Below are 576716 nucleotides of genomic sequence, written 5' to 3'. Positions count from 1 at the left end.
CTGGATGATGTAAGCCTGGCACATTTCATCTTGCGACTTCCAGAGGGGAGCCTCTGAGGAAGGCTTACTTTGGCAAAATCCAAATAAATCACATCTACTGCAAATTAGTAAGTGATGTGCTTCTGTTCCCGAACATACTGTCCTTTGCTTTCAGTGCTAAGTGGTTTCTGGAGAACGTGCACCATATTTTTTAGATTACCAGGAGTTGTTTTGTTATACCTTTTTTGTCACCTTATATACTTTTGTCACCTTATTTACATAAATATGCCATTATAAGTAAGATTAGTACTACAAGTGACTGTTCTACCAAGACAAATGAAACTGAAGCTCTAGTAATAGGTCTTCATAGATCTAAATGTGGGGTATATTAAACCATGGGAAAATAGTTATGCTGTAGTGCTGTGTTGCCCATTGTTTTATTGCAATCTTTATTGCACTCGGACATTAAGAAATCTTCTTGTGCCCAGCCTGGGGGTAACTAATCACAAATATGATCAGGAATCTTAGAGAGTTGAGTATTTAGAAAAAGTCCAAATTATAATATAAAATGTTATACTGGACATTTGTATGCGTATGCATTTTTAGATTTTTTTTTATAAATTCAATGAAGTTTTCACATGATAAACCACAGCATAGGCTTTTTTTTTATCAAATGGAATCTGGTCCTATATCTTGAGCCTAATGTTAAAAAACTCAAAGGATTATAGGAGAATAAACTCCACCTTAAATATACATTATATTAATAGAAAATCTATTAATACATATATTCACAGAGGGAAAGGAAATCAATGCATTTCTATTTGTATTTAAATAACAAATGTGATATATGACTTATTGGGTATTATATAGTTATTTTAATGTTCTAGTGGCATATGGAAATGAGTGTACAATTATCATACTTGTCTACTTGGCCTGCATGCATTAGAAGAGCATGGAAATGAGCTGAATGTAATCTGTAGATGTGGTAAAATTAATTTCCTTGAATACATGTATCACACGAGATCTCAGTTGTCTCTCCATCTGTTTGCAGAGAGATGGAATTTAACCATTTGCGCAATCAAGCTGTTAGCTGACATTAGGACTCACAGCTCACATGAAAAGCAGGATCACAGCTGTGCACATGAATATCTAGTTAGCATTTTAGGCTCAGTATTTTACTAATAGCATTATACTGTACTAATTTGCTGAATTTGCAGCTTTCTGCTCAACATTAAAAATATACCTCTGGCTGGCTGTCTAGCTGTGAACATCACAGGAACTCATTTCGGGTCCAAATGACCATGACTGTGAATTCTAACGCAGTACATAAAGTTGACCTGTTTAGTAGTAATATGAGTTTTGCTCCTATCTGCATCTCTTTTAAGCTGCTGTGAACATGTGCTTAGAAAAATAATATTAATGCACATCCCTTCAAGATATTGCCATTGCTGCATACATGCCTGCACTAGGTAAATAAAAAACTCTGCCTGCTTGCAGGCTAAAATTAGGTTTGCATTGTTACAGAGGCAGCCTAAATACCTAAATTAATGAACCCAGTATGGGTTGGGTATTTAAAGTTAAATTGTGCATTTCGCATACTGCAATTCAAAGCATGCAGACTAAAGTAGAACTGCATGCAACCCCATGACATGCATCTAGTTTGGACCTACCAATAGTGATGACCGAATCTGTCCCATTTCACGGCGTCATAAAATTCATGAAATGGAGTAAAATTCACGAAACGCATTTGTCGCGCGATTTTTTTTTGTCGCCCGTTTCTATTTTTTGTCACCCGCGTATATTTTTGTCGACCGCGTTTGTGATGTGACCGTGCCCATTTTGACATGACCTCGCCCTTTTTCACATGACTGCGCCCTTTTTGCCGTGCCCAATTTGGCTCGCAAAAAAAAAATTCTGCGCTGCGAATTTTTCCGCTACAAATTTTGACAGACGTTTCACAAAACAATTCGCCAATGGCGAAATGTGGAAATTCGCTGCAAATCCATGCCTGCTGAAAATATTCGCTCATCACTACTTACCCAAGAGATTTGCTTTGATGGGGTTGGTAAACTTTAATACTATTTGGTCATATTATAAGAATTTTAACATTTGAATCTAAAATTAGCAGTGCTTTAAATTAGTGGAGTGCCCAACTTAATTTGGAGAAGTCCCTTTAGGATGATGACACGAGAAGATTAGTCACCCAACAATTAATCTCCTCTAGTAGTGGTGACTAATGTCTTTAAACACTTTCCTACTTGTGAGAATGTAAATTGCCAGTACGAAAACATGTGTCGCTTTGGCTTTTTAAAGTTGCCTTGCAAGAAAATTTGGGCAACTTCGGAAAGCCAAAATATGTGTTCCTATTGGTAATTTACATTCTTACCAGTAGGAAAGCATTCAGAGGAGGTTATTTCCACCACTAGAGGAGATTACAGGCAGTTGTAATTTGCCAGTCGTATATTGTGAAGGCAGTGTCCTTTGTGGTGCAGCTCCTAAACTTCATTCCATTAGTTTTCTTAAGTGTGTGCTGATATTACGGGAGTATGCTTTTACCGACATTGTGTTGGGTCTGTGATTTATGAGTGAGACAGAATGGTTATATACTATGTAATAAAATGGCTGGGTTAGTTGTAGATGGACGATATGTTTCTCCCAGGGTTTTGCATAGTTGGTACCCTGGAACATGGAACAATTAATCACAAACCCAGCCCTTTAATACAGACCTTAGCAGCAAGGTGATTGCTGCAGCTGAGAGCCTGTTAAAAGACTCCAGTGTGGGGAGGGGCAGTCTCTTCCCCACTACACAGGTAGCAGGAGCTGCGCTGAATGGGAAAGGTACCTGTGATTTCTGATTTTGTCTGCTTCTATTTAAGTTGGAGTTGGGAAAGCCACCCAACTGTAGTTAGGCTGCCAATTGTGTTTAGCCAGCACTCTGGTGCAAGGGTTTATTTTCTTGTTTCTTATTTTGTGTTTGTTACTGAAGTTTTGTAACAAAATAAAATGCTGGCACTTGCCTTTAACCTTTTTAGTGCCACAGGACGTAGAATCTACGTCCTGTGTATCAAAGGACCAAAGTGCCACAGAACGTAGATTCTACGTCCTGCTGCACTTCCGGTTTTGGGAGCGGAGGAATGGCTTTTCAAGCCATTCCTTCGCTCCCCACTCGTTCCCCAGCCTCCAGACAATAGTCAGAGGTGGGGAACGAGTGGCCCCTGGGTAGCGATCGCCCAGGGGCCCCATGGGACTCACCTGCCATCCTCGTGGCTTTGTGTGCAGCTCCTCTCCCTTCCGCAGCTTCCCCCTCTGGCCCCCCTGCTTCCTGCCCCGCCCCCTCACATGAGCTGATGCTGCTGGTGTGCCAGATCGTTTTTCTCCTCCAGATCCTCACCTAGACCTCAAGTAAGTGGCAAATACACACACAAACACACAATCACACATTTATTACACTAATACACACTTATACTCACACTTACACACACACACATGCATTTTTGGGAGGTTTTCAAACATTTATCACTTACAGCACTTAGAGAAAACTCACACTTGGTTGCACACTCGCACACATGCACACAAAACACATTTTACACACATGTACACACACACTTACACACTTATGTAATTTTATAATTATTTTTTTTTTCTAATCGCATCGTTTTTATTCTTGCCTGAAAAAAATGTTTTATTGCCATTGCGGATAGTGTATTCGCTAACCGCACTGCGCAATACCTTTTGTGTATTATTTTGGTGTTTCTACTACATTTTCTGTGATTTTGGTGGATTTTTGGGTATTTTACTGCATGTTTAGCCATTTTATAGCATTTTCAGTTATGCATAGTTGTTGTTTGCTTGACTTTGTCTGTAAAACTTATTTGCTCTAGCCAAAATACTCAAACTGTTATTCTGCCCGCAGATATTATTAGGCAAAAAAAAAAAATGATTTTAGTGATTTTTTTTTATCTTTATCAATTGTATTGCTTTTTACATTGTTCTTTGTTACTTGTCTTTGCACATGGACATTTTGTCTGCTGTATTTCAATTTGGCATCCTCTGTACCCCACATAGTTTGGTAAATCTATTCATATCGGGCATCAAACTGTTCAGTAGACTAGTGGCGTTCATACTTAGAGTGTTTTATGTTGGTACGTTACTAAATGTGGGGTACATAATGGGGCAACATGCAAGCTTTGTGACGATTTTCAGAAATGTCACAAAAACAGTTCTGTTTAGCATAGCTTTGTAATTTGGTAGTTTGTAGTAGAAAGATGTATTTACCCATTTTTGTTTTGTCAGAATGTGTACTTTCGGAAAATATATGGTTTTCTAGGGTCTCCTTACTGTTAGGTGGTCGTATGGCACATAATACACATACCGGGTGCAAAAACTGCATGAGCCGAAGCATCTTATGTGAAAATTCATATGCACTATTTTTACTTGGGTGCCCCTGTACCCCACATAGTTTGGTAAATCTATGCATATAGGGCATCAAACTGTTCAGTAGACCCCTGGCGTTCATATTTAGAATGTTTTATGTTGATACGGTACAAAATGTGGGGGTACATAATGGGGTAAAATGCAAGCTTTGTGACAATTTTCAGAAATGTCATAAAAACCGTTCTGTTTAGCATAGCTTTGTAGTTTGGTAGTTTGTAGTAGAAAGATGTATTTACCCATTTTTGTTTTGTCAGAATGTGTACTTTCGGAAAAGATATTGTTTTCTAGGTTCTCCTTACTGTTAGGTGGTCGTATGGCACATAATACACATACCGGGTGCAAAAACTGCATGAGCCGAAGCATCTTATGTGAAAATTCATATGCACTATTTTTACTTGGGTGCCCCTGTACCCCACATAGTTTGGTAAATCTATGCATATAGGGCATCAAACTATTCAGTAGACCCCTGGCGTTCATATTTAGAATGTTTTATGTTGATACGGTACAAAATGTGGGGGTACATAATGGGGTAAAATGCAAGCTTTGTGACAATTTTCAGAAATGTCATAAAAACCGTTCTGTTTAGCATAGCTTTGTAGTTTGGTAGTTTGTAGTAGAAAGATGTATTTACCCATTTTTGTTTTGTCAGAATGTGTACTTTCGGAAAATATATGGTTTTCTAGGGTCTCCTTACTGTTAGGTGGTCGTATGGCACATAATACACATACCGGGTGCAAAAACTGCATGAGCCGAAGCATCTTATGTGAAAATTCATATGCACTATTTTTACTTGGGTGCCCCTGTACCCCACATAGTTTGGTAAATCTATGCATATAGGGCATCAAACTGTTCAGTAGACCCCTGGCGTTCATATTTAGAATGTTTTATGTTGATACGGTACAAAATGTGGGGGTAAATAATGGGGTAAAATGCAAGCTTTGTGACAATTTTCAGAAATGTCATAAAAACCGTTCTGTTTAGCATAGCTTTGTAGTTTGGTAGTTTGTAGTAGAAAGATGTTTTTACCCATTTTTGTTTTGTCAGAATGTGTACTTTCGGAAAATATATGGTTTTCTAGGGTCTCCTTACTGTTAGGTGGTCGTATGGCACATAATACACATACCGGGTGCAAAAACTGCATGAGCCGAAGCATCTTATGTGAAAATTCATATGCACTATTTTTACTTGGGTGCCCCTGTACCCCACATAGTTTGGTAAATCTATGCATATCGGGCATCAAACTGTTCAGTAGACCCCTGGCGTTCATATTTAGAATGTTTTATGTTGATACGGTACAAAATGTGGGGGTAAATAATGGGGTAAAATGCAAGCTTTGTGACAATTTTCAGAAATGTCATAAAAACCGTTCTGTTTAGCATAGCTTTGTAGTTTGGTAGTTTGTAGTAGAAAGATGTTTTTACCCATTTTTGTTTTGTCAGAATGTGTACTTTCGGAAAATATATGGTTTTCTAGGGTCTCCTTACTGTTAGGTGGTCGTATGGCACATAATACACATACCGGGTGCAAAAACTGCATGAGCCGAAGCATCTTATGTGAAAATTCATATGCACTATTTTGACTTGGGTGCCCCTGTACCCCACATAGTTTGGTAAATCTATGCATATAGGGCATCAAACTATTCAGTAGACCCCTGGCGTTCATATTTAGAATGTTTTATGTTGATACGGTACAAAATGTGGGGGTACATAATGGGGTAAAATGCAAGCTTTGTGACAATTTTCAGAAATGTCATAAAAACCGTTCTGTTTAGCATAGCTTTGTAGTTTGGTAGTTTGTAGTAGAAAGATGTATTTACCCATTTTTGTTTTGTCAGAATGTGTACTTTCGGAAAATATATGGTTTTCTAGGGTCTCCTTACTGTTAGGTGGTCGTATGGCACATAATACACATACCGGGTGCAAAAACTGCATGAGCCGAAGCATCTTATGTGAAAATTCATATGCACTATTTTTACTTGGGTGCCCCTGTACCCCACATAGTTTGGTAAATCTATGCATATAGGGCATCAAACTGTTCAGTAGACCCCTGGTGTTCATATTTAGAATGTTTCATGTTGATACGGTACAAAATGTGGGGGTACATAATGGGGTAAAATGCAAGCTTTGTGACAATTTTCAGTAATGTCAAAAAAATCGTTCTGTTTAGCATAGCTTTGTAGTTTGGTAGTTTGCAGTAGAAAGATGTATTTACCCATTTTTGTTTTGTCAGATTGTGTACTTTCGGAAAATGTATAGTTTTCTAGGGTCTCCTTACTGTTAGGGGGTCTTATGCCGCATAATGCACATGCCGGTAGCTTATATTGCAGTGTATACACTTTGTATGCACTAACTTCCTTTTGGGGTCTCTAAATGCCAGATACATCGGTGATCCTATGCACAATGGGCATCAAACTGTTCAGCGGACCCTTGGTTTTCATATTTAGGGTGTGTTTTCTTGGTACCTAATGTTATGTGGGAGATATGGTGCTTGAAAGTGGAAGATTTGATGTGATTTTCAGGTATTTCACCAAAATTAGCAATTTAGGGAAAGCACTGCGACTCTGTAGTTTGGAGTAGAAAGACATGGGTACCAATTTTGAATTCGCCCGAATGTGTACTTTCCAAAAATATATGGTTTTGGGGGGTCAATGTATTTTTTTGTGTTTTTACCCCACAGAAAATGCAGTTAACGTGTTGAATTTTCAGTAGCTAAAGAGACCTCTGGGGCAATCTCTATGCACTGACGTCCTTATGGGGTCTCTAAATGCCAGATACAGTGCTGATCCTATGCACAATGGGCATCAAACTGTTCAGCGGACCCTTGGCTTTCATATTTAGGGTGTGTTTTCTTGGTACCTAATGTTATGTGGGAGATAAGGTGCTTGAAAGTGGAAGATTTGATGTGTTTTTCAGGTATTTCACGAAAACTAGCAATTTTGGGAAAGCACTGCGACTCTGTAGTTTGGAGTAGAAAGACATGGGTACCAATTTTGAATTCGCCCGAATGTGTACTTTCCAAAAATATATGGTTTTGGGGGGTCAATGTATTTTTTTGTGTTTTTACCCCATAGAAAATGCAGTAAACGTGTTGAATTTTCAGTAGCTAAAGAGACCTCTGGGGCAACCTCTATGCACTGACATCCTTATGGGGTCTCTAAATGCCAGATACAGTGCTGATCCTATGCACAATGGGCATCAAACTGTTCAGCGGACCCTTGGCTTTCATATTTAGGGTGTGTTTTCTTGGTACCTAATGTTATGTGGGAGATATGGTGCTTGAAAGTGGAAGATTTGATGTGATTTTCAGGTATTTCACCAAAATTAGCAATTTAGGGAAAGCACTGCGACTCTGTAGTTTGGAGTAGAAAGACATGGGTACCAATTTTGAATTCGCCCGAATGTGTACTTTCCAAAAATATATGGTTTTGGGGGGTCAATGTATTTTTTTGTGTTTTTACCCCACAGAAAATGCAGTTAACGTGTTGAATTTTCAGTAGCTAAAGAGACCTCTGGGGCAATCTCTATGCACTGACGTCCTTATGGGGTCTCTAAATGCCAGATACAGTGCTGATCCTATGCACAATGGGCATCAAACTGTTCAGCGGACCCTTGGCTTTCATATTTAGGGTGTGTTTTCTTGGTACCTAATGTTATGTGGGAGATAAGGTGCTTGAAAGTGGAAGATTTGATGTGTTTTTCAGGTATTTCACCAAAACTAGCAATTTTGGGAAAGCACTGCGACTCTGTAGTTTGGAGTAGAAAGACATGGGTACCAATTTTGAATTTGCCCGAATGTGTACTTTCCAAAAATATATGGTTTTGGGGGGTCAATGTATTTTTTGTGTTTTTACCCCACAGAAAATGCAGTTAACGTGTTGAATTTTCAGTAGCTAAAGAGACCTCTGGGGCAATCTCTATGCACTGACGTCCTTATGGGGTCTCTAAATGCCAGATACAGTGCTGATCCTATGCACAATGGGCATCAAACTGTTCAGCGGACCCTTGGCTTTCATATTTAGGGTGTGTTTTCTTGGTAGCTAATGTTATGTGGGAGATAAGGTGCTTGAAAGTGGAAGATTTGATGTGTTTTTCAGGTATTTCACCAAAACTAGCAATTTTGGGAAAGCACTGCGACTCTGTAGTTTGGAGTAGAAAGACATGGGTACCAATTTTGAATTCGCCCGAATGTGTACTTTCCAAAAATATATGGTTTTGGGGGGTCAATGTATTTTTTTTGTGTTTTTACCCCACAGAAAATGTAGTAAACGTGTTGAATTTTCAGTAGCTAAAGAGATCTCCTGGGCAATTTGTATGCACTACCTTCCTTATGGGGTCTCTAAATGCCAGATACATTGGTGTTCCTATGCACAATGGGCATCAAACTGTTCAGCGGACCCTTGGCTTTCATATTTAGGGTGTGTTCTTTTGGTACCTAATGTTATGTGGGAGATAAGGTGCTTGAAAGTGGAAGATTTGATGTGATTTTTAGGTATTTCATCAAAACTGGCAATTTTGGGAAAGAATTGCGACTCAGTTGTTTGGAGTAGAAAGACATGGGTACCAATTTTGAATTCGTCCGAATGTGTACTTTCCAAAAATATATGATTTTGGGGGGTCAATGTATTTTTTTGTGTTTTTACCCCACAGAAAATGCAGTAAATGTGTTGAATTTTCAGTAGCTAAAGAGATCTCCTGGGCAATTTGTATGTACTAACTTCCTTTTGGGGTCTCTAAATTCCAGATACATTGGTGATCCTATGCACAATGGGCATCAAACTGTTCAGTGGACCCCTGGCTTTCATATTTAGGGTGTGTTTTCTTCGTACCTAATGTTATGTGGGAGATAAGGTGCTTGAAAATGGAAGATTTGAGGTGATTTTTTTAGAATTTTCATAATTTTTTTATAGAAAATGCTAAATTCAGTAAAGCATTGCCGTTTGGTACTTAGGAGTTGGAAGACATAGTTACCCATTTCGGATTCGTCAGAATGTGTAGTTTTCAAAAATGTATGGTTTCCTGGGGTAAACCTAATGTTCCAGGATTTTTGGCTTTGGAATGTAAAGTGTGCCGTATTCTGCTGTAATGCTTTGAAAATTTAGTAATTTACTGCTGGGAGTTTTTGATCTATAGAAGTCAGAAATCTCAATAAAACTATACATATCAGGTATTGGCACGTTCGGGAGACATGAGGCTTTCCAAATCAGTTGAATTTTTGTCCATAAAATAAAATGTGTTTCTGGTAGAAATCCTTATATCATGAAAAATAGCATTTTTTCTTTTTTTTTTTGTATTTCAAGCTCTAAATCTTGTTCCAGAAGTGGAAATACACAAAAACTCAGGTAGATTTGGAAAGCTCAGGTTCTCCTGAAAAAAACAATATATAGTTTGCCTACCTAAACTTAACCCTGCCCCCAGTAAAAGCCCCTACATTGAGAGAGCACAGAATGTTCACAAAACGTCTGGCACTGGGGGGAACTGAAATGACGAATTCGGCTGGCACTTAAAGGGTTAAGAGAGCAACCTCTGTGACTGCTATGTTTACCCTAAAAGACTGTGGGAAGCGGCCCTAAGACACTGAACCAGATCCCCCTGTAGGTTCGAGTGTCACAACTACTAGTAGGTTTAGTGCTAGTGGTACAACAATAAAAATAGAAAAGGATTACCCAACAGGTGTCTCCCAAGGGAACTTTGAAAATGGAGATGGAAAACACTGAGGTGGTTATAATTGAGGTGTAACAGTAAAAATAGAATTCTGCACGCATCCAAGTCTTTTATGGTTAATTCCAAGCAGATACATCAGTACATGATGACACAGGAGAAAAAAAACTTTAAAAAGCCTATTTCTCTGTGAAAGCCTTGGTACCAAAAAAATGATAACAATGACCTTTTAATGGTCTCTTCATGCTTGAACATTCACAGCTTTTACTGATGTTAGAAAGATATTGAATCATTCACTTTACTTCATTCACTTTTTTTACAGCAATAAAGCCAAATCTCATGGGATTGCAGCAGAAAATACTTAATGGGTGTTGCAGAATTTTTCAAGTTTGTTTGATGTTATGAACAATTCAATAGGTCAAAACTCACCCTTCAAGACAATTTGGACTTCATACATCAAATTGTTCTTACTTTTCAAGCATTACACATAGACTTTTGCTAAGAAGACTTGAAATAAACTACAATTGGAGTCTCCAGATTGTAATAAAAACTTGGGTAATATAACTTGGGTAATAGTTGTAATTGGCTTGATGACTAGCAAAAGTCTTGTTATTATGAAGTAAGATGATTAAATAAAGAATAAACTTAGAGACTAAATACAGACACCATGTCAACCAAATATCACCCACTTTATCAGAGGATGTAGGTATTCATATTTAATCTATTTTAAAGGAAATACATGTGTCTATTGTGTAGTGTCTATTGTGTACCACGTTGTTTTCATTTTTTATGAATAATTCTGGAAGCCTACAACAGCATAATGAATGCCCCTCTAAATGCCAAGTGTTAAGAGCAATTTGATGGTTTGCCTTGTAAGGTTAGTATTGTGCTAAACCTTCATGGTTTCATGATTTACTACATTCTGAGCCTGAATACACATAATATACCAGTCCCTCTGTTATTGGCAGATTCACTATCTCCTGTTCTTATCTTACAATATCTGACAATCTGTGCCTGCACAGAACTGCAAAAGAAAACCATAATGATTGATCTATAATTAATGTCATCTGTACACAACTCAGGTAGAAAGAAGCAGATGATTTAGTTGGTAAGAATGTATGAAATATCACCAATGGATAGTGCACTTGTATCCATATGAAAAGTAAATGCAACAGTTTCTGCTGAAAAAATCTTTTGAAAAAGGCCATTTGCATTTCTCTCCTTACTGCAAAATAAAGCTGAGCTACAAAAAAGTCTTTTAAAGCCACAAATAATTTTACAGTATATTACTTACTTATGTCTCTACCAAATATATTCAGCTATGAAATGACTTACATAAAACATTTATGCATGTATTTATTTAGTGCTCTTTCTTATTAAAATACACAAAAAGGCATATTTAAAATGCTGGAGTTGAATAAATAGCCTATATGCATGTACTGAGCTCTCCTGTCACCCTTATGAGCAATTAATTATATGCACCACACTTGTCTAAAATATAAAAGGTGTGTATAAATATATATAACTTATATTTATAAATGTGTGTATTTTTTGTTTGATGACATTCTATATTTGGCAGAATCCAATTATGTAACTGAAACAAATTTAGGGTGCAAAAAATCCTGGTGTTAAATGGTTAAAGGTTAAATACAGTTGGCTCTTTATAATATGTGTTAATAATTGTAAAAATTGGTGATACTGAACAATGATTTTTACATTGCTTTTCTTCCAATTTACTACCTCTCTTTTCATGTAAAAATGTTACATTCCCATAAAATCATTAGACAGATAAATAAAAGTGATTTTGCACATTGTTCTGTGGTGTTATAGTGGTAATGTTTGGTGTATTTTATATATGCTCACAGATATATATTTAAAGAGCAACTAAAATTCTATACCTACAGCATATGCAATAAAACCTCACATATCTTATGTGATCGCTACAGGGCACTAAACTCATGTATTAATCCAGTGATCACTAACCAGTGGCTTGTGAGCAACATGTTGCTCACCAACCCCTTGGATGTTGCTCCCAGTGTCCCCAAACCTGGTGGTAATTTTTGAATTCCTGGCTTGGTGGTAAGTATAAGTTGAATAAAAACAAAATCAACTATCAAATAAAGCCTCCTGTAAGCTGATAGTCTGCATAGAGGCTACCAAATAGCCAAATACAGCCCTTATTTTGTACCCCCATGATTTTTTTATGATGCTTGTGTTGCTCCCTAAGTCTTTTAACATTTGACTGTGGCTCACGGGTAAGAAAGGTTGCTTACACACCAACTTTTTTTTTATCGCAGTGATATAATTTCCGGGGTGTATTGGACTTTTGGCTTAAATCTTTTTTGTAGTGGTCACTGTAGTGAGATAGTAGCAAGTTACTAATTTCTACTTTGTGTTTGAATGTTAGGCTTATCTGCACAACTCCAAAGCCGAACTCATTATAGAAAAATAAATTGTTAGGGCCAGTTCCCAGTTACTATTCCTCCTCTACCCCATTCAAGGGATGTAAGGACATAAAGACCATGATCGCTGTCAGAGATCATTATCCAAAAATGGGCAAGTCTAGACACTTTGCAACTCCATTTGTCAAGGACAAACGACATGTTGTTGCACCAGAGACAGAGAGTGCAAATTAAAAAAATAAAATACATTTCCAAACTGCAAAATGGATTTCTGAAAGTGACTTACTACACATCTGCTACAAAAGTTGACTTCTGATACAGATATGAAGGTTTGCTTTAAGTTTCAGTTTTGGGAAATGTATAGGTATCTTTTACACTACTGATTTTACATCGCAAGCTGTCCTGTATAAACTGTTACCTATTCTGTTGCCCAAGCCTCAGTGCACCAGCTCTTTGCTTTCATTTTCTAAAGCTGACCATAAAAATCTGCTTGTTTTGCGAGGTCATCAAACAGAATAGCAGAATTGTTGATTGGTTACAATGGGCATTTGCATCAAGCTGCCATGAGCATCACTAAAGGTTTCTCACCTTTTAAATTCTGTCCCATATATCATATGTTCTGTGACTATTTTCTATTTATGAATCATTTCTGTCCAATGTATCTGGAATTAAAGAAAAATGGTTTATTTTAACATTATTTTATGTTTTTTTGTCATTAAAATATTATATTATAGGTGGTTTGTTGAAATGTTGTTTTGGTGTGACAGACGTCTGTCTACATCTTCAGTAAATGAGAAAGCAAATTACACAATCACTGGCAGTTGTTGCTGTTGTGAATCTAAAGTCTGATGTCTGGAGAAACACATCAAACCTTGCATTTTCTACAAAGTTTATGTAAAAAAAGAATATTTGTTTTAATGCCTTATATACTAAAAGGACATATGGATTAGTGGTATGAAATAACTACTGTTCTTCCCACACAGAACAAAATAAAATAATTTTTTACCAAGTTTAGCACGTGGACTGAAAATTCTGTTTTCATTTTCTGTTTATAATACATAAAGCCATAAAGAGCCATAAATATCCTCCTGCTTAAATCCTTAAAAATGGGGCTTGGTGATGTAATTTCTGTCACATTACTCACTGAATCTTGTGTATTATAATAAATAATGTACTCCCTGTTGTAAAATATGAGAAGATTAGAAGTCACCTCAGAGATCCATGACCTGTATAAAAGCATTCCACTTTCAGCCTTATGCTTTTATATGGTCATGGAACTCCTCTCTGAATAATAATTTCCTTATATTTTACAACAGGGAGTACCTTATTCACTGTAGAATATGCAGTTTGCTCAATTTTCTATTGATCAAACTGTAAATTATATCTATAAACAGTGTGTACATTTGTTAGAATGCACTATTTATTACTTAAAGATCCATGCACTTATTTGTGGGTTCAGCCATTATTGCCCTTATTTACTGTTCATATCCTTTGTCAGTCAAAAAAACAGGAAGCAGAAAAAAGTCTGAAGAGGGGCAAGGAACAGAGAATAGTTGGAGGAGGCAGAGGTGGGACAGCCAGGCTGGGAGGTGAACAGACAAGCAGCAACAGAGCTAAAGTGACAGGCAGCAGCAGGCAGAGATGAAAGGACAGGCTGGTGGGAGGGATGGGGCTGAGATGGAATTGATGAGCAGGAGGCAGCACAGGGTGACCCAAGCATGTTAGAGAGCATAGGATGAATATATTGGCTGCAGCTGTAGCAAAGGAGAACTGACAGAATGGCAGGGATTTTGATAACCTGGAGTGAAAGAAGAGATCTTACTTAAAAGAAGAGAGCTGTAGATTATAATGAATAATATACTCCCCACTAAACCTAAGTCTTTTATAAGGACACGTAACTCCCCAGCAACTGCTAATAACTCTATAACTTACAATAAGGCATACATTAGCCAAAACTTTTTGCCCTAAGGGCTCTGGCACACGGGGGAGATTAGTCGCCCGCCATCCCGCCGACGAACATGTAAGTCGCCGGCGGGATGGCACACGCGGCGACGCGATTTCCTGAAATCGCCGAAAAAGACTCGCGAGTCGCCCGCGAACAGGGAGTTTTGTCGCGGGCGACTAATCTCCCCCGTGTGCCAGAGCCCTTAAGTGAACTGTTTCACTCTTTATCCTCCTTATCTACCTTGTTTGTTCCAGACTAAAGATACATACAAAGAAGGCAATATTTACAGGGCAGAATTACAGCATGCATCACAATCACAAAATAATATATCAATACAGTGCTAATGGATGCAGTAATTCTAGTGTTTTCTTTAATTCTATGTTAATGGCTTAAAATATTGATGGATAATCATTATACAGTTGTATAAATATGTGTAATCAAGTTCAACCTCTCTGTTAAAAGACAAAGCCCCGCCACCAAACATTTGAAACGTCTTCAATTTGCCTAAAGGAAAACACATTTTCTTCATGATTCCAAACATTGTGTTCTCACTTGCTGAAAAGGCATCCAACCCTTTCTAATCTAATATATCTGCCAATACAATAACTGCAGGAAAAAAAATTCACACCCTGAGATGAAGCATACTTTCTTTTAACCTCAAGGGATGCCTAGGACTATAGGCATCAGAGAGTTTTTGTACAGTGTTCTTAGATAATTGTACAGTTTTCATTCCCTTTTCTTTAAATTATTCCAGCTTTGCTAGAAATGCTTTATTAGCTTATTCAGACTTTTCTGTTTCAATAATGGTATTACCAGTGCTTTCTACAGGGGACGAAATACCTTTTAGTGAATATATATCTTTTAATACATGACATTATTTTGCTGCACATTCACGCTTCTGACTGATATTTCTTTCTAAATCTAAGATTATTTCCACATTTACTAATAAGGTCTTCATCAATGACTTGCCTGACTTATCCTATTAAGAGAAGAAGTTGCCTGCATATTTTAAATACCAAATATCCTTACTTACTGACTGACAGTTTTGTCCAAATCCCCCTGCAAGGTTAACATATTCTGGATATATTTAATTCTACTGCATAGTCATTGGCAAGCAGGGGGTAAGGTGGGCTAACAAATATGGAGGAATCATATGTGCATCTTTAAAAAAGAGCCACCAACACACCTCTTATTATACCTACTTTAAAAAAGGAAAGTAGGAATGAAGATCTGTACCAGGCTTTTAATTACACAGTGTCATAACAAAGTGGCCCCAAAAATGTATCCTCCAAGACCGCCAGCATTCATTATATACTGAACTTTTAGTATTTTATAGAAAGACCTATTCCTAGTAGCTTTACAGTTGGTCTTCATTATTTATTTATATTTTATAGTTTTTGAATTATTTGCCTTCCTTGTCTTCATCTTTACAGCTTTCAAATAGGGGTCACTGATCCCAGCAGCCAAAACAGTATTAAACGGTGAGGCTACAATTGTATTGATACTTTTACTTTTTATTAATTATCTTTCTATTCATCTTCCAGTTTCTTATTTAAACCACTGCCTGGCTGCTATTATAATTTGGACCCTAACAACCAGATAACTGCTAAAAAATCCTAAACTGAGTGCTGCTAAACAAAATGCTAAATACCTGAAATACCCAAAAAAAAACCAAAAAAGAAATCATACTAAAATTTAATTTAAAGGTGAACTATCCCTTTAAGTAGCCCCCACTGACAGACATTGAAACAATATATGACCCAGTTATATTGCAACACAAAATGACCACATAGGCAAATGACTCCAACATTTATGCACAAGAGTGCTGAACAGGTTATTGTTGCTGCATTATGCAGCTGCAATCATGAAACATTATGACAACTATTATATTTGCTTTCTCTTGTGCTTATAATCTATATAGTTTATGCAGTTGAGAGCTAATTTATTGTTTCACTATGCTTTAAAGTAGACCCAGTACTTTATTTCTGCACAACATGCATTATGAGTTATTTACCCTCTGTGTAACTTTACATTTAATTCAAATCAAAAAGAGAGAGGGGGGCATGCTCCCAAAGTATACAATAATAATAAACAGTTATTTAAAGGGGTTGTTCACCTTTGAGTTTACTTTTAATATTATGTTGATTGCTCACAGAATCTATTGGCCTGACCAGCTGAATTGAGGAGGCAGCACCCCATATTAGCAATGCTACTTTGGATTTAACCATTAAGTAATTAAATTTCCTTCTGATTACACACTCTTTGCTTTAGCACCCCTTTCTTTTAGATTAAATTTTTTCAGTTATTTAGCCACATGAAAACAAAACAAATAACTACAAATCTCAATACGAAATCATGACTGAGTATTGATACAGTTAATGTGCTACTATTGTAAGTTTGTGATTTCTGAGAAGGGCTTGTAAAATGCTGACTAAAGCTAAATTGTGGTGAAATTCCCTTTCTACTTCCCAACAGTATTTATTTTGGGCACAGTTTCTCTTATTATTTGGAGGAAATAGAAACAACAAAGAAACAAATATGCTTGCATGTTGCAACTAAGAAAGAAAAAAAAAAATAAAATCCTGTAATCATTAGTATACCATTAACACTAAGCAGACATAATTAAATACATCTACAATTAAGCCTGTGGAAAAACCCTAGCAACACAGGTTAGGAATGCAGACACAGAGCCCACTATTTCTCTAAGACAATGTAATGTGCATTGGAAATGTATCTCTAAACCAGTGCTGTCCAACTTCTACGGTGCCGAGGGTCGGAATTTCTCTTGCATACATGGTGGAGGGCCGCTAATGGAAGCCAGTTTTGGCCACTCCCCAATTTTAAACCACACCCACTTCAAACCACACCCATTTTATCACAATGGTCGCTGCAGGGATATCAACCATCATTCATATGTTAAAGAATTATATTATGTCATATTAAGACACACCCTTAAATCCATATGCCTCCTCCTCCCCTGTGGATAGCACAGCAACCCCCAGCATATAATTACACACCTTAGGGACCATTTAATGGCTATTTCCAACTGCTAACAAACTCCCAGAACAAACCCCTGCCAGGTTCACCTCCCACAGGCAGCATAGGGTAGGCAGAGTATGGCACACACAGGCAGCACTCTGCCTGTCCTATGCTGCCTCTGTGTGCCATACTCTGCCTGTCCTATGCTGCCTTTGGTGCTATACTCTGCCTGTCCTATGCTGCCGGTGGGTGCCATACTCTGCCTGTCCTACCCTGCCTGTGGGTGCCATATCCTCCCTGCCCTATGCAGCCTATGTGCCATACTCTGCCTACCCTATGCTGCCTATACACAGGCAGCATAGGTCAGGCAGTACATACAATGAGGTGTGAACAGGGGAACAATGTGGGTGATTACAGCCTGAGCCTGAGGTGTGAACACTGCAGGGGGTGAACAATGCAGAGATTAAAAGGTGTGAACAACACAGGGGATTACAATTTTAAACAATACAGAGGGATTACAGCCTGAATCTGAGGTGATAACCATGCAGGGGGCAGTTAATCTCAGTACTGATACCATTTAAAGATAACACAAAGTTAAGCCATCAAAGCAGCCAGACAGGTGGGGGGCCACACAGAGGGGGGTCGAGGGCCGCATGCGGCCCGCGGGCCGCCAGTTGGACAGCACTGCTCTAAACTATAGGGTCCAGTATAGAACCCTTAAAGTATTTCTGACTACTTTGTTGCAACAATCTGAATTACATAATCAATGTTCTTGAAGCATCTTTACTAAAAAAAAAAAAGGGTATGGAGGGAGGAGGTTAAAAAGTGCATTCCAGGTTTGTCAGTTTTACAGTGCTTTACACATCTAAAGATGTATGGAAACTACAGAGCCATAGTTACAAACTTCTACGCATTAGGGGTATCATTACTTTTACAAAAAGAGTAAGTCTGCAGCAAAGACTTTATAACTTCTGCAAACAAAACGGAATGCAGAATATTTAGATGTCTAGGTTGTCCTATATTCCTATCATATGTTATGAATTCCTGAATGTGTTTTTAAAGCATTTATTATACACCCCATTCACTGGGCTTTTGGATATCTAATTTGAATATGCATTGGGGTGGAATCATAACTTAACAATATCCATTAATCATGTTGAATTTTGGCCACCACAGTCCTCTCAAGGAGAATCATAACTGACCAAATGCCTTTGCCTAGAAAAAAAGACTTCCACTATGCCAGGAATTTATGTATACTCTCTTTAGAAGTGTTGCAGAATATGTTGGAGCTATATAAGTAAAATAAAATATAATAACAATAAGTGAGCATTGTTATACACTGACTTAATCCTCTCTGTTAGCATGGGGGCTTAGTTAAATATTATCAACAGGTGTTGATATATTGTATATAGATTAATTGCAATTGCATGAAACTCTGAGGCTAATGCCACACCATGCCTATAGCGTATATTTTCAGCAAGCCAAAAAACGCTTGCCAAAAATATGCACCATACACTCCTACCTGTGCCTGCACCGGAATGAATGGAATACTCAGGTGAAGGCACATGTAGACTTTACATTCTCTCGTGTTTCTATGCGGATTTTGGCTACATGTGCCTGCACCCGAGCGTATTCCATTAATTCGGGTGCAGGCACAGGTAGGAGCGTATGGCACGTATTTTTGGCAAGCATTTTTGGCTTGCCGAAAATATACACCATATACATGGTGTGGCATTAGCCTAAAGGCAACACATTTAAGAATAAAAACTGTTCATATGTCAAAAGTGACATATGGGTGCACCATTTGCAGCATACTAAACTTTTTTGAGGACCACTCTTTTTAAACCAAAGCAGGGTTTGGGGTATTGAATAGGCTCATATATGTTATTGGTATGGCAATGCAACTATGTTTTTCTATTTATGACTCTTTCCTTAATAGTTTTGTGTTACACTTGAAAAAGCTTCCAAAGACCAAGAATAATAAAAACTTGAGGAAAAAAGAATGGAGGTTCTCTGTCAAATGAATTTCAGAATTTTTTTTTATATCAGTTGCATATACATGCAGTATTTTTGCAAGAGCCTATGTGAAATAGTTGCTACATCTCTACTTAAGCACACAATGTATTTTCACCAGTTATACAATTTCCCTCTGTCATTACATTATTTCCTGAATTCTCTGTGCATGTATTCCTTCCTAACTCTGCTCAGTGTTTTTGGTGCCCTTTAACTTTAAAGGTCCGTGGGATGAGGTGGATTCCACAGTAACAGGAAACTAAGTTTCCTCAGCTAAATATGTTCAGGCTACAACCTGTTTCCTTTTTTACTGAATGATCATTGGCATCAAGACCTAGTACAGGTTAACAGCAAAAAGCAAAATACTCCTAAGTTTCAGAACAGAAGAGATATTTGGAGGAAAGGAGACAGCTGCTGAAAAATGGTCTCCATTTTAGCAATGAGCTTCACTTTAACAGCGATTCTTCTTAATATTGGTGGTGGCAACACTAGAGGAGATTCAGTGGATGTTACTGATAGACCATGGAAAACAAGTGATTCTGATTCTGAGGGATTTGTAGTTAAACAACTTACAGACATAAGCCACACAAGCAGCCTTACACCAGCTGCACCAAATGAAGACAAATTCACAACTCTGAAGGATATGAGTATTCATTTTAATGCTCCAGCAACAGCAGAAACAGAAAAGCTGATAAACCTTGAAGCCATTGTTAGTTCATCATCTGAAACTCCCTCAGTCACAGTGGCTGCAAGCAAAGAAAACAGCAGATCAGTTACAGAACAAATGAAAGCTACAACCAGCACAATTATCAGACAAACCAGCATCCCTAAAAAGATGGATACAGTTCAACAAGGAGCAGCAGTAAATCGTTTGCCCAGGCAGGGCATTTACTATAAAGGAAGCAACGCACCCAATCAAAAACCTGGTTTTCAAACCGCTCGGGGAAAGTAGGATATGTTCATTTTTCTTATTTATTTGACTGTATATTTGTGTTAACTTGCCATTTTAGGTCAGTAAATAGTTCAGTAGCAGCTAAGTTAACTTTTAAAGTGCATTTCAAAAGCAAACATCTATGTAACCATATAAATGTTGGATACCTGCAAATGGTGTAAGATAAATCCAGTAAAATTATCATATTTTCTACACCTGTACTAGTTAATATTGCTTCTAAAAACATATTGCAGTCTATCAACAAATTAATTTTTGTAGCAGTCTTAAGGGTTAATTCACTAAGGTGCGATAACGCTTATCGCATGCTTTTTTGCATTAAAATTGATGCAAAAAAAGGTGCGATTTGCTAAAGTATTATTGCATGCATTAAGTCGCATATCGTGTGCGTTAAAAAGCATGCAACCACATGCGTAAATTTTACCGCATTGCGTTAATTCTCGCGCAGAAATAATACTAATGCATGATTCACAAACACTTAGACGCGCTAAATATCGCATTAGTCTATGCAAAAATTAACACCTACTTGGGGCAGGCGATAATTATAGAAAAGTACAGTTAATGAGCTTTTGGCAACACAATATGGACTTTGCAGTGTGATTTATTCAAGTATGTGTTGGCCCTAGAGTGATGTAGCCTCCAGTTTGCAGGGAAATGGTCATTTTCAAAAAAAGTAGTTTTACGAACATTATAGTGTGTGGCTAATATGGCGTGTGCACGATAAGTAGTGCACGTACGTTAATTAGTGCGCGTGACAAGTAGCGTGCTGCGTTAATTAGCGCGTGTTGCGTCAAATACTGCACGAAAATAGTCTTCGCAACTTAAATAACGCAAATATCCTTTTAGTGAATCGTGCATTAAGATGTGATAACATTTTTAACGCATGCTATAAATAGTGCTCGTTTTATCGCACTTTAGTGAATCAACCCTTTAGATTCTAGAAAAATCATATTACAGTTATGGGACCTGTTATCCAGAATGCTTGGGACCTGGGGTTTTCCATATAAGGGATCTTTCCGTAATTTGGAACTCTATACTATAATTCTATTAAAAATCATTTTAACATTAAATTATTGGTTTTGCACTGAATAAGGATTAATTATATCTTGGGATCAAGTACAAGGTTTCAGTTTTATTATTGCAGACAAAAAGGAAATCATATTTAAAAATTCCAATTATTTCATTATAATGGAGTCTGTGGGAGATGGCCTTCCTGTACTTTATATGAAGCTTTATGGATAATGGGTATCTGGATAAAGGATCCTATACCTGTACTAATAATAAATAGACATAATAATTCCAAAACAGAAACTTTGCAACATATATTCATTACATATTTGCAATAGTTTAATGTTATTTACATGCATGTGCCATTTGTTATTGAAGGTAGTATCTTTCTGTCCTTTGCTATTCTCTGCATGGTCGGTTCTGACAATGTAGCAAGGCATTGTATGATATGCAGTCTTGGTTGACTTGAAAGTTCTGCTACACAGTTTCAAGGGGCGAAACCAGGAAAGCACAAAGAGACAAACTGATAGTGCTTTCACTATTATTTGTAATGATACATACTTGAGATGCATGTAATAAATGCATCCCTATTTGTTTCCTTTTGATAGATGTAATTTACAATGGTGATGCAAAATGGAGTGCAGATCTCTTGTTGTTGTCTATATCCTAATGGTTTAAAATTAGTGGTGTTGAGCACAATGTCCCCTCTTTTGCAACAGTAGATAGAACCTTTCCATAGGCGGCAGTGTGTGCATCAGGTTACCTTTAAGAGAAGTTTTTCCATTCCTTAATGGACTGCGCTAGTAATTTTCCCTCCCACCCTCCCTCTGATGTGAAAGAGGTAAACATGGGGGCATGAGGGAGGAGAACCCTGTCTGTGGGATTTTGCTTGAGCTAGTTTGACACTTGCTCAAGAAACTTTACAATACTTTGCCATACATTCATATAAGGTCTATCAATGAAGGATCCTCACCCATTGCTTTTAAAGGCGCCAGCTCCAGTAGGCCTTCAACACCCGAGTCCAATGCTGAATAAACCACCATGTCATCTGTTTGTTTTCATAATGGAGATATAAAAAGTTGAATATATATTTATCTTTTAGTAGTTAGGTTCCTGGTGAGGGGTTGTACTAATATTAGGTGCTGTATATGTTATACCTTTAGCATATTAAAAGCAAGTCTGCTTTTATTTATGCAGTTTATGGCTTTCATTACATTCTTCCAATAGCAGGAACCATGAAAGGCTAAATTATGCCTCTCGCTTGCTCTGCACAGCTGCAATGTTATCTGCATTATACAAGCTATGGGCTATGTACACCAACATATAAAGAGATAGATCCTCACTTACACATTACACAAATCCTTCTGTTTGATCTAACAGTCATTTCTTTAATGGGGACAAAAAGCTCCAGGAATGGCAGCACTCAGCGTCTCATGTGTGTTGCAAGTGAAAGACTTCAGGGAGATACCTTATTTCAGTTTGCTCAACATCTTGCTATTTATTGAGCAAATGACTTGCTTACTGTAAGCCGGTTTTTATCTTCGATTCAGCAGATGCCTAGGAAGCAGAAGATGCATACTCTAGGAAGTGGCAGGTGGTTTTTTTTTTTACCTTTGTTCATTTGCATTTGAAAACAGCAATCTGTGCATGAGGTATACAGCTAAATTATTCTGATATTTTAGTTTTATGTTTGGCAGTAAACATTCTCAGGCAACATATGTTGTGTATTAACAGGGAGACTTTTAATGATATTGTGATAGTGTCACAAATTTACTAATAAAGCCTGCTATGAGGTGATATTTCACTGTAATATGTTCTTATTCTGCTGCTTTGGGAGAACAGGATTTTTATTGGTCTGAATTGCAACTCATCTGAGTTAGCCTATGCACGCCTTTTTGGTATTCTAACATATAGGCTGGTTATCATGCTTTTGAGTTGTAGTAGTAAAAGGTATAAGTTCTCCTTTAAGTTAATTTTTAGTATATCATAGGCTGTCCTGTTCTTTGCAACTTTTCAACAGTTTTCTTTTTTGTTACTGTTTATGATGTATCTGTCTCTTTAGACCCTCACCTGTTCATCTTCCAATCTGTCATTCAAACACCTTCTTTGTTGCTAGGGTAAATAGAATAGGGTTAAACAATAACTGCTTAAGTTCCAAACTGAAGAGTTGCTGAAAAAAAAGTTACATAATTGCAAATCTGCAAAGAATAAAAACTTACTATCAGTTGGAAACTGTTATGTATAATTGTCGATATCATACAGGTATGGGATTCGTTATCAGTTATCCAAAAAGTTCCAATTTGCAGGATGGCCATCTCCAATAGACTGCATTTTAACCAAATAATTCACATGTAAAAATAACAATCCTATTGAGTTTATTCAATGTTTAAGTAATTTTTTTAGCAGACTTAAAGTATGGAGGTCCAAAGTATGGAAAGATTCCTTATCCCCTTAATACCCCAGGTCCTGTTATCTAGAACACCCCAGATCTTGAGCATTATGGATAATAGGTCCCATACCTGTATATAAAGTCTAACAGACAGTAAATCATGGTCTGTGTTCTCATAAAACTAGGTAACATCTCAGGAATGAATGAATACTGCAACTGATCACCATATCACCATGCCATATCACCATTAACACTAACCTAAGCTATCAGTAGAGGAATCAACCCTGGGTCATAAAACCTTACCAAGATATCTGCATAACTTTTAAATCTGACTTTCTGAAAAATGACATACTTAAGCTATTTCTGAAATTCACCTATGGGTCAAATTCTGTATGTAAAACTATTGTTAGACTAAGGGGCACATTTACTAACCCACGAATCCGAATCCGAATTGGAAAAATTCCGATTGGAAAATGAACATTTTGCGACTTTTTCATATTTTTTGCGATTTTTTCGGCGCCTTTACGACTTTTCGGAAATTGTCGCGACTTTTTCGTTACCAATACAATTTGCGCGAAAAAACGCGAGTTTTCCGTAGCCATTACGATGCGCTCGTATCTTGTCGCGACTTTTTCGTATTGAGCGCTCGTAAGCGGCGGGCAAAACTTTCAGACTTAGCATGATTTTGGAAGCCTCCCATAGGACTCAATGGCACCCTGCAGCTCCAACCTGGCCCAAGAAAAGTCACCATACTGAAGCTTGAATGAATCTGAATCTTTCGTACTCGGCGCGAAGGCTACGAAAAAGTCGCGACTTTTCGCGCAAGTAGTAGCGCTACGAAAAAATCGCCAAATTTTGGCCCTCCTATAGTCTTGTGGGATGGCTAACCTAGAGAAGCAAAGCTTACAGAGGAATTATACCCATCTCCTATACATGCATATAGAATACAACTAACAAAAGTCTATTAAATACATAGACAAAAATTGGTTAATACATAAACACATAGTTTAGAATTAAATATACATGCTTTTTCACTCCATTGTCTAAACCTTGAAACATACCCCATATCATTACCTGAAATAGTACTATTTATTAGTACAGGTATGAGAGCCATTATCTGGAAACCCGTCACCCAGAAGCTCTGAATTATGGGAAGGCCATCCTTCATAGACTTAATGTATCAATAAATAAATATTAATCAAATAATTCAAATGTTTCAAAATTATTTTCTAAGTACTTTTTTAAGACAATAAATAATAGGACTAAGAGTACAATTCACAAACCTGTGTATCCCTAATGCACAGCAGGTTGTGAAGACAGTGTCCTGTTTAAAGGTAAAGGATGTATGAAGGTGATCATTTCTGCCTTTACTTGTATTTGTGTTCCATATTTAGTTAATGTGTTCACTGTTTCTTTATTTTTCCTCTCAAACATATGGCTTCTTTATACCAAGTGTGATGAAATATGTGAAAAAGATCTAGTTTTGGAATAAGGTGTGATTATACTGTATACTGCAACAGGCTGTTTGCTGTATACTGCAACAGGCACCATTTCTTCTCCATCACAGGAAACCTGCCACATATTATTGCAAAACGGCATTTGGTATTAAGCTATTAAAAAATTAGGGGATTTTCAGTATTTCACTATAAGTCAATATCCATTTTGGTACAGTAGTTCTGCAAACTCTTTTGCACATTTCACAGTGGTATCTGCTTCCAGCAACTCCCACACCCCAACCCAAAAGTGAGTTGCTTGTTCTAACTATTCCCCACAATTTTGTTGGATTAAAGAAAAGAAATACAGGTATGGGTCCTGTTATCCTGTTATCCATAAAGCTGGCTTACCAGAAGGCCATCCACTAAAGACTTCATTTTATTTAAATAATTCCCATTTTAAAAAAACAATTTCTTTTTTCTCTTTAATAATAAAACATTACCTTGTACTTGATCCCAGCAAAGATATAAATTATCCTTATTGGAGAAAAAACAATCCTATTGGGTAAAATTTATGTTTCAATGATTTTTAAGTAGACTTTAGGTAGGGAGATCCAATTTACGCACGAATCCTTTATCTGGAAAACCCCAGGTCCAGAGCACCTGGTTAACATGTCTCATACCTGTTTATATTCTACAACGATTCCATTACACTTTGATTGCCTTACAACACTGATGTCCAATTTACTGCTCTAAAAAATTATTAGAAGCATAAAAATAAAAATAGAGTACATGGTGATGCAGATATTGTTACAGCATTGACTAAAGGGACATCATATGTAAATGCTTTTCTAGTATTTTTGTTTCAGCCCTCAGTAATAAATATTTTTATTGGTTAAAAATTGGTATTTGGGAGTTTGCAATTTTAGAATAACTATTTTTTTCTGCACACCGCTCTTTATAGACAGTCCTAACAATATAGGCTATTGCATTGGTACGCCAGTTACTGTAGAGCAGTGATCCCCAACCAGTGGCTCGTGAGCAACATGTTGCTCTCCAACCCCTTGGATGTTGCTCCCAGTTGCCTCAAAGTAGGAGCCCTTTTTTCATTTCTGGATTGGGGGCAAGTTTTGGTTGCATAAAACCCAATGTAAAGCCAAACAGAGCCTTCTATAGGCTACCAGTCCACATAGGGGCTACCAAATAGCCAATTATAGCTTTCAATTGCACCCCTAGGAACTTTTTCTATGCTTGTGTTGCTCCCCAACACTTTTTCCATTTGAATGTGGCTCACGAGTATAAAAGGTTGGGGATCCCTGCTGTAGAGCTACAACTCCTTCGGCCATGTCTTGCATTTCAACACCTAATACTTGCTTTTATTACTATAATTTCATAACACACTGCCTGCAAGGCATAATTTTGCAGCTATGAGCAATGACTATTATGAAGTCATAATGTACCCTGTAGCCAGGCTTAGTGTTGTACTTTCTTTTTTTCCAAATGCGGGAAATAAATATGTATGCTAAAAATATAATAGAATAAGTGTGTATTTTATTATTATTATTATTATTATCATCATGATTCATAGTATTATTATTATTAATAATAATGCATATGTAGTTGTTATTTTAATTATAAAGCAGTAACAGAGCATTGTTTTGCTTTCACACTTGCTATCCTACCATTAATTAGCTGAGGTAGTTTAGCAAGAAATGAGCCGCTTTTTGTGGCTGTTTTATCTCACAGATAAGCAGAAGTCTATTATGCTGGGGGATGATTTGTGCACTGTTATCTAATTATCTATCCTGCAAGATCCAAACATGTAGTAGCTTTTAGTTTCCCTGTTTAGCACAAGAAAGAAGTTTTGGTTTTTATTTTGTCATAATGCTTTGTCTGTCCAGGCATAGTAATCCAGATGTGTGGCCTGACTAAACACATAATGCAACTCTGCCTATTATGATATCATAATGCTTTGTCTAGCAAGGCACAACAGCCAGTGATGGCAAATGTTTTTGTGAAACCACCCTAAACATAACTTATATATGGCACATCTGGTCAAATAAAATGAATAAACCCTAAGTCCTAAGACTCCATAATCAGTTTACTCTCCGTTCTTTATTGATAAATTAAAGTAAATACAAATTCTGAAATGGCCTTTATTATGCTGTCCATAAAATAAAACTTGCATATTTTGTAAAAGTACAATTTACTTCTTTTTCAGTGTTTCAGTGTGCCCCATTGAATAACAATTTTAATGACTGTGCTTTTCACTTTTAATCTAAGGTGTCACTTGACTAGAATTTTTCCAACTAAACTTAAAAAAGATGGATGAGAAAACTTTGTCTAAGGTCAAATGTTTCAGTACAAAGCGTATACAACCATAAAATGAGTTACAAGCAAAGAGCATTTCTTTCAGTCATTCTACACTGCCTATGGCTCATTGTAGATTATAGCGCATTCAAGGTCAATGTATCAGAACATATTTACTCAGATATATTCTTTTGCTTTAGCTTCTCTTTTGAATTAGAATTATCCTGAAGTTAACTGCTTACTGGTCTTTCCATAGTACTGGAGGCAATGTAAAGTCTACGCTCTGAAGTTTGAAGAATGCTAACTTAATACAGGGACCTGTAATCCAGAATAGGTACCTGGGATTTTCTGCATTAGTCTACTTAAAATTTAAACATTAAATAAACCCAATAGGATTCTTTCACCTTCAATAGGGATTCATTATATCTTAGTCAGGATCAAGTACTATATCCTGTTTTAAAGAGAAAAAATATTGATTATTAGTTTGTAAACTCCTGAAATGGACTCCTTTGTGTTATTTTTTAACACGTGCGTAATGGCATTTTTTTTAATGAGATCAAAACTATAAATTGTGTATTTACAGTATGTATTTGGCAACAGGAATGAAGTTTAAACTTCTGCTTTTGTAAATTTCTTGGAAATGCCATGCTTTTCATCACAAATGCTTTCATTTACCAGAATTACATTTTTTTTTCTACAAATATTATGGAACAGGAACTTGACTTCTAATTTAATATGAACACAAGGAAATGGTTACTTTCTTTATTTAGTAACATAGCCCAATGTAAAAATTTGAGAGGAACCCCTACATCATGATCTGCTTTAAGTATCTTTTGAAGAGATCAGCAGAGTATTTTGCATAGATACAACCATTCAGCCATTGCTAGGAGTGGACCACCAAAGGCTAATTTCTAAATCGCTAAATTGTTTCCCTCAACCCTAGCCATATGATCAGTATTACATTGCATAAACTACATTTTTTTTAAAGTTTTGCATTTCTGAGAATATTAATTGAGAAAGTTTATAAGATAGCAGCAAGTCAAGTGGCAGTAGAGATAACAGAAAATTTCACCCACTTTCTATTCATTGCTACATAGTTACAAAGTTACATAGGGTGGAAAAAAGACCAGAGTCCATAAAGTTCAACCCATCCAAGTAAACCCAGCACACACAACCTATACTTACCAATCTATACACTCACATACATAAACTATATATACAACCAGTAATACTAACTGTAGATATTAGTATCACAATAGCCTTGGATATTTTGTTTGTTCAAGAACTCTTCCAGGCCCCTCTTAAAGGCATTAACAGAATCTGCCATTACCACATCACTAGGAGGGGCATTCCCCAACCTCACTGCCCTCACTGTGAAAAACCACGAACGCTCCAAATGCGTCTTTTTTCATAATGATCTATTTTTTCGACAATTTTTTATCTTGCGTGACTTTTCCATATTTTTCGCGACTTTTTCGTACTTTGCGACAAAATTTGTGCAACAAAATTGTATTGTTGCGCCGTGTAAGAAAGTTTCGGATTCATTCAAACTTCATTATCATGACTTTTCTTGGGCCAGGTTGGAGCTGCAGAGTGCCATTGATTCCTATGGGAGGCTTCCAAAATCATGCACAGAAGGATCAAAGTCGGAAAGGTTTTCCTGCATTTTATGATCGTTAGTATATGAAAATTTCGTGATTTTCGTATCGCCAATATGATATTTTCGTGACTAATATGATTTTTTCGTAAGCATATTCGTGATATTTGCGATCTTCAGAAATTTTCGTATCCAATCCGAATTTATCCCATTCGGGATCCAAACTCGTGTTTTCATGAATGTGCCCCTTAGTGTCGCAATAGCAGTATTGGGGAGCTCAACCCTCTGTTAACTTACCCAAGCGGGTATCAGGTGCAAATACTGGAAGAACCTCACCTTGCATGGGGGTCAATATCCAACAGCAAAAAAATCCAGTAGCACACTGAAGATGCAAGCCGTGAAAAAAATTCTTTTATTTGCCCAAGTACATATAAACAAGCAAGGAGCAACGTTTCGGGCCCCTCCGGACCCTTTCTCAAGCTAATGGTGCACTATTTAGTGTGCAAGTTATAAAGGTTGTGAAATGGGTGGGGATAGAGAAAACCTCCCCTGCTCCAGTGATAGCATGGTTAATTACAACAATTTAACCCCATGTGTGCATACTGACAACCAGTCCTTAAATATTCTTATATAAAAAAGTGTTAAAAAACATACAAATATACATTTAGTCCACATTTGTGCAAAATTCAAAGTCATTGTGTCAAATATCAGCATAGTGTATAACTGGAACTCTCATCTCTGAGACGTATAGAGGACTAGTTCAGCACATCATACTCAGTACCTCCCTGAGACTCATTGTAGTATGCTGGAATAGTCTTCCACCCTCAGCGTATCCAGTGTTATCTAGTTAGTAACCTTTATATAACTATATGTTTATATGTACTTGGGCAAATAAAACAAATTTTTTCACGGCTTGCATCTTCAGTGTGCTACTGGATTTTTTTGCTGTGCCCCTTAGTGTCATCTGCAAAAATAGAAACAGTTCTCTCTATGCCCACCTCCAGGTCATTAATAAACAAGTTAAAAAGCAAAGGGCCAAGGACTGACCCCTGCGGTACTCCACTAACCACACTGGTCCAATTAGAAAATGTTCCATTTACCACCACTCTTTGTAATCTATCCTTCAGCCAGTTCTCTATCCAATTACAAATATTATGTTCTAGGCCAATATTCCTCAATTTGATCATTAACCTTCTGTGAGGTACTGTACGCTTTAGCAAAGTCCAAGTAGATAACATCAACTGCCATTCCAGCATCGAGTCTGGTAATTAGTCTGGCAAGATCTGTTACGCATAAAACCATGCTGGCACAAACGTATAGTATTGTGAACTGCAATGTATTCAAGTACCCTATCCCTTATTACCACTTCCAAAAGCTTTCCTACTTCTGATGTCAGACTAACAGGCCTAAAGATTTCAGGCTGAGAACGGGATCCCTTTTTAAAATAATGGCACCACATTAGCAATTCGCCAGTCTCTTGGCACCATGCCAGACCTCAACGAATCCTGAAAAATTAAGTGAAGAGGCTTGGCAATCACACGGGATTTTAAGAAAGAAAGGGGGTGAATTTTTCCGTGGTGAGCTCGTCTCACATTTTAATAAATCTGGCCCTTAGTTTTAACCTTGTTTGTAAATCTTCCTTTCCAACATGCCAGGAAGCTCTGTAGACCTTCCTGTGGATCCCCAGTTTTGCAGATTTTACAGTGAAGCAAAACAGGACAGATTAGCTCATCACTACAATTGTACCTAAATTTAAATAGCATTGCAATTACTTAAATCAGGTTGAAGCTAAGAATAATAATTAGCTTCAATAATTAGCCTTCAATAATATTACGTAGGTCCTGGCCCGGATTTGTTACGAGGCCACAAAGGCCTGGGCCTAGGGCGGTACAAATTTAGGGGTGGCATGACTCCCAAGCCACACTGAAAATTTGCTTGCATATTGAGCAATGGGGGTCGGACGCGCAGATGTCCTCTCCCCACTGCTACGTACCCCAGTTATATGGACACTCATGTGCATTCGCACGGGGGGGGGGGGGCAATGGGGCCAGCCTTGGGGCACCGCTTTAAGAAATCCAGCCCTGCATAGGTCACATAAATACCTTATTCAGGCATGGTTTTTTTGTGAGGGATTCTGCCAGAGAAAACAACCACCACAATAACAACACATAAGTGGTCAATCTGTTGGCTGAATTAAAAGTGGGAGTTCACACCTTTCATTTGAAACATAAAAATTCAGGAAATCCTTTCTGTGGTTAAAAATAGTTTTCTGTTGTGTGACAGCAGAGGACAGACGCACATCTGCAGATTTGCTTTTTAAACAAATGCAGTACTCAAGGGATCTTAAAGACAATCACTTTCTTCTAACAAGCTGGCTTTAAAAAAATATTGCGGGAGTGTATTTCCTGAGCTTTCTCTGTAATGGGTAGTTCACAACTCACATATTTATGAAGAGAGTAGCTGTAAACAGAAAGAAGTACAACAGCCCCACAAATGATTGTGCTAGAAATGTACTGGGCTGTAGCACTGTCACCCAAATATCCATATTTTATATGCCCATCCCCTTACTGGTGACATTGTTGGAGTAACACCCTCTGAAACATGTAGCAAATTAGCAGCAGAAATAATTACTGCAATATATCATTACTTTGTTTAAAAAAGTAGACTATGATTGTCTATAGCAGTGTTGTTCTATATTGCTTTTTGCTTCTACAGCAGACTTACAGAATTACAACATTACAGGAGAAACACAAAGAAACATTTACTTTGTGTAAATAAACTTTCAGGAATTGCATGTGATTTGTATGGTAAATCCAGTTAATAGTGGATAATAGTACCCTCGCTAAATTCACATTTTCTTAGCGTGCTGCGAAAAGAAGAATGGGTAAGAAAATGGGTAAGGTTATCGAATTTCTTGACAGGCTCTCACACAAGCTTCCATTCTAGATTTTATTTTGGAATTATTTTTTTTTTCTGTCTTTTACACTCTCACGGCTTTCTCTGCCTTCTAAAGTCTACAATGATTTTCTAAGTGAACATGTTACACTATTGTCCTGTAGTTCCTGAAATAAAAAACATGTTTTCCCATGATAGTATTCCTTTAAAATAGGGATGCACCGAATCCCTGCCTACCATACTCTGCCTGCCCTATGCTGCCCGTGTGTACACAGACAGCATAGGGCAGGCCAAGTATGGCACACACAGGCAGCATAGGGCAGGCCAAGTATGGCACACACTGGCAGCATAGGGCAGGCCAAGTATGGCACACACAGGCAGAGTATGGAGCACACAGGCAGCATAGGGCAGGTCAAGTATGGCACACACAGGCAGCATAGGGCAGGCCAAGTATGGCACACACAGGCAGCATAGGGCAGGCAGAGAATGGTACACACAGGCAGAGTATGGCACACAGACAGCATAGGGCAGGCAGAGTATGGCACACAGGCAGGGTAGGGCAGGCAGAGTATGGCACACACAGGCTGGGTAGGGCAGGCAGAATATGGCATACACAGGCAAGGTGTGGGAGGTGAACCTGGCAGGGGTTTGTTCTGGGAGTTTGTTAGCACTTGGAAATAGGCATTATATGGTCCCTAAGGTGTGTAATTATATGCTGGGGATTGCTGTGCTATCCACAGGGGAGGAGGAGGCATTATGGATATAAAGGTGTGTCTTAATATGACATAATATAATTACATTATAATTACATTAACATATGAATGAAGGCTGATATACCTACAGTGAGCACCAATGATTTGGGTTTTGCTACCCTACCACCATTAATGTGGGTATGGTCTTAAAAGCTCTTGTGATGACATGGGTATGTTGGTGGGTGGTCAAAACTGGCTTTCATTATCAGCCCTCTACCATGTACCAAAAGTCTGGCCCTCGGTACCACAGAAGTTGGACAGCACTGGCTTAAGGGGTTCCCTTGCCTTTTATTGAAATAATAAATGTAATAAAGGGAAGAAACCACTTGAGCTATCTGAACTATTTGTGTATTCTTTTCCTAGACTGCTAGTGGCCTCTGTTGAACATGTTACAATATTGTCCTGTTGTTCCTGGATGATGTACTGTATGTCAGCGTTCCTAGGCTCCTGTGTTGCTGGGTGTATCCACCCAAGCAGAATATACATGTTTCCAAAGCTTTTAGGTTTCACAGCATGATGTTTATTTTAGATAAAAGATATAATTAATTTGTGTCAGTGAATAAAAAAACCTACCCAGCCACTAAAAATAAAAGACATGCAATGTGCATGTTTATAAATAAATCATTTAGCTTTTTTGACAGTAGATAAAGTAGGCCTATAGTGTTCATAGAGCATGCCATCACACTGTGCGCCCCCCTCTGGAGTTTGGAAGACTGGCGGTAATGTCAAATGTCATATAAGGAGAACCTCTCTATCCTGCCTGAATAAGAAAAAGTAATGAAAGAGAACAGAAAATGAGTTAACTATGTTTAATCCTACAGTTCTACCCTTTGTCCATGTACGTTAATAATTCTGTCTGAAATCAAAGCAACTTTTCAAGCATTCATTAAACAGATGTATAAGTTGCCATTCTTATTAAGAGATTAATATCAAGTGTTAAATGGAAGCAGACATTGAAGAAATGCTGTTTATATTTATTACAAGTGCATTATTTGCAATCTTGCTGGCCCCTTTACTCTATGAACAGAAAGTCAGGGAGTTGCTTAAGGTTCACATTTATCTAATTCTATACTTTAAAGCTATAGGGGTACAAACATACCCACAACTGCAGGTAATTCAAATGGATGCAATGGAGAGTCCATATTACTACAATTCAGTAAGGAACTTGTGGCCAAACATACCCCTGAGTTTCCATATGGATGGGCATTGCATCTATCCTAATAAATACTGAGCAAGTACACCTACTGACGCTGGGGAACCGTGGAGCTACTGCCACCCTGGACCTGGTGGTTGCATCAATAGGAGCCCCATACTTAGTAACATAGTAAGTTAGGTTGAAAAAAGACATATGTACATCAAGTCCAACCATAATGCCTATATATAATCTGCCTAACTGCTAGCTGATCCAGAAGAAGGCAAAAAACCCATCTGAAGCCTCTCTATTTTGCACATCAATTTGCACAGGGGGTGAGGGCTAATAGACATACCAGTTGGAGGTAAGCAATAGTATTTTGTCAAGAAAATCCCCCCTTGCATTGCCCATATTCATCCAGCTGGATTCAAGCCCCCTCTGTAGTCCAACACATAACCTCATAACAAGAATACAGATATAGTACAAACATTGCATAGAATGAAATTCACCCAATGCTATTGATATGTACAGGTATCGGATCCCTTATCCGGAAACCCGTTATCCAGAAAGCTCCGAATTACGGAATGCCCGTCTCCCATAGACTCCATTTTAATCAAATAATTCAGAATTTTAAAACTGATTTCCTTTTTCTATGTAGAAAAAAAACAGAACCTTGTAATTGATTCCAACTAAGATATAATTAATCCTTATTGGATGCAAAACAATCCTATTGGGTTTAGTTAATGTTTTATTGATTTTTTAGTAGACTTAGGGTATTGAGATCCAAATTACGGAAAGACCCCTTATCCGGAATACCCTTGGTCCCGTGCATTCTGGATAATGGGTCCTATACCTGTATCTATATATATATATGTAAATATGTATATTTTTATTTAAATAGTGCTAGTTGTACACACAGCACTGTAAATTTGAATTAGGAATTAAGGATTTAGTCCATATTTCATGATGCCCCCCTCCCCTTCCAATTTTTTGGTCCTCCCTGGGAGAGGTGTGGTTAGCCCCACAGTTTTGAAACCTAAGCCCTGTATCTATAGCTATGAAACTGGACATTTTATGAATGTTTCCATTATTTTAGTAATGACTGAGCCAAGGCTGCTTATTCTTTGGAGTAAATTTGTCTGACAGAATGTTTTGCATTGCACTCTTCTTGCTTTAAGCATTATTATTTAAGTACAATAATAGTTAACTCTGTTTCCTTGGTAACCAAAGCTCCAAGGAAAACCATTGCAGAGGATGGCTGCTGACAGTCACTTAAGATATAAATGTGTTGTGTTGGGAATGCATCATGCTCTTTTCTGCAACCTTTCTGTGAATTAAAGTTCACACAGCCTGCCTCCCGCAGCTTTACTGCTTAAATGCACACTGGCTGCATTTATGTTTGCTCGTACAACAGTATTCTTCCTATGTATAAGCAAGCTTTACACTTAATTTTCTATAAAATTCGCAGGTTAGTCCATATAAAGGGTCTTATTTAATGAATTAATATGCATGTTTGCAGGTATTCATGTTAGTATGAGCTGCCATGATGGGTGCTCTGCAAAGGTACTATGGAGGTACCATATAAAAAGCAATGGCTTCCCATTCAACATTCACTATAAGTGAGTGCATTGGAAGGTGCCCAACTTTTTTAAAGGAATACTGCCACAGGAAAACATCAGTTAGATTCAGTTAATTCAATTTTTTTAAATCAATTTTTTAAAAGAGCAAACAGATTTCTTTATACTTAATATTGAAATATGACATGGGGCTAGCCACTTCCTTACTACCCCAGGTGCCTCCACAGGCTAATAGCACTGCTGGAACTGTCCTCTATTTTAGTAAGTTGTAAACAGGCAACGTGGCTATACTACCTCCCAATAATTAAAGGTAGCTTTAGGCATTTCTCTGCCAGGTAAATTCCAATGTGGAAAAACTACCCCATGTGCCATAAGCCTCAATTAACTGTACAGTAAGGATTATATAGAGATATACACACACAGTTTGCACTGTAAATAATGGTACATTAACTTCTGTGAACAATAACTCCAGATCCTAAACACATTGTACAGTAAGGGGCAGAAGTATCGGCACCCAAAATGCATTAAGTACAGTGAGAGACAGTGTTGGAGCACAAAAAAATTAACTACAGTGAGAAGCAGTGGGAATTTTAGCCCCAAATACAATGAGAGGGATTGATATCTGACACCCCAGACCCCAGTATCCTTATATAATGCAGGTTTCCTGAAGGCTGGAGAAGATTGCACTATTGTAGACATCAAAACAAGTTCAGAAATTGTTTGCATTGCTAAATGTGCTCACATGCATGAGAGTAGCACCTGAGAAGGAGAAACCCTGTTTGCAATTATGCGACTTTGTTCATATTAACAGTGCATTAAGTAGGAGAAACAATAGGTTATCTGAAGGCAATTCTATTGTGTAGTGCTGGCTCCTTCTGAAAGCTCAGATTCAGGAACAATAGACTGAGATGGCTTTCTACACACCAAAGGGCATATTTATTATGTTATGTAAAAAACGGCAAGAAAATTCGCCACACATCACCAGGATTCGCCGTGTAAAAACGGCGTAAAATCGGCGTAATTTTTTTACGCGGTTTTTCTTCCACCGGAACTTATGGTAAATAACGGCGTAATATCCGGCGTTCAGAACGCGATCTTTTCCATTTATTTTACACAGCTTTTAACTCCATTTTTTCGGCGAATTAGTTTTACACAGCATAATAAATACGCCCCCAAATGTACAAATAACAAAAATACATTTGTTGGTTCAAGAATATAATTTTAAATGATAGAGTGAATGATTTGCAATATAAACAGTGTAAATTAGAAATTATAAGTACACCATAAAAATCATTACAGAATCCCTTTACATTGTATAGGGCTGCAAACTGTATATCGTGCCTATGACCCAACACCAACAAATAGTGACAGATATATAAGTAAAAGACGCGAATGATTGCGAATGAAGCTGCATGGGGCTTGCATTTGTAGTGATCCAATAGTCTCCTCTGTTAATAAAAGTGTTGTTCATGGAAAGGTTGCACTGGACTGACCATCTTACTACCCTTAAGAAGGATATATATTAGCTGGAGAGAGTGCTGAGATGTGCAATTAACTGGTAAAAGGGATGAAGAATTAAAACTATGAAGGCAGACTGTCAAGCTTGGGGTTGTTTTCTCTGGGGAAAATACACAGGGAACATAATTATGCTTTACAAATACATTAGAGGACATTATAGACAGATAGTAGGCATCTTTTCTTTTACAGAAAAGATCAAACAACCAAAGGTCACCCCTTTAGATTACAGGAACAGGACTTTCAAGTGATGTTGTGATGGAGATGTTGTGATGGAGATTCTATTAATGCCTTTAAGAGGAGCTTGGATGATTTCTTGAATAAGCATACCATCTATGGTTATACTGATCTGAAGAGCTACAGTTAGTATAGGTAGTGGTATATATAGTTTATATACAGTATGTGAGTGTATAGATACTGTAGGTCTGTATCAGTATATGTGTATATGTGAAATGTATTTGGAACTTTGAACTTGATAGACTTTTGTCTTTTTTCAACACAAAGTAATGATGTAACAAATACTGCTCAAAAAGGCACAACTGGTCCTTTCCTAGTCATGTCTTTTATGGTATATCCTATGTTAAATGCAATAAACATTGCATTATCATCAGTGGTATAGTAATACCACCTACTGACCCACCCTTCACCCACACGCTCATGTTCCCCACTCCCTGATCACTTTTACTGGGTAAGTAAGAGTGCGACTGGGAAGGGGGGAATTCTTACAGCTATAGATGAAGCAGACCCCTGGTTTGAGACCCCCTGTCCCTGAGCCCCTCACCACTGCGGGTCCCGCTTCCTATATTGGTAAGCCACTGATTATCATGTCTTTTTGATCAAATTATACTTGTACATATCAATTTTCAGTGCCAATTATTTTCAGAATGGAAGAAGATGACAGTGCTTAGACAGGGCCACTGTTGCACATTTATTTTTTTTAATTCTTGATCTACTCCAACTTTTTTATTTTATTAATAGAACAACAGTTCCAACCTATGGAAGGCAGTATACCAAATAAAACAGAAGCAGAGATCTGTAACATAAAAGGTGATTGTGTTCCTAGAGCATTGCTTTATAACAGCCCCCCACCTGCCCCAAACCATTATAGTTATTCTCTAGTATTCTGCAGCTTCTCTGTCCCATAGAGATTATCTCCTCCTAGTCCTGGTCCGAGAACATAATATTCTATGCTCTTTCCAATTTTTTGAAGTGTAAGAAAGGTGGAGTTTGGTGGTGGCATGCAACAGGAGTATGTGATATATGGAGAGATATTCCTTAGCGGAGGTTGGCAACATCAGTTTTTTAAGTCTGTGTATAATGGAGCATCAGCAGTGCTATGAAGAGCAGTACATACTGTACAAAACTTGCAATTTGTTGGTACCAAAAATGTTCAGAATTCAGTAGTTTTCAGTAGTCTAATGTATGATCTGTAACAAAGCACATGCTTGATAGTACAGTTTGAAAACTGTTAATCCAATTCCACAATTTAGGTGTGAATGTCTGAGAATGTCACGTTTTAAATGTGGTTGCTTAGTATTCCATACAGATTTCTTTATTATGCTGTTTAATGTGGAAAAAAGTCAGCAGGGGGTTTCACTAGAAGTGTCTGAAAGACATATGGAAGTATATTCATCTTAAATGAATTCACTCTGCAAAACCAGGACAATGTTTTATTAGACCAAGCTATTAAGTTTCTTTTGATCACCTGTAGGATTGAAGAGTAGTTAATACAAGTCCAGTTTTCATAACATGGGCCAATGAAAAGAGAAATTTGAAAAAGAAAGAGAATTTGTCCATCAGGGCAGTCACCATGGTGTGAGAGAGCCTAAAAAAGTGCAATCAATTTTTTGTAGCTTATTTGAAATCACTCAATTGGCTATAGTCCCTTTGATTATCCGCATAGACATAAACTTTGTGTTACCTGAGAACCAACTCTCAACTTTTGCTGCAGTTTTCATCCCACCCCCACAGGTACTATACAGTTCTAAAGGCTGAAGCACTAGCTGACATTAAATTGTTTTTTGCCTGACATCTATAATAATATATAATCTATCCCCTACCCTAACAGATGGAGGGTAAGTTAACTCTTTCCCCCTGAAAAAGCTCATTGTGCTTTTATATATTTGTAGTTGTTATTTTTTGCACTTATGATTTTTTTTTATTTTTGTCATTATTTTGTTCATTTCTAGTTAGTTACAGTGGAGCCAATGTTGTGTATCCGTGCCAGTGTTATAGTGCCAGGGCCTGAATATCTGCCATCAGTACCCACTGCTTCTCACTGTATATAATGTGCTAGTTTTGTTAATACAGACTGCATCTCACTGTATATAATGTGCTGGTTTTGTAAATACAGACTGCGTCTCACTGTATATAATGTGCTGGTTTTGTAAATACAGACTGCGTCTCACTGTATATAATGTGCTGGTTTTGTAAATACAGACTGCGTCTCACTATATATAATGTGCCTGGAGTACCCACTGCCTTTCTTACTATAAAACTAACGTGAACACATAAAAGGGTGGTTCACTTTTAAGTTAACTTTTAGTATGTTATAAAATGGCCTATATCTAGCAACTTTGCAATTGGTCTTCCTAATTAATTTTTTTTTATAGTTCTTGAATAATTTGCCTTTCTCTTCTGACTCTTTCCAGATTTCAAATGGGGGCCAAAAATTATTGCTCTGCGAGGCTACAATTTTATTGTTATCATCATTTTTTATTACTTATTTTTCCATGTAGGCCCCTTAACTATTCATATTTCCATCTGTTGTTTAAACCACTACCTGGTTGCTAGGGTAAATAAGACCCTAGCAACCAGATAGCTGCTAAATTACCAAATGGAGAGCTGCTGGACAAAAAGCTAAATAACTGAAAAACCATTAAAAATAAAAGTGAATTTAAAGGTGAACTACCCCTTTAAGCTAACTGATCACAAACACAAAGGTTTGCAGATCCCCTCACAGAAGTGCACGTCTGAATACTTTTACATCCTAAGCATTTTATGGTAAAAACAAGCACTCCCCCCGCACTTTTGTACAGAATCCTTGGAAGTCAGTGGGAATGGCAAGAGGTAGTTGGGAGGTTAATTTTTTACACCAGCAGCAAATCCACTAAGTCTCACATTAGCTTTAGGTCAGTCTATATATGGCCCATCTTTAGCCTCCCCAAACAAAAAAGTCACCCTCCGCCTATGGGGCTCAGATAGTGTATTATTTATTTCAAGTCTGGCTGTAGGATTGGAATAGAGAGATTCTATCCATGCAAGTATATTGGGAACCATTCCAATAAAACGGAGAAAGTTAAACATGAAGTTCCGTCTTACTCAAAAGCCTTTTTGGCATCTGTTGACAAAATGAAGATGAGCGTGTTGCTCTGTTTAGCTGCTACTATGAGGTTAATTGCTGTTTGAGGTTGTCTTTTGCTTCTTGTCATGGGAGAAAGCCAGCCCGCTCTAAACATATTATCTAAGAAATTACTGGTTTAATACATGATGCTGGTACTTTTGCCAGAATCTTCATATCATTATTTATCAATAAAATTGGTTTGTAACTTGCTGGTGAAGCAGAGTCCTTATTGTTTTTAGGCTATTAGTGAAGTCAAGGACCAATGATGGGCTCATTGTAAGCTCCACTGAAGTGTTTTAAAGAAGGACACCCCCCAGTAATTGTAATCACCTGATAGCCTGGGCTGGTACTCCTGTTTGCAGAACACTGCCCGGGGGTGCCTAACACTTTGGCACCCCCCCAGTGATTAGACCTTTCCTTCTAAACCGCTTGGCATGCAGAAAGATCCAAATACAAACTCCTGACCAAAGTCCCACTGACACCCCCTTCATTGGGAAAGAGTGTTAATTACAATCCAGAGAATATTGCAATGAATATCCTCCTATACAATGATGCTTTGTGCGCTTTACAAATTAATTCCAAAGAAAGACTTTTAAGCAGGGTGATCCAGTAGCCGACATTCACTTCCTGCCAGTGGAACACAAGATGGAACACACTAAAACAGGGATTGCCTAGCCTACAGCCCAGAGTCCCCCCATCAGCATATTACTTAGCCACCATCAAGGTAATATGTTCTGTATATATCACAATGCCCCAGTATTATTTCTCAAATGCCTCAGTTCCTCCCAACAATGTATAATATAGCCCATAATGCCCCCAAATCAGAATCTCCTAGAGAGTAATATCAAAAAATGACAGCACTCTGCTTTTCTGAAAATTCACCACACTCCCTAAGAGGCTGTAAGTTAGGTTTATAAGTCAGGCAGAGTCATGACAAGGAATCTATGGGGCACATTCATAAAAACGCGAGTTTGAATTCCGAATGGGATAAATTCGGATTGGATACGATCATTTCTGAAGACCTCAAATATTATGAATATGCTTGCGAAAAAATTGTATTAGTCACGATAATATCGTAAAGTCACAAAATTTTCATACCGAACGATTGTAAACAGCGGGAAAACCTTTCCGATTTTTTCACGCAAGTGTACGAAAAAGTCGCGCAAACATACGAAAAAGTAGCGCAAGAGCTGAAAAATTCGGCGAAAATGCGCTTGGAGCGTTCATGTCTTAGTAAATCTGCCCCTATATCTCACCATATCCCCCAGAAAGTCTTTACATTGTCTCAAATCATTGACCAATGGTCCTGCAGCTTGGAATACAATACGGCTGAAATGCCAACTGCCCCATGATACATTTATATTAACACAAATGTTTTTGCTAATTCTATATAGTGTAAAGTATAAAGTGTAAAAACATTGCACATAGTAGTAAGACAAGCATTCTTTGTGTATTTAATTATAGATACACAGAAAGGAGTTGTGGGAGCACTCCAAGGCTAAATAGAGTATACAAATACAATGGAAGTGCAACTGATCTGGCCAAATTAACCACAAGCATACAAAAAGAGAGGGGGATTGATCAATGTGTAAAGTAAATGTTGATCTCTCTTTTATTCCCTTTTTTTCCAGGACAGCCCAAAATAATATGCTGAGGGCTAGAAATTGGTGCAGACTTACATAGTAGAGACTATTGCAACTACCCTGCATGAGCTCCAAGTTACACTATGCCATTTATGAGATGCAAACCCACTCCTGCTATTCAAATTATATGCTTCTCAATAAACATTTTTGCTATTTTAGCTACAAAACTCCTTCTGCTCAGTTGTTCAGCATTAGTATATAATGTAATGGACAGTGTTTGCTGTCACTTTATGCTGTGACTCACTCTGCTAGGAAAGAGTGACTCCTATATTCCAGCAAATTGTGAACTTGGAAATGGAAAAACTGACATTTTTTTTAAGAGCTCACTTACAGTAAAACATTGGTTGTAAAAACCTGCCATCTAGTGGAAAACCTGAGAACCACTAGGATTATTTCCTAGAACATTTTCCATTTTGTGTCATGTACTTGAGAAAAAGGCAAAACTTTTTTAGATGCCTTCAAGACTCCAAAAGCCACCCATTCACAACATTTTTTTCTTTTAATCTTAAAAAATATTATTATCATCATCAGTAACAATAATAATAGTGGTAATAGAATAATAATAATAATAATAATAATAATAATAATAATAATATCATCATCATATCAATAATAATAATTATAATAACAATAACAATAATAGTTTTGTCAGCTTAGTTAGGATCTAGTACAAAGTACTATTTTAGAATTAGAGAAAAAAAAATACTTTTAAAAAAAAAAATAATTATTGTATCATAATGGAATCTATTGCAGATGGTAATTTTTTGACCACACCCACTTGTGTGGCCACACCCCATATTTAAAAAAAACCACTCCTTTTATATAGTTGAAATGGTAGGATCAGATGCAAAATACTGTACTACCTAAGGAAAACCATATAGCAACTACATATAAAATAAAAATATAAAGAGAAGGCAGTCAGTTATAAATGAGTTATAACTATGTACAGGTATTGGACCCCTTATCCGGAAACCTGTTATCCAGAAAGCTCCGAATTACGGAATGCCCGTCTCCCATAGACTCCATTTTAATCAAATAATTCAGAATTTTAAAACTGATTTCCTTTTTCTATGTAGAAATAAAACAGAACCTTGTAATTGATTCCAACTAAGATATAATTAATCCTTATTGGATGCAAAACAATCCTATTGGGTTTAATTAATGTTTTATTGATTTTTTAGTAGACTTAAGGTACTGAGATCCAAATTACGGAAAGACCCCTTATCCGGAATACCCTTGGTCCCGAGCATTCTGGATAATGGGTCCTATACCTGTACCAGTTTTGCATTGTGTAATAAAAAAAAACTAATGTTTGTAACAAGCACTAGCACAACAGCGTTGACTCAAGACTCACCCAGCACTAGCACTAAGCAGCGTTTGTGTTATCAGGAGCAGTTGGATTGTGGTGTTATAGTCTCTTCTCACGAGACTATGCTAATCCGAAACAGCAGCAGGAAGAGCTGAAGACGTGAGGGCAAGTTACAGGCAATGCGGGACATTCATTTAACTATCCAGGACAGCGGGATGGGCTATTAAAGCAGGACAGTTGGGGGTATGCTTACAGGGTCAGACTGGGCCGCCTGTAGAAGCAATGGGGGTGCAACACTTCCTTAAAGGGACAGCGCCCTTACCTTTACTTGATAGGCCAACTCCGGTTATGAATTAAACAGCCAGACTGGTCCTCATGCAAATAACTTTTATAACAGCCAATGGTCACCGTTATTATCATGCAAGCAGGCGCTGGAGCATTTCAAAATGATCCATACAATTTTTCTCTTTTCCACAACTTCCAGTCCAGTTACACAGTTTCAGTACATTCACTTTTCCCATTCCGGTATCATGGACCTAGTCCCACCTATCCGCCTAGTGGTCTGGTATCCACTATAATAACCCTCCACTCTTCCAGGATAGGCCTTTTCCCTTCGGATTTTTAGAAGCTTTCTGCACTGTTTCTAGCTGTTCCTATCCTGGCACTGGATTCCCTGACTAATGGGGTACCCATTGGAACCTGGTTCCTCTTTTTCCAGAAGCCCGGAAGAGCGAGCCTGGAACAGGTGGAGCGGCGCGAGGCCATGACAAAGGGGGTGAATAGGAACACAAAGAACATTAGTGTGTAGGATGATGGGAGCTGTAGTTCTAAAAGAGCAAGTGGGAGGAGAAAAGAGGCAGCATAAATAAAAGGAAACAAGAAGAAGTGGGATCACTACCTCGTGGCAGCTGAAGGGAAAGGACAGCGTTCCCGCCCACCTGCCCTGGAGTAAGGGATAAGGGGTAGGCAATAAGAGGATATTGGTTGATTAGTCGCAGCTTTTGGCGTGGTGGGGCTGCCCTAGGGGGAGCCGAAAAGGGGCTAAATAGATTAAGCTACAGGTGCTTTTCTGGTGGGGCAGGCCTGGGGGCTCGGCTTTGGGGGGAAAACAGGCATAGTAGGCACAGGAGGTGGGAAAGTTTGGTTGTGGAGGCCTAGTCACAGGCTTGACTTAAATATTATAATGGTAACAATTGTAATGCAGCCTTCAGCAGCTAAATGTTCGGTAACCTATGTTATGTAATTGGTGTAAAGTGTATTGGAATGAAACAGTGATTACAATTTGTTATGTTATTAATAAAATAAGCTGCGGCCATTCCACCCAGAAAAATGCAAGTCTGTGCTTGGTTTTGCGGGGGGTAAGCTGGGAGGTGGGTTATGGAGAAAGGGACTGCCCATTCTATCTACCCTAACTGCCTTGTCCATATAATGCTCTGTATTACACCCCTTTAGCCTCTGCTAACTATTCCTCACTGCTGCCCAGGTCCTGACTCACCTCCTGTGGATGAATGTTGATTCAACCCCGCCCATCTGTCAAAGACCGTCAACCTGTCCCACATACATATTATCACACATTTTTCACCTTCTTACACACCGGGACACCGGCCCCGGTGGGCCAGACTCGACCCTTGCTGGTGCTTCCCCTGCCCGACTGTTCCTCCCCTGACGCGTTAAAATTTATGCGCGCTCGGGGAGGACGTCGGTGGGGACCCTGCAAGTGGGGGGGCTGTGGGGGGGTGTTAGGGGACGTGGCCAGCGGGGCACCTGCAGGGCCCCAGGGGCGGGAGACCCGGTGGGCCCTGCACCCCCCAGTCCGACCCTGTATGCTTAAGATGACAATAGCCTTGGATATTATGCAGCTTTCACATGTGGCTAATGCTGCTGGGTAGGTGAAAGTGAAAATAATAGGTTGCACAAAAAACATTAACCCCCCCATATGTAATAAAGGCAATAGGTTTGCCCAGGTGCAGTAACTCATTGCAACCAATAAAATGTCTGATTTTAAACAGGTGAAAAGCAACTAAAAAAGTGTTGAAAGGCTAATGTCAGACCAGGCTTATGGTGCATATTTTCGGCGATTCACTAAAGTGCATTAAAACGTGCGCTATTTATAGCATGCGGTAAAATTTTTATCGCACGAACTAATGCGATATTTAGAGCTTCTAAGTGTTTGTGAATCATCGGCCCTATATGCTCCTACCTGTGCCTGCACCGGAGTGAACGGAATACGCACAGGTTCAGGCACATGTAGCTGAAATACAGGTAAAAACGCGCGTCTTTGCATTCTCTCGCATTTTTATGCAGAAAACGGCTACATGGGCCTGCACCCAAGTGTATTCCATTCATTCTGGTGCTGGCACAGCTAGGACGCATATGGCGGTATTTTCGGCAAGCAATTTACGGCTTGCCGAAAATATACGCCATACGCTGTGTGTGTGGTATCAGCCTTGGGCTAATGTCAGACCTGGCGTTTGGGCGATATCTGCCAAAAAATGCAAGGCTTCATATCTTCAGCGGATATCGGCTACATGTGCCTGCACCCGAGTGTATTTCATTCATTCGGGGCAGGCACAGGTAGGAGGCGTATGGTGCTGTTTTCTGCAAGCGATTTTCCAATTGTCGAAAATATATGCCAAACTCCAGGTCTGACATTAGCCTTATCCAGGCAAAAACAGTAGCTAAAGAGATGCACAAAGCAAAATAGAACGGTAAAGGTAAGAAGGCATAAAACACAACACGGAAGGTGTTTTTAATATTCACACAGCAATACTTCGTAAGTAAACACAGCACTTTGGACATATTAGGCTCAGTTGACTGCATGCAAAAATGGGTGCAGTGTTTGCGGATATTGACACTATTCATTAAAGGAAAACTATACCCCCAAATAATGTAGGTCTCTATAAACAATATTACATATTCTGCTTCATCTAAATAAACTATTTTCATAAAAATATACTTTTTTAGTAGTATGTGCCATTGGATAATCCTAAATAGAATATTGTCATGTTAAGAATTAATTGCTGCCTCCTGGGATCATAGGATTCACAATGCACACAAACAAGCCAAGGCACACATACATGCTAGGCCACATCAGCCAATGGACAGAGTTCTCTATTTTGCTTCCACACACTTTCCTGTTACAGTTAGAGCTGCATTATTTCTGGTCATGTGTTTCCTGAGGGAGCACACAGCCCATCACTAAATGGTGGATCAAGGGAAAGGATGTAAAAGGGCAATATTTACTGAGATTTATTCCAGTTTATAGAGATTCTAATACTGTAGGTCACTTAACATAATATAAACTATCTGTTGGTTAAGTATTCAATCTGGGGGTATAGTCTTCCTTCATATGTCCAAGCGGGACCACATCTGCATCTAAAATTATTTTATTTCAGTCTGTAGTTTCTCTTTTAAATGCATGTAGCCTTCAAACATTATCCTATATTGCATCTAGGATGCCTCAGTCAAACCAAACAATTTCCTAGCTGCATTAACTGAAATAAGCAAATACTAATAAGTAGAAGACAATTAAGATGCAAAATGTCTGCAGTAAATAATTAATAAAAGAGGACATTCCAGAATTAGAGGAATTACAAGCTTCTCATGGGGCTAGGAAAAGTCACAAAATGATAAATGAATTTAAGTGAACAGTTTTTTCCTGTGCCAAGGAATATTACAGAACAAGCTATCAGGGGAGCACCATGGAGTGTTGTAATAAACATTTTCTTGCACGTTTTGGCAATTTTCCCTTCATTCAAAGCAAAGCCATTATGTGAAAATGTGATATATAAAAAGAGTAAATATTTTACCACGGACACCAATTAAGTAATTACCTCAAATCTCTTTTCTAGTCACCCCCAATACACTGCTTTGACCTCCTCTCTAGGGTCCAGCCCCATAATTTTGGAGCCTTAAGTGTTTGAGTGATGCTTCCTATCATATACAAATGCAGTCTACTGGGAGTTGTATGGATATATCTCCTCTAAATTAAGCATGAGACGTTGGGCTCAATTCAATTAGAAACAAAAACTTCAAAACGTCCTTCTGCTTTTCGGAACATAAAAAGACATTGGTGTCAATAAGGAAACAGCTGCAGAAAGGCTGATTTAAGTCAAATAATTTCATCACCTGCAAACTTTACGAAATATGAGTATATCAGAGTTATCAAGATGCTGTATTTTATTCTTCTCCATTGCCTTCATGCTCTTTTTTTTAATACTTGTAAAAAGATAAATTGGATTTAAAATTCTCCAAATATGTCTCAAATTATGCTGTACAATAACAGTATATTCAGTGCAGCTCTTCTAGTTGCATTACAACTAGTGTCCTTAGTTTTTCAAGTGATCTGGTAATCGTACTTTACCAACAATGCCAGTCATCTTGCTATTGTCTAATCTAATATACTGAGACTGCTGTGCAGTTTTGGTTTGCCAGCATTATACATACTGCCCTGAATGGGAACTGCCATGTCCTAATCTGTGTGACAAAGTTATAGATGATAGATAGGAAGTCTAAAGGCAATGGCACAAGGGGAGATTTGCCCCCTGCGGTAAAAGTGCACTATCATGAACAACAAATCTCCTCAAAATGTCATCCCATTTGCTGACACTGGAATCAGTGCATGTAAATTACATAACAGCTGCAACAAGAAGGAAAGGTTGAAATTAAGTAAGCTTCACAGAAAGGTCTATTTAAATACAACCATGAACACTTATAATAACACTTCTCTGAGTCCTCTGTTAAATTGCCAAAGGAATTTATTTCATTAATGTGAATAGTTGAAGCCATGTGCAGGCCAGCCAGCAGGTGGCATTAAAACCACCTGAAAGCCTCTATAAGTCAGTGCATTAGCTGAGCTCTATCTCTTTTATCCTGATTAGATCTCAAGACAGACAGATGCCACTGAATTAAATCAGGTGGGCCACCCAACCTTGATAGAGAGTGAGGTAGAAGGAGATTCCTGATTGCCTTACTCCAGTCTGGCCCCAGTCCCAGTGGGAAAAGGTGAAAAACCCAGGTACCAACTTTACAAACCTGAGAAAAAAATCCACATCTCTTAGTTTCAGCGGTTACTTAGACAACACTGACACCTAGAGGCCACCTTCCCTGAAACTGTAGTCCTAGAAATGTGCCCTCAAATGCCTATGAAGCAAATCCCTGATTCTAACTGTGCTTCCAGACAGGGGCAAAACTAGGGGTAGGCAGAAGAGGCACTTGCCTAGGGCGCAACAGTGAAGGGGTGCTTGGCAGGTACCTCTGTTGCCACTCCTAGTCCGGGATCTCTTTCCCCGACTCTTCATTTCCTGAAACTCCCTCCCTGCAAAGCATCTGCACTCCATCCACTACCACAGCGTTTTTCAACCACTGTTCCGCGGCACACTAGTGTGCCGCGAGATGTTGCCTGGTGTGCCGTAGGCAGGGCACCAATGTACTAGGGGGGCACTGCTCTTGGCACCAATGTACTAGGGGGGCACTGCTGCTGGGCACCAATGTACTAGGGGGGCACTGCTCTTGGCACCAATGTACTAGGGGGCACTGCTGCTGGGCACCAATGTACTAGGGGGGCACTGCTGCTGGGCACCAATGTACTAGGGGGGCACTGCTCTTGGCACCAATGTACTAGGGGGCACTGCTGCTGGGCACCAATGTACTAGGGGGGCACTGCTGCTGGGCACCAATGTACTAGGGGGGCACTGCTCTTGGCACCAATGTACTAGGGGGCACTGCTGCTGGGCACCAATGTACTAGGGGGGCACTGCTGCTGGGCACAGAGTTAAATTTTTTAACATTTTCTAATGGTGGTGTGCCTCGTGATTTTTTTCATGAAACAAGTGTGCCTTTGCCCAAAAAAGGTTGAAAAACACTGCACTACCATACCCCCTAACTGTCCCGCTTTTCGCGGGACAGTCCCGGTTTTTACAGCACGGCCCGCTGTCCCGGATTGTTCAATGAATGTCCCGCATTACGGAAATGCAGAACATTCATTAAACTATCCAGGCCAGCGGGGTGCGCTGGCTGCAGCGGAGCGCTCCGGCAGGGCCGGAACTAGGGGTAGGCAGAAGAGGCAGCTGCCTAGGGCGCAACGATTGGGGGGCGCCAGGCAGCCTCTCCTGCCTACCCCCAAGTCCGCTCACTTAAGTCATTGCCCCCACCTCTTGTCCTTTCGCGGTGGGAGCAATGATCCATCGAATCGCAACGCGGGCTTTGCATTGCGATTCGAATGAGGAAGGTGCAGGGGCGAGTTGGCCGACCGGGTTGCCTAGGGCGCCCGGTTGGCTTGGCCCGCCCCTGCGCTCCGGCCCCGTCTCTTCTTGGGCTCCTGCTCCTTATTCGGCTCCACGTACGGCGGCGACAGGTCCTTTTATAAGGTTGCGCCTGTGCGTACGTGTGACGTCACACGTACGCACGGGCGCAACCTTATAAAAGGTCCTGTCGCCGCCGTACGAGGAGCCGAATAAGGAGCAGGAGCCGCAAGAAGTCTATGGGGGCCGCTATGTATGGGGGCATTTTCTATTGGAGGTACTCACTATGGGGGCAATTGGGGGGCTCTGTGTATGGGGGGCATTGTATGGGGGGACACTGTGTAAGGAGGGCTACTGTGTATGGGGGGGCACTGTGTAAGGAGGGCTACTGTGTATGGGGGGGCACTGTGTATGGGGGGGCTCTGTGTAAGGAGGGCTACTGTGTATGGGGGGCACTGTGTATGGGGGGGCTCTGTGTATGGGGGGCCTCTGTGTATGGGGGGCCTCTGTGTATGGGGGGCCTCTGTGTATGGGGGGGCTCTGTGTATGGGGGGCTCTGTGTAAAGAGGGCTACTGTGTATGGGGGGACACTGTGTAAGGAGGGCTACTGTGTATGGGGAGGCACTGTGTATGGAGGGCTACTGTGTATGGAGGGCTACTTTGTATGGGGGGGCACTGTGTAAGGAGGGCTACTGTGTATGGGGGGGCACTGTGTAAGGAGGGCTACTGTGTATGGGGGGCACTGTGTATGGAGGGCTACTGTGTATGGGGAGGCACTGTGTATGGAGGGCTACTGTGTATGGGGGGACACTGTGTATGGGGAGGCACTGTGTATGGAGGGCTACTGTGTATGGAGGGCTACTGTGTATGGGGGGGCACTGTGTAAGGAGGGCTACTGTGTATGGGGGGCACTGTCTATGGGGGGCACTGTCTATGGGGGTGCTGTCTATTGGGCCATCGTGGGCACTATTTTAACTATTTTAAAAATGGGGTGTGGCAATTGGGGCATGGCCACAAAGTGGGCGTGGTCAAAAAATTTTGCCCCTCTTTTCATTTTTCAAATGTTGGGAGGTATGTCCACTACCGCCATCCTTGCATGTGCGTGCATTGCGTGCAGCGCTCCCTCCACTACCGGCGTCCCTGCGTGTGTGTGCTTGTGTGCACACGCGGGGGATGTTGGGGGCAGCGCTGGGGGTGAGGTGGCCTAAGACGCCTGGCCGATTTGGCCCGCCTCTGCTTCCATAACTTATTGGATGTAGTTCACCTTATAAGGTTTTTGATGCAAAGTAGGACTAAAATAGTAAGGTTAATAGATCATTTGAAAATTTGGGATGCTCATAGAAAATCCAGATAGAAGGGCAGTTCTAGTTGCAATCAATACAGCTCAGCAATTTCCATGAACATGTACAGGATCCAATATTCAAAAACCATTTATCCAGAGAGCTCCGAATTATGGTCTCCAATTCTTACATTAGCTTGTAATTGCTCTAAACTAAGCTACATTAATTGCCCTATCCTTCCCAGTGTTTATTATTTTAAATGCTTTATTAGAAAATTCCTTGTAAAAACGTTGCATCCAGTCATTTCAAATACAGCGATACGGTGATCCAGAAGATGCCTTCCTCCTGTATAGGAAGGAATCGGGCTAGAAGGAGATGCCGATCGTCGCATAGTGGATTGTGCATCTTCTGGATTGCCGTATCGCCGTATTTGAAATGACCAGATGCAACGTTTTTACAAGGAATTTTCTAATAAAGCATTTAAAATAATAAACGCTGGGAAGGATAGGGCAATTATTGGAGCAGGGTAGAATAGATTTTTTTACTTAAAAAATTTTAGTGTTACTTTTCCTTTAATGATTTGTTTAAGTTAACATAATGGTGGCCATCTAAAGCCCTCGCCATCATTGTCATAGTGACATAGTAGACATAGTAAGGTCTCATACTCATGAGCATTTGCTTTGGCGCTTCCCTGCGTTGCATTCTCCTGCGTTCCACCACAGGTAAGCACAGATACAAAGGCATCCTATTCCTCCTAATGCGCCCATACACCTCACACAGGTGTATGTAAGCTCCAAATGCAGGTGGAACACAGCATCCCAACTGCGCTTATTGCTTATTCCAGTAATGTCATTATGTTTGTCAATAATTGATAAAACAAAGTAACAGATTACCCTAGCATATTTTACTATGGCACTTTATGAATAAATAATTTAGTAGTCTTAATGAGAGTCATTTTATAATACCTTGAGGTACGTTCCTTTTATATATCTCTCACATGAAAGTAACCTATAAAGATAGGATTCAGTTTTCTACATACTCTTAACCAGAACTGATTTTCAGTTCATTACAGGTCACAGAGCAACTACAATTCTGCTTGTTATTAAATTTCATGAAAGTAACATGCATTATATAATACAACCTACTGTTTTGCATCATACTTAAGTGGCCTTTCTTGTGGACATCTTTCATTTTACTTGGTTGCCAAATGAGCAAATCTCTGCACCAATCTCCCCACCTGCACACTGGCTTACATCCGGCAGATTTAGTTGTTAGCCTTAGAGTCAATGATTGGTCAGACTGCAGGAGTGGGCTTATACAGGCTTTGCCTGATGGATTTTTAATACCGACTTATATTGGTCTGGCAGGAAGTCCCAAGCAGCTCATACAGTGATAAGTTGCCAACTAGGTCTGGAGGGGCAAAGGTTAGGTTTAACATACAGAAGTATGGGATCCCTATTCGGAAACCTGTTATCCAGAATGTTCCAAATTACAGAAAGGCCATCTTCCATAGACTCCATTATAAGCAAATAATTCTAGTTTTTAAAAATAATTTCCCTTTTCTCTGTAATAATAAAACAGTACCTTGTACTTGATCCCAACTAAGATGTAATAAATCCTTATTGGAGGCAAAACAAGCCTATTGGGTTTGTTCAATATTGAAATGTTTTTTAGACTTTAGTTACGGAGATATAATTATGGAAAGATCCCTTATCCGGAAAACCTTGGATCTCAAACATTCTGGATAACCTGTCCCATGCCTGTATATAAAAAGTACAGCACTTCTCAAACAGAGCTTTTGCTTAAAATGTTGGAAATTTGTGAACACTTTTATTTTTGAAAAATTCCTGTCAGTGCGGTACTTTTTCTCTTTTTAATTTTCTTTACCTGCACCTGGGACATTTGGCCCTACAGTTAAGGGTAGTGCTCTTTTTTGATCTTTTATATATATATGTAACATAGCTGTCCAGCCTATACCCCCCAGCTGTTCAAATCCCAAAAAGATACTTCACGATGGTACTTATTTGGGTGGTGCCATCCATAACTAGGCAGGACGGGGGATCTAACTATAACATAATGTAATGTGCATTGGGTGCTACATTTGCAGCTTGTAGTCATACATCTGTCTACCTCCCTATGACACCCCTATAGGATATAACTTTCAGTAATGGTAATGCTTGAATCTGTATTACAGAAATTGGTGCGCATATGTCCATACAAGGCTCCTGCCAACTGCAGTAATAGATACCATGGAAACGTACGTGGCTTCTGATACAGGACCATGCTCATGGAACACTGGATCTTGCTCAGGAAGGTGTGTATTCTAATGACAATGACCATCATCCCTATTCACTATGCTATTCTATAGTATATCTGTAACTAATGTAAATTGCTTGACTGTGAATGGTTAGGCTTAGTGTAGAAACACTCAAGTGTTAAGAAACACGCTGTGGGTTGACAGATGACATCTGCATCCGAGTTCTGGGAAGACCCAGGAAAGAAAAATATGTAATTATTGTGCTGAAAAGGAAATTCTACGGACCATTAATAAGGAGGGAAGGAAACCACTTAACAAGTGCCTCAGTTTTTAAATGTTTTACATATAGATTAATGAACATGTTATGATCTGACAGATCATTCTCTCTAGTAGAATACACAGCATGTACAAGTAAATTAGAATTCAATGTTGCATTTCTTTTGATCAGCTTCGGAAAGGGTACCCTTTGCAGCCTAATACTGCTTTAAATAATGAACTGAAAACCTGCAGTTACAGTATACTGTGCATTTTTCACTTTAACAAAGAAAGCTAAAAACACTTCACACCCTTACTTTTACACCTGCTTGAAGACAAAATATTGTAGATTTTACCGTATTACATGTTCACATGTTATTGTGGAGTAATATTTTCATTTCAAGAGCCCCGTGCATTTAGCAGTTGCACCTAGAAAAAATGGTTATTCGTATTAATATTAAAATATTACAGATTTATGCAAAAGAAAATCTGCATAATAGTAAGAGTAAGGTGAAATAGGGAGGGCCTAGGGGGCCTTTTTCTTTCACATCAGGACTGCCCAACTTTGGGTAGCAGGCTGGATGTGGCCCTCCAAAGAATTTTTAATGGCCCTTAGTCTGCTTGAAGGCTCCATAGACTTTGCTGTATGACACGGTCCGCTAAATGTAATAAATTGGACACTTTTTTACATAATATTCTGTATAGTAAAAAGAGAAATGGAACCCATGCCTTAATAAAGCTTACTTATAAACTATAGTGGTCTAGGATCTATAATCTGGAATGCTTGGGACTTTGGGTTTCCTGGATAAGGGATCATACTGCAATATGGATCACCTTTTCTTAACTCTGCAAAACAAAATTAAACATGCTTAAAAAGAACTCTATGGGAAATAGCCTTCCTGTAATTCTGGATAATGGGTTTCCAGATAAGGGATCCCATACTTGTAGTTGGTGCATAGTTACAGTTTAATTCTCCTTGCCTATAGGAATCGTTTAATCTCACAGCCAATCTACAGAATGAGTCACAAAATAGTTACATCTTTGGAGTGGAAATGCTGCCCTGGCTACAGAGGGGAACAGTGTCAGCTCACAGGTCTGTGTCTCTTTTACTGATTTACAGAAAGCAGTCTTTTAACTTCAATCTTGTAACTGTATGAAAGACAGCAGATAATTCTTTTTACACAGTTTGTGCATGGGTCTTTTTCCCTAATTCTGTCAAAAGATATAGGAAAAATATATTCCTGTGTAATTGTGTGTATGTGTAAGTACATGTAAGTGTACTGTGCGTGTGTAAGTATGAGTACGCCCCTGTATATACAAATTAACCAGCAGCCTGGAAATGGGAAACAATTTTGTAATGACATGCAACATCAAATCCAACAGTCACTGTTTTCACCCAAAATATGTTTTTGCCAGGTGATGTTTACATAAACACTGTTCAGAATTGTGTGCTGGAACATTAACCAGCACAACGATGTCCTTTATTCATTCACAATTGTATTGAGCTACTGTACGTTCAAATGAAAACCTTTACAGTACAATACTCATAATGACCACCAGATGGCAGATGCAATGCAAACATTTCTATAGGAATGCAGTGCTGTTTTAAAACCTAAAGATAGCATATAATTTATTCACAGCAATCCTGCCTTCAATGCTTTGGCCCTTAAGCATTTATATCGTCATGTAACTCCTCAGTGACTTCTAATTTCCTTATAAGTAACAGTAGGAGGGGTATTATCCACTATATAATGTTCTTTTGTCAGGCCTGTGGTCTTATTGTGAAGCACTAAAGTATCGGGCATACAAGGTCAGATATACTGATATTAAATGCCCATGATTTTAAATTACTTTAACATTACAAAAACATTCAATTTAATTTTTGTATTCCTTAAATTGATTTTCTTAATAATTCCTATTAAAAAATGTCTTTATTAATAAAAAAAAAGGTTTATAGATATAGATACAGTAGATATACAGGCAGAAAGACAGATATAGACACTTTTAATGAATGAGTATCCATTCACCTCTATATAAACATTATAGGGGTTATTTATGAAACAGAACACAGTGTGCAAAGTGCAAAAAAAAGGCTGCAATGTGAAGGAGTGGCAGAAGGCGGTAAAGACAGGGCTGGCCTGTGCCCTGCCTGCCACGGTGCAAGTGCTTGTTAAGTGAGTACTAAGGAGGTGCACTCTTGTGCTCCCTGGATCAGTCAGTTAACACTTATATTAATTGCTAAGGGCTGTAGTATGCAGACTGCGGAGAAATGTATCAAGTAAAGATGGTCATAAAAAGGAAGATCTGGGCTCCATTTGGCCACCCATATGCTGGACCAAATCAGGCTGATCTGAACTTTGGCCCTAGGGAACACCTGCCTTATATATGAAGTAAGTTCAGGGCTTTTCCCCCATAAGATTTACTTCTTATTTTTTCCTCTGATGTTCAATAGTTTGTTTGTCTGACTGATGCACAAGATAGGGACATCCAAAGGGACGCCACGTACCATCCAATGACTACTCCTTGCCAATTAAACACTGCAAAATACAGCTGCAGCTCCTTGTGCCCTATGGCTGATGCCACACATGGCGTAGGGCTGATTTTTTCGGCAAGCGGAAAAACGCTTGCCGAAAATTCAGCCCTACGCCTGCTACTTGTGCCTGCACCTGAATGAATGAGATACGCTCGGGCACATGTAGCCGATATACGCATGAAAACGCGTGAGAATGCAAAGTCTCGCGTTTTCATGCGTATATCGGCTACATGTGCCTGCACCCAAGCGTATTCCATTCATTCGGGTGCAGGCACAAGTAGCAGGCGTAGGGCTGAATTTTCAGTAAGCGTTTTTCCGCTTGCCGAAAAAATCAGCCCTACGCCATGTGTGGCATCAGCCTATTCTTAGAAACCGCAGAGCAGGGTGCAAAGGGGGTGATTGCAATAAAAATCACAAGCGGCGTGTAAAATGATGATTTTGTGAATGTTTAGCGCTGCTTGCAGTGTTATGCTGTTCACTAAACATTAATTACATTGTGAATGTACAATACCTGCTTGAAGATGGCATAAATCTAAATACAAAACTAGGTTAAGAAGTTTTATTACATACACTGTGCAGTTACGCAAACTAAAAACATGCAGAGGGTTCGCAAATGGTATTTTTCTGCAATGCAAAATTTGTCCCACTGCTACCATTTTTTTCCATTACTGACATATATTACATTTCCCCATAAGATTAGAGGAAAGGGACAAAGCTTTTACTACCCACTGCAGACTTTTGAGAAAATTTAATAAAATGACAAATGTGTGCTTAGTTCTAGTAATTTATAGTACATCAGGTGTAACTTTCAGGTGACCAATAAATGCCTCCAGCTGATACAGCTAGATCCGTAGCAAACTTCATACCATTTATTAAATTACCGTTAGCATGTTGGATATCAGTTGTTTTATACCCTGTCAATATTTGTCAGAATGCACCATGAGAGCTTGTTCATTTACAAACATGTTAGACATTTTAAGTAGAACATCTGTAAATAAGCACCGCAAAAGGTTCTCCACATACGTTTGCTTTATGTCTAATTAGATTACAAGCCTGTGTTTTTAATAGCAGTCTGCTCCTGTAATCATGTATTTGCCATGCAGCATAAACTTTTATATGTATCTGTCACACTTTAACAAATAACACTAATAATAATTATCCTAAACAAAATAGACTAATTCATAACGTAACATTTTATTCATATAAATTATTTTTTGGCTTATTTTGGCCTTGAAGCACCTTATTTATTGTTGGACCATTTATTAAACAAATAATTTATATTCCCACATAAATGTGTGCTTGTTTGTATAAAAAAGTATTTAAATGTATAATGTTTTTCATTTCAGTATAAGTAAAATACCCAACATGCCCCATAAATTCAATAAAGAAGTTCATTAAAGTTCATTTTCCAGTAATAGTGATATATCACATCTCGTTTTAATAGAGAATAGCACAGTAATTTAGACTTAATTATTAATATTCATGAAAAGAATTCAATATTATGTTTCCAGAACTAATTTTTCAGAAATGATGATTAAATTATAGCAAAGCAAGTGATTGCCTCCTTAATGATATGTGAGATGTTAAAGTAAGAGTGAACACCTGGTAATACTGACACTTTTGGACCGGCTACTGCTTCTGTTTGCTGGGAAAGTCAGATTGCCCTTGAAATATAACATATGGTATCAGCACAGAGTCTGTATAAATAAATGAATGAGAGCTAGAAATACTATTAGCCAGCTTGCTAGCGCATTTAATCATTAGAGATAGGATGCCTGATTAAAATTTAAAAGAACCGAGATGGCTTCCCTGTTAAATCCAGGATAATGAAACATACGAATCTGTCCTATACGTAAATGTGATTTGTAATTGAATTTTTCACTTGACAATTTAGAATCAGTTACTATATAGTCTCTATTAATAAAACAAAAAAGAGCCATCCATGGAGAACCAGAAATCTCTTTGTCCTAAGAATAAATTATTTTTTAGGTTTCTTTATTTTTCTTCAATGTGACCACCAGAGGTCCTTCTAGTGTAAAACTGGATCATCGTGTTAACCAAATATAGTATAAATTGTTTTGTATTAAATCATATGTGCTCATAATATAGTGTTCATTAACACAATAGAGCTCATTTATGACACAAGTGCAGTGTGCAAAGTGCAATTTTGGACACAATTTGCCCAGAATATAGCGTTTCCATACAATTTCAGCATAATTACCAGTTCACAGGAAGCTGCGTCTGACACAATAGTGCCCAATGTTTCAAAATGCAAACATGTTTTAAAGAATTATATGAACTAAACATTTTTAGATACTATGTAATTTATCCCTGTCAAAATGATGTCTGTCCATGACTCTTTAGAAGCAAAACTATTGATACAGCCTGTAATGAGAACCATTATATTACTGCCCCCTTAGGGTAATGGTAGCTCTGGGGTTGCCCTGTGTCAGTAGGTGCACTTGCACACAATTCACTGGCAGTGAATTGAAGGGTCTATATGCTTTTGCTTTAAATGCTAGTAAGTGAACTATTAAAGAATCTCACCAAAGTTGAATATATACTGTATATCAGTAAATATTGCCCTTTTACATCTTTTCCCTTGATCCACCATTTAGGGGCTGATTTACTAAGACACGAATTCCAACCGAATTGGAAAAACTCCGATTGGAAAACGAACATTTTGCGACTTTTTCGTATTTTTTGCGATTTTTTCGGCGACTTTACGACTTTTCGGAAATTATCGCGACTTTTTCGTTACCAATACAATTTGCGCAAAAAAACGCGAGTTTTTCGTAGCCATTCCAAAAGTTGCGCAAAATCTTGCGATTTTTTCGTAGCGGTAAAACTTGCGCGAAAAGTCGCGCCTTTTTCATAGCGTTAAAACTTAAAAGGCGCGATGTTTCGCGCAAGTTTTAACACTACGAAAAAATTGTGACTTTTCGCGCAAGTTTTAACGCTACGAAAAATCGCAAGATTTTGCGCAACTTTCGAAATGGCTACGAAAACTCGCGTTTTTTCGCACAAATCGTATTGGTAACGAAAAAGTCGCGATAATTTCCGAAAAGTCGTAAAGTCGCCGAAAAAAACGCAATCGGACGCATTCGGCCCGTTCGTGGGTTAGTAAATGTGCCCCTTAGTGATGAGCTGTGTGCTCCCTTAATTCTTAAAATGGCAGTTTTCTATTTAGGAGTACCCAATAACACATACTACTAAAAAAGTATATTTTTATGAAAATGGTTTATTTAGATAAAGCAGAATATGTAATATTGATTACGCAATATATTTTTATAGAGCCCTACATTATTTGGGGGTATAGTTTTCCTTTAATGAATAGTGTCAATATCCGCAAACACTGCACCCATTTTTGCATGCAGCCAACTGAGCCTAATATGTCTAAACTGCTGTCTTTACTTACAAAGTATTGCTGTGTGAATATTAAAAACACCTTCCATGTTATGTTTTATGCCTTCTTACCTTTACCATTCTCTATTTTGCTTTGTGTATCTCTTTAGCTACTGATTTCACTTGAATAGGGCTATTGTCAGACCTGGCGTTTGGCATATATTTTCGGCAAGCGGAAAATCGATTGCCGGAAATAGCGCCATACGCCTCCTACCTGTGCCTGCACCCGAATGAATGAGATACGCTCAGGTGCAGACACATGTAGCTGATATCCGATGAAGATATGAAGTCTTGCTTTTTTGGCGGATAACGGCTACATGTGCCTGCACCTGTGCGTATTTCATTCATTCAGGTGCAGGCACAGGTAGGAGGCGCATGGCACTATTTTCGACAAGCAATTTTTGGCTTGCCAAAAATATACGCCAAATACCAGGTCTGACATTAGCCTTACAACACTTTTTTAGTTGCTCCTCACCTGTTTAAAATCAAACATTTTATTGGTTGCTATGAGTTACTGCACCTGGGCAAACCTATTGCCTTTATTACATATGGGGGTTAATGTTTTTTGTGCAACCTATTACTTTCACTTTGTACTTCCTACCCAGCAGCATTAACCACATGTGAATTGAATGTACTTTCCAACCCTCAGCTGCGCCAAACATAGTCATATACCGTAATGTGGGCTGCAATGGTGCAAAATGCATTGACCAGCACCTAACTTATGTGCCTTTTCAGTTCTGTTTATACATACTCATATGTACTCATATACTCTTATGCAAGGACACAGAACCCGAATCAGGAACAAATATGTATCTTTTTTCTGTAGCCCAACAGGTCCGAACGCAAATACATCGCAGCCAAGCAGAAAGTAGTCTTGCAGGAAACTCAATAGATATTCAAGACAAAGGATTACCAACTGATGACATAGGTAAGTAATTCAGTGAAATAATACCTAGATTTTTTAAAGACTTGTTAAGAACACTGCTCAACCAATACAAGCAGTACCGAAAGCACCTATGAATGTTTTCCCACATTAATTGTGGATTGTATATTTTACAAAGTGCTTCATTTTAAATATAAAAATAGGCAGAGATCAGCTAGCAGCTTTCTGATCACTGCAACATGTAGAGGATATAAACACTGCATGTGCCAAATCTCAAAAAGGTAATAATACATGGGCTATTTAAATCTCTGGAAGAGAACCATGCCAATCACAATGTCTGTCCCACACACAGCCCCCTCTCTTGAAAGGGAAATGCCCTGTTGATGATACATACCTGTGCCAACATGTGACTAAGATGTGACTAAGACTAACAGACACTTTCCTGCTAGCACAATCCATAAAGTACAGAGCACTTCTGTTTAGGGCAATGGCTACACTCTGTACCTTGCACTGGATTACAAGTCTGGCAAGAGCAGAGCATGTGGGGAGTTAGCCTGGTACTCAGCTGGTGACAACAGGGCTGTCCTGCACCTTGCACCCACTAGGACTCCCTAGTTCATGTCTGATTGACATACAAGGTGGAGAGGGGTCACCTATATCCTGTCCATTTCTTCCTTGCCAGCAATGCATACAGAAAATTGACACCACCATTTGCACTCCATTTAGTGAGTTGCAGATTTAGGCACAGGATGGATATTTAATAGGAGCAAAGTCTAACATGCAAAAATATTGTGCTTTGTACTGTACTGATGGTTATAGAGGGTACAACACTCCTTGGTGGAAGACATTCCTTGACTGCTGTGGTTAAGTAATTTCTCTTTTTCTCACTGCCTTCTCAGTGTAACACTAAAAGAAAGCAAACAGCTGTGTAAATCAGGACTAAATTGTACTCAATGCATAAAAAGATGCATTATAACAGTTGTGTCCAATTTTTCTTACAGCCAGATCACTACAATACATATCTACTGCATGTAGAATAATGAAAGTAAAGCACTGATTGGTAACTATGGGTTACAGCACTGGGGAAACTTTGAGGAAATTAGTCCTGTAGCTTGGCAAATTCACTGGGGTGGCTCTATTAGCAAGTTATCGAGGCAGTAAAATCAGGATTGCTTGTATACACTATAGGAAATTGAACATTTTAGCAATGGCTGTGTTCATTACTTAATAACATAGCACATATAAATGTTTTCATCTAATGCCCTTTTTATTTTGTTCTCAAAATAAAGCTGTGCACCAAAAGCTGAGTGATCAGATCTACAGCCAAGAAAAGAAGCTGAATGTACTGAAGATACAAGTAGAGAACATATCCACAAACATGAGTAATGTGCACAGTGCTCTGTACTCTCTAGAGGAAAAAATCAATGAAGATTATAAAGGAAAAGGCATCCAGTCATTCCTCAAAGGTAAAAATGCCCAATAAACAGAAGCGTCTATCTGCGATTTCATTATTTCAAGTCTACATTTATCCAATGTCCTGTTTTAGTTATGTCACTATCAGACTTCTAGTTGGTTAGGAAAAAGCATAGATAACACAGCAGCAGCAGCTTTAGGGAAAATGACTTGCATGCGATAGCAATATGTTTTACACACATTTGCTGAACATTTTACTAGTCATGGCGTGGAATTAAAAAACAGCCAATAATCGATGTAATGTATATTCAGTGATTGACATACCATAGTGTTGGGGGAATAATGGCAAAATATATGCAAGGTAAACTATTTTCCCTCTGGGTGAACAATTTTTCATTTTTGTATATTAATATTGTGCAAACCCACAAAGGTATCTAGTGACCCATCTGCTGCTAGGCAAGTCCTCAGCGTAGGTTATAAAACTTGTTACTGGAAAAATTACATGGCAGACAAAAAAAAATCTATATTCAAACAGAATGCACTGTTGCAATGTGCATGTGCAATGAAAATTTGCATTGGAATAAGTGTCTAATTACTGTGACTCACCGAGGCACCCATGCAAAAACGTTTCCAGGACCCCCCTCACCTTGTAAAGAGGACCAGTAATAAGTGAACTTGTGGCATTTTACTAAGCAAAAATGTTTACAAAACTGCTGAAAATTTTGCAATACTGCTGAAATGCATCAGAGTCAATGGGAGGGTAAAATTACATTGCAGCTAGGGCATTTTTACTAGTAATGAGTAAAACTTTTCGGCAGGTTTCACTGCAAAAAACACCCATAGATTCCAATGGCTGCAAAAAAAAAGATGTGTGGTAGCCGTGGAAAACGCCCAACTGACTTCAATGTGTTTTGCAAATTTTTGTTGTTTTTGAATAGAACATGCATTGCCCTAAAATGTTAGAGAAGTGCCTTTCCACTATGCTTTCCACTTCTTTATAAAACAAATAGGCTCCCATATTACCAATTTCTTCTAAACATGGCATCCCTGGCAGTTTCTCAGAGGGCTGTGGAGGGTTCTGATATCATTGGTTGATGTAGAAGGAAAGGGGTAGATAATATTGACATTTGCAGGTTTTTTTACAGCACATTTTTCCTATAAAACAGAGCACATAGTAAAGTTTTAGAGCTGGCAACTCATAAAGTTGCGTTGCGAAACTGTACCGAGCAAAAAAGTTCACTCTATACTCCATGCTCTCATACACTAAATGGGATTTGGGCAGTCTAGAGGGAGAATTCTGCAGCAGGAAGGCACATGTGAAGGCAGGAGAGGGGGTACCCTGGGCCCCTACTAGGTTGCAGGGTTTGCTGTATACAGACCCCAACATAATATTGACTGCTTGAACAAAGTACAGTTTTTGTTACTACCACTTATAACTGATAACACAATATTTCTTTTCTGTGAAATTAAATAGACAATATTGTATAAAGGCATAACTGATATTTGTACAAAAAGTCTCTCTATATTTCTGTTTGCAACAACTATACTGTTGCCATATTGTTTGACCCAGCTGAAGCAGTCTCAGTAGACAGCTATTGCAACTACAGTGCGTAATTCAGTCTGATGCAAATCTTTTTACCACTCAACCTGCAGTGGGCACAAGGGATGAGTAATTTCCAAATTAACTTTGTACTATTATTACTTTTTAATGCTCTGCCTGCAATTGGAAGCCAATAGAACAGCCCTGTCTTGTGCATAGTTTAAGTTCTTTCTAGTCCCATTCAAAGTACCCTTTAAATAAATATTAAATTACTGTTCATATTTGTAATTGCTAGTTAAGCATAAGCAGCACAAATTATTAGACTACATGTAATATAGACTTTTTTTTAATTTATTTATGAGTTCTGCTTTCATTTCAGAATTGAATTCAAAAACTATAACAGAATTAATTACGGAGATTGTTAAAGATCAGCTTGCTGAATTTCAGAGGGATACGCAAGAAAGTATAGCCCAACTCTATAAAAGCATGTCTGGGATATCTATTGAACTTGAAAAAACCAAAGAGACAGTAAAAGTTCTGAACAGCACAGTAATCGCCTCCAGCCATAATTGTACTCTTGAGCAGGAAAATAAGGCAACAATGGATGATATATTAGAGCTCAAAAACCACATGGAACACTTGAAAAATATTGCTGCTGCTTGTAACACATCTTTCAAGGATATGGAAGAAAGGTATAATGCTTTAGAAACAGAACTAGAACATGAGAGATCAAGAAGCAGTATCTACTTTGAATCTCTCAATAGCACTCTGTCCAAAATGAAGGAAATCCATGGACAATTACTGTCCGATAACTACCCAGGTGAACAATTGGATTCTGCCGTAAATGCTTCTGTAGATAATAATATTACTGAGTACCTGCTTTCTGTGCAAGGTAGGGTGAAGATGCAGAATATAATGATGCTGCAAATGTACAATGATATTAATGCCCAGGACAGCAAAATCAATAACCTTTCCATTACTGTGGAGCTTCATAGGCTTTCAATTGAAAGAGCTTGCACAGACAGATTTAAATCATGTAAAGAAGATTTTCAGAAACAAATGAAAGATACAGAAAATAATGTGCTTGTTTTAAACAAAACAGTATCTGATGTTGTCCTTCTATTGGATGACAAGATAGACAATATGAAGGAGCAAATAAGCGATTTATGTTATGATATGGAAATACTCCAGCCACTCATTGAAAAGGGGGTTCCGTTCCTCACACCTATTGAAAGGGAACGACAAAGTGATGTGGAAAATATTAAAAGGGAATTTGAGGACCTCACCACAGATCTGGAGAATATGAGTATTAAAGTTGAGGAACTAATTAAAGGTCAAGAGAAACTTGAAGCTGATGCTAAAAGTCGTGAGCATAGTTTTGATAAAAGGATTAATGAATGTCTTCTGGAAGCTGAAGATGGCTTTAATAAAACCATGGATATCATAAACAATGCCATTGATTCTATTCAAGATAACTACATGCTGAAGTCTGAAAGGCTTTGCGAAGAAAATGAATCCCAACTCAACAATGATACCAATGAAAAACTGGAGAAACTTTTTGTTGTTATCCCAATGGTCATGCAGATAAATGAAACCCTAAAGAGTTTAATTAACAGAAAGAGCAATAAACCTGGGTTTGAATTGGATGAAAATCCAACTAATGATCTTGACAATGGTTTATCATCTTCTTTCTTCAATCTTTCTCAAAAGGTTAATCAGATTATGTCCACATTAGACTCAAATCAGCTGACTCTCACTAAAGTTGAAGAAGAGTTACAACGTTCAGATTCAGATTTTAAAACCTGTCAATCACGACTAATGAGTGTAGAATCCCAAGTACTTTTAATCTTAGCTAATCCAACCACTAAACCAAAGTCAAGAAAGGAAGATATTCCTGTTAAAGACAAGGGACAGCAAGAACTTTCTTCTAGAATTAAAGCTCTGGAGTTTAAAACAATAAGACTATCAGCAAGCTTCCCTCCGCTGAACAAAACAGTGTATGAAGCACAAAACTTGTGCCAGATCGCATTTATAAATATTAAAAAGGTAAATGAAAGCATTCTTCAGCTAATTAAAACAGCTCAACCCAACATTACAAACCTTCAGAGGGGCTTTGAAGAATTAATAAAGTCTTTAATTGATGTGAGAGCTGAAAATATTTTCACAAATGTAACCTCATATGTAGATAAGACCCTGAAGCAGATGAAAGTAGTACCTGGAAAAAAGACAGTGCCACCAAAAAAACCAACTGCTAATTCCACTTCTTCCACTATGGGTCGCAGCCAAAGAAACTCTGACATTAACGATAAAGGTAAGACAGATGTTTGGATCTTAATTATTTTAAAAATGTAATCACCCTATATCAAAATTCTTTTCTACAGTCATTTTCCTTTGTGTACTAATTTTCTTGACAATATAAAAATCACAAAAAAAAAGGTTTCTGATTGGTTCTCTGTTGCATTAACTTTTGTTGAAGAAATGGTGTGCTCCATTTGGTGGTAATAAAGCCCCATTTATTGACTTTAATCCAGGGTGCAAAGTGCAATGAACTGCTGCTGGTCTGAACTCTGTGCTCTGAACTTCGAGTCAAATTTTTTATCTGGTGCGAGATGTAGAGTGCAGTTAGGGCATCATGATCCATTTAGTGTTCTTTTTAATAATAAACTAGCTGAAATTCCATCTATAGTAAAGTAATATCACCAGGGTTTAGATTAGATTTAGCTGACAAACTACACCAATGTTCATTCTAATTCCTTCTTGGCTATATGCACATTTTAAAAATGGTGTGCTCAGGTGAGAATGAATACAAAAGTGAGTATTTTCACCCAAATTTCTTTGTGCACACCACTGTTTGCTGTGTGCACTGGCCTCAACATTTGTGTATGTGTGTACAAGTGCACAGCTTAAAAGGAACATTGACAACACCTAACTGAACAAGTTCAATGGAACCATTGTGATTGGATGTCTGTGACTCTACTACCATCAAGAGTTTAAATAACGGGGAATTCCCTACCAGTCATTTGAACTGAAGAAGCCACTCGGATGAGTGGTGAAACATTTTCAAGAAAAACTCAGAAAAGTCCAGTTGTTTTAGAAAAATAGGGATTGTTTGTCCATATATTGGAATATATTCAAGCTGGCCAACTATTTCAAAGTCATCCCCGGTCTGGCCAGTCCTACACTCACTTTCATCTGATTCATTAAGAATTCTACTGCTCTATTATACAGTTCTCACAAGTTCAAGATTTTAGCTGCAACTCGCTTGCTTTTAAGAAAATATTATATACTGTAGCAGAGCTACAAACCAAGGAGATTAGTTTTAAAAGATTTGTTAACAGTCTGACATTGTCCTATTCTCCATACTGTGTATGAAAAAAATGCACCTGGCTCAGTTTACCCCCAAGTGGTACAAAATGTGTATCCAGCTTGCTGTTGATAGGCAGTCCTGCAATCCATGAGTTCTTGCATCTTATGTGGTTATTGTGGTTTGCCCTTGGAACATTAGCTGCCTTCCTGACTTGTTTCCTGGACACTGGATATGCTGTGTTAACCTACGTACCTAGTTCTTATGCAAGAGAATTTGAACTTGAATAAACAGTTTAAATTTTGCCTAGCCTTTGCCAGCTCCCATTATCTTCTAGCAAGCTTTTAGATGCCACAGTTTCACATTAATTTCTGCTTAATAAATATTTGATTTAAGTTCTCATATTTCTAATACTTCTAATATAGTTCTGATTTTCAGTTCTAATTTGAGCTTTTTTTGTTTTAGTGCAAAAAACCTTAAAATGCAGTATCTGCCCCATAGAGTTGGAAGCTTCACCCACAAATGGGTGGAGCTGAAAAGCTACACACAATAGAAAGAGAGCGTTTTTCAGACCAGTCCTGGCCAAGGCAGATATCCCCTATGTCCCTAACATAAAGGAGAAGCAAAGATTTCCAAACTGAGAGGAAAGAAAATTAAGCAGGAAAATTAAATCATAAATTGATTTTTTTTTTAACAAAACAAGTATACTCAGTTTTGACAAAAAGCCAACTCTGATATCTCTTAAGGACAATGAGACATAGCATAATAAGAATAGAAATTCTGTGGGTCACCCTGAGTAGGTTATTTTGGCTAAAAATGCTTTCTCGCTAGTTTATCATCCAGGCACATTGACCTGTCATGGTTCCCATTCTTGTCAATGGGCAGCAGCCCGTAGCAGGTAGCATGATTTTCTATTGTCTCTTCATATATTGGCAATCAAACTGACATGTGTGTTTTATACCTTAAAGCAGTGCTGTCCAACTGGCGGCCCCCCTCTGTGTGGCCCCCCACCTGTCTGGCTGCTTTGATGGCTTACCTTTGAGTAAGCATTAAATGGTATCAGTACTGAGATTAACTGGCCCCCTGCATGGTTCTCACCTCAGATTCAGGCTGTAATCCCTCTGTATTGTTTAAAAATGTAATCCCCTGTGTTTTTCACACTTTTTAATACCTGCATTGTTCACCCCCTGCAGTGTTCCCACCTCAGGCTCAGACTGTAATCACTCCCATTGTTCACTTCTTCACACCTCAGACATAGGTACTGTAGGCAGAGTATGGCACACACAATCAGCATATGGCAGATAGAGTATGGCACACACAGGCAGCATAGGTCAGGGAGGGTATGGCACACACAGGAAGGGTAGGGCAGGCAGAGTATGGCACACACAGGCAGGGTAGGGCAGGCAGAGTATGGCACAGAGAGGCAGCATAGGGAAGGCAGAGTATGGCACACACAGGCAGGGTAGGACAGGTAGAGTATGGCAGAGTGCTGCCTGTGTGTGCCATACTCTGCTTGCCCTATGCTGCTTGTGGGAGGTGAACCTGGCAGGAATTTGTTGTGGGAGTTTGTTAGCAGTTGGAAATAGCCATTAAATGGTCCCTAAGGTGTGTAATTATGTACTGGGGGTTGCTCTGCTATCCACAGGGGAGGAGGAGGCATATGGAATTTAAGGGTATATCTTAATATGACATAATTCTTTCACATATGAATGATGGTTGATATCCCCACAGTAAGGACCAATCATTTGGGATTTTGCTGTGCTACCACCATTGTGATAAAATAGGTGTGGTTTGAAGTGGGTGTGGTTTCAAAAAGGGGAGTGGTCAAAACTGGCTTCCATTAGCGGCCCTCCACCATGTATGCTAGAGAAATTCCGGCCCTCGGCACCGTAGAAGTTGGACAGCACTGCATTAAAGTATCCCATTCATGTCCCCAGGACAATATGAACTTGTTTCTATTAATAATTGTACTAAATGATTTTATTAATGTGAATGCAAGACCTAACCAAATGCTCATGTTACTAGTTATTGTGATTTTCTGTTGAATGCAGCTTCATTTATATAATTGGATATAATTTGTATCTCTATATAGCAGATGAATATTCCAGTTGCAGTAGTTCTCCATGCTACAATGGTGGTACATGTATAAATGACAGAAAAACATATGTGTGTGCTTGTCGTCATCCATTTGGGGGTTTCAACTGCAGCCTCAAAATGTCGGATGAAAATGCTAACTCTCCTGGTAAGCATTGTCTTTAGAAAATATTTACAGACCTCAATATGTAGCTTGAAAAGAGGGGTTCTTTCCTGCAACTGTGTGAACTGTTGGCTTATAATGCACTCTTATTCATGCCTTTGCCTATTGTTCATCTTCCACTGAACCTCATAGTGGTTGATTTATTTTTTTACTGCGAGTTAATGATGGTTACCATATTAATTATTTGTTTTCCACATTGAAATGACCTGTTCCAGAATAGAAAAATATCAAAAGCTTTATTACCAACCTTAAATTCGCAGTAGGCAGGGATGGACTGCCTTGCCAGAGTAATAAGGGATTTCCCAGTGGGCCACAGTCAATTTCTATCAGCCCTTTCTCCTTTTGGGCCCTTAATGTCAGGTTCTCTGGTGGACACAGTCTTGGAGGCACAGTCTGACACTGGCAGCAGGGATTAATGATTCACTGATCACCGCTGCTACCGAGCTCTACCACCCCAGAGAACATGTTTTGGGTTTGCCTTCTCAAAGTATTCATGCACATTCTGCCTTTTTTCATCTGGCACTGTCATAGGCACTCCTTCCCTCTCCAGCCCTCTACATAAACAACGCACATACATGGTCAGTTTTTTTGAAAAAGAGGGGATCTGGGAGCAATAGTAACTTTATCCATTTAGCTACACATGGACAGTCATTTAAGGATCCCTGAAGCACAAGTACTGCATAACTACATTATGTAAGGGTGTGCTCCTTAGTGCTCACTTTAAAAACATTGCACCCTGGGGAAACTTTGAACACTGCATTCCCTAAGGTAAGTGAGCCCTATGGTTTTAGAGCCAGACCCAATATGTTTACATGGAATAGATGGCATATTCACCTATAAATCCTTATATTGTACATTATAGTTTCAACCTGTAAGCTGCCCCTTCTATACTTTACTTCATTAAGTCTTCATGAGGTATGTTGGGGTGAAGGAGATAAGCTGGCCTCTTAAATGTAGAACCCTCTTAGATGTAGAACCTGTCAGAGCTAAGCTGCACCCACAGGCAACATGGCTGATATTCTAACCTACTGGGCCCTTCCTCTTTAAGAAGAACTCTCTGGAATGCATTGTTAGGTATATGGTGGAGAAGGGGAGAGTCTACCTGCTTCTCCTGGACACTATTTTCTTGGTACTTTTGTCCTTCTGGAAAGCTGTGAAAGACACACATTCCCAAAGTGTTACAAAGCGGACGAAAATTTCACCAATCTAATGGCATGTTATCTTATAGTAATGGTGCAACTCAAGGAACCTTTACGCTTTGTATAAAATATTATTTTTGAGCAGGTTTGGTTGGAATATTCTACAATGATAACTAGTGCACAGGCTTACCAATATATTCATTATACATGTGGTTTCTTTTTATATTTTAGGTTAGTTTGTCAAATACCTGTACTTTTTCTTTTTGTTTCTTTCATCTGAGGGTTTTAGAATCTTATATCATTATTATTTTTGTTTTTTCCTACAGATTTTTCTAAGGGATCTTACCGGTTTGCACCAATAGTGGCTTTCTTTGTAGCTCACACTTACGGCATGACTACTCCTGGGCCAATCCGATTTAACAACTTGCTTGTAAATTATGGGTCTTCATATGCACCTTCAACTGGAAAGTTTCATGTTCCATATCTTGGTGTCTATATTTTTAAGTACACTGTTGAATCTTTTAGCCCTCGGGTTTCTGGGTATTTAGTTGTTGATGGTATTGACAAAATTGCATTTCAGTCTGAAAATATAAACAACAGCATGTACAGTGATAGGATGATTACTGGAGATGCTTTGCTGGAGTTAAACTATGGTCAAGAAGTGTGGCTGCGTTTGACAACAGGATCCATTCCGGCACAATATCCTCCTGTAACAACATTTAGTGGTTACTTATTGTACCGTACTTAAAAATATATTTTAATTAATTATATAGCTTAATTCAAGTAATTTATAAAGCCAACTTACAGCTAAGAAACTATGCAAAACTATCAACAGGGTGATATTAATTAATCTGTGTATCCCTTTTGGCATTTGGTAAGTAATGTACTAAGGAGGCTGATTTATTAAGGCTGGGTAAATTTGTCCCAGTACAGTAACACATAGCATCTGTAGTTAGCTTTAATCAGTATGCAAATCTCTGATTGGTTATTGTTGCACTATGGTAAATTTGCCCAGCCTTAGCAAATGAGCCAATTCTCTCTTCATTTCGGGTACCAAAGTTGTAAATTGTACAAGTCACATACTTATACCTGAAAACCTGTTTGTGTAGCACTATGTATGTTCAGCAAGGTTACATAAGAATAAATATTATTATAATTGTTACTGTATACACACATTACTATATTATAGTGAACAATTAATCAGTGCATAAAACACATTGAATATTTTGAGTACAGTTATTACATTTCAAGGTATTCATGTCTCTTATGTTGAAAACAGAAAAAAAAACATGCAACAGTGATTTTTTTGGGGGGTGGGACTAAAGGCTGACTGAAAGAGGCCTTATTTGCTAAATTCTCTGACACCCCCCCCCCCCCCCCCCAGTTGATTTGATTTTGAAGATCCAAGGTATAAGGTAGGCATATTTCATAGAGACTGATCACTGTGCTATTTAAAAACCAGACAGAATCAGTCATTTCTGTTAACTAACCCCCAAATGCACCCATCTGTGCTCATCTAAAACCCAGCTTTATAAGACCTTAAACCTACCCACATTCACTTAACAAATATTTGCTGGTCTGAAAATGTCACTTTGTTAGGTATCATTAGCAATTGTTTATACACTTCAACCTATACTGCACTGAGCATAAGAGCATATTCAAAGGAATGTTATTTGATACACACGAGTGAATGTACTACATTACTGCCCATCATGGCTTATAATAGGACACCTGTTTTTATCTTTGTGTCATTTGGCTTTATATAAAAACACCACAGATCATGCTTTTTCCCTTCTATATCTATGGCATTTTGGAAAATATACTTATATTTATAAACAGAAAAAATATTTCCATGAATAAAAGGAAATAGAAATAATGAAATTATTACATTTGGCAATGTCAACTGTCATTAGACAGTTATTACACTGTGGATTTTAATTGTGCTTCTAGGTTGCAAAATATTTTTTTTAAAAAACTTTTTTATTTGATCAATTGTTGTACAATGTATACATAACTTCATGTAGGCCATTCAGTGCAGATTCCAATACCATTTACTTAATAGTATTGTGCTTTAATCCAGATGCTCAAGCTTGTGGTAACTACATATTTACCACAAGGCCCACTTTTGTCAAGAGAACAGCCATTTCAGTGGTATGGTTTTTGGGTGGTTATATTCACTGCCAGGATATGGTTGTGTAATGTAGGAATAAACAAGAATTTTTGTATATTAACTTATTAAGAATCAAACAAACTGGTAACAAAAAGAAAGAATAACAAGAAATGTTAACATCATAGATATCACATTTTGTACACTAGGTTATCTAGGATTAACCTCTCTTTCTATTTTCAGTTGTATGGGCGTATCTCCTCATAAGGTCTTTGTTATGTACCAAATACTAGTTAAAAAATTATGTATTTTGATTTTCATTGCCTGTGGAATTATACTAATAAATGACTCCAATGTTTCCAAGATTTTTTTGATTACTTTGTGTTTATTCAAATGCACCTCTACCCAGTCCATATAGAATACTGTGTGAGTGTAGGATTTTGTCTCTTTCTCTTGGCTCCCTTAGTCATTCTTATGGCAGTGTCTGGATTCACTCCCCATATCACCCAGTTTGGAGATAAGGTTACATAGTTTACCAGGTATCTGGTTGCTTAGTTCCGAACTTGGAGCCAGAAGTGTTTAATGAGTGGACAGTTCCACAGGCACTGCATTAAGTGGGCTTGGGTTCCCTGGCATTTAGGACAGGTTTTGAACAAGGTCAGCAGGGTTAGGTAAGTCCTGTGGAATAAGTTTAATAACATTTCCTCATTTGTTTTTATGCTGTAAGAATTTTCTTCATTTCTATTTCCACTATGTCCACTGTCCATTGTCTTGGTCCTTTTGTCAGCTTGTCATAGTCTATAGTTTCTGTTAAAAATTTTGAGTTGAAAGATGTCTCCTCTCCCATTGCAGGGATTCCAGAGAAAATTTCTAGGGTGTTGTCCCAGTCTTTCTGTGAGAAGTGCTGGATAGTTCTGCTAGTATATGTCTGAGCTTGTAAGAAATCAAAAATACTTCTGGGTAATGAGGGATGTTTGTCCCATAACTGGGTATATGCGTGTGGTCGTCTGCAATTTTTGTCAAGTAAATGTTGTATTTTTCCTACCCCCTATAGTTCTTACTAGTGAAGATACTTCCCAATCTTGTGTGATACTGACCCAATGTGGTGCTCAAATCAGTAAACTATGTTGCCCTGGAGCCCAATGCCTGTGAGTGACAAACAAGCTAGAAGCCAATTTATCTGTGGGCAAATGAGATAAAAAAAAAAATATTTTGCTCAGAATAATTTTTCACATTGCCCATATTTATTTTCAATATATTCCCCATTTGTGTTCTATTTCTGTATCTAAAAGTAATATATATTTGAAAAAGATGTAAAAAAAGAGAGTTTAAAAGTAATTAAAATACAGGTATAATGTAGCATTGCCCTGCATTAGTACAACTGGTATGTTTGCTTCAGAAACACTACTATACTTTATATAAATAAGCTGCTGTGTAGTCAGGGCAGCAGCCATTTAATATAAAATACTGATAATATAGATAACACAACAGTTACCAGTAACAGCTACCATTCCTTTAAAATGTATACCTATAGCTAACCACAATTGCCAGGGATCCTCAACCCTTTTTTACCTGTTAGCCACATTCAAATGTAAAAAGTGTTGGGGAGCAACACAAGCATGGAAAAGTTCCTGGGATAAGAGTTATAATTGGCTATATGGTAGCCCCTATGTGGTTTTAGGCAATCAACACTTGACTCCAAGCCAGAAATTCAAAAATGAGCACCTACTTTGAAGCCACTGAGAGCAACATCCAAGGGGTTGGGGAGCAACATGTTGCTCAAGAGCCACTGGTTAGGGATCACTGCCATGGGGTGTCATAATAGTAGCAGCATAATGTTTTGCCTCAGATAAAGTACATTATACAATTTTATTATTACAGAGAAAAAGGAAATATGTTTTAAATTATTTGATTAAAATGGAGTCTATGGGGCCCATTTACTTACTCACGAACTGGCCGAATGCGTCCGATTGCGTTTTTTTAGTAATGATCGGTATTTGGCGATTTTTTCGGAAAATTGTCGCGACTTTTTCGTTGCCATCCGAATGTTGCGCAAAATCTGGTGATTTTTTCGTAGCGTTAAAACTTGCGCGAAAAGTCGCGCCTTTTTCGTAGCCATTCTGAAAGTTGCGCAAAATGTTGCGATTTTTTCGTAGCATTCGGATTCATTCAAGCTTCAGTATGGTGACTTTTCTTGGGCCAGGTTGGAGCTGCAGGGTGCCATTGAGCCCTATGGGAGGCTTCCAAAATCATGCTAAGTCTGAAAGTTTCGGCCGCCGCTTACGAGCGCTCAATACGAAAAAGCCGCGACAAGATACGAGCGAATCGTAATGGCAACGAAAAACTCATTTTTTTCGCGAAAATCGTATTGGTAACGAAAAAGTCGCGACAATTTCCGAAAAGTCGTAAAGGCGCCGAAAAAAATCGCAAAAAATACGAAAATGACGCAAAATGTTTGTTTTCCAATCGGAATTTTTCCAATTCGGATTCGAATTCGTGTCTTAGAAAATCAGCCCCTATGGGTTTCCTGTTTATGGAACTTTCTGGATAACAGGTCTGTGGATAACAAATCCCATACCTGTATTTGCAGTAACTGATAAGTAAAAGGGCCACTCTATAGCTGAGGGGTTATAATAATGTTTGTGAAATCCACCTGGCTGGTATAACTTATTGAGGAGGTGATAACACAAATGCAGTAAATGTATCTTTATACCGTGATGCTCAAGTTCTTTTTTATGGTATTACCATTCCAGGAAAGCAATGAATTTACTCATGTGACTTTTTTTTCTTTACAGCAAGCTAGTATTTTCCAAACATACCAAGAGCTCACCCTGCTAATGATCTAGGAGCACAGATCTCCTTTTCATCTGGGATGTTTATGATTCTATTGCAGAACACTGTACAGCTAATTACAACATAATTACTGCTCAGCAGTCGCTTCAGTAATGAAACCCTTAAAATGCAATTTATTCCATTTTATACAATTGGAAATAGAGTCTCCTGTGGTGAATGTATTTCTAAGGTCCCCTCTATTTAAAAAAAAAAAAAACAAAAAAAAACCCATGAAGTTAAATAAAAATGAAATCCCACCAATATTCTGTGTGGCTTTAAAATGAAAATGGGTTTTATTGCTAGTAATTGAATTCTACTGAAAATGGGGAATAAGTGTTGTTTAGACCAGTCCCACAATGTATTGTTTAGCCTTGTGCAAGTGACATGACTCCTTTTTTAATGTAAAACCACTGACTAACTCCTTATCATTCTATATGTTCTCTGAATGTGCAAATACTATCATTTCACTTAGGTTAGTATGAACAACTAAATGAAAAGGAAGGGATTCTTAAAATAGTTGTTTACATATTCAGGCAGTATTGCTGGTACTGATACTTGCTTCTCATGCCTTCTCTTTTTCACTTACAGCATGGACTGGACAACAATGGCAGCTAAAGCTTCTTAATTTCCCTCTCTGGGCATCACTGCTGTAATATAATATCTCATACCAAATGCCACAAATAAACAGATACAAAAAGAAAACAAGGTTTTCAGGACTTAACTGAAAATTTGTAATCATTTTGCTTAATTTTCTGTGATCACAATATACAGTATTTCTCGACCCTAGTATCCAGAAGGCAAATAATTAAACCTTCATTCACACTTTTTATAGACCCAGTTGGGAGGACAAACACTATTATGCTGGTTTTTTAGATACTAAGGACAGGTTTGAAAACCTGTGTTGCCACAATCCAGAGAAAAGAAATCTTAAATTTGCACTGTCTGCAGAGCCATCAGCTTATTGTTATCGCATCTGTCAGGCAATGTCTGGCCACAGTCATTGATCCCAATGTCAAGCACATTGCTGGGCAAATGCATGTTTTATTGGATATGTACTGCAATAGCAGACATTTATTTAGCAAAATAAATAAACTCTTACATAATTTGCCTTGTGTTCTGGAGATACTGTCAGCATTAACACTAGAACACTGCAGTTCAGCTCATTTGTTCCAGGTTTTGCTATGCATACTGTTGGGTGCATTCACTTAACCAGACACAGTGAGCAAAGTGCAATTTCAGATACAATCGGCATGCTTTTTTCCCACAATGCACCAGTTTTTCCCAGAATCCTTGAGTCTTTGCAGGCACAATGCAAGCATTGAATTGAATGCAATTACACTGTGTCTGATTGAACTGTGCTGCGTCTGTCATTCCATTAATTTCAAATCAGATGTAGTTGTGCCAAATATTTTCACAGTCTGCCTGGTGTCATTTTTGGTGTTTGGTGTGCGAATGATGTCTGCACCCAAACCATGGAGGAGCCACTTGGTCAGGAGGAAAAGGTAGCTGCAAGGTTTGCACAGTGCTGTTCGTCAATAGATGCTGCAGTGCTAAATTCAGAACAGAAGGCATAAAGGACTGATAAGTGCAGACAGCAATTATATGGGAGCACGCAGAGTGCATTTGGATGCAAGTACCTTGAATGTGGAAACAACAGCAAAAAAGCAAGCAAAAACAATTTAATTATATATACAGTGGTGTGAAAAACTATTTGCCCCCTTCCTGATTCTTTTGCATGTTTGTCACACAAAATGTTTCTGATCATCAAACACATTTAACTATTAGTCAAAGATAACACAAGTAAACACAAAATGCAGTTTTTAAATGAGGGTTTTTATTATTTAGGGAGAAAAAAAATCCAAACCAACATGGCCCTGTGTGAAAAAGTAATTGCCCCCTGAACCTAATAACTGGTTGGGCCACCCTTAGCAGCAATAACTGCAATCAAGCGTTTGCGATAACTTGCAACAAGTCTTTTACAGCGCTCTGGAGGAATTTTGGCCCACTCATCTTTGCAGAATTGTTGTAATTCAGCTTTATTTGAGGGTTTTCTAGCATGAACCGCCTTTTTAAGGTCATGCCACAACATCTCAATAGGATTCAGGTCAGGACTTTGACTAGGCCACTCCAAAGTCTTCATTTTGTTTTTCTTCAGCCATTCAGAGGTGGATTTGCTGGTGTGTTTTGGGTCATTGTCCTGCTGCAGCACCCAAGATCGCTTCAGCTTGAGTTGACGAACAGATGGCTGGACATTCTCCTTCAGGATTTTTTGGTAGACAGTAGAATTCATGGTTCCATCTATCACAGCAAGCCTTCCAGGTCCTGAAGCAGCAAAACAACCCCAGACCATCACACTACCACCACCATATTTTACTGTTGGTATGATGTTCTTTTTCTGAAATGCTGTGTTACTTTTAAGCCAGATGTAACAGGACACGCACCTTCCAAAAAGTTCAACTTTTGTCTCGTCGGTCCACAAGGTATTTTCTCAAAAGTCTTGGCAATCATTGAGATGTTTTTTAGCAAAATTGAGACGAGCCTTAATGTTCTTTTTGCTTAAAAGTGGTTTGCGCCTTGGAAATCTGCCATGCAGGCCGTTTTTGCCCAGTCTCTTTCTTATGGTGGAGACGTGAACACTGACCTTAATTGAGGCAAGTGAGGCCTGCAGTTCTTTAGATGTTGTCCTGGGGTCTTTTGTGGCCTCTCGGATGAGTTGTCTCTGCGCTCTTGGGGTAATTTTGATCGGCCGGCCACTCCTGGGAAGGTTCACCACTGTTCCATGTTTTTGCCATTTGTGGATAATGGCTCTCACTGTGGTTCGCTGGAGTCCCAAAGCTTTAGAAATGGCTTTATAACCTTTACCAGACTGATAGATCTCAATTACTTTTGTTCTCATTTGTTCCTGAATTTCTTTGGATCTTGGCATGATGTCTAGCTTTTGAGGTGCTTTTGGTCTACTTCTCTGTGTCAGGTAGCTCCTATTTAAGTGATTTCTTGATTGAAACAGGTGTGGCAGTAATCAGGCCTGGGGGTGACTACAGAAATTGAACATTGAATTGATAAACCACAGTTAAGTTATTTTTTAACAAGGGGGGCAATCACTTTTTCACACAGGGCCATGTAGATTTGGAGTTTTTTTTCTCCCTTAATAACGTAAACCTTCATTTAAAAACTGCACTTTGTGTTCCATTATGTTATCTTAATAGTTAACGGTTTTTGATGAGCAGAAACATTTTGTGTGACAAACATGCAAAAGAATAAGGAATCAGGAAGGGGGCAAATAGTTTTTCACACCACTGTATATATATACATATAAATGATTTTGAAAAGTTTAAAGGTTATACTCCTAGATCATGAAGTCCTTGGTATGTGGGCTTATTAGGCAGGTGCCAAAGTTACACCAGGTGTTACAAGTCTGGAAAACCCCATGTCAGGAAAATTAATAAGCCAGCTGAAAACAAAATATGTATATAATGCAAGGTTCACTTTATCTTTCAACTCAATTCAGTAACTTAACGGACAACCTATTACAGTGTAACCATTAAAGAGGTTAACTTTCAGTATGTTATAGAATTGAGGGTAATTGTTACTATTCATTGCTTAGTTTTCTATTCAGACCTCTCCTATTCATATTCCAGTTTATCATTCAAAAATCTACATGGTTGCTAGGGTAATTTGGACTCTAGCAACCTAATAATATGTATCTATTTCATTGATAAAAATTAATAGTTTCCTTTAGTGCTTCTAAACTAGAATATAATTTTCTTATAAATTAAATGGCCCTTATATCCCAATTCAGAATAAACCTGAAACTATTACATTCTTGCTGTAGTCAGAAAACGACAACTAATTTATCTTACTGGTGTGTACTGCTTTAGCATTACTGTATCATGAAGGGATTAATAATATTATCCAGTTGGGCAGGTAAGCAAATTAGCTTTGGGCATTTGAATGAATTGTTGTATGTGTAAATGAAACTGGTTGTAAATACCTGCTATGGTTTCACCATATAAAGGCTGTAGTGCTAAGAAGCCCAATTGAATAGTAAACATTCTCAGCATAGTTTTTCCAATTGGACCCCCAAAGCTCCATATCACCCTATAAGGGATTTTTCTGGACAACACATAACAAGAATTATCCACAATTAATGGGACCTAGGATTTTTGGGGTAAGTGGAGTACCGTGCCTTAAGAATACTAAAAACATTCAGACATTAAAACAGGGTTATCATCATACACATTAAATACAATACACTTTTTAATACATTATTTAACAATAGATATTTCCATAGTACACAAAGGTTTCCCTTGAGATTAGAAGAATGGATGTGTGAAAAGGGTTTTTTACAGTTCTAGCTGTGAAGTAGCTGAACTGAGAGATACATCCATTTTAAAAAGGGTTGGATGCCTTTTTATCAAGTGAGAAAATACTAGATAACCCATACTACTCACTTTATCACTTTACTACTTCATTGTAAGGGGATTGGCACATGGGGAGATTAGTGGCCCGTGATAAATCTTTGCTACTGCGGGAGACTATAATCTCCCTGAAATGCCATCCCACCAGCAAGAATGTAAATCACTGGTGTCATGGCATATGCATCGCTTCGGTTTTCCGAAGTTGCCCAAAGTTTCCTTAAGAAGCAACTTCAGAAAACCGAAGCAACACGTATGCCATCCCAACACGTATGCCATCCCACCATTTTGGTGAAATTAGTCGTTCACGGTAGAGAAGATTTATCACGGGCAACTAATTTCCCCATGTGCCACTGCCCTAAAGGGAAAAATTTTACCCTCTTATCCCATTTACCTATACCTTCTTATTATACAGGGTTAATATTGTATGAGAAGTTCCTACTGCTGTTTGCCCTTACATCTACAGCTATGTTTGTTATCCACAAAATACTCCTAGTTATTTATCAAGGATTGCCTAATGTTAAGGATATGAGTGGCCTGCATATTTATAAATCCTAATGGCAGTTCTTGGGTCATCTCCAAACACACTTGGGGCTTACAATGCTCAGCTTCAGGTGACTAGTGAATAAATTAAATAAAAACCAGACATACCACTTATAATGCTTGTCCAATCAGAGAATCAGAAATTGTAATACTAACCAATAGTTTTTGTATACAGATACATAGCATCACCAACACTAACAGACCTTAGTTTTCAAAGCAAATGGTTATGGGGCACTGTATAAAAATCTTTGGAAAATATACTGTAAGTAGATCACATCTAATGCAATACAACTGCAAACTTCCTATGACCTACATGATAAAAAAAACAAGTACATTTGTTTGACATGATCTTTCCTTCATAGAACAATATTTATTACTACATATTACTACATATGTTCCCTGGATAATGTCATTATCCAGGGAACTATCTTGAATGTGATCTCTTCAATTATCTTGATGTCAAATGTCAGGGAATCATTCTCATCATACAATTATTTCATGCCTTCTTGACCTTACAATGTAAATGCTCTATGGTGACTTGTGATGTGATCTGTCTCGTTTCACTTCGCTATAAAATTAGCGAAACGGCAAGAAAATTCGTCGCACAATTTTTTTTGTCGTCTGAGTCTTTTTTGTCGCCCGCAGCTATTTTTTGTCGCCCATGCTTTTTTGATGCGACCGCACCCAATTTTTACATGACCTCGCCTTTTCTTACACGACCATGCCCAATTTGCCGCACCTGCGCACAGTTTGATGCGATCGTGTACTTTATTTTGACGCAACAGCACCCAATTTGACGTGTGACAAAAAAATCTGCGCAACTAATTTTTCCGTGGCAAATTTTCACAGAAGTTTCTCAAAACAATTCGCCAATGGCGAAATGCGGAAATTGCGAAATGCTGCAAATCCATGCCTGGGGAAAAAATTTGCTCATCACTAATGGTGACTAATTTATGTGCACTATAGCTAGTGGGAGTGTTATAGTTTAACAAGAACCCTTCTCTTTCTAATTTAAGTAATAGTTTTCTTTTGCACTGGGTGTCATTTTTAAGGGATTTGTTTCAAATATATATATATTGATTTTGAAGTTTTTGGTTTCAAAGATTTGATCTCTTTTCTACTGATCACTTGTATAACTATATATTGGATCACAAAGGGTGTATTGTTAAGAGAAAATACTACACTATATATATTTTTTTCTTGTTTGCTTTGAACTAAAAGGATTTGTGGGAAGTCTATCAACTTTGTCAGACATTGTGCTGTAGACAACAACAAGAGATCCTCTGCACTCACCCATTACCAATATATATAGGACATTAAGACATTCTGTGCATTAATGCCTCCCTCTTTAAGCAAAAAAGGGATTGTTTGTAGTGATGAGCGAATCTGTCCCATTTTCGCTGTTGCACGTCAAAAAAAAAATTGTCGCCGCGACTATTCCTTTGTCGCCCGCAGCTACTCTTTTGTCTCGCGGCTATTCTTTTGTCGTCCGTGGCTATTGAACACGCGGCAAATTTTTCTGCGGCTAATTTTTTCATGCGTTTTGCAAAACAATCCGCCAATGGCGAAACGCAGAAATTTGCCGCGAATCCATGCCTGCCGAAACATTTCACCCATCACTAATTGTTTGTCCATATATTGCAACATACTTCAAGCTGGCCAACTACAGTACATCAAGTCATCCCCCAGACCAGCCTAATGGTTTCATTTTTAGTGGCTGAGCACAACTTTCCTTTTTTTGCAATAATTGTGTTTTGTTTTTCTGTTAAAGGATAGCTATAAACTTTAAAAATGATGGTGTCTGTTTACTAAAGTCTGTAAAGATTATCGCTGCGAATATTCTTGTGACAAAATTAGCGCCACTCCCATGTTTACTAAAGTGCGATGATACAGATTTGTCTTGCAATAAATGGCGATATTTACGCATGGGTAGCAGTTAGTTTCTGTGTTATCTCTGGCTATGAATTTTGCAGATTTTTTTTTCGCCACTGTCAATGGCCACATTAATTAATACAATTGTATTTATTAGCAATTTAATACATGTATTATTAAATGTAATAATATATTATAATTCAGGAATCAATTATTTTCACATTATATTAATTATTTTTAATTCATTTCATAATTTAATAATAATAACATTTATAAGTACAGGTATGGGACCTGTTATCCAGAATGCTCGGGACCTGGGGTCTTCCGGATAAGGGATCTTTTTGTAATTTGGATCTCCATAACTTAAGTCTGCTAAAAATCATTTAAATATTGAATAAACCCAATAGGATTGTTTTGCCTCCAATAAGGATTAATTATATCTTAGTTGGGATCAAGTACAAGGTACTGTTTTATAATTACAGAAAAAAAGGTAATAATTTTTAAAAATTAGAATAATTTGCTTATAATGGAGTCTATGGGAGATGGCCTTTCCATAATTCTGAACTTTCTGGATAATGGGTTTCCGGATAAGGGATCCCATGCCTGTATAATTATTCCCCAGTGCAATTACTAATTTTCGCTGCTCATGTTTAAAAACTTTATGTCGCTCCCACTATACAGTTTCTGTCTTTGTTTCATGTAACACCAATAAAAATTGCCAACAATTTTGTCTATATTTGGCGACAATTCTGGTGATAATCTTTAGTAAACCTTGAGAGACAGCTTACGTAGTATGAATGCAATAATAGGCAATAATATATATGTACGCCAGAGAATTTGCAGTGAAAAAAGTGCTCGCACTTTAGTAAACCTGCTCTTGTGTTTTTTCTGGTGCAAGTCACTATCGCTGTCTCTCGCACCTTAGTTAACTGATGCCTTAATGCTTAACCCTCACAGCAGGTTTAGGCTAATATCCCATGGAGCGCTTTAGTTGCCCGCCATAGATATCTGCTACTGCTGAATGAAAGGCAAGAAGGACTGCAACTATACAAAATTCAAGTAGAGAATTGCAGAATTATTATGTTTCAATTATGGTAACGGATAAAGCACTTCTATTAATTTTGGCTAGTCAATTAAAGTAATGAAAAAACCTTTAGGTTATACAGAAAGCTTCATTATATCATGCAGACAAAGGCAGAGAGTTGTGTGTATATATATATATATATATATATATACACAGTGTAAGTACTGCCTTATCAGCTTAATTTAACAGAATGGAAAATCAGACTGTAAAAAATAGCTCAAACCACTTTTAGATATAGCCACAAATTATGCCTATTGCCCAGTTATACATGAGTTATGAAGGTAATGGTTCTAAATTATATGTTTCACGTTACTTTCACCTTATCCTGATTTATATTTAGGTTTTATTTTTTCATTATTGGTTTCACCTAGATAATTTTATTCTATATTCTATTTTTAGATGGGTAATAATTTACGGTGCCTATTTCTTTTGACAGTTTTCATTGCTCAGAAGAAGAGTGCAGAGTTCTATGCAGTGTTCCACTTAACCATATACAATCCAGTTGAGCACAATAAACGATGAGTGACGGAAACGTTGACAGGCTGTCTTATATTCTCTTTTAAATAGCTAGAATCTACAGAGGGATGGCACAGACATAGGAATAAAGAGTTGGAAGATCGTAAAGGAAATCTTATTGCAGCAATTATTAATGGTTTTTTATTGCAATTCATCTTGTCAGCCTTTTTTTCTATAAAATGATTTGATTTAAATGGCGAGTCTTAAAATAGAAACAATACATATATGTGCCATGTGAACATAAAAAACATATTTACTATCACTGCTGCTGATCTGTTTCCAGAGCATCTATGTAGGAACTATATGTGGCACTTTCAAGTATTCGGCTCCAAGAACACTAAGGGGCTGATTTACTAACCCACGAATCCGACCCGAATTGGAAAAGTTCCGACTTGAAAACGAATATTTTGCGACTTTTTCGTATGTTTTGCGATTTTTTCGGATTCTGTACGAATTTTTCGGATCCAATACGATTTTTGCGTAAAAACGCGAGTTTTTCGTATCCATTACGAAAATTGCGTAAAAAGTTGCGCATTTTGCGTAGCGTTAAAACTTACGCGAAAAGTTGCGCATTTTTCGTAGCGTTAAAACTTAACGCTACGAAAAATGCGCAACTTTTCGCGTAAGTTTTAATGCTACGCAAAATGCGCAACTTTTTACGCAACTTTCGTAATGGATAGGAAAACTCGCGTTTTTACGCAAAAATCGTATTGGATCCGAAAAATTCGTACAGAATCCGAAAAAATCGCAAAACATACGAAAAAATCGCAAAGTACCGATCATTACGAAAAAAACGCAATCGGACTCCATTCGACCCGTTCGTGGGTAAGTAAATCAGCCCCCAAGTTACCATATAGCATTGTGAGTAGAGAGATATATTGAATACATTGGCAGCAGGGGTGCTGCTACCATGATGCCAGGGGCAGCAAAAAGCTTCTCATGCAGAGTGAACTGTTGCACTATGTACATGAATAATGTGCCCCCCCTCCCCCACTTTGGACCCCTCAGACTCAAAAAATCTTAAGTGTGGAGGGGCAAGGGGGCACAGCATTCCCAAGGCCTCCTCAGGGAGGTGCTAGGGGTCGAAAAGTCCATTATTGGCAGTATATTTTTGATATTTTCCACACAAAGGCAGAACAAACCTCTTGATTTTGTCCAGGTGGGAATCAAACTCAGGACTAACCGCTGAGTTACGGTGCCACCCAAACAGTGTTATAGGGGATATTTACCAAAATCATGTAATTTTTTTCTGCATAATTAACTATCGGTTAGTAATTTATTGTCCAACTGAAATAGGTAGATATCCCCTTTAAAGGGACACTTACTTTATTTCTTAGCTGTATTCATATGCCACAGGCATGTGACTACATTGACACCTTAAGTAGCATGTGACAAGTTTGCTAGAGGGGAGTGATTAGAGGGCTGGTTTGACTGATTTCTGGAACCATTTAAGCAGAAAGTTTTTCTCTATCTTCGTTTTTCACCACAGAATGCAGAATTTATAATATTCATACTGTAGTTTTGTAGTATTGCTAACTTGAAATGATGCACCATGTCCAGGATACAGTTTAAGATTTAGCCAAAGTCTAGCAAGATTCAGATTTATCCAAATCCTTAGAGGCAGATTTATTGCCGGGATGAGCGAAGCAAGTGCCCAAGGTGCTTAACACTGCATCCCATATCCCCCCACGGTGATGCACTGGGAGGGGGGAGTGATGAGCACAGGGTAGGTGATGAGCATAGGGGTGGATGTGGTGACTGATGGGTGTTGGCAAAGTGGTGCCTAAATATGCCAGCAAGAACTTTTGAAGGACCTACAGTTTACTCACCCAGAGTGAGAACTAGGGGTTGCAGACAAGTTGTACATGCCGAGCACCCTCACCGTTGCACCCTAGACACATGCCTCTTCTGCCTACCCCTAGTTCTGGCCCTGGTCAGATTTATTAATTATTGAATTTGCATTTTGCGAAGATTTGCATGTGTGATCTCAAATCTAACCGCAAAGTCATGTAACTAAAGACAAGGAAAGCTATAAAATTGTTAGGCACCCTCCAGTCTGGGTGTAAGGAGTGTACATTGGTTCTCCTCTCCTCTTCAACGTCACATCCGAAAAATGGTGGCACCCATAGCCTTCATTTTGCCATGATTGCTGACTTTGCTGAAAATGTCCTTGGCTGCCGTCCTCAACCTTTTGCCTAAATATGACTTTAAGCTTTAAGCCTTTTTAACCCCTTTGGATACAGTGTATTAGATTTCTCCTATCTGTCTGATCTGCTGCTTTCTCCTTGGTCCTAATTTCAACCCCTGGTAAGGCCATGGGCTGTGACACTGGGGTACTTTTGTAAATTGCAAACTTCTTAGCTTCTTCCTTCTTTGTGCTGGGTGCACATACGTTGGCATAGGGCAACAGAAGAATGAAAAAGGAAGAAGAAGATCACACAGTGGTGCTCATACAAATGTACTCCAGGCTAGTGCAATTACAGCTAACAACAGCACCAGTTAAGCAATTATATTAACTGGGGGGTGCCAACCATTTTGGCAACCCCAAATGCATATCTGAATTACAAGCAATACATATTTTATAAAAAAAAAAGATATGTAATAATATTATTTAAACCAATGATATGGCACAATGGTTGAGGGTGTTAGGCATGTACCTCTGCTGTCTGCCTACCCCTAGTCTTGGTCCTTGTCCCCCCCCATCATCATTCAACACATCTGACATTCCCCACACCCCGCGTCATCACCACACATTTGTGCGCTCGTTTTGTGCGCACATGGGGGCAAGTGGCCACCAGGGTTGGTCTTACTTTGTGTCTAATATTCTATAGGACCGATTTACAAATATATGTGCTAAATCATATAATTGCAGTTGCAATTAGCAACCAATCATTGCTTTTATTTATAACTTGTAGAACTGTAGTCCTACCAAAACAAACTGTTTGCTATTGGCAACTGCACTTGGGCAACTTAGCAATACTACCCTCCTCTCATACCAGCCCCTCCCTAGCTGCCCTATTTTCAAGCAATCCTGCTAGTTTGTTTACAGCAAAAATGTTTTGACAAAAAACACACCACCATCTGTCTAGTCTTTTAAAATGCATCATACGCAATAGAAATTGACAATGTAACAGCCGGCTAAAAATCTTACTTAGCACAAAATTTTTCGTTTTTCATTTTGGAAATGTTTATTATTTTACCATTCCCCTATATGTGCATACTTTGTCTTGTGACTTTTTTAAAACAGTAATGAATCCTTATTTTATCTAGACATTTCTTCCAGTGAATGGTGCCAAAGCACTCAGACTTCTGGCAAGAACTTCCTCACTAGTACCAAGTGCAATAATTCTGTTTGCATGACCTGAGTACTATATCCATTGTTGCATATCTGCCAAATCAGTTCATTCTGCAAGCCAAGTGATTTTCCCACAATAATATTGATGACAAAAAAGAATAATGAATAGCATTGCTTCCATTTACCTGCCAAATGCCAGAGGAGCACTTCTGCTGGATCATTCAAGCGGCTACAGATCTCAGACTTTGCCCTTGCTCTTCACCTCAGCAGTGTAGGCAGTGACAAGCATTTAACCTTATGTCTGTTTGTGCCAATAACTAACACAAGTTTAATTGATACAGTGTGTTTATGGTACGTAGTGTAAAGAAAGGGTCACTTTTACTACCCTATTAAATTAACTGTCGCTAGTATGTGAATAGTTTTAATAAATGTCATTGGGATTTTAAAAAATGGACCCAGTGGGTATAAATCATATGAAATATTTGCTGGATAAATCTATGTATATATTATAAATATATAATACAGTATATACAAATATAATATATATAAAGAATATAATATATATATTTTTATATATATACTATACAATAAATACATAAAGTATATACACCATAAGTAAATACTTGTATATGTATATAAGTACACCAAGATTGCAAAGAAAATCCACACTCACAAGACTTATAAGATTGCATCTATTTGGGGAGACTTACATTTTGGCTGCGCCCCCAGTCTCTATCAAGGTGAAAAGCCAAACCCAAACAATGCCCTAAAAATACTCATGGGCGGGGGAAAAAGAGGCCTGAGTGACATCATTATGACATCACTCTAGTGAGACAACATAAACCTAAATGTAAATAAATAATGTGACATAAAACAAACTAAATGTGAAACAAACATAAAATTATATCCAAGCATAGTCAACCCTAAACAATGCAAAATGAGATACAAAACAAACAAGCAACCCATCATTTTTAAAACAGATATCATTAAATCATATATTTACACATATTGTCAAGTCAAATGCAAAATCATGTGTTTGATTGTTATAGTTTAACACATCATCATACCTTATATGTCCAGATAGAATCATACACAATAGTCTCTTGAAGCCATACCTTGTTTTGAGGTCAGTAGTAGATATATTTCCACCACAGAATAAACTTAAGAAGGTTTTTTGCATGTCCAACAGAAAGGCAAACTTTGTAATCCACGAGGTAAAGAATTATTCCATATCCTATTTGTAATACATTGGGGGTTACTCCATATACCACTAGCAGTATTTTCCCCAGTACCTGAGGTGGCCAATTTTCATAATAAAGTATAATTTATTTATTTATAAAAAAATAACCAAAAAATATATATATTTAGACATATTTTATTCTATAGGTAATCTGTACATAAAATTCACAAATGGATTTAAAAGCACATTATATGGACATTTGGTAAAGGGACAAATTCAGATTGGATACGAAAATTTCTGAAGATCGCAAATATCACAAAAATGCTTACGAAAAAATCGTATTAGTCACAATAATATCGGATTGGCGATCCAAAAGTCACAAATTTCTCATACCTAACCATTGTAAACAGCGGGAAAACCTTTCCGATTTTTTCGTGCAAGCGTATGAAAAAGTCGCGCAAGACACGAAAAATTTGGCGAAAATATGCTCGGATCGTTCGAATGAACGCTCCGAGCATTCATGTCTTAGTAAATCTGCCCCTTTGTGTCTAAATTGAAGATTTAGATTGTATTGAAGGCCTGTATTGGACAATTACGTTTAATTTGTGCTTTGTTTGCATTGGTTGATTCATGTATGCAAATAATGATGTCACTTAAGCTTTTTTTGAGTATTGTGTATTTAAGTTTGTACCTTTTACTTGCCTTGAATCCTTGATAAAGGTCCCAACATGGACTGAAAAGTTGGAATCCATAGTGAAATAAATTAGCACTATTCGCATACGTTGGTGTGCTGATCCTTCTAGTAAAACTGTCCATACATATAATGATTTTTCTTTACTTAGTGACCAATTTATTGGGTGCAGTCAAAATCGGCAAATTATCGTTGTTGGTATGCACCGAATGATCGCACATATGACATCATTCAGAAAATAAATTGGGCAGGTTGAAAAATGTTTATGAAATGTGTCCATTGTCCAATTGATTGCAGTACTAAGCAGGCAGTTCACCCAGTTTTCTCTTAGCTTCAACAAGACATGGCAGAACTACAAACATTCTACTCTCAGCTTCCATGCATAAGTAGAGTAGATCATGTCTTTGGGTACTTGTTGGTGTAATTAGATCTGCATATTATGTCAGTCTATTTTGTTTTTGACCAATTAAATACTTACAATTTCCCAACATATGTTATCAAAAGAAAAGTGCATTTCAAGGCATCATGTTTCAATATTCTTGCTAGTTCCACAAGGCGTTTGCGGCTAATGTCGCAGAACCGGTTTTACCATCCACAAATAGAATAAGAAGACAGTTGTAAATAACCAGAGGAATGGATTAGAGTCTCATAATCCTTTCTAAAGAGTAAAAGGGTCACAGACAGGATATTTCCATTACAGAACCTTATGTCATTTAATAATCATGGAAAAGACACAGCAATGTAATAAAAAGTGCACATTTTACCAGGTCTAGTCACCTATAGCAACCAATGACAAAAAAAAAGAAAAGAAAAAAAAAAGGTTACCTTGCTTTGGGTTATTGGCCCTGGTGTAAAGATAGATGGACAGACAGACAGACAGATAGGACATTTGTCTAGTTCGACTACTGAGTATCAAATATAGTTCTACATTACCACTGCTTCTCTCCGCTTTCAATGTTTGCACCAGTAATTGTATAGGTATAACTGTTTATGAAACTAGAAGGATAATTTAGCTTATATGCACCAGTCATATTCACTTTTTAACCTAAAATCAGATCAGATTGCAAGAAGAACAAATTTGATGCATGGTATTAATGACAATGAGCTGAAAAGTTGAAGCAGGAGGAAAGTATATATACTATAAATGTGTGCATTAATCAGTTATGAGCAGAATTTCAGGAATTTATAAAACATTAGTGTTGGTACAACTACCTGACCAATCCATTTAATAGATCCAGCAGTTTCCCAGCGCACAATAGAATCAGGATTGTGGGTGCACGGTGCAGGATGTTCTGCCAAGGTCAAGCTTTTTAAAACTAACATCTGCAGGGCTTGAATTACACTTAGCCATATGTGATGCTTAAAAAGCTCCTATGGTTCTTTATAATTAAAGATCATGCAGGACATGTGCAGTATAAATGTTTTTCAAGGTTGTGGGAGTTAAGTAATCATAATCACTAGCCATAAAGCTGAAGAGGCACATACCTTATTTACAGATGGAAATTCAATTACAGCCAATCCAGCATGGTTTATATGAAACATTACAATGTTCAAGCAAAGTACTTTTATTCAGCAGTGTAATATTCCATATGCACATTTTCATTAAAGAACCAATGAACAATGGGTATATATTCTAAAAAGAAAACAATGTGATTGTATTAATAAAAGGTGCAACTAATTGTTCAGTAGTCTTTCAGTATTATATTATCATAGCAAAGCATATCACTTTAGACTAATGTGAAATTATTCTCAACATTTGTCAGCCTCCAAATCCCCTGCAAAAGCTGGGAATGAAGAATATCATGAACTGGGAGTAGATTTATAGAAATACTGACACAATCGAGACTAATGCCCATCTTGGAACTTTTGTTCCAGATGCTGTTTGTAGGTATCACCACTACACGACATATCCAGTATATAACAGAAAAGGTCCATGGCACTTGGAATGTTTTGCTAATATTTTGAAGCCATACAATGCTCTGAAAAAAGGACATAGTGTTGCTCCAAAAAAGTAGCAATTAATAAAGGTTGCTTTCAGTTCCTTTCTATTATGATAGAAAGTGAATCATCTTATTAGACCTAGCAATGGAGACAATGAAATTACAATGTGGTTTTATTTCTGGCCATGGGCGATGTTGAACTTTAACTTCATGTTCCTCCTACTTACCCTATTTGACAGATAATGCCATTTGGAAAAATATTCTCTCTTGCTGTAAACTATGTCTGTACTGTTAGATACACCTGCTTTCCTAACATTTTAACATGATCATGGTCATATATGGTGATAACTAGACCAGAGAATTCAGAGAATCTTTCTTTTGGGCCCTGGAAGCTGGGGTACTTAGGAAGGAATGGGAGGGCCAGACACTCCATTCCACTGCTCCAAGGTCACATACTAAAAATCATTCTTCAAGCAAAATGTGATAATTGTGGGTTTTGCCAAACTACAAAAAATCCTCGCTTTCCCCATTTGGTTGTTTCTTACAAACAATCCTGTAGAATTTAACATGTTAAAAGCACAGGATGTGTAAAGCATTAATAATGACAAGGGAAGATTTACTTATTTTCCAGTGAATGTTGCCATTTGATTTCCTACATGAGCAGCCGGTCTTTTAGATGTGCCGTTACTTAATGGGTGACTGCTAATGAGGCTGAAATAATGAGATGCATTAATAAAAGCATATGAATTCTTTCCATGGCTATTTTCCAGATTAGCAAATAATTAAAGTTTAGCAGTGAACCTCAAATCAACTTATCAAATTATAGGAAATAAAAATCAAATCAATAATTAAAAAAAAACCCAAAACCATCTTAATCAATTATATGCCATAACGTTCTCCTAAAACACAAAATAGAATTTACTAGTTTTACCAAGCAATTAAGGTCCAATGATGTGCATTAGGATAAGGACAATTAAAAGATGGTTGGAGGGCTGCAGCAGGAGGAAGTTTATTGCACAATATGCTGTTTTTTGTGTGGTTTCTTGTGATTGTGATTATTTTTCGCTTTCTTCACTATAAAAGAATGGCCAGATGGCAAAGTACATTTGGCAAGCAACAGCGACAGGAGCAGAATGGACTGATCACTGGAGGACACAAAAACCTGCCAATTAGCTTGCTCAGGTTCTGTAACTTGAACCACTGGAAGGAATATTTTGCGCCGTACTACATCAGTGTAAATGAGCCAGTAAATCAAATCATCACATACCTCTCAATTTGCCCATAAACTTCTTAGTACCTGTACTCATTTAAAGATAGGCTGGATACAAGTTTAGAAAGGTTTGGATCCCTAGCAAATGTCTATGGAAAATATATCCTTATAAAATATAATAGCGAGAATATGGCAAGGAAAACATTTCCTCTGTGATTTTTTTTTTTAATTTTTTTTTTTAATTTTTTTTCCAGAACTTGAAATGTTTTCTTATATAGTTTTCTAAGACACTGACAATGGCAGCCAAAAATGAGATCAGCTGTAAGGGTTACATTTTGGGTGAAAGCACACAGAGCTACTTAGTATCAGCTACTTGTCACAGCTACTAAACCCAGAAAATACCCTGCCATCGACAGTACTGAGAATTGCCGGTGCTAATTCTCAGTATAGTCTATGACAGGGTATTTTCTGGTGTTTAGTAGCTGTGACAAGTCATTGCTACTACATCTCTTCTACTTCTATCTTTTATTTATTTGTATTTATTGTAATACTTTGTATTTATCTATTATTATCTTAATAACCCTGTTTGTTTTAATGTATTCTAGTGTACAGCGCTGCGTATATAAGTATCGCTTTATAAATAAAGATATACATACATACATACATACATACATACTGTGTCACTGTGTCTCTTCAACCTTAGTCTTATTTTACTTGCTTATCTTATCTGGATCACACACCTTCCTGGTTTCTAGGGTAATTAAGCTTTAAGAAACAGATAACAGTTCAAATTCCAGTTTCAAAGACCTACTAGTAGCTCCCTGTGTCTTCACCATTAAACAAATATTGTCATGGGAAAATAGGTTTTTTTCAAAATGCATTTGTTAATAGAGTTTCTCCAACAGAATTCTGCATTGAAATCAGAATTTAAAACACAAACAGATTTTTATACATATTTAATTTTGAAATTTCACATGGGGCTAGCCATATTCTTTATTTCCCAGGGTGCCATAGCCATATGACCTGTACTCTAATAAACTTCAGGCACGTTTTACTGCTAAGCTGCAAGTTGGAGTGATATCACCCCACTTCCAGCAGCCGATCAACAGAACGATGGTAAGGTAGCAAGATAGCAGCTGCAAGATCTTTCATATATTAACTAATAGCAATCTGTTCCTTTGCTTACTTTTACATACAACTCAACCCTTTAAAATAAAGGCATGAGCAGTGAACATTTGGGTAATGATGATTATTTGATCATCCCATCTACTGACTGATTTAACGAAAATGTTTAAACCTGTCTGATTGACTGTTGGACAATGTAGTCAGAGTGATCATAAATGTTACAAACATATTCACCCCATCTATGTAACGATAAATAAATAATTTTATCAGGTCATCCTAAAATTGTTCATTTCACACGTTGAAATCTGCCTGTGTATTGCCACCTTTAGACTCAGAATAAAAATTGTAAAATATTTCAAAAACTATGAAAAATAAAGACATTCCAAATTGTCTGAAGATAAATTAGTATACAACATACTAATAGTCTCTTTTAGGTTGACCTACAACTTTAAAGACTCAGGCGGTAAAGTAATAAAAGGTGCAAAGTTTGCTACTGTTCTAGGCACCTATAGCAACTAATTAGCAGGCAGCATTTATTGTAAAGGTAAAAGAGCAACTTATGTTACTCTTTTTCTCTGTGAACATTGTTTTAACCAAGATCATTTTTAATGGTTGTTCTCTTTGAGAACCTGGCACAAAGCTATCAAATCTTTCATATGTTAAAAATGTGCAATACATACAAGACAAAAGCTAAATCTTTTCTGAGTCCTGTGACGGACTCCTGTAATGTTCCTTCTGTGCATGTGCCAATGTCAGTGTGAGACATCTGAGCAATACTGTATGGCACATGGCAATATTCCCTAACTACCCAGAAATGAGGCTTTGGCTCAGATAACTGATCCTACAGTGATGCTGCTCACTAGACAGAACATAATTCATATTCACTTATTAATAAATAAATTACATAAAATATGCTATAATAATGCATTATCCATGCTTAGTTATGAGTTATAGTTTAATAGAGAAATATATCATTTATAAATAATCTTTTTTTTTTTTTTTTAAAAGCATTTATTTTTCAAAATTTGGGTTGTAAAAATAGGTTCACTGGCCTCTTTTAAAGATTTTGTAAATTTTTCTTACTTCTGTTACAAACCTTACGGTATGGTGGAACAAGTGCAAATTGCAAAAAAAAAGCACAAAGCACACCCACTGTATGCATATTTCATATTCTATTCATCATTTTAAATGGGTACAAACTCCCACTGACTTCTACATGAACTAGCAAGCTTTTAGATGCCAGAGTTCTACATTTGAGTTTTTGTATTTCTTCCATCTGTCTTCGTTCTTCCAAATCAGTGCCAGTGCATATATAGTGGGGCAATAATGCCGACTTTTAAAGTTCGGCTCTTCACTCACTGTGCATGTGCAAGCAGCAGGATCGAACTGGAGGGAGCAGGGCCCACCGGGTTCCCCGGCAGCCCAGTCTGACCCCAGTGTGAAGACAGAAGAGGATCACTCTTTTGCAGCTACCCTGGGCTGGTTCAGTTTTCTCCTAACAGGGGCACCAGCCCGGGGTTTCAAGAAAGAAACTGGGGGGCATCTAACATTTTTGCTCCCCCCAGTGCTCTTGCTATCTGAATCAGTTTTGAAATCAAAATAGAAGGTGAATTGTAGGGGGCTTTAAAGGAGAAAGAAAGGTACAGTCTAAGGTTTGGACTGGGCCACCGGATACCAGGATAAAACCCGGTGGGCCCCGATGGCCACCAGTGTCGGGCGGGTGGTGCAGCAGGGGCCCCTGTGGGGGACACGACTGATGGGGGCACCTTGCAGGGTGCGGGGCCCCTGGGACAGCAGCCCCGGTGGGCCTTGCACCCCCCAGTCTGACCCTGTACAGTCACAGGGGTGCCAAAATTTTAGCACACCCAAAAACTAGTTTAAATTCCCCTTGATAAACATCTATATCTATATATTTATTGGAAACATATATTTATGGACTGCACTTGGGCTTGCGGTTTGGTCTACTAAATGTGGGTGCCGGCATTCAGAGATATATACTGTATATGAATTTTAGTGATGTTGAATCTGCTCCATTTTGCTTCACCAAAATATTTGCTCAGTGGGCTTTTTTTTATAATCTTTCCTCTTTTTTTCACTTTTTTTGGATAGGCTTTTTTTTCAGTCCTAGTGAAGAAACATTGACATCAATGTATCAGATTTCTATTTATAGATCTCTATATCTATGTAGGAGCTCATTGTAATACTTGAATATGTAACTTTTAGATTATTTGTTTTTTTTTCTCTTTATTGCAAGGGTCAGCACATTTGTTCACTTTGTTCACTTGCTACACTTTTTAGATTCATTTGAATTGGTTGCAAGTTGCTTACTTTCCCTTACCTTGTAGCAAGGTATTCAATAATTAATATTAAAGGCACTACTTTTGTTTTATTTGTCACCTGCGGTACACGTGTAAAACCATTATATGATGTACTTGACTGAATAATTTTCTTACTGCAAAGTGCTTATGTGTGTGTGTGCATAATCAATACAACAATAAGAGGAAATATCCTCTAGCAGTAGACTCTCTTAAAATGCCTTTGATTTAGATGCATTTTGACAAGGGAATCTGGCCTTTGAAGGAGGCTCACTTGTACAAGCTCTTATTACGTAGGGCTGATTGGTTAGAGTATATGTAATTGGTTTAGCCTGAAGATAATTGCTATTTAGGTTTTTCATACTTGATGGTTCACTACAGCACTACAGTAAATCTTTCAGCTATTTTGTATGTTTTGGGAATCTGAACAGTTTAGATCTACTGCACTACAACCAGATACGGAATAGAAACCTGAATGGAAGTTCACCTTAAAAGTAAGTTTTAGTATTACAGATATTAGCCTTTCTATTCTTTCTCACAGCAGTTTAACATTTAAAATGCTATGTGGTTTCTGTGAACTAGAAAGCAAATTAAGTTTGAGTTCACAGTTTTATTGTTTTTCTTCTGGTATCTTACTTACATCCTCTAACAGAACCCAAAAGCAACCTGGATCGAGCACTTACAACCCTGTTTTCCATGAAGATTCAGCTAGAATTTGTAAACATTATAAATATTCCGGATGCCACTACTTCTGCCCCTAAAGTTTTGTTTATAGAAGTCAATGTACCATTATTTGCAAGTGCACATTGTGTGTATATATCTGTATATCTTTTACTGGACAAGCTAATTGAGGCTAATAGCACATGTGGCTGTTTTTTAAACAGTGTATTTTAGCTGGCAGAGAAATGCCTTAATTATTGGGATGGAGTATATGCAGTTTTGCTTGTTTACCCACTCACTTAAATTCAGGACAGTACCAGCAGTGCTATTAGTCATGGAGGCACTATCAATTCAGGCACCTGAATCCTGTTGTCAGGTTGCTGTTATCTTGTTGCCTGTCTATTGTTCTACTGATTGGCTGCTGGGGTGATATCACTCCAACTTGCAGCGCAGCAGTAAAGGTGGCCATACACCAGCAGATCCGCTCGCTAGTGATGTCGCCAAGCGAGCGGATCTTCCCCCGATATCCCCACCTACGGGTGGGCGATATCGGGGAGCATTTAGGTTAAAAAAAAATAATCTGATCGTTTGGCCCTGGGGCCAAACGATCGGATTATGTGGGAGGCAATGGGGCAGTCAGATCGGGGACCGCATCAACGAGCCGATGCGGTCCCCGATCCGACCAGATTTTCTAACCTGGCCGATCGAGATCTAGCCAATTTCAGGCCAGATCTCGGTCGGCCAGGCCGCTCTGCTCTCCCCATACACGGACCGATTAGCTGCCGAATCGGTCCAAGGGACCGATATCGGCAGCTGTAGTCGGCCCGTGTATGGGGACCTTAAAGAGTGACTGAAGTTTGTTGGACCACAAGTCACATGGCTGTGGCACCTTTGGAAATAATGAACGGGTCTAGCCCCATATCAAATTTCAAAATTAAATATAAAAAAATCTGTTTGCTCTTTTAAAAAAATTAATTTCAGTCCAGAATCCTTCTGAACCAGCACTATAAACTGATGTGTTTTCCCATGACAGTATTCCTTTAAGCAGCCTATTTGCCAAACCCCATTTAACTGCTGAATTAATTTTCAGAGGAAAATTCCACCTGACTTTGCATTGATTACATTTCTTATTGTGCAAAATGTTTAGTAGTAAAATCCTGCCCAATAATAAAAATAATTGCACAGATAGACAACATAATAATGTTTTTAGAATCAGCTGGAAAATTTCACTTAATTCCAAGTAGCTGTAAGATTCAAAAAAGACAAAGCAAAGTTAAATTAGCTATTAAAGCAATGTTGTGTTATCTAATGTTAGAATAAACCCATTGGGGTGTTGCAAGCATGCTAGAGGAAATGGAGCCAGTCTTCATTGCTTTAAGTCATTTTACTTCATTCTACTATAATGATTCTTCTAATGTGTAAATGTTTAATGATGTATGTAATAGTTCTTTGTAGTTGGTCAGTGTGCAAGTTCACATTATTTCAGTCAAAGTGATATTAAAGTTCATTAACTGTGATGCAAGGCGACAAAAATAAGGGATTTTGATGTACAGTGTTTAGGTGGATTTGGAAATATTGTCTTTTTCATGCTACATGCTGTCAAATAATCCTTGTAAAGGTCAGTTGCTGAAAGTACAAAGCTGAGTGCTAGACAGAAAGCTACTTGAATAATTCTATTTTACATAGTTATACAGCAATTCAGTTTGATACAATTGATAACTCTGGATTACACAACTAATGCATTTTCATTAATGAAGCGGAGCACTGACAATCACTGAACCTTGCTATGAGGCAACTTTCTGAATTATTGTGGGCTTACCTGCTGCTCAGCCAGATGACTTGACTGTAACTGAGAATTTGGGTACATAAGGAAACAGATGTTCAGCTAACGCTGGTTGTTTAGTATAATGCAATAAATAAGAATAAGAATACTTTAGCTTTGTTACTAGTGTGTATGAAAAAAATACCCACAAAGCATTGCATGCCTGTTTTTTAAAGTTGTACCCTCTTTTAATTGTCTAATAAATAGATTATAAAAACTATAGCATGAAATAATAAAATTAAATAAAAATTGAGTCTGAATGTAGTAAAAGTATCAGATTTGATAAAAGACATCACCTTAAAGCTGGCCATACACGCATTGATAATATCATACAGAACCTTGATTCGTATGATATTCTATGCATGTATAGCAACTCGGCGAGGCGACCAATATCCCAGAAGGCTTCTGATATCGGTCGACTCGCTGATCGGGCGGGTTAAAAGATTTTGATCGGGCACCATTCAGCCTTCAGGGCTGAATCAACAGAAGGAGGTAGAAATCCTATTGTTTCTACCTCCATATCTGACGATTCAGCCATGAATGTCAGTGAAGGGTTGGAACGATCAATTGACCAATGGTCGCACGAAAGATCGAAAATCGACACGTGTGTGGCCAGCTTAAGTGCCAGGGTATTCTACAATGAAGGAAAGAACATAATGCAACTGTGATTCTGCCTAGAGAAGATTGTGGAAGAGTGATGAAAAGAAAAGCATTGGTGAAAAAACTCAGGCAAAGGCAAGCCCAGTTTGAGCTTGCCAAAAGGTATGCGGCAGACAAAAATAGATTCTGCATCCTGCATCCTACTAGGTTTAACTCTTGCTTGTGTGTGGAATTAGAAGGGAAACCTACACACATAATTAGGATTAAACTCACTGTGCTAAGTACAAAAAGATAGAGCATAAAGAGAGCAGTACAGTTATGCATGCAGCTAGTTGAAGGGACAACTGGAGTCATTTATATACAATGGACAAATTTGCTTCTGGTCAGTTACCTATGGCATCCAGTCAGATGTTTTATTGTATTGTACTTGCTTCTGGCTCAACAAAAAGCTAATCACTGATTGGTTGCTATGGGTTTCTGCCCAGGTGCAAATTTGGCCAGTGTTTATAAATGAGTCCCAATGTTTTTTGCACACTGAGCATAGGAGGTGCTGCTCTAGGGGCTATTGCTGGACCATGGGCCACAATGGCAGTTACACCCCTACTATGGTAAATTTTACCAATTAGTAAAATCTGCCCCAGAGCGTAGTAAAAAAGATGGCCCACATTTTTATTAATGCCCTGCGATGTTTTAAAGTCCTTTACAGAGATTATTTATCATTTACATCAGTCCCCTTGCCCCACATCCCCCTATCACATTCACATGCTAGAGTTTTAACTGATTCATTACTCCTGATGCACACGACACATGGGGATCAAAAATTCTGACAACTCTTTTCATGCAGGAATAATAAATAGCTAAAAGTGAAAAGGCTGGTAATGTAAAACTATCAGGCCCTGGTCTTAAAAAATATTTTTGTATACGTAGAATTGAAATGAATGGTACGCCAGAACATTTTTAGAAAAATATTTAATAAATGACTCACAATATTTGGTTCTTGGCATACAATATGCCATGTAAAGAGATATCAGAGCAGATAGCTTTCCTTTAAACTCCCTTTTTACCTTTTCATTATAATTTTTTTATATTTTTTTTTAATATTGCCTGTCATGTGCTAATATTACTTTACTTTATTACTTTAGATTAAAAAAAATCTAAATCAGTTAAGGATTTGATTATACTAAAATTGGCTGTAATTTGTCATAAATTAAATTAATATTGAAATGAATTCTAACAAAAATCAATTATGTTAATGTACTACACAGCATTTTTTTGTGCTAGTAACTAGAATGTGATTCTTTTAAAGCTAATTTTAAATAATTTTATAGTGCATTTCTTCATGTTGATGTTTTTTTCTAGTTCGAACAGCAGAATAGGTCATTTTGTTCTATTATGATTATGCTTTGGTAATTGGTTGCATTGATTATATTATTATTTGCAATTCAATAATTGCTATTGCAGACAGGAGTGCCACCATGAAATTGTTGCTGTTCTTTAAAAATGATAGCAATGGATTCTTTATTTAAAACTCCCCCTCACCGCTCGCTCTTCTCACCAGCGAGTCTATGCAGGATTAACATTTTAATATTTTTAGAATAAACTTGGTAAATCAAATATAAAACAAAGTCACAGTATTGCCAGAATCTAAGAGAGGAGATCCCCAACCTTTCTTACTCGTGAGCCACAGTCAAATGTAAAAAGACTTGGAAAGCAACACAAGCATCATAAAAGTTCATGGAGGTGCCAAATAAGGGCTAAGATTGACTATTAGGGAGCCTCTATGCACACTATCAGCTTACAGGGGGCTTTATTTGTAGTAAATCTTGTGGGTCAGTATGGGTGTGTGTATATTATTTTTTAATTATGTGAATAGTAAAAAAATTAAGCAAGAAGGGGTGGGAACTTTATTATCACGGGGGGGTACGTTGGTTGATGAGAACGGGGAAAAAGCAGAAATTTTGAACTCTTATTTTTCATCTGTCTATACATCTGAGGAGCCACCTAATGAAGGCTTCCCTTTTAATATACCCAGTGCTAGTAATTTAGCTACTGACGCATGGGTCACTCAGGAGGAAATTCAAAAGAGACTTGAACATGTAAAGGTAAATAAAGGTCCGGGACCAGATGGGATTCATCCCAGGGTATTAAATGAGCTGAGCGCTGTGATTGCCAAGCCTCTTCACATAATTTTTCAGGATTCGTTGAGGTTTGGCATGGTGCCGAGAGACAGGTGAATTGCTAATGTGGTGCCATTATTTAAAAAGGGATCTCGTTCTCAGCCTGAAAACTATAGGCCTGTTAGTCTGACATCAGTAGTAGGAAAGCTTCTGGAAGGGGTAATAAGGGATAGGATAGTTGAATACATTGCAGTTAACAATACTATTAGTTTGTGCCAGCATGGTTTTATGCGTAACAGATCTTGCCAGACTAATTTAGTTGCCTTTTATGAGGAGGTGAGCAGGAACCTTGATGCTGGAATGGCAGTTGATGTCATCTACTTAGATTTTGCTAAAGCCTTTGATACAGTACCTCACAGAAGGTTAATGATCAAATTGAGGAATATTGGCCTAGAACATAATATTTGTAATTGGATAGAGAACTGGCTGAAGGATAGAGTACAAAGAGTGGTGGTAAATTTTCTAATTGGGCCAGTGTGGTTAGTGGAGTACCGCAGGGGTCAGTCCTTGGTCCTTTGCTTTTTAACTTGTTTATTAATGACCTGGAGGTGGGCATAGAGAGTACTGTTTCTATTTTTGCTGATGACACTAAATTGTGCAAAACTATAAGTTCCATGCAGGATGCTGCCGCTTTGCAGAGCGATTTGACAAAATTGGAAAACTGGGCAGCAAACTGGAAAATGAGGTTCAATGTTGACAAGTGCAAAGTTATGCACTTTGGTAGAAATAATATAAACGCGAACTATCTACTGAATGGTAGTGTGTTGGGGCATCCTTAATGGAGAAGGATCTAGGGGTTTTTGTAGATCACAAGTTGTCTAATTCCAGGCAGTGTCATTCTGTGGCTACTACAGCAAATAAAGTGCTGTCTTGTAAAAAAAAAGGGCATTGACTCAAGGGATGAGAACATATTTTTGCCTCTTTATAGGTCCCTGGTAAGGCCTCAACTTGAGTATGCAGTGCAGTTTTGGGCTCCAGTCCTTAAGAAGGATATTAATGAGCTAAAGAGAGTGCAGAGACGTGCAACTAAACTGGTAAAGGGGATGGAAGATTTAAGCTATGAGGTTAGACTGTCGAGGTTGGGGTTGTTTTCTCTGGAAAAGAGGCGCTTGCGAGGGGACATGATTACTCTGTACAAGTACATTAGAGGGGATTATAGGCAGTTGGGGGATGTTCTTTTTTCCCATAAAAACAATCAGCGCACCAGAGGTCACCCCTATAGATTAGAGGAACAGAGCTTCCATTTGAAGCAGCGTAGGTGGTTTTTCACGGTGAGGGCAGTGAGGCTGTGGAATGCCCTTCCTAGTGATGTGGTAATGGCAGACTCTGTTAATGCCTTTAAGAGGGGCCTGGATGAGTTTTTGAACAAGGAGAATATCCAAGGCTATTGTGATACTAATATCTACAGTTAGTATTAGTGGTTGTATATATAGTTTGTATGTGAGTGTATAGATTGGTTAGTATAGGTTGTGTGCTGGGTTTACTCGGATGGGTTGAACTTGATGGACAATGGTCTTTTTTCAACCCTATGTAACTATGTAACTATATATGTGCACTGGGGTTCATTTGAAAGGGTTGAACTTGATAGACTTTTGCCATTTTTCAACCCAAATTATCTATTTATGGAGCTATGTAACTTGTAACAGAACTTAATAAACAATGCAAGGTTTAATAAACAAATTCACCAATATTATTTATTTATTTATTTATTTTTAAATATCCATAAAAATATTTGAATGTACTTAGACTTACTTGCTATTTACCAAACTTATATTATAATCTATTATCTGTCTATATAGAACCAACATATGTATCCAGCGTTTAACATAGATTGTAAAGTCCCTGCTCTAGTGGAAAGTCCCTATCACATTCACACACACAAGTGCAGTTTCCTTTGCAGCGCCTGCATATTGTGTGCTTTTCCCATGCGATACTATTCTATCCAGATGATTCTCAACATTATAAAAATGAATACATTGTTCTGCAATGGTGTTTTTCTATTACATGTATAGTGGAAACTTGCATTCAATTAAAATGTTCTATTGATTCATTATGCAAAATGTTAAACCTGGGTTTACTACCCCTTAAATAAATATTGTCTTTTTAATCTTTGATGCACCACACAGAAAAGGTTAGAGTTCCACCTCTAGATATTTATATTGAAACCTGTATATTGAAACTCTGCTGGAAATCATGGTGACATTTTGTTTCCCTTTAATCTAAACTGTTTTGCATGAGAGTTAAGTTTCCATTATAGCTGATCAGTCACTGATGACAGCGCTACATCATGTGGCTAACGAGATAGCTAGGAATTAATTAAAATAGTTGGCAAGTCACTTGAAGAGTTTGGCACATGCAAATAAGCTGCTTTTTTTGGTTTGTTTGTGTTTAATATACTGCAATGTTTTGCTCAAAGCACATTTAAAAAAACACAATAAAGTCTGTATAAAGTCTGTGTAAGTCTGAAAAATATTAAATTACAACCATATTGCACTTTTCTAGTTGTATGATATTTGAAATGCTAATTGTGATCAGTCTATTTATGTTTTAAAAGCACAGATTCTTCCACTATAACTGTTGTGCTGCATCCATATGCTATCAAATAATACAGAGTCTTTATATGTAAATACACACGTTAAAAAGCATAAAGTATTCTGCAAATGTAACATGAACCATATGAACAAATCTCCTTGACATTAGCAAAATTATCTGCTTTGTGCTTATATCCTAGATGCAGAAAATAGGCTAATAACCATATTGTGTGGCTCCTTAGTAATCGCTCAAAAGACAGCAAGTAAAAGCATTCCTATGTAAGCAATGAGTTGCTTAACAATATATGTTTGTTACTAAAATATATCATTTAAATGCACTCCTAGAGAGGTTTATAAACAGCCCCCAGGGAACCAGTAATAGAACAGGATTTATGAGTATGTCTACTCCAAAATAGATGCATCAATTAGAGGTCAATCAGACCATTAATCATCTTGATAAATTCAAATTTGCCCTGGATTCTGGTTTGAGCACAACTTCTAGTCATGTAATGATTGTTTCACTTGGGCTCCATTCACTTTATCACTATGACTGGGGTGGCATGTGTCAACAACTATTGCTGCATATAAAGTAGTTGTAGCTGTGACTGGTGTGTCTCAAAATGGTCACCTTGCCACTTATGGTGTTTTGATAAGATGTCAATGGTTCATATTTGTTTCTATTTTAATAGTTTACTAAAATAATAAAAAATAAGTTACAGCAGTAGTTTTCATGCTTACAGGGGTTGAATTTCCCTTTGAACTCCAACATTTGATTGGCCCTTACCTTAACAATGCAGAGTATATGGCCTTCCAATTGGGCATATACATAGGTGACCAAATAAGCACCAAAAATCTTATCCCAATCTGTGGATTCTGGAAAATGCCAGAGGGGCTGCTGTAAGATGTCATAAACTGTCACTATTTAATGGCTGGTGGGGGGTACTGTTTGGACCTTTGCATACTTGAAATGCCAGGGCCTATTTTGAATCCCAGTCTTGGCCTGATCAACTGGACATTAGCCATAACTTCTGGGACCCCAGAAAATGATTTATACACTGATTGATAAAGTGAGAATCCTTCTGGCATACCCATGGCACATTTGAAATTAAGCCTGTCAATTTCATTCTATAAATGCTTGCAGCTTATATGGTACACAAATGTTACATCAATATGCTCAACCTGTAAATACTGGAGTAAGGGAAGCTGATTTGCATGGGGTTGTGCACATTTATGGTGTCCATATCATTAATGTATTTCTTTATTGCAGCACAGTGGGGATATTTCTTCATTTACTGAATCACTCAACATCACAACTACAATCACACATTCTTTTAAATGGAAGTGCATCATAGCAGTGGTAATGGTTCTTTTCAACCCTAAAAACTTTAGCATTTTTAACCTGAAAAATGCCAGTATTAATATGTGGCTGCAGTGGCTGTTGCATGTGCTTCTGTGAAACAAAGTTGCTAGCCCCACACAAGCTCATGGAAAAAAGTCAGTACGCACTTTGAAAAGTGAACATATGGTATTAGCAGCAAGTTAATGCCACCCATTGTGGAGATAAATCCAACAGGAGCCGAGGAAGCAATTATGCAGGTCCATGAAACATTACCTAGTTTTATCATATTTTGCTGCAATTTGGTTAATTTGGGTTTGCAATAAAGATTTATGCAATCCAGGTATTTTAATTATCAGTTATATACTGAGCACTCTATTACATTGACATTAAAAACAGACACCAAATACACTACATATCACTGGGCATTGCTGTGTAAAAAACAACATATTCATCCAGTTGTGTATTGAAAATCAGTTACCATGTACCTCTGTGTAAAAATCTGACGTAAAAGGAAGCAGTCGCATAAATACATAATTCATGAAACACAAATTGTGATGGATGCATCTGCTCATAAAGCTATACGGTCTGAATTAGTACTAGTTCTATGTACAGTATACCATGGGTAGACATGGGGTATATCCTTCCACAAACATAATATTTGTGTAAATAATAGGGTGTACTATAATCAATGAAATGGCACTTCTTATATTTATCTTTGTATAAAATTGCTACAACATGGCTTAGCAGTATTGTTTCATAATCACAAGAGTTAACTCCTACAGAATGAGCAGCTTACAGAAAAGCCCCACTGCGCTGAAAAGATTTTGTGCACTTGTCAAGAAAAGTCTTTCTGGGTTTATAATCTAAAAATAACCTCATTTTATTTTGCTTATTCATAGCAACCAAAAGGACAAAAAAATGCTCTCTTCTATTTTAAAATCTACAGATGCTACCCTCAATTGGGTCCTGTAGTGAGGTCACTACAACATCCTTTCTTCCCTCTCTCTTCCCTGAAATGGTTATAAATACTGTTATAGAGAAATGTTAACACTGGATAACTACAATACAATTGCTACTTAAAGTAAAATAACAACAATGTGATATTGATGTTTAATAAACATTAATTTATAAAAGAAGTTACAAAAAAAAATCTACAGATGCTGATTTCCCTATGGTTAGCTCAAAGATTCTTGATTTTATCCAATTTTTTTCTGCAATGAACAGCATCTTCTCCCTTACAGTGTTTGTCATTTAAACCCAGCTAGTAATACCCCCTTCTGAGAGATCTCATCACCTGCACAGCATGAATACTGTGGTCTGTCTGTCACTCTCCAGATATTCTCAGACAACCCCATACTAGTTATAGGCAAGGGCCCTGTGTTACAAAGTGCATATAAATGGCAAAAGAATACCTCATGGCCAATTTTAGTGTGTTTTAATCAGCAGGTTTTCAAATTTTGTAGCTCAGACAGAGAAAATTGCTTCTGATGCAGAAATATATATATATTTATATATGTACACACATAGATATGAATACATACACACACATAAATATATATACTGTACATACACACACACACACAAATGATCACTTAACTGGCATCTGGTGTACCAGCTTTCAGTTTCTCTCTTCCAGCCTAAACTCTGTCTGTCACCTCTTGCTTAGAAAAACACTGCCATCCCCCGGGACTCTCTGTCCTTTACCAATTAACCCCAGTAAAGGAGGTTTAAAGGAGTAAAAATGTTTCTGAAAATGATTTTGATTTCTTTGTTTGTTTGGGCCCATGCAGCTGTCCTTTTACACAGATTAAAAAAAAAAAAATAGATGATTTTAATTGCTGTATTTTATATTTTTCTTAGGGGCTGTCTCATCATAGGTGAAGAGGAAAATATTTTGATCTTAAGAAAAAATAAACTTTTAAACATTTTTCTGTGTTTATCAAATTTTTATGCTTCTGTTGAGCAGTGTTTTTTTTTACAAATACATGTCTGCCAAAATCCATTTAAAGGAGAAAGAAAGGTAAAAACTAAGTAAGATTTATCAGAAAAGTCTATGTAAATACAGCCATAAGCACTCACAGAAACACTGCACTGACTTCTCTGAAAAAAGATTTCTTGTGTCTGTAATTCCTGTGCCACAGACATGCAGCTTTCTGTTCTTTGCTCTTTCCTGCTCCCCCCTCCCTCAAAAATGCTAAGAACTCACTCTCCCCCCCCCCTTAGGAATGTGGATCTGAGCCAATCAGCAGGAAGCTGACTCAGAGGGGCACATTTACTAATACACGAATCCGAATCACGAATGGGAAAAAATCGTATTGGAAACGAAAATTTCGGAAGATCGCAAATATCACGAAAATGCTTACGAAAAAATCGTATTAGTCACGATAATATCGCATTGGCGATCCGAAAGTCACTAAATTTTCGTACCGAACAATTGTAAACAATGGTAAAACCTTTTTGTGATTTTTTCGTGCAAACGTCCGAAAAAGTCGTGCGCCAATACGAAAAAGTCGTGCAGACGCCTGAAAAAATCAGCGAAAATACGCTCGGATCGTTCGCATGAACGCTCGAGCGTTCGTGCTTTTGTAAATGTGCCCCAAAATCTTACTAACTGAGCATGTACACTTGGTCTGGGTGTCTGTGCAGGAGTGAGGCATTATGGGAACTTTCTTTACACAACTCAGCTGATCTGATCTTCTGAACAGGTGAAATATGGGGAGACTTAAGGGCACTAATTAGACAACTGAAAGTAAGCCTGTAGCTTGAGATTAACTCTTTACTAGCCTTTCCTTCTCCTTTAAACCAATGTGTGCATCTATTTTTGTTTGAATGAGAATATTTCTGTGGCTCTAGATTCAGAATTCTCAAGAGTTATTGAGATTTATGGGGTTGCTTTATCATTTTTGTGTATGGGAACCTTTCAATAACTGAAACATTTTCTCAAGCATTGTCACACTCAAGAAAATTCAAGCACTTGAGAATGAAAAAAAGAAAAAAAAAATTCTCACAAGTGAATTTTTTTTTTTTAATTTTTTTTTTTTTTTAATCTCCCTTTAAAGTTTTGCCATTTTTATCTAATATTCTAGGACCATTTATCTGGTTAAACAGCAAAAAAGAAAACTAAAACTAATGATTTAATTATAGATATTAAAATAAACTACAGAGTTATTGGATTTTTGTCACATGAGAAAGCATATCAGGGAATAACATAAATACAATATATAAAATGTAAATAAAAGACAATTGTTATTTTGGTCATGCAGGTTTGAACTGGTAATTACCACATATGGCAGGGAACATTTACTGTCAGCTGTTTAATATCCAACATCTTACTATTTTTTAAAGCTTACTGCACCTGGGAAAATGCAGTTCCTTTGTCCATCAAATGCCGGGGAATAACATTCAGTTGAACTGAAGAATCTGCTTAGATGAGTGGGGAATGGTGAAAGAAAACTCAGAAAGACCAGTTGCTTACTTATTTCTGCTAGATATAATAACCTGGAAGAATGAAAATTTTCATGGTCAACCATCAACCTTCCCCAAACAAGTAAGTACTCACTGCTAATTTGCTGCTACTTGCTATTATACCTGGGGCCATGTCACATTATTACTCCATAGGGTCCATTAACCTCAGTAATTATCACTGCAATCACTTGATGTTATGAAACACACTTGCAGTGTGGTTAACCACAGATCACTGCTGTAGGTAGAAAAATGGGTTATAAAAGAAAATTGGCCCCCAAAGGCCTTTGACAGCCTAACAATGATTAGCAAAGTCAATGTAGTTGCCACAAGTGTGTCACTACAGGACACCTGTCTGAAAGGTCAGATCACAGTTGCTGGGAGTTCTAGAAAATACTGAACAGAGTCACCAACAACTCTCTGTTTTGCCCTATATACTGGATTATATTTTTATATATGGCTGTACAAATGCAGTAGAGATGTGTTTGATATCTGCAGCTTCATTAAATATGTGCCTATGCGTTGGGGTGCAGTTTAGGCTAAATTAATCCTGGCCCCACATTAAAAAATGCAAAAATAATAAAAAAAAATAGGTTCTTCTGAAGAGCTACCATGTTCTTGTTGGTCATTTTACTGCTATGTACATTTTTCATTATTATAATTAGAGCCATTTAAAAATTGGTAGCCATTGTTAATTAGCTCCCCATTGTTTTATTATAAAAACACAAATTATTCCCTAATATTTAAATGTATGGCCATGCACTAGCAAAGGGTTAACCAAAAAAAGAGCTGAAGAATCAAATTCTTCTTGTTCACCCTTATTCATACATAGTCAAAGCAAAATATACACTGCAATATTCCTCTCCAGTAATAATAAGACGAAAGCTGGGTTTCCTTATCAACATAATAGATTTAAAACCATAGAAGGTGCATAACCATTTTTATATTAATATATAGGAGCATTCAAATATGTTTTTTGTATTAAATCTAGAAACTTGAGAAGCAATGCATGAATGTTTTATTTGTAACATACACATTGAAAACCTCTATTAATTTTATTGCAGCGGCTAAGATGAAGAATCTGCAGGTAACAAATTATCTGAAGAGAGAGAGGCTTTATTGTACAAAAGGGAAAAATAGATCATTGTGCTAGACTTGCGGGCATAGGGAATACAGAAAAGGGGATTCATAGCCTATGTGCTTACTGAATGATAACATGGCAGAATGTGTTTTGAATACTAAGGAGGTTTAAAAAAATATCATAGTGGTTATGATATTTGCCAGCCTTGATAACCATTTAACTTTTATAGCATTTTTCCATATAGTATAGTATATGTAAATTCTATGCAACCACTACAGATAATTTTGAAACTCTTTATACATTTCAAGATTTACATTTAAACATTTATAGAATTCTAAAGGATCCTTTTCATATTTCATGTGTGGACCAAACAACGTGACCATGGCATCCAATCATAGTTCCTGGAAGGAGTTATAACAAAATGTCAACTAACCCCAAGTCATTAGGGAGAAATGTCAACTAACCCCAAGTCATTAGGGGGTCCACTCCTGGTATTTAATCTGGTTGAACAAGTAACACAGTGAATAGTATCCTCATTCATATCTACTGAGCAGCTTGAAGATGGCATTTCTTGGAGCTCTAGAAGCCTAGCAATTGCATCCAATCATATTGCACAAAAATCACATGTGCATGTTGAGACTGACTTACATGTACACACTTGTGTGACAAACTCACATGAAACTCAAGTTTCATTCTTTAAGTATTGGGCATTTGAGCAGGATGACTGCATTTGGCATTGTATGTGTATTATCCTGTAAGATCAGCTCCAGTGGTGAGACTGAACTAAGAAGTAAAAAAAAGTTGCAACGGAGTGCATGTTTTATTTTGATCATTCTCCATATTTGTAAGTAAATCCTCAGTATTTTAATTTACCATATATCAGTATGTAGCTGTAATATTGATGTGTAGGCAAGGCAACCATCTCAGTTCATTGTGCCTGATTCTAAGCTTTCAGAAAAAGACAGCACTTTTAGCGTTTGCTTTCAGATCAGGTATTATTTCTTCTACTCAGTATACCTGTGTAGTCTTAGTCAGACTTTGGTGTTTTACTATTGAGTCCCCTTCTCATAGCTACCACTTGGTGGTAGTGCTAGAACTGGTAGAAATGCAGGTGTCAGTAAACTGTTATCTTATTACCTGCCTATTCTTCTGCTGATAGGCTGCTTGGGGGAAAAGGGAGGGGTGATATTACTCCAACTTGCAGCTCAGCAGTAAAGACTAAAGTTTAGCAGAGCACTTTATTCTTAATAACAATTCTTTTTGCTCTACTGTCTTTGAAATGGACTTCACCTCTTTTGCATTATATGGCCATTTGTAATGTGGGTGCACTTACTGTTACTTAATTATTTACAGGCCAGTTATAATTTTGACCAGTTATCCAACTTATGGTAGGCAGTGATATTGTCCCTAGGGAACCCAAGGGTAAAGTTCCCCCCCAAAAATTTGTATTTTTGTGTATGTTATGATTTACAAATTAAAGATCAGTGATCACCACGTACTGACTCCAACTTCTGTATTCTATTTATAACCCCAAAATACTCAAAGAGTATATCATCCATGATTTAGATGGATGACTTTTTATTATACTTATTTACAAACATACTACTTTTTTTAAAAATGGCCTTACATACAAATATAACTTGGCATTAGCAGTAATCTCAACCAAGCTTTTCAATAGGCTAGACAGCTGACATTTAACTCACTGTTGTTGGTCTGTGGGAATAAAACAATTTACAGAAAAGGGTTGATTGTAATAGTGTCCCAAAGGAGAGTCCCAGTGCATAGTGGATAATCTGTCTGTGGTGGTAAACCTGTCAAATTACAAGGAAAGTGTCCTGGGGCAAGCTCAGGGAGGACAGAAACCCCCTGTGGAGCAGACTGAATTGCATTCATGCCAAATATATTTCTGAGACTATGCAGCTAAAAGAATTATGTGCAAGAAAGAATATTATTCACCCTTAGTGTGCCACAAGATATATCCTTTCCTTAACGCAATCCATACAAGAAACCAAATAAACTACCAAACAACAGTTAAGTCTAAATGAGGTACAGGTATGGGACCTCTTACACAGAATGCTCGGGACCTGGGGTTTTCCGGATAAGGGATCTTTCTGTAATTTGGATCTCCATAACTTAAGTCTGCTAAAAATCATTTAAATATTGAATAAACCCAATAGGCTTGTTTTGCCTCCACTAAGGATTAATTATATCTTAGTTGGGATCAAGTACAAGGTACTGTTTTATTATTACAGAGAAAAAGGAAATAATTTTTAAAACTTAAAATGATTTGCTTATAATGGAGTCTATGGGAGATGGCATTTCCTTAATTCAAAACTTTCTGGATAATGGGTTTCTGGAGAAGGGATCCCATACCTGTACAGGCATGAGCTCTATTATACAGAATGCTTCAAAACCTGGGTTTTTCAGACAAGGGATGTTTCCATAGTTTAGATCTATACTTTAAGGGGCTGATTTACTTACCCACGAACGGGTCGAAATGAGTCCGATTGCGTTTTTTTCGTAATGATCGGTATTTTGCGTTTTTTTCGTATTTTTTGCGATTTTTTCGTATTCTTTACGAATTTTTCGTTACCAATACGATTTTTGCGTAAAAACGCAAGTTTTTCGTAGCCATTACGAAAGTTGCGTAAAATCTGGCGATTTTTCGTAGCGTTAAAACTTGCGCGAAACTTTGCACCTTTTAAGTTTTAACGCTACGAAAAATGCGCAATTTTACGCGTACGTTTTAACGCTACGAAAAATGCGCAACTTTTTACGCAACTTTCGTAATGGATACGAAAAAATCGCAAAACATACGAAAAAGTCGCAAAATGTTCATTTTCAAGTCGGAACTTTTCCAATTCGGGTCGGATTCGTGGGTTAGTAAATCAGCCCCTAAGTCTACCAAAAAATAATTTAAACATTTATGGGCTTATTTATCAATTTTCGAGTTCACAAATGTTATAGTTTTTATCTACTTTGAATAAATCCCTATTTTAAAAAAAGTAAAATGTTTGCTTATTTATTAAAAAAAATCCAAATATACACTCTGGTCTACCCTCCAAAAGTTGTTGCACAAGGATGGGCGCCAAGGACCAAATCAAATTGTCATGCTGCAGCCAATAAATCATACAACATATTAAGAGGACACAAGAGTTGTATGATGAAAATGATTGGCCACAGCTTAGTGTTATATTAAATATATGAAACAAACCAAACACATTTTGCCAATTGCTGTTGAAGCAAGCATGAATGGGAAAACGATAACCAGGAGTCTCCTGCTGCAAATGTAGGCCAAAGCCTTAGGCTCAGTGTCGGACTGGCCCACCAGGATACCAGGAAAACTCCCGGTGGGCCCCCCTGCTCCTGACCATTTGGCCTGCTTCATGGTCACTTGCTATTTCTGAATGGGAATAAAGAGGAAGAAGAAGGCTAGATGCCAGCATCTAATTAAAAATAATAGGAGAATAAAGATGTTGAGTGAGGAAAGGAGGAAAAATATTTTGGTGAGTGGGCCCATGGTCTAAGGTTTTCTGGTGGGCCCCTGGGGTTCCAGTCCGACACTGCTTAGGCTACAGGTCTCTTTGCAGCCTAACTCACCAAATATGTTCTTAATTCATCTGGCAATGTGCAAACAACCCTCCAAAGCTGTGTCAATAATAAAGCCTTAAAACAACAAATTAAGTATGCAAGCAAATAACAAAGAATGAATTATAAAACCATCTGAAACCTTGTAACATAGGGGAGAGAGGGAAGCTGCCAAATCCCTTTGCTCCTCAAAAAATGGAGTGTAATTAGAAATGACCCCAATACTTAAATTTCCCACTATGTCTTGCTGTCCAATCAGAGTAAAAGAAATAAGCTACTGTGATTGGTAAGAACACAGGTAAGAACCGTTGCTATGCCTATTGCCACTGGGGCCATTGGGGGTTGCTATGCCTATTGCCACTGGGCCCGCGACAAATCTCCCTTGTTGCGGGCGACTAATCTCCCTGATATGCCTTCTCACCGGCTTGAATGTAAATCGCTGGTGGGATGGCATATGCGGCATGGATTTCGGGAAACCACGGTGCCGCATATGCCATCCCACCGGCGATGAATCATAGTTTCAGTACACGTTTCCTGGCATGTGGACCACTGCAAAAGGTGCCAAAAACTTCAAAATAATAGCATGATATTGCACATCCCATAGGAAGGGCCTTATCTATAAAGTATTTTTCTTCAAAATAGCAGCCGAGTAAGTAAACACTGATTGATGATAAACTGGGAGCAGCCTAAATGCTGAATGTCAGACTTCTCTTACAGTGAATCAGCTCCAGCAAGTCTGACCAGATCTAGGGCTCTATCAAAGGACTCATACTGTACCCTAGTCTCAGCTTTATCTATCCTGTCATTCACAGAACTGCCCTTAGGGAAGGATAGATGGTAGGTGGCACTTACATTCCTCCTTTTTGGCCACTACACCAAGCAGGGAAATTCTATGGTTGTCAAAAAGAGGTGAAGCAAATGGACCCACCCCATTTCCCAGTGAGGTGGTTACTGGGCTGCCTAGATTTGTTGTAAACATTTCATTGATACTCTGTACTTTTCTCTTTTCTGCAATTCTTTCCTGTATTGTATGTATATGTTGTATGAATAGTTGAGGTCTGAATAGAAAGATAAGTAATAAAAAGTAACAGTAATAATAAAAGTGTCGGCTTACAGAACAATAGTTTTTTGACCTCCAAGGTCAGTAAAAGCTGGAGAAGAGGGAGGCAAATAATTAAAAATCTTTAAAAAATAAAAAATGAAGAAGAAAATAGAAAAGTTGCTAAGAACTGGGTATAGTATAACATACTAAACTGTCCCCTTTAACTGACTTCAGTGGTTTATACCAGATCTGAGGTGGTATAAAGAACAAATATACAATTCCCAGCCCTTTGTAATGGATCATTCCTATAATCATTATGTTAATCCATGTGTAAGGACTACTATAAGTTGTATAAATACACTATTTACTTTACACAATGATTTTTTACTCCTCTATTTGTAGTAAAATATTTGACATAGTTTATAAATATGCCCTTTATTTTCATTCTTTTTGTATTTTCAGTGAAAGAATTCAACAATTCAGTATTACAAAGGACCAACTTCCGTTCCTTTTATTAACTTAATATTCCTTCTCTGGACTCTCTTGCAATACCCTTATTGCAATAACGCTTATTACCACATCATCTTCACCCCCCCACTACCTAATTTAATATAAGACAATATCTTTCTGGCTCTAGCTGCTACAGACTGGCATTTATATCAACATTTTTTTTTTCTGCTTTAAAGTTCCAATAGAAATAGGTCAAATATTCCCTGTTCTCCTGCATCATTTCTTAGCTGATACCTTTAGAATAATGAAGCAGAAATACATATATTCCAATTCCATTATGTAAATGAACACATTTCATTTTTTTCAAAACTCGAATTTTGTTTAGCCTTCATCTCTCAATTCCTCTTGCATAAATATAGTAAATATGCTTTCAAGAAGTTTACTGATTTAGAGATATAAATATTCACAATGAACTAGACCTTGAAATGCAAAAACACTTAGAAAATTGTACGGAAACACAAAAATGGTAAATTATTTTGTCAGTTTTACTGATACATACATAAATGTTTAAACTTCCATAACATAAAAACTTAAGGAGAATTAAAAGAAAGAAAAATTGAAAAGAACAGTAGACTGCAAGGCCTGAGATGAGATCTGAGCACTGGGGTCTAAGATACCATCAAGGGGATAAAGTACAAGAAATACTGTAAAATAAAAATCTGAAGCATAACTATTTGATTTTATAATCCCACATGATGGAACTGATGGAGGTATCTTTTTGCAGCCATAAGAACTGTTGGACTGGCCAACCAGGGAAACTCCTGGCAGGCCCAGGTGGACATGTTGTTGAACTAGAATGTGAACATCCTCCAGCTACTGAAAAACTCATTCTGCAATATCACTGGCGGTTTAGGGAAGATTAGTAATTACATAGTTACATAGGGTTGAAAAAAGACCAGAGACCAGAGTTCCTCTAATCTAAGGGGTAGCCTCTGCTGATTGTTTTTATGGTAAAAAAGCATACCCCTATCTGCCTATAATCCCCTCTAATGTACTTGTACAGAGTAATCATGTCCCCTCACAAGCACCGTTTTTTCCAGAGAAAACCCCAACCTTGAAAGTCTAACCTCATAGTTTAAATCTTTCATCCCCTTTACCAGTTTAGTTGCACATCTCTGCACTCTCTCCAGTAATATCCTTCTTGCGGCTTGTGAATGTTATGGTCTTGTGTAGATATTTTTTCCAACACTCTCATATAGTATCTGCCACATACTGCCACTCATGCTTACTAAAGGGGTGGTTCATCTGTAAGTTAACTTTTAGTATGTTATACAGGTATGGGACCTGTTATCCAGAATGCTCGGGACCTGGGGTTTTCCAGAAAAGGGCTCTTTTCATAATTTGGACCTTTGTACCTTAAAGGGGACCTGTCAGACCAGACATAACACATCATTACACATTATAAAGGCATTTTCAAATCCCAGCTGTCAATCATATATTGTCATAGAGGTGGGGCAGACAATTACTTTCACTTTCCATTTAGAGCTCACATTCCTCCTTCCCTCCTCACCATTTAATTGTGTATCCTGTGCATGGGAATGTGCATCAAGTCCCCCATTTTGGTGCATACACAAGATTTTGGGATGATACAAAGCTTGCCTTAATAAGTCCACAAAATGGCACCTGCCTTATTTTGTGATTGTGAATTCAAAGACTAAAGGAAACAAGATTTATATTAGTTATATAGTGTAAGTGAAGTTTGTGTTGACAAACACTACAGAAATTTTTTTTGGTCCCCTTTAAATATGCCAAAAGGATTAATTATATCTTAGTTGGGATCAGTTAAGAAGTACTTTTACAGAAAAAAAGGAAATATGTCTATGGAAGATTGGTTTTCAGATAATGGATCCCATACCTGCCAAATCAGTCAATTGGAGAAATAAACTATTCTGAGGTTATATAATAAATGATTATACATTTGCCCAGGTAGTTTAACCCATAACAGCCAATCAGCAGGAAACATAAACTAGTCACCTCTTCAAAAACAAACACCTGTACATACAATCTACTCACTCCTAGACCACCATTACTTCTGGATCCAAGATGTTCCTAAGAAATGCTCTATTACCAGATCCTGTTTGTTGTCAGAAAGTCACAAGCCTGCTTAGAAGGTCACTTAAATAAAGTGGATTATTCCTTGTATAAGCTTCTGATTATTAAGCTAAAGCTGGTTGGAATTCCCAGCCCTGTTCGCTCTGCTGCTTGAGGGAGCCCTGTACTGATTAGATCTTTGACAAGCAGGGACTGTTCAGTTGAGCGCCGGAGTTTTTATTCTTTAAAACCAGAAGCAGTGGTACCATGCAGTCACTCTGTATGACTACCACTTTAAAATATTTAAATTGATTTGCACTTCTAAATGTACTATATTTCTAATGTACAGTCAAACCGCAACATCACTGAAGCCCATAGAATTTTACTAATAGTGCAGTTCTTTAATCTGTCTAAATATCATCCAAAGATAAAGGGCAATCCAGTGCTATTTTAAAGAATAATAAAGGCTGGCTCTTTCATACCCACTTATATGAATAATGTATGAAGAAATGTAAACAATATTGTAATATAAAATCCACAGACCATGAGAAAGTGTAATAAGAAAGTTAAATATCCTTAAGCCTAGGTTAAGTCTAGGAGTTATTTCCAGTGAAGGAAACTGGACTAATATGGATATTCAGCTTACAGCCATGCTTTTATAATTATACTTTCTTTAATCTTATACTGTGAGCACCAGACCTTTTGTGTTTTTTAAAAGAGAAAATAACGAGGATAAGTGAAAATATACAATATACAGTAAACAGTTACATTTTCTATTATTTGTCATTCACTTTAATGTATTTATTTGGCACAGTTCTATGAACAGAGCATAATATCCCTTTATCAGAGATACAGATAAATTATTTTTGTTTCTAGTTGTTTCCAGTACTAGACTTATTTGACAACAACATCTATATAGAAACATACTAATTATGAAGTTCAATATATAAAGCAATCAAATCCAGATTGGGGATCATTCATAAACACTGGCCAAATTTGCACATGGGCAGTAACCCATAGCAACCAATCAGATGCTTGTTAATTGATCAACCCCCATCTGGATGGAAAAAAACTTATCAGTTATTGGTAGCTATAGGTAATTGCCCAAGTGCAAATTTGCCCAGTATTTATAAATTAGCCCCACATTACTGTCTGCAATAACCTTTAAAATTCAAGTCTGTATCTGTCATAAAAAATATGCTTTAATTCATATATGAAAAAACAGGCTGTTAGTGCTAGAGCAATATACATTCCAGGCATATTGAATTCTCAGACCAATTGCTTTTTATCTTTACAGAAGAAGGAAAGTTACTGAACAATAACTGAGGGGTGTGAAATGTTAGGCACTACCCAGGGATTGTTCAAGTGACTGAGCGATCCTCTTCCTTCACTCGTCTATGTTCTGAATCCTGGGGCCAACACATGCTCAGCAGAGTAAAAAAGCCAACTTACTTTTAAGTTCAGCTTAAGCGGCGCAAAGGCAGAAGAAGGAAGAGGATCACTCGGTCTCAGAAGGAAAAGGATCACTTGGTTGCAGGTTCCCCCAGGCCGGTGCGGTTTTCTGTTAACAGGAGCATCGGCCTGGGGTATCAGATAAGTAATTACAATCATTTGGGGGGTGCCTAACATTTTGGTACCCCCCAGTGATTAGACCTTTCCTTCTCCTTTAAACATACATTTAAAAAAGTTTCACTGAATAACACAATATTCCAAGAAGGAATTGACCATGTCTCACAATTTAATTCCATTTAGATGCCATTATCACACTTCTGTCCCATTGAAATTAATATTGGGCTTATATTTATAATTGCCTTGTGGTGCTCTGTGTGCACATGACAAATCACATTAGGGATACCCTTTGAACCCATAAGAAGAATAATTATATATTTAATATGTATGCCAGCATCATAAACCATCATAGGAGCTCCTTACTCCAAGGTCTCTGGTAGCTACTACAATTTTTTTCTGAAATCTCATGACTGACATTAGGTTAATTTTCAGCAAGCCAAAAATCGATTGCCGAAAATAGTGTCATATGCTTCTACCTGTGCCTGCACCCGAATGAATGGAATATGCTCGGGTGCAGGCACATGTAGCCAATATCTGCCAAAAAACGCAAGACTTCATATCTTCGGTGGATATTGTATTTTTAAACCTCTGAGCAACTGAATGAGACACAGATTATTCAATTTTTTTCATCTCAAATTTGAATATGCATATTAAATAAAAAAGGATACTACATACTTAAATATATACTGTTGTAAAGTGCCACATTTTGCTGCAGGAATGTATTAGGAAAGTATCTGATTCTAATATACTATTTCAAGTTTCAAAGTGAAAAGAACTGGGTAAATTGCTAATATAATTTCTTGCAAAGTTTATTAACGGTTCAGTGAAGTTCTAGAGATGATAGTAGACTTGCCTAAATAAAGCTTTTTATTCAATGAATATTACTACCAACTTTTATGACAATGCGTTCCTTAGAATTATCATTTGCACATCATATCCTTTCATCCTTACAAAAACATTATTAAAGAGACTTTCATTAAAGTATAATGTAGTTTCTAACACATTCCGAGAGCCTAACATTCCAGATTCACAGTCATACTGCTACCAGGGTGTATTCTTGGGCTTGCAAGCCTGACAATAGCCAATGCACACTGGTTATGCAAATGTTATCTGCTTGATGAATTCTTGATGTGCTATCATAAACGCGCTGCATCATAAGCAATCTCCCTTATTTTGACTTTTCAGTGTAAAATCATTCAGGTGTTAAACAAATAATTGTTGGCACATATATTGTAATAAGAATGCAAAAAGGGTCAGATCTTTCATTTGAAACAGTGCCAATAGTAATATTCAGCAACTGCTCTACTGTAACACTCCATTTTGTTTGGTTTTGCTGTACAGACGACACCTCCTTTTGAACAGATCTTACAAAGTGTAAAGCAGATATGGGGCCTTGTTCTGCTTGTGAGAGGTCAGTATTTTTCAGACCTAGCCAAAACCAGAATAATAAAGCACAGACAAATATTGTTTATGTATAGATGCATTACAGGGCCTATATAAAAGCGGTTGGAATAGAACTGAACTCTGTTTTAGTAGTTGTTTGGGGAATAAGTTTGCACATTTAGATATAGAAAGTGGGAGTAAGAGAGAAAGAAAAATATTTTTTTTTGCCAGAAGAGAAAATCTAAATTATAATAATCAATATATCCATTTTCCAAAACATTGTGTTAGAGAAGGCAACAGCACTATACAGTTGAAAGAATAGATAGCCAAAGAGAGATTTGTAAGCCATGTACAACTATAAGCATATAGAGGACACTGTCTGACTTCAGCAACATCATGTCACATTATATACTATAGTTGAAGTTTTTTTCGTAAAATAGACATAGCGGGCCCGATTCGCTAAAGTCCGAAATAAGGAGTGCTATTTATAGCATGCGTTAAAAATCTTATCACTTCTTATTTTTCACTCGATTCACTAAAAGGACACTTGTCATAATTAAGAAGCGATGTTCTTGGCGTTATTTATCTTACGATGACATATTTTCAAGCAATATATTACGCAGCGCACAAGATATTACGCAGCGCGCGATATTTTATGCAGAGCGCAATATATTACGCACGTAACCATTACTTTCTGAAAACCACCATTTCCCTGAAAACTGGAGGATGCATCACTCTAGGGCCAACATATACTTGAAAAAATACGACTGCAAACTCCATGTTGTGTTGCCAATAGCTCACGAACCGCAATTTTCTTTAAGTACCGCCTGCCCCAAGTAGCGTTAATATTCACACAGATTAACACGATATTTTGCAAGTTTAACGCTTCATATGTGTTTGTGAATCATGCGTTAGTACTATTTCTATTCGCTAATTAACGCAATGCGTTTTTTTTGTGCATGCGATATGCGGATTAACACATGCGAAATGACTTTGATGAATCGGTACTTAATTATTGCATGCTTTTTAATGAAAAACACTATGCGATAAGCGTTATTGACCTTTAGTGAATCGGCCCCTATAACGCTTATCGCATAGTTTTTTTCATTAAAATATGTAATCGTAAGATAAATAACGCCAAGAACATCGCTTCTTAATTATGATAAGTGTCCTTTTAGTGAATCGAGCGAAAAATAAGAAGTGATAAGATTTTTAACGCATGCTATAAATAGGACTCCTTATTTCGGACTTTAGTGAATCGGGCCCAGCATATTCACCTACAAAAATGAACTAAAAAGGCTATGGGGTATGAAACATGTCGGACGTGTCTAATTTTATTTTTAAATGTGGTTCAATAAAGGAATGTTTTTAATTTATATTCACTAAATCAAGATATAATTACTTGTATTGTAAGGTGCACCATCTGTAGGACACACAGGGATGGTGTAAGGTGCAAAACTCAAACCTTTAAAGCACCACTGGCAACATGGGACTTTGCCAGTATGTTATGGTCACCATGCTGGTAGTAAGCCATCCTCCTATACAGGACTTCTTGCTGTATCTGAGCCTTGTACTTTTCTTTGCCTGTCTGCCTGTAAGTCAGCTTACTTGCTTGTCAGTTCTGCTTCTGCCAATACACTCCCTCTGCATAGCTTTTTTTTACCTGTGTTTTAATGCAAGTGCCTACTTTCTGTTGTCCCTGTGCCTCATTAAAGCATATTCCTTCTTGCTTAACACCTGCCTGTCTTCTTATTTCCCATTACAGCCTCCTCCTTGGCCGCTATTCCAAACATTATGATCGGTGACCCCTAAGACTCTGCTGTGGCTCTTTGGTCATGACAAAGGTGCAAAGTCAAGCACTTTGCACCTTTACAGAGTAAAAATCCATTAAACATTAAGAATACAGTGCATATACATTTATATAAAAGCTCTAAGCCAGGGGTCCTCAAACTTTTTAAACAGAGGGCCAGTTTATGGTCCCTCAGACTGTTGGGGGGCCGAACTATAGTCCTCAAACTACGCCCCCCCCCCCATGGCCTCAAACTGAGTCCCACTCTCGCTGCCTACTCCCTGCTGCGGGGTCAAACTACGGGCCGATCCTGCGTCCTCCCTCTCCCTGCTTCCCTGCCTCCACTGCATCCTCCCATTGCTTGCTGTGTCCTCCCGCTCCCCACTCCATCCTCTCTCCTGCTCCCAGTTCTTTCCTCCCTCCCCCGCTCCCCCTTTCCGCTCCCAGGGGTGTGGACCCAGCAGGGGCCGGGTGAATTACCTTAGGGGGCCGGATTTGGCCCGTGGGTCGTAGTTTAAGGATCCCTGCTCTAAGCTAATCATCATACAGTGTAATAAATAAAACGTGTTAATGTAAAATACCAACTGGAAATTTAAGCATGTAATAATTTTGCAGTTACGCTATCCTATTACATTTTCCCTTATATCCATGCTGGGTACACAGATACATACAATAACAAAAGTAATTGATTGGTGGTAGCCTATACACGAGCATGCTGTTGCCAGATGTACTCTGTTTTATTTTATCACATTATACCTGTAGACCCTAAGTTTGTTTTGTAGAGTAAGATTACACCTAAAAAAAGATCTAGGGATAAAAGACAGAACATGTGGCCATAGTACTGTACTTAGTGGATCTTAGACCAGAAAAATTAGGGACGCCTTGTTATTTTTATACTTAAACTTAAGATATTTAAATACATTTAAAATGTACCCCAGATAGGCAAACCATAGGCTTTCATAGATTGTTCTGGGTCAACAACTCTATTGTTGAATGACTGGCTTTGGAGGATATATTGGTCAGCAGAAGGAGATACAGCAGCAGGTCCGCTGCAGCTGTTTGATAAGATTAAATTAACACAAGACTCACAGGTACTGTAATTATGGCCAAAGTGAGTGAGACAGATGATAGATCGACAGACAGTTACAAAAGTATTATTTTTATTAAGTTTTACTTTTATATCAAATAAGCAATGGATTATTTATAAAACTTTAATAAAACATAAAAACTTTTTTTTTTTATTTTGGGAACAAATGTCAAGAAAACACCAAGAACTCTCCTTTCCAGTCCTTCTCCCAGTGATTTATTGAGGATAATCTCACTGTTGTCAGTAAGCACTGAAATATTTCAAGGAGGGAATTGTACAGCATTCATCTTTTCTTTTTTCTCAATGCAATTGTACTTTTTCTGCAAAACCTTTCCCCCCTCACCTAGTGAAAAATGTAAAAAGAAGTCAAGCTCTGCAAAGAAAAGGAGTAATCTTTAGTGGCATATGTGGAGATGCTGTTGAAAGATCATTTATCAGACCCACAGAGCCTTGGAATATGAAAAATAATGTTACCCTCCATTCATTTTTGACCCTTTTTCTAAATTCTCACTTGAGCTATTCCTCAACCTTGAGATTAGCGTCAAAATACGAAGTACAACAGCCAGGCTGGAATAAAAACACAGGTTTATGCTGTATGTTGTGTTACATCAAGTAAATTGGGAACTTGAGAATGACATTCAAACCAGGTGACATTTAACATTCAGACTGAACAGAAGTACGACCTACAAAGAGGCTAATCTTGTAATCTAGATCTTCCTATATCCTGGATTAATTGAGTGTCAGAGCATACAGAACACAAATATTCATGTGACCTGTTCTTTTCATACTGTCAATGGGCAAGAAATACACTTTGATACCACTCAGTATTCAGTTTCACCTAAAAAAAACTCACAAGAGTATATTTATTTGAAAGAAATGACATCTCATATAAACAAAGTATATAGTACCATAGTAGGTGAGGAAATTAAATGTAATTAGTTGAAAAACAAATCAGTTGTCATTTATACCTGGATGATTTGATGGGGCTTAGACTGTCTTTTTATTATATAAAATTATATATAAAATTATTTAAAAAAATGACAAATAATATATGACACACAAGCCGTGACTAGGAACACTCCCCAATTCCATTCCAACTTCTAAGGTGGGCAGGTGGATTGCGGTGGGATGCTGCTGACTGACAATCCACCTTGCTTAATATGCCTTATATACTGTAACTTGAAAGTAATTAACACCTTGCCATGCCCCATTCCTACACACTTTACAGGAATTCCACGCAGAATGGTACATAAAAAGCAGAAATATGGTACAGCAGTGCTTATAATTCACAGGCAGATCTGTTTTCAAAATCTGTATCTTCCAAAAAATATTGAGCTGATTTGTGCCACTCCTTTCCCTGCATGCCTTTCCTCTCTGTCTCCCGCACCGTCTGCCCTATTTCTTCCTTTCTAGCCTATCTCTGATTCATCTTATGTGGCTGCCTGCTGCTCTCTTATCATGTAACTGCTCATAAAAGAAACAGCACAGTAAGCAAACGGTGCCCAAATTAACGATACTTATTAAAAAAATCATAATCAAGCCAACATTTTATGTGGGTGAATAAAATGGGTGAGTAATCTCAATTATTACATATTGCAAGCCATACTTTTCTCTTTTAAGTGTGTTTTGTTATTACAAGTATAGGATCCATTATTGCGAATTTTTGGGACCTTGGGTTTCCAGATAAGGGATCTAATTTGGATTACATACTTTATGTCTGCTAAAAATCATTTAAACAGTAAATAAACCCAATAGGATTGTTTTGTCACCAATATGAATTGTTTGCAGTTTAGGTAAGATCAAGAACAAAGGACTGTTTATTTATTACAGATAAAAAGGAAATAATTAAAACAATTAGAATACATTTCTCATAATGGAAGATGGATTTCTCTAATTCAGAGCTTTCTGTATAATGGGTTCCAGATAAGGGACCCTATGCGATCCCATAGCTTTTTACAGTCTATTTTTCTTTTATTTTTCTAATTATAATGCATTTTGACGCCTATAAATGAAATTTGCAGCAAGTCATAGTTAGAGCCTTGATTATATTATTGGTATATGGCACAGTAAAGCAGGTCCTAACTCCTCCTTCACTCCACTGTCAGATGAGTATCTTGAATATGGTTTAAAGATTTTTTTTATTAAACAAAATAAAAGGAGGCATGAAAAATAAAGAACACTGGAGACATGGGCCAGCATTGGTGAATAGCCATAACCATTAAATAATAATGTAATCAGAAATCAAGGATATTAAAAATCAGTTAGGGATATAAGCACATAAGAATATCCATTACTGCCACCACTAATTGTGGGATTTTATACTACTAAGTTGGCAGGGCCCCCTGGCCCCCTGGGTGGTGTACCCTCCAAAGGGCCCCACTAAAAAAATACCCTAGCATGCATTGCTATGGTCCTGAACTAACCCATCCCCGGTCACTCGCCAATTAAGCCTACACTCCACCCATAATCCCCACATGCTCATCCACTACAGTATAAGCACCACCACTTTTGTGGCCTGTGAATACTGTTTTTTCAACTCATTGAGTCATGGTCCCTGACTAAAGTACCCCCTGTACCCCCCCCGAAAGCAGACCTGCAATTATCCTTTTGATAACTGAATACCAAGGATTACTTACAAATGGCCTTTGCAATTTATATCAGAATTTAAGGATTACAGCTAATCAGAGAAAAGGCTTAGTTGAAGGGATCCCAGGATTGTGTGCTAAAAATTGTACCCTGAAATTGGTGGTTCTTGGTTGCTACAATGTCTGGGGAAACTTAAGTTTAGGACTTCACTGACAACTACTGCTAAGTGAAATGCTGGCTGTTATAAAATGTAGCCAAATCCAATTGCCCAACTTGCCACTAAAACCCCACAGCCCCCAATACATGTTTTACTTAAAGCGGACCTGTCACCCTAAGAAATAAGTCCAAATTATTTTCTATATTGTTAGTTGAGCAAAATAAACTTTACTTACTCTATATAAATAATATAAATCTTGTTTCCTTCTGTCTTGGAATTACTCAATCAAAGCAAGCAGGCAGGCACCATTTTGTGGACACTGTTATTAAGGCAAGCTTTGTATCATGCCAAAATCTTGTTTATGTGATAGAATGGGGGGCCTGATGCCAGGCCCATGCACTGGCTACACAGTTAGATAAGGAGGAGGGAGGGGAGAAGTGAGATGTGCAGTGACATCTAGGAAGTGCTGAATGGAAAGCTAAAGTTACTGTCTGCCCCGCCTCTATGCCTAAGGCATAGAGGCGGGGCAAGCAATATATGATTGACAGCTGTGATTTTTAAATGCCTTTATAATGGGTTTGGATGTGTTAATATAAAAATGAATTTGGGTTTCATGTTTAATTTGAACAGGACTTTTATTATACAGATTTTCATGTCTGGGTGACAGGTCCACTTTAATGCTAATTAGGCTTTGTCAAAGGCATAGTGAATGAATGACCACAGACTTGTATATACAGCAACATCTTAGGCTACAGAAGTTTTTTTATTTTTAAAATAGCTTTTTAAATCATTTTTAAATTTACTGCATCTCGGGCATAAAAAAATGGGTTATATGCCCTATGGAGCAGGCACAATAGAGGTTGTATGCTCTACAGAGCAGGCACAAAATAGGCTGTATAGTAGGCAGTCACATTGCCAAGAACATTCTCTGTGGAAATGCAGAATAGTTATATGGTATAAATACAGATACCATGCTGGGCTAGTAAAGTTCAGGACTGGCCAGGTTTTCACAACACTCTGCAACCCCATTATTTATACCAGTGCATATGGTTAAACATGTGGAAATTTACTCTTTGTTCGTTACTGATTTCTAGTGATTTTTTATAATATAAAACATATGTAAGATGTGTCAATAATGTTTTGTATTCACCCACAATCCCTGTGAGTGGAGAGCATTAGAAGTCTTTAAGAACTTCCATGACCATATAATGGCACAAGGCTTAGTGCTTTAATAAAGTGCATAAAAATCCAACGCAATCTTTAAAATATGCAAGTTTCAGTTAGTCCTTAAGATCCATTTCTAACTCACGACATGAATAATCATCAAGCCCTAATAATGAATATGGCTAGAAATGTCACATTTCATATATTGAACTTAATGCACCAGCTCCAGAGCTGGATTAAAGCAAAATGGGGCACTAGGTAAGGTAGTACTTTTGGGGCCCCTTCCACTGGGCCCCTACCTCAAAAGAAAAAGAAAGAAAGCCATGCAATTTTCTTTTGACCATGCCCACTGTCTGCAGTGGCCGCAGACAGAGGCAGCGTTACCCAGGGCCAGGCCCCTGAAACTAGATGGGTAATCCAGCCCTGACCAGCCCATGGTTTCAGCATCAGTGTCAGTAACACTCACATACTCAGTGTGCTCTGTGAACTGTTGAAAAGCTAAGCGTAGGGGTCGTGAGGCTGGCCTGCCATGTAAGCTGATGCTACAGGGCTGATTATTAAATTCTGATATTAATTGCACTGTTATAGAGCTGCCATGTAATGAGAATCTGAATTACTAATAATTAACCTTATAGTGTGACATTTATATTCTGTATATACAGTATATTGTGCATCGGTCCCTAAGCTCAGTAACTGATAGCAGCACAGAGCATGTACAGTGAATTAGGAGAAAAGAAGATGGGAAGCTACTGGGGTATCTTCGGAGGCACATATCTTCCCTGGTAAATGGCTGTGATTGCCTTGGGCTGTTAAAGAACCCCAAAACTTAATGTGCAGCATTTCTGCCCTACTTCTTTAGCTAAGCTTTAGTTCTCCTTTAAGGATATGTATATACACAGTGCTTTAAAGAAATAAAATTATTGAAGTGATGTAGTAACACACCAGGATAGCATACTGAGTCTCCTTACTACTGGAGCTTACAAAATAAATGAAATATTAGTTATTTTATTTGAAGGGAAAGACATCTGACAGAAACGCATTAAACCTACATGGAAATGGCTTTCTACTGCATTTTCTGCACAGGAAAATTATTTCCCATGTGCCTAAGTCCATAGACAGTAACTTCTGTTAATTTAGCGCAGACAAGGATGGATCTGTCTCTTATTCAGGAGACTGGGGGGGCAGAGGGGGATATTTTGAAATCCCCCCCCCCAAAAAAAAAATATATATAACAGTATTATATAAATATATAAATGTACAGGTATGGAACCTGTTATCTAGAATGCTTGGGACCTGGGTTTTTCCGTAATTTGGATCTCCATACCTTAAATCTACTAAAAAGTAATTTCAAGATTAAATAAACCCAATAGAATTGTTTTGCCTCCAATAAAGACTAATAGGGTCAAGTACAAGGTACTGTTTTATTATTACAGAGAAAAGGGAAATTATTTTTAAAAAATAGAATTAGTTGCTTTAAATGGAGAGATGGCATTTTTGTATTTTGGAAATTTCGGGATAACAGATCCCATACCTGTATATATATATATATATATATATATATATATATATATATATGTGATTTATAGTATGACATGCAAACCCTTCAAACCCCACCAACCACTGAGAGTTGAGTTTTTCGACTAAAAGGTTGGTATGTTGTGGGACACTTACCTACACAATATATTCACAGTTCCATCTTGCTCACATTGCAAGCCAGTCTGCTAGAAATTCATATACTACAGATTATTTTTTTCTGGTGCTTGTTGGCTATAACAGTCTGGTTATTATTCAGGAAAAGGGTACATTTTTACATGCAATTTGTGAGAATTAACAGATATTATTATAGGTTGCTCTTATATATAATTGTGGTTACATTTGAAAACAGTGGAAAAATTATACTGCTCCTCTGAACAGCAGCAGTCAAAGGAGACAGGGCAGAACAATTAGGAAGACAGTTTCGCATCTACAGTTACATACTTCAATATTCGGCGGCAGTTCTACAATTTGTCTATTAAGCTCTGATAGGGTTTCCTTTGGGAATGATGATACAATACTGCAATACTGAACCACATGAATGTACATTTATGAGACAAATTTAACAGAACTCAAGAATGAAGCATGATTCAGTGTTAATGGCTGCATTTAATACTATCCCAGGTGAAATGCGCACACTTGAAAAATCAATGGCTATTCGGCCAGAATTTGGATAGATTAATGTAAATGCAGTGAAAAAATATGGCATGCCTGGATTTGAACTAGTTTAACTCCTAAATAACCTTGAAGCTGTTTATAGCAGTCAAATACTGTTAACCAAGGATAGTGTGAAAACTTAATTTTCAGGTCGATGATCTTTTATTATCCAGCAGTCATGGTCTCTAGTGCTTCTGGCACTGTGACCATCTAGCGTGTTTATGATGGACGATCAGTTTCAATTGATGGATAACATTCAGCTATCCATGCTAATCATGTTTGACCTGCCAGCTTCATTTCACAATGTTCGGCTTTTTCTAGACAGCTTATTCTATATATAGTTATATATAGTTAACTATAGCAAAATGTGTGTCTATTTTTTGAAATGTATAAATAACTGCTGGTATATTTAAAGTCTTGTTTTTATATATGAGCTAATAAAGTCTGTCATAGACAGCAACGTATAACACAGCAAGAGTCTTTTTTGCAGGAGCTGATGCTCTGAACTTATTTTTGGAATGTATGAATCCACAATTTTAGCATTCAACCAAATCCCAAATACACCACAAAAATTTAATCTGAACCCAAAACTAATAAAAAAAAAATTATTGGATTTGACCAAATTTGGTGCATACCTATTTTAAATGAACATTTGAACTTTAGTGTTAGCCCATGTTTTTCATATGAAGATTGAATGTTCACAGAAGGAGGAGATGGCATTTTTGGCAATAACTGTATAGGACCATACCTGTTTGCTGCTTAACCTTAACAACTTTATGTTTAAGAGGTGAAAGATCTATTAATCAAGGTAAAAGCATGTCCCAGCCTTAACTAAAATTATAAACTATACATTTTTATTGGTCTCTCATAGTACTGAACTCTTTGGGTATAATATTAGCCGATAACTTGGACACTGTTGTTCCCAAAAGAAAGTTTATTAATTTGGGTTAAACTAAAAATTACTTTAATTTTAATGTTAATCCACGCAAGTAGCCATTCATTCTGGCCAGCCACCTTACCCCCTTCTGCAATTAAGCACACACAGTGATGCCTTGTAGGGGGTGGGGGCACAGGGGAAGGGAGGTAAATCGATCTGCGGTAGTGGGAGGACAAAGGCCTAGACTACGGTTAGACAAAAAGAAGAGGTACATATCTAGTGCTCTCCCCCCACCCCTTCTGCCTACCCCTAGTTCCATTCCTAGGTAATGGCCCAAAAATTCAGCAGCAAAGCACCAAAAACCACATCCCTCATAAATTTGCACTGAAAGTTCAACGTGGCTTGGTAGTCGATATCCTGAAATCATCAGGCAGTTATCCCAAGTACAATGAAATGAATTGGTCCTCATAGATGGAAGGTGAAGTAAATATAGCACAAGCTAGTTAGTACCCTAAGCAAGCTTTATAAAGAAATTAATGTTAAAAATGGACTAATAAATGCAACATTACAGATAAAAACTGTCAACTTCCGATCTAAAGTCACATGATAATAAAAAAGTATCATGATAAGGGTTGGAATTGGTTCAGCCAATTTATATCCTGCAACAATGTAATAATGAATTTAATAATACAAAACCAAAAAAATCATTCTGCAGTAGCCCTAGAATCCCCCAGTCACACACCAGATTTTTTTAGTGAAAAAAAACATAAATTTGTCTGTATCATGTAGTTTTTAAACATTTGTACTAGTTAAAGCCCCCAATTACACTGACCCATAGGATCCTATTGAACATTTAATAGGCATAAAGCCTACATTTGCCTACAATGTATATCAGTTGGGCATGCCTCCCCCACCCAAATGGCACCATTTGTACGGCATATATCCGCTCCGCTTGCCAGAACACACATTTTCCTAAACCAAATTGCAGCTTTCACCTGGTGGCCATTTTTCTTCTGATACATAATTGGATACATTTAACTCTGCAAACAGCCTACACACACAAAAACTCTTATTCAGCATACATTTCATCAAGAATACTGGCACACACAGGCACAACTGTCTTTGATAAAAGTTCTGCTTTGTTTGAGCACTGTAATGGTAAAGCTGAGCTCAGGAGAAAAAAAATTGAAGCAGACACAGCTAGAGCTGAGTTTCTATGGGAGCCAGGAATGCCCTCTCTTCACTGGCTGCTAGACTGGGGGGCGTGTTTAGTAATCTGAGCTTAGAACAACTGAGCATGCCCACAAGCCAACAGCCAAAGCAAATTCCTGAGGGAGGGGGCCGAGTGTGTTACAGGAGCACAAGCAAATCTAAGTGATTAAGGGGATGTTGCAGCCTTACTATTAACCTCTGGACAACCAGTGTGGCAGGTATTGAAAGATTTCTAAGAGGCTGTTTGATGATTTTTTGTGTGTGGGGTTTACATGTCCTTTAAGAATAAAGTGAGTGACCAAATGACCTTTAGGCCTTAGCAATTCTGTACCATGCTTTTACTCTTACTCTCTGCAGCCAATGACTTTGATGTAATACTTATTTTATGAACAACAACATTAACTAAAGTCCTTGACAAAGTTCAATTATTATATTACCTTTTCAACCTAGTATTATCCTGTTTTTAGTAATATATGAAATTAGCATCCATGATATATGTTTCTTTTTCTGGGGAAAGTGATGCATTATGAGTAAAAAACATGGAGATTTGTAAATGGTTTATAATTAATAAATTGTCAATTAGTCATTAGCCATTTTAATTTTTTTTTTGTGGAGGTAACCCTTTGTCATATGTAATTTTTTCACTGTGCTTGGTACTGTGCAACCATCCTAAATTCAATGACAGATTAAACTGATAACCAATGGGCTTGCTTTGACTTACATTAAACATTTTTTCTGTAAGTATTGAGTATGCATTTCCCTGTTGCCTTGCTGTTTCAACATTAATCTTCCTTGCAAGTTGAAACTGCTGGGATTGTTTTTGCCTCTGTCATGTTTTATAGCTACTCATTCTAGTTTATGTTTAGTTATTAAAACCTTAGAAACTGAGGCTAAATGACAAATGATGCTAAGATAGAAACACCATCACCATGGAATTAGGTCCAGTTGTGGAATACCAGGTATAATGCAATGAATGTGAGAATTATAAATACACCAAAAAACAATATTTAACCTATAGCTATGATTTATTTTGGACATTATTATCTACAATCAAAATCATACAAATGTAACAGAATTGAATAAGGAGGCTCTTAAACTAAGGGAGAAACATATACCAACAGCACACCCTTCCCTCTTCTCTATCAATAGCCTGGTGCATTGTGCAGAGAGTTGGCACCCTCATAAATGTTAGCAATAATTTTACCAGCATAACAAAGGCAATTACAAGTGGGGAAAACCCCTACACATTTGTTACATTACATTCACATATTAAATGTACAGTGGCTTTATCCCACTTAAAATTACCTTAGTCTTTATTAAGGGGTCCTTTAATGCTCCCAATGCTCTTTTGTGACATGCTTTTTATGAAACACCAGTAATCTTTATAACTGTAACCTCTGCAAAATATGTCCCAGTATTTAGCCCTATCTCAAAGTCATGCAGGTCTCTTCCTCTAGGCATGGCAGTCAGGCAGAAAATAATGAAGCCTTAGGGGGAGGCTTAAAAGCGCTCCTAGTACAATTTTTAGAATCTCCCACAAATAGGTCTCTTCGGTACATGAGACCTACAGGCGTTTAAATGCCCAACTATAACCATGAAGAGCTGTTGATTAATTAAATCAGGGGTCATACCTGTGTGTAACTACCAACTTTCCATCAAATTTGTATTCTGTAAGTGTTCCCTTTATTTTTCTGTTACCTGTGTTTAACTCCATAGTTTGAAAACACAATAAGGGAAATCAGTTCAGAACAATGTAATTAACAGCATTTAATAAAAAAAATCTGAGCAATTTGTATTGGTTTCTCATGATGGGCCGGCTAAACCTGTGCGTGACTACCTGCTATCAATAAAAATTGTATTTTTGTTTTCAGTTGTGTTTCCTTTATTTTGGCAGCTACCCTTATTTAACCCTATAGTTTGAAAAGAGTCTAACTAACAGCATACAGATCCATTCTATAAAAGATTTAATTTAAAACATAATTTAACGAACTGCATTTGATATTAAATTCCCAAGTCAGAGCAATTTTGTATGGGTTTCATCTCCGACTAAAATGATGGACAGAAAATATAAATCTTTAAGACTTTCTGAAATTCTCCAAGAGATTTGGGCTTTCGTGGAAAAGAAATACTGTCAACTACAAACAAATGCTTCCCACATAGATCCATAAAATGCTGACATTTAATTAATTTCTACTGGAAAGCGCAGTACACACATAGCATGCTTTTCATTTTGCAACATGTAATTTGCCAAATGCTTAATTACCTATTGAAAAAATGGTAAATTTTGACAGCCTAAAACAATTCTTAAAATGACCTGCTAACATGAAAATGCAGATCACTGCTTAAAAAAGGCTGGAACTGCACTAAGACATAGCTGAGAGTCCGTTCTCGATTGTCCTTTGCACTCCCATTTCTAATTGGAGTCAGCCGAGAGGGAAGCCTCAGGGGCTTTACAGCCCTGTGTTCTGCATGAGATGTCTGTCACAGTGCTTCATCCTGAAGGATGTGATGCTGTAAAAGGCCATTCTTTGCTTTTGTGACCTTAAATTTTAAGTGTCTCTCTCTGAAGTCCAGTCAAATAGAAGGCAATTTAGTTGTTCCATTTGGCAAATAATAAGTCAGTTTCCTCTGCCAACCATGTATTATTGGTTAAAGCTTTTAATCTTCTTGCTTTGTGTTATTTGCCCTAATTCAATTTTAGATCAGTATAATTGCTTTTTGCTTCAGCATGATGCAGAAAATTGTGTATTCTAATCAATTATGTATTAGGAAAGAATCATCTTTAAAGATGCATGTCTACATATACAAATGCAGAACTGTACAACTGGATGGAGAAAAATGCCACATGTGACCCTTTACTGCACTTCTGTGGCCACTGCCCTCTGAGTGCCCTTGATGTCTTTGTCTAACATGGTGTATATTTGATAAATAACATATTACATGGCAAAAATTAAAAAGCACTATACCTGTTGATAAAGCTGAGTCTTGAGAATTTACATCCTTTATGGAATTATGGTGAAACAAAAATCAACAGACTCCTGCAACAGCAATATTCAGCATTTTTTCATGAAGTGAGCAATTAGCTATTATACAGTAAAACCCAAAAAAAAGTAATTAAGTATAGTAATTAAAATATAATGTTATTTCACCTTACACTTCTAAAAGTGGTTTACTTTAGAAAGATGACTATAGTTTATATAAACAAGCCGCTGTGTAGCCATGGGGATAGCTATTCAAACTGAAATAGGGTTAAATAGCACATGCTACACAGTAGATAAAAGATAAGCTCTTTAAAATACCTTAGTATTCTACAGAGATTAACTGGTATCTGCTATGTAACCTGTGCCTTTTCTCCATTTTTGCAGCTTGAATGGCTGCCCCCATGGCTACACACCAACTTATTTATATAAACTATATATGTTTGTGAAGCAAACACACAACTTTGTCCCACTGCAGGCAGTATATTATATTTAATTACTTTAGCACTTTTTTGATAAGTTGTACTTGTGCTGGAATATCATTTGGATTTTGTGGCAAAAATTCTGCCAAAAATAAGATATCAGCACTATATCAGAAGTTGTTTACAAAAGACAGCCCTTAGTACTCATGCTATTAGCAGTCGATTCTGAGTATATTTGCGCTCTGTACCGTATGCCATGTTAAAAGTCCAGTACAGGATGCAACGCTGGCAGGTGCAAGGCAGCCCTGTACTTATTGTCTACTATCAGTGCTCTCTAACTTGCAAATCCTAATGACATGCAATTTATGGAGTAGGTACAGAGCACAAAGGGATAGGCCTCTGTGCCTCACCCAGACCATTCCTTATGAATATAGTTCTTTCAAACACAGGTAATGGTGGTATTTACCAGGAAAGTGCAGGTCCTTTCACTCATTGTGTAGCATGAAGACTTGTGCCTACAGGTGCTTGCAGTGGGGCCATATGCATGGTGTCAAAAATATGGTGTCTTGCCCCTTTTTATGCATTTCACACCCTACCCTGCCAGTTGTAAATAAGCCCTATAGCTACTACAACGTGCCAGATGTTTCACATATGTGTTATAGTATACTTTTTTAACCCTTTGGTTTTTTAGACCCACTTTTGTGTGTCTTCTGTACAATGATTTAAATTACACAAATCTTCCACTCTTTTAGGACCTCTGTCAATTGATAGAAAATAGTAGCTGCATATACAAATAATATAAATGAGAGGGTGAGACCATGAATACAGTGAATGTTTTTGTGTAATGAGCCTTTTGGGAAAGAAGAAAGTACCTCTCTTCCATCTGCATTAATAGTTTGCAGCTGGATATAACTACTCTGTGATTACCAAATCCATCAGTGAGGCTGATACTATGAAAGGCGTAGTATGGGGATCTCTCCGGATTGTTGCCCATTACCAAGTTAAATCACAAAAAAAGTAATGACTAAGATTAGAAGACTGCTGTACATTATGAAGTGATTTGCTTATACATTTGAAATTAAATAGATGCACATTAGTCAGTCAATCTCTGACATTTTAGTACCTAAATGACAAGCTACTGTGGGGATCTAGACCTTTATTAGAATGATAGAAGGTAGAATAACAAGCATTGCTGACAGCTTTATCCTCTTATAAAGTAATATTGGTGGTCAGTTACAACAAAAGCATTAAAGCCCTATCCCTATGTTTTTACCTGGATAAAGGAAAACCCAACATACTGTTCTTCGACTTTAGCTTATTCTTCTGCTTTTTCTTCTTCTTCTTAGCGCCCCCCATTTTCTAAATGCTACTCCTCATACAGTTTTAGGGGTACAACACCCAAACTCTCCACACTTTTTTGCCCTATAGTGGAGCAGGTTGCTTGTGTCTTTTTGTGGCGCTGCTCCGAACACCCCAATTTTCCCATTGACTTTGGGAATGGAAGATTTTCAAACTGCTGCCACTCTTACAGCTTTGAAGCTACACTTCCCAAACTTGAATAACATAATCATGGGGTCACCCCGAATGAAACAGCGACAACAGTTGGATGACCCAAAGTTGGAGGGGCCAACAACAGCCAATCAAATTTCACCCATTGACTTTAATGGGGAAATTGAAACTGCTGCCAATCTTACAGCTTTAAGGCTACACTCCCCAAACTTGAAGCACATAGTCATGGGGTCAGCCTGAATGAAAATACTGTTTGATGCCCAAAAGTGGGTGGAGCTGTTAACAGCCAATCAGATTTTACCTTTTGACATGGCGGAAATTCAACCTGCTGCCATTCTCACAGTAATAACACCAGGGTCCCCAAACTTTGAAGAGTTAGGCACCAGGTAACTGCAGTTCAAGGTTAGAAAAAGTGGGCGGAGCCACAAACAGCCAATCAGATTTTACCTGTTGACTTTCAATAGGGAAATTTAACCTGCTGCCATTCTCACAGTATTAACACCAAGGTCCCCAAACTTTTCACAGTTGGTCACTAGGGGACTGCAGTGTTAGGTTTGAAAAGCCACCAACAGCCAATCAGATTTCACCTATTGAATTTAATTGGTTTGATGCTAAACTTTGACTTTGACTACGTATTCAAGTTTAGAAAAAGTGGGCGGGCCGCCAAAAGCCAATCACATTTCTTTCATTGTTTTCAGTGGGGAAATTTTATCTGCTGCCATTCATACATGTTTAATGTCAGGGTCCCCAAACTTTGCACAGTTTGTCACTGGGTGACTATGCTCCAAGTTTAGAAAAGTGGGTGGGGCCAACAACAACCAATCAGATTTCACCTATAGACTGCATATGTTTAAATCTAAATTGCTGCCGTTCTTTATATATTAATATTAGGGTCCCCAAACTTTGCAGAGCTAGTCACCAGGTAACTACGGTTCAGAGTTAGAAAAAGTGGGTGGAGCCACCAACAGCCAATCAGACTTCACCTATTGATTTTTTTGGGTTTAAATTTAAAATGTTGCCTTTCTCACACTATTTAAGTCAGGGTTCCCAAACTTTGCACAGTCAGTCACTGGCTGACTATGTATTCAGAATTAGAAAAAGTGGGCAGAGCCACAAACAGCCAATCCATTTTCACCGATTAAATTTCATTGGTTTATATTTAAACTGATGCCATTACAAGTATTAATTCCAGGGTTGTTAAACTTTCCAAAATTAGTCACTGGGTATTTGCAGTTCAAAGTTAGAAAAAGTGGGCAGAGCCACCAACAACCAATCACATTTCACCTATTTACTTTTAATAGTGAAGTGTAAAATGCTGTCAGTCCCAAAACTTTGCAGAGTTGGTCACTGGGAAATGCAGTTCAAAAATGGGAAAAGTGGGTTGGGCCACTAACAGCCAATCAGGTTTCATCCATTGAACTTTATTGGTTTAAATTTAAAATGCTGCCATTCTCCCACTATTTATGCCAGGGTGCCCCCTGTTTGTCACTGGGTGACTTCGACTTCGAGCCACCAACAGCCAACCCATTTTCTCCAATTAAATTTCATTGGTTTATATTTAAACTGATGCCATTACAAGTATTAATTCCAGGGTTGTTAAACTTTCCAAAGTTAGTCACTGGGTATTTGCAGTTCAAAGTTAGAAAAATTGGGCACACCCACCAACCACCCCACCAATCACAATTTGCCTATTGACTTTTATTGGTTTAAATTTAAACTGGTGCCATTCTTTAACTATAAATCCTAGGGTCCCTAAACTTTGCAGAGTTAGTCACTGGGTAACTAAAGTGCCAGGTTAAAAAAAAAAACACCAATCAGATGTCACTCGTTGACTTACAGTGGGCAAATTTAAATTGCTGCCATTCAGACACTGTTAAAACCAGGGTCCCCAAACTTTGCACAGTGGTTTATACTATATAACTGTGATCCCTTTCTAGTTGTATTTGAGCTTGCAACGCAGGCGTATTCTCGTCAAGCTGAAAACACTCGCTACTGTAAATTTAGCCTACCTTGTGCCTGCACCCAAATGAATGGAATTCACTCAGGTGCAGGCACATTTAGAAGATATCCACCAAAAAATGCGAGACATCATATTTTCGGTGGATATCAACTACATGTGCCTGCATGTGCATGTGTGAGCTTGGTAGCTGTATGTATTATGTAGTTTTATGGATGTTTACATGTGTTTACACTGTAATACAGAGCTTTATAAGTAATGAAACCTTTATCCAAATTCATATACTGACCACCAGAGTACAATTAAAGAACAAGCAGCACATGTAAAGGAATTAACTACTTGTCAACTATAAGGTTGCTGTCACATCTTTATCCTGAAATAGTAAATGGCTGTAAACGTAATCATTGTTGACAAAATAAATCAAATAAATTCCTCTTGCTTCCTACAGTCCAAAGAAAACTTTTTTGTATGGGTCAAGGAATATTTTGTCATCAGCTATGATGGTGACAGACAGAAATAAGAGAACTTGCATTAAAAGAAGTGTAATCCTATTTTAAAGGCAGAACAGAGACAGCACAATATGACTCCATGTGGAGACAGCTTAGGGAAGTTTAAGGTTCACTTTCTAGGGTTTCAATGTTTCATGTGGTCCAGATCCCATACAGCAGACATAGATAAGGGAGATAAACTACTGTATTGTATTAACTGCATATTAATATTCTTACCACACCTTTATAAAGTGCTGCACAATAAAAGAGTGTATACATTGGACAAACAGATTATATACAAAAATACAACTGATAAATGATACACAAGGTAAAGAGGGCCTTGCTCAAAAGAGCTTACAAGCTTGTCTAAAGAAATGTATTTTTTTTAAAATTGATTTAAAAAAGAAACATTGGGAGAAAGTCTGATGGATTGTGGAAGGGAGTTTCAGAGAACTGGTGCAGTCTTGGATGCGTGCATGTGAAGAGGTAATGAGTGAGGTGTTGAGGATATCAGAAGAACAGCATAACAAGTTATTTGGTAGGTACATGTACTGTACATTAGTTTGAGATGTAGAATAAAGGAGAGTTGTGAATTGTTTTAAATGTCAGTGTCATTCGTTTAAATTAGCTATCTCCCTGATGCTGAACTGCAGCTCTCAACCTGCTTGTTGAAATGGAAACGGAGTGGCAAGGATCATACAGTACATGCTCAGAGTATAAGCGTGAAAAACAACATCCTGGTATTGAATATTGGGGGAAAATAAGAAGTGATCTTGCTTTAACATAGCCACATAGTAAGTTAGGTTATAAAAAGACATGTCCATCAAGTTCAACCTTTTTTGCCTATATACAATCTGCCTAACTGCTAGTTGATCCAGAGAAAGGCAAAACCCCATCTGCAGCCTCTCTAATTTGCTGCAGATGGGGAAAAATTCCTTCCTGACTCCAAGATGGCAATCGGACCAGTCTCTGGATCAACTTGTACTATGAGCTATCTCCCATAACCCTGTATTCCCTCGCTTGCTAAAAAGCCATCCAACCCCATCGTAAAGCTCACTAATGTACCAGCCAGTCTGACTGATTCAGGGAGAGAGTTCCACAACTGCACAGTAAGGGCCTTGCCGCGAGCGACTAATCTCCCCGATATGCCATCCCACCGGCTTGAATGTAAATCACCGGTGGCATGGCATATGCGGCGTCGTGATTTCCCGAAATCGCAGAAGTTTCCTCTCAAGGCAACTTCCACGATTTCGAGAAATCCCGGCACCGTATATGCCATCCCACCGGTGATTTACAGTCAAGCCGGTGGGATGGCATATCGGGGAAATTAGTTGCCCGCGTCAAGGGAGATTTGTCGCGGGCGACTAATCTCCCCGTCTGCCACGGCCCTAAAAAACCCTTTACTAATATTCAGATAAAACCTCCTTTCTTCCAAATGGAATGGGTGCCTTTGTGTCTGTTGGAAGGACCTACTGGTAAATAAAGCATTAGAGAGATTATTATATGATACCCTTATATATTTAAATATAGTTATCATATCCCTTAAGCAACTTGTCTCCAGTATAAAAAATCCCAACCATGCCAGTCTTCCTTTATAACTGAGATTTTTCATACTTTTACCAGCTTAGTTTCCCTTCTCTGGACCCTCTGTAACTCAATAGTATCCCATTTGAGCACTGGAGACCAAAGCTGCATGGCATATTCTAGATGAGGCCTTACCAGCGCTCTGTAAAGTGGATGAATAACACCTTCTGATTTGTATTGCTTAAATGCTTTCCTTTTTTTCCCTATTAACGTCTTTACTTCCGAATTAAGCCACATAGGGTGGCTTATTCAACCATTAATCAGCACACTGGCCTAGCCAGAAGCTTTGTAATTTGCTGTCATTCTGCCCCCTGACTTGCTCACTAAAGTCTTCAATCCTTGTTCCAACCATTCCCAACACCCTGGATCCACTTTTTATGCCGGCAAAAGAGGCAACCCTACACATAGATTTGTTTACATTTGCTATAAATAGCCCAAGGCAATCATAATGGGCAAACTAATTCCCTAGTTGGCCTACAATTAAGCTTTATAGTAGTATGTGCATATTATTTAACTCTTTAGTTACACAACTGTTAGGCATAAAATATTTTACACAGACTTATAAATATATTCCATTGAGTCTTTCAAAGAATGCCACAGCCAAATGTGACTTCCGTTAAGGATACAGTGTAAATTAAACAAGTGTTCCACTATCAAGTAACATATGGCTAGATTTGGCTAGATGTACCACACCTAATTTCCTGTGAACATATTCTGCTTAGTACTAAAAACTCTATTTAGTTTAGGGTTTGTTGGGTTTTCTTTAGATTTTTATTTCCCAGTGCCTCTACTGGGATAATATTTATTCAACTAATAACTTTACAATATTACAGCACTTTGTCATATTTGCCCTCAGCTTGTCACTTTTGGCTTTAGAACACAGTCTCTTGCTTTAGCATTTTTCTGGTCTCCCCATGCTATTGTGCATCCCTTTGTGTAGGAGGATGATGAATATGGGAGTAAATAAACTGGAATGAGAAACTGAACTGGACATTTTGAGTGACCCTTATTTGACAGTGTGCTTGCTGAACCAGATGATAGTTGTAATGGCAAAAGCAAATAACAGTCCCTCATTTTTTTAATAAAATAAAAAGGTGGACAAATTCACACACAAATATACTTGTATGTTATCTGTTTTATAGCCATTTTGGAAAATAAGGAGAAGCAAAAATACAGAAAAAACACAAGTAGAGATAAAAAAGACACAATCCATTGTACGTGAAGTCCATCCCTTCAGGCTGTTTCCTATTTATGCTGTGTCACAGTTACAAGTTTATTTGAAAAGCTCCATTTAAAGAATGCAAATGCATTAAAATAGCACATTCTAACTCACTTCCACAATTAAAAGTTATATAGATGAAACATATTGCAACACACAATCATCAAGCCCATATTTATAAAGCCTTCTCTGGATCCTACACTCCCCTCTAAATATCGGCCGATCTCTCTACTCCCTTTCTCCTCAAAACTGCTTGAACAACATGTACATAACAAACTCTCACATCTAACATCTAACTCCCTACTTGACTCATTTCAGTCTGGCTTCCGCCCCCACCACTCTACAGAAACTGCCCTCACTAAAGTAGTGAATGACTTACTCGCTGCCAAAGCAAAGGGCCACTATTATCTTTTAATCCTGCTTGGCCAATCTGCAGCTTTTGACACTGTCGATCATTCTCTCTTGCTCATTCTATCCTCACTGGGGATTCAAGAAAAGGCTCCATCTTCAGTTTAAGATTCTTGCACTCACCAACAAACCACTCACTGGTGCCGCATCACTCTATATAACCACCCTAATCCCCAAGTACACACCCAGACGTAAACCTACACACAACCTCCTTCTCTCCTCCTCACTCATAACCTCCTCTCACTCTCGCATCCAGGACTTCTCACATGTTGCACCCATCCTCTGGAACACTCTTCCACATCTCATTAGACACTGCCAGAGTCTCCAAGCCTTTAAATGGTTGTCACTTCTTACTCTGCACTTACTGTCACTTGACACACCAACATAAACTCTAACGCCATGCTAGCTACCCTGACCTTATGTCTCAGCCGCCCTCCCTTTTAGAATATAAGCTCTTGGGAGCAGGGCCTTCCCCTTAGTGTCTCCAATCCTTATCCAAATGTAACTGTAAACCACTGTAAACCATATTTTGTCAATTGTCTATATATAACTGTAGAGACCCATAGGGTTAAGCTCCCTATGGCTTTATCCCCTACCTCTTCACAATCTTTACTGTTATTGGGCAGAGCCCTTATACTCAGGTTTCAGTTATGTAACTGTATTCCCTATAGGTTTATACAGGTTGACCACTCCCCTTGCAAACTGATATAGTGTCTAGCAAGGAGGAGTGGCTTCCTCTTTTGGCTGCATGCTGTTTCCCAAGCAGAGCTCCATCAGAGCCTGGGAGCAGACTGTAGGCCCCAGAAGCCATTGTACCCTAGAGGGCATTATACCTCTAGTGAAAGTCGGGGACAGGGCCCCGTGAACGAGGATAAGCAAGCACAGCAGATTCATTTAATAGCACTGAGCATAGTCAGCTTTAGCTAGAAAGGGCAGCCATTAGCCCCACCAAAGGAGTGATTAGATTCTGGAGTAGTCTCGTATCTGGCAATGTTGCCTCAGTGCAGGGCCACGGAGTAAAGATAGTGACAGGCAGAATAACCCCTGATCCTACTCACCCGAAGGACTAATCCACTAGAGGTTATCAACCTGAATGAGCTCATACTACTTAGACTACCTCCTAAGGGGTACTGGTTGAAAGGTGTGTATCCCGGCCCAGACTCTACCAAGAGGTGGGATATAAAGGTGCATACCCGCTCTTCTGCATCAGATCGCATTACCCTTGTACCATACTACTGCTTATGCTTGTGAGTATATGAATACCCTGATTTCACCACTGCGTGCCTTGGACAATAAATCTGTATTATAGTTCACCATAAGAATCCTCTGGCGTCCATTTACAACTACAGTACACCCTCAGCTACATAGTACTTCTCCCACTTAGCGGAGGTCCATGCCTAAGAATTAAGGGTCGCATGTAACACATGCTCTACATAACACTACTAGCCTGGGTTTGCTTTAACTAAGTCAAAATAGTGTTACATAACTGTTTTGTCTTTTGTACCCCTTTATTCTGTAAAGCGCTCCGTGAATTGATGGCGCTATATTATAATATAAATAATAATAATATCTAAAAGTGTTAATGTTGTTTCAAATTCAATCTAGTCTGTATAGAGAAAAAAAAAATTTAAATTGTAAATGCAGTTTCCAAGTACCTTTATTTGTATAGCACTATTCGGATACACAGTGCTGTACAATTTACAATAAAATACAGAAAATACATATTGGGATGACAAACATTATACATAAAGTGCAATGTGAAAAAAGACACAGTAATACACAGGAGGAAGAAATCCCCGCCTAATATAGCTTTCAGTGTAAGTGATAGATTCGTCTGTATTCCAACAGTAGAACAGACAGGTCTAAACGTTTTACACAATGAACCATAAAAAGTTATTTTTCTGCCCTACTTCCTGGTGGCCCAACAGCTTATGCCAAATATAATGAGTGCTGTAAGGGACAACTGAGGTATGTTTAGTTTACTCAAGCTGAGGAACTGATCGACAACAGCATCATGGAGTGGAGCAAAACAAGCCAGAAGCACTAGTCAGTGAGAACTATAGGGTGCACATGTGAGTTGACTTTTCTTTATAGCTTTAATAAAAGCTTTAATAATGTTAACAGTCAGTTGCATCAACATCAGCAGGTGAATAACTGTATTGCACCAGGATGCCTGAACGCAAGGTATCATGATGTAGGTGTGAGCACTGTCATGACATGATCCCACCACTAGATCAGTAGAAGGGATTAAAAGTTATGCTATCTGTATGTTACTGAGATCCGATGACATGAGAGAAAGCAACAATGCTGCAAAATGAAAAGTATTTTTGTGTAGCCTCACAAGACCTACGATTTGTGACCCATTTTATAAAACAGAAGGGAGACTCAAGAGCTCATTTGCATCCTCAAGTGCTGTGAGAAAAGTGCAATTCCACACAATTTAACATTTTTTTCCCAGAATGTCAGTCTCATTGCAGAGGCAAAGAGGCAAATAGGCAAATCTCTTGGTGCAAATGCGCTTTGTTGCAATTTGGACACAGCTAATTGTTTTTTGCCTGTCGTCTTTTCTGGTGTGCGGTGTTAGAATGATGAGTGTGCCCTATTATTTTGGTGCAGAATTGCAAAGGGAACCCTGGAACCACTTTTAATGAAAGTGGTGTCACTGTGGGTAAAAGCACAAGTTGCCCTTTAGCACTTGTTGAAGTAAATGAGCCCGTATATGACTACAGTAGATCTGAAGAATATTTACCTATAGGTTCCAGTTTTTTCAGACCACAGCAAATTCTGGAGGATAACCATTACTATAGGTCAGGATAAAAAACATCCCTATTTAAGGCCATTTGGGATATCTTATGGTCCAAGAATTTTTACCAGAGTGGATGTCATGCAGCCCATGTCCAAGATCACTGCCCTACCCCCAATACCATCTGGCTTGCCCTCTTTTGTGGCAACCCTATGTAGTAGTTATATTTTAGCATTATTATGGAAATACTTGATACAAATTTGCAATTTTTGCACTACTAAGTATATCTTGCTTCTCTCCAGCTGTTTTAGGCTATATCTTGTAGCATCTGTGGAAAAGTTAGCTTGTGGAATAAATGTTTTCAGTTTCTTTTCTTGCACAAATATAGACAAACATTCCTGGCTGACAAAAAATACAGATATAAAAGATTGAGAAGTGTTAATACAAATTTTAATACTGACCTAATACCTAAAGCCTCTGATTTCCACATAATATGTGCACCACAGGGCAGAGGGTTCTAACCCACAAGGAGGGAATGTAAGATGGAAGCAATATGGTGGGAAGTGCACAGGTTCTATGGAAAGCACAGGAACTTCAAGTCACAGAATCCATCAGTTGACCATGGAACAAAACTGAATGGCTTGAATTATTTGAAATGAATGAATTAACGTACCAAACTTTTTTTTTTTTTTTTAAACCCTGCTCGAGGAAAAAACCCAGAGGTAATCTGAACAGAAACCATGTGTGGTTCTTGGAACTCACGCGTGGCTTCAGTAAATGATTGCTCGAGCAATCATAAAAGAGGCCCTAAGTAAGGTTGGGAGTTGGCTTATGTCTGCCAGAGGCAGACAGTCATAGTTTCCTCTCAGTCAGAGCAATTGTGTTTGTCTATGAAAAACAAGAAAAAAAAGCTTTTTGTAAATGTGTCTCTTCTATTTGTCTGCTGTATATCTGTTTATAACCTTCACTATTATTTCTGAATTCTCACATGGCAATGACATGAATGCCTTCGTCTGTGGTAATATGAATTGTTGTTAATCTCGGAAACATAAAGAGCAGGTCTTCCCTTTCCATCTTTTTATGCCTGAGAGCCTAGCAGCAGTTTCAGGAAAAATAGTAAGATCATATAAATTACTTTAAGAGTCTGAATTGTTGAATTAAGACGCTCTATTTCCCCTGTAAAAGCGGTAAAGAATTTAATTTGTCTTAGGGAAACTCTATAGGGATCTATCCAACACAAAACTCCTTCCAATATAAAATGACTTGCCTTTTTTTGCTTATAGTTTGCAGGTGTTGCCCTGACTGTGCCTAAACACCCAAAAGAATGTAGGTCAGAGTGCTTCCTTCACAATTTTCTTAAAAGCATTTAAGAATTTCAGTATTTTATGGGCTGCTACACATAGCAAGGCTTTGCACAGCATGATCATAGCTGCAGAACATCTTGCTGTTAACATGATCGGGAGTTAATGCACTATAAAGATTAGCACCTTTTGCTGAATTTCAATCTTGGATTTAGCTAGTGATATCACAGAAAGGTAAAGTAACTTGGTAAAGGTCAGATTCCTATCTTAGATAGATCATATGTTTGAGCAGTATGTAGCCAACTTTGCATTACTAACCTAAATGGCAGCCTATTCTATAGTAAAAAATAAAGAGAGTAATACAAATATGTTTAACATTTATTACAAAGGTCAAAAATGTACACAACTGTTAACATGTTGATTTCTTTACTTTACTGCAATCTATAATTCAATATCATTTTCAGCACGGTCAAGGTTCCCCTTTAACTCCATTGAGTTGCTTAATGCATACTTTAGCTTGGGAATATGCTTCTCATTTTGAAAGAGGCTAGTAATAATAGAACAGGTTAAATAGGTATGGCATTTTACAACCCACACCCAAAAAATAAAAATAGCAAGAGAGATGAGTGGATCAGAACTAATTACTGGGGCTGAACAATACTTGTCTAGGTTGTTGGTATTTTCCCTCACTAATCAAAGAGGTGTGACTCACACCTTCATGAAAAATATATTAGGAACCGCACTTCCCATTCTTAAAATAACAAACATGTGTTAAAAGCCTCAGCCCTCGCAATCTGCCAGTGAATTACCAGGCAGTAGTAAGGATAAATGCATTGCTCCTTTGCCCACAAAGACAAAGAATAGTGAACATTTTAAATATACTGTAGCTGTGAATTCCAGAAAACCTATTACATTCTATTTCTCACCTCTCACCAAATCCTAGACACTGAATAACACATAATAGCAAATAGTCTGGGAATGATTCCCTGATGATGCAAGATGAAAATTAAGCATTGTTCCATGCAAGTCATTACAAATTTTGACAAATAAAGTCCATTTTATTAAAGGAGAACGAAACCTTAAAAATGAATATGGCTAAAAATATTATAAACTGACTGTACTGGCTTAAAGTTTCAGCATCTCTATAGTAGTAATGATATAGGTTGTTACAGTTGTCACAGGATCTCCCCATCTTGGATTCTGTTAGAACTGTCCGGGACAGTGCACATGCTTAGTGTGGTCTGGTCAGCTTTTAACTGTTACATTTATATTCTATAGATACAGTATATTTAGAGTCGGTCCCTAAGCTCAGTAACTGACAGCAGCAAAGAGCATGTGCAGTGAATCAGCAGAAAAAAAGATGGGGAGCTACTGGGGGCATCTTTGGAGGCTCAAATCTTCCCTGCTAAAGGGCTGTGCTTGCCTTGGGCTGGTACAGAAACCCAAAACATGTACAATATTTCTGCCCTACTTATTTAGTTAGGCTTTAGTTCTCCTTTAAAATAAAATATAATGTATCATTTCCTTAAACACAAGCATTTACACTCATGTAAAGAGTAAATGCTTGTGTGTACGGGCCCTTAAAATATCCTACTTTTCTGAAGTATTTCTCACTTCCTCAATTCTTCCAAATTTACTACTTTTTTAAATAAAGGAGAACTAAAACTCAAAAGAGAATTAGGCTAGATATGCTGTGTCTTATTAGAAACCTTTAGCTGTGAAGATCTCTGCCTCTAAAGATACTCACCAACTGTCTGCTGATTCACAGCACATGTTCTGGCTGCTGACAATTACTGAGCTCAGGGGCCAACTCATAACATACTGTATATATACAATGCTAAATTCACTTTTCATAATTTTTTTTGCTGCCAGTGTTCAATGAGCCCTATCTGAAATTGAAAAAGGGTCAGAATAAGAAGGAAAATAATTTGAAAACTATAATGAAGACCAAGTGAAAGGTTGCTAATATGTTTTTTAGATTTATAACATATTAAAATGAATAAACGTTGTTTATGCCTTTAGCGTCCCTGTAACCAGTTTAAACTGCATGTAAACTATTGTGTACAGCATGAAAAGCAATGTGACTGGCTATATCAGTAATTTTAATTGTTGTTTTATAGCTTACTATGTTAAATACTGACAGTAGATGCCACATTTTGGGGGCATATATATCAAACAAAAAATACCACAATAACAACAATAAATACCACTATAAATACACTAGCCTCTTTGCTGGTAAATACCTTTATATTTAATGCTGTTGCAGGGGCTTATTCAGATAGTGATCAGGTATGCTGGTAAGTGTCAATGGCTAGGAAATCATTTGGTAAGTAATCATTGAGATTGTAAGCTCTATGGGACAGGGGCCTTCTTGTCCTCTTACCATGTGGCACTAAATATAAATACATACGTAATCAGATCAGGTCAACACTTGTGTTGCTGAATTGAGCAATAAACCCCTCATTTGGTCACTTTGACAAACAAGTGGATTTTACTATAAATCACTAGTTCAAGGCCACTTTATGTGGTGTGCCCATGCCAAATATCCCATCAGTGATTCCCAGAAGCCCCTCAACAAATTGTGGAAGTAATGCTCTAACCAAATGAAAATAAACTCTAAATTAGCTCTAAACTATCTGTAACTGGCACGTGTGCTCAAGGGAAATAAGGTAGGGGGAATGCCATACACTGCTTGATATGGGCCTGAATTTGCTATCCATGCATTGGATCATCACATGATATATTAGGGCCTATGGAGCACTGTTGGATGAGGACCACATCCAAAGAGATTTTCAATTTCTGCCAGATATTGGTCAGGAAGGCCTGTTAGTGGGCCCTGTACAGGCCATACAGGAGCCAATGTAAAGTTCTAAAACTGTCCATAAACTAGCTAATAAAAGCTGCCAACTCATGGCGTAGAGTCTGCAGCTATGATTGGCCAGTGTATGGCCAGCTTTAGGCTAATGCCACACCATGCGTATGGCATATATTTTCGGCAAGCTGAAAAACGCTTGCAGAAAATATGCGCCATATGACCTTTTGCTCCTACCTGTGCCTGCACCTGAATGAATGGAATATGCTCGGGTACAGGCACATGTAGCTGAAATCCGCATAAAAATGTGAAAATTTGCATTCTCTCTCGTTTTTATGCATATTTCGGCTACATGTGCCTGCACCCGAGCATATTCCATTCATTCGGGCAGGCACAGATAGGAAGCATGGTGTGGCATTAGCCTTAGTAATAATAAAAAGTTAAAGAGACTTATTTATTCCCAGGTTATTGCAGCTTCAATGATTAAATTGGTTTGTCAGCCGTGAAGCAATTTATTGTCACGTCACTACAAACTTTTGCAAAAGTGTTGTTTTCTGTTTACTAGTATCTGATAATTGTAATATTTTATCTAAAAAATAAACTTAACAATCATATAAAAACACATCATGATTAATGTTTTCCAAGAACTTCACTTGGGTATACGGTTACCCCTATTTTACAAGTTCTTTCCATCTGCCTTTTTGATGAACTAACATAAATTTTAATCTTGGAAAACTTATTTCTGAGTGTGTATTCAGTCTCACAATATAACCCTGCATCGCCTTGTTTACTATATTGGTTGCATCATTTACCCCCCCCAAAAAAATCTTTGCCCAGTGGAGGACATGCGACATCACCTGGGACGTATACACACTGTATGGCCGGGAGGAATTTCAGAACACAAATATCTTTGCAAATTCCAGAGTACATTCCTCGTTTCAGGCCACTGTTTTTTCCAGCACTGTAAGCAATCAATAAAGCTGTGCGAGAAAAGGCTGGCCATACACCCACACCTATTACTGGTAGGAGGTAGGGAGAATAGGGAAGCAAGGGCTTGAGCTACAGCTGTTTTGCTTATGAGGTGGCAGTGCTGGCTCCTGTCACCCTGTGCATACTATATACACACACACGCACATACTTCTTTCCTTGCTCTCTCCTCATCCAGCCCTCCCCTCATTCCACTCATCCAGCCCTCCCCTCAGCTCCGCCCCCCTCTGCCCTCTCCCGTTCCCTTCACAATCAGCTGCCAGCGAGGCCCCCAATCCTTCCACTTCGCAACTACTCTGTCTTAGCAGGACTTGGCATGGGGATCAGTAGCATGAAGAGCTGCCTTGTGATAAACTAAAACTGCAAGGGACCTGGGCAGGAAAATACCCTAGAAAAGCTCTTCACAAACAGAGCAGAAGGAGGAAGCAGAAAGCAGAAGAGGAGACTGCAGGCTTTTGCAGGAGCTGACTGAGCAGAGATCCAGTGAGGTACAGTAAGGTACAGTGGCTTCCCATTGCTAATGCACAGATTATCCCGCAGTGAGTGCTGCATGACAGCTGGGAGTTTGCACTGTGCCAGCAGCTTGGGGTGACCCTCAGCAACCCTTCCAGGTGTTCTGTCAGAGGAATATGCTTAGGGCCTCGCATAATGTGGCACAGGAGTGCTCCATCACCTTGCTCGGGGTGATTTGGGGTCACTGCTCTTGTGGTTGCTGCAGGGATGTGATGAGGTACCGGACATGGATTTGCACTGCCCCTCAGGCATTGCTCTGATCTGCCGGCTCGGTAACCCGATCCTTGGCTACTGCTGCTGGGGCTGCTACAGCATGTGGTGTGTGTGTACATACAATGTGCTGTCACTGTCACACCTAGATTGCAGTGGGTGCTGCCTGCAGGACCCTGTCACCTTGTTTGTATCTTTGCTATGTACAGTGCAATGTCACTGCGTGTTTGTGTTTCCTGCTGCTTCCCAAGTACAGGGCACAGCTCCTGTGTGTGTTTGTGTGTGTTTGTATATGTGCTGCAGTCAGTGCATTGTCACTGTTTGCCTGTGTCTATACTGCAGCATGTGTTATTCCCAGTGTTTGAATCTGTGCTGCAGTGTGTTGTTGTCTGTGTCCAGTACACATAACTATGTGCAGCCTGTGCTGTCCATGTATAGTACATTTGAATTTACTGTACATTTGTGTCTTTACTGCAGCATGGGTCTGTTTACAAATCCCTGTCACTCAGTGTATGTAGCTATACTGCAGCATGGGTTGTCTATGTGAGTGTGTGCTTAGATCTTAAAGCTTGTACACTTGTAACCATGTGTGTGTCTTTATTCTTTATCAGAGCATGTGCTATCTATGTAAAGTGTACTGAACCCATGGCCATCTAGCTGTTGCTGGACCCCCCCCCCCCCAAATATCATTTGGTTGTAAGGAGTATCTAGAAGTTGTAGTTCAGCAACAGCCTCGTGGCCACATGTTCAATACTTCTGGTCAGTACTGCAGTGTGGGACAATGGAAATGCTTTACAGTGCACAGTACCTCAAATAGTTGCCTTTTTTTGTCCTTTTTTAACACAATTTAATGGACTGAGCAACAGTGACAGTCAGTGAATTAGACAGGACAAATTGCTTTGTTCTGCCTGTTTAAAGAGCTGCAGTGTTGAGAGCTTAGACACAAAAAGCAAGTCAATGAGAAGGAATCTGTCATCCCCATCCTTCAGGTCTCTGCTAATTGTGTGTGAGCTGAAGTCAGACTCAGTGTTGGGGGCACTTGTGAATTCCCACGTGCATATTTCCATTTCATTCCTGCTATAAAACTTGATTAACATATTGTAATATCATTTTTATGCGAGGGAAGCGTTTCAGTTTTTCAAAGCAGCTGATCTTTATCATCGGTTTGTGCTTTTGATTGTACTTTATAACAAACTCTTTCACTAAAATAATTAACTTCAATAAAATGATTTTTATTTCACATAGCTATGATCTGCTTTTCCTTATCAGTATGTTGAAGGATGCACAGACATGCATAATTGTTTTTTTCTCCGACCAATTCAGTTGTAATTCCTTGCAGCTGAAGTGCTAACAAAGAAAGCAGTTGGCTAAAAAAGGAATAAGGAATGTACCTCTGGGGAGTTTTGTGGAAGCTGGTGGCCAGTGTACAATGCACCCATATTGTACAAACTGACTTAAAAGTTAGTTAGTTGTACACCTCCGTATACTTAGGAAAAGGAGTTCTTTGGGGGGGAAGGACTGATAAAGTTCCAAATGACATTTGTGATTTTACATTGGTTAGATACCTGTAGCTCATTGACTGCAACTATCATCCTTCCACTGACATACAGATACTGAAAGTAAAAGTTCAGCATCACTGCCCACTACATTTCTTATAGGTTTTTTCCTTAGATTGCAATGCCAGACTCTCGTATTTCTAAATATTGCCCCACCAACATTATTTCTGTCTTTTTCATTTTTTTTACTATTCAGCCTTTTCTAGGCCTCTTTGTGTGACTGTACTGTTTTAACAACCCTAATACATAACATATGGGATTCCCTTTCTTTCAGATGTTTGCTAATGGTTTTGTATTGTAATGCAAGCATGTTGCTGGTATGAATGGTATTTCAGCATTGTATGCAGTCTGACTGCTTTAAATAGTGAAAGTATTAGGTCAAGAAAAGTATTGTGCTAAATAAATCCCTTTTTTCTCTCACTTATACTCTATGAATTCTAATAGAGCATGGTGCTGATTTACTCACATATGTGCTAAATTCCACCAGTGCAGTTTTCATCAGTAACCAATCAACAATTAGTTCTGATCCATGTACTACAAGATCTTACTTGCCAGTGTGGCTAACTGCACTGGTACAGTTTAGTGCTTAAATTACTATCTTGGTCCCCATGTCTGACAGTTAAGATTTCATTCATCTTTATTTGAAATATAAATGAGTTACTTGGCCCCAAAGTTCAATGCTTTTTGAGGGCCAAGCACCCTACAAAACCAGTCTGGCCACATCCCCTTCCCCCCATGTGAGAATGGACAGGTTGGGAAGGTAAACAATGTGCAGGTGGTGGAGGGACAAGGGATCGGACTAGGGATAGCCAATAAAAGAGATAGCATCACCCCACTGTTGTGCCCTAGGCATGTGCCTTTTTTGCCTAACCTTAGTTTCAGCCTTTTTCTAGAGCAAGGACTTTCAAATCTGTTCCAGTCAACATTACTTTATAGTAACCAAAATATTATTGTAAATAACTATAACTTCACACCGAAAGTGTTTTATTTTGCTGAATTTACACATTACTATATGCTTGACCGTTGCCTGCCTTAAAGGAAGCAGCTCTTCTCTCCTTATGTCTAATGCAGTTTGTAATGCAGATTATGGTTACATACTGAAATGGCACAGCCATGTCATTGTTTAGAAAATGCTTCATATTCATGTTTGGAATAAAAAGGGACAAATCCACTTATATAAAACAAACAGCACACATAGGCTGGATTCTGATTGGCATATAAAATGAAGCCAATAGTACAGAGAAGCTGGGGCTGCATGTGTAGATACAGTAGAGGGAGCTACAATTTGGTAATGTACCTAAATTCATAACATTATAGATCTAGTCTATGCAAAAGCTTTGTTCTAAATGTACCTCAATATTTCTCCATTGGCTGATTTTAACTCCTCCAATAAAAAGCAAGGGCAGCAGACATATCACCTAGGGACCTGTCTGTTATACAGATGGACTCCACTACTGCAACAAAGAAAGGACACATTGTCAGAAAAAAGATCATTCGGCTGCGGCTCTTCTCCTTTTCATCATGTTGCCCCTGTGGTGTTCCTATATTTTAAGGTTATGTATTACTTTTCATGTTTATTGAGTGCCAGGGAGAATCTTTTTATAGTGGTTATCTATCATCTATCTTTTTATATCCACAATATGATGAAGTTGGTGAAATATTACCACTTAGTAGGGTAGAATCAGGCTTTACTTACTTTTATAAAAAGGGCCTGTACATAAACCAAACCTTCTATTAAAATGTATTTAAATATAATCCCAGTTTGTCACCAAAGCTCAAACTAAAATGCTTGCGGGGCCAGTGTTTGGGCTTCACATTCACAGCCCTGGACTTTCTATGACTTTCTATGACATTGTTATTTAAACTTTCACAACAGTCATTTAAAACATGTTTTCAAATCCAGGTTGCCTTTGTACCAAGCCCACATTTTTGTAACAATAAGAAGAAACACGTGCTTGCAAAAACACAACATCTTTGACATATAAAGAAGATATGCAATTGCTTCTTTTATATAGAGTCCCATCTCAAATCTCATTCAGATCTGTACATAAAATATTTTAGCAACAGCAGTCCCTGCCTCATAGAGTTTATGATTTAAATTTTGGTACACCTTATAGATAAGTGCTCTGCAGGTATTCTTTATACTTCATGTTTGGAGATGAGGTTATTATAAAATTATCATGTCTTTCAATGTGGTCAGAGCTTTTGCGCAGTCTTAGTGCTATTAAAATATGTTGTAGGGTTACCCCTGGCTGACAGAACTCTGGCTGTACAGCTCTGTTATAGATAATGCTAAGTTTTGTTACGCCACTGCATGTTGTGTAGAGAAATTCCGTAAGGAGTTTCAGGAGTTTGTTGATATAATTATTATGAAGAGGGACCTGTTTGTTAGATATCAAAGGTTGTTAAAGCTTGAAGGTCTGAGCGCAGCCTTGCAAGGTTTTACTTTCCATGTAACAGACAGATCTGAGTAACACCGGGCAGTGCTTGATGTTGTGTGCTAAAGGAATTCCTTACAGAGCAGTGTATGTGAAGTGCTTGCCACTCAGGCAAATAGGAACAGGATGCTGGATTGCTCTTTCTCCTCTCTTGGGACTGGAAAACTACTTATATACTTAAAACTGTGTGCTGCCCTTCTCCAAAGCTATTGCTGGCTTGAATGCTTTGAGATTTATATTGACTGGTAGCTAGATGATGTTTGATTTGTACCGTTTATATTGTTTGGTGTTATTCTGTAAATGAGTGCTTAATGTGTACAAAGGTAGTGTATAGTGGAAATTAATTGTAATTAAATTGACATCTCATAGAGTAAACTGTCAGATATTTAATTCAAAGCTTTATACATTGTTTATCTAATATAATGATTTACCAAAGGCTGAATGTGCCCACCCACACTTTTTCTATCCTAATAAAATTAGTTTTTACAGAAACTGGTAGAACTGTTTACCTCAGCTACTGTCAACTACAGTTTAAGTCAGTAATGCAACTTTGGCCTAGTTTCACACTTCTTTTGGCATAACATATAACATTTATTCATTTTTTATAAAATGTTGTTATTAAAGTTATTTTATTTAAATAACTGTACTCCATAGGCCATATTGGATGGGAATATGTAACACATATTTCCACATGATCTCAGCAGCAAATCAAAATCTCTTTTTTCTATATTAGTGTTTGTTTAAATCTTAACAAAGAAGTATTGCAGAAATGCTATGCATTATGTATTGGGCTTCTGTACCATTCTTCATTTCTGCTGATGCACTGCACATGCTCTGTGCTGCTGTCACTCACCTGAGCATAGGGACCGACTCATAATATACTTTACATATAGTATATCAATGTCACAATACAAAGTTGATTAGTAATTAATTAAGATGCTTGTTATATGGCACCTATGAACCAGCACAATTAGCATGGTAATTTAATAATCATCTCTCTAGAATCAGCTTATATGACAGGAAATCCTTTATTTTTTATTACCTTTTAAGGCCTAGCCTAGATCATTACTGTTAAAAGCATGCTGAACCTTTGGGCAGGTGCAGTATATGAAATATACTATTTTATGCTTAGGGAGAAGGAAAGTAATTTTGGCATTTTACTGCCAATAGATTAGCCACATTAGTGCCACCTAGAACGCTATATTTATTCTGCCGAAAGCCCTACAAGCTCCATCCGTTTGTTTAAGATAGCAGCAGACAATTTAGCTTGGTCTCCGTAGTTTCTTGCTACAGCTCTATCCGTTGGTAGCTCACACATTCTGATGGGAGGGGGAGTGAGCTCTTATGAATTCTTATGGGAGTGGGGAGCAGGAGAAGGAAGAGAGGAGAGAACTGCACAGACTGCACAGACTCTGGCCCCGGGAATGAAGGATTTTTCTGAGAGATGAAGTCAGATACCCTAAGTACATGTTTACAAAAAAGGTAACAAGAAATCCTGTTTTTCTTTTGATAGAGGACTCAGTACAGCTTTTCTGTAAGTGCTTATAGCTGTATTTACATAGACCTTTCTGATAAAGCTTACTTAGTTTTTACCTTTCCCTCTCCTTTAATGTATGTATGTATGTATGTATTCATGTATCTTTATTTATGAAGTCCTACTTATGTACGCAGCGCTGTACAGTAGAATACATTAATACACATGGGGTTAAAGATAATAATAGTTAAATACAAAGTATAACAATATATACAAATAAATACAAGATACAGTTGCAATAATGAGTCAAAGACACAAGAGGATGGAGGTCCCTTCCCCGTAGAGCTTACAATCTAGATGGGGACAATCTAGATTGACAATGGTAGGGAATGAGCTCAAATGCATATAGTTGTTTTAACTAAATCATTTTTCATCTTTATTAATTTGATTGTGAATTTCATGAGTGCTCAACCAACTTTTGTTGATGTACAGATACAGTATCTGCTCCCATAGCTGAAGGTTTGAGGTTGGTGCACTCGAACTATACTTTGCTTGGTAAGCTATCTGCATTCTAGTGATTTTATCTTTTTGAGTGGCAGTGTTCCATTTGCACCACTAACTTATATTGTCTTTGTCACATCTAACTGCAATACATTTCCTCTATCACTCTTTAGCTACTTAGGTCCAGATGTACTCCCGCATGGTTATTCTTCACTAATGGATTCTGTTGTGACACCTTGCTCATAATGTTATGCAAAACTGTTGTTGTGGATGATCTATACCTACAATGAATTATGGTGGTAGCATCATGTTAAGTGGCTACTTTTCATCAGCAGGGACATCTTAGAATAGAAGTAAAATTGGATGATGCTAGTGGATAAATATAGAAGATAACCAGTTTAAAGGGGTAGCTCATCTCTAAGGTTTATTATGATGTAAACTTAATAAAATGAAAACCTGGTAAAAGTGATACTCTGAACAGCTCTCCAGTTTGGAATATAAGCATCTATCTGGTTGCCAGGGTCCAGTTTAGCCTAGCAACCAGGCATTGTTGAATGGGAGACTGAAAAGCAAATATAAGAGGACTGGAATAGAAATCTAAATAAAAACAAAAAAAGGTAGAAGAGGATGACAAATAATTTTAAATCCATTAAAAATGAAAAAAAATAATTTACTGAAAACTTGCTAGGAATATTTCGTAACATACTAACAGTGCTGAACAACTAAATGATCCTAACACAAATGCTATGTATCACTGGAGAGGCATGAAAAAAAAGATGTCCTTCAATGGCCCACCCAAAGCCCTGATCCCAACTGAGAATCTGTTGCCCTATACAAAAATTGAGGTTCACAAATGTCATCTCAATTCCCTGAAAAACCTGGAGCAAATCTGCCAAAATCACTTCAAAATGTGTGCTAATTATTTCTTATTTCTATATTTTATTGCTACTACTTTTCCAAGGACAGTAACAGATAAAAATGCCCTTAATGCCATAGAACCTGTCATATGAACAACAACCCCTTACAAGTCCGATTATTATCATCCTTCCCTATCTGGGACACTTCAGGGTGTATATATTATAGAGTGAGCAGAAGTACACCACAGCTTTCCAGATTGCTGTTGAGTTGTATAAGTTTAGAGGTGGTAATGTAATGCTGGTGAACTGTTGGATCACTGTTTGATAAATATGCCAGCAACAAATGCATGTCAGACTCCTCTAGAGCTGACAGCCTCCAGCTGGCACTGAATCAAACACCCTGTCAAGTCCATGCAATTCACTACTACCCCACTGCTGGCCCAGAGGGAAGCAAACACACTTAACAGAACAGTCTACAGTTTTGTTTCTGCCAAATCCTAATTCAAGGTTTCATACAAAGATCAGTTACAAGTACATTTTCTAGTGACATATTTGACAAATTCTATTCAAATCATTACAGGTTATATATGTGCCTAAAATTTAGCTTCCAAAATTGTAATGCACTTGCGCTATGAATGCTCATTATTCTCGTCTCTAACAGAAGATATGCAGCTTGTGAAATATTTATGTATGTTGCTAAATTGTGAATATCGTGAAAGGTTTAGATAAAATGAATAAATAAGATGTAATTTATTGGGAAATAAATCTAAAGTTAATTTAAAGGTGGTCTAAATATTACTATATATAAGGTAATAGGATAGACAATAATCATTTACATAAATAGCAGTAAAATAAATGGTGGTAAAAAAACATTCCACATGAAAGCAATAAAAGGATTCTTGATGCAAATTGTCCTTAAATTGTATTCAATTAAATATGTATTTAGCCACATTGTGTTCTAGGGGGTGATTTTCCCCCCTAAAATGTCTACTATATGAATATGCATTTTGCTCTGTAAATAGTCCCGTAATTCTGAATAATTTGTGTGTGTGCAGGTTGCATGCCTAAGTACATATATATAGCTTCTGAGTGTATTTTATACCATGCATTTCTGCCAAATTTTGTAGGGAAAAATCAAAATGCCCTTTCATCTATAAAGTACTGTAGGTCGTAGTGCTGCCAGAAAAAATTATGATTATAATTATGGTTTATTACTAAGAAATGCCAGTTATTATATCCAGGGGTTTCTACCAAAAATAAAAGTTCCTCAAAACACTTTGATGCTCTTACCTTCTAGGAAAGCTTAAGGCTTGAAGAACAGAGACCCAAGGTGCCTTAGTTCTAACATAACGCACGCACGGCTATGCTTAATTTGTTTGAAACATACATCTTTCTTTAATCAAACTTTTTATTTTGCAGACTAGCAGTTTTCTGTGGATGAGCCTTTTTCATGGCTAATATAGCTTGCAGACATGAAGGGGACCTACAGTGGCATACTGATGTTATACATTATAGCCATAACTGTTAAAGTATCCTTCGTGTCTTTAAATGGCTAATGTGAATAGGGTGATTTTAATATGCTGGTTCTTCATTCAGACTGTGGCCAGTATATTTTGTACTTATTTATTAATCTAGCGGCGGAATGCAATAAAAGTCCTAAATGGGGTTAAAAATTTGCACAAATAAGAATAAAAGTTAGCATTTAGCAAATGTAATATTCTTATTAGACTGTTATTGCATTGCAAATTTGAATTGCAAATTGCGAACTAATTAAGGCAAGCTTGAAGGTGGTGTAATCTTTTGGAGCAAAAGTAACAACTTTTTCATTAAGAAGTTTTATTACATACAATGTACCCTGGCATTTGCAAAAGCTATATTAAATTAGCGCAAAGGTAAGTTTGTTCACACAGAGGCATACATTTTAGCATTGCAAATATTTTTTATTTATTACCCACTTTTATTATTTCCCCCCCCCCAGGTGTCATCTGATTCAGTTCACAATTAGCTTATTTTAGTAAATGTGGACAGGGTGCCAATAACTCTTCTGCCTGGGTCTCAGTATCTTGTAATGTAAGTTTTGAAACTGAGCCTATTTCACTTGTCCTCTCTTAGGTTTCCTAGAAGTTGCTCAATAAATTGGATCACTGCCTTTATAAACTGTCACCAAAATGATACATTAGTTGATACATTGCTCTGCCACAGCAGCTGCTGCTTTAAGACCCTGCTAAATATCCTGCCAGAAACTTACAGCGCACCTGTTACAATTGATACATTGGTTGCTGGGATTTGTCTGGTGCTACTGATAAATGTATCTATTAGGGTATGAAATTAGTATAGAAAGTCATTAATGTCACTTAGCAGTTTATACACGAGAGAGGAATATGAAACAAATACATTTTTAAAACTAACATGTTAGAACAATGGTAAAAATTATAATATAGTAAACAAATGCAACAGATCACTAGAAAATTCTAATCATGATATTTTGTAAAGGTGAACTATCTTAAACTATAAAGATGTTACAAAAGTTTAATTTTAAATAAAATAGGGTTGTTCTGTTATAAAAACAAAGGGTATTTAATGGATCACCAACACAGCACCAGGGTGGCATGCATGGAAAGCCTTTAGCAGAGTGACTGGCTATTTGTGCCATGCTTAATTGTTAATAAATAAATAGACCATCCCCTCTAGCCACAGTGTAACAAGTTACCAAAGAATGTGATAGGATGCCTTTGAACTGGAAAGCTGCCATGAGGATACAGCCTTGAAATAAAAAAAGTAGTTATGGTTGAGCGTAAACAAAAGATACAAATAGTACCGCATACTGTATATAGTACATATTGATTTTGTATGGTATAGTAAGAAAATGCATCTTATTATAGACACTTGTGCTGTCAGACAAGTATTATGGAATGTGAAATCAGAAAGTCTGAACAATACCCACCTGACAAGTGCTCATGTCTAGAGAGTTCATTTTTCATCATTTAAATGGGTGGCTGTTAGTGGAATTGGGCATTTTGATATCTGCAGTTGTTGCTCAAAAATGGGCCTTATTTAATTATTTAAAGTCTACAGAAGAAGACTAAGGAGATAATGTAATAATTCCTGCAAAGTTTGCTACATTTTAAGTAACTCATGCCCCCAAATGTAATAAAAGGCACTAAGTTTGGCCAGTAGCAGTAGCCCATAGCAACCAATAATTTATATAATAAATAATTAATATAATAAATAAGATATGTGCTGGTAAACAGGTGACCAGTAAATTCTACCTACGTATTGGTTGATATGGGTTACTCCTCCTGGGCAATCTTTGTGCCTTTTCTCACATAACCCCTATGGTGATGGCACATTAGACTGCTTATTGTTTGCTACAGTTTAGTGCAGTAAGACAGTAAATTCCCAGTTAGGGTGAATGGTTTGTATGCTCAAGATGATACATGAGAAATGTAAATGCTCACTTGTAAATGATTGCAATTTCCACAGACTTTATTTTTAATTGCGCTCTGATCTTTAAATGCATATGACTCCATGACCAAGTCTAATCCTCCAACAAAAGTGTCTTCATTGATTTTCTTTAATTTAATAGATTTTTTCAGAGGACAGTACACATTACTGAGGATGAATGCACCAGACATTTTGCTGTGGGTAATGAGAATCATAACCAATTTGATTAAAGAAATGTACCTCTTAAACAATCCATGCCTTCTTAGACAGCATGATGAAATATTACTGAACAGGAGAGTTGGGTTTTAACATGTGGGAAAATTGCCAAAACTAAGACATTCGGTTAGCATATTTAAAGGACACATTTTACAAGAGGTTAGTGTCCTATGGTTTAATCTTGTTTTATTGGATTTCTTAGTAATTTTCTGCTGCCATGGTAAAATCTGCTTGATAATAAAGGTTATAAACCTTTCCTTTTGAATATAGATAGCCTTAGCTGTTTTGGGATTTGCTGTTGAATGCATGAAACATTTTAGCAGGCTGAAACTAGTCTTTAGCAATGAATTTTGGAGCGGGACATCTATAATGCACAATAATAAATCACACTAAATGGAAAGCTGGCCATGTGAAATGTGTTTTTGTGAGAACAGATAAAAAAATATGTGTTTGCAGATTTTCAGGGCTTCTAGGAATTTAAATGTGTCTAGCACAACACATACCTCTTTAAGGATAAGGACATGGCACATAGGCTTATAAGCTTTAATCAGCATCAGTGCTTGGTTAATCTTTGGCACAGTGTGTTAGGCTCTGCTAATTTAAATCTCTATTTGTAATGTACCATGCTGTTAGATGGTGTACAATTTTTACAGGGAAATTCACAACAAAATAGTTTATAGTTAATAACTGGATAAGAGCACAAGGGTTTTGTCTGCAAGGAGTTTTGTCCCAGTGCATGTATTTGCTCCTTGTTCTCCAGTCTCCCCCCATACTCCACAGATGTACAGACAGGTTAATTGACTCCTGATTTACCCTAGTGTGTTGCATGAAAGTGATAGGGATCTTAAACTGCAAGTTCCTCCTGGGGCAAAGACTGATATGAATAATGAACTATCACTGTAAAGAGCTGTCGGTGCTATATAAATGAAGGATGACAACAATAATAATAATGTAATTAAAAAATATCTGGTAGCATCTGTGTTTCATTGAAGTGTTAGGACCCCTCATCAAGTGAAAGTAGTTGTCCTCTTAGGTGATAAATGATAATGGCTTTAGTGGCTAGGCTACAGTAGTTAAATGACAACAGTCTTTAGCCCTAAGGCCTTTGCTTTTTACAGTATGTCCTTGAACAGTTTACATGGGTAATTTGGTAGGTTCAGTTTAGCAGATCTATAAAGTATCAGACATGTGTGGTTGTGATACAGTAGCTAATATTTTGTTGTCCTATCATGTTCTCTTTATGTGTCACCTCTACCTTAAACAGAAGTCAATATTTTTTGTGTTTCAAATTAGCCGTTCTTATTAAAGGGGACTTATTGTGTGAAAAACAAGAATGTGCCCACGCATTAGATTCCTCTTAATATAGAAGTGCCTAAAAAAAGTTGTGTTTTGGGCTGATTTATTGGAAATTTTTTCAAATACCCTACTTGTCCCATCTAACTTTTTGACTTCCTGCTGCCTCCTTTCCCAGGCTGTGCAGGGGGGCCAGTAGCACTCAGCACACTGCACTGTAGGACAGGAACCAATCAGCAGCTAGGGGGACCTGAAGCATGTCTTTGCTTTTGTGAATGCAGTGCTGTGATTGGCTATCCCCCTCTTACTGTGCTTCTGGCAAGGTCCGTTAGAACACAGCCAAGCCTCATTTGAAACATAGACAGGGACCAGAGAGGATCTATAGTGAAGCTCCAAAGAAAGGGGCAATTTTTAAAGATAATGGTAATTTTAAGCCCAGAGTGAAACTTGCACCATATATTATTTATTATTGCCTACATGATTAAAGGGGTGTTTAAGTTACGCTATATGTCTCCTTTAAGTACAATTACTTATTCATCAAGCTTATTTATTAAGGTGGTTGGAGAGTGCTCAAATTGCATTTCTTTTTTAACTCACAGGTTGATTATCCAAGCTTGTGACATAGTAACATTAATGTATAGCCCTGTGAACAGAGGATGCTCTTGGAGCAGGTTATAGCAGTGAACAAATTGTAAATATCACAGGACTCATTACTGAATTTGCAAACTACTGATAACATACCTAACAGTCACATGTTTTATTGGTATCTGTGATATTTTATTGATACCCATGTCGGTAAGTAAGGTCTACATGTGTTCATGGCTTGTTTGTATTTTGCTTTTTTTCATCTAATTTGGTTGTTTTGTTCAAATTATTGCTAATATCTAGCCTACTACTTACAAAATAAATGGGTTCTGGATTTACACATGGCTCTCTTTTTTATAAGAGAAGTGCAACTGAAAATAGGCTTTATATATTTACTCTGTGCAGAATTTTATATGAGCTATATTGAGCCTCTGGCCTTTATGGCCTGTTCCTAAAGAATTGTTATTGTGTAAAAAATGGTGGTAAAATTTATGTTAAATGTATATTCAAATCAAATTTTATTAAATGTTGCAGGCTTGCATTTAGTGACTTACAGAACATACCCCCGGGTAATAAAATGTATTGAATGTTTAAAGGTTCTGGTGTTCCAAATACCGGCTACATTATCATATAGAAAACAACTCAAATTATAACAAATGATAACCTACAACTAGTAACTTTTTGATTTGCATTTGATGAATAATGGTACAAAAACCTGTAACTAGGGCACACTAGGTTCTGAGTGCTGGATATCAGAAATACAGAACAGAGGACTAACGTGTGTGAAAACACCTGTCAATAAAAGTTTTAGTAATGAAGAAAATATGTAAAACAGGTTACCACCTTGTTCTAAAGTTCTAAAGTAATAACAGATGGTTTGATGGTAACAATGCTGAAGAACCAGATTTTTTGTTAGTACATACAGTATGAATGTCAGTAAATAATGGTGTCCCAGTTGAAGTGCATGATTAATCCAAGCATCAGTCCCAGGGTGTCACCACTTTTGTGTTAATGGCCCTTTGAACTAAGTGAACATAGTGCAACACTACCATTCCAGTACTTTAGTATTACAGTATGACTGTATTTTAGTGTTTAAAAAAAACACCTTTATGTAAGTATAGCCAACAGCTGATATTTACCACTGATAATTAAGAAAAGATAGTAACAAACGAGCAGATCTTTCCCCCAATATGCCAGGTGGGCAATATCATGCTAATCAAATTGTTTGGCTCTAGGCCCACGCAATCGAATTACAATGAAACATTAAGGGGGAGATTTACAAATCCACGAACAGTCCGAAGGTGTCCGAATGCGTTTTTTCGTAATGATTGGTATTTTTGCAACTTTTTCGTCACCGTCGCGACTTTTTAGTATGTTCCACGACTTTTTAGTCGCCGTCGAGACTTTTTCGTATATTTTCCGCTATTTTTTCACCGCCGTTGTGAAAAAATTGGATTGGTTTTTCCGCCGTTTACTATCGCTCAATACGAAAAATCTCGATAGCAGCGAAATAGTCGTGCAAAATAAGATAAAGTCGCAACGGCGACAAAAAAGTCGCGACGAATCTGAAAAATTGCGTCGGCGACGAAAAAGTCGCAAAATTTTAATTTCCATTTTTTTCCCTTTCGGGATTCAGATTAGTGGATTAGTAAATCTGCCCCTAAGTCTGATCCAATCAACATTTGGGCGATTTTTGGCCTGCCGGATAAATCAGTCGGATATACCTGTTGGAGGGCCTCATACATGGGCAGATAAGCTGGCAAATTGGCTGGAGGACCCAAACGGCAGCTTAAATCTACATAGTACAACCTTAGGGCTTCATTTGATATACTTTCCATACTGCCTCATTTAACATACTGTGTAAAACAATTAACTCCAGAAAAATATATTGTTCATTGTTTCAGATCCCTTTAATACGTACAGTATATGTACTACAAAGAGCTTTTTAAACATGCCGCACTTCCAACGAAGGGGAATAACATCTGAACATAATGAACCATTCTGTTTCATTTAGTGGCATTACTGAATTTGTCTTTGTTTTTTGAAAACTATTACTCTGTATCGCAGGTAGGTCTCTTGTAATGTTTAAGGGAATCTTATATTTATATTACAGATCATGTTGGTTGAATGCATAAACATTTCATTTTCAGATGTATACCTTTTTTTTATTAATTAATGTGCCCAGGAATCCTGCATACATTCTCAAAAACAGTACAGCCTTTGTGTTGTTTTTTTATTGTACATTACAGTATACTAATTTTGAGCAGAATATTGTAGATTTAGCGGCCACACGTTTTTTTTTTTTTAGCAAGTATTCCATTCCTTTTCCATGTTATAATGTGGTATAACTAAAACTGATCTACCGAAGCAATCTTAAGTTGACTAGTTTACAGATATAATATGGTTAACCTATTTAGTTAGTGAAGCTAAGTCTATCAGTGAACAGTTTTCTTAATTGGATCTTTTTCATTAGAGAATGGAAAGCCCTTATAATGTGGTATAATGTGGTATAACTAAAACTGATCTACCGAAGCAATCTTAAGTTGACTAGTTTACAGATATAATATGGTTAACCTATTTAGTTAGTGAAGCTAAGTCTATCAGTGAACAGTTTTCTTAATTGGATCTTTTTCATTAGAGAATGGAAAGCCCTTAATGTTTTTAGGTTACCTGATTCTTCTCATTTAGATTAGATGACTAGAAAGAATGAGAGAACACGCATACAAGCCAGCACTAGTACAGTATAATCTGTCAAACAATGTGGGGGCAAAATATGTCTTTATATATACTAGTAAGCAGTGTTTTCACAAATCACAATTTTTTTTTATCTCATTTTGAAATGAGCTAGAGTATGATGATCTTGGTAGACATGCTGGCTATAGTGTAATTCTGGCAACTGAATTCTCACCCCTGGACAGGTGTAACTGGAGCTTTGCCAGGCAGCTGCATTTACAGATAAGGTGTGTCCGGGCATACAGTACAACAAGGAAATCCTATTTACTCTTCGGATACATGTGCTATGGTACCCTTCAAAATATTAAAGATCATGGGTGTTCCTCCTTTTTTATCACATTATAAGCTGATAAGAAACACTGAATTTCATAGTTGTCATTTGAATATTTCTGCTGTATTGTCTGGGGTATTCAGAATAAATTGACATAAACAAAGTATACCATATTGACAATGAATTCAAATAGTTATAATCAAATAAAATAAGTTATTTTTATATAATGTGTGTGCATAATAGAGGTGAAGGGAAAGTTCACTATAGCATTAGCATTTTGTGTGATGTAATTATCACTAATTTGAAAAAGTGTAATTATTATTGTATTCATTTGTTTCATCAGCCTGAAGATATGTATGGGACCTGAAATCCAGAATACTGGAGGCAACTTGGATTGTTTTGCCTCCAGTAAGGATTAATAATATCAAGTACAAGGTACTGTTTTGTTGATACAGAGAAAAATATTTTTAAAAATGTGATGGCCCTCCCATAATTTAGAGTTTCCTGGATAATGGATTTCCAAATAAGTGATATCATACTTGTACAGGTATGGGATCCCTTACCCGGAAACCCGATATCCAGAAAGCTCCGAATTACGGAAAGCCTGTCTCCCATAGACTCCATTATAAGCAAATAATTCAGATTTTAAAAATTGATTTCCTTTTTCTCTGTAAAAATAAAACAGTGCTTTGTATTTGATCCAAACTAAGATATAATTAATCTTTATTGGATGCAAAATAATCTTATTGAGTTTAATTAATGTTTTATTGATTTTTTAATAGACTTAAGGTATGAAGATCCAAATTACGGAAAGACCCCTTATCCGGAATACCCTTGGTCCCGGGCATTCTGGATAATGGGTCCTATACCTGTACAATGTTTCTCCAGTCCTCTTTCAGTTCATTATATAAAGTACATCTTGCTTGCTAAGGTCACTTGATCCCATTCTAGAGCACAAAGACCTGCATCTAAAGTGCTAAGTGCATGGCAGGGTGCAAAAGTGCAATATACCTGGCAGTTTTTGCCAATTTTTGGGTCTTTGCAAAATTTTCACTTGCTTTCTCCTTTTTTTCCGTATTTATCTTTAATTTTTTTTCAATGTATACTTTAATAATGAGTTATTTCATTTAGCTTATGCACCAGCTGGGATATGCCACTAGGGTTGCCACCTTTTTCTGCTGATGTAACTGGGCAATGTGGTGACGTGGCGGGGGCATTGTGGGGCAGGGCTGTGTTGTGGCCTAATTTGGAAAACCGGCAGACAGTTTTGACCCGGACAGCACTTCTGAAAACCGGACTGTCTGGGTCAAAACTAGACAGGTGGCAACTATATATACCACCAACTTATGTGCCACACTGTTACAGCTTCTCTATATCAGAGTTAAACTGCACAGTAGGAACCATGTCTAATAGGGACTGAACCTGTTTCTGGAAAGTGCCAGTAACCAATGTATCACACTGTAATAATTTCGATCTTATATATACAAATATAAGGGGGCGGGGGAAAGAAAAATCTAATTTAAAACCTTTGTTATTAGAAAAAATAAGCAAATGATAATGTGGTGTACTATAAAAAAAATTAGTTGATTTATTAAAGATCAAACTGAGGAATCCAGAAGGATTTCCTGTAGTCTAATACTTTTTACTATTTAAGCTGATACATGTACCAGTATGTCAAAATGTCTTCCATTTTGGGGGCGGAGCTAGCTCGTATCCGGACTGGACGCATGAGACCGGAGCTCTCCGAGTCACAGCCCGAAAAGCACTGGGAATATTACCAGAACACCTCTAACACAAACCGCAGAGGATAGCAGAACTAGCGCTACTCACCATGCCGCCAAAACAGCAAGCCAAAAAGCCCCCGCAGCAAGTGACTGCCTACTTCGCGCCGCACACAAGTCCACAAAGGCAAGCGGACGCCATCTTGGATCCACAAACGGACGAGGAAGGCAGCGCAGCACAGCCCTCAGGTATATCACCGGTAGACGACCTGAAAAACATGATTATAGACTTAAAGAGCACACTGCAAGCAGATATAAAGCAGTTAGCTAACGACATAAGAAAAGAGATACAAGATATAGGAGACCGCACAGCCCATATGGAAACCAAAATGGTGGAATATGCAGCGGCCCACAACGACCTAGCAGACTCGCATACACAACTAGAATCCGAAATGGATAAGCTAAAAGATAAAGTAGCAGACCTAGAAGATCGCTCCAGGCGAAATAACCTCAAACTAAGGGGCATACCCGAAACGATCACACCACCTGAACTGGAGGCATACCTAAAAGGCCTGCTGGAGACCATAATGCCAGAAGCACCCCAAACAGATCTAACAATAGACAGGATACATCGCATCCCAAAACCCAAAACAGCGCCAGAACCAGCACCAAGGGATGTGCTGACCAAAATACATTTTTTCAAAACCAAAGAAAAGTTGCTTCAGGCAGAAAGGAAAAAAGAATGCTGGCCAGAAAAGTACAAAGGATTACAAATACACACAGACCTATCCCAAACTACTCTTTCTAGGAGACGAGCGTTCGCGGAGGTGACGGCAAAACTCAGGGAACAAAAAATCCCTTACCGTTGGGGGTACCCGGTGAAATTGATAGTCACCCACAATGGAGCCATCACCACATTATCCACACCCGAAGAGGCCCACAAGGCTATACGGAGATGGTCCACGAATTCACCAGCAAAACGTACCCCACCGAACACCCCGCCATCAAGGCAGCTAACCAGAGAATGGCAGGTGGCGTGAGTATAAATGACAGTACACGATAACTTTATTCCCAGATAAACGCAGTCTACAAACCTATGTAGGGCATGAAAGTACTCGGAACCCCCCCGGGAGACTAAACACCAGTCTCTCCCCCCCCAGTCCACAAGCCTAATAGCTTACGGACATATTAAGGCGCAGACCCGCCATTAAACCACTGCGCCACAAGACAGTACACACGGAATACCACCCAGAAAAAATGCTAAACTTCTGTCTTGAACGTAGGAACAAGAAACTTACTACTGCAACAAAGTTATGCAAGTTATGTTTTACTGTTTATGTTATATGTTTAATTCTGAGTAACAGACACCAGGTCACTGTACATAATGTATGTTGGTATTTGATAACTATAACACAACAAAAGAGAGCTCACAAATATGGCAAAGTTTTACTCACTGAATGCTAGGGGCTTAAACACCCCACAAAAAAAGAAACCTTGCACTGCATGAGGCATATAAAGCCAAAGCAGACGTTCTCTTCTATCAGGAAACCCACTTTAAAAGGTCAAACCACCCAAACTTTTTAAACAAGCACTACCCCCACAATTTCCATGCCTTGTCTAAAACCAGGTCTAAAGGTGTGTCCATCCTGATTAGTGCCAGGATAGCATTCCAACAGCAACAAGTAATTACAGACCCACAAGGCAGGTACTTAATGGTAAATGGGACGCTAGGGAACCAGCAATACTCACTGATAAACTTATATGTGCCAAATGATAATCAACTGCAGTTTATTACCAGAACCCTAACAAGCCTACTGGAGCATCAGAAAGGCAGATGTATAATAGCAGGAGACTTTAACTGCATACTAGACCCCCACCTAGATGTCCAAAGAACCACCAGCAAACAACAAGAAAAAGTAGCCAAAAGCGCTAGAGATCTTCTCCATAAACTAGCACTAGTGGATGTATGGAGAGCAAAGCACCCACGTAACAGGGAATTTACTTTCCACTCTCCCAGACATGACATGTTCTCTAGAATTGATTACATACTAACAGACAGGCAAACATCAGCTGTAACCACGAAAGCATGGATAGGCCTACGAACCTGGTCTGACCACGCCCCAGTTGGAATAGAAATAGACCCAAATAAAGACAGTAGACATCTAGCACCCTGGCGACTAAATGAATCACTGATAACTAATATAGAAACACAAAACCAAGTTAAAACATCAATACAAGAATACTTTAAAATAAACGCAACTCAGAGTATAGACCCCCAAACAATATTGTTGGCCCATAAAGCCACCCTAATAGCTAAGGGAATACGCACACAAAATGAAAAAAGACAAAAGAGCCTTGAAAGAAAAATACAACAAGCAGAAATAGTATACCACAGGAAACCCACACAACACATAAAGAGGCAGCTGCAAGAAAATAAAAAAGAACTAACCCAACTACTGCTAACTAAGACAGAATACAGACTCAAAAGGCTGAACCAATTCTACTATACCCACAGCAATAAGGCAAACCGTTTACTAGTCTCAAAACTGAGAAACCAACAAGCCAAACAGAGAATATCACACCTAACAAAAAATGGCACTAAAATTACTGACCCCACCCAAATAGCAAATGAATTCGCATCATTTTACAAATCCCTATACAACTTAGAAAATCAACAGAACGAACCCCAGCCAAGCAAATCCCAAATTATAGAATACCTTAACACCCTACAGCTCCCACAACCCAATCCTACCCAAATAGAATATCTCAATGCCCCAATCAGCTTAGAAGAGGTACTGCATGCAATAAAATTATTAAAGACGGGCAAAGCCCCAGGCCCAGACGGGTTCACAAAGATATACTACAAAACCTACAAAGATATACTAGCACCGCAACTACTCAAAACCTTCCAAACTATAATGAACACAGGGAAAATAAACCCAGAGTTCCTCCATGCACACATATCCACCATTCCCAAACCAGAAAAACCACAAGATAACTGCGCAAACTACAGGCCCATAGCACTACTCAACACAGACCTTAAACTCTACTCGAAAATACTAGCCCAAAGATTAAACAGAATTCTTCCCTCCCTCATTAATAATGACCAAGTCGGTTTCATTATGAACCGACAAGCACCAGATAACACCAGGAAACTACATAACCTTCTACACATAACTAAACAACAAAAATACCCAACCCTCATACTGTCCCTTGACGCTGAAAAGGCATTTGACAGGATACACTGGGAATATATGACAAACACACTCAATAAATTCCATCTGGGAAACACGTTTATTAAAGCAATCTCGGCACTCTACACATCCCCATCAGCGAAAGTGAACACATCAGGTATTCTGTCCAACACCTTCAAAATTTTAAACGGCACCAGACAAGGCTGCCCGCTATCGCCACTTATATTCGCGCTAATGGTGGAACCCCTAGCATGCAAAATCAGACAGAACCAACACATCACAGGTATCCCAACACAAAACGGCCAACAAACAATCGCCCTGTTTGCAGACGATATTATTCTGACCCTCACTAACCCACAGATAGCAGTTCCCAGCCTTATGCAAGAATTAACAAACTTTTATCAAATATCATGGTACAAAATCAACGCAGGGAAAACTCAAGCCTTACCAATCAACATCCCACACCAGATCCTCCAACAACTACAACAAACGCATAAATTTGACTGGAAAGAGAAATCTATCACGTATCTGGGAATTAAAATACCAAAAGATCCCGAATTAATGTTCAGGTTAAACTATGAACCATTGCAAAGACAAATACAAACCGACTATCACAAATGGAAACCCCAAAATATATCATGGTTGGGCAGAATAATCACGGTTAAAATGAATGTCTTACCAAGAATTTTATATTTGTTTAGAACGATCCAAATTTCCCTCCCCATGAGATATATTAAACTGCTCCAGGCAGGGGAAAAAGCCACGAATTGCAGCTAGAGTACTGCAACAACCCAAATTAAGTGGAGGACTGGGGATACCAAACCTAGTAAACTATAACAAAGCCTCACTGCTTGAAACTGCCGTCAGGATGCACTGCCCACCAGAAAACAGAAAATGGTTATTAATAGAAACGGGCTTTCTTGATAACTTAATGCTTCCAAACCTGCTGTGGCTACCGCCAAAGGCAAGACACAAGAACTTAACATTATTACCGACAACGAAACTAACACTACTGAACTGGGACAAAACCAACAAAAAAGGGAAGTTGGGAAAATTCCCCTCCCCAATATCACCCATTACCAATACGCAACGATTCATCCAGGACCTCCCGGTACGGAAATGGTCAGACAAGGGAATATTAACACTGGCAGACCTATATACCATTAACACCATACTGACATTCCAACAACTACAGGATAAATACCAACTTCCAGATAAGGAACATTTTACCTACATCAGGATTACAAACTTCCTAAAACAAAGCACACAGAATTACAAAAATAAACGCCAACTTACCAGAATGGAACAACTATGTAGAATTGCTCAAAATGGACCCAGAGGAATTCTATCCACGTGCTATCGAATCCTAATGGAGCTACCCACAGAACACAAACACCCCTTTATGTACAGATGGGAGGAGGACCTACAAATCAACCTAACTCCAGAACAATGGACCAATATACTCGATGCGACCTCAGGTGCAACAAAATGCACAAACCACTTGGAATCCTACAGGAAATTACTCTACAGGTGGCACCTAACTCCAACTAAAATAAACAAAATTACAAGCACATATTCCCCTATGTGCTGGAGGGGATGTGGCCAAATGGGCACCTTACTACACATGTGGTGGCACTGCCCAAAAGTGGCAGAACTATGGCGGCAGGTGTTCAACCTAATAGAATCGGACCTACAAAAACCACTACCAGCCAAACCAGAAACAGCTCTACTATTACACTTACCGGACAGGACTCCACACCCGTGGAAAAAACTCTTATTCCAAATTTTCAATACAACGACAACGTACATAGCGAAACATTGGAAAACAGGAGGCCCTTATAACATAAACCAAATCATACAGGGACTAAACGCAAGGGCCACAATGGAAAGAATGGCGGCCAGTAAGGACAATAAACAAGCCCAATTTGACACGATCTGGGAACCATGGACTAAATATCAAGAAAGAATTAAAAACACAATTGCAACTGATGGCAGACTCACATCAGTAGGCTAACACCAGAAAAATCTTTTTTCTACCCACCCCAAGGTTTCACCCTCCCCCAACTCAATCAGGTGTTACACCCCCCCTGGAAAAACAGCTCCATTAAACCTAGAATACCTAATAACAAAATCACAAACCTGGTGTCTATATTGCTATTGAAAATGTATAAGCTACATAACATGTTACTCTACGAAGTTATATGTTTACTTCCTACCCTATCCCCTACCCATCTCCCCTCCCCTACCTACCCTCCCCACTCTCCTTACCTGGACTTGGAATTGAAGGTCCGCGATATCTTTCTTCCACCTTTTTGTTGATCCAAGTAAAGAACATACTGAATGTTAAAGAGAAATGTTAAGAAAATTACAAGTTGAATGTAATTAGAAACTATACTCAAATGATGCTATGTCACTATTAATGTACATACGAAAATAAAAGAAGTTTAAAAAAAAAAAAAATGTCCATTTTCTGTGTGGTATTAGTGCTCAGTACAGCTCAGCGCAAAGCAGCACTAATTGTTAATCCCTAATACAAATTGCATGCGAGAATTACTGATTTGAGCAAAATAAATTGTTACATTGGAAAATGTCAGTATCTTTTAAATGAACAATTTGCATGATTTCTGCTTGTTAAAAAAAAAAAAAATAAATAAATAACTAATGGTAAATAAGCCTCTAAGTTTTGTGAAGATAAACAACCCTTTTAATTTTCAAGGTGAAAATTATTTTGTGCTTCCTTCCCAATTTTCATTTTTTAATCAAGAGAATAAAAATAGCTGTCCTGCCAAAATATACCAAAAGAAAATATGTGTGGCTGGAAACATTGTGAAATATTAAATGTTTTAGAAGTTTCATAAAAAGGGAAACAGTTTGTATAGAAGCAAGAGCTACAGAAAGAGCAGAATAACATAGTAGCTGATTTCTTTTACGACTTTAGTGCTCCCTGTTGTGTTTTCCCAGCAGAGTAGGATATATTTCACTCAGTGGGTTGCACAGATATCATTACCATAAGCGCTGGATCATTTTAATCCGTTATGCAGCATTTCCTTGAAAGTTCTGTGAGCAGTACGTTGATTTGGAGCACGCTAATGAGTTGCTATCGGCCTGCTGCTTTCTGCCTCAATTCACCTCATTTGTGCCTTTGTTTCAGGAGCAATCTCTAAAAGTTGGTTCACATATTACTATTAGTCAGCATTTGTAAAAGTTACTTTCTATGCAATGATCTCATTTCTGTAAGCACATTTGCACAGGTATTCTTTATTTAATTCAATGTGAAAGGCATAAAATTTTTAAATAACATAATTTCACCCTCCATCCCCCCACAGGCTCACACCCCTGCACACTTGGTCCCCCTACACCTACATCTCCCACTACCTCTCATGCTCACACCCCCACCCCTGGGGGCGCTCACACTACCTGCCTTATTGACTGCGCTGGGGACTAGATGGGTGGGAGATTTAAACTGCTGTCAAAATCCCTTGTCCAGTCCCCAGTGCAGATGTAGCCAGCAGGTGGCATGCCGAACCCAGATGTTTGCTGCCCTTTGTGGCCTGCCCACAAATCTGAGCCTGCATGTACAGCGTGCGTTTCAAGAGAATGAAGAGTCAGGAGGTGTTTGTACCTAGGCCCATGCGGAGCTAGTTACACCACTGCATCTAGGCAGCAATGTCCCTCTAAGCTGTGCGCTTGTATGTGCGCACACAAATTTTAAAGCCAGCACACAGAACAAATTGTGGTGTGCACAAAGAATTTTTATATTTTGTATTTACTCTGACCTGAGAACATAGTTTTTAAAATGTGCACACATACATTTTTTTCCCACAAATAGCCAAAAAGGAATTAGAGGAAACATTGCTAGGCAGTGTTGATATTGACGTTGTAGGCTTGTGCTTATTGTTGCTGCATTGCTATGCAACATTAGTGCTTCTAAATTTGAAATAAAAAGGCTATTAGATCCTGGTTCAATGCTCAATTGTACTCCTCATTCTGGTAAGTCATTGGGTGTGCTTTTATACGATATTTCCAGGTAGCCTGCCCAGACTCATATGAACTGTGACTCAGCTTAATTTTTTATATACCTTGCCATCAGACCTTGCCTTTTCTGCTTGTTCCCAAGTGTCAGCTATTTCCTTATTCCTTATTATCGTATTGGTAAAAGTAAAACCTTAATAATATACCACACATTTTATCAATTTATAAACAGAGCTTAAATTCAGTGGTCCCGGTAAGAAAGGTAATCTGATCCCAAGGTATAAAAAAACTGTACTTCATTTCCTTTTTGTTTTTAACACAAGAAGCGTTCTAAAACATATTTGCATGCCTATTTCAGTTCATATTGTTAACATATGTTTGATTTACCTAGATTTTTAAACACATAATTTCTAATGTTTGTGACATCTTTAGGGTGTGATTACCATACAATGCATGTGCCAATTTGTCTCGCTATGAGTTTTGTCTTGCTTGTAATTGGTACATAGGATTTATACATCATATGGCCATCTGGCCTGTGATGATATTTTTGATGGTAAATCATACAGTTTGACTTTACAAAGAACATCATCCAGACAAGTAACTTAATTAGGAAGACAAAGAAAATGTTATAAAATATCCACTAAAATTGAGTAATGCATTTAATTTTAAAATGGAAATAAATAAAGAATTTCCTCCTGACAGCACAATGTCATGCAGTCAGATAGTTAGGCCATTTTCTTTGCTTTCCATCTCTCAACAACAATACACATTATAGTGTTCTCTCTGTACTTAATCTCCAGTCACTAAAATCTACATAATCCACAGACTCAATAATCTATTTGTGCTTTTATCAGCCCTATCAACTACACCCTTCACAAATACCCCACCTAAGTCCCCTAACTCTCCATTTTTTCCATTTCAACTTTTTTTTACATTCCCCCATTTGTGTGCCTTCAGTCTAACTTGCTTGAGGAGGGAGTAGGGCTTAGAGCACAGAGGACCATTATGTTTAGGAAATTAATTATCTTAACACCAGTTTCATAGGGCTGCTGTACAAGGAGGGTTGTATACTGCCATCCTATGCACTAAATCAGGGTTCCCCAACCTTTTTTTACCCCTGACCACATACAAATAAAAAGAGTATTTCTCTGGGGTGCCAAATACTGTCAGCCTACAGGAGGCTCTGTTTGGCAGTACACCTAGTTTTTATGGAACCAAAACTTGCCTCCAAGTCAGGAATTCAAGGATACGTTCCTTCTCTAAGGCCACTGGGAGCAACATACAAAGGGTTGGTGAGCAATATGTTGCTCCCTAGATCGCTGCACTAAATGATTATTATTATTATTGTTACAATTAAAAATTTAATAAACATTATTTAAATGTTTTAAATGTTTAAAAAAACATTAAAAAAGTATATTTTGTTTATTTTTTATATTGTATGATTTGTTTTCCCATTATTAGCGGGAAACACTATTATTGCACATTACACTTTAGCATTGCTGGCAGTTAAATGTTTCTCAGTGTTCTAAAATAAAATATAAGGAATATATAAAAAAAAAAACAACAAAGCAGATCAAGTACAACCAGTGTAATTTTTCTGTAGCATGCTGCCTTGTGAATACCAGGGAACTGCAAATGTATAAACCTGCCTTCATCAGGCAGCTTGGGTAATTTATCAAACTCGTGTTAGCAAGACTTCTCTGGCGTTATCTCCCATTGACATAAAGAAGATCAAGTGCATCAGCCATTGTTTTACTGGCTACACAGATTGATTTATATCGCCTTGATTTACCTTTTGAAGGTGACATGGCCCACAATGCACTATAACTCTGCTTTAACTAGTTCTTATGTGTATAATATGCACATAGTACCATTTTCTTTTACAGTGACACTTCCAGTATGTGCAACAGTATTTTTCTTGGTGAGTTTAGTTATATTCTTTTTAATATTAAAAGAATATTATATTGTGTGTGTATATATATATATATATATATACAAAAGAACTATGATATGATTCATGACCATGGTTAACAGTGATAGTGTTTAACATATGTAGTAGTTTTTAACTAGATGTGTATGAAATAACTGTTTTTTCTGACTGAGTATAGCAGTGTGCGGTGTAAACCAGATGAGCAAACAAAATAAACTGCGCTCCATCTGGAGATTATTATAATATAGGTCGACCAATGTATAATATTGTATAACATACAAAAAAAAAAGCAAAGTGAATGAACAGGGTTATCAGTTACATAGATATAGACAGTGCCAACTTTCTGCATATCAATGGGCCCACAAACATTAAGTTCTACTGCCAAGGACAAAATAATGTATTCCAAATGAGTCAGTCCTGAGAAAATAATTTACCCCATGTTTCTCATTCTTCTCAGCTGTCCCTCCTCAAATTTAAACACGTGCAGTGGAGTACAATTTTGGAGGGTTTAATTTTTTTTCTTGGCCTGGTGTATTTTCTTCTTTAAAGAACCACAATCTTGGGAAAAACCTAGTGTTTTCATTCACTAGTGGGGTAAGTAACATGCACCCCCAGTAAATCAAAGTTTCCTTGTCTTTTTAAGATGCTGTTTGTTCCAAATAGTAACTCTAGAGTGTTATTTTTACTACTGTTGTTATTAAGATGGTGGTTCTTATTCTTTAAGTTGTGTAGTTGATGTTGTTGGCACTTCATTACAAATAATTCCGTTTTTGTAGCTGTGCTCATATTCTAAGTGGCAGTTTTGCAAGTTTTTTTTTACACGAAATGTAACTGTGCTCTTTGATAAAATTGTGCAACTTTTTTTTGCTTATATGTCAGTATTGAAAATTGGGCCTGATTCATGAATGAATAATGTGTGATGGAAAACATGTGTACACCTTCAGGGATATATTTCAAAACTCATGTTTTCCTCTTTTTGTGAAATAAATAGAAATATAATTAATTGGGCTTCATTACCAGTTCATTAAGGGCTGTGACAGACGGGGAGACAGTCGCTGTGCACTGGCTAGAATGTGAATCGCGATGGGATGGCATACGAGGCGCCGCGATTTGCCAACGTTGCAGAAGTTGCCTTACATTCTCGCTGGTGGGATGGCATTTCGGGGAGATTAGTTGCCCGCTACAAGGGAGATTTGTCGTGTGGCGACTAATCCCCCGTCTGTCACAGCCCTAAAGGAGAAGGAAAGGTACAAGCACTGGGGGGGTACTATATGTTAGACACCCCCCAGTGATTGTAATCACTTACCTGTTACCCTAGGTCAGTGCTACTGTTAACAGAAAACTGCACCAGCCTTGGGGTACCTGCAAGCGAGTAATCCTCCTCTTCTTTCTTCACGATCCAAGAGCTGACACATGGAGTAGGAGTTAAAAAGCCCTGATTTTTTGTTAAAGTTCAGATTTTCACTCTACTATGCATGTACAAAGGTAAAAGAAGGAAGAGGATCGCTCTCTCACAGGTACCCGCAGTGATTGTACCTTTCCTTCTCCTTTAAAGATGATTATTTTAAAGAGTTAAAATTGTGATGCTTAATTACTTTAATATGTTTTCTTTCATTTTCTGTAAATAAATGTTTGAATGTATTTTGATTTTTTTGTGTTTGTGGGAAATGTTTGTACCGAGGAGTTTTATCATCATTTTCTGTAGTGTTCTTTAAGGTTGCTCTTAACTGTGATAATTGTATTTTTTATTTTCTTCCAATATTTGCGTCAATCGTGCTTATGTGCTGTGTTTCTGTAAGCCCCTGTAGGCCTGTCAGCACTGTCACTTTTGACAAGTCTGTGGCAGCATTTGTTTTGTAGGGCTGCAGTTTGGTGCATGGACATTAAAATTCATTCAGTGCATGACAACTTGTTCAAAAAGGTGCTTATAATTGCATATGTTTACCTAATTTCTTTATATTTTTATCACATATAATTAAGCGTTGAATCCATTTTTTTGAGTTCTTTAGACAGTTTATTAATTGCAAATGACTAGGCTTGGGAGAATGGGATTGTCAGTGTTATGTCAAATATTTATTTATTTTTTTCACTATTTTCATTGTTTGGAATTTTTTTTGTGTTGTAGTGAAGTTTTTTCATGTTGGGCACTTTAATATTTGATATTAGAAGTCAATGAGGAGTTTCATGAGAATATAAAGGCACATGGCTTAATACTAAATGCTTTCATACAGGCCATGGATCTCTGAGGGGACTTCAAATATCCCCACATTTTACAATATCAGGGACATTATTTTTACAATACAAGTAAGGGATCTATTACCAGCAGAATATCCAAGGCTTTTGTGATAATAATATCTACAGTTAGTATTAGTGGTTGTATATATAGTTTATGTATGTGAGTGTATAGATTGGTAAGTATAGGTTGTGTGTGCTGGGTTTACTTGGATGGTTTGAACTTGATGGACTCTGGTCTTTTTTCAACCCTATGTAACTATATAACTATCTGAAAACCCATTATCCAGAAAGCTGTAAATCTCATTTATAATAAGATAGTACCTTGTACTTGATCCCAACTAAGATATAATTAATCCTTACTGAAGGCAAAATAATCCTGTTGCATTTATTTAATGCTTAAAGGAGAAGGAAAGGTAAAATCACTGGGGGGTGCCAAAATGTTAGACATGTGATTCATGTTTCAGTAAGTCATGTAACAAATTACACCACTAATCACTGGTTGTAGCTGGTGACATCATTAAGCACTGTTTAAAACAATATCTGTTAAAGAAGATATTTATGGCTTCTGTGAATCATATTCTTATTCACAGTGCTTAATTATGTCATCAGTTTACATCTGTTACATACAAGTTCTTTGACCCAACACATTAAATCCTTCAAACTGACCCCAACCCCACCCCATATATGTTTCCATATAAAAAAATAAAAAAATATATATGATATGTGACTTAGGGAAAGGTTGATTTAAACAATGAAAGTAAGACACAAAATATAATGTGCAGGGGTATATTTAACAGGAAATGCTTCTTTGTAAACAGAAATAATGCTTGACATAAGCTCCCCAGACAAGCCAAGACGCTGCTGTGTAAGGGTCGGGATAATAACAGAGCTCAGCTAAACAATACTTCGGTGTGCACTGCATAGCAGTCAGCCGCTCCACTCTTATCCTAGAGAAGCTGAGTTAATCTCCCCTAAATCCTAAAGTAATTTACGCTTTTACTGATCCTTCAGACATTTCCACGGAAAACATGACAAATGATAAGGATTTAGGAGACGAGAGTTGCTTTTCCTACTTATCAAAGCAATTTCTGCTGAGGTAGCATATGTAAAAATATAATTAACCCCTCTATGCCTGTGTCCCACAAGGCGAAGCAGATCTGTCTTCCTGTGGGGAAAGGGCTTATTAAAATAAATTAAGAAATGCAATAAAGTGTATCAAGCCTTTAAGTAACTATAATTTGCCTTACTCATGTCCCTCCTGCTGTGTTGTTTCTATCTTAATTGTGCAATTACAATCTGGACTGATTGTACCAGGATATGAAAAAGCAACAAAATGATTATGAATTTATAGAGCAATGAACATATATTGTTAAATTAGGATTTTGCCTACATATAAACTTCTAATGTATGGTGTATAGAAGTGCAGTTAAAAACAACTGGTTTAAATGACCAATGTTAATTGATTTGAGGTCTGATTTACTCTGTGAAAAAACTAACTGTCTCCAAAAGAATAGAAAAACCTTAAACCTTACTGCTCTCTTCAGGTCACTATTAAGAAATCTCTATAGAGCCTTTAGTACAAAGGACCATGCAGTTTTAAAGGGAAATCCCACAAGATTAGAGAAAAAGTTTCACTTTAAAACAGCAAGGTGTCTTCACAATAAAGAAGGTAAAAAATATGGGATCCATAACCCTGGGGGTTCACCCTGGCACATCCTTATCTTCAAAAAGAACTTGGATAAGGCTTTGGAAAAATGCAAAAAGAGAAGGGTCGGAGCCACAATTATTATACAGTATGTGTCACTTTTATTGTTTTCTGCCATAAGAAAAACAATGTATTTTTATTTTAATGAAAGCTAAACATTTGTTTTTGGATAAATATATCCACACTATAAAAATATGTAAATACCTGGAATATCCACCAAGTTCCAGTATGGGAATTAACCGTACCTTGTACTTGAGGGTAAATGGGCTGCATGAATTTGTATTTGTGGCAAAACAATCCTATTGGGTTTATTTAATGTTTAAATGTTTGTAAGTAGACTTAAGGTATGGTGATCCAAATTACGGTACCTCTTATATAATAATATCTATATTCATTTTTATTACAGCATAAGAAAACCAATTAATAATTAGTTAATTAACTAATTAAATTTAGGCAATTGTTATAATTCTTTTGTTTATATAACTCCATGCCCCAGTGTTGCTTAGAATCCAGGGTCCTCAACATGCACACCAAACACCAAAGTGAATTCATCATTAACCTATTTATGTTCTTGTAAATTCTGGATTATCAAGACAATGAGCTGACCCTCAAAGAAAACACATAAAGCACATACACATATTAACCACTGGAACTACTTTAAATATTAATTGAAGGTGTCAAAATGAGCAGCTACAGGGGATATCTTAAAAACAGAGCCATTTATCTTGTTTTGAGCTGGACAACCCAGTTTGTGTGAGTTGAAAAAAGTGTAAAATAACATAGCCGACCTACAAATGTTACTGGTTTGCTCCTGGACCTCACTAACCCTCTCCCTGAGGTCACTGGTTTTTTTGTCCACATTTTGCTTCTAACAAAAGTGGCAACCCTACAGCCATTGTTATAAAATGTATGTGTAGTTCAGAACCACTAGTGCAGTTTATATACAGTAAATACTGTATGCCTTTGTGTAAACAAACTACTGAAGGTATTACAGATAAGCTTTGTACAATAAGTACAATGATATTAGTTCTTATACAGGAAGATAAATTTGATTCAAATGTAATTCACAGCTTTCTATTGATCTATAGCATGAAAATATGTAAAGCAAAAATCACTTTATGACAATACTGGACTTTTAGGGGCTGATTTACTAACCCACGAATCCGACCCGAATTGGAAAAGTTCCGACTTGAAAACGAACATTTTGCGACTTTTTCGTATGTTTTGCGATTTTTTCGGATTCTGTACGAATTTTTCGTTACCAATACGATTTTTGCGTAAAAACGCGAGTTTTTCGTATCCATTACGAAAGTTGCGTAAAAAGTTGCGCATTTTGCGTAGCGTTAAAACTTACGCGAAAAGTTGCGCATTTTTCGCGTAAGTTTTAACGCTACGCAAAATGCGCAACTTTTTACGCAACTTTCGTAATGGATAGGAAAACTCGCGTTTTTACGCAAAAATCGTATTGGATCCGAAAAATTCGTAAAGAATCCGAAAAAATCGCAAAACATACGAAAAAATCGCAAAGTACCGATCATTACGAAAAAAACGCAATCGGACTCCATTCGACCCGTTCGTGGGTAAGTAAATCGGCCCCTTAGTGTGTAACGCAGCTTAAGAAACAGCCTATCCTCTCGTACTCCGCTCTGCACTTAGAGGCACTGCATTGGCCTGTATGCAGACACATGGACTGGATTTTGGCATGAAAATGTATACTCACACTTTTTTTTGCTGAAATACACTCCCTGTGTCTGCACCCAGGCCGAGTCAGTGCAGAAAGAAACATGAACAGATGGCTTTTTTAGGCCTATGCCACGCACCACTGTGCTAATAGGAGATACATTTTTCTACCCAAACCCAACCTCAACACAATATTTCCAAACCCGCACCCAACCCAGCAACAAAAATTGGTAACTTAAAATTAAGGTGTTAATACATGCATAAATGAAATTCTAGTTCAACACCATCTAAAATAAATGAGAATACACTAAAGAAGGTAATACAATTCCAATTATACAAACCGTCACAACCAATTAATGGTTTAATTCAAATAGGTGACCATTAATACTGCCTCTTGATTGGTTGCTACAAGACAACTTGTTGGAGCTCTTCTTTAATGGTTCTCCAACAAAAAACAACAGTAGACAGATTGCCACTCTCATCCTGTCCCCTGAGAGTGCTGCATTGGCCATACACAAAGTTGTTATGATTACTTGATTATTTTAGCGTCAGGGCTGAGAGTGTCATTTTGTCAACTTGTCGCCCTCTGTATGGTTTCTTATCATTCATTTCTGTCAGGGACATGCAGGCAGGAGCATTTTGACCATTGCTGTTCCTTGCAGGAGGATAACAGCAATCAAAACCCCCAAGAGCCATAGCAATAAGGATTTAAATTTGAAGTCACTAATTATCACCAGTCACTCATTATGACCAGAGTACTTCTGGGTAATTTGCTCAACAACCTAAAACAGAGAATTTATACCGGTGATAAACATTTGTCTCATGAATGATAATTCACTAAATAAAAACTATGTTGGTGATTTTATTAAATTTAAATGTATCCTCAGAAATAGTTACCGCCTAAGTGTGAATGTACAATTAGATTTGTATTGTATTTAATTACATGTTCTTTTTTCTTGCTGCTTTCCCCGATTTTATTCATTTATGTATTTTTTTAATGTGTGATCATTGTTACATTCACCATATTGTATAAACCTTTTAAAAATAAGGCAGATTATCTTTTTTGAAAAGAAAATTGCAAGTCAAAAGCCTTGATAATTCCCACAATTAATCCTCTTCTTTTGAAAATCAAGAACCCAGAGTTTATTCAGTGTTAGAAGCCCAAATTAATCAGAGAATTTCTGCCTGCGCATCTAACGCACATTTACTGCAAATGATAGAGGTGTAAATTTGTATTCAAACAGTATTGGAGGTTTGGAATCCCCTGCTGCTTAGAAAGTTCTGCAAAACGTGTAAGGGTGAATGGAGAAGCTCCTCATTAATCAAGGGAAAAAAAAGACTAACAGTGGAAGGTCATTATATTTTGTATATTTAACGGTTTTGAAATACTGTTGAAAATGTTTCATTTGAATAGTAATTTCATAGTGCGGACCAAAGCAGTATTCTGTTTCCATGGTACAAAATAAGCATTTTTCATGACTCAGAAATTAGTTTGCAATCATAATGTATTGTAAATAAAAATTTGCAAAAAAATGCTTGCAACTTTTTTTTTAAATGCTACTGCATTTTTCATATTCTCTTATTCATATTTAAGAAAAAACCTGGAAACATTTACTTTTTCATGAAATAACTGTCACACACATTATTTGTAATGAGGCTGAAAATATCAAATCTTTGAATAAACTGAGAGAAAATGAAATTGCTTGTGACAAACCCCATTGCCTTCCATGGAAACTCGCCAACTATTCAAGGTTTCTTAAAAGTCTTTTTTTGCAGTTTTCTTGAATCAAGCATCAAAGCTCGAAATTTGATAAATCTGCCATATAGAGTCCATTTGAAGCAAATAGTTTTTAAAGAGATTTCCATTTTCTCTGTAATAGAAAAAAGGGACATGAAGCCATATTGGTGGCAGAATAATAAAATTCAGTTTATTTAATGTCTATATTATTAGCAGGCTTTAGGTACAGGGATCCAAATTATGGAAAAAATGTTTATCCGGAAAGCTCCTGGTTCCGATCATTGCAAATAATAGATCCTATACCTGTACAAATGCTGTTAGTTTATAGTATATGTATCAGTGTGATTGGTCCTGTTTTTTCTAAGTCATTGTCATTCCCTTTTCTAGTCCAACTTCTTGGGACCTGGTCATTGTGTTGGTCTTTGCTGTAGTATAGCCATGACACTCCCTCTGTGTTAAAATAGTTACACTGATTTTCCTAAAACGACCTGGACATTTATGTGGAAATGTAATACAGGTATGGAATCCCTTATCCGGAAACCCATTATCCAGAAAGCTCCGAATTACGGAAAGCCCTTCTCCCATAGACTCCATTGTAATGAAATAATTCAGAATTTTAAAACTTATTTCCTTTTTCTCTGAAATAATACAGAACAGGTATGGGACCCTTTATCCAGAATGCTCGGGACCTGGGGTTTTCCGGATAAGGGGTCTTTCCATAATTTGGATCTCTTACCTTAAGTCTGCTAATAAAATTATTTAAACAGTAATTAACCCAATAGGATTGTTTTGGCTCCAATAAGGATTCATTATATCTTAGTTGGGATCAAGTAAAAGGTCCTGTTTTTTTATTACAGAGAAAAAGGGAATCATTTTTAAATATGTGAATTATTTGATTAAAGTGGAGTCTATGGGAGATGGCCTATGCGTAATTTGGAACTTTCTGGATAATGGGTTTCCCTATAAGGGGTCCAATACCTGTACCTTGTAATTGATCCCAACTAAGATATAAATAATCCTTATTGGATGCAAAACAATACTATTGGGTTTAATTAATGTTTTATTGATTTTTTAGTAGACTTAAGGTATGGAGATCCAAATTATGGAAAGACCCCTTATCCGGAATACCCTTGGTCCCGAGCATTCTGGATAACAGGTCCTATACCTGTAAAACTTATTAACCAAAAAGGTAACCTTAAAGTTTTTTTCTTTTGCTCATATTAGAATGCCTTAAATATTGGTTTTATTTGCACAAAGGGAATCAGCTGCTGCAGCAAAAGATCAGATATTTTTACGACAATAAAACATTGAGCCCCTGGACGAGCTGAGAGTATTATTCTCAAGAAGGTGAATTTAATTTGCAAGCATCACATGCAATTGAAATTCCCATTGTAATATAACTGTATAATGAGGTACTTAGTGGACCCAAAACAAAGGTCATTTACCCCTAGAAATTTGCAATAATACTACAATCAAGCAGGTAACCTTGAATCAGACAATAAAGCAGTGGTCTCTGCTAATTGAAACACATTTAAGATAAGTTTTGGGGTGAACATGAATTTGCTGCCCTAGAGATCCACAGAATTGCAGCTGAAGGATGTTATTTTAGTAAGAAATATTTTTTCTCTTGGACATAATAATGTAAAACATTTAAGCAGTTAGCTTGTAGCTATTTTTAGTCTTTTGAGAAACTCGCCTCTAATTTTTTCCCTGCAATTTTAAGTCACTAGGGACAGTGATAGGGAATGGGACTGGTTATCGGGCTACATTTTTAAAATTATGCTTTATTGTTTTAACTTATTTATATTTGTATACCAGCAGCAGGTTTACAAAGCTCTTTGTAATGGTTATTTATCAGTGTTTGCTTTACTGGAGCTACCACAGACGTACATGACCAGGCGGGCGGCTGTATGGGTTAAACACATCAACTACACAGTTTCTCGCTAACTCATGCAATCAACCCCAAACAGCCCCAACTCGCCTAAACTTACAAACCACCACCTCGTTTAAAAGGCCGCAAGCACCCAAGTCTAGATGTTCTATTGTACACTGACGCTTCACAGAGGCAAATCACCCTAGACTTTCTAAATTGAAAACTTAACCCTTTACTGCTCCAACATGACAGTCCCCATCCCCATTACCAATGTCACTTTCATCTGGAGCTGACCAACCTAACTGAATATTTTGTGGGAGGAAACCTATGTACCCAAAGGAACCCCATAAGCATAGGTGGATTTTCAATAAGGCTAGGGGAGGCTAAGCCTCCTCAAACCTGCTTGGCACATTAAAAAAAAAAAAAAACCCTCACTCCATTTCTGCACTGTCCTGGAAATCTTCTGTTCCCGCAAGCCTGTTCTGCTGTGCTCTGATTGGATCTTTCTTCTTGTGGATTCTCCAATCAGAGCACAGCTTTCTTGACAGTAAAATTGACAAAACACAGATGCAGACAGGGATCAGGAGATATTACAAACTGAAGGCAGTGCAGAAATGAAGACTGAAAAGAAGAATCTGCAGACTGTAAACTTTACCTGAGAACCAACTCTTTGCAACTTTTGCTGCAGATTTCATCCCACCCCCACAGGTACTATACAGTTCTAAAGGCTGAATCACTAGCTGACATGAAATAGTTTTTTGCCTGACCTGACATCTGTAATAATTTATAATCTATCACCTGTCCTAGCAGATGGATGGTAAGTTAACTCTTTCCCCCTGAAAAAGCTCATTGTGCTTTTATATATTTGTTGTTGTTGTTGTTTTTTGCACTTACTATTTTTTTTGTCATTTTTGTCATTCGTTTTGTTCATTTCTAGTTAGTTACAGTGGAGCCAATGTTGTGTATCTGTGCCCGTGTTATAGTGCCAGGGCCTGAATATCTGCCATCAGTACCCACTGCTTCTCACTGCATATAATGTGCTGGTTTTGTAAATACAGACTGCCTCTCACTGTATATAATGTGCCAGGGGTGTCAGTACCCACTGCCTTTCTTGCTATAAAACTAACATAAACACATCTAAAGGGGTGGTTCACTTTTAAGTTAACCTTTAGTATGTTATAAAATGGCCTATTCCTAGCAACTTTGCAATTGGTCTTCCTAATTAATTATTTTGAATAATTTACCTTTCTCTTCTGTCTCTTTCCAGATTTCAAATGGAGGTCAAAAATTATTGTTTATATAATTTTTTATTACTTATTTTTCCATGCAGGCCCCTTAACTATTCATATACCCATTTCTTGTTTAAACCATGACCTGGTTGCTAGGGTAAATACGATCCTAGCGACCAGATAGCTGCTAAATTACCAAATGGAGAGCTGCTGAACAAAAAGCTAAATAACTGAAAAACCATTAAAAATAAAAGAGGACCAATTGTAAATTGTCTCAGAATATCAGTCTACATTATATTAAAAGTGAATTTAAAGGTGAACTACCGCTTTAAGCTAACTCATCACAAACACAAATGTTTGCAGATCCCCTCACAGAAGTGCACGTATGAATACTTTTACATCCTAAGCATTTTAGGGTGATAAAAAAGCACCCCACCCGCACTTTTGTACAGAATCCTTGGAAGTCAGTGGGAATGGCAAGAGGTAGTTGGGAGGTTAATTTTTTACACCATCAGCGAATCCACTAAGTCTCACATTAGCTTTATGTCAGTCTATATATGGCCCATCTTTAGCCTCCAAAAAACAAAAAAGTCACCCTCCGCCTATGCCCATAAAGAAACTCATAATGACCAACTCAGCTGAAGGGCAATGACATCTTAGTCAAATGTCACATTAGGCAATTTGTCTGCAATTAGTATCTGACATTTTCCAAAAAGGTAGGAGAGGATATATACTTAAAAATGTCTCATATCCATTCCCATTGAAAACAACTGAGATCACCCATAAGGATATAGGGCTGACATATGTTTTCACTATATTGTCCCTATTTTAAGCCCTGCATCCAGGGGGTTCTGGGGTGCTTGCCGCACTGAAGAGACCATTCCAATGTGTATTACTAGTGCAGAGAGAGCAATTGCACTAGCACAGCCGAAATTCCAATTTTAAAATTGAAATTTCATCTCTTGAAGTTACCAGGAGCAGCTTTTTGCCACCCCTGGTAACCAGCGAGCTGCTGCCGCCTGAGGCAAGTTTTTTAACATGGCAGCAGCGCTCTTGTCTGCCTTATTGTTCCTGACAGATCACCACTTGGAATCTTAAATGCCCCAATTATACAGCAAGTGTCCCTCATTTTCCTTGTGTTCTTTTTTGTTGTTGTAAGGAATATATAAAAATGACAAATAAAGGGGTTCTTGGTTTATGATGTTTAATGGGGACCTGTCACCAATAAAATTCCTGTTAAACATAAAACCTGAATCTTTTTTTTTATAATTTAAACATCCATACCTGTTAAATAAAGCTATTCAAAAGAGATAGATGTAAAAATTCATTGTTATTCTCATTGTTTGTTGCTGCAGCTTTAACCACAAACCTAAAGTCATTATAGGGCAATTACAACCACAAGTTGGACTCTCACAATTGCATATTAAATACCATTCATTAAAGGTACTTACATAAAAAAGAGTGCTTTTGAATTTCCATATAGTTTTGCTCAGCACAGTTCACAGTCCTTCCTGCCTTCCTTTGAAAATCAGGTGCTACTCCGCCTATTGATGTAGAGCAGTGATTCCCAACCAGTTGCTCCCCAACTTCTTTTGATGTCGCTTCCCGTGGCCTTAAAGCAGGTGCTTATTTTTTAATTCCTGGTTTGGAATCAAGTTTTGGCTGCATAAAAAGCAGGTGTGCTGCCAAACAGCCTCATGAAGACTGCCAGTCCACTTAGGGGCTACCTAATAGACAATTACAGCCCTTTTTGGCACCCCCAGGAATTAATTCATGCTTGTGTTATTCCCTAACTCTTTTTATATTTGACTGTGGCTTGCAAGTAAAAAATGTAGGGGAACCTTAGAACTATTGTCACTTCCTTTGTGCCCTGGGGTCAATATGGGGCACTGCACTTTCACCTAAAGTATCGGGCACAGACTTAATTTGCATGCTGAACACCAAAAACTATGCCAGATGGACTTCAGTGCCAAATGCATCAAAGTATATTGTATGCAATTGTGGCAGGCACAATGCCCCCTTTCTATAGCAATGACACCAGGATTCTGTTAAAAAGTGCTGGATTCCGGGTAAAAATCATGGCTATTAGTGATGAGCGAATCTGCCCTGTTTTGCTTCAATCAACACATGGGAGGGTTAATTATTCATTAAAATAGATGAAATGGCAATGTTGTGCTTTCAAAAAGAATGTCAGATCCTACCTTTTGGAGCACTAGAACATATCTTGTCTGGTCCAGTCCTATTGTGTCTTTTAGCACATGGCACTAAATCTCTCTATATTTATACTTATATATTACTATGCTTGTTACTTGTTTACCATTTTTATTATGCTTGCCCTCCCTGTATGTACTTTTCTACATAATTGTACAGCACTGCCTATTTATGTTACACTTTATAAATAAAGTTATACATACATATTATAAGTTTATCTGTTGATGAGACACAGTTCATATACCTCACCTGTTTCACAGTTTCCCTACATCTATGTTTGTCATCTTTGTTTACAATACTTATCTGTTACTTATATGGTACCAACACCTATTCCACTCCACTTTATAGAGTGTACATCATTTACATCAGTTCCTCCCCAGTAGAGCTTACAGTCTAATGTCCCTATCACATTCACACATGCCAGGGCCAATATTCTCATAGCTCCCAACTGTCCCGATTTTCACGGGACAGTCCCTCTTTTGACAGCTCAACCTGCAGTCCTGGATTTTTACTGAAAAGTCCCTCATTTCCCTTTGATCTCCTGAGCTGAATGCTTAAAAAGAAACAAAATTAATTAAAAAGTAGCTTTTGGCAGAGAGCCCAGAAAGTTAACAAGCCTCACCTGCACTTAGATACAATTGTAACTAATAAGCTAAACAGGTCTCTTGGGGGAACTGAGACTTGCAGCTTAAAGGACAATTTAACAAAACTGTAATAACACATAAAACACCCCAAAACCCCCAGAAGTGTGTTAAAACTTAGTAAAATGGGAGTGGTATTTAGGGGGTGTGGTTGCAAAAATGGGTGTGGTCACGAATTTTCACCGTGCTGCCTGTAGCATTTCTTTTTGTCCCTTTTTCCATTTTCAAAATGTGCTCTCAGTAGCCAATTAATCTGTATGCATGTTCTTAAAAACAGCAATCCATATCGTTAATTGACAAAGTGATAGCTCACATAATGCTTTACTTTAGGAACTATAGCTAGCACTAGTTTTGCAGAAGACATTTCATTGGTTCCTGTGCTTTAATTGATTCTCAGTATCTAAAAGAAAAATACCTATTGCTTTAGTTATCATATAATAAAAGGAAAAAGCGTTGGCAGCTTCCTATATGTTTAAAACAAAGGTCTCGAGCTGCCTTCATACATATGCTGGCAAAGGCTGTTCCTTTGTCTCGCGGCTCAGACGGATGTTGGCTTCCCGATATTGCACTTAGCACTCAGTTCCTTTGTAGAATCCTTGGCAGGGAAATCTGCTCACGTTACAACACTTAACACTTTTCTTGTTTCCTGTTTTTGCCAAGTGCCAGCCAGAATAGGCCCAGCTGCATGGTAATTAGAATTAATGCTAATGCATATTACCAACGTGTATCATGTAATATGCAAAGAATTCTATTTCCCATTCTGCATTAGTATTGTGTGGAGCAGCTGATAATATTTTTACCCATAGAAATAAACTGTTTCTTTATTACTTTTGTTAGTGTATTCTGGCACAGTGTTGACAGGCATGCTATTTAAAGAGATCTGGGACAAGATACTTATGGGAGGCTATACCTTACATGACATTTTCTTGGTATTATTTGTGTGCATTTTTTGTGTTGCATTATTAATAGAATAAAAAAAATCTCCTACCAGTATTACAGCACAGATATTACAAATAAATAATTTCCTGTTGCTGTGGTGTAACTACAGAGGGGACATACCCTGTGTCAAGGAAGGGGGGGTGTCAAGAAAACAGGGCACCTGTGAATGGGGAGGGTGAGCACAGGTGACCTTCAATGGAGGTAGTGTTATGCAAATTATACTTTAGAGATGATCTTAATTGGTATAAACTAACTGGTTGTCTGAGCCCTTTTGAAGTTTATATATTTATTCTCTATTTTAAGTGGTTTCTGAGATATTAGCAGTTTTAGACAGTTTAATATTGCTAGGAAGGCTTTCTTCTCCACAGCACTCTTTGAAATCCCAGAATGTCAGGAACCCTGACTGCCTAAGCACTTTGTATGCATGAGGCCCAAACAGCCCCCACAGACCCAATAAATATGGCCTTGTGGCATCCTACAGCAGCCCTTCTAACATTTGGCAGAATCTACAGATTAACAGAATCCAGGAAGCAGGCCCGGACTAACAATCGTTGGGTTGCTGACTCTCAGTTGAGCCTAAAGCCTTCAGTTTGCAGTCTAAAACTACACCTTTTTCAGAAACTACTAAAAATAGAAGAGTTCTTCTTTTTTAAAGGTACAGTATATAAGTGTTTTGAGTTTGTATATGGACAGAAACCAAATCCTGAAATACCAGTTCATGTGTTGTCCCTGTGTTTAAATAGTAGTCATTTTTTACACTGACTTGTTAACTTACAGGGATCACCCAAATCCATTCAAAGTCAACCCTTGCCATTGAAAAGCGCTGAAAATGCACCTGAATGTATTTGAATCTACCTTAGAAATACGCAGGGATCGGAGTGTGATCAGGGGTATGACCAGCAATGCAACCATGCAACCATGCATTGCTGACAAAAAAGCATTAAGGCTTGATTGTGACTGTTAAATGCAGCTGTGGTTGTGCAGTTATGTGGAAAAATCCCATGCATGAAAGGTACTCCCATAAAGTTGCACTTGGTCCCAATCTCTCCATCCCGCCCCTTTTCCAAATCACATGCAGTGCACCTATTGAGGCAGAGGAACCCTGGTGCTACCACCATCTCTGTGGGGTGCAGATGTCAGAAGTAACAAAATGTGAACATGAGAAATCTGAGATTTTCAGTGTGCATCAAAGTGCACTCACCACTGCTATTAAACTGAAATTATGAGAAAAATGCTCCTATGTGGGTAAAAAATTGTGAAACTGCACTTGCACAATGCATTTATTTTCAACTATATTGTGTATTGTGCCTGTTTTCTGCACATTGCACTTCCCTCCCAACCCCACCCATTGTTAATCCATGGTGCCTCATATATACGGATAATTAAGTTGCTAATAGAATGACATAAATAAATGGTTTGTATGAGTTCACAATTGATATAATTCCTGTATTAATGTTAACAACATGGCAGAACTAACCATGTGCTCTCAAATGTTTTAGTGGGATTCGTATTATTGAACCATTACCATATGCATGATTATAAAAAAAAGCAGAGAAGAAAAACGTATCTCAAACTTTCCTGTCTCCATGGAAAGATGACTGTTCAATAGCAATCAGGTTGGCTGTCAGGTTAGCCAAGTATTCTGACACTTAAGTGTAATTGCATTAATGGCAAGCCTTTTTATTACTTTGTGAATTTGTTACAGGTTTGCATGCTCGATTTGCTGCCAAATTAGGCAAAAAAAAAATGCTGTGCCATGTATTACATCCCTCTTCCATCAAAATATCACGTTTTTCATGCCTTTAGACTGACAGCTTTATGCAGATTTTTTTTTCACTACCAAGTGTTAAGGATCGTACCTTCCTTTCAAACCTTTTTACCTATTTATGGCCAAATTCCCCTAAGTGTTCCTGCCCTTTGTCTGAACTGCAGAATGTAATGAATTAGTGTGCCCGGAGAATATAATATGGGCACTTTCAGGACAGGAAGAAACAAGGAAAATATGAAGACTCAGATGCCTGAAGAAAGAAAGAGCCTCTGGGGAAATGACTAAGGCAGACATTTCAAATGTTACACCATATAACATTCTGTAATAAAACATTAATCAAAAAAAGATATGTTGTAGCTGAATAACCACAATATACAGTACTTCTAAAAGCAGACATGTTCAGTCTGCAGCCCTCAAGCTGTTGTTAAACTCAGGCCCAGACTGGTATTCAAGGCCCTGGCCTTTTTAAGTACACAGGCCTAAACAGTTCCCCACCAGTCCATTAAATAGTGACTGTCTATGGCATCTTACAGGATCCCCTCTGGCATTTTCCAGAACCAGATTGCCAGTTGAGGCCTTCAGAGGTAGTATGTCTGTGCTCCACTGCACATTGTTTGCATGTGGCAGATCTTCAGGCCCTGCTTCTATTTTGCTTTGTTCTTTCACAACTGAGTTTTTTTGAGTGTTTTAAACAAGTGATGCGGTAGCACCTGGTCAGCCTTACAGTTCAGCCAGTGCGATGAACCCTTACCCATTATTTGTGTTCTTTCCACAGCTGACAGGAAGCTGTCCAAGAATATATGTCATTGAATGCTTTGAAAGACACCAAAAATACAAATATTATTTGTATATAGACAAAGAACTGTACCCAGAATTTTTCAAGCACTGCAGGTGCCTGTCCAGCTCACATCCTGATTGTGCATAGTACTGTACGCCAAATTGTTCATTAATAATGGATCCTGGCCCAGCTTGCAAGCCATGTTTGCTACCTGAAAGTCAGAGGCAAAGTCCAGTACCTGAAAGTCAGAGCCAGAGGCCAGTCACCTAAAATTGTAAGTGTTGTTAATTAATGGTACATTTTCAGATATGCTGCAGGTATCAGTTCTATTATCTAGAAACCCACTATTCAGAAATGTCTGATATACTGTAATGCTATTTTCTACAGTGTCCCATTTCAACACTTATCCATATATGACTGATTTGTTTTTTTTTCTCTGTAATAGGACAGTACCTAGTGCATGATGTTAACTAAGCATAAATTCTAGCTGATTAGTAAATTATTTCTATTAGAGTTTATTGATTTAAATGTTTTTAGTAGCCTTAAGGCATAGTGCTCCATATTACAGAAAGTCCCCATATCTAGAAAACACAAAACCCCAAGCATTCCTTCTGCACTGCCAATGCATCTTTTAACATATATTTGTAACTCATGTCCATCGCACAAAAAAACTGTACATATAAGGGGAGTCATACCTGTAAAGACTGGCTGCCCACCTCACCTCCCTACTCTTACCGCTTTTTGCTTAGGTAAGGGCAAGTTAGGGTGTGGTTGCTAGCGCAGTGAATGCAAATGTTCTCTCCACACTAAAAAAAGATGCATTTCTAATTTTAAAGAAATGTAAATTAAGCACTTAAAGTATTAAAGGGCTGCATTTTTCAGGTAAGGGCAAGTGAGGGTGTTTAAAAAATCATAAATTAATCTCAAAGTATCTGGGGGCAGCTCACCTAGACAATGGAAGATTAAAAAAAAAAAAAAAAGTGTGCTGAGGCATGGCAAAGCAAAGACAGGTTATGTTGTTGTGGAATAATGGAGTTTTCTGTTATCCATACTTAGTGGGGAATTCACAAAATTGATGTTTTGATGCATTTAAAGTTAAATTGGAGTAAAATGTTTATTTACACCAGAAAATCATTAACTGACAAATACGCATTGCCTTTAATATGTGAAAAAGGGAATTTTTGTTTATAAAAAAAAACATAGGAAGGCAAAAATAACTTATATCACAGTGTGATTAGGGCCCCTCCAACCATCAGGATAGCAGAGTTATTACAGATTTTGTTGGTTGTCACTGACAAGATCCAGCCATCTATTTGTGCTATCTATATCCAGCTATCTATATGGTTCAAGCCTGCTTTCCAAAAAATAAAAAGATAAAATATTTAAATTCCATAATTACAGGGATCTCTCCTTTGAAGTGCTCATTTTTTCTGTTTTGTAGGTTTAAAGGTTTAAGTACTTAGTTATATAATCAAGTCTGGTTCAGTCCAGGGGCTGCATTTAACAGGGATGTTAATCAATACATACAACCCTCTGTCTGAGAGCCTACTACTGTACCTTACAGTGTCTGTATTTAGCATTAATGAAACAGAGTCAAATCTTGCTTCAAGGAAACAAAGATTATATGGCTTTATGGTTTGTTTACATAAAAGCACAACTCTTGGCTACAAATTAAAAAAAAATATCCCAAATAGGTGTCTGGCATATATTTTGCAGAGAACAATGCTTTTCCTACAAATCTGCATTTTGGCATAGGAGCAGGAGCTGCTAATATTGTGTTGCTCAGCAGAGGTATTCTTTATTGTCTTGCTGCCCCAGTGGTCATAAATATATGGTGACATTCAATTAAAAAGAAGAGCAGCTCACACCATACATGTGCTTGCAAAGTATCCCATATGTATGCCTCCTGTTTACTGTATATTTATAAATATATGAGCGAATACAGCAGCCTGTGTCAGCCCTGTGCTGAAAATAAAGTGAAATATATTATGCATTTGTATTGAATGCCTCACATATGCCTGATACATCCACGTTTCTATTACATATGCATCTACAATCCACACTCATCATATATTTCCCTTTTTCCAAGTGCACAGGGGATATCAGCATAACACTTGGTTCTGCTGAAGACCTCAAGGAGACTAAGCTGCATACCTCTGGGCTGTTCAGTAAGCCCCATACATCATCTACATCGTTTCTAGCCTGAAACTGTTTTCAGGCTTCATTTACCATTTAAGTCTAGATGTGCACCCTTCATGTTTTGGTAACAGAGCAGATTTGTGTTTTGTTATAAGGCTACAGAGCGTTTCTATGTTCCGTGGACCCAGAAAGGACAGATGTTGACATCTCATTGCTCTGTGTTGTAGCAACTGTAGATGTGAGTGGCTTTTTTTAAATTCAGCCATGCTTACATTAAGATGCCTATTTATTGTACTGTGTATAAAAAGCGGCAACCAAATACCCCACACATCACCAGGCATCACCACAAAAAGTGTATTTATCAAGTTGGTTAAGCGGACACTTATAAGTGCTATAAGAAAATGAAGCGTTCATCTATTGCATTTTTTAAGCATTTTAGCCAGAGCCACTTCTGCCAGAACTTTCTTGACACTTGAATTTTTTTTTCAATTACGGATTACACAAGGTCTGAAGTGGTGAATCAAATTCTTGGTGTTCAACTACTCTGCCTAGTAGCACCCAGACTCAATGCGTCGATCCTTTAAGGTCTGAAGTGGTGTAAAAAAATGGTGTCAAATGTGACAGTGTATAATAAAACAAACACTTTGCTAAATTCACTATTTAATTGACACAATATTTGCTCCATATTTTCAGAGTTTATGCATATGATACGTATGATAAATAGGCCCCCTGGTTACATGTTTTTATATATTCATTGTTTGTTTTAGTCTTTTGTTATCCAGTCACCAAGGGGCTAGTGAATGCTTAATGTTTGTATCAAATCAGTGCAACCACTAAGCTTCCATTACTTCCATCTCAGCATTATATAGTAGTTATCCTGACCCGGTAATGACACTTCTTCTCACATTCCCTTCTTCCAGCTACGTGCGTCATACTCCATTAAAATAGCCATTACTGAATTCAGGCTTCTCCTTTACTACTGTCTCACCCGCTCTTTGCAATAAATGTATGTGCCTGAGAGTCCAGAATTGGGTTTTTAAAATAAAAATTGAATTTTCTAGAATCTGTTGAAGTATTTTGAAACTGTATAAAGCATTTGGAAGCAGCCAACCACAGGTAAATATTTTAGGAAACTCATTTTTATAATGGCAGTATTCCATTACCTTAATATAGATATTGGGTCTGGCCCATGTAGAAATGAAACTATTCCATGCCAGCAGTGCAAGATTCAGAGAGCAGCATTGTTACCTGTGGAGCACACAAAGGTCTGACTCCTGAGAACAAGCGTACAGGGTCATACAAGTTCACTACTGAAAATAGTTGGTTATTGATTTCTCTTTAGAGGCAGAAGATACTTGTAGCAGGGAGGCGCTGGCATTTACTCTTCTTTTATATTGTGTTTCTAGTGGGTTTCCAAAGGAATGTTTAAAATGTAAAGAAAGGCAGCAGAACAATGATCTGTAGAAGGTTTTGCTTGATTACAATAAAAAAGCAACCTTATGATGTTGAGTGACGTAAGTAAGCTGGATTCGGATTCTGCCAAATCCACGCTCCTGTGCGAACCAAATCCTTAAAATCATGTGACTTGTCACATAAACACGGAAGTTGAAAATGTTTCTGCTCTTTTCTCTCTTTAACCCTTCAATATCCTAATTTACATATGCAAATTAGGATTTGGATTCGATTCAGTATTTGGCCAAATCTTTTACAAAGAATTCAGGGTTTGTCTGAATGAGAAAATAGTTGATTTAGTGCATCCCTGTTAAAGATAGGGTACCCTATCTTGCACGCACCTCCCCACTACTGCTATTTTACTGATTGCCGGCACAGGAGACTGGGAGGACATTGGCAGACATTCCAAGCCATGGCCTTAATTACATTGCTGAAGGCTCCCAGACACAAATACAGTAGTATTATGTGTTCCTTTTTATGTATTACAAGAAAATGTGATTTCCCATATACACAGTCATCTGAACTTTTCAACACTATGTTTATTCATGGTGTTGCTTCAAGTAAAGTCCATCACATGAAAGATAAGATTCCATGAGCAAATACTTTTACTTTCAAGCTTTCAAGCAATGCCTCTGCTAACACAGGCACAAGGCTTCAAACCTATTCTATGCAGCCTTGCAGTATGATTTAAGAATAATGGGCAGAGTGCTAATGGGATTCAGTGCAATTCAGCCATAACTACCGGTGCTGACAGGGTGGATTTCTTCTTGAGGAATACAAAAGTGCTTAAAAGGTAGGTATATGGATGAATGGGGCTCATGATGAACATTCTTTAAGCCTTTTGTTTAATCATATTTCGGTTTTTTGAAATTTATTACACTGTATAAGAAAATGAAACCAGTTTTTGCTTTAGTACTTGTTTTGCAAAGCAGAATAGAAGCTGATAAAATGAATTATCAATCCATTGATAAGCCCAAATTAGGCAGGCTATATTTTCAAGACAAGTCCTATTTATTCTGCTAGTCCTAATTTTCAGCAAAGCTGTTTTAATATACTGCTCCCTTAAATAACATGCTCCCAAGAAGCTGGGTTGAGTGTACAGGCTATTATTCATGCTGGCATTCCATTGTGCACTGTAGCAGGGACAAAGCCCTGCAGTGAGATACTTGCTGAGTGCTGATAACCTGTGCGTTTAGCAGGTATGGAAATAAAGCATTTCCAATAAGAGCCTGGCTCTGTGATTGTTTTACTCTTCACCTATTGATTCCCTTGCAGCACAGTGCTGATAGGAAAGCCATGTCTAAAGACATAGGCATCACTGATGTGGAGAAGTGACAAGAAAGTAAATGTGATCATTATTACCCTTGCTATAATGAAAAAGTGAATACAGCCCTCAGCACTACATTGCCATTTACTCTAACAGTCACACATGTTTGTGTGTGTGTTAATGACTTGGGCTCAGGGGCGCATCTGTGAAGGAGACAATCATCAGATGAAAGAATCTCTGTTTTGTGTCCTATACAATATCATTACCTGGTTAAGAACCAATTTGCTAAGTTATTCTGCTGAAGCTCAGCAGAAAAGTTTAAAACCATAGACATTTAATTAGTTGGTCTTTCCAAATATTGAGGAATAATTCATTTTCTTTTAAATTTGACTGCTGTAGTCGACTCCAGTCTGGCAACTACCACAACTAGTTTCAAAAGGCAGCAGCAGAAAAGGAGTGCAGCACATCTCACCAAATATACCCCAGGGAACATTATGAGCATAAAAGTTCTTCATTGATTTGTGGCTGCCAGCTGTAGTGGCATGGCCGGGCACTCTTTTGGTTTACCAAAAGGCCCAAGCTTTAAGTAAATCATAAATATATAGAATTTTATACACGGACACTAGTAATTAGGTTCTGCAGAACTAGAGAAGTTACTGCTTTAGCAGGGTGTGATCGTACTGCATCTCCCATGAATGACTTTGAGTAGAAATGTGTCTGAAAATAAGTGTGGCATGACATACTCTTTGTGCATCACTCACTGTCCCGATGAGTGGCACCAGGTTGTATACAGTAGTACAAGATGTTCTTGGCAGATTCCCTTTGCACATCTATTATCCATTAAGGTTACCATTTCAGGGACAATTCATGAGAGTATATATATATATATACACACAGGTATGGGATCTGTTATCCGGAAACAGAAAGCTCCAAATTATGGAAAGCCTGTCTGCCATAGACTAATAAAATCTTGTATTTGATCCCATCTAAGATATAATTAATCCTTATTGGATGCAAAACAATCCTATTGGGTTTGATTAATGTTTTATGTTTTTTTTAATAGACTTAAGGTATGAAGATCCAAATTACAGAAAGACCCTTTATCCAGAATACCCTTGGTCCCGAGCATTCTGGATAACAGGTCCTATACCTGTATATATATAGAGAGAGAGAGAGAGTGAGAGAGAGTACCACACACACACTGGGACTTAATATACAGAAAAACGTTTTAATAAAACTTTTTTCTCTACCTTAAGTCCTATATTTAGATTATATAACCAGTACCCGGGCATTTAACTACATTTTTAGGGTTGTACTCCTCTCTGCACTTATATATATATAAATATACACAGTCCAGAGTGGGAGGCACACCAAATAATAGAAAATAAACCTAGGTGCCAGAGCTAGAAAATCATCAAGCAGGTCAAGAGTGTCGGCACTCATAGGGTTTTCGCAGTAAGGCAAAAAAAATGTAAAGTTTTCTTACATGCAAGCGGTGAGATTTATTATGTCCAACGTTTCAGTCCTTTTACTAGGACTTTCGTCAGGGAAAAAATAAATCTCACCACTTGCATGTAAGAAATCTTGAAATTTCTTTTGCCTTACTGCGAAAACCCCATGAGTGCCGACACTCTTGACCTGCTATATATAAATATATATATTTTTTATGTGCAAAAATTTAATTGTGTAAGTACGGACCTTTATAAAGACACCACAAACAGTTCTCCAAACCAAACAAACTTAAATAGTCAGTAGGGACTAAAACTGGACAAAAGGATCCACCCCCATGACATGGTCCTTGGTGTCCATTTTCAGCCACTCCTATTGATTTTTGCACATAGTTTATAGTATATATATTTATAGTATATATATATAACTGTCTAGTGTACTGTCCAAACCTCTAAACTCTAGGATTAGATATATATCATATATCAAGACTTTCCTTTGCCCTTCATAAGCACAGAGAACTAGAGCCAGATTTTTATCACTGGAAGCATTATATGTCTCTAAGCATGTGGTGATACGGATGCAGAGGGCAATGTTAACACCTCTGAGTACTCCCCTCACAGTTCTAACAGCTGCCATGAATAGAAGGTGGATGAAAATGATGATTACTTTGCAAATAATAAGCGAAGCCTTAGCTTTCAGCACAACAAAAGCATGGCCTTATTCTTAAAGCTTATTTTCATAATGGTTTTCTTTTTTTTTTTTTTTGCATTTCATTGTTGTTGTTTATTTAGATTACAACTTTTTTGTTGCTCTTTAAGATGTCATATAAACTATACATTTTTGAATAAAGGAGGACATATGGAGAGGTGAGAGACTAATACATCCAAACCTTTCTCTAGCTCCAATATAGGAGGATCACAAAAAGGCCTGTAGAAGCTGTGTACCTCTGTTATTAGTGTGGCTGGCTGTACAGCATTGTAGATTTCCCACAGTGCAAAATAATCTGTCATTCTTCAGAAGTGGCACGACAGGGAGCAGAAGCTTCAGATTATGAAAGCATGTTTTTTAGAGCCCGATGAAATAATTAGGCTTACTAGGCCAAAGACAAACTTTAAGAATGTGGTGGGATTTTTTAAAATAATGGCATCTATCTCTATCAGTTAGCTGTCAAATTGCGCCCCATATGTACACACCTGCAACTACATGATAAGGTATCTTTATTGTCACATCCTTGTTTAGTACATATAGTATAGTGTATAGTTTAGTATACTTGGGGGGGGGGCATTAGGCAGGTACCTCTTCTGTATGCCACTCCTAGTCGAGGCCCTTGTCCCACTGCTAACCACTTGTTACATACCTCCCCTGCCACTCTTGTGTCCTCAGCGTATGTGAGGGCAAGCTGGCCGGCCAGGTTGCCCAGGGCACGGCCGGTTTGATATTAACAGTCTGTTAATAATAGGGGAGAAAGAAAAAATATAGGATTTTTTTAGAAAAGGTGGAAACCACAGCAACTCATTGAATGCCTTGGTTCCGCCTCTTAAAGAACATGCTGTCAACAAGATAAATTGGGGTACTGTTTATTCTAAGCCCCTTGAGTATTAACAGCCATCACACAAAAATAGGTGCCAAATCTGTCCCCTGTATCAATGATAGATGCAAAAGAGATTAAGCTTAAGACAAATAAAAAGTGTGATGCACTAGCATATAACTGAAACCATTATTTGTTATGAAACTGTAATCTTAAACCTAAATTACATTTATTAAGAATATTAACATTATTGAATATGACGATTCATACAGAGACATACTTCTTTATAAATGTGCTGTATGTGCACATCTATAAATAGTTTCACAAATTCTCTGACCCTGCTACCACTGCTACCACTTTTTCCTGTTCAACGTCAAAAGTGTAATTGTACAATGTTGCTGCAATGAGCTTCCCATTCTAGTTGCTAAGGTACACTCTAATACTGTTATCTATTTTGCTGAGGTCTGCAAAGTCACAAAATGTCACAAAAAAAGGAAATCCAAAAGTATACATTCCAAGAGAGCATTTCCTTTCATTATGTGTAGCTCTTGATATTAATTATATTGCATGAGGTTTAAAAGCAGAAATGTGGTTATTTGGTATTTTTTCCCCAGAAGGTTTCTGTTCTAAATGTGGGTCTAATGGGGAAGCATGCATAGCTCAATGGCAAAGTGAGTGTAAGCTGAGATATTCTTAATGCAGCTAAGTATAATTCTAGTGCAGTTTGCATTTGCATCATCCCAGGGACACATAAAGTACCTGTACTGATAAATGCTTGAGGAAACAGACTGAAATATCTAGGTGAAATACCTAGCTGTCATTGTCACACAAGGTAGTGTCAGAAGACACTTTTGGTAGCACCACTTTTTTTTGTAACAGTTTCCCCTATTCTTTAAATCAAGCCATTACACAATGTTGTTGGCTACCTTGAATGTGTTGTTTTACATTTAACTTTTCTTTTTACTTTAGACTTTAATTTGGTACCTGTATACTTCCTACTGTTATGTTCATCATCATCATCATCATTATGCAGCGCTTCACAATAAATTTAAACAAACAGGGATCTTAAAAAGTTTAACAAACGAGGGTATACAGAGTAACAATAGAATCAGCGGGCCCTGTTGTCGGGAATGGGGAAAAGTGATAAGAGGAGAAGAGAAGTGAAGGTCAGAGGCAGAACGTAGGTTGCGCAAGGGAGTGTATTTTGGGATTAGAGCTGAGATATAGGGAGGGGCTTCATTAGTAATTGCCTTATATATATATTATTAGTAATTTGAATTTGATGATGTGGAACAGTGAGATAGATAAATGAGTCTGGCAGCAGCGTTTAGAACAGATTGGAGTTGTGAAAGGTGATGTGTTGGAATGCCTGTAAGGAGTAAGTTACAGTAATCAAGGTGGGAAATAATAAGAGATTGCGTGAGTGTTTTAGTTATAGGGGCAGATTTACTAATCCACAAATCCGAATCCCGAAAGGGTAAAAATTGTATTGAAAATGAAAATTTTGCGAATTTTTCGTCGTCGTTGTGATTTTTCGTATTTGTCGCAACTTTTTCATTGCCGTTGCAACTTTATCGTATTTTGCACAGCTCTTTCGTCACTGCCGCGTTTTTTTCGTATTGAGCGATAATAAACGGCGGAAAAACCAATCCGATTTTTTCACGACGGCGACGAAAAAGTTGCGGAAAATATATGAAAAAGTCACGCTGGTGTCGAAAAAATTGTGGGACATACGAAAAAGTCACGACAGCGACGAAAAAGTCGCAAAAATACCGATCATTACAAAAAAACGCGTTCGGACCCTTTAGGTCCGTTCGTGGATTAGTAAATCTGCCCCTTAGTGTCTAAACTGAGTTAAGGGTGTATTCATATTTGGCAATGTTGCAATGTTCTGATTTGTTGTCTGTTTGTTATCCACTAACTTAGATTATATGATCTATACCTACTTAGATTATATGCTCTACTTCCATTCTAAACACCTGGCAAAGAATGTACAGATTTATATTTGATTATGTATTTTTGTTTAGTATTTTTATTTACTTGCACTCTTGTTCCACCTGTCTATTAAAGGAGATGTAAAGGCTAGGAAATAAGTGTGTTGCTTTAATTCTACACATAACAAGCAATGTAATGCAGAGATTGATGTTTTGAATGGAGCAGGAGCCCTTTAGTGTTTACACCCAGGGATTTCCCAAATACATAGCTTTTCATGGAAAAGAGAATTCTTTTGCAGTGTGATAGGTGTTGTTGTTGACTGAAGAGCATAAGGCTTAAATTGCTGATTTAAAAGCTATATATTTTGTAAAGTTTATTTTTATCTGCATTTCCTCTCCTGTATCTCTGGCCCAGGAAATGTTAAACACATTTAACAATAAATAAATTATTTGCCACTTTGACTTTCAAGCTAGAAATAGGATTTTCATGGTTTCACAGCTATCCAACCAGAGAATCTGCTGTGTGTGAACTTTTAAACGGAGCTTGGTTGCCTTCAGTCTGTTTGTGCAGCTGATGATTTGGAATTATCCATCTGTGACTAATACAGTATTTAAATAGTAGAACATAGAACTCATCCCCTATCCGTTTGCTGTATAGGCCCCTTCTCTGAACTGTGATGTTCGTTTGAAGGAGCAGGGAGTTTTAAAACCAAGATTCTAGATTTTTTGTAAAATAAAAAGGATTTAATTTGAATAAATAATTTACTTTCTAAAGAACTATATCTCCAAAAACTCCTTTTTATGGTCAGATTTTTTTTTACACTTTTGGCTTTCAATCCATGAAAAAGGTTTAAATGTCATGCAGAACAACTCAATAGGAAAGTCTGGAAATATTGATCTAGCTGTCCTGTGCTGTCTCTAAAGCAGGGCTGTGTTAAAGGGTTCATCTAGAAGTCATTAAGCCCTGAAGAAGAGTATGGTGCAGAGACTCTCCACCTCCCCAATGACCACAGTGACGGACTAGGTGTCTGGGGCCCACCGGGGCTTCCACCTCAGGGTCTCCCTCACCCCAATCATGAACTTTTCCACTGCCAACATGGCACCTTTAGCTCCTTGTGGCCATTGTGGGGGTGGAGCACAGAAAGTTCCTGCTGGGGATCAGGACTGGGTTGGTGGATCCTGCAGCCTAGTCTGACCCTGAAAGACCACTAGTAAATGTTACAGTCTATTCAAGCTATATATTCAGTGGTATTAATGGATCAAAAAAAATATTTATATCACTCTTGTCATACACTGAAGGGAGAAAGCTTGGCTCTCGGACAGTAGATCTTGTTGTGTCACTTATTCTATAATGCAGTTGGCAGAGGTCTCTTTACCTTTTGTATCAGTTATTGGTTGGTTTTGTATGTAAATCTGCACGTTCCATATATACACACCTATTTATTGTACAGGTATCGGACCCCTTATCCGGAAACCCATTATCCAGAAAGTTCCAAATTATGGAAAGGCCCTCTCCCATAGACTTCATTATAAGCAAATAATTCAAATTTTTAAAAATGATTTCCTTTTTCTCTGTAATAATGAAACGGTACCTTGTACTTAATCCCAACAAAGATATAATTACCCCTCATTGGAGACAAAACAATCCTATTGGGTTTAATTACAGTTTAAATATTTTTTTTAGCAGACATAAGGTAGGAGATCCGAATTACAGAAAGACCCCTTATGTGGAAAACCACAGGTCCCTAGCATTCTGGATAACGAGTCCCATTCCTGTACAGTAATGCTGAATATGTTGGCCCTGTATAAGTATCTGATAATAACTGAAAGAAGTAAATAGAAAATATGCACTGACGAGATAATATAAGATAGTTATACAACAAAAGTTCCCATTTGTGTTTGAATCCGAGGAAACTTGTATCCACTCCAGTTATAATTAGTGGGTAATGTTATGTAAGTCTCAAAGTTTGCACCAGTTATTTATTTACCTGCTGTTATCCTTGTTTGGAGCACAGTATGTTTTATTGTATTTGTTTTGTGTGTTGTTGTTGATACAATATTTTGGCTTTAGCTTTCTGGCACATACTCGATCATGAAATTTGTTGATTGCCATGTAACAGCATGCATGTTTGAAAGTGAGTTTCAGTATATTGATCTAGACAGAGACTCTAGAATGGCTTAGCACTACTGATGCAGTTGGGAAAATGTGCTTGAAACGTTAAAAGGATGTTTCGTACAATCTATCCGTGGAATTTGCACTTGCCTAAATTCCTCATTCATTGTTGAACAGATCCTGAATTATTTAACAATTAGAAGTTAATCACATGGGTTTTTTATTCTGATACAGAAAAAACTGTCTTTTTTAGATTTTTGAGGCCGGTAGATGAACAAGTAAAATGTAGGTAAAATATATAATGTAACATAGAGTAATATCAGTGGAACTCATGCCTGTATATTTACTTAGATTACATGCTTTCAACCTAATGTTTGGGGAAAAAGAAGTGCAATTTGTGCCTCAGTCAAATTAAAGGGGTTATGGTGCGTTTTGTACTATTTCCCACTAATGTCTCTATTAAAAAAAATTGTTTGCATGTCTTGTTTTCATTATTGTCTCCCAGTCTTCATGGATAATGCACAGGGAGCAGAGGGTTGCTTTTTCTAGAGTCCCTTGGGAAATGGAAACGCACTCATTGCTGAAGAATTCTAATATAAATCGGGCAATGTGGGTGCCAGGCCTTTTCATGACATGTTTTCTGCTCATTGACTACTGAATTATCCGTCTTTCCTGTTAAAAAATATAATTAGTTGGTGACCACTTAACATCCATTCTTTACTAATCTCCATTCCTCGAAAGCATAGGAGATGTCTCCCCTAACGATGAACCTAATTAAAGAAAGCATTTAACAGTAGTTGGCAAATTACTTAAAAGAAAAAAAATATCAATCTCTTGAGGGCTTTTTTGGCTGATGTGTTCTCTTGTCAGCATGTTTAATCCGCATTTAAACCATTCTTTGGGGGCTATTAAAATCACTTGTAGCCCCAAGGTGTTGAATGTGGTGATAGTAAAGGGAAATGAGATTTGCGTTAATGTGGAAAAATATTCCCACAATATTTGTTTAGGATCAGTACTGAATTACTGCACTGGCTTAATAAATGTCATTCTGAAAGTTAAAACTGCAGAGTATAGTAAAACTGTGTTGGCAATATTATGATTCTTACCGTACATAAATGAAACAAGAAAAATCCTGTTTTGTCAGGATTATCTATTATGATTACTATGACGGGAACCCATTTTTAATATTGCAGGAAATACTAATTTAGGATACACTATCATATTTTCCTAATAATTTATTTCTGCTTAGTTGTGTAAATCATGCTTATAATATGCAGTTGCTCTCTGTTTATTAGCTATGTGACCCCCTTTACCGGCCCCTAACACTAGTTGGGTAAGCATGCAGAGGGCGGTAAATTTCTTTACCTTCAGCTATATCATGTGACACATTCAAACAGCAGAAACTGATATTTCTCCAGAACATTTTTTTCCCCTTTCAACTTCAGTAACTTTAATATAAAGCATTTATCTCGCCTCAGCACTTTTTCTTAAGCCTATTTCTTTTATGTGAGACTTAAAAAGAAAGTTCACCTTTTTAAAAGGCCTCTATCACTATGTTTGTGGAACAGGCTTCCAATTCCAGTGCCATTTGTGCCAGCGTATTTAGAGATCCAGATAAATAAACAAGTCAATTTAAAAGTGACTAAAAACTCAAAAACAAATGTTTGCTATATGTATAGATGACTTTTTAAAAAGGGTCTGACTGGCCAAGGGCACCAGAAGTACTGCACTCTTTTCCTCTTGGTTAAAGGTAAAATGCAGTGCTGGATTTCACTTTAGGGTGCCCAAAGGACGCCTTATTCTGGCTCCTCCCCCCCCGCATCTTTTTCGGTCAGATATGGAGCAGATATGGAGATATTGATGATTTCCACTACTAATTGATGGATAGGGAGGGTGCTTAACATACATATATTGCTTTACTCCTATTTAGAATGAAAAATAATGAAAAGATGAGTAACGGAAGGATGCATTAGAATGGGCATTTCATTATTCTTTGGGTACAATGCTTTATCTGATTCATTTGTTTTTGCCCTGTCATTAAAATGATGACAGTGCAGTTCCAATATGTTTATGTTTGCTTGTACTTGGTTATTATGTACAGCACTGCAGAATTACAATGCATAAAATCTGCTTGTGTTGATACTGTAGTTTCCAAGTTGAACAAGGGGGTTAGCCGGGCTCATCACTTCCACCTGCCAGCTGCCTTGGGCAAATGATTTATCCACTGAATCAGGTTAAAAAGCTATTCTGGTTTGTCTTCTAAGGAAAATTTGACATATTGTCTCTGAGAAAGATAAGAATGTAACAGTTACATTTCCTTTTTTGGCATCCCAGAGAGCTGGCTCTGGAATGAGTGCTACAAGCAGCTGTCCAATTTTTATATACAATTCCCATGCAATTTGGCTGAACCATACACATTTAGCTAACATTTTCTGGCACTGGCTGTGCATGTTACTATTGAAATAGTAATTGTACTCATATTAAAAATAATTTGTCACTGGAAGCATTTTTTGCAGCTGATAACACTGAATTGCTTAAACTTACGTCATGCTTTTGTGCAATTTTAAGTTTCAAAGCAAAAACAGCCTAGTATAGTGCCTAATTTAAGGGAGCAGCCTCACTTTTACCACTGCTCTAGGGAACAAAACATTGCTTGCATTTACAAACATTTGTATTTGTGTAAATATTTGCACATCCATTCATTACATAAGCACTCAGGTATAGCATTTGTAATAATAGATAATCTCTTTCCAGCTCCATAGAACTCCATGGATACACCTTAATAGTGTTGTCAAAAGCAGAGCAGAATGCACATAAAATCAATTCAAAGCATTCACAAATACATACCATAGTGTTTCATTTTATTATTCGGCTTGAGAGCAGTTTTTCCTATAAGGCCAATGACAACTTAGGATACACTAATGCAATAAAAAAATATATATGTTAATGAAAACGACGAGTGGAGAGGATACCGTATGCTGTTCTTGGAAAGTCTCTGCAGATTCTATTTGCTGAAAAGCATGGGGCCATACATTTATCTAAATGTTAAAAGGGTAGAATTTTGATTTACCAGTAGAGTGTTTTTTTTTAAACACCAAATTAGCATTAACGTAATTAGCATGTTTTACATAATCTAGCTACCCATCCAGATGTGAAGGATTATTAGATTTAGCCACAAACACCAACATACGCTTCTTTCTGAGGCCTGAAGCCAGGAACATCTGGAAAGTTCTTTTTTTTCTTACGCAAAACGAAACAGATTTTATTTAATGTGTTTATTACTAAAGATAATTCCCCATGTAATGCAGTAACATAAAACAGACTGAGGTTCTACATCAGAATATGACGTAAGAAACTTTTGTTTTTGGGCCCTGCACAAGTTATTTATGTGGGGCCCCCTCATGAACACAAGCATGCAGTAACAACTGCTGATGTTACTCTATAATAAGTAGGGATGCAACAAATCCATTATTTTGGCATTCAGCCAACCCTGAATCGTTCGTGAAAGATTCAGTAGAAAACCAAACCGAATCTGAATCCTAATTTGCACATGTAAAATAGAAGGGCTAAAGAGAACCAAGTGCACAGGATTTGGATTTGGTTTGCCCAGGAGCATCCGAATCCTGCTAAAAAGGCCAAATCTGGAACCGAATCCTGGATTTGGGGCATCCTTAATAAAAAGCAGTTCATATAGAAAGTTCCATTGATTAGAGTTAATCAATTAGAGTTGCCTCTAAGTTTAACCCCTTCTCACCTACCTGTCCCTGCTCTGTGCTGTCATTGCTTAATATGGAAGTTACATAAGATTTTGCATAAGTTATGTGAACTGTGTAAGTTTAGCTGCCCAAAGATCTTGCTGCGAGGCCGAATAACTAGCCAGTAGTAGTTCATAAAAATAGGTTATGTTGGTTTCTTTGATAAACATCTGATGTTACTCTATAATAAGCAGTTCATATTAACAGTTAAAATTAATAACGTTCTAATAAGTTAATTAGTTCATTGGGGGGGCAGTGGAATTTATATTACGTTTTTGAACTCATTGGTGGTCAGTGGAGTTTATCTCCGCATTGTCTTATGCTTGATGCGCAAGTCACTTACCTTTCTAGGCAAGTTACATAGTTTACTAATCAGTTTTTGTGAAAGTTATGCAAATTGTGTATGTTTTGTTGTAGCTTAATGTGTAACTTACGCATATTGCATAACTTTTGCAACCTGACTTGACTCCCTTATGAAACAACCTTTTTTACAGGGCCCGATACAATTGTACCCCCCCTCTTCCCCCCCAGTAGTGGCTCTGTACTCAAATGAGTAAAGATTAAAAGAATACTGTCATGGGAAAACATGTTTTTTTCAAAATACATCAGTTAATAGAGCTTCTTTGGCAGAATCCTGCAGTGAAATCCGTTTTTCTAAAACACAAACAGATTTTTTATATTTAATTTAAAAATTTTCACATGGGGATAGCCATATTCTTCTAGCCATGTGACCTGTGCTCTGATAAACTTCAGTCACACTTTGCTCCTGTGATATCACCAACCTCCCTTTCCCCCCCAGCAGCCAATCAGCAGAACAATGGGAAGGTAACAAGGTAGCAGCTCCCAGTAGATATCCGAATAACATTCAATAGTAAGAAATCCAAGTCTGGCTTGGGACTCCTCCAGTTATATGGGAGTAGGAGAAACAATAGGTTACCTGAAAGCAGTTCTAATGTGTAGTGCTGGCTCCTTCTGAAATCTCATAATCACGCACAATGTACTGAGATGGCTGCCTACACACTAGTATTACAAACAAAAAATTTGTTGGTTTAAGAATAACATTTTTAAATGGTAGAATTAATTATTTACTATTTAAATAGTGTAATTTAGAAATAAAAACTAAACCATAAAAACCAATTGAAATCACCAAAAGCACCTAAGCATTTATTATTTTTACTGTCTGTTTTATTGTAACTGTACCCCTGTTTTTGTCTATTCCCTGTAAAGCGCTGTATACATTGTGATGCTATATACATTAATAAACATAAATACAATGCAGGCTTTTTATTCATTTTTGAGGGGTCCAAAGTATAAGTAGTGACTTCAATAATTATTATTTTTTATCCCTAGCTCCTCCTCATTATTACATAATTGGTCTCATTTGTCAGTTTCTTTCATGGTCAAGTTATTTTCTTATGGTATTTGATGTATTTGATGTTTCTAATGTGTGTTGTTTGTTGGAGTGCACACACTCCAAGCATGGGCGTCCGCAGAAAATTTTCCAAGGGGGGGCAAGTAAGCTAGCATCATCCTGCAACAGACAAATATATATATATATATATATATATAAAAATATATTTATTTTTTTTGCAGGATGATACTAGGGGAGGCTAAAGATGGCCCATACACAGACTGACCTACAGCTAATGTGACACTTAGTGGATTCGCTGCTGACGTAAAAAGTTAACCTCCCAACTACCTCTTGCCGTTCCCACTGACTCCCAGGGATACTGTACAAAAGTGCGGGTGGGGGTGCTTTTTTTTTTTTACCCTAAAATGTTTAGGATGTAAAAGTATTCATACGCGCACTTCTGTTAGGGGATCTGCAAACATTTGTGTTTGTGATCAGTTAGCTTAAAGGGGTAGTTCGCATTCAATTCACTTTTATTTTTAATGGTTTTTCAGTTATTTAGCTTTTTGTTCAGCAGCTCTCCATTTGGTATTTCAGCAGCTATCTGGTTGCTAGGGTCTTATTTACCCTAGCAACCAGGTAGTGGTTTAAACAAGAGATGGGAATATGAATAGTTAAGGGGCCTACTTAGAAAAATAAGTAATAAAAAATGATAATAATAATAAAATTGTAGCCTCACAGAGCAATATTTTTTGGCCCCCATTTGAAATCTGTATAGAGGCAGAAGAGAAAGGCAAATTATTCAAAAAAATTAATTAGAAAGACCAATTGCAAAGTTGCTAGGAATAGGCCATTTTATAACATACTAAAGGTTAACTTAAAAGTGAACCACCCCTTTAGATGTGTTTATGTTAGTTTTATAGCAAGAAAGGCAGTGGGTACTGACTCCCCATTATATACAGTGAGACGCAGTCCGTATTTACAAACCCAGCACATTATATACAGGGAGATGCAGTGGGTACTGATGGCAGATATTCAGGCCCTGGCACTATAACACTGGCACTGATACACAACATTGGCCCCACTGTAACTTACTATAAATGAACAAAACAATGACAAAAAAAAAAAAAATAGTAAGTGCAAAAAACAACAACAAATATATAAACACACAATGAGCTTTTTCAGAGGGAAAGAGTTAACTTACCCTCCATGTGTTAGGGTAGGGGATAGATTATAAATTATTATAGATGTCAGGTCAGGCAAAAAACAATTTAATGTCAGCTAGTGATTCTTTAGAACTGTATAGTGCCTGTGTATAGTACCTGTGTATAGTACCTGTGTATAGTGCCTGTGTATAGTACCTGTGTATAGTACCTGGGTATAGTGCCTGGGTATAGTGCCTGGGTATAGTACCTGGGTATAGTACCTGGTATAGTGCCTGGGTATAGTGCCTGGGTATAGCGCCTGTGTATAGCGCCTGTGTATAGTACCTGTGTATAGTGCCTGGGTATAGTGCCTGGGTATAGCGCCTGTGTATAGCGCCTGTGTATAGTACCTGTGTATAGTGCCTGGGTATAGTGCCTGGGTATAGCGCCTGTGTATAGCGCCTGTGTATAGCGCCTGTGTATAGTGCCTGGGTATAGTGCCTGGGTATAGTACCTGGGTATAGTACCTGTGTATAGTGCCTGTGTATAGTGCCTGGGTATAGTACCTGGGTATAGTACCTGTGTATATAGTACCTGTGTATAGTACCTGTGTATAGTGCCTGGGTATAGTGCCTGTGTATAGTGCCTGTGTATAGTGCCTGGGTATAGTGCCTGTGTATAGTACCTGTGTATAGTGCCTGGGTATAGTACCTGGGTATAGTGCCTGTGTATAGTGCCTGGGTATAGTACCTGTGTATAGTGCCTGTGTATATAGTACCTGTGTATAGTGCCTGGGTATAGTACCTGTGTATAGTGCCTGTGTATAGTACCTGTGTATAGTACCTGTGGGATGAAAACTGCAGCAAAAGTTGAGAGTTGGTTCTTAGGTAAAGTTACAGCTGCAGATTGTTCTTTTCAGTCTTTATTTCTGTTTCCAGTTTGCAAAATCTCCCGATCCCTGTGTGCATCTGTGCTCGGATTGGTCAATTTTACTGTCTGTCAAGGAAGCTGTGCTCTGATTGGAGAATCCACAAGAAGAAAGATCCAATCGGAGCACAGCAAAAACGGGCTTGAGAGGAAAGTGCAGAAACGGAGTAAGGTTTTTGTTTTTTTGCTACTTTTCCAGGGGGGGGCAAGTGCCCCCTCTTGCCCCCTTCTGTGGACGCCCATGACTCCAAGTAAGACATTTGATATAACCAACAGAAAATTGTACATTGATAGAGCATAGTAATATTAGACTAATTTCTTCTAAAACTATTTGTTGATTGATTGTGAAGCAATCAGATGTACATAATACAATGTATGTTTTTTTCTATGCTTTACTCTAAATTATATAGGGAATAATATACCCCCTATTGTAAAATATTGGGATAGTTCAAGTTACAGAGGAGTTCCAGTATATAAAAACAATAGGCTAAAGACTGAGCATAGAAATCTAAGGTGACTGCTAATATCCTAATATTTTACTACAGGGTGTACACTAAATATTATAATACACAAGTTTCAGTCAGTCATGTCATACAAATGATGTTACTCAGAAGTCTTTCCTTGTGCACACCTAGGCCTCACCTATAATTACTGCCCAGTGCCTGATATTTTGGGAATCGGCACTCCCTCACAATGCTTGATCAATAAAGATTACCAGCTTAAAGAGGTAATTCTAAACACTAACTAGCCCCTTAGATTTATTATAAACAATTTCTACCACGTTGTAGAGGTGTTTCCAGGTGATCACCTGACAAAGGGGCAGGCCCATGAAATGCAGGCTAGTTTCTATTTGGAATTGCCTTTGAGTGTAACATTTCCTTATCACACTCATTATTTATTACTCGCATGAATATAACTGATGACATCACTATGCACCATATAGCATAAATCTAACTTATGACATCATTATGCACCATATATAAAGACCAGGGGCAATTCTCAGCCCAAAGCCCCCCAGTGCTTACCTTTCCTGCGCCAGAGGGGGTCGGGGGGGATGGGCACATCGCAAGTGCAGAGAATGCAATTGCACTTTCTGCACTAGCCGAGCCAAAATTCCAGTTGAAAAAACAGAAATTCATCTCTTAAGTTACTAGGATAGTTACCTGATATGGGCATGTTTTACATGATATACATAACTCTTTTCCCCCCCCAGTATCTCAGCCCTGGCCAGTTGCTGTTGCTCTCTTTTCTGCCCCCCACTGCACAACAGCACCCCCTCTGTTTCTCACCATGCCGCCTACTTTAAAGGAGAAGGAAAGGCTAGTAAAGAGTTAATCTCAAAATGCAGGCATACCTTCAGTTGTCTCAATAGTGCCCTTAAGTTTCCCCATATTTCAATAGTTCAGATGATCAGAAACCAAACAGGAAGAAAAAACGCTGAGCTGGGTAGAGAAGATTCCCACACTCCCGCACAGAAACTACGACCAGTTCCTTAGTAAGCACATGCACACAAGCAGGAGCGTCTGGTTGCCATGGTGACGCCTTTATAAGAAGTGCATGCAGTGGCGAGCCGGAGTGGGGGAGCGAGGGGTGGGCTGCTGGGGACGCATGTGCAATAGGGAGTAGTGTGGGAAAGGAAGTGGGCATCCCAGTAAAGATGGCGGCGCCATTCACTGAAAAGAGTATGTAGTATGTAGTAAGAGTATCTCTGTAAATCTTTCATTTCAAGCCAGAAATATAGCGTTTTTACATAGCAATAGTAGTACTATTGAATAGTGTGCTTAATTGATTTTGACTTTCCTTGTCCTTTAAGCAAGGAGTTGGGTGACCAAAATCTTTATAAATTACAGTAGATGTTAAGTTCTCCATGATATAAAACACAAAAGCCATGCATTTCCTGTAAGTTAAATATTTATAATGGGGCTTAGTGATATCATTAATAATAATAATAATGTGTTGTGTCTTATTGTATGCAACATAGTATAATAAATGAACTACCCCCATTGTAAAAAAATAGAGGATATTAGAAGTCACTTATTATATGGTCATGGAACAGCTTGTGACAAATAATATCTTTAAAGTTTATAATAGGGGGAACATTATTCTCTCTATATCCTTATATACCAAAATACATACACACGATGATTTACAGTTTCATTGTTTTAATACAAAGCATTTATTTCAGAAGAACTCAACCATTTAAACAGCTTTAATCTTTTAATACAATTCACTTAATTCAGAAGAGTGCAATTCTGACTTGCTTGTCTCTTACATATTTTACTAATTTCCTGTATATATTATATTTTATATTTTAATCCTAAGCAATCTCTGGATCATAGTCAGCAGAGCATCCCTGTTTTACTTGGCTGTGAAATATCAATAAATTTGAATTCCATATTAAACATAACATTAAAATAAACACATAAGCAGATATCTTGGGGCCTAGCTAGGTATTTGAAGTAAATTAGAGTTGTAATAAAATTTTAAGATTATCCATTTAGCACATTTATGATGGTTTTCACTTAGTCTTGAGAACAAAACACACAGTTCATATTGCTTTTGGTAGACTCTCACATGTCATTTAGGAAGTAATTGTGTCTAAAATAATTACAACTGCATACTGATAAAGGAAGCTTTTTATTTGCAGCTCTCATTAACTAGGGACTTGTTAATTTTGACTGCTTTACAATTTTCATCAAATTTTACATTCCTGCTGGGAATTATCAAGCAGTGATGCTGTGCATTCTTCTTTGTGAATCCAGTAATGTCTCTTACATGCACCTTTAACTTGTGTGTTCTACAAAAAAAGGATTTTTATGCCTTTTAACTTATGGGCTGAATTTAAATTCTGTCAAGTTAAATCTTTTGTGACGGTGTCGCAACTACTGATGATTTAAAGTGCATCCTGTCAGCATGTACAATATGGCTGTCAAGTTCAGTATTGTTTCCGTTCACATCTGATTCACCAGCCCATCATGTTGATTTTCCCCAGTGGGCTATAGAGGTTTACTGTTTTCAGCTTAATCGGTGTTAACTTTATACATAGCAGAAATATCAGACATCTTTAGAGTGGTGTATCATGGGCTGGTAATCATGTTTATTTGACATGAATGTTTATGTCAAAGGAAATGGATTTTAATACATATAAATCCTCAGTTTGCCATGTGTGGATATTTATTTTATGCTTGCTTATTAGATTTGGATTTCTCTACAACACTTGGAAGAATTTGAACAGTTTCAAAGCCTGGGAGAATGCACAAGTTTTGTGACCCATGCATGGGACCAAATATGATAGATCTGATCCCTGGCCTGGGGGACAGTATTTGGACCATTCTGTGGGCCTATGGACTTCAACATGTACTGTATATACTAACCTGCCCAATAGATATCTGTCCGTATTGTTTCCCAGATATCAGCTGGCTGATGATAAGCTGCAGAGTCCACCTGGAGGGCCAGCTTCAGCTCTGACAAGCTGACAAACTAGATTGTAAATACTGATTGCCAGCAGTAGGCCCAGGAAAGCTGCAAAGCTAAACCGCAATTGCTTTTCAGTGGTTCGGGTGCCTCTCTTGAAGCACCCATATATAACCAAAATGCATAAAATAGATAGGTAAGGGATCTTTTATATGGAAACCCACTATTCAGATAGCTCTGATAAAAAAGAATATCTTTTTTTCATTTTTTAAACAAACATTTATTGTCCCCCTTTTTCTTAGTAATATTAAAACATTAACTTTATATTAACTAAGCAGCATAAATCTATATTGAGCTAAAACAATCCTTTTGGGCTTATTTAATGTTTATTAAAATACATATAATTTTGGAATAAAAAAATTGATGTGGTAAAACATATTTACATAATTATCTTTACATTGTAGATGCTTATTTAGATTCATATTGAATGTACCTTATTAGAGAATGAGAAAATCCTGAAAGATATGGTTATTGTGATATAAGTAGACAAATGCTACTATTGTTCTCTTTCAATGCAGCAGATACAGTTCAGATGATGCAGTGTACTCGAAACATATGCTACATGAGGTTTTTTTTATAAAGTGTCATTTTGTCAAATAAGAGAAAGCTGTGGGAGACACCCAGAATGTGCACATGGATATAAATATGCACATTAAAACTGTCCATCTGATGCGACTGGTCATTACCAAGTGAGGGAATCGTGGGCTAGCCGTCTATTAAATCACATTTACTGTAACTTGCTAATAGCACATTATCTAGACTTTAGAATAAATAATTTGATCTCTGAGGATTTAGTTGCAGACATTCAGCTTATTAATATAAATAGAACATAATGATGAGATTCATTAAATAGTAGGATTTAGCTTTAAGCAGCAGGCATTTCTGTAAGTGACTTGAAGAATAATTTGAAAGTAGGTCATCTTATAGCTAGACAGTGCTGCACTGGCACATTTATTGTAAAAGCCAGTCTTCTGTCTTCCTAAAATCTCCAAATTGCTCTTTATAAAACGTGACCTGCTATAGAAATAATGGATTCTAATTGATGCAAGACTTGTAACTTTGATTTCTTTCATATTAAGTGCCTTATTTATGTTAAGTATTTTATCTTGTTTTATATACAGCAGGCTATTTTCCATCTCAAAATATGCGTACAGTTATGTTCCATACAGAGGTCAGCACTAATATAGCTGCAATCTCGACCAAAGATGGTCTGAAACAAAATGGGGCCCTGAGCATGGTAGTGATTTAGGGCCCATGTATTCTACTGACAGTGTTGTATATAGAGTTTTTTTTCCATGAACATAGTGGAGTAGTGTGGGGCATGAGCTGCAAATACTAAATGGCAGTAAAGCACATAAAGTAGGGCACAATTATAATAGTTGGACAAGCTGGCAGCAGTATCAGAAAATGGCAACAGTAATGCTATATAATACCTAATGCCTTAATCAATTATCAACAATAAAATTTATTAATTTTTCAATTGTATCAAATGTATGCTTATTCATAAAAAAATATGAATTAAACTGTTAAAAAAAACAAGAATGCAGCAAATTCACATTAAATTTTAATGGGAAGGAATGGGAAAAGTAGTTTTACTTTTGATTTTTTTTTAAAGTTTTTAAACATTTGAGCTTTGAAAACCTACTTTAAATTTTTGAGTTTTAGAGCAAAAAAAATTAAATTGCTGCAAAAATTTGAATGTTGAAAAATCAGCCCCTTTAGGTGGCCATACAACGGTCAGATTTTATTTTTCTTTCGAAGAATTCTTGAATATCAGCCATACGTTACAATGCAGTGATTTAAAACTAATATTCAGACTGAATATTTGGCAGACACTAAGGGGCTCATTTATCAAAGCATGATCGTTTCCGAATACAAAAAAATCGTATTTTTTCAAGTTTTTGTACTGTGCATATTTTTTGTGACTTTCTTGTTAATTTGCGCAACTTTTTCGTACTTTGCAACAATAAGCGCGACAATTTGTGTGACAAAATTGTATTTGTCGCACCGTGTACGAAAGTTTCGGATTCATTCAAGCATCGGTATCTTGACTTTCCTTTGCCCAGGTTGGAGCTGCAGAGTGCCATTGAGTTCCATGGGAGGCTTTCAAAAACATGCACAAAATTATCAAAGTCAGAAAGGTTTTCCCACAGTTTATAATTGTTTGGATACGAAAATTGATATGATATTATAGTGACTAATACAATTTTTACACAATACACAATACATGCGCAGATTTTAATGTTATCCAACCAAAATTTTCTAATCTGGCTAAACGACTGATCGGCATGGTACGAAAATGATCGGGATGGTAATTCTGAGTATGTGTATGGCCAGCTTTACTCTTCGGACCTGGCTATAGGTTTGTACTCAAAAAGCAGTTGCTCTGGCTCTCCACAATCACAAGGGCAGAAATCTCAAATCACAAATGTCACATTGTGTTGTTAATAATTCTTAGATATTTGTACATCAGTGATATCCATCTTGTGGCTTTCCAGCTTTATCCCAGATACATCAGGATATGCTCATCTACTTGCAAGTGCAAGAAAGTGGAAAAAAGCATACATGCTAATGCTATTTGTGTCCATACATTCTCCATACTCTTTGCACATGCGTCAATTTAGAAATATAATTATTTCCCACTTGATTCAAAAGATATTCTTTGCTCGAACAACTAGAAAGAAATCATAGGGAACATTGCTTCCCAATACTTGTGTCTTAAAACTATTAAATCAGAATATCAAGCCTATTGGTGGTTATAAGCCTTAGATTCTGTCTACTACTGAAGCAAATCCACCTGTATATCCTTTAAACAAGTGAGGGCACAATGTATTTATGCTATTTTCTCAACATTTATATATCAAATTTGTTGGTAAGACACATTTAAAATTTAAATGATTTCCATTATTTTACTTGCTTTACCGTGATGAACCTATGATTTGAATAGTAATCTATAGCTAATCTTTATTTTTCCATAAGGCACTAATAAAAAATAACAGGCATCAACTAACAAGGAGGATTATCTCAGGTTTTAGGCAATCAATTAAAGAATAAGTTATTTTCTTATCAGCCTTTAGGTCTTAGATAGTGGCATGCACAGTTCTGGATAAAATTTGCATTTGTTGGAGCAACCACCTGCTAGTATCTGCTCATTTCATTGCAGTCAAAGGTGTTGGTGGCATCGTACTGTTACATGGGGAACCACTGAACATTTATTCACTGCTAACAAGAATTCCTTGCCAGGAACACCTCTCATTTGCAATAACAGATGCAATTATGGAGTATGAAATAGATGAAAAGCATGTTCAGGCTTCTTCACACTAGCAGCTTGATGCTCTTAAACAGATGCAGCATGGGAGTTTGGGTCTGTCTCCCTACCAAATAAACACTCATTTACTTGCTGAAGAATATTATAGACTGAGAGAAGGCTGAATGATAATATGACATATATAAACAATGTATTTAATTCAGGGGCATTCTTAGTGGTGGTGGGGGACAGTGCAGAAAGATCTATGTGAAGCCTCATTAAACTAATTGCTCTGCAACTGTATCTGAACTACAACTCCCAGAATACATTAATAGCCTTTTGCTGTAAGACATTGTAGCTGTAATACTGTTATCACATTGCCTTAATTTACATATTGTCCTGCTGGACAAGCCACAGGGACCCCACAAATATTGTCACCCTGGCTGTCAGCCTCTTCTTTTAGCCCACTAGAGCAGCTCTGAATTTATCACTACAACTTACCCTAGAAAAGGGCAATTGGCAATCCCAAAAATGTGTTGGGCAGTGCTGGTACCTGCATAGGTTACTAGCATGCACAGAGGTTCTAAGGGGTAGTCTAGCCACCCATGCAATGTCCTTTGCTTGTTGTTTAGTCTGCCTGAAGGAACATTCTCCCAGACAGACTTTGCAGTGTAAGCAGGGAGCCCTGGAATACATCCAATACATCCTTGGCTAAAGTGTTCCCTCACAAACTGGGTGTTTCCGGTTGTATGAGTAGGAGATGTGTGTGCCAGACTGGGAGAAGAAAGAAGTAAAGCATGGAGCTGTGCAGCTTACATTCCTCAGCAGAGTGGTGATGTTTGGAATACCTTTTTGTCTTTGCGCGGCTGCTTATACACAACTGACCACTTGACACTGTCTATCTTGGAGCCCCAGCTCTGAAGACTGTACCCAGAGGTATTGCAGTGTGTTAAGGATTTTTTTTCACAGAATCAGTGTTATCCCTTTGATGGTAAGGTCCAGTCTTTTGGAATTTACCAATCTAATCTTTTTGGTTCTTGTCTAAACCAACCTCCCCACGAAACATGGCTCCGGGAATTTTAATGTGGTCAGACTTGATGGACATTTTTTGAAGTCACAGACATTAACATGAATGGGCTGGGACTCATTATTGAAATGTATAAATGCCCAACATGGCCACGTGCACCGGGAGCTCCCTCTTAGCAAAAATATAGTGTATGTACATATAAACATACTTATATACATACAAAATATATTGAAATTGTTTACTCCATCAGAGGTGCAGGCTACTAGAGTTGGAGGAAACAATTTCACTATGATAATAGAAAAACCTTTCATAAAATTATTCACCTAGTTCTGTAAGGCAGTTGGTCAGAAACCTTTGCCTGGCTGCCATCTTGCATACAAAGATTAATGAGTAAAATTGACTTTAGTATATTACATTTTTATCAAATATTAAGGCATATTTATACCGTGCTAAGAAATCACTTTTGAACTGCAAAAACAAAACATGGAGGCAGATGTGCACAAATTACGTGGTATTCCTGTTAATGGGTTAATTTGTATATTTACAAATAGTGCTCTGGAAAGTTTTATCGGGATTTGTAGTCCAACAACAAATAGAATAATGTTTGGCTGGTCTTACCAACTGCGGGGCCCAATTGTGGCAACTTTGCTGACTGTGACCAGGCAAGGCAGATGAGCAGGACTGGTATGGTATTGGTAACGCTTCCCGAACCACCCCCAACTAATTTCTCCACATGGAGAGGATATTGATGCACCTGCGCAAATGCACTTTTGCAGAGTGAGCGAGGACGAATGACCATTGTGATGCATGACAGGTCGTCCGTGCTCGCTAGCTTTGAAAATTAGTTGGGGGTGATTCGGGCGAGGAAAGTCTCTTGCTCTGTTGTGCATGGTGTGAGGCATCCATTGGTTTGGGGCCCATTTGCCTAATCAGTACAATCAGCCCTGGCCACCGCAGCACAAGTTTTAAAGTGGCTACTACTTTTTTTCCTGGAAAAATCAGTGAAGACGTAAATCAGTGGAATTACACCTGACAACTGGAATATTGTGTACCTGATGACTTAAAATCTGTCCCTCTGTATTTTAAGGTGAGAAGTGGGGAAATGTTATACTTTCTGCCAGTAATTATTACCTAAACATTTTCAGAACACTACACTACTTTTTACAGAATAAAAAAGTATGTCCAGACACAACTTTATTACAGGTATGGAATCCCTTATCTGGAAACCATTATTGGAAAAAGCTCTGAATACCATTTCCCTTGGAGTCCATATTAAGTGAATAAAACCCCTACAGGTACAAAAGCCCCCTTAACTGCCCTCCCTCGCCCCCCCCACCCCCCCCACAACCTCTCCCTCCCTGCACAGGCTGTTGCATAGAAAAGTGCCCTTATTTGAAAACCTGAGATAAAAATGCAGAGCAGTGTGTCAGAGATCCCAGGCACCATCTTTTATCCACTCTGATTTGCTTTGGGTCTCTTTGCAGTCACAGGGGGAACGTATTGATTAGTATTGAAGACAGACATCACCAGTGATGATGCCCATCAGCAATTAGATTTGAACGGTCGCCTACAAGTTAGAGAACAAAAGCAAAGATCTTCTTGGTTCCTATGGCCAATATTACCGGTGATATTTGTCTCCAATGTTAATAAATACACAATGGAAAGTGAGGTGCATGCACTGATTCCTAATTAGCTCCAACTGCGCATGCTCTGGCAGACTCTGTGTCAGTGATGAGACACGAAGAGAAACAGAATAGACAGAAATGGCATCTGGGAACTCTGCTGATCTGCCTTTTTTATCTTAAGTTTTTAAATAGGGGCACCTTTCTATGCAATAGACTGTGTGGAGAGGGAACGGTGAGGGTACGATGTACACAGTGGGGTTTAATTCTCCCTTAATTATAATTTTTATACATGATTTGTTTTTTCTTTTTAATAATAAACCAGTACCTTGTACTTGATGGTAACTAAACTGCATAAATCTATATTGAAGACAAACCAATCCCATTGGGTTTATTTAATGTTTAAATTATTTTTAGCAGACTTAAGGTATGGTGATCCAATTACCCCAGGTCCCAAGTGTTCTAGATATTAGATCCTATACATATAAGTATTCTCAGTGAAAGAAACGTTTACAATGTACATAATGTAAGTACTAAAACATGGTTTATTATTTTAGGAAAATATATTTTACCCGCTCGTTTACAGATAGAAAGGATTTCTGCTTAGTGCTCAGCCCCCATTAAAAATGAGAAAGTGGCAGCAGGCTTTCAGAAAGAGACCTGCGGTCATTTAACAATTCATGAGTGCAATTTAGTAATGTGGCTCATTTAGCATGAAGTGAGCTAGTGCAACACGCATCTCTCTTTTTAGCGTATGTTTCTAATATATGAGTTGTAAACATGGGCAGATGCATTTTGTCACTTTTAATTAATGTTTTGTTCTCATAATGATGTAAACAGGTTTATCATTTTATTTTGGCCTGGAGAGTAGCACTAGAGTATCAGATACTGTGTGAATTTAAAGCCTAAAACCAGTCAGCCCTGCAATTACACAATCACTCAAGACAAATTACACTTTGATATGAAGAGCCCTTGTGAAACAATTTATTTTTTTGCTGACAATATTCAAAAGCAAAGTATTTAAGGTAATTTACTTAGAGCCTGGGCAGAAGCACAAGGCACAGCAGCCATTGCTCCCTAACTGAATGATGTGCAAGTTAGTCCTGCCAAACCCAGACAGTGCTGTATTCAATAGGACAGCAGCAGGTTTCTGCACTCTGGCATGAAGCACAGAGACCTGCATCAATTCAAATAATGCAGTGTGCAAAATGAAAAAAACATGGAGGATTGTGTCTATTTTTGGCCACTTCCTTTTACTTGGTAAATTACCCCTATTATGTTTAAGGCTTACCAAAAAGTAAGAGTTTTTGCTACAGTATTTGTATTGCTGAAAAATGTAATTCCCCAAAACTCACCTGCCTAAAGCTTACTGCACAGATTACATCCCTTTAGGACACTGTCAAATCAAAATGCATACCTGCTTTCCAGAATGAATTCAGATTTAAGGAGTTGATATTTTTGAAAGAAAAAAATATATCTATGTACTTATTCACAATACTTACACACAACTGCCTTTCCGGGTGCAAAAGAAAAGGAATATGTTGTGACATCTAATTGACTCAGATTAATTCTTTTCATCAGAGACCTTAAATACTTTTCCTGCAGCCAGTATCAATATGCCCACAACAGTTTATGCATACTGTGACTGGAGAGTTTCATTGTTATTAAATTATATCTTCTGAGAGCTAAATGTAAGTGATTTAACACCGGAGCTACAGCTCATTAAAAATAACTGTTGATGCCCTTAGGAATAAACTTCGGGTGGTGTATTATATTGATGGAAGGCTTCCAGCCTTCTGCCACAGAAATGTATGTATTGGAATAAGAATTATGCTTTACCTGCAAAGCCTATCAGCATATTTTAGAGTCAATTGTGCAGTGCCAGCCAAATGACAGTGCACATCATGATAAAAATACTACAGCATATGCACAATTTTACTAATGACCCTCCTTAATGGATTTTTATGTTTAGCTTTCTATTTATTTAGATTCATTATATTTAGTAAGTTAAGGTCCAACAATATGCGGCACAGGTTGGGGATCCCTTATCCAGAAACCCATTATCCAGAACGCTCTGAATTACAGAAAGCCTGTCTCCCATAGACTCCAATTTAATAAAATAATTCAGATTTTTAAGATTGATTTTCTTTTTCACTGTAATAATAAAACAGTACCTTGTACTTGATCCCAACTTAGATATAATTAATCCTTATTGGAGGCAAAACAGTCCTATTGGGTTTGACTAATAATTTATTGATTTTTTTGTAGACTTAAGGTATGGAGATTCAAATTATGGAAAGACCCCTTATCTGGAATACCCTTGGTCCCAAGCATTCTGGATAATGGGTCCTATACCTGTATTGCCCTTTAGTATTTTTAAGTTTAGAAAGTATTTTTTAATAAGTGTAAATATCACTGTGTTATTGTAATTTGCATAAAAGTTCCAGTTTAATCTTTTTTATGCTCTGCCTTGCTTCACCTTTCTTGCTAAAAAATGTCCTAATCATTGCCAGCCAACAGTGCTGTAACTGAAAGAAAAGTCACAGCATAATAATTTTCAGGCTAATGCCACATGGGGCTGATTCTCGGCCTGTGGATAAACACAGGCTAAGAATCAGCCCCTAGGCTGGCATCAGTCTTTTCCTGTAACTGTGGATGGAGCGGATTTTGACCCTGAAACATGTGAGTGTGCATTTCGGAGCTAAAATCCGCTCCATGTTCCTCCCCCTCCATGTGCCTGCATCTAGACCAACATCTGTAGCCTGAGAATCAGCCCCTTGTGGCATTAGCCTTAACCATGTTTGAGGCTATGAAAAACAGTTGGATGGCCACAGGCCTACAGTTGGACAGTTTGGATGTAGTGCAAGAAAAGATTTTTATTTATTGCCAGTGTCATGTTAGGCCCAGCAGTAAAGGGATAAGTTTTCAATTTAGAAGTCTGCTTGGAATCCACAACTGAAGGAAACCCCTCACGGTAGGGGGTAATTCACAAATACCCCCTAAATGACACTGAAGTCGGGCTGGCTGGTGAAGTGTGAAGAGCCAGAATAAATCAACAAGGGTAACCAAATTAGCATACCTGTGCTACAGTGGGGGTCTGTCTCTTCTTAGCAGATTCTTAGCTAATATTTCTTTAAGCCCATAGAATAAATATCTTTTACTAAAGATAAAAATCATGGTGCCCAGTCATTAGCTTGTAGCTAGAGCTCCCCACAGACTCCAAACACTGATGATGATTTCTCACAGGATCATCCAATGTTCTGATAAAACCAGAATAATATGTGTTAGGCCGGGTGTGTTTGGTGTCTATGAAAAGAGAATTCCATTTCCCACATAATGCACATGGTTCTATAATTCTGGTAAATACCCATAAGTATTTAAGGATAGCTGGAAAATAAAAATGTCAACAGAACAGCCAGTTACCAAATGATGACCCGCCCCCTCACCTTTCTCATTGGATGGGGGGCGTGAACTTTGTAACCTGGGGGGGGGGGTCATGTGACAAGTTCCTGGGCACTCCCCCCTCATGCATACGGTAATGAGGGAGGGGCCCAGCAGGAAGGATATAAAGGGTACAGACCCAGGTACTAATAGCTCATTCTGAGGTCCCAACATGTTGGGGGATGGGCTCAGGGCTTTCAAACTCTTGCCTCAGAGGACACAACAGATCACTCGGTAATGTACTTAGGGTTTTCTCTGTGTTTTTATTCCCTTTTATTTGACTGTTTTGCATGTATATGTCTCTTTTGTAACATCTTTTTAATGCACTGTTTACCCTGGTAATATTAAATATAAAATTTAATAAGTTCTGTCCTTTGGCTCTATATCGATTCCCACGTACCTTGTATGACTGCTCAGGCCTAGAGGTGCATTAACTGCTTGGTTGTGTGTATGTTAATTAGCTAGTGGACTGTCAGTAGGAAAGTGTGTATGTAAATTAACCATGGCTGCTGGTGTGGGTGTGGAAGTAGTAGAACTATCCCTCACTGCAGTAGGAAAGTTTGGGTATGATATATTTGGGTAATTAGGTTTCTATCGCCTGTTAATGATAGATGGTGGCAGCGAATAGTGTTTTGGGGTGGTGGTGTGTTTGGGGGTGCTTGATGTTAGTCTAACCTGTGTGAAAGGTGACTGAGTGTAACCCCCTTGTACCCCGTCCCGGTGTCAGGTGCGTCTGTGAGTGGCGTTTCCCTGACAGTCAGGAATGATTTAGAGACCTTTAACGTTCCTCAAAAGCATGCAACAGAAGTAAGAGCAATAGTCCCTATTACTTCTACGCACTCTGTTATTATCTATACCAAAACCTATAAAGAATGTCTCCACCAAAATGAGTAATATGGCAGCTCTATTGTATGCAGACAAGCATTAGTTTATATTCCATTTTAGGTAACACAATTAAAATAGAAACTGTACTTCAATGTAAATTTTTCCAGTAAAGTTAAAATTACTTTATGTAAAAGGATTATTTCTTTTAGATAAAACAGAATTGAGTTTCCTACAATTTTCATCGCTGTAAATGTGGTCCCTTTTGTTCTACTGCCTTTTTAATTACAGTACCTCTAACAAGATGAAATGCAAAACACAATGGTAACTGCTAAAAAAAACATCACTAACCACTCAGCTTGTTACTGCTTCACTTTATTCTAGCCCTTGGCTACATTATAGGGGAACACTAACGCCTATTGTATACATTACATTTTGGCTGGCTGGATCATTTATGAAATAAAAAACATGCCAATAAAAAAACTAATTTTTTACAATTTATTCACATGCATCAAAGCAACTGCTGCTGTAGTTTCTCCTGAGAGAACTGTGGTATTTAAAATATCACATGTACCATAAGGCCTTTGTATAAAGGTGCAGTCAAAAAAACTAGAACATGTCAATTAAATTATTTTTACAAAAATGTATATTTTCAGTTGAAGACATACAGGAAAGCCCTGGAGATATAAGCGTAGGGGCTGCATGACAAGGGATCCGAATAACCAGCAGCCAGATTACACTGGTTTATGTTTAGAGATTGGCAGAACCAGGTGCAACTGTGATTAGGTGAGAAGGAAAGAGTTAAGGTAGGAGAAGGCTGGCCTGAGGAGGGGCGGAGAAAGAGAGGGATGTGATGTCAGAAAAGCACTCACTTCCTTATCTTCTGAGCAGGTAGAAACATCCCACCCACCCTCCCTCTTTTTGCATATTTTGAGAAATGTCAGGAGTTTCTCTTCTTTTGGTTTTCATATTACCTATTAATAACTGAATGTGGAATTTTACCTGAATGCATTTTATATTGTGCTTTCTGTATCTTTATATGATATAAACTTGAGAGTCAGCTTTGTGTTTAATTCATGTTAACAACGATTTCTTGATCCAGGGAATGTTTCCGATCGCCCAGGGGGTCAGGAAGGAATTTTTTCCCTCTTGAGGCATAATTGGCACTAGCTTCAGGTTGGGTTTTTTGCCTTCCTCTGGATCAAAATAGTGGATATATGATAATATATTTTAAGTTTTATTTGTCACAGCAGCGGTAGGACCTTGCCAGAGTACTGCACAGGTCATTTTAGCAGAGGGAGAAAGGAGGTTCTCTCCTGTGACTGCACGGTGGATTGATAGATACAGACGCTACTACTGCTTGTGCTAGGTGACAGCCTGCTTGGATTTCCTATCATCGAGACACTGCAGATCCAGGACCGGCAGCAGGGCTGCTGAACTTCTCTCATGGTTGGTAATGCAGCTCCTGCTGGTAGCAGAGTTTGGGGCCATCCTCTCTGTAGGTAGAGGCAGTCTAATACTCATTCAAGTCTTCAGCGAGGAACGGCAGAGCATAGTAGCGACCTCTTATGGAATTATGGCTTTAGAATATTGCCTTGGGTTAGGCTGGCAAGGTCCTATTTATTTGATAAAATGTGAATAAATGCTGTGGCCATTTTCTCCACCTCTGTCTCCTGGTGTTTCATTGAGATATGTAAGAAGGGGGTTCAGTGGGGTGCCTCAAGGCGAAGGGTCAATTGAGGAGTCCCCTTGTCAAGCATCTGACCCAGTTTGCTTAACCCTGCTGCACTACCCCACAACTTGCTTCTGCAGTACAATGGCATGTGATACAACTGTATGCATTAAATGTATACATTTACATTTATGCACCAGGAAGATAAAAGTTGTGTAAATTGACAGAAGCCATGGCCTACCAGAAAGCCAATGATGTCATTTTGGAAATACCCCCCTCGGCCCCTCTTCTGACAAGTTCATTGACTGTTGGACAGGAATGCCACAATCTGATTGATCGTGCAGGCCTGGGAATGACCCTTGGTGACTGGTTTTCATGGTGAGCAAAGCAAGAAATCAATTGCTATAAATAAACATTAACCTAGTCTGTTGCTGTGGTATTTGAATTTACTACAAGCAAAATAATTAAACCCTTTTAAATCTTTAACTGCCAATAATGTAAAATTAATACATTTACAAGTATTCATAGCTATACAGTACCCAGTAAATAATGTCTAAATGATGCACAAGCTAGGGGACAGGCAGCAGACAGTAGGGGGGCACCTACATGCCTCCCACCACTAATCCATCATGGACACAGTTAGCCCTATATTCATAGAGATAGGCACTTCATTTAGCATGCAGAGCAAGTTGAAAAGTGCAAAAACTTAGTAAATTGCTCCCGTTCTTTGCTCCCTGCTTTGCACATAAATGATCCTTGTATTTCTTAACATTTTTCTTAGAAGACCCAAATGAAGTCAGAGAATTGACTTCACAACCCAAAACTAGGTTAATATACCTCATTTTAATGGCTATTTTCTGTTTGTAGGAGATTTTACTGTATTCAGGGGGATTGAGGAGGGATTCTTGATAGCCAGAGTCAACTGACAGGCTTTGCGAGCTGCTGCTTGGAAACAATGTGGTGAAGGAAGGCAATCACTCCAATTATATTTTTTTGGGTAAAAATTAAACAATTTCAACCATGTTGGAATTTTTAGTAATTCAGTTACCATTTTTAAAATTAAGAGTATTATATTTTCACGTTGGGAATATTTTCTCAATTAACAACTTTTATTATGTTGCACCTTTAATTAAAAAAAAACAACAACAAAACTTGTGCTGTTGACTGCAAAGAACATTCTGTAAATAGCCCTTTTCTAGAGATTCAAGCCAGAAATAGATCTGGTGTAGTCAAAGGAAAGTAACCCATGGGATTTTCTAGAACAGTGGCAACCCACAGGTTTTAAATATATGATTTTTTGAAAAAAACAAAATAATATAGGATTTTATGGTAAGTTATAGTGCAGCATTCAAATGAAAGCAGCTCTAGATGTATGAACCATTTGTTTAGGTGCACTTAAAGTATACACTGGATGATACTGATCAACCAATGCCTCTGGTCAAATGGATGGACACCATGTGTGGGTTCATTATACGGTATGGCTGTCTATTGTGTTTGTTTTGTCGTTGACTGCTCTAACATTTAGAAAATGAATCCGCAGATGAAGTGTTCAAACCTGCATGATTAATGAACCGTCCGTTATCTATATCACAACAATTAGCTAGGATCATTCAAACTAATGTGTAGAAATGTTATTGTTACATATTTGGGCAGCTTTAGAGTAGCCTACTGTATACATGTATACAGCCTTTTCAGCTTCACAGTGAAGTGAAATTGATCATGTGTTGCTTAAATTTAATGGTTTTGCAACAAAGCTGAAATTAGGAGATGCTGCATGAGACTCATGGATAAAGGGCGTGTAAAATGCCTATTCAACTTGTTCATTTCAGTAAAACATTTACAAAGGACTTACTCTAAAAAAAAACATTTTATAGGCTGGCAGGGTGCTTTGTCATTTGCTGCTTTATTATACTACACTTGCTAATTTTTTCTTTTGTCTTTGTCATCAAAATGATCTTTCCAACATTGTCTCTAGGGTGTTGACTGGTTCAGACAACAGTATGCATTTATCCAGATTATTGCTGACAAGCTTATGTTATTTTCAGCCACTACTATGGAAATATTTCAGCTGGCTGGAACACATTTCATGTGAGATTTGTAATCTACTTGCATGAGAATATTAGCCAATTACTTAGTGAAAAAACTGCTTTATTATTGTTTGTAATTACTATAATTGTCCATGAATATTTGCTATGTAGTTTCTGTGCCAAAAGCATTTGTACAACATACCAGTACTGAATGAAGCTGGGAAGTCTGGGAGATTTTCTGTCTGCAATTAACAGCATGCTGCAGTCTCTTTGTGGTTCCAAAATTCTGTCGGGGTCTCTTGTTAAATTTGAAAGAGCAAAACAACTTGTATAACAACAAAAGGAGAATGCCCTGTGCTTTCACCTATGATTTAGGAAAGGTGTGTTTGGAATTTGCAGTTATTAACGTCCGAAAAAATGTCATGTATAGTTGTATATAGTGTGCACAAGAGTGATGGAATATGCTTTGTTTATTTTCAGCAACATGCATCTAAGATGGACTAATAGTTATGTTATGTTACCTGTTTTATAAAATGGCTATTGCTCAATAAATGGTCAAGTAATAACACAATTCAGTAATATTGCTTCCTGTGTACAGTAGAAATCATTAAATATCATTTTAGAAGACATAAAAGGAGGAGGTTTCTAGCTTTATTGCTGTAAGGCTCATTTGCAGAATTAATGTTTAGACTTCATTGGTTGCTGGCAGAGACAAGAAACACAAAAGGACACTATCAACAAAATAAAGCGTTTGTGTTTGCCAAATGATTGGATTACAATGACAGGAATATGAGCAGAGCAAGAATTGCATTTGATTGACTTGTTGATCTGATGAAAATAATCAAACCTGATCGGGTAGACTTGTCGGAGGGCAAATAAGCCGCCCAATCAGTCTGAAGTGCCCGAATTGGCAGCTTAAATACGCCCATTTATGGCCACCTTTAGTCTGCTGGAAGAAATGCTAGCTAATAGCCAGTTGTAATACCTTTCCCTAGCCAAGACTCCGTTTTCCACAATATGCATGCATCTTCACAGCAGAGCTGCCTCTGTTACATATTTAGTAGTCATAACCTGCAATGTACAGAATAGTAAGTCACTGACAGATACTGCCTTCGATAGAAGTTTTGTTAAAAATGATTTTAAAATCATTAAGATAATTGCAGGCAATAAAATCATTGGAATGTATGATAAATATTGTAAATGTAATTAAAATCTGCAAAATGTTAGTTTAGGTTTACAACTACTTTAAGAAATATGTAAAAATACAATGAATGTACAGTTTAAATATCTGTATGAATTTGAGATAAAAAGCACTGGATAGAATTAATAATGTTGACCACTTGCCATACAAGTGTTACCATAGGTATTCACCCACATTTTTATTTGGGCGATCAACTGTTTTATGGCTTCGTATTAAGGCACTTGCACTGCCTGACCTTTCCGGATATAACTCTATGACAGTCAGACCCTGTTATTAATGAGCCTCTTCCTTTTCCTTTCTCTCCCTGGGTGTATCGCTTACTATGCAGTTCTGAAAGCATGTTTTGTAAGTTAACAAAAGTGTCTAATGAAACGGATCAATCAGTATTACAGGTTTCTCTATGAAATGTAATTTCACACTCTTCTGGAGTTATACTAATGAGGAAATGCTGCCAGAGTTCCAGCCAGACTACTCCTTCTTTCTGACCTCTACAATACAGGTGCTATAATTGGTGGCAGAGGTGAAATAAAGTGTGTATGATTTACTCAGAGAAGCTCAAAAATTAACCTACGTTTAGGCAGCAGCAAAGCATTTTTATATCAGTTTTATAAAGAGTATGAACTTTGGATTGCGTTGAACTTGTAACAGTACAATATCACCCCATACTCAATTCTTTACCAGCCCTACATTTTTGTACTATCTCTACAGCAGGGTTAGCCAGTCCAGGACTCAGTGCAGCGTTTCTGTGAGTGCTTATGGCTGTATTTACATAGCTCTTTCTGATAAAGCTTACTTAGTTTTTACCTTTCTTTCTCATTTAAGGAATTGTACTAATTTTAAAGTATTTTCTCAAACATTTGTATATATGTTTAACATGTACCCATTCACATTTTCTGAGAAATGTTGTGATTAGTGAATGAATTGGGTCTTTTGACTGGATATTCTATTTCTGTATTTTGATTGGTTGTTTTAGCCTTAAATACTTTTGTTTCAAAAAATAGCCTATGATTAAGTGCCTACTTTTGGCACAAAATGTGTCAGGCTGTCTATGTTTGAGATGTTTTTTCTTTAAATGAAAAACAAACGTTTTAATTGCATCACGTTTTGCTAATTGGTTCAGTCTTTTCCAGTGCCAGCCCTTTTCTCATTTATGAGGTATTTTTGTTTGAAGTTTTCTGCTGTAAGCCATATAACATGTATTCTATATAACTAGCCCAGCCTGAACAATTCTTTATTAATTTGATATTTTGGCAGATAGCCCAGAAAACTCAACACCTGCACTAAGATATAAGATAAACAGGTCTCTTGGAGGAACTGAGGCTTGCATCTTAAAGGGCATTTTCATCTTCATGAACTGTAATAACACATAATACTAGACCAAAACCCCCAGAAATGTGTTCACACTTTACATGTTTTGTAAAATGGGTGTGGTATTTAGGGGGTATGGCCTTTTTGTCCCTCTTTACAAATATTGGTAGGTATGCATGGGGATCGACCACCTAAAGTGTAAAGTCAGCCTTATATGGGCCTTTTTGCATGTGGTATTGAAATGAATAGCCCTTGGGGTACAAAGGGGTCATAAAAAAATTAAAAGGTATGGCCACCTTTCTATTTTTTCACACATGTGGGCCAACAGCCTGAGCTGCGGCTTCTTTTCACTTCCATTGGCTGACATAATGCATTGACAGATTACATTTTCAGTCTTGATTGATCAATGAACAAACAATATAGATAGTTCATACATATACTGTAGTTCAGGATTGTCAGACCAGTCAGCATGTGCCAAAAATCGTGCAAAATGGTATGTTTATGGGCAGCTTATGACTGCCATAGAGAATGTAACCTTGTTGCATTTTTTAATGGAGAATGAAACTGCTAAAGGTCCGCTAAAGGTCTGTTGCACTTCTTTTGTATACTTTGCACCAATATCATTGCTTTTGCCGTCTATACAGTAGATTCAGTCTTCTTTCTATAGTAGTGATAGCAAACATTACCTATCAAGACCATTTCCAGCAGCCCCTAACAGCATCTCTGCACAGAAAATAAAGTGTTTCCTTTATCATGGCGGACGAAAACATCACATTGACATATAATAGATTTCTCTTTTTCTCTTGTGACTGTGATTCATTAGAACAATGACTGGTAAAGCAAATCAGGTCTTACAAGATAAATTGTGTTTATTTTCTAATTAGGGAGAATGCTGTTTTTAGGGCAATTTTGCTCCCACCAAAAGCCACTGATGTTAGTAATGGTTTTGATTTCCTGTTGTTTGTAGCTTTATAAATGAACTGTTTTGCCCCTGACCCTTTTATTTCTTTAGGGAAGGTAGTGTATGGAAAAGCTATTAGCGTAATGATAAAACCTAATGGAAGGCAGTGGGTCAAAGTGTGTGATAAGAAAACACCTACTGATACTGTATTTAAACACCCAGTGTGCCACCTAGTATGCCTATCCCATTGTTTGTGTAAACAGGGTGGTATGTAGAACGTGTTAAGTTATATGTTAGCTGCAGGTTAGCAATACTAATATAATAGATGAATTGCTTATAAATATGCATTAAATTGCATATAAATATTAGATTTTAGAATTACATCATTTTATAGGTCACCACCCTCAAAGGTGACAGCCAAAATCCTTTGTGTAAATTAGTTTTGGTAAATATAATTCACATCTTGGAAACAATTGCCCAAAATGGGCATCCGTGATATAATATGCATAGCCAACAATACTATTACAATAATAATATAATAAATATAGTGTTGGAAATTAGTCACCTGTCACTGTAAATTTAATCTGTCCCTGGCACCTGGTAATTCTGGTTAAATACTTGCTTGCCCTTTTTGGCGGTACTCAGTTTGGCACTGTCTAACCTTAGACTGGGACAAAAGGGGTATGGGATCTGTAACAGAAAAATAATGGATCCCAAAGAATGTTGTCTCCAGAGGTACAGGTATTAAATAAACACTATATTACTGCAAAAGTTTAAAATACACATGTAGAGAAAATCTGAACGACACATGTAAAAACAGCTATATAGGTGAGGTGAGTTCCAGGGCACTCAGGGAATCAAAAGATTCCCCTATAGAAATCCATGACAATAATTGAGTATTCTTAAACATATTGGTACATTGAACTTAACCTAATCCACCAAATCGTGTTTAGAATATAAAGCAATAGCCATACTATTTAGTATCTCAAGGCAATTTACCACACAGTACAATTTAAGCGGGTCTCACAATCCAAAAGGCATAGCTGAATCACACCCTGTTGTGCATTTCACCAACATAACTTTCTTAAAAGCTTAATATGAATTCTTTTAAGGCTTAATTGGGCTCTCAGCAATTTGGAGCACCAAGCCTTGAGGCTAATTAAACACTTTTAAACATCAATAAAGACCACTGAAACTCCCTCTATTTTGCATGTCTTTTTATATGCATAAGCTGGAGAGTGGAGGAGCACTAGATACTTGGGAACCTGCATTAAATACTTGCTATAAGCATGCATTACATACTGGTTCCCTAGAGACTTGCATTTGACAATGTTTCATCTTGCACCTTGACCTTCTTGCACCTTCCAATCTTACAGGCACAAGTGCACTCGCCTGCAGTTGCTCATTTACAATAGGTAAATATGACTCTTAAATTCCCAAAGCAATATATAAAAAAGCCCTGAAATGAGCCTTATTTTTTAGTATTTATTGCTAACAAATTTCTGGCTACTCAAGATAGCCTGGAAATGCTGATGCACCAATGGCAAGTTTTAAATACAAGGTGGGGGAAGGGTAAAATTTGGCTAAAAAAAAAAAGGCTAACAATAAGCTGATTTTTCCAGCTTTGAAACATATACTATTATGCTGATCTCTGAGGAGGGAGAGACTCTATAAACATATATTGTTGGCAGCCTGTGCTGAAACAAAGAGAGTCATAAACAGGGATTTTTTGGGGGGAATAAATGATAGTAGGCTGCATTTACTCCTGGATCTCACCTTCATCTGGAATATGCATTTTTCATTATCCAGGAGTGAGCTGTAATAGACAGAGTTTGTTATGTGTTTTTCAATAACCAGGAAGAAATATGCAGTCAGATGCAATACTCTGATGTAGGCATACCTATTGTCATGCTATTAGAATAAATCATGAGTGGCATTCATACAAGGTTTCATGTGTCACTCATTTCTTTTTCTGTGCTGTCAGCAATACAAGGACCTTAAATCCATCAGGCATATGTAAAATGTATGTCTTTTTCACAGAAACAGTGAAATTCATTGAATAATTAAACAGAATGCTGAGTCTGTGGTGACTTACATTCATTTGTCTGGCTTTCTGGAAATTAAGATGCACTACAGGAAAAATTGGGACAGACAGGGATTAATAGTAATGGTAAAATATTATTGGGGTTGTATAATGGCTATTGGTTATTATTTTTATTTTGCTTAAAGCATGTCCCTTATACTATAAATGCAGCCAATAAATACTTTTGTAGGTGTTCACTGGTTGATTTGCTTTTTTGCAGTTAATGATGTGGTTTCTGTAGCATTTGCTTTCATGTGGCTTGTCATTGGGATCAAGGATTTTTTTCCTCATTGGAAATCTGTTGCTCTTAGGGTCAATAGAACTAAAAAGAGACTCATCAGTTATGACTCTGATTTAGCTTTGTGAACTTGCTGAACAGTGACTGTCTGGCTTGCCTGCTGTTATATCTACTATATATATATATATATATATGTATATATATATATATTGATAAAGGCCTTAGATGAGGGCCGAAACGTCGACCTGTTCTACCATGTATTCATTTTACTTAACTAATAAAAGTTACTTTTTAAATTATTCCCGGTGTGCACCAATATATAACAAATTAAATTTGGACTTTGTCTTGGACTTGGACTTCACGTCAAGTCTGCAACAATGGAAAATTATATTGCATTTCTTGCAAATAGTACTAAGCACAGATAAAATCAGACCGGCAGCCTTAATAATCAAACTAATAAGATTTCTTCTATTGTTTCTAAAATGTGTAAAAAGGGTAAAGATTGCGCATTGCTTTTAGAATTTATTTTTACAAAAAATGTGGTGTTAGCACCACACTTTGGACAATATATGTAAGCTTACATGCCACACTAAATTTTTTTAAGTAAAAAAGCTATTCTACCCTGCACCAATAACTGCCCTATCCTGCAAACCACTTAGTATTTTAAATGCTTTAATAGAAAATACCTGGTAAAACTTGGCTTCCTGTCAATTGGACTACGGCAATAAGGCGAAGGAAGGAGCTGCATCCACTGTGCGACAATCGATTGATCGAGCCTTCGCCGTATCGCTGTAGTAATTGACAGGAAGCCAAGTTTTAGCAGGTATTTTCTATTAAAGCATTTAAAATACTAAGTGGTTTGCTGGATAGGACAGTTATTGGTGCAGGGTAGAATAGCTTTTTTACTTAAAAAAATTTAGTGTTACTTTTCCTTTAACATTCTAAAGGGGCGTATTTATTAACATTGGAGACAAACATCACTGGTGATGTTGCCTATAGCAAGCAATTAGCAATTAGAGTTGAACGGTCACCTACAAGTTACAAAACATAAACAAAGATCTGATTAGTTGCTATGGGCAACATAACCAGTGATGTTTGTCTCCAATGTTAAATAAATACACCCCTAAGGGCTCTGGCACACAGGGAGATTAGTCGCCCGCGACAAATCTCCCTGTTCGCGGGTGACTAATCTCCCCGAGTTGCCATCACCTGCCATCCCACCGGCGAAAGTGTAAGTCGCCGGTGGGATGGCACACGCGGCAGTGCGATTTTGGCAAATCGCCGAAAAAGCCTCGTGAGGCAACTTCGGCGATTTGCTGAAATCGCGCCGCCGTGTGTGCCATCCCACCAGCGACTTACATTTTCGCCGGTGGGATGGCAGGTGATGGCAACTCGGGGAGATTAGTCGCCCGCGAACAGGGAGATTTGTCGCGGGCGACTAATCTCCCCGTGTGCCAGAGCCTTAAGTCTGTAGTCCAATTAAAATCATTAGTCCCATAGCAAACAGTTTGACTGAGTAGTAGGACCATGTTGTACTTACCCCTAACTTAGGAGCTTTAGTGAGCAAGAAAGGAGCTTTTAAGACCCAGCTCATTAAAATACACCTTGTTCTAAAGACTAAATGGCAGCTAGAAGCAATATTTGGTTATAATTTGTACACAAAATACAGAAAGATATTGCAACTGCTCAGTCTAACCCATGCTGAGGCGTTGACCAGCTGCTATATGCACTCTTGTGCCAGTGCTCAGTCGAACCCTACTTTAAGCTTGCTAAGAAACATTCAGGCATTAAATAATCCCAATAAGACTATTTTGCCAACAATATGGCTTCATGCTGCTTATTCAGGATAAAGTACAAGGCCCTGTTTTGTTATTACAGAGAAAAAAGAAATTATTTGCTTAAAGTAGACTGTATGAAAGATGGTATTTCAGTAATTTTAAGCTTTCTGGTTTCTGGATAAGTGTTCCTATACTTGTAAATGTCAACCTTATCAATACAGATCCCAAATAGTATATTTTTATACTGCTGTTTTTTAATCATTGCTTGCTACAGATAATTAAACTCATGGATAATTTGTGTCCCTACAACACATGAGAAGGATTATTTATAAGTTTTCACATTTGTGAATGTTTTTTTTTTTTTTTCAATTTAAATAAACTCGAAATTTATTTAAAAATTTGAATATAAATTTTTTTTATTGAATTAAGCTGCAAAAAAAACAACTTGAATGCATGAAATTCACATTCTACTCATTATTTTTAATGGCTCAACAAGCTCTCAAAAATATTCGCAAAAACTCAAAAAAAGTAATAAAAAAAAAATACATGCATTTTTTTGCTTAGGCCTCCCACTTCTACATTAAGTTTTAGTTTTACATTCAAGTTTTTCAAAATGTTTGCACTTAATAGCTGTTGAAGATTTAAGTCCTGAAATCCCTAATTTGAATTTGGAATTAAAATTACGGAAAAAAATTAAATTCCAATGTTGACAAATCAGCCCCATACTGTTAGATATTTCTGTTTATTGTGGAACGAGCAGCTGACTACAGGCATTTTGTGCACAACTTAGAATTTCCAAGTTAATATTTGATTTAAATTTCCACAATTAAATAGGGCATTGATAAATTATGCCATTGGATTAATTTGAGGTATCTTATCTCAGATCATTATCCTGTGGTGATATTTTTTCCTTCCCTTACCAGTAGGATGTTTGCGCAAATAAAATACTGCTTGTACAGAAGACATGCTAATTCATCCAATAAATAACAACCATGATTACTCGCTTGTTTTGTTGAACTAGTTTTATGCATAATTCAGCTTCCGCTTTACACAGTAAGAATACATTAATGCATTATTCATTCAATTTATGAATAAATCTAATTGCTATGCAGATGCAATTAAGTTGCTTTAAAAAGTGAAAGAAAAATAGAAGACCATATGGTCTTAGCTGACAAAAGCAACGGCATAAGCATGATTTAAACACGAGGTCACAAACACATATGTTTAAATACTGCAACATTATAATGGTGAACTTTTCACTGCTCTTAAAAGCATACTTCATACATATTCATAAAAGATGTCTGGTCTCTGAAGTAAGTCTGGCCACAATTTATTCATTGCATTACAAGTTTTTATATTTTTGGCAGACATTTAAGAGGTAACATTTTGGCTAACCATAGGGTGTTGGATTATATCCTTACAGTAGAAACATAATATTGAAAAAGAATGGTACCAAATTCTGACGTGCAGTTGAACTGATACCAGGGACATGAGGTCCATTTCAGCACCATGACTACTAAAACACTAATTCGTCAAGACACAGAGTAAAAGCTCTTTTCTTATTCTGCATTACCAAGTGTGGTTCAGATTTAAAGAAATAGTCCAGTGTAAAAATGAAACTAGGTAAAATAGACTGTGTAAACTAAAAAATATTTGTAGTATAGTTAGTTAGGCAAAAATGTAATATATAAAGGCTGGAGTGGGCAGATATGTAACATAATGGGCAGAACTCTACTTCCTGCTTTCAGCTCTCTAAGCTGTTAGCTGTCAGTAGCCAATCAGTGATTTGAGGGGGGGGGGGGGGGCATATGGGACATAACTGTTCAATTAGTTTGCATTTGAGTTATGTCCCATGTGGCCCCCCTTAAAGTCACCAACTAACTAAGCTGAAAGCAGGAAGTAGAATTCTGGCTATTATTTTAGACATCTGCTCAAACCAGCCTTTATACAGTAGATTATATTTCTGCCTAACTAACTATATTACAAATATTTTTTATTTTGCATTGTCTATCTATTTTACCCAGTTTAATTTTTACACTGAACTGTTCTTTTATAGACCGGACCACCCAGTGTCATTATTAAACTGCTTTTCAGTATGGGGCAGATTTATCAACATTCTGATTTTCGTGGTTTTAGAGTTTTTTAAAACCACAAAGAAACTCATTTTCGCTAAAACCACAAACGCCTAGTCATTTATTAAGAGATCCGGATATAAAAAGCATAAACGAATCAAAATGCAGAACAAAAAAAACTATTTTCCTCTCAAAAAATGAGTTTCAGCACAAAAAACATGAATCGTGGGGATAAAAAAACAAACATTAGTAAATGCCCACTTAAGTGTACCACTGGGCCTCATATGCCTCAGCTCTAGTTTTTTTACACCTAAATGTGGTTGCCTTTTTGGAGGTAGTTAAACATGTAAAGCTTGCTTTACATTCGTACAGCATTCTGTTATAAGATTGATGAAAAAGTCCTTTTTTTTTTTTTTACACCACAGCAAATTTTCTCCTCCTCTGTATGGGAAAAAATACACTGCTGAATTTTTGCAGAAAACTCAGAAAACTTATGTCAGTATACTCTGATTTTAGGTAAATATGCAGTATCTTTGTAAAAATACACCTGATGTATTGAGGTGAAGTTCAGAGTTAGAAGAGAAGAAAATTTGAACTTTAGTAAATATGCTGCCTTACGTACTGCTTTTGATATTTTGATACTGTTGTGTTTACCAAAGGGCTGGACCTGGCAATGCTAAAAAGAGTGGATGAATGAAAGGCACAGTAATTGCTGTGGATCACGTGCCACTGTCAGCAAAAGGAAGGAATGCATGTGGCACTGAACCTGTAATTATCACCTGAAACTGTACATGGATAATAACCATTGCTTATATACCAGTTTGGATGAATCCAAATCTAAAGTCCTCTATTGAAAAAGTCTTAATTTGAGTACTAAAATGTAAGTGCATTTCAATCCATTCAATCCATTTTAAAGATAATCTCATAGAAATGAATAGTGACGGAATTTCACTCTGGTAAACTGTAGTGCTCTCTACTTTTACACGGGTCATAGTCCCTGGATGTGGCAGCAGGTCCCCTAGCTCCCTCCCCTGGAAACATATTTTATGGGCAATAAAGGAATCCATGTTTGCTCCTGCTGCATAATATATACATAGTAAATGTGTCAAACTGAAAGTGTCGTTTCAATTTACAGTAAATAATGTGCTTTTTTTCCTGTTACGTAATGTTTGTGTTGTTTTACTTTAATAGTAGCACTCCCTATTGTTATCTAAAATAAATAGCAGTAAGGGAGGGTCACCGCCAGCAGTTCCTGAGCAAACTGAGAAATATCAGAGCCACTGCATGTCAGAGCATGTCCAAGGCTAAGTTACAAACTTGACAGCAACAGTTAAGCCTGTAAATATTTGGCCTTTATTTAGTGCAATGATCAAAAATACAAACAGAAGCTGACAATACAGAGGCTGCTGTATGAGTATGGGTATCATTACATTTATTAGGCTCCAGGTTTGGACTGTGATTTAAAATAGTCCCGGCATTTCAAGTACACAGAGGCCCAAACAGACCCTCACCAGCCCACTAAATAGTGACTGTCTATGGCATCATACAGCCGCCCCTCTGGCATTTGCATGCCTCCCAACTGTTACGATTTTCCTGTAGTCATTTTATTGAAAAGTCCCTCATCTCCCTTTGATCTCCTGCACTGAATGCCAAACAAGATATGTCTCTCAAACTTAATTAGATAAGTTGTCTTTTGGCAGAAAAAATGTGTTAAAAAAAATGAGTTAAAACTTTATATAACCTGCGTGGTCACAAAGATGGGTGTGGTCAAAAAATTTGCATCGCTAAACGCAGCATTTCTTTGCATTTTTCAAATGTTGGGAGCTATGCATTTGGGGCTGCTGAGCTGTGGTGCAATCTTTAAACTATGCAATCTTTCTTTTGGAGCATGAGCTCACCAAACACTTTCTTTGTTTGAAAAAGAGGAATCATTTTTCACATTGTGAATATTTTGTATAATACTGATCATCTGGCAGCTCTCTGGGCTCCTTATCTTTGTAATCAATGTAATTTATAACCACTGTTACTGAACCCTTCCTTCTGGTTTTATAATAATCTCCTTATCATGAATCAGATTTTAGAGCATCATCCTCCTCCAGTATAATAAGGAGCAGTCAAATGTGAAAGCCTAGATTGTATAACATGCATTGATATGTATATGAACTAGGTTCATTGCTAGTGGCTCCCTTCTGTTTTGTAAAGCAAGAGTGAAACCTGCTTTGCGGCTTTGGAGTGTATTAGTAGTGTATTTCTTATGAGAAAAAAGATTGACATTGGTGCCATTCAGGATACAGTCAGCTTGAAGAGATTAGGGTGCATTTTCTTACCCTGACATTGCACCGGTTTTTCCAGAATTCATGCATCATTACGTAATGCAGGCATTGAATCGGACACAATTGTGCTGCGTCTGACTCTTGCAAGTTGCGTCAGATGCAACTGTGTCAAAATAGACACAACTGCATATGCGTTCACCATAAATCAGATATAGTTGCGGCTAGTTCCAGAGTCATGTGAAGGATGTCTGGATCTGATTCTTTAGCCACAAGTGCCCTGCGATTACTGACGCAGGGCACTGAGGGAATCTGGAGCTACTATCACCACCAGGGCGTGCCAGCCCCCCTGCAAAGAAAATCTTCAGAGGGGCCCAGCACACACAGGTTATTAGCCGTCGCTCCCCTCCCTGTGTGCTCTAACATGCATTTGCAGTGGGCATACAAAACTTTGGTGATTAGAATGAATATAGATTAAGCAGACCCCGCGATCCAGGCCCCCCTGTCCCCCGCCCCCCCATGACCGCAGGGTCTGCTTCCTATATACTTATGCCACTGGTCACCACCTGACCAGCTGTGCTTCAATTGACATAGCAGTGCATAATTTGGAATGCAGGAAGGATTGAGTGCCACTGAGCGCAACTATATGTGGTGGCCCATCAGTGCAATGCCCTATAAAAGTGACCCTTTCTCTTATAAGCTTTTGAAGTAATTGAGAAAAGCATTTCTGCATTATTTTTAAAGTTCCCCCCTTTACATGCAATCTAAATTGTGACCAGCTTTTTACATTAAAATGATAAATGTTGGTCATGTGATTATTTTTATAAATCCGGGTGGAGCAGTGCTGGAGATGTTTGCTATAATGATTTAAAATATGTCCATGTGTTTATGAGCTGTCATGTTCAGAGAGCTGTAAATAACTAAGAGCTAGGTGTCTCTGCAAGCAATACAGTTTATAAATATAGGGCTTATTGGTCCATGGGAACCCTAAAATTAACTCTTGGTGCTAATCCCAGGGATCCTTTAGCAGGTTTAACTAACACACATTACTTATGTGTGTCCAGTAATCAGAGACTAATTCCATTATTACACAAAGAGCTAAATGTTATGCCATTTGCATATAATAAAAAATATATGTGCTGCAACTTGTGCATATATTATTTATTGAACATCTATAATCATGGTGGAATTATGGGGAAATGCTGCATTGTTGGGGAAAAAAACATGAACATTTGCTTCCATATTTTGCACTCTGCATGAAGGGCTGCCTTGGTAAATGAGTAAGTGGTATTTCCACCCACAAATTCGACAACGTTGATTTCCCTTATATTGTTATTAATTTTTTTGTTTAAAGAAAAATTAAAAGAAATTTTATAGTAGGGCCTTGGGAATGTTTCTGTTTAAGAGGGCATTTGCTGTCCCACTGATCCTTAATGACCCTGCATCAGAAGTCTGACAGTAGCACAGAGAAGCACAGCAGTGGGAGTACATGAAGCAGGTCAGCTCCTGTCTGTGTCTGTGTCTGGAGTGTAAGAAAACCAGATTATAAACTGATTGCTAAGAAATTAAGCCTTCATTTTTTTTTAATTCAACAATTGTATATGTGGGTGGCACTCAAGCTTCATAGGTGTAAATAAATGTTTCTTAGAGAGTACCCCTTTTAAGGCAGGTCATGCGAGCAACATTTACTAGAAGATGCAGACAGGGTTGTGAACAATTAAACGGAAGTTCTTTAGTTTAATTATAAACATCCCTTTCATTTTTAATTAAAATGTACATAGAAAAACAATTGGTAATTTTAATACCATACTGTTGCTAGTGAAAAGCTTGGCTCTGCGTGGAGCGTCCTTGCTGCGCAATTAAAAAACATTAAATGTTTTGCTGGCTCAGCCAGTTAAGTTTACTAAACCGTGGTTCATGGTTTGATATGTCTTTAACCCCCTCCACTCCCAGAACTTCTGCTGTTAAAGAAGGAGCCGACAGACATCGTAGTTGGGAAAATCGGCTCTCCATTTAATAATTAGTAGCTGGCTGTGTTATTAATGAGTTATGCCGGCAGAATAACCTTCTGTTGTATGGAGGCTGATACTGCAAATCCATTTGTACAGCTTTGTCTGGGAGCGAGTGGGGTCATTAAAGAATTCCCCATAACTCAGCAAAGAGATGAGTCATGTGACTGAGGGATGATTTATGGAAATACTAAATGATAGAGTAATTATCTTAATTCATTTTATCACATTATATTCAACCATCTCTTATTCTAAATGAAATAAAGCTATAAAAATCCCTGACAGAGGTAAATAGCTCACTGAGCAATAATATCTAGGATTTCTCCATCTTGCAAATTGTTTGTTTGCTTTTTTCACACACTGAAAATCAGTTAGTAACATGGACAGTGTTCCCACTGTTGGGATATAAAAGGGTAAGAGCAGTCAACATGAAGTCCCATAACCCTAAGGCTGATGCCAGACGTGGCGTAGGGCTGATATTTTCGGCAAGCGGAAAAACGCTTGGCGAAAATACAGCCCTACGCCTGCTACTTGTGCCTGCACCCGAATGAATGGGATACGCTCGGGTGCAGGCACATGTAGCCGATATACGCATGAAAACGCGAGATAATGCAAAGTCTCACGTTTTCATGCGTATATCGGCTACATGTGCCTGCACCCGAGCGTATCTCATTCATTCGGGTGCAGGCACAAGTAGCAGGCGTAGGGCTGAATTTTGGCCAAGCGTTTTTCCGATGCCACACGTGGCGTTTTTACGCTGCGTTTTTTCTCGGCCTAAAAACGCCGCACAAGCCACACAGCCCCTGACTATGGTGTTTTTCAGCCTAGTACTGGTGACGTAAGCAAATCCCGTTTCCATGGTGCTAATAGTGCGAAATAGCAAAAAACGCAGTGTATTTCCGCTAGGTCTGGCAGCTGCCTTTGTGTATACATAGGAATAGCTTGCTTTGCAAATACTGCCGTATTTCGGCCAACGCTTGAAAAATCCGTGCTAAGGCGTTTTCTAGCGTATTTCCGCATTGTGTGGTTTGCTTCACGTCTTTTCAAGTTATTTCTATGGATGATGATATCAGGTGTTTTTCATCCGCTGAGAGAATTAGAAAATACACAGCGGAAAAACGCCACGTGTGGCATCAGCCTTAAGTGGGCAACTTTTGGCAAGGTACACAGGTCCTAGAGCCTTGAGTGATTAGCATCCTCATGTAAACAGTATCAAAGTTGTGATTCTGCAGCTGCTGTTTAGGTTCTAAAAAAGTGAAAAGCCTTGTGCGCTATTTAGACTTGCAAGTGCCAGTGGCTTCAGGGTGCTGAAGAGTCCTGTCTTTACTTCATGCCAATGTTCCCTGGTATTTTACTGGCCTAGTAAAAATTAAAAATTTTGCCTGTAAATTTGTAATCACCATCTCAAGCCTACCTCCATTTTAGGCTCTTTTCTCTCTCCCTCCGATCAATTCATCGGTCTATCTCCTTCTGCATCATAACCCTACCCATTTTACATCATAACCCCACCCCTAGCTGACCCACCCTCTCTCCTATCCCCTGGCTGGTATTATTCCTTAAGAAAGGTGGCAACCCTAAGCCATGTGCTTATGTGCAGCTAATTGTGCTGCACACAGAATTTGATGTAAAAACACACATTTTAGTTCTTATTTGTATCTGATTGCACAAAAGATACTTTTTTTTTTAGGACACATGACTGAAAGGAAATTAGAGAACATTTCTTACTGCAATACTAAATCTGGCTCAAGGTGCAGGGTGTATCTGTGCCCTAGATGCCCCAAAGTGTTTATGCACTTGCGTTCTAGGTACTTGTAAATGAGCCCCTTGTATATTTTAGTGGTATTTTGAGCTTCTTTTTGTTTGTCCACAGTATGTCTTAGCAAATAGCTCGTTGCTATAGATTTGGAGCTATACAAAATGGGCGTTAAGTTCCAGTTAAAATGATTGTATAAACTTACTTAAAATCCAGCACAAGATACTAAAAAGTCCTTCTTAATGTTGCATAATCAGCCTTTCAAACAAAAGTTCAGCCCATCCCCTTTTTGAATAAGCTTTCAAATGTATATCCAGAATAATGCAGTTTATATATTCAGTTTTTCTAATCCTGCTGCCCTGTTATTTTTAGTCTATATATATTATACATACATAATACATACATAATGCTAAAAGAGGAGCATACCTTCAAAAATGAATCAAATGCCTGGGTGCCAGAAATGCATTCTGCAGGCCTTTCAACAATAACAGTGTGTATTTTTTGGTTAGAAAAACCCAACATTTGGGTCACTGACTATGACATTCCTAACAACAGTCTTTAATATTAATAAAATAGTATATATATGTTCATATAAGTTCCCAACAGGACATGCTAGTATCACTTTTGTGTTTGGAAGGTATGACAAGGATTTACAGTTTGCTGTAAGTCTTACTGTTAGGGTTAGGACATTATATGCTGCTACTGTAATTTCTTCTGATAGATCAGAATGTAAGGCCCATCAAAAATAAAAGGGACTGTGTTTATCTCAGAGATACTTCCCTAGTGCAAAGTACAGAGCACTCAGATGCAAAAAGCCCTACGAGTAACACCTGTCTTAATCCATGGTAGCCCCTATCATGTTACAACTACACATACAACTGACTTTGTTGTACTGACCATATGCCGTTAATTATGCTATTCACACACAAATTCAGTAACTAAAACGTTGTTGTAGATGCCTTTTAATTACGGTGCTACTGCTTTGCACTTTGCTAATTACCCCATTTAGTAAATAAGAATTAAAATGCATTATGACATTTCTTTGCCATCTGCTATTTTTTTAAATCAGTTATTGAAGTCAATTGAACAAAAGGTGTTTATAACTTGTCCCAGAGACAATGGGACAGCAATGATAGTGTGTAGTCTCACATCAGCATCTGTATTACTAAGCGTGCATTGGCCTGACTGGCTGGGTTCTTGTGAAATTTAGTCATTAACACATAGTCCCTCAGGCTCCATTATCGTGCCTTTTCTTTTATTGATTTCATAAAGTAATTTCTAGACAAAAAAACATTTTAGGTAAAGCAAAGAAGCAAAAGTACAAAAATGCACATGTACTGTACCTTCAGCGTGACTTGTTTAGATTGTTAACTTATTTGAATTCTTAACTTTGGACAAAGCAATGCTAAAAGACAAAGGACTTCCGAACAGATAAATGTTTCTGTGAATGTAACAATAGAAACACATCAGTTAACAGAGCTGCAAGGTATGCAAATAAAATGAGAGAAATGTTGTCTCATGTTGCCATCTAGTGGCATTTGCTGGGAACTGAATTTCAGAAATCCTTGTGATCTACAATAAGCATTTAGATACAGACTGTCACTAGATAGATGCAATACATGCTTGTGTAACCTTAACCTCATCTAACCTTAACCTCATTTTGAGCCATCTGTGAAGTTTTATGCACAGGGCTCATTTCACAATGATTCACAAAAAAAGAAAGGCAGGCACAGTAGTGCAAGATTTAACCATTTAGAGGAAAAATGCAAAAAACAACCATATGCGAATAAAGTATGTGCTGAGTGAACGTTATAAGTGACCCCCACTGTGCGTTGTATCTATAAATGCTCGCAATTCTACCTAGTGAATAGTAAGCAAGTAAGGACATGCAAGTGATAGTCAATATCCTCTTCCTGTTCTTCCCCGTAAATTTTGGGTGCAATGCATAGGGGGAGGGTGACTTTTTTGTTTGGGGAGGCTAAAGATGGGCCATATATAGACTGACCTAAAGCTAATGTGAGACTTAATGGATTTGCTGCTGGTGTAAAAAATTAACCTCGCAACTACCTCTTGCCGTTCCCACTGACCAAGGATTCTGTACAAAAGTCCGGGTAGGAGTGCTTTTTTTTTTACCCTAAAATGCTTAGGATGTAAAAGTATTCATACGTGCACTTCTGTGAGGGGATCTACAAACATTTGTGTTTGTGATCAGTTAGCTTAAAGGGGTAGTTCACCTTTAAATTCACTTTTCATATAATGTAGACTGATATTTTGAGACAATTTACAATTGGTCCTCTTTTGTTTTTAATGGTTTTTCAGTTATTTAACTTTTTGTTCAGCAGCTCTCCATTTGGTAATTTAGCAGCTATCTGGTTGCTAGGGTCTTATTTACCTTAGCAACCAGGTCGTGGTTTAAACAAGAGATGGGAATATGAATAGTTAAGGGGCCTGCATGGAAAAATAAGTAATAAAAAGCAATAATTTTTGTCCCCCATTTGAAATCTGGAAAGAGGCAGAAGAGAAAGGCAAATTATTCAAAAAAATTAATTAGGAAGACCAATTGCAAAGTTGCTAGGAATAGGCCATTTTATAACATACTAAAAGTTAACTTAAAAGTGAACCACCCCTTTAGATGTGTTTACATTAGTTTTATAACAAGAAAGGCAGTGGGTACTGACATCCCAGGCACATTATATACAGTGAGACCCAGTCTGTATTTACAAAACCAGTACATTATATGCAGTGAGAAGCAGTGGGTACAGATGGCAGATATTCAGGCCCTGGCACTATAACACTGGCACGGATATACAACATTGGCCCCACTGTAACTAACTAGAAATGAACAAAACAATGACAAAAATAAAAAAAAAATAGTGCAAAAAAAACAACAAATATATAAAAGCACAATGAGCTTTTTCAGGGGGAAAGAGTTAACTTACCCTAGATCTGTTAGGACAGGTGATAGATTATAAATTATTATAGATGTCAGGTAAGGCAAATAACAATTTAATTCCAGCTAGTGATTCAGCCTTTAGAACTGTATAGTGCCTATGTATAGTACCTGGGTATAGTACCTGTGTATAGTACCTGTGGGAGTGGGATGAAATCTGCAGCAAAAGTTCAGAGTTGGTTCTCATGTAAAGTTTACAGTCTGCAGATTCTTCTTTTCAGTCTTCATTTCCGCACTGCCTTCAGTTTGTAATATCTCCCCAGCCCTGACTGCATCTGTGCTTTGATTGGTCAATTACTGTCTGTCAAGAAAGCTGTGCTCTGATTGGAGAATCCACAAGAAGAAAGATCCAATCAGAGCACAGCAGAACGGGCTTGCAGGAACAGATTTCCAGGACAGTGCAGAAATGGAGTGAGATTTTTTTTTTTTTAATGTGCCAAGCAGGTTTGGGAAGGCTTAGCCTCCCCCTAGCCTTATTGAAAATCCGCCTATGGTGCAATGTGCATCCAAATGCTTATTTTTCGCTGCCAGCCTTTGCTTATTTAGCACAAATATTTCTGCCAAAGTGCATTGTGGGTAAAAACATAGAAATTGGTGTTGTTTATGTAGTGCTTATCTCCTTAATAAAAGACTCCTCCAGCATACATAATGTAAAAACCCCTACAAGTATTTGGGTTGTGGAAGATTATACTGGCTAATTTTGCTGTGACTTTTCTCTTCCACTCCACTGTTTTTGTGACTCAAAAAGTAACACGGGAGAAAAACAACTGGCCTTCCTAGGATACCTACAGGCTCTGATCTGTGGCATGATCACAAAGGCCCGGGCCTAAGGAAGTAGTTTAGGGGCAGCATGCCGCCAAGCCGCACCTGAACTTTGCTTACATCTGGAGCACTGGGGTCTAGGCCATACCTCCCAACATTTGAAAAATGCAGAGTGGGACAAAAAGAAATGGCACATGTAATTTTTTTTGACCATGCCCATTTTTGTGACCACACCCCTTAAATGCCACTCCCATTTTACAAAATTTGGCAAGTTATTTAAAGTTGGAACACATTTCTTGGGTTTTAGGGTCTTGTTTTATGTGTTATTACAGTTTTGCTAATAAAAAAGGTGAAATTGCCCTTTAAAGGAGAAGGAAAGGTAAAAACTTAGTAAGCTTTATCAGAATGGTCTATGTAAATACAGCCATAAGCACTCACAGAAATGTTGCCCTACTCTATAAAAAAAAACACAGGAGGGTTGATTCACTAAAGTGCAATAAGCGTTATTGCATGCTTTTTTGCGTTAAAATTGACGTAAAAAAAACGCACAATTCGCTAAAGTATTATCGCATGCGTTAATTCGCATATTGCGTGCGATAAATAGCGTGCATCCGCATGCGTTAATTTGACCGCGTTGCATTAATTCTCATGCAGAAATAATACTAAACTTAGACGCGCTAAATATCACATTAGTCTGTGCGAAAATTAACACCTACTTGGGGCAGGCGGTAATTATAGAAAAGTACAGTTAATGAGCTTTTGGCAACACAATATGGACTTTGCAGTGGGATTGATTCAAGTCTGTGTTGGCCCTAGAGTGATGCAGCCTCCAGTTTGCAGGGAAATGGTCATTTTCAAAAAAGTAGTTTTGCGAACGTAATGGCGTGTGGCTAATATGGCGTGCGGGTGATAAGTAGCGCATGTGCGTTAATTAGCACGTGCGACAAGTAGCACGCTGCATTAATTAGCGCGCGCTGCGTTGAATACCGCACGAAAATAGTCTTCGCGACTTAAATAACGCAAACAGCATCACGTCTAAATTAACGCAAATATACTTTTAGTGAATCGTGCGTTAAGACGCGAAAAATAAGACGCAATAAAATTTTTAACGCATGCTATAAATATCGCTCGTTCTATAGCACTTTAGTGAATCAACCCTAGGATGTCTTGTTTTTTGTAAACATGATGTTCCAGTGTCTGACTTCCTCTCTCAGAAATGTCCTTACTTCCTGTGGCCAGAGTCTGCGCACTTCTCTCCTCTCTCCCCTCTCCTGCTCCCTACTCCCAGAGAATGCTAAGAACTTCCTCCCCCTCCCTTAGGAATGTGTGATCTGAGCTATAAAGGCTAGACTCCAGGAAGGAAGTTACTTAAAATGGCAGCTGCTATCTTAAGCTAATGGAGAAAGCTTCTATAGCATATGGTAATGTTTTCTGCAGATTAAATATGTTGTTCTAAGTGGCACTAATGTGGCAAATCTATTGACAGTAAAATGCCAAAATGACTTTCCTTCTCCTTTAAGCTGCAAGTCTCAGTTCCCCCAAGAACCTGTGTATCTTATTAGTTACAATTGTTGCTAAGTGCATGTGTAACTTGTTAACTTTTCTGGGCTCTCTGCCAAAACCTACTTTTTTTTAATTAAGTTTGAGAAACAATGTATCTTTTTAGCTTTCAGTGCAGGAGATCAAAGGGAAATGAGGGACTTTTCGGAAAGAAACTGGGACTGTGGGCTGAGATGTCAAAATCGGGACTGTTCTGGGGAAATCGGGACAGTTGGGAGGTATGGTCTAGGCATGCTGGAGATTTCTGCGCATCAGGTCCCCAGTGCTCTGTGTGTGAGAATTAACGAAGGCAGTACATAATGTCTCCCACCTTCACTATATTAAATATCTGACAAAAGAAAAGAAAACAAAGATGATTTAGAATCACCGAGACAGGGTGCCATGTTTTTGCACTGTGCTCACAATAACCACCCACAGACAAAACCCAGACAACAATCCACCCAATTTCTGTCTGAATGCATTCGTATCAAAGAATATGATTTGATCCTTTGCTTTTCTAAAAACCCTAAAATAATTGTAAATTCAAATGAAATGATTGGTGTATTTAGAATGAGAGCCCACGCTAACTCTGCTGCATTATTACAGGCACAAAGAGTAATGCAAGACTAACTTCTTTTTAATGAACATATCTGAAAACATAAAACAAAAGAAGTCTCTATCTCGTATCTGGGTTGCTTTTACATTAAGATTGTTATTGCTTGTGTAGTTCCATTACAAGATTTCTATTCTATGTTTGTTCTTTGATGCTGAACATCAAAGCTGCTTCTTTAATTTCTTTTTTGTCTTGGTCGCTTCTGCTATTGATTTTTTTCCCCTAAATGAATAAGTATGATGTTTCATTTGCATGTGCTTTTTTCAATTAGATTCAAATATGTAAATATTGATTTTGTCAATCTTCAGCCTATTTTCCAGGAGTTTATAAGCTGTATAGTACAGCACAGACTATGATAAAATAGCTTCATCAGGTAGCTGCATGGTGTATTTCTATTAAAGTCAATGTGTAATGCCTTAGCCTAGTCCATAAGATACCTTACGGCAATACTCAGTGTATAAAAATATACTGATCTATGACTGGACATATTGACATCTGTTAAAGATTAGAACTAAAGAAAGTATATTTGTATTTAAAAGAAAGGTTATGTTTGCAGATGATATTTTGGGGCTCAGATAGGAATGCTATCAGTTTTACTTAAGGTTTGTGACCTTAATATACTGTATAATTATAGATGGTTTCTGAAGTTTCTGTAGTTTGCTCGGTATCCCAGTATATTCTAAATCAAAGGCGGAACAATAGAAGACAGTGGACCGAACGCCTGGTTTGTGGTTTGCCTCTTAGGGTTATTTATCAACACTGGGTAAATTTGCACCTGAACAGTAACCCATACTGACCAATCAGTGATTGGTTGCCATGGGTTACTGTAAACACCTAAATGAACAGACATTCAGTAATTCCTACATTGAAAGGTTCGATTAAAATAATCAATCTATATTTATTGAAGGAGAACTAAAAGCTAAAAAAGTGCCATACTAAACTGACCGCACTAGCTTAAAGTTTCATCATCTCTATAGTAGTAATGATACTGTACAGGCCTTTATAGTTGTTACAGGAGCTCCTCTTCTTGGAAAGTGTCTAGGGATCGACACAAATTATCAAACAGAAAATTAGGCTGGTTTGTCATATAAGCTGATGCTACAGGGCTGATTATTAAATTCTGGTGCTAATTTTACCAGAGCTACCATGTAATGTAATTCTGAACAGCGTCAAACTGGGGGGGTGCTGCGCCCCCCTAACCCCCTTCAGGGGCCCCCGGAACCTGCCCAACATCCTCCCCTGAGTTCGCGTAAGTGAAACTTACTTTTAACAAGTCAGGGGAGGGTCACCAGCAGCCGGGGAGCGGCAACAGGGATCGGCAGCCAAGTCCGGCCCCGATTCTGAATAAATTACTGCCTTACAGTGGGACATTTATATTCTGTATATACAGTATATTGTGCGTCGGACACTAAGCTCAGTAACTGACAGCAGCACAGAGCATGTGCAGTGAATCAGCAGAAAAGAAGATGGGAAGCTACTGGGGTATCTTTGGAGGCACAGGTCTTCCCTGCTAAAGGGCTGTGGTTGCCTTGGGCTGGTACAAAACTCCAAAATATAATGTACAACATTTCTAGCCTATTTCTTTAGTTAAGCTTTAGTTTTCTATTAAAGTTTCCATGTACATACAAAAAAGCCTTGCATGTTTCATACCATTGGCACTTAATCATAGGCTCATTTATATGTATGCCTGCCTATAAGTGATGAGCAAATTTTTTCGCCAAGTATGGATTTGTTGCGAAATTCTGCAGTGCGCCATTGGCTAATTTTTTTGCAAACTGTTTCAAAAATTTGGCACCCAAACCCAATGGATCTGGTTGATTCTGATTGATTTTCTATATTTATGGGGTTCATCAGGTAGCTGCATGGTGTATTTCTTTTCTCCTGCTATGGGTTACTGACCAAATATTCCTGTGTTTACTGCATTAAATTAATGCAGGGCCAGACTGTGCTTGCGAAACACTGGGAAAAAACCTGGTGGCCTTGGTCTTTAGGGCCCCGCAGACCCAGACCCATTTCTTGCCTGAAACACTGGGTGCTCCCCCTAACGATCATGGTCCTAAGGTGAAATAGAAGGTAGACGTGGGGGAAGGGGTCTGGGACATAGGGTGGACCCCACTACTGAGATTGGGGGACCACCCCCCCAGTCTGACGCTAAATATAAGTAATATTTTTCAACTGGATTTGGAAATGTACCCTTGTACAAGTATGACATATGTTATCCATACTTCCAACATTTTGAAAATGGAAAGAGGGACAAAAATAAATGCCGCGTGCAGCGGGGCAAATTTTTTTGATCATGCCTATTTTTGCAACCACAACCCCTAAATACCACTCCCATTTAACTAAATTTGGCAGGTTATTTAAAGTTTGAACACATTTCTGGGGGTTTTGAGATCTTGTTTTATGTGTTATTACAGTTTAGTTAAGGCTGATGCCAGACGTGGCGCAGGGCTGATATTTTCGATATGCAAAGTCTCGCGTTTTCATGTGTATATCGGCTACATGTGCCTGCACCCGAGCGTATCTCATTCATTCGGGTGCAGGCACAAGTAGCAGGCATAGGGCTGTATTTTCTCCAAGCGCTTTTCCACTTGCTGAAAATATCAGCCCTACGCCACGTCTGGCATCAGCCTAAAAAAGCTGAAATTGCCCTTTAAGCTGTGAGTCTCGATTCCACCAAGAGACCTGTTTAGCTTATTAGTTACAATTGTATTTCAGTGCAGGTGAAGCTTGTTACCTTTTTATGTTCTCTGCCAAAAGCTACCTTTTAATTAAGTTATAGTAGGCACTGCTGCCTTGCACTCCTACTTTTGCTATTTGCAAGGAGTTTGTATGGTCTCCCTGTGTTGTGCAGGTTTCCTCCCTCACTTGAAAACCATACAGACAGGAATAAAGAATAATAATAACAGAATGGCTAATACAGAGATAGGTAACTGATGAAAATCACTTTTTTAATGTGACTGTTATTGTTGAAGCGGAATATTTGATTGCCTGGCAAGCAAATCTGTTCTATGATATGATAGATTACTTTTCCACTTTCTTCATTAGTGCTTCCAAGCAACAGTGATAAAAGCCTATTAGCATTTAAGCATTCAGCATCAGCTTGTCAAAAGCAATAAACAAACGATGTTATAGCAAACTGATTCACATAACTGGTAGTAAAAAATTCACAAAATGTCACTTGAATGCACAGTAGTTGGGAAAGAAAGCTGAAACCCATTCTGTTATTTAAAATGTAGGTAACATGTTCATGACTGGGGTCCGACAGCCCTATAAACTGAAAGTAAATAATAAAAGGTACTGTTTCCTAGAAATTAAGAGGTTAATTGAACATTGCAAATACATATAAGGTGATTTCATTTTCTAATACATGCATACTGTAGATAGCCAGCACTTCTAATGATCCCAATCAAATGGGGCAATATACTTCCTTGTTTAACATGAATTCAGTAAATAGTGTGCTGAACATAGTTTTTGCTTATGTTTTTTCAAACGCAAAACATCTATGGCTTTTGTTATTTCTTGAGCTAAACAATGCAGACAGGGAAACTGATGGAAACTGAAGCTACTCCATGCTCAGTCCTTGGAAGATAAATAATTAGATTACCAATGCACAGACAATCTTCCTGCATAATGGACTACTGCATACAAAACAGTCAAAAGTAATAAAAATATTTTTATTTATTAAAACAGTAGGTTGGGCACAAGCCTAATGATTGAAATGAGCTTGGACAAGGCTGTATACTGCGCATTTGATAGCAGGAAAGAGCAAAATCCCTGTTAATTCCCCTTTGAGCTCAGCTTAAAAAATACAGGAAACTTTATACAAAAAGATATAAAACAAAATAGACAAGCTCCCATACATGCAGTCATAATAAACACTTATTACATTTTAAATAAATATCTATGCCTAGACTCTGTGGGCAACTAATCTTTGATGCACTGTGTCATTTCTGATATAAAGGTAGCTGCAATTTCACTAGACACAAGTCAAATGGTTATATTTGACTCTTCTTTAACCTGTGGATCAATGTCCATATTTGTTAGAAAAGCTCTATAATATGGTAAGTCTGTTAGTTAAAATATTTTATATAGAGCAACATTTTATGGGGAATTTAACTCAGGCAATATCTTCTCTTAATAATGTGCTCTTGAAAGATAAGGCTGCTACTCTACTGCAATGAAAAAATTCTGCAAGTCAAGCTGCGGCCCATGAATCTCCCACTTTCAACATCCACTTGCTGACCTGTGAATCCGTTTCTTGTAAGCATCAGCATAATGGTTAAAGGGGTTTTGTACCAATATACATATTATGTGTGCTTTATGTAGGGATGCATGATATCCATATTTGTAGGATTCAGATGGAAAATGTTGCACTTTTATTACATGTGATCGAAAATCACATGATATTTAGGGTTCAGATTCTGTTAGACCAGGTACTTGGATTCACTCAAATTCAAATCCTTCTAAAAAGGATCAGATTCTAGAAATCCAAACCCGAATCCTGGATTTGGTGCATCGATAGTTTCATAAAAAGTTATAAAATATGTTACTTTGTCATTATACTAATTATTGTTCTGTTTTTAGGTTGATACTTTTGATCTGATGGGGGACTTAGAATCAAGGCGGTCAACGCTTGTCTCCAGATTGCCAATATTCAGACGCAGTATTGGCCGAAGGCAAGATTCCCTTCCGTCTTCGCCATCATCTAGCAATACTGTTGGACTGCACAGCTCCTCTCCTTCCTCTACTAATTCTAGCTCAGGCAGTACTGGAAAGCGCAGAAGTATATTTCGCACCACATCTTTAAGCTTCCATCACAGAAAGGAGAATGATCAGAAAATTGATCCTGTAAGCCAAAATGCAAATATTTCAAATGGGTCTCAGATATCTCACAGCTGTTTGCCAAAGCTGGATGTGGAAGAACAAGTCAAGACCAAGGGCAAGAGTTCCATTAGTGTTTATGGCTCACGTAGAAAAAAGATTACAAGGTCAGTTACTGAGGACTTTGATAAAAAGAAAGACCATTCGGGCAATAGGAATGTATTTACAAACTGTTTAGGAAAAAATGAAAGCGATGACTCAGGATTTATAGATGAACAAAGCAAGCGCTCTGTTAAACATTCCACAAGGAAGCTTCTTCCTAGGTCACTGTCATCGCATTACCGTTTTTCTAGACCTGTTTCTCAGTGTCAGTCACCATCACTGACCCAAAGCTCTGGATGTTCCACAGAGCATCAGCATACTACAGGTACTGATTCTCCAGCTGTAAAGCCATTGTTACCCAGTGCTGCTGAAAAAATTGAGAACACAGAAGGTTCAATGCACTCTCCACTTATCTCCACAGATCATACAACCGCTCCACATACCCCTTCAGATTTCACTTTTATGGATGATTCTGCCTCTGAAGCTGATTCTTTGCCAAACAGTGGACAGCAACAATTGCACAACGAGCATATTTGCCATGCTAATGCTACCTCACAAACTTTTCCTTGTCCAGCCATTATACCTGAACACATTAAAGAAACTGATATTTTAGAAAATGGTTCTCATGAAGATAGCATACGTCTTACAAAGTGCAAGGATGGAGCGAGTATGGAGAGATTGGGGTCAAAACCCTCCGTAACAAGCCCTAGTGTGTATCAACCAAAAGTATTATTACCTATTTCTGAGCTAAGTACAAATGAATTTAAGGCCAATGGAACTAATATAGCAGGATGCCATACAGGCACTTCAGTTTCACAAAATGGTGGTCACTCACTCTCCACTGAAAATTTCCCAAAGAAATATGAGCCAACAGTAGATGTACATGAAATAATACCTACAAAGTTGAAAACTCATCGTTCTGTTTCAGAATCAAAAAGTATCTCCTCTGCTGAGACTCCGTCAGCTGTAGCACAACATAATCATTCTAGAGGTACCATATTTATCATGACTTTTCCATCAACTACTACTTTATTATTAATATATTATTATTATAAACATTTGTATAAGAAGAAATGTATCCCCTGTAAACCATGTCCATGTCCAAGATATTACAAGTCACTGAAGATGTGCTGCAAATATAAGACTGCAGGCCTTCATTACAGCTTATGGAACTCTAAGGTTGCTTTGCCTATACTCCATATACTGTGTCTTTAAGTAGGGGTCAGTAAGCCATGCAACACATGCAGGCTTTTTTATCACTTTTCAAGTTTGTGAATTCAAGTTTGTTTTTCTAAGTCAATTAAACTTGCATATCAAATTCTTACTTATTTATTAAAAAGGAAAACTTGTGTGATTAAAAAAACTTGAATACCTTGAATGTTCGAGTTTACACACTTGAAAAAAATTTGAAAACTCGAATATCTCGAATTCAAAATTAGCCTTGACTTTGCCTAGGACAACTCCCATTGATTTCTATGGAAACTTGCAAGCTTTTAGATGGCAAAACTGTGTTTTTGAACCATAATTTGAATTAGAGTTTTTTAAGTGCAAAAAAAGTTAATTGTGAAAAAAAATCAAACTTGAACGTTGATAAATCTGATAAAATGACTAAATAAGAAAAAAACAACAGACTAAAGCACAAAACACATACTGTGGGGCTCATTCATGAAAGCACAAATTTTGTGTGGTTAAAGGCACGATTGGAAAAAATTTGGAGTAACCATGATCATTTCTGATGTGCGAAAATGTCACAAATTCTTTTTTTGGTCGAACGAAAATATTGTGGTTGTGATCACTATTTAAAGGGGTGTTTCACCTGCAGGTTAACTTTTAGTATTTTTTTCAATGACTAACACAGTACAACACCTTGTTAACATGTATTATATATATAGATACAGTGTTGTGAAAAGTTAAGGCCATTGTGTCTTAAAATGCTGGGGCTACTGTGTCTTATATTAGTAGGGCCACTGTGCCATATATTGCTTTCCAAGGGCAACTGTTTCTTGGGATGCTGAGAAGAGGGTATCATAAAATGATTGTGTCTCAAAATGTTGGGCAGCTGTGCCAGAGGGAGTCCATGCTGTAGGTCATAGTGCTGTCTCTGCTTTAATGTATGCTTCAGGCAAATTGGTCTGTAACAGTTCTTGATTCTGTGCCGTCAGTGAATACAGAGAGTGAGAAAAGGTTGCTCTATTACAAAAGATGTCGCTGGGACTTTTTAATCAACACTGGACAAATTTGAACAACCCTTAGCAACCAATCAGTGATCACCTTTTTTGGGCAACTGCAGTAGAACAATGAACAATGATGCCAGTCTCTCTTGCTGAAGTTACAGCAGTTGCAGGCCTAGCAAGCTGTTTGGAACTGCCACAGGATCTTAGATCTATATTGTTGGTGTGGGGTGGGGGGGGGGATAGAAACAGCTCACAATGAAACAATTTTTTATATATTTTTGCATTGTACTTCTGGCCGAAGAATTGGGTCCAGACGTCTTGTTTCAAGTGAGTGGCATAAATGATCAAATCTTGACTCCAAAAATGTTGAGAGCAGTTACTTCACTTCAAAGCAAAACTTCTGACATGTGTCTGAAAATTAACTCTGCAGTTGCATTCATAAATAAGCCCTTAGATCCTTAGTCTGCAACTTTGTGTACATAAACTTTATACAAATAACAGACAGATGGACAGAATGCACATTTCCAGAATATGGCACAGACTTTTCAGCACACAACTTAATTCAAAATACAATACAATACTTTGGGGGGCTGTCAGAAGTCCTAATGAATTGTTTTTAGTCCCCATCATCACATTTCCATCCAGATGTACACTTTCAGTTAATAAATGTAAAAGAATAGACCAATGCTATTTGAACCCCCATTTTTTGTTTTTTATGCTTATATTTCATTTTTTCATAATTGTGTGTGATCTCTTCTACTTTTAGTTAACTATGCCAATAGCTTCAGCCCATATCGAGATTGGAGGTCATCTGAAAGGCGAATAAGATCATCTTCTGAGGGTACTGCAGGAAGCAGTAGAATGACTTTTAGACCAAAAGATGGAAACACTGAGGAATCCAATAGTTTAAGGAAGCAGAGAACAATTTCAACATCTTCCAAAATGAATAGTATGGTAAGACTATCTCTCCAAAGAATGTGTCACTGATTTCTATTGAGATAGATAGATAGATAGACTCACACTCAGTTGAGGAAAAAAAAGCATTTTAATGAAATTTTGAATAAAAATCCAATGTTTCAATCACATAATTTCGATCTTTATCAAGGAAAACTTACGTGAGCCTGTTGAGTGCAGTACATAAATATATATATATATATATATAGTTGTAAATATATATATATATATTTATGTTCTTCTATATATGCTCTTAGATACCGTTGGGGTTGAATCACAATATACAGTATGTACAAAATACGATACAAATTCACATTACATGGCAGAATATAAAAAGTGCATTCTCAATGAGAATGAATTAATAATGAGCAATTTAGCACCAACTACTATGACAGATGCAACTTTAATTTCTAATATTAAGTTTTGACAACCCCTCAACATCAGCCAAAAGCTTGTGCAGTATCACTGGCACTTGAAAGAATGGCCCAACAAGGCATGAATTATTACTGTTATAGGGCTACTGAAACCCTTGGCTTGGTGCAGTAAATTCATGAAGCATTCTCAGCCATACCATTTATAAAAAAGTTATGGCAGAAATGCTTACTGATTGATCAGCTTTTGTATGATGAGGCTGGGTCATCTTTATAGTCAACACTACTTAATTTACCCAGAATTTATAGGCTAAAACTTCTTTTGGTAGTGTTTTCATCTTCTATCAGTTGCCTCCACTCTTCAGCAATCAACAATGTACATCGAAAAATTAGTGTAGGAAAGAGCACATATTCTCCAAGATCTTGCAGCATACTTCATTAGGGTTGAGACTTGTTTGGGCACAACCATCCTTTCTCAAGTAAGCAGCATGAATTGTATTGTAGAAGTAAATAATTCCTATAGTTTTGAAGAGTGCAAGTGCAGTGTTAAACTTACACGAGTTGCACCTAAAACCACTTTCATAAAAGGTACTTACATGCAAAGGCATTCTTCACACTTCCATATAGTTGTGCTCAGTCATTCCTGCTTGTTTGTTCTGACTTGGGTGCTGCTGCACCTATTAACGCAAGGGAACCGTGGGCTATTGCCACCTCCTGACCAGGTGGTAGTTTGATGCTTCTCTCAGTGTCCTGCAATAACATGAGCAGCACACTTGCACCTAAAGAATTGGGTGCATAATGAACACTAGAACTGACGTGGGCAGACACCAGAAACAGTGCCAAGCAGACTTAAGAAATATATGGCGCAACTGCAGCCGATTTGTAGCCAATTGTGCATGCAGTTAATTCCATTTTGACAAATCGTCAGCGCAAGTGTGCCAGATGTAGCACAGTTTGTCCAAAATGATGAATGCATTCTGGAAAAAAACACCACATTGTGGACAAAAACATGGCGATTGCAAAAAAAAAATGCACTTGCTCATTGATTCTGGGTAAGTAAAAGTGCCCAATAGTGGTGGTCACTAAACCATTCTGCTAGTTAACTGACTGGCTCCCTAACTACATATACATTAAATCTTATTTTTATTGATACTTACATATTATAATTTTTTCACTTTTTTGGGCAGAGGAGAATCTAACAGAGTAATGCAGAATATGGACTGTAACAGGACTAATAACCGCAAGTGAAAAATTTGCATACACACTATACAGGTTTTGTGTATTGCATGCATATGAATATAATAAGTGAAATTATTACATAGTAGTGCCTGCTGAAGCTCAGCTACTTTGTAGCAAACTGGATGGCAGGAATTGAGAACTCAAATTGTAATGATTTTATAAAGCTATATAAAACGCCATACCTTGTCTATTAAATAATAATTTAAATACTAATTAAATCCAGTAGGATTGTTTTGTCACATATAGGTATTCATTATGTGTAAGTTAAGGTCATTTACAAGGTACTGTTTCATTATTACAGGGAAAAAAAAAATCTGAATTATTGAATTAAAATGCAGTCTATGGGAGAAGGCCTTCCTGCAATTTGGAGCTTTCTGTATAACGGGTTTCTGTTATTTACAGCTTTTGGATTTGCAGGCTACTCAAAAATTCTTTCTGTATTTCAATCTCTATTGATGACCATCTCTGTAGATCATCTCTATTGATGGTCTTAGACTGTTTATTATCATTCATGGGGTGATGGGTCACAAAAGAATACAGTATTTTTTGGACATTCAATACAAGTAAGGGGTGCCCTTGTTAAAACAAAATCCCGTAATAGGTTTTGGGACAGGGTTGTGTGTACATTTTTATCTCCTCTATCCCAGCAACAATTAGTAGGGAATGCAGAAGTCTGGGTAATGACTCTTGCCAATTTTATTTAACACCTCCCTCTCTGGCATGTTGTATGCTGAAGAAATGGATGACCACTACCACTGGCACAGCCCAGCAAATATCGACAAGTAACCTAGAGTACCACTACAGTACACTCAAGCAATTGCAGGATAGGGATCAGAAGTGTTAACTCAAAGGTAATCTAGAAGGCCCAACTTTTTCCCTACTCCTGTTTTTCTTAGGATTTATAAGTTTATACCAGAAGAACTATTTTTTATCTATCTTTTTTCTATTCTGTATATAGGCAATCTATACATGTGCCCCCCAGCTGCCTCTTGTACATCTGTTTCTATGGTTACTCCAGTGTTTTCCGCACACACTCAATGTAATACAAAAGCAATCTTAAGAAATAGTTAGAGCATGAAAGTGCCTTTATTATGCTATCCGCTAAATTATTTAATGGTTTGCTTAGCAACCGATTAAACATACGTGTGTTAATTAGCTTACTTAATCTAAATCTAAATGGTAAGATAAATAAAACCAAAGCAGAAGTTGAAAGTGTTGAATCTAGGAAGAGCATGAAAAGGTTAGTTAAAGGTGAGCATGAGAGATTGTACCAATAAAGGAAAGCTCCCCTGTGTAAAATGAGTCAACCTCTGGGCTGACATTTATCAAGTGAAAAGAAAATTGGTCAGAGAGAAAATTCTCCTCTACATTTCCGCTGTTATTCCAAGACATCTAGTTAACAATAAGGCTTTTATCTTTGTTATCTTAGGCAGTAATACATATATATTTTCTGTAATGGTATATCATCAATTAGAATGTTGCTACCACATTAGACAGTTGAGTAGCAACCCATTCCAAATTACTCTTGTTTCAATGCGGAATTCCTATAGCAGATTCACATACATTCAAATGGGGAGCTATTATGATGTAGGGGGTGCTATTCTGAGACGATTTGCAATTGGTCTTCATTTTTTATTATTTGCGGTTTTTGAATTATTTAGGTTTTTGTTCAGCAGCTCTCCAGTTTGGAATTTCAGCAGCTATCTGGTTGCTAGGGATCAGTTTAACCTAGAAATCAGGCAGTGGCTTGAAAGAGAGACAGGTATATTAATAGAGGATGGCCAAGATAGAAGGATAAGTAATAAAAAGTAACAATAAAAATAAAACTTTAACTTCTTGAAAGAGAGACAGGTATATGAATAGAGGATGGCCAAGATAGAAGGATAAAATAATAAAAAGTAACAATAAAAATAAAACTTTAACTTCACAAAGGAACAGTTTTTTGACCCCCCATTTAAAAGTCAAAAGAAAGCAAATAATTAAAAAAAAAAAAACTATATAAAATAATAAATGAGGACCATTTGAAAAGTTGCTAAGAATAGGCCATTCTATAACAATACAAGTATAACCTTGGAGGCCCACCAGCCTCAGGAAACTAAATGCATTAATCACTCAATGATATCAACAAATATACTGTAAAATTTGCCCCTACCCCTTTGGTATCAGGAGTGTGAGATAGAGAAGCTGATAACTATATCAGAATCACTTTGGAGATGGGGCAAAGCCGGTGGGATGGCATACGCGGCGGCGCAATTTCAGTGAAATCGCGCTGCCGCGTATGCCATCCCACCGGCGATTTACATTTTCGCCGGTGGGATGGTATTTCTGGGAGATTAGTCGCCCGCGAACAGGGAGATTTGTTGCGGGCGACTAATCTCTCCGTGTGCCAGAGCCCTTAAACACATTTTTGCTACTTCCTTCCTCTTCTCAGTTTTATGGCTATTAATGCTAGGAAATAACCCAGAAAACTGGGCCATAAAGGGTCAAATCTTTCAATAGGTTAACTTGATTTTTGATAATTGCTCTAAATGCCTATTGAAATTAATTTTGCTCATTATAAAACAGACATGTTTGATCAGCAAACAATCAGCATCTGTAAGATCTGCTTTTCTAAATGTCTCTAGGGACAATATCACATTTACTTTTGTCTGGTATATTAAACAAGGCAAATGCCATTCTCTCTTACTAATAACATGGAATCTTTCTTTACATATTTATTTTTATTTTAGTACAATATTTTTTTTCCAGTAGTAGCGTCTATTATAATACAAAGTCTTATTCTTTCCACTAGTTCTACCCTACTAGTTATACTGGAAAGTCTCTCTCTGATGTCACAAATATAAGATTAGGAAATTATCTTTGACATCACTTATGATTAATTATATACCCCTAACCAAAATGTTAAGAAGTATGACAGGGCTGTCCATCTTGCAGGCTTTCAGCATCACACACAACAAATATATTGTGTTTTATTCTTTTTTTTTTGAAACCACAAATAAACTTTTCCACAAACATTCCACAGACATTTATCAAAAAAGTCAAAGTGAAAAAGCATGTGCGGGAAAAAGTTATGAAAAGCGCAACCTTTTCGACTTGTCACATGATAATCGCAACTTTTTTTAAATTTTGCACAAAAAACAGTGTCAAAAATCCAAAACACTCAAAAAGTTTGATGTAAAGAAAAATATTCCAGGGTAGTAAAGGGACATCTGCCATTGACTTCTACATGACAGGTTTTGGGTAGACAGTTTTCAGATTTAGAATTGCAGCAGAACAAATGCATAATAAATCTTGAAAAAACTTTTTTTTCCTGTGAATTTTTTAGGGTTTGCGACTTTTTCTTCATCAAAAATCCCAACCCGTAAAAGTTGCAGATTAGTAAATGCCCCTCAAGATCTGCAGATTCTTATAACCATAGCCTTGTAAATGGCAATCCTCTAAAATGGCAAACCTTGTGCTGTTCCCGACTGAAGACAAAATAACTTATTTACAGTCACAATGTGCTAAAGCTGCAAAAATTATCACAGAATGACACCATTGTAAATGCTATTCCATTGTGCTTAAATCTACTTGTGTTTAACTATTTATGTGTGATATGTATAATGTATAATCATTATCCTGTTTTGCAGAGTATGGCACAATGTGGTACAAAATCATTTAATGAGCACTTGCAGCAGAGAATTTGTGTGGTCTTCATCCTGATGAATTCACTGCATAATGTAGGGTATACCACTTTGGACACAACACAGCTCTGTACTTACCACCTGCCATAGGCATGTTTTAAGATTCCATTGCACCAAGTGCTTACCGCACAAAGAAAGCATTTAATGGAATGAGCCAGGGTTCACGTACGTGCCTCCCCCAGCCTGAAACTCATGAATACAGTGATTCCAAAAGCAAGCAGCCCTGTATTCATCAAGATGGCAAAGGTCCTTGTGCTCCAAAGACCTGCATCTGTGGGCACAGCATGTATGGCGACAAACTTTACACCGTGTGGTTTGTTCAGTAGTACAGGCAGTAATTCAGGGTTCCTTTACATGTTCCTGCTTTATGGCAGTTAAATTTCACAAATGTCTACATCACCAAAGCTACTACTTGTGCCAGTTTTGTGCTTGCTTCGGAAGTTGCAAGTACAAGTTACACTGTAACCAATATTTGATATGACCACAATTACACATATTCTTATACTTTTTACATGAGAATTTCTGAAATGTGCAATGGCGTGGGTGTGTTTGTGATCATCCCCCTTCTACTGCTGTGTTCATCTGCACAGACTTAAGAGACTTAAATGGCAGGTTAAAAGAAATGCTTCTAGATGGCAAAGCTATGTATAGAGGCGACATAAACTACATGTCACTCACCTAAAGGTCCAGTGCTACACCATACAATTTAGTTGGAATGGCAATTCCATCTCCTCTTTCATAGCTGCTTTGAGAATAATATTTCTACCTGACTTCTATAGAGGAGAATGCAAGCTCAGCGCAGTTCAGCATAGTTCAGGCATATGCATATGTTGTATTTCTATATATAAGACAATGTGGTTATAACTGTAGTCTGTGATTGCCTAGGTGTGATCAGCATCTTCTCCAATCACACATACACATGTACAATATTCATACCTCCAGTATGTAATATATGGATCTTTATGGCAGAAAAAGTTTTTCATCAAATGAACATAAGCAAAATAGTTAGCTTCTTTTTTCCTAAAGGCATACTGTCACAAAATACTGAATCTTCACCTGTTGTAGGAAACTGGTAAGAGAGAGCAGCTATTTTAGAACTATTTGCATGTGTTTACCAGAGTAGATCTGCTGTTGAGGAACTGAGATATGCAAGGCCTTGCTTCCAAAAGGGTGTATGCAACAATATGGCATGTCAAGTGTGGGCCCTCTACTTTGCCCTGCTGCACAGCGCTGCTCAACCAAACGTTACTCAGCTGTTGCTGGACAGACCATTGTTCATTATGTAATCTACCTCTGTAACTGCTTTGTCCTGCAGATTGCAGCTAGCTGATCTGAATATCCTCCCTACTTTACAGACAAATGTATGCCACTACTGCAGTGGCAGAAGTTTTATAATAGATTTAAAACACAATGCTCTCAATAGTAAATCTAGCAAAGGATGTCACTTTCACAGTACAGAGGCCAAAACAGCTGGCACACTCAATCAGGGGCTGGTGCTTTAAATTGAAATTTATGCCTGTCAGTCAGTGTCGGACTGGCCCACAGGGATACCAGGAAAACTCCCGGGGGCCAAGGTGTCAGTGGGCCCTACTGCTTCTAACCATTTGGCCTAATTTATGGTCATTCCCTATTTCTCTATGGGAATAAAGAGACTTAATATAAAGAAGAATAGATGATATTATGTAAATATAAAAAAATTAAGAAAATATAGAGGTTGAGTGAGAAGTGGATGACAAATAGTTTGGAGAGTGGGCAAACGGTCTAAGGTTTTCTGGTGGGCCCCTGGCCTCCCAGTCTGACACTGCTGTCAGTGACTCCAATTTACCAACAATGGGTACATTTTCCAAGTCATTGGCCCTTTCAACCAATGAGCAATTAGCTTTAAACATCTGCAGCAGAAAGAATACTGAAAGCAAATCTCTGATTGCTTGCTGTGGGTGACGGCACAGAGCCAGTGTTAAGCAATTAACCCCAACTTGTGTTGCAGTTCCCAGAAATGTTGACCCTTTATGAGCCTGCATTATAATTCTTTAGCCCTCATCTGAGTATAAAAAAACTTTGTTTACTAGTTGCATTTAAATGGCCTTTATTCTTCCACATGTTTTAAATGCATGGTCCAATACCTTTCTCCTTCCCTTTCATGAACAATATTTCTTGAAGACCTGCACTTCAAGTGTTGTCTGATCATTAGTTTATAACAGTGTACCTATCATCTTGTTTTGTTAATTCAATCAGTTCAGATGGATGCTGCATTCTGTGCACCATTCTGATAACCAGAGATTTCAGCACAGTCATCAGCACAGTGTGGAGAATGCAGGTACAAGATCTTAGAGCAGCAATGGACATTCAACAATAGAAGAAATAATGCATGAACTGTACATGTAACCATCCCTGATGGGAAAAAGCTTAATATTAAAATTATGCATTTTAAAGCCATGTAGTATAAATATATTTTTACTTTTAAAGTTGCCATACCAATCCAGCTATGCTGGTTACCGTCCCAATCAATATAAGGACTCATAGACTCATAGCTATCAATCGTGCTGGGCAATCTGGCAAAACAAGCTTTATGTTACCAGCTGGGTTATCTTTACTTTCATAATTGTAGCATTCCATTCTCCCTTTACAGCCAGTCAAGTTCTAAGCAATGAACTCAGTTGAGCATCATTGTTTGGATGTTATGTGCAATACTGTGTGCAAAGCAGCAATACTGACTGTTGATGCACAAACCACCACAAGGTGTCAGCAAACCCTAACAATCTCAGGTCTCATAAGTCAGTACATTTATTTAAATGTTAATATGCGCAGTGAATATGAGCAAATAAAATATCATATAATGCATTCTTGTTTTTAGGCAACTGTATCTTTGACCATAATATATCTTACCCCTGTAAATTCTATCTTGTGCAAAGGTACAATAAAAGTGAGTGCGTGGCAGCTTTTACATTATTTTACAAACTTCTATTTTTTTTGTCCTTTCCAGTTTCAATTAAAGGGAGAAAAAAATAATAATTTAAACCATGCAAAGAAACAGCTCTGCCATAATCGTTTGTGCATTAGTGCCAGTAAGTTGTTCTTGCTGTGCCCTTTTAGAGCGTATCCCATGGCACCAGCGCTTTAAAAGTCCAGTTTCACAGTTCGCTTTTCACATGAAATATATCTGACAGCATCCATTTCAAAGCAGCCTTTCCAGTGACCCAGTATAATTTCTCCATTTTCAGTTGACTTGCCGTCCTTCTGTGTGGGCACAGATTCGATGTTAAGCAGATCACATGAAATAAAACCAGAATCAGACTAAAATGAACAAGCCTATACTAAAACATGTTAGTGGATGTTGCATATAATCTCAACTCAGAGAATTATGACTGGTTCAGTAGCTCGCTGTGGAGCGTGTGTGGGAGAAGCCAAGCAGATGTTGATCAGGAAAGTGCATCGTAAACAGGCACAATAACAAGGAAACAATATCCAATATGCATGAACAGGTAGATTGCTGGGAATAGTTTACATTTTGTGCTTGAAGCAGAAGCAACAAACAGCCTGGTGTTTATTGTACTGCATGTGGTACCAAGAGCTTTATGCTAAAAAATGCTTTCAGTTATAATTAAAGCCCAGAGAGTCTAGTTCTAAGTTTGTTCATTATTCTGCATTAGTTGGCATTCTATGATTAATGAAGCAGCTTGTAGAAAAACTATGTTTAAAGTTCAGGCATTCTGGAAGTGCATGTAAAGGTGTCTCTGCAGAATTTGGGAAGAAGTTCTGTGACTGTGTTGAGAATTATATATTCCCATTCTGTACATTAAAATGGCCAGTATGCTGCAATCACAATAGTTTCTTTGCTGCTTTTTTCATTGAGGTTTCAAAGAAAGGCAAACATCTATATTAATTTCACATTATAAAATTAACATTATTCCTGGCGGATTTATTATGTTTTCTTTTCTTTCTACTACATAAAGAAACAAAGTAGCCACAGGTTAAGGATCGATTATCCATAACTTATTTTGAAATACTGAACTGCAAATTTCCACAGAATCCTTTTCAAGAAAAAAAAAATCTAGTTTTATAAATAAGCTGCATAAATCAATGCTTTTTATTTATTTTTATTTTCATGTTAAATTTTATTTTTTGTAATAGTTCTCATTAAAGTTTCCATAGCTTGTATGAAATTCCAGTCATTGTGAGGAAACCACTTGAATAGAAGACCCTGTTGTAACAACACAGTACAACACCCAGAGTTTCAAGGACAAAATGACCTACCAGAGTCCCTTGGTATTAGGCACACGGAGGTGCCACACTTTCCTTTAATGCTAAAAACTTTTATTTAGAAGAATGCAATCACTTACATCAAACTCAGGATTGCTACAAGTAGCAGAGGAATTCTGGGAATTTGTTGGGAATTTATAAATAACATATGATAAAAATTAAAAAAAAAAAAAAAAAATGTTCAACAAACTCAAAGGAGTGGGCCATTTCCCTACTGTCAACTTTTTACGAGCACTACAATTTGAAACAGGGTATGTTGGCTAAGATTGGGATAGAATTTCGGAAATGTATTTGCCCAAACCAATGATAATAATAAAAAAAGGAATATAAGGAACTTTATTGATTATTAATTTGTTAACATTAATTACTTAAGGCCAGATTTATAATTTTAAAGGGCCCAATTAAAGAGCTGCATAATACATCCTGCATCAATTTACTGGTTGTGCCAGATTTGATGTACTGTATATGGCTCCTAAAGCAAGCTATGGCCTGCACAGGCACAAGTGAACCCCGAAAAATCCTAGAGGTACTGTGTGCCCTGAGCCCATATTGAGTAATCAGTTTCCAGAAGTGGTGATCGTGATTCTGGAATTCTGCATAAAATGTTACATTTTAAGTTATATGAGCCCCATACACTGGAATAAACCTATTCAGAATGTCAAGATCAGATTGTAGTATTGACTGGATGAAGTCATATGACTGCCAGGAAAGAAGAAAAAGGAGAAATTTTGCAGCTCTTAAAATCACAAAGCTTTTAGGATCTCTTAAACCTTTCGTTTAATGTATGTATTTAGTTTACACAAGAATCACTTAAACTGAATTATTAGCAAATTGGTTAGGTTGATGAGCCAAGGACATGCTGTAACTAGGGAAATAGAAAATGAGAAAGGGCTAGGAATAAACCAGTCCTTAAAATGCAAGCCATGACAAACTGTCATGTCATGTCAAACTTCTATTTGCTCTCCTAAACATAAGTGGCAGCCCATCTTTCAGATCTATTAGAGCAAGAGCTGGGTGCATTTTGGATGTTATGGATATTTTTGATTAGTCTTGTTATGGTCTAAGGGGGACACTGGCCAAATGGTGAGCCTCATCGGAGGGCTTGAGTTAAATAAATCCAACTACCACTGTTATGCATGAAACCTTTTTCAGAATGCTGATTGTCCAGCAGCTTCTCATTTTCTCTTACTGTGTTATCAACAGATTACCAGTGATTAAATGAATGTTCGAATTAGTGGAAAGCACAAATTAATTTCATAATAGCAGATTTACTGTAAATCATCCAGACTGGCTCCACACGACAGAGACCAAGATAGAAAAGGTATACTTTGATAAAGAATTTGTTTCTAGTACCAGTAAAGCAATAGATATGTAACAGAGACTGTAGCAGTTTCAAGTACTATCTTCTTATTATGACACATTATAAATTATGTATTTCTTAACGTAAAAAAAAATAGAGAAAGGACCATTTCATCAATATGAGAACAGACTGTGATGTTCAGATAACCCAAGTGACTCCATTGTGAGTGCAAATGGAACCTTTCCAGGCTTTGACATTTTATCATATGGAATAACCCGATGACATTTCATACACTGTGTTATCAGATTATACGTGAAGGAAAACTATTTTCCAGTGGGTATCAGAGGAATGAGATATTTATACTATTGATGTAATAGATAAATGCGCCACCCCTTGGAATGGCCTGCATTGTAATATCAAGTCTTGGATTACTGTCCTGGTGCCGTTAGCCACACAAATAACATTTATAAATAAGCGCAGCAATGTATGTCTATGCTAAGAGAATGTAGTGTACAGAATGCAATATTCAGAGAATGGCATGAATCTATTACATGACAGCAATAGGCAATTTTCTAAGAAGGGAAAATAAACCCTTGTGAAACCAAGGTACAGATTTATTATCCATCAATCATCAGGTTTGTAGTATTTGTTGTAATTAAAAAGTGAGAGAGAACTTCTCTTGTGTATTCCTGCATCAATTGCTTTTTTCCTTTTGCCGGATATTTTTTGACCACGATGTTTTAAAAACAAAATTACAATTTCCCTATATAACTGCTGAATAACTAAATGGTATAGGCTATTGTTAATAAGAACCTTTGTGTATCTTCATGTGTTTATGGGAAAGCTCAGCAAGGAGTGAAAGGACCTGAGCCCATAGGCATTGACCGTGTGGCCAGGTGCAAAATTTGAAAAAGCATGGTGGCTTTTGTCCAGCCCTGCTGTTGGCAATTGATGCACCTGTTGTTTTGATGAGCATATTTAAAAATGTCCTCATAGGCTTATTACACAGTGCCCTCCAAGGGTTTGTAAACTGCTTGTAAATAAAAAGAAATTCAGTATAATGAAGATGTGGAACCTGAATTTACATTCTTGACATGATGGACCCATTTTGATTTGTCAGAGGCTGCCTCAAGTGTTAGTTTCATTTAGTTACTATATTCTTAATATTTGAGACAACTCAGCTCATCATTAATAGCAGTACTGCCTGACTACCCAACAATGCCCTGCATCGAAGCAAACACTAAGGGGCACATTTAGCATAGGATGATTTATCCACAAGTAAATTTCAGTAAAGATAGCATCTTTTTCATAATTTTCTATTGAGGATAGATGCGTGTTTTGTAGATATTTACTTTTCCTCTAAAAGCAGTGATGTGGTAAAAACAATTATAACTTGGCATATGACTAAAACTAGTATAGGTGCATGTTTGTTGAAAAGTATTCAATTTACAGGAGTTAAGAATGCTGCCAATAATAGTAAAGACCCTGAATAAATCTAATTTTTTTATTTAAAATGTAGAATTTATGGCAACAGATGCAAGTGGAAATGCACTAAGTGGTGCAAAATACTTAGTTTTACAGAGCACTTGCATTCAGAGCATTGCTGCACCATGCACTTTATGACAAATCTTTAATCTGGTGAAAGATGCATAATGCAGTTCTGTCAGGTTTAAGGCAGCCATGTATATAATACAAGTAAAGTACCAAAAGTTCATACTCACAGTTTCCTTTTGTGTAGTTTTAAAATAAGTTGTGAAGATATCCCCAAGATATCTCCAAAAATGTTTGTTGCGGCGTGCACAAAAAGCCAAACATTTCAAGGGCCTTCCTCCCCCTTCGTCAGTGGAAAGAGCGACACTGACGCGTGTGTTTTTTTTTTCTTCCTGTATAATATGGGCAAGAGGTACGTACAGGTATGGGATCCCTTATCCAGCAACCTGTTATCCAGAAAGTTCTGAATTATGAAAAGGCCATCTCCCATAGACTCCATTATAAGCAAATAAATCTAATTTTTAAAAATTATTTCCTTTTTCTCTGTAATAATAAAACAGTACCTTGTACTTGATCCCAACTAATATAATTAATCCTTATTGGAGGCAAAACAAGCCTGTTGGGTTTATTCAATATTTGAATTATTTTTAGCAGACTCAAGTTATGGAGATCCAAATTACAGAAAGATCCCTTATCCGGATAACACCAGGTCTCAAACATTCTGGATAACGGGCCCCATACCTGTATAGGCAATTACAGTATATGATAAATAATCGCAATAACAAAGAAGCATCATTCTTTAAAAAAAATGGCCTGGCATTGTGGAGTTATGTGCCTCGCTTACATTACTAGGTTTTTAGTGTCACATTTGCTCCCACAAATTATTCAAATACAAAACGTGGGACTTGTTTTTGTTTTCTTGTATTGTTTCCCACTCTCTTATTTTTCTGGCAGCAGAAATCAGAGAATGTCCTCATTTGTTCATGAGCAACTTGAATTTTTTGTATAAGCATTCTATTAACTAGAAATCAAAGATTCTAATTGTTAAAGAGGTTTTTTTATAGACCAAAAACAGAACAAAAAGCCTAAGCTACAAAGCTGTGCATTCTTAAGCAAGACCAAACTAAAGCAATAAGATCTGATTCACGCCTCAGGTGGCATTGATCCATACAGGAAGAAAGTCCTGCATGACAAAAAAGCATCACATTTATTACATTTCTCAAAAGATGAGACGAGTTCCTGAAACATGCTTATTGCAGTTCAGCGGGCGGTTAAGCTGCTTTGTTGAATTCTTGAAGTTCAAAGATGCTCATAGTTTTTTTCCACTTTAAATCTACTCACTTCACTGGGATGTTATACAGAAGGCAATAAGATCTCTTTTTCTTTCTCTCTGTGTATTTTTACCTTACCACTATCCCACATGCAATACCTTAATAGTCACTGTCATGCACACATCTCTATGCATCCTCAGGTGTGTGTAATGATAAGCTTGGGCAAAATACTTAGCTTCATTGTACCACATAAGTATGCAACATGGTGCCTTTATTTCTGATACGATTGGTCATGTTGGTAGATTATGGGATTCATGAGGATAATAACAGATAAGAACAGGGGGAAGAAAAAGCAAGCTCGCAGTAAAAGCAGTAAATCCTAGGAAGGAGATCCTCTTGATGGTAATTTATAAAGTGCCAATGCATGCTACAGTTCATTAGAGAACAGTTTTACAGTGGCAGAACAGCTGCATAAATTCGACATGTATAACAAAAATGACCTGGAGATCTCACGGAAGATAAAAGTAAAGGTTCATCTTAAAATGAATATTCTGTATGACAACGGCCTTTATTTTTTTCCTGAATTGTTGTGGTTTTATAGCTCTTTAGTTTGGAAGTGAATCTGCTATTTTGTGACTTGGGTCCACTTCCCTACCAACCAGGAAGTGGCATAGATTAAAGGTTAGAAGGTTAACAAATGAGCCTGAAATCAAATTGATTTAATAAATGTATAATTATATTAAATTATTTATAAATATGTAATTCCAAAAAACAAAGACATTAGGAAAGATCTCTAAGAACAAACCTGCTGAACTGTTACCATAAAGTGTGTCAGTTATTTTCTATATATGTTTAGGAATCAGATATAATAATTATGTTATCCAAAGAGGAAAGTGGAGCCCATGAGCAGTCTGGGCGATATAAATCTCCCAGAGGGCCTTATTCTGCCCACAGACTGCCAGTTGGACAGCCCTTCCTTAGAATATTAGTGTCTATGATGTAATTTTGAACACCCTGTATAATTCTTGTAAGATAAGACATTCCACTAACATTTTTCCATTATACATTTGGTCTTTACACTTATGGTGACATTTCCCTAAGCTTTACTCATGTGAACAGTATCCAATACCATTCCCTTATCCGCTTGAATGTTCATGATTCACTCGGAGCAAAATAATGCTTTTGATTTTTGCCAAAAGAGAATTATCAATAGAAATCAGCAGTGATGTCTTAAGTAAACCTCTCTACCTGTCTTGTAACCACTGTTAGATTACTAGCAGGGGAAGGCCAGTTCTCCACTAGAGCGGTAATTGTTGAAGCCGATCACATTGAGCGACAGTGTCTTTGATCACACAATAATGTTAGTTATCAGTGGAGCTGTGTTCCTGACAGCTGATGTGACACAAGAGAATTTTCTTGTATAGGTGTATACAATTCTATGGCATGTCTTTTACCCATACATGTTATTTTCTATCAGTTATTCATGTAGCTTTCTTGGTGCTACTCCCATTACAGTCCAAAAGGAAATGGAATATTTCTCTGTATTTGTTTTGTGATTATTGTATAAAAATTGTAGCAGAGATTGATGCATCAACAGTTTGCCATGTGAATGACTCTGTCCAATAGTTTGTCCACCATAGTAATTTTTAATTAGACTGTTTATTAAGTGTAGTGAAAGATTCTCAACCACTGTAACCAATGTCACTGCAATCAACTAGGCAAAACTATTTTTCGATATTTATTTGACAATGAAAAAATCAATAGGAATACTAGTGATCTGTTATTCTGTGCCCCTCCCCTAAACATGTTGCTGGCTGGTTTCGACAGCACTGTATGTCATTTGACAGTGCTGTATTTAAAAGTGGAGTAGGGAGGCACTTCAGGCAGGCAGTAAAGGTAGGGTTGGCCTGCGCCTTCTGAGAATGGTCTCTGCACCTCAAACAATTGCCAGATGATAATAGTCTGGAAACTTGGACCACAGTGTTTCTGGGCAACTACCACCTAAAAGAACTGGTAAAAGCCCCACACACCTGTGGTCATACTTACAAAAGGCTGAAGGCAAACCAATTAACAAGTAGTTTTGGAGTTTTGAGAATTATTTTTTAATTCTTTGATTATCTTTAGAAGGTATTAGTTCAGACTGATGTCAAGAGGAAGGCGGCTTAAAAGTTGCTTCACAAAGAGTGGAGTAAGTCCACTATTTCAGGTACTGCAGTTTATATTTCTCAGTTATTCAAATAATCAGATAAAGTGAAGCTGTCAACCTGTGAAGTCCTATTTTACTAGGTGACATCAGATAATGGAGGGACTTCATAAAAATTAGAGAATCTCATTTGTACACAGTTGAGGCTTTTAGAAGAATCTCGGATTGTTTTAATTAGTGTTGTTTTGTAGTTCTTTTTTGATCACTGTATAAGCAGTAGTGTGCTATGCAATTTCTTGTAGATCACATCTTTCGGGTCAATTTCTTCTAAAACAGGTGGACAGCTTAGGACAAAGGTGCCAAGATGCAATCTTTCCAGCCTGATTGGGAGGGTTTGTGCTAATCACAGCTATATCAGTCATGATTAGGGACAGAGAGTACATCTTTATTAGGAATCCCTGATTGCTTCAGTGGCGAGCTGGTGCATTTTATTTTCTAAATGAAGATTTCTACATTTTAAATTAACTCTGTCAGAAAATGATGTTTGGTGTTGTTTCAGCTTGCAGGGAACCTGTCTCTGTAACTGATGAAAATGCTTCTTGCCCTGAGAGCATTGGGACCTGGAGATTTAAGGCCAAATGAGATATTCCTAGAAAGATAAGATTTTGCCCTAAAAGCTAAAACTGCACTTGTTATCTGTTTAGTATTCTGTATGGAGGCTATATGCTTTATATTTGAAATTTAGCTTTAGTCTTCATCACATTTTAGACATTCAAGTATTCTTGTCTTGGGGTTATGGCACAGTCACAGATAAGCACATACTGAGGAAATAATCATGGCCCATAATCTTCTCTTGAAGGCTTCCCATTGCTTTAGTTCTTTTTGTTTTAATGATTTTAACTTGCCTGTTAGGAATATAAATACGATACAATTAAATGAAATACAAATATGAAAAAGTAATAATAAAATCACTGTTTTTATTGCCGAAAGTACTTTTAAAGTAGGACATTTTAATACATAAGAGAACTCATTTACAACCTCAAGTGCAGTGTGGGCAAAAGGCAATTTCCAAGGCAATAGTTTTATAACCCAATGCATTTTTTCACATAATTCCAGTGTAATTGCAATCGCCAGAGGCAGTTGCGTCTGACATAATAACAATCAATGCATCAAAATTGACACAGTCCATGTAAATCCAAATTTAGACACAACCACACTAAAAATGTTCTAAGTTCCGTTGGTGTAATTTCTGGCACTGAAGTGACAGTGACACATGATGCTGTGGGAACCCTAAAGCCACTGCCTGGTTCAGAGGTGGCAATGGCTCCACCTGTGTCAATAAATATTCTTCAAGTTGTGCATATTTTTTATCAGTAATTGTTCTTATCTCTCTACAAAGCAGTGCATCTATGCCAACTGTAGATATTCATTATCAAATTAAATTGCAGTGCAAGTATTCTGTGTATGCAGTGTTTATGTTGGTCTAGCTTGCTCTAAATGTAGAATTATTTGCCAAGAAATATAAATTATAGTAAGGTGGTGATTTCCATATTTTTGATGCAAATATCTTAAATTAGTGCATGTTATCACATTATTAAATAAGAAATTATTTGTGACAGTTATCTGCTGTCTTTGGCCAAATACCCTGTGTTGTTTCTAGATAAAGCTCTGCCAAAAACTAGCAACCCAAAATAAAGTGCATCTAATTAATTTATGCTTCTTGGTAAGCCTCAGCTTCCAGTCTTTATTTAAACTTGCATACATTTTTAATTGTTGTTAAAAAGGGCTTTCCTGTTGGGTTATTGATTTCTAGATTCTGTGAGCCAACAACTAATTAAAGTATATTAAACCATTTCTGAAAGGTTTCTTACTTAAACTCTGCTTCCTTGTATCCCCAGGTAGCTGTGAGTTGGTGCTTATGCCTCACATATACAGTACATTTTATAAATCGTACTCTCTAGGAATATAGTTTTAATGGTATTGCAAAATAAGAATCAGTCAGGATTATCCAAGTGCCTTCTGACTATTAAAGCATAACCGCTTAAGTGGTTAAGAGGAAGCATAAATGGATTCCCTGGTGGAAAATCATAAAACTCTCAGCTGAAGCTGTTTGCTTGCCCTTTATCTGGTACAAAGCAAACAACACTTATTGCTTGATCGCATTTAAAGAGTTTTATTTAATGCAGTGTAAGTTGAGCACAAGCACAGGATATAGAGCTTCTATAAGCCCTTGTTTTAAGGAAATGCACAGACTGAAAATTCAGTTTATCATTTAATGTGACACTAATGCCAAAATACAAATAGCAAAACTCTGTACTTTCATAGAAAAACACACATTTTCTTTGCTAACCTGTTGTTCGTTCCCATTCAACTGCCTGCAATGCAGTCACAAAATCACCTGCCTAAAAGTATCTAAGTTTATTAAAGGACCATTAAAGCCCAAAAATCTAAATTGTCATTGTCCCAAAAGAAAGTTGTATATGTATCCTGTGGTGCCGCTGTTTACACCATAGAGGTTTTACGCCATTTGATGATCAATAGCGATGGGCAGGTTTGTCCCTTTTCGCCCAAAAATTTGGAAAATGCTTTGAAGTCAGGCGTTTTTTTTTTTCGTGCCAACTTTTTTCAAGCAGTGCAACTTTTTTTTTACAATACATTGCAGTATGTGGGTTTTTTTTCTTGGCAAAACCTGGAGAAAATGTTCACCCATCACTAATGATTAATACCATGCTTAATTATGCCATTTGTTTTCTGGTTTGGTGTTGCCCATAGGCATGGTCGGATCAGTTAATGGCTATCACAAATGTAATTGGGCTTAGTGGTAATGAAAAGACATTTTCTTTTTTTGTAATTAATGATTTTGGTAAATGCTTTTTTTTTTCATTTATCAATTTTCGAGCTGTGAATTCGAGTTTGTTTTTCTAAATTGAATAAACTCGCAAATCAAATGAATACCTCGAATACCTCCAATTTTAAAGTTTACCAACTCGAAAAAAACCATAAATATCTTGAATTTAAAATATGGTTCGACTTTGCCTTTACATTTGAGTTTTCAGGTTTGTTTTTTAATAAATACCAGAAATTTAAGTTTTTGAATCACAATGCAAATTTGAGTTTTTTTTATCACAAAAAACTTGAATTGTGAAAAAAAATCAAACTCAAAATTAAAATCAAACTGCAGTTTTACTCCCAGTGTGTAAATAATAGAACATGTGTAACAGAGACGGTAAGTGCCACCCCATGTAACCAATAAAAAAGAGCAACGCAATTTTAGATAAATGTTACAGAACATGATAACCTGAGCCACCTTGTGTTCTCCTATTAATTCAGCTGCAGTACTGAATTCATAAAAAATGTGCAAAGTTTTAAAATCATATCAGGTCGCTGGTTTTTTTTTACGTAACCAAAACACAGTTGCATATTATAAGCATTACCAACCCAAATGCTTACAGCATAACCTATTTGAAGCACTAATTTTATGCACAAGTGATAAAGCTGAACAGAGATTTGTAAACAGCCCTTAGGCCATGGGGAGAGGACAAGCTGTGACAGAAGGTATATTTGCAAAACAACATGCTATGTGCAAGGACTCCTTTACAAAACATTTCATTCTTTCCCAGACATGCTATTATGCACAAGCAAAGCTCTGCCTACAATAAATAGGCTTTGCATGAATCTCCATGCCTTTTTTATTATGTAGATGTATAGACATATCAACAAAAGCTAATGTATCCTAAGAAAGGTATTTGTGGAATGTGGACTTCAGCATATGAATTTCCTATGGCTGTTTACCTGGAAGAAAGTTGTGTCAGAAAGGCTTTGCTTTGATTTATTTTATATAAAGTTGGGTGCTGTTCAGCACATATCCTAGCTGTGTTCCAAAACCTTGTACTTTTCTACTGCATTAGTGCTTTTGGCAAAAACTGGAAAATGAGGTGCATAATGTGACATTCTGGCCCAAAAACAGTGCTTGATAGGAAACTATATTGATATTGATATATAATGAATGAATTTTTATCCTATTGACCTAAGTGGCCTATTAAAGTTTATTTCCAAAATGGAATATATCTATTAGTAAATGTTGTCCCTTTTACATCTTTTACTTTGGGCCACCATTTTGTGATGGTCTGTGTGTTCCCTTAGAGAGCCAATAAATGGCTGATGTGACTAAACAAGTATGTGTACCCTTGGTTTGTGTGCACCATGAATCATATGATCCCAGGGGGAGCCCTTAGTACTTAAAATGGCAGTTTTCTATTTAGTATTACCCAATGGCATATACTACTAAAAAAGTATATTTTTATGACAAGGATTATTAAATGAAGCAGGATTTTATGTGTGGGCTGTTTTATGCAATATATTTTTATAAAGACTTACATTGTTCGGGGGTATAGTTTTCCTTTCATGATGCTATAAAACTGGTTCTGCTTTCTTTTCCACTATGACTCTTATTAAGTAAAAAGCATGATATTTTTATGAATAAGAATATAGTTCTACATAAAGAATCAATTTATGTCTGAACAATTTGTCTGAACATGAGCCCATTCCTTTAAGAAAATGTGATTGATTTCTTCTTGTTGTTGAAACTCCCAGTCAGTCAGGTTGAAGCGGATTTTGTAAATGAATTGTGAACAGAAAGAAAGAAATTTATTTGCCTCACAAAACCTACTGCAAAAATACTGTCCTTTGCGTTACAAAATTCTATGTACAAAATTAGGGCTCATTTCTCAACAACGGGCATATTTGGACCTGGACAGTAACTCATAGTAACCAGTCAGCCAGCTGTAGGTTAAACAGTGAACATATTTGATTTATTGCAATGGGTTACTGCTCAGGTGTAAATTTATTTACTAATAAATAGGCATGAGCAACATTTTTAGCCTGGTCCTGGGACTCCGAATGCAAAGGAACCTAGGGGAAGGAACTTTAACTACGTAAGGCAGGTCGGAAATAGGTTTCTGCCAGGTCAGTGGGGCTGCTGTGGTTTGGTGGTAGAAGGGTTGGGGAGAGTTGGGGCTGAAGTATGGTGAGTCTGGGGGAAGCTCATGAAGAGAAAGGGTAAGTAGGGTTCTAGCACGTGGCTCTCTCCTTTCTGGGGGGACAGCAGAAAGAAACATATGAAGGAAACATTCCTACCTTTGGAGACCACCATCCTGATAGTTTGGTGGTCTCCTCAGGCATGCACATTGACAATGCCCTAGTCAAGTTTCTCTTTTATTTTTTTAATTAGAAGTAGGCTGGCCAGCACTTTATTGTATTTTTTTATTGACTTTTAAATAAAACAAAGAACATTTTACAGGTTGTATTTATTCCCCTTATTTCTCTTGTGCAGTGAGGATTTAAAGCGGCTTTGCTTAAAGTGACACTGCGAAGAGTCCAGGAGTTATGGGGAGTGTGTGTTGGTGTGTGCAGAATGTCAGCAGTTCAAAAGCCTGATGGCTTGTGGGTAGAAACTGTCTCTGTATCTGCTGGTGCCTGTCTGGATGCTTCTGTACCGCCTGCCTGATGGTAGGAGCGTGAAAAGACTGTAGCTGGGGTGGCTGGGGTCAGAGAGGATCCGCTGCATCTTCCTCCTACAGCGCTGTCTGTAGAGGTCCTGCATGGCCTGCAGTTCAATCCTTGTGATGCGTTGTGCTGATCTCACCACCCTCTGCAGAGCTTTTCGGTCCAAAGCTTTAGTGTTAATAACTTTTATATTATGATACGTTTGTATAAATATATAAGTGGATGTTCGAATTCATAGAGCTCTAATTAACTTTATCTAACCATTACTAACAGACTGGTGGCTGGTTGAATCAACTTGCTTTTCAATTCAACAAAAAAGGGATAAGTATTCTTTATTAGCTTTATTCAAAATCATTGTGTTTTTTAACTGTTGGGTTTAATTTTTTCAAAAGTAATTCTTGTTTTTGGTGCTAATTTACAAAGTTTGGTGAACTATAAGGCTTACAGCAGGTTTGCCAGAAGTTACATTCCTTTGTAATTACCCTCAGTTTGAGGTGGGTGGGGTTTGATTAGTTGACCTTAACAGACTGTATAAATAGAACCACTGGCACTCCAGTGGAGCTTGCTCTTGTGGTAGGTGCTCTGTAAGGGCTTGATCTTTAAGTGGGGGCTCTGTAAGTGGAGTTAAAAACACAGGAGTTAGTGGGGCTCTGTAAGTGGAGTTATAAACACAGGAGTTACAAACAAAGGGAGTTTCAGACAAGGTACAAAGTTTGTATTTATTTCAAGTCTTTTCACCTATTTTTGTTTAACTGTTTCTGTAACTGGAAGAATGAGTGGCAGCAACATTGAAGGTCTGACGCAGTGTACAGCCTGTCACATGTATGCAGTTGTGGAACAACAGTTCCAAAGTCCATACCTCTGTTGTGGATGTGAGCGAATTGCCACTTTAGAGGCTCGCGTTAGAACACTAGAGGAACAAGTTGCAAAACTGCGTTCGATTGACAATCTCTTGCTTACCGAACAAGAGCTAGTGGGGTCAGATAGTATGGGGCGGGGGGCAACGAAAGGATGATAGGGCAGTAAGCTGGGTGACAGACAATCTAGTGTGGGGAAAAGGAAAAGGGAGGCTGCTCCAGGGTTTGCGCATCCTAACAGATTTGCCCGATTGTGTGAAGAAGATGGGAGTGTGAACTCTGGGCTGGCGGTTCTAGATGAGGCTGATCTCTCTAGCAGCCGGGAGACCAGTTTCTCTAGTAGTGGTGGGGAGGAGAGCAGAGCTAGGCCTAAACAGATGGTGGTTATAGGGGATTCAATCATTAAGAAAGTGGACAGGGTAATCTGTCGAGTGGATCGCTTCAACCGAACAGTTTGCTGTCTTCCTGGTGCCAGGGTTCAGCATGTGGTTGATCGGGTTGACAAATTATTGGGAGGGGCTGGGCATGACCCGCCTGTCTTGGTACATATCGGTACTAACGACAAAATGAACGGTAGGTGGGGGACCTTAAAGAGTGAGTTCAGGGATCTAGGCTCTAAGATTAAGGAAAGGTCCTCCAATGTCATTTTTTCGGAAATTTTGCCGGTGCCACGTGCAAGTTTAGGGAGTCAGTGGGAGCTTAGGGAGCTAAATGCGTGGCTAAAGTCTTGGTGTAGGAAGCAAGGGTTTGGGTTCCTAGAGCACTGGGCTGGCTTTTCTTTGAAGTACAATCTATACAGCCGTGACGGATTGCACCTGAATAGAAGGGGATCCGCTGTGCTAGGGGAGAGAATGGTTAAGAGGCTGGAGGAGTGTTTAAAATAGACAAGTGGGGGGGGGTGAGCTAGAGTTCTATAGGAAAGCTAGTGTAGATGGGGCAGTGGGACTAGCAAAGGGTTGTGGGGGAGGAGTGAGGGGGGCATATAGTTTATCAGATAAGGAGCTTCCGTTACAAGGAAAACAGTCTAATATTTGCCTTAGCCCTAACTCTCCGTTAGCTAATGTAAACATCAGAGGGAAAAGTAGTAATCTCCGCTGCATGCTGGCTAATGTGCAAAGCTTATCGGGTAAATTAGGGGAGCTGCAAGCTATTGCATGTATTGAAAATTATGATTTAATTGGTATCACTGAGACCTGGTGGGATGAAAACTGCAACTGGGCCGTGAATTTAAATGGTTTCACACTTTTTAGGAGGGACAGAGAGATTAAAAAGGTTGGAGGGGTTTGTCTTTATGTAAAGTCAGATTTAAAGCCATGTAATAAAGACATTACCAATGGAAACGTCGAATCTCTCTGGGTAGAAATTTCAGTAGGGCTGAAGGTCACAAAGAAAATTATCATTGGTGTATGCTATAAACTACCCCGTATAGATGAGGGGGATGAGACCCAGCTACTGTTGCAAATGGAGGAGGCTTCACAACTAGGTCAAGTTGTTATTATGGGGGACATTAATTATCCGGACATTGACTGGAGTAATGAGTTGGCTAAGTCAGAAAAAGCTAGTAGGTTTGTAAATATGCTAAATGACAACTTTTTATTTCAGGCGGTTCAAGAACCTACTAGGAATGACTATTTTGGACCTGGTAATATCTAATAATACTGAACTCATCTCTAACATTTGTGTGGGTGAGCATTTGGGGAACAGTGATCACAACATAGTCTCCTTTGAGATAATGCTGCAGAGACAGCGCTATAAGGGAGTAACTAAAACGCTCAATTTTAGACGTGCAGACTTTGCCAGTATAAGGGCATCTCTGCTATGTGTCAACTGGGAAAGGCTTTTCATAGGGTTAGACACAGAAGGAAAATGGAACATCTTTAAAACATTGCTTTGCAGGTATACACAACAGTATATTCCCCTTGTAAGCAAGGAGAGGCATCGCAAAGCAAAACCTTTATGGCTGAATAAAAGTGTTAGTGTCGAGGTTGGTAAGAAAAAGCGTGCTTTTAAAGCATTCAAGTTAGCTGGGACAGCAGAAACTTTCATCAGGTACAAGGAAGCAAATAAAGCTTGCAAAAAAGCTATCAGGCAAGCTAAAATAGAGATGGAAAGGGATATTGCAGCTAGGAGTAAAACGAATCCAAAATTATTTTTTAATTATGTGAATAGGAAAAAAATGAAGCAAGAAGGGGTGGGAACCTTATTATCACGGGGGGGGGGGGGGGGGGGGGTAAGTTGGTTGATGAGAACGGGGAAAAAGCAGAAATTTTGAACTCTTATTTTTCATCTGTCTATACATCTGAGGAGCCACCCAATGAAGGCTTCCCTTTTAATATGCCAGTTCTAGTAATTTAGCTACTGACGCATGGGTCACTCGGGAGGAAATTTAAAAGAGACTTGAACATGTAAAGGTAAACAAAGGTCCAGGACCGGATGGGATACATCCCAGGTTATTAAATGAGCTGAGCGCTGTGATTGCCAAGCCTCTTCACATAATTTTTCAGGATTCGTTGAGGTCTGGCATGGTGCCGAGAGACTGGCGAATTGCTAATGTGGTGCCGTTATTTAAAAAGGGATCCCGTTCTCAGCCTGAAAACTATAGGCCTGTTAGTCTGACATCAGTAGTAGGAAAACTTTTGGAAGGGGTAATAAAGTATAGGGTACTTGAATACATTGCTGTTCACAATACTATAAGTTTGTACCAGAATGGTTTTATGCGTAACAGATCTTGCCAGACTAATTTAGTTGCCTTTTATGAGGAGGTGAGCAGGAACCTCGATGCTGAAATGGCAGTTGATGTCATCTACTTGGACTTTGCCAAAGCGTTTGATACAGTACCTCACAGAAGGTTAATGATCAAATTGAGGAATATTGGCCTAGAACATAATATTTTTAATTGGATAGAGAACTTGCTGAAATATAGATTACAAAGAGTGGTGGTAAATGGAACATTTTCTAATTGGACCAGTGTGGTTAGTGGAGTACCGCAGGGGTCAGTCCTTGGTCCTTTGCTTTTTAACTTGTTTATTAATGACCTGGTGGGCATAGAGAGTACTGTTTCTATTTTTGCTGATGACACTAAATTGTGCAAAGTTCCATGCAGGATGCTGCTGCTTTGCTATCTACTGAATGGTAGTTTGTTGGGGGTATCCTTAATGGAGAAGGATCTAGGGGTTTTTGTAGATAACAAGTTGTCTAATTCCAGGCAGTGTCATTCTGTGGCTACTAAAGCAAATAAAGTGCTGTCTTGTATAAAAAAGGGCATTGACTCAAGGGATGAGAACATAATTTTGCCCCTTTATAGATCCTTGGTAAGGCCTCACCTTGAGTATGCAGTGCAGTTTTGGACTCCAGTCCTTAAAAAGGATATTAATGAGCTGGAGAGAGTGCAGAGACGTGCAACTAAACTGGTAAAGGGGATGGAAGATTTAAGCTATGAGGTTAGATTGGCGAGGTTGGGGTTGTTTTCTCTGGAAAAGAGGCGCTTGCGAGGGGAAATGATTACTCTGTACAAGTACATTAGAGGGGATTATAGGCAGATAGGGGATGTTCTTTTTTCCCATAAAAACGATCAACGCACCAGAGGTCACCCCTTTAGACTAGAGGAATGGAGCTTCCATTTGAAGCAGCGTAGGTGGTTTTTCACGGTGAGGGCAGTGAGGTTGTGGAATGCCCTTCCTAGTGATGTGGTAATGGCAGATTCTTTAAGAGGGGCCTGTATGAGTTCTTGAACAATCAGAATATCCAAGGCTATTGTGATACTAATATCTACAGTTAGTATTAGTGGTTGTATATATAGTTCATGTATGTGAGTGTATAGATTGGTAGGTGTGGGTTGTGTGTGCTGGGTTTACTTGGATGGGTTGAACTTGATGGACTCTGGTTTTTTTTCAACCCTATGTAACTATATAACTATATTAACCATGATTACCCATGTAGCCTCTAGCTACTAACAGCTAAGGACAAGTTAAATGTATCCCTAAATAAATTTGGAGTGACAGGAGGCATTTGGAGAAGACTGATGCTTTTGGTGTCCTTGCAGGATAGAGTTTGAAATCATCCTTTCATACATTTACATGTAAGACATATTGTTCATGTCATTTTATATAGAACACAGGATTGGGTCTTTTGAGTTCAGTACATTTGCCTGTCATAGGAATTTGCCTTCTGTAACAGAAATAGACATGGTGTCATAGACGAGAGTCTATGTGTGCAGTAACACCTTCTACATAGAGGGTTGTGCTGATACATAGCCATGTCAATAGTAGGCAATTCCTGTCAATATAATATCTATTACTGGCAAATGGGTGGATTTAAAGTGCAATATGATCTATGCTAAACCTATATAAAACAAAGCCTAATTTGCATTAGTGAGGAGAGAGGGTGGGAGAGAAGACACTTCCAGAAGGAACATCAAGACCTCAGAACCCTTCAACATCAGGTCATGTAAGATAATAGGCCAGGCACCTTAAAATAACTTATTTTTTGTGCCAATTAAGAACTGTACTTTGTTTGTTATATTCTGTTGATGCTTAATGGATTAAAAGACACTTCATTTGTTAATATTCATGTTTACTTGTGGATTTTGAGGGTTCCCAGAGAGTACCCTCCCTTCACCTTCATCAATCCTCCGGTAAAAATATTATATGATATAATTATGGATTATTAATTATTTTTTATAATAATTCAGATGTCATTGCATAATATAATAATTATTTTTATATGATATATAATATTATATGATAATAATAATTTATTTTTTTACCAGTAAGACCTTAATCATTCTGATTAGAAGAAAGGAGGTTCCATTTTAATATTGCAAACAATATTGCTGAGAGCTGTGAAGATGTGGAATTCTCTCCCTAAATCAGTTGTACTTACATTAAATAGCTTCAGAAAGGGGTTAGATTGCTTATTTTTAGCAAGTGAGGAAATACAGGGTTATGGAAGATATGAAAGCTCTCAGCTCTAAGTTGATTCAGGGACTGGTCTGACTGCCATCTTGAAGTCAAGAAAGAATTTTTTCCCCCTCTGAGCCAAACTGGAGTGGCTTCAGAAAGGTGTTTTTTCATTCCTCTGGGTCAACAAACAATCAGGCAGGTTTTATATTCTAGGCTGAACACAATAGGCGTATGTCTTTTTTCATACATTGTTGTTAATTTGTGTTGAAAAAAGACACCTGTGTATCAAACCCAACCCTTCAATGTATAACCTGGCATCACAAACATTAACTGATAAAGAAACTCCACAGTTACTGCTGATTGTGCCTATAGAGCAAGAAATGTAAAATGTTGTCCTTACTGCCCTGGTAAGCCATAATAATTTCCTGGCTCAACATATTAACTTGTACTTCAGAGAAATTAATTATGGCTTTAAACATCTTTTCCTCTTTGGATAATACAATTTACAAGTGGCTTTAATTCATACATATTAAAAGTTCTGTGATCGTGACTGATGACTACCTGCGTGACTGTGTTCATTTCAATGCATCAAACCAGCAGGAAAGCCCAAAATTTATGCCGTCTATAAATGGCTGTTAGAATAGTACTGTAATTACCAGCGGATAAATACTAATGAAAATGATAATTGTTTTTGTGCAAAATGAATTGGGATAAACATGAATTAGATTTTAGCATTTAAAGCAGCAAGGCCACCCACCTAGACAATTAAATGAGTGATTAGTAGGTTCTCTTAAAGGCAAGAGTCGCAGACTTGCTTTGATCCCTTCAATTAAAAAGAATATTAAATACAGCTAATGGTTGCTACAGTTATTTGGGGCCTACGGTTAAATAACAAGGGATAAAAAACGAAATAGTAGCATATTAAAATGAATATATTACTGCAAATATTAAAGATCTCAATGCAGGAACATATTTATTTATATTGGAGGTTTTATTTTATGTTGTTACACACATGCACACAGGCACACACAAACTCACACACACACACTTCTGTGGAAGATTTCCCTAGTTAGTATCTTAGTGCTCCTAAACATATCAATGTTCCAACTACAATGCCCTTGAAGCTTTGCAGACCAAGGTTGTATTTCTGGAACTGCAGACTTGAAAAATTTTAAAGGGGTTTTTCACCTTTGTATTCACATTTTAGTATGATCTAGAGAGTAATATTTGAAATGTATTTTATTTATTTCAAATTTTGTTCAGCAACTATGCAGTTTGGAATTTCAGCAGTTACTAGGGTTCAAATTACCAGGGTTCAAATTACCTTAGCAACCAGGGAGTGGTTTAAATGAGAGACTGGTATATGAAGAGGAGAGGACCTACATAGAAAAATAAGTAATAAAAAATAACAATAAAATTGTAGCCTCACAGAACAAAGATTTTTGGCTGCTGGGGTTAATGACTCCCATTTGAAAGCTGAAAAGAGTCAGAGGAAAATAATTAAAAAACAATAAATAATGAATATAAACAATTACCCAGAATTGGCGATTCTATAAAATATTAAAAGTTGACTTAAAGGTAACCTTCTCTAATGCTGGCCTAGCCTTCTTCATTGCCTGAGGTCGCTCTTCTCTAATTAACCAACATATATCGGTGCATTAATTTTGAAGGTACTGTATGGCTGACCAAACATTTCAAGTGCAGCAGAGACCAAAAAAGAAAGGCTGTGGATGCATGAAACTTATTGAAAATAAGTAATGTTTATCCTGTAATAATATACCATTTTGAAAGAAGAATAGGTCATTGGCGTTAACAAATGGGATGGATGATTTTGAACTTGACAAGCAAGTTTAATAACATATTATGTCTTGTTCACTAAATTCCCTTTCCCCAGGATGCAAAGGCATATTAGTAAATCACTAATACTCCTAGAACAAGCTGTGCATGATTTTGTGCTGGAAGCCTATAGGCAAAGCTGCTTTCTTGTGTATATAATTCCTTACTTTGGCATTTCCATGCAGTAGGAAGATGATAAAAAAAATTACCATCAGATCCTTTAAAACTGACAAAATAATAATATTACAAAATGCAGGAAATAGTAATCATTTCTGAATTGAATTTTTGATTGAACATTCAGAAAAATATCTCTATATACCGCATTCCAGCACAGTCTCTGAGAGCATTAATAGAAATGATTACCATTTTGAGATACACTGGAATTTTTCAATGGTATTTTTAAAAGGATTGATGTTCCTCAATACCTGTATTAGAATTTATATGGCTAATTTGGGGAATACCATTTTTAATGTTGCTGCTGAAATGAATAGAGCTGTAGAACAACAGATAAACTGGTTTCCAAATGGGGGAAATAATTTGTAGTACTTGGAACATTTTGAGCATATATTTACTAGAGCAGATAGTCCTGGGAAGCATACAAATCTTTTTGGAGGGTTAACCTGCAGGCCTGCTGTTGGGCATTACTGTACTAAACAGAAAGTAATGCAGTCTCCCAGTCAACTAATATGGTTTTCTCTTACAACTTACTATGTAGTTACATTAGTCACATTATCGTCTGCACAATATTCTATTAATGTTTTTGTTAGTATTGAGTGTTACCTCTGCTTAGATTATCAGTCTATTCTTATTGTTTAGAGATCGGTTTTATCTGATTTTTTAGATTTATTACTTACATGTAAAATTATCTTGCCTCATGGCTTGCATCAGCAAGCCTTTGTAAAAATATACAAATGCTTGTTCTTTTCTCTCTTTTTTTAAAAGGATTAACATTACATAATTCACTGCCAAAATGAATCTATATAAACTGTCTGATTATTCATGGGCGCTCCTGGCATGTGGCATGAGGCCCCCCTGGACCCCCTCCAGTACAGTAAAGCTAAGCATTGGGGAAGAGGGGGTAGCATAGCAGGAGCAGCCTCAGGGCAGCTCGATTGCGAGAATCTCCCCTGTCATTAAAGATAAGTATTTACCAATTAATAATGAATGAACCACATTATGCTAGACAGAAACCCTACAGATGCTGTTAAATCATTACCTGTGTGCAGTTATCATTGGAGTTAGAGTTTAACAGCAGCTACTTGTGTAGGGTCATTGCCATTTCAAGTACATGGGGCCGTATAAATAAGCAATAACAATTGCAATAGCAATAAGACTGTGTAGTCACATGTTCTTGGCTTTGCTTTAAGTACAATGCTGTATATCAGAGTAAGTGGATCCTTTGAAGATATATTTTGCAGGGGGGCCCAGCCCAGAGTAGCAGACTTATCCAGCTTCCTGCCCTGACGTGCCCTCCCATTGCCCTGTCGCATAACTTGTGGGCCCACTCTCCTACCTTGGAGCCAGGACGGATCAGGGATTTACATGTAAAATGGAGGGAAGTCTGGTTCTTCTATTGTTACTCCACTGATCAGAATGTATTCTAATAGCAGTGTTGAGGCGAACTCTCCCCCTTTAGCAATAAGAATTTTTTTCTAGTGCTATATAAATATAAGTGAGGAATGCACTGATGTCTGATTGGCTGCTATGAGCAACGTCACTGGTAATGTTTTACTCCACTTTTTACACAGCATGATAAATATATCCCTAAAGTGTCTTACTATAACATTAGAATATTATATTCATTAATTAGTGATTTTGCTTGCCCTTCTGTTTAAAAAGCCAATACTGTAGATTATCCTATTTAACTGGCCCCCACCCCTTTTATTCTCTCTTTTTTCTATTTTGTATATAGACACAGTGTATGTATTGTTAGTGTGTCCAGTGTGTCCACAACCCAGAGCCCTTACAGAACCAAATGCCAATATACCATTGGAGAAAAAGGTAAAGAGCTGCTTGTTATGTGAAGGTTTTGTGCTTGAATGTAGTGTAGGCAATTCATCTTCTTAGCAATCGCTGTATGACTCACCCAGCCAATAATTCATTGTTCATACTTAATAGAAGCACAACATTTCTTTGATATCAGAATTTACTTGGCTGTTTATTCTAGTAAGCGTGTGTTACGTAGGTTGCATGTTTTACAGTCAGTTCCACTTTACAGCGCTTTCTGTTCAGTAATTGACATGGGCTTTTACAATGGAATTCCAGGCACTGATCAATGCAGATCATTGTTTTCCTTTTCACCTGCAGAATTGACTTGGCACAGCATTGGAAATATTCTTGGGTGTAAAACAACATTCATAGTTCCCAAGAGCTTTAGTTAAAGGGAAACTTAAGCCATTTAAATCTAAGCAACCAATATACATTACTTATAATTAAAGTAAAAGGAAAGGCTAAGTCACTTGGGGGTGCCAAAATGTTAGGCCCCCCCCAAGTGACTTTAATTGCTTACCTTTTGCCCCGGGCTGGTGCCCCTGTTATTAGAGAACCGCACCAGCCCAGGGTAGCTGAGAGCATTTCCTTCTTCCTTGTTCGCACGCTTGCGCAGTAGAGTGAAAAGCCGAACTTTAACAACAATGTCGGCTTTTCACTCTACTGTGCATGCACCAGCCACCGGAATCTTGCCTGCAGAAGGAAGCGCTCACTACAGGTAACCCGGGCTGGTGCGGTTTTCTCCTAACAGGGGCACCAGCCCGGGGTAAAAAGTGATTAAAGTCAGTTGGGGGTGCCTAACATTTTGGCACCCCCAAGTGACTTAGCCTTTCCTTCTCCTTTAAAAAGCTATTTGTAAATGTTATTACAATTGAAAGCCGCATTTGCTGAACTCTTTCTGCACCCCTATTTCTGACTGTTGGAATAATGAGGTAGAAGCCAGGTCTTCTGCAGCCAAATCTCCAGTTTGGAAAATACCTTGCTTCTTCACAGGTCTGCTAATTAGCTGGTTACTGCTATACAGAAAGAATCAAAACCAACAATGCAGAAAATAAAAATATTTACAAATAAATGTATATTGTAGTGTTTCTTAAAAATATATTTTCTGTTTATTGTGCTAAATAAATCGGAATTAGTGTTAAAATCACAAAGTGATAGTTCACCCATGCTTTTTTGTACTTGTATAGGTGTTTGTATTTTTTTTTTTGTTAATCATCTTTTTAAGTTAATTGCTTATTGTTTCCTGCCATACAGACTTTCACTAGTACAGTGCTAACTAATACAGAAGGGTGCTATAAAATCCCCATGAATTATCTATATTGGCACGACACCCCATCTACAGATTGAAAGGTTTTTCTTGACTGCCAGCTGAACTAGGAGGAGATGACCTTAAGGGCTCAATATTCTATTCATTGTGTTTTTTTTTCAATATTGGAAGTAAAAATTAGACCTCTCTGACCTGAAATAAATCAATTTGAGGTTCTCTTCCTGTGTTTATTTTACCTTCCATTCATGGAAATATTTTTCTAGATGTAAGACTTTGCATTCTCAGGGCTGTTTTTAAATGAAAAACATCCATTTCTTTTATAAAAATGTAAGCTAATTGCCTGGACGAATACTTCATTCATAGTGGCATCTGCAAATACTTGGCATGTACAGTATGGAAAGCCATAATGCCTTACGTGTTTCAGCTCTACTGCCCTTAATCTCCCGAAATGCTCAAGGCATTTTTTGGTGTTTTTAAGTTGAGCAAATAAAGATACTATTTTTATTGAAAGATTGGCTGCTGTCCGTAATATTTTTTTATTCGGATACAAAGTTTGTGAACATTAGAGAACACCTTTTGGCGGAAGCATCTTGTAGAGATAGTAGAACCATCATTTTCATCAACTGGAAGAGCTCTGTTGTATGTTTATTTTTAATTTCTTTGCCTTTTCTACTACAGGGCTGTTGGCCCAGGGCTGCACCCTTGGGAATAATGTCTACTTGAGTAAGTGCAGACAATTTCTTCACTGCCTGCCTTACTATATTGAATTTCACATGCTTGAGGGTTATTCTATCACAAAATTCTTGGGACAATGGGGACCCGCCATTGACATTTTTCCCTGGGCTTGGCTGGTACCTTAAAGTGGCCCTAGTCATAACGTAACCAAATATAGTTTGCTGTGAATAATTGCATACATACAGGTATATGGTTATTTGTTTTATTGCTTATGGCCACATACCCTTTGTAAAACATTGTGGGTTTAGACTTAGAGAGGGGAGCAAATTTCAAGCATACTGCATTCAATGTGTCATATAATCATTTTTTTATAAGCATGTTACAAGGTATATGTCTTCAGTACAAAACAATGAATAGTTTATTAGTCATAATGTATTACTCTGGGCTCAGACTATTATAGAGCACTATTTTATGTAGATTAATTGCTATAGTGTTTCTATATGCTTTTGGGGATTAATAACATATTGTAAGTATTGGCACAAGATAATATCCTGAAAATCGCAGTAATTCTTTATGCAAAACGTTATGATGTTTCACATATACACCAGCCAGGGTTATGCACAACATGGCCAAAGATTGCTAAAGCCTTTTAACAAATAGCAATCAGCTGGCATTTAGGCTTTAATGGTCAAATGCAATTTGAATAATGAAAGCAAGCAGCTGATTAATAGCTATGGCCTACACGGATAGAGAAAACTATAACCATGTTTGTGCTAACCCTCTTAAAGAATATTATATATATATATATAAATCTCAACCATGCCAGGGATGTAAGCTTCTACTAACAGAGCACCAACATGCTATTTGCATTGAGCATTTTTCTATGTCAGCGCCATATTGGACTGGGACAGTTTTTAACAGCTTGGCAGTTGTGTACCTGACACAAGCAAAAAAGCATTGCGATTAATATACATTCCTTGGCCCTGTGTGGTCTTTATGAGTAATCCATTCTGTGCAGGTACATACAATTTCAAATTAAGATGTTTTTAGTCACAAGCCACCATACGACGTCCAGGCAAACCTAATATCTGCACGAAAAAGGCATGCTATAAGCAGCTTCTAATGTTTATGAGAACTTATGCACTTAAACCAATGTGGCATGCTAAATGCATGTGTGAGATGATAGTTAAGTAATAACCAATTACCGCATGTACTACCCATGTATATGGGCCCTCACGTATTGTTAAAGGAAGGGTATGATAGAACTACAACCCTCACGCTGATTTAATAAATTGAACAACAGTTGTTCTTAAGCAAATGATAATGCTTTATTTATGGGGTAAATAATCAAACAGTGGGTTTAGCCAGCTTGGAAGTGTCCAACCCCAAATATCGGGCCCTTGAAGAGAAACCATGGCGAGCTACAGTAGTTCCTAAGTCTGTGCACTTGAATCACTACTCTATGGGTACTACACCTAGGACTCCTTCTAATCCTTCTAATTTTCCTCGGTGGAGCCTCAGGCTGCCTAACTTTCAAACTGATACTAGCTTTACCTACTGGGCCTTCCACTGCCTATGCTCTAACCTGCACCCACTTTCCAGTACGGTGGAATCCCAAGAAAGAGGCAAAGCACATATGCTTTTTCCCTTTTATAGAATAGAAAAGTGACATATACTGTTGCTGAACTGCCAGGAAAATACTTTACCCAGTATAAGGAAACAGCTTCCCATCTATAACGTAGGACCAAATTTAGGTGTCCAAAACTGTAGAGGACAACCAAAATAAACGGTAAATACCTTTAGTCCCGTACACATATATCAGTGGCATTCATAAAAAGTACTTTCATCCTAACATGCTTCTTGTACTTCTATGTATGCAGGAGTGCCAATGCACCTGCCCAGCCTTCTTTGATGAAAGTGCAAGCATTGGTAAGAGGGAACATTAGAATGATCACCACCTGAAATTCAGGATAAATCCTTAGAATTATCACCACCTGGAATTCTGGAGAAAAAAATCTCTTTGTGAGAAAAAGTATGGCGAGTTATGTCTGAAAAATTATTTAGTGCCACGTGCTGTGTTTAAAACTTGACCAAACTATCACTAGTTGGTGCTCTGGTTCTTAATGCATAAACTACTGTGACTAAAACACTATTATGCTGCTGCAGTGCCTGAGATGATTACCAAGTGTTAGTTGTGTGTTGCTTGTCATTCTAAGAACAGTATAATCGAGAAGGAGCTGTCATTGTGTACAAATGGAGCAAACTTTAACTAGATGTTTAGCTTAAATGACTCAGCAAGTTTCACACATGTCGCTCCATTAAAATAGATCATTATCGTATCCTTTTGCATTAAATGAATGCTGTGACATGTTCTGCCGTGGTTGCACTCTATGATGTCAAAACAAAATTCACTCCTGCTGTATAGCCCTCTTTTCTAAACCCGCAAGACACCACAACACATAATGCACATATTTCTTCAAGACATAAATCATTTAACTAAACATTTATTAGAATAGTCTGCCTTGAGAATATACAAAAGGCAAAGATATTTCCATATCCCTGTTTTATAAAGTCCTCAACAACCGATTTACATATTTGCCTGGTACGAGCGCGGGAAGCTTTTGTGTTCTACACAATAGTCTGGAGAAGCGCTAAAAAGCACCATTGAATTTTGTATGAGTTTTGGCTTCCTTGAAATAATGAAACTATATATATATTTGAGCTTATCTTAAGATAACAGCCTGGATTTTTTTCTCTCTCTTCTTTTTAAGAAATACAAAATCTGATCAAACTGCCTAATAGTCAGCATGTGGCATTTAGATTTTGTACTCCCTGCAGTTTATACAGCCACAGGAGACACTTTTTTTAGGAGCCTTACATTTTGTTTCTAATAAAGATGAAGAGAACATTTAGACATAATTGTCTTTTTTCGCATCTACCCTGGAACTTTTAATAAGCTTCTTGATGTTCTCAGGAACCTTGAGTGCAAAAGATCCTACCAGACTGATTGTTCTTACCTATTTTGTATGTATCTGTTTAATATATTTATATTAATATCTTGTTTTGTAGATTTTTTAATTGGAAACTATATATTCTTTACACTATATATCCGCCTTTGCATTCTCAGTGGATTGAATCATGCACTTGATTGATTAGTATTCCTTTTTCAAGCACAAACCTTGAGAGGTTTAACATGAATCTACTTGTGTTCTACAGGGGAATGGTCTTTGGTGACACTGTTCTGCTCTAATCTTGCAGATCAGCCAGCTTGACAGTTATGTGATAAGAAACAACCAATAGTTTTGGCTGTGATAGTGAAAAGAATGTGTATGGCAGGCAGCTGTCACATTGTTGTATAAATGTTTTCTAAAGTCAACCAAGATCTAGTTTTCTACTCTGCTGCCAATCTGCTTAGAATAGCAATAGAAGTCTAACTGCATGTATTGGTATTCTGTGTATCATTTTTAAATTTAAGGGGCTATGTAGTCCAGTGTTAAAAAGAACTCAATGAACAAGGTTTGTGATGGATATCTTTGCTTTCTTCGTATATAAAAAAAATGTTTTGCTGTTTATTACAGAAATGGGTACATTTGAACATCATTTTCGGGGACATTTTTCTGCTGCTGTGAAAATTTTCTCCTAAAGGGAGCTGCAGTATGGACTATGATTACCTTGCCTGACTTACAGCATATTTGTAACAATTTCCATCAGGTCTTATGACACACAGGATTGCTTTCTGGTTCTAGAAACTTTTAAATACTTATGTGCTATTGGCACTTTTTAAAAAACCTGTTTTTTTTTCTAGAGACCAAAATTTCTAGCATGTAAAAAATGATGGGCGGCAAAAATATTTTCATTTTGCACACTGCACTTATTAAGTAAATGTCATTAATGTAAGCATGCATCTAAACTGTAGTGAATATTTCATTTCTCACAAAAAGGTTTTATTATTATTATTTTTACTGTTGAAAATATTTAGTGAATAATGTACCCTTTATTGTAAAATACAAGGATATTATAAGTCACAGCAGAGTTCCATGACCATATTTTTATACAGGTCATGGAACTCCAAGGTGACTTCCAATATTCTCATAATTGCGGAAGTGTTAGGTTGAGTAGGTCACAAATAAATCATTACATATATGAACAACTGTAAGACAAAGTGATAAAGGATATTTGTGAAACAGATTAACCATCCAATATAGTTTCCAGATAGTTTATAGTAGACATGGTTACCCTTTATATTCTTCAGTAAAAAGAACAATCCCAATCTGGGATTTGTAGACTGTAGTCTTGCTTGGACGTACTTGATTTATGTAATATTATCTACCACATGTAATATTATCTGGGGCCACTACCACATTGACCAGTTTCCCTTCTTTTCTAACTCCAGCCCTTGAGGGGGAGGCAGACTATATAGTTACTGGGAGCTGGGAAGCATTAAGTGAAAGGATAAACATGCATTATACTGAGAAGTGTTTGCATATTAAACTCAATTAAAAACAATTACATTCACATCTTGGAGAGCAAAGAGGGACACGGTATCGCATAGAACTATATTCCTGTATGTGTAACACCCCTTATGAGGAAAAAATTGTTTTTCTGTACCAGTGGATTAATGCAAAATGAAGCTTTTAAAAGGTTAAATCCCCCTTTTTGGCATCTCATTCAGTTGGGCTTAGGTAAAACTTGAAAAAAATAAATTTGAAAAAAATAAATTTATTTTTTATAAAGACAGCATATCTCTGAATCATAGAAACTATCTCTCAACCTCCCTTAGGCTCAAAGAATCGTTTAAACCCTCTGAGCCAAACTAAGGGCACACACATACAACTCATACATACAAGGAGGGGAGATGTGGGCACAAGAAACCTGTCAAAGTGTTTTAACATGGCAAGTGTAATAGAAAGATTGATGAACTATTTTATTGTGCTAATGATCTAAAGGTGAGGATTGCCACGATTCCTCAGATCCTATTACTACCGTATTTATGTTTTCTTTTCACTTTCTAATCTTTTTCTGAAACAAATAAATAAAATGAATCACGCTCCGCTATGCAGTGTTCATGTGTCATGTCCTAATATATATTGTTCTTTCCACTTCACTGGGCAGCTTGATCTGTTATCACTAACAGGAAAAGTGTATTATCTATATATTTTCAGATAACTTTATCCAAGTCATCCAGTCATCATTGGTGTGATTTTTATCTACTGCTTTTTGAAGCTTGTCATTTGTAAAGAGCACCAGGCCTTTTTTCTCTTTTAGTTCTTTCAGAAAATCTTTCTGCTTTGTACCAAGGTATGAGCAGTGGGAAAGGTGAGGGATTATAATGGTGTATTTCCTATGGTGCCCTTATCTTGTGTACAACCCAAGTCCCAGGATTACCTTAATCCACCCCTGGGTGGAAACCCTTAGCTTTCAGGTAAAGCAAATAATTGATATTGACATATTAAAGAAAACCTTCATACAAATGTAAAGTAATATGGTGAAAGGTATAGCAGATTTGTTTTAGCTCAACTCTGCTATAGATTGAGCCACTTTTTGTGCTTGTACTGGCCAGTGTATTTCTTGGTTCTCTTGGTATTTCCTGGTACTTTTTCCTGCCATGGTAGTAAGGTGTTAGCCATTGAAAGCATTTTTAATATTCTAAGGTTAGGTGATATGTTTTACTGACTGAGTAAGTAAATATTCCAAGTTTTCGAGATGATAGGACTACATCTCTAGTTCAGGCTTAAGGGCTGTGGCACATGCTGAGATTAGTCGCCCACACAAGGGAGATTTGTCGCGGGTGCCACAGCCCTAAAGATGTTACATTATATGAAATTGTACTAGAAGACATATATACACACACCAAGGCAGAATAGGGTGGGGGGGTTAACAAGAGCGTGCAAAAGTGGGAATTAGACAATAAAAAGTGGCAAGAAACAAGGCAAGGGTCAACTGGGTGGGATAAATGGACTTAGATGTTATTCACTTCACAAGCCCAGATTTTGATAAGCCTCCCAGAATAAACAATTTAGCTTCACTCTGCCAGGATTGCAAATATTAGTACAATTAGCACCTTGTTGTGAGGTGAAGTCAACCTATACTTTTTGCATTGTTTTCACTGCATTTTTTACTTACTCAGCCAATAAAAGGTATCACCTAACCTTACAATTTTAACCTTTTATCTGGAAAGTGGTACAAAATGTGAAACACCCAACTGGACAGATGTACTAGATACATGGCCACAATTATAGTAAGACATGACACAATTATGTACCTTTTATATAAAAGTCCCATATACATTCACTGCCGTGCTGAGAGAAGTAAAAGCTCTGGAGAAAAGAACGTTAGCCAGAAATATAGATGCATCAAGGCTCAACATGCAATACTCCACACAGAAATGCTATTTGCCACAATGAAATAAATGTGTAGCATAAATGGAGTTTTGCAATAAATACACGCTTATAGTCTACTCCAACTAAATATACAATAAGAAGCTGTAATGTAACAGAAATGTACAGAACCATTTATCTTAAATACAGTATTATAAAAAGGGGCAATTATGTGATGACAATGCCTTTTTTCTTTAAAGGAAGATAGTAGGGACAATTATGTGGCTACCAGGAAATCATTTTCAGAAAATGATAACTGACCCTTTTTCTGATACCATGATATTCACTATTACTTCACCTTGTTCTCAGGCACAGCTGTAATACATTTTCAGGCAAATAGGCAGGTGTATGTTTACGTATTGCATATCTATTTTCACCAATCTTTGCATTGTATGCTTGCTCTTTGTTGATGCCAGTATGTAAAAATGTGATAATTGAATTGCCAACTAATTAAACAAACATGTTTGTTTGTACATGATAAAAAAAAATCCTTCCTGCCCATAATAAATGTGCTACATTAATACACTGATTCATTCATTTGTGTAAGAATAAGAAACAGGTCAAACATAACCAGGGAGATAAAGAATATTTCATTAGAATGTCTCAAGATGTTCTCTTTTGTTAAAGGGGAACTGTACTCTCCCACATTAACGTAAAATTAGCTTAGAGTGCTTATCTACATTAATTTATATATTTATCAGTTTTAAGGTGCTAATATGAGTTTGCAACAGGAACGCCCCCTACTGTTACTGTCCTGCTGGCAGAAGGTTTGGTTACTGATGCAGGAAGCATCTCCTGATGTTGCACTTTATGTTTTATCACTCATTGAGACAGGCGCTATAGAACCAGCATCTGTAACCTAATCTTATAGGGACTGAAAAGCAGTGATATTAGCATTATAGTTCAATATTTACCAATATAACACCTATACACTGTAATTAATATTGCTTATCTCCATTCTTTTATGCTAATGTATATTTTTATTGCTAAGTTAATTGCACAATAGCAGGTGCCCTTCTTATTGGACTGACAATACTGTCTGGACTGACATACCCCTCAACAACATATTATGCAGTTACATGAATTAGTATGGAGAAATCCAGAATACATTATCTGCTGCCTATACAGAAGAATGATCTGTCATCTGTAGTCAATAATAGCTTCCTGTCACCCGTGATTGCACCTGCCTCTCTTAGTGCACCACTTGGATCCAAACTACTGTTATTTTTACATTATTTGCCTTGTTTTGACATACTGTACTCTATTATATGGCATCATCACTCTTCTTGCTCTATATACACTCTTTCATCCTTTGGTCTCCATGGAGAAATTCTGTTTGTTTGAAGATAAAAAACCACTGAACCACACTTTCAGATCATTTTGCACTTTCTGTTTAGTTTGGTTTTTAATAAGTACAGTTGTATATTATTTAGTGTCCGTTATCTAGGACTTTCTAAAAACCGGGACGTTTGGGAGTCAGCAACCTGTCCCCAAATCTGAGAAATTCCACCCCAGTGCAGGTATTTTGCCCAAATCTGAAGGAAAACAGAATTAAGGAGGAAAAAGGAGTTACTCTGGTGCAATTGTGTTTATTTTGACACATCGGCTACAACTGTGTCACATGCAATGACCTCTGGTACACAAAACCACTTGAATTCTGGGGGAAAAATTCTTAATTATAGGAAAAAATATGGCAAAGTTCCACTTTGCTTGCCACATTAGTAGTTGTAAGTGGCCCCTTTAATATGTTCATATAAAGAGTTGCAAAACAGGAAACAGCATGTAAGATTGCTTGTGTTTATGTGTATCTAGCCATACTTATATATGTATGTATGCACAGTGGTGTAGTAAAAATGTACTACATAATATCACGCCAATATAAATTACTAGAATGGAAAGAATGCATACTTTCACGCCTGTATGAGTATTTCTGATACCTAACCCAGGATAAGCAGCATCTATTTTGGGTGTTGTTATATATATTTGTTTAGCAGCACTTGGTTAATATTTTCCTTGTTGTTGTTTTATTTTATAACCTTTTTTTAATGATAAGATTTCCTTGTTGTGTCCAATTTACTTACTAATGCTAGTTTTCTGTAATTATGCATCTGCATTTTCACTGCTGAAAGCCTGCATACATCTTTAATTTACCTTTAAGTGCTGTGGCTCCTCCCATGGCAAGAATGTATATTTTACAACTAGAAAGGTTTTGGTCAGCATTTCACTACGTACATTTTCCCATAAACTTTAATCTCCCAAAAGTCTTTGGCTAAGAGACAGTGAAAAATGTATTGTTTTAAATGGAGGTGTCATAAAATTCCTGCTGTGTAAGGTAGCTATGGTTTTATAGAACTGTTTGAAAGTCCTGAAGCAGTGAATTTGTCAAAGTATTTGCAGTGCAACTATCTTATGGAACGTATTGAGAGCTGAGTGCATTAGCTCATGGATTGGAGAAAGGTCTTCACAGAACCTATGAACGGAAATAGCTTGATTAAAAACATTTATTATTTCTTTATTTTCTGCTCCATTTTATATTCTCTTTATCTCTCCCCACATGATTAAATAGTGTGTCGTAGAGCTCCCGAGAATAATTGGGAAGAGCAAAAGCATTAATAATGGGAAAAATGTGCTGCCTACAGCAAATACCTTTGCTTATTAGTCAAACTGCCATTGTGTACGAATGCGATAAATTTCACTGGAAACAAGGAGAAGACACATGACATGTTGGTTTATTTTATTTTGTTTGTTCTAAAAAAGGCAATACACACGCCCTTGTAACTACATTGTATGTTCGTGCCTTAATAAACTGGATTATATGAGCGATAATAGTACATTACAAATGCATCTGAATGGCAGAAATAGTTTCACTAATTAACATTATCTGTGGGTTTGTAAAGCAGATTTCTGAAACAACTATTATAGCATCTGACTAGCCTGCCGGGGTATTGAGAAATCTTAAGATGGCTCAGGATCTTTTTTCAGCATTAAGGCATTAACACCATTACCGACCTCAATAAAATTGAGCACATGTATGTGGTAATGTAATGAAAGGAGCAAAGATTGCTTCAAGTCTAGTAACCTATAGAAACCATCCAGTTGATAATGTGACCTGGTGAGATCTTTAAAAGATGTTAACTTATGTTTATATGGCAAATATCTAATATGTAATGTGGACTGCTGAAGCATTATTCTGTACTGCTTTTGTTCCCAATTTTCCTATAGTCTGGTAGCATTGGGTAGTTGCAGACTGGACTTTATCAATTTTGGTGCAGGCTGTGTTCTTTTTGTGGCTAAGGAGCAATGGCTGTCACTGTATCGATAGTCCATTGCACATGAAAACTGATACTTTTAGTGGGAACCATTAGCAGGTTGTGCTTTCAAAAGTATGTTTTGTGGCAAAATGAACTTGATGCTGAGAGAAAGAATGGCTTCAATAGGTCGAAAGTGCTGTGTCAGACCCATTGTTACTTCTGGTTTCATGTTGGAACTTTTGTAAAAGACTTATATGCTCTGAAATACAAAAACAACAACACCTTTGCCCAAATTTGCATAATTCCTTCTCTTATTTGAATAAAGAACCACAAAAAAGCAGATACTTAAAAAAGGCACTTCCTGTTATAAATGTTGTTATGTGACCTGCTTTCATAATATCTTTGGAATATAATAATGCCATGTTAAATAAACAAAATGAATTCAGATTGTAGTTTAGCTTACCATATTCCCTGCTTTAGGTGGTTCAGTCTTGCAGGGAATGGTCATATAGAAAAAGGGAAAGGATTTCAGGTGGATTAATGGCAAGTCTGATTATAACTTGGTCAGATTTGAGGATGGAGTCTATCTCACCTGTATATTTAAACCTTCTGTGTAACTGTCAGTTAGTTCACCAAGAGTCGACAAATTTTGGCATACAGTGTAAATCCAAATAACATTTTGCATGAAATGTGTGTAGTTATATGTACTGAGGTATAATTGTGTCCATATCTTGCATTTTTTAGTGACAGCAACTGTTAATTTCCATTTCCTTTTATCCTTGTGACAAGTCTGATCATTATTCATTCAAGGACTTTCTTCATTGTTCATAAATGTTCAAGCTACTCATGCAGACCCATCTGACAATAACCGCCACATAACAGAAAGTACAAGGTTGTCAGCAGTGGTATGCAAGGCAATGGCATCTCGGAGGTGGGTTTCTCTGTAGAAGCATACTATTAGTTGAAGCTGCAAGACTAAACAAAGATCTTGAATGAAGAAGTAAAAAAATAGTTTTAAATGGAACCATGAAAAATAACTAGCAAGTTCAAGTAACATTTGATTAAAACAGTATAGGGCATGATTGTTTTTATGGGTGACTTAATCTGTTTTTGTTTTACAGGTTGTAAAGAAAACATATCTCAGTTATTAGATAAAATGATATGCATTAAACTCATTAAATACATTGAACTTTTCCAAGAGCATACAGTACCACCATTGTTCACATGAGAACGAAAATTAAATGACTAGTTATTCTGTGTTGGATACATGAACCAAAGTGGCTTAATCTTCTTCTGCTTGTGCCTTAGGTTCCAAGACAGGGAGCAGTGGAAGAGTATACTTCCCCGCACCCAACCTGAACCCACAATGGTCACCCAAATTTCAACCCTAACCCACCTGACCTAGGGGTAAACCCTTGAATCTCTCAGTACATATTACTTGATACAAATGTTTTTAAAGTGATACTGACATATTGCCATAATTTCTCTAGGCCAAGTATAGAAGCCAGACTTAAAGGGGTTGTTCACCTTTAAATTAACTTTTGTATAGTGTAGACATTAAAAAACATACAATTTGCAATTGGTTTTCTTTTTTTTGTGGTTTTTCAGTTATTGAGCTTTTTGTTTAGCAGCTCTCCAGTTTGGAACTTCAGCTATCTGGCTGCTACAGTATTGTTTACCAGGCAGTTGTTAAAATGTGATACTGAAATATGAATAGGAGAGAGGCTGAATAGAGAGATAAGTAATAAAAAGTAACAATAATAATAATAACATTTTAAGCTCACAGAGTAATAGTTTTTGGCTGTTGGGGTCAGTGACTCCCTTTTGAAAGCTTGAAAGATGTAGAATTAGAAGGTAAATAATAAAAAAAAATATAATGAAGGCCATTTGCAAAGTTGCTGGGACTAGGATGAATAGTAAGATGAACCACTCCTTTAACAAATAGTAAGGGCAAAATATAATTTAGCTGCATTAATTGCTGTTCATCTAATTATTTGCTGTTTTATTACTTGAAAAATACTGTTGCAAGTAATTGGCTGCTGTATTGAATGATTTTAGCTTCAGCAAATTTCTTTATTTTACAAATCTAATTTAATTCTAATCTTAGTCGTCCTTATGAATTACAAAGTAGAACAATCCACTTGACAAACTAAAAAAATGCCTGTTGTAGAAGTGTGAGAAAACATGGAAGGAAATTCAAGAATCATGGAATAGCTGTGTGAACGCAACCCTCTGCGTCTGCAGACATAAATGATATGTAATACATAAATGACGTAATATAGATGGATAATGCAATCATAATGCAACCAACTTTTAGGCCAATATCCAGCTCATTATAATAATATATTTACAAATCTCACAGCACCACAGCTCCCAGCCATTCCTGGTCATTATGTCCAAACTGCAGTGTCATTGTTTATTCACAGGACACCAATTCAGGTTGACTCTTGCTGACACACTTCTTTTAAAGCAAATTTAAACACCAAGGTAGCTTAAACAGAATGAAAAGCAGCTACGGGTTAGAATGTCATAGCAAATCTCAGAGCATGTATTACATAGTAACATACATAGCAACATAGTAAGTTAGGTTGAGAAAAGACATACGTCCATCAAATTAAACCTTATGCCTATATATAACCTGCCTAACTGCTAGTTGATCCAGAGGAAGGCAAAAAACCCCATCTGAAGCCTCTCTAATTTGCCGCAGAGAGGAAAAAAATCCTTCCTAACTCCAAGATGGCAATCGGACCAGTCCCTGGATCAACTTGTACTAAAAGTTATCTCCCATAACCCTGTATTCCCTCACTTGCTAAAAAGCCATTCAGCCCCTTCTTTAAGTTATATAATGTATCAGCCAGTACGACTGATTCAGGGAGGGAATTCCACAACTTCACAGCTCTCACAGTAAAAAATCCTTTCCAAATATTTAAACGGAACTTCCTTTCTTCTAAACGGAGTGGGTGCCCTCGTGTCCGTTGGAAGGACCTACTGGTAAATAAAACATTAGAAAGGTTATTATATGATCCCCTTCTACATTTATACATAGTTATCAAATCACCTCTTAAGCACCTCTTCTCCAGTGTAAACAACCCTAACTTGGCCAGTCTTTCTTCATAACTGAGACTTTCCATACCCTTTACCAGCTTACTTGCCCTTCTCTGGACCCTCTCTAATTCAATAATGTCCCGTTTGAGCACTGGAGGCCAAAACTTAAAGGCATATTCTAGATGGGGCCTTGCCAGCTCTCTGTAAAGGGGAAGAATAACCCCCTCCTCCTGTGAATCTATACCCCTTTTAATACAGCTCAAAACCTTGTTTGCCCTTGCAGCTGCTGCCTGGCATTGCTTGCTACAGCCAGTTTATTATCTACAAGGACTCCAAGGTCCTTCTCCATTATGGATTTGCCTAGTGCAGTCCCATTAAGGGTATAAGTGGCTTGCATTATTTTACATCCCAGGTGCATGACATTTATCCACATTAAATCTCATCTGCTACTTAGTTGCCCAGATTGCCAGTTTGATCTTGCGGCAAGGATGCCACATCCTGGATAGAATTGACTGGTCTGCAGAGTTTTGTGTCGTCTGCAAACACTGATACATTGCTTATAATACCCTCCCTTAAGTCATTTATGAACAAGTTAAACATAAGTGGACCCAGTACAGAACCCTGAGGGACCCCACTGAGAACCTTACTCCAAGTAGAGAATGTACCATTTTAGCAACCACCCTCTGTACCTGACTGTAGCCAGTTTCCTATCCATGTACAAATGACTTCACTAAGACCAATAGACCTAAGTTTAGAAAGCAGGTATTGCTATGGGTAGTACTGCAATTTGTATTTGATAAAACTCCTTACTGATAAATCAACCCCCACCCCAAAAAAATTGTGCCACCTTCCAGCAGATCTTAGAAATATTCTGTGGCTGTTAAATTTTGCGGTATAATAAACTTCCTAAAGAACAATATTACTTTGCAATGTGTATTCTGTTAATGGCTTCCATTACAATTCACCCTATGACTTTAAATGTATTCTGTGTATTCCGAGACACTAGATGGCAGCATCTGTCTGTGTGTGTGTATATGTGTGTATATATATATATATATATATATATATATATATATATACATATATATGAACACATGACAATATGTCCAAGTTTCTAATCTGAATAACATTTTCCACTTTTTTAAAATGCTTGGAATTTGCTTTCAAATATAGAAATCACACATTTATGCATTTTTTATATTGAGAAATGGCATTTCACAAGGTGGAAATACTATGAAAATATAACAGTACATACAATGTGAAAGTGAAGGATTCAGTGTGAGGCATTTATTGGCAGTAAAACAGGTCATATCTTTATAACTAATGTTTTTAACCAAGGTCAGAGCTTTCAGAAACCTTAGATTAATTTCCCTGTAGCTCATTGCAAAGACAGACTTTTTTTTAAAATATATATATATTTGATTTTTGAGGAAGACGGGAATAGCAGCACACCTACAGTGTTACTAAAGTATCAGTTGTAGCACACTTTACTGCAGTGCTATTTCTGACAAGTAAATTGCCCTGACAAGCTAAATTCCAACTTGTTCTCTGCAGAGTCAGAGATCTTGATTTAGAGACCCAGTGGTTGCATGTCAGGTGTTTGTGTTGAAATGGTTCAACTATATCATCAAGTCAATATTTATATCCATCACGCACCAGTTTATAAAGGACTTATATTAACCATTAGTGGAGCTGTTATAGGCTTTGTTAAAAAAGAAAGGCAGATATATTGTAGTGAAAATATACAATCTACCTTAAAGGAGAAGGAAAGGTAATAACTATGTAAGCATTATCAGAAAGGTCTATGTAAATACAGCCATAAGCACTCACAGTAATGCTGACCTCTATCAAAAGAAGCACAGGATTTGTTGTCTTTTTTTTTGTAAACATGATGTTCCAGTGTCTGACTTCTTCTCTAGGAAACATCCTTAATTCCTGTGGCCATAGTCTGTGCATTTCTCTTCTCTCTCCCATCTTCTGCTCCCCCTCCCACTAGAATGCCAAATTATGGAAAGATCTCTTATCTGGAAAACTTCTGGCCCTGAACATTCTGGATACAAGCTCCATACCTGTAATATAATTAATGTTGGGAGCACTTGTAATAAATGTAGCAAATGTATCTATAGCCATCAATATTTTAGCTCTGTTTAGCAATAACCTTTAGGTTTCAACTGCACTGAACACATATGAAATTTTTTTAGTTTTAAAACAGGGACTTCTTGAAGTTACATATTGGGGTGATGCTGATACCATACTATGATACAACTAAGTAAGGAAAGGACCCTATATTATGTACAAACTATAGGCCCATTGTACTCCTGAATTGAGATTGCTTGGCCCCAATCTTGTTGAGGCTGGTAGATATGTACCAGGTTAGTTTTATAATAGGAAGACAAGCAGGATACAATACTAGACACACAACTGATCTTATTGAGATTCTTCAGAGACAAGGTGACCCCGCTCTTATCTTAAGCATTGACACTGAAAAGGAATTTGACAGACTTGATTTGTGTTTTCTTTTCTCCCTTTTAGAACACCTTGGCCTCTCTGGTCTATATCTAATCGTCCTGCAAAACTTATACAGTTCTCCCACAACCTTTTTAAAACTCTCCGGCCAATCACATATACCAACTTCCAACGGAATAAGACAGGACTTTTCCTTTTCACCCCTTCTATATGCACTATGCATAGAACCATTGGCAACTGCAAGTCAATAGGTCACCGGAGTCAATAGGTCCCACATAATGCAACATTTTTCGCAGATAATGTTTTGCTTACATTATTCAATCCCCACATTTTGGGACAACTCTAGAAAAATGGTAAAATGCATTAGGCAAAAGGAACAAATTTACGAAGTACTACACCCTGATTAGACTACATAAACTCTTCCCATAGCACTCTTATGTTGTAGAAATTGTGGATTACAAGGCACATTCACCACACATCTTCTGGGAATGCCCAAGTATTCAATCCTTTTGAATTGAAGTTGCAGAACTGGTGAGCCGTCTATTCACATGACAAATCCCACTTGACTTACCTAGTTTGCTTTTTGGTAAGCCTTTATCAAAAGTGTCTAAATGGGGTCAAGCTTTGATCAACAATATCCTAACTGCTACCCATCTGGCCATAGCAGCAAATTGGAAGAATCCCATTCCACCCATCATGGGCGAAATAATAAGCAGAGTGAACTCCAATCTAATTTTCAGGAATTGCAATCAACAAAAACACAATGGCCCATTATTTGGACATTTGTAGATTGTAAGCTCTTTTGGGCAGGGCCCTCTTCACCTCTTGTATCGGTTATTGTTTGCTTTATATTTTACTCTGTATGTCCAATGTATGAAACCCACTTATTGTACAGCGCTGCGAATATGTTGGCGCTTTATAAATAAATGTTAATAATAATAATAATAGGACCCATTATCCAGAATGCTCGGGACCAAGGGTATTCCGGATAAGGGGTCTTTCTGTAATTTGGATCTCCATACCTTAATTCTACTAAAAAAACAATAAAATGTTAATTAAACCCAATAAGGATGCAATAAGGATTATTTATATCTTAGTTGGGATCAATTACAAGGTACTGTTTTCTACAGAGAAAAAGGAAATCAGTTTTAAAATTCTAAATAATTTGATTAAAATGGAGTCTATGGGAGATGGACTTTCAGTAATTTGGAGCTTTCTGGATAACGGGTTTCCGTATAAGTGATCCCATACCTTAGAAATCTGAGAAGTGACACCATATAAAATATACTCAGTAAGACTGCATGTGAAGCCAATTCTGTTGTCTAGTAAGGACATTACAGACTATAACAGAAATGAAGATCTTTACGTCCCTTCCAGCATGATATGATTCATATTATCACTTCAGGGTGGCTATGCCTTACCTTTAAAAATCAATGTTAGCTGAAAAATGCACAGAACATGTCCCTGAATATTGCCCACTGAGCATATTTTTTTCCGATGTGTCCAGTATGAAAGCTAAATACAGCATCATATATACTTATAGTACTTTGCTGCCATTACACTGTGTATCATAGTGATTTATCTACATTGCTTCAGAATGAAATTTGCCTTGTCAGTATAATGAAATAGTCTGTACACAATATTGCTCAGTCCAACATTGTTCAAAGACCCTTATTGTCTATAAGTGTGCATGAGCACACTTCCCAAAAACAGTCAAATAAAGGCTAGACTCACTCTCACTGACCCATTGACATTAATGGCAATTGATTGTGTACACTTGAGAAAAGCTCAAGTATGCACTTCAAACTTGCCACCATGTGCACAGTGACAGCTGGTTTTAAATTCACTGTCAGTCTGTACTGTCAGTATCAGGCAGTACTGAGCTCTTTCTTGCAACTCACACACATAGAGAAAGTGCTATGTTTGACATAAGCCTTAGAATGTGAGACAGGTCAGATAAAAGATATGACAGTATCTTTCTGACAGTTCTTCTCTGTGTGGCACATCCATGTTGTCACCTGTCATTATTGTCAGTACTGCTCTGACAATGACTCATTGAAACTTATTAATTGTAAGACCCCTTACTTTATGAGGATATTAGAAGCATATTAGAAGACAATTAAAGAGTTAGAATTAGTTGTTAAATTTCCATGTGCTGTATAAAAGCACTTTTTAAATGGTCATGTGAATCCCTGGTAACACCTAATACAGTATCTTTATTTTGTTAATTTTTAACAGTTGGTTGTTTGCTATATTAAAATATAATCGTTTGCCATATAAAATCTGAACAGGGATGCACTGTTTTGGTTTTTATGTCATTTAATTTGCTTAAGTCAATCCTCATGGTAATCTAACTGGTTTGTGATATGTATTACACATGTTGTCTTAAGTGTTGTGCCTCTGAGGCCAAGGGGCAGATTCATCAAAATATGGGTTTAGAGCTTGATACATAAAAACTCACAGACGTTCTATTCATTCCTATGGGATTTTGAAATATTATAACAATTGATTCATACACTTCTAAAAATCCCATAGGAATAAACAGAACATGAATGAGTTTTTATGTATTAAACTATAAACTCACATTTTGATATATCTGCCCCCTAAAGTTGCAAAAATGTTTGTTCTTGTTGGCTGCCACAATGCATGTCAACTGGGACAGTCTTTAGACAACCTTCATTCACTTGTTCTGAATTGATCAAGATGCCCATTACTGGTATTGTGTTTAATGCCTATTGCAGTGACTTTCCTATGACATTAGCAGTGACAAAATGTGTCCCCAACCTCTCCCAGTTATTTTTCTAGTAATAGCTAGCTACATCAGATCTGACCATGTAATTTATCAAAAGATACAGCTATTAGGGGGGTACCTACAAATGATAATCCAATATGAGGGGCTACCTAGTTCCCTCTCTTAGTAGTCAACTGGTGGCACATCTAGTTACTTTAGTAGAATGACAGAATAGGTATAGAGACATACAGATACCTCACACATTATTATGCTATTTCAGTTCCCTCATTTATATTCAGTAAAATGTATTGCAATATACACATATATACAAGTTTGGGGTAGAGTTTTTAAATGCCATTCTTCAACAGGATCATTCTGTTTTACTTGGATAGGGGAGGAAACAGTAGGCTCAGTGAACTGACATAGTGGTGGCAAGAAGAAATATATATTAAAATCCAATTTTCTTTATCAAAGACTGATTCACTGCATTACACATCAAACTCACATTCACTGGTTGCCGTGGGAACAAAGTCTATTCAAAAAACATATGAACATCGACACTTCTGTATAATAGGTATTCTTCATTTGCTTCAATCAGGGGTCTTGCCATTTAATGTAATTCTCAATGCCTTTCTTGATTCCTTTAGTCTAAAAATTAGCTATGCATGTTCGTAGTGACACCATTGTGAATAAGAAAAAGCATAAAATCTACATGCTTAAGGCTATTCTTCCTGTTACAATGTGAGAGGTTTCTATCCATTAGAGTACAGTGTGAGTATGTATGCATTTTTAGCATACTAACTACATTATGTGCCTACAAGGCAATTACGGAACTTATTCAGGTGGCTGCTTGCTTCCATTGGTTTTGCTGCTGGAATTTAGAGTAACATAAAAGCAACAAAAATATGTATTTCCTTTCACCCAAAATATGCAAATTCTCTATCTTCTGGGTGCAAAATAAAAAAAAAAATTAAACCCTTAGTAAAATTTCAGACAGGCATAGAGTTTAGACCAATACTAAGATAGATAGTAAGATGGAAAGCGACTGGATAGATAGCAAATTATTCACTACAACAAAATACTGATTGTCCAGCAACTGACTTTGTTGATAATCCTGATGCCTGTGCTTTTACACAGGAAGTCCGCAAAATGGCTGGTATTTTAGTTCTGACAACTATTCCTTAAGCAATATAGTTTTGTTTATTTATTGATTGGTCATGTCAGAGTCCATTGGAGTAGGCTGATCTCTGTGTCTGTGGAGGCTAATAATAGACTGTCTTGTCCAGATACTTTAATCATGCTAATAAATAGCTGCTGGTTTCACTTGGGAGGCTAAGCCTCCTTAAACATTCATTATTGTTTTTTCAGTGCCAAATTCTGTGTTTGAACTGCCCCTCTAGACATAACTTCATCTTATCCATTTCTTACAAGATCAGCTCTGTAAAACTGCTAGTTATGTCTACCATAAGAGACACTTGCCAATCTATTCCATTTTAGATTATTACAGTGCTATCTGTAGCTTCCATGTAGCGCATTTCAGCACCATCTGTTGTCTTTGTACAAACCATATGCAGCAGTGTGTAATGGTGCTCATTATTTGCCCTCTACTGCTCTTTCCTACAGAATAAATTATAAGGGGGTGTGTTGCTTGAATTATGAAATAAACTGGATCTTAGATCCATAAAGCAATAAACAACAGAATAAACAGGTTCTTTTTAAGCAAAGTTAAAGTGTTCATGGCAGCATAGTAGCTTTGCCATCGGAGAATCATCCATAATAACTGCATTCAAAGGAATCCATTTATTAAAAATAAACTGCTTGACTTCATAAATACATTTTCCTTAAATTGGTATATATTCTGTCATCATCATCAGTTTATGTAACAGCACAGAATTGGTGTAGATCACTGGTGATGGTCATGCAAAATATCATTAATGCACTTTAGAGTTGGCAATTTAACTTTATGGGGCAGATATATCAAAATGTCAGATTAAAGCTCACCACAGAAAAATTAATCTACTTTTTATTCATTCCTATGGAATTTTTAGAAGCGTATTTATCAAATGAGGAACTGTAACTTTCACCCATTGATAAATTCACTTCTAAAATTCCCATAGGAATAAATAGGAAGTGGGTAAATTTTTTGTGGTAAAATTTAATCTTACATTACATTATGGCACTTGGACCCAATCCTTTATGATGCCTACTTTGGAGAGTTTTTAGTTTATAGATAAAGCTACATTGCCTTTATTATTATTATTTATATAGCGCCATCAATCCACGCAGCGCTTTACAAAATAAAGGGGTACAAAAGACAAAACAGTTAACATGTACGTATAGACAGTTCACAAAAAGTGGTTTACAGCTTCATTTGGATAAGGATTGGAGACACTAGTGGGAGGGCAAGAGCTTACATTCTGAAAGGGAGACATTAGGGCAGGTTAACTAGCATGGCCTTAGAGTTCATGTTGGTGTGTAAAGTGACAGTAAGTGCAGATTAAGAGGTGAAAACCAGTGTTTAGTGAGTGTATGAGAGAAGATTAGGGGTACTCAGTGGGTAATCACATTTCTGAAGGCTTAAGTTATAAGCTTGAATGAAGAGGTGAGCTTTAAGAGACCATTTAAAGGCTTGGAGACTCTAGCAGTGTCTTATGGGACAGGGAAGAACGTTCCAGAGTATGGGTGCAGCGAGGGAGAAGTCCTAGCTTTGTCCAATACCTTAAAACAACTGAGGACCCATTTCTGAACGCTATTTCAAAATGCTAAAAGGCATGAAAGTTGCAATTTTTTACCCATATGCAAGCAGTTTTGGTCTAAATTGCACTTGGTGTGGCTGCCCCCAGCCCGATATGATGGCTTCTGGTGGAGCCACAACAATCAGAGGGGCAAATTCTCAGCCTGCGTTTATCCACACCTCGATAATCAGCCCTGTGTGGCAGTAGCCTTATACCTGCCAAGTAACTGTATATCTTATTAGCTTTCATCTTCTATTTTCTTTGCAGTATTTTATGTATAGATTTAATATAACAGAAAAGCTTATCTTTCATGCAGGATCAGGATTCATCGGCCTAGAAAATATATTAGTGGACACTGCTCACTGCTAAGTCAGTAGTTAAATTACTAGGAATTTACTGTCATGGTAAATGCTTTGAAGCTGAGTGCATACTTTATTGATCAAACATTATTTTAAGAAATGATGCTGCTTTAGAAAATTCAGGATATTGTAAACAAACATTTATTTTGTGCAGTTTGTGCTCTGAAGCATGAAATATACCTCAGCTACCAAAAGAAAGGTACAAATTACAGAGGGTTATAAATCATAAGGTACTACTGTGCATTCCATTGACTTTGGTCTTTAGCAGGGGTTATTGAACAGAAGGTCAATAAGCTGGGTCGGTTCCTTAGAAACTGAGTTAAATCTATAATGTAGTGTTTAATAGACCAAGTTGTACAATGCTATAAAGTTTTACTATACTCGTGACTAAAGTTGTCTCTTGAGTGCTCAATAAAAATTAGGCCCTCCGAAATGTTTTATTAGTTCCAGTCAGTGTGGTCAAGAGAGCAAATTAAAGAAGTGATTTTTGTTTTTCTTCAGATGGCAAGACATGACTTTTCAGCAAAGAAATACTAAGAGCAATTTAATAACCGACAGCATTTTTTTTGCCTGTTATCTATGTCTCAAAATATATTTACTTTAGTTTTATGCTCAAGTGGCGCATCAAACTCATTTTTGTCTCACAAAATCCATAATATGTGCTCCGAGGTGGATAATAGTCCTTTCAATATATCTACATACATTAGTATTCAAACCACTTATATTGTAAAGCCATGTGGAATACCAAGGCACAATTCCCTGTGAATAGGAAACAGGAAAATAAAAGCAAAATATGAAGTCAATGAGATGAAAAGTATTGTTATTTCTGTGTCTCAAGAACTCCACTCATTAAAATACAGTTGTTTACAGCTGCCCACATTTCAGAAGCACAACACATGCCAGACGCACTTATTTTGTTTAACCTGATCGCATGGCATTTCCCACTTGTATTCTGCTTGAGTGCCATTTGGAAACTGATCAATACCATTGTTATTTCTCTGACTCAAGTTATTCTGCTGATGGATGGGGATATGACTAAGATTTTATTTTGCTGAGAAAGTTATACAGAAAATGACTACAGTGATTAGACAAGGAGCACCAAAATACCAGTTTCTCGCACAGTCAGAACATTATTTTATATACCACATAGCATGCTAAGCTATAATAACAGGTAAACATACACAGCTATATAGCCCTGTAGATAGTGGACCTTCTTGGCAAGATGGGGACAAGCATGAATAAAGTTCTTTAGTAATACCAAATAAGGGATGTGATTGGCTATTTGGTAGCCCCATGTGGACTACTAGCCTGCAGGAAGCTCTGTTTGGAGTAAAAATTGGCACTTACTTTGAGATCACTGAGCAAGGTCAGTGAAGGTGGTGAGCAATGTGTTGGGGACAGTCTACCTTCCTAGTCAACATTGATTTAATGAAAAGGGCTTGCAGTGAACATCATTTTTGCTCATTCTTTTTATTAGGAAATATTTATGGGTTTTGTTATTTATTGCTCTAAACAAGGCAAAATGTAAAAATGAAACTAAAGCTGCATTCCACTTCCTGATACCAAGTAGTAAAGCCAAACAACAAGCAGCCCACTAAGAAGCCTCTGTATTATGAGCTGCTCTTTTTCTAAAAAGATAACAGGCTGTAGTTGGAAGAAGGGCAGATTTATTTATACAGAGGGCAGATCTGGAAGTAGAATGTGGCTTTAGTTTCATTTTTACATGTTGCCCTTTTTAAAACAAGAAATAACAAAACCATTGATATTTCCTAATTAAAACAGTAGGCAAGATGCTCAGCACAGGCCTTATTTATGGAGCCAGTGTTTAAAAAGGGAAAATACTGCCCATTTAATTCATTGCTTAAATGGATTCAAATGTTACGCATATTCATGCTATTCATTGCTTACAGAAAATACAAGTAACTTGCATCCAGAGACACTCATAAGCATCACTGTGTTCATCCTGCCACTTTCCAGTATTAGCTGTAATTGTATAGGGCACTACTCCCTGCACTGCCACAATTATGCTGGAGTTGTTAGGAATAATGCAGTGGTGTGGGAAAAACATGGCGATTTGTTACCAAAAAAATGTTACTTTGTACACTGCACATGTTTGTAAATGATCCTTATGGAATATCCTGGCAAAAGAACATATCTGCTTGTCTCTCCAGCTTTCACAAGAACTAGAACTGTGGCCCTTCTGATGCTGAACAGCTCCTAGGATCAGTCATTAGCTAATGACTATACAGCAGTTATAAAAGCAACGGCTCCATTACTGTAGGGACAAAGGTTCTGCATGCACGTTTCTTCATTTTATGGATTAAGGGGGTACAATATTACCATAAAATTTACTTTTTTTCAAAAATCTAGATTTGACACACACCAAGGGGGCCATAAAATAATGGTCAGTAAAAGTCGCAGAAAAAAAGGTAGCAAGATTTACTATGCAACAGAATGCCTAAAATTAGATGATTTGCCAGCCAAAACTTGTCTCTTCATTTCCCTGGAGGAGCCTTCTTTGCTTCTAAACTTTAGAGGTTCTGTAGTTTGATGCCGTTTTTTTGTGCGACAATTCAAAAAAGTACTGGTTTCATTGTGACAAGTCGAAAAAGTCTTCGCAACATTTTTGAGACTTTCTGCAACTTTTTCAGGCAAGTACTTTTCTGGGTCAGACTTTTTAGTTAATGTCATTCGTGGAAAAAAAATTATGTGAATTTTTAAAAAGAAAAAAATATGAAAAGTTAGAGTTTTAGTAAATCTTCTTCTAAGATAGTTTCGCTCCCAGTCATCATTTACTACATTCTTCAAGCACAAATGTCACTATAACTTGTTTTTAGCACAAATATAAATATTTTATTTGATATCATCATCATCCCTTTCTCAGCAAATGTGCCAATTAAATATTCTAATGTGTTTGCCATTCCTGTGCCTGCTGAAATACTTGACAGAATACTAAATAGCCTTGAGGCCCGATAGTTGCATAGTACTGTTCTTTGCAGGTTATTTCATGGAAATGAAATCAATTTGCATCTCTGCATCTACATCCAGCAAAGAACAGAGACTTATTCGTATTCATAGGTGTATTTTCAACTCCTGTATGAGAACAGCACATCTAGAAAGATATTGTGCTAATGAAAAGTAAATGTAATGTCACAGAGAAAATGCAGACACCAATAACTGTCTACCATACCGGCTTTATAGCTAGATACATTATTAATGACCTGTATTACTGATTAAAAATTATGTTTCAGTTCGATAATTTCTAAACAACCAATGTTTCATAATTGTTTTTTTTTGTTATCTCTTAGTTGTTGGTTAGTAGTTGGCATGACATGACAGCATGCATTTTTAAATTCCAAAGTGATTATAAAATAAAGAATTGGAGCTGGTTTCCATGACACAATGTAATCATCTCTTGTGTGCAGCAAATCTCTGGATCAATATTCACTGTGTTCAAAATGCGTAGGTGTTAGTGATATTGATAGCATTAATACTGCTCCCTGCAATTAGTTACTATTGTCTGTTGACATACTCTGTAAACACCACAGGGATGATTATGGCCTTATATGCCATAGGGTGTCCAGCTAGCACCACCAAAAGGTTGTTTGTTCTAATTAATGTTACACATAATTATTTTGTATGTGTGTTTTGCGTGTGTAGCTGTGGTCTTGTGTTAATAAAGTGATCCAGTTAAGTGCTCCATGGAATGTTTTAGTTTGACAGAAGGTGCCAATATGGCTATTGTTTACACATACAGGTATAGGATCTGTTATCTGGAAACACATTATCCAGAAAGCTCCAATTTACAGGAAGGCCATCTCTCATAGAGTCCATTTTAAGCAAATAAAAAGTGATTCGGTCTTTTCTCTGTAAACATGAACCAGTAGCTTGTTATTGCTTCACATAAATCTATATTGGAGGCAAAATAATCCTATTGGATTAAATTAATGATTTTTAGCAGGCTTAAGAAATGGATAGCCAAATTATTGAAAGATCCCTTGTCTGGAAACCCCAGGTCCAAAGCATTCTGGATAATAGGTCCTATGCCTGTAATATATAACTCCTACTCCCACACTTAATCAGGAACATCTTATTTTAGATCTTGATTGGGAACTTACTAGTTGTTTTCTGCCCACAACTATCATGTTTTCCATGGTTTATTCACACATGAGACATTTCTAAAAACAATAACTGCCCATGTTGAAAAGAAGATCAAAAATGCCTCTACTAAATACTTCTAGAAAGGTCTTGTACTGTCATCAGTAATAGTAATGTGTCACCAGCAGCCAACCCATGCCTGTAGTCTTAGCTATAAAAGGAAGTGGTTGGTCACCCAAGGAATCATACTCTGGGGCATATCCATTTATGTTTGTTTTTACATTTAATAATAAATATAGTACAAGTTTCAACACAATTTTGGTTGGTTGCAGCACAACATGAAAACCGAAATTAATATAACCCTTAGGTTTTTAATTCTGTTATGGAAACTTCTGTGTGTAGTGGGAAAAAGGCAAACATAGACAAGATGCAGGCATGTATAAAAAGAACTGATGCCATCTACTTTATATGCAGCATAAATATATTTTGTATTTTTTTTTCCTTACAGGATGTGTTAAATAACTTGGGATCTTGTGAGCTAGATGAGGATGATCTCATGCTTGATTTGGAGTTTACAGAAGAGCAAAATCTCCGCCGAGGTAATGAACTGTGATAAGAGAAATGCAAACTACTGTATCATTTCTGCTATAAGCTCTATGCATTTTCATTAAGAAGAATGAATGGAGCACTTCTAATAAATGGGCACTTTTCATATGACTCATTTCGCTGGGTGACTGACTTGTAACCTCGTAGTCACACACTGGCAATCCACAGTCAGCTGTATGAATTGTATCTTTCCATGCAATTACATTCTACAGAGATACAAAACTATAATGGTTGCATTTAATTTGATGAGAAAAGTTTAAATCAGCTTATGTTATGAAACCCATATTATAATGTGTGGGAAAGTCTGCAATTTCATCTGCAGGTATAACAATAAAAAACAACAGTACAAGTTGTGAACCCCGCTGCAAAGGGTAAACAATCACAGCCATAATACTTAGCACTTTGTAAAAAAGTGGTTTATTCCTGCCAGAAACCAGGCTATGTGGTATGAATAAACCTTTTTTTCGTTACTTATTCAGAGTGCTGCGGAAGAATTCTTTTCATCTGCTAGTATACTTTGAGCCTGCATGCAATTAATCATGCAATAACCATTTCCAGAATAAAACCTTTCCCAGTGTTAGTAGTATAAATTAATAAACATAATGGACAAATTAAATGAATAATAAAGGAATTTGGCCTTCTATTGGACAACATATAACCTAATGAATGCACTAAAACACTAACCCCCATATGTAATAAAAGGCACTAAGTTTGCCCAGAAGCAGTAACCCATAGCAACCAATAAGATGTTTACTTTTAAGCAGGTGACCAATAAACTCTACCTGTTGATTGGTAGCCATGGGTTACTGCACCTGGGCAACTGTAGTGCTTTTTATTACATAACCCCCTATATATCTAATATTAATAATTAAGGTCCCTTTAAAAGAAATGTAACTGAAATTAAAGTTTTGTACATTTTTCAGATTCCTTTACTAGTATTTCAATATAGACTGCAACTGCATTGATTTTTCCTTTTTGTATAATTCATGTATATTACTTTTTTCAAACTTTCCAGCTTGGTATTTATAGCTGTGTTGCTATGGTCATTGATATTCTCAACCAGGCAGCTTCTTACATAATAGACTGAAAGTTTACGAGAGCCTAAATATGTAGATAAGTATTAGCAAAAATAATAGTATGGTGTGAAAAAACTGCTTTCTGGTTTCAGGTTGGAGAAAGGCAGAATAGGTAAATAAGAAAATGAAAAAATTTAATTAAACAAGTACATTTCAGGAGTAAAACTCATCCATAAATATGCTTCCAATATTACTACAGAACATCTTTAATAACTTTCATTTTAAAGTTGAAGAACCTTTTGAGAATTAAAATACAGTAGCCATTGCACCCATTGGTGGCATTATGCCTATCATGACTGTGAATTGTCAAGCTAGTAGGCTGACCCCTTTTACCCACCAAGCCATTATCAAGCACCCAGAGACAATAAAGACAACCAGGTTGGGATATAACAGGCCACCTCTTTTATTAACAAATTGTTAGTAAACATTATATTGCTAGTAAGAACATTATCATAACAATAGTCATGCCTGAACATTATATATATACGGGTATGGGATCCCTTATCCTTATTGGATGCAGAACAGTCCTATTGGGTTTAATCAATACTTAAATAATTTTTAGCAGACAAGTTATGGAGATCCAAATTACGGAAAGACCGCTTATCTGGAAAACGCCAGGTCCCGAGCATTCTGGATAATAGGTCGCATACCTGTATATATATATACCCAACCATGAAATGCTTGCCTACTGGAAAACACCACCAACTGGGCTACCTGCCATGCCGGCCACCTGAACGAGAGCGAAGTGAGAGCAAGCAACCAGAAAACCACCATCCTGGGACCCTTGTCCAAGGAGACCATAACCAACCTTTGTAAAAGTGGGGCATAAGCCCCCACCCCTGGCAAGCATTCCTCTGCAGCTGTGACAAAACTTAACCCAAGCTAAAACGCTTAACCCTCCCCTCTCAACTTAATCCTTAAAAAAATGGTCGGATGTAGTGTGCTCCCTGCTGGACCGGAAAAGGAAGGTACTTCCTTTCCCTGTACTCCCAATATCTCCTTGCCCCCTCCTCCTGATCCGACTCCTCCTCTATAGCTGCTTCTCATTAACCCCTTATTGCCTAGTGCCTACCCCCTTTTCTGCCTACCCTTCCTCACACAATCAGGGCTATTCCTTTTAGATAGGTTTGTGCCTCATTCTCTTTTTTTCAAAGTGGTTAGCGCCATGGCAGATTGTACACTTTGTTGTCCAAGCCAAAATGTTTCCAGCACGGGCATTAACACGTTGGAAAATAACTTCCCATTGCAGTGAGTCTTAATCTGGTAAAACATTAATTGCCCCAAACTGCATTTTCACATGATTGGAGGAAAGAAAAGGGCACTTTGTGCATATTTTCATGAAAAGTACAGTAACATGTTTGTGGTATCTCCAGAGCCCAGAGCAATTTATCACCTACCGAGAGACTGCATTTAACAGATGGTCGATTTGTACTACAGAATTTACTTCAGGGCTGGTTGTACAGAGGTTCAGGAGCCAGACAGCAAACTGCAGGAAAATCAGAGAAAATGCAGATTATCATAGAATGCTGCTTTTTAGCAAAAGGTTATTTTATTGTCAAATTACTTTGGGGGACAACCATTATCTCTGTGTGACTTTAATGGTATCTATAGTTTAGTGTCATCATTGCTTTCATTTCAGTAAAGTAGTCAAATTATTTTATGTAAAAAAAAACATCCCTATATATGCTGTTAAGCATCCCTCTAATTTAATAGTGGCCCAGCTGGTTTTGGTGGTACTTTATGTATAAGTAACAAATACAAGTGTTTATTCAGAACCATAAAGAGCAATGTTTTCTTTATGTTATGTGCCATGGAGTTACTTGCTGTAAGAAGTGGTATATCATTCCGATGCCGTAACAAGAATTTAAATTACCTCTCTTTGGCATGGGCACATTATTAATATAATGCTAGAATATAGCCTGGAGCTATGGATCTGCTTGACCAGCTAGGTATTTTAATTCATTAGTCTTTATGAAGGGTTTCTGCATTGGGGCTACCTTGATTAATTGAATTCATTGGACCTTTCTCATACAATATACTTGTTATTTATTTATTTATTTTTCACTAGGTTTAAAGGACATATAAACCCCACACACAAAAATTTAATCAGTGAACAGCCTCTTTGAAACTTTCAATACCTGCCACACTGGTTGTCCAGAGGTTAATAGTAAGGCTGCAACATCCCCTTAATCATTTAGATTTCCTTCTCCTCCTGTAACCAACTCGGGCCCCTCCCTCAGGAATTTGCTTGGACTTCTGCCTTGTGAGCATGCTCAGTTGTTCTAAGTTCAGATTACTAGACACACCATCCATTCTAGCAGCCAGTGAAGAGATGGCATTGCTGGTTCCCATAGAAACTCGGCTTAATTTTTTTTTCTCCTGAGCTCAGCTCAAACAAAGCAGAACTTTTATCAGACAATTCTGCCTGTGTGAACCTGCATTCTTGATGAAATGTATGCTGAATAAGGGTCTGTGTGTGTGTATGCTGTTTGCAGATTTAAATGTATCTGATTATGTATCAGAGGAAAAATGGCCACCCAGTGAAAGTTGCTGTTTGCTTTAGGAAAATGTGATGGTGCTAGCAAACTGAGGGGATATATGCAGTACAAATAATGCCATTTGGGTGGGGGAGATATGCCCAACTGATATACATTGTAGGCAAATGTAGGCTTTACATGTCCTTTGAGCACTGTAACCCTATATATATATACAGTATTTTAACTGAGGGAGAGGATACTAAAAAATGTAGTTTGACCAATCAAAACACTGATAAATGGTTTTTTCTTACCAGTGCCATAGCAATGATCATTAGATGCGAGAAAATCATGGTGCTGCCATTTCAGTGTGACCAACTGAAAATTCTGTATTCTCTGATACAGGTTTCTGATTTGCTAGCTTATTTGAATAGTTAAGTGTCACGGTCGGCACCCAATACCAGAACAAGTGCCAAGCACCCTGGTCTCGGCTCGTGCTTCACCAGTAGCGTGACCGCCTTTGGCTTCGGGAGGAGCCCTCAGCTACTCGGATGCCACCTGGACTTATACGAGAGGTGCAGAGCAAGAGTTCTGGCTAGCAATGGGGCACGACTGTAAAAAGTCTTAAGGCCAATGGTCACGGTACAGATGGGAGTGGACAAATACGTGGTCAGACAGGCTGGGTCGAGGTAGGCAGATAACTAGGATCGTCAGGCAGGCAAAGGGTCAAACCGGGTAGTCAATCAGAAGGATGAGGCGGAAACGGTAGTCAGGGGCAGGCACAGATCAGGATACAGAAATCAGAGTCGTCAAAGCCAGGCAGGGTCAAAAACAGGAGCAACAGGACGCATAAAGCACAAAACAGGCACCAGGAGTAAAAAACCTATCACGGGCCATGAGTAGCAAAAGAGAGGCCCTTAAATAATTCAAATTTGGCGCCATTGCGCGCTGACGTCATGCGCCATGACGTCATCCGTCAGCGCGCCTGCGCCTTTAAATAGGAGGAAGACGCGCGGCGCGCGCACTAGCAGCAGGCCGGCAAGACGAGCGGCGCGGCGGGCGTCCCCGCCGATGGCAGCGCGGCGGGCGTCCCCGCCGCACCGGTAAATTTATTACATTACCCCCCTCTCTAGGGGGGGCCCCAGGACCCCCAGGTTTCTCAGGAAACTTGGCATGAAATTGCCTCCGAAGGCGATCAGCCTTGATGTCATCTACAGAGACCCAAGAGTTCTCTTCAGAGTCATAACCCTTCCACCTGACTAGATACTGGAGCCGACCACGCACCACACGAGAGTCCAGAAGCTCCTGGACCTCAAACTCGGACTGCCCGTCAACTAATACTGGGGGAGGAACCGGTAATGCACGGACATGAGGAGCTGGCTTTAAAAGAGAAACATGGAAAGAATCAGAAATCTTAAAGGTTTGCGGAAGCTTAAGACGAACAGAAGAGGGGTTTATAACCTCAGTAATAGCATAAGGACCAATGAATCTAGGCCCCAACTTAAGAGAAGGGATTCTCAACTTAATATTCTTTGTGGATAGCCAGACAGAATCACCAACTTGATAGTGGGGGGCCTCCCTGCGAGATCTGTCAGCAGATTTCTTTTGGATCGCAGTGGCTTTAGAAAGAGAATCATGAACATCAGACCAAATCTTAGCAAACAAACTAATCGAGGAATTAACAGAGGGCACAGACGACAATAAACCGGAAAACGAAAATGCTTTTGGGTGAAGACCATTAACAATGAAAAAAGGAGACTGACCAGTAGAGGAGTGAGTGGCGTTATTATATGCAAATTCTGCCCAGGGTAATAGCTCCGCCCAAGAGGACTGGTTGTTAGCCACATAACACCTCAGGAATTGTTCAAGTGACTGGTTAACTCTTTCAGTTTGGCCATTAGTCTGAGGGTGATATGCGGTGGAAAATGATAATTCAATCCCCACCAGAGAACAGAATGCTCGCCAAAACTTAGAAACAAATTGCACTCCTCTATCAGAGACAATGTTAATCGGAAATCCATGCAACTTGAAAATATTAGACACAAATAAATCAGCCAAGGATTTAGCGGAAGGGAGGTGTGGGAGGGGAATGAAGTGGCTCATCTTACTAAACCTATCCACTACCACCCAAATTACAGTTTTCCCTTGGGACGGAGGAAGATCTACAATAAAATCCATTGAAAGATGGGACCAGGGTCTGTCAGGGATTGGCAGTGACCTTAACAATCCCTGTGAAAGGTTTCTAGAAGACTTAGATCTTTGACAGACAGAACATGAATTAACAAAGGCTTTGACATCTCGAGTGAGAGAGGGCCACCAAACACTACGAGACAGGAGAGACACGGTCTTGGCAATGCCAGGGTGCCCCGCCATTTTGGAATCGTGAGCTTCTTTTAACACCTGTTCTCTGAGATTTTCAGGAACAAATAGCCTCCCGGAGGGGGTCCCAACTGGGGCAGAAGACTGAACTGTGGACAAAAGGTTGGTGAGATCAACCCCCAGAGCTGCCACAATCAATTCACCCGGGATAATGGGTATGCACTCCCTAGGGTCAGGAGGATTAGCTTCAAAACTCCTAGAGAGTGCATCAGCTTTAGTGTTTTTGGAGCCAGGCCTATAAGTGATAGAAAAATTAAACCTGGAAAAGAATAGAGCCCACCTAGCCTGTCTAGGGTTCAACCGTCTGGCTGACTCAATATATAATAAATTTTTATGATCTGTAAACACAGACACAGCATGTTTAGCCCCCTCCAGTAAGTGCCGCCATTCTTCAAAGGCCCACTTAATTGCTAACAGTTCTCTATTACCAATATCGTAGTTGGCTTCAGAAGGGGAAAATTTTCTAGAGAAAAATGCACAGGGATGCAGTTTGTTAGTCAAAGGGTGCCTTTGAGAGAGAACCGCCCCTGCCCCAACCTCAGAGGCATCAACCTCAACAATGAAGGGGAGGGCAGTATCTGGATGACGGAGAATGGGGGCAGACACAAATTCTTTCTTAATAAGATTAAATGCTTGCACAGCTTCAGAGGACCACAAGCTAGGATCTGCTCCCTTCTTAGTAAGGTCAGTGATAGGGGCCACAATCAGGGAGAAATTCTTAATGAACTGACGATAATAGTTGGCGAAACCTAAAAACCGTTGGGTAGCACGTAGTGAAAGAGGTTGCGTCCAGTCAAGAACAGCTCTTACTTTCTCTGGATCCATTTCTAGACCCTTACTGGAAATATGGAACCCCAAAAACTGAACAGAATTAACCTCAAAGGTGCATTTTTCGAGTTTTGCGTACAAATTATTCTCCCTTAATCTTCGTAACACCTCTTTAACATGACTACGATGGTCACTTAGGTTAGAGGAGAAAATTAGAATGTCGTCCAGGTAGACCACTACAAACACCCCTAGCAGGTCCCGGAAAATATCATTGACAAATTCCTGGAACACTGCAGGAGCGTTGCAAAGACCAAAAGGCATAACTAAATATTCGTAGTGGCCATCCCTTGTGTTAAAAGCGGTTTTCCACTCATCCCCTTCCTTGATACGAATGAGATTGTAAGCACCTCTAAGATCAAGTTTAGTATAGATGCTAGCACCCTTAACGCGATCAAAGAGTTCAGAGATTAGTGGAAGGGGATAGCGGTTCTTAATAGTAATCTTGTTAAGCCCCCTATAGTCAATACATGGGCGAAGACCTCCGTCCTTCTTGCCCACAAAAAAGAATCCAGCACCGGCAGGGGAATTTGAGGGCCTAATGAACCCTCTTTCTAGATTCTCAGAAATATACTCTCTCATTGCCTGGGCCTCGGGCAATGAAAGGGGATAAGTTCTCCCTCTGGGAGGAGTAGAGCCGGGAATTAGGTCAATTGGGCAGTCATAATGCCTATGAGGTGGTAGTGTCTCGGCAGCTTTCTTTGAGAATACATCAATATAGTTATTATAAGCTGCAGGTAACCCCTCCAGGGACGTGACTGCCATTATAGGGGAAATACACGAACCCCTACAGTTAGGTCCCCACTGAATAATTTTCCCAGATGCCCAGTCAATTGTGGGGTTATGAGCTTGGAGCCACGGCAATCCTAAAATGAGCGGAGAGGTGGCACCCTTTATGATGAATAGTGCTAGCTTTTCGCAATGAGAATTTATACTCAGAGAAAGAGACATAGTTTTCTCAGAAACCAATCCTGATCCTAAAGGTCTTTGGTCTACTGCCATGATTTTCATGGGGGCACTTAAAGGAAGTAAAGGTACACCAAATTTGGCTGCAAAAGCAGCATCCAAAAAATTCCCCTCCGCCCCCGAGTCCACAAAAGCAGATAACTTGACCGAGCCCGTGGGCCAGGTTAACTTGACCGGAATCAAAATCCTAGAGGCAGATAGGGGAGAGGAAACACCTGCACCCAAATGGAGCTCCCCTTCTCCATTTAGGCTTGGGAGTTTCCCGGCCTCTTAGGACATTGATTTAGGAAATGACCCTTTTCCCCACAGTATATACATAACCCTTGAGTACGCCTGCGAGCCTTTTCCTCAGGAGATAAGCGAGAAATGCCCAATTGCATGGGTTCTTCCTGAGGCAAAGGTACGGAGGGCCCAGCACATTCAAAATTAGACACAGCTTTGGAAGAGCTGAAGAAACTAGAACGAAGAGAGGAATTCCTCTCACCCCTTCTTTCCCTCTGTCTCCTATCTACCTGGATGGCTAAAGACATGAGGTCGTCCAGGTTAGAAGATAGGGGGTAGTTAACCAGACTATCCTTGATAGACTCAGACAGGCCTATACGAAACTGGCTGCGCAAGGCTGTGTCATTCCAGCCAGTTTCTACTGCCCACCGACGGAATTCAGTACAGTACACCTCTACATCCCGTTTTCCCTGACGAAGCCTACGAATCGCGGCATCGGCAGTGGATGCACGATCCGGGTCATCGTAGAGAATCGCCATAGAGTCAAAGAAATTATCTAAGGAAGAACGGGCTGGGTCAGAGGAGGATAATCTGAGGGCCCAAATCTGAGGGTCACCTTGAAGGAGGGTCATTACGAATCTTACTTTCTCCTCATCAGTAGAGAATGAGTGAGGAAAGAAACTAAGATATAGCTTGCAAGCCTCTTTAAATGTGAAAAATTTGGATCGATCCCCACAGAATTTTTCAGGGAAGGCAATCTTAGGTTCTTGGGGCCTAATAGTGTTACCCCACAAGTTGGCAGAACCTACCGGAGGAGAAGATCCAGGACTGGACCGCTGCTGTGGAGTTTCCAGCTTACGGGTCAGATTATGAAAACCTTGCAGGAGATAGTTCTGTTTCTGCTCCTGTTCCTCTAGGCGTTGAAGCAAGGTGGTCAGCAACACTTCAGTGGTGGAGGAGGCAGATGGAGCAGCAGCGGCTTCGTGACCATAGTCTTCCATGGCCCGTGATAATGTCACGGTCGGCACCCAATACCAGAACAAGTGCCAAGCACCCTGGTCTCGGCTCGTGCTTCACCAGTAGCGTGACCGCCTTTGGCTTCGGGAGGAGCCCTCAGCTACTCGGATGCCACCTGGACTTATACGAGAGGTGCAGAGCAAGAGTTCTGGCTAGCAATGGGGCACGACTGTAAAAAGTCTTAAGGCCAATGGTCACGGTACAGATGGGAGTGGACAAATACGTGGTCAGACAGGCTGGGTCGAGGTAGGCAGATAACTAGGATCGTCAGGCAGGCAAAGGGTCAAACCGGGTAGTCAATCAGAAGGATGAGGCGGAAACGGTAGTCAGGGGCAGGCACAGATCAGGATACAGAAATCAGAGTCGTCAAAGCCAGGCAGGGTCAAAAACAGGAGCAACAGGACGCATAAAGCACAAAACAGGCACCAGGAGTAAAAAACCTATCACGGGCCATGAGTAGCAAAAGAGAGGCCCTTAAATAATTCAAATTTGGCGCCATTGCGCGCTGACGTCATGCGCCATGACGTCATCCGTCAGCGCGCCTGCGCCTTTAAATAGGAGGAAGACGCGCGGCGCGCGCACTAGCAGCAGGCCGGCAAGACGAGCGGCGCGGCGGGCGTCCCCGCCGATGGCAGCGCGGCGGGCGTCCCCGCCGCACCGGTAAATTTATTACATTAAGTATTTGTCATTGAACTAAGTAAAGTTTGCCTGGGCCTTACTTACCTTTTTATATTTTCATTCTGTAAACAGTTTTTATTATGTAAATATTTAAAACAAACCTTTACTTTTGAGGACTCTTTCAATGAAATTCATTGTAATATCAAAAAGCATTCTTTAACAGGGAAATAGAAAATTATAGTTATTTCTGTTTTTCTAACATGAAAGATGCAGGCAATAATGGATACCTTTTTTCTTTCACTGCTATACCTTTACAAAGCATTTGCTTGATTGACTATGTCTGTAAAATATTAGATTTTCAATAAGTTCTGTACATTATGCTCTGCACACTTTGATTTAAGTTTGATTTATAAAACCCGAACCTTTCCAAGATTCTTCTTATTTTTAATAAGACCTTCCTTTTAAGATGTATAATCTGTCTGGCTTTAGACATTTAATTTAATTGCACTAAAATTATGAGAAGACTTCATGTGTTTAAAAGGGGTGTAGTTCACAAGTGAGCTGAGTTCTTATTGCTTTGACAGGGCAGTTTGCAGTTTAAAATCAGACAAATGTGTTAGTGATATATAGGTTTTTTTGCCCAAGAGAGCCTTGTCTTATAGGAAACAGTTAAGGCAGAACCAATAGGAAATCTTTAAACTGTATTACACTGCTTCTCAATTTAACAAAGGACTTAATTGGACAACTTACATTGAGGCAAATGGTAAGATACTTTAACAAAAGATAAGTCAAGATATGGGGCTATACATCAATTTAAACTCCTGTACATAAGCACTATAGCTTATTTTTGGATGTGACTGGAATCCTTTATTCTTTTCTGTAATATACACAATAGTAAAAACTCACAATACATTTTTGCTTCCATTTGAACAATGATCAGACTGGTCATTTACAAGTATATCTAATTAAAAGGACAATATACCCTCCTGCTGTTGAATAGTTTTGTTCTTTGTTAGGACAGTCAGCAACAGGAGACCAGGCAGTTTTATGTAGGAAAGAACAGACATGAATCTTACAACCATTAGAGGGGTCGCAACCTTGACAATAACTGTGGTTCTGTTTGTAGTTGTGGTTAACATTTTCTAACTTGCTTTGTTATTGTATTTATAAAATCATCATTCAATACTTTGTACCTTGTATTTATAGTAACCATATACATTTTAAACAAACATTGTAATTTCATGGTCAATACAGGCATTCAGCATTGCAATGTTAATATTTGTGCTGTTATAGTAGTATCTTATTTCCCTTTTGTTAGAGATCATCATTAATATATCAGCAATTTCACAGCATAATCAATAAATTCCATCAATATATTATTTCAAATAATATCAATGTCAATATAGCTTTTCATTTGATATTGTTAATGCTTTTTGTTACAATATCACAATTATTAAGATTTAATAATGTGTCAATGTCAGCATTCAATTATTTTGGTAACTAATTATGCTCCATTAAATTGGATAACTAACTGTAGGCTTGATATTTGTTTGTTAAAACGTTATAACATATTAAAATATAAAAAAAATGGTACATGCAGAGGTTTAGGTGGATTCATGTGTGTTATAAGATCTATTCGTGAATACAGAATGAGTCTTCACCAATCTACACTTTGGGGGAGTTTTAAACTAGATAGATTTTGTCAACCTGGAAAGCATAAAATACAAAGTAAACTTTCCCTGGGGGTTGTATTAATGCATGAGATGCTGCTGGAATCTGCGCAGCAAAAAGATTTAATTGCACCAATATATTATTAAATTTTCCCAGCATAAGAATTTTGCTCAGCATAAGAAATATGATTATATACTGTTTATAGGTTTATGGTATTTCCTTCTAGACTCTACAAGGTGTACCTGTAGAATAACATTGTCTGTTTCCAGCTGACCTTTTTTTGTGACTGTTTCAAGCTGAGCTTTGCTTCCCTTTCCTCTGCAGTCTGATTGCTGGTCTTGTATTGCTTTACCAATTAAAACACAAATCTCCCCTCCACACAATATGCTTTCTCTTTTATATTCTGCCAGGCAGGGTATAAATAAGGGGACTCCATACACAACCTTCCTTTGCCAACTAGTAGAAGAATATATGCAAGCAGCTCCAGGGTTGTTCCATCCTTCCAGGGCCGGACTGGGAGCAAAAAACAGCCCTGACAGAAATATCAAAGCAGGCCACATATAAACGTGCAATGGTCTTCTACTCTTATACAGTATATATAACCAAACATTACCTCCAAAGAAATGCCTAATATGCTTAAATTTTCCAAACTATGGGGCCGATTTACTAATTGTCGATAACGCTTATCGCATACTTTTTTTGCATTACAAAGCATGCAGTAAATAAGTACCATTTCCTCAATGTAATTTCATGCATTGTCACTCATATCCCATGCATTAAAAAGCGCATTATCGCAATGCGTTATTTTTCTCGCATAGAAATCATACTAATGCATGATTCACAAACACATATGAAGCGTTAAACACATAAAAAGCGGCGATAATTACAGTGAAACTTAATGCCTCCCAGGAGTAGGCATTGCTGAACAAAATTGCAGCTGGTGATTGTCTGTGGTGACAAGATGTATGTGATGTTCCTAGAATGATGCATGCTTTGTGTTTTCAGGGAAATGGTAATTTTCAGAACAGTAGTTTTCAGAAAGTAACTGCTACATGTGTAATAGCGTGCGCTGATATCAAGTGCAGCAAAAAATATCACAAGCGGCAGAAATTATCTTGCATGCGTTAAAATATTGCTTAAAATCGCTCATCGCCAGATAAATAACGCAAAGAACATCACTTCTTAATTCAAAAAAAGTGTCCTTTTAGTGAATCGATCGTTAATTTGCAAAAAATAAGAAATGATAATATTTTAAAAGCGTGCTATAAATAGCACTTGTTTTTTCGACCTTTAGTAAATCGGCCCCTTTGTGACTTACAGAGGCTCCCAAATAAAAATAGTGCATACAATTTTTCATGCCTGACATTCTGGTTGCTGCAATATATGCACTCCTTATATGTATTTTGTGCCATAAGACCTCCCAACAGTATGGAGACCCTAGAAAGCCATACAGTATATTTTCCAAAAGTACACATTCTGACGAAACCAAAATGGGTAAATATGTCCTTCTACTGCAAACTACCAAACTACAAAGAGTTTTTTTTAAAAATGCCAGGGGTCTACTAAATAGTTGGATGCCCAATATGCATAGATTTACCAAATGAGGCTTACAGAGGCACCCAACTTAATGTATAGCAGATAAAATTTCCATGGGCAAAAACCAGTAATAAAGAACAATGCGGAATGTAATAAAACCACGAAAATCCAATAAAGCTAAAATCAATGCATTTTTTTCACCTAGTGTAATCAGCAGTCAGAATCACAATTTAAATATTTTGTAGTATGTCTGTAGGTGTCTGGTTCACTTGCTCAGCCTCTCTCACATGCCAGCCTGCATGCTCCAGAAGTGTACTTCTGGTCCTTGTATGTCTGAATGTATAGAGAGTGATAGCATCTGTAGGCTGGCTTTTCAAGCTTTCACATCAGTTACAGAGTCACCATTCTAAAAGAACAGAGTCATTAATCTCTGTTTGTTTCTCCTGACATAAGAAGTGCCCAGAGAGATTTAAAGTCAGAACAAATCTTGGGTGAGAAATCACAGAGTAAAGAAACCTCCATGAAGACCTCTGAATGCTCTTTTTAAACATCCTTTCCCCAAAACTAATATCACTAGGACCAACAGACATACTTCAGTAAAGACGTGCCAATTTATTCTCTGAACTAGAAGTAAAGCCAGGGGAGAAGAATGTGCATGCAGTGCTTTTCAAAGTACATTGAGCCAGATCACCTTATGTTGGTAGATTTTTTTAAATTTATGAGCCATATTTTACAAATATATTTATTAATAAACAAAGTGAATGAGACATTTGGTAGTGTGGCAGTTTAGCCAGGTTTAGGTTGTAAAACTTTATAAGGGTTGAATGAGGGGTTTTGAATATAAATGTTTTTGTGTTAATTTACTTTCAAGTTAACTGTTTCTAAAAAAAGAAGTTAAAGGGAAGTCCTTTTCAAATTAAACACAAAACCCAAATTCCTTTTTTTAATAACACATCCAAGAAAACAAGATTTAAATAATTTATATAGTTTAAGTTTATTTTGCTTGAGAAAGACAATAGAAAACAATAGGGAATTATTTTTCTATGGTGACAGGTCCCCTTTAAAACAAGTATTTACTTAAGTACAATACAAAACTGGTGTGACATTTTAATTTTGGATTTGGGTCTTAATTTTAATCTTGTCAAGCTCATTCCAAGAAAACAATGATTTTTTCTAAGCTGCATCAATGCAAATTTATTGTGTATGTGCAACAAAGCAAATGATTCATTTTTTGTGAGTCTTCTGGGTTTCCTGGCAAATTGAATGTTCTAAAAATTTTGTTTTTTTCCAAGTCAATTAACATAATTTAATTGTCATTGCAGTTCAAGCAAACCTACACATAAACAGATGTGCACAAACTCAAAGCTACATTAGTTCCCCCCTAACTATCAATCCCTTCATTAACGTTTGTCACCAAAACACATGAATTAGAATTGAGGTTTCAGTTAGGACCTACATGTATGATTTCCTTTTCAAAACTAGCTGATTTAGTGAGGATTAAAACTAGCCAGTTGTTTCCAAACCTCTGAGTGGAGATTGCAATAATAAACTAGATTAATGTGCATATATTTACCGAACACACATTTTTATGGTCCAGGTGTGTCATAGGGACCACAAGGCTAGAGCTGAGCTATTGGAATAGGAGCCTTTTATGTAGGTTGTTTCACAGAGCTTACTCTTGGAGGTGTCTTTTGAATGTGTTTTTGTTGGTATAGTAAGTGATTTTGAATTTCCAGTTTCTGTAAAGTAAAGTAAAGATCTGCACATGAAAAGAACGTGCATTGTTATTAACCATGTGTGGGAGAAGGCCCATGAGAGCCAGTTCTGGTGACAGAAGTCAGTGGTCTCTTGAGCACGAGTTGGTCTGTAGCAGATCAGAATTTTTTTGCTAGGGGGCATGACAGAGTTGGGAAAGTTGAATGGATTTTATCTGGCATCAGCTACCATCTGTATAGTAGTTTAATGGCCAATTCTTGGTATTTGAGGCAATTGGAATAGTTAGGGTTTTGTAGAAAGACTTTATTAAACAGTTTTTATACAATCGCTATGCCTTGCAGATCTTGTTCCTAGGAGGAAAGTGCAGAGGTTTGTGACACTAGGTAGTGTAAGGAGAAGGCAGGGACTGGTACTGTGCAGACAGGAGCCAAAAAGGTCAGGGTCAAGAGGATGAAGAATCTGTAACTGGATGAAGCAGGACAGAGCAGACAAAGAAATGGTAACTGGATAAAGCAGGGTGGAGCAGACAAAAGATATAAAACAGGGAGGAGCAGGGGAGAGCAGGTGAAGGATCTGGGACAGGCAGAAGCAAAGCAGAGCAGATGGAGGATCTGGGACAGCCAGGCACAGGGCAAAGCAGACAGTGGATCTGGGACAAGCAGGAGCAGGGCAAAGTGTATCCAGGAGGAGCAGGACTGGAGCAAAAACTAAGGACTAAGATAGGAACAAGAACAGGAAAAGCACAGAGCAGAAACAGGGATGAAAGCAATGACAAGACAAGAGCAGGAACAAGAGCAAGGAGTAGAGAGCTCAGATTATACCTCAGTGGTCAGAATAAGGCAATGCTTGGGCACAGGATGTGAGCTGGGCTTTTATAGGGCAGAGTTAACCTTGATTGGCTGGCCAACCCCATCAATAAGAATAATGGGACAGGATGGAAAAGTCAATTGAAGCTGGGAATATTAGTGTGAAAGAAATAAGAGCTTGTCAACTGCTCTCCTGGGCCAGTGAATGAGGATTTTGTCAAGACTTACAGGTAGTCTCGGAGGAGTAGATTGTATGCCAAGGTGATGATCTCCTTGGTGGCTGGATTTTGCGGACATCTGGTTTCAAATTAAAATTTTGGTTGTAGGGAGTTTTGTCCAGCTGTCTACTGATAGTCTATGTGTATGTTGCTTTAGATATTGTATGGGAGCAATAGTTACTGGTGGCTTAGTAAAGTATAGTTTCTTTTTTTGCTAAGTTCCAGGTCTGTAGAGCTGCTCTAGTCAGGGGACAGAACTGTGTGAGTTGGGCAGCTGTATCTTTCGTGGTGCCCATTCCAGTGCAGAAAAGGGGATGGATGTCTAGTTCTTTCAAGCAGTTTGTTCCGTGTCTGCCCAGCTTATGGTTCCAGGTGGTTAGTGCCAGTTGGCTATTTGGCCCAGTATTGTGGCTTTGTACCAAGTGTATATGTTGGGGCACAATAGTTCACAGTTTGTTAGCATGCATTATATTGCTGTTAACTCTGGTTTTATTTTTCCCCAAATTTAACCAGTGAATTTGGATTTCATGGTTAATTAGAAACAGACTTTTATTATACAACTTTTTATATCTGGGTGGCATTTTACCTTGAAACATCTGGCATTGTTGTGCAGTTGGAGGCCTGTGACCATCCTGGGCATTTGAGATGTGTAGGTAGTAGGGGTTGTAAGTATTTTGACAGGAAAAACTGAAAGAGCTGTTGATTTTTATGACAAGAACATTTCCTTGGAAAAGGGTTCCTGAGCAGCCTTGTTAAAGGCTCTTGTTAGGCAAAGAGCTAGGATGTCTTTCAATGCATTATAATAAAGGTAGTATTATAGCTGTCTGTGCCAGGGGCTTTTTGTGGGGATAAAGCTTTAAAGGCTGCTAGCCTCTGATGTTATTGGGGCAGTTAAAGTTGGTGCTTGGTCTGGTTGCAGGTAAGGGAATTGCAGGTTATTTCAAAATTGTTGGATATTTTCTGTTGATAAGATATTGCTTTGAGATAAGGTTTCAGTTTCAGCCCCCACAGGAACCTTCATTAAGGAAACCCGATCAGTGCAAAAACTAACAAAACAAACACTTATAAAATCTAAAATGGCACCAGAGAGTGTCCCAGGGTCCCTAGAATGTCTCTGAGGGATAACACCCAGCACTTTATCCCAATGTGAGCATGTCTTAGCCAGTAACAGTAATAGTTTGGAAGCATGCTAAAGGGGAAGTCGTATCAATGAGCGTCAATGGAGCCATTGCAAATCAAATTACAATGCCATGCTACGTACAACCCAGTGTGCATCAGCACTATTTTAAGACGTTGAATTGCCTACAAGCCTTATCTGTTCCATTGTATAAGTGCAAGTGGACTGGCACCCCTCGAAAGTATTAATATGAACTGGTAGATCCTGGCATTTGCAGGATTCTCTGCCAATGTGCAAGATATATATGTATAAGTATATGTGTGTGTGTGTGTTTTGTAACTCATAATAGTTGTATATAAGATCCATAACAAGTACACCATGTTCTTTGTTAGCAAACTAGGCTTTGGGCTTACCTGATACCTGATTTATTGCAAGTCTATTGTTTATACAACCAACATATTAACACAAAGACTGCCTACAATGCAAAACATTTGGTATCTTATGAAATAAACATTCAGGAATATGTTTTCAAATTTTTGAAAATGCTATTGCATATAGGAACAGCTTGTGCTTTATATTTAAAAGTAAAACTTGTAGCAAAAAAATAATATAGATATTAAAACTCAGCAGTGCATGTATAATCTTAGCGCATTAAGGCCAGCAGGAACTTTGAGATCACCAAAAGAAAAAGGCCTTTGCAGGGTGACAGTATTGTCAATTACAAATTAATTTAGCAGTTACTAAATGATTTGGCATTTAAAGAACATACTCTGTGTGGAGCTCATTCTGTGAATTAAGAACTCCTCCTGAGCCTGTTAATTATATATGGTGTAATTCATTCTTATTAATTTTAAAGGTGAGAAGCACAGTTGGGCCAAAGCCCATAATAGAGTATCGCTAACTGTGTATTTTTTTTATCATCTCTTCTTGTTGCACTAATTGCTACTTTTTTAAAGTATTGCATGAGTTTTCAAAAGACTTAACTATATAAATATTGGCTTTTGACTCATTAAAAAAATGGTTTATGCAAGATATTGCTACTTTTATGCTAAAAAGAAAAATTGTTAACGTTATTTAATAGCTAAGCTGTATCACCGAGGAAATTCAGGGGAGAAAGGTTCAAAAAGTAATTGAGCTGCTTATTATCACAAGAGATGGAACTTCTTACTTTCAAGTTGACAGTATTGGAGCACCTTGACAACAAGCCATTTGTTTTCTCTGATATAAAAAGTGTAACTTGTAATTAGATGTTATATATCAATGTATATACTACACTGCATTACATACTTTTAAAATATATTTTTTTATTCTATTTGTCTTGTCTACATTCATAAAAAAAGATTTTCCTTTCCATTCTACAATGTTATCCTATCAGCGATTCCTGTAGTACCCAAAACTACAGTTCACTTCAACAAAACAAGTAAAATACTTTTTAGAATGAGAAAAAAAGAACATTTAAATCCTTTTAAACCTACAATATTTGATAAACTTGTCATAATCGCTTACTCATGTCTATTCAGCTTTTTTGAAAAGTACTCACCTGAGACTGAAGCACTTCTGTAATAATTGCAAAGGTTGTTACTATATGACCCCATTATTATATTATTATTCGATTTTTCCCAAAATAAGAAAAACTATTTATATCTAAGACTAATGATCATTACTATAGTTTCCAATGTTAGAACAGTTTTTTCCTCAGCCAAGGCACACCTTTGTTTTTTCACATTTTAAAAGGATGACCTAGTCTTTAGATAAGGCTGATGTCAGACGAGGCATAGGGCGGATATTTTTGACAAGAGGAAAAACGCATAAAATTCCGCCCTATACCTCCTACATGTGCCTGCACCCGAATGAATGGAATACGCTTGGGTGCAGGCACATGTAGCGGAAATATGCATAAATATGCGAGGGTTTCTTTCGCTTTTTTATGTATATTTCTGCTACATGTGCCTGCACCCGAGCGTATTCCATTCATTCGGGTGCAGGCACATGTAGGAGGCGTAGAGTGGTATTTTCAGCAAGCGCTTTTCCGCTTGCCGAAAATATCCGCCCTATGCCTCGTCTGGCATTAGCCAAATATGTAAAATATAAAATGGAAAGTTCACTGAAAAATTAACTTTTACTTTATTCTACATTTTTTTCAACCTGTTTGTTTTGCCTTTTTGTACCATGGCAATTGATATGGTAGGATTTCTGACTCTAGTTATTAGACAGTACCATAAACAAACTCTAGATACTGTGTTTGTATGTTTTAATCACTTCTCTTTATATTGTCAGCTTTTCCCATCTTTCTTGCGGATAACAGCTCCCAGAATAACATATCTTTCTCCCTGAATGCAGATTTATTTTGTTTCTCTATTAGGGTGAAGACACACAGAGTTACTAGTAGCAGCTACTTCTTCACGGCTACCAAACAGGAAATACCCTGCCATAGACAATACTGAGAATTGCCTCTGCTAAAACAAATGTAGACAGTTATCAATAAATGATCAGCATTGTCTTTTTTAGTAGCCACAAAAAGTAGCTGCTACTAGTAGTTCTGTGTGTCTTCACCCTTAAAAGCAGCTGAACTGCAGCTCTTTTACTAACTTCCTTGCCTAGCATAAAGCTGTGCCCCTTTTGCTTTCTGAGTACTCCTTCCCTCTCTGACTATGAAGACCTCAAAGAGGTGCCTAATTGACATGCTCACTTCTTCGGCTCCAATTAAACTCAATCAGGCATGCGCAGTAGACACCTGTTTGATGTCATCATATTAAAAGAGAAAAAGCAAAATGAAGCGGAGCTTCATGCTAGGTAAGGAAGTCAGTAAAAGAGCTGTAGTTGAACTGGCTATAATAGAGAAATAAAAGAAATCTGTATGCAGGGAGAAAGGTATGTACAAAGTAATTTTATGGATTTTGCAAAGGATTCATACCATGGGTGTAATTGAAAATGGGTCTTCTGAATGCCAGTTGGAGGTAGGGGAGTAGATTTTGGGGTTAAGTTTGTGTTACTATTACAGATATCTGTGGAACTAAAGCAGAGTTACTGTTATACCATGTTTTTATGCATCTTTAAGTTTTGTATTTTTTTTAGAGGGGGCCTGACAAAGTTTCAGAATCTTTTATTTAATTTATCATGTTTTATGGCTAAGAAACTCCTTTAGTTCTTGGTCTGCTGCATGGTTCAAAAACTCGAGTGTCTGATATTTTCCTAACCATCCTGTTAATGTGTTTCTAAAACAATCCAACTAGAGGCCAGTGTGGCTCAATGAGGTTCACCATAGACCAGATGTGTCTATGATTTCCACAAACATCTTTGTTTGACATCATTGTTTTATCACAGTCTCACCACAAAACATGTGAAATAATGGATTATCATTGTCCCACATTATGAACAATATTCTACAGCAGATAGCAACACTGTCTGTTGCAGGGTGTCCTGTAATGTCTGTTATTTACTAAATATAAGGCTCTCTGGTGCCTTGCATGCCCAAGTGCTCCCCAACTTTCTTCTCCAGTAGATGCCTATATGACCCTTCTTCTTGCACTTCTGTGCAGCTCTCTATAACTTTATTGTCAGCACAATTACTAATCAGGACACAAGGAGCAAATTTAACTTCATAAATTAACCCAAAACAACTTTCATTAATAAACTGCAAACCACAACTTTTTCTCTGACACTCTTATTCCTATTAGGAGTAAGGCATTTAAAAGAATATCCTTGTCGTCCGGTGCACTTGGAGTTACCTGTTTGGAGTCAGGAGTAAATTTATAACTCTATAGTTCAGTATTTCACCAATATACCTAGTGTTTACCCAAATGCGCAAAAGTGTAAATTGCTATGGTAATTTCAAAACAGCCAAATTGAGAGAAATAATAGGAACCTTGCAGACTCTGTTGCCTATAGTACATTTACCCTTTACATTTACCTTTGTGGCTTCTTGGTGTTTAGGGGCAGTCTTGTGCTACTAATCAGTGGGGTTATATTTGTGAGAACCTTATGTTTGTATCTGTGTTTGGAATATGAGCGCAGTCAACTGTTACACAGCAGAATTGTCTGTGTTTTTACAAACTCAGATTCTATTCAGTATCTACTAGGTAAAGTGCAAGTTGGATTTAAGGCTTAATAGTCAAATAAAGTTTATTTAGATATTTCCATTTGCATTTATTTTACCTCTACTAAAATAATTTAAACACACAGCAGGTTATGGAAGCCAAGAGGCACACTTTACTTTTATGTACGCTAACAAGAATAAAGATTTGGATTTTAAATATGTATATGACGGCAAGGTAGTTCTCAGTGGGGAGTTTACTATGCGGAGCTCTGAAAGCACTGTTTAAGGTTGCACAATGGGAGGGACACAAAACGAAAAGCTGGCTTTTTCACTCTAGTGCGCATATCCACCCCTGGCAGAAAGAAGAGAGAAGAGGAATAAATATTGCGCCAAAGAACTTCTGCAGAAATACTATGGGCGGTGCAGATTTCTGCTAACAATAGCACTGGCCTGGGGTATCGAGTAAGCTGTTACAATCACTGAGGGGTGCCCAAAGTTGCTGCTTATTATAAAAAAATTAAAATTGGGGAATATATGTGATATATTAAGTATTTCCATAATTTTTTCTAATGGGGAATTTTGACTATGACAAAAATGTTGGTGACCTGAAGATTGCTTGTAGTAGCTGGCAAAATTCCACAATAGTGGTTAACGGTGTTATAAGATGAGATGACTGTGGTATATTGATTAAATTGTAAGGTGACTATTGCTAAGAATGCCATGTATATTCTGGGGCAACTAAATGATAGAGCCTATGACCACAAGTGACCACAAGTTGAAACTATTTTGTGAAGTGACTTATAGAGAGGTTGATTGTGATTTGCAACTGAATGCCATAAGTAGCCAGCGCTGTATTTAGGTCCGGCACCACCCTAGGCAATCTAGGCCCCATACCTGTGCATGATGCCACTTCTACTGCTCCCCCTAAGGCTCCTATCCTAGGCACAGGCCTATAAATATGGCTATGAAAGTAGATACTGTGCTGCTCCCAATTCAGGGACAGAGATATCTTTTTAAATAACAAAATGCTTTGTCTGTATTGCGCTTTTTCCTTTAAAATATAGATTCACAAACACCCATAGCGACAGAGTCACAAGCTTGAACCTGGAGCTTGCTGGGAAAATGCTAAATGCCTAAAATAGTATAAGAGGAAAATGCGCACTAAACATAAAGCAAGTTGCCTGTGGCATCAAATGCTAATGAAATACCATAATGAAAATGTAAATGACCAATCTAGTTATATACTCCCTGGGGTGCTGAATCCTAATTAAACAATATAAGGTGAATGTAAATGGGTTTACTAAATATATATGAAATATACATGTAATGATAGTGACTGCAGCATAAACAAACCAAAGTACAGCTAAACAAATCTTCTGTTGTGGTTTGCTAAATATAAGAGGGGAAAACAGCTCCCCAATTGGCTTAAATATAGAAAAGGGCCCAAATGTGGAGTTTTGGGCAAGGACAGGGATAAGTTAATGGAACTAAGTAATTGACTTGGACTTTGTGAAAAAGTGTTTATCTTCTTAATAGGTGATATCACTCATGGGTGGAGGGTAATTTTTGTGTATGAGGAGGCTACTTAACCCCTTTCTTGCCAGGATGTTTTGATCTTGCATTTCTGTTTATATCCAGTAAGCACATGGCATGTCATAAATCAAAGAGCAACTAATGTGCTGGCAGTCAGGACTCTAATAGGTAACACTCTAGAATTTAATATTTGTATTAGGTAAGTGAGTAAAAGAAGGGATGTTCTCAATTTTATTAGTATGTGTAGTGCTTATTCCCCTTACATATCAGACTACTGCTTTGAAAACACCGACAACTAAGGGGATTGGAAGAGGCTGTTCAGTTAAAACCTAATTATCTACATTAAAGGAGTAGCTCCCATTATTCTCAGACCAAACCCACTAAATGCCTTTGGCTATAAAAGTATATTGAGAGGTGTAGTTTAACACCAGATTGGGGCTACAGAATAAACACTGAAGGCAGCTGAAGTGGAGAGTTTGTGTTGCACTAATACACAGACAGTGTAGCGCTAGCTTGGAAAGAAAGACAGCTAGCTATCACAGACTGTTTCTCCTTTCAAGTGTAAAGGTGGCCATACATGGGCCAATTTCAGCTGCCAATATCGGTCCTTTAGAAAGATTTGTAAGCTTATCTGCTTGTGTATGAGCACCATACGCATACGTATGCCTCCCCATCGACATCTGGCCTGATATCGGGCAGATCTCAGGCAGGTTTTATTTTTCCATTGGATCGGGGACCGCATTGTCTATGACGCTATTCCCCAACCGATGGCGCATATGCCCACCATTTTAATTTAATCGCTTGGCCCTGGGGCCAGATAATCAAATTATCCACTCGCTTGGCGACCTCGCCAAACGAGCAGTTCTTACAGTGTATGGCCACCTTAAGTCCTGCCTCTAGGGAATTGGCTAGGCTTGAGAAAGTTCAAATTTCTTACTCCAGCCTAGCCAATCTCCTTGTGGCTAACCCGGGACTTGAGGGGAAAAACTATTTAGGATTGAGGATAGCCACTTGCAGAGCAGGCACATTTACAATAAACAGACAGTAAATGTTTATCTTTTTCTTTCCACTTCTTTCTTCCTCTTTATTTTGGCAGGTTTGGGGAGACTCAGCCTTCCCTAGCCTTTATGAAAATCTGCCACTGCAAAAAAAAATCTGGTTACTTGCCTTAATTGTGTGATTGGCAACTATACATCATGTGCCATTTTATTTAAACTTGTGTCTTGTTGGCTATGTAGCTATTCTGGGTATTTTATCTATCTATCATCTATCTATCTGCTATATAACAATGGTTTTAGATATCTGCCCAATCCTTAGCAAAAATAAGAAATCAGAAAAAATAAAATGTGTGGACACTGAAAAGAGTGGCTTACAAATGAACTCACTGAGATATTTATATACTTGATATTCTTCATTATAAATTAAAGGTTAGTCATATAATTATAAAGTCATAGTCACCATAGTTACTGCTTGGTATAACTTTACAGAGGCTTATAAATGTAACAAATTCTTTCTGGGGAGCAAGGATCCACACAGGTGATAGTGCTTCTGCTGAACAGCACTGTGCGCTACTACTACTTCATAGAACAGACTGATGTTCAGCTGCTCAAAGCAAACACATTCTAATAAACTGTGCCAGGTATCAGGTTTTTTAAGGATGCTCCAGTATCAGGTTAGCAAGGATCCAAAAGTGGATCCCCAAAGGCAGAGGTCCCCAACCTTTTTTACCAGTGAGTCACATTTAAATGTAAAATGATTTGTGGTGCAACACAAGTATGGAAAAGGTTCCTGTGGCATGCTTGTTACAGCACTGTGCTCCCAGGTTTGATTCCAGCCAAGTGTCTGCAGGAGCTAGTGTGGTCCCTCTGTGCTTTCATGGGTTTCCTCCCTCATTTCAAAAACATAAGGCAGGTTAACTGGCTCCTAATAAAATTATCCATAGTGAATGTGATAGGGTGCTTAGTTTGGGAAAGGGGATTGTATATTATCTCTGTAAAGCCTTAGAAATATATAAATAAAGAATACTATATTCTTTCTATGAATTTGCCTTAGAGAAATATTGAGAGCTAAAACGTCTCTATTTTACAGGTTATGCATGGCTCTTATGTACAATATATGTATCTTATGTACAATCTATCTATCTATCTATCTATCTATCTATCTATCTATCTATCTATCTATCTATCTATCTATCCCATCTATCTATTATCTGTCAATCCAACCTACATACATATTAATGAATATATAACTACTATCTAATCTATCTATCTGTCTGTCTATCTATCTATATCTATCATCTATCTATCTATCTATCTATCTATCTATCATCTATCTATCTATCTATCTATCTATCTATCCCATCTATCTATTATCTGTCAATCCAACCTACATACATATTAATGAATATATAACTACTATCTAATCTATCTATCTGTCTGTCTATCTATCTATCTATCATCTATCTATCCAATCAACATATATATATTAATGCATATTAATATTGCATATATATTGCATAATAATGCATATATATTAATTCATTTCTTGCTATACAGTTTTAGTCAATATACCTGTAATTTATGCAGCTAGTAAGATTTTTTTGGATCATTTACACATATATTTATAATGTATGCATTCTTATAGTGGAAATCTTAAGGTGCTACGGTGCCATATGCAAATAATTATATAACTAATGCAGGCTGGGGGAGGTAAGCAACAAATAAATTCTTGACAGGTATGGAAAAAGAAGATTTCAAAATAGCTGTATAAAATTGAGTGTCTCCTCAGTTTAGCCTTTAGATTAGTGGTGTTTCTAAATGTAATTATTGTGTCTTGTTAATCACGAAAACAAATTAGCAGTATATTGTGTTAGGTATGATTCTGAATGTGTGATTCAGTAATGACACTCAGCTCATAACAATTAGAGTTCATGTTTAACTGTAGTGTCATATTTGTCAAAGGCTTATTACCATGAATCTTCATAATAAACTCAGCATACTTTCTGACTTTTGTTATGTGCTATAACAACCAAAACATTTTAATTATCTATATTTCAATAATTTCTAATTCAGCATTCAACTACACCCTTTAAAAAGATAGTTCAAGCAATATTTTACTCACGCTTAATGAATAATTATCTGTTTGCCAAGACAAATAAAACAAGCTTTTTTTCTTTAATTTTTCCCGAATTATACAGGGTTTCCTAAAGCATTTTCTAGCAATGTAGGATGCACAATTCTCGCTGAGCACTAAAGGTGAATAATCATAAATATATATATCTGTCTATATTAGACCACAATATACATTTTGTTGGATCACAAAATGTAAGCCCAGTTATATGATCTCATTCTACATTCAGCAATTTCCAGGGAAATCATGATTTATACATAAGCAAGTTATTTTATTGTAACATTTTAAGATAAAGTGTGTATAACTTTACCTATAAAGCACTACAGGGATATACAGAACTGTGCAATCTTACATCGTATAAAAGAACACAGACTATGTGCTACATTTCACCACACTATGTGCTGCATTTCTTTTTGTCCCTCTTTACATTTTTCAAATGTTGTGAGATATGCCTTGGCTGTCTATATATAAATATGGCCCTGTAGCTATTAGGAGGAAGAGCGATAACACTAGTCATGAGCAAATCTGTCCCGTTAAGCTTCACCATAAAATCTGTGAAATGGAAAGAAAATTGGGTGACTGCGCCCAATTTGACGCGACTGTGCCCAATTTGGACGCGTCTGTGCCCTTTTTTTCCGCAACCATTGGAAATTTGGCGTGCGCGATTTATTTTTTGATGCGTGACTAAGTTTTACGCTGCAAATTTTCACAGAAGTTTTGCAAAACAATTCGCCAATGGCGAAATGCGGAAATTTGATTTGATCTACTTTCATTTGAAAGTAAGCTTAGGCCAGCTACATTGGCTGTACTTTTGGAGAGCTGAATGGAAGGGCTGCATCTATTTAAAAAAATATTTTTTTTAGGCCACTGAGTATTGAGTTAACATTTGCTGTTGGAAACTATTGTTGTTTGCTTGTGAGAGAGTTGAGGCTTTAGATTTTAAATCACACTGGAAAGTGTTAAGCAAAATGTTTCACTGATGTTTATGAATGCAGGAGGAGTAGCAGAAATACACTTTCCCATACAGGAACAAAAGTGACCAAGATAAGTAAATAATGTTTCTCATTATAACTCTTCTGTATTAGTTTGTATTTACTACCTCTAAAAATAACTAAACCTTGAGTTCTGTGGTCAAGTAAATTGTCATTTTCGGTTCAAATTGCCCAAGCATAGTAATTTAATGGAAGAGGTTTTAAAAAAAAAGGAACACAATCTCATAATCTCAGCATGAGTGTGCTTGCTGCTTTGCTGTAAGAGTTTTAGGTAGTTTTCAGAAAGTAGGTCACAATGACATTAAAGCACTGTATATGGCATTTTCTAATTACAAACTTTGAACACTGCTACTGTTAGATATTGTAAATTAAAAGCACATTTGCAAAGAACACCTTAACATTTGTCTGCTTTCCAAAGGATATTTAATATTATGTTTTTGTTCCAGTATCTCATTGGGATCAGAGAAAATGTCTTCTGAAAAATGAATGAATGATTACGAAACTGCTAAAAAGAAAATTCTCAGGTGCTTTATTTGTGCTGGCTGCACATTGTAATACTGAATCCACATTCCAGTTTAGCATATGATTTTTTTAATAATATATTTGGAGAGTCCCCACCCAGTATAAATTATGCTGCAAAATGTCTTTAAGGATTGAGGTGGTAAATCAAAAGCAAGGATAGTCAATTATATTATTAGTATTGTAGCTTCTAGTCATTGCTAACTGGGGCTATTATAGGAAAGTACTAAGAGATGACCTGGTTAACTACTTTTTTTTTAAATGATAACTTAAAAAATGATCCTAGAAGTTCTATATCTTATGTTTTGGGACCATATTTATTTCTGCTGATTTATGTTAAGTGATCTAAGCTGCTGTCCTTGACTTGTCTGCATGTCAATATACAGTATGTGTATATAATGTAAATTTCAACATACAAAGCTGGTTAGACTTTGTTTTTATTGACATGGCACTAGTGATGAGTGAATCACAACATTTCTTTGACGGGCAGCAAATTTTTTCCACACAAATTTTTGCTCCCGCTTAGTGGAAAAATTAGCCAATGGTGAAATGCAGAAATTTGCTTGTGAAAAATTTCCCTCATCACTACATGGCACAATAGAAAACAGTGCATTTTCCTTCAAAATTGATACATAAATTATTATTTATGGAATCAGCTTCTACAACAAGGAAAAAACACTCTTTCAAGTAATGTTTAGATATTTCCTGACAACCCTTTGGGTCTAAACAGTAGCTCAGAGCTCCGTGACAGTACTCATGTGCAGTACCATTGGCACTCAAACTAAAGAGACTGGAAGATGGAGAGCTGGTATGGAAAATTTTGAACACATAATTCATTGCTGTTACTGAACTGCTGAAACTCAACATTGGAAAAGGAAATCCTGCAGACATAATATAGCATTCCTAACCATATGTTTTAGGCCTTAGCTCTAGTTTAAACTTCACATTTTTAAATAAAAAAACACAGAAATGCAGTAGATTAAAATGCGTCTCAGGGAAGTAAAGTGAGGTTAAAAAGTGAATTCTTCACTTAGACAGCAAGGTTGAAAACTTTAGCAGGAAATGCATGTGCTGCTAAATAACCATTTATCTGAAGGCATAAGCCTTCACTGTTAGTACTGAAGTGGCCTGCTGTAGGGAGGCCAAAGTGACTAAAATATTACTTCCATAAATAGCATAGGACAAATTGATTCTTTAAATGTATGCAGGTTATACTGGGAACATTTCAAATTAGGAAAGCCTCTATTATTGTTACTACTGTAATTCACAGTGGGCTGCGATTCACAGTAGCGAGTAATCATAGACTAGGTGAACTGAGTCACATAATTATATGTAAAACAATTCACATAGTTTGGCATGTTTCATACAGTTCTAATACACTGTACCAGTGTACCAGACCTGTTGCCTACTCTTAAATGAAATAGAAGTAAAACTAGTCTTCATTGTGTGATTGGCTGCTCTGATATTGGCATAACCTAAATCCAGTCATTGATTGGCCAGTGATTCTGGAATGCACAGTTTATGACACAGTTGGGATATTGACATAGTTTGCATTGCTAACAAACATACCTGCTGCAATATAATATATATATATATATATATATAAGCTGTAAAATAGATCCCTATAAACATTGCTTGAATTTTTTTGTTGTTAACTGATCTATGCATAGATAATACTAATGTCACAATTCAATTAAATTTGTGTATTACAAGAAAAACTGTAAATCCTACTTTAAAGTACAGTAGAAGGTCATAAGAGGTCACCACAGAGGTCTTGTTACCTTTTGTGTCTTTAATAATTTCCAGCATTAACACTCTCTATGTATGCAGCTGCTTAGCCTAGTGTTCATGGCTTCATGTTCATGTTCAAAAGCCAATATCAGACCACTTTCAAATATCTGTATTTAGCAAAAAAAAGTTATACAGAAATGATCAATATAAATTGGCAACCCAGCATTTTATTTTGGTCATACACACATGTAGGACAACCAATCTGCTGGAGAAACAACCTTCTGACCTAAAACCTCGCTATAGAGACACGTGCTGAGTAAGACACTTTAGTAACAATTCTATTCACCTTGCATGATAATGGCTCCATACTACTGGTTAAATTATTTTTATCACTTGTGACAACAATAATCCTTACCCTGGTCTTGCCAATGCAGGGGAGCCCTGGAGCTACCGCCACCTTCAATGAAGCATTGGCCACAAATGTGTTACAGAGAGACTCTTCATGCGGCTGTAATTAAGCTGTAATTATGAAAAAACCTTCATTTTTGGAAACAAAAAATGGTGAATTGCTTTTGAAAAGTACATGCTCCTTTATGTCTCTCATGATACTACCCTTGCAATGTTCATCTGACTTTACTTGACCCTTTTCTTTTTATTAATGCAATTTCATAACCATAATTGTTTTTCTGTCAAACATTTCTGTAGCCAGTGTACTGATCAGCAGGGGGTGTAGGAAAAAGACAATACTAGGAAATGTGCCCTTTATATAATGTCGGGTCAGAAATGCAGAATTCATTTTCTTGTATATCTCTATTATCTGCAAAGCCAAAGTTCAAACATTTTGCTCTGGTATTCATAGATACTTGTGCAATTACATAATGATTTTAAATCCCTTTTGTCTTTTCAGTTAAAGGGGAACCTTCTCTGTTTGAAAAATATATACATCAGTGTACCAAACACACTAATACACACATTTATATCTCAAAACTATTAAAAGAAAGAACAAAAGCTATTTTTGAAAAATGTTTATCAAACACCCACACAAATTTAAGCCCATTTTTATATCAGATATAGTTCCCCTTGCTAAGCATTTCTGTTATGGGGGGTCTGGTTACTCTCTTGGTTGTCTTGGTACAATTATATTGTACAACATGCTTTATTAATTCTCTTAAAACAGAGTATTTCTTTTTATTATAGCCCATTTGAAAAATAATGTCTGCAATATGCCATATAATTATCCATAAAATCAAATTATGTTCTAAAATAGACTTTTGGTACCAAGCAGAAGGACTAGGTCAGCCATTTACATTGCAGGGTGCACACCACACATCTTGAATAAGATGAACTAAATAAAGACTTAATTTGGAAAAGTGACAATGTTGACAAATGTTCACACCGTCAAAGTCTACAAAACCACAGTGATGTTTATCATTAAATCATTAAAGAGCAGTAAACACTGTTCCATGACCTTTGGAAACCTATTTAAAATGATGTATTGCAGAATTTGAGATTGTAGATGCTTCAGAAGCTTGGACTAAATAAACAAAGCTAAGTAATAATAAACAAGCCAGCATTATATTTTATGGGATTGTTCAGTGGAAAATGCCAATATGTTATTTCAGTATGTGTCCTAGAAGATTTTGGACTAGCAAAAAAACATTATTTAAATAAAGCTTTTAAAGTTGGTCCATTTGTGGCTTTGTTTGTTTGTTGGGTTGTACTTTATGTGTTCAGACAAAGTATGACTGAAGGCATCAAAATGTCTAAGGGACAAAAAGAAAGGGACAAAAAATATGTTACCCCTGTGTGTAATTGCCCTCCATACCATCACAGCATATCATTAAATTGAGCCCAGAACACAGTATAACTTTTCAGGGGCTGTTATCCAGGAGAAGGTCAACGACTTCTTTTTGTATGACAAATCCCTAGTCCACTGCCTACAACAGTTTGCCAATCTATCTGACCAATTAGGTTTTAGGATTCCATAGGGTACAAGCAAATGCAACCGCTTATTGAGGAAGAAGGTTTATTACCTTTTAAATGATTATTTCATTCCATAGCAGGACAAAACACATAATTTTAGGCGTTTAACAATGGATCTGTAATCTATTTACCCCCAGAATGACCACCTGCCATTCCATTGTAATATAATTATTTAGCAGCACATTATGGCAAAAGACAAAACAAAAACTAGAAGTTTTAAAGGCGATAAGCTTTAATATGTGATTCCTTTATGTCAAAGTCATAGAGCTGCTCATCTGGCCAATTACTTTTCCCTGTTCCATAAAATCATTGCTACTTAGAAGTGCATTAAGGCATAGAAGAAAGCATATACTTTTTTATTTTTATGGGTGTTCAGCTTGGTTATTCAGTCCATTTGCTTTCAAACCTGGTTGTTTTCTTGTGCAGGGATGAACTTGCTTGCCAATGACCAACAACATTGCTGCATTCCATAGTATTTATGAACAGCTTATCTCCAGCAATGTCTGAGAAACCACATAACTCAGAGTTTTCAAGTTATATTGTCCATTTACCATCACACCATTCTGGTTTTCCAGACAATGCTGGGAAGAGTGCCACCCAACTATCTGCCTATTGACATTTCACTGTTACATAGTACAGGTATGGGACCCCTTATCCGGAAACCTGTAATCCAGAAAGCTTCCTTATGGGATGGCCATCTCCCACAGACTCCATTTTAATCAAATAATTTACATTTTAAAAAAATGATTTCCTTTTCCTCTGTAATAATACAATAGAGCCGTGTAAATGATCCAAACTAAAATATAATTCATCCTTATTGGATGCAAATCAATCCTATTCAATATTTACATAATTTTTAATTTTGGAGATCCACAGTACAGAAAGATCCCTTATCTGGAACACTCAAGGTCCCAGGCATTCTGGATAAAAGGTCCCATACCTGTAATGGAGAACTTTTCAGTATCTAGGCTAGTAATGTGTTCTTTAAGAGTTACAGCTGTTGGATCATTGCAGACCAGGATATTTGCTTCCATAACCCTCACACCTGATGATAGATCTGACTTATTATTAGTAATCTAGGAAAGTAAATGCATAACAAGTCCTATTTGCTATTTGCGTATAAAGCAGCATTATTGCTAAGAGGTGATTGCTCCTCAGCTGTACAGCTACTGATTTCATACAATCTGAAAATATATTTCCACAATTTAATCAGTACACCAGTAAACAAGAAAAGCGTGGATGAGAATTATTCTACATGCACTTAGCTATTTGTCGAATTACTGTTGGAATCTTCAAGTCAACGCTTTATGATGGTATTGCTATTTAACGGTATGATGATGTTCTGGCTTGATAGCCATTTCCATGCTTCAGCCTAATGAGACAGTGCTGTGTGATGGACTAATATAGATTTTTTGCTTTCCTGCTTATTGAGATCTATTTTTCTTGTCAAAAACAATTTAAAGACATTAAGTTATGTCTAGGTGCACGCTTGCTTTCTTCCTTCTCAGTCCATGTCTGCCTCAGCCCATGGCACTGGTGTGCAGCTGTTACTTATGATGTAAGCCTTATGGCAATATTATGACATCAGACCTGGACACCCACGCACTGCTTAAACCAAAAGGCAATATTAAACAAAATTAAAACCTAAAGGGGTGGTTCACTATCGGGTTAACTTTTAGTATGTTATAGAATAGCATATTCTTAGCACATTTTTAACTGGTTTTCATTTTTATTGCTTTTTATTTGCTTTCCTCTTCAGTCTCTTTCCAACTTTCAAATGGGGGTCACTGATCTCAGCCGCCAAAAAACTACTGCTCTGTGAGGCTACAGTTTTACTGTTATGTTTATTTGTATTGCTTATCGTTTTATTCAGCTCCTCTCCTATTCATATACCAGTCTATCTTTTAAACTACTGCCTGGTTGCTCAGTTTAATTGGACCATAGCAATCAGATAGCTGATGAAATTCCAAACTGGAGAGCTGCTGAACAAAAACCTAATTAATTCAAAAACTGCAAATAATAAAAAAAAAAAATGCTGGTTTATAATATGAATTTATGCTCTAATGTGCTTGGCCATACCATGTCTAAGTTGAAATATTTTTTATGAAAATATTGCTTGAATTGTAGCTATTACTAAAAAGTATACTTATTACAGCTGTACTAGTAAAATCTGATTGTCCTTTGGCTCCACTTAGTGCCTGATGACCTTACACTGCAATTTAATGTGTGTGGGAGGGTATGTAACAGCACCCGGGCCTGTACCCCCTCTGACCCCCTGAAGCAGCACAATGGAGAAGTGCCAGCATCAAGGATGTGCATCTGGAGGGGGAGGGGGCTTATATTGCACTTCCTGCACCTCAGGGTTAGTTATGTTACTGGATCTGTCCCACCATGCCGGTGGAATGACCAGACACATACTTCCCAGAAAAAGGCTGTTAAGAAAGGTAAACCTACTACTTTGTCAGACCTACCACCACCACACATTGGTGCTCCAACTATCTTCACCATTATATCAACTTATACAATCCTGACAGTAAACAGAGAGCCTGCATGGTAGGAACAACCCTAAAAATAATCCAGAAACCTCTCTCAAAGTTCTTTAGAAATATAATAAAGCAATGCTAAATAGGAGAAAGGCTTAAATGTTTTTATGAACACTGGCAGAATAATGCATAATACCTTAAACAAAGGTTCTATTGCCTCAAACACACAACAAGCTAATTATAAGCTTGCAGCAAGATATTTTTACACCCCTCTAAGCCAAGCAACATGTTTCCTGATGCATTTATGGTTTAAATATACTGATAATTAAACATTAATGGAAATAAATATTTCTGAAAATTCAAATGATAACAACACTGTTCTCATTTCCCCATTACCCCCTCACTTAAAGCACTAATAGCAAGGGATTGGAAAGCCCTTGCTTAACATTATAAGGTTGTAATAAAGCTATGAAAGAAATACAAAAGTTTGAGTACTTTACAGCACTGAAACATTTCAGGGGGATGCTCAGTTAGACACATACCCACTTTCTTTGTCATGTGGTCACAGAGACATGTAAAAATGGTGACACTTAACCACCACCCCCACACTCAGGGGGAAATTGTCATTATCATAATCATAATATGCTATTGGCTGTGTTCTATGGTAGTTATAAATGCTTAACCAAACTGTGTTATGCTATATGCTATAAATGTTTAGCCAGGAATATGAATACCCACAATATGCTCTTAATCATTTGCCTGTTTGATTACCAAACAATGTACTGTATGTGGACATAGAGCTTATAGAGATTGCTGTTTGCTATTTGGAGCATACATTACTTGTAATTAAGCATTGCATTTAAACTTGGGATGCCTATATTTGAAAAATGATTCAGTTTTGTAAGGGCTATACCTCCTATAAATGTGTTTTCAGTTCTTTGGGGCTCACTTATTTAGTTGCAGAGGAAAATGGGTTGCTGCTCTATTCCCGTGTGTGTGTGAGAGCATTAAGCCAAGTTTCTTCTTCTAAATTCAATTAGGCCTGTGAGCCATGCTACCTTACCTTAATCTATCGTTTTTATTCTAGGTGCAGCTACTGTAAACGATTCATGCAGTGAGTCACTGACAGACAGAATTAGACTCCATATTTGCACCAGTGAAAGTTTCTAGGAAGTAGAAGTTAATAACTGATTTCCCAGAGTTAGTTCATCTCAAAGGACAGATGGGAATTATTTCAAGGACGCCACAAAGCTACCAGTTTGTTTGCACAATGAAGAATGAAGGCATCAAGATTTGCAAAATTAAGGGGCACGTTTAGGAATGCTTGAGCCTTCGGGGTCGAGCATTCATATTCCAAAACCACACAGAGTTCCCAAACTCTTGTGTGTTTTCTTTATCCAGTTAGCCCGATTTGTGCAAATCAGGTTTTTCTTTTCCCTAACCAAAAAATTAAAAGCTCAACAGGTTTTATAAATGTGCCCCTAAGTTTTATAGCAAGCACTCTGAGCATAAGAAGACATATGGGGTCATGTAATAAAAGGCATTATGTTTGCACAGGAGCAGTAACCCTTAGCAACCAATCAGCAGGTAGCATTTACTGGTCACTTGTTTAAAATAAAACATATTTTTGGTTTCTATGGGCTACTGCTCCTGAGCAAACTTAGTGGTGGGGGTCATTTATCAACACTGGGCAGTAACCCATGGCAACCAATCAAACTGTTGCCATGGGTTAGTAGTAGTCATAAATTATTCCCAGTGTCTTTTATTACATATGGGGGTAAGACCCTTGCATTTGTAAACCAGCTGCATAGTTTCCTATTTACATATTGAAAAAGGGTGGATCATTTCAGACCTCACTTATTAACTGCGAAGCTTTAATCATTGTTTCGTGGTGTATTATAATGAGACGCTCTCTCTCAGATAGACAGACAGCATATAGAGATAGGTGATGCATAGGCAATAGCTTACATGGATAGTGTACTCCTAGGTCTAAAGAGGGGTGAAGTGTTTTATGAGTGCAGTGCATTCATATATCTGCAGGTAATTTCTTCCAAGGGTATTCCCATATTGATTTTTTTGTTTTGTTTTTTTATCAGCAACATAACAATGTGAATTCCTTCTTTTTTACACTGCTTGTCTCATAAAAAAAGGGAAGAAAGAAACAAAAAGGTTCATTGTTTCCAGCACATTTACTTCTATTTTGACCAAGTATCCTCCATAGGCAGTGATGGTAATGCTGGTCAACTCCTTTGTACTTTTTGTTGTCACGTTTGAAAAAGATCCTGTCGTCTTGGCAGCAGAATCACTGTGTGTGTGATATTACCCAAAACACTTTATGGCTTCTGGAACGGTTGCTGGTAAATCAAGGAAAGAGTTATTAATCTCAGGTCTGCAGAGCAATCTTAGTCGTAAGCAGAAGAAGACAAGACTTGAATGAGCTAATGGCTTAATTGCCTTTCTCAAACATGTCACAGCGTCTTGTATTTGTAACTGCACAAATCAAAAAGAATGACATAGGGAAAGCATAAAGGTTAATTAGCCTGAACTATATTTAGGTGCTCTTCTGTTTCATTCCCTGCACACAAAGAATGGTTTTTCACTTATCTTCCCTGCAATATAGCCCTCTCTCTGCAAGATTCTTCAAGTTCACGTCTGTTTGCTTCTTTCCTTTAGATGCCTTTATCCTAGAGCAGCCCTTAATATCGCACACTGTCTTTGACATATTGGATTATCAGCAATGTACATTGAGCACTAACAATAATAACTGCTTTTTCACCTCTTCAGTGTCTAGAGAAGAGGTGTTGACAACACTGCATTCTTGATGGATAGGAGAAAATGGAATCTGACATATACAGAGTCTGTATATGTAATGAAAGAACAAAACCAAACATTTCAAAAATATTCCAATTTTCCATTATTATTAGCTCTACCATATCAAAAAAGTATCATTTTTAATAAAGGCAGCAAAGCTAACCATGTAATAAGTTTATATACAACTAAGAACAATATTTGCATTCCATTCCATTTTATCTTTTTTTTTTTTTTTACTTTTTTTTCTCATAAGTTTTACAGTTTTTCTTGATGATACAGTAGATATACTGCTGTCTGGTAAAAAGAACATCAAGTTCATCCAACTTGTGAGGATTCGTAAGATTTAAGTGTCACTGTCACTTTGTATGTACAACAGGTGTCCCCAACTTTTCATACCCATGGGCCACATTAAAAGGGAAAAAGAGTTGGGGAGTAACACAACCATGAAAAAAAAGTTCTGGGAGTGCCAAATAAAAGCTATGATTGGCTGTTTGGTATCCCCTGTGTGGTCTGGCAGCCTACAGGAGGCTCTGTTTGGCAGTACAGCAGGTTATTTTGCAACTAAAACTTAACTCTAAGCCAGGAATTCAAATATAAGCACCTGTTTTGAGGCCACTGGGAGCAACATTCAAAGGGTTTATGGTTCAACATGTTGCTCCGGAGCCATTGGTTTTGGGATCACTGATGTACAAGGTGGTAACTAAACAGATCTCACTACAATGCTATCTGTATTGATTTGTTTTGCACTGGTTTTCATATAGGTAGCCAAAGGGATGGTTTTACACAGTAGCACCTTTATTAACAGGGAGTAAGTATTTATAAGATGAAAGTAATGCTTCCATGAAAATGATAAACTTTCTATTTTTCATGAAGGATGTGCCACTTTGGCCACTGTTGTGGTGTTGTTGTGTCTTTGATGTGGCACATTCCAGTTATATATGAATAGCTACAAGACCACCAATCTGAAGCTGTGATCTAACCAGAGGGATTTTTATGAAACTAAGACTGCCCAAGGGCCCCATAGACTTCTTTGAATTACATCATTATTTTAATCTGCCCCATCAACATACCATATGAGAAATCAGTTAGCTACATGTAAATACAGTTATGGGAAGCTCCAAATTATAGGAAGGCCATCTTTCATAGAGTCCATCTTAAATAATTTCATTTTTTTTTAATGATTACTGTTTTTCTGCAAAGGCTCTCTAGCAATAAATGTGCTGGGAAGACTGAATGTGGTGGAAAGACTGGAGTAGCAAAATAAATGAAGGTGGCATGGGAAAGAGAAGGTTGCTACTAAGATCTGTATGAGGATTAATGGGAAATATTCAGTTACTACAGTTTTCTGGTTTTCTTACAAGCTGTTGGCAACAAAACCAGTGACTTATGTTATTTAATATAGCAGTATAATAGTATAATAATTGCAAATAGCTGCACTTCACTTATTTCATTGAATAGTACCTGCCATTCAAATACACAGGAATTATTTGCTTGCTTTTTATGATATATTTAAAACCCAATAACAGCCAGTTTAAGAGTTGAATAGTAGAAGCCTATAGAAATATTGTTATTGTTAATAACATTATTATTATTGGTGATATTTTTGATAAGTATTTGGGAAAAAAAATATGACATCCACATTTCAAAACAGAAATGCACAATGCTACTGAGAAAAGAAAATATTTAAATACAGCAGTCTTTGCCCTTACTATACAAGGTGAAGTAAAAATTCAAAGTAGTTTATCCATGCAAGTTGGCAGGGGCAGAGAATGGTTGCCAATGTTTGAGGCTTTGAGTCAGGTAGGTTTGTATATTATTGCCTAGTGTTCATATTAGGTATGCACTATTTATTCACTATTTTTGGATTCGAACCCCGAATCCTTCGAAAGGGATTTGGCTGAATAACAAACCGAATCTGGATCCTAATTTACATATGTAAATTAGGATATGGAAGGGTTAAAAAGAAACATTTTCAACTTCCGTGTTGACAAAAAGTCACGTTATTTTAAGGATTCGGATAGGCATGAATTTGACATATCCTGCAGAAAAAGGCAGAATCTTGGCCAAATCCGGAAAAGAATCCTGGATTTGGTGCATCCCTAGTTTAGAAGAAGGGAAGTTCCGTTTAAATATTCGGAAAGGATTTTTTACTGTGAGAGTTCTGAGGTTCTGGAATTCCCTCCCCGAATCAGTCGTGCTGGCTGATACATTATATAACTTTAAGAAGGGGCTGGATGGATTCTTAGCAAGTGAGGGAATACAGGGTTATGGGAGATAGCTCTTAGTATAAGTTGATCCAGGGACTGGTCCGATTGCCATCTTGGAGTCAGGAAGGAATTAGAGAGGCTGCAGATGGGGTTTTTTGCCTTCCTCTGGATCAACTAGTAGTTAGGCAGGTTATATATAGGCATTATGGTTGAACTTGATGGACGTATGTCTTTTTTCAACCCAACTTACTATGTTACTATGTTACTATATTGAAAGAGCTACTCTATCTTAAGCCTTAAGGACTCAAGGTGCTTTTTTAAAACTCCTGGATGTGGACTTTTTCACTGGAGTGCTACACATTATAGGGACATGTAACTTCTCCCTGAAAGGCTATGTAAAATTAAACATTCCTGCATCTTTCTGAACATTTAGATACAATAGCAACCCAGTAGCATACTTAAAGGCATGCTGAGATACCACAGGTACGACTCTCTGGCACTTGACCTTCTCTTCATTAGCACTCCCTGCTCCTACTGTGCTTTGTATAACCAAAAGATTTTTAGATGAAGTGAGGAAATGTGCTGTAAAGATAGACGGGCTCCACCACAAAACCCAAACACACAAACACTATATATATATATATATATATATATATATATAAAATATATATATATGTGTGTTTCTTAGTGAATAGTATAAAATGTGAAGAGATATAAGGATAATAGTAGTGCGCTGTGTCCTGACACTTGTGTATATATTGACATGAACAGACCACATATAAGTTATATCGTCTGATTAAAGGATAGGTCATTTTTGAAATTCCTGTACTAAATGGTTATCAAGAAGGAGAAAAACATCTCCTTTGTTATTGATATAATGAATCTACACTCTGTTGCCCCCCCTCTAATTAATAATAATTATCTTTCACTTAACTCATTATAGCAAGCTTTGTAAATATTAGTGGAATGAGTAATGAGGTAAGTTTACTCATTAAAATAGCACTTTAACACTTAGCACTTAACAATCCTGCAGAAAAACATAATGTCAACTGATACATAATTAGGGCTTTAACATTCATTACAATTCATGCTGTCAACTCTGAAAACAGTTTCAATAACACTTACACAAAACTGTCATCACCATCAAGATAACAATGATGCTATCATAACTGAGGAGATAAAGGGCATTTGTTTCTAATACACTAATGGCATGTGTGGCAGTGGGAATGCAGTAGCAAATTACTGGAAGTTGTACTTGCAAACTGATCACCAAATTGTACCATAGCATGCTGACTTGGCCCTTTCTAGATCTTGGTTGGTTGACACTTGCCCACTTGACACTTTTTTTTAACAGTGGTTTAATTCTAATCTTGGTCCATTCAGAAAGGCATTTATATTTGTCATTGATCAGATTTGATTGACCTTAAACCTCCAGGTTCATCCAGCTACATATTTTTGTTAATGAGAATAGTTTATATTTGTTACCAGCTTTTGAGTATATCCTATAGGCCTAACGCTTGCAGTAGGCCCAAGTGGAAAGATGCACATTGCATTTGATACATTGTCACAGTAGACTGTTATACTGCCATACTGCCACTTAAGCCTAGTCAAGCACGCACAACCTTATACTGACCTATCTATATACTACATACATAAACCATATATACCAACATCAATAACTGTAGGTTTTAGTACCACAATAGCCTTGGATACTTTGCTTGTTCAAGAACTCATCCAGGCCCCTCTTGAAGACATTAACAGTATCTGCCATTACCACATCACTAGGGAGGGCATTCCACAACCTCACTGCCCTCACCGTGAAAAACCACCTGCGCTGCTTCAAATGGAAGCGCCATTCCTCTAATCCACTCATCAAGAAATACTTTTTTTTATTCTGAAACAGAAAAATGTAAAACAAACAAAAAAAAAAACACTCATATAAAATTAGTAATAATTAGTAATGTGGTTGTGAATGTCTGTGTGTCTGTATACTTATTAGCAGGGCCGGATTCCTATGGGGGCGCCCCGAGGCCACCCCCATTCTTTGCCCCCCTAGCCCCCCCGCGCATGCGAAAACCAACGGAAACCCCCCACTCACCGCCGAGCATGCGCGAACAGTAAAGGTCCCATACAGAGCATTGGGGAGAGGTCCCCATTGCTCCGTATGGAAGCAAAATGTAAAAATTGCACTGCGGTGGGGAGGCATGCCACCCCTAAGTTTGTGCCACCCTAGGCCCAGGCCTTTGTGGTCTCGCCACAAATCTGGGCCTGCTTATTAGCTTAGAGTGGTTTTTGAAACATCTTATGTGTTTGGGAAAGCTGACATTTCTAGCTGTTCTAATAGCTATAAAAGGGCATATTTTAATATTAATATTCTTCTTCTTACATGCTGTAGGGTAGCACTGACTGCATCTAAATTAAACTGCCAGCTGGTTTTTTAGATGTGTCCCTGAATTTTTAAGTAATCTGGTCACCCTATGTTACAGTAATGTCATATGGTATATCGCACCAAAATTAAAGAGGGAATGCTTGCGGTTCTTTGAGTAATAAGTAAATCCAGCCTTCATTTTACTTTTACGGTTTCCCTAAGTGGGAAATGCTGACATGCATAGTTTTTTGATATTTGCTGAAGCATAAGGCTGCAATGGTACCCCACGCCGACAGCAATCGTCCTACCAATCTATTTTCTGCAAGTCTGCTAAGCACCCTTCATGTCTTTTTTATTATCAGAACTTCACTTCTTTCATTTCCTGAATTACTTTTTTCAATGGCATATAAGTGCAGTATTTAAGTAATTATGTACAATTGCTTTTTTCCTGTTGCTATATTTGTCTTGGAAAAAAAAATTTGTCTTGGAAATAAATATATTAATATATGCCCAGCTGACTTAAAAAAAAAGTTACTTGATAATGTGCAGACTGTAGAAATACAGTAATTATTTCTTCTAGAAACATGTGAGAGAGTGAGGTATTGAAAGCTCTAATCACCTAGACAGTGATGGGGACAACCCACATTGCCAACAGAAATGAAAATAAATCATACCTGTGTTATAGCCTTATTGTGTTAGGAGCCACTTTCTTACTTGATACATATCAAATGTGTTATTTTTTTTTCAGTATGTCGAGAGGATTCCTTCCAGTCCATAGTGTCTTGCTCAGCACTGGTACTATCCCACGTGGAACAGACAAGCGAAACAAATAAATCTAAAGACGAAGATGTGAAAGTGATTGAGACTGCAAAAAAGTAAGTCTGTTGTTAAAATTTGATATGTGAATACACTGGCGAGTAGACATTGTAAATATGTACAAACGTATTCACTCCAGGTAAAACTGAAATGTCATGTTCATTATTTTGACGATGCCAGTGGCCAGTCATAGTCTATTAATGGCTACCTGATTTGCTATTCTTACCCGGGGGTGCTGTTGATTAGATCAAAAGACAACATATTATTTCTAGGACACAGCAAAAAAGAATTAGAGCATTTTTCTTATGGTATATATTTGGGTTAATCAATCCAAAAAAAGAAAAGTTACATGTGAATTATTAACTAGGAAAAAGAACACATAAATATTAACTGAATTTCTTCCACTTAGCAAAGGAAAATAAATGTAACTTCTCAAAACTACTACAACTTGTTCAAATAAGTTTTATCACATTAGAGACACTCACAGGCAGGGTTACCTAGCTTCTGATGAAACTAGCCCTAGTATGTATTATATGCATGATCATCCCTTATATAAAGCATAACAAATACATTTTTCTGTGCCAAAAGGTTTTAATTCAATCTACCTAAAAAAACATGTTTTCATGCAAAAACGTGCCCTTTGCTGCTAATACATTCTGGCCAAACACAAAGTTTGGGGTATCAACCATTCTATTCAATAAGACTACAGGGGTAGCACAAAATCAAGTACTAGCACAAAATAACCCCTTAGTGCTCATTTAAAAAGAAATTGCATCCAAAATCTTGCTGGAAATACTGATGGGTACCGAGTCAAAAGAGCTTTGCACTGTAAGATGCAATAAGGAGCCAGGTGGACCTGACAGGAAACTGCAGTTTAATATTTCCTGTGTGAAGCAGAGCTGTGATTGGCTACAAACAACCTGCTGGGCTTCTTGGAAAGAATATATTATTTGTAATTGCCTACATGATGAAGGCGATCTTAAAAAAAAAATTCTTTAAAATGCATTCCTTCTAAAGGTAAATTTATAATTTATGATGTGGTTAAAGTCTACGGAAATGTATCAGATCTGTATATATTAGTCCTTTATTTACACTTAATTTAAAAATCTTGTTGAGACCATGATTTATACCATATAAAGTACAGCATGGCCTAAAATAGATTTCTGTCATAAACCCCTGTCAGTTTCCTGTAGCCTTTAGCAGATTCCCTATACTCTATATAACCTACAAATACCCTTGCAGTACAGAAGGATAATTATTTATTATGTCACATGAACATTCCATTTTATGTTGTAATATAGGTCAAGGTTGATTTTTATGAATTATATTGTATGTCTTCTAGGAAAGACTATATTAAGGCCTTTGAATATATATGTTGATGGAACTTTCTTTCTCTCTTTCCGTTTAAGAACACATAATTTTATACACACTATATATAAATGCAGTTCTTTTTTTTTTACATGTCGTTTTCCTTGCTATATACCCTAAGTTACTGCCTCTTTTTGATGTTTATTATTTTACTGCTGAGATTAATATCTTGGCATACTCTCTCTCTTCTCTGTTTTTTTTAACTTGCCACTTACAGCAATCACATGACTTTTCTGTACCTGAAGGTTAAATGTTCCTATGTAATTTATTAGGCCCATGCTGCTTCATTGTGATTTCAATGTCAGGAATACATCTGTGCAATCAACAACTGTTCTTGCAGGTCATTTTTAAAAAGGAAAATTAAAATAGTGACAATATGTTAAACCAGCATGCAGTGCTTAACCTTGCTGTTTTTGAGATCAAGTGAACCACACAATTGGTCACCAGTAACCTTTTCATACTTGCCTCATATGTAGCTTGATATAGAAATCAAAATTGACTTATTTTAATGGAATTACATTTAAAAATGTAAGCCTTGTATTTCTTATACACCACTGGTATGTTTAAAAAGGTATCACTGGAACAGATTATATGAAATAATACATTTCAAGTACATTTATGTATGCTTCACCCCTGCTTATCAAAGAGAGCCAGAGTTGCGGTTTCTTGCTGCCCCATCAAACAACTACTAACATGGGCTCAGACTATGGATTGAAGCTGTCAAACCTCCTTCCTAGTGAGAAAGGTGCTGCACATCAAAACAGCTTCAGTTTTTGTTTGCTTAACCTGGCAGGTTTAATGCAGTACTTTACTCATATTACAATATTTATTATTAGAGATGTAGCGAACTGTTCGCCGGCGAACTAATTCGCGCTAACATCGGGTGTTCGCAAGTTCGCGAACTTTTCGCGTATGTTCGCCATTTGGGTTCGCCGCGTTTTTTTTTCCGCTGCGTTTTTTCTCGGCCTAAAAACGTTGCACAAGCCACACATGGCATTTTTCAGCCTAGTACTGTGTAAGCAAATCCCGTTTCCATGGTGCTAATAGTGCGAAATAGCAAAAACGCCGTGTATTTCCGCTAGGTCTGCCAGCTGCCTTTGCGATTTTACGCAACGCTGTGTCAACAAAGTATTTTTCAGAGAAATTTTTGCCCTTGATCCCCTTCCTGCATGCCACTGTCCAGGTCGTGGTCGCCTTCCCATTGAAGTCTATGGGGTTCGCAAAGTTCGCGAGGTTCGCTACATCCCTATTTATTATGGTGCATATAATAAGTAAGACAAAGAGGAGGCTACGCTGTTACAAGCAGCAGAGCAGCAATTGTGTTAACAGTAATTAAAATATACCATTGATCCTTTAAGTGCCAGGATATGTTAAATATATGGCAAAGGCACAAAATACCATCATGCCATCACCATAGATTTTCACTTTCTCTTTAAACTACATTCTTATTAAAGCTCAAGAACTGTTTTCACTGCCAAATCTGTTTATTTGAATGAAACCTCAAGAGCCACTATACCATGTGTATATCTTTCAGAAACATGCAGGGTGCATGGTTGTTCAGGCCTAGATGCCAAATAAATACCCTGTATGGTCTCTTCACCAATCCACACACACATACACACAAAGTGATCCCAGTCGAAGAATAACAATAGGGGGAAGAAGACCATGTGACTGCTGGGGACCCAGAAGAATAGAGTGCCTAGTGGGACTAATATCTGGGATGTTTGGAACCTGGGGTTTTTCAAATAAGGGATCCCATACCTTTACTGGTGTAGGACCTTTTTCCAAGAATGCTCGGGTCATTCCATAATTTGGATCACCCTTAAGTCTGCTAAAAAATCATTTAAACAGGAATCATTTGCATCTAGTAAGGAATAATTATCTTTGGTGGGTTCAAGCACAAGGTACTGTTTTAATATTACAAAGAAAAAAGTAAATTGTTTTTAAATTATTTGATTAATATTGAGTCTATGGGAGATGGCCTTTCTATCATTTAGAAGTTTCTGGATAACGCGTTTCCAGATAATGGATCAAATACCTGTTTATATTTGTGAAAAGGTCCTTTTGAGGTGTTGGGGGTTTTAAAATTATTTTGCTAGAGGCTCTATAAATTTATAGATACCCACTTGATCCTATATAAAATGTATAACATAGCCTATTTATAAACACATCAAATACAATACTTCTGCAATGCAGCATAAAATGATCTTTATTATATGTGGCCCTGTTGTCCAAGTGTTTTCATAAAGAATTCCATAAGGTCATGTTTTAACAATTTCACTTTTTGTCCTCTTTTAAGTTTACTGATGAACAGAAAATCCTAAATAGGTTGGATGCACTATTAAATTCATTCATGCATATCCTTTCTTTCTTCATTTTCTTGCCAGTTTTTTCCCCTTTACTTTAATGAATGTCCATTTTTTGTTGGATGTGAATTTTATGCATCCTAGAGTTCCATAGACCTCTTATGTACTACACCATCTTTTAAAATGTATTTAGCTTGTGAGCATCTGAGCATTGGAGATAATTGCCCCAACCACATGGAAAATAGCCAGACAGCAGTGAAGCTGCTTTTTTGCAACACATCTGTCATGGTTGTTCCATTTCATTTTGTTCTATTTAAATAGAGAGAACCTCAAATAAACTAGAGTATTTGAAAAATGTAACTTAGGACTCTTAGGACTTTGATTAATTTAGTTGGACTAGGTTAGTTTGTCTGACTAATCAGATGCCAAGTCTATCCATTCATATGAATGAGAATTGAAATGCCTGTTTTTTCTATACCAAATGGAAGGGTTGGAGAAACTAGAGGGTATTGCATGTAATCTGACACAAGCAGCTGTGTGAGCAGTTGCATCATTTCTACAGAGTCATTGTATGAGGAAAGAGTATGAATATTAAGGGCCAGATTTATCAAAATTCAGTTGCGTTTTCTTTTTTTCTGGATAAGAGAAAAAAGTGTTGAAAAAAACAAGACAGCAAATATACACAAGGCTATTTTTTGAAACGTTGAAAAGCTGTGATTTTTTTATGAAAAAAACCCTGAAAAATTCTAGTGAAAAAACTTGGTCAGTAAAAGGTGCTGAATTTTTGTAGAACTCAAATTTACATTGTTACACTAAAAAAACATTATTTTCACTTACGTGTGACTTTGTTATATATATATATATATATATATATATATATATACAGTATATATATATATATATATATATATATATATATATACATATCAGTGTCAAATAACAAATTACTATCCATATAAAGTCATTTATGTGTTTCTGACCTGTTAAAATACATGATTTTGTAACAATGCTGTTCAACCCAGGATTTGGCAATTACTTCATAAGTTGTTTATATAACGCAAAAATGCTATAAAAAGAAATGGACTGCAATGTAAGACAGCCATACAGTATATTTACTTCTTATTAAGCCATTCAGACTAGTCTGTTAGAAAATTTAAAATACTCTTCAGTTTCTTTATGGAATTTTATATAAAATTATATAGTACTTCATCTTTTTCTATGGTATAACCCTGCTATTTAATTCTAGTAAGATATTTCCTTGTTGCAGTGGTGGAAATACAGTCATTGTCTCTTTTATAAAGACAATTTGTGACACTTGGGGGGTGATATATCAATGTTCGAGTTTTCCTGTTTCGAGTTTTTTACTAAAAAAACTCGAATATTAATTATGATTAAAAAAAAAATCCCCAACCCTCTTACTTCACCATCTAAAAGTTTGCGAGTTTCAATAGAAGTCAATGGGAGTTGTCCTAGACCAGGGGTGTCAAACTCAATTGCACAGGGGTCCAAAATCCAAAACACACTTTAGGTCGCAGGCCGAACAGGATAAACATTTATTGAACACACTAAAACTAAACTTTTAAAACTTTGTGCTTTTCAGCAATAATATGCAATAATATGTAATATATATACACCACTGCCCATAGTTATATAGATCTCTTAATGATATTAGACTCAAGTATAATAATAGGGTCTGGGTGAGAGTAGACTACTAGAAAGAAGGTATGATCCAGTAGTGCAGTAGTGTAGTGCAGTAGTGCAGTAGTGCAAAACTCTCTCTGTCGCTACTTTGCTTGTGCGAATAGAGCCCTCAGGGGAGCTACACAATATGAAACTAAAGTCCCGGCCAGGAACTAACTTGAAATAGAAGTGGAAAGAAACACGGGTTCGCTCACGCTCACGCCGTTTGTTCGGCGGCGTCACTTCTGCAGCGCTTCTTGCTTGTACGGATTCCTATTCAGACCACTACTTCTTGGCGTGTTAATCACAACCAATAATATATAAAATGATCTTGCGGGCCGGATATAATTACATGCAGGGCCAGATGTGGCCCGCGGGCCTTGAGTTTGACACATATGTCCTAGACAAACAAAAGTATGACTCAATGGAAGGCAACACAAAACATTTCTTTTCTATAGGATAAGGTACAATAGAGCCACAATTATGGTACAAAAATGGTGCTGGCATTCTATGTTTGTAGCTCTAATTGAGTAAGGTATTTATACTGCTTTCAAGCAGCAATTTGCCAGAATTCCTCTTAAAAAGGCTTATTGCCTAAACATTAAGTCATTCTAATTTTTTGGCTTCCTAATTATTTTTGCTCATTTTGCGTTCAACCCAGTGGTATGTATTCAGTGCTTTATATTGTTTTTGCATTATTGTATTGTACTGTGATATCTCATACATATTTTATATAAACAGATTTTCTTTTAAAAATACCACTTGCTTGAATTGTTCTCCTTTTGCAAGCCCATTGTGAGTTGTCCTAGACAAAGTCTTCTTTGAAAGATCATACCACATTTATAATAAGCGAGCATTTGATATGCAAGTTTATTTGATTTAAAAAAACAAACATCAGTCCACAATGAAACACTAAAATATGTATTTTACTTATAAAATGCCCCTGGGATCACTGGTGACTGGAGGAATTTAAATACAGGTATAGGACCCATTATCCAGAATGCTCGGGACCAAGGGTATTCCGGATAAGGGGTCTTTCCGTAATTTGGATCTCAACACCTTAAGTCTACTAAAAAATCAATAAAACATTAATTAAACCCAATAGGATTGTTTTGCATCCAATAAGGATTATTTATATCTTAGTTGGGATCAATTCCAAGGTACCGTTTTAATTCTACACAGAAAAAGGAAATCAGTTTTACAATTCTGAATTATTTGATTATAATGGAGTCTATGGGAGACGGGCTTTCCGTAATTCGGAGCTTTCTTGATAACGGGTTTCCGGATAAGGGGTCCGATACCTGTACTATATAATCAGAACATTCTAAATTGTGGCAAAACATTGTATTGCAGTTGACTAGGATATAGTATTTTCTATTGCGGAAAAGGAAAAAATAATATAAAAATAATTTGTGCAAACATAATTGTAATTTTGGTAGCAATGCCTCAGCAATGAGAACTTTTGAATATTTGTAAACCCAAATATTTATTTGCCTGCATGCATATTCATATGGATAATTAAAAAGAATAACATTAATAACTTCTAATTTAGTCAATGCCATGAATATACAGTATATACAATATATCAGTACACAAGGAAGAGTCTGCATTTTAAAGGGTTGTTGATCTAATATGCAGTTTTCAATCACAGCAATAAAATGAGAAAAAAAAGGGAAACAGCCTAAAATCTTTAAACCGCTAAATGTCTAGCTTTAAAAAGTTAATAAGGCAAAGCATTTTTTAAATCCCAGTGCAGACAGTGACACTTAATAGTGCAGAGAAGCTCTGCTAGAAAAAAGGGCCTGGGAGCAGTCAGACTGCTGTTCAGCTACAAATTGCTGCTGACTCAATGTCTGATGCTGAGCTGAGATCAAGTAATTTGCCTTTGAGTCAGTGGCACACAGATCACAGCCATGTACACATTAATTACCCAAAAATGACTAAGTTCCCTGATACTATGTGTATGTAAGAGTATCCAGTAGGATATATAACAAATCATCCATTCTGTTATGTATTTTCTGTGGTGGAATATATTTTTTGCAATAGTTTATGCAAACAGTGCCTGTGTATATGCTAAATATGTTATAGTGGACAGAAGTCCTGTTGGCTATCTCTTCCACTGGTACCAGTTGTGCCCAGTCAGTGCCTGTTTAAACATTCTTGCCTACCTTTTTTAAAAAGCTACATTGTTTAAAAAGCTATATTCGTGCCTGCTGAGACTCCACTTCTCATTTGTCCCTGCTTAACTTGGCCTGAAATCTGCCGCCTTAATCACCCCCTTCAACTGCCCTTAAAGCTGTTATGGGTAAACTTTATGCTTCTTCTTCCCCATCTGAGCAACGCTCCCTCAAAGGAGAGAATGTTCAAAAATTGATCCCCTCCCTCCCACCACATAAAGATTAGTAGCTGCAGAAGCCACAATTACAGTATGCTTTACTTTTTTATTCCTTTTAAACACAGAGCACTATGTATGATTTCTAGGAATAACAGATCAGCCATGGGATGCTCTCAGATTAAAGCCAAGAAACTGAAATGAAGAAAATGATCTTTGTAGCATTCCTTCTCACCGCTCCTCCATTCTTACATTTAAGGAATTCCTTTGACTGAACCACATTTATTTATGTATTTATTCATGATTTAGGGGAATATTTATCAATGGTTTATCAAGCATGGTTTCTTCATTCAAATACCTCTACTTTCTGATAATCAGGGTTATTTTCTCTGAATGTGATATTCAAAAAAATGAAAAGCCAAGCAGGTTTTAAGGTTTTTAGACCCAAAGGCTAAAGCATTCTTAAATTGGCCCCTTAGTCGTGAAAACTCCATCTGAAAAATGTTGTGAACTTTACAATTCCCTTTAATTCCTACATGAGCTCGCTAGCTTTTAAATGGTGATGGTTTTTACTTTTAATAAATATTAAACATTTTAAAAACTCAAATACACATTTACTTTTTTTGCCCCCAAAAAACTGAAATTATGGTAAAAACTCAATTTTAATGTTAATAAATATGACCCTTAGCTTACTCAAAGGGCTAATCTGTGGCGTTTTTTTTTTCTTTGTTTGTTTTGATACCTAGTAAAGGCAGTAAAAGAGGCACTTATTTATAACAGTAACACCCTTATCATTATCAAACATTTATTGCAGAAACTGCATGGTAATTTCATTGTGTCAGATTACCAATATCATTGTAGTAAGGATGAATCTGAAGAATCCTCTTGAATTTGGTATTTAAGTTTAAAATGCCTACATTGCATAGCTAGAGGTCTCAAGTGGGAGACTTTTAGGGAAATCTTACCTTCCCTTTAATGGATGAAAGAAAAACTCAACATTTTATTAATATTAATAATATTTAATATTTACTAAAGTTTTTTTATAATATTTAGTTATTTATTAGATATTTAGCCGACTGATTTTTGTTAAAGAACCTATTTCTTTCATAAATAAATGTCATAAATAAAGATGCAAGTAAAATGTAATAAACTAAAAAAATATTTTATAAACTACAATGTATTGTTCAGGTTGTAAAATTGTAGTACACTAATTTTTTTGAGATCTTCTATGACTATTTTTGCCAGTTGTATGGTGGCACTGAACTCTATCTGTCAACTTATGGATAAGCTGTTGAACAACTAATGTGCTTGATTACAGTTGGATATTAATGTACAGTATGACATTAAAGTTTGCACCTTGATTGCGTTAAATAAAAATGTAAATCTGCCTTCCCAAAGTTCTTACTGAAGAGAAGCATATTGTCTGAGGGAAAAGAGTATCATAAAAACTGCTGGATGTTATCCATATTTTAATATTGCCTTTTTAATCAAATATTTTTTAGGTTCTCCAAAGAAGTGAGGAGAAATGATCAGCAGTTCAGCAAGCAGAACAGTTTGCTGAGATATGTGCATTAGCACTCATATATATTATATGAATTGTTTTTTACTATATTCCTACAAGCCCCCACCCTTCCTTTTATTAAGGAAAAGCAGGCCTGAATTGCATACCATCATCTACAACATAATGATTACAGGAACTGGAGGAACCCTGTTGGAAACATACATACAAAGTTTGGTTGCAGCACAGAATATTAGCACTGTAATTACCCATGTTCTGAAGGTAAACTTGTACCTTGCAAGCAGGTCCCTCTATTTATCTGCATCATTCTCAGTCAGCAGAGCCGGATTTCAAAACCGGCCCCCCCAAGGCCGCCCCCGGTCGCATGTGCGAACAGCAGGGGTTAGGGGTTGGGGATGCAAGCAGGCATGCGCCGTAGTCTAAACTTGCATACGGAGCAGTGGGGAGAAGTCCCCATTGCTCCGTATGGGAACACAAATTTCAAGATTTTGGTGCGGTGGGGCGGCGTGCCGCCCCCAGGTTTCTGCCTCCCTAAGCCCGGGCCTTTGTGGCCTCTCCAGAAATCCAGGCCTGTCAGTCAGTAACTTTATTTTTATTTATATTGCTGAAAGCAGTAACCTGTGAAAGCATATTGGTGCTTTTTAATTAGAGATGATATTTGACAGATTCATCACTTCTGGTATTCTGCCATTTATGTCTCTAGATAGACTTAAAGAGGGTAATATTCATGCCCATGTTTCCTGTGCCCTGAGCTAGCCAAGAATCCTTATACAGGTATAGGATCTGTTATCCGGAAACACGTTATACAGAAAGCTCCAAATTACGGAAAACCCGTCTCCCATAGACTCCATTTAATCAAGTGGTTCACAATTTTAAAACTGATTTGCTTTTTCTCTGTGGTAATAAAAAAGTACCTTGTAATTGATCCCAACTAAGATATAATTACCCCTTATTGGGGGCAGAACAACACTATTGGGTTTAATAAATGTTTTATTGATTTTTTAGTAGACATAAGGTATGGAGATCGAAATTACGGAAAGACCCCTTATCCAGAATACCCTTGGTCCCGAGCAGTCTGGATAATGGGTCCTATACCTGTATAGTTTTTCAATATCATGGAGTAAACTGGAACTTGAAAACACCTCATGAGTACAGTCTACAATGAAACATTCTTAGTAGTAGGATACCTCTGTCAAAAAAACAAATACAGATAATCTTATTTTATTTGTCAAATTGGTATCTTATGGAATTTCATGTGGTTTCTAGGAAATTTTTCACAATTTTTTTTAAATTATGTAGAAAACTTGATTCTGTAAAAATGTGGGAAAACAATATAGTGAAATCACATTCTGCCTATCATTCTTAACGCATCTCAAATAAGTCTTAAAAATTTGAACTGAAAAATAGCATTCCATTGACTTTTACTTGAACTACCAGCTGCATCACTCTGAAACCTCTTTTATAATTAAGGTGTCCTTTTGTGAAGAGAATACAAAATACTCTAATAAAGATGTATAAAGAAAAACTAAAGTCTAAAAAACATTAGGCTGGAAATGTTGTATTTTATATATTTAACCTACTACATCAGCCCATTGGTTCAGCAGCCCAGTAACAGCCATGATCCATGCCTTCAAGGTTGTCCACAGCAGCTCCTCTTCTATGATCTTTTTAGGCCATTTTTGTGTGATATTGGTACTTCACATGCTGTGTGTTCTCTGGGCTGCTGTAGATCCACTATGCTTAGAGATATATTTCATAAAAGCTTTGATGCATGGCTCATTTTTAATTAGCTTTGATGCTAAAATAATCATTTCTGTGCTGCCATGTAATTTGAATCTGAGTTAATTGGTAATAAGCCTTGTATTGTGACTACTGTTTGTGCAGTGTACAGTACATTGGGAGCTGGCCCCTAGAGCATGTGTTGTGAATTGGCGGAAAAGTAGACGGACAGCTACCAAGGCATCATTTGGAGACACAGAACTTCTATGCCTGAGGGCTGTGGTGGCCCTGGGATACTACAGACGCACTTTAGTTCACTTAAAAAGGCAAAATCCTCCTACTACATCCCAGGAAGGAAATAACACACTATTGTATTTCTCTTTTGTTCTACACAGGTCTTCTAATTAAAATCAAACCCCAAAGACTACCAATAGAAAACTGTTGTCCAGCAATGAGAACTTGTGTTCAGAAGCTATTTCACTGTCACTATTCAGTATTTATGAACAATTCCTGTGTGTAGTAGTTAGAATTCTGCAGTAATATCTACAGTTTGTCATCATTAGAAGCGTAGGTTTATACGTCTAGGGGCAATTCATGTCTTTGAATGAAGGATTGGATTCTTTGTGGAATACTGTTAAAATTGAAAGGGATGTCTGGGGAGTTCATTAGAGGATACAGTCACCAGCTTTATTATTTCCATCCTGATTTTGTAGTATGGAGATATCACCAGCACTAAATTCTCTTGTGACACTTTACATCACTTTCTGATGACACTGCTCTACCATACATGCACCTGGCCACTCAGTACATGTTTTCTTGTTTGTTACGGTCATAAATGTTCTTAACTGCTGTGCCCAAAGTGGTTTTGTCCACTCAACTAAGGTTGTTTAGTGGTGATGGGGGAAGCAGAGTCGTAACTTTTCCTTCCTCTAATTTATGAAACTTGTTTCTTCATGACATGTTCACTATAAATTTCTCTTTCTATCTTGCTAAGGCCAGACACAAAGTGGGACTGTTTTAATTTCCCTGATTTATAAGCACAATTAAAATACTAAAACATAAAATAAATAAAAAAAAGCACAGTCTACTGGACTATACAGCCTACTATAAAAGTGGAAAAAAAAACCATATACTGTATAAATATATATATATATATATATATATATATATATATATATATATATATTGTGACATGTTGACTGCCTGTACACGCAATTTTGGGGGAATTAGCAATAGTAGGCAGGCATGCAGAGGATCTGGAGCATAGAGACAGGGACACCACATCTTCAGACAAAACTCCGATTTATTTAGGGCAAATTCTTCCCAGCATAAAACCTAAAGGAACACAGCTCATCAACATACAGTTCATGGATATGACTTGTCCCTTCTTCAGGGCTCTCACCTTTCAGGATAACTCACACTTAGGCTACACCTTAAGCCTTGCTGACCCCTCTCAGCACTCGTCCGCTGGTCACGACTCCCTCTGCTCCTTGCAGTGGCAGGCAGCACCCTCAGCTCCTCTGGGAGTTCCTAACACAGGCAGGCAGCCTTCCTGCCCTGTGCCCTGCTCTGAGAGACCTTACTCAGTGACTCCTGGCACTTCTCTGGGTGATTTCTCACTTGGTTACCGCTCCCTCTGCTCCTTGCAGTGACAGAAGGCACCCCCAGCCCTCTGGGAGTTCCTAACACAGGCAGGCAGCCTTCCTGCCCTGTGCCCCACTCTGAGAGTGAACTTCTGAGTCAAGAATTAACCTCCAACTCCAACTCCCTGTGTAATCACATAGCCCTTTTATTTGCTGCTCACCTGCAGCCTAATAATCAGGCAGCTCCCTACAGCTGGCCAAATCAAAATACTAAGTGGAGTATGGAATGGAGGGTCTTTACTCCTCTCCCTTCATTCATTCCAGGGACCTATTCATTTGGCTTTTCCTATGCCAGTAACATAAAACACAGCATTATCTGCTGCAAAATCAGGCCTTTTACCTGGTGCTACTTGTATCCCACCTTTAACACTGGTGGAAAAAACACACCAAGCAATGATCTTTTTCATTGCATCGCTCACAATATATATATATATATATATATATATATCAATCCAAATGGTGTCCGCACTCCAAGGCTCAATATTCTGCGGGGTACTTAGCAAAAATTATGTATATACAGAAAATAATAATCTGTGGCCAGCACACCCTTCAATGCTTTATCAAAAATGTATTGAAAATATATTGTTAAAACCGACGTTTCGGTCCTCATTAGGACCTTTCTCAAGATCCTTGAGAAAGGTCCTAATGAGGACCGAAACGTCGGTTTTAACAATATATTTTCAATAAGTTTTTGATAAAGAATTGAAGGGTGTGCTGGCCACAGATGATTATATATATATATATATATATATATATATATATATATATATATATATATATATATATATATATTGATACAAAGCACTAGCAAACTTTAGATGATATAAGTACATATTATCGTTTATAGGCAGTATAGGAGGATGTTATAGATTAACTGTTGCAAACAAGATTCCTTGTCCGGCAGAACAATTCTCCATAGTGCAATTTCATTTTAATCATTCTTCTTAGAAATCAATAAAACAATCTATTTTGATAATTAAGGGTTCTTTTCAAGTCTGTGAGTAATGCATATACACTTTCATATACAAGAAAAGCAGCAAGCCAACTTCTGGTGCCCCTTAGGCACTACAGGCTGACTTTGGCCTAAATTTGTTGCCTGCTGTATTCCAAAAGTAATACATTGAAGAAAAACAAAATGCAATCCCCAGGATAGCGGGTTCTGGTGATGGCACTCCTGCAGTAAAAGAGCAAAAAGTAAAGGTCAGTATCATAGACTCATTTTTCATTACTGAATACTATTAATATCTATGCCAACAATTTAACAGTTATAACCACATGAGCAATTCAGCAAACACGAACTAGCATTATGGTAGTATATGAACCACAACATTTATTATATTTACTTTTTAATGATGTTCCAAGATATTTATGTGAGGCTTGTGTGATCTTTTTACTTGGCAGAATTTTGAAAGTTTATATCGTTGTTTAAAAGTAAATATTAGCACTTTAATAGGTGCTTTAAGTTTTTGTTTGTTTTTTAAAATACAAATACCTAATACCTAGCAGTACTTGTCAAGCACAATTTGATATTAAAATGCAGCACCAGTGTATTCATCATTAAATAAAGATGCACATCTTTATCTGAATTAGATTAGAATACTTTATGTCTGTGAATATGAGAATAAAAAAAAAACATGTTATTTACAAACTAACGCTTATTAGTTACCTTTACTAAAAGCATACTTGTGTTAATTTAGACGCAATGCTGTTTGCGTTATTTAAGTCGCGAAGACTATTTTCGTGCGGTATTTGAGGCAATGAGCACGCCGCACGTCATACACGCCATTACTTTCGGAAAACTACTGTTCTGAAAATGACCATTTCCCTGCAAACTGGAGGCTGCATCACTCTAGGGCCAACACATACTTGAATAAATCCCACTGCAAAGTCCATATTTTATTGCCAAAAGCTCATGAACTGTACTTTTCTATAATTACCGCCTGCCCCAAGTAGGTGTTAATTTTCTCACAGACTAATGCGATATTTAGCGTGTCTAAGTGTTTGGGAATCATGCGTTAGTGTTATTTCTGCGCGAGAATTAACGCAATGCCTTAATATTAACGCCTTGCGATCATGCGTTATTTAGTGCATACGATATGCGACTTAACGCATGCGATAATACTTTAGCGAATCACGCGGTTTTTTTGCGTCAATTTTAACACAAAAAAGCATGCAATAATGCTTATCGCACTTTAGTGAATCGCACTTTAGTGAAATGTGTACTGTCAAACAGAGCCTCCTATAGTCTGCCAGTCATCATTGGGCTATCAAGTAACCAATCACAAACCTTATTGGTCATCCCCTAGGAAATGTTTTCATACTGGCATTGCTCCCCAGCATTTTATACATTTCAATGTTGCTCACAGGTAAAAAATGTTGGGGACTCATGGTCTAAGGGGTCAAGTTATCAAAGATCGAGATGAAAAACGTAATTAGTTCTAGGTGGAAAAATCATGGTTTCTTATATTAAGGTGCATGTATTATTTGGAATTTCAACATCACAATTATTTTTATGTTCTAAATAATGGGCCTAATCTACAAATGTATATCTACCTAAAATAATTTCAACAACTGCAAAAGTGTTATGAAAATGCTGGTAGAATGCACTGCAAAACATGTACAGTGATCTGTCTACTACCCATAAAAAAATGAAAGTAAATTGATAGTAATAGTAAATTAACTAATTCATTTAATTAGCTATTCATAAATGACCCTTATTTGAACTAAGATGATTGCTTTAAAACATCTCAAATTTTACTGTTCATGTCATTTATCAAAGTGAGATACAGTAATCATACACATTTTTGCTAGTTTTTGAAATAAGGATAAAAAAAAGTTAAAGGAAAAGTTCAGTGTAAAAAAATGTAAACATGTGTAAAAACTGTGTCAAATGGATAGACTGGCAAAATAAAAAATATTTTTAATATAGTGTAAAATGTAATCGATAAAGGCTGGAGCAACCAGATGTCTAACAAAATAGCCAGAACTCTACTTCCTGCTTTTAGCTCTCTAACCTTAGTTAGTCAGTAACTTGAGGGGAGGCCACATAACTGTTCAGTTAGTTTGACTCAATGCAAACTAACTGAACATTTATGTCCCATATGCCCCCCCCCCCTCAAGTCACTGATTGGCTACTGACTGCTAACAGCTTAGAGAGCCCTAAGGGAAAAAGTAGTGTTCTGGCTATTATGTTATTTATCTGCTCACTGTAGCCTTTATAGATTACATTTCTGGCTAACTAACTTTATTGAAAACATTTTTTATTTTGCGCAGTCTGTCTATTTTACCCATTTTCATTTTTCTACTGAACTGTTCCTTCAAATGCTTCCAGTTAGAACTTCCTGAAAAACAGAGAGCTAGGTAGAGCTAGGTATACATAGAGAACGTGAAATTTCTACTGGAGAATACTTCTGCCTCAACTGGGCCGCTGGCCCTGATGAGCTTGGAAACAGGTTTATCAAGCAATGTTGCTTTAGAAAAAAAGCCTTGACGTTTTTGGAATATAGCTGCCAGCATTAACCCTTGATAATATGCTGGAGTATGTTGGCAGTTGCAGGCAATATTTGGGGGTAATACTGTTACAGTGTCAAAACCTTATGTTCTCTTTCATGAAATGATGTTCGGCTATTGAATATATGAAGGTATTCATGTATTAGTATTACAACCACCTCCAGGTTAGTGGTAGCTCCAGTGTTCCCCAGTGCCGGTACATACACTTACACACCATTAAGCAGAAGAGGCAGGATAGATGCTCAGTGCAATTCAGCCACTCAGTGCAATTATGTGGAAGTAAATTTAATGAATAATGTCAAATAAAGCATAGCTTTGTGTCCATGTTAGAACACTCATAGTTGATGTTGCAAGTGAAGCTGGTGTTTTGATGGGCACTGCTTGTGGCAGTGAAAGCCACAGGGGTCTCAGGGCATAAAGATAAAGATAAAAACACTATGCACAGGTGCATTCTGACATGTTGCTTCCCATTCCACATTCTCAATGTGACCCAGCCATTTCCACCAGCCACACGTATACAGTATTTCATATTTTCTCAGTAATGGTTTATAAAAAATGCTTGTCTTATACTTGTTTACTGAGGTATTTTAATTGTTTTGCTTTAATTGCATTAAAATTACTTTTTTATGTGGTCTTCTATTTTGATGCAATTTTTATGGGTTTTCTAAGATCTTAAATGAAATAAAAAAGGAAAAATACAATTAAATATAAAGTACCTTCCTACACCACACACAACCAACTCCACAGAGAAACTACATGAAAAATAAATGGCCCAAATTAGTTGAAGTTGTGGAAAACTCATGGGAATTTTTAGTGCAGATCTAATGTGGAAAAAAAGCTAACGCTATAAAGCAATGAGAGTGCTTTGTGCTGCAATTTGTTACTTTGTAAGACACAATTAGCAGTATAAACAAGGTGCAAACATATGCAATTGCTTTATAATGCTCATTTTTATAAATGCCTGGTGCACTAAAAATACATCAAATTCTGCAAAGGAATATAGAGTTATTATTCCTAATTCATATTGTTTTAATCATATGTAATTAGAATAGAATATCCTAATATGTACTGTTAATGCAGCATGGAAACAGTGTGTGTGTGTGTGTGTTTATATATATATATATATATATATATATATATATATTTTTTTTTTTATTTATTTAACAATTCAGGTCTTTAGTCACCTTCAGCTGTAGACAACTTTTTGTTGTATGCTGCAGTTCCAAGCAAGGAGTAGGAATTTAATGATGCAGCTCTCTATCTTGGATTTCTCATTTACGGCATTTAAACTAATCAGGTTAGTTCAGGATACCAGTTACATTTTAAAAAACAGATTTACTGCATATAATCAGATTATTTTAGTTGCTGATTGCTGATTTAGTTGCTGATTGTACATTGCACTCACAATTACTGTACATTTACTACTCCAATTAGTAGAATATTTATAATGTGAAGCAGAGAAAATAAATGCCATGACATCCACTGTAATGGCGCTCTTCCAGTATAATTGTAAAGCGCTGTGTAACTTGCTGGCACTATATAAATAGATGATAATGATGATGTTATCTCCTATTTACAGCTTAATTTCTGCTTATGTACCAGTCTAAAAAAAATAGATAATTAAATTATACCAGCTTTCATTTAGTTCTCAAAGTTTCTGCTGTGGATAGCAATATTTTCCCCTCTAACATTCATTACTAGAAGTAAAAAAAAAAAACATGTTTGAACAGAACCTGCAGTTGTTAAAAATTACCGTTGGTTCTGCATCTTTCCCCTGTGCTTTGTATTTGGGCTGGCCATCATTTTTACAAATTACACCTGGAGAGCTAATGGCCGATAAATGCGAGGAGAAAATGTTATTAGTGGGCTTTTTTAGGTAGAAAGCCTAAGTAAACAGTTATACATGGGAACTCCCGGCAAGGAGGTGCGGTGTGATGTGGCGGGGATGGGTTGCGCCATCACGGGGGTGGGGCTATGACACAGTGATCGTCGATTGGCCAATCGCTGCATTAATCTTAGCTGTGTAAAATTAAAAAGGTATGTTTTGATGTCCAAACACCTTATTTGATGCTAATATTTTATAGTGATTTGGATTTTGGGGCACATTCATTCAAGTACGAATCCGAATCACGAAATCCGATAATTTATGATGATTGCATAAGTCACAAAAATTCAGTTTGTTTGAATGCAAAGATTTTGTACCTACAATCCGAAAGTTCAGAAATTTTCGTATTCAAACCTTCGTAAACCATAGGACTCAATGGCAGCTCCAACCTGGCCAAAGGAAAGTCACGATACCGAAGCTTGAATGAAACCGAAACTTTCGTACTCGTTGTGACAAATATGATTTTGTAGCACAAATTGTCACAAAGTACGAAAAAGTTGCACAAATTAATAAAAAATATTGCAGAAAATACGCAAAAGTTGTAAACTTTAGAAAAAAATATGATTTTTTTTTATAATTGGACCTGTCGTACTTTAATGAATGTGCCCCTTTGTGTTTTGATAGAATTTGCTCTAACAAAAATTACGTTGTCTTTAACTTTTTGAAGCTAGACTATGGGGCTGATTTACTAATCCACAAATCCGAATTCCGAATGGTAAAAAATCGGATTGGAAACGAACATTTTGCGACTTTTTCGTATTTTTGCGATTTATTCGTCACCGTTGCGACTTTTTCGTGAATTGTCGCGACTTTTTCGTAGCCGTTGCGACTTGCGCGAATTGTCGCAACTTTTTTGTAGCCGTTACGACTTGTGCGAATTGTCGCGACTTTTTCGTATTGAGCGCTAGTAAACCGTGGGCAAACCTTTCCGATTTTTTCGCAACGGCTACGAAAAAGTTGCGACAATTCACGCAAGTCGTAACGGCTACGTAAAAGTTGCGTCAATTTACGAAAAAGTCGCGACTGCGATGAAAAAATCGCAAAATACCGATCATTACGAAAAAAAACGCATTCGGACGCTTTTCGGACCCTTCGTGGATTAGTAAATCTGCCCCTATGTGTGGTGAATTTTGTTGTAATTTTTTACACCACATAGTAAATCTACCCCCAAGTGTATTATCTCCTTATATCAGTTTGGGGTATGACACAAGCCCCAACATTTAGAATGGAAAACATTTAATCATCTGGCCAAAAAAACAGCAGCTTTAAAGCAGCTGAGGCTGCACATATACTCTTCTGTCTGAGGCTAGAGAATCTTAAAAGACCTTTACCTTGACTTAGGGGTTGGGGATTTTTTAAATTTAGAACAGACTTTTCTATTTTTAAGGAGACTCTGGATTGCACCCTAAAGCACGTTTTGCATTTTTGGCCCTTGTGTGAGATGAAGCATGATCCCAGCTCTTGAATAAATACATTTTAAAAAAAAAAGTGTATTGCTTGCATGTGTAAGAGATATGAAGCACTGACTTGAACTTTGCACAGTAGGACTTTCATTTCCTATCCTATCTAGAAATGCCTTTGGGTAAGGATGTCATGTTTTACGTTTTGCTTCCCATACCTAAGATTAACCTGAATCCAGTTGCAGAATATACAACCCAAGGGAGAAGAATGTCATGACAAGATAAGTGGAAAGCAAAAACATGCAGTACTTGCACATGTAACCACAATGAGCCATTGACCTAGACTGCAGTTTCCTATCAAGCACTGTCTTTTTAAAATGTCATGTTTAACACTGCAATTTGCGATTACAACAGAAACTAAGAAATCATTTAAAAAATTTAAAAAGAGTATATCTCTTCCAGATTACAGAGGATGATAATTGGAGAATATCAATAAACTTCATAAATAAATGTAAATAATTTTCCCAAGTTTTCATTTGCGCTTACTTAGTAGTTTTGAATTGAGCATTGCTGTGCCTATTGATGACAGTAGCTCCATGGTTCCCTCGGCACCTTCACCGCAGTTCAGTTGTGCTGATAGAATAGGGCGCAGGTGTCACTCACATGAAATGACAGATGCAATTGTGCCAGATGCAGTACAGTTGGGTAAAATTCATAGCCCTCTTACAACTGTAATGATGCTGGAATTATGGGAAGAATATTGAATTGTGAAAAACAATGACAATTGCTTTTTCAATTGCACCTTGCAGATTGCAGATGTATACATTCAATAGCATCTGTTTTGTGAACCGATATTGCATTATCCCCCATTGTTGATTTTGTTGTTAGCGCCAGTACACAGTGCAAGGGCTGTGCGTAATGGCTTCACACTGTTATGAAATGGTTTTATATTTTTGTAAACTTATGCATGTGCAGTTCCTACTCTTCTACAGTAGGTGTAGGAGGGGCTGCAATTGGGACTACCATACAGGAGACTGGAATACGTGTTCTCCTCTATTGCTGAAATGGGGTTGAGTCTACTGGCTCTATTACACATGGTCTGTTTTTCATAAACTGAGTAGTCAGTTGCAGTTTCCCTGTGATCAGATATAATCAGAAAAAGGTTCTCACAGTGTCTATTAAAATTCAAAGAAATCACAGTTTTATACAGAAATGATTTGCTTCAAGTGCGGAGAATGTAATTGCAATGTAGCACCTCCTCAACCCTGTAGAAGCACAAAAAAGGTAAGCACAGGAGGCTGGAAAGGCCGTCTTAGGGTGTCATGGGGACAAAATATTGCACAATGCACATATTACAGAAGGATAGTCTATTGTGTAGAATAAAGACACTTATACCATATTCTTTTGAGTAGATGAATAACTAGAAAAAATGTATTGTTGGGCTTTAGTAGTGCTTTAACCACACATTGCCCACATTACTTCAGTCTAACTATAACCCCTCATTCATATCAACATATTCAAGAGGGCAAAGGAATGTGTGATTTTCTTCAGCAAAAAATAAAAAAAAAGAAGTGATGAGTGATCATAATATAAAGACATAAAACATGCACTCATTATAGAAAGTAAATCATTATAAAAAGTGAATCATGAATCTGAAAACTACTTAAGAACAATTCCATTCAACAAGCAATTATATGAATCTAAAGGAAATCCAGGATTGATAGAGGGTAGAGGGTTTCAGAGAACAGTTGATGTGAATGCATTTTTAGTTTTGTTCCGTTTACATCCCCCTGACACTGAAGGCGTATTTAGACAAAGAGCTCTAATCTCCAGCAGCACAATGGTTTAAGCAAAATGCATGTTCATCTTTCAAATTCTTTTGCAGATATTAATTTTATATGGCACATATGGGATTTTAGAGCTCTGTGTTGAATATAATATTCTTAAATAAATAACTTGCTAAATGGTGCATGAAATAAGATGCAGCAAAAGTCTGTTGATTTGTTTCATGCTAAGAGTGTCAGAAATGAGGCCTTCTGTTTTAAAAGCTGTGGAAGGGATCCTTGGAGTAGTAGGTCACGAAAAAGGATCTCTAAAGCTATTATAATTAAGCTATTAAGAAAAAGCATAACCTTATAATAAGCGGAATGCTGTAATATTTCAAAACTATTTGACAATTCTTCTATTGTACAGCACTTACATGCACAAACCTAAACTTATTTCCTTCTCAAAACATTAGAATCACTCTCAGAGAAGAGGGAATTACCATTCCCATACTGACCCTGCTAGTGCAAACAGACTTAAAGCACCACAATCACTTTCTTAATGTAACCACCATAAATTAGATGCATTTCATTTGTGTTCATATCAAATAAACATAAAGGAATAAACATACTGGTTTTTAAATTTTATATCTGGATGTTTCTTGCTTGTGGGGGGCTTGACTTGCCTTGTCAGTAGAATTGTAGTCTGTAAGGCTGATAACTCAGTGCCAAAGGTGAGACATCAGATACTACGGCACAGAGTGTTAAGAGACTTTCAGGCAGCACATAAGTACAAATTGAAAATCTTTTATCTGGCCTCAGCCTAAAACAGGATCTGGGTCTGTCCTTCTACACACTTTTTTAGGTCAGATTCTGACCTTAAGTGGAAGCAATCTGCTCCCAAGGTATTAGTTCAATAAGAATGCTGAGTGTGCTCATTTCAATGATTTCTGGCACCTTTGCAAGAATGTAATTTTCCAAAGGTTTAAGCAGAGTTTTCTCCGCATATTCTACGTAGTGGCAGAATGCAGAAGTTATCAATTAATGTAAGTTATAAGTTTGACTGGGTTAAGTTATAAATGTCAAAATAAATAATAGTTACGCTAATAAATATTATTTAAAAATGAGTGATGGTAGTGATAATGGGAATTTTTCTGCATCTGTAGATATAAAAATCTTGTCCATTGTTCTCTTTTTTTAGATTTATTTTTTATATTAGGAAACAGAACCTGCTTTTGACATTTGCCTTATTACTGAATTTATATTGGACATATATATTTCTTATTTAAAAACTGTGGTAGGAGGCAGATAGGTCACAACCATGATTGAAGCCTTGTAGTGTGAGAAAAAACATGATCTAGTTGTGTCTGTATGCATTTATCTGTTCTAGCAGCGAGCTACACTTTGAATGTTGCATCTGCTTAGATACCAACGGAACTTGTACAGGGGGTAAATACAGCATTCTCTTCATGTGTTGTGCCTGTAGCTGCTCCAGCTACAGGTGCTCAGAAATGGCTTAGGAATGGTGCTCATAGTCCTGCCTAATCTGGAATGCTCACATCATTATTTGTACTTTTATTTATTTTTTTTAAAAATAAGGCAATTTTTGCATGATTGTCACAGCTGAAGCGATGGCAGGAATGAGTGTGGCATTTTGGGGAAAACTGTAAATTTTAGTGATCTTTTGCAGTTTGCATTAGGATAGGAGCCCTATTGTAAGTAATGGTATTCTAGTGTATTATTAGAACCATGAGACATATGACACATGGATGTGATACATCAGTGCTTTTATTTCTCTGTAACCTTGTTATATACTTGAAAATAGAAAGTGTTCATACAAGCACTCCCACTCTTCTGCCAACAATTAGTTCACAGTAAGACCAGCATTTCCATTTAATAGCATGACATATGTTTGACAGCAAACAACAGGACCAGTCTCATATGTCACATTCCCAACAGGTCGTGGCTTACTCACACCACCACCTTCTGGTCCTAGTAGTCCGGCGTTCCCGTAACGCCCCTCTACCATACACTAGATAGTATTTTCTCTGTGACTCACATGCCATTGGCCTTATCTGCTAGTCATATCTCTAACACCTGGGTCCCTTACTGTAGCATAGTTTTGGCCCCTAATCCCCTGGTTGGAGTTTGGGCCACCCATTCTACATAGCCTGCCTGTTCTCAAGCACCTTGTGCTTGTTTTGTTTAGAGCCCTTTTCTATCTTTTCTACTGGTCTGATGAGAAGCCCGAACTGGGTATGGTACCCTTATTGTATACTTTCTGAACCCTATTTCCCCCTAGTGGCAGGAGTTTGCATGAAATACCTGGAAACTGCTGGCACTGAGTGGCTGAACTACAGAGGACAAGTAACCCTAACTACTATTACTGGACACATAGCTAAAGCTACACAGGGGAACAGCAAACAATTCAACATTCTTACTTTCTCATCCCCTTGCTTGCTATGGGGAGGCCTGTAGTTTAGACTTTAGTGGGGAAGTAAAAAAAACTGCTGCCTTAGACTGTGACCTGGGCCTAGGAATGATAGAAATAAAAGTCTGTGCCTGTCCTGTTTGGCAGTTAAAATAATAATATTAAATGAATTAATAGTAACATGGGAAATTAGGCAATTTCAGGCAACAGAGGAAATCACAAGTTCAAACATATGTAATATTTAATTTCCAAACAGTATTAAATGAAAATGAATTATAAATTGGTTCATTAAAAATGAAGAGGAAATTAGAGTTTAATTTGAAAAGCCTTTGATTATCAACCGTAGATTGCTTGGTAGCTACTGTATGTAATATGGTGAAATGCATATAGTGCATTGAATAACTAAGCAATAATGAGACCTGCGCTGGGATAAAGTAAGTGACAAAGACTTAATGAGAAACAAATAAATAATGCAACCATGAGAAAAATGTGTTGGACTAATTAGGGTACCAAAAGCAAGGAAATGTAATTAAATTAGCAACATTATGCAATATGGACACAACACATATATTTTATGTATCAAAAGAAGCTCAGAACTTTTTAAATAGACTGGGTCTGTCATTAAAAAATGGAAGTCTTAACTTTTACCCAGTATTTCCTTTACATAATAAAGTCTATGAGAAAATCATCCATGTCTTTTGCTAATTGCTAGCTTTTACAAATGAATGACAAAACTTGTTTTTCTTTACTGGGTATGTAACAACAGCAATTAAAAATGCACAAACAATAAAACATCTAATTAGCTATTTGTTAGAATAGTTAGCAACAGTGACCAATCACTGACTGTAACATGAAAGGTTAAATGTATTTTCTAGAACAAACAGAGGCTAGGTTAAGGCCCCGGGAGGTAGTGGTGATATTGATCTTGCATTTATTAGAATTTTTGTTGCAGCAGATTGTTGACCAGTAAGAGGTAACCAGTGGTTCTATAGCCTCTAGGCAAGGATACTATAAATATTCTTGGAACTTTACAAAGAAGCATTTCTTTGACACCAGTGTATCCTTTTATTGACCCAGACATTTTCAGAATGTATAATTGCTCAATATGATATTATGCTTTGCCAATAAAATGCAGGGATAAAGCCAAAAAACTCTGTCATTGCATTTTGTAGCATTGTACATACGTTATTGTTATTTTTGCTTTTCTTAAAAAGCTTTATTATAATATAGTTCTTATTATAACTGTTTCCATTGCTGTTCATACTGTTGCACAGTTATACCCTATGTTCCAGTGCACAACGAGTGGAGAGATTAACTAGAGAGATTAACTCATGTGTCCAAGGCTGAAATTTGTTAACAGGAATTTACATTGTAAGAAAAGTGTAAACCATACATGAAACACATGTGCTCATAATACAGATTTAACAGAGTTACTAGTCATTAACCACAGTACAGTTTACCTTTCTTCTTGTTCAAGCTGGCAAACCCCACAATCTTTTCTTTGAGTTTTACAGTGGCCTTTGTAGACCACCACCCCCTCCCCCCAAGAAAGATGGAAAACTCCATACTTATTGGTAACCAGATACATCCATATTCTTCTAGCTCAGTGGGAAGAATATAGTAGATTAAAGGGGGGCTCATCATTTTTATTTCAGATAATAAAGATGTGTTGTGCTGATACTGTTTTATAGTCAGTTTAGTGACCCCAAGTATTGCTCTTCCAGGGAGGAAAGCCCTAAGCTATCACTGAATTTGCATCAGATTAAAGCAGACCAAAAACAAATACACTTGCACAACCAGTTTGTCTGTAGAGCGCAACCACATTTTTCTTTTCTTTTGATTTGTTATTTTCTATAAAATATTGGGTAATGCACTTGTAGACATACCATGGCATTTCTTGTATTCATTATCCCTCAGTCGCTTAGTTATATGCACCGCAGAACTACTGCTCAATAAAACAGCCAAATGATAAAATACTTCCATGACTGTGTTTTGGATAATGAATTTTGAACACTGCAGACTTTGAAATACTTCACTAATTGGTCAACCAGTTACAAGTTTTTTCCCCGAAAGAAATACAAGCATATTTTAGTTTTCTGTCAAAGATGGAGTTTGTAACCTTTACAAAGGTGTTTGACTTTGCCATCCATGGCCATTTGAGAAATGGCAGACATTCACAATATGATTCAGTGGGGAAATAGCCCTGCATCAATAGGCACAGCAGCACTCTATTCAGAAAGTGAGAAAGGAACAACTGAGCAGCACCAAGTACAACTATAAAGATGTGCAAAGAGTGCATTTTGACTCAAGTATTTGAATGGGCTTTTAAGTGCAACTGACTGCTGAAAAATGTGCACTTGAGTCGTAGAAGACCCCTAGAGAGTTTAATTAGCACATTTTCATTTTAAAATATAGAATACATATACAACATGGTGCATTGGCTCCCAGTATATATTATAAAGTATGTTAAAAAATTTAGCAAAAAAAAAAAAAAGAACGTCTTTAAGCTGCTGAAAAATGGTGTAATCGGTATGTTTAACTGGTTTAATATATCATACCAGAAGTTATGTTAACTGCCTGACAATATGTACAGTAACGAACACTCTGCATGCTCAGTCTTGCTTTGAAATGTCATGTCTAATGTCCAGAAAGGGCTTACTCAAGAAAATGTACAATGTCTTTCTTAGCCTGAAGCAACATTTATCTAGCACGCATAAATCAGTTATGACTAAATTCTTTTATTGCCACGGGCTGATTAGATTAGCCTCAGTAATGTGAATGAAGTGCATGGAATGATCTATTTTGCTCTAGATATTTAGTAATTTAAAAACATCATTCTAAAAGCCCCTCTTTAGTTTAGACACACAAATTGTTGAGTAGGAAATAAACTTGCTATGCGAGACAACAGATTAAATGAAAGGTTATATTAATTTAGCGTTATGGACAATTATGGCGGGTAATTTAGAAATTGGTTTAGGTAGTTGTGACTGTTAATATTATAGTAACAATATAATAATACATATTAATAAGTATGGGAGTGCTAGTAATATCAGTGCAGAGACTGTCAGTGTTATACTGATTAAGCAACACAGATCCTTTAGTCACAATATAGCATAAAATAGTAGATATTGTAAAGGAAATGTAATGAAAGGTGCAAAATAACCCATAGTAACCCATAGTAGCCAATCAGATATTTGCTTTGAAATAAGTGACCTATAAATGTTAGAAAAAAGAAGATCACTGTATAATAAAAGCAACATGTGGATGCTGAAAAGATTTAATGAGGTTTCATATTCACAACCACAACATTTCAGGGGAAACAACTCCCTTCCCCAGGTGCTAACAAGCACAAGTGAGATACCAATTTACTGTGAAAATAACAGTTGACATCCAGTTCTTGCACCCACACATTGCATTTGTTGTGCAGTGATGTTAACTAAAGATGAGGCAGTTTCTTATTTTGCTTGGTATAGATTTTCCACAAATTGTGCAGTTTAACAGGTTGCAAATCCACTCTAGAATTTGCCAGAAATGTGCCATAAAAAGGCTTGCATCAAGGGTTAAAGGCATATCCTTGCTCAAGATTTACTCGCCTGCAACATCCATGCATAACAATTGACTTGCCTGACATTCCTTTATCATGATTGACTCTCCTGTCTGACATCCCTGCATCAAGATCACCACATTCAACATGGGCATTTTGGTGCCATCTGCCAAATGTCAATTGGAGTGAGCAGGAAGCATGTGCTAAACCTGGGGCAGCATCCGGACCGACTGATATAAACACTGCAGTGTAATTTTGTCTTCCCATTTGACTCCAGTGTGAAATTTTGCAGTTTTGCAAAGCAAAACAGGACAATGTTGGCGATTATACATTGTTCCTGGTGCTTTAGATTGAACTGTTTTCTCCTTAATAATCACCCTATTTATATATGACCTAATTGTGCCCATGGAAGAATTAATTCCAAATCAAAACAGATACTGCAACATTTCAGTTTGGTATGGTGTATGTACATGGGTTCACAATCTGCAGGCTAAATGCATTTTAACCTTTTTTACTGTCTCTAGTAGTGTGAAGAAAAGCAATTTTCTAAAAAGTGACTTACAGTGCTGTTTTAGAAGCAAAATCAGTCAATCAAAAAAAAAGGAGACCTTACACCAATGACGTGTGAAAACTAAAAAAGAAATGTACTGAGATAGCAAGTAAGTAAACTAATGCCCTTGACACCTGAGGTCCAAATAACTACCTTTTAAATTACTCATAAGCAGTGTAAGCATTCTAGCTGTAGCAGATCCAAAACTCACAACATCCTTACATGCTTACAACAGTAGTGATGCTGGAAGCTGCATTTTTAGGATCCACTGTAAATCCTACCAGGACAGGGACAACACATCAGTGCACAGAAGGTGGTATACTGGGGTCTGGTTGTCTATGTAGAATAGTTTAATCACAAAGCAAATACACTCCGTTAATATTGTTGAAACTTTTGCATATGGATTACTTCATGTCTAATTCCACTAGTTTAACCAATTTGTATCTCAATTAACTTTAAAGGGTGGTTCACCTTTAAGTTAACATTTAGTATGTTATAGAATTACCTATTCTAAGCAAATTTTCAATTGGTCTTTAATATATATTTATTTTAGTCTTTTGACTATTTGCAGTTTTTAAATGGAGGTCACTGTTGCTCTGTTTTATTATTGTTGTTACTTTTTGTAACTTTTCTTTTATATCTATGCCCCTCTCGTATTCATGTAACGGCCCCTCATCCAGACCACTCCCTGGTTGCTAAGGTAACTTGACCCTAGCAACCAAAAAACTGCTGATACTCCAGACTGGAGAGCTCCTGAACTGAAAATAAAATAACTAAAAAACAAAAAAACAGAAAACTATGAAACATTAAAACATAAAGACCAATTGCAAATTGTCTTAGAATTGTACTCTCTACATCATACTAAAAGGTAACTCAAAGTTGAACAACCCCTAGATCACTAGGTACTGTAGTCACTGGGTAATATGAACTGCAATGCTGTCAAGCAACTATCACTTCACAATAGATAACTGCAATAGCAGCAAATGATGGGCAATCACAGACAACATGATAATGCATTTGAGATACTAACAATTGTAGGTGTCAAAGTATCCAAAATTGCCACATTTCATTGTCCTAAATGTACTCCAAATAACATTTTAAGCATGGGTATCTTAGCTAATATAACAAATAATCTTGTAGTTGTTGGAATTCACAGCAACTTTTAAATATTAAATCATGCACAGAATGACTTGGATAAATCTGTGTTATTATTTATGACATTGCATTTTGTATTGATATTATTAAGCCAGTTCTTGGCTAGTATTCCAGACTTTAGTGTTGAAAGGTGCTTTTTTTACCCCTGGAAAGCAAATTACCAATATTCTATAGAAATGGTCAGTATTTAATAATTCCATAGTAGGTAATTTACAGCGTTTTTTCTATTTTTGTAATATTGCAATAAGAAACATATTATTGAGAAAGGGATTTTGACATTTGCCATTTTATACAGGCCTGTTATTATATCCTAATTTCCTTCTTTTGCGATTTCTTTTTGACAGCCTATTGAAAGTGTAAGTTGACATATTATATTCTATGCAGTTATTTGCACAGTATTCTTACAATGCCGCTAAACAAAGACTTGGCAGTGTATAATTTGAGCCATGGGTGTGAAATAATATAGCATCAAATTCAACATCACAACCAAATGTAATACTTTTAAAATATTAACTTTTTTGCAGCAACATTGTTTCTTATGAAGGATTTGAAAGAATCATGATACTAATTACTTTTATAGCAGCTTGTGTGATTCCTAAAGAAAAGTATAGGTAACATTAGTGATGGGAGAAACCTGTAATGTTATATGGTCCTATGTTACTAGCTGAACTTTGATTTCAGTGGGCCGTTTGACACCAATTCCAGCCTTTTGAAAGAAAAGTCATAGAGGTGACATTGCTTGACATCTTGGATTACCATCCTAGTAGTATTGCTGTACCTAGTATTGAGTAGGTAGGTATTGTGTAGTCTGAACTGTGCCTGTTTTGTCTCTATCCCCCTAGTTTTTGACAAATTTGCCTAAATACCTTGCCCTTCCTGTGCTTGTTACAAGCTTCATCCTTTTTATCCCTTTGTCTGCAACAGTATGAAACTGATTTTCTCATATACTGTACTTCCTTGCCTTTTACTGTTCATATACTTTAGTTTCTTCCTTACCATGCTTCTTTGCAACAAGCTTACTTTTATACTAGTATTAAATCTGTTTCAGAAACAGGTCTCAGCCTTATCATGTACCAGTTTGCAGCTCAGAACTGAAGCTGATTAATTCAGCTACCACATGCCTTTTGTATGTCTCTTGAACTGTCTATGGTCATCTACAGTAGGTCTCATATTGAACTTCATTAGTTCTCTATTCCATTGTTTCTGACCCATGTCCCTGTCAAGCTCAATCTAGAAATACTAGTCAATGCCAATCCTAGAGCATACAAGTGTGACCAATTATTATTATTGCATAATAATAATAATAATAATAATAAAAGACACGAAAGAAGAAGTGGTCAGGCAAACTAGCTACTAATTTTCCTACTCAAGAAGACTTTGTATATTTTTATATTGGGTCAAGGGCTGTATTCTTTACTACATGTCTTTTGTGGATTCTAAAGTTCTAATACAACTTTGTGAAAACTATGAATATGCAGTTATGCAACTAGAAGTATTAGGTTTGTAAAAACTTCACAACAATAAAACTAAATTAATAGTGTTAAGCATACAACAGTGTTATAAATATATACAATCTTGTGGCCACAGATTGAAAAATTCCAGAAGAAAGCAGATTATTGTCTGACACTCTACAATGGTTAAATGTGTAAGGTTACTTTAAGGCCCTTAAAATGGAGATATCTGAGTCTTGAAAGAAGCCTCAGTGGTGGATTAGTGGTAAGTAAAGATGAAAGCTCTACAGTGAATTTGTCAGAGGACGTTCAGCCTTTTCTAAAGGAACATAATGAAGAAGACAGGCACATTGGGGTCAAAGAAATGAGCAGCAGTTCAGAGTAATTTAGGGATATGCCACCAGGTATATAGACATTTCCAACACAATTTTTTTTTTAAACTGCTCTGTTTTTGTTTTGTTTTGCAGTTATTAGGCAGCACATTGCATTTTTACACAATGTTTTGGGTCTTAGAAAATGTGTACTGACAACAAGGAGAAGTGTGAAGAGTAGCCCCTAACCCTTTGTTGTTTTCTGCAATTAGCCTCACTCATTCTATGGAAGAGGAGTTTGAGAAGAAGCTGTGCTTGTAGACTAAAACATATGCAGGGTTTGCATTTAAAAGATGCTTAGTTATTGCTCAGTAAATTCAAACATGCATTCTACCAGAAGTTCAACATCATCAGGCTTTTTGGTGACGTGGAATTAAAGGGGAGCAGATTTATTACAATTTGAGCTGCCCAGTTATTAACATAAAATTTACTTAGTTACTTAGTTAGGAAAATTAATGATTGCATTGCAAGTTTATGCATGAGTCTTCAATGCATTATACTTACTATACTAATTACATTATACTTACTACACATATTTTTGTAATAATTTGAATCGAAGTACAGTAGAGAAGAAAAGAGGTTTAATGAATAAGCTTGGCCATAGAAAAGAAGTATGTTCACCTGAACCTGTCAGAGCTGTAATTTATTAAGTCAAAAATACTGATACTTTATATATGTCAACGATTCATTTTCTTTTCTTTTATAACACAAAATGTTATAGCAAAAATTAAATTAACCTACATCCAGCTGACATGACCCCAGTGCATTTAATGAATGCTGTGCCTATTGCTTTAAATTTAAATAAACCTCTAGAAGGTATATGTTGTGCTATATAGTAAAGTGCAGTGTATTTGAAGAAAACATTATTGTACCTGACAGTTATTCAGAGTATTATTGGGTGTTGGATAAGATATTTAGTCAGATTTTCCTTCCCAGTATCACTACGTGTATCTGAATGATTAACTTTGCCTTACCTAACCTGCCAGAAACACACACAGTGTCACTGAGAATAAGGAAATACATTTGAAGATTACTGTCAAGGCAAATGAGAAAAGAAAATCACAATTCCTTTTCATGGTTTAATTAAAAAACTCATAGAAACTATGATGTTGTAAAATAAAAGTCTATGGGCCCGATTCACTAAAGTCCGAAATAAGGAGTGCTATTTATAGCATGCATTAAAAATCTTATCACTTCTTATTTTTCGCTCGATTCACTAAAAGGACACTTGTCATAATTAGGAAGCGATGTTCTTGGCGTTATTTATCTTGCGACGACATATTTTCAAGCAACGTGCTGCGTAATATGTTGTGTGCTGTGTAATATATTGCTTGAAAATATGTCGTCGCAAGATAAATAACGCCAAGAACATCGCTTCCTAATTATGACAAGTGTCCTTTTAGTGAATCGAGCGAAAAATAAGAAGTGATAAGATTTTTAATGCATGCTATAAATAGCACTCCTTATTTCGGACTTTAGTGAATCGGGCCCATTGTGACTTATTTAGAACAGAAGTAAATATTACCCTTTAAAGCAGGATGCATAGGATTGCTTTTTAAAGAGGCCTTGCCATTTTTATTTTGTTCTATATAACCAAGCAGTTGTTCATTTTGGATTTGCTCTGTATTAATAAGAAAAGTCCTAGTTCTTAATGATAACCAAGCTATCAAAAATCCACATTGATGGCAGAGAATCTTTAGTGTTTTTAATGCTTAAATCTTTTATGTAACTTTCATGTATTGTCCTCTGTATTACTGGAAAACACTATAGGGTAGTATACAATGTCCCATACAGTATGCAAAAAGAGGCCACCTATGTTAGGCAGTGCTTAGTCTAAGAGGGATGTGGGTGCTGTTACCACTCTCTATACAACCTATAACTTGCACATCATTCAGCTGCATGAGTTAGGGAGCATCAGGAAGCACAGTCTGCTATGGGGCCCTGACATAGGCAGGCAGTAAGTTAAGTAAGTGACACCCTATATCTGAACCTCCCCCAGATCACATTCCAAATAATAGATCCCATACCTAAAGAAATACAATAAAAAATAATATGTAAAAGAAGAATGTATTTCTCAGATATTTATAAGAAACTGGTAGTTTTATGATTTGGAGATTTTATTGTCAGAATGGGGGTGACAAATAGTTAAAACTTGGAAAATGACTGGCCTTATAAAGAGCAATGTAATTTTCAGTCTTTCTTAAAGAGTTGCTCTTTCTAAATGGGCAAACAGGTTTTGTAATATTGTACTGTATATTTGTGGAACATATGATGAATTTAGAAGACTCTTGAGTGCCATGGAATTCTTAATGGGGATTACTTAGCTCAACATCAGCATTCAGGCTTATACTGAACATGCATTAATATCTCTGTGAATGTGCTTAAACTATTAAATATGGCAATTAAAATTATCACAGCTGCATAAAAATAAGCCTTATGGTGTAATTACAAAGTAATTAATTTTAACTCTTAGGGGGCCATTTACTAACAGCCGGACTTTTATTTTTTTCAGATTCTGATTTTTTAGAGCTAAAAGTCGCAGAAAAAAAAGTTGCGGCTTTTCCGAGATGTGTCAAAATGGCTAAATATCCAAATCCAACAATTTAGCCCGCACCTCTGGTGGGGGAAGCAATTTGAGTGTAATAGGTGCCATTTAAGTATCATGTTTATTGTGTTTGCATGTTGTGATAAGGTCACTGTCAGGATACCTGAGAAAGTCCTGGACGGAGCTTATATATGTCCTAGGTTCCTAAAAGAATGGTTCCGGGACTGCTAGTCCGGCCCGGGTGTTGTGGGTTTACCTGAGGTATCTTAGCTGGCTAATTAAAAGGCAGCCTGAGCAAAGTAGAAGGCAGCAGTCTGGGGGAAAGACACCGGGAAGCTGCCTGTGTGAGCTGACTGAGAAATTTTTGAAAGCACTACAAGGTTTGAACATTGTTTCTTTTTCTCTGTGTGGGAGACAGGCGGTAGGTCTGCTCCTGGTTAGTTAGGACAACTGACCTGTGTTAGGTAGAGCCCATTATGTGGCAAGGATTTTATTTTGAACAATTTTGTAATTTTTATACAAGTGAAAATAAACTGCCTAAAAGAGAATACACTCTCATGTGTTGTAATTGTGCCAAGGGCTGCTTTACCCCCAGAAAGCTGGTCCCAGCTACCTTACCCCAGACAATGTATATAAAGCATTAATATAAGCTTGAATGCTTGCATGCATATATACATTTACACAAGCATGAATACATGTGCCTTCTTAGAGATGGTACCAAAAGTCCATATCTGCTTTTTATTAGCTTTTTTTATTGGTCAGTATTTGTATGTGATATATATGTTTGATATATACAGCCTTCTATTTTGACATTTTATATTTAATTCTTAAAGGACATGTAAACCCCACAAACAAAAATGTAATCAGTGAACAGCCTCTTTGAAATCTTTCAATACCTGCCACACTGGTTGTCCAGAGGTTACTAGTAAGGCTGCAACATCTCCTTAATGATTTAGATTTTCTTCTCCTCCTGTAATCCACTCGGCCCCCTTCCTGACTTGTGGGCATGCCCAGTTGTTCTAAACTCTGATTACTAAATGCCCTCCAGTCTCGCAGCCAGTAAAGAGATGGCATTGCTGGTTCCCAGAGAAACTCAGCTCTAGCTGTCTGCTTCATTTTTTTTTTTCTCCTAATCTTGTCTTGTCCCTCAATAAATCTGATCAGGCACCTTACCCAGGCTTTGCAGGGAAGTCACAGGGGCAAGAACATAGGAACTGGACTTATAGAAAATAAAATTTTACTAAGGGTTAACACAACCATATACAGTATAACAGCACACTGCAAAATGCTGGATTAAGGGGTGTATTTTTAAATGTTGGAAACAAACATCACCAGTAACTCTCATAGCAAACCAATCGGCAATTAGATTTAAATGGTCACCTACAATTTAGAAAATAAAGCAAAGATCTGATGTTGATGGTGATGTTTGTCTCCAACATTAATAAATACACCCTTAGGGGCACATTTACATTAGGGGCACAATCGTATTGGAAACGAAAATTTCTTAAGATCGCAAATATCATGAAAAAATCGTATTAGTCACGATAATATCGTATTGGCGATCCGAAAGTCCCAAAATTTTCGTACCGAACAATTGTAAACAGCGGTAAAACCTTTCCGATTTTTTCGTGCAAACGTCCGAAAAAGTTGTGTGCCGTACGAAAAAGTCGTGCGGGCGGCCGAAAAAATCGGCAAAAATGCGTTCGGAACGTTCGTGCCTTTGTAAATGTGCCCCTTAGACTTCTACATACTCTGTGCAGGAACAGGAAGTAGAGAACATGTGACAAGCTCCAGTTCCAGTTAGATGGTGGCTTCATCTGTAATGTCAGTGGAGTTACAGTGGATATTGTAGGGTTTTTCACACTATCAGATGAGCCATATTTATAATTCTAATCCAATCATCATTACTTGTCTATGGCTAAAATTTAAACTAGCAGTTTCTCCAGCTTGATGTAAATAAACCCCAGTTCTCATTTATATACACTGGGCAAATTTGCACATGTGCAATAACCCATAGCGACCAACCAGTAACTGGCTTTTTTTCAGCCAGCTGCAGTTTAAACAATGAAAGAAAACATTTTATTGGTTGCCATGGGTTACTGTCCAAGTGCAAATTTGCCCAGTGTTTTGATGTGTTGATGTCTCAGGTGTAGCAATAAGAGACAGGAAAAGCATTTTAAAGACCTTCCTGCATCAACTGTCATAGATACCACTCTACTGTAGCTTTGGTTTAAACCAAAAATATGCTTATATCATTCATTTGCAATTACAATTGTCCTTATGTTTGTGCTTCATCATTCGCATAAGGGTGAAGACAAAAGGGGCAATTTGTCTCTGTGATTTTTAAAAACCCAGTTGCGGTGAATAATTGCCATTGCTATAACAATATCCTTGTGATTTGTCCATTTACATATGGAATTAGTTGCCACCAAAAGGGGTTTTAAAAAAAATTGAGGAGACTAATCACCCTGTTTGTCTTCACCCTTAAGGTGGCCATACATAGTCCGATCTGCTCGCCTACAGTGAGCAATATGAGGCTAATTCAATTGTTTGGCCCTAGAGCCAATTAAAATGGCAGGTATATGAGCCGTTGGACTGAGGACTACATCAACAAGACTATGCAGTCCCCAATTAGATGGTAAAATCAAACCTGCCCATTCGAGATTTGGCTAATTTTAGTCCAGATATTGGTCGGGTAGGCCCGTCAGGGGTGCCCATACACGGCAGATGAGCTGCTGAATTGAATGACTCAAATTGGCAGCTGAAATCTGCTTGTGTATGGCCACCTTTAGTGATGAGAAAAGAATACAGTATCTCCCTATTCATTTCCAGATTTTCCCATAGAGCCAGATGCAATTCAATGAGTAAAACTTATCTCACTGTTTATCACTTGAAACCTCTATTGAGGGCTATGGAAAAAACTGGAACTAAATAAGGAGAAAAGCTTTCTCTCATCAAATTGAATGGTAGTCTGTAGTGTAAGTTGGTGGACTACAGTGGCACTTATATACTGTATATGTTGAAGACAATAAAAGCTAATGCAAATGACAAATGCACAGCCTTAGGATCCACTTCAGTTGTATGACCGGTATAGGGTTCATAAAGATGTTGCACTCACTATTCCACAAATAGATCAGACCAGTCGCTTCCAGGTGCTGACAGTTGTGGTTTTGTCACATTGTAGCATCTGTTCGACAGTTACTGCTCATTAGCTAATATATTGGGACCAGCGTATTATTTAGATTTCATTAACTTTTAATGAGCCCAAAGCACCTTTTTCTAACAAATGCCAGATGGAAGCATTGCACACAAGGGATGCATCTGTAATTAATATTACTAAATGGGCAGTTCACCTTCATAAAACATGCTATTTTCAAATAGTATAGAACAAATAATGAATTTTCCCAAAATGATTCTATCAGCCAGTACTGAGTATGCTCCCTGAACTTTATTGAGGTCTGTCACAAAGTAGATTATATTTCAGATTTTAATAGTTTACAAAGTTAGTGACCTGGCTTACAAAACTTATATAAGGGAGAGGAAAGATGGTAAAAAAATAAAAAGCAATTGAAAAAAGTCGTTATTTGTGCTGTACTACTTGAAAAGATTTTTTTTTTTTTAATCAAGGTGACCTGACCCTTTAATAAGGCTTGTTTAGTAATGACCCATAAGCTATTGTTCCCGAATGTACATTACTTCTAAATTGTAACTGTGCATTGAATATAAAATGCCCTAAATTGCACTCATACAACATATTAATAGATTCCTGCCCTTGTATAAAAATCCACCAGGAGCCTGTTTAAAAGATGAAAAAGAATCTTTAAATTTTTACTTATGCCAGTTTTTTACTTGTAAGATATACATATATTTTTTTTCTATTCAATACTTGCTTTTATTAAAAGATTTACAGTAAATGTAAAAGTGCTTATGAGGTCATAAATAAATGTAAATGTCCTAAACGTAAATGTTAGCCTGTTATGTTAATATGATATCACTTTAAAATCTAGAAAAAACTGTAGATTTCCATACTGTACATCTATGTAGTGTATATAATGTGGATCAGTTTTCAAGTTGCAGCATCCTTAAAGCCTTTTGTCGATACAGGCTACCCAGACTAGTAGAAAAAAACACATTTGGGGTTATGTAAAAAACTGTAAAATGTTTGCTACACGTCAACAGGTATAATTTACTAGACACTTGCTTAATAACAAACAAAAATTGGTCCCTATTGGTTACTGCTCCAGGGCAAATCATAGGCTCATTAATCAATTTGCTCCTAAACAGTAACCCATAGCAACCATGCATTGATTTGCTGTTTTCACCCATCTGAAGGTAGAACAATGGGTTACTGCCCAGGTGCAAATTTGAGTCCAGAGTCTTTTATTGCATATGGGACAATGTTTCTGTATCCTTATGTATACTGTATATACTACAGTATATGTGGTCGTATAATCAGAAACCCTCCAGATCATCTTGTGTGTAGTGATGAGCGAAATTTTTCACCAGGCATAGATTCACTGCAAATTTCCGCATTTCGCCATTGGCAAATTGTTTTGTGAAAAAATGTGTCGAGCTTCAAAACTTGCGGTCGTGTCAAAAAAGGTGTTGGAGGGTGGAGGATGGCAGGCACAGTCTCTAAAGGTAGTGCAGCTCACCAGACTTATTGTGGTTTGATAAGTTTAGTAAATCACAATCACCTGGTCACCTTTGGCTCTGCCTTGGGATTCCATAGACTACTAGACAGAAGATGAATGCTTCACATTCTGCCTGTAGCTTGTGTCTATAAAGCGTTTCAGCCATCTGAGTTAATAAACACTTTTTTGGCAGTAACTCTTTCTAGTCTTTTACCCCAGAAGTGACAGTTGATACATTTTGGGATCTAATACAGAAATAGGTATTGAAAAACTGTGTGTTTTAGACCAAAGTCCAGAAGTAGACACGGATAAATAAAATGCTATATACTGTCATGTAGTTCATTTTGGATACCAAGTGCTTGAGAAAAGAACAAGCAGAGATAACAGCATACAAGGGCTTGTTTTCTTAATAACCAATTTGAAAGTTTTGTCATTTTTTGGTTTATAATGATCATGTACAGAGATTTCAAACACATTGATAAAATGGATTTGACCTTAATGTCTCAGTCATCTTTCAGTAGGCTTAGTGACAGGAAACTACGCACAGAAAACATAGCATTATTGATGTACAAAGCTTTAATAACAGAAAGGACCCAGTTATGCGTGACTGGCCTACAATTGTGTATTAAACTTTTTTTCGAGTTCATAGATATTCTCACAAGCCACAACATTTTGAGTATATAGGCTTACTCCATCTTTTCTCGAGTTCAAAGCTTATAGTTCTGTAAATCTTCTGCAACCTTAAGGAATAATACATAATGTTATATGCTTGCATTTTGTATCAGCAACTTAGCTTTGGAAAAGTCATAGAATTTATCAACAATACAACTTGCTCTAAAACTAATGAATTTGACTTAGGGTCTCCAAAACTGGAATGTTTGATATTTATTAACTGCAAAGAATTAAAAAAAAAAAAACTCAAATGTAAAACTTTGCCACCTAGAAGCTTGGGAGTTCATGTAGAAGTCAAATTAGTTGCCCTGGGCAAAAATTAAAGCTATTAATTAATATTTTTCTTTTATTATTTTGAGATGATAAGTTTCATGCATTCAAGTTTTTTTATGGTTTTATTTGGTCAAGTTTTTACATTTGAATTTTAATAAATAACACTTGAATTTGGTAAATTTTCGAGTTTATTTAATTGAATTTTGAAAACTAAGCCTCTTAGTGATATAACATTAAGAACTGTTGCAGAACATGTCCTTGTATAATCACTAGCAATCACCATGAGTAAGGGAAACACTTGTAATTATCACCTAAACATAATAACCAAAGCCATATTAACCCAATATTTTTAAATTACCATAGCTCATATGTATTTAACAGTTACTGGATGCTCTTTTAAATAAACACTTTTTATTATAGGCTTATGGTACCATTATTAAGAGAAGCAGAGAAATAATAAGAAAAGTATATTTTACATTAAAATACTTTTTTAAATACATTAAAAATTCTGTCTCTGCTTCTTGATGAAATAAAGGACATCAATGCTATGGGTTCCACTTTACAAAATACAGTTACTAACCAGTATTTTACATTTATCAGGAATGAATGAGCCATCTGTTTTGAAAGAAAAGAAGTTCTTCACCAGTTTTTCATTCACAGTAATTTTGTCCCAAAGAAATATTGTTTTTGGCTGTCTTCACTTTAAACCGGTATGCCTTCTTCGGTAACCTAGGTGATAATATCCCATAATACACTAATGGGTTTAGAAAAGGAAAAAAAAAAAAGTTAAAAGGCCATTATGTACAGCTTTATACTTAAAAATAGGAAATACGTTTTTTTCAACTATTTTTTATCATCCTATTAAATCTGTTCATGACAGCATTGAGGAAATTACAGTGATTTTAGGGACTGAATCTTTATCAGCGGTTGACAGGCAGAAAGTAAACGATAAGAACACACAAACAGTTATTTATAATGGCATTTAGTCGAAACGCGGCTGTTGTTCACTGTGTAATTTATTTAATTTTTTTTTTCCATCCAGAAAAAACGCAAACTTGCAGCCCATCAGACATTTTTCTGCTCTTATTATTGAAGTTTGAAAGGATGTCACCTCAGTAAAAGAATAAGATAAATGTAAAATAAAAACAGTAGTAAGCCAGCTAATTTAAATCTTGGTTTTCTTATAGAAAATGTATTTCCATGGCTTAAGCAAGGCTTATAATATTGTTCTTTAGCAAACTTCAGAATGCTTTGGTGTGCAGCTCTACCTTCTTATATCAAAAACGATCAAACCAAAATACCCTTCATTAGTCTGGCCCACATTGCTAACATTTATTTATTTCATATATTTATGTAACCCATATTTGTTAATGTATATAAAGTTCTGCATACATTTTTGGTGCTATACGGTATATAATAATGATGATGGTGAATCAAAATAATGATTCAGGACTGTCAAAGGCAACTTTCTATTTTGTATTGGCAAAAAGTGCTATACACTGTTAATGATCACAATCCACAAAAGTAAAAGATTATTTTGTTTTTTTTCAACCTGGATGTGTAGACCTTTAGCTATATATCAAGAAATATATACAAATAGAGCATGACACTTTGTTTTTGTTATTCATGCTCTTTAATTTTTATACTTATTTACCAGTTTCTAGTAACATGTGATCTGCGTTAACTAACCTCTTCTATATATCACATTTATCAATACCCATTCCTGCTGGTTTAGCAAGACATTTGTGGTAGATACCTAATCCTTGTGCTTGTGATCGTCATGGGTTACAGCCAGGTTGGAGTGTAGTTGTCCCTAATGATGTTGTTCTTTTTCTTCTTTTCACACTTTGTCATTGCTGGAAAGTTTCACCTCTGCTCAGGGAAAAAAAAAAACATATTTCTCAAGCAGCCCCTGAAGAATTCATCCATATATGAGTAAAATTGCATTTAATGCAGTTTGGTTGAAAGACACAATGTCAAAGTTATTTTTCCAAAAAAAAAAAGATATCAGATTTTGTCATTGTGTGGTTGGGTAGATTTAGCAGCCCATCTGTTGTGTGACATTGTTCTCTTCCACTGTGTTGTTTTAATGGAATAAATTAGCAGAGGCCTCTTCTTCCCCGTTGAAAGTGATAGTGACGAGGACATAAACCTTTCTAGTCATACTCATATTCATACTTATATTTTGTAAAATGTAACAATTTCCCCAGTTTTACTTGCCTTTGTCACACTCCAGCATGCCATGTCCCATTATAGTAGTAACACTAGTTCAGTGCAAACAGCAGCCCAAACTGTTTCCCCAAGCCTAGTTATGACCTGCCCTGTTCGCACCCAGAACCTTTTGATAATTATGTATTACATAGGCACAGGAGGCTTTTTAATAATAATAATAATAATAATTTTATTTTATTGCATCTGTTGACCTGTTTACTAGACTTTTTCTATTGCCTGTCACCTGCTATGAATAATGGCATTTTATAGGACATGTTTATCTGCCTGCCATCTGCTCAGCCACTCAATCAATACATTTTTCTGCTCAATGCCAGGGTCAATAATCAGTAGTATCCTGTTGTACCAGCCTAGGCACAAATATACCCATTCTACACCTTCTCGAGACCCATCAACCTTTGGTTTCACTATGTTAATAACTGGGTCAGACTAGGGTGTGCAGGGCCCACCAGGGCTCCCCACACCCCCAGAGGGGCCCCTGCTGCCCATCCAACCCCCAGCGGGGATCAAGTCTGTGTTAGTGGGGCCCAACAGGTTTTTTTCCCTGGTACCCCGCCAGCCCAGTCTGACCCTGGGCTGGACTTCAGCTGCAGCTGGCAGGTCCAGACTTTTCAATAGCAATTAGAGAACTTGAGGGGATCACAGATATAGTTTTGAAGAGTATGAATACCACTAAAATATTGTTCAAGTAATACTGACCTGTTTCTAAAAAAAAAATCCATCTAGTATTAGTTTCTCTAAAGGTTTATTTAGTCTGTGTTTTAGGTTTATGTTTCATTTACTTGTTTGTGGGTGTTTTTTTTTGTCTGCTTGTTTGTTTCTATGGCATTTCTTGTTGTTCCTTGCTTTTGCTATTTTCTTTATATTTTTATTTCTATTTCATAGCAACTTCTAGTCTTTTGTACTTGCAGAATAATGTAAACAAATTTCTTTTGTTAATTCATACATAAACACAACAACGCAGTATACATATGACATATTTTGCACTACTTTGCTGTTTCTTTGTGTAAATTATTTTTAATGCCAGAAAAACAGAGAAAGACAATAATCAACTCTTAATATGAGGTCGGAACTATGTAGAATGTTGTAATTATTTATTGATTAGTATACAGAAATGTAGTATATGAAATGTGAGCAGAATGTGAAATGTGAGCAGAATTTAAAACTTGTACTTATGATCCACCAATAGTTCATGGTTTTTAAATATTTACTGGTGTCATTAAGATAATTTATAATAATAACAACAGATCTGTCTGTTTCTTACAAACCGTCTTTGCTGTTTTTTCATAAACACATAGAAATGGTTCTTCTACCTTCTACACTTAATAGAATCCTCATAAGGGTGAATCTTGACATATATGAAGCTATATGGTCTGGCACATGGGCCATATTGCATGGCAATCTTTCTGTTGGTCAGGCCAGAAGATCTGCTTTCTGGGTGCCTTCCACCAGTACATATGGGAGATTACCCATTGACCTAGAAGTGAAAGTGCTCACATGTGTCTCCAGGTATCCTATTCTCCTGGTCTGCCTAACGAGCAATGAATGAATTTTAAAATGAAGCTTTAAACATAAAAACTTTCTATTGAGTATTTCAGACATTCTTGTTTGCCCTTTCCATATCAAATTTGATTCATATAGTCTAACTCTGAAGTTATGTCTTGCAGTTAAAGTTCCGGTATTTTAATCATGACTTTCCCACAAAGTCATTTCATGCAGATTTCTGTTTAGATCTATTCTCATTTCCCACAGGAGGCTAAAGGGATAGAAAAACTGATCAAATTCTGAATAAGTATTTGAGACTTGGTTACTTGCAGACTCAATTGGAAAACATTATGCAGTGCCTATTGGTCTGCATGTGTCATATAGTTAGATTTGCCGCTTTGTTTTTCACATATATTTCCAACTCTTGGGACATTTAACGCTACTAAACAACAAATGGCTATTTGGTATTCATGTGTGGACATCTTGAATAGATTAAGTAATTTTCAAAATTCATTTACTTTGAAGCATAATAGCTAAAATCTATTTTGATGTCTTTTTTATTTCATTACCTTGCGTAATGTTGTTCATTCTACTAAATAATCATGTGGCTCTTCTTCTGTTTTGTGCAAAAAAAAAAATAATTAATAATATAAAACTTCAAATATTTGTATTATTTGCTTGGAGATTTCTTGACGGTTTTAAATTATGCAGTGTATAGAATAAAACAAAGGTATAAAGAATTCCTTTTATTTTCAATATAATCCAATTTCATTTTATATAGTGGTAAAAATCAGATTTTATAGTATTGCATTGGTTTTGGGGGTTTTGTGGGCTTAAATTGTTGGAGCATCTTAACTTAAATGTTTTTTTCTCACTCCCCTCTGCTACTTAAATTTGCAGAGGCGCCTTGATGCTACAGTAGTGTAAACAATGGAAATGGGTTTTCTTTATAGACAATAAAAAATTTTTATTAAGGAAACATGAAGGTGCAGGAAAGTAAATTTTTCAAAAATTTTCAAACAAAAAAAAACATACTAAACGTTATTGTAACAGTAAACTGCCCCTTTAATGGATTCTTTTAAGAATTTACTAAAATTATAGAAAAAAGTTTATTATTGGAATGTTGCATACCTAAGCTGCCATTATAGAGGAGTTAAAAGGAGAATTGCTCCATAACATTCAGTTAGGATATAGGTGCCAATATATAAAAAAAAAGTTTAAGGGGTGTGTTGGCACTGGGCAATTGTGGCATACAGCATTTTCCAAAAAAAGGCCATATTGGGGCATAGTACAGATTTCAGCACCACTGCAGGGCCATGGGGCATACACCAGCAAGCCTTTTGTACCTAGCTGATCCCACTGATTTTAGGTCCTACTACTCCTGAACTTTGACTGCCCTGCACTGTGCCTTGACTTGGACGTGAACTTGATGTTTTCAGTTTTGCCTGTTCCAAGTACAGGTATGGGATCCCTTATCCGGAAACCCGTTATCCAGAAAGCTCCGAATTACAGAAAGCCCATCTCCCATAGACTCCATTTTAATCAAATAATTCAGAATTTTAAAACTGATTTCCTTTTTCACTGTAGAAATAAAACAGTACCTTGTAATTGATCCCAACTAAGATATAAATAATCCTTATTGGATGCAAAACAAGCCTATTGGGTTTAATTAATATTTTATTGATTTTTTTAGTAGACTTAAGGTATGGAGATCCAAATTACAGAAAGACCCCTTATCCGGAATACCCTTGGTCCCGAGCATTCTGGATAATGGGTCCTATACCTGTACCAACCCTGCCTATCCTGCAGTTCCCAGTAACAGCGTTGCAAACTTGCCTTTCTAACCTGATACCAGGTTCTGGTATCAGGCATCTGTCCTGCCTGTTTAAAATATGCACTAGGACCTGGGGTTTTCCAGTTTTTCTGTAATATGGATCTCTATACCTTGAGTCTCTTAAAAAATCATTTAAACATCAACTAAACCCAATAGGATTGTTTTGTCTTTCAATAAGGATTAATTATATCTTAGTTAGGATCAAGTACAAGGTACTTGATGCTTTCCTGTAATTCAGAGCTTTTTGGATAATGGGATTCCAGATATCAGATCCCATACCTGTACTGTACCAAAACTTTAGTTAACTTCTAAACCTTTCAGCTTTGTACATTGTAAAGCTTATATAGTGTTTTTATTTGCAGAATGTTTCACTCATGACAGATCATAAATGTGGTCATAAAGAACACATTCACATTCTCAAGTTATCTCTTAACATTGGGTCAAGCTTTGGCCACTATAAATAATGTGTAAATAATAGTGTGTCAGCACTACCTAGACCAGTGCAATCATATAACTGTGGCCCCTTACTAAAAAGCTAACGTTGTAAAGTTGTGCTGGGAGAAGACTGGTAACAGCACAGCTTCTGCAGGCAGTAGTTTGAAAGGGGTTACAAAATGTATAGCTTTTGTTACAATTTCCTAGAAGAAAGAGGTTTTCTTCGAAAAGCATAGTCCAATTCCCATTACTTTCTCGGCAGAAATGACACAGACGCATGTGAAAACCAAGGTGATTAATCACTCATGTACCCTAGAATAGAGCAAACACGTTTTTTTGCCACGTTTGTCTTTGCCCTTAGACTATTCTAGGCAAATTGTCACCTCTACTTGTGCATTCAGAAACATATACGCTTACCTTCCTATGGGACATTAGGCTAAAGTATGACATCTTGTACTCAAAAGTCTCATTTAGTTGGTTCCCTTCAAGCTACTGGACCCTATAAACACTAGGCAAATAAGACAAGAGCTACTTTCAGCATGATATTCAGCAGAATCATAAAAAAGGCTTCGGTTTGCTAATGTGAATCTCAGTGAATAATGTACAGACAAGGCGATACAGGGATAGAGATAAGCATAGTATACATTTCGTTCTTCATCCATTTGTGAATTGCAGCCTGTTTTTCCCTAGGATACAGCCAGTTTTATTGCTGAGTTTATTGCTACCTTGTAGCAAAGCAAACATTCACCTGCCATTATCATGCCAGCCTCGCAGTACGGTGTCTGATTTCCTGCTTCTGCCATGTTTACCACTGCAAAATTTATAGTTTACAGGGAAAACATTCATTGGTTATAAGTTACATCTTCATTTTTTTCTTTACAAGACCGTAAAAAGCGCATAGAGTATTATGTGCACATAACATCACATTCAATTCCTTCTGTCCATATTGACATTTCCAAATATGTGTGGGATATAAACCCTCCATTTTTATTGTACCACCATCAGTGCTTGCCCTTAAGATATCAGTATGCCATATAGCTGTATTTAAATTAGCAGGGACAAAAATAGGTCACCCTTTAGAAATAGCATATCTTACATTTGATAAGGTGATCTTATACTTGATAAGGTGAAAGTTTCAAACAGCCTCTTATGAATCTAATGCAGTGCTGTCCAACTGACGGCCCGGGGGCCGCATGCGGCCCGCGACCCCCCTCTGTGTGGCCCCCCACCTGTCTGGCTGCTTTGATGGCTTACCTTTGAGTAAGCATTAAATGGTATCAGTACTGAGATTAACTGGCCCCCTGCATGGTTCTCACCTCAGATTCAGGCTGTAAACCCTCTGTATTGTTTAAAAATGTAATCCCCTGTGTTGTTCACACCTTTTAGTTTCTGCATTGTTCACCCCCTGCAGTGTTCACACCTCAGGCTCAGACTGTAATCACTCCCATTGTTCACTTCTTCACACCTCAGACATAGGTACTGTAGGCAGAGTATGGCACATACAGCCAGCATAGGGCAGGTAGAGTATAGCACACACAGGCAGCATAGGTCAGGGAGGGTATGGCACACACAGTCAGGGTAGGGCAGGCAGAGTATGGCACACACAGTCAGGGTAGGGCAGGCAGAGTATGGCACACACAGGAAGGGTAGGGCAGGCAGAGTATGGCACACACAGTCAGGGTAGGGCAGGCAGAGTATGGCACACACAGGAAGGGTAGGGCAGGCAGAGTATGGCACACAGAGGCAGCATAGGGAAGGCAGAGTATGGCACACACAGACAGCATAGGACAGGCAGAGTGCTGCCTGTGTGTGCCATACTCTGCTTGCCCTATGCTGCTTGTGGGAGGTGAACCTGGCAGGGGTTTGTTGTGGGAGTTTGTTAGTGTAATGTTGTTCCATCCATCCCTGTATGAATGTTAACTGTTCCTTTTAATATGCATTAGCAGCTTAGCACTGGGTGGAGTAATGAGAAAGGTTGGGACACAGGAAGTGGAAGCGAAGGGGAGGGGACACACTGTGTGGAGAGAGCAGCCATGAATAAAGCTGAGTTCTACCCTGCTATCTAAGATCTCCATGTGGGTTTTCTAGTTCTGCTTCACCCGTGTACCAGGTTATCACAACTATGAAAAGATATGCTGATCAGAGTGGTCATCATGGGAAAATGATAACAATGAAGGTTGGTGATTGGGTCCTGGTCAAGAGGATGAAACCTGCTAAAAAAATTATCCTCACCATATCAGCCTGAACCGTATCCGGTTACCAAAGTCAAGGGTACAATGGTCACTGCTCATCGAAATGGCCAACAAGTAACCAGAAATATATCCCACTTCAAGAGACTTCAAGGTTATGATGGTGGAACAGACCAAGAGGATTATAGTGATGATGGACAGTTGGACACCAGTTCAACTCCAGACACCCCCGGAGATCTGTCAGCTGCAGTACCACCGCCAACTCAAGCACCAACAGTTCCAGAGAATTCACAGACTGGAATAGCACAACGCTATCCAAAGAGAGCAAATCGAAGACTGCCGGGCCATCTCAAAGATTTTATTTTTCAGTAAAGCATGAGGCATTCTGCCTCCCATACCTTTATGTACTCTGTTGCAGTTCACTTTGTTGTTTTGAAAGGTGGGGAGGGATGTAATGTTGTTCCATCCATCCCTGTATGAATGTTAACTGTTCCTTTTAATATGCATTAGCAGCTTAGCACTGGGTGGAGTAATGAGAAAGGTTGGGACACAGGAAGTGGAAGCGAAGGGGAGGGGACACACTGTGTGGAGAGAGCAGCCATGAATAAAGCTGAGTTCTACCCTGCTATCTAAGATCTCCATGTGGGTTTTCTAGTTCTGCTTCACCCGTGTACCAGGTTATCACAGTTAGCAGTTGGAAATAGCCATTAAATGGTCCCAAACGTGTGTAATTATGTACTGGGGGTTGCTCTGCTATCCACAGGGGAGCAGGAGGCATATGGAATTTAAGGGTTTATCTTAATATGACATAATTCTTTCACATATGAATGATGGTTGATATCCCCACAGTAAGGACCAAGCATTTGGGATTTTGCTGCGCTACCACCATTGTGATAAAATAGGTGTGGTTTGAAGTGGGTGTGGTTTCAAAAAGGGGAGTGGCCAAAACGGGCTTCCATTAGCGGCCCTCCACCATGTATGCTAGAGAAATTCCGGCCCTCGGCACCGTAGAAGTTGGACAGCACTGATCTAATGTTATATCCACATAAAGATATTCAAAGGAATTGCTTTGTATCTGGGTAGCAGAGTAGCAGGAATATATATGTTGCTGTGCACATTACAGTGCGTTCTCTAGCTTCCCATCGGTTCCTCCTATAACTGTCTCACATGATTCAAACTTAATTCCTGCTAGATAAAGTAAATGATGTTCTATGCCTGTCCTATTTTTCCATGCTCTCCGAGAGCAGAAAGCTAAATAAAGATAGCTTGAGATGTACTGTATCAGAGGTACTGTGTCTTTTCAGCTAGAATATTTATTGAGTTGTTTTGCTGGTGGTCTACACCGAACATCTTTCATGCCTAAGCTATTCTTATTTAAGTATTCATTTAACGTTTGCAGTGAATCAGCCCTTTTTCTTCATAGACCAGCCGGAAAAAAGACAAACATGAGCAATTACTTTAAATCATGTGCTTTGTGCGCCATGCTAAACCCTTTAAAGTGTAATTGTCTTATTCAGAACTAAACATTATCTTTTAATTATGTTGGTTTTATAGATGTTCAAAACATGAAAGAAAGAAAGTTAGAAGAACAGTATTAAATTAGGTATTGTTCCCCTCCATTTCGTGTGTAGTACCATAAATAGTATATATATCATTTTGTTTCCTTTACTCATTTAAAACTAAGTTTTTTTTTATAATCACAATAAAAATATGACATTAAAAGTAAGTGGTATCATGAACGTCTTAATGTCAACTAGCATGATAATTTTTGGTAACATTATATGATGGAGACTTTCTGAGGAGCAATTTTAAAATGCTATGTATGTACCATTTGATGCTTCCCACTAAATATGAGTTCCTCTCAGTTGTATATTTCATTATAATAATCATTAGCCAAAGGCTACTCCCATTCCTTGGGGTATTGCCTATTGTCAATATGTAAGCTCCACCATTTTGGTCACCACAACTCAAAATATCATTGTTGGATAATAATGGATAATATAATGTACCTGCCTAGAACCCATGTACCCAACTAGCAGCTGACTTTCACTTATGCTCCCCTTCTTGCCTTTTGTCCTTGATCATATCATGGCACTTACTTGCTCCCCCATGCTACCCTTTAAAGGTACAGTTTATTGTAAAAATTAAACTAGTACAATATTAAGATGGTATATTGTACTAGTGGATAACTGTATATTTCACTGTCAGCTGGGACACATCATGTCCCATAGAGAAAATCAACTTCTTTTTGTTATTTATATTTATATATATATTATCTTTAAATGGCTTTCTAATGTTTCATTATTCCAAACATGGGGCAATGTTTTGAAACAAAAGAAAAGAAGATTGCTCTACTATTGCTTGGATGCAAGTGACATTTCACCTTAATTATTTCATTTTCTGTACACTTCTAATAAATGATATATATTGAAACTCTTGTGAAGATGTTGCATTTGTGACTAATGCAACATTTAATGAGATATTTCTTTCCAAATAATAAATATTGATTACAGGTAACCCATTTAAAATCATGCTATATGAAAAAGTCTGACAAAGGGATGTACATTTTTAAGAAAATGATCCTTCAGTTCCCTGTGTCTTTTCATTTCAAGGTCTCCTATCTCCTTTTCAGTTATCTTCACCACTTTTTTCTTATAGTACAGGCATATTTCTTTTCTCTGTCTTCCTTTGGGCCATTAGCATTCATTTTTCCTCTCCCTTTATGCCATTCTCTTATCATTTCCCACAACCATGTAGTTTTCTTCTTCATTTCCATCTCCCGACTCCCGTATGCAATTCTTCCATTGTGCAGTTCTTACCTATCCCTTATCTTATTTTCTTCTTCTTTTTTCCTACTCACTTTCCATGGGTCATTTCCTGCTCTGCCACATTTTAATTTTCTCCTCCTTTCCAAACATGCCATTCTCACCACCTTTCCCCCCCATTCCCATTTGCCAATTTAGTTCCCTCCTTCCCCAGGTCCTTCCTTTCTCCCTTTCCCCTCTCCTCATGCACTTTGCTTTTCTTTTCTCATTTTCTTCCCAATCCCCCTCCCGCTTCTCCCAATGGCATTTTCATCTTTTATGTACCCCCCTCTTTTATGTACTTATTACTTTCCTTAATGAGTCTTGCAAGCACCAAGTAACTTGTTTCTAAGAGCAGCACACTTTGATTCATAAGCACACTACCTTATGTTTTATAAGCAGTGAACAAAGTTCTCACTTTAAAACCTGGGGGCCCCAATAGTTTGGTGGGTAAATTAAAGAGGGCTGCATTTAATTCCCCTTTTGCATGCACAGATAAGACCAACAGCAGCCATGCACTTAGTAGAAGAAACAGTGGAGTAAAGTCTGTGTTATTATTATAATAGAAGCTCAGACAGGATAATGTTAACTTTTGTTCACTCCTAAAACTAAACGCTTATAATTGGTTGGATCAAAGGACTGGGGACACTATGATGGGGACAGAGTCCCACAATATGTGAGTCCCACAAAATGTCCTGCCCCAGAAAATCGGAATGGATGGTAACCTTTTACTATGGTCTGAATGCCATAACAAGCCATAAATAATAGAACTGCTATTCTGTGAGAAACAGGAAAGAGGCATAAGGATCTGATTAAACATTCATAAGTAAAATAAAAAGTGAATTTATTGTTTTGAAGATTTCAACCACTAACTTTGTGTTCTTTAACAAAGTTTTGATAATAGTTTCTCTTTAACTTTGCTCTACCTGTACATTTCAACTTAAAAAAAGACAGAACAGATTGTTAATTTATTGCAGACTCTATTGGTACTCAAAAAGTAAAACTTTTTATCTGAGCAGATGCCGAGCAGTCTAAAATAAGAGCACACAACTGAGAGCAAAGTAACAGCAGAACTCAATGTATTAGGACCATGCAGAGCGCAGAACTATAGAATTACAGTGCGTAAGTGTGAATGCCTTTCTCTCTTTAAAAGGTTAGTTTGAAATACTTTTCAGACACCTCAGAAAAGTGTCATTCTTTTCTTATCATTGCACTTAAAACAGACTAGTTCAGAAATAATGAAGGTTCCTGTATTTTTCTTGGTATCATAACTACTGAATAGCGCTTTGCTGACTTCTGGCTTTCTTGAAGAAAATCAAATCACTATAAAGCCTGCAGACATGACAGTGAGTTCTGTGGAAGCCAATGTCAAAGTTATCAAAATATCATACAGGCAGACACAATGAATGCGCCTTTGTGTAAAACCAAACAATTTGTATTTGGAACCGCTTCTGAAAACACTGTCAGCAGCTGTAAAATAATTTTACAAACAGACAAAAAGGAATCTTGTTGTGTTTTCCTTACCATCACTGTTATAACCATGATTATCTGTAGCATTATAGAAACAATGTACTATCAACAGAGTGTTTTCTAGGAGGCTGCAAAAAAGTAATGTCACCATATTCTGTTATTGGCCTAAATACTGATTACTGTAGCAGTATAGCTGGAGTAATTTATTTCTTAAATTTGATATACAGTGTGAGGTATTAATGGCAAACAGTACACACAAAATATTACTAAAATACATTTTCCCATTGTTAATCTCTGTATCTGATTTGTATCAGGGATTAAATTAAACTATACCCAGGAACAATGTAGGACTCAATAAAAATATATTGCATAAAACAGCTCATATGTAAAATCCTACTTTATATAAATAAACCATTTTCATACACATATACATTTTAGTAATAAGTGCCATTGGTTAATCCTAAATACAAAATATCCATTTTAAGTACTAAGGGCTGCCCCTTGGGGTCATATGATTCACAGTGCATATCAAGGGCACATATACACACCAAGGGCACTTATACATGTAAGGTTACATCAGCCAATTAATGGACAGAATTCTGTCTTCCCACACTTCTTCCTGTTACAGTTAGAGCTGCATTATTTCCTTTCAGGTGATCTCTGAGGGACCACACAGCCCATCACTAAATGGCAATTCAAGGGAAAAGATTCCAGTTGGTACAATTCTTTAATTGGCCACTTTAAATGATATAAACTATCTGTTGGTTAAGTATTCATTTTCTAGTTTTCTTTTAACAATCTGGATTCATGTTAGTGCTTAGCCATACTACTATGCTAACACTCCATTTAAATGATGTTTTGTGTGCTTTAATGTATCAACAATTTGCAGTTATAAGGCTGGTCAGTATAATATTTCTCTTTAGTAAAATAAATAAATAAAAATTCAGGGAGGTAGAACAAAGTATATAGCAGTGGTGAATTACTAGTGTTTCTATCTGAATCAACAGCTATACAGTGGTATTTATTTATTGATATCCTACAATATGAACATTATTGCCTATAGTGTTTTTTTTTGTACTTTTCAAGCCTTTGTTTTTTATTACTTCAGTGAATCATATATGTGCATGTATATGCAAAGGTAGCAACCATTGTAAATTAATCTTCAGGACTGGTAATCCTAAGCATTCTATAGTAAATACTTTTATTATTCTTACTGCTGTAGACTGACAAATAACCTGTAACTGATTATTGGTTACTATGGGTAGACCCCATGTTATTGGAAGCCTCTTTTCATATAAGCCTAAAGCACTTTTATACTATACAGTATATTTTCTCAACCACCATGGAAACAGTACCTTGCAAGGAAGAATGGTATACCACCAATAGTGGACTCAAGGGGGCTGATTTACTAAGACACAAATTCGAATCCGAATTGGAAAAATTCCGATTGGAAAACGAACATTTTGCGACTTTTTCGTATTTTTTGCGATTTTTTCGGCACCTTTACAACTTTTCGGAAATTGTCGCAACTTTTTCATAACCATTACGACTTGCGCGAAAAGTCGCGAATTTCTCGTAGCCATTACGATTCGCTCGTATCTTGTCGCGACTTTTTCGTATTGAGCACTCGTAAGCGGCGGGCGAAACTTTCAGACTTAGCATGATTTTGGAAGCCTCCCATAGGACTCAATGGCACCCTGCAGCTCCAACCTGGCCCAAGAAAAGTCACCATGCTAAAGCTTGAATGAATCCGAATCTTTCGTACTCGGCGCGAAAGCTGCGAAAAAGTTGCGACTTTTCGCGCAATTCGTAACGGCTACTAAAAAGTCGTGTCATTTTGCGAAACATTCGTAATGGCTATGAAAAAGTCGCGACAATTTTCCGAAAAATCACAAAATACCGATCATTACGAAAAAAACGCATTCGGACGCCGTTGGTAACGTTCGTGGGTAAGTAAATGTGCCCCAAGGTGTGGAGCTATTTTACCCAACTAAGCCACTCTACTCTTGCAGCATAAACTAGAATCAAGTGCTTGGGTTAAACAATATAGGTTTTATCTTGAATCTTTTGTATTTAGTGTGTTTGATGTTTTAATAAGTCCAGCAATAATTGCTGCCCTGTTTTAATGGATTTGGCAGCACACCAAAGTGATACATCTTTATTAGAACAGATTGAAAAGCTTCTCTACGACTTAGGTAATTGGTGTTCTCCAGAAATCTTTTCCTTAGAGATGGTGTCTAGTGCACCACAAAATGTACATTATTGTTTTTAGAAAAAGCTTTATAAATCTAATGCTTTGGGGGGATGGGGCTTACAGGCTAGCCACTTTATATAGATTTAGATACATTGCTATATGGTTGTTTTTTTAGGGTTATACTGCATGGAGAATCCCTGTTACTGTTTTGGTATATACAGTCATTTTTTGTACAGCACTGCGGAATATGTTGGTGCTTTATAAATATATGTAATTAATAAAAACAGCAGAAATAATAATATTTACACAAGTACACACACTAAAGTCACTACACAGGCTAGAAAGTTAATATGTATAAGAGACTGTCAGGGCTACTGCACAGAAGCAGCTCTAAGGAGAAATTGCCTCTGCTGTTTAATATAAATAAATTACAACTTTGCCATTTTCATCATGGATAGGGTAAGGAGTATCATTATATTTTTTGACAATATCCTGTACTTGCAGGAAACACAGGGATGTAAGAACATCAGTGCAATGCTTTCCCCTCAGGAGTATACAATTTGCATGAGATACTATTCTCATATATTGCTATACTAACCTGGTTTATACTAAGGAGTTCATAGAGCTTCCTCATTAACAGAATCAAGGGATACCTTTTTAAATAACACTTTTGTTTTCTGATACAATAGGATAAGTTTGGGTATTAGAAATAATTACTGTATAATATAATCATAATATACACTATCCAATTCTTTGTTTTTTAACAAAGAAAGAACAAACATGAGTTTTATTTAAAAACAAAATGATATATGATAGCACAAGTGTTATTACAATGTAGATATTGTACATTGCCTTTTTATTTTGTAACAGATGAATAGGAAAAGAGAGAAAACTGCATTTTATCTTGTTTCTTGCTGAATTGTGTACTGATGTGAGGGAAATCCAATGAATATGAAATTATGTTGAGTATTCACTGTGCCAGAAAAATTGATGTCTAAGACTTTTGCCTTAAAAAAAAAAAAATATAAACAGGGTAGCGCCAAAATGCTTAGTAAGCTCTGTGATTCCCAATTAGGTACAGCGAAAAGCTTGTAAAGAAACTCAGCATCTCTGTGCTGTCACTTTAAATCACAGCTTGCGACATGATAAAGCTGATGCCAGTGGCTTTATGGACCTTCACACCACTAAATGAGTTTGCTTATCAAGCATGGAATGAAATGTTTCTTTGCCTCACTAACAGTGTTTACAATTCGGTTCTTCTCATCTACGGGAATCCGCAGTGCAGCTGTAGGATGTTCACAGGAGATAGTATCACAATGAAGAGGTGCTGTGGCCGGCCACCCTCTACTCAAATAGGCTTTATGTGAAGTGAAGGCTTTGAGAGATTAGCTTCGGAAATCTGTTATGCGCCCAAGTGAATGCTAAGAGGAACTCAGCAGATTATTTTCTATCTGACAGATGTGGCATTAATCAGCTGTACTGAATGCATCTGTTGAGAAGTTGGCAAAAGTCAAACAATTTAGATAGTCAGGTTGTGCAATGAGGGCAGTGGTAACCATCCTGCCAAGTCAGGTTTGCTTAATATCATCTATACAGGCGTTGAAACTTACTCAGTTTCTCTTCTGTTGTATAAGGAACCCTAATTTCTAGCTAAAGTCTTTAATTCATGTTGACATTAATAGTGGAGCTACAGTGGATATACAAATATAATAGTGGAAATACAAAGTGTATTTCATATGTTTAATAGTGGTTGGTTTCTTGCTAAGGAGAATAGGGCATTTGTTGTTATAAATGGCAAATTGTAAATGGCATATTATTGTTCTGTGTAGCAATACCTTGATTTTTATTCTCTCTCTCTCTGTCTCTCTGTCTCTCTCTCTCTCTCTCTCTCTCTCTCTCTCTTTCTCTCTCTTTCTCTCTCTTTCTCTCTCTTTCTCTCTCTTTCTCTCTCTTTCTCTCTCTTTCTCTCTCTTTCTCTCTCTTTCTCTCTCTCTCTTTCTCTCTCTTTCTCTCTCTTTCTCTCTCTTTTAGAGAACTAGCCGGGTTGAATACTGGGATATGTAGTGTATAATATCTTATCTTATATAGATGTCAGCTAAAAAGCCATAATTTATATAGATTTTTTTTCAAGCAGCCACCTTTTGTATTGGTGACAGACTCTTCCCTTTTACTACCCTTTGACCAAATAGTAGCACTTTAAATAGCCTAACCTTGAAGGAATATTCTCATTACATATTTTACTACTTTGGAAATAATTTAGATTTTTTCTTTTACTGCAGATTTTCTTGTGATAGATATTAATATTATTCCTTTCTATTCCCTGGCAAAAATTTGCAGTCCACTCGTTTTTTGTGACCTGCAACATGATGTGACCAACAACCTTCATATTATTATTAACATTTATTTATAAAACGCCAACATATTCCGCAGCGCTGTACAATAAGTGGGTTTCATACATTGGACATACAGAGTAACATATAAAGCAATCAATAACCGATACAAGAGGTGAAGAGGGCCCTGCCCAAAAGAGCTTACAATCTACAAGTAGGCTTTTGTCGCATAGTCTGAGTTTACCTATTTCATGAAAGACTATGTTAAAAACATTTGACTTTTGGAAAACTTGGTATTACTCAGATAAAAATCTATCCACTCAATGCATTCTTATCTATCCTCCGCTATACTGATTCATATGTTCTTTCCTATTTACATCTGCCACTTCAAGTGACAAGGAAGATTATGAGAAGCCAGTTTAACTATTCAGAACATTAATAAGCTTCTGTGTACCTTTGAGCTGTAATTTCTAATTAGTGGCAAGAGAATGCCTATTGGAACAATATACTCAAAAAATCACACTATTTAAATTTGCCAGAGGGGACTTGTATGCACCTTTGAAATTATTTTAATTATGAAAATAAGACTTCTTGGAATGTTTCCAGTTCTCATGACAGCTTCTCAGAAAAAGAACCCAAAACATTTTTTACAGCTCATTGCAGGAGATGTGTGTTTGAAAAGTTTGCACAGAGATTGACAGCTGTTATGACTGCATACAAGATTCTATTATTTATTTATTTTTATTGTTAGACACAAAATCTGTACAATTACAATTACACCATATCTACTTCTGATGTCAGTGATGCTTTGTTTCTTTAAAGCACTTTGGAATATGTTAACACTCCATAAAATAAGAATAATAACAATGCCTTTCCACTTTTACCTACAATGCTTAAAGGAACAGTAACATCAACAAATGAAAATGTTGGTAATTCAAATATATTGTGCTATTGCCCTGCACTGGTAAAAGTGGTGTGTTTGGTTTCGAAAAAAGAAGAAAAGGCACAGATGATAACAGATATAATATCATTGTAATCTACAGGACCTATTTGTTATCTATTATGTAACATGTGCCTTTTCTCCTTTTTTCCAGCTTGAATGGCTGCCCCCATGGCTACATTATTATGTATTAATTACTTTCATAATTTGGTGTTACTGTTCCTTTAAAGTGGTATATTGAAATACCCAATGAGTTAAAGGAACCTTAATACACAATATAACATTCTACATATGCATTTAACATACTGTACAATTAGCCAGTCATTTGAAAAAACAGGTATGGAATTGGTTATCTGGAAACCTGTTATCCAAAAGGCATTGTACAGGTATAGGACCCATTATCCAGAATAAGGGGTCCTTCCGTAGTTTGGATCTCCATACCTAATGTCTACTAAAAAATCAAGAAAACATTAAACCCAATAGGATTGTTTTGCATCCAATAAGGATTATTTATATCTTAATTGAGATCAGTTACAAGGTACTGTTTTATTATTACAGAGAAAAAGGAAATCAGTTTTAAAATTCAGAATTATTTGATTAAAATGGAGTCTATGGGAGGCAGGCTTTCCGTAATTCTGAGCTTTCTGGATACCGGGTTTCTGGATAAGGGATCCCTTACCTGTACTTAATCCCAACCAAAATATAATTAATGCTTATTGAAGGCAAAATAATTCTGTCCAGTTTATTTAATGTTTAAAGTAGAAAGAAAGGTAAAAACTAAGTAAGCTTTATCAGAAAGTTCTATGTAAAAACAGCCATAAGCACTCACAGAAATGCTGCACTAACTTCTCTGTCAAAAGATTTCTCTATTTCTGTAATTCATGTGCCACAGACACGCAGCTTTCTCCTCTCTCCTGCTCCCCCCTCCCTCAAGAATGCAAATAACTCACTCCCCCCCTTAGGAATGTGGATCTGAGCCAATCAGCAGGAAGTTGACTCAGGGGCATATTCATCAAATCATGAGTTCGAATCCCGAAAATTCGGATTGGATACGATAATTTCTGATGATCGCAAATATCACGAAAATGCTTACGAAAAAAACGAACGATCGTAAACAGCGGGAAAACCTTTCCGACTTTGATCCTTCTGTGCATGATTTTGGAAGCCTCCCACAGGACTCAATGGCACTCTGCAGCTCCAACCTGGCCCAAGGAAAGTCATGATAACGAAGCTTGAATGAATCTGAAACTTTCGTACTCGGTGTGACAATATGATTTTGTCGGACAAATTTTGTCGCAAAGTACGAAAAAGTCGCGCAAGGTACGAAATTGTCGCAGAAAATACTCTTAGTACGAAAAAGTCGCATTCGGAGCGTTCGTACATTAATAAATGTACCCCATAGTCTTACTAACTGAGCATGTTCACTTGGTCTGGGTGTCTGTGCAGGAGCAAAGCATTATGGGAACTTTCTTTACACAGCTCAAGATTTTTTCTTCCTGTTTGGCTTCTGATCTTCTGAACGGGAGAAATATGGGGAGACTTAAGGGCACTATTGCGACAACTGAAGGTATGCCTGCAGCTTGATATTAACTCTTTACTAGCCTTTCATTCTCCTTTAAATTACTAGTAGACCATTTATAGCGATTTAAATTATGGAAAAATCCCTTATCTGGAAAACCCCAGGTCCTGAGCATTCTGGATAACAGGTCCCATACCTGTACTTACCTGAGAAACTATGGCTTTCTTTTGCCCAGGTTACCAATATCTAGTATCTAAATATCAACAAAGATGGTGAATTAAAGACTATTGTAACTGGTCCTGCAAGTAGAACTGTGTTGGGAAATCATACGCAGGGCAAGCACTGTATTCAACGTAACATACAGTAGTGCAATATGCAATAAATCATTTCCCGCTAAAGTGAATGGTCTTCACTTGCAGCATGTTGACTTTTATATTTATTGTTTTATTTCTGCACACATTTAAATGTAAATGTATTATGTACATTTTAAATGAGGGAAAACTTGACTATAGCTAAAACAAACTTCGTTTTAAATACATCTTTAAAATATAACACCTCTCTACCTTTGCAGTGTTTAAAAAGTTATGTACTTGCTTAGCATACTTTTTCGATACAACGTTGGCATATAATGTTGATTCTTTATGCTTAGACATTTATTAAAATAGGAAGATGATATCTAAATGAATACTTTTGTTTTCTAAATTCAAAAGAAATAAACGTGTTGGTGTTACATGTACTGTACATGCTTTATAGCATTCATTATATGATATATTATATAAAGTCTATATGCCTCTTTGCAGAAGAAATTTTTTATTGATGTTCTATTTTAACTTCTACATAAGAAGAGTCTCACTTTCACTTTTGTGTTTGGCAATACCATTTAAGAAGACGATCACGAATAAAGAACTCCACTTCCTTAAATCCCCACTTTTCAGTGTAATCACCTGTAATTTATCAAATAAAATACTGTTAGGGGCTGATTTACTAACCCACGAATCCGACCCGAATTGGAAAAGTTCCGACTTGAAAACAAACATTTTGCGACTTTTTCGTATTTTTTGCGATTTTTTCGGCGTCTTTACGAATTTTTCGTTACCAATACGATTTTTGCGTAAAAACGCGAGTTTTTTGTAGCCATTACGAAAGTTGCGTGAAATCGCCCGATTTTTCCGTAGCGTTAAAACTTACGCGAAAAGTTGCGCCTTTTTCGTAGCGTTAAAACTTAAAAGGTGCAAAGTTTCACTTAAGTTTTAACGCTACGAAAAAAGCGCAACTTTTTGCGCAACTTTTAACGCTACGAAAAATCGCCAGATTTTATGCAACTTTCGTAATGGCTACGAAAAACTCGCGTTTTTACGCAAAAATCACATTGGTAACGAAAAATTCGTAAAGACGCCGAAAAAATTGCAAAAAATACGAAAAAATCGCAAAATACCGATCATTACGAAAAAAACGCAATCGGACTCATTTCGACCCATTCGTGGGTTAGTAAATGTGCCCCTTAGTTTAGCAGCTTTGCCCTTGTCTCTGACTGAATACTCCTGGGTGCCTTGGTTATATGCTATTTTTGAAGTACAATGAAAGTTACAAGTCATGTGACAGGTATGTAATGATTCCGAGCAAATTCCAAGTGGCAATAAGCTACTTTTGGAGATATATTTTACATGGTTTTGTGTGTAATTATACATGTATTTATTGCATTTATGTGTTATATGGTTATATTTATACAGTTGAAAATTGTTGTGTTATATGGTTATAATACACAAGAACCATGAGTAACCTATAAAATATATCCATAGAAGCACTGCTTATTGATGCTTTTAGTTATAATTGCTGCTTAGTAGTGTCACCTGTGTTGATTTGAAAATGTTGTATTACAAAAAATAATGTACCTAAGCTGTTGAATATGAGAATATTAAAAGCCACATAAGAGCCACATAAGAGTGTCATGCCTCTTTTCTTTCTTTCTGTAATGTAGTTATGGGTATAAAGTAGTATCATGTGAATTTGGTGATGGTTGCCAGAACACTCTGATCTTATTTTATATTGTTTACAACCTTAAAAAATACACAAAATACAGAATTAAACACTCTTTATTCTGTATGCCCATCAGAATCAGATTTCTCTGTTTCTACTTGTTATTGGTTAGCTAAAACCGTATGCTGTGCAAAAGAAACATTTCTTACCAGACAGGAAAAACTTTTATTTTTTTTAATTCTATATACTTGAAGTATACCAACCGTCTGTCAGAGTTGGTTTTCTTATTAGGTTTCTCTTAAATCCAGCAATAGCTAGCTTCAGATAAAAGAAAGGATATAAAAGAATTTGATCAGTGAGTAAATCCTAAATACCTTGGGAAACAATATAACATGCTGCAGGTCTCAAAGAAATAAAAAAAAAAAAAAATGGAATACAGCCATAAGAAGAGGTTGTCATGAAACATCTTTTAAAAACATAAGGTCTCTGCAGATATTCCCTTACGAATGTTCCTTTGTGCCAGTAGAAAATGGCAAGGTCACAACCCCTGCAGAGATTTACACTTTGTTGCTCGAGATTGGGAAATGGACAATATTTTCTTTTAATGTGATCACCAGCATAATTTGAGCTTAGTTCAAAGTAACTTGTGAAGTTTGAATGTGATAGTGATATTTACCACATGTATCATGTATGAAAATGTCATACAAAATTATATTTTATTCTATTTACAGTGTTACTTTATATGTCGCAGAAACAATTACATCTTGGACTTTTATATTACATCTTGCTTCCATTTAATACAAATTTCTACAATATTTAGTATTTATTTAGCAAATAAACCACAGGTTCTTAATGTACATCAATTCCAGGCTATTCAGTGCTATTCAGTTGCACTGTGTATTATGGTTGTAATTGATTAGTGCAGGGGGCTATGTTTGTGTATCTGACTATGCCATCTTGACTATTAGAGGGGGTGTAACCTGACTATAGAAGGGCAGATATTGTATGGGGATTTGGTCTCTATGAACAATTATCATTCAAATAATGCTCTTAATATCAAGGATGGGCAGTAGCAATATTTATTGTGGTTATAACTGATGAGGTCCATTTTTGTATTTCTGATTAGAGCATCTTGGGTGTTAGAGGGCTCTAAAGGTGCCCATGGAACATACTGGTTGTTGATTTTACATCTCTTGACTACATTTTCACTTAATCGGCTTCAAAAGACTGATAATAGGTTGCACTGTATATAAATTGAACTAGATATAAAATACTATAAGCCAGGTTATCATTATAATGCTTATCAGTCACCCTGATTTGTCCAAAGTTGTACCCTCACCTTTAAATCAAAAGCAAAATACTATGGAAAATCTCAAAGCACTTAAGCTTTGGTTAAACTTAAATTCACTGTTTTTATTCTATCCTATAAGTTATTGCTATATATTGCTTGGAATTTTAAGCCCTATTCACCTACAGTATTGCAGGTTTTATAAATAGTCCTTCCCACTCACACAGCTTGGGTGATTCCAGATCAGGCATCACAGCAGAAAATCTATTTAAAAAGTTGCATTACGTATTATTAAAGAATGTATTTTTTTATATTGCTATGCAAAGGTCAGTGATTAAAAGTAGGTTTCAAAATCTGATTTGTGTTGCAGGTTAGATATGATGTCAGTGTTCAAAAAAAAAAAAAAGGAAAACTTCTCATTTTATCCCATGAAAGAGTGGAGTATGTATTTTTTATAAAAAGGCAATAAAGCTCTGTATATGCAATTAGGGAGGGATATACACCAAATACTAACTTTAAACATAGCATGTATACTCATTTATTTGCAGCAATGTTTTTTTGTGCAGCCTAATTGTGTATCCAAATGGGTGATCCTTTTGACACACTTTCACTGATTCGCCAAAACGGGTGCAGCTGCATGTGCGTTTCGGGCACTATTATCTATAACTGCCTGGTGTCATTTACTCTGGTTCACCAACTAAACATTTCTTTAGCAAAGCTTGAGGACACTGGCAAACATGCTGTCTTATTTGCTTTGGCAAATGTAATGTATCTCCAAGCATTGCTGCATATCTTTCTACATTTGACCTGGTATTATAGCACAGAAGCACTAGTCTCCCAAGAAAACACCAATTCATTTCAGGCTATAATCATACCTGTGTACCAAAGAGAGCCTACTAACTACAAGAGAAAGCAATTTGTAACTGTTCCTGACATTTTGATGCAACAGATTTTCCAATTTAAAAATGTATATAAAAATTGTCATTGGCCTTGCAGGAATAAGACATACATTACTGCATCTATGAAGGTATATAAATAGGTTCCAATTAACCTATTTGCTAGAGCTCTTTTCATTTCAACTTATGATTAGCAGAAACAGGACACCGTGTAACCTTGTGCACTGCCAAAATGATGCAATAAGCATGTACTGTAATTCTGCCAGTTGTTTAAAAATTGCTATTATTTGCATAATTGTATTAGTTGCATATAATGAATACTTTATTTTCTATATTATAAAATCATGTCATTGATTTCTCATATTATATAAATGTTTCCTATCTTTAATCTACTCATAAGATGTATATATATATATATATATATATATATATATATATATATATATTTATAAAAGAGCTAATTTACTCATGCAAGTGCAGTGTGAAAATTGCTGTTTCAAACACAAATTGCCATGTTTTTGACCCACCCAAACAGCTTCCCTTATCTCCAGCATCATTATTTCTAACAGGGGGAATTGTACAAGCTGCAATGGTGTACAATACACATTGAAAAATTTTCCAGATGTTGTAATTCCTGCACTCGAAGGGAAAATGGTGTCTTCCTCCGATTGTTTAGGGAAATTGTATTTCAATGCAGCACAAATGTTAGAGTGGTAGCTCCAGGGTTTTGTAAGAAAGGTTATAAACCAAGAAACACTAGACTTAAAAGGAGATTGAACAAATCCAGAGGTAATTACCTGAAGATAACTGCAGCAACATAATATGTGGAAAACCCACAAAATTGCTGCTAGTTGATTCCCATGACAACAATTGATGGTGCAATAACCAGCCCCTAGCCTGTGATTGTCTCCCCAGTACACTACTGGGTAGCATTTAAAAGTGTTTCTAAGTAAAAATCAATGGTTATTGGCTACTTGCAGTGGTGTTCCTTCCCCTAAGTGAAAGCTGACCCATGGCGACCCATTGCATCTAAAGTTCTAATACTCAGTAGCTGCCAAAGCTCTTTGAAATCTGAGATTAGTGGGGTCATTTATGAATGCTGGGGTGGGCTGCAAAGTGCTAAAAACATATTTATTTTGATCTCCCATAGTCACAAGTCCTGTGTTTTCTAAAAGAACACAGAAATGCCTATATTTTCATACATGCATATTCAGGAGGGGCAGTCTGGGGGAAGTAGGCAATTTTCCCCTATTCTGTTTCCTATCAGCAGGTGCTTGGCGTAAAGGAGTCCTTTCCTTACAACTTGTCCAGTGACAGGTGGTGAGTACACGGCTGTCAACCAGCACATTTCTCTGTATGGATTTTTGACCTGGTGTGAGGTACAGATATAAGACTTGTTATCCAGAATGCTTGGGACCTGTGTTATTTCAGATAAGGGGTATTTCTGTAATTTGGACCTCCATACCTTAAATCTACCAAAAACGGATTTAAAGATGGATTAAACCCAATTGGATTGTTTTGCCTCCAATAAGGATTAATTTATTTTAGTGAAGATCAAGTACAAGGTACTGTTTTATTTTTAAAGAGAAAAAGGAAATCTTTATAAAGAAATGAGAATGTTTTATTAAAACAGAGTCTATGGGTGATGGCCCTACACATGATCTTGTCTTTGCACACTGGCCTGAAAATGCCTAATTCCAAGTGTTGTTGGTCTCTGTATTGTTTGTATTTAAACAGTAAAGTTCAGAACAGTACCTTAGGGCACACCCATCATAAGGGTCACTAAGGATTAAATGCCCATCATTTCAAATGCATCTCACAATTTATGCTTTTTTTTTTTACTTCTTTTCATGCCTAAAAATGTTAATGTGATTATACTGTACATGCACCATTATGTTTGCAATTTGGCAAGTGTTGGGAGCACATTGTTTGAATCTAAGACAGCTAACCGACCATAGGAGTTGTTGATTAAAAAAAAACAGAAGTGTAGAAATGAGGAGAAAGATAAGGTCACTAATACTCTATTGTACATTAAATATAAAATACATTTAGCTCTTATTTTAGCTTCCAGTTCCATGAGTAATTTTATCTCTGAAATTTACTACCTAGCTAATGGATTTTTGATAGAGTGAAATACAAATATGCTTAGCAATGCATTTTAAAAGTATGCAAAGATATAACATATATTTAAACACTTTGCCAGTAAACACTGGCAAGTTTACCCATGAAACATATATAAATTCTACCTGTGTCTGATTTTTTGCTAATATAAATTTTTAAAAAGACGTTCTTATTGCTCTAGTGAGACTGTGTAGAGTATATCATACGTTGTATAATTCCCTTGACTTTAAAACGAATTCATGCTTCATTTTTCAAGTGATTCATTTTCTAAGTGTCATCGTGCAAAGGTTAATCCTGAATCAGTTTAACTCGTCCCAGAAGGGTAAGGCGAAACAGTTTATTTTACTCTGAAATACTGTGCTTCATTGGATACCTAGTTCTTGATTTAAAGGTTACTGAACTTGTAATGTTTTCTAATACAAATGTACAATATGCAGTACCTTGAGTATATATGCTACTTTTCTTCTCTAAGCGTTGCTTGTATTTCACTGTACATTTTGTGAGGCACTGGCTGGAAGTCTCCTCAGCCTTGTAACTTTAATAAGCTTGACTAAGCTTCTGCTTCTTTTCCACCAACAGAATCTGCCATGACAACATCACCTGGCAGGGCATTCTACAACCTCACTGCCCTCATTGTAAAAAAACATCTATACTGCTTCAAATGAAACTTCAGTTCCTCAAGTCTAAAGGAGTGGCCTCTGGTGTGTTGATCTTTTCTATGGGAAAAAAGACCCCCTGATAGCTACAGTATCTATAATGTCCTCTAATGCAGGAAGGAAGTACTTTAAATATATATTCGAAAATCATCTTCTCCCAACAGACACAAATTGGTGCCTTGCACAACATAATTATCTCCTCACTTAGACAACTGGGAATATTATTGAATCAAACCCTTGTTCCTGGACACCTCTCTTTGGTCCTTATAACCCCAGAAAATTCCTGCCAAATGTTGCCACCAAGGGAGTACTTTTCTACCCACTGCTGCTTAACTTTTTTGTTCCAAACAGTTCTGCACACCTTCCCTGACTTCATCATGTAGGGGGGAGCAAGGTTGCAAGGCAACGATTTGCATATAACTGTGTTTTGGGGGGCATAAAATGGGGGGGGGGGATGAGTTAAGTAATACACAATGTGACAATATGACTTTGTGGGCGTGGAGTAAGGAGCTGACTGTGTGTGTTGGGAGAAGATGATTTTTGAATATATATTTAAAGTACTTCCTTCCTGCATTAGAGGACATTATAGATACTGTAGCTATCAAGGGGTCTTTTTTTTTTTACCATAGAAAAGATCAGCGCACCAGAGGCCATTCCTTTAGACTTGAGGAACTGAAGTTTCATTTGAAGCAGTATAGATGTTTTTTTACAATGAGGGCAATGATGTTGTTGAATGCCCTGCCAGGTGATGTTGTGATTGTAGATTCTTTTAATGACTTTAACAGTGGCTTGGATGAGTTCTTCCGTAAGGATAACATTCTATGTTATTGTGATCTTACGATCTACTGTCAGTTTAGTATAGGTATGTGTATAGTATGTGTATAGTATGTGTTGGGGTCATTTGGAAGGGTTGAACTTGATGGACTTTTGTCCTTTTTTGAATCCAGATTAACTAAGTAAATATGTAATTTGGTCGCAGTCAAGCTGCTATTGAAGCTATTTTGTACAGTAACATTGACAGCAGCCCTAAATGCAGTACACAATAAGGCACATACAAAGGCACAGACCTTAGTGTAGTAACTGGCACACCTGTTGGACATGCTCAATGGTCCAACAAATTTGGGCTTACACATTTACCCCACTACAGCTGCTACAAAGACAAATAATGCCCAACCCCTGGACAGTATTGCTGGGCTGACATCTTCCAAACATACCCAATCAACAAAGCAAATTAATTTCCCAAATCTGCACAGCTACAAGATGTGCTTTAGCCTCCACCTAGAAAGGCCCCCAACCTCAGATGGTAGAAAAGAAAATCTGGTGGATTGCGGCCAACAAAAAAATTACATACATGCTGGATGATAAGATGGACAAATACGACCAAATATGGAACCCTTGCATACATAGACTCTCCGAGGACACAAACAATCTCAACCGTTTGCCTTTTGAATCAGATAATACTTATTTAAAGAAAATTACACGGTGAGGACACACTAATATTATTATATCATCATATTATTATTGTTTATCATGTTTGTACATTTACTTTATTTCTACCTCCTTATTATTTTCCTCCTCTGCCCTCACATTCATCTACTCTCCCCCCCCCCCGCTTCTCCCATTCCTTACCTCTTCTTCCTTCCACCTAGACCCCTATACCAACACTCTTTCAAGCTCAGACCAATTAGGCTCACCCATGTGCCTCAGCTTATAAACATAAAGTGATTAAAAATGTATCTACATGGCATGCATGTTTCCATTAATATGTCTTGTGGTAAAATTTGGGAAACAATAAAAATAAAGTTTAAAAAAAAAATGAAGATTGCACTGTGGCAGCATGGATGAGCACCAAAGTCTCTTCCATCTGTATACAATCTTTAAAAAGCACAACCGAGAATTAATATTCTGTTTTACATATAGGAAAGTCACATCTGCATCTAAAAGAAAATGAAAAGTAATTAGGAAATGATCGAAATGCACAAAAAAAAGTTGATTAAGAAAACTTAGAAAAGTGTATGCTCTTTTTAATCCCTGTTGTCTACTGATTTCAGTTTTAAAATTAGAAAGTCCATTACTACAACCCAAAATGCAATAATGTTTTCAATAATTGCATCTTTACTTATGTGTTATGATGCTTGACCTGCCCTTAGAAGTAAATCATTTAATTAATCTCCTCTGTATTCATACCTGAAAATCATAATGACATCTCCATGCATAGTGTATAATTAACTGTAGCGAGTGCTCATTGACCTTCTTTGTACAAAGCATGCTATGGGTTGCAGATTTCACAAATGACATTATCGTAACATTTTAGAGGTGGTGTGGGGATCTATTTTTAAAGAAAACTTGTCTATACGGTAGTTGTTTGACAAACATGGCTAACTCAGAAGAACAACTAATCTTACACATGGCAACAAATCTGTTCTTTGTGAGTTAATTATTCACATCTATCGATCTATCTATTTATTATCTATTTATCTATATATCTATTGCGTATCAAAACACAAGTACATAGTGACACTGAAGTGCTGCAAAAAGAAAAAGGCGTATATCCTACAATGAGCCATTCAAAACCCTTATTTCAAATTGCTGTTCAGTTTAAAAACTGCGGTGCGCAAGAATCATCCAACTAACATGGACAACCTGAAAAGTCATTCCCAAACAGTGTGCAATGCTGAAAAAACATTATTTCTGAAGAAGTTGCTTATTCAAAATATTAATGTAAGGACTGAATACTTATGCAAACAACATCTTGATGATTTTTCTTAGCATAAATTAATGTCTTTAGGGATATGAGAATTTTTAGGCTTCATACGGATTTGTGACAAAATTTGTTTTCGAGAGGTCCAAAAATTTGGGGGCTTGACTTCGGGGGATTTGGAGTGAGAAAAAATACAAACACCCATTGACTGCAACGGGACTGGGGGGTACTATAGATGCATTGCATTACAGAGATGTATGCAACTTCTTTCAGTTCTTACATTTATAGACTAAGGCCTATTAAAAAATCAGTGAACAGCCTCTTTGAAATCTTTCAATACCTGCCACTCTGGTTGTCCAGAGGTTAATATTAAGGCTGCAGCATCCCCTTCTCTTCCTGTTACCCAATCGGCCACCTCCCTCTGTCTAGCACCCAGAGAAGTCATTGCTGGTTCCCATAGAAACTCAGCTCTAGCCGTCTGCTTCAATTTTTTTCTCCTAACCTCCTCTCCTGAGCTCAGCTCAAACAAAGGACCTGATTCACTAAAGTCCGAAATAAGGAGTGCTATTTATAGCATGCGTTAAAAATCTTATCACTTCTTATTTTTCGCTCGATTCACTAAAAGGACACTTGTCATAATTAAGAAGCGATGTTCTTGGCGTTATTTATCTTGCGACAACATATTTTCAAGCAATATATTACGCAGCGCACAACATATTACGCAGCACGTTGCTTGAAAATATGTCGTCGCAAGATAAATAACGCCAAGAACATCGCTTCTTAATTATGGCAAGTGTCCTTTTAGTGAATCGAACGCATGCTACTGTATAAATAGCACTCCTTATTCCGGACTTTAGTGAATCGGGCCCAAAGTGTTTTATCAAAGACAGTTCTGCCTGTAAAAATTTATCTGAAAAATACGTTGTTGGCACAGCGTTGCGTTTTGTGCTGTAAAGGGCAGAAATCACACTACATTTCTAAACTTGTGTAATAAACTGCTTTAAAACGTCCAGTGTCTACATGCCAATCAAGTCATGTAAAGGTTACAGCCGGTTCACATGCAAAGACAAAACGCCGCAGTAGTGGATACGGAATATATTATTGCTAGTGGAAAAGCATCGCTCAGGTGATTTTATTGCAATGCAATGTCACTACTATGTGTAACGTGTTTGGTGCACTACTATGCACAACAGCAAACAGCACTGGACACATTAAAGAACAGTAAGTTAAATTAAAAAAAAAAAAATTAATAAAAAAAAAAAGTGATCTCTGGTTGGTGCTGGGGGTGAACTACTAGGAGCAGCACACCAGTCCCCCACAGCTAGACTAATAGCACTGGGCCCTATAAATTACAGTAGCAAAGTAAAAAAACACAAATGAAAAAAAATGATGTGAATGTGTGGTTGGTGCTTAGTGCACTACTATGACCAGCACACCTGTCTCCAACACACACAGACGGAGCTGCAGTACACAATGAAAAGAAGAGTAACAGTAATCAGAAAATAAAAGCAGTCCTTACAAGGACTATTGGGTGACAGCAGATGAGCTCAGCAGGACAGCTGCCCACAGCAGCTACATACAGAGCAGTAGAAAGTAGATTACTAGTCAGCAAAGCTACCTAAACTGTCCCTCAAACCCCTGCACAGCTCTCTCCCTATGCTAACTCATCAAGCACACACTGGCAGAATGTAAAATGGCTGCTGGGCTTCAGTTTATATATGGAAGGGAGTGGTCCGGGGGTGGTCCAGGAGGGAGAGCTGCCTGATTGGCTGCCATGTATCTGCTGGCTCTGGGGTGAGAGGTCAAAATTTGGCTCCAGCTAAGGCGAACCCAAAATTGCGAACATCGCTAAAAGTTCGCGAACTTGCGAACACCCGATTTTCGTGCGAATTAGTTCTCCGGCGAACAGTTCGCTACATCTCTAATAATGATATCCAACTCAATAATGTTCTGTGCTATGATTGTAAGTGTTAGGATTACCTACTGATTTAACTGACAGGAGCCAATGACCTGAGTAAAACACACTGTTTACAAGAACAGCTTTAAATGAGATTTATTAATAAAAAATTGTAACTACAGAACAGGCAGGAAAGGCCAGTACAAAAAGTGGTAAAGATCTGGGCAGGCAGCAACAAACAAGTCAATGAAACAGGCTGAAGATCAGGACAGGCAGAAAAGATGCAGACCATGGTTAAAACTTGGAAGTCAGATCAGAGAGAACAAGGTCAGGACACAAACAGAACTTACAGGGCGGGATTTGCAGGACAGGAATAACAGGTACTCGGAACTTAAGAATGGACAATGATCCAACACAGGTTGTAGGTAGGCTTAAATAGCCCCTTAACTGGGCTATTGCCCGCAGCTGGATTGTGGCTATGGGCCAGGAAACACTGACAGGGAAAAGACAACCTGGCAGGCTGCTACCACAGTGCCTCCTGTGGCTCAACTTGGAGGAATGTTTAAAGGGTGCGCCTTTTCTTATTATTTACTCATTGAGCTTGTCAGTTACAAATCAGTGCTAATGTATCCCATAATACATTAATTGTAAAACTAAAAATTTGATTTATTTATTTATTTACAAAAAATCAACACACAATATGTTGGTCGAACTTCTAGAATGCCTAAAGAAGGAATTGAAGAGCCTGTTTTGTCTGAAAAATACCCTAATTTGGCTCAGCATTGCATTAGCTGTGCCAATCATTTTCTTGATCTTTTTCTGGCACTGAGAGAGTATTTCTAAACATCAGAGAGGAGACCTTTTTATTTATTTTTACCCTTTTCCCTCCCTTGTTTTAATGGGGTGGGTTGTCTACCATAGTTATTGTCTCATGTGCTCCAGTTCAATTTGCATATGCACAGAATGCGTAAGGCTGTGTGTACCTTAGTGTACATGTGAAAAACTATTCTTCCTATTATTATGCCTGTTAATATGGGATTTTATGAGAGCTTGCTCAGTGTTTTGTTCCTGGTTGATCACCTCTTGTGAAAGTCTGATATGAGCACCTGGACCCTTTGTTTAATGCTTTGAGCATTGATTACTTTTAGCCAAGCATAATCTCTAAGTTTTTTAAGTTATGACTGTTAGCTCTTTGATACCGCACTACTTGACTTGTCTTCCATCTGGACCAGAAAGTGTTTTGTGGCCCTGACCATTTGAGATATAACTCTCCTAAAAAAGTTGTGATGTTCTAGCTCCTTCATGTTTCATAAGAATCAAGGTTAACACTTAGCCACCAAAATGCATTGAAAGTCTTATTTATACCTCATTCTAAGAACATATTCTATTTTTTACTCAGATATTTTATTCATAATTCACAAAATGCTGACACCCTTTTATTAAAATTAAGAAAAATCTTGATTTACGTTCATAAAGTGGTATATAGTACATTTTAAATATCTTTTATTCTTAAGTTCCTACAGAAAGTTTAACAAAATGCTCTGTTTGGGTCTTCTTTACAGAATTTAACTCATATACTTCATCCTCAGAAAACCTTTTCATTGATTTTATTCTGGATTGAAGTTAGATAGCTGACACCTTGAGCATTCTTGCATGGCAAATACTTTTGGACCCATAATCATTCTTAAAAATCTATATTCAAAGGGTGTTTAGTGCAAACTGCAATGATGTGAGTTTTGTGGCCTGGAGCTTAGAGTTATTATCTATATAATGAGTACTGATTTTCATTCACATCAAAAAATCATTAGTATCATATAATAAAATTGAAACCCAGACATACTTACTTTATAGATGTAAAGTAAGTTACTTGTAAGTAGTATAGTATTTTATATACTGCATATAAACTGGATATATTAAATAAAAACAAACTGATTTTAAGTGTAACATTATTACCACTAGTATTCTGTAGGGCTTTAACCTTCAGTGAACTAATTGGCTTCAAACATTTAGCCCATGAGACAATTAGCCCATTAGACAATTAGATAATTGCAGCTAATGAATTTTAATTTCCCAATAAAACTGACAATCCAGGGTTGCCACACATGGTTTGCTTACTTCAGATTTGGTATTTGATTCTTTGACCTCATGAATTAAGCACATGGAATTTATCCACAGATGGATGACTACATTGCAGGTATCTGTTTATTTCCATGCAAGAGGAATAAGAGGTCCGCTTAGGGGCTGTGGATAAATTTTGGTTTGTGCTACTGTACCTAAAGGAAGGTTTATTAACCACCCACAATAGCTCATTTGTAGACTAATTTCTGGTTTTAGAGACCTCTTACATAGTTACATAGTGTTGAAAAAAGACCAGAGTCCATCAAGTTCAAACCTTCCAAGTTAATCACAAAACAAAAACTGTAGTACCGTGTTAGCCAGTGTCAAAAATAATAATAAAAAAACAACAAAACACAAATACAAGAGTATTGTAGAAATGATACCTATATTGGCTAACAATAAAAATACATTGCAAGCTTTCGGAGCTCTAAGGCCCCTTCATCAGGCAAAATACGTATTTTGCAGGCAGGCAAAGATAAGCTTTGTAGAATATAATGAGGTTTTATCTCTTATCTGCTAAGTAACCTGTGCCTTTTCTCCTTAAAATGGCTGCCCCAGTGGCTACACAGAAGCTTTATTATATAAACTATAGTAGTCTTTCTAAGGAAAACACACCAGTTGTACTAGTACAGGGCAGCATTACATTATATAGTAATTACTTTTATACACTTTCATTTTTTGGTGTTACTGTCCCTTTAAGTGGTTGAGTTGATGCATGCACACTTAGATGTGAGCTTAGATGTGAGTGCGTGCACCTGAGCAAAAAATTGCATGTTAATTGACATGCATGCACTGAGACTAACGGAGATTGGCTCACAGGCACCAAGATGGAAGATGAAAATGACCCGAGCAAGATGACTGACAAAAGAAGAACCACTAGATAAAGATAAGGGTATAAACATAGTTACATAGTTACATAGGGTTGAAAAAAGACCAGTGTCCATCAAGTTCAACCCATCCAAGTAAACCCAGCACACCTAGCCCACAACTACCAATCTATACACTCACATACATAAACTATAAATACAACCACTAGTACTAACTGTAGATATTAGTATCATATTTTATATTAAAGCAGTCCATATTTAAAAGACAGATATTAGATTGTATAAAAATGTCACAATACTTTATTTTTGTTTTTGCTTACTTAAAGAAATCAAAGTTGAAAAATGTGCCAGGTGTTATATATTTATTTGTATTATCTAGCCACCAGCTGGAAACACAGTAGAAGAGTGATTGTTGTTTTGTTAAAGTTTTTGCTTCAGGCACCCAGTAGAAGCACTAACTGCAATAATTCTTGTATCTGTTTCTATGGAAACCAGTAAAATCTCCTGTATTCCCACATAGCATGCTAAAGTTAAGCATTAAATGCAATATTTGCTCAACTTGAAAGTAAAAGTTGTTATTATATGAATTTCATAACAAGAGCAATACATAATTTACTTCTAACAAACGTTGTCTGTGTCTGAAAAAAGGCCTTTGTTATTTTACAATAGGAAGATTCTATGCAGTTTATTTTTCCAACAAAACAAAATTAGAACTTGGTGAAATTTTTTGACAAAAGCTCATTTAAGCCAACGGACCATGAGCAAAGTGAAATTTCAAGTGCATGTTTTTTCCCACAATGCAGCATTTTTTTAAAAAATGCCAGCATTATTGCTGGTGCAAGTGGGTGTACTGCATCTGTCACTTTTGCATTTCCTTTGGCAGCATGAATGCAACTGAGTGAGCATTTCCATGCAAATCAGAATAGTGTGGAAGTCCATCTGGCATCATTTCTGGTGTTTGGTGTGCCAATAACATCTGTGCCCAATTCATTACATAATGCTGCAGGGTGCGAAGAGAACCCTGAAAGTATCGCTTGGTCAGGATGTGATGGTAGCTCTTCTGTATACAGAAGTATACAGAAAGTGGTGTTATATACAACTCACTGCGGGGAAAAGCCAAAGCTGCCCACTGCACTTGCAGACATTAATAAGCCCTGGAAACTTCTGGATTAAACAGACACTTTTTATGAAAAAATGCAAAAAAGGATATCTATACAATTATAAAGTTATGCCTGTGTGTGCAGTCAAACAAGATAAAATATCTTCTCAAAGGAAGATACGGTAATTCATTTATGGCAAGCTATGTATAATAAATTTGGGAGTTGGATTAATGCAAAGCATTGTGGTTGAAATGAAAAATAAAAAATGGACCTGAAGATAATCTAGGGAATGACATACTCCTACTTAGAAAAAAAAATTAAATAAGAATCCATTGAGGTGCAATAGAGACTTCAAATATACTCATATTTTACAACATGAGTTTTTTTCACAATACACTTTAATAAATAAATGGCACAAGGGAGCTTAATATAATCAATAATCAATCATCTGATAGCACCACTGGTTAAATAGGGAATAATGTACACCCTGCTATGAAATGCAAGGATATTATAAGTCACCAAGGTCTTCCATGAGCATATAACGACTCAAGGCTGAAGGCTGAGTGCTTTTATACAGGTCATTGAATGCTGGAAACCACTGGAAAAAATGTGAAAAATATCAAAATTTTGCCAAAAAATTGCCGTTGGAGTCAATGGGAAGGTAAATACATTGCAGTTGAGACATTTTTAGCTAGGCAATAGCATATACTGTACATGCCCTATCTTGTTGAAGAACCTCCTTTCCATTATAATACAATTCTTCAAAAAAGGTTCCCATATAGCCATTTTTTGGGGGAATTAAACTCCCTTAAAGAAAATGAACTAAAAGCTAACAACAGAATAAATAAAGAATAAGCCTTAAAGTGACTACCGAGCCTTGATGTGATCCAAAATACTGAAATGGATTATTTGAGAATAAGTCAGATGAGAAAATTTAAATGGTGACTTTAATGCTTTGACAATCAGAGCACATTAGCAGTATGAGAGACTGCCTGGATATGTTAAGATATGGTGAGAATGCAGCAGATGCCCATGTGAGGGTGATGGAGTTCTATCTCAGGGTGTGCTACAAACAGGATTTCAGTAAACAGGGTTTATGCTGAACATTCATTATGCCTGTCATTTTAAATAAGGAACATATTTGGGTATTTCTTGCAATAACTTGTGAAAACAGAGAAAATGAAAGTACTTTGTTTCTTTTTCCTGATTGTTGGTTCTTCAAAGAAATTGTGGGAGGGGTAGAAGGCAGTTAATCTAAATACCAATTCTAAAATAATCCCCTTTCATTACACCTACTTATCTGTAAAACAGATACGATTAAATGAGGAAGGGAAGATTTGTTTACACAGTCAAATGGGGTCATTTATCAAAACTGGGCAAATATTCCCATGGGCAGTAACCAATGGCAACCAACTAAATTGATGCATTCATTGTTCTGTCTGCAGCTGGCTGAAAAACAGCCAATCACTGATTGGTTGCTATAGGTTACTGCCCACAGGCAAAGTTGCTCACTGTTAATAAATGATCATTGCAGTCTCTAATTAAACACAGCTTATTACAAGGAGGAGGTGGTGTAAAACTAAGGATAATCACAAAATTGAACAAGAGTATGTACAATTGGTTTATACTAACCCCTTAACCTGCATGTATTTAGTTGCTAACCTTAGAACAGTGCTGTCCAACTTCGGTGGTACCGAGGGCCGGAATTTTTCCGACCTACGTGGTGGAGGGCCAATAATGGAAGCCAGTTTTGACCACTCCCCTTTTTGAAACCACACCCACTTGAAATCACATAACCATACCCATATTAATGGTTGTAGTACAGCAAAAACCTGCCATACTCTGCCTTCCCTACCCTGCCTGCTTGTGCCATACTTTGACTGTGTGTGCCATTCTAGGCTGGTTTGTGCCATACTTGACCTGTGAGTGCCATACTCTGCTTGCCCTACCCTGCCTGTGTGTACCATACTCTGCTTGCCCTACCCTGCCTGTGTGTGCCATACTCTGCCTGACCTATGCTGCCTGTGTGTGCCATACTCTGCCTGCCCTACTCTGCCTGTGTGTGCCATACTCTGCTTGCCCTACCTGTGTGTGCCATACTTTGACTGTGTGTGCCATTCTTGGCTGGTTTGTGCCATACTTGACCTGTGAGTGCCATACTCTGCTTGCCCTACCCTGCCTGTGTGTACCATACTCTGCTTGCCCTACCCTGCCTGTGTGTGCCAAAGTCTGCTTGCCCTACCCTGCTTGTGTGTGCCATACTCTGCCTGAGCTATGCTGCCTGTGTGTGCCATACTCTGCCTGCCCTACCCTGCCTGTGTGTGCCATACTCTGCTTGCCCTACCCTGCTTGTGTGTGCCATACTCTGCCTGCCCTATGCTGCCTGTGTGTGCCATACTCTGCCTGACCTATGGCAGCATACAGTGACACAATGCTGGCACTGCTCCTACAGTCTGCACAATAACTATATATTAAAAAACTTTTTAATTGCAGTACCACCTCAGTATATGTTCTTTTTGTAGTGTGCAGGGATTATTTGTGGGTTTCTACTGAGGTGTGAACAGGGGAACAATATGGGTGATTACAGCCTGAGCCTGAGGTGTGAACACTGCAGGGGGTGAACAATGCAGAGATTAAAAGGTGTGAACAACACAGGGGATTACATTTTTAAACAATACAGGGGGATTACAGCCTGAATCTGAGGTGAGAACCATGCAGGGGGGCAGTTAATCTCAGTACTGATACCATTTAAAGCTAACACAAGAGTAAGCCATCAAAGCAGCCAGACAGGTGGGGGGGGGCACACAGAGGGGGGTTGAGGGCCGCATGCGGCCCGCGTGCCGCCAGTTGGGCAGCACTGCCTTAGAACAAAGGTGACCTAGTGACTTCTGAGGGGCCTGTTTGCCTTGACTGATTTGTAACCTCAACCTCATTTATAAGGTTGAGGTTTTATAAAAGGTTGCGGCTACATTAGATTTCATCCTGTTTAGGATTATAAACAACATTTTGGTGTACAGTTTGGTCAAAGCTTATAATTAATGTGAATTTCCCATGGGTTATGTTATCCTTTTCTTACACCTCGAATGAATATAATAGTCTTTTTCCCTTTCATGATTGGAATAAGTAAAAAGGCCTTTTCTCTTATGACACTTAACAGAGTAAACATTTAATGGAAAATAGTCCCATATGCTGTACAGCAGATCTTTCATAAAAATGACAACCAAATATGTAATTATGTATGTTATTTAGCACAACTTTCAGGCTTAAGGTGGCCATACATGGTAAGATCCACTCACTTGGCAACGTCACCAAGCCATTTTCTCCCGATATCGGGCTAATTCTGTTGTTTGGCACTGGGGCCAAACGATCGAATTAGAATGATGAGTGTAGGTGCCATCGGTTTGGGGACCGCATCAATGAGCCATTGCGGTCCCTGATCCGATGGAAAAATCAAACCTGTCCAATTGCGATCTGCCTGATTTCAGTCCAGATGTCGGTCGGCAGGCCTCTTGTTTGTGCCCAACAACCAATATCGGCAGCTAGAATCAGCCCGTGTATGCCCGCCTTTAATCTCCAGTTACTATAATCATGTATTTTCTATTATAAGCTGATCTTCTAGATAATTTAGATGTTAAATAATTGTTGCTGCAGTGAAGGATAAGTTATTTTGAAGTGTATCATTTTTTATCTACTATGTAAATATAAAGCTAAGCAAATGGGATTTTATAAAGTCATTAAACCAAAAAGTGACAAATGTCACCTCCAAAACTGTATTTCAGAAAGCAGACTTTTTCATTAAAAAAGTAGTACAATTACTATATCATGCTGAGGCTTTAAAGGACTGTGGTGAGGCATGTGCTAATGGCAGTGAAAGACCAAAACAATTTTCAGTGGTGATTAACTACAGTACCTTGCTTTAGATTGAATCACACAACCCTCCCCTAATCTGCCAGAAAAGGGGCCCATATAGGTAATGCTTATTTCAAAATCTTGTAGGAGAACTGAATTTGTAATCTTTATTAGAATAGTTCTGTGTGTGTATATAAGTAGTAGACCAGGTAAGAAATGGATCCTTAGAAAGCAACAATAAGCAACAACAAATTGGCAATTATTTCATTCTCTCCACATGATCATTTATCACCATCTTTGGTCACAATCAGTGTTATTTTCTTCAAATAATATTCAACTTCATGTTCTTCTCCATGCATTGACTGAGCATTACATCTTATTATATGGATAGTCATCTCAACACATATTTGTTACACTGTTTCAGACATATTTATTATAAATAGTGAATCAATATATACAGTATACATATATATCTATATCTAAGCGCTTAGAATCTATGCTTTTTATTACAGAGATTTTTTAGTTTTGCTTGCTTATGTTTATTTTTATAAATAAGGTTTTAGTTATACGGTTATTATAAATATTTTTTAGCTCAACAGTCTTGTACAAGGTAAATTTTCAATGCCAAACTTTTTAAAAATGTTCTTAATTAACGCTCAAATTGTTTTCACAAAAGAAAAAGAAAATGTTCTTGTCTATGTACTTATTATTTTGTTGCAAAGACCATGTTAAATATCTTAATGAAACCTATGACCTTGTCCCAGTAATCTCTTATTTTGGAGTCTAATTTACCTCCTACTGTGCTACATTAATGGTTTTTGTATTAGTAATTTTCATTGTAGTGTTCAGCACCAAATAAGATTGTCGGTGATGTTTACCAATTAAAGTGAACACTGTGAAAATCCTTGTTGAAATTGATGTTGAAAAATATTTAAGAAAAGCTTAAACAGATTTTATTTGTTTATTATTTGTTTATAAGTGGAAAGAAGTAGACAATGTTTTCTGATTGTGTTTACAAATATATTACTGTACGGGACCTATGGGATTGGAGACCTCCCCACCCCTTCCTCTGCCTGGGCACTGTATTTGGATCATATTGGCAAAATGTAGCCTTTTTGCTTCCACTATGCAGTAGCATAGGGGAAGCAAGCTTTTGTTACAGTGTAGGGCAATTTATATATGCTATTTCAGAGCTAAAAATCTTTAAAGACAATGTAATTTTGTCTTCTTATTGACTCCAAATATATTTTGTGATACTGACACAGCCAGTATGGAAGCTCCTATTCATACCTTGGAAAATTATAAGAAGAAGATTGTTTTGTGCATGTATTTACCTAGGGCCAGTAGTGTCGGTTATTTAGGTAAACATAAAAGATAATTGATAAATAATCCAGTTTGCAAGAACAACTGGCAACACAACAGTTGTTTTTGGTTCTATTTTTCCCTAAAGGGAGTGTGAATATTTTAATATAATTATACACTTGCTTCTCTAAAACCAACATAATCCAGCGTTGCTTGCTGACCCTGCTTCCTGGAAATCCAGCATGTGGGTTTTCTGTAACTCTATTGCTTATTTATAATAGCTACAAATAATGATGGGTATTGTGTTCTAGCTTCCTGGAATATTTTGATTCCTCCGAGTATCTGTATAAATTTAGATCAGTATAATGAATATAAATGTGATATGGAGACAATAAAAGTTAAGGACAAAGTTTATACTAGTTAAAGGAGCTAGCATTTCTTTGATAAAAGTTTTGGGGTTTTTTTTTGTAATGTCCTCGGAACACAATTATGCATCTTTAATACTAAGGGGCACATTTACTAATCCACGAATACGAATGGGAAAAATTCGGATTGGAAACTAACATTTTGCGACTTTTTCGTATTTTTTGCGATTTTTTCGGCGCCTTTATGACTTTTCGGAAATTGTCGCGTCTTTTTTGTAACCATTACGACTTGTGCGAAAAAACGCGAGTTTTTCGTAGCCATTACGATTCGCTCGTATCTTGTCCCGACTTTTTCGTATTGAGCGCTCGTAAGCAGCGGGCGAAACTTTCAGACTTAGCATGATTTTGGAAGCCTCCCATAGGACTCAATGGCACCCTGCAGCTCCAACCTGGCCCAAGAAAAGTCACCATACTGAAGCTTGAATGAATCCGAATGTTTCGTACTCGGCGCGAAAGCTGCGAAAAAGTCGCGACTTTTCGCGCAAGTTTTACCGCTACGAAGTTTTAACGCTACGAAAAAATCTGCAGATTTTGCGCAACATTCAGAATGGCAACGAAAAAGTTGTGACAATTTTCCGAAAAATCGCCAAATACCGATCATTGCGAAAAAAACGCAATCAGACGCATTCGGCCCGTTTGTGAGTAAGTAAATGTGCCCCTTAGCCTGTTGTTCATAAGATATACTTTTTATACTAGTAATTTGAATATTTGTTGTTGTTAATAAGTTGTCCCATGTTATTCATGTAAAGCTTGGTGATTTCCCTGTTTACCAACTGTTTGACTAATGGGGTCACTGGCACTCAACTTGGAAGATCTGCCCCACAAAACATTTATGTATTAAGACATTAAGCCAATGATATCTGTCTTGTTCATATTCAATATGTCAATATTTTGTGGGGTGTGTATGAAGTTCTGTGGATACAATGGCAGAAGGCAGTCAATCCAAATACCAGTGCTAACAATCCCCTTTCATTATAAATGCCAACTTATCTATAAAGTCTGAAACAGATACAAATACTGAGGAAAGTAAAGATTCCCATACATGTGAAGATTCGCAACCAACTTTCCATGTTAGTTTGCATAAACTATTGCTTCTTTTTGAGAGAAAGGAAGGTGAAACTGGCATGAATAACTTTTATTACGCCAATACTTACATTTAAGAGAAAATTATTGAGTGCTATTAGGGACTACTAGAGGTGCCTTTTAGTAATTGTCATTGAGGTGATTGTCAGGAATTCTATGTATATTGTGTCAGGGTCATCTTCCAGGAAAGTTGTGTTGTTCTAGGGGACCGGTAGCCAAGGAAACTGTATAATAAAAAAAGATTTTTAACCAAATAGCAATAGCATCCCATTATAAGATAGAAAGCAAAAGCTATCATTGTTCTTTTGTGTTCTCATTGCTTTTGGGAATGCTTCAAGCATAGTCCTTGCAAAGCTTGAGCAGTGATCCTAATCTGTAAAACCTGAGCTGCAAGTCTGTGTTGTTTTAGTGCAGAATGAGGCCAAATCTATTTTCAGAAAACACATTTTCTTGTATGATATATCAACAACAAACTGGAGATTCTTTTAATAGAAGTGTATTTTCCATGTGGTTCCAAAATATACTGGAAAATCAGGATTGGACATACGAATGGAAGGAAACAGTTAGTCGGCTGATTGGAATTTGTTTATTTGTTTACTCTCTTTGATGGGAACTGATCTGTTTGTTTGGTCAGTGAGAAGAACAAATGGACTGTACCTCCCTGTTTTTTTTCTATGCTGATCCATGTCACTTTCTGATGTGCTTTAGTAGCCCAACATCTGTCCCAAGTGACATGTACAAGTACAGATGATCTGATGGTAGTAGGGCTAAAATAAACTAAACTGTCTGACAATTGGTACTGCTTTTGTTAAGTTAAGACAGTTTATTGATGACAAAATAGTAATATGATGTTGCTTAGATAGTATAACTCATTTAACTTTTTTTTGTGCAAAAACACCCAACATATGTTATCATGCATTAAATACAGGAAAATCCAGGACAGCAGATAGCCATCTGCCCGCAAAGCTCAGCCTAAATTACCCTTGGACTTGGTCCAGTATGAACTGCATTGAGGCCTCTTGGAGAAGCTGTATATGATATATACTGTATGATAACCAGTGTTATGAAGTGTCTGTGAAGATCTATTATATACTGTAGGCAGAATGTGATGATCATAGATAGATAGATAGATGATAGATAGCTGTGCATGAAAACCATCACAAAAAAGTAATAGAAAGAAAGAGGAATTGGCATTTCTGAAATACTTCAGAGAAAACCACTACAAAATGAACTAAATGTAACAATACCAGGAAAATGTTTGCCTTCATGGAGAAGCAATGTTTCATCAAGTGATGCAATACTGACAGTGCTGTTGTCCATCAGACACTCTGTACCCTGAAAGGCAGATGCTTTCTTTGGTCAGTGCTCAGTACACTAAATGCATGTTTATCATACTCCATTACTTTGTTCAGTCAAGCAGGTTTAGGATAGGTAAATCATGTCCTTGTAAGTGCATTTTATGACATTTTTTTAAGAAAAGGTCCACTGTCCATGAAGAAATTGCTTTATAATGCCACTGCAAAAGGCTTGATGGCTTTACCACTACTAGATATACTTCATTATTCTGACTTATCATGCTTAAATGAAGAATAATGTAATTTATCAGTTCCAGCAGAAACAATGAGCTCCTTTGGTTTGTCTGTTCTAATCCGTAAACTAGTAAATTGGATCTTCCATGTGTAAAGAATTGTTCCTGTAAGCAAAGATATACTGCTTATGTTTCAAAGTAAAAAATCTAATATGACGATTATTTTTCAGGCTGTAATTCCTTGAACTGTTTCATTTCTTTATAGTGTTTCATTCTTTTTTAAGGATGGTGATAGATTTTATTGGCCCTATTTACAGATGGATTGGATAGCTTTTGAGCTATCATAGGTTTGATAGTAATGGCTATTTTTAAATCACAATTCTTCAACATTAACCACTCCAGGGTGATTCATAACAAGTCAAATCTTGCACTATTTATGAGACTATCGTTATATTCAAACATGCTTTTTATATTTGGAATGTAAATGTTTACTGTTGTGTATACAACCATTCTTTATCAACAGTGCTTCATATTCAGTTATACACTTCTGTCATGGTTTCATAATAAAAGGAACTTTAAGAGGAAAAAGAGCCATGGTGTTGCGCCAAAGCTTTGTTATCTAGAGTGTACAGCTGATGTTTCTGCCTGTGCACCCTATAAAATATATTAGTGATCAGTTGGTGTATTTCCTGGCTAACTAATTTCTCATTTCCATTGACTAAAACGTATTTGGAAAAATGTAGCTGTTTCGCATATTTTTGCACTCATCACTAAAAATAATCCACATATAATGGAAATAAGTAGACGTTGGTAGGTACATAGGTAGAAGGAAACCCCATTTTTTACATATTGTGCTAACTGTACTATGAATATAGCAGAGGAATGTGTACAGGTATGGGATCATTATCCAGAAACCCATTATCCAGAAAGTTCTGAATTACGGGAAGGCCATCTTCTATAGATTTCATTTTGATCAAATGAATAAAATTGTTAAAAATATTTTCTTTTTCCCTGTGATAATAAAACAGTACTTGATCCCAGCAAAGATATAATTAATCTTTACTGATGGCAAAACAATGCTATTGGGTAGTGATAAGCGAATCTGTCCCATTCTGCTTTGCCGGAAAATTCGGGAAACTACTGAAAAAGTGCAGCTACTGCATGACTTGACAAGTGCAACTTTTTTTACAAGACTGCATCTGTTTTGACGTGACCGTGACTTTTTTTGCTTCGGCACAAATCCATGCCGAATCCATGGCGAATAATTTTGCTCATCACTATTTATTAGACAGATATTAAATTGCAAGATAAATTGCGCATAGCACATATTTTGAGATATGCTTGTATGTGGTGAATTTTGTTGGGACAAACATATAATTACATTCTACTATATGTATAAATGAAATAGATTTTATTTTGATCAAATAAATACAAGTTTTAGAAATATTTCCTTTATCCCTGTAATAATAAAACAGTACTTGATCCCAGCAAAGATAATTAATCCTAATCAAACAAATATCAAGACACAGCTGATGACCCAGGGAGCTTAGTAGACCAATTGGAAACATCTCTATAGGTTGAAATAAGAGTAATGTACATGGCATCAATGACATATTAACTCCAATGTCAAGCACAGAGCTTTAGCCAGCGGCATGATTAACAACTTATTGGTTTCAGACCAAAAACACAGAGCTGTAGGTGAAATATTATGCCGCAGCCTTCAGTGATACTTGTTTAGCTGTATTAATAGATGGATTTGTGTGTCAAACGGTATCATTCATCTATGCAAAGTTGCATAAAATCATATTTCCAAGGTTGAGAAGAATGGTGAATCAGATTGAGCCACCTAGCTCTAACTTAATGCTGAAGGTTTTCTGGCCCCAGGACAGAGGAATTTGCCCATCTCCATTTTGCCTTGTTTTGTGAAGTCCCAATTACTGTATAAATAATAAATAAATAAGTAAATTGTCATCCTTTAGATTGCAAATTCTTTTAGACAGGGACCTCTGTATCTGTTGTGTCAGTTATAGGCTGCTTTGTATGTAAATATGCATGTTTAATGTATACATCCATTTATTTACAGCACTGCAAAATATGTTGGTACTTTATAAATACTGATAATAATAATAACTAAATTATATATTCTTAAATAGATATGATTTATATTGATTATAATTAGGAAAATATTATTTCTTTCTTGTGAGATCTTCTTGTGACATTCAGCATTCAATTAATGATATAGTAATTATGGGTCTATAATCAATGTAATGATATGTACCTTAAAATCAACATTTTCTTTTGTTATCCCTGTGCAGTAAATGCGTTTGATACAGTACCTCACAGAAGGTTAATGATCAAATAGAGGAATATTGGCCTAGAACATAATATTTGTTTTTCTCTGGAAAAGAGGCGCTTGCGAAGGGACATGATTACTCTGTACAAGTACATTAGAAGGGATTATAGGCAGATGGGGGATGTTCTTTTTCCCCATAAAAACAATCAACACACCAGTGGTCACCCCTTTAGATTAGAGGAACGGAGCTTCCATTTGAAGCAGCGTAGGTGGTTTTTCACGGTGAGGGCAGTGAGGCTGTGGAATGTGGGGCCTGGATGAGTTCTTGAACAAGGCTACTGTGATACTAATATCTACAGTTAGTATTAATGTTTGTATATATAGTTTATGTATGTGATAGTATAGATTGATAAGTATAGGTTGTGTGTGCTGGGTTTACTTGGAAGGGTTGAACTTGATGGACTCTGGTCTTTTTTCAACCCTATGTAACTATGTAAATCCCTAGATATTCTATTTCGCTTAGTTACTAGGTGGAAGCCAATATATTAAAGTTAGCCTGGTGTTAACAAGGCCCAATAAGAGTTCTGCCCCAGAGGGAGAACCCTTCTAGTGAAAGTCAAGGAACATGGACCCCGTGAACAAGTTAAAGTTAACTACAGGATAGTTTCTGTAATAGCATGTTCTAGGAATTTAAGCTAGTTAGACTAAGTTAGACTAGTTAGCCTAAGCAAAGGAACTGCAGTACTATAGAGGGATTCATTTAATGTTTTGCTCCCTGATCCATTTCTGCTGTAGGGATTCCAGACCACTTTTAATAGAAACCCTAAAGGTGAACCTTAAATCTACCAAGCAATCTCCTCAGGGTGTCACATTGCTGGCTCTGCCTTGATTGTATCTGAGCACTTTGTATATTATCTACCTCAATTGGATCTGTGAGTATAACCCTGTGGATTGGATTGGAGAACCTCTGGTGTCTTATTTTCATTTTTACTTTTGGCAGTAAAGAGGTGTAGTCATACAATACCCTCTCCCTTCCTTCAATGCTTATCAATGGCCCATCTGGGTAAGAGAGTCCAGTGTAACCCATGTTCTACCATCTCTAGTCTGGGAAAGGCTTTTTTAGCCAAGATAGGGTTACACCGGTTTAGAAAGAAACACACTTGCACACATATATAAATCATAAGTCATTTTACAAATACCTGTATTACAATTGTTTGGAAAGTGTCAGGGTTATAGTAACTGGTTTGCTTCATTAAATGGCTTTAATTTTGAGTTTGTAAATTCTAATTTGTGAACTACATACATTTCTTTGTGTGCTTAGAATTCATTATTTGAAACTGCATAAGATTTATCATCTTGTAATTTAAAATGTGTTGCTGCATAAAGATATACTACCAACCACTAAATCTTTTAGCAGTCATGATTGCAAGGGAGTATGCTAGCAAATGCACCAAAGGACTTTTAAATATCCAGCGTGAAAAGCTTATTAATAAGTCAGCAATGTCACCACTGGTATTCCTTATGCTCTAGAATTACAGTATTTCCAGCTAATGCGCATCTTCAAAAACACAATCATTTACAGTTTCTAGTCTGTGGCTTCTATGCAAGGAAAGCAGTCACATGCCAATGCTTATATTGAACCTGACATTGTCACTGCGACCTACACTGAACAAAAGATAGAGCATGGATGCATACAAAAGGGAAACAGAGGACGAGAGTAGCATTGGGATGAGATTTGAAAGACAAGCACTGACACAGTAAAAAAAGGAGATAAGTTAAAAGAAAGGATTTTTACAAAAGAAAAAAGAATTTGTGAAAAGGCAGCCTCAGCTACGGGGAGTAAGAGACTAGGTTAGAAACAAAGAGGAACAAATGCTTAGGGAGAAAAGGACAGGGCATAGGTGTCTGACTGATAAAAAGTGTACAGTGTTGCATTTCAACATTAATGCTGGAATATGTTCTCCCAGTTCTGAATATACTGCATGTATATGTATCTATATATATATATATATATGTCTCTATAGATGTAGTGATGAACTTGTGCTAACATAGAATTTATGTGACCCACCTAAGAACATGGTGTTAATGACATAGATTCCATATTTATGGTTGGAACTGTATTAACATGATAAAATATCTTTATATACTGTGACAAGCCACTAACCTCTAAAACATAAATAATTTGTATTTACCTTGTTAAACAATTATGTGCCTTAGTATACAGCATTATATTTACACACATGGTATTAAATGGGTATGGGCTCCGTTATCCGGAAACCAATTATCCAGAAAGTTATGAATTATGGGACTCCATTTTAATCAAATACTACCTTGTACATGTATGGGACCTGTTATCCAGAATGCTCGGGACCTGGGCTTTTCCGGTTAAGGGATCTTTTGGTAATTTAGATCTCCATAACTTAAGTCTGTTAAAAACTACTTAAGTATTAAATAAACCCAACAGGCTTGTTTTACCTCCAATAAGGATTAATTATATCATCGTTGGGATGATATACCTAGAGAAAGAAATTCTTTTTTAAAAATTTGAATTATTTTCTTATAATGGAGAGGACCTTCCCTAATTTGAAACAAGGATAAGGGATCCCATACCTGTACTTGATCCCAACTAAGATATAATTTATCCTTATTGGAGGCAAAACAATCCTATTGGGTTAATTTAATGTTTAAATGATTTTTTAATAGCCTTATCCGGAAAATCTCAGGTCCCAAGCATTCTGGATAACAGGTTCCATACCTGTGAGAAATTTGAATGCAGAGCAGCAGTAACCAGAAAATGATTCATCTGGTTGTACATACTATTTCTTTCTTTCTTATACAGTAGGGGGCTGATTTACTAAGACAAGAATTCGAATCCGAATTGGAAAAATTCCGATTGGAAAACTAACATTTTGCGACTTTTTCGTATTTTTTGCGATTTTTTTCGGCGCCTTTCCGACTTTTCGGAAATTATCGCGACTTTTTCGTTACCAATACGATTTGCGCGAAAAAACGCGAGTTTTTCGTAGCCATTACGACTTGCACGAAAAAATGTGAGTTTTTCGGAGCCATTCCGAAAGTTGCGCAAAATCTGGCGATTTTTCGTAGCGTTAAAACTTGTGCGAAAAGTCGGGCCTTTTTCGTAGCGTTAAAACTTAAAAGGCGCAACGTTTCGCGCAAGTTTTAACTCTACAAAAAAATCGTGACTTTTCGCGCAAGTTTTAACGCTACGAAAAAATCGCCAGATTTTGCGCAACTTTCGGAATGGCTACGAAAAACTCGTGTTTTTTCACAAAAATCGTATTGGTAATGAAAAAGTCGCGATAATTTCCGAAAAAAATCGCACAATACCGATCATTACGAAAAAAACGCAATCGGACGCATTCGGCCCATTCGTGGGTTAGTAAATGTGCCCCTATGTGTGTGTGCATATGCGTGTTATTAACTCATCTTTGTTCTGCTATCTTTAATCTGTTGTCTAAACAAAACTGCCCTGAAAGTCTTACTAGAAAAACTATAGGGATTTTCGAATAATAGCATGCCTTCTAGAACGGCGTCGCATTTTCAGAAGTTCAGGCTAAATGAACATCGTTTAAAATGTCTTTAGAGCATTTAATGTCCTTGTGTTACTGCCCTTTTAAATGGAACTCCCAGGAGTGCAAACAAAACAGGAAAAAAGCCCATAAATTGGAATCGAGAACAATAATCCAACCTCCCATTCTTGCTTGTTTGAAAGAATATTATGACTTTGATGTTCTATGCCCGTAATGCATCATCCAATATCCTGGCTTTTTCACTTTTCTAATATTTAGACTTCTTTCTCCAACGGTGCTTGGAGACAAAATTGGGCTTCATCAATGCTTGACAAAGAGCTCTCTCCGACAGCTGCCATTTATTATGATCTCACTGGCTAAATATTGAAGATATTGCAGACAAGAACATCCAGAGTACTGTGGCAATGTAATAAGGGCAATATAATTTCCTGAAGTAATAAAAAATGAAAGTGGATAACCATAATAACATAATATATATCATTTATAACATTTTTGTCAGAAGTTAACATGTATTAAACAGCTTTTGGCAAGTACACTAACATTAAAATGATAAATCTATGCATTATATTGTGCTGGCATCTAAACTCTTGTTTAAAGCCAGAAAACACATAGAGAAAAAGGCAGAAAATCTGCCTTGGGTCCCAACCATACATATGAAAGGTGCTGAATAGTGATGAGCAAATCTGTCCCTTTCGCTTCGCCGAAAGTTGAACAAATGTTTCAAAAGATTTGCAAAACGGCGAAAATGCTGTGCGTCATTGTTGCGCGTTCCATGGTTTGAATAATGATTACAAACACAATCATCTAAAAGCTACCGTGTAGTGCTGGGCGACTCTGTCACATTTTGCTTGAAAAATGCATGAAATAGCAAAAATTTGCGAAACATATTGAAGCCCATGGGCGGTTTTTCACAACAACTTTGTCGCATCTGAGATTATGTTTTGCAGCAACTTTTTTATTGGAGTAAATTAGCATTTCTTTTTAAAGTGAAACCTGGTGAGAAATATCCCTCATCACTATTTGTGAGATCATGTAGAAGTCAATGGTAGCTGTACTAGTTCTAATTTAAATTTTTAGTCAAACTATTTTGTCATTTTGAGTTTTTTACATTTTTTTAATTTTTGGACCAATCAAAAATTCTGTGGATATTAAGAAATCAAAGAATTCGATACTTTTTTTACGGTTTTATTTGATTTTGTTTTGTGTTTACAACTTAGGGCAAAGACACGTGGGGCGATTAGTCGCCACAACTTTTTCAAAAGCTGCAGCGACTAATCTGCACAGCGAAAGCTTGCAAGTGTTTAGTTGCTGTGACTTCTATACTAGCCTATAGCAGAAAAGTCACTGCAACAGACTTACCGTATTTTTCGGACCATAAGACGCACCGGACCATAAGACGCACCAGTTTTTAGAGAAGGGAAATGAAGAAAAAAAGATTCTGAAACAAATACTGTCCTAAAATATTTTATGTGCATTAAAAGCGAACCTGTACCAGCAGCACCCAACATATTGCCCCCGACCTGTACCAGCAGCACCCAACATATTGCCCCCCACCTGTACCAGCAGCACCCAACATATTGCCCCCATCTGTACCAGCATATAGCCTACAGATATACTTTAAGAAAATGTTTTTACTTGCCCGTGTGGTCTCCGTGTGGTCTACGCGCATGCGTATGGGCATGCGCGTCATTGTGCATGCGCACAGCGCCACAGCTAAGCGCCGGTGAATAGAGGAGGGCCCTGCACGGAGACCACACGGGCAAGTAAAAACATTTTTTTAAAGTATATTCGGACCATAAGACGCAGGGACTTTTCCCCCCCACTTCTGGGGGAAAAAAAGTGCGTCTTATGGTCCGAAAAATACGGTACTTAAAAGTCACGGTGACTAATCGCCCAGCGTGTCTTTGCCCTTAAGCATCGGAGCGGGTCCAGAGCGGGCCACATCACTAGTGCAAAGAGTACTATTGTGCTCTGCACTAGCACAGCTGAATTTTCATTTTAAAGAAAATTTTGCTCTTAAAGTTCCCAGAGGCGGCTTGCTGCCCCTAGTCACTGACCGCTCCCTGCTTACCTAAAGCAGGTATGATGCAGGCCTGTCCTTAATAGGGCCCTCTGTGAACTGTGCCAGTGTTCCCTGATTTGCAGGTCTGAATGATGAGTAAGAAAGGCGTAGTGGGATGAATTTAATTTTAATTAATTAATTTTACATTGCATTACATTACATTACTCTTCCGGGCTCATTTACAACTGAAGGTGCAAGGTGCAAGGTGCAAACAAAAAATCTGTTACAAAGCCAAGAGGGTATTTTTGTACTTTGCAGTTTATTATGGAAATTATCACTGAAAATGCCATTGACTAACAATGCTGGCATAATAAATATTTTGATTTCTACTGCTTAGAGATGCAGGAAGTATGACTAATTCTAATTATGTTGATCTCCTATGATGCTACAGGCTTGTTTTCACTAACTGCTATTAGAGGGCAACACAGCACTTGAAGCAGCACACCTAAAAGGATAACTTTGTGTATAATTACACAGCTGCTTGATGGTAACACTGAGCTCCTTCTGTTACTAAGGGATGAAACTGTAAGTTCAAGTGAATATATATACTGTGTATATATATATAAATATATATATATATATATATATATATATATATATATATACAGTACTGTATATGCAGTATACAGCAATGAAGCATAAATACATGTTCGGAAAATCAGAATATCACAGTTTGCACTTCATTTTCTATATTTACTGAGCACAAATAATTTGAACCGCAGCTAGGACATGTTATACCAGCTTTATCAATAAAAAAAAGCAAGGCAGCGCTTTGAAACTTTGAAGATTTTTGACATCCAACCATCTTTATGGCTCCGTTATTATGTTGGGTTGAAAAATCTTATTCTTCCGATTCTTTTTAATCTTCTTTTTCTTCTTATTCTTAGTGCCCCCCATTTTCTAAACACTACTCCTTGTACAGTTTTAGGGGTAAAATGCCCAAACTCTCCACACTTCTTTATCCCGTAGCAGAGCAGTTTGCTTGTGCTTTTCTAAGCGATCCCGCCCCCCGTCTTTTTGTTGCGCCAATTTGAACACCCCATTTTTCCATTGACTTTGACAGGGAAGATTTTCAAACTGCTGCCAATCTTACAGCTTTAAGGCTACACTCACCAAACTTGAATCCCATAATCACGGGGTCAACCTGATTGAAAATAGATGCCCAAAAGTGGGTGGAGCTACAAACAGGCTATCAGAGTTTACCTTTTGACTTTCAATGGAGGAAATTCAACCTGCTGTCATTCTTACAGTGATAACACCAGGGTCCCCAAACTTTGCAGAGTTAGGCACCAGGTAACTGCGATTCAAGGTTAGAAAAAGTGGGTGGAGCCACCAACAGCCAATCAGATTTTACCTATTGACCTTCAATAGGGAAATTCAACCTGCTGCCATTCTCAAAGTATTAACACCAGGATCCACAAACTCTTCACAGTTGGTCACTTAGGGGGCTGCAGTTTTAAGTATGAAAAAGTGGGCGGAGCAGTCACAGCAGCCAGACAGGTGGGGAGCCACACAGAGGGGAGTTGGACAGCACTGATCTACAATAACACCTAAATTCATCTAAAGCCTGTCACTTTCTGATACCATACAGCAAATATAGCAAATATATACTCAGTAGCAGTGCACTAGATCAATGAATCAAATAAGTAAAAGTACTGGTTTTGGTGGCTTTGTGAAGTGTGGAGAAAGTATTTCTACGGCCTTACTTTTCATCCGAAATACGACCTCTGTCTAAGAGCAATTTTTGGAATCTTGCAGAGATATAAGAAAGTCTGAAACTTTGGGGGGCTTTTTTTTTAAAGAAAATTTTAGATTTACTGGAAACAAATGCTGGTTTATTGACTGTTGACAGGGCATGAAATATTGATGCTATCACACACAGTAATGTTAATGGATCTAGGTCATACAATGTGAGACTGAAGTAGCTTATGACAGTTTGTCTCTTGTTGAAATGTCTTAAAAATAGCAAGGAAACGTTAACAAGAGAATGTGCCCTTGAAACTTGTATTTTTTTTTAAAAGGCCAAGTTTCATACACTTTGAATATAGGGTAAAAATCATTTTTTTAACCAAAGAAACAACTACAAATTGGTTTATTGTGGTTTACCCATAAAGCAAATACATTGCAAAAGTCTTAAGCTAAAAACTAGCACTGAAATTTAACCAGTTAATGGCCAAATCACTGCATTGATTCAATAATGTAGGCTACACTTATCTTTACAAATCTGGCCTACATGTAAAAGGGTTTCCAAATAATGTGTCTTCACTTTAATCTCTGCTGTGGAATTCAATGATTAAAGGAGAAGGAAAGTCATTTTGGCACATTAGTGCCACCTAGAACAATATATTTTTCTTCAGAAACCATTACCATACCTGAGTAAACAGCTTTAGAAGCTTTTTCTGTTTGCTTTAGATAGCAGCTGCCATTTTAACTAGCTTTCTGCCTGCAGTCTAGTCGTTAAAGGTCAGATTACACATTCCTAAAGTAGGGGGAAGGGAGTTATTTGCATTCTTGTGGGAGGGGGAGCAGGAGAGGGGAGAGAGGAGAGAATTGCACAGACTCTGGCCAAGGATTTAAGGATGTTTCTGAAAGAGGAAGTCAAAACAATCATGTTTACAAAAAAAGAGACAAGAAATCCTGTGTTTCTTCTGATAGAGGACTCATTGCAGCATTACTGTACGTGCTCATGGCTGTATTTACATAGACTTTTCTTATAAAGCTTACTTAGTTTTTACCTTTCCTACTCCTTAGCCATAGCCATGACCAAAATAACATACCATATCCCTAAAATTATATGTCATGCTCTGGTGGTGTTAGCAGCCTTAAAGGACAAGGAAAGGCTAAGTCACTTGGGGGTGCCAAAATGTTAGGCACCCCCAAGTGACTTAAATCGCTTACCTTCTACCCCGGGCTGGTGCCCCTATTAGGAGAGAACAGCACCAGTCCGTGGTAGCTGCAGCTCTTCCTCCTTCTGTCTTTGGTCACGCGCGCATGCGCAGTAGAGTGAAAAGCTGAACTTTAACAGAGAAGTCGGCTTTTCACTCTACTGCGCATGCGCCTGTCGTTAGTCCTTCCAAAAGCGAAGGCGGAAGGAGGAAGCGCTCGCTACAGGTACCCCGGGCTGGTGCTGTTTTCTCCTAACGGGCACCAGCCCGGGGTACAAGGTAAGTCACTTGGGGGTGCCCTAGCCTTTCCTTTTCCTTTAAGGCTGCTAACACCACCAGAGCTTGACATATAATTTTAAGGATATGGTATATTATTTTGGTCATGGCTACATGAACAAGGTTAGAAATAAGACACCTCAAAAGACACACCATCTGTAGCAGGAGTAATAACCAACATTCTCAATTCCCAAAAATGTTGCATGCATACACCTTTTTACATTAGACCTACCCACTGCACGCAGGTTTCAAAGAGTGCACACAAAAAGTCATTTGGGGCTCATAGATTACAATAAATTATAGGGAACATTGGTCATGGTTTGGGTATAAGGGTATGTTTTGAGTTTGATGAGGAAGCTGATTATCAGGAATCCATTCCTTTATTATGCATATTAAAATGCAAGGGAAAAATGTATGGGGTAATGCAATAAATAGTCAGTAAACCCAGGTAGGATTTAATAGCCAGCTGTTAAAACAAACATCTGATTGGGTGCTAAGGGTTACTAGCTGTGGGCATACTAAAGACTTATCATATTATACCAATAGTGTTTAGTATCTTTATTAATGTTTAAGGATGGTGGCACATATGCCTCTTTGAAGGAAGACAACACCCTTAAGTGATACTTATTGGCACTAGAGGAACTGTATTTTGATTGCAGTTGTTTTTCTCCAGATGACTAGGTTGAGCAGGATCAGACAGTGTCTGAACTTAGATGTGGCTTATGGCAGTTATGTTAAAATCTACTTTTTTCTAATTTATGTATGGCACCATTCTCAAAGTGCACAAACACATTAGCATGCATTACTGCAAATCATTAGCTTCTCATCAACTTTTCTCCTGCGTGATTTTATCAGATATATTAACTTTTTTTGTATTTCTATTTAAATAAAAATGTAGAGATGGAAATGAGAGTATGGGGAGGTTAATAATTACAAAAGGCTTAGATCACTAAGATACAGGAAAGCCCCAATAGTACATTTGAATTGGTTAGTACTCACACAACATATTTCATTTCTTTTTACTTACAGGAACCCTTAGGCAAATTCGATATTTCACATTAGCACATCAAACCTTCTTTTAAATGCCATAATACATTTTAAGCTCTAAGAAATGAATATATAATCACATTTTGAAGATATAGTAAATTATGTCTTCTAAACTATTGTATTCTGGCATAAAAGCCACCTTAACAAAAATATTAAATTCTAACTTTTTATGCAGGAATGATACGGGGGAGCCTAAATGGCCTCTTTTTTCCTCATCATTTTATACAATTTCTATCTAATATAAAAGTATAGAAGCACAAGCATAGAGAAATTAGCCCTTCATATATTTCTTTATGAGTATAATATATATTATATTTGTAAGAATTTGTAATAGTATATGGAAGAAGAGAGAGCACTGAACCATTTAGTTTAGAGTATTTATGTTTGATTACCTGCTATTAAAAGAATAATTTGGACCTTACTTTAAACTGTATATAAATTACGATAAACGGTTGTTACCAGATGTGTTAAAAATATTAAAATCCTTTAAACTCTTTTATTGCTGAAGTTTAAATTTAGGATGGTGCCAAATGGCTTTTTCCTGATCAGATCTCAGAAGAATTTGGCAAAAAACTGTTTGTCAGGCAGCAATAAAATGTAATCCTATTAGGCAATCCATGAAGGATGGTACTGGAGATTCACCAATTTAGCAATCAGCCTAAATCTTACCCTCACTGGCCTGTTGGGTTTCATTCATATATAGAAATGTTAGCACAGTAGCCACACTGGTACAATTGCAGGGTTATTCAAGTACATGTAAGTTCTAAAAGTACTGTAAGAATTCTCCCTTAATATTAGTCTAACCTGCCCGCCAGATATCCAAATGCATGGATACCTCATGCAGATCTATATTTATGATACTAGTACATTTATTTTTTAAGTTAAAAAATCCCAAATGTATGTCTGATATAAATATTAAATTCAGCAAAATGAAAGCTTACTACCATTCACATGGGCTTTCTTTGCAATCTTATAATAAGGGAAAAGTACCGTGTTTGCCATTTTGTTACGGATTTACAAACAAAAATGGCAAGAATATGTCTTTGAGGAAATATAATAATGACAAATGAAAACTCTAGTCAAATTCCCAGGACAATGTTTTGTGTTTCTGTGCTTTCTATAAACTCCTGTCAATATAGCATATTTTTCTAAATGTACCTTGTCATATCCAATGTCACACACACACACATATAAAAATAATTTTATATCACATATAAACCATTTAGAAAACTGTATTTTATTTAAAAAAAAAAAAAAAAAAAGTTTAATGGACCACTGTAAACCATGTGCTATCTATTGACCCAAAAGCATTTCAAATCGTTGGGTGGAAAAGCTCAGAGGGCATGCCCAAGCCAGTTGTCATTGAATTTCCTGCCAATAAAGTTGTATAGGGATATGCAGAGCTACTATAAGGAATTATCCCCTGTCTTGCCCTCTAGACTCTTGTGGTTCCTTGGTGGTCATTCTGTGTGAGTTATTGGCCACTGTGCATGACTTTAAGAGTTGGCCAAAAACTTACACAGAATGACTACCAAGGGGCCACAACAGAATCTTAGGGGACCCGGTTTTAAACCAGCAAGGGGCAAAAAAAGAAAAAAATCCTTACAGCTAATTAAACAAAACCTGTGGGGGACTATGACTAAACTTTGAATTACAGATTAATTTTGTAAACAGAGGCAGATCTGTCTCACCACAGAAATACTCTGTTCCTATAGGATTTTTAGAAGCATATTTATCACATAGTTAACTCTAACTTTCAGCCATTGATCAATATGATTCTAAAAATCTAATAGAAATAGAAATAAATAGGAAGTGGGTAAGTTATTTTGTGGTGAGCTGTCAGATTTTGCTAAATCTGATCCTTAAAATCCTAAATTAAGAGAGTGTTTTGGATACTAGAGTAATGTTTTATTGAAGTACAGTGTATATATATCGCAATGAGTCTAGATAGTTCATAAGTGTAGTAAACAAGTATGTTTTATATCACCTCTGTTTTTTGTGATTAAAATAGAATGTAAGTAGGAGCACCTAAGAATTTTAAAACAAGCATCCAGTGAATTAAGGAAGCCATTTTTATTGTAGATTTCTAATTAATTTTTGTAATATGAATTATAAATTGATTCATGACTATACACTTTCTTTTTTTCTTCACCCTTCAGAAACCTTGCTTTACATTTATCAAAGGAGAATGAAGAAGATGCTAAGTGTCCTCGTGTCTTCCAAGTACCCACCAGTCCATCAGTGGAATGGCCCTTTCCACAGGAAGAGATTACTGGCTTGGATACACTGCCTTTCAGATTGATGATGCAGGACTGTACATCTGTTAAGACTTTGCTGCTCAAAATGAAGAGGATCCTGCAAGAGGTAATGACTTCATTACTTATGAGATTGAGAGCTTTCATTGTTAGTAGATTGACTTATAGAAATGTATGTGTTTGTGTGTATGTATTTATATACTGAATCTGGAAAATTGTTGGAAGAATGCATCTGCCTTTGTTAATGTAACTCTATCCAGACAATGGCAAATAAACACTATATACTGCTATAGCAGCCATGTGAAATGTGTTCCCTAGAATGGAAGTTTACTTTATATTCAGAAGACTAACCTGAAAATGTATTACTTTGGCTAATCTATTAGCATAGAATCATAAGTTTTATGAATATTATTGGAAAATTATACTCTCTTTCTACAGAAGCACATTACTAATTCAGTAAGCTCCCCTTCCTTTAGGGAAAAATAGATGTGCGGTAAAGCAATGTATATTCCTGGAGAGTTGTTTGTAGTCTAGAACTTAAGCAATATACAAAGGAAAAGTTAAATATAATTTATTTTATTTATACCTTTATTTTTTTTTTTAAAGTTTTATAATAGGTACTGCATCATATTTTGTTATAAATTGTAGGGCCTATTTATAAATCTTTTTAAAAATAAATTCACCACATGTCTCCACATAATGCTGTATGAATTCTTGAATGAATTATTTATTTTTAAAACTATTTAATGAATGTACAGTATACAATTCTGTTGGCACTGCAAACGGCCACTCTTTTTTTTTTTTACCAATTTTTTTTTACCAATTTTTTACCCAGATAAATTTGTCATATTTATGTATAGGTTTTTCTATGCTCCTTTAGGTAATGCAAAATAAAAGTGAAAATGTCAGAATTTAGGAGGCATGAAAATTGCAAACATTGATAAATATGCCAGTTTAGGCTCTGTGTGTATTCTGGTGGTATATTCCAGCAAAGGCAACAGATGGTAAAAGTCAAACAAGCATTAATGCACAGCTTGATAAATAATCTGTTTATTTTACTCCACTTTTTAATCTGTTTTACTGGTGCGAAAGCTTTTATACTGCTCAATATCTGATTAATATCCCCCAAACTGTATTAAAGTATTATTAATTATTAAGTATTATTATTATATATATAAATATATATAATATATACTATATTATTATTATTATTATTATTATTATTATTATTAAACAGGCATTGTAAAAATATTTTTGAAAAACTAATATTTTACATCAGGTTTATGTACACAAGGCTCACTACAAGAAATGAATAATGATTTAAATTTTTTCAGGCTTCTGTTTGCGAGACTAAATTTTTAGAAAACATGATAGCAGAGAAAAATCACTTTGAATTGCTGAAAATTTCCCCTTAATTATATGATATATACAGTAGTTATGAGTGAATCTGTCCCAGTTCCCTTCACCAAAATTCTTTCGAAATGATAGAAAAATTCACGAAACTCTGGTGTGCACTTTTTTTGCCGCGTGCGACTGTTTTCACGTGACCACACCTTTTTTTAATGTGACTGCGGGCATTGTGCCGTGACCGCGCCCATTTTTACACACCCGCTCCTATTTTGACACAACCGCAACTTTTTTTTTTTTCTCTTTTTTTTTTTTTTCTTTCCATTGGGTCAGTCGGGTTTTGAGATCTGATAGTAAGGGGTCTAGGTTAAGTGATATGTAGTTAGTAGGATCTACAGCCGCAACTTTAATTTGACGTGCGGCAAATTTTTTTCACTCCAAATTTTCTCCGAAGTTTGAGAAGCAATTCGCCCATCACTAGTTCTATAAGTTATAGACCAACAGCAATAATTAAGACTGTATTTTTTTGGAAAAGACCAAGTGAGTGTCATTCTAGCTAGACAAATGGGGAATAACACCTAAGGGGTAATTTACAATACAGAACAAAGTGTGCAAAGTTCAAAAAAAGGGCTGCACACTGTGTGTTGCTTTTTAGGATTTGCTGCAGGTCTCTGCACTGTGATTGTCAGCACTGTATTGATGAGGAGTGGGAGGAAGGAGGCATGTAGGTACTCCTGCATCTCTTACTGTAGGGCTCTTATGCCCCTTAGAACATCGCCAGAGAGATCTGAAAATGGCCCCTTTAGCTGAAGGTTTAGCAAAAGTCTTTGATTAAAGGAGAATTAAGCCCCTAAACAATGTACCCCATGTATGCAGCCTTAGACTGCATACATGGGGTATGACTTTTTAATTGTTTATAATAAAGACTTGTATTTTTATCTTTGATTCTGTTGCAGACTTTTTCACATACATGTTAGGTCACACAAGTCACTTAGTGGACAAATTTCTGTCATTTACTCTCACACTTCTTCCTGTTATAGTTAGAGCTGCATTATTTCCTGTCAGGTAATCTCTGACGGAACACACAGACCATCACAAAATGGTGGCTCATGGAAAAAGATGTAAAAGGCCAATATTTAATTATATATATATATATATATATATATATATATATATATATATATATATATATATATATATAAGCAAAAAAAACAGTTCTGCACTCGTGGGTCTTGAGTAAATAAATCAAAAATATTTACTTAATCATAAGTGCAGTCCCATGTTTCGGTCACTACAGTGTGACCTTTCTAAAGGACCTGTGTTTCCACAAACAGTGAAAAACCACCGCTCCCATACCAATAAGCCCAAAGAAAGGCACCAAAAAAACTTGTCACAGTCTCAATGTGTTAAATAAAGTTACAAAAAAAAGAATATGACTTAGTAAAAGAGGAAACAAGACATAATGAGGAATAATGAAGAATAATAAATAACTTTTGTCAAATAATATAAAAAATTATCTAATGTCAGACATACTAACGAACAATAAAGCAAACAATTCATTCAAACAAATGTACCAGTACAATAAACCATACAAAAGAGTATCTGGGACAAAACGTGTGGCTCTAACTAGCTTCCAGGCTGGCCCACTTATCCACTGCTTCAAAACAACCTGGAGTGTGTATGTATTTATGGGTTTGGGGGGTTTTGGGCAGATTTATGGTTAATGAGCATTTACAGTAATGATAGTGGTTACATAATTCCGAACACACTCTGCATTCCAGCATATTGTAGGAAAACAATAAATTCAAACTATTTCCCCTTTAACCATAACCTAACTATTTCTGTTTGCAAATGACTCCTGGAGAGCAATGACACAAATAGAAACACTTTTTTTTTCAAGTTTCTGTTATGAAACAGATTTTAAATCTGGAAAACTATTGGCCACATTTTAGTAACCCTAGATTTGTGGTATACAAACGGCTGATATATTTTTTTTTGGAAAAAAAAGCCCCACAAGCTGTTCCCCAGTATATCGATGCTCACAATTTTTTTTCTGCTTTTTGACAGCCTGTTAACATAGCGATGGTTTATGAGAGCAGAGCAGACTGTTTTAGTACAAATGCATTGTCAGTAGAGCTCTTGCTTGTTCTACTGATAGAAGTGGAAATGGGGCTGCTAAAAGTAGATCATTAAAGGGTTCATCATTTATCATAGTCATGAACAGGGTATAGTTGAAAAAGATAACAGGAACATGGAATTTATTTTATTCTCAAGCTTCAATCTGTGCCAAAATAACATAAGAATGCAGCATAGCTGTTGTGCTGTCTCCTTGCAGTAACCTAATCATCTTCTGTAACAGCAAATCTTTAGACAGTGCATTTTGTATAAACAAGTCTGCCAAGGTTTAGACATTGTCTAAATATCTGTTTATCAGTTTATACCTTATATATTTCTGTCAGAAACACACCAGCCAAAAAGTAATTACTTTCCTGCACTTGTAAATATTCGACATGTTTGGCTTCAAGCAAAAACTCAGTTTTCACTTTTATTAAAGGTGAAAAGCTGCCTTGTGATTTTTTTTCCATTTTTCTTTGGCTTTTCTGTCATGTTTTACAGATTGCACTTTTGGCACATTTTGGCTACTTGTCAGATAAATCTGTTGAATCTGCTGTTTACATAAAACACAACATACATAGATACAAATACCAGACAATAGTATTGTTAATCCTTGGTTTTACACAGATTGGGTTCTGGCATTGGCTGACTAAATCAGCAGGTTGTTCTATTAGCCTGCTAATCATTTCTACAAAACTGGCATTAAATCTGCCTTATAGACCTCATTAAATGAAGTTAGCCACCTAAAGCTGGTTCTGTGCTTCCTTCTAAGTAGGGGCAACAAACAGTGTCTTTATTGTAATAATTTCTTGGAATTATCTTCACTTTTTAAACAGTGGATTTCTTCCGCAGTTGAAGTGTAGTATAAGTAGAAGTAGTTTAATTATAAATCAATTGTATTGTTGGCATTAAAATATATATTTTACAGGTTTAAGACTAGGGCTTGGGTGTTGGGAACATAGAGACTTGGTTTTACTCCAAGCAGAGCCTCCTGCAGGCTAGTAGTCCACATGGGGCTACCAAATAGCTAATCAGTCCTTATTTCACATTCACAAATAACTTTTTTCATGCTTGTGTGGATCCTTGACACTTTTTACATCTGAGTGTGGCTCAGTAAAAAAGGTTGGGAATCCCTAGTCTAATGCATTACCCACTGTAGAGGTATTTTTTAAACAATCCCATTTTAAATGAGCTTCTATCCCCTCCTTTTAGTAAGTGCTTTGATAACTGATCTTTTTTGGGGAAATGTCATTATAAACATTTTGACAGTAACGTATTCTCATGAAACTCTTAAAATTGTTTCAGATTTACTCCAGACTACAGATTGTTTTTACTAAACATATGTAATGACCAATAAGTCACTGCCTATTACAGGTATGGGACCCGTTATCCAGAATGCTCGGGACCAAGGGTATTCCAGATAAGTGGTCTTTCTGTAAATTGGATCTTCATACCTTAAGTCTACTAAAAAATCAATAAAACATTAATTAAACCCAATAGGATTATTTTGCATCCAGTAAGGATTAATTATATCTTAGTTGGGATCAAATACAAAGCATTGTTTTATTTTTACAGAGAAAAAGGAAATCAATTTTAAAAATCTGAATTATTTGATTAAAATGGACTCTATGGGAGACAGGCTTTCTATAATTCGGAGCTTTTTGGATATCAGGTTTCCGGATAAGGGATCCTTTACCTGTATACTCTATTTGCCCCATACATGGGCAACATGGATCACAAGTCCTTACCATATAATTTAAGACAAGTAAGACACTATAATCACATACAATTACTTGTATTTTACAAATGTTAACAGAATGTATTTTTGTGGGCTCTGAAAGTTAGAAGTCATGAAACATTAGTGACCATGAGATGGCAGTAGACATACTGTTTACTCTGTACATAAATTTATATTAATAATTTAAAAAACATGATAACATTCTATTTTGTGGTGTTACCATTTCATGTTATTTGTTTTAATATTTTAACTGACAATATATTTTATTTAAATCAATGTATTCTATGTATGATATCCTTAAATGTTGTTAGGAAAGTAATTTTAACTTAAAAAGAATAAAATATCTTTCTCAATTTCGCACAGATTGATTAATAGAAAATTGCATATAGCAGTTTAAAACTGATGTTCCTAAAACAACAGAAAAAAATAAGGAAAAAAAAAACAAGAGAAAGAGATCCGCTTGGTGGTAATATTTGCTACCCTAGTACTGACTTGGTAATAACTCACTTCCATCTGCTAACCATCTTGAACAAATGGCACAACATGGCTGCTGGGAAGAGACTTTTTCCATCTGTAATTAAAATTCAACTGTTGGAATAATGGATGTTAGAAAACTGTTACTGATGTAGATGCAGGTGTTTTACTTGTATGATTTATCATTTTATTTTTTTTATAATAAGCAAAAAAAGGAAAAACTATAGAAATGGAAACAAACCTATTTACTGAATCAGGCTCTCTAGTGTGACTAATTTGTAGGTCATAGAATAGAATAAAAAAAGTTAAGACCGTAACAAGTTAGGCAATACCACAAGACTGCTATGTACTGTGAAGGCAGAAATGTGCTAAGCAAATATTTTTTTGGGGCAGTTGACACTGGCTGCACTGCACAGAATACCATACAGAATCACCCCCATATATGTTCTTATTGGCCAGCACATTCCTTGAGTTCATGTGAGAGTTCAGACTGGCATAGCAACATATCAGTGAGCAACAAAGTGAGAACTTCTGCGTCAAAGAAGAGTCCCTAAAACAGTCATCAGTCTATTATAGTTTGCCACTGTAAATAAGGTCCCTTCCAAGGAGTGTGTGCATGACTTATATACAATTGCAATAAACAAGTAGAATACATTTACAAATGTAAAATGTAATCTAAAAAGCCTACTGGCAAATCTTTCTCATGCAGATAAAAATTCAGTTGGGTTTATGTAGAAAAGGTGCAAAAACACTATCCAGGGTCTGACTGGGGGGTGCAGGGCCCACAGGGGCTGCCCTAGGGCCCCCCCCCCAAGGGGATGTGTGGGAGCTGCTAATCCCCTCCCCAAGTTTGTGCAATATACTGTAAGTACCTTCGGACATGTCAGGGGAGAGAAATCAGTGGGTTGGGGGAGCGCAGCAGGGATCTGGTCTGGGCCATTGGGGACCATCAGGGCCAGTCCGACTCTGACACTATCGGAACTTTCAGAAATGTAGAGTATCAATGTAGAGTGATGAATTTTGGGACTCTGCTTTCTATAGTGGGTGGTTTACAGATTCAACACATAGACAATAAACATGCTGGCAGGGTTTAATGGTTTCCTTTCAATCTGTGAAATCAAATAAGACTGTGTAAAAATAAAATACATTTATATTTATTTCTAAAACTTCAGATAGTGTTTATGTGCATTTTCAACTCTAACCCAACAGAATGAGGTAATGTCTAAAAGGGGTTATATTTACACTTGAAGAAAGGTTTGGAAAATGTATATGAGTTCAATAGATAACTGTTTCTACTTGCTGTTAGTAAGCTTGTTTTTTTAGAAACAATAAATTCCACAGTACAAAAAATGTTAGCCGCAACTTGTACCCAATACACAAAAGTGTGCTGTGGTGGGCACCAATTATTCTGGAATTCTGTGGGGGAAGGGGGGGGTAAGAAACCATGCATCCTGAAATAAAGTGAAAATTGCACTTTGGACCCTGCGCTGCATTCATAAATGACCATTCTATAGACATTTCTTTTGCAAATTTGTTTTAAATGCAAATGCATTAGAAAGCATTTGTTATCTATATTAGGCAATATGAAGCATTGCTAGTAATTCTTCCACATCTCCTTCATACTGCATTCATTGTGGAAGGCTTGTAAGTATTCATAACCCATTGGATAAAAAAGTACCAGGGTATTACATGACCATTGTTAATTTTTATTATGATGTTTGAACCAAGAAACCTTCTACATTGGTAATCTGCCATGCCACTAGTTTTGTGTAAATCCCTCCAGCTGTAAAGATACTTGTTTATCTACCTCTGTTAATCCACACAGCAGGGAGTATGAAAGGCTCCTCATTTTGTTAACATTCAGCCTGCAGCCTCTGCTTCATAGAAAGAAAGCTTGCATAAAGCCTTGCAATGACATCAAATGTAAAAATGTGCATTTTGTTATAAATATTATAAAATGCCCCACTATATATATAAACATACAGCCACAAAGCTTAAGAAAATTACAAAAGGTTAAAGTAAACACAAAAAGTCACTTATGCAAATATAGATACAAGGGCGTACATGTAGTGTACCTCTCAGAGGGTAATATGCAATATGTAAATGGATTATTAAGCAGAAAAGATAAAAACTTATTAATGATAAATGTAAATCTAAAGGACATATTGATAAATGAATGTATAAAACTATTTGCATTGGAGGGCCTTCATAGCTTCCTTGCACTCTGAACTACTTGATCTCCATTTTCCTTGGGTAGTTATTGCAGTGAAGTTTGAGTAATTGCTTCTGGTTCAAAAATGTGGGTCTCGTCTGTGTAGATTTCTATTGTATTGCATACAAATGAGGTGGGACTTTGGTCCCTGTTGCTCCTACCTTTTATTAGAAAAGTGTTTTAAAGAATAACTAGAACAGGACCAGTTTCTAGTCTGGTTACTAAACTGAATAATAATTCATTTATTTTTTTCAGTTTCTAAGAAACTAAAACTCTATTTATACATGAATTTATATATGAATGGTTTGCAATGTTTATAGGATTCTAACAGTGCATATTAAGATATAACTATTTCTCATTTTCATTGCCCCAAATGTCTCCAAGAGATCATCTCAGACCAGACTGGCCCAAAAGATTTATTGTAGATATTACATATCATATCACGTAAACTCAAGCGTATGCATTTTATGCTGTAACTAGAACTTCACTAGAACTAGTTTCATCCGCTCTCCTTTGCTGTAGGCTCTGGGCAGTGCGCCTGGGCCTCGAATGTGGGGTGAATTTACCTTGCTTAGATTTGCAGAGGCCTGATTCCAATGTACCAATTTTTCCCTTTGATTAATAAAAAGCAGAGCTGATCAGAAATAATAGATTGAATTTTTTAGTTTAAAAAAAATTTAGAGCAGAGTAAACAGCCCAGAGCATTACATGTGTTTTCATGGATAGATTTTTTTTTTTACTTTGCAGTTTCTTATGCTAGGCTTAGTTCCGGCAGATTCTTACCGACAAATTAAATCTCTGAGAATAGCATAATGAAAATGTGTTTTTCATTGCATTCGACTTCCAAACACTTTTAAAAGGAAAGATTTTTTTTTATCCTCTTTCAATGCACTGTGGTGCTTTTATTGTAGTTTATTCTCTATACAAGGAGCATTGCATCAAAACAAATTTTAGTTTTTTGCTTCAGTATAATAACTCGGCGGGTTATTGGTGTGATAATTTAGTTTAGTGTTTAGTTTAGAGAAATAATTGCCTTTTATATTTATTTTTTTTTCTTAACAAAACTATACATTTCTTTTTTTCTCATTACACAACCAATACAGTAAATTGTTTGGGCAGGGAGAGGGAATTGAGCAGGACTTTGTAACCATGTGAAAGAAAAAGTTTAGCAGTTAGAATTACCTTTTGTCTGGAGTTCAGTACCAATGAGCAGAGTGTTCTACAGAAAAAATATTTGTTTCCGTTTTAATGGCCCTGAGAGCATTTAAAGCAGACATCTAAATACAACCACCAAAAATACATTTCACAGCTGAAATCCTGCACAGAATTATGTGTATAGGTTTAAGTTACTGTGCAATGCTAGAGGTTCCATAAAATTCTCTCTGTAGATGCTGCTGATAGGCCCATAAGGGCAATTATGTTCTGTCTGATCCAGAGCTATAGACTTTATGCCACCTTCCACTTTACTCTACTGCATTCAGACTGGAGTGAGGGGGGTCGCAGAGGATGCAATTTCAATAAAAGTTGAAAGATAGAGGGTCCAAGGTTTTGCATTTTGTTTAGTAACTTTGCCATTTCTTATGCTGGGCCTGAGCATTGGCCTATGGAATAAGCACTGAGAACTGCGGCACGACCCTAGTTTTCTGTTCCTTTGCTTTTGATCCTGTTCCTGCTCCTACCCTTGTTCTGCTCTTGTTCTGCCCTTGTTGTTATCCCTGCTCCTGCTCTTGTCTTGTCCTTTTTTCACCTCTCTTTCTGCTCTATCCTGTTCTTGTTCTTGTTCCTTCCTTACTCCAGTCCTGCTACAGTTAATCAACAAATCTTTTGCCCTCTCTGACCAGTCACTAATTCTTTATCCACTCCGTCCTGCTCTTCTCAATCATTGATTCTACACCCTTGTAACCTTGATCTTGCTCCTGTTCCTTCGCCACCCCTTTTACTGTCTGCACAATACCAGTCATTGCCTGAAAGACTCTCACCTTCCCCTCCTTCTCATCTTTAGTGCCCCCTTCTTATGCCTAAAGTCATGTAAACTCATTTGACCTTTCCATGAGCATGCAATACCACCATTGTTCACATGAGGCCTCAGAAAAAACTAGATGGGATGTTGTGACACAATTACCTTTGTTTAGTTATTATGTGTTAGTACACTAATCAAAGTGACTTAATGTGGGTGGAAATTTGCCTGCTGTTGATAAATAATATGCGCATAGTAGGAATATGCAAAGAAATGGAAAGGCAGATCAATATACTGTATCACTTGTCAAATTGTGTTACTTGGCTTTGAACAGTGGAACGTATTATTTTTCAATGGGTGACAGTTCTCAGCACTGTTTAGCAGCATCATTAAACACTAACATATGTGGCATGAGAGGAAAAATACATGGACATTTATTTTCTGCACGGGAAAGAATACATTGTTGGTTCCCTCCATTATTACAGAAGACTTTTTAATTTGTGAAGCTGCATATTAGTTGTTATATTTATGTGTATTCCTAAATATGGCTGGGCCTGCTCAAAGCAACAACCATACAAATAGGGCATTTGCATGTATTTTATTGACTCAACTTTAAGAAAACTTCAGGAAGATGAAAGTGAAAAACAAATAAAGCTACTGGAGAAACTCATAACAAAAGAATATTAATGAGAAATCAGTTGTGTGCTTTTGCAGTTCTTTAAAATGTTCATTTTGGTACATTGTCTTTTGTAGAAAATCATTTATGCCCATTGTTACTCAATGATAAGTTTGGGCTTTAAAATATAGTATCACAGCAGATGTTTTTTTCTCAATTGCTAAGTAAAATAATATGGCATACGTAAGTAATATTACTGAAGAATTGCAATTAATATGCACAAAAGAGTGTGACGTATAGCATTTTGAAAAAGAGCCGTACTGCAGTTTAGAATCATATTGCTGATTGTATTCTCACATTTGTAAAAGGGATGGGTTACATATAGGTCTTGGCAGAAGCTCAGATGCAGATTATATATTCTGATTGGCATACTGAATAATGTGATTTCCAAAATGTTGCAGGTGTTTTAGAGTCCTGCTTTTTTTTTTTGCAGTACTATTGGATACTAAATCATTATTTTACAAGATACAACATGCTTTTTTAACAAAACTTAAGTGTTTTGCTTGAGGAATGAGCAGAGAACTTAATGTAGTCTCAAATGAATTTCAGTATAGTGGAGAGTCTTTATTTAAAATTTACTGTATGTGTATGTATCTAAAATGAATGTATGTGTATGTAAATGTTCTTCCTAACCAGAGTTTCCTCCCTAATGAGGCCTCATGCTCTTGGCACGGAACATCTGTACCATTTAATGGAACCAAAGAAGCCTATCAGGGATTTCGCTCCCCCCCCCTTATACTAGAAGGAGGATTTTACTCAGATGAAGGACCAGTTACTTTCACCCATAGCTACAGATCCTGCCCACTAGCTACCCCTTCCCAAAGGGACTTTTCTCCAGAACAAAGGAATAATTAAACATGTAAAGCTTTTCTTAATTCCAGGCAAATTAAATTTAGGATGCTCGCTGGACTCAAAAGGAAATGGGAATATAATGTTAAAACAAACATTATACATATAAGCACCTCTCCTTTAAGTTACTAATTATGTCAATATATGAAAAGAGTAAATACTTTTTGGACATAATATAAAGAATCTTATATTGCTACTAATCAGTATTTCTGTAGATCAGATCATTTGAGAATAACATTTTCAACACTTTACTTTACCTATTACTCCTATCCACTGTACAAGACTTTTATTCCATAAATAAATTTATTTTGACCTAGACCAGCACCTTTCTTCTCTTATTTTCCCCAGTAGCATCTAAAGGACAATGACTAGCAATTGGTAATAAATCTTCCTTAGCTATTCTTAAATGTATTCCTTGTTACTATGGTTTCACATGCATTGATTTGATGATATTCAATCTGTATTATTAAAGTTATATGTTAAGGCTGTGGTTAAGCCTCTTATTTTTCAACCTGTTGATTCTATACAAGACTTCTATATAAAAGACTTAGGGGGAGATTTACTAATCCATGAATACTCCGAGTGTTCGTTTGAACGCTCCGTGCGTATTTTCTGGCACTTTTTCGTACCTTGCGCAACTTTTTCGTACTTTGCGACAAAATTTGTGCGATAAAATTGTACGCACCGAGTACGAAAGTTTCGGATTCATTCAAGCTTCGGTATTGTGACTTTCCTTTGGCCAGGTTGGAGCTCGAGAGTGCCATTGATTCCTATGGGAGGCTTCCAAAATCATGCACTGAAGGATCAAAGTCGGAAAGGTTTTCCTGCTGTTTGCAATCGTTCGGTACAAAAATTTCAGATCACCAATACGATATTATCGTGACTAATACGATTTTTTTCGTAAGCATTTTTGTGGTATTTGCGATCTTCAGAAATTATCGTATCCAGTCCGAATTTTTCCCATTCGGGATTCAAACTCGTGATTTCATGAATGAAGCCCTTAGCCTATACTTATAACATGACCAGTAAAAGAAAACCAAAAGAGGCTAGTAATCACTTTGAAGGAGCTACAATGAGTAAACTCTTTCTCTGATCAATTACTAAAGGCTATTGCATATTTGTATACACTGTCAAAGCTTTGCCAATTGCCAAACAGAGTCATATTCTAGATAAGAGATGTTTTCTATAATTCAAAATAATCCTAATTATTACCATTATTGAATTATATTCTATCAGAAGAAAGTGTTCTTCTCTAAAATTGCAGAAACTAAGCTTCTACTATCAAAAGGCTTTCAGTTTGCAAACACTAAGGGGCTCATGAACTGAATGTATTTGCAGTAATCCACAGAATCCAATAAGAGATTCAATTTTATTATTCTACCTGCAAAAGACTGATAAAATATGATTGCCACTTGGTTACTATGGGTTACTGCAACAGGGCAAAATTGACCTATAAAATAAAACTTTTACTTGTACGTTACTATGGAGTTTGGTTATGCTTTACAGCAGCAGAAAATATCACTTTGTTAGCACGTCTATTACATTTTTCTTTATCTGAATACTTTACTGGAATATGGAAATAACCAATAACCCTTGCCAAGATTCTAAACTTGCAAGTTCTTGAAAGTGAGACCTTTTGTACCAAGTATCACAAATAACAAGACATTGTCAGGTGCTTTGCCTTATCCAGTGCCTCCATTTATACTTCTTTAATACAATCTTTGCAGTGTGCTTTTAGCTTTGATCTGAGATTTGAACTCTTGTAGTGAAACGTGAGTAATAGAATAAGGCAGTTATCATTAAAGGCCCTATTTTTTCAAGCAGAAATTTCAAAAGTTCCAAATGGAAAGTCAGGAATAAAAATATTTTGTAAGATAGTTCAGTGCTTGTAACCTTTTATAAGTGAAATGGGATATTAGCTTTTCTATAAGGTGTTATAAATCTTCCAACTCCTTTTCACCTAACAAAAAAAAGTTATTTCCTTTCCTCCAAAATGCTGTACATTTACATTTGCTTAATTGTTCAGGGCACAAAACATTGTGCTTATTCATTAGTTAGGGATAGATCCCATTGTCAGTATTGCTGGGTGTCCTATATGGACAGCCATATAGTATGCTTTAAAAAGTTTATTAAAAAAAAAAATGATGATAGGTGGTGGAGTAAATGTTTTTAACGTTGTTTTTTTTTATGACTGCAACAATGGGAAGGTAACAAGACTACAGCTCCTTGACACTTGCATTGAGAAAATGCTCATGTGCCCCACCTAAAATCCCACCATAGCTCCTCCATTTATGCTGAATAAAAGAAACAATAGGTTATACAAGAAAAAGTTGCTCAGACACAATACACTGAGATGGCTGCCTACAAAGTAATATTGCAACTAAAAAAAATACATTTGTTGGTTCAAGAATAAAATTTGAAGTTGCATAATGAATTATTTGCTATGTACACCATTTAATTTTGTAATACAAACTATTATCAATTATCCAGAAATTATGGGAATTATGGGAAGGGGATTCCATATTTCTGGTTGGAACTGTATTTACATGATAAAATATCTTTATATACTGTGACAAACCTCTATAATGTTTACCACTAACCTCTAAAACATAAATAATTTGTATTTATCTTGTTAAACAATTATGTGCCTTAGTATACAGCTTACAGAATTATATTTATACACATGGTTTCAAATGGTGCAGGTATGGGCTCTGTTATCCGGAAACCAATTATTCAGAAAGTTATGAATTATGGGAAGGTGATCTCCCATAGACTCCATTTTAATCAAATACTACCTTGTACATGTATGGGACCTGTTATCCAGAATGCTCGGGACATGGGGTTTTCCGGATAAGGGATCTTTCCGTAATTTAGATCTCCATAACTTAAAGGAGAATTCAAGTCAAAATTTAAAAAGCATACTGCCCAATAGTCCTCCTATTGTTTAGTAAAAACACAACACTTTTAGCTCACCTAATCAAATATTTACTCAGTCACACTTACTTCACAGTTTCTAGAACAGGCAGCCATCTCTAAATAGGTATTCTCCCTTCCTTTCCCTCCTTGCTTCATACTGCACATGTGTTTCATTCCCTCCCCTCCTCCCCTCTGCCAGATCCGCTTCTGATTGGCTGGTGGGCATGTGTAGCTCAGAACAGGAGACAGGATCAAGTTACACACATGCTCAGAGAATAGGAAGGCTGCCGCTGGCAGCTACAGGAAGGGGAGAGAGATTTCAGTGATGTCACTGTAGTCTTCACACTGCTGTAGGCTGCCAGCACCATATCTCAGAGAAGCAAGCAGGGATCTGGGAATTTAGATATGCAGTAAGTACTTAAAAAGAATGCCTTTAGACTTACTTTTAATTGATATTCATTGTCCTTTAAGTCTGTTTAAAATTATTTAAGTATTGAATAAACCCAACAGGCTTGTTTTGCCTCCAATAAGTAATCATTATCTCTTAGTTGGGATCAAGTACAAAGTACTGTTTTATTATTACAGAGAAAAAGGAAACCCTTTTTAAAATTTTAAATCACTTGATTAAAAATCTATGGGAGATTGCCTTCCCATAATTCGGATTTTTTTGGATAACAAGATTCCATACCTATACCATAAAAATCATGACAGTATCCCGTTATGAACTGTTATGTGTGACAATATTAACCTTGTTACTCAATACCTTTTGTTTACAGTGATCTCCTTAGGCTTCAATACGTTAATAGCATATCAGAATTCAGACACATCTAAAGAATCTATTTTCCTGTAACAAAAGTAATTTTAAAGCAATGCAACTTCTTTAACAGATTTCCCTGCATTCATTTGTAGCTGTCTTTTTATATGTGTTTGTATGGTTCAGGCTAGAACACCCTATTAGAAGGGGTCAGCTTTATGACCTTTAATTCTAGTTATTTTCTTATTCTATGTTTACAGTGATGATCATCTCACCAGCTGTGGTGCTGTACGTTTTTCATCTGTGTATTGATTTTTCCCTCTTAATAGATCATTGATACCATTTTTTTATAGAATGTGTATCATCAACTGTTTGTTTTCACCCTGTGTTTTTCCAAATTATAACTTAGCTTTTATTTAGAAAATGGTTGTACTTTCATGGAAATTTGGTGTGTAATCCACACAGTGACTTCTTAGTACATTACATTACAATACATTAATTCAACCAGTCAAGGCATATTAATTCAACCAGTGACATATGAGTAATATATTATTAAAGGGATCTGAAGCCCTTAGAATTCCTGCTTATCAGGCAGGGGGTGGTTTCCAGTTGAACATTTGCAACTCTACGCAAAGTGTAAAGTAACATTTTTATTTATAAGGCCATAAAAATGGTATCCCCCTTCCATACATACTATATTTTGTGACTAAGGCGACTTGTGTAATCCCTTTATCTATAAATATTGTGTGAAAACACCTGCTATCCCATCATGTAACATAGTGCATTTTATCTTGTGAACTGTTAGCTTAGTTTTTGTTCATGTTCTGCACTCTGGTATGGATTCCTGCTCCAAACAAAGGTGAGGGTTGGGATCACTGAGTGGACGTTTCAGTAACAGATGTGTTATTCTTGTTCTGTAAATTGACAGAAAATTCCAGCAGCGCATTGTGTAATAATAATCGGCACCCTACCGTTTTATTGAATTCAAAAGCAATTCCTTTTGACTGAATGCATTGTATATCTTCTGGACAGGAAGAGGTCAGGCAGCACTGTAACACCTTAGTTTTGCTGTGTTTCCTATGGAGAGGTCAGCAGCCCACAAATAAAATATAGTTTTTAATGTGACTCAAGTATTCCTTTGACAATAGGTTTTTGTACCATCAACTCCACCCATAATTATAAATTCTATTTTATACTCTGCATCTGTATTAAAACAACAGATATCAACATTTACATGGTATAGACTATTTGCACAATATGCAACCTCCAACATTTCTGTTATGTCGCAAAAAAAAAGACAATGCCTGATGTCAGACTTTACAGCAGAAATCTCAAGATGGCATATACAGCTACTTTTCTAAAATGTTCTGGATAAAAGTGTAATGTTGGAAGGCATGCTGTTGATTCACATTATCTTTCTATGCATATCTTTAGTTTGGTTGTGCGCATTTGTCTTAAAGAATAGTATCTGGAAAGGTGGGGCTGATAACAGCCTGGGGTCCCCCCTTTAAGCCATGGAGCGAGTTAGTCGCCCGTGATAGATAACAACAATAGGAGTCACCAGTGGAAAAGCCTATGCATAGCTTTAGCTTTGTGAAGTCACGCAAAGTTATTGTGCGACTTCCCAAAGACGAAGCATTGTGTACGCCTTTCCACAAATGACTCCTATTGTTGCCAGTGGAAAGGCATTTCAGAGCAGATAGTTGCCTGCGGAAGCAGAGATCTATCGCAGGCGACTAACTTGTTCCGTGGGACATTAGCCTTATGAAGACTATGCAGTGAGTGTTACAATGCTTGGATAACATTATAGTCAAAGAGAAGCCTTACAAGTGTGGCACACAGGCTGGATAATATGATTACTGTTAGTATTTCTGTGATAATCAACATGTCAGCCATCTTCCACATTTTCCAGTGTGCAATCATAAATCTTCTGAGGAGCTAATAACATCTTAAAGTTCCTATAATAAAGATTACTGACACCATCAGGCACTGGTGCTATATATTTTTCATGACTCCTTCCATCACATCATGCTTCATGTAGTTTTACAATCATCTTAGATTATTAGATAGTTCTATACTACTGGCAACTTTATGTCCAATTTCTGGACTCTTATTATTATAATGTATATATATATGTGTGTACATACATACATATATATTTATATATGTATATAATTCATATATGTTCATTTATATATGTCTGTGTGTATTTATACATTTCTATTATAGTATTAGAGTATTAAGAGTATTACAATATATTAAATGAGGCTGAATAAAAAAAAGATTTATTAAAGGGTTAATAATGGCTCAGAATGATCATTAAAAGACCCGAGAATACTTTACTAATGCCCAGACATATAAGCTTGATTCAGATAATGTTATGACCATAATCTCTGCACCATACACAAATTTCTCTTCCAGGCTTGTGGACATTATGTTGCCCCACTGATGATATCACTTACATACCCAAACTAGTACATGTGCAACAATATACAACAAGGCAGCCCCAGTCAGAAAATTATTTAAGTGCTTCACCTTTGATACTAGAGGGAAAGAGGAGTCCTTATATTAGAAATGAGGAGCAGATTAGGAGCATAACTTTGGCCGTATAGGACTGTTGTACCAGTTATTTTAAGAATTATGTAGTTAACATGCCATTCACACTTTCTTACCTACGGTCATATTGTCACACTAGTATGGTGGAAAATCACCAATTTTCTAAGTTCCTATCTGCCAGCTCTTGCAATCACTTCAAAATACAAATAGAAAAACAAGAAAATGTTTCTAGCACTCAAGCAGTTGTACTGGGGACAGACTGATGCTGCTGGGGAACACCAGAACATATATAATAGCTGATTATCATTGTTTGTACCTATTTATACTGAAGATCCATATAGTATTCTTAATAAATTATCTGTGTGGCTCTTTCCCCCATAAATAAATTAAGGTACAAAGTTTGTTAAGGTGCAGTAACCCATAGGAATCAATGAGATGTTTGCTGTTATACAGATGACAGTATATTTTACTTTCTTGGTTGCTATAGGGGACGAGACCAGTAGCAAACATTGTGCTTTTTATTACATAACCCTGTTTGTGCATTCATTTCAGAGATTTTTTTTCTTTTCCAACTCTTTTGATGTCTGTAAGCATGAAAAATTTACTGTCACGGTAAAAGATCTTTAAACTGAGAGATTTTGTGCCAAATATGTGACACTGGGCAGCTCTTGATTTGTAACTTATATCTCATCACAGTGTTACCTTTAGTCTGTGTTTTCATATTGAAAAATAACTTACTCATGTCCTTTATGTGATCATGTAGAACATGTAAACATGTCAACAATTCTGAGTTATATTATGCTGGATGCAAGAGGCCTCTTATTTGTGTTCCTCTGGTGCTATGGAATAGCTAAGAGCAAAACTGATTTTACATGGCATAGTTATAGTCTTTTTTGTACAGCTACAGTTCTCAGCAGCAGTTAATGCTAAACTTTACTGTTCCTGGCATAGTTCCTTACTGTGGATTTTTCATTTGCTCATAAATATTATAAGTTATCCAAGTATATGATTCTAAGTTTTCGCTATTACTATTTTATTGGTATGATTTAAATTTCCTGGACTAGATTCCTAAAGCAATGATCTATTGTATTATTTGCCAGAGTTTTAGAAAAAATAAAGTTGTGTATGTTATAAAGATGCTTCTTTCTCAAACAGTGCACAGAGCATTATCTACATAATTGTATTTACGGATACAGATTGCAGGGCATATTCAGGAATGTCAGTAAAGCTCAGTCAGGGTAAACCCAGCCAAGTATAACATTCTACTTTTCCAAGTAGAAAGCATTTATTTTACTTACACCAGCAGCTATGGGCAGAATGAGCATCTTATCTGCAACATGCATTTTGTTGCCAGAAGGCGCACACAGTGTATCTAAATTGATTGAAAGGAGCCCAAGACATGTCCCTGGCCTGTTATTAAAGTATTCAAATTGTAGGGGAATTCAAACAGGAATTAACAATCTGACAGTAACACACCTGCAAACTGTCCTGATTTTTGTGGTCCCTCAGTCCCGGATTCTTTCTGAAAAGTCCCTCATTTCCCTTTGATCTCCTTCACTGAACGCTAAAAAAGATACAATGTTTCTCAAACATAATTAAAAAGTAGCTTTTGGCAGAGAGCCCAGAAATCTTAACAAGCTACACCTGCATTTAGATCCATTACATCCAGTACAATTATTGTACTTTTTTTGGTGATGAGAAAAGGGACAGATTCACTCATCATTAGTCACACATCTGGTTTAGTAGTTGAGCCATTTGACCAATTTGACCATTTGACCAGATTGGTTGACCATCATTTCTATACAGGACCTTTGCACTACCATGTTTAGTGTTGTACCATCTAATTCGGTGTGTATAAGGGGTCATCCGGAAGAGGAAGGGATGGTTAAATGTCACAAGATATTTTGATACATAGGGGAGCATTTACTAATTGTCAGATTTTTTTTCCTTATTCAAAGTTTTAGTGCTATAAGTAAAATGACTGAAAATCCAAGGTTTTTGTTTTTTCCTGTTTTTTGTGCAAAGTTTTTGGGGAAGGAAATTCGGAAAAGTTGCTGTTTCTGTTTCCTGTACAGACTTTTTCAGTTCAGATTTTTAAGCGTCAGGCATTAAGACATTCATGGAAATTAGTTTAGTCAAATTTTTTAAAATGAAAAATTGAGCAGTGTTAGACTTTTAGTATATTTGCCCCATAATCTGGTTAATAAAAAATGTAAAAAGTTACTATTTTAAGCCTAAATAATATCCTCCTTCTATTGTAAAAAAAGATAGTGTAGATAATGAAAGCCCATTGGGATTGATTTATTTACCTATATCTAGTAGGTGAAAAATGTGTTTTGCTAAGGACTAGATGGAGTGAAATGGCCTGTGTGGCCAGGCTGAAGCTATAATCTATTTGCAGGCTCATTCTTGTGAATGACTTACTGCTCCCAAATGCATATGACCAGATAACATGAATTATGAAAATATATTTTTCCTTTTTTGGGTGACCTGACTTGTCACAGAGGCATGGTTACATGACTTGCTAAGCTGTCCATCATTGTCTTTATGCTTATCGGTATCCAGCACTATACATTTTAAAAAGTGGGTTTATGCTGCTAATATCACATACGTATGCAAATATAGAGTTTTAGATAATGTGCATTGATAGGGTTTTATTGTTCAGGCATAATTAGATATATGAATATGAGGAAATAGACAGAGCTTTAGTATGATACTTCTAGCTTGGGAAAGGACTATAGAAGCGTGAAATGGTGCTGTGATCTCCTTATTAGAGAGAGGGCTTTATATTCAAACTTCTAGGTGCTGCTACAAGCTAGCTCCATTAGCAAGCTTTCAGATTTACTGTATGTAGTGCAACGTAATAAGGTTAAAATGTTCCTGCTCTGAAGACTCGCTAACCCGTTCTTTAGTTACTAACCATTCCAGAGAGACTCAGAGCAAATTGGTTTATTTTAGTCCAGTGTTACTCTAGGCTAAAAAATAATAGCAGATCATATTTTCCAATGCTTTTGGGGTTGTTGCCTTATACAACACTTTTGCAGTTCTGAAAATAAACTATGATAAAATCAATGTTGACTTCACATTTGGGCTGAATGGGACATGGTTTGCCGGGCACACTATAAAAAAAAATACAAGCAGCATACAATTTTTACTTTTCAGAATTCTGGTTAACCCTTGTTATTTAGATCTGTAAAAGTCATACTTTAAAGGAAGTCTTAAAACTATTTTTATTGCTACAATGCTTAGGGTTTAGACATAAAGACACATTATTATATTATTAAAGTATTGACTATATGCAAATATATGAAATGTTATCAATTCCTATCAGCTTCCTCCTTAACCCAGAAAAAAATAAAACATAATATATTATATATTATGATATATTTAATATACTGCCTGTTTGAATGAGGGAGTATAAGAAAAAGTAACAGGAGGAGGTAAATTACTGACTTTTTAACCTTTTAGTCATTATAAAACCCAATTTTTTTTAATGGGCAGTATACACCTTTATCATTCTTCCTAGACTCAAAAGAAAACTAGAATACATTATGTCTTCCTTAAATTTTATAATTTAATGATACCCAGCTGCACCAAGTGAAATTATTTTTTATTATTATTATTGTTTATTTATATAGCAGGGACATGCATTATTCACATTAGTCCCTGCACTTACAATCTAAGGTCTTAGTCAAATGCACTCACACAATGGTCAGTTTTATTAAGAACCAGTCAACCTGCCTGTATGTTTTTCGGAGTGTGGAATTAAACAAAAGTGCCCTGTCTATACCAACACAGACACAGGGAAACATATAAACTCCTTGCAGATAGTGGCTTGGTTAGAAATGAACCTAAGACCCCAGCACATCAAGGCAGCAATGCTAACCACAGAGGCACTGATGAAGTGAGAAAATATTGATTCTGGTGTTTTTTTTCCTCCAGGCAAAATGAAAGCCCTATCACATTCTCAGCAACACACACACCCAGGGGACACATCTCAGTATGTTTTTGAAGTGTGAGATTAAACTGTATTTAAAAATATGTTTGCAAAGTTCACCCCTTATGAAGCCTTCATCAAGTTCATCCAACAGTTTCTTATGCTTAAAAGCAAATTCTTTTATTGCAGCAAAAATGATATATTTAATGGACAGTGAACATATAAATTTAAGTAAAATTGCTAAGCTAAAGCTACATTTGCCACTTCAGTACCCTAATGAATATCTGAATTGCTGAAGAACTCAAAAGGTTGTCTCTGAGAGCTGCCATGCAGATTGACATGTAAAAATCACTTTCAATCTTTTGGCGAGAAAGAAAAATCAAACTTCTGAAAACTTCTGACACATCTGTGAAGCCTGGGATGTGCTTCTATCCTCACCTTTTAATTTAAACAAGATCACTCTCTCCGAGGAGACTGGCATGGTAGGAAGGGTGATACACAAATCATATAGTGACAACTGATAATTCTCACTGGATTGAAATGAGTCAAACACTAAAAGCACATATACAGGAAAGTAATATTTTTAACATGTTCTTACACTTAAAAAAGAACTTCTAAAATATTACTTACGATGTTCCTCATATAGTAAAAGAAAAAGGACTGCTTGTTCTGGAACGGTATTTCATCCAGTAATGCCATTGCATTAATTATGCTTAATAGGGCTGATTTACCATAGGTGCTAAATTACACCACTGCAGTTGACCACCAGTTAGCTATTAATTTTTATTTGTGTACAAAAATAAAACAAATATCTAATTGGTTGCTTTTAATAACTTAAGTAATAAATGAGCACCACAGTTAGAAATTAAATTGGGGCTGTAGTGCCACCAATGTTAATCATGTCCATGGGTGGTTATAGATGGAATAATCTGGTTGGGTTATTTTGCTAGCAAATGGAACAGACCAGAACAGACCCCCTCATGTTCTGATCATCCTGTGAACCTATCATATTAAAACCAAAAATTACCAAAAATCCTGTTAGTCAAAGAAGGTGCATATATATATTTATATATGTTCTTATTTGGCCATTTATGAAAATAACTGAATTCATTCAAGATGGTTGTGCATATTGTAATATGTCCAGCCAGTTTTGTCAACTGCATTTTGCTCATGTACGACTGCCATTAAAGGGGACCAGTCACCCTAAGAAATAATTCAAAATTCTTTTCTATTGTGTTTGTTAAGCAAAATAAACTTAACTTACACTATATATGTAATATAAATCTTGTTTCCTTGAGTCCTGGAATTACACAATCACATCAAATAGGCAGGTGCCATTTTGTGGACACTATTATTAAGGCAAGCTTTGTATCACTCCAAAATCGTGTGTATGTGCCAGAATGAGGGACCTGGTGTCCATGCCCATGCACTGGCTACACAATTAGATGGTTAGGAGGGAGGGGGAAAGTAAGAGCTGAATTGAAAGTTAAAGTACTTGTCTGCCCCACCTCTGTGCCTAAGGCATAGAGGCGGGGCAGGCAATATACGATTGAAAGCTGGGATTTTTAAATGTCTTTATAATGGGCATGGATGTGTTAATATAAAAATGAATTTGTGTTTCTTGTTTAATTTGAAAAGGACTTTTATTATACAACGTTTTATGTCTGGGTGACAGGTCCACTTTAAGGGGGAGATTTATCAATGTTTCAGTTCAATTTTTTTTCACCTGTTTCTGGTATTTATTAAGTGAAAAAATTTGAAAACTTGATTGAAATAAATTCACAGTCTAAAAGACTGAATTTTTATAAAAGTCAAAGGGAGTCAAGCAAAGCCAAGTCATATTTTCAAACTCCAATTTTTTAACGAATTCAGGTTTTTTATTCCAACGAGTTATCCTTATTAATAAGGAGAGCAATAGCACTCAAAATTGCACACTGCACTTGTGGTTTTAAACAACAACTTAAGTCAGTAATGGGAGCCATTTCCCAAAACAGGGCAATGCTCTTGCGCCATCTGTGCAATAGCTAAATTGCACACCATTTGTCTATGATAAGCAGTTGAGATAACTGGTTGCTCAGCCTACTGTATGTATAGTTTTTGAATGAAAGAACCAGATGATGGCATTAATGTCATCAAAATAGTGACTTTTTGTAGTAGCCTTGGATATTGCCAACTTGCAATAAAAGACCTGATAAACTGGGCAAGCCAACACAGCCTTTGTATGTTTTCTCCATGTCTGAATTGGCATCATCTGGTTATTTGGATTTTCTCCCACACTCCAAAATCTGTCCCTAATGTTGTGATAAGAATTTACTACAGCAATTGACTGTAAAGTATCTTATAAAATGTGGTGATGTTGTATACATATAGAATAATAATTACAAAAAGGTTAGCCTTTTACTGATGTTGTATTTGTTGTATTCAGATGATTTACTTCATTTATAACTGCGCTTGACAAGTAAAAGATAACTTTTTTATTGGTTGCCATGGGCTAGAAGAAAGAGAAACTTTGTTTTTGTATAATATTGTTTATATCCTTCATTGCACTATAACTGTAGGTTTGTTACAGCAGAATCACCAGAAATTGATTTCGTTATTGCCTTGATGGCTGTTCACATAAAAGCATTACAAAATGACCACACTTACTATCTGGTTCTGGTGATTTGTAGATCTGACAAAAATGCATGAAAAATGCCTTTCCCAAAAATGTAGAATATGGTTGTAAACGCATGAAACAAGTCTTAAAAATATAAATGATTTTAAATATTCACATAAAACTATGATTTATGAAAAATTATGTAGGACTTATCTTTTTATTGCTGTGTGCCTCTGAATATAGATAGTTTTGACAGCTGCAATCAACCATAAAAGAACCCATGTATGAGAAATTCAAATATATCCATGCATTTAAATCATGGTGGAATTCAAACTCACTAGAAAAACAGAGAAGAAAAACGTTGTTACGGTTATCTTTATTACGAGATTAGAAACATTGAAACCTTAAGGGTAATAAAGCGACTGACACTTTTATGGATTCATTGCTCATGAAACATCCAGTGTAGTCCAGTTATTAATGTAATTTTTTTGGTTAATTTTTGTTGGTACCGTTGCTAGGTTTCTGAAGAAGTGGTGAAAGTAAGGCTGTCAGGCACTTGAGAAGGACCTTTACCACTTTAAAGAAGAGCAGTATTTAGAACTTCACGTACTGTAGGTGTACTAAAAAAAAGAAAAGATAGAATAATAGGGTAAGCCATTTAAAAACAAAATGGCCTTCTCAGCATATAAGGTCCTAGGCATGGTATGTCACTATATCCTAAAATGCATAATATGTCTAGGAAAGGGAATACAGGTATAGCATCCGTTATCTGGAAACCTGTTATCCAGAAAGCTCCCAATTACGGAAAGCCTGTATCCTATAGATTCCATTTTAATATATAATATAATATAAAATAATTCAGATTTTTTTAATTGATTTCCTTTTTCTTTGTAAGAATAAAAAAGTATTCTGTATTTGATCCAAACTAAGATATAATTAATCCTTATTGGATGCAAAACAAGCCTATTGGGTTTATTAATGTTTTACTGATTTATTAGTACGGTAGATTTAAGGTATGGAGATCCAAAATACAGAAAGACGACTTATCCAGAATACCCTTCGTCCTTCTGGATAATGGGTCTTATACCTGTATGTTATTTTCGTGTAAATGTTTTTTACCACATAAATAGTTTTATCTGTTTAAGGGCTAAGACACACATAGCAACTAGTTGCAGCTACTTGTTACGGCTACTAAAATAGACAATGCTGATAATTTACTGATAATTGTCTCTACGTGTGTTTTAGCAGAGGCAATTCTCAGTATTGTCTATGGCAGGGTATTTTCTGGTGTTTAGTAGCTGTAACAAGTAGCTGCTACTAGTAGCTCCATATGTCTTGGCCCTTAGTGTGTGTTAATAAAATTACATATTTTGTTAACAACTGTGTCTGCATGTTAAAATATCATGCCTCTTAAATAACACTACAATGCACTTTAAAAGTCAAGGCAAATGTTAAAACTCATTTATAAGTACAGTTTTGGGTACAAATTAAAAATTTTTAGCCACATTGTGGCATTTTTCCAACAGTTCCAGCATAATAGCAGCCATGAAGTGGCGATTCCCTTGGTGCATTCGTTCCTGATTATTTTATTGTGCATGTTAGATTTGACATTAGTAATGGGCAAATCTGTCCTGTTTCTTTTTGCAAAATGTTGAAAATTCGTTAAAAAACACGTTAAAGCCAATGGGTGTTTTTTTGTAGTGACTTTTTCCAAGCTGTGTGACTTCCTTTTTTTACAATACATTGGACTCTATGGGTGTTTTTTCACAAGAAAACCTGGCAAAAAATTTCGCTTATCACTATTTGACATGAATCAGATACAATTGCATTGACAATCTTTAGCTGGCACTAAAAATCAAAATGACGTGTACACTCAAGATACGTTGTGTCAATCAACTGTAGAAACCCTGGTGGTAGCTCCACAGTTCCTCTGTGTCAATAGGTACACTGCATGATTCATCAGACTGGTTGAGCACATTGGCACTTCATGCCAGAATGAGCAAGGAGTGGCTGAATGCAAGTACCTGTAATTAACAACACCAGTGTATGCAATGACTGGACCAAATGTGAGGTGACTGCAAGTGCGGTAGAGCTTAGTCCTTTTATGAGTCATGTCTAACCTAGAGTAGCCACCATTCAGCAGAACTACTGATTCAAAAATTCTAACATGTAGAGCTGCACACTTGCAAAATCAATTCAATATGGTGGGTGCTCACTGCAGGGGTCCCCTGTGAGACATAAAAACATAAAAGAGGAGCAGGGCACATCCAAATGATGGCCTCCTTACCAGAAATTCAAAAATGAGCACCTGCTTTGAGCAACATCCAAGGGGCTGGTGAGCAACATGTTGCTCACGAGCCACTGGTTGGGGAACATTGGTTTAGATTGACAATCAAATTTGTATCTCCCCAGCAGGCTTACTGGTGCGTATGTCAATAGTTATGCTTATAGGAGAAAGAAAGGCTACATCACTGGGGAGAGCCAAAATGTCAGGCACCCCCCAGGGACTTTAATCGCTTACCTGATACTTTCTCCTAACAGGAGCACCAGCCAGGGGTATCAAGTAAGCGATTACAATCATTGAGGGTGCCTAGCATTTGCCACCACCCCCCCAGTGATTTAGCTTTTCCTTCACCTTTAAGGCAGGCTACAGTGTGTTGAAGCAGACTCATACAGCCTGTCTAGCTTTGAAGCTGTTCAGGTATCTCTAGGCACTTAACTAATGTTGTGCATCCCTCAGCCAGAAACACACTTATTGTAAAATATGATTTGCAATAAATATGCCTACAATAAATCAACACAGACAAGTATAGATTTATTTAGACATATACATTGATGAGGTTATAAAATAGATGCCTGCAATCTGATCCGATCTCTGAGACCTAATACCATTTTTTGCCATAACACAAATACTTGTTGTTAACAAATGTTGTGCTATATGTGTTCCAGACTATGGGTAGAATATTGTTTGTTATGTTTATTGTACAGCGAATTTTCTGAAAAGTTGTTCTGTGCAAGTCATTACAGAAAACATGAAGCTGTAAGAGTCTAAGCTTTTCTACCCACTTATAACTAGAGTTGCCCAAAGCTATCTTTAAAAATAAAGTTGGACTTGGAACTTAAGATTTATGATACTCTCATCGAAGGACAAACAGTTTTTGCTTTTGGCTGTCCATGGGTGGCAAATTGACAGAGTTTATTATTTCATGGTTTCTGAAAGTAGCATGACAGTTGAATGACAGATTGCAGATAACAAATGTAAAAGATAATCCAGTGGAGACTGACAAAAAGGTCATAAGTTGTTTGAAAACTAACCCTTTTGTTCGCAGACGGTACATTTATTCACAGTAAAAGTATTTGTACAGAGTTATACTGGATCTATTTATACTGAACTTACCCAAGTAACTACTATGTCCTGAGTTCATTTATATTCCTCATAGCACCTGCTAATATCTTGTTTCTGAAACTGATCACAACAAACCCGTAGGATAACCTATTAGGGCTATCGACATCTAATTCAGTTGATTACTGATTGCTAGTAAAGTGTTCTCAATTCACAGATGTAGTCACAGGGCATACAGGAAAAACAAATCCATTTCTTCCAGCTGCAATGAAAGACAAATATGTAGCTATCATGTATAAGATAAATAAATACTAGTTCTTTTGCAAACCTTTCATTCATACATAGGCATGACACCTATTATCCAGAATGCTTCAGGCATGGGGAATTCCAGGTAGATCTTTCTATATTTTTTTGATTGTCATATATTGAATCTGCTAATATATAATGGAAACATTTAATACACCCAACAGAACTGTTTTGCCACCAATATGGATAAATGGGATAGTTGGGATCAAGTACAATGTACTGTTTTATTATTACAGATAAAAAGAGACTAATTAAAAACATAGTTTATTTGCTTAATATGGACTCTCTGGGCCTTCCCTAAATTCATTTCTGAATAATGGGTTTCTGAATAAGGGATCCCCTACCTGTATTACGACTAATAGCTTTTGTCCCACCTATTGTGTATGCCATGCTATGTCCTGTTTATTTTGTCAATTTTCGGTGTGGGTCGGCAGAAATAAATGACACACGTTTGCCATGCATGAGTTTTGATGAAAATGGCAAACAATTCTGTAGGCACAGAAAGGATTAGAAAAGGCCTCTATAGATTTAAACCCTGCAAATGAATTGTGTAGTTCTTGACAAGGTTTGTAGAGCTCTTCCTTCTGATTTTAATGAGCAGGCAGATATATCCGAATGACATACTGTTCAAAAGTTACTGCAGATGCAATATAAAGAAGAAGATTTCTTCCCATTGACATGCATGTTAAGCAGTATGGATTGCCATGTATCTTTTTCACTATCTCTGTTCATGGGCTTCACCTGATTTGCTTTTGTGTACTCTTCAGTGCTTTACTTTCTTCTGATTAGAAGCTCCTGAATTGCTCAGCCAATCAGACACCACTGTATTTTGCTGTTTATAGCATATGATGCCAAAGATATGTCTGTGTAAATCCATCCAAAGGTTATATTTGCTATGGCAGAAACATAACATCAGCAGTCAGATTTTGACATATAATCTAAGTTCATCATATTTACATAGAAATGTGAAGCTCTTTAAGGAGAGGTACAAGCACTGTACTATTTACATTAGCTTTGGAAGAATGCACATTTCAATTGAAGAATAAAACAGAAATGCAGATGATGGCATACAAGTTGTAGCAGATAAAATAGATGACTATAATTTATAGTTCAAGGGGATGGAAAGGGGATCTCCTATTGTGGAATAGTCACATTATGATAGTTCAGTGTGAACTGCTAGTGTGTTGATGTTTATGTCCCCTTTAATACTGGCCAAATATTGAATCCAAATCCTGCCCAGCTAATAAGCAATTAATTTAGATGCATGTTGCAGACTGAACTGCTTTCTGCTTGGTATAAAGGGCTGAAACCCTCATAAATGCTATAGTAATGTTTACAATTACAAAAAAGGCAATTTCCAGCAGGGTACCCCTGCACTGGGGGACATTGGGGGCATGGTCCTTCATAAACATGGGGGCTTACAACCAAAATGTTGCATTCACTCAATAACTGCGCAGAGGTTACCCCCGCTGGTAATTACCCTTGTTGTGCTGCTAACAGTTTTTATGTGAAAAACATGGTGACTTGCGCCTGATTTTTGCACTTTGCACCCTGGACACTGTCAACAAATGAACCCCCAAATGTTACAATAAACACACAAAAGTTATCTGTCTGCTAGCACTGCATTTCTGTAGCTACAATAAACATAAACCCCCAGTTGTTATACAAGTGCTGTATATGAACATACTCTTAAAAGATTTAATATCACAATTACCATTACTGGAATTAAAAGTAATATTTTACATTGCTAAATTTCTGGAAGCTAAAAAAAAAAAAAGGTTTTGGAAAACACTTTGTAGCTTGCCTGCAGAGTCATGCAGGGAGCACTATAGCTACTTGCTGAACTGTAGAACCTGGTAATTACATGGCACCTTTCCTCCCAGCACTCTGGCCATAACCCCATGATGTCTGTTGGTCTATTTACAACTGTGTCATGACAAAGTTGTGAGTGGTATATGGGTCCTCATCACCAAGGCATGATGGTAAAATTGGTGTGCTGTGCATAAAAAATGCAAAGAGCCCCTGACACATTGTTTTTAAATTACATTTCCTCATGCAAATGATGTGCAATCTCTGTGCTGCAGAATATGTCTGTGCTATATAAATAAAGGATAGTAATATTAAAAGTGCAATCACTTGTATCAGCATGTGGCATGAGCAAAAAACCATATGAAAGCTTTCACAAATTTCTGGCAAAGAAAATTACAGTTTCATCAATGCCCTGCCTGTTTTAAGAAGTTATTAGAAAATCATATGGAATAGATTTTTGTTATACATCAATGTATGCTACATGCATCAATAACTGCTAGTCCCTCATTTAAGAAGTGCACATAGATTTGAAGTAAATGAGTATATTGTGATACAAATATGTTTTAATTCAAGTATGTGGCCATGAATTAAAGTCAGAGTTTTTCTCTTACTGGGGACAATACATAGTAGACAGTTATGACTAGCAGTGGACATTGGTGCGTTAAATGTACCTGTAGGTGGAAAGGATGTTGAAAAAAGCAATATATATATATATTATATAGATATATAGATATTATTATATATATAGATATTGGTGAAATATTATAGCTTGCTTGTCAGTTATAGTTAAACTAAGAAGAACGCATCTGCTCGTATGTGTTAGACACTCATCCTTTGGTAAAGTTAGTGGGTGGTTATTTTAAAGTCTGTAAGAACCTGTGGTGCAAGCACAAAAACTGTAACATTATCAGTGTGACTCCTCTTTGTCAGGTTTGTATAGCACATAAAGCAGTTGCCAGCATGTTTATTTACATCAAAGAGTGTAACCATTTGGAGAAGTACAGACTGTTCTATGTCTGCTTTGCTGGCGAAAATGATTATATTTTTGAATCAATATAGAAAGAGGGGTAGAATGCAAAGGCAGGAAAGTGGCATAATATTACTAAACTATATTGTTACCACGTAGTGCAGGAAGGAGAAATGTAATTTAGAGAACAGTACAAGTCTAAGAATGCCCAAAAAGTAAAAGAAATTACAAAGCTTGTCATTATTGTGCTGTTTCAACTGTGACCAGGGTTAGACTGGGCCAGCGGCCCAGACCCCATCCCTGTTGCCGCTTCCCCTGGCCACCGATGTCCTCCCCTGACGCGTTTTAATTACGCATGCTCTGGGGAGGATGTTGGGCGGGTGGCGAGGGTGGGTGTGGATGAAGTGGCCAGCAGGGGCTCCTTGGGGGTGCAGGGCCCCTGGGGTGGCAGCCCCGGTGGGCCCTGCACTCCCCAGTCCAACATTGACTGTAAAACGTGTAAACCATGACTAGCGCAGCGTTGCAGTGAAGTGACACCCCCTTTCACCCCACAAAATAAATACTTTATTAAAAAGAAAGAATTCTTTCTGTTATCTGAGTATATGATAAGGCAATGTTTTCATATATCTATAAAATAGAAGTGAAGTCCCTGAGCAAATTATATTTAAAACCACTGGTCTAGATATTTGGTTTTTGTTGTAGTGATATCTTTACATAAATAAATGTGACATAAGCATTGTGTCTTGCAAGTGAGTGCAATAGCTCACTTGCTTTCTCTATGGCTCTCGAATACTGGTCAGGCTGTATCAGCGACAGAGAGAGCAGCTGCAGACCCACAATGAATTGCTGTTTGTTTCACTTTAGTTAATAGTTTTAGGGATCCCTGCAGAAGTGTGGGGTAAATTACCATAAAACACATGTACTTTAAAAGCTTTTTTCTAGGAATCCCTGATAAGACCATCTCCCATAGACTATATTATTAACAAATAACTGATCCAAGCTAAGTTATAATTAATCAGTCTTACTGGGTCTTAAAAATAACAATAACTCCTTTATTGGCAGGTAAACACTTAGAGGTAACATAGATGTGGTAGCACAATACTCACAAGTACAGGAGAAATTGCCCAATAATGGATAGTCGACTAGCAAGTGTCACCCCAAGCTTTAAGGCCTCACAAGTGGAACCTAGGCGGGACAGCAACTACCCCTGGGTCTATGCACTTGGTCCCAACTCTAATCCTTAATAACTTCCCCGGTGGAGTTCAGACTGCTCACTAGCTACCCTACTTCTATCTATCACTCCTTGAATGACGTATAACAGAAAATATCTTTGCAACTAACTAGGCCTACCTTTGCCTAGACTCCAAACTTGTCCCACCTGCCTGCACAGGTAGAATTTGGAAAGAGAAGAGAGAAAACACGTGTGCTGCCCCTTTTATACAGAAAAGAAATGTGACATTTTCTTACCTGTTATTGAACTGCCAGGAGCATACCCTAAACACAGGAAAAGAAAATGATATCCCTTCTATAACATAGGACCCACATAGCTGTCTAAACTTTAGGTGACTGTCTGAATACAAGTATAACAATGTTAGCAGTCCCCTACATTTGTATTATAATACAGGTATGGGACCTGTTATCCAGAATGCTCTGGACCCGGGGTATTCCGGATAAGGGATCTTTTCATAATTTGGATCTCCATAACTCTGCTAAAAATCATTTAAATATTGAATAAATCCAATAGGGCTGTTCTGCCTCCAATAAGGATTAATTATATCTTAGTTGGGATCAAGTACAAGGTTCTGTTTTATAATTACAGAGAAAAAGGAAATAATTTTTAAAAATTCTCTAATTTTGGACTTTCTGTATAATAGGTTTCCGGATAAGGGATCCCATAATTACGCAGGTAGATGGGTGCAGATTCTGTGCTGCATCTTTTATTACCCGTAATGACTTTATTAGCTTTAAGCTGTATGATGCCTTTATGTACTTTTCCCATTTAATAAATGGAACCCCAGCTTGTTTATTTTCAGAACTCAAACAATGGTATCAACAGTATGAATGTATTTTGCAGAACACCCATAAGCTATCTGGAGACATAAGGGTCATTTTATATTGATATGTTGATGTCATTATAAAAAATCTATGGACAGCCTGAATAACACAGAAATGCCTAGGGGGGCACATCCAGCCTGTGGGCCTCCAATTAGACAGCCCTGTAGAACTGTAGATTATTACACCCCAAAAGTGTTGCTGCTAATCTACTTTATAACATGCTAAAGCAAATAGATAGAGTCACAGCTGTACCCGATGGGAATATGCCTGCTGTTCAGAATCACTTATTTGCAGAAGAATGTTCCTTGCATCCAGGCAAATATTGTACTGTACTCTGTCACTTGCTAAAATAATAATAAAAAACATATGAGTGAACCTGACAAATTACTGTTGGCAGATGCCAGCAATCTGATCCATTTCTCTGTACATTAGTGATTGAGGTACAGGGAACATTCTCAGCAGTGACAGATACACATCAAGTTCAGAAAAAATCCTCATTCTTTTGCCAATCTTTTAACTTCTGATAATGTTTTTATTGTGCTTTGAAAGAAAGAAAAGCAAGATAAACTCAATGGTTATCTATTTTAACTTGACTTCTCCCATATGCAAGAATGATATATCTAAACAGCTTAATTATGCAGTGCTGTGCTGTTGGGTACCTATTGCATCTCATTTAGGAACTTGTGCTGGTTTAATGAGAACCAGTAAAAAATCATTTCCGTTCATGCTGTTCCAGCTTTATAGTGCGTTATCTCTTGTCCAATACAGGCTCGTTTTTCCTTGGATTTTAATGAAAAATAGTCCTGGCACATGGCAGCATTTTGTACAGCAGCACAAAATATTTCATTTACCCACAGGCTCAGACCACTTTGTATTTAGTATCTAGCATATGTTTAAACATATTACATTTTATAGACATAGGATGTGCTAAGAAAATGTATATAGAAGGTATGCTAGTGCAGAGGGGATGCTGATTTATGCTCATTATCAAAGCACTTCTGAATGGGGCATATTTGCAATAGGCCTTTACTGTAAGGGGTAGACCTGCCACATGTCTGTGTAATGAACCAGGGTAAACTTTATTTAGTACATCTTACATGTTTCACAGAGGCAGACACAACTCCTATACCCATAATATGGAAAAGCACTAGCAGGGTGCCATTGCAGAAAGGGTCTCCTCTACTGTTCAAGGTCTCCGCCTTTTTTCTGTTGTGTCCACATACAGTGTATGAGCTTCTCTCAAACCATCTCACTACAGCTCCACTAGGTTTTCACTAACCTAGTCTATACACTCCAGGAGCACCATCACCTAGGAGCGCTTCCCAAAATACTCACACCTTGTTGGGACCAAGGCTTTCCATACTGGCAATCTCTCACTTTTAGAGCAAGCTGATACCAGTCTTCTCTTTATCTAGACCTAGCAAGGTGCAGCTTCCCACCTGGTCTCTCTGTCTTTCCTGTTGATGTTCTTACACCAAAGAGAAAGTGGCTAGCTCTTGCACTTCCTTATATAGACTCCTGAAGGGAAGTCCCACCTACAGGCCAACCTTATCGGTTGGTACACCTGCTGGAAAAATTAAATATAGTCTAACTATTTAAGCTTGAAATAAATTATATTTCATTTCCTTGTACACTCCCTAAGAGGAAAGGTGATGGGTAGGCGGGGCAACCCTTATGTGCCAGCCCCTCTACCATATGCAGGCAGCAGACACAAGACTTTTTGCTGCATTTTGGACTGCATAATTTCTTTCTTTCTTCCTATCTTTCCTTTCCTTCTATCTATCCATCCATCTTCACTCAGACATTACAGAAATGTTTTAATGCAATAAAAGTGGAATCCAAAAAAAGGTTACTGTGTACATTGTAAAAAATAAATAAAAAAAGTAATCTAATTATTAGTTGATTATTTGCTTAGTGATTCTGATTATATGGAACCCCTCACTGGAAATTTAAACAAAATCAGTTTAAGAGCTTCTAAACCTTTAGAAAGATGGCCTCTTTTGCACACTTTTTGTATAATTACATTGTTCAATAGCCAGGGCCCTTTTGTGATCTCTAAACATCCAAGTGCCTAGAAGTCATGGGATCTGCTTTCCATGCATCTAACTCCTTTTATATTTATTTACAGTTTGTACTATCTTTAAGCTATTAACCAAACTTTTTCAGACATAAAACTGTAAACTTTTCAATTTCAACCATCTAATCTATCTATCCCTCTATCTAGCACTCTAGCTCTCTATCTATCTAGCTGTCTATCTATTCATCATACTTTTATTTTCATGATATTGTCTAAGGAGTTTATTCCAACTGTCTTCAAATACGCATCTTCATGTAGAAAAACTTTGTTTATATTGACAATCTAGCAAGTAGTTAGTGTCATCGGTTGATATTTTATTCTATCTATTTGTCACAATTCATATATTCTTTTAGCTGCTGTCACCACTTCATACCTTCTAAGAGAGATCTCCTCATTTATAGGCTCTCTGCTACAGCACACTACCTTGTAAGCATTTTTTTCTTTTGTTTTGCATTTACCTTAACAAAAATCCACAGTTTAAAGTGTTTTCATAGAGGAACAGGGTCAACAGACACTATTTTTTCCTTACTATTTTTTCCACTATTTTTTTCCTTGCTGTTAACATACGGTTAAGAATTATATTATTGTATTTCTATAGTTTTTATACATCTCTCTTGCATTTAAAGGACTTATAGATGATGCCTTATGCTACATTTCATTTACAATATGGGACTAGAAGAAGGACACCAAAATAATAGTTGTGTAGATGACCACCTCCAACCACCATAACCATACAGAACATATGGTTGCAGTGGCCAAAAAAAACACGTGGTTAGCAGCTGTCTCTTTTAGTGATGAGTTAGTGATGAGGTTAGATTAAAAACCAGCAACATCCAGGCATTTAATTGCAAGTCCTATGGGTTTGGTTGAAAAAATGGGTTTTGTTAGAAATCTACCATATGCTAAGTTAGAGCTTACTATTACAGTCAAAAAGCCTAACCCACACTGGTGACGGACATACACTAGGGGGGGGGGTATATTTATCATGCTGTGTAAAAAGTGGAGTAAAACATTACCGGTGATTTTGCTCATAGCAGCCAATCAGATGCTTTTCTTTGGTTTTCAAACTGTTGAAATCTAATTGCTGATTGGATGCCCTGTGCAACATCACTGGTAATGCTTCACTCCATTTTTTACACAGCATGATAAATATACCCCTAAGGGGAATATTTATTATAATGTGTAATTCAACATCACCGGTGATGTTGCTAATAGCAACCAATCAGATCCATGCTTTTGTTTTCTAACTTGTAGGTTACTGTTCAATTCTAATTGCTGATTGGTTGCTATGGATGGCATGTATGAAGCAAACTAAATTGATCAACTGCCTTTTGTCTGCCCTGAAAGATGGCAATTTACTTCTGAATTATTTTACTTATAACTTGCGGTAATCTTGTGCTTTGTTGCATTTATATTATATCATATTCCCTGGGCATTTGTACAGGCCCAGACTGGCAATCTGTAGATTCTGGCAAATGCCAGAGGGGATGTTGTAAGATGCCATAGACAATCACTATTTAGTGGACTGGAGGGGGCCGTTTGGGCCTCTGTATACTTACAATGCCTGAGCCTATTTTGAACCTCAGTCCAGACCTGCATTTGTGCCATATAAAAGTTACATTTTTGGCTCATCAGTAGTAAGTTCCCTTCCCTTGTCATATTGAAAGATGTTTCTCCATAGACAACTTTATCTTGTGTGTTTGCTGTTATCAGGATCCTTGTAAGAGCAGGAAGACAAACTGTCAAATGACTTTAGTATTTGTTTCAGCTGAAAACCACTTTAACTTGTAAAGAAACTAAAAAATAGCTGTAAAACACAGAAACCATGATATCAATCCAGCAATACAGATTTTAAAACGTAAATTCTTCCCACATTTATAAAGAAAGGTTCACTTTACTTACCCTTGATTTATAGATTGATGGTTTTATGTGCTTAACACATGCTTTTCTGCTTTTTATTGACAGAGCGCTGACATGAGCCCAGCGAGTAGTACCACCTCTCTTCCAATTAGTCCCACTGCTGAAAGAAGTCTTCCATTTAAGGTAAGATATTTAACAATGTAGATTGAAGCCATTGTATTGTAGTTGGCATAAAGGCTGGTTTGTTTAAAAGAGATGAAGGCTTGCTTTTTAATAGACCCCATTCTAGTAATATAACAACTGATACATGGGTCACTCAGGAGGAAATTCAAAAGAGACTTCACCATGTAAAGGTAAAAAAAAATCCTGGGTACTAAACAAGCTTATCTCTGTGATTTCTAAACCTCTTTACTTCATATTTCAGGATTCGTTGAGTTCTGGCATGGTGACGAGGGTCTGGCGAATTGCTAATGTAGTGTAGCTATTCAAAAAGGGATCTCATTCTCAGCTTGAAAACTATTGGTCTGTTAGACTGATATCAGTGGTACATAGATACATCTATGTACATAGATGCAAATCACAGTCCTATGAGTTTGTGCCAGCATGGTTTTATGTGTAACAGATCTTGCCAGACTGATTTAATTGCTTTTTAGGGGAGGTGAGCAGGAACCTCAACTTTGGGATGGCAGTGGATGTGGTCTACTTAGATTTTGCTAAAGCATTTGATACAGTACCGCACAAAAAGTTAATGATAAAATTGAGGAACATTGGCCTTAAACATTATATTTGTAACTTGGATAGAAACCTGGTTGAAGGATAGATTACAAAGTGGTGGTAATTGGAACATTCTCTAATTGGGCCAGTGTCGTTATTGGGTGGTCTGTCCTTGTCATTTGCTTTTAAACTTGTTTATTAATAACCTGGAGGTAGGCATAGAAAGTACCGTTTCTATTTTTGCAGGATGCTGCCACTTTGCAGAGAGATTTGACAAAATTGGAAAACTGGGCAGCAAACTGGAACATGATTACTCTGTACAAGTAAATTAGAGGGAATTATAGACAGATAGGGGATGTACTTATTTTCCCATAAAAATTTTAGTGTACCGGAGGCCATGCCTTTAGATTAAAGGAACAGAATTTTCATTTAAAGCAACGTAGGTGGTTTTTCACGATGAGGGCAGTGAGGTTGTGGAAGTCCTTCCTAGTGATGTGGTAATGGCAGATTCTGTTAATGCCTTTAAGAGGGGCCTGGATGAGTTCTTGAACAAGCATAGTATCCAAGGCTATTGTGATACTAATATCTACAGTTAGTATTGATGTTTGTATATATAGTTTATGGTAGTGGGTGTATAAATAGGTCGTATGGGCCTATTTATTCCCAAATGGATTAATACGGTGAGACAGAAAACATTGTGTTACCAATAGCAACCAAAACTTCCTGAAGCAATAGGGTTGAAAAAAGAATTAGAATAATATGCTGGGTTTTCTGTAATCAAGTTATTTTAATAAAATTCACCTTAAAAGTCTTTGTGGGTGACAAGCCTACTAATTAAAAGCACTTAATATCACATACGGTTCATCACTCAACAGTTTATATAAATTAAAGAGTTCAAACACCTCAATATGAAAAACTGTAAAAGAAAAAGATCAATTTCCTTGACTGTAATGTTAATTCATATATAAAAAAGAGTTTTCAAACTGGAATCAATCACTGTAAAGATAGCTTCGTGAAGTACTAGTTCAGCAACAGCCTGGGTCCATGTGTGTGCACTGGGGTTTGCTTGGATGGACTTTGGTCTTTTTTCAACCAAACTTAACTATGTAACCATGTCTGCAGGCATCTACAGCACTGAGCTTTCAAATAGCACTTCTATACCACAGTAATAACCTACAGTAAGTGTTATGGTGTAAAAATATATAATAAACAAAATACAGATAATTACTGTAATAACTTACAGCAGTGTCTTTGTAAAGCTCAATGCAACAAAAAGTCCATAGCACAAGTATAGTTAATGAAAGAATGTAAAGTTAATAGGGGTCATTTCAAAACACAGGGCACATTTGCCACTGGGCAGTAACTCATGGCAGCCAATCAGATGATTGCTATCAGAATTCAACCTGCAGCTGGCTAGAAAAATCTAACCACTGATTGGTTGGTATGAGTTACTACCCAGGTGCAAATTGGCCCAGTGGTTATAAATGAGCCCTAATAAGTTTGCATGTTGATGCAATGTAAGTTTAGACTTGCAGTAATAACCATTCAAGATGATCAATGCTTCTGAAAATATTTGTTCCAGGAAAGTCAGTCTTTCATGGGACACTTATACCTTTACAGAGAGGAGTAACTAGTGATTGCTATGAAGACTGTGACTAATATAGCTTTTAATTTGGATATTATTTTAGATACATTAGCTTTTATGTTAGAAGACACCTTTCACATTCTTTTTTGGTAATGAAACTTAATTGGTGTCAAGCTTACAAATCAAATGAGCAATAATAAGGACCAATATACTGTATTTCTAGAATCTATACCGTTTCATAGTACTTCTGGCTGCAGCACAAATTTTGTTGATCTTTGTTAAAGATCAAGGTTAAAGTTACATTTTAAAAAAAGGATCAGCATTACTGTCAATTTAGAACTGGCTTTCTGCCCTTTAGATTCATTGTGGACACTGCCTTAGAGTTTTAATCTGGATTTATGTCAGGATGGCTGCATTTAAACCTTTCTTTTCCTGAATTCTCCTTTTCCTGAAAGGCAACACAAGTTTTATTATGCTGATCAGAAATACTTAATTAATTTAGTTTCTCTTGCTGACTATGACCTAGTTTTACTATTTATACAAGTACACTGGCATTTAAGGTATTACTTTTCTTTCCAGAAAGTTTTCTTGCTCAATTTAGTACAAAATACACTGTATGTGTTTTTAATCTAAGTCTGTTGATCTGAATAACACACTCTTTGCTCTTTCAGCTACATTGGATCACATTTTAGAAACAAGCTCACTCATCTAGTCTATTCTGTATAAAACTACATTTTTTATTTTGTTTAAAACATTATTTATTGCTTATATCATCCTAACAAACAGACAACTCATGCTTATATTTAAGCAGTACATTGTGTTTGCTTGCATGCGTTATCTCAAAAAAATGAAACACATAATTTTATTTGTCAGGACAAGACTAATGTTTTCAAAGCCTTACATCTTACTGAAAATTGGGTTATTAATCTCTGGAATAATGACACCCAGTGCTTTATGTTAACAGTGTTTCTGTGAATAGGACCAAAGGCAAAAAAAAGGCACAGCTTTTGTTACTTGCCTGTGTAATGATGCTTGCTGAAAATATAATAGTTGCATTTAATGAAACAATTCTACAAAAGATACATTAGGCAGTCTTTTTATAAGGGGCAAATACCATTACTGTTGAAACAATATAAGCTGATCTTTCTCTGCTGTGCTCTGCAGATACCTGTGCTGAACCAACACTACTTCCAAATTAAATCATAAATCATGGAATTTAATCACTAGCAAACAGTTGATGGCAACATGTAAAAAATTGCATTACTGGAATATATAAGTAATGTTGAGATGAAGCAAAGCTTTGCTTCAGTCCTGTTTCTACAGGTATGGGACCTGTTACCTAGAATGTTTGGGACCTGGGGTTTTCCAGATAAGGGATCTTCTGTCATTTGGATCTACATACCTTAAGTCTACCAAGAAATCATTTAAGCATTAAATAAATCCAATAGGAGTGTTTGCCTCCACTAAGGATTAATTATGTATTAGTTGGGATCAAGTAAAAGGTACAGTATTGTGTGATTAAAATGGAATATATAGAAGATGGATTTCCGTAATTTGGAAAATCATTTTCCAGGTTAAGGATACCATTCCTGTATTGCCCTTTTACCTAGTATCTATACATTTTCCCCAACAAACTTTCATTCCTGCTGTTATCATTGAGCAGTTATTTTGTTTCCCCACCAAGGCTTATTAAAAAATGTAATAAAGAAAAACCAAAAAAAACCCCCACAAGATTTACAAATTCAGAATTGTCACTTTTTTTTCAAATTCGAAAAAACTGGCAAATTAGATTTTTGATAAATCGGCCTTCCCATGTGCAGACAATAGGGCTCATGTATGTTCACAAGTGCAGTTGGGGTCCCTGTCATTTCCCTACAGTCAGTTGCACATAAAACCACTTTCATTAAAGATATTTGCGTCAAAATGCACTACCATATACTAGCACTTGGCACTGCTCAGTCCTTTCTTTCTTCCATTCTGAATTGAGCACTGCTGTGCCTGTTGTCACAGCAATACCCATGGGCTACAACCACCCCCCAATCAAGTTGTAGCTCCAGGGTTCCCTTTGCACCCAGTGTCAATAGGCTTGGCACACTTGTGCCTGAACACCAAACAACAGATGGACTTCCCCACAATTGCATTTGATTTGCAATGAAATGTGCATGCAGTTGTGGTAATTTTTGTGAATCGGATGCAATTGCACCAAACGCATAGCCTCCCTTCAAATGCTGAATTTCTTGGAAACAATATTGTATCAAGGGAAAAAAACATGGCGATTGAGCTTGAAACTGCACTTTGCTCACTGCTCTTATGGACATACATGTGCCCTATTGTCGGGCCTAATTAGCCATAGGTGGAACAGCAACACCACATAATCTAATAACCTTTCCCATATCTATACAATATGGTAAGCATCCATTGATGGGCTTAGTGGAGCATCACAGCACAAGGTAATGCCTCACTATGAAGGAATAGGTTCCAGGTTATCAGAACAATATTGAAAACAAATTTTTGACATCTTAGAAAGTGTAAGCATGAAAAAAATATAATTTGTTAGAATTTCCTCTTAGCATAATGAGAGCTATTTATATCTGGTTGCACCTGCTGAAACATCCATCTTCTCTCGATTAATCTAGGTCAGTTTTTCAGAACTCCTTCCCCTTTCGTATAACGAAAACGGTTACAAAACATACACAAATACAAGTCAGCACTATTATTTTAAGAATGCTGTGAACAAACAGCACATTGAACTTTCAATCCATCTAAATGTTGTCAGGCAAGTGTATTGTTCTCTGATAAAAGTAAATGCATTTCTAGGTTCAAGATAATCATTTGTCAGTCTTCAAGCCATGTCAAAGCAGTAAGCAGAATTTCTTGTTATATCCGACCCAGTGGAGTCTGAAAAATTATTTAAAAAATAAACAGAGTACTGCAAGTTTTTCTCAGTCACTGAGCTCAACCTTGGGATCATTTATATTTTCTATTAGTTTTAGTGCTCATGCAAGCATAAAAAAAAATATTTTTTGTATATATATTTATTGTTGCTTTACGCCATTATGTCCCCTTTGGTGCTCTATTAATATCTGCACCTAGTCTAAAATAATCAAAATGAAACTCCATTTAGTTCACAACGTTTTTAATGAGATTTTTTTTAAACAGATTCTCTAACGACTTTCACATCTGCTTAAAAGTATCTTTAACACAGGCTTGGAGGCCTTTACATCCGCTAATGCATGCAGCATTTGTTTTGCATTAATGAGAATGTTATATACTTTCAAATGTAAGCAATAATCCCTCATCTCTCTTCAACTTTACTTTTATTTTGCCAGTAAGGCTTGCAGACGAATACACTTAACTTTCATTTTAATGGTGCATACATTAAGTCAAAGATATAAGCTGTATATTAAAGGCACTCTAACACCTCTAAAATGTCATTATCTGGAAATAAAGCATTTTATAGTGAGCATGAATAAAACAGCTTTAATGAAAAATAAGGGATTGTGCAGCTAATTTGTACTACAGTGCCAAAGTTTCTTATTTTAAAAAGTTGGCAAAACAAGATTTACGATATAGCCTTTTCATTTTTTGTGAAACACAAACTAAATTACAGTTACAGTAAAAACAAAACAATTAAAATCATTTATTTAAAATCACATGACTTGTTTCTGCTTGTGCCTTTTTTCAAGAAGGAGAATTGTTTATTCTACTGAGTTGGCTAACATCTGTTTAAGTAACTTATATCAGTTGCCTTAACAAAACCCTAAAGTCCAACCTAAATAAATTACTGGTACAGGTAGGAGGTGCATTATAAGGAAACCTCTTATCTAGAAAGTTCCACATTACGGGAAAGCCCTCTCCTATAGACTCCATTTTAAGCAAATAATGTAAATGATTAAAAATGACCTCCCTTTTCTCTATAATAATAAAGCAGTACATTGTACTTGATTCCAACTAAGGCTAATTTCAGACGAGGCGTCTGGCATATATTTTCAGCAAGCAGTAAATCACTTGCTGAAAATACAGCCATCTGCCTCCTACCTGTGGTGCACCGGAATGAATGAGATATGCTCCGGTGCAGGCACAAATAGCCAAAATACGCATAAAAACACAAGAGAATACATTCAGGTGCAGGCACAGGTAAGAGGCGGATGGCGGTATTTTCGACAAGCGCTTTTCTGCTTGCCGAAAATATATGCCAGACGCCTCGCCTGACATTAGCCTAAGATATAATGGTGTTATGTAAAAGGCACTAAGTTTGCCCAGGAGTAGTAACCCATAGCAACCAATCAACAGGTTGCGTTTACTTGTCACCTGTTTAAAAGCAAACATCTTATTGGTTGCTATGGGTTACTGCTCCTGGGCAAATTTAGTGCCTTTGATTAGATATGGGGGATCCAAAGTAAGGAAAGACCCCTTATCTGTAAAACCCCAGGTCCCAAGCATTCTGGATAACAGGTCTCATACCTGTATTTAAAAACAAAGACCAAGCTTTTTGGAATAGGGTGGCAAACAAATGCAAGTTCATTTATTACTTTTATGTGCCCTGGAATTAAAAAGACATAGGAAGGGTTTTGTGCAAAAATAAAAAAAACTGTGCAAGAAAGTGCTTTTTGTAATGCTGTCAAAAAACCTTGCACAGGTGAAATATTCCATCACTTGGTGATATTGCAGGCACTGTTTATCTCTCCATAGGTGTTGATTTAAACCTGGTTAGTTACAAGTGATGGTTGGTTTAATCAAGTCAATCAGATAGGGAAATTTCTCTTCTATCTGATGCACTATAAAGTTATTGCATAGAGACCTCACAACCCTTTACTATGGTAAATAAATATTGGAGGCTTGTAGGTTTTTTAGTGTGTGCCCAAATATGCTCATAAGGGCTAATATACAAATAGAAGTTCAAGTGTGAAGCACAAAATCACACATAGGGGCTGATTTACTAATCCACGAACGGATCGAAAGCGTCCGAATGTGTTTTTTTCGTAATGATCAGTATTTTTTCGTCACCGCCGAGACTTTTTCGTAAATTGTTGCGACTTTTTCATAGCCGTTACGTCTTGCGCGAATTGTCGCGACTTTCTCGTAGCCGTCGCTAAAAAATTGGAAAGGTTTGCCCGCCATTTACTAGCGCTCAATACGAAAAAGTTGCGACAATTCGCGCAAGTCGTAACGGCTACGAAAAAGTTGCGACAATTCGCGCAAGTTATAACGGCTACGAAAAAGTTGCGACGAAAAAATACGAAAAAGTCGCAAAATGTTTGTTTCCAATCCGATTTTTTCCCATTCGGGATTCGGATTCGTGGATTAGTAAATCAGCCCCATAAAATTGCACAAATTTAAATGCTATTAACACAGGTGCTTGTTCTTATACATGCTCTTTGCAAGTTACATCTACCCCCCATGTCCTTGTCAATTCAGCCTTTTTAATAAATTGCTGCAAACTGCAGGATAAAGGAATAAGAGCAGGCCCTAAAATGAGCATTGCCTCAATGAGATCAACTCATATGTGGCCGAACATTGTCCTGAATCAACAGAAAAATAGATGGGGAGCTACTGGATTTTACTGTATATAATGGCACAGATCTTCCTTGCTAAAGGGTGGTGGTTGCCTAGGACTGGTACAGAAGCCCAAAAGATAGTGTAACATTTCCACTCTGCCTCTGCTAAGCTTTATTTCTCCTTTAAGGAGGGCATTATCCTGTTGATCCGATTGTTAAGTCCTTGGGCCATCAATTGGATCATTGTTGCTAATTTTCAGGCAGGACCTCGATTCAATGGAAAAACCAAACCAGCAGATGGATATCTGGGCGATTTTTACCCAGATATTAGTTGAGTAGGCCTGTCGGCTGGCACCATACACAATCCAAATAGATGCTGCTTCAGTCCGCAGGGACAAAGTTGGAAGAATTTCTCTGTCTGCCTATCGCCACCTTAAGGCTGTTTTTTAAGATATTTGCATTTACAATATGTAATTTGTAATATTTACAAATTAGTTTTAAAAACTGCCTCATGCATGGAGTTTTTTCTGAAACTGATTCTAATTTGTTCTTGCTTTGGTTGTGCTTTTTATTTTTTGGATGCAACTTTCATTGAAATTGTTGAAAGAATGCTGCATTTGTGAGTAAAAGACATGATGATTTGCACTCACTTATATCTCCCTTCATAATAGGGTGATCTGTTTTTTACTGCCCAGTACACTGTTCTTTGTACTACTTTACTCCAAAGTGTATTTTGGATACTATAGATCAGTGCCGGCCCGCGACCCCCCTCTGTGTGGCCCCCCACCTGTCTGGCTGCTTTGATGGTTTACCTTTGTGTAAGATTTAAATAGTATCAGTACTGGGATTAACTGGCCCCCTGCATGGTTCTCACCTCAGATTCAGGCTGTAATCCCTCTGTATTGTTTAAAAATGTAATCCCCTGTGTTTTTCACACCTTTTGGTTTCTGCATTGTTCACCCCCTGCAGTGTTCACACCTCAGGCTCAGACTGTAATCACCCACATTGTTCCCCTGTTCACACCTCAGACATTGTATGTAGTGCCTGGTCTATGCTGCCTGTGTATATGGCACACACAGGGAGCATAGGGTAGGCAAAGTATGGCACACACAGACAGCATAGGGTAGGCAAAGTATGGCACACACAGACAGTATAGGGCAGGGAGGGTATGGAACACAGAGGCAGCATAGGGTAGGCATAGTATGGCACATAGGCAGTATAGGGCAGGCAGAGTATGGCACACACAGACAGCATAAGGGAGGCAGAGTGCTGCCTGTGTATGCCATACTCTGCCTGCCCTATGCTGCCTGTGACAGGTGAACCTGGCAGGGGTTTGTTCTGGGAGTTTGTTAGTAGATGGAAACTACTAAATGGTCCCTAAGGTGTGTAATTATGTTGCTGGGGGTTGCTGTGCTATCCACAGGGGAGGAGGAGGCATATGGATTTAAGAGTGTGTCTTAATATGACATAATATAATTCTTTCATATATGATATCCCTGCAGTGAGGACCAAGCATTTGGGTTTTTGCTGCACCACCACCATTGTGATAAAATGGGTGTGGTTCAAAAAGGGGAGTGGCCAAACTGGCTTCCATTAGCGGCCCTCCACCGTGTATACTAGAGAAATTCTGGCCCTTTGCACCACAGAAGTTGGACAGCACTGCTATAGATGTATTGCACTGCAAGCTTGCCATATGGTTTATCTCCATGTGAAGTTTTACAAGTTTCTGGCAACTTTTTGGCAGAACTTCTGCACTAGACTGGTATTTGCAGTTATCTGCCTTTTTGCCACGTTTCACTCCTTTAACTAATGAACAGGAATTTGTTAATAATGTGTATAACTAGACTGGAAAATATAAACTGATGTTGGAGAATTTCATTCAAGATTCTGTGAACATATACAGCACACACAGGCTAACAGACAAAGTGAGGGGGCTTTAGCTTAGTAGAGTTACTAAACATATGTTCTATACTCATGTACATTTTTTATTACTCCTTATCTTTCTGTATAAATGCTCTCTTATACAGGTATGGGACCTGTTATCCAGAATGGACCTTGTGATTTTTTGGAAAAGAGGTCTCTCCGTAATGTAGATTTCCATACTTTAAGTCTACTAAAAAAAAACATTTAAACATTAATTAAACCCCATAGGATTGTTTTGCCTTCAATAAGGATTAATTATATCTCAGTTGGGATCAAGTATAAAGTGCTGTTTATTATTACAGAGAAAAGGTATCAGTTTTAAAATTTCAAATTATTTGATTAAACGGAGTCTATGGGAGATGGATAATTCTGAACTTTCTGGATAAGGGGTTTCTGGATAATGGATCCCATACGTGTACTTGTTTTCAATGGCATTCAAACAACAGAATAGTTGCTAAGATAAATGGGGCCCTGCCAATCAGATAATAGTTCACCCTCCAAAGTGACGTGTTGTAAAACAATAAATTTAACCATTCAATAAACAAGAAAGACCATTTGCAGACTGCATCATAATCCCATTGTTTTCATAATTCTAAAAGTTACTTTTAAGGTACAAATCAGAACAATGAATGTGATTTTAGAAGTGATAAAGCCAGAGGCAAGAACAATAATGCAATGTTTTATATAAAGTTGTGATATCAATTTCACCAGTTCTCAAAACAACTTTGACAAAATGCTCTTGGGGATGTGCTGACAGTCTAACGATGTACTTTTCTCAGTGGTCTGATTTACTTAGATTACTTTGCAGTAATTGTCTTGAACATAAAACAAGTCTGTACCATTAGCTATTAATACACTTCTCATTTATTGTCTGCTTTAAGAATTAATGAGAGATATCTTAAAATAGTTTTTTCACAAGGTGATATTTAAAAAGCTTGTCTGGAAAAGATCAGACACATTTGTAAAAAAACTTTTCTTAAACAATTATCAAGTATTTATATACAGGGATTGACAGGCGTAATGGTGATTCATTTGTCAGGGGTAAAGGCTATTACATTCAATGTAGATTCTTCCAAGTTGCTGTTAAATGTATTTTTCTACTAGTGACAAACTGGTAAATGAAAGGAAATTTGCAGCCCAGCAGATGTAGAACAGCAGAATCTTGGGATGAAATGTGTGCTAAATTCACACAATTGGGGAACGCACAGTTGGCACATGCCTGCCATTAATGCAGATAATATCCTTAGTGCCCCACCCTAGAAAAAAAAAGATAATAGAAATACAGAGTTCTGGATAGCCTACTGTGTGCCCTACATTACATTAATGTGTTTGCAGAACAGCATTTATTTTGCACTATGCAAAATGCAGTATGAACTAATCAACGTTTTTCTGAGTGCTTTGTTGGTGTTTATGTAGAGGTTCAACTTCGGAAACGAGCTATATACACATTAAATCTAAAGGGAAAGACCTTTTGGTGCAGAATATAACATGTTTTGGGACAATCTACAGGACCTTATTTATATATCTACTGGGCCTGTGTCTAGGTTGGCAGCCTTTGGAGGGCAGACCTCGGGTGCCTATATAATAGATTTACTTTATTCTTAACAAAAATAAAAAATCTCCCCTGCCGCTACCAGAGAGTTCCTGCATAAATCTGGCGACAGAGCTGGGGGGGGGTGAGTAGTATGCGGCGCTTGCAACGGTGACATCATACACCCACTAAGTGTGATGTCACTTCTGCAAACTGGGGGGGGGGGGCACATTTAGGTCTGGTGCCTACGGTGGCTTTAGTTTGATAATTCACAGGACACACTTCCAAAATGAAGCCTAATGTGTTATGTATAGGTTACTAATCCCACATTGGATGCATTGGTCCTGTTTTCTTCTCTGGGTACTATGCAAGTTAAGTTACAAAATATAAACATCTGGTGCATAATTCTCAGCCCAGATAGGGGGACTGTGCTCCCCAAACTTACTGGGCAGCGCTGACCATCTGGGGAGTTGAGCTGTGCCTGCACAAAAGCTTGCCTGCAGCACAGCTATGACAGGGACCCACAAGGTGCTCAGGGGTCCGTGTCCAGGGCCCGCTGCCATGGGTTGTCAGGGCAACTAGAAGGTTGCCTAGGAGCCCAACTTGGCCCAAGGAAAGTCACAATACCGAAGCTTGAATGAATCCGAAACTTTCGTGTTTGACGCGACAATACGATTTTGTCGCACTTTTTTTTCGCAAAGTACGAAAAAGTCGCAGAAAATACGCAAAAGTCGTAACCTTTAAAAAGAATACAAAAATGAATATAAAAAGCATATAAAATTTTTTTGTATTCGGACCAGTCGTACTTTGATGAATGTGCCCCTATAAATATACTTCAGAATCAAAGAAGCTTTGCATGTTATGTCTTAGTGTATTATGCAAGTCTGTTAACTGTGATTGAAAATAAATGGAAGATCAATCTATTAATAAATACGATTCCTTAGGACATACTGAGCAATTCCAAATTCCAAGCACATCGTGCTTGAGCTATATACAGTATATTGCATTATATAGCTTGTATGATATCCCTTGTTTTATTGCTGATTTTTTTAAATGTGCTGAAGTAGTGTGATTCAATTACCTATCCTGACACTTTAGTAAGGAAAAAAATAGTTCACCACCTATAACCTGAGGTAATATTAATTATCTCTTAAAATGCTATACAATTATCAACAAAAAATTCCAATGCCTGTGAGGTTAAGCAGCCTCTTCCAATTATTTCCTTGACACTGACAAATACTGCCATGCACTCTTTTAAAGGTGCCTTGTCTACAGAACATCTCCTACTGCCATACAAATATTTCTTGAATATTCATAATCATTAAGAATATTATGTTACTAATCGAATATGTTTACATTTACATAACTTATTCCTTAAAAATAGCAAAACAAATCAAAAACATGTTGTGTATATTAAATATATGAACACATAAATATAGTGCACAACTCAATTCTAGTTCCAGTAATTCCAATAAATTCTAATAAGACAATTTATTTTTTTGCATACAAAATATACCTGTTAACACAGCAGTGGCCAGGGTGACAATGACTTTAATTAACAAATCCTCAGGTAAAATGTGGCAAATTCTAGGTACCCTATTTAGGTACTTTATAAACCTAAATCGGTATATTTTAATGCCAATTTCTATAGACTCTACTTTGATTATATCATTCAGATTTTTAAAAAATAATTTCCTCCTTTCTCTGTAACAATAAAACTATACCTTGTACTTGATACCAGTATTGGAGGCAAAATAATCCTATTGGGTTCAATTAATGTTTCAATTTATTTTTAGTAGACTTAGGGGCTGATTTACTAACCCACGAATCCGACCCGAATTGGAAAAGTTCCGACTTGAAAACGAACATTTTGCGACTTTTTCGTATGTTTTGCGATTTTTTCGGATTCTGTACGAATTTTTCGTTACCAATACGATTTTTGCGTAAAAACGCGAGTTTTTCGTATCCATTACGAAAGTTGCGTAAAAAGTTGCGCATTTTGCGTAGCGTTAAAACTTACGCGAAAAGTTGCGCATTTTTCGCGTAAGTTTTAACGCTACGCAAAATGCGCAACTTTTTACGCAACTTTCGTAATGGATAGGAAAACTCGCGTTTTTACGCAAAAATCGTATTGGATCCGAAAAATTCGTAAAGAATCCGAAAAAATCGCAAAACATACGAAAAAATCGCAAAGTACCGATCATTACGAAAAAAACGCAATCGGACTCCATTCGACCCGTTCGTGGGTAAGTAAATCAGCCCCTTAAGGTGTCAAGATCCCAAGTATTCTGGATAACAGGTCCCATACCTGTATTAATTACATACAATATTGTTATCCTAAGGCAAGCAGAATGTGCTTTGATAAACACTTATTCTCCACTGGCACTTTCCTTTTGCTCAGCCTTTTTAATTCAATATAGGATTACATTTGTAGAGATAAACATTTACTATATATTTATTTAGATATGATATTCAACTTGTAACCATGGAAACTGGAAGCCAAGATCTTTCTCTCATGTTATGCTGCTTTTCATGTCATCCTTTGCTCAGTAGGGTCTTTATTCCATTTACAAAGGCAATGTACCCATACCACCCCAGGGTTTTTTTTTACACTTGCAGATATTCATCAGAGAGTTCCATAGCTGTGTAAGAAAGCTGAAATTCACACTGCAAATGCTTTTACAAATACATTTACTCTTCACTAAGAATAATATAAGCATTTTGTATTCTGATTGAGCTGGGGAAGGACTCTGGAAAATGTGTTCCAGTCTCTACTCTGCCAGGCTCTACTTTTTTCTACATGACCAGTGCCTTAGTAGAAACCACATATCTACAGCCTAAGGTCTGCAGGCTAATGTCATAAAGTTTCTCCACAAAGTTTCAGTTTAAACCAGCTATTTTGTGTTGCCAAAAAGAGATGGACACTGGAGAATTTCCTCTTTTTGCCTCACCTCCCAAAAAAGATTTCTAACTATTTTTAAGATTTAATGAGTTAATGTAAATACATTTCTAGACATTTGTTTATTTATCAATTAATAAACAGTTTCCTAACAGTTAGCAAAGTGTTTAATGAAATGAAAACAGATAAACATGTCAATTCATTAGAGCGTGAATGCTTTAAGCAGCTGAACACTCTTCTGTTCACTGGAGTGTTGGTGTTTTATGGCATTCCTGCGCTGTAACACCCCACTAAATCAATTATCCCCAATAATACCAAGTATTATATATCATTTTTAAACACTGTAAGGTAGTAGGAGGATTATTTATTCTGAAGGAGCTCTTTTCTGCAATATAACAAATCATTTCAGTTCAGAAAATACATTTTAAATGTGACAAAATAAGTCTTTTTTTATTGTTACCCATATAGGTATAAAAAAAAGTATATTAACCCCTCTTCCCTAAACTATATTAATGTTTCCCTCCCAAATGTATTTTCTAACAGTGACTGAAACGCATTGAAGTAAATGGGGTTTTTTTGAGCAACTTATTTTGTGTTGACTTTTTTCTTCCATGATTGAGTTCATAGGTGTTTTATCACAGCTAATTTTTCCACACAGAATACAGTGGAGTCTGTGGGCATTTTTTTGTGGCAAAATTTTGTCTGGGTTTTAAAAAAAAATCTTTACACATGGCAATATGCGGATCCTTAACTTGATTAAAAAAATGCAATTATCACTATTTTTCAAAGCTATGTCCTATTAATTATAATGCAAAGGGATCTGTATCATTTTCCTTATGCCCTTCTTTTTCTGTATTCTTATTTGTATCTATCTAGACACAAATATATGCACGTCCAGTGATAGGAAAGGGCTTTAACACACGCATGCACATTTAGTAGTATGTTCAACTTATTGAATGTCATACAGTTTTCTGTAAAAATCAGAAGGTCAGAAGGTGCAATGATTTATAGGTAGACCACATTTTATTTCTTGGTGATGTAAACCTGAATTTTGCTCAATTTTAGCAACAATTTATGATTGGAGAAGCTTAAGTGGTGATTTCAGATAAGGGTAAATAGACTCTGAATAACAGAAAAGCAAAAAAATTACTAGCCGAAAATTCCTTTTCCCTCAGTCCCGTAGATGCTGTAGTATAAATGAAGTATAAATGATTTCCCTCAGGCAGCACTTACATAGAGAGAGTTAAGTAGCAGTATTCTTAGGGACTGTCATATACCTCTGTGGACAATGCTGCTTTTGAGAAAGCCACTTCCTTGGGTGCATGATTGGTCAATTTGTAGTGGCTCACAAAGGTTTTGAAACTTGCCCATGATGCTGCCCTGCAAATTTGGTCCAAGGGACAGAACACCGGCTCTTTCAGCCCAGGAAGCAGATGTTGACCTTTTTGAGTGAGCTAATAATTCATTCAGGTAGGTTTTTACCTGCTTCACTGTAGGTAATACTGGTGGCTTGTTTAATTCCCCTTTAATAGGTCTTGAAGCTGATTTGTCCTTATCTTTTGTATACTGTTGGGCTGTCAAAAAATGACTACCACAAATTAATGTCTTCATCATAATAAAATATAATAAAATGATGATGGAGTAAAACTTTCAAAATGGGAGGTATAACCAGGACCAGAAATCAAGTAGTAAGAAGTAAAATAGAAATCAAAGCCATTTTCCTAACTGATTTGTCTCCTCTGGTTAGCACTCTGTAAGATCCCCCTCTGTCTTTAGAAATGGGTTTTTCATAACAAACCCATAAGGCTCAAATATGGAGGTACATTAAAGTTCAACAGTAATTAGTTCTTCGGTACACCACTTACATAATTCCATAGCGTGCATTCAATTCCACAGCTGCTTCCAAGCCAACTCCATAGACTTGCACACAGGGACGAAGCACTCCAGCAGGTGCACCTGAAGAAGGGGGTAAACCCCCCAAAATTGTGCCACATCTTTCTGCAATAAGTGTGTTAAAGGCAATTTCTGGTATGCTTCTTCCCTATATGGAGGTCATATATGAAGGTAACCACAAGTGCACTTGTGTAATAATAATGCAATAATTGTGCTTAATGTAGCTATAACGTACCTAGTACTTACATCCAAACATCCTCCTTGTTTTATTGTATACTTGCCCCAAGCTCCATTGTGGATGTAGATGAATTGCTTGCAAATGTATCTATTGATGCACCAATTCCAGGGTTCTCACTGTGGGCTGCATCAACAGGTGTCACCAGCAATTATGCTTGAATTCTAAGGAAAAAAAAATGCTGCATTATGGTTAAAAAACATGGTGAATTGCTTTTAAAATTGCATACTGTACTTGTACTCATAAATGACCCTTCATTGGTTTTACAATTTGAAAAAATAGGCATGTTCTCTTCATTTTGCATTTAAATGTGTTGCCAAACAAATGTTTTGCACAGCAAAACACATTGGGTTCTTTTGTAAAGTCTTCCAAATGTTCTGCAACAATGGTCACCCCCGTAGTCTTGCAGTTAATGCTTTGCTAATTAAAATTTGAACATGTCCTCAACTGTGAAAATATGTTGGTATAAAACCCGTAAGACACACTTGGTATGTAAACTAGGAAAAAAATCTATTTATAAGAATAATTAAAGTAGTATAGCAATATTACATTTGCAACAGAATAAGTCGCACAAGGTTAAAATAAATTCATAATTCTGCACAACAAACAAAATGGCTGCTTTGATGTTTTAGTACAAAATAGTTTTGCTTAATCACAATGACATTTTTCCTGTGCATTGTACTGTGTAGTTTTGCATCAAATTATGCTGTTAGCAGTATACTTTATCTAATTTAATTAAGACAGAAGTAAGTTAAGGTAATTGGCTACAATATTACAAGCTGTATATTCATCAGACATTATTTTGCTTCACACTTAAAGCAACAGTCATCAGAACTACATATTGTGACACTTGGCAGCATATTATAAATTTGTAATGTCAGTTACTTAACCCCTTTTATACCTACCTGGTTGCATTTTGTTTTTTAAAGGGAGTCAGATACTTAACCCCTTTTATACATACAGTACCTACTTGTGCATTATTTTTTAAAGGGAGTTTTGCTTTTAACAGATATGTGTTATTTCGTGTGTTTCTGGATATTAGTCATTTATCTATGACTTATGTTTACCATTCGCCCCCGTTCGACAGGGATCTACCCCGTTTCAGAGCTGCTTTCCCTGTGGCAATTGTCCCCGTTTGCCGTCCCCGTGGGGCAAAAAAACCCTGTGAGTTCTCTGGATAGGCAGGCATTCAAGCAGCCAGCTTAGGAGGTCCTTTGGTGCAGAAGACGTCACTGCACAAATTGGCCAATCAGGGAGCCACAAGCAGCACCACATTCCACCATTCGCTGTGCCTTCCTTTACTGGCCAATTTGTAAGCTGAAGTCCTCTGTCCCGAAGGGCTGCGATACTTTTTTCACTAAAAGATCTGCTCTGCTCCCTTATCTGATCCCCCCTCTTCCCCTCCCTCCCTATAGTTACGAACGGAGGGAAGGGATGTGCAGGACAGAAGCCCTCAGAGGCAAGCAGAAACAGCAGTTCTGGGGGGTATTATACATGGTATTGCCACTGTGTCACCCTGCTATGAGTTCTGGGGGGCATAATACATGGTATTGCCACTGTGTCACCCTGCTATGAGTTCTGGGGGGCATTATACATGGTATTGTCACTGTGTCACCCTGCTATGAGTTCTGGGGGGTATTATACATGGTATTGTCACTGTGTCACCCTGCTATGAGTTCTGGGGGGTATTATACATGGTATTGTCACTGTGTCACCCTGCTATGAGTTCTGGGGGGTATTATACATGGTATTGTCACTGTGTCACCCTGCTATGAGTTCTGGGGGGTATTATACATGGTATTGTCACTCTGTCACCCTGCTATGAGTTCTGGGGGGTATTATACATGGTATTGCCACTGTGTCATCCTGCTATGAGTTCTGGGGGGTATTATACATGGTATTGTCACTGTGTCACCCTGCTATGAGTTCTGGGGGGTATTATACATGGTATTGTCACTCTGTCACCCTGCTATGAGTTCTGGGGGGTATTATACATGGTATTGTCTCAGCATTGATTTATATATTTACTGAGGGTGTATCTGTAAAACTGAAGTGGTTTATTGGGGGCATGTCTGTCAAAATGGGCGTGGTCTAAAAATTTGCCGCCATTTTTAGGAAAACTGCTGAAGCAAATCTCTCTGTGCCATGATTTATTTAATAAATGTGATTCTCTATTATTGGGCAATAGTTTTGAAGTAGCTTATAGCCATTAGATGCTATGACCTGGGCAGCATCAAGGCTACCGTTGCCGTTACCATTTATTAGACCCTCCTTTTTATTTATAAATAACAACACTGAGGCACCTGGGTGAACTGAAAAGGCTGCAGATTTATTAACAATGTTAAATAACAATGCAAGAACTATTACAAAATAATTACGCAGCTGGAATGCATGCCCACAGTACTCCACTAAGTGAATGGGCCCCCCCGCCATGCTAGCCTGCTGCACTCGGATGGGCAAGTAGAAGCAAGTAAGCCACACTCAAACCCTTACTTCCCTGGACCATAACCAGGGAGGTAACAGCCAACTCTACAGAATGAGGGGAATACCCATTTGCCACTAATTCATGCATTCCCCCGCCAACTGAACTACAACTAGATAACAACGAACTGCGGATTGTATCTCTTGACTCATGGGTAGGTTGGCAGGATGCTGCTTCCTCTGCTGCTTGAGACAAAGTGAGGCTTCCAGCTACTTTCCTACTCCTTCTTTGCTCACTGACTCCTCTCCCCCACATTCATTCTATGTGCATGACAATTTTTGTTTGCAAGCTCGCCATTTTCGTTTTACGTTTCCCAAATTTCTTACATTTTTGCAAATTTATCAGCAAAGCACAATGGGACAGATTCGCTCATCACTAATTATGAACCTTTTCATAAACTAAAACTGATACTCAAAATCTCTAACTGTGTCATAGCATTCTCCCCTTTAATTGAACGGCACCTCTAACTGAACAAAAACTGAACTGATCATCTTTTCACCTACTCCACCCTTTACTATCACTACTAATGGCATGCTTATTAACCCTATCAACTCTGCACACTGTCTCGGGGTAGTCTTTGTTTCACACCTTTCATTATATTAACACCACTGTCAAAACCAAAAAATCATTTTTTCTTATGCAGTATTGCAAAAATCTCTCCCTTTCTTTCACATGCAACAACTAGACTGCTGTAACCTACAGCTAACTGGCTGCCGTAACTCACAGCAGTCCCCATGCAACATTGGACTGGGGTGTCCAAGGCCTGTGAACCCAAGGGCCACTTCATGCCACCTCAAGGACCCACCCTCCTGAGGTCTGCTTCCCCATCCCCTACCTGTGCCGTGTAGTGTATTTTCTTACAGCCTTCCTTCTCTGCAGCTGCGCTTGGCAAGAGGGGGGCCAGATTGGGGAGTGTCTGCATGTGATGAGTGGGCCTGGGTTGGTGAGGCTCATGAGGGCCAGGCGCACCAGATTTTTTTTTCTCAGTGTCTAACTGGACCAGTCTGACCCTGTCCCCTCTAAAGTCTTAAACTATAGAATCTTAAATGCTAGCACCCTCCTCTTGTCCTAGAGACTATAGGCCCCTCCACTTCTAAATTCCTTGTATTGGTTCCCTTTAAACAAAGCATAACTTTCAGTGTCCTTTATTCTTCTGCACCTCATTATATCTCTTCTCTTGTGTCTCCATATAACCCTGGCCTACTCTTCTTTTCTCTTTAAAGCAACTGTTTTCTTGCATCATTACCAATACTGTTTCCTGCCTTTAACCTCTCTCTCTCTATTGCTGATGCTTACATTTGGAATGCCATCCCTAAATCCCTCCAGATTTTTGTGTTTGTAAATTACCCACCCACCTAGATTCTTAGCTCTGTGGGGCAGGGATATTCTTCTTATTGTCTCTTTAACTTTATTTTTGCTTTGACCCCTGCTTGTTGTATTCATTTATTATTCTGCTGTACAATGCTGTACACACATATAGAGCTATATAAATATATACATACATAAATACATCACTCTTTAAGGTTAGAAATGAGCCAGTGGATTCTTCTATTTTTCTGACTTTGTAAGTCCTAACTGGGGGCAGTGTAACTAATGGTCTAAAGAATGCTACTTGCCTAGTAATCAATAGTCGACAATCGGAGGGTAACATTTAACTGTTAGCTGTTTGGAATCAAACATCTGATTGGCTACTATTTGGGCAAAGGTTAGGCCATGTACTACATTACCCCAAATATGTTTAGGGCCTGAGTAAAATAAAGATATCATACCAAAGAGGTAACAGTTTTAGGTGCCATAAAAAATCCCTTGAAAGGCTGTGAAACCTGCCAGCCTCCAGTTGTGCAATGCTAGTTTCCTGCATTTATTTTTGTTTTTGCACAAGAGCAATAAACTGCATTAAACATACCTTTATTTCTGCCTTGTCAAAGAGCACATGTTAAATAATACCATAGTGGTGCCCAATATACATAATATATTTTATTGCTGCATTTAATAGTACATAGTGAAATGGTACCATTTTATATCACTGTAATGAATGATGCATGTATGTAAAACTTTATTTATAAAGCGCCACAAGGATACGCAGCACTTACAAAATTAAACACAGGGAGGACAAGTGTTATAATAAATACAATAAATATATATAGATTCACAGGGAATAAGTGTGGTATGAGACACAGTAGGAAGGAGGTCCCTGCCCGGTAGAGCTCATAGTGAGTGCCGCTGCACCATACTGTACCACTTGAGATTTGCTCCTTTTAATTTACTTACATGGGCAGCATGGTGACTTAGTGAGTAGCACCTCTGCCTTGCAGTGCTGGGGTCCTGAGTTCAATCCTGGCCTGTAAATTATCTGCAAGGTGTATGTATGTTCTCCCCGTGTCTGCGTGGGTTTCCTTTAGGTTTTCCAGTTACGCCCACACTCCAAAAACATATAGGCTTGTTAATTGGCTTTTGACTAAATTGCCCATAGCGTGTGTGAATGAGATAGGGACCTTAGATTGTAAGCTTCTCTTGGGTAGGGACTGATAAATAATCTCTGTAAAGCACTGCAGAAATGTGTCAGCGCTAGATAAGTGTTTATTACTAAAAACATAAAATAAAACCAATAGCATTATTTTACCACCAATATAGATTTATGCAGTTTAGTTATAATTATTTGCTAAAAGGAGACGGAAAAGCTAAAATGTTAGGCACCCCCAAGTGACTTTAATGGCTTACATTGTACCCCGGGCTGGTGCCCCTGTTAGGAGAAAACAGGATACCTGGAGCGCTTCCTCCTTCCGGCTTCGTTTTGCCGGGACCCCACAACAGGTGCATGCGCAGTAGAGTGAAAAGCCGACTTTTCTGTTAAAGTTCGGCTTTTCACTCTACTGCGTATGCACGCGCTCGTGAAGACGGAAAGAGGAAGCGCTGCAGCTACCCCGGGCTGGTGCTGTTCTCTCCTAACAGGGGCACCAGCCCGGGGGAAAAGGTAGGCGATTAAAGTCACTTGGGGGTGCCTAACTTTTTGGCACCCCCAAGTGACTTTGCCTTTCCTTCTCCTTTAATGTGACCCTTATTTCTGGGTATTGGCTTTCCTGATATGGGATACCATACCTGTATTTGCATTTAAAAAATATTCTGTATTTTGTCTTAAGGAGTTCTACACTTTTTACTGGAAGCAGAACTATTTAACATATATATGCTAGTTAAATAGCATAGAATATGGAAAAACTCAAAGAAATTCTAGTTCTGCAAAATCATCACAAGAAGACAGCAAAAAGTGCATAGGGCAATACTGCAGATTCCACATCTAAGGGAAAAAATGTAGCTTTCTTCATAAAGAGCAAAGTCAAGCAGTCATGTTCTAGGTCACATAAAAGGCCAACTACCACTGTTTTAGAGACATTTCCTAGCCAGTGTGCTGCTTATATATAAGATATCTGTAGCACTTCTTCTGCAGAAAGATCACACTGCATTAATTGGATTCCCAGCAAGTCATATTAAATAGTAGTATTAATCTTTTTCAGTAGAATAAACACAGTAGCAATCTTTACATCAACCAGCAATGGGGGAAGGGGGTGTCAAAAGCCAGAATTAAATTTCTCCAAAACTGAGCAGCTCAGCTTACATACCCAGATAGCTAGGGAACTGTGCCTTATTAACTGCTCAGCATGCTATTATCTATTAAATCTCTTTGAAAGTGTACTACATACTTATAAGTAACCCTTGAGCTGCTTGTCTCCCTATCTTGATATATAAGGAAACATTTGTTTTCAAAAACAATGCTTTATGTTTTTCAAACAGATATAGTGATGAGCGAGCTTGGGGTATGTTGCTTTGTGGAAAATTTCACAAAACCATTGAATATTTCACAAACTTTTCCTAGGGTGGAACCGGGACTTAATACAGCCTTGGATCTTCATAGAAAAAATATCATGCCAAGGGCAGATATCCTTTCTCCCGGTTGCTCAGGCCAGAAATTGTTTGAATCAGGTTGACCAAAACCCCCTTTTAATTTTCAGGATCCTCTCCTGCCTACCTCTAGTCTGCGCTCCGTTCTCATTGCTCCCGCCGATTGTCACTATGCAGTGAGGGCAATGTCCAGCCGCCCCCCGTTGCTGAGGGCAAAACCATGAATTTCACAGCAAAACTGTACTGGATAAAAAAGTTTGCTCATCCCTACACAGAGCAATATCTTGATAAGCTAAGCTAACCATTTAAAACTAGCTACAATCAGTACAGGATGATAAATAATGTGAGCTGGACTTCTGGGTGATGGGTTTGAGCAGTCAATATCTAATTCATATACTACAGATCACTATCATTTGGAACTAAGACAGGAGAACTTGTGTTGGTTCCACCACCATAGATATGGCTTTTATAGTTTCTTTGGGGGGCTGGAACATCAGTCTCTAATTAGTTTTGCACATGATTTTGTACAACATTTTTCTAAAGTCAATTAGTACACAATGTATATTATTCTTTTATTTTGTTCTGCTTCACATTACCTTGTTCTTTTATAACCTCACTTAACCCCTTAAGTGCTGATTTCTAATTTCCAGCTTGAGTGATTGCAAATTGCCTGGCTACTCATGCACCTGTACCATAGATTCTATGGTCTATGGCACGTGAAGGGTTAAAAGTGATGTCTAAGAAATATGCATAGTACATTGTCCAACTCCATTTGAATTTAAGCATTAACCGTATAACAAGAAAACTAGATATTGGATTTTATTTTTTAAAGGAATTAATCTGTAGATACACTTTAAGCACCTTGCCATACTCTCTACAGAACAAAAAAAAATATGAAATAAATGATCAGTATCTCCATAACCAGATCCAGATGCAATATATCTGAGGTATGTGAGCATGCATTTAGAAATGAGCCATGCAAATATTGCTGCTGTAATAGAACAACTGCAAATCTAGCAAATAATGTATTCTGTAGAGATTTTAATAGACTAGCCTTTACTCCCCTGCTCCATTTTGTATTGGTAAAATGTTATACAATATGTATGGATTTCACACATCATTTAATCTGAAACGCTGTTGACTTTCATTCTTATTTTTCAATACATCTATTGCATTTTTCATCCATTTGTTTTCATTTTTGTGCAACACAATTATATATATATATATTTTTTTCAAATATATCAATAACAAGTCTCTTGAGCGACTTCATGGAGTTATTATTTCTGCAACCTGTTATAGCATTAATGCCAAAACGGGAACAGGTGTTACATTTTGTAATGCTTGTGATTCTTCCTTGTCTATAACAAGTGCAGATTTTTCATTAGATACAATGCAATTATGTATAAGAGCATTTATTTATAGGCTTCCAAACAAGTCTGCTCTAAACTAAAATGAAAAATATTAATGTTGCTATAAGTGCTACATTTCTGGTGCTAAAAATGAAATGATTCTTTTTAAAAGTACTGGAGATATTTATTTTGGTTGAGATGCATAAAATTGTTCTTTCCAATAAATTGATTATATATATCGTTCCCAAAGTTACTTTCTAACCTCTTAACACAGAACTTATCATTATATTATACATAATTTCTAGTGATGAGTGAATCTGTCCCACTTCGTTTTGCCAAAAAATTTGCGAAAAAATCAACGCAGTTTTTTTGACGCATGTAATTTTTGTTACGTGTGCAACAAATTTTTGTCGCATGACAAATTCTTCCACTATGAATTTTGATGCTCGTTTTGCAAAAAAATCCACCAATGGCGAAATGCAGAAATTTGCTGCGAATCCATGCTTTGCCCAACTCTAATAAGGTCTTAAGATTTACTATGGGGCACATTCATCAAAGAACAATGATTTTATCTAAGTTTCCGTACTGTGCAAATTTTTCGTTAATTTGCAACAATTTTCGCGACAAAATCTTATTTGTTGCAACGAGTACAAAAGTTTCGGATTCATTCAAGCTTCGTTATCCTGACTTTCCTTGGGCCAGGTTGGAGCTGCAGAGTGCCATTGAGCCCTATGGGAGACTTTCCTTGGGCCAGGTTGGAGCTGCAGAGTGCCATTGAGCCCTATGGGAGACTTTCCTTGGGCCAGGTTGGAGCTGCAGAGTGCCATTGAGTCCTATGGAAGGCTTCCAATATCATGCACAGAAGGTTCAAAGTCAGAAAGGTTTTCCCGACGTTTACAATCGTTCGAATACAAAAATTTTGTGACTTTCGGAATTATCATGACTATTTGGATTTTTTCTTAAGCATTTTCATGACATTATCGCATTTAATCAGAATTTTTCCCATTTCAGGATTCAAACTCGTATTTATAAATCTTCTCCTATGTGTTAAAAGGGCTAAAAATCTGAATCCGATAATTCGCCAGCTAAAACTTGCCGACATCATGTAGACATCAATGGCAGATGTCCCTTCACTTTCCTGGAAGATCCTTTTTTTGTCTCAGAACTTTTGAGTTATAGGATTTTTGCTTCTGGTTTTTGTGAGGCAATTCAAAACAGTTTTTTGCAACTTTTTCTCACACTGACTTTTCCTATTTGATTTTTTTTAGTAAATGTTAGACATTCAAGGAAATGAGTTGTCAAGTTTGAATTTTTTTTAAAAAATGAGAAATTATAGAGTTTTAGTGAATGTGTGTATTTTACTTAGCCTTTTATATTATTTTTCATCCTGAAAGTCTTTGTGATTTCTTAAATATGCCCCACATGTCCCCAGTCTCTCAGTTAGTACACAAGCTTAGCATTAGTGATGAACAAAACTGACCCATTGTGCTTTGCAGAAACATTTGCAAAACCACTGAAAAATTTGTGAAATTGCAAACTTGCTCAAAAATTCTACCAAATACATTGGAGTTTTTTTTTTTTTTTAACATAAAACACGTTTTAATTCTGGCCAAACAAAACACATGGCAAACTTCTAAAATTGATGGTGGCATATTTTCTGCATCTTTTTCCAGCACAAAAAAAGGTGTGTTTTCCTGGTGAAACAAAATGCAAGCAGAATGACAGCTTTGTTCCACTGCAAGAAAGCATTAAAACAAAACACGCCAAAAATTATAATAATTTTTGCATTGGCAAAAAAAGTGATTTTCACCACAAAACAGTACTTAGCATTATGTGTCCTGCATAAAAAAAGGATCATACAGGTATGGAAACCTATTATCCAGGAAGCTCCGAATCATGGGAAGGCCATCTCTCATAGACTTCATTTTAAGCAAATAATTAACATTTAAAAAAAAACAATCTTTTTTCTCTGTAATAATAAAACAGTACCTTGTTCTTGATCCCAACTAAGATATATTTAATCCTTATTGGAGACAAAGCAACCATATTGGGTTGGTGTTTACATTATTTTTAGCAGACTTAACGTATGGTGATCCAAATTACAGAAAGACTTCTTATGCGGAAAACCCCAGGTCCAGAGCTTTCTGGATTATAGGTCCAATACCTGTACTACTTCAGATGTAATATTGGTCTTGCAGCTACAGAAAGTAAGGAAATAAAAAGAAAATATAAATGTAATATTTTTTAATTTACCCTAAACTCCATTAGAGGGCAAAGTTACAAGCTTTTATTCTCCATTTGCAGACATCCGTTATTATAATTATCTACCAATATTTGTAAAAGGATAACTATAAATGTCCCTTCCTGTCACCAAGGGCTGTTTATCAGTGTGGGGTGAAAAGCTTTTAAAAGCTGTGACTAACATCTCCACATTTGTATTTATTAAACACAGAGAAGTGGCAAAGTTAAAGCAAAATAAAAAATATCAGACTTAAGTACTGTGTCTTTTTTCAGCGTAAAGTATATTTCTAAAGTCTTTTTGTTGGTGCCAGCGTAATAGAGAAAGCCTTGTAATCGTCCCTTAGAAATGGATAGATTGTAAAATTTTTCACATAAATGTGTCCAAAAAGAAATGAAAAGTAATTTAGCTGCTTACTAAATAGCAGAGATATGCCTGCAGCATTGACTTTGCAACATTACTTTGCATGAAATTGTAGTCTTGGGGAAGGTTTTGTCTGAGCCCAAAAGGCAGTGTGAAATATAAGGAAAGCATAGTGGTTACAATTTGCTGAATATTGACAATTCCTGTCTTGATTAAGTGAAATCATACACTTTTCACAAGGGCAATATCTTTCATGTATTTTTCTTTCAACACACAGTGACATATGATGGTGTTTCTATATGTGTTAAACATTCTCCCTCTTGTAAGAATTACTTACACTCTGCATATTTAGAACACCCTATAAGCAGCAGGTAAAGTGGTGATTTAAAGAAGTGTTCAAGGAACAAACTTGAAAAGCCAGGCATGCTGTTCTATGTTACTATATATACACGCACGCACGCACGCACGCACGCACGCACGCACGCACACATATATATAAATATTGGTTGCAAAAATTGTCACAGACATTGTCACGCTTTGAAATATATATATATATATATATATATATATATATATATTTGAAAATATTTTGAAAACCCTGCGTGTGCTGTCAATCCTACCCTGAGTATATATATATATATATATATATACAGGTATAGGACCCGTTATCCAGAATGCTCGGGACTAAGGGTATTCTGGGTAAGGGGTCTTTCCGTAATTTGGATCTCCATACCTTAAGTCTACTAAAAAATCAATAAAAAATTAATTAAACCCAATAGGATTGTTCTGCCCCCAATAAGGGGTAATTATATCTTAGTTGGGATCAATCACAAGGTACTGTTTTATTACTACAGAGAGAAAGGAAATCAGTTTTAAAATTCTGAATTATTTGATTAAAACGGACTCTATGGGAGATGGACTTTCTGTAATTTGGAGCTTTCAGGATAAAGGGTTTCCGAATAAGGGATCCCATACCTGTGTGTGTATGTATATATATATATATATATATATACAGGTATATACATACAATGGTAAAGTTGGTGGTCAGGTGGCTATTATATGATATTATACAGTATATCCCCAGTGCTGGAAGAGAGGAGGGATGCCATCTCAACACTTCTTTATCTCTGGGAAAAAGCATCCCCTTAGTTGAAATACAATTTTAAACAAAAAACAGTTTTAAACCCCAGAACTTTTTTGTTTTCTAATACCAGAGGTTTTTTTTCTATCTTCTCTACACAAACAGTGGTTTTCAAAAGTTTGTAAACCCTTTAACATTTTCTATATTTTTATATGAATGTAACCTAAAACATCATCTGATTTTCAAACAAGTCTTAAGTAGATGAAAGCCTAGTTAAACAAACAAAACAAAAAATGATTATATTTGGTCATGTATTTATTGAAAAAAATTATTCAATATCAATTAGATGTGAATGAGAGACCCTTTTTTATTTAAAGAACGGGGATGCAGCAAATCCTGGTCACATATACAACATACAGTACTTGTGAATGTGTATCATGGCTTAGACATAGAAGGTGTCTGAGGACCTCAGCAAAAGAGTTGTTGATGCCTATAAAGCTGGAAAATGTTACAACACTATAAATAGTTTGGACGTCACCGATCAACAACCAAAGCAATTGTGTACAAGTGGAGGAAATTCTAGACTGTTGTTACCCTACGCAGAAGTGGTCGACCATCAAAGATAATTCCAACTGCACGGTGTCTAATAGTTCAAGAGGTTACAATAGAACCCAGGTTAACTTCTAAGCAACTGAAGGCCTGTCTGGCAAATGTTTATGTTCATGAGTCCACCAGCAATGGTGTTTATGGCAGGGTAGAAAGGAGAAAGGCACTGGTCTCCTCCAAAAATATTGCTGACCATCTATAGTTTGCTAAACCAGAAGGATACTGGAAGTATGTTTTGCAGATGGATGATAAAACAAAAAGATTGCTGGGATAGAAGTAGAGAAAGGATGAAGAGTAGTGATGACGAATTGGTGGGCAAGGTTTCTTTTACATATGTAAGTATATTAAACATATTTCTAAATATTTTGTTGAACATGTATAAATGGGATAATGAACCCCCGATGTCAAAATATAAAGTTATTACAAGCCAGCAAGGAGTTTTGATGATAGAAAGACACAAGGCCACAGACTCATTTTATACAGATTAGTTTTAATTATGCAACATCTCTAAGCAAAGATTATAACTGACAACATCACAAAATGCTTCCTAAATGAAAATAGATCATATGTTATTCATGGTTTTTATGTATTATGGCAAAACAGAGTAATTGTAATCCATATATAATTAAATGTAAGAAATCCATCAATGCAGAAATGACACATTCAGCTATTTCAAACAAAAACCAGTTAAGGCAACCAATTGTGTATATATATATATATATATATATATGATTTTGTTTTATGTCTGCCTTTTAAATATTTTGTTCTTTCACAATAGCTGCCTTTAGCCATGTTTCTTAATGAAGACTACCTCATTGCATCTGATTACCACTTCATTGTTTCCTAAGCATGCCTAGTGATGAGATGGTTTATGAAACAATTTCCTACAGTAATAAAACTAATTAAAGTAGGCATCCATCCTCTCACTACTCTTTAATGAATTATAATGAGATCATTAATCTAGTCACATTCTCACAGTGAGCCCTACTGGCTGGACGTCAGCTTCAGCTTGTCAGCATTCAACTCGTGCCCTTTAGAAATGGGACATTTTTTAGGCTGCCTAAGTTTACTTTGTTAAAGTCAATATGTCTGCTTCTCCACTAAGGGAAAAGTAAAACATTTATCTTAGCTCATTTTTTAAAATGCCAGTGAAACAGACTTTGGCACTGTGGGGTGCTACTCTACTGTGCGCCGTGCCACACCCATCACAATATTGATGACTGCCTGAGAATTAAATAGCACACACAAGTAATTAAATCAAACAACAGTGCCAGAAGTCAGGGAAGCGTTACACAATGTGTTGCCAGAAATCATCTAAATCTATTATGGTATTCCTGCGGCATTCCTAATTTCACTCCAAAGGATTAATTAATTCAGGCAGAAAATCAGAGTCGCACAAAGTGTGGCAGTCATTCCCATGTATGTGATATTCCCAACAGTCTATCACTCAGTCGGTTGAGCAGCATGCTATTTTATGAATCATGCAATGAAAATTAAACATATTACAGGTAATGGTGACCTTCAGTTTTCCAGATACAGTATATTAGAACTACAATTCCCATAGTGCTTACAATATCTTATAGCTAGAACTGGAGTGCTGAAAATTGCCCCGATATAATGAATAGTGTTTCAATGGAATTACCATCATTTGGCAACACTAACTTCTTCAGTTAATTAACAAAAAACAATAAACTAAGAGGGCACTAGTATGGCTTTTTATGCCCTGCACTCATTTCTTCGGTGACTGACAGTAACTGGAACTGTATCTTTACTTGTCTCTGGGGTGCCTGTACATGACAAAACCTTGCCATTAGTGGCACACTGATATCACAAAGCAAATGACAGCAGTTACAAGCATCCAAGCTGCGCCAGACAAAATAAATATTATAGAGAGCATTCCCAAATGGCATTGATGTTCGGCAAAGTAATGTGATTCTGTGCACCGGATGAAAACAGATATGTATTTTAAGCTTTTTAAAAATGTTTCAACATGCAAGCTTGTATTTACAGTGTCAACAACTAACAATGATAAACAGTATATAATACCAAGGGTATTGCTCTCTAGGGGGTGACATAGCAAAGTAGAGTAAAACCCCACAACAGGGAATATTAATACTACCATTTGCAAGATAATGGGTTAGAAATTACTTCAAATAGCATTAAACAAAATGAATTTTGACAGCTATAAATATCACCTTCGTATATGTTAGGTAACATACTGTATATTTCCTGCATTTACATTAAAATGCAAGTTTCCCCCTGCATTTATATACCATATAATGTTTTTGTCTGGGAAATGTGTACTGCACTAATTCTATCTCTTGGCCAGCTGATTTCTCTCATGTACATGAAAATGATCTTCAGTTTGTAGTAACCAACTGCAATATTGTGAGATTATATTACAGTTGCTCCTGGTGGGCTGAATGCCCAACACAGATATTTTTGTTAGAATCTATAGGGCTCATTTACAAGCACAAGTGTAGTGTGCAATTTCTGGTGTAAATCGTTATGTTCTTTACCCACAATGCAATGGCTTCCCTACCACTTGGCCTGCATGGAAACACAGCCAAACTGCAGGTCTCCACTGGTTTGTGTGTTTGCACTTACAGGCACTTGGCCAGCAATTCATGCAGTTTGCACTGGAAACAGATATAGTTTCAGCTTTTGTCCTTTAGCACTTCCCTTCCAATGTATACTCTGGCAGCTGGCCCTAATAACTATCCATATACCTAACCTACACTTAAATCTCTTTAGCAGTGATGAGCTAATTTGTCCCATTTCACTTAGCTGAAAAATGCTGAATTTTGCAGTGAAAAGTGCACTGAACACTAAAAAACATTCAAATTAAATCAAAAAGTAGCTTTTGGGAGAAAGTCCAGAAAGTAAAACAAGCTTCACCTGGACTTAAGGTCCCCATACATGTGAAGATTTGCTCGCTTGGCGAGGTCGCCAAGCAAGCAGACCTTCACCTGATATCCCCACCTACAGGTGGGCGATATCGGGAAACATGTAGGCTAATTTGATCATTCGATCATTTGGCCAGATATCGGTCGGGTACGGCCGTCGTTTCTGCCCCTACACGGCCTGATAAGCTGCAGAATTGGTCCAAGGGACTGATATCGGCAGCTACAATCGGCCCGTGTATGGGGACCTTAAGATACATTGTTTCTCACATTTAATTAAAAAGTAGTTTTTGGCAGAGAGCTCAGAAATCTTCATGAGCTTCACCTGCACTTTCACCATTATAATCAAAACTGTAATAACACATAAAACAAGACCCCAAAACCCCCAGAAATGTGTTCAAACTTTAAATAACCTGCCACATTTAGTGAAATGGGAGTGGCATTAGGTGGTGTGGTTGCAAAATGGACATGGTCAAAAAAATGTTGCTGTGCTGTGGCTGGCATTTCTTTTTGTCCCTCTTTCCATATTCAAAATGTTGGGAGGTATGCTTACTGGACATTGTGTGTGTTTATCCCAGTTTGAACCCTATTTTCTGATAGCTGTCCTTGTGCTGGGCTCCCCATGCCTATGTGCTGTGTGGATGTAGCCCACATTATGGGTGTATCCCTTTTTCATACACATATAGCAAAAATAAAAGATAAAAGATTAATACTATGTATGATCGTAACTTACACAGAGAAAGGCACATTTCATTGTGTTGGGATTCTACTTCAGTTTATTCCATCTCTCTATGTACTTGTAATGCAAATTATATTGCCACACACTTCATGCTGTTTTCTATCACAGCAGCAAGTAGGGAATCTGAGTATAATGTAATGCTAAACATTAATTTTTCATGTTTGTCTTTCACACCTCAGTGACAATTCAATCAGTGTGATTTTGAAATTCCTCCAGTTGTAGCCACCATATTACCTTTATTAATACATAAAAGTGTGTCCATATGCAATATTTACTGTACTCTCAACAAACAATTGCTTACACTAGCTCATGCCCTGTGTAGTTTTCTTCACTTTCATTTGTGTTCATTTGATGTCTTGCTTGGATAATTAAGTTGATTGGACATAACTATTGGAACTGAAGTTGCGCTAGGTCACATTTGCATACCGATGTTTAATAAAATAGACTTTTAGCTGCTTGTATAAGTAGCTTGATTCATTATTTTTATATGTCTTCAGTGTGCCTATATTTTTTCTGTTCTCAGTATTTTGTCTTAAAGGGATTTTGTAATGATTTTATGGTGTAGTTTTTATTACACTGTGTACATTGCAAATAATTCTGCCTTTTAAAATGTTCTTGAACAATGAAAATGACTGCTATTCTCATATGTTAGCAATGCTAAAAATTCTCCCATGACACACCTAGTGGTAGATAGGAGAATAGCACTCAATAGTAAATATAAGGCCATGACTCCTCTGCCTACACTGAGTTGGAGAAACAATAGCTCATCTGAAAGCAGTTGCATTGTGAAGTTCTAGCTTTTTCTGAAAGTTTAGATTTAGACACTATGACCTGGGATGGCTGCCTACACATCAATATTACACCTATAATACATTCATTTGTTCAAGAATAATTATGTGCAATGTCCACAGTGTAATAAAAACTACACCATAAAAATAATAACAGAATCCTTTAAGACAAAATACTGAAAATGTCAAATATAGGCACAACAAACTAAATGCATGATTTTGGTGCAACCTTCCCATTTGTCCTTTCCCTGCTGGGAAGGGAAATAGAGGGAAAGGGACATCGCTCCAACTTGCAGTGCAGCAGTGAAGAGTGACTGAAGTTTATCAGAGCACAAGTCACATGACTGCGGGCACCTGGAAAACTATGAAAATGGATAACCCCACATCAGATTTCAAAATGAAATATGAAAAAATCTGTTTTGAAACGGTGAGGTATTTTGTAAAAAAAACAAAAACAAAACATGTTTTCTTGTGACAGAATTCCTTTAGGCATGCCTTTATGGAATTAGCAATGGTAGGCAGACAGGCATGCAGAGGATCTGGAGCATAGAGACAGGGACACCATGTCTTCAGGCAAAACACAGGTTTATTCAGGGCCAATTCTTCCCAACAGAAACATAAAGACATAAGTTCATAAACATACAGGTCATGGTTGTGATTTGTCCCTTCTTCAGGGTTCTCACCTTCCAGGGTTAGTTCCACCCTCTGGAACACTCAGGCTTCACATTAAGCCTTGCTGAGCCCTCTCAGCACTCATCCATCTGGTCATAACTCCCTCTGCTCCCTGCAGTGGCAGGAGGCACCCCAGCTCCTCTGGGAGTTCCTGACACAGGCAGCCCTCCTGCCCTGTGCCCTGCTCTGAGAGTGACCTTCACTCAGTTCAGGTTCAATTCCAACTCCCCCTCTCTGTGTAAATCATACAGCCCTTTTATTGGCTGCTCACCTGCAGCCTAATCAGGCAGCTCCCTACAGCTGGCCAAATCAAAACCTTAAAGGGAGATTTACTCCAACACAGCATTACCTGCTGTAAAACCAGGTATTTTACCTGGTGCTACTTGTATCCCACTTTAAACACTGGTGGAAATACACCAAACAATGACCTTTTCCATTGCATCTCTCACAGTATGTATAAATATATATATATGTATATGCGTTTCTTTGTAGACTAATAATAACATTTCATAAGAAATATTGGATCATTTTAAAGCAGAATTGTTGTTCCTATAAAATGTTTCTGAAAAGAGATCAGGTCACAGAATCTGTCATTGTGTAGGAATAAATAGTATGCATGCTAATGCAGTGGCCAAGTTCAGTACATGTCTTAAATAATAGAAAACAGAGGTGTCTTTCTACCATGTTTTCATCCTCACAAAAACTGTGACTAACAGGATATGCCTTGATTTTTTCTGAAGGTTTTTCAAATCATTGAAATCTAGAAGATCACTTCTAAAATAATTAGGTGCACAACCCTGAAATCACCTTTTCCACACTCTTCAAATTAAAAAAAATATATATCAGCAAACGGCAGTGTATTTTATTGCTGTGTGTTTTTCCCAAGTGTTTTCTGCAAGTATAATGAAGAAATGCTCGTAACAGCTACTCTGTGACTTAATCAAATTGGTTAATACGGGGACCGTTGTGTGTTAATACAATAGTTTAAATAACTAGATTAGTTTTGGCCTTCCTTTTCATGCAAAGGAACAAAAAAAATTTAATAAACATTTATTAAATCCACCATTAGTCAGTCATCTATTTTGGGCATGACCTTCTAAATAAACTGTAAGGCACAAATAAAAGACATAATTTATATGTAACACTGTAAGTTTCATTTCTCTGATTCACTCAGTCACAATTTGAACTATAAGCGATCTTAACATTAAGATATTAAGTTATGTAATCCATAGAAAGGGCCATGTCACGCAAGTCATGGTTACATAACTGTGACAGGGTCATGTTTTTTCAATATTATTTTTTTTAAATATCTGTGGGGGACAGCACTTTCTTTCCTTTCTGTCTTTTCTACCTCTGCTGCCCAGCACAAACAAAAAAAATGTCTCTCTTTATTTTTTTTCATTGCTTCTCGTGTCTGTCCTACGCAATTCTCAGAAATGAAACACACTTTATTTTCTGATTCCAGCATGGCAACAACAGGGTTAAAAGCCATGTGGGAACCTGCTGTTTGCGGATCTGAAACACTAAAGCATGTAGTTGCATTAGTTGCTTCTCTTAGGCATTAAATCTTTAATAGTGATGAGCGAATGTTTTCATCAGGCTTGGATTCACTGCAAAATTCCACATTACGCCATTGGTGTATTTTTTTTCATGAAACTGCAGCAAATATTCGCCAAGACAAAAATTCTCTGAGTTGGGAAAAAGTTGTGGTTGCATCAAAAAAGACATTTCACTAATTTTTGCTGTTTTGGGACAGACTCTTTAACTTTCCATCAACACATACAAGGCATTTTTTAATAGAATAGTGCAAACTTTAAACATTTAGGGGCAGATTAATTATGCAGTGTAAAAACTGTGACGAAATTTGCAACACATCGCCAGGTTTCACTTTTTTTCTCAGCACAACTTCTGCCAAGGTCTAAAGCAGCGGTTCTCAACCTGGGGGTCAAATGACCCTTTCACAGGGCTAAGACCATCGGAAAACACATATTTCCGATGGTCTTAGGAACCGAAACACCGCTCCTCCATGGTTGGGGGTCACACCAACATGAGGAACTGTATTAAAGGGTCGCAGCATTAGGAATGTTGAGAACCACTGTTCTAAAGTGGCATAAAATAGCAGCATCAAATTTGGTGTTCGAACAGTGTAAAATAAAACACACCTTAATAAATATACCATTTATTTTACACAGCTTTTTTTACACCATTTTTTGGTGAATTTCTTTTTACACACATAAATAGGCCCCGTAAAATGTAATCAATTTTACCTGATTTTTTCCAAACAGATTGTTCAGGTTGCTCTGGGTTTGGTAAAACACAAAGGTGTGTCCTAATATTGGCAGCTGGTACTAGCATAGCTGGTACTGTACTTGTAAAGTATAGTCATTATCGTGAAACTTAATATTTGTTTAGTTTTTAAAAATGTGTGGTCATTAAAATACAAAGCATGCTGGGAGCTTTGTGTATAAAAGGCCATACCCTGTCAGCAAGAGTCTGATTTTGGTTCTCTACAGAATGGCTGCACTGCTGATGTGCTGTAGGGTTGCTGCACATGTCCAGTTTTGACCCAGACAGCCCGGTTTTCGGAAGGGCTACCCGGGTCAAAACCTCCTGTCCGGTTTCCCAAAATTAGGAAAACCAGACAGAACTCAGTTACATTAACGCATCGATCGGGCAATCACTGCATCATTTTAGCTGTAAACAGTTGAGTTGGTTGCAGAATCCAGTGGCAGTTTAAACATGGACTTCTACTTATTATCAATCACCTTAGTGACATTTACTTTGTCTTAAGACCCAGGATGCAGACAAAGGGGCAGATTTATCAAAGTGTGAAATTAGAGATCACCACAGTATAATTCCCCCACTATCTTTTTATTCCTATGGGAATGTACTTGTCCCTCCACACATCCGAATGAATGGAGGGATGCGTAGAGAGATTTACGCTGTCTATCAAGTTTAGGCCTTTAATATAGTGCAAACTTGGGGAAATACTAATGAAAAGAAAATGTTTCATTGTAGGATCATCTCCTCACTGAGCTTTTATAACCCAGTGAGCAAAAATCTACTCATTAGGTGTGGTCGCCAAACAACTGAATATTGATCAATTTAGCCAACCAGGTAGCCAGGCAAAAAAGAGACAATAAACGCACAACCACATCGATAAAACAAACAGATTAAGCCTTTCAGTGCCACAACCATCTAGTATATAAAAAGCAGGGAATACTAAAACACAGCTTAGAGGAATCTGACAGGGGTAAAGCCATCTTATGTACTGAGAGGCATTTCTATTTCTCATCATGGATACATTAACTTGTTTATACTACATTCCAGAGGATGTTCTCGAAAATATCACACATGACAGCAGAGGCTGTGGTTTATTATTTGGAGGGCAATTATATCCTACTGTGTGGAACAGATTTTTCCTTGTTAACAACAAAGAGAAAATGTGAGATCTGTTATAACATTCTATTTTGTGTTTTTATAGGATATAATGAAAGACGAATGCTCAATGCTGAAGCTGCAGCTTAAAGAACGTGATGAACTTATTTTACAGTTGCAAGAAGAAGTGGTGAGTAGTAACAGGAAAACAAATAAATTAAAATAATAACAAAATTGGCAATTTCCAGTACCTCCTTACAGGTGGGGTGTCATTTACTAACATGGCTCAACTGAGTATCTGTCCAAGGGACCTCAGCACCCATTAAGTTAGGTCCAAGGCTATGGAAATATTTTGTAACTTTGTCAAATTTAATTTTCTGTTATAACCTTAATATCAGAGGACGATTCACAATTATTTGACAAAATACATGCTGGTACTTTGGTACAGGAAAAATATTTAAAAATGTTGTTTTTCTTCAGTTTGCTCTACACATTAGAGCTGCTTTCAGATAAGCTATTGTTTCTCCTACTCAGTGTAACTGGAGGAGTCCTAAGCCAAACTTGGATTTCCTACTATTGTGCTATTCCGATATCCACTGGGAGCTGCTATCTTGCTACCTTCTAGTTGTTCTGCTGATTGGCTGCTGAGGGGGAAAGGGAGGGGGGTGATATGGGTCACATGCCTGTGACACCGTGGCAAATAAAGAATATGGCATTTTCAGCAATACAGGTTTTTGACTTCTGCCTTTGGTAAATAGCTGTACAAAGACAAGGCATTTTGGGGATAAATGTTTAATTGCCCCCCACAGTACAGTACCTCTGTGTAATAGACAGGTGCTTACGCTCAAATTGTGCACTAAAAGCACAACACATGTTTTCTGGAAGCATAAGCATGACAAGGGGACTCCTCAATTGACCCTTCACCTTGAGACACCCCACTGAACCCCCTTGTTACATATCTTAATGAAACACCAGGAGACAGAGGTGGAGAAAATGGCCACAGCATTTATTCACATTTTATCAGATAAATATGACCTTGCCAGCCTAACCCAAGGCAATATTCTAAAGCCAGAATTCCATAAGAGGTCACTACTATGCTCTGCCATTCCTTGCTGAAGACTTGAATGAGTATTAGACTGCCTCTACCTACAGAGAGGATGGCCCCAAACTCTGCTACCAGCAGGAGCTGCATCACCAACCATGAGAGAAGTTCAGCAGCCCTGCTGCCGGTCCTGGATCTGCAGTGTTTCGATGATAGGAAATCCAAGCAGGCTGTCACCTAGCACAAGCAGTAGTAGAGTCTGTATCTATCCAAAATATGCAAAAAAGGGGAGGGTGGGATGTTTCTACCTGCTCAGAAGATAAGGAAGTGAGTGCTTCTTTTCCTGACATCACATCCCTCTCTTTCTCCGCCCCCAGCCCAGCTTACATCTGCCTTAACTCTTTCCTTCTCACTCAATCACGGTTGCACCTGGTTCTGCCAATCTCTAAACATAAACCAGTGTAATCTTTCTGCTGGTCATTCGGATCCCTTGTCATGCAGCCCCTGCACTTATAGCTCCGGGGCTTTCCTTATAATGGTTTGAATGGTAAAATCCTATAAAAATACATGCAGATTGTTGTTTTTATTTACTTTTTGTGTTTATACAGTCAATATTTGTCATATATATATATATATTTGCTATTAGAAATGGAACTGTAAACATTGTTGTGGAGTATGAAAAGTGTCCTTATGTTATGCAGGAAACACAACGTGATACATATTTATTGATGCCAGCATCTGAAAATAATTGGCCACTGGGAAACTTTAATGTGGGACTTGATGCAACAAACCTTCCACACACTTTATTACATATCAGCTGGCCTTGGTTATTACAGTTGTACTGTGCTTTAGGCACCCCATTTCATTATTTATAAGTTATGGAATAACGGCAGTCATTTGGGCTTACTTTCTAATGGGAGGGGCAGAGAAGCTCAAGCAGTTGGTTTCTTTTTGAAGCCTGGACAAGTTCCTGGGGCAATGATATCCTGAGATGCAGTCAGAAATATGTATATCGGTAATAGCTATAACAAAAAGCTGCATCTTATCAAAACTAAGGGGAAAAAACTGAGAATAATAAATGTCAATAAATGTCTTGGAGTAAAGCAATTAGAAGATAAGAATTGTAATTAGAGTGCCTTTAAACGAGATACAGGTATTGGATCCATTGTCGAGAAAGCTCCGAACTCTACAATCACTCCTTATATGTGTGTATTTATGTATTGCAGTGGCATATTTGTTAGTTTTATTACTTTACAGTAAGTTTAATGGACAACATTTTATGACAATACTATTTTCTGTATTAGTCTTCTGTATGGTTTGTTTTCTAAGCTGGTCTTTTGTATGACAGTATCAACTTGGCACTAGCCATTTTCTGTGATTTGAACAAAGTTTTTATAGATACCAGCAGTTTTCATTGGTTAGCTTTAGCACTTACTTATTCCCTACTTCTTTGCATCAGTGTTATTGAAAGACATCTGACTTTCTTTGCCTTATCTTTTGCTGCTTTAAAAACTGCCTTCACGGCTATAAAATAAATACAGCAGAGGATTTATTCTGCCTTCCTCGGTTGCTTTTCTCATGTGTTTGTTGTCTTGAAACATAAAGTAATACTCTTTGGGGAAAAAACAGATGAGCTTCAGGTTAAATAGGATCATTTAGGCCGAGACAGATGAGGAAGGGATCATGGGGTCAGAACACACAAATTCATCAAGATGGGATAATGTCTGACAGGTGACTACAGATGAAATGAATGCATTGTAATGGATTGGTAAGTACAAATGTTTGCTTGCCCCTCTGGTAGAAGCAGAGAAATGTTATTGTTTGCATGTCTCAAGCGTGCTGGTTCTTATACCTTTCATTAAGTAGATGCCAGAAGCAAGAGAAGAATAATCAAACTAACTGTACTGGTAAAGAGAACGTAAGCAGTGCGGCTAGTGACTTGCAGTATCAGGGTCAGGGTTATAGAAAACGGGTTGTGAGAAATGTAAACCATGTTTAAATGTAATAGCCTATGTGTCCATGTATTATTCAGATGTTTAGACAGAAACCAAATCTGGAAAAGACAAATCAAGACTGATATACTGTATCACAGGATACAGCAGTGCCGAATAATACATGATATGGATATTGAAAATGGATCAAAGGAAGAATGTTTCCTTTTAGCCAACTATAAGGTTAAGCTAAATAGCATGACTATAATAAAATTCTGCCATAGACAAGAAAATGGATCATTAAAAAAAAAAAAAAAAAAAACTTATTAAAAGTAGTGAGAAGCCGGAAAGCATTTTGTACCAAGAGGGTAAAAGAGTTACGACATAGTTCAGGCAGTTAGCTCAGATAATTGCAATTGCAAGTTGATATTTATTTTGGCATGTCACCCAAAGAGAATTTAAAGGGCAATACAAAGGAGAATTAAGTATTGTGGTGCTCATTAAGAAGTGATTATCTGCAAAGTTTATGCATTGAAACTAATAAATTGTAGTGCATTATTCATACTTTATTACAAATACAAATGTAGCAAACATTTTATCTTGGCACCATCAATATTTTTCCATAGTTCATAACATCATGGGCGTTTATTTTTTTTAACAGTGACAAAACTAAGGCTCATTTACTGTCATATATATTAATGGACAAAGAACATATTATTGGTTCTGATTTCCATTAGTTCACTGTCACAACTTAACCTATTAGCTGACACCTAAGAAGTACACCGAAAACATCAATTGTCAATTTCCTGGCATTATTTCAGACCCTAATGGTTTGCCACTTAGGGAATTCTGATTCAATAAAGGGCTGCGATGCTTTTCACATTGCAGCGTTTTATAGTTCTAACCAGCTTGAAAGCATGCTTCTGAACGTTTAACAGAACATTAGAGTCCTCTCAGCAGTTAAAACCGCTGATCCTCACAGCTGTCTACAAAAAGAAACATCTAATGGGGAATACAATGATTATCAAATGCTGCTCTTAAACTGCAACACAAAAATATTGGCATACCCTTACATGCTTTCAGATGTTACTGTGTGGCATAGTATGAAAAGTAATAAATTCTCCATTTACATGAATACTGCCTCTTGAAATAAGGTTCCTTAAAAGCCACCTGTCATAGTAAAATTTCTTCCCTCACTGGAGGTGGGTCATTAAGGTTGGATGAAACAACAGTATTTGGGCCTACCAAGTGCTAAGTTGTCTGCACTGATCCTGAGATAGAGCTTTTGGTGTGGACGGTGTGGGAAAGCCGTTTTACTATTACAGATGTATTTGGTGCTTTTTAGATTTTTAGATGCTTTGATTAATCTATAAATGGTTGCCTTAGCTCAGTGATCCCCAAGCTTTTTCACTTGTGAGCCACACTCAGGTGTAAAAAGTGTTGGTGAGCCACACAGGCATGAAAAAGTTCTTTGGAGGGGTGCCAAATAAGGACTGCGGACTGGTTATTTGGTAGCCCTATGTGGACTGCTAGCCTGCAGGAGGCTCTGCTTAGACTAAAACTGTGCTTCCAAAATCTGCCTCCAAGCCAGAAATGTAAAAATGGGCATCTATTTTAAGGCCAGTGGGAGCAACATTAAGGGGGTGGTGAGCAATGTGTTGCTCCTGTGCTACTGGTTGGGGATCAATATCTTAGCTGGAAAATTCCAAATAGACAACAACAGCAGCCACTATATTTTTGACCAATCAAGGAACTTCTTAATTTCTTTTAGATTTATGTCATGTTATAAAATCTACGTGCCATCTATCATTCTTTATGCATAAATGCAAATTATCAGAGAATACTCAGTATGAGCAGAAGTCTAATTCCTTATACTTTGCAATTCGTACAAGGAAAATATATGGTAGAAACCTTTCCTTTAATAGTCATTTCAGTTGGTTTCTGAAGTTACAATAGCATAAATACTAATCATTAAAACATCATATCTTTCTTTCTTCTTTCTATCTGTGCAACAAATTAATTGCAATAATTAGTTATGTTAACAGTAATTACTCCCTAAATAAACTCTGCAGTACTGATTTGGAGGATGAAAACATTCCATGGGGAATAGCTCCCTATTCTCACTGCACTTCAGTAGACTGATGAAAAGCTGCCAGACTGATAAAATCTTTAATATTCCCCAGTACTTTCAGAGGTGATTCTGCTTATTAGTTTAAGCCTCTATCACAAAACGTTGTCATATTGCAGTGTTTGGAGTGGATATAGATAAATGATAGTTATGTCACTGAAGTATAGGGAGCATGCTGTTCTCTCTCTCCCAAGCCATGCAGCACATTTACATAGAAATAATATTACAGAAAATGAACAAATGTGCAATAATAATTCAGGTTTGAAGTGTCCCCTGACATTTAGGAAGCTTGCTTTTTGATAAGAGTTTCTTATAAAAATTCATCACATTTGCTTTTCTTCTGTGAAAATTCCTCTGCATGATTTCTCTGTTGAGGTACTGTCTGCAGCATTTTACAGACCTTGAATGTATTAAGCAAAGAAAGGAAAGCACCGTGTCAAACCCGTGTTCAGTTTTATCCTGCATAATGACCGTGTGTAATAAAAACTTCCACTCAAAGCGACAAAAAGCTCTGATAAATTTAAGATCAGGAATTCAGTTTATAAATGGAAAGGTGTCTCTATTAGTGTAGGGGAGCAGAATTGTTAGAGAGTGCTGAAATAAATAATGAAAGCGCGAAGGGACTGTGGAGCCAGCTGTGGCCCAGTTCACTCCGTGCTTGTAAGGGGTTAAACTCACCAGCTAGTGCAGTCAGGAAAGGGCAGCCCCCCCTTGCTCACTCCTCCTCCCTCCTCTGTGCCTGCATTCCCGCGCTGCTGCTGTTGCCACTCTGCTTCCGGATTCCACCGAGCGGCATCCCCCTCCCACCCTCCCTGTTTAAGCACACTTTGTTTATAAAAAAAAAAAAAAAATTGTCATATCAATAAAAATTTGTGGTTTGTCACAACAAATGGCGGGGGGTAGTCATTGGCCATTTAAGTTCTAATGTTGTCTTATGGCTTCTACATGCCCACTGCATTCACAGTGGCCGGCATTCGTTAACAAAATGGTTTAATAGGGTTGGAAAAGTTCAATATACATGGCAAGGACTAATTTTGGTATATAATAAAGCTATGGCCGAACTCCACCCACACAACGGTGTCTTTGCGTCTTTTGTCAGCTAGGTGCAATGGGTAGAGTGTTAATGGGAGGGAACAAGTCTCCACAGTCACAAAGGAGGCACGTGTTCCCACCTCTTTCCCAAATCAGAGTATAGAAATACCAAAAAGTACCCCCTGTGACAGAACATATTTATTATTATTTAAAACACTTCCCCCCCCCCCCCCGCATAACCCCATGCTGGACTGGGTGCTTGCATACCTCCACACACTTGCACATACTTTTCCTCTACCTGTGATCGCTGGACTGGGTGAGAGATTCAAATGACAATCTCCTGCCCAGTCCCAAGATCAAATGTGGCAAGTGGGCAGCATGCTGCCCCCAGATTTTTGCCACCTTTGGGGCCTGCCCACAAATCTGGGCCTGAGTATGCCTTCACCTTAAAAAGATAGTAGGTCACCATAAAATAAACTTTTAGTACAGTATAATATACCCAGTGGTACCCTAAACCAATGATAATTGGTAGAAAATTACCTGTCGCTTGTAAGAGGTGGAAAAGGGTTAATTGTATATAATGTGTTGTGATTGCATGTATTTCCTTAGAGTTGTGTTAAAACCTTTTAAACAATATTGAATGTAGTTTACACCACCAACCACCACAAGAAAAACGCCCCATTGTGCATTTGGCACAAAAAAAATGCATTTGGAAAAAGCCTATTGACTCCAAATTGTCCCTAAATCCTCAAATTTGTTCAAATTATTTGTTTATTATTAACCATTTGTAAAAGGCGTATAGAGTAAGGAAAATTTCTCTGGGTGAACAATTTTTCCTTACATAAATTTAATATAACTTTTGCAAACCTCAAAATTATTTGTCCACTCCATTCATCATTGGGAAAAAAAGCCAATGTTATAGTTTGCGCCAGTGCTGGTGTATGTAATAAAACTTACTGAAAATGTTATTTGTTCTTCAAAAGAATACACCAACTTTAAGCAGGCCTTACAAATACAATATGTGCAATTAAAGTTTGCAGTTTAATAACTGTTTACATGTAGAATAACATTGCAAAATGAGATTTTTAGTTTTTATTTCTGTTTTTTTTTTCAATTTAAGACTTTTATTACATTACCCCCTTAGGCTAATAAAACCTAAGCCAAATATAATTTTTTCTAACCATCATATTAGTCATAAGAACACTGCTCTCTGCGGATCTCTACTACCACGGTAGATATTTTATTATTGTATATTACAATATATTTATGATCTCACTTGTCTGGTGAGTTCCAATTTTATTAATGTTTTTTCCTTTTATTGTTATCCTTGAGAGCTTGTATATTTCCGTACAGGTCATTGCTAAGGTTGTTGCATACGTGCTTAGATTTTTACATTGTTCTAAGCAATGTATCTATTACATTATTCTGCATACAGTTATGCAGATTGTATTAACCCCATTAAGCTTTCAAAGGTTATGTTTGTAATATAAAACATAATACTGATATTTAAATCCCTATTTAAACATATCCATATATACATAATGCACAAAAGCCATTAATAGCCTGTAAATTATATCCTTATAAATGGTGCTTAGTGATGTCATCAGCTATAATCAGTGCTTAGCGATGTCATTTCTGTCAAATGACTTACTTAAACGTATGTATTATAATAAATAAAATACCATCTGTTGTAAAATATAAGGATATTATATATTATAATTATATTGGCCTCGTGCTTTTATATGGTCATGGAACCATAACCTATGTGGCCCAATTCATTCTATCCAGAATGAGGCATCCTTGCAGCAGGACCCTGACAAACTATATATAATATATATTTTTACAAAAAAATGAACAGTCACATCATTCTCATAGAGCTTACTATAATGTCCCTGTTACCTATACACTAACATACACAAACAAGGTTGCAAAAGTCAGTTTTGTCAGAGGACACATAATGTACCAGAATGTTTTGCATTGTGCGTAGAAACTCTAGCACATGGTGGGAACCTACACAAATATTGGGAAACCACAATAACTGGATGCAATTTAGATGTTGCCTTGTCTAAAGTAACATAAATAACAATAATCAAGTAAGATGTTTTCTTTGTCTGTAGTTCTGTAGTTCTGTAAGTCAAAGGTGAATAACATTATACATGTAATGTCATACAAAAAGCACTGGAGCCCTTGTGCTTGCTGGTGGATATAAAATTCACAGTGCTGTTATCATATAATTTATACCATATATATATCATGAGATCTCTTACAGACAAGTGTTTTTCCTGTGGTACCCTGGATTTTTCATGCATTCCACCACAGGGGAACACAGGAGTTAATGCAGTCTGTTCTTTTCAATGTTGCATTCCACCTAACCATTTCATGTACAATCTTAAAGGAGACATATTGGATAAATGGAAAAAACCCCAACTGGACTTTTCTGCGTTTTTCACCACTCATCCGAGTAGCTTATTTAGTTCAAATGACTGGTAGGGAATTCCCCGGCATTTAAACTCTTGAGGGTAGTACAGTCACAGACATACTATCATAATGGTTCCATTAAACTTATTCAGTTAGGTGTTGTCTGAAACTGACAGGTGTAAGAAGGTAAGATCCAGTCACAATGGTACCATGATTCTCATTGATGCAGGTGTTACTCCTTCAAAGTACATGACTGGAAGTGTGAATTGTTGTGAAACCGCTGGGTTAAGGATGTCAAAGTGGCATTGTATGTTGATGACAAGCGGTGTCGCAGGCCCCCTCCTCTGTTCAGGGATAGTTTTTCCAGGCTGGCATAAAAGGCCTCTTTTGCATCACTTTCAAACCATCTGTCCTCTCAGTCCAAAATATGCACATTACTGTCCTCAAAAGAGTGTCCTTTTTCTTTGAGGTGTAGATAGACTGCTGAGTCTTGTCCTGAGGAGGTATCCCTCTTATTTTGAACCATTCTCTTATAGAGAGGTTGTTTTGTCTCCCCAATGTATAAGCCAGAGCACTCTTCACTACACTGGACAGCATAGACCACCATTACTTTTCATGTGCTTTGTTGTAGGGTCTTAAGGGTGTGCAAACTTTTGCCTCAGAGTGTTGCTGGGTTTAAAAAACACAGGAATGTGAAGTTTTCCTGATGTTCCAGCAACATACTGTATGGCCTGTGACGGTACTACTCTCAAGGGTTTAAATGCCGGGGAATTCCCTACCAGCCATTTTAACTGAAGAAGCCACTCGGATGAGTGGTGCAATGTTTTCAAGAAAAAATTACAAAAGTCCAGTTGTTTTAGACTTAATTCTACTACATATGATAGGATCTATTGGGCGCTCCAAAAAAAGGGGCCATTTTTACAGATATGATTAATTTTTAGCCCAAAGTGAAACTAGCACCATATATTATTTATAATTGCCTACAAAATTGTTTTTTTTCCCATTTATCCAATATGTCTCCTTTAAATTTGTACATGAAATGGTTAGGTGGAATGCAACATTGAAAAGAACAGACTGCATTAACTCCTGTGTTCCCCTGTGGTGGAATGCATGAAAAATCCAGGGTAAGAGAGGAAAAACAGTTGTCTGTAAGAGCTCTCATACTAGATACTAGACCTGGATGAATCAGAATCTTCATAGACATAAGTCTTATCAGTTCTCTGCCCGTATTTCAAATGAAGGGTGGGCATGTCCTTACAGTCCCTGCCAGAATCACAGCAGGAGGGAGATAGCCAATAACAGCCTTGCACTTAAACAAGCAAAGACAGGCTTCAGTTCCCTATGAGGTCAGCCTAGGTGCTGATTGGTTCCTATCCTACAGTGCCATGTACTGAGAGCCGTCGGCTCCCCTGCACATCCAGAGAATTCAGCCAGCAGGAAGTGGAACAGATGGGCGGGACTAGTGGGGTTTTGGTGGAATTTCTCAATAAATCAGTCTGAAACACAACTTTTTAAGCACAACCCTTCTATATTTATAGGAGTATAATTCACTGGTACAGTTTTAATTTGTATATGATACAGTATGTCTTCTTTAAAAAACAAACAGGTTGCATTTTTTCATTCAGTTCTTTGCGTTGAAACACATGAAAGATCCATCACAAGGAACTGCATGAAGACATACTTATGTGCCTTAAACCAGATATTTTGGTTGATAGATCATTGTGGGAATAGCATAATGTGTTTAGAAACAAGTATCCCTCAACCATACATTTCTAGGTCAAATACAGAAACTTTAAATATTCTAGTGATTGCAATTATTGATGTGTGAAACTGTCCTATTTCACTTTGGCGAAAAATTTGCAAAACCATGGAAGAATTTGCGAAACACTTACAAAACACTTACAAAACAAAATTACATTGTGATTAAGGTGTTTTTGTCGGCTGATCCAGATGGTGCACCAAGTTTAGCACAGACTTCCTGCTTTCTCTCTGATTTACACTTGCCAACGAAATGTACACGTTGGAAATGATAATATGGACACATGGATATCAGGAGAATTGATTGCAAGGTTTTGCCAGGCGAGTCGATTTTAAGCAGGAACAGCAGAAAGCAAGTCAATCTTGACTTAAGGAAGTGCCTGACAAGTCAGTCTTGATGCAGGATGCTTTTTGGGGGCACGGACCACATAGCAAAATTCTACTGCAGTAACAAAAAAAAAAATCAGAACGGGCAGAACCATGAAATTTGCTTCAAATATCTACCAGGTGAAAAGGTTCACTCATCCCTACCTACAATGCTGTGAAAGCAATTATTAGTTGATGCTTACCTAAAAATTTGGGCCAGCCAAATGTTTTTGTCCTGCTGGAAATCTAATGATTGATCTAACAGTAATTTTAAGGACAAGTATGTGAGGCCTGGGTGGAAAGCAGATTGAGAGATACTGCTCTAATTAGAAACAAAAAAGCTTCATTTATAGATTCATTTTAAATCTGAGTGAAAATAAAATGTATCACATTAGAAACCTTCTTTTCTGAGCAAGAACTGTTATGTATTAAAAGTACAATTGATGCACCTCTCAATTTGTATTTACTTATTATTATTTACAATAACATCCTTTATAAGTTCTATTAAACTGTAACCAAGCAATTTCCTATGAGGGTGCGCATTAATCTCAGTGTGAATGTGAATGACTTTTTTTTTTCTTGCCGCAAGATAAAAAATTCTTTTGTCGTTTCCTTCTTTTTGGTGATTAAAATAAATAAGCAATTAAGGTGGCATGTCTCAGGATCACTTCTTTAAATAAAATTTACTTCGCGAGCAACAAAGTGATATTTGTTATTTGCTCTTTTCTTGTTATTTGTTATTTTCTGTAATTTATAACAGATTTAGTTTTTCTATACTTTGAACCATAACTCACAAAATGATTTTCTAACCACTTAATGGAACATTTCAAAATCCTGTGTTCCATTTTCCGTAACAAGTTTATTGTAGCCTAATTTTTGCACAGTTGAAATCTCGGCTATAGAACATGAAATGTTTCCATATTTGGTATTTAAAGGGAAGTTATATCTTCTTGACACTGTTTCAACCTATGTTTGTATTTTATTTTCAATGTCCTTCAACCCTACCCTCCATTCTTGGCGCCCCCTTTTTTTTTAGGGGATTGTTATGTGGGATTGTGGAGTAGAGATGTAGCGAACTGTTCGCCGGCGAACTAATTCGCGCGAACATCGGGTGTTCGCGTTCGCACAAATTTGCGGACTTTTGGCGATGTTCGCCATTTTGGGTTCGCCGCGGTTTTTTTGGCGTTTTTTTTTCTTTCGTTATTTTTTGGCGTTTTTTTGGCGTTTTTTTTTTTTTTCTCGTTCGTTATTTTTTGGCGTTTTTTTTGGCGTTTTTTTTACAAAGTATTTTTCAGAGAAATTTTTGCTTGATCCCCCTCCTGCATGCCACTGTCCAGGTTGTGGCACCCTTTAAACAACTTTAAAATCAGTTTTCTGGCCAGAAATGGCTTTTCTAGGTTTTAAAATTCGCCTTCCCATTGAAGTCTATGGGGTTCGCAAAGTTCGCGAATATTCGCGAGTTTTGCCGAAAGTCCGCGAACGGGTCCGCGAACATTTTTGGCGATGTTCGCTACATCCTTATTGTGGAGGTGGATTTTGTTTGTTTCGGCCCGGCGTGTTTGGGCTGTTAATAAGATGATAGTGCCCAGAATTAACCCACCGCACTTACAGTAAGGGGCAGATTAATCAAAATGTGAGCTTAGAGCTTAATACATTAAAACTCACCCAAATTCTATTTAGTCCTATGGGATTTTTAGAAAGTATTTATTAAATGGTGGGTTTTAACTTTTACTCATTATAAATATACTTATTTTATGTATTAAGCTCTAAACTCACATTTTGATAAATCTGCCCCTAACTGTCTGTTTTAAAGGCATTTATGAGTAAAACTGCCAATGCAGTCATGCAAAATAGGCTGATCCTCACACTCTTGTGAAATTGTGCTTAATGCTGCTACCTTCTATTACAAATCACAAGTGTATTTAAAGCTGGTGGCAGCTCCAGGTTCCCACATCAGCCTGTGTCATAGTTAGGGATGCATTAAACCCACTTTTTTGGGTTTGGGCGAACCCCAAATCCCACTACCATGAATTTGACCGAATACCAAACCTTTGGGGGGACAAAAATCCCCCCCCCCAACATTTAACCCTTCCGAATGCCAATTCGCATATGTTAATTTATGCTTATTATGATTCTGATTCAGTTCGGCCAGGACTCGCCCGAATACCAAACCGAATCCTGGATTTGGTGCATCCCTAGTCATAGTATTATGCTTAGGTGTCTTTTAATGCCTGGAAATGACAACATGACAGCACGCTTATTGTAAGAAAAATTGTCCACATTTATGTCAGGCAAATGTCCCCCTCACGACTGCAATTACGATAATGATAAATGCTACATTGTAGGTAAAAAAACATGGTAGTTGCATCCAAAAGTGCACTTTGCATACTGCACTTTTGGGTCATAAATGACCTCTAAAATGGTGTCCCAACAACAGCATGATGATGTCTTGCTACAGCTACTGTCATTATGTGTTGATAATTTACACCAACATTATTACGTGTTGCAAGATAATCCTGGCATCAGCATATGGTGACAATGTGCTTCAGCATGTGGGAGACAAGTGACAACTTTGTGTGATAGCATGTTTGGGAAACCACACAGATGGCAGGAAGGTGGACATTGTATATATATATTATCCAAAGGAGACATTTAAAAGTCATAAAGGAATGAGTGCACTCTACATCTTTATTGAAAGAATACAGGCAAGTGAATGTCTATTTAATTTAGTTTTACTTTAATAAATGCTGTACATACATACAGGGCCACCATCAGAAACTTTGGGGCCCCATACAAGTTATTTATATGGGGCCCCCCCATAAACACAAGCGTACAGTGCCAATTTTTTCCCATGCTCCCATTACTCTAAAATAAGCAGTTCATAGAAAGAGTTTCATTAATTAATGTGCTAATTAATGGTCAGTTTATTAAGGTCAGTGGAGTTTGCCCAAAGTTTAATCTCCTTCCTGCCCCTGCTCTGCCCTGTCATTGTTTGATATGAAAGTTACATAAGTTTTTGCTTTAGTTACGTAAACTGCATAAGTTTAGGGGCCCAATAACTAGTCATGAGTAGTTCATACACCTAGTAAAAATAATTAATGTGCTAATAAATCAGTATTTTAATTGGGGGGTTCAGTGGGGTTTACATGTAAGTTAGGTAAGTTTCTTTGAAAGTAGCGTATGTTTTTGCATAAGTTACGTAAATTGCATAAGTGTAGGGGCCCAATTATATTGATGGGGCACAATAACCAGTCATTTCACTGCTGAAAATTCAAAGTAGGAGACACTAACAAAATTTAGCAAATTTCTCCCAAAATAAATAAAATAAATGTTTTACTATATTAATCAGTTCATATAAAGAGTTAAAATGGATAATTAATGAACTAATAAGTCAGTCCAGTCAGTTCATTGGGGGAAGGCAACAACAGTATCCTCTGCCCCCTTGATGGTGTCCTTGCGTACATTCACGATTGCACATAGATAACAATATAGTAGCGGTCTTAGCAGTCAAACATATAATATGTCATTGTTATATTTTAACATTGAAAAGCATACCATTTACTGAAGAGGTGCAGGCAGTCTGTAAACACTTAACTCACAGTTATAAACACCAATAATGATACGTAGGGAAGTGGTATTTTTTTGCTTTCATAAGGCTACAGTATTCCCAAATGGCCATTAATAGAAGGTGCCATGTGCATAATTCAATTGTGACTTTCCAAGTACAGGTATGGGATCTGTTTTCTGAAAACCCGTTATCCAGAAAGCTCTGAATTACAGGACGATCATCTCCCATAGACTGTAATAGTAAAACAGTACCTTGTACTTCACTTCATCTTAACTAAGATATAATAAATCCTTATTGGTAGCAAAACAATCCTGCTGGGTTTATTAAAATGTTAAATTATTTTTTTAGTAGACTTAAATTATGGAGATTAGTGATGAGTGAATTTTTTCCAGGAATGGATTTGCTGCAAAAATTCAGCACAACAAAAATTTGCAGAGTGAGGGAAAAGTTGTGGTTGTGTCAAATAAGTCGCGGTCACATAAAAAAAGTTGTGATTGTTTCAAATAAGTTGCGGCAAACGTCATGATCACGTAATAAAACTAAAGATCGTTCCCACCCTCCACTGACGTTTAGGGCTGAATCGTCCGATATAGAAATTCTACCTTCACCTGGCAATTCAGCCCTGAATGTAGATTTAGCTGCACCTTCAATGGCACCCCATCAAAATTTTTTAACCTGGCCGACCGACGAGTTGACCAATATCCACAGCTTACCGAAATATCGGTCGCCTCTTCGAGCCGCCATACACGCACCGCATATTGTATGAAACGAGGCTTTGTACGATAATATTGGTGCGTGTATGGCCGGCTTTATTCAGAAAACCCCAGGTCTGTAGCATTCTAGCTAACAGGTCCCATACCTGTAGTATGATTTGAATCGGTGCCTTTTAAACAGACAGCATAAAAGTGTTGGCTTTTATCTATGAATCTATGAATTTAAATTCATGACACATTGTGCTGATATAAACTGTTCTTATTAGCTTTAAAATGAGTAATAAATATGTTTCTAACACAAGCTGTCTTATTTTAGTACCTTGTTTATTCCCTCTTTATGTGATCAATCAAAAATACTGCATTTTTAATTATTATTAGTTTTAGAGAACCAACAAAGCATTTAAAATACATCTGGCATCTCTTTGGGAAAGAGGACATGACCTCCTTAATTCAGCTCTAAAATGACTCTGACACTTGTAAATCAATGTGCTTGTTTTACAAGAGAAGGGTATATATAGCCTAATAAAAATGTACAGATGTAGTCAGGTTCTGCATAACAGAAGTAGCAATGCTCCTTTTAGCTTATGTGTATTTAGAATAATCAGTGTCCCATCTGAATTATACAGGCTTTGTTTGAATAAACATTGAAAACATATAGTCCTCTTCAGGAGAAATTTTTTTTACAATACCTTTACTCCTCTTTTACTTATTTCAGGCATGCTGGGAATTGTAACTTCAGTTAGTAACTGGATCCCAAGTCCCAGGCATGACAATGACATGTGATGATAGGGGGATACATATTGAAATGCAAATAGAAGGGCTTATTGAAAATCTTATTGGTATTCCATATCTTTATTGTGTGTATTTTGTTATATTTGTCTAATACATGACGTGAGCAACGTTGGATGTTGACCCGCCTTTCTCCCAAGCTTAACCCCTTTGCCTCTTTTACTTACCAACCCCAATAAACACACGGACACCAATTCTTGGGATAAAAATGGCCGCAGAACATTTATTAATAACAATCAAAGTTTTAATTTAAAATAAAGAACAAATAAAATACAAAACATCTCATGAACACAATACAAATGTTTGTATAACAAACAACCAACTTTGAATAAACATAAACCATAACAAGCCAATAACTGCGCAGCGCAACTGGCGCTGCCAGCTGCCCTTCCAGCCCGGAACCCCCTACCCAACAAAACTCACCTCCTGATCCACTTACTTACCCCTGAGGTTCCAGGCATGCCAGCCCCGAACAATTATCAAACTCCCTTCCTAACCCAACCATTGTTTTCCCCCAACTCAATCACCCCGCCAACACCACTCGTTGCCTCCACCACTATAGGGAGGGAGGGTGGGCGTTTTCCTATGCTGCCTAAAATGGATGAGGAGCGGGAACGGTTTCAACTATTTATACCCTCAATACAAAACAACCAATCACCTATAACTGGGAGTGGCTATGTCTGCCCTACAGCTACGTCATGCCCCTGCTTCCCTACGTTTCCCTACGGGTCATTGGGCTACTTTCTAACCTAACCCAAACTGGGGAACGACAGGCTGTGTTGAATAATATAAGCCCACTGTTGGGGTATTTCCGGGCTGTGACTTCAAAGATTTCAGCACAGTCAAGGAAAAAGAACTGACAGATAATACCTTTAACATGCACATCTATGAAATACATGCTACACAGATGATAAGCAATCAACTCAGATGCAGTTTTCATGTTGGTCTATAAATGAATGCAGTATATCTTAGAAGTGATTGCATGTCTGCTATACCGAATGCATATTTTATGGGTTTCCAGTTTTAAATGCATGGCTTGGATCCTTATTTTAAGCAGTTAATTTAAAATTGTACATATTCATAAGGGTAAAGTGGAGTGGTGTGGAAGAGGAAAACCATAAAAACATATTGGGGTCATTTAGAGATCCTAGACATGAATGCAAGTGTTGTAAGTGGTGCGAAAGCTCACCCCATAGTGCTTTTCAAAGAGCATTTGAGTCTGAGTTTGGCTGCGCTTTAACTGTACTATAAATAATATGTATGTAATATTAATGTACTAATATACTGTACTATAATATAATGCACAAAGCTATAGGTGCTAAGGAGCCCTAACATTATTTAACAACCATTACTTTCAGGTTTTAGTTAGTCACTGCTCACACAAACACTGGAATTCTGTAATCTGTGAATCCATTGTGTAATTATATGGCTGGTTGCCCATAGTTATTAAAAAAGCAAGGCATTTCAGCAGTACAGATATAGGATCCCTTATGCGGAAACCCCGTTATCTAGAAAGTTCTGAATTACGGAAATGCCATCTCCTATAGACTCCATTTTAAACAAATGATTTTTTTATCTAACTTTTAGAAATGATTTCCTTTTTCTCTGTAATATTAAAACAGCACCTTTTACCTTTAATTTACCTTTTAATTAAGATGTAATTAATCCATATTGGATTCAAAACAATCTTAATGGGTTTATTTAATGTTTAAATAATTTTTTAGTAATCTTAAATCATGGAGATCCAAACTATGGAAAGATCCCTTATCTGGATTACATACCGCTACTGCATTTTAGCAGGAAACAGAAAATGAACAGAAGTCAATTGTACATTTATATGAGATGAAAATACACATAAGGCTTGCTACTTGAGTTGACAGGAGAAAAGTATTTTGCCCAATATTGATTGTGTGCTATTGTAATCAGGAATCTACTTACCTTCAATTCACAGATTGATTTTATCTAGGAAATATATATTAATATTCCTTTATGCTGGCACGATGTGGGCATTTTCCATTATTTTCAGACAGTCTTTTAGTGGATTTGCTCAGGTTCACATCATAACAACTGATGTGTTTAAAGCATATCTTATATCATTTCCATTTATCATACCAAAGATACCACTATAATACTTGGATCTTCACATCAGCAAAGAGAAATAATTGAACAAAGAGGTTAGATTTTCACAGCATGAAAACATCCAATTGAAAATATGTCACTGCTCATAAAATGCATTCTCTTCTAGAGAAGGTAACAAATTAATTTCTATTTCACACATCTGAGACTTAGCACTTGCACAAAACAGCTGCTCCAGTTTTTAGATCCTGGGTGATACGCTGGAATAAACTTTGCATAGAGGTTTTGTCTTGTCTTCAAGGCATCATGCATTCTAAATTAGTGTCTTTATATATAGTGATGAGCAAATTTTTTTGCCAGGCATGGATTCACAGCGAATTTCCACATTTCACCATTGGCGAATTGTTTCACGAAACTTCTGTGAAAATTTGCAGCGGGAAAATTCGTCAAGTGAATTTTTTTTTGTCGCACTTAAAATTGGGTGCGGTTGCGAATAAAAGACGTGGTCACATAAAAAAGGGTGCGGTTGCATAAAAATAAGGCGCGCCACAAAACAAAAAAATAGCGGCGTGCACCAAATGCGTTTCACAATTTTTCTGCCGTTTTGCAAATTTTCTTGCTGTTTCGCAAATTTTATGGCAAAGCGAAACAGGACAGATTCGCTCATCACTATATATATAAATATATATGATGATAACCACAGCAATCAATTAGCAATTAGATTTGAACGGTCACCTCAACAAAAGCAAAGATCCGATTGGTTGCTATCACCGGTGATGTCGGTTTACACACTATAATAACTAGACAATAAACTCTATATTTTTGTTTGACTGTACCAACATTATCGTGACATTTAATAAATGCAATAATGGTTGTGTATTATGCAAAAAAAAATGCCAAATCGAGTTTATACGAGTTTCAATGCCAAAAAAATTCTAGTTTTAGTAAATCTCCCCCTAAAAGTATATTGGCATAGCGAGGATTTAAAATTGTCCTTGAAGATCTTTGAGGCCTATTTATCAAAATTTTTGTTCCAATTTGTGGAATTTCATTTTTTTTTAGTTTGCAAAAACTCAAAACCTTACCAAATTTGAATATGTCCATATGTATTAAAAAAATTGTATCTAAAAAAACTTGAACATGGTAACTTCACATTCTACTTATCATTTTTAATAAGTCTGCTTTAAAAAAAAATGTAAAAAAATTCTAAAATTTCTTAAATTTGATCTAGGACGATCCCAGATTTTTACATTCAAGTTTTTCGAGTTTATGCACTTAATAAATATCTAGAATTTGCATTTTGAAAACCCTAATTTGTGAGTTTTAGAGCAAAAACAAAAAAAAAAAAACTCAAGGTAAAGATTCAAATTTAACCACTTCTTATTCAGCCCCTTAGGCACGAAAAGTGTTGCATGTAATTTTCTGAAAGGGTATATTTTTACAGAATTGTTGTAAAGTCAAGTCACTGGATTAGCTAACGCTGAATGTTTTATAATAATGATTTGATTATAGAATAGTAATTTACATTATATTTGGAGAAGGCCTTAGTAAATGTAATACACTCTGAAGAGGCCAAATACACAGCAATAAGACGTTTCTGAATATATCAAATTAATCTTTTATGTTTAATCATGGATCTATAGTGAACTCCTTAATGACCTCGGTTTGTACCATAGAAAATGAATTTATTTTGAATTAGTGCAGGTGTTTTATGCTCACGATATGTTCAGTGTTGTGGAAGGTGCTGCTTATGAATGAAATCTTTTTGTATCTCTGCTAGAAGTGAGTCATTTGCTCATTTAAAAAAGTCAGCTAAGTGGAATGATTGCTTTGCGTCTCTAGTCTTTTTTCATGAACTGCAATATACATTTACTGGAAAACATTTTCAATATTTCCTGGTTTATATGATATAATGAAGCTTCCATTTTTTTATGAAGTGACTAATTGCCTCTGATCAATCAAGTAAGAGAAGCCAATTATAGGATATAATATGGAAATATAACATGTGGAAAGAACATTGGTATTTGTATTTGTATGCAGTAAAAAGACCACACACTAGATAAGTCTATGTGCCAACATATAAATACTAGTGTCCAGTGTCGATGCTGGCTTCCAGAGGCACCTGCAAAAGACATGGAAGGTAGCAGGCAGATCATTTACAAATGTAGCCACAAGTGTGGTTTTACTAAAATTGATGCAAATGTTTCATGTATTAACACCACTCATTGAATGCACATGTGTCCAAACAAACTCTTTGTATGACCATATAGTTGGTTTAATCGCCATTGTGTCCATAGGAGCAGCAGATTGCACTAAAAGAATCACATGCTAATGGCATTTTAATGCCATATGTCAGAGTTGATGCAGTCAGTCTTTACTCTGATTGTCAGTGTTAGACTGGGGTACCCAGGGCCCACACCTAACCCACCCCACCCCTGCTTGAGGTAAATTAGTGGCCACTGCTAGTGCTGGGCCTTGATGCTTTCTTCCAACATGCTAAAGCATTGTGGCCAACCATCCCACCTCTTAGGTTTCTGACATTTCACATTTTCTTTTCCTTTTTTCTTTCCCCAGTTTCCCATGCTTTTATTTCCCCATGTGCACCATGTCTTTTTTTCTCTTTCTACTTTCTTATGTCCATTCTGCTCCTGTAATGCACATTTCTAGCCCCACCCTACCTGCCAGCCTTTTCTCCTTTACGTGTACCAATCTTCCCCTAATGCTCCTTTCTCTTCTCCTTTACAGTTCCTATTTTCCCACATTTTATGCTCTGTGATGTGAAGATCATTTGCTACTGACTCCCAAACCCCACCTTGTAGTCAGCCTATAGTTGTGCATTTGCTGAGGGACAGGTTAAACCTGCTGCCTTCTCCTGACTGAAACGTGGCATTTTCGTGCAGTCCAGCTGCTAGCATCACAGAGTAGAGGTGCACTGATCAGTAGAGGTACATGGTTACTGCCTAGAACTAGAAATATGCGAACTGGATAGCAATGTACCCGCCCACCTCAGCGTTTTTTTCCTGATGCCCCAACAGGCCAGTCCAACCCTGCTAATTGTGTTGACCCCTGTTTGTTATACTGATTTATTGTTCTGCTGTACAGCACTGCTGAGTTACCAACGTATAGGTCCTTGTGTGATGGCCCCTCTGATAAGGGCTTAGTCAACTGTAAAAGTTTAGGCACATTGTTGCATTTATGGCCAGCATTATACAGGACATGGAATCTACCGCATATTTGCTCATTTCTGTTTTTACAACTTAAGGGGTATATATATCATACTGTGTAAAAAGTGGAGTAAAACATTACCAGAGATGTTGCTCATAGAAGCCAATCAGATGCTTTGCTTTGGTTTTCTAACTGTTTAAATCTAATTGCTGGGCAACACCTCTGGAAATGCTTTACTCCCCTTTTTACACAGCATGATAAATATACCCCTAAAGCTGGTATTTGTGAAGTAAAGAACTGTGGCTAAAAAAATGTGACAGACAGGGCCAGAACAAGGGGTAGGCAGAAAAGGCAGCTGCCTAGGGCGCAAAGATTAGGGGTGGCCGACTGGGTTGCCTTGGGTGCCCGGTCGGCTTGGCCCGCCCCTGGTGACAGATAAAATGTTAAAACATGCCCAATTCCCAAAATGACTGATGTCGGCCATCATAAATGTACCAATAATTGTATAAAACTTTACCATGTTATTGGTACTTGTATATCCAGTTTAAGGTGCAGAAAATGTGAAATATGTAATTTATTAAAATTGGTAAAAGTAAAATGCCTAGTACTAATTATACATAAAAATTAAATTGAACATACTGTATTAAAAGGGACAGTATACTTTTTAATGTACTTATAGGCCATATTAGGTTTGAGCCCTACAGTCTGCAATCATTTATCACTTATACCTACAGTATACTTGGAATTGTACTTTCTTTTCTTGTGATTGTTCTTAATGTCCTCTAGTAAAGCTACAGTTAGTTGTGTGAGATACATTAGCCATCATGAAACAAAACCTTAACTCTACATTCAGGTACAATTGTAGTTTTAAATGTATGTATATATATATTGGATAAAAAGCATGAAGAACTTTTTTAATGTTTACTTTCCGAGAGAAAGAGGCTTCTTGTTAAAGTAATTGGTGTTTATACCCGTGGGAAGTATTTCAACATTGCAAGGCTTCTCTTTTCAGCATCAGCTTTTAGAACATTTTAGAACACTGTGACTAGGAAAAGCACATTATTTCAAAGATTTATTGAGAAAAATAGAAACACAACGATTTTCATATTTGTGCTTGTTTACATTTCATGTAGTTTATCAGTGTTACTGCTGTCATGCTGGTTAGAAATACTGTTATTTTTCATTTTTATGGTAAATATAACAGGTGTCCAATTCATAGGATATTTGTTTTGTAATGGCTATTCATTTTGTTGGGGTTAAGGGAACATAAAAGATAACATCTACATCAGAAAGTGGCCAGTCTGAGAAGCATTACAGTAATAGACAGCTGGTTTGGCTTGGGATATTTTAGGACTCTATAGAGCCCTGTTTTCTTAACCTTGAAGCTGCAAACTGTGGGTCTGCTCTGCTACAAGTATCTCTGTTCGGCTCTGGCACACGGGGAGATTAGACAACCGCGACAAATCTCCCTTGTTGCGGGTGACTAATCTCCCTGAAAAGCCATCCCACCGGCGAAAATGTAAATCGCCGGTGGGATGGCATACGGTCGCCGCGATTTCCCCGACATTGCAGAAGTTGTCTTGAGAGGAAACTTCTGTGATTTCGCGGAAATCGCAGCGCCATGTATGCCATCCCACCGGCGACTAATCTCCTCATGTGCCAGAGCCCTTAGTACTGCTGATCCACCCCTTCTATGGTTTGTAGCTTCAAAACTAAAAATTTCAAATAATAAAGGTGATTTACACAAATGTTTTTTTCTCACAGAGGCTGTTCAGATTTGGGGTATTGTCTGAAGGTGAACAACCCTTTTAAGGCTTTTTAGCTCTGCAATAGCATACACATTGCCTTTACTGTACTAAAAAAGCAGATTAATATCTGCTGGGAGAAATTCTATCACGGATTCAGGAAATGTTTGCTGCTGGCCAACCAACAAACTTCTCAGGAAATCTGTGCTGGGCAAAAAAGTTTGCTTGTCCTTACTCCCAACTTGACCACATCTACTTCCAACTAAAAGTGCTTTTAGGTCTGTTTTGAAATGCTTTAAAAAACTTAACACAGCTCAGTTTTGAGCATGAGTGTCAGTGTAATGCAGCAAAATGAACATAAATTTGAGCATACATTTGATGTTACTCAGAAAGGTACTTGGTCTGTTCATAGCAACATGTGGCCAATACACCCCTTAAGCATGCTTTGAAGAACTGCAATCATGGAAGCTAGTGAAAACAGGTACCACTGTCAGGGTTCCTTTTGTGGGTTGGGTTCATGGATGCTAATAATAGCCAATAAGACCATTGACTAATTGCAAGTAATGCTGATATTTGTTGAAATCCAAGGAAAACTGTATCTGCAGTGAGAATTTTTTTGTTTCTCAGTCTATAAATTGAAGTTCTAATTGTAGTCTAGGGAAATACAAGATTAAAAGATTAAAGGGTTAATTAATGGTTAGGTGATCATTGGAAAAGTCTATTTGATAAAAAAAATTGAGTTTATTTAAACAGCTTGTTTGCTGAAAAAAGTTTAAAATTTTGCAAAAGCTTAAAAGAGAACATATGAAACAGGTATTGGCAATCCACTATAAGATTTAAGGCACACAGAGTGTTTAGTATATTGCAGTGTTCAGACAGAGGGCAGTGCCAAATGCTCAAAATTACATGTTGCTGCTTCCCCTTAAAATTACCTAATCAACTGGTGTCAACAGGTGATGTCTTATCAAAAACATAAACAGAACATTTCCGATACTTTGTTATAGGAAGTAGGGGCTTGAAGTTTGAGGAGTTATAACTCATACTGTTGTCTGGTAATTGAAACACATACACCCTAGACCTAATGGCTATGGTACTGCAGGTAATTTAATAACCACTACAGGTAACAGAAATAAAAATACCATAGATCAGTGATCCCCAACCAGTGGCTCGTGAGCAACATTGTGTTCACCAACCCCTTGGATGTTGTTCTCAGTGCCCCCAAACCAGGTAGTTATTTTTGAATTCCTGACTTGGTGGCAAGTTTTGGTTGAATAAAAACAGCATTTATGATGCTTGTGTCGCTCTCCAAGTCTTTTTACATTTGAATGTGGCTCACGAGTAAGAAAGGTTGGGGATCCCTGCCAGAGATTATTACAGGTCACTCCCCACTGGTGACAAATGGAAGTATTCTGACCAGAGATTATTTTGGGTGGTAATCTCACCCAGAAGGTTGGTCTATAGCTACTTAATGCACTTCCCATTACTGTTAATAGAAAGCAATAAACAGCCACCCACAGAGACTCAGGTTACATTTATCAAAGGTGACAATTTGCTAGAGAAGAATTTCACAAGTCTATTAACTTGTATAAGTGAATTTGCCCTTTTTTGGGTCATGGCTGGCCACACATAAGAATATGACAGTCTATGGGGTATATTTATTAACATTGGAGACAAACATCACCAGTTATGTTGCCCAAAGCAACAAATTAACAATTAAATTTGAACGGTCACCTACAAGTTAGAAAACAAAAGCAAGGATCCGATTGGTTGCTATAGGCAACGTCACCAGTGACGTGTACATCCAAAGTCCTCCCGTAGGTGTATGCCCAAAACAAGTATGTTTTCTGATTGGAACACACTGATGGTAAATCTTATTAACAGATTATCACATTTCTTTTGAGATGAGTAAATTTTTTTGCCAGACATTGATTTACAGTAAAATTTCACATTTTTGAAACCACATAAAAATTTGCTGTGACAAAATATTAACCAAGAAAAAAATGCCCATAGACTTTAATGTATATTGAGTGAGAAAAAAGTCATGCGTGTAAAAAACGTTGCACGTTAGATGTAATATGATATAATATGAATGGAAAAATAATCTAAAAGGGTCAAACGTAAAACTATAAAAAAAAAATGTGTGTTTCCATGATCTTTTTGTTTTTGTTCCACGTTTTTACTCATTTGTGCTTTTTCAATCTTGTAATAAATGACTAGACATTTGGTGGTTTAAGTGGAATGAGTTTATTCCTAGTTTCAAAAAACTCTACAATACCCAAATCCATATGCCCACTATATTATCCCTGTACATATGGAAGTCACATACCTTTTAAAAAGACTGTGACTTGTCAAATATGATAAAAATTATTTTCTTATTTATAATTTAAAATAATACCCATTTCCCTAGTAAATAATACATCATTTTGTAGAAATAATTCAGTGACAAAAACAAATATAGTGCTTCAAAAATCCACTTTCCTAGAAATGAAATAGCAATGTTGGATTAAAAAAAGAAAAAGCAATTGCTTCATTTATTTGTATTTTCATCACCGGCCAGAAGTAGCGCAGAGCTTTTTCTTTCTTTATTCAAGATGAAAGGCTCCGGAGCTCAGAATTCATGATGTTTGCATCTGATGGATAATACTCTTCTCTCTTCATAGAATTCGTTGTCCATTACATTCAATGTGAGTAGGAAGGATGCATATGAATTTACATGTGGATACAAGAGGGGAGGTTTCCAAAGAAATACTTGGACTGGATATTTTTCATTGTGTGGCTGACCCACTCAGACATGCCACATTGGGAATGCTTTTTTTATAAAAAAAAATATTGTAAAACAAGATCATTCTGAATGCTTAGAGCCACAAGCGTACTCAATAAGATCATACATTTTCCGTTAAGAATTTATTTTTTAAATAATGAATGCATATTAGATAGTCAGACACTGCAGTTATGGAGCATATCTTGAAGTAATTTGCCCTTTGTGCTTCTATTCAATCAGCTTTGAAGGTGCCAGGGCAAAAATATTTCTTAGTCACGCAGAGTATTAGAATGTAAGAAGGTAACCCAGCCAGTTTCTAATATGATCATAATTCAAGGTAACAAGAGATGACTGACTACATTAAAGGGAACCTGGATAATAAACTGGCATATAAGGGGCTATAGCTTTTACTGCATACACATTCTTTAGGATATTTATGAACCTTCTCAGCAGTTAAGACATGTTGGTATAATAAATGTTGCACATTATCAACATAAGCAGTCTTTAGCACGTATTTTTCTCATATGCTCTGCTGGAGTTCTCTAAACTCACTCACAGGCATTAGCAAATGTTTACAGATTTTCGACAAAATTAGCAAATTCGAAAGTGCCAAAAAATTTTGTGAATTTATGCAATTGCATGTAATGGAGGATTTTATATAAATAATGGACTATAATATGCAACAGGTATCCTGGTCTCCTGCTATTTCTGCCATTTAATGTTAACTAGACATAATTATTATTCTTTTTCTTAATACTTCACTACGATTATATTATTGTGTTCACCCTCTTGCCTCACATTATGACTAAGAGGTTACATCTGTCGGAAGTTGGAGTCTTTTTTCATTGCTTTGGGGAATGGGTCTGTATGTTTTCACTTTGCTAGTTCCACAGATGACTGAATGGCCAACCTAATAAATTTGCACCAGGGCATGAGTTGTTGTAAAGTGTGCACCTGCCTCATGTAGTATGTGTATAACATATTAATGTATTGTGTATTATTATAATTATAAGTCAGATCAACCATTTATGATAGTGATAGCAGCAGTTACTGGCACTGCAATGGTACAGCACCCATGTTATGGGCACAGCAGGGCAGCATTTCTGCATACCTCCCAACATTTTGAAAATGGAAGAGGGACAAAAAGAAATGCAATGAGGCAAAAATATTTGATATATTTTTGTGACCACACCCCTAAATGCCACTCCCATTTGACTAAATTTGGCGGGTTACATTTCTGTGTTATTACAGTTTTGTTAAAGGAGAACTTTACTCTCGCCACCAACATGGACCCTGCTTGCACATGCACAGTTTAAGCAGATTTTCTGCTAACACCAACTGCGCATGCGCAAGCAGGGTCCGTGTCGGCAGTGAGACCTGAGTGTTCACTTGCAGGGAAAATGTTGGGCAGGTACGCAGCTGCACTACTATGCTCTTTTAGGTTGGGATTAGTGATAGGGACAGTTTTTAAAGTTAGAAACTATGCGATAAGATAGGGGTGAAGGGGGGTCAAGGCAGTGCTAGGGAGTTTTTATAGCCCAGGGGGTATAGTTCTCCTTTAAAAAAGCTTAAATTACCTTTTAAGCTGCAAGCCTCAGTTCTCCCAAGAGACCTGTTTAGCTTATTAGTTACAATTGTATCTCAGTGCAGGTGTGGCTTGTTAACTTTCTGGGCTCTCTGCCAAAAGCCCACTTATTTAATTAAGTGTGAGAAAGGAAGGACTTTTCAGTAAGAATCCAGGACTGGGGGTTGAGCTGTCCCGTGATGTTGAACATAACAGCCAATCAGATGCTTTGGTTTGGTTTTCTAACTGTTGAAATCTAATTGCTGATTGGTTGTCGTAGGCAACATCACCAGTAATGCTTCACTAATCTTTTTACACGGCATGATAAATATACCCCTTATTTAGTGTATTTTTTTATGGTGAAATCTGGCAAAAAAATGTGCTTATCACTAGCTCTAATTGCTAAGTGACTAAGGGGTATATTTATCATGTTGTGTAAAAAGTGGAGTAAAACATTACTGGTGATGTTGCTTATAGCAACCAATCAGATGCTTTGCTTTGGTTTTCTAACTGTTGTAATCTAATTGCTGATTGGTTGCCCTGGATAACATCACCAGTAATGCTTCACTCCACTTTTTACACAGCATGATAAATATACCCCTTAGTGATGTAATAAGTGTATCAAGTTTTATAACACTGACAAATACCATTTAAGAGATGTTACTTTTAATATTGCAATTGTCTGAATAACAGATACACAGATCATTAGTAGTAATCTGTAAGTAAGTAATTTAATAATTCTTCTTTTATTAAATGTGGAACAGGAACATCACAAATAATTAAGCCCAGAAATTTCATTTTAAGGTTCTGCAGTCAGTTTATTTTATTTGACAGATGCTGAAATCAAAATGTCATTATAATTTTTAATAATATTGAATTTCCAGTGAAAATATATCTTGTTTTGTTCTGCCCAACTGGAAGCCAGACGTTTAAGTATTCCCAGAATGCATTTGCGTTCAATAAACAAAATTATTTTGGGCAGACTTCTGCTCTGACTCATTCTAATTATTACTTTTGAAATCTACACAAAATATTGACCCCTAAAGATCAAAGTCAGAGCACCACTTAAAAAAAAAAAAATCAATGTATCTTAGACACAGCTTATATGTTCTTTTAAAAGGACGCCAAACTAAAATATATTTCCCTTTTATCATGATGTAAATTATATGATGGAGTGTGATCTTGAATCCTAAAGGAAATGTTGTATAACCTTCGTCAGCATTTTATGGGGCTAATGATTACTCCAGATAGCAACCAATCAGATTTTTGTTTTTAAACCACAGACCTCTAAATTCTGCTGATTGGAGCCCTTATTATGGGACTGTTTTCATATTTTTGTTTACTTGCCAGTTCCAGACATCTTATTGTATTTCACTCTCAGAAACGTCTGAAAATCAAAATCATTACTGGTGCCATTTAGGTCTGCAAATTTTGTCCAAGCTGTAAGATAACATGTTTATTGTGCTATTCCAGGGTTGGGAACAAGCCAGAACAATTAAATGGGAAATTTATAATGCCACAGATAAATTAGTTTGATTCATGTATTGCATGGTTTCTTACACTCAATAGAAATATAAAACAGCATTTCAAGGCAGATATAACAATAAGCATAGCTTAACCATTTCCATGCTAGGAAATCTTGTTTCTAGGAAACATACTGTATATGGTAGCTTTAATTAAATAAAACCAGAATCTATGGTGCTGGAATTCTGGTACTTTTGTGTCTGGGCCTTAGATTCTATTTTGCATGGTGTGTAAATGTTAAAGGAAACTTTTGAAAAGCTCTCGTATAGACACATTAAAATATCAGTCCCAGTATGTTGCAAGTTACTGCATGCATGTTTATTTCAGCATCACAGATAGACAGACAGATAGATAGATAGATTTCCATACACTCTGCATTTTAAGTAGATGTATTTACAAATACCCTAAAATAAGAATTACAGTACAATGCACTTTTATTACTACAGAGAAAAAAGAAATAATTGAAAAAATGTGAATTTGGTGCTGAAAATGGAGCCTTTGGGAAATGGGCTTTGCATACTTAAGAGCTTTCTGGATAACAGGTTTCCTAATAGTGGAATCTGTACCTGTAGTATATTACCATACCTGCAAATAATCTGGGAGGGTGCAGGTAAATGAGTCTGAGAGACAGGCCAGAGGTCAAAACCACAAAGTCACAATCTGGCAAAATAAAGGCAAGGCAAAAATGCCTCTTCTCCTATCACAGTGCTGGATCAATAAGAATTTCCCTATGATCTAGCCAGCTGTATCCTGATTTCTAGGAACTCAGAATACGGGAGGTTAGATTACAGGGGAATAGATCCTTAATAAGGGAATTGACTGCTTGAGCCAATCTGTTTTAAGTGTCAGCAAGGGGAAGTCAAAGGGGAAATGGATTTCATCAACTGCAGAGCCAAACCTTAACAGCCTCCTGTGACTTAACCAGGAGAAGTGGCATTTAGTAAACACAAGACCCATGGTTTTCAACCAGACAGTTGAGAGAGAGTGCCACATTCTGGAAGTTTAGAGACTTTCTATATAATTTAGCAGTTATGCATGAAATTTACAAGTTGGGGGCCTATATAACCCCAAGGTATATTACCATCTCCTGGCTTTGTTTGTATTCTGTGTAATGCAACACAATTTATAGCTAAAGACTGGCAGCTCTGTACTTAGCACCCTGGTACTGGTTTATCGATGTAGCCATGAAATAAATTACAGTCAGTTATATAAATAAATATGGGCATGTGTACAGAATGCTGTCATGAGACTTCTTAAAAGTGGTCTGTTGTCTGCCACAATATACAAAAAACTTCTTTTTTCATAGAGGGAATTGACTGATTTGCTAATATCTTTGCCCTACTCATTTTTCCCTCACCGAGCTGCATGGTAGTAGCTTCCACTGCTGCCCCTGGCCCATGATGTTTTTGCCAATATTTCTTAAATAACACACACATTAGCTTATATGTTTATAGCAATAAAAGTTTCATGTTGCATAACTGAAAATGGATAAACTATTCTAGCGCATGACCATTTTTATTGGGATATAAATTTAAATTGTAATCTTTGAGGAATTCGGCAACTGGAAATTGGAATAGCAAGTCTAATAATGAAAAAAGAAAAACCCTGTCATTTTCCAACCATGTCTGCTCTAAAAAAGAATTGTGTGAGCTTTTCTAAAGTCAGTCATGAGAGAATATGGAATGCTTATCTGCCTTTGTAGTGAACTGGCAGGTCTCCCCTTGCACTTAAATATACCTTTTAATAAAGTAAAATGATTGCACTATCGTCATGATATTCTAGTTTCCTCTGTAGACTAATCATGTAGAATCCTGTACTAAAGATTTTCCAATTAAAAAGGTACAAGGTTCTTTAGCAAAAAGTAATAGAACAGCATGCTACAATTTCAAAATGGGAATATCAGATGAAAAAGAGCTACTTATCCTCCAAGGTCACCTACAAACGTTGGCCAATATTAGTCTGAATTAAATTGTGCTTTCAGCATGAGGGATTTAAAAAATATGACCATAATCAGGATGCTGCCTATCTGAGTTCACTGACTATCGTACGTAATCCAACTGCAGGTTTCTGCACTCTCTATTTTGAATAAACAGATTTATAATATCATTTTCAATTAGGAAATTCTAATTTCGCTCAGAGTAATTTATTCAGCATAAGAAATTGTTCTGCTAGAATGCACTATATTTTTAATCATCTGGGACAAAATATGCTACAATTTAAGAGATTTAATCAATGGCCAAATACATTTGCCAGTCTCTAGCAGCCCGTGTTAATTAAATATCTATAAATCTCAAAATCTCTATTTTGTTTGTTGCAGTTGCTTTCAGTAATTTGCAATTGTTTAACCTGTAAAATATTCTGCCGAAAAGTTTATTGTAACATTCATGTATCGTAATTAGAAACTGTTCCAAACACATAAAGGATAATTGGTGCCATTGACATCATAAAAAACTGGCTGTTTCACTAGGACTGACACAGCATAATCAGACTCTCTAGTATATTACTGAGAAGTCAAAGGAACGTAACTAGGAGGGTGGTCATATTATTGACCATTTTTTCCCACTATCACAGTTGAGGGATTCTCTGGTGATCGTAAATGTGTGACAAGTCAATATACAGGATTATTGACCCATTATCTTCAACCCTATGTTTGGATGTGTGAAAGTTATTCATAGTGGCACAGTGACAGCTGCCTTTCAGCGCTGAGGTCTTAGGTTTGATTCCAGTCAGGCACTGTCTGCATAGAGTTTTTATGTTCTTCCCATGCTTGTTTCCTCAGGGTACTCTGGTTTCCTCCCACACTCCAAAAACATACAGGCAGGTTAATTGGTTCCTGATAAAATTGTCTCAGCTGACCTTTAGAGCAAAAGTTCCTCTTATATATTAATGCAACAGGGACTTTAGATTGAAAGCATCACTGAACGATGTATACTAGTGTAAATTAATGTATGTCAGTACTGTATAAATAGAATGCTCATATTGAAAATAGATATAGAAGAAAGGACTTGTTTCCCTGGCACACAGTTACTAATGCCTTACTGCAACTTATAATATTAAGAATTAATAAATTCCCCCCTTGTAAAATATGATGGTATTAGAAGTCACCTTGGAGTTCCATGATCTGTGTAAAAGCCCTTGGCCTTCAGCCTTGTGTTTTTCTGTGATAATGGGACTTCTTGGTGACTTATTTTTAGAGAAAGGGGTAACTTTATATATACATTCCAATGACTATTTAATATTATTCCTGAATGATAATGAATAAACACCATATTGTGAGTGTGTATTCAGCTGTGATACACCTTTGAAGGTGTCCCAGCAACTTGAGTAAAAGCTGTGCCTTATCTATGTGTTATGTGTTGTGACATTACTCATGCACTTTGAGGAAAATGCATCCTTCTGTATTAATAATAAATATGGGAGTTCTCTATATCCTGTGGCTCTCATACAGTTTAACTTTACATTCAAGAGTCATCTGTCAGTTATGCACAGAATATACGTCTGCTAATATTTCTACCATGGTTGAAACTGTTATATGATCAGGAGATAAAAAAAGAGCTCTTTCAACTATTTTTACACTCTCTTTAGAAAAAATAAAAATCCCAAACTGGAAATCTATAAATATATGACAGTTCCAACCTGCCTTGGACAGTTTAATATTCTACATGCATTTAGCATTTGATATATTTCTTCCCTTGAAGTTTTAGGATGTAAAAAATACCAGTGGAGCTTTGGGCCTGTGCATTTCAAGTATGCATTAAAAAGACTTCAGTGATTATTATATGAGTTCCATTAGTAAACTACACAGGGAATAGGTATATGGGGAATGAGAACTACAGAAAGGTTAGATGAAGTATCTGTGATTTTGGCATGATGCTAACTTTTGTTTTAAGGCTAGAGCTCCATGCCCTACTTTTATATTTCATTTAATTAGTAAAGACATTGTTAAAGGTACTAGAATATTTATGTAGTTGTATTTGGACACAACATAATTTCATTGTGTTATGCTGGTGAAAAAAAATCTATAACTAAGGCAAAACATATTAAATCATTTGTTTATGCTGTATCTGAAGAGCATCGGGACAGAATAGATTTAAAGCAGTTAATATTAATGAGAAATTCTTGTCCAGTTTTAAATTGGTTAGCTTGGTTAGAATCCTCTCTATGTAGTTTTTAAAAGATACATTTTAAGTTTCATTAAGAGGAAGATTTATTAATGTTTGAGTTTGATTTTTTTTTATGATTCAAATTATGTTTCAAAAAATTTGATTGTCTAGTATTTAAGTGAAAAAAAAAATCCAATGTAAAAATTTGCCATCTAGTCAAATAGGAGTTGTCCTAGGCAAAGTCAAGCAATATTTTCAAAAATGAATTTTTTGATAAAAATATCAGGTATTTTATTTAAATGAGTTTGCCTTATATATATAAATAAGTGAGCATTTATTATGCAAGTTTATTCAATTTAGAAAAACAAAGTCAAACTGACAAACTCAAAAATTCATAGACCATAAGTTTACCGAAATATCTGGTATTAATATCAGTGAGAGTTTTAATGTTAGCGAGAGTAGTCATGGTGTGCTTAACCAGCTTGCAGATTCTTTATATTACAGATATTGCACAGATTATTTAAAGGACAAGGAAAGGCTAAGACACTTGGGGTGCCAAAATGTTAGGCACCCCCAAGTGACTTTAATCGCTTACCTTGTACCCCGAGCTGGTGCCTCTGTTAGGAGAAAACTGCACCAGCCCGGGGTAGCTGCAGTGAGTGTCTCCTCTTGCTGCTTCTGTCTTTGCGCGCTTGTGTATCCGCAGTAGAGTGAAAAGCCGAACTTTAACAAAAAAGACGGCTTTTTCACTCACATGCACGGGCCCAGGGATTCTGAAGACAGAACATATAAAGAAGAGGAAGCACTCGCTACAGGTACCCTGGGCTGGTGCGGTTTTCTCCTAACAGGGGCACCAGCCCGGGGTAAAAGGTAAGCGATTAAAGTCACTTGGGGGTGCCTAACATTTTGGCACCCACCAGTGACTTAGCCTTTCCTTCTCCTTTAAGGTGTTGCTGGAACCAAAACAAACTTTTTGGAAGAACATATAATATTGTATAGACATTACCATGTTGATGTGATTTAACACAAACGAAATGTACTTGGTAAGGTAATTATATATAAAAGAAATTTAATGGATGGGATTTGGAGCTTATGCCGGATTGTAAAAATTGACCCAGTTTTCTTTGGATATGACAACTATATTTATATTTCAAATCATATATTTATGCTATATAACTTAATACACCCCTAATATTAAATATAAGAATATAAAAAGTCACTGAAGGGTTCAGTGGTCATACAAAGCACAACTCTGCAGACTAAGGTAATCTGTAGTTATGGAGCTGCAAGGTGAAATTTTAGTATTTATTTTCCTATTAACTGTTCAAGTAATGCATTTGATCTAATGGAAACTGATTTTATTGTACCTGTGCCTTATTTTGCACTGCACTGTTGTACTGCAGTAATTCAGGGAGCTGTCAGAGCTATTGAGGGAAATGTGGTGAGTAAAAGGCTGTAGATTAAGAAGATGTTTAACAGTGGCTAATTTGTGGAGATCTATTTAAGGTGTTCATGGAGCCTGCTGTTTTAGGGTAGCATTTTTTAAGGAAAGACAGCTCTTTGGGGAATTGGGTATTTGTAATAATAACAGTTCATGAGATGTTAGTTCAGGGATCTCATGAATAATGAGATTTTGTATTATATATAGATTTTGTTTTATGCACAATGATGCTGGAACATTGGAAGACAATATCTGTCAGTATCTGATGTCAGCTATCCAGTTTTATTAACATTTGTTAATGTCAAAAGCTGTTGGATGGGGAACTGTTGTTACATCATGTTGGTGTAATGTATGAATTTATGTAAAAAGGTATTTGAATGTATGCTTTTCCAAGTTTATTACACTCAGCGTACAAAGTTCAAAATTAGAGTTGTGTAAGGTTAGCACAGTCAACATAATTAGAGCTGCTTAAATTAGAAGTTTGGGACTTTTCCTTAAAAAAAGTTACAAAAGGTCTTCATCAAAGTCCATGTGATATCTTGCAAGCATGACGCAACACAATTTGCTACTGTGGCCATTTACCCAAAACACAGATGGATTTAGGGGAGATATTACCAAAGAAATACTTTTTTTCTCATTCTGTTTCTAAACAGTTCACAGAGTTTGGTTTTGGTTGCTATGTTTATTACTGAGCAAAGTCACAAAAATAAATGAACATTTTATATTAAAAACATATATATTGTGCTCTGTATAAAAAGACTACAATGCCTTTTATTATAATGTTCTTACAATTTGCACTTTTCTAATTAGCCTTTTGGTAAAAAAAATAGTGCCTCTTTTTGTTTAGAATAAATGGAATGCCATGAAAGTTACTGATTATTTGCATTGCAGGGTTTCTGCATTGCAAGCATATGATTCTAGTTTAAAATGATCTTTTGCACCCTTCAGTTCTAAAATAAGCATTAAAGATATAGGTGGTCACTAATTGGTTTCAAGGGGAAAGCAAATGGTTGGAAGTTTGAATGTACCTTTCTCACTATAGTTTATCAAAAAGAGATACATTGTGCTATTTGTTATTGTTGGACATTTTACCTGTAAGGCTTGCAGTGATCCCTGGCTTCTACACTACCCATGTGGTACATTAAATATATGCTACTGGTTAGTTAAAGGCATGCAATACCAGGGAGAATGATGAGCATTATTAAATAAAGTACATTTCTCTAAGAACTTTCTTCCTATGTCTTAAACCTTTTGCTATTTTTAACACTGCTGTTTACATTTCTATGTAGTTTGCATAACATAATAAATGAATTAACCATAAACTAACTTTGCTTCTGGTTATAAAAATAGAGCATTTTACTATAAACCATTGCATTTTATTTCTTGATTGTCTGTTGTGTTGGCATCTGAAACGTATTAAACAAATATTAACTTTGTTTTATATAATTATATTAATGAATTCTTACATTAATTAGTATAGGGAAAACAAATCAATATGGGATGGGTTATAATGAATGGGTTGACACTAGAAATAGTTATCTATTACCCATGTTTATAAGCAAATAAACCACAAAGTGTTGTATGGGCTATTTGACAGCTATTTTACAATTTTAGGGCACTTGCATAATGTAATTTTGTCATGCTGGATAAAATAGGACTTATACCACTATGCACTTCATATCTTAAATCTAAACTGGCTGATCCAACTGTACTGTACTAGTTTAGCCATTTTCTTCCCGCTGTTTTCTGTTAGCTTTTACAATCCCATCATAACTATGTTCTCACAATGATTTTGCATTCTGCTATGTACTTTATACCACTACATAGATTGCACTGCCTGAAATCCATATTTCATCCTTCCTTCCTCCCTATTATTTATGCCCTTGCTGGTAGAGTGGTTTCCCCCTATCTGTCACCTCTGTATTGAATACCTAATAATTCAACTACCTGCACTCACTAACAAAAACATACAGGTATAGGATTGGCCTCTATTATCTAGAAAGCTCGGGCTCTAGAGTTTTATAGAAAAGGAGTCTTTCCATAATTTGGATCATCATGGTTTTATTCAGTACCTCAGTACCCATCAAGTGCAAGGTACTGTTTTCTTATTACAGAGAAAATAACAGAGTTAATAATTCATGGCCTTAAGGTGGCCATACACAATAAGATTTGTTCGTTTGGCGAGATCCTTCACCAATATGCCCACATAGGGCTAATTTGATTGTTTGGCCCTAGGGCTGATGCAGTCCTCGATCAAAGGAATATCAAACCTGCCTGATTGAGATCTAGGCAATTTAAAAAAAAAAAAAGAAAAAGCCAGGAAGAACCCTAACAGGACAGTGTGCTACATTATTAAGATAGGGGTTGAGCTGAACCAGTGCAGTTGCCTGTAGTGGCCAATCAAATATTTGCTGTTTTATTTTTTATAAATGGTAGTAGACCAGTCAAATAAAGTAAATGAGCCCTCAAAATGATACAAATTGTAATTATAATGGAGTTCCATTAGGTCATATGCTTCTAACTTTACTACTGAAATGTGATATGTTTAACTCAAGGCTGATCTTCATACTATCAGAATCAGACCTTGTTACTTCTTTTCTATTGGTGGCAACAATATCAAAGTTAACACTGATCACATCAAACCTGCTGCTTGGGAGTCGTATTTGACTTTTCCTTTTTGTTTTCCCAGAACATGCAGACCACAATAAAACCTTGCTTTTCCAAAGTACTGCAAAACAACATGCTCATTAATGTGTTTATCTACATCCAAACATGAATTCACTACATTTGCACTACTATTTATAGGGATCTGGAGCTATCATTGTGTGCAGTTATGCCCCAGCTTAACTTCCTACTACTGCACTACTGCATTGCTACCTTTTCTAAGATTTTTCTTATGTTCCTACTCAGAATGTAAGATCATTGGGACAGGGTTTGCATCATCATGTTTGTTTTTTATGCCATTAAAACATAATAATAATTTAAAAAAAATAAAATTAAAATAAATTGCTTGTTCGAATGAAGCTTGCTACTAGCTAGGTAGATATACTGAATACACAATCAGTATAGATTAATTTTTATATTCATTTACAATATAATTATTAAAACAATGAAAAGAATCACAATTTCTTTTTTAAAGAAACTCAATAATCATATATGATTCTAATGCCATGTTCAAAATATTGGCTATATGTCTAGCACATACTTACTGTAAATATAATATTACCAGTTTTTGGATAATAGCTTTTATCCCACATAAAACACTCTTACAAAAAAAGAAAAAAAAAGCAAACCAAAACGCCAGATTGTGTATTACATTGTCAAATATAATTTTCTGAGCATGAGATTGGGTCTGTAGGTGAAGTTGACTTGGCAGAGTTTGTTCTCTTCTTTGTTTTTACATTGTCAAATTATTTTCCAAAGCCGCATGTTTAAATAAAGAAAAGAGCAGTTCTGACACATGCTCCTTGTTCAAGACCACTGACTGTTACAAAACTGTGAATTGATGCAGGTGTACTGAATGGAAGGCATGTAAATATGCAGCTGAAAAAAAAATCACCTTTGGCTTTACTAATTCCACAGCAAGTATTCTGAAGATTAACAGCTGGCAATGCATAATCAAATGGGGATAGAAGTGTAAAGCTAACAGAATTGCAGTATCACAGTTTCTGATAATAATGTAACAACATGCTATGTGCAAACAAAATAGCTGCATTTAGATTCAGTCAAGTAGAATGTTTGATGGTAATCGGTTTCATTTTATTTTGCAGAAAAAAGCTCAGAGTTTACAGACAAGTGCCATCGCCAAGCAGGATAAGTCCACCCAAACTGAATTTCTAAGCCATGACGTAAGTAGGAAGATATTTCTTAGCATTCATTTGTACCTGAATGCTGCCTTATTAAATTCTGCTTATTCTGTTCTGCTTGGATCCAGGGTGATTGGATTGACAATTGGTTTGTGAGTTCTGTGGTATACTGCCTCTATGTGGACACATTTTGAAGGGGGATTAAAAAATTGTGAGTTCAAGGGTCTGTGTTTTGCACACATCTTATGAGCTGATTTTTTTAACTAAACCATTTATTTTATTAAATTATTATTTATTTATTTATTAGATATATCAACTAAACCAGGCCTGCACCTGTATTTTATTCTTCAAACAGCATACACACAACAGTTTGATCAAGGAACACTTGAAGTTGTCATTGAACAGGGTTTTTGTGCACTAATCGATAAAAAAACAACACACTTTTTCATCTGAGCTCTGACTAATACATGCAGGGCCATTCCATGGCAATACAAATCTGCTAGAATCAAGTCTCCTTTAAACAAACCCACAAGACACATCCTTCTGACACAGACATCAGAGGCCTTCAGAAATCTCACTCTCCTCTTACTTAAAACAGCGGAGAAGCAACATCACTAACCTTGTCAGAGAAGAGCACAAAGGTGTGAGTCCAGCAGTTGCTCTACACTCTGCAGTGTTATTATCTGGTCAAGTGTAAAAAGTAACCATTTCACAGTCAAGCCAACTATTGCAGCTGTAACCATACACCAGACAACTTAACTTTCCATGTTTTCTATCCACAACATTACATTTTTACTGTCATAATACATATTTATCTGTCTATATGGTTCCACACTTTATGAATGTTCCATAGGAATATGTATACAATGAAAACACTATGTGGTACTAAATCTAAATAAAATGACAGTGTATTATTTTCATCTAAAAATTGCATCCTGAGCAGCATCCCATATAAACCAATGTGAAAAACCACAAGCCAACAAGGAAACCACGGACACAATGAAATTTGATTATAAAGAACTTATCACACTCCCTTCAATATTAAACTAATCTAATATCAATGTGCATAATGTATCGAATCAAATCATTCAAATGTTGATAGGCTATATGTTACTAGTATAGTATAGTATGCTACTTCATAGGTTAAAGCATGGAAGCTTTAGTCGTACAACATGACAAGGGGACTCCTCAACTGACCTTCACTTTGAGCCAAACCACTGAACCTTCCTTAATAAAATACCAGGAGACAGAGATGGGGTAAAATAACTACAGAATTTATTCACAATAATAGGAACTTGCCAGCCTAACCCAAGGCAATATTCTAAAGCCAGAATTCCACAAGAGATCACTACTATGCTCTGCCGTTCCTTACTGAGGATGTGAATTTTACTTGCATAGTTGTCATAGTTTTCTCCAGCTCTCCAGGATCATCCAATGACAACTGCACCAAATCTAACTATGTTTTTGTTTCAGCAATTTTCCTACATTGAAATATGGCAAACTTTGAGCTGGTAAACTGGGTTGTCATGAGTGAATATACTTGCTTCAGTAATTACGTATGGGCTATCTACTTTAGAGAACTATGGGTAAAGTAAGGTAAAGGAGTTTTTGATCCCCTTTAAGAGGTAAATACCTCTTAAATAACATGCCACCTGGAAGTGTCTTTGTTCAGAGTAAAGTTGCCTTACAGCAATATGCCATCAATATTATAAAGTATTTACTATAACCATCTTCCATGGTCCTTTATCTTTTACACTACCAATACCAATACCTAAGCTCTGTGGAAAAAAGTCACAACAGCAAATTCGAATATGATTTATTAAACAATGATGATCTTGGATTTACACATTGGATTTACACATATTTTGCCTTAGATCCATGTTCTCTGTGTGCCCAACAAAATTCATTTTATACCAACTATTTTATTTAACTTTTTTTCTTACAAAAGCAGAACATACCTGGTTAAAGCTTATCTACTGAATGTGTTAGTTAAATAAAAAAATCATATTGTTATACTTATATATATATATATATCACAATTGTGCATGGTTGCACACAGACACATTCCTTCTTGGTATGTCATTACATTCTAATGTTACATTACACTTCCTACCCTCCAGCTTCCCTGCTAAGCTATATTAATATTCATGATATTTTTCTATACTATAATATCTTTCCTGTCACTTTGTACACCTTTCACATATTGCCTCCAATTTTTAGTGATAAAATGGGCCTTACATTTACCGCTGCAGAATAAAATAGTGTTTAAAAAGATGTCTGTTTTTTTAATGTATATTTTTTGTATCAACATTTTTGCTAATCACAGCTTGACCTGATGACGTAAAGATAGTCATGGGGCATTAATGTGTGTCTGAATTTCCCATTAAGAAATACACAGTGACAAAAGAATGTACATATTTGGGTGTGACTATAAAATTGTAACTTCTTTATTATTCTATATTATTTATAGATCTTTATTCTTTGTAGATGATGTCTAAGCAGATCCATAACAGAGTGTTCTGCATTTCTTTTTTAATTTAGCAGAATACAGTATGTAGTTTCTGGGAAGTGTGACCTCCAAGTGTGCCAGATATGCAGTTAAAGAACTTGGAGGGAAGGAACAGGTTCTTGGCATATTGTAGCTGCTGCAATCCAGAAAAAAAAGAGAGCTTTGACCCTTTCTGTACTGTAGAATTATATGTACATGACTTAAACAATATTGGTTATCTTTGGTTCGCATATCTTTTGATTAATCTAATTAAAACATATTTTTTATTAGAATAAGTTCTAAGAATGTACCTTTTTATCTACCTAATCATGTATCTATCTGTCTTTTTTGAAACTTTAATCTCTGCAGCTATCAGTCCTAGGTAATAAAAGCCTATGGTTTTTAACCTAGTAGTATGTCACATGAAAAGATTTGTATTTCAGAAAGGATCTCTATCTGTATCAAATTAATTGCTTGTTTTACAAACCATCCCCTTGTAATCTAGGATTAGTAATAGTTCAAATAAATGGAGGCTGTATATTATTAAGATGTAAACCATTTCAAATTTAAATACAATTTGCTCTCTGATTAACAATGTAATTAAAGCATTATGTCTGCAATCACCGTAGCCTAAGAATTTTAGATCGCTTATCATGTGTTGAAAACATTTGCAACTTGGAAAGGGACTTTTATATTAATATTTAACTGACGTGCATCAGCAGGAATACTTGAAGTAATTGCATTAATTGAAAATGAACATTTGCAAACTAGCACCTCAGTGGCATTTAGCTTCAATCTCTATTTCTTGGTTGCAAAGATAGCATTGAAAGAACTCACCAGAGAGTTAAACATTCTGCTTCCCTATAGAGTAGCAATATTGAATGTGTTGTTGCAAGAGAACAAATCTTACTTTGTAGCAGGATATGATATTTCTGGTTCTAAAAAATAAATCAGAATATTATGCTTCTTTTTTGTTGGTCTTCTATATTTTATCTATTGCTAATTAAATTCCAAGGCTTTGGACTCAACATAGATTATTTGGTAGAACCTTGGCTACCAGTCAAAAACATAAATACCATTTATATAGTTATATGAAATACTATAAAGAGATTATGCACCATTCACATCTGCCCCAGAGGAGCTGCACTTGTTGACAGTGTGACAAGAAACACACACATTGACATATAAAAGCAGATATTTCCCTGGCCAGAATCAAAGCCTTAGCTGCAAGACAGTAATGTTAACCTCAATACCCCTATGCTGCCCATAAATAAACAAGAATTTTTTACTTAGATTAATTCAAAGAGATATTGTGGAAGCAGTAGTGAGCTAAATTGTTCCTCCCATAGTGCTTAATTAAAATGTTAAACCACGTATTTGAAGTTGACTTATAATTCATTAAAAAAAAAAAGAATTTGCAAGCCAACAGACAGCAGAAAATGTAATTGATAATACAGTGAATTTCATACATTGATATTTATCCAATAATGTCTCCTGATAGCTGGCATTTTTAGCCCTGTGGTAGAGCTACTTCAATGTTCTCTTTCATGATCTTTGTTGTTCCATAATTCCATCCCTGTGACGTGATTCCAGTTCTGTGTGTTATACTATATAATGATATGGAGTATATACAGTAGATGCAGAGTATGACTGAATATTTTTTTTAAAAAAAAATCTCTTCTTTGTATGTTACTACTTATCCCTAATTAGCCTCTGAAACACTAGTACTAACTACAGTCAGAAATTCTAGTTAAACTAGTTGTGAGGAGCCTATGTCTTCAGTAACTACCACAAAACATACAGAGCCTTTAAAAAAGATGTAATAAAGAAACATTAAAAATGCAGAGACAGACATAAAAACAAGTTTGAAAACAGGAAAAGGTCTGGGCAGGCAGCAAACATATCAAGTCCATGAAACAAGGTCAGGGCAGGCATCAGACAAACAGGAATCCAGAAAACAGGCCAAGGGCAAAATCGGGGGAATCAGAACCTGGGGAACAAGGACAGTGAAGGAGACTTACAGGACAGGATACTTGGACAGGATTATCAGGAACAGGATATTTGGATGGCTTGGACAAGCAAGAGAGCTAATCCAGCGCAGGCTGTTGAAGGAGGCAGGCTTAAATAGCCACTTAACTGAGCTATTGCCTGCAGCTGGATCATGTGCGTGGACTAGGGATTACAGACACGTAAATGAGCTGATAAAAAAAACCAGTCCCAGACTGCACCACCTCCTGCGGCTCAACCCAGCGAAGCAGCAGCCAATAAACACCAGGTCCCTGGTTTTAAAATTAGTTCCTCACATCTACAAGTAAAGAGGCAGCTAGATATGATATTACTGTTACAAATGCTCTTCACATCTTTTAATTTTCAGCATTTTTTATGTAACCAAAAATGACATAATATAATATAAAACTTGTTTATCTAAATCTAACACCCCCCTATACCTTGTGCTGCCCTTTTTGTCAGTGTATTGAGATTTCCTCACTTATGACAGCCAGTATTAATATTTGGAAGGAGATTTTATAAAGCAAGCCTCATACTGCAGCACCTGTTGTTCAATATCAATTAACATAAGATGGGAGTATTGGGCATTTGCAGTTCAGATTTGCTCCCCTAAAATAGCTAAATAAGGCAAATGTGCACCTTCCATCATGTTTGTTAAAATAAATGTACATATAGCTGGATAAACATTATTACTTACTTTATTATTACTGAGCACAACTGGGTCTCATGAATTCATGTTATTAAGAACCCATTCCAATATATTTAAGATGAAAGAAAAAAGTAAAGTCTATTCATGAACAGATCCTTGATTTTGGCACTGTTCAGATATATTTAAAAAGTAAAACATAGCATTTCAGACATAAATTTCAATTTTCATGACTAACGATCTAGACAAAAGGTACACCTTATTTTAAAATATAAGGATATATAATAAAATAAAAGTGACAGAGGAATTCAAATACCATATAAAGGCCAAAATGCCATATAGGCCATTGAACTCTAATATACATTATTTGGTTGTAATACGCAGGTTTCACTAAGTTACATATTACTATATCATCGCCAATTATACCCAATGACATCACAGAGCATTAACTGACACAAATGTGCTAGTTTTGTAGCTTTAATTCTTTCAAAACAAAAGTGTGTCCTGGCTGAAATTTTAGCTACACATATACCAGATCTTTTTGTTTTAATGGTCACAGAAGCCATTACTTACATCACTGTTGCCTTTAAGTTAATAGCAAATGGTGCAATTTGTTTGCTGCCTCTCAGGCAGAATACTGGTAATGAAAATACATCTCTCTGCCTGTACCTGCTTTCTCTTCTATTGATTTTGGAAAAAAATATGTTATTAGCATAGTTTATATCAACTTGTAAATCAGCAGAATCAGCAAACAAAGTGGGAAATCATCATGCTAGGTGAACCAGCTCACCCTATAATTAAGACTTTTATTCCAAGTTAAATGCACTATAATATTTCTTTCTGCTATCCTGCACTGTAATGTTTTTTTTTAGCTTGGTTTCAATTTTAGTCTGATTACCATTACATTACAGTAGATATTCTAGGGTGCTATTTAATTGACTGCCTAGTTGCTGGGGTTAGTCTTGTCAATGATTTTCAAAAGTAGATTAGCATTTTAGGGTTTATTTTAAAGGGAATTTCCACTTTACAGTTACAAATGTACAAGATTTCTGGAATAGTAAGTTCTGAACATTACAGCCTCCCTTGTCAGTCACTGGATAATGGAACAAAGCAAATTGTATGTATGCTTACTGCAAAAGCTATATTTCCATACTGTGATAGCATACTGTAAAGGCGTAATAACAGAAATAGTGTTGCTCTAGTTACATTATGAGAGGACACGTTTAATTAATATGTTAGCTGTGGGAACATTTGCCTTCCAGCAAGAACAATGATTGGTTTACCGTTTGACAAAGGCCATCAGCATTTTAAATGCAACCAATTACATAAAAGGTGATTAAATATAGGTCTGCATGAATATAAAATTCAATATGGTGTATATTTCTAAAATGACTCGAGGTCATCTTGGTATTGCCTGCTATGACCTACTGATGTAAAACAATTAAGCACTTGGATGATTGCTTTAAGGAAGTACTATATGAACCTTTACTAATGTTGGGAAGAAGAAAAAAAAAAAGTTGGCATTACGGCCGATGTTTATTTTTTCTACTCTTATCATGGTAATGTACTATGCAACTAATAATATATATTAAAATCAAATTAGGCAGAAAGCTCTGAATTATAAGAAGGTTGTCTTCCATAGACTCCATTTTAATCAAACAATTAAAAAAAATTTTCTTTCTTTGATAGATTTAATTTTTATAGTGAAATAGGTAATTATTTTTGCCACAGGATAATGCCTAAAACACTGTTTGTAAAAGTGGAGGCTTTTTTGTTGGGCATCAATACTGAAATAGACTGTTGCTTTCATGACAAATGTACTATGTTGACCCTTAGCCAGCAAGGCAAATAAGGGCTTCTCCATGTTCCAGCATGCTTACATCACACATGAGCATTAGCAAAAGACATGCCACAAGGAGCAAATTGACATTAAGGTGATTTAATCTTCAGTCTAGAAGGTCTTATTATTACCAAAGAAACACTTTTTAATTATGTAGAAGGATTTGTAGGTAGCAGACTTGGCTGTATCAAGCAACTTCCTTATGTAGGAAGGGGAAGTAAAAAATTGTCTTGCATTTAAGAAAATAAGCACTCAAGGGGGTAGAGTGGCATTATAGAACTTGAAAGTCAATATATGGTTGTGTGAAACCTTTCAGCACATTAATATAAAACCTTTTGGGTTTTTTTTCAACTTTAAATGATGTCTGACTGTTAAAAGTGAGAAGACTAAAGTTTTGAAATTCTACCCCAGATTAAGTTGTGCTCTATATTCGACATAGTCTGTAGTGAAAGTTTTATGTCTCTTTTAGCAATAAGCAAAAGAAAGATGTACTAGAGAAGAATGAAGAGGTTTAGATTTATATTCGATTTTATTCATCATAATCATTTGATTATTTATTCATTACAGAAAATTATGATTTTGCTAAATTTTTTACGGTTTGTCAACCCAATCCTATACATTTAGCAGTAATGGGCATGATTATTGAAAACAACCCGCCCTCTTCAAAAAACCTTTATGCTTTCTGTTGATTTATTTTTCTGTTTCTATATAAAACACAATTATAGCATTAAACAAAAAACATAAAAAAGCAGTAGTAATGCACTGTTAAAGCTAAATCAGACAACCTTTGTATAGTGTAAAACAAATAACCATTGCTAGATGGAAGTTTTCAGTTTTTATGCAGTGTTTTCAAATCTGCCACCGCAGGGAAGGAGAAGTATATTTTTGCCAGCAAGGGTTCCCTCAGATTACTAAACATGAAGCAAAATAGGAATAATAGAATGTGTATCCTATGTATAAATTTAGTTGGAGATTTTACTAACTTGTTTTCTGATCAGCCTCCTGAAAACAGACACCTAAAGGCCAATAAAATTGCAATGATGAAAGGCGAGTAGAATGATCCTTTTGCCTAGGTCTCGAATAGACTTCTTCAATTTTATCTTGATTAGAATGTTTATGGTTTCAGTTTGCTGTAACATGTCTTCTAAGTACATATTTAAAAAAAAAACTGTATCGTATGGCATTGTTAGCCTCACTAAATGTCAAGTGCAACTGTTATTTATTCTTTTATTTAGCTCTTAGTAATCTGGTAAATGTTTTTTTTGATATCTCCAGGAGGCACATCTATGTTAAACAAAAATGACTTACTTTTCTGCCTTTTATTTTTCAGACCCAGAGGAACCCGACAAGCACAGAAGGATCAATTTATAAGGCTATCAGACCCGTTCATTGTTTCCAGCATTATCAGTTTAAGACCAACATCTGGACACAAGATGCTTTCCACTAATGTATTCAATTAAGTATCATTAAAATGTAATAAGCTCCTTTTTTTTTCCAAACAGTTAATGTATTCGAGAACTAAGCTGCTGAAATGCAGTTTTATGTTATCACAAAGGAAAATGTTGTTTTTCTGACATTGGTGTACAGATATATTTTCATTGCAGGGACTTTAATAGCAAATGAGCTCTTATTTATCCCGCTGGGAAAGAACTTTTTATATAATAATTTAAATGACCGTGGACCATGTATGTGGACCAGAGGACAGCACATTTTTTTAAAGTGATTTTTTCCAACTGTACCAAAAAGTCTTTGTTAAACATGTAATCATTATGAAGCAGGCACTGTCCTGTCTATCTTGACTTTGTTAAATTATTTTTTAAAAAATATTTTCCTTCTCTTCATTTCTGACTGTAAACTTAAATGACTGTACAATGCAATTGATAAATTATTCCATTAAACATTTAAATTTGTAAACCTTAATCAGCTTGCTCTTTTCTATATTGAACTTTTAGAAATAAGCCACACACACCTATACATACAGTCTATGCTACAGTTTCTTATAAAACAGTTTCTCAGCTCTAGAATTAATGCACTAACTTCAATTTGCTTTATTCAGTTTAGTAATACAGCGTATGCAAGCCAGATTCGTTTTATGGTAACTCTCTGAACAGGCTATAACCAAATGTTGGGGATTTTGTGGACCATGCCTCTAATTATGAGACTGCACCCCTGGATGATTATGTGTGTGCCTCATCTGCTAAGTAACACCCTCAGTTAACTAAATTATGCTAGGTGTTTCACACTCAACAGACTGGGTGACAAGGAAGGTGATGAAGAGGATAGAGGGAGCCAGGCAGAATAGAATAGTACAGTCTATACAAGGATGAACATACAAAGACTCTGAAATAACATACTTATTGATATTTCCTTTAAAATTTAGTAAATAGTGTTTATCTTCCATGTATGTTAACTTAAAGCAGCACAACATACTGTAGAACCCCCATTTTACTTTTTTTATGTGACCAAACAAAAATGGTGTAAATTCATCATATAAAGGATATAAGTAAATGAGTCGGTTTCCTGTTACTGTGTTAATGACAAAGTTTAACCAGTAAAGCATTAACCTGGGCAGCCCCAAGAAAACACAAATGGCAGTCCAGGATGGATGTGGAAAAGCCACAGCTTTAATAACAGTGTTATCAAATTAACAAGTTACAAATCAAACTAACAAGTTACAAACAGTTTAATAAGCAATGATTTAGATCAGTGCTGTCCAACTTCTGTGGTACCGAGGGCCGGAATTTTTCTTGCCTACATGGTGGAGGGCCGATAATGGAAGCCAGTTTTGACCACTCCCCTTTTTTAAACCACACCCACTTCAACTACACCCATGCTATCACAAGAGCTTTTAAGACCATCCCCACATTAATGGTGGCAACACAGCAAAAACCCAATGGTTGGTGCTCACTGAAGGGATATCACCCTTCATTTATATATGAAAGAATTATATTATGTCATACACTTAAATCCATATGCCTCCTCCTCTTCTGTGGATAGCACAGCAACCCCCCAGCATATAATTACACCCCTTGGGGACCATATAATGACTATTTCCAAGTGCCAAACTCCAGGAACAAACCCCTGCCAGGTTCACCTTCCACAGGCAGCATAGGAAAGTATGGCACACACAGGCAGCATAGGAAAGGCAGAGTTTGGCACACACAGGCAGCATAGGAAAGGCAGAGTATGGCACACACAGGCAGCATAGGGCAGCCAGAGTATGGCACACACAGGCAGCATAGGGCAGCTAGAGTATGGCACACACAGGCAGCATAGGGCAGGCAGAGTATAGCACACACAGGCAGGGGAGGGAAGGCAGAGTATGGCACACACAGGCAGCAAAGGGGAGGCATAGAGCAGGCAGAGTACTGCTTGCCCTACCCCTCCTGTGTGTGCCATACTATGCTTGCCCTCCCCTGCCTATGTGTGCCATACCATGCTTGCCCTCCCCTGCCTATGTGTGCCATACTATTCCTGCCCACCCCTGCCTATGTGTGCCATACTATGCCTGCCCCCCCGCCTATGTGTGCCATACTATTCCTGCCCACCCCTGCCTATGTGTGCCATACTATGCTTGCCCTCCCCTGCCTATGTGTGGCATATTATGCTTGCCCTCCCTTGCCTATGTGTGCCATACTATTCCTGCCCACCCCTGCCTATGTGTGCCATACTATGCTTGCCCTCCCCTGCCTATGTGTGCCATACTATGCTTGCCCTCCCCTGCCTATGTGTGCCATACTATGCTTGCCCTCCCCTGCCTATGTGTGCCATACTATGCTTGACCTCCCCTGCCTATGTGTGCCATACTATGCTTGCCCTCCCCTGCCTATGTGTGCCATACTATGCTTGCCCTCCCCTGCCTATGTGTGCCATACTATGCTTGCCCTCCCCTGCCTATGTGTGCCATACTATTCCTGCCCACCCCTGCCTATGTGTGCCATACTATGCTTGCCCTCCCCTGCCTATGTGTGCCATACTATGCTTGCCCTCCCCTGCCTATGTGTGCCATACTATGCCTGCCCTCCCCTGCCTATGTGTGCCATACTATGCTTGCCCTCCCCTGCCTATGTGTGCCATACTATGCTTGCCCTCCCCTGCCTATGTGTGCCATACTATGCTTGCCCTCCCCTGCCTATGTGTGCCATACTATGCTTGACCTCCCCCGCCTATGTGTGCCATACTATGCTTGCCCTCCCCTGCCTATGTGTGCCATACTATGCTTGCCCTCCCCTGCCTATGTGTGCCATACTATGCTTGCCCTCCCCTGCCTATGTGTGCCATACTATGCTTGCCCTCCCCTGCCTATGTGTGCCATACTATTCCTGCCCACCCCTGCCTATGTGTGCCATACTATGCTTGCCCTCCCCTGCCTATGTGTGCCATACTATGCTTGCCCTCCCCTGCCTATGTGTGCCATACTATGCCTGCCCCCCCGCCTATGTGTGCCATACTATTCCTGCCCACCCCTGCCTATGTGTGCCATACTATGCTTGCCCTCCCCTGCCTATGTGTGGCATATTATGCTTGCCCCCCCTTGCCTATGTGTGCCATACTATTCCTGCTCAACCCTGCCTATGTGTGCCATACTATGCTTGCCCTCCCCTGCCTATGTGTGCCATACTATGCTTGCCCTCCCCTGCCTATGTGTGCCATACTATGCTTGCCCTCCCCTGCCTA

General features: G+C 37.1%; 2 protein-coding genes and 1 long non-coding RNA gene across 7 annotated transcripts; 2 read left to right on the top strand and 1 right to left on the bottom strand.

Annotated features, from left to right (window-relative positions):
• The first annotated feature begins 19623 nt into the window (after positions 1 to 19623).
• mmrn1 (multimerin 1) lies at positions 19624 to 72241 on the top strand. The gene is made up of 8 exons (XM_018096300.2): positions 19624 to 20357; positions 52978 to 53097; positions 54282 to 54388; positions 60060 to 60161; positions 61406 to 61582; positions 63449 to 65380; positions 68466 to 68615; positions 70096 to 72241. Exons 1-8 carry the CDS (start codon positions 19831 to 19833, stop codon positions 70515 to 70517), a joined length of 3537 nt encoding a protein of 1178 aa, XP_017951789.2. The 5' UTR covers positions 19624 to 19830; the 3' UTR covers positions 70518 to 72241.
• On the bottom strand, positions 20071 to 43860 carry LOC116411449. 2 transcript variants are annotated; one of them, XR_004223078.1, is made up of 5 exons: positions 43584 to 43860; positions 23437 to 23478; positions 22714 to 22923; positions 22340 to 22414; positions 20071 to 20155 (listed from the first exon to the last, which is right to left on the bottom strand). It is a non-coding gene; the product is annotated as an uncharacterized LOC116411449 (long non-coding RNA). The 2 variants fall into 2 exon arrangements; XR_004223077.1 differs by lacking the exon at positions 43584 to 43860 and adding an exon at positions 43307 to 43484.
• A 76026-nt stretch (positions 72242 to 148267) lies between the features above and the next one.
• ccser1 (coiled-coil serine rich protein 1) lies at positions 148268 to 573956 on the top strand. 4 transcript variants are annotated; one of them, XM_031903181.1, is made up of 11 exons: positions 148268 to 148647; positions 254321 to 254984; positions 255081 to 255650; positions 257600 to 257787; positions 316146 to 316236; positions 357425 to 357551; positions 453714 to 453918; positions 490459 to 490536; positions 527235 to 527318; positions 565023 to 565100; positions 573370 to 573953. In XM_031903181.1, the coding sequence occupies exons 2-11, from the start codon at positions 254339 to 254341 to the stop codon at positions 573484 to 573486; spliced, it is 2184 nt and encodes a 727-aa protein (XP_031759041.1). In that variant the 5' UTR covers positions 148268 to 148647; positions 254321 to 254338; the 3' UTR covers positions 573487 to 573953. The 4 variants fall into 4 exon arrangements, with proteins under 4 accessions (XP_031759041.1, XP_012810938.1, XP_002937283.2 ...); XM_012955484.3 differs by having other exon boundaries at positions 148269 to 148647; positions 254321 to 255650; positions 573370 to 573956; XM_002937237.5 differs by having other exon boundaries at positions 148269 to 148657; positions 254321 to 255650.
• The last annotated feature ends 2760 nt before the right edge of the window (positions 573957 to 576716 follow it).

Source organism: Xenopus tropicalis, chromosome 1, assembly GCF_000004195.4.
Source record: "Xenopus tropicalis strain Nigerian chromosome 1, UCB_Xtro_10.0, whole genome shotgun sequence".
In the NCBI taxonomy this organism is placed as follows: domain Eukaryota; kingdom Metazoa; phylum Chordata; class Amphibia; order Anura; family Pipidae; genus Xenopus; species Xenopus tropicalis.
Note: the sequence above shows the minus strand (reverse complement) of the source record. Positions and strands in the feature narration are given on the sequence as shown.

What these genes read in the sequence shown, in the direction of transcription:
- mmrn1 (XM_018096300.2), top strand. Translation starts at nt 19,831, where the DNA reads ATGGTCTCCATTTTAGCAATGAGCTTCACTTTAACAGCGATTCTTCTT. An exon ending in CATCCAGTCATTCCTCAAAG is followed by an intron (nt 61,583 to 63,448) that starts GTAAAAATGCCC and finishes CTTTCATTTCAG; the next exon opens with AATTGAATTCAAAAACTATA. An exon ending in CTCTGACATTAACGATAAAG is followed by an intron (nt 65,381 to 68,465) that starts GTAAGACAGATG and finishes ATCTCTATATAG; the next exon opens with CAGATGAATATTCCAGTTGC.
- ccser1 (XM_012955484.3), top strand. Translation starts at nt 254,339, where the DNA reads ATGGGGGACTTAGAATCAAGGCGGTCAACGCTTGTCTCCAGATTGCCA. An exon ending in AGAGCAAAATCTCCGCCGAG is followed by an intron (nt 316,237 to 357,424) that starts GTAATGAACTGT and finishes TTTTTTTTTCAG; the next exon opens with TATGTCGAGAGGATTCCTTC. An exon ending in TACAGTTGCAAGAAGAAGTG is followed by an intron (nt 527,319 to 565,022) that starts GTGAGTAGTAAC and finishes TTTATTTTGCAG; the next exon opens with AAAAAAGCTCAGAGTTTACA.